Here is a 451,502-nt window from a genome sequence, read left to right on the forward strand (position 1 = left end):
AAATAGAGTTTATCTGTTACTGTCATTGCTGTCAAAAAAATTAAATAAAATCCCAAACACAGCGCCATGTAGTGATTTTTTTAAAAACATAAATGTTTGTATTTTTGTTTTCACAGTGGTGTGTGACAGTCGAATCACAAGAAATTATGAGAAAACAATGGTACAATTACAATTTGTATTACTATATACATAAATCACCATGACAAAGGTCGGAGCCATAGATTTTAACCTGCACAGATCTCAGATACAGGATCGATGAGTCATTGAATCATACTATCAAACAAATTATCTACATGTAAATGAAAAGTCATAAATAAAAGATTATCCGTCCTTTTAACAAATACCCCACTGACGAACAACATTTCTCTTTCTGTCCATTTCCATTCAGATAGACTCTTTTCCACAGCAGAAATTTGGCATGTCATAGCAGCCGGTAAGAAGTTAAAAATCAGTTGTCACTGATGACTTTAAAGACAACTTTCCATTTAGCTGAGTCAGTTCCAGGGTCCTGATGCTGTGCATGCTGGTTCATTAGCATGGCTTACTGGGACACCTGATGGGAAAGAGCAATTTTCAACGTTAAATTTGTTTCACCTGTGATCTTGCTGCCAAAATGTTTGATGTGAGGTGTGTACTGACAAACAAGATCGAAAATGTTCAGTAAATAAGTGTTTAGAGATGAGATTATAAACAACACAAACACAACTACACAGTGTCGCCTGGAGAGAGATATGAATATTTTCAATATACTTTCTGTTTTTGAACACAGTGAAAGATAATTGTCACGTATAAAAAACTTTAATGTGAAGCTCTTGTAATAAGGTCAGATGTGTTGTAGTTGCATTCAGAGACAATGTTTTACTTTACAAGTGGATATGAAGTTGTGTTGCATCCAACGTGGCAGGAGATTGAGGAAACCCAACATCACTGATGTTTAACACAACACTGAAGGATTTAAATAAGATATTAGACGCCTGGAGGAGACAAGGTTTTGTTTTAGGACCTTCACGATTCTCTCTATAGTGTGAAGATGTGACAAACAAGCCTGCCGCAACCTTCACAAACATACATTTCTTGGGACATCTGAAGCCACTGCCTGAACCTGTGAGCTCCCATGACTCACAGCTTTATGTTGAGCAGGTACAACATCAGCAGTGTCAAAACAGCCTTTTTCAAATCTCAGCCACAAAGCACAAAAGAAAAAAAACAAAAACACATTTCCCTACTGTTAACAGTCGGCTGCCCTATTTACAGTGCTATATGCTGTTAATGTGTGTATAGATCTGTGAACAGCAAACATCGGTCTCCTTTAAATCCATCAGCGGTCACATACACATAAAAAACAAAACAAACACACATACATTTAAAAAAAAGCAGATTTTATTTGAAGGTAAATAACTACAATATTGGCCTGATTTAACCTAGTGCTAATGGGTAGAAAAACACTCACAGAAGGCTTGTTTTGACAGTAGTGTAAAAGTAACACAATTTCATAACACTGTACCATTTGTACTCACCCTGTTTTGCAGTGCTGGGTCAATTTTTATTGCAGGTTTTTTTTTTTTTTGTCAAACTAACCCTTTAAACTGCTCTCTCTTGTGGTGAAAAACGGATTTAGACACCAAGAGCATGATTTTTTCGAGAAACTGAGGGCTGCCAGTGCCTGAATGTAACCATAAAAAGTTTTAAATGTTATCAACATTGTTTTCGACTTGCCAGATATGTTAAGTAGCATCACATCCTCATAATGTCAATACAAAATATAATCCAATCAGCGTCCAATTTCCTTCAAAATGTTGCAAGTCAGTTGGATATAAACATGATGTCTTGGAGAGAGGGTTGGTTCAGTGGGAACATTTCATTTACAGTTTTTGCCGAATGCTTACACACATGTTGCAGACTTTGGCTCACTGTGTCGTAACTTAACACACAGGTCGAGTAAGACTCAGCACATGGAGATTAACTCCTAATTTATACGGCAAAATGAAACTCTTGAAACATAACCTAATAATCCCATTTCAAAACTGTTTTTAGCATCAAAACGTTAAACACATGCACCTTTGAATGACGCTTTCCTAGCAGCAACAACACACAGATGTGCTTTATGCAAAACACAGCTGTATTCAGTACTTTGGATGGTTTTTGACTTTAAAAGTCTAATATAGATTTTATTCATTTTATTTTTTTGTGAAAGATTGTTCCACTACAGTTGATCTAGACACATGAAAACAAAATGAAAACGCTTCAGAATTTATAATTTTTTTTCACATTTTTGCAAAGATAAAAAACAAATTAACAAACACAAAGACATGGTACAACTAGAATTTTCTACAAAACATAGTGTTGTAAGGGAATGATTGGAGGACATTTAGGCTATGGATCCTGTCTCCTGATGGCATTTGGCCACATCACCTCATCCACATCACAGGCAATGTCCTCCCTTGCCAAGCAACGGGGGAAATATCGCCTTGCATGCCATATCCAACCCTGTATTGACCTCACCTGAAGAGGGTAGCGGGCATGTGGCTGATGGTCATAAACTTTCCAGTGCCATGCTTAAAAGAACTCTGTTTTGCAAGAAGTGTGTTGGAGAATTTCAAACACAGTGCAAAGCATATATTGTGATTGCAGGTTTGGTGCTTTTGTTTAGGGCATGGTCACCAAAGTTAGAGGTTGTGATGCTTTGGGCATAGCAACCACTTTTAGTGTTTAAGCATTAGGCAAAAACTGTAATAGTCAGAGTATATGCTGGAGGAGGTGGAGGTGCAGGACAACAGAGACCAGGGCGAACTTCAGGCTCTTTGGTCAAGATTTAGGAAAGATGTGGTTTTGGTTCAGCATTACATACTGCTGTTCATCCTTCAAGACAAATAATACAAAGATATCAAAGGTTCCATACATCTTACATCATTTTTAAAGAGAAAATATTCACTGTAGCTGCTAAACTAAAAGTCTGTAACCAGAACACCTTTTTGAAGAGTGTGCACTAGCTCAACTGCATGTCGAGGCTGTAAATAATGTCTTCCAGACATTTGGATTCTGCCGGATGAGCGTTTTTCCCCTCATTTTTTTCTTAAGTTGTTTAGTAGAAATTAAGCTGGATTAATGTGTAATAGGAGCTGTGACAGACTTAAATGACACCTACAGAGGGGCCATGGCCTAAACATCTGTCATGTTTCAACACATATTGCTTGTTGTCAGTGTCGTGTTTTCAGTAACTAATGTATGTCGTATATGTGTTGTTGTAACATCATCTTCCTGAGCTGAACCACAGAAAATTGCAGTCGACACAATGATTGAATCTAGGAGGCGTGGATCATACGTGTAAATCAATCTATTATATCTATCCTTCTAATCTACATCCAACTCCTGCGACTGAGAGTTTCATTATGGGGATTATTAACATTTAATCTTACAATGGCACGATTATATTGGCTGATCGTTCTCTCCTATATGAGGGACCATAAAAAAAAACCCTTTGAAGTTATTCACATGCTAACACGCTGCAATATGAGATTGCCACTTTTGCAAATTATAGACCTTTTTCTATATGATTCCTGCTGGAGATATTGCTGCCTTGTTATCGCTAAAAAGATCAAATAAAGGAAAAAAATAACATGTGACATTACAGAAACAGCAATGCAGGAGCATGACAAAAGGCACTCAGGCAGGCAAACCAATGCTGTCTATGAGGCGTACAGGGCAGTAAAATTAAATTGGCTTCCTCAAACAACAGCCTCACATCCAAATGCCTATGTTTGCAAATGGGATGTAATGGTGCCTGCTTGGTGCAACGCTGAGCTGGTGAGATAGTTTCTCCCCCTGAGCTCCCTGCTGGGTCACTATGGGTGTCTCACACAGCTTGAACAAATTCAGCAGCAGCATCAATGAAACCTCCAACCCACAGGCCAGCTCTGTTTAACAACCACAGCCTTGATAAAGCCTGCCTGTCTTTACCACCTCTGATCAGAGAGCTAATGGCCTCCACAGGAACGAGTCTGAGGCATTTTGCTGAGCAAAGTGGAACTTCTTAGTTTCCCGCGACCAATCAATGGAGAGTCTGCGGTCACTGGTGCCTCCGTTAAACTAAAAGAAATTGGCGCTGAACACAGGTGACGGATTCATTTTGGGACTCAATTAAGTCTTGGGTCCTGGTGAGGTGGTATGTCTGCTAATTGGATTCAACTACTGAAGGAAACGTCTGGGAACAGAGGGCGAGGAGATTGGCTGTTTATCACGGAGGAAACAGAAGAGGCTAAACTCAGGTGGGCGCAACGACAAACATGAAGTCCTTCATCTCACTGGCAACTGGCTTCTCAGTTCTTTAAGATTTCTTTTCTAAATGTGACAATAGCAGATATGTCGTATGACTTCCTGTATGTATCACCCAATGTTGGTGTTCAGCTCAGCTCTATTGTGTTGTATTGCTTGTTTTGATTAATGCTTTTACAGCTCACAACTTTAAGCTTTTAAGTGATCCAGTGACAATTTTGGCACTGAAAAAACATTTGCCACGGAAAAAAACAAGATCTGAACTGACAGAGAAAACATTGGCATTGAAACATTTTGAAAAGTTTGCATTAGCACTGAAAAATAATGGCCATTAAAAATGTTTTCATTTTGTTGATATTTTGTCTTTTGACGTCACTCTACACTATCTGCTCTGCACCTAACAACAGACAGACAATTGATTTTATTTCCTTTATTAAGTTGACTTGTATTGTATTAACACTTTTTTATTCTATTTTATTTATTTACTCATCTACTTATGTGTCAACATGTCACTGTAGGTTTGTTCTTGTGTGTCCAAGCTGCTCAAACAACTTGCCCCTGGTGGGATTAATAAAGTTGCCTGAAGAAGAAGACTACCTGGTCAGTTTAGCAGCTAATCAGCCAAATATTCCCCCCAGGAGTAGGTGGGGACCGAAGAAAAAGCCAATACCGGACTCATCTTCACCACCCTAATCCTGAATGTGTAAATATGCACCGCTTGCAAACACATATCCACATCAACCTAAAATTTGAAAGCACGTCAGTGTAGTTTTCAGCTCCTTACGACTGCCACCCCCACAGTAGTCAACATATCACTTACTGTAGGTTCATATTGAAATGTGATGTGTGTTTTTGTTAAGTTGCAGCAAAAAAGGACCCGAATGCAGCCTCCAGGCAGAACGGAAAAGCAACCTCAATCAAACGCTGAAGGATTAAACAAAACAACGAAAAATAAACTAAGCTCAAATGGAAAAAAGCACAGAACACAGACAGGAACGCATATGAAACACAAAGAGCAAACAGTGATGGACTCATGACAGAAAGATGACTTGGAACATGGACTGAATACACATGAGGCTCGCCAGGGACAGGTGAAACTAATCACGACAATCACAAAAGAAAAAAGCAAGACAAAGACAGGAAGTACCCCAATATGACACATGAGGATGACCCCACAAACTAAATAAGAAACCATAAACCTGAATTCCAACATCGTGACAGTTTTAATGTTTGATGAACTGCCAGATGGATTGAAGATGACCTTTGTGAACAAAAAGATTTTTTTGTATTCTATTTTTTTAAATTCCAATACAGTACATATCAAAGTCAAATCAAAAAAGGCAGCACTATATCTGAGATATCTGTGGCTCCAGTTACTTCCTTTAATATATAACTGGGGGATTTAATAGAACCAGAGACTATTATGCCAAAAATATAGATCTATATTGATATAGAATATGAAAAAATATGAAATATTAAAAAAGTGAAGCGGATAAACCATTTAAAAGGAGGGATGAAAGGAAAATGTAGTTACTTTATGAACAAACCAATATAAATCAACACACACAAAATAAATGATATAGTGGTAAGCTGCACTACCAGAGGTGTAGATGTAGAGTCATGCATAAAAAAGGGATTGTCACAAAATATGTAGGTAATTCATGGGTGAAACCACCACGGAGAACAATTTCAAACCGTTTGCACACTGAAATTACCTATTCACAGCAAGCTAAGGTGACTTAAAACATGGCAGAAATCACAGATTCAAGATACTCCACCCATCAGTCCCTCCTCTGATACTGTACAACAAAAAGCCTCACAAAGAAAATAAAACATAAAGTGGCCCATTCAATAAGCAGGTAAAGAGCACTCTAGAAGTCTAACAATAAAAGCAGTGGTTGGCTCTTCTAAGGGTGTCTTTGTATAAACACTTTCAAGACTAGCAGTCTTTTCCCTAAATCAGAGGCATGAAGGTGACTTGAATCTTGGTCCGTAGCTGATATGTCTAAGCAAATCACTCCAGTTCACGGTCCCTCACCAAACATGACGAATCAAATCAAAGGGCAAACAAAGGCTGGCCTCAGCTGCTCCCTCAGGTGTGTCTCACCGCAGGCAGGAAGGCCCAGGTAAGATTTCCACCCCATTTTTTAGACTCTGCTCCTCGCCTGGCTCCTGGTCCCGGGCTTCCTGTCTCCTGCCCTTCCACATGTAAACATCACATAAAACTTAAATGTGGGTGTAGTGCAGCTTCTGCAAGAACCCAAAACATTCAGCAGGGGAGTGTTTACTAAGAAAAACATTCTGTGCACAAGTTGTAATTGTACTAATTACTATTATTTAATGTGACAATATGATCCCTACATCCACAGTCTTCTTCTGGCTTTCTCTAATTACTGTATTCTTAATTATGTTTCTGTTAAAACTCATCTGAATGTTTGAAGTGTTTTGTCATGAAGTGCACCTTTACCCATTTGTGAGCAGATGTGTCATAATAAGCAGAAATGATAATGTTGTGCTGGAGATGCATTTGTGTAAAACTAATAAATTGTCTGAATTAATTATTAAGATAATGTTTAAGTGACTGGAATACCCTCTGCTGACTCCTTTTAAGCCCCAGTAAGCAGACGGACGAATTAAAGACTATAAATAAAGCGGATATGAGGATGCGAGCAGTTGTCAGGTGTTTGGATGGTTATTTGTTGACCGTTGGTTCACATTCTGCGTGTATTAATCAGATTTACAGTCAGTGGGCAGATGAATGAGATTCAGCCAACAGTGACCTTGAGGAGTGCATCTTATCAACCTAATTAATTCATTACTGTTCCTCCGAGTCCCATAAATCAAATTGTCACTCTCCAACTGGCAACAGATGTACAGGACAGTAGATTATTTATTATGTTCATGTATAACTGCTGGTACCAAACACCCTGATGGTGTTGTGGATGGCAGGACGCAGCAGCCCGATAAGCAGAAGGACTTTCAGCTTCTTTCAGCAATATAACCTGCTGAGAGGCGATTGCACATTGATTTACAACGTTGCCTAAAATATAATACATAATAGATGGAGCGATAAAAAAAAATCAGTTAAGTGCTTTGCTGCAACTGTTTTCCACCTTATTATAAAACGGATCAATACTTACCCCACATCACACACACGTGAAAAATAAAGGCAATATTTCTGTATCGTGTACGGTGAAAATTAACTTATGTAACTCTTCAAGAATATTTATAGTAAATTTTACTAATAGTAATAATATTTTCTTTTATTTATTATCTTATATATTATATATCATCTTTTATTCTTCTAATATTCTCTTTCTTTCAAAATGAGCACTGCATTCAAACTGTACACAATATGGATAGTTAGTGTATTAAATGTACACGTCTTGAATGTATTTTTTCGACTCCTGTTATTGTGTCCCCAGTTGAGACCATGGAGGTTGACATTTTTAAGAATTAAAAAAGCTGCCAAAAAAATGTTTTTTCTCCACTAAAAAGAATAGTTTTGAAGTCATTATGCGACATATTTTAAGATTGCTAATAACAAGTTACCTCAATGTAAAATTAATGTAATTTACCTACCTACCTTATTGTAAACAAAACAATAGAACAAGCTGTGGCCAATATTCGGGCCAGTTCAGCCACAAAGCTTTTGCTATCTGGGATTGTACAGAACCATGTAACTCTGGTTTTGAAAGCAGTTTTATTAATAAAGTTTTACTTAACTTTATTAACTTTATTGTCCACATATTGTTACAAGGTCTTCCAAGTATTAGGTAACTGTTTACTGTAAAGTTGCAACTGATATGTATAACACTAAATTGTTAATAAATACTGTGCAGTTCATCCATAAACATTATTTCGATGGCCAACTGAGTTGCAACTGATGTTTATACACCTTAACAATTGCCTAATACATGTTTTACAATGAAATAATGACACATTGGCTGTTAATAATGATGGTCATTATAGGTGTTAACATCCTCTTTAAAAACAAGATATTAATTGGGAAACATGTAATAACAATGTAACAATGTGGTTATATTGTGGCAAAAAATACAGTATTGTTTAATGTAAGGGTTTGATTATTTTTAGTGGAATTACATTCCTATAAAAAACATTAAAGTTGTGATAGGAGGTAAACTTCTTATTCAAGAATCATTTGTCAGGATATAACGAGACAGTAAGAGCACAAATCAGCATCTAATGATGTCAAGCGACTGTAATTTGAGCCACCTGGTCTTTCACTGATTGTCATTTCAGAGAGCACCTGTTACCTGTCGAGGGTTTGATTAGATTTATTTCCCTTTATCTCCTTTGTCATTAGAGCACACACTGCACACCGACGATCACCAATACAAACTGAAAAGGAATCTTTGAATTTTAGATTCATAGTCAAAATAAAGAGGTGAATAAAAACTTTCTTTAGTTGCATCTGTGGCTGACTTCGCTATCAAACAGCATCTCACTGCTTCTTATGTTACCAGTGTTCATTGAGCTCCGATACTCCTCCAGGGCTGTTCATGTAGTATGTTCCTGCCCAGTACCCTGTGTCTGACCGGGCCAGTGTTTTGTTCAGATGTGGACCTTTCTGAACTCCACAGTTTCATTTACCTGTCTGCCCCCCCACCCACGCACCCTCTTTAATCCTCTAAGTCTAGGGTATTAAAGCACACGAACAAAGGACGTCCTTTAAGCCTTTAGCTGAATGGCCGTGTTCAGGATGTGGGTTTTTTAAAGTGTAAAGGTTATTGGAAAAGTCACACGTTATTATGAGCAGTCAAAGAATTGAAAAAAAGAAAAACAATCACACATGTATGTATGCAGAGTTGAGAGAGACACAAACCTGTGGGATCATTGTTAAATGGTTCCCTCTGGCTACTGAAACTGCTAATGCATGGCTCTGAGCCAAGAGTACTCGAGTGTGACTATTCATGCCGTTTTTAAATATTACATTTTTTTCTCACACGCTGATAATCTGTCCTCTGATGTATAGTTCTTCATTTCTATAATGTGAAGTTGCAAATTGTTTGTAGGCTGTTTAATGAAGACCCAAGCTCACGGAGGAAAACGCTGAATTTGATAGAAAAGCAAGCAGCCTAATGACTGCAGTACCTCCACATAATGGTTTTGGTCCAGAACTGATGCAACAAACACAAACTCAAACTATTTTTATTCATTTAGTCCTTGTTGGCAAAACACAAATGTGGCAGTGAGAAAAACAATTTTGGCTGGGCTGAATCAACAAGGATCAGTTTTAAACCTGATTAAATGACGGTTGGATTTTAAGATCATGTTGCACCAAAATGTGTAACTTTCTGAAAACTGAGAAAGTCTTAATTTAAACCTTTAGATAAACCTCAGTTTAACTTTGACTCTTAATCTAGATGAAATTCAATTCTGTTGCAACAAAACTTAAACTTAAACTTAATAAACTCATAGATGTCACCTTGATCTGGTATTTTCTGTCTACTATCATATTTACATTTACATGACAGGGGACATATTATGCTCATTTTCAGGTTTATATTTTATTTTGGGTTGGCATAATTTTGGTGTTTGTTACGGACCTTTTCGTGTGAGCTGTGGAATTCTGCTTTTGAGTTTCAGAGGTGCGGCTTAGGCTGAGGCGTGGTTTCCCTGGAGGGCTGTAGCTGGATACACACACGCACACACTTCGAATCTCCTCATCTGCATTCGTTGCCAGATTGTTTCAATGTCACACCGTGGTAGTACCTTTAAGCCAAATTCTGAGTGAAAGTTTCCCAGTGCTCCTTTGTCTCTCTACCTGATATAACCCTGTTCTGCTCCTCGTCCTCCCCATTGTTGGCTTCTCCATGCTGTCCAGCCTCTGACCAACCAGCTTACCGCCTGCACATCTCTGCAACCAGCCACACTCCACCTGAGACTCCCCGAGCCGAGACGCTCTCAGGACCCCGTCTTCTCCCTGCTAACCCTGCACCTTAAACCATGCAGCCACTACGCTTCTCTGCACAATCTGGAGCTCCATGACCTCAAGTAACCCCTCTCCTCACAGAGTCTTCTTCACCTGCTTTAAAGCACTACCCCTGAACTGCACTAGTATCCCTCTGATTGTTGAATAAATCACCTTATAACCTTAACCTGTCTGATTGTCAGCTTTTGGGTCCATCTACAAACCTTCAACTCGTTACACCCCCCTCTCTAATACCGTCTGCTCTGATTGGTCAGCTCACACATGCCTGAACCAGCACGGCTAACAATAACAGAGGAGATGTGCTAAATCAATTCCTCCATTTCAAACTAGCCGCTAAGCATAAATTATGCTAATATCCAAATTAAATGGTCTGGTCCTTGTTCATGAAGCGTCACTGAATAGTTCAGCATGTGGAAGTGATTTAGAAAACAGATCTCTGCATATATGCTGCAGAATTTCCCTGTGCCTCTTCCACAGCAGGGTCAATACAAAGCACTTTGTCACTAGACTAAACAAGAGAAAACAAAGTCACACACTGAAAGCTGTCAGGACTAACATTCATTTTTGATAAACTGCACACTGCACTGCAGCCTGCTGTTGCTGCACAAAGCATGTAAAAGAAAACAAGGCAATAAAGTCAGGAGTGAGTGATATAGCGTACCTCCCATTCTGCAAGCCTGGTTATACTCCAAGGGTAACAATGAAGAGTTGTGGGAACATAATACAAAGAGAAATCTTGTTTAGCATGTCAATCAAACTGGTGTGCAGTGTGCGTGGCGACGAACATAACAAAAAAATTACAGATTACTTATGAAATTGTTTTCCTCTGTTGTTTTCAACAGTTCAATGAGGTTCACTAGGCTCGAGAATATAAATATTATTTGCAGCAAAATCCAACAGTTGAAGATTCATTTAAAGGTAGAATTTGCAGGCGGGAATTCAAAAGGTAGCTCCAAAACCACAAGAGGCAGCATAACACTTTCTGCTGCTTAGCATACTCGTTGCTGTAGCTGTCTTTGATTGTAGCCATTAAATGCCATAAGCAACTAGATCAATTAGTCTTGGAGCTAATTGACCCTACTAGCTGACTGCCCTCACTGAAATTAAGCAATGAACTTGTTTTACTTTGGTAAAAGAGAGAAACTTGAAGTCAGTGGGTATACTGCTGTATTTGTTCTGTTCAGCAAGGAAAAGACGAGAGAAAATATAACTATTATCTTTTCCTGACGTTCTGTGCGTTTTATTTATTGGTAACAGCTATCTGTTGTGGAATTATGAAAACACAAAAAAAATCTTTTCAAGTTTTGAAAAGACGTCAATGTGCTGCGCTGCAGTGATATCTGTTAAAGTTAGCATGCTAACCTGCTAGTCCCTAGCCACTATGTAGGTTGATAGTTGGACAGTAAACAAAACCAACACTGCTCTGATATGACTTGCACCATTAACCAAGCTTACAAGTTAATAGCAGCTAAATTTTGCAGCAGTTAAGAGCTACTCTGATAATATGCTGCCCCCTTTTTCAACCACTATCAGAAGACATTTTGGCATTGATTTTGAATCAATGGGTCAAATGACCTGGAAGCTATTGAAAAAACGTGTCCCTATGCAAAGTGAATGGGACGGATCACATGTGAATTTTTAGTGTCAGGGCCAAAATTGTGCCTCCTGAAAGTGTTTAGGAGTGCGTCTATTTGTAGAAACTTTTTGGATAACATAGTTGAATCTAAGATTAGGGTTAGGGTACAGTCATGACAAATGCTGATCTTTCTTTAAAATATTCCTGAAAAATACAATTTCCACCAAAATCCAATAAAAGCAGATGTGTCCCATTCAACTAGTATAAGAAGACATTGTGGGTCAAATGACCTGGAAGCTATTGAAAAAGACGTGTCCTTATGCAAAGTGAATGGAATAGATCCTTTTGGAGTCGACTGGTACCTTTTTGTATTGACACTTTTTTTAATCACATAGCTGGATCATATTTGTTGCAGAATTTCCCTTTGCGTCTTCCACAGCAGGATCAATACAAAGCACACACTGAAAGCTTTCAGGACGAACACTCACTTTTATCACCGCACACTACACTGCAGCCTGCTGTTGCTGCACAAAGCGTGTAAAGGAAAACGAGGCAATACCATCAAGAGTGAGTGATATAGCGTACATCCCATACACAGATAAATCTTGTTTGGCCTGTCAATCAAACTGGTGTGCAGTGTGTGTGGCAACGAACACAACTTAAAAATTACAGATTACTCATGAGATTGTTTTCCTCTGTTGTTTTCCCCTTTAATGCGCTCCAGTTCATTGAGCTTCACTAGACTTGAGAATATAAATATTATTTGCAGCAAAATCCAACAGTCGAAGATTCATTTAAAGGTAGAATTTGTTAGCAATGGCAGGAATTCAAAGGTTGCTCCAAAACCACAAGGGGCAGCATAACACTTCCTGCTTCTCAGTATACTCATTGTTGTAGCTATTTTCTGGTACTGGTAACAGCTTTCTGTTGTGGAATTATCAGAAGAACATAAAGAAATCACGGTTTTGAAAAAGCGTCTATGTGGTGCACTGCAGACATATCAATTAAAGTTAGCATGCTAACCTGCAAGTCCCTAGCCACTATGTAGGGTGAAAGTTCGATGGTAAACACCAACACTGCTCTGATATGACTGGTAGTGGCACAGTTAACCAAGCTCACAAGCTGATAGCAGCTAAATTTAGCAGCTGTAGCGGCTACTCTGATAATATGCTATTTGTTGAATGTGAATTTGACAAATTGCCACTTTGCAAATATTGCGCCTGCCATAGACTTAGTTGTGATCTTGCTGCTTTTACATCTCAGCTAAAACTATTGAGGCTATCCAATGCTGGATCTCCTCTTGTGGTAAAAAAAAGTGGTGTGACAGGACTGGCCGGGGTTAGCCGATTAGTGTGCTAACTTAAGTAGACAGCTGCAACATATAGCCAACATCTTTGACTCGATGTCACAGCTGTTCCTACAAACTGTTGATCATGTGCATTTTTTCTAACGCTACAAACCAAATTTCTAGCCATATCTTACGAAATGCTTATTTAGAGGTGTTTTTTTGCTCAGAGGGAATTCAACTTTGCAAATCATGCCAACATCATCTCTAAATTACAAACACGAAGGAAAGCAAGAGGAGGAAATTTAGAAGTCATGTCATCCTCTGTTTCCTGACAGCATCTGTTTCACACCAACCGACTAACTATGCAAAACTGCACGGTATAATGTTCCACGCATGGTGTGCTTCTGTTTTACAAATCACATCAATCAGCTCGTACATCTGCTTCTTTGCTTGAAATGTGTCATCTGCTAAGTGAGAAAGAAAGCAAGATGAATTAATGATGATGTGCAACAGTGACAACTGAAGATGAAAACCTGATGAGACTGAACCCTCAATGTGATTTTCTCACAGCTTCGTGCAGAAGCCTTTGAAAGGTTTGCTATTTTTTGAGCCCCTCAACTTTTGCTTGAAGTTCTCAGTGAATAAATTACAGATTTTTGCAGAATATTCTGTCTTACTTTAATGGTACTTGCGAAAAAATGAACTTGTCATAGATCAAAATGTAATAACCCACACAGCTAAAGGCCTTGTAAAGGGTTTAACACTGTCTTTTAATTATTCATATCTTTTGTAACTAATCAGCATTGTCAGCAAACTTTCTATAACTTCCGCAGCAGAACTTTATCAGTATTTCTTTTTATTTACAATCATTTTAATCGCTCAGTTCGCTCACTGTAGCAAAGTGACACTATTATGTTGTGTTGACTGCAGGGTACAAATAATCCCAAGTTGTTTCCCCCTGCACACCTTATTTGTACCCTGAAGCCAACACAACATAATAGTGTCACTTTGCTACAGTTTGTTGTTTTGATGCATTCTTGTTTACAACAGCTGCCATAAATAAATAAATACAAAACAAACAAACAGAGGTATGCACACATTCAGGTTTTTATTCACTCTCAGGAAAAAACTCTGCATCATCCAATATCACTTGAAAAAGGAACCCTGAATGTATAATACATAATATTTGCTTCAATTCGGCCTACAGTATAAACCGAAGCAGAAGCACCCAGACACATACAGTAAACGGAAATCCTGCACAAACACAATGCGCATGTAGTTGAGCAACACTCAATAAACCTCAACTATCATGTTTTCTTTAAATTTTAGTTTCAACTTCAACAGATTTTGCTGTCCTTGATGTGCTTGTTGACCATATTGCAGTCCAGTGAAATATAGTTTAATGCATCTTAAAGGAGACCTATTGTGCTTTTTTTTTTCTTTCCTTCAGTGTTTTATAGGTTCTTGTGCCCCGAAAAGACCCTGAAACTTGAAAAGGTCAAAATCTGCACCCAGAAGCTCCTCTCTCCCGCAGAAAACACGGCTCGTGAAATACCTCATTAGTGGCGTCTCCTTTTCATTCTGTGACTTTGTGACATCACACAATCTCACCATGTCACACATTTGCATGATTTCTGCCTAGTGGCTAGTTTGGCATGTAAGAACTTGATTTAGTGTAGCTTCTCTGTTGTTGTTACAGGTGCTGGGTCAGGCATGTGTGAGCTGGCCGGTCAGAGCAGACTGGGTATTTGAGCCTTAAGCGTGAATCACACCGGGCCAACCGCTGGCCATCTGAAGCGTTAGTGGAGACTCGGACGAGTTCGAGAACAAATCTGTTCGGTGTGTTCAGCTGCGTTGGAGGCTGTTTGGAACCGCGTGGACAGCGTATGCTCTGATTCAACTTGCGAAGTCTGAGAGTGTTGACTGTCGGCTGTCTTAGCCATTGGATACTCTGATTGGTTGTGTGCTAGCTGTATGACCATTCTGATTGGCAGTGTGCAAACGAGTCAGCGCGGTGTGTTGGAGGAGTGGAATACTGTGTGAGCTACTGAACTCTGTGGTGTGCGCTTTGTTTTTCTATGCACTCCGTTCCGTCATTTCCTGTTTTCATGTTTTGGAGTACTGGCACGAAACTAGCGCCACCTGATGTCTTATTGCATCTCGCGCAAGTGCAGAACGTACATGCTACTGTGGAGTTAGCAGCCGTCAAAGCGGTATGTTCAGTGCAGCTTCTCTGCTGAACGGGTCAGACGAGAGGCAACCGAGTGTTCGTACACTGGTTTGAGTCTGGGCGGTGTGTGGGGGCCTTTAAAGAGACAGGAGCTAAAACAGAGCATTTTAGTCGGAGGGAGAATATAGAGCTGCAGCACTGGACAGTATGAGAAAACGGATGTGTTTTTTGAGCCATAACGTAAACCTTTTCTAGTAGTAACCCAAAATAAAATTATGAATCTGAAAATGAGCATAATAGCTCTCATTTAATGGAATTCAACACGACGGGATATATATTAGTGACAAAAGTTTTTGTTTCCTTCTGCCAGTCCGTCTCTGTTCAATTAAAGGATATAGAGTTTTAAATCAATCCGCTTATGGTGGAGTGTTACAGACATGTAATAAAATAATAAGCAAGTAAGCAAGTATTAAGCAAGTATTTCTGTGCCAATAAAGATGCAACTCTGAAAAAATCAAATCATAATTTGAAGGGAGACATGTCGGAAACTCAAAATAAATCCAACACGTACATTTATTAGGATTCAAATTGCTGACGGGCTGGTACTAATAATGCTTCTTGTGTATTTGTTGCTTGTGTTGTAATCATGTAATCACATTACATTTGTCTGTACTATTCCTATTCAGGAATCAAATTATAATTACTAATCAGAACAATTGTGTTGTTACTTACTTGCAACATAAGTTGTTCGCATTGCCCAAATACAGTAAGAGAGGAGAGGAGAGAAGCATAAAAGACACTGCTCACTACTGAGTGGGCTGATTTGCCCCACGATGAGCAGTACGCAATGCAACAGACCCTTCAGCAGCAGTGAATAACTTTGCTTTGGATGAGGTGGATAAAGCTTTCTTCCCTCCGACACTGAAGTCTATGAATATTTAAATTTTGGGTTGGAGATTGAGATCCTGAACCACCTTTCTACCGCAAAGACTATTTTGAATTCAACACAGCAACATCAAGGGCCCCTGTGGAGACGATAGCAGTCTGGTCAGTCATGTCTTTAATGATAAACACGTCAAAAAAACTGGACTTACTAGTCTAAATTGGTGAGCAAGTGACTCAGGTGAGTTTGCCTGAGTGTGTTTGGCCTGTTAAATGCAGTTCATATGCCAAGTCACACGTACTGTACTGGGATATCAGATAAAATGGAGAAACACTTGAATGCAACATCAGATCTTAAAGAGATAGTTTGAGTTTTTTGAAGTGGGGTCATATTAAGTACATATCTATAGTCGGTCTGTTCTCTACCGTAATTTATTAGCTTATTAGCCACATTCTGATGTGACAAATGTTTCACATGTAAATCTGATAATTCCTCGTTACTCGAGCATTATATTTTCCAGGAATGGTTCCATTAACATGCGAGTGATTTAAACTTACACGTGGGGCTTTTCTCAGATTTCAAATTGGTTGAATCTGTAGGTGGGTGGGGAGACCCTCCGTGACCAAATTTGGCAGAAACATGAAAGGACCATGGGTCAGTATATGCCAGCATTCATGTGGAACATCTTGTAAAATCAATTTTTTCAAAGCGTTCCCGCTGTCTTGGGAGGAAAGTACAGTACCGCTGAGTGAGGAAGGTGTTCCTAATATCATGCACACTGACTTCACAGCTCCAGCATGAAAATGAAGTCTGAAATTCTCCTCCATTTTTGGACACCGAGAGCTCCCCCGCACCGAGGAATGAAAGGCTTACTTTATCTATACACCAAAGTTCTTTTTCCCTGCATGAATGAGAGGATTTACTGAGGCAGGACATTTCTTTTTCACTGCAGAGACTTCTAATTCTTTTGCTTAATTGTATTCAGGGATTCTATTGTTCACGTTTTTATCTGCCAGCTTTTTCCCTTACAAACCAATTCCTATTCGCCATTGCTTTCTAACAGGCACCACACAGTGGGCAATTTACCTCAATAAAGCTAATTAATTTGGGGAAACAAATGGCTGGGTAAGAAATAGTGTGGAAATTAGCAGCATTTGCAGTCATCTGGAAAAACCCATTTGACTTTAACAGAAGGTTTGAGTGATGCGTTAACATAAAAAATAAATCTGTATGTTTCTTGAGGCTGTTTTAATTTGAAGCTGGTATCTTCAGTGTTTTTAATCAATATATTATGGTTACAAAAACACTGCGGTTGTTGATCCACTCAATACTTTGCCACTAAGAAATGGTAATTGGCTCGTCAAAATTCAGCTAGCTCGCTGAAAGTCAGGGTTTTTCTGAACAGCACATTACCTGAGGTGGGGGTATCTCCACAACAGTTCCACAACAGCAGGAATTAAATAAAAGACACAGAACACCTCAGAAGAATTGTAATTAAAGGTGCGCATGCTGCCAATATAATCTGCCAATGCTGCCCAAAAGTTTTGAGCCATAATTGCTGCAATTCAGTTGGCCCACCACTGTGTTCCAGACTGACATATTACTATAATTAATGGATGGGTTGCCATGAAATTTTGTACCAACATTTATGGTTACAACACGATGAACCCTATTCTAATGATTTTGGTCTTCCTTCCCTTTAGCACCACCAGCAAATCAAAGGTTTCACTTACTGTAGTCTGTGAAATATTTCAGCATCTACTGACTGGATTGTGACAACAGAGTGTACAAACATTCATGCGACCCACATAGTGACTTAACTCATACCTTGACTTTTTTAGTGCCACCATGAGGTTGGCATTAATGAGTTTTAGCAAGATGTCCCACACATTCCTGCACCATAGTCAGGAAGTTTTTCATCTTTTGGCGCTTCCCTGACTTTTGATAAAACTAATGAGACTCCCTTCAGCCTCAGCTGAGCTTTGAGTTTCATGCCAATTCACAAATGTTAATATGCTCACACAATACATTAAATGGTGAACATACAGTACATCTAAACATACATTGCATCTAAATGGGGTCATGTTAACCAGGTTCATGAGAAGAGTCCATCTGAACAACATGTCAGTGGAAGTCCAAGCTCACAAGCTGTATGTGTTATCTGACATTTCAGAAGTGGCCAAGGCTTGTGAACCTCACATTTTTAGTTGATGGTACATTTATTCTAATTTTGACATGTCTGAGAAACATGTTGATATTTTCAACATCTCATCTTTTTTTATACCTGTACATTCCCTGAATTGAGTCACTCTCTAGCTAGCTTGCTAAATTGTGTGCCATCTAGACACCAATGTGAAGAAGCAGTGCACTTGAACACCATGCATACAATATACATAACTTTCTATGTCCTAACCAGGACCTCAGACGTTCAAGTGGAAAGCAGCAATAGTATACCAAAGAGTGAAAGACCTAAAACAGTTGTAGAGGCTCAGTGGAAACATTAATATTATATATGCACCACCTGCTTTGGCCAGGAAAAAAAGAAAGCTGTGTTTGTCAGACCCTGTCTCACGCCTTACTTGAGATAAGATAAAAATACATTTAAAAAAAAGAAAAACGTGCAGAGAAAGTTGGATTTTCTAACCATGGTTTTAAGATTGTCCTGCCAAAACAGACTCAAATCAACTCCACCTTGTCTGACCTGTTGTATCATCCAGAAGGATGAGTTGATATTTACTTCTCTGCTCTGAGCTGCCTACAATAGAGGAAGATATTCAGATGGACAGTCCAGTAAACACTCACTCACTCTGGAGCCACTTCCCTTGACTCTTTCTCAGTCGACTGACATTGAACTGTTTTTCCCCAAATCTGCAAGTCGATCATATTGAGTCCGATCTCAGCTGACCACAAGCCATGGACACCTCCTCAATGTTTCATGCTACAGCCTCTCCCTGTGTTTGGACTGCGCCATTATAAACTCATACCAGAGCCTTTTTGAATCAACGTCAGAGTCAGGAAATTTGATTTCACGCGGAAATGGATAAGGCTTCGAAACAGACCTTGATATTAAATTGAGCCAATAAACACACAGATTGAATAGAAAAGTAGAAGCATGGCAGACAGGTGGATGATTGGGTATTTTACTTCATATTCACTGGGCACAGCAGCAATACGTTTGCATTTTTTATTCATCGCCTGAAATGTTCATGTGCCTGTTTTTTGTTGGATCATGTATTGTGCAGCAACACAAAGACAAAACAACGAAACTGCAACATGCAGGATATCATTTCTCCACAGTGGATGTCTTCTTTTTCAGACAGAAGACAACGGTGATCAAAATAGTGATGAAGTAAGAAAAAAAAGGTCAAAAAGTCCTGCAAGTTCTGCAAGGTTGCAGCCTTTTTGTTCATTGTTCCGACCTCCTGCAGCTAAAAATGTAAATTATACACCGAGGGTAGTGCTGGAGGAAAGGCCAAAGCACCAAAACCAAATGGGTTCATTCCCTTTCAGAGCATGGTTGTGCTCAACAAATTGTGTTTCTTTGACCTCGGGACGGTGCCAGAGGAATGCTCATGTAGTCTCCAAACTGGAAAGAGTTCATCGTTTGGCAAGAGTGAGGGAGCTCAGCAAAATTTCAGGGGAAACTACACTTTCTGCGGAATGTGGAAATTCTCGCCTGACAGCAGTAGCTGCAGAGGAAAGGTCAGGAATCCATGAATATCCACAACAAATGTCATGAAAGTCCAGCCAGTAGCTTCTGGAATAAAATGTCAAGCGTTGGTCAAGGGCGAGTTTTAACCTGACTGTGGTGCTACGTGAAAATTCAAGAGGTCAACAGGAATATCTTTGGACCATAAGTGTCCAGTAATGGTTGAAATCGCAATCCAGTTAGCAAATTCTTGTAGAAATGTTTTAAATCAAGCTTTCTTGGAGCCTCATTGAGATTATTCTATCACTCAGTTTGTGCTTCTGAGACTCAAAAGAACAGCTGTAGAGACTGTCACATTGATTTGTGCTATTAAGGTCAGCAGGAAATCCCTGCAGCAACAGAAACCAATATCATGTCTGTATGTGTGATTTCCCTCAAGGGCACTATCCATATTGAGAATAACATTAGTGTAAGGACAGGCACTTGAGGTTCATCACGTGACATTCATACATTACAGAGCAACCTGAGCGGACCTAAAACAGAACCAGAGATACATATGCTGCTTATATTATGATGATTTTATTCATTAATCAGTTATTGTTTTGTTGTTCTTCTTGATTATGCTGCAACATAAAGCATTTTTTTCTTTCCTTTTTCAAGTTTCAAGAACAAACTGGCTGGCAACCAGTTCAAACTGGGCAGAAAGCAGGATAACACCCAAAAACAAGTCTGTAATGGAGGAACCCAGATCATTAATTCCAATAAAAAAAGGTTTTATATGCACATTCGTGGTTATTGTGAGAATTGGATTGTGAGAAGAAAATGAGCTGAGAGCAACTTCCACACAGAAAACAAGGACACTGAAATCACCTCAAGAAAGAGACGGTTACACACTGAAAGATAAGTTTACAATCAGGACAATGAAACAAGCAACCTGAAACCAAACAATTTTATCAGATGTTCTGTCAGAGGCTGAATCCTGACAGCATGACTCACGGGTCAGTGATATCAGCAGTCTGGTCCTTGTTCTGCACCGTAAGCACAGCGAGTCGAGCTGTTGATGCTGTCCAATCTCTTAAACCAGTTATTAGACCTGCACTGCTGTTCAAAGAGACATGCTTAACTTCCAGGGTGAATAGTGCAACACATGTTGTATAATGGCTTTATTTCTAAGATATTATTGATATGTTTGACCTTGGAAGGAAACACGGATGAAATGTATCCATCGCTTTCCAAATGCTTCTTTCACAATGTTAGCTTCTGGGAAAAAGTATTTTGGGGCCCCAGTGCATCTTGTGATGGGATATTGGTCCATATTTCATTGTAAAACAACACATTTGATAATGATTAGCTTCTGTTAGACATCAGCTAAGAGTTAACATTAACATTAAACCACTTCCCAGCTTATGTTACTGTTTGACAGTGATGGACGATATCATAGGAGAGGTGTGAATTATTCTGAAATATCAGTGCTCACCTTGGACACATTTTATTTTAACCTGGAAGAGAAACACACTGCAATGTAATCAAACGATAATGTCAGCTAGGAAGTGGTTCCATGCTAACTGTTAGCTAACGGGGTATCAAACACGTTGTTTGAAATTATCCCAGCATTTTCGGATTCTCACCAGTGTTGCCAGATCTTGCGAGAGAAACAAGCAAGTGGGCCTATGAAAACAAACCCAGAACAAGCGACTTCTCTGGTCGTGGTTAAAAAAAAAAAAAAAAAAAGATATCATTACACTTTGCACACACACATAAATATCACCCTGAACTCCATAAATGTATTGCACTGCATCATTGCATTTATTATTGTTTTTATATGTTATGATCCTTTTTTGTTTTAGTTGCAGGACTTAAAAACAATATGACATACAATACAATAGGAAGAGGATCGAGGAAGAACAAGCCCAAAAAAACGGCGACCCGCGACTACCAATATTTATAAGCGACTTTACAGAAAAACAAGCCCAAAGTCGCTTTTAATAAGTGGACTTGGCAACTGTGATTGTCACCCTGAGCGTGTCGTCAGAGGAACATGGCCTCCCTGTGAATGTGGTTCATCGTACTTGCTGTGTAATACTTACCTTTTTATCTGTACATTCAAAACATCATCTTGTATTGTCACAGTTTAAAAAAAAGTAAAAAGCAAACTTCAATAACAGAATCCTTGTTTTGTGAGGAGATGTCTAATAGCTTGGCACGGGGACCTCTAATCATAACCATAGTGGCGTCACATCATAAAACAGATTCATTTTCCAAAATTTTCATGACAAAAATCTTTCACAGCGTTCTGTAGGTTCTCATACTTTGGGTTTTTGCTCCATTAGTTTACAGGAGATTTGTCAAGCAGTGAGGGGAATACATTCTAGTTAATTACATTTTTAAGGAAGTAGATATTTCTGTTTAAATTTCCGTGATCTCAGTCCTCATTCCATTATAATTTAGTAATTTCTAATCTACACCGACACTGGAAAATTAAGTACTTCAGGCACTTCTGTGTCTTTCAGTGCTCATCTGTCTGATATTGCAGCAAGTCATTATCTGGCAGATGCAGTGTAATCTGCATGCAATCTGGTGGATGTGATGTCAATTCAGAAAGACAGTTTCTGCCTCCCCTAATTAATTATTTTACTCTGAGTTTGTAATTTCTGGCAGGTTTAGAGAGGCTGTTTTCATATTAACATATTTCCTCAGTAAATGAGGGGTTTATGAGCAGCGGAGATTAGCCACTGATTCTGTTGGACGTTTCCATATGGCACACCTTGCTTTCAAATTATCTACTTGAATGTCTATTTATTTATTACCTTATATCTAATAAGCAGGTTATTGCCAACTTCATCCTTTGCACACGAATGAAACCCATTTCCTTCTGAGCTTAATGTGTTATTAAGCCCCTGCTAGCATGAAAATGTCCTCAAGAAAACAGATTCCTAAATGCAGCCATGCTGACACCTAAGCTTGCACTGCTGTGACTCTGCAGTATGATGGAGGTGGGGATGGAGGTGGAGGTGGTCCCTCTGTCCTGTCCTCTCTGCACTGTAAAATATGTTGCTGGACAGGGATCAAGAATAAAAATAATCTTCAATTCCACTACAGGGGATCTGAGGCATAAGCCTGGAAAGCACCGAGCTGTCAGAGCAGCCAAGGCTGTCCATGCTCATAACCACCACGATGCCATGCACCAATATGTTATGACAAACTTAAGCTGAAGAGACACAATTAGGAGAAGGCAGGAGCTGCCAGTTATCGGTTGGAAGGAGAGCAGATTGACAGCTAAGGAGAGGCAAAGCGGCATTAAAGATCAGCTCTGTCGGGAAGAAGGGGACACAGCTCTATCATCTCTCCAGAGCCCCCACTCCAAGCTTTTCATTTCCAGGTCAGCGTAGGATATAGGAAAGGAGCCAAACTGACTAAAGAGGGCCAACTTAGACAGCAAGTCCTGTCCTGTTTTATCCCGGGCTCAGAGTGGAGATAAGAGCAGAGGGGCTTTGAGCACAAGTCCTCACAGATGCCACACTTGAATAAAGAACACAGCAAAGCCCACCAGCAAGACATGAGGTGGAAAACATCATCTTGTTTTGAACTGTTAGAGTTGGAATACTGATATAAAGTTTATACATTTTCACTCCCTCTGTTTCGGTTTTTCTCTAAGAAATTTAAAAATGATATATGCATGTATGTGGAGGGTGCATGTGTCCCACATCCCACCTTCAAAGGCCTCTATTTACTGTGTGATAAAAGTGATACTTCAAATTCATTGCATATCAGACTGTGCAAGATGGGTCTAATACAGTGAGATATCAATTTTGAAACATAACAGACAGTGTGATGAATGTCTGGTCAACAACAGCACCATGATGAAACTGGAAACAAGAATCTGCAGCCATGCTAGCAGCTCTGTCAGGCTATAGGTAAATTAACCTTTGAGGGCTAAATGCTAACATCTGCATGACAAAGACTAAGCTGACATGTTGATGTTCAAAAGGTTTTCATAGTTTAGCACTATAGTTTACTGTGTGGGCAGGCTATCATTTGAAAATAAGCAAAAAACATAAAGTGTAGCCTACCTGACATTGGTGGGAACATTATCATTTTTGCAGAAATACCAGGGGACTGTGGTTAAAAGAGAAGCTCACCCAGACAATACATTTACCCTCGCTTGGCACCCGCCTCAGTTGGATTGCGTGCCAACACTTTTAACTTAGCAGCTCCAGCAAAGATTTCAACAAAAGTTCACACACCTTTCCATCGACATGGGGGTGAGTAGATAATGACTGAATTCAAAATTTTGGTTGAACATAATTTTGAATTCTTTCCAAATGTTACCTTTTTATGTGGTCTACTACACTTAGCTTCAAGCTGATGTTAAAATATGTTGTTTTTGTGGCAGTGAAGGACAAGTCAGATCCCCACGATTATCAGGATTTATTTGCTGGGCATCTTTTTTGGCACCAAATTTTTTGGGAAGCCATCCAACATTTGTCAAGTGGAGTAACTCAGAACCACAGTTTAACCACATGTTGGCGCAACAGTCAGTTGATCAAGTGATAAGGATGCTTTGTCCTCAGGGGACCATGAATGTCTGTTCAAAATTGAATGGCCCAACATCCAATAGTTTCAGTCTGGACTGACATCCCAAGAGGGCGGCTAAAAATTATAATTAATTTTTTTAATGTTTTATTTTATGATAATTTTATCAGAATTACTGAGTTTTAAGTGTGTAAATACTGACACTATATGGTACCCTGTCAATACCTCAATGCTGTGCACCACATTGACTCAACATCTGGTAGAAATGACGCAAAACGATTTGTGTCTTTTACATAAGAAGAAGTAAAAGAGTGAACAAAGGATTACTTTCAGCGAGTGTTGAGTCTACATGAACATGTGCACAGCATACAGTATAAATATGTCTCAACATTGACATTATGTCACAAAGGTCGATGTATTCTGCGTCATTACATGATGTGTTCTGATCGGTTTATTTGGTCTTTAATATCTGACACCTTCAAGGATGCTCATCAAAGATCTTAATTGGCTGATTATAAATGTATTTATCACGTTATCACGTTTCTCTCTCGAATGTCACCCTTCCTTGCATGTACACAAACAGTTCTTACATCCAAACTATAAGCATTCTATTTCAGTTTGATTTGTTACCTTTTATGGTGCTCTTTCAACGCTGTTTTGCTCTGAGGGGGAGTAAAACACACACATTTCAGCTACACCGACTTGAGAGTGCAATACTCATTCGGCTTTTTGATTTTAATCTTTTAACCTGCCTCCGACAATAAGAGTAAATCATTTTTCACCGACACAGCTCCATACAGAACTTCATGAGAATATATACTTGAGCCTTAAAACCGAAGCAATTTTCTTTTAATAATTGCCTTCTTTCATAGGTAGGTAATTGCTATTGATGGCACACCTGTGTCAGATAACACGACACAGGGCACAAGCCTAATCTGATCTGCATCATGTTACCACACCTGCACTGAGGCAGATTAGAGCAGAGCAGGTGTATATCACGTGTCTCAGGCATTTCGGTATGTTAATGAAGACGCAGTATGAGTCTGTGTGTCTGACAAAGAAACAGAGAGGACTTTGTGTGCTGCAAAAGTTGAGTGAGAGGTCAGTGGGGTGGCTCTACTGGGAGCCATTGTTTATTATGACACCTGGAGAGGTGGTTTCCCCATCATGGGAGAAGAATGTTATCTAACCTGACTCACAACATCCTGACCTAAAATATTCACTTTCATTTCTGTGGTACCGAGGTGTCGTTGTCTGTCGATCTCGAACCGTGAGTATATGAAAGTGAAATGAAATCTGGATAATTTATCTCAGTGTAACCGTGTCCTTGTGTATACAAATGGGACTTCGCAGGATTTTGTTTCATTGCTCTTATTTCAACGCTTTACGGTATCCATCCTGTTCCAAGGTGTGTCATTCTCTATTTATTCAATTCAAAGTCATATCCTTTGAGAAGCCTTTTGTCTTGTGAGGCTTATTTTTGTACATAAATTACAAACAGTTTGTACACATCAACGTAAAGCATGCATGAGTGAAAAGTGAGGGCTGTGACAGATGAAAAGAGCTTATTTTCCATTCATAAGATCTACTTTGCACTGAGAGCGGGTGCATGAGGAAGCTTAGTTGAAGGGAACTTTGGAGGATGGAGGCTTCTGGGATTAGATGTGACATTAAGATTTTGTTTTCAAGGGCCTTTCTCACGAAGCAGGATTAGTGGGTTACCAAGCTAAAGTTGGGCTTAGCCATGGCTTTTCTGTCTCACGACAATGACTCAGTTCGAAGCTAAGCTAACCTGCTCAGGCTGTGGGGCTCAAAATATATAAAATGCTATGAACTCTGCTGTAAAATTGGGCATCAGTATCACCAGAGTCCTACAGAGGATGGAGGGAATGCAAGGATAAAATGTGAATGGTTTTCAGAATATTAAAGAGAATTTATTTTCTGAATGAAATTTACTGTTGCATATTAAATGTGCTGGTAGCAGCAGTAGTAGGTGTACTTCTGCCACACGGGAGGAAGAGTGCTTGGCAGTGGCAGTAGCAGTAGCACTAGCAGCAGTAACAGTTCTCCCAGGGCTCAGGAGGTGGTAGTTTGTCCAGTGATTGGAGGGTTGCTGGTTCAATTCCCAGCTCCCTGGGCTAGTAGTAGAATAAGTAGCAGTAGCACAGTGTTTTTGCCTCTCAGGAGGAAGACTGGTTAGTAATTGCAGCAGTAGCAGTTGTACTCCTGTGTCTCAGCAGGTAGCACGTCTTGTCCAGTAAATGCTGGTTTGATTCCCAGCTCCACCAGCTAGTAGTAGCACTAGTTGTAACAGAGTCGTAGCCCTCTTGACTGATAATTGACTCCTTATTTGACGAGATATGGCTCATATCAACAAAACTCTAAATATGCATCAGAGAGGGTCTGTATTTCACAGAGAGTCTCAGATTCCATTTGTAATATATCTTGATTCTGGCCCTTTTTGCCTCTTTGCACAGTGTTAAATTCCTTTATTGCAGTCTTGAAAGTGACTTAATCAATAGGTTGCACCCATACTCACATCAGCAGAGCCTTTAGAGGACACAGAGCAAAAGCACAGCTCTGTGAATTGAAAATCCTTCCACTGCCTTAGTGTGAAGACATCAGACTGTCTGTATCAATATTAAAAAAAAATCCCCATAGCGCTTTAATGACCTCATAGTGATAAGCCTATTTACTTACACATGCAGTTTTCCTCTAGCTATCTTTTGGGAGCTTGGCAGCAGCCGCCGTTGCTTCTTGCTGTTATAATTTGTGGTTGCTCATATTTATTCATTATGATCATTATTTGTCCCTCTTTACAGACAAACACAGTGATCCACGTCCCTCCCATGTGTCCCACTTTTACTGCTTGCTTAACAGTTTCAGTCGGCCGCTATCACAGAAATACTCCGACATTGTTGCTGTCATGAGATGTTCCTGTACGTTTCCCTCTTCCCCTCCATAAAGCATCTGTGCATCATTTCAACAGATTTATATTTTCTTGTTATGGCCTTGGATTGTTCTCGCCTCAGTACAGACTTCTACTCCAGTGGGAAGAAAGAGGAGAATTTGCAGAAACCAATTTAGTATAGATCCTCTCATTTTTCGTATCCATTATACTTTGCTGCCTGGATCCACTGGGCTGCATACAGTGAAATCCATAAATTCATCTCATCAAACTACGGATTCCATTTGGCTGCAGCTGGTATTTTGCACTTTTATACCATCTAACTTTAGTTTTACCTCCCTCTGAAGATGAGGTTTGTCAGCTTATTTAGGTTGAATGATGAATTATTTAATAATGTCTATATTGTAGTAATGTAATTTTGTGGCAACGTCTGACATGTGATTTGGATGTATTTGAATGTGATGTACTTCAGTCCTGACATAGTGAGCTATAGTTGAGCATGAACGGTTGGGTGACTTTAGATATGCATCTCTGCTTCAGTTAATTCAGTCCAGTGATGTACTGTATACACAAAGTATTTATCATACAGGTATCATATTTCAGTTTAACCCAGAGCCACACAGTTGAAAATCACACGTGAAAAAAGGCAGCATTTTTCCATCTTCCTATTATAACACAAATTAATATGTGAACGGACATGCCTTTGTTTGATTAAAAACTTGAATTTGATGCCCCAGTTAACTGGCCTTTACTCTTAAAACTTCCCTCATTAAAAACTCAGAAAACATTCTGCTGCCAGGATATTAATTAAAGCCACAAAATGTTATGATATAACGCACAGTTACCTACTTTAACTGGCCCTTAAATCCAAATTGCCTTGCTGACTCAAATTGTTTAATTCAGTTCAATTTATAGATTCATGGTCACTGATGGTTCACTGGTTCATTTTTTTTTTTTTTTTTTTTTAAGTTCAGACGTAGCAATCAATCAATGGCTGTGTTGAAAAATTGGACTTATGCTCAAAAGTAAGATTGTAGAGACACTCCGTCTCCATCACACATCAAAGTCAGTTTACAGGTCTTAGGGAGTGCTGCTGCATATGTGAAAAGAGAAAGTTGTAAGCCTTTAGTGTCTCCATAGGGAATGTGAAAAAACACCATTGTGTTGCAGACATGTTTACTGAAGTGAGCATGGTTTGCTAGTAAACATATACAAAGTAAACATATACATGCTGCATATGAAAAGGTCTCTCTCAAAGTATGAACAAAAACAAAACAAAATAAAATGTCATGAAAGATTCTTTGACATCTATTTTCCTTATTAGACAGAAAAAAGACAAACTTACTTGCCTTGTGAACTCATCATTACACACACACCATTGAAACTTGACATGAACAAAAAATAAAACTCACCAAAACGGTCTTGTTTGTCTGTACACAATCACTTCTTGTTCAGTTGAAATAAATCCTCTAGCTTTCCAGCTCTACACATCGTTTCTGCCCGCTGCTGATGCCCGACTCTCTCTCACTCTCCCCTGCTGCTGTAAATCACCTCCATACTGTACTCCCAGTTTTCAAACTATCATCTGTCAGCCTCAGAGACTGTTCGGTCCCAGTCTGGTGTCCAGTTATATTGGGATGCTACTGATGCGGTGAGCTGAGCTTTTCTTCCTGCAGTGACTCACCATGTTGGGAGTACTGCACTACAAAATGTATGTATTACAGTATTATATGACTTTAAGCGGTAAAAGAGCAATGTAACAATTTTCTAATAGGATTGCGGCAATATCACTATAGTAACTATGTCCAGTGACATGCTAGCACCTCAAAGTTAAGGCCATCTGAATTTCTGGAATCTTGTTTCACCTAAAGTTAGTTCTGAACAGCTCTTTAATAACAATAATAAGGTTTACCATTTGTCAATATGAACATGCTGTAAACAAATTCTGCCCATTCCTGACAAATTATACCTTTAACATGTGTAGCTGCAGCTGCTGCCAAGTTTAGATTGCTGCCTTGGTGATGCAATACAGTTGCACCCAGTAAGTCGCTAGCGCTATTCATTTATTGTCATTTTTGTTTAATTGTCTCCATTTTGGAGCTACACTAAGGACAGCATATTTATATGATTATAATATTCATAATTGATAATCAGTTGTATGCAACTGTGAAAAGAAAAGAAATGTATTGTTGGTTTGGTCAAGAGATGCAGATAACACACAGGAATGGCCTCATCTCTCTAGTGTGTTGACATCTTCATTTATTTTATTTTGTAGCCTAAAGGTGCTCTTTAATTCAACTAGTGCAGTGCCCGTAAGAAAAATGTATTCCTATAGAAAAGTGGGAGGTTAAGTAGCTTTTTCATGGATGGCCAATTGAGGCTGTGTTTGAAGGTGGGACGTCAGGAATATTTAGGTTTGTTGTGAAATCCGATATTCCAGGGTATAATTGGCCGTTTTTAACTATTTTTGATTTTGCCATTATATTTCACCTTAAAAATTATTTACTTTTTGTCATTATTTTCAGCACAACCTCACATGTGTGACTGTACAGTTATTTTTTTATTTTGACATACTGTATTAACACAATAGACCTAAAATCACAAAAAAACATAAAATCCGAATAGAAAAAGTTAGATTTTTTTACTGTGAAAACCACAAATATGTTTAACAAACCATTTTTTTATTAGCTATAATGCAAATATAAATTGTCGTTTGCTAAATATGTGCATAAATAAAAAAAATTTACAAAGTTATATGTAACTATTTACATTTAAATGCAGGCAATGCTCATTCAACAATCTCCTCATTGTTTTGACTCATTAAACAAAAAAACGACTCCACTACACACTAAACACACTACACCAAACACTACATAACACATTAACTATACACTCCAAACATGCTAAATGTCACAAATCTCTCAACTCTCAATATCGCTGTCTCTACACCGACCATCATTGCCTGTCATTCATCCACCTCCGTCCCTCCCACAACTTCCCGTTCCTCAACAACCAAACTTGCTGCGTGGACACTTTCGTGACAAAAGCCTGTTTTTACCATTTCTTCCTGTACCAGACACAAAGGAAACGTGATGGCAATGTTCGCGAAAAAAGGGTGGCGTTACCTAAGTCCGGTTTTGGACGTGCTGGTGCGTCCGGTCCGTCGACTTGGGAGGTGGGCCGTGTGGGTGAGCTAACAGCTAGCTACACACGAACAGTCACAGATTCCGATTCCACTTTGTTGTCCGCACATCTCCGGATCTCCTCAGACCCAAACAGACTTGGTCTGGACTCGTTTAGTCTCATTAATCCACAACAGTCAGTTTAGATGCACAGAACAGACGGGACCGAACCGCCAGCAAAATCCCGGTCCAGCTCGCGCCGTTGCAGGTATAAATCTGCTTGTTTCTTAAGGTGGGGGGTGGCGGTGGGCTCTGCAGTGATTGGCTCTGGTGCTCACGTGACTGTGGTGGCTCCAGTGGACAATGCTCGCGGAATTCGTAAATCATTTCTGAAATAATTTATTCACGGTATCATTGCAGTCCAAACAAATGCGACGTTGCACACCCTTGAACCAAGCAGGAGCCATGTTGAAACTCTCAGGTCGGTCTGGTCCTGATCTGCAGAGATATTTGAGGCACACATACATACACACACAGACAGACAGAGATTCCTTGCTTTTATAGAGAGATAGTACTATGTTGTACGTTTATCATCATCATATACAACGCCCAGTCACTTGTGTGGGAAGCTTCAGTAGACAATGATTCAATCAGCAGTAATGGTTCATCACAGTAAGTTCAGCTCGAGGATTTGTCTGTACATGCACTGAACATCCTGACTGCCAAATCAAGCTCAACCTCACTTTGAACTGGTGTGTAAGTCATTGTAGGTGCTCACCATCCTTTCATCTGACCTATCTGTCCCCTCATGTCCTGAGGGGATCTAATTTTTCCTGCTGTCTCAAGAATCAAGAAGAAAAATAAGGAGCCAGCTGAGCATTTTCCTGCCAAGCTTCATAACTCTGGAGCCAACTTCCTCGAGCTAATTCTTCAAAACTCAAAATCTTCAAAACCCCAAACTCTGAAGCAATCTATTTTTCACTGTCATGTAACCAGCCCTATCCATGTGTAGTTTGGGGCTGACAGTCTCTTTCCTCACCTTCTTCTACACGCATTAATCGAGCCTCCGACTGTTGGGAACCAAGTCTGAGGCTGCATCATTACAGTCACTGCCTCTCTGTATGGCAGTGTGTGTTGCTTATATAAGGCTCCTGAGTGTGTTGGTCCTGCTTAGTGTGACTGGTGTGTGCACAGCTGTCTGTTTGTCTTCCCTCCTTCTTAGACACCTGCTGTATTTCCCTGATTTAATGTGGCAGTGACAACAGATGCTGGCTGAAGTGTCACCTTCTACCTCATCAAGTTACCTGACTTTTTCATTTTCTTGCATCATTGTCCGTATCCAGTTTATTGGTTAGCTGGAGTACCTGTTGCACGCTCAGCTAGCTCAGGCATGTTAAGTTGAGGAATCTCAGCACAGTCGGCAAGATATAATGTCAGCGGTTAACGATTCTGCAAACCACAGATACGACCAAGGTTGACATTTGTAGCAAATGCAGCACATCACATCACAATAAATGTTTATTAAATGACTTCCACATCACAAGGTGGAGGCTTTAATACAGCTAAGATGGCCGCCAGATCGAGTCACACCAGTGAATATTTTCAAGGACACCTGAGGATGTTTCCAACCATTTTCGTGGCGACCAAAAGAGGCCATTTTTCACAGAAAGTCAAACCATCTCCATCCCTAATCACAGCCTTAATCTTAACAAAGTGTTTTTTGTGCGTAAAACTATTAGCACAATGTTGTGACAAAGACATGCCCAGTTTTTACTTTTCTGTGGTATAGCCAACATCCATTCAGACGATTGGGTTGGGCATTTAAACCACTTGGTTAAGGTGGGGGGGAAGATTGCAATGGATAATTGACATGGATCAGATCAGGGTGACACCACCCTGGAGAGGTACTCTGGATAGGACCAACTGGTAAAAGACCCCCAGACAGTAGTTGCCCTACAACACTGAATGACTGATGTTGAACTTTTAAATGTCTGTTTTACTGATTCAATCTTGCTCTATCCTAGAGAAAAAGCGAGGTAAACATTGAAATAACCATTAAAAAAAAAACATACCCCCAGCAGTTACTTTGGTCTGTGGCAGCTGTACACTAAATATGTCAAGCCATCTTAATAGGTTAAACCTCACAAAATATTATTTGAGGATCCCTTTAACTTTTCTTTATAACTCATCTATTTCATCTTGTTAATCATGCAATCATTATTTGTATTTGAATAATTATTAAATAATTAGACACAGATATTATACAGTAGTGAAATTAGGATTTATTTGTACATACTAGTGCTCTCCGGAGGGTAATGTGGGTGAGAGGTCCAGGTTGGCAGGCAGGCAGGCAAGGCAAGCAGGGTCGACTGGAGCTGGCGTGGAGGAACACAGGCGTGCAGGCAAGCAGGAAGCAGAGCAGAACAGCGCTGGAGATTTCTGCTCAAGCCAAAAGAAAAAGGGAATTAGAGCACATGCAAAAACACAGAAATATAAAAAACTCAGAGTTTCCAGAGAACGCTAAATATCGGCACTGTGTAGTCACCGTCTGGGACGTAACAATCTAGCGCCAAAGTGGTGAAGAGACCAGGTAGATAAAGCCAGTGGGTGACAAGTTGATCTGACTCAGGTGTGCCACCCTGCTGCTGCTGCTGCTGCTGCCACACCCACAGACCAGGTGTATTGAGGTTATACAACAACATAGTGCAGTATCTGCATTTTTAGGGTCCTAGGTCAAATTGATCATGATTTGTAAAACATGAAAACTGTGAAACTAAGAAAAATATCAAGCCAAGTGTGTTATAAGCAGAACAGTAGTTATGTTCTCATCAAATGTTTATTATATAAATTTCATGTTTTCGTAGTACAAAGGTTAGGCTTTGAAAGGTAGAGCAGATCACACTACAGGGATTGTATACCCCATCTGGCCTGAGAATGTCTCAGGATCCCCAGGAAAATCCTGGAGAATGTGGCTGGGGACAAATATGTCTGGGCTGCCTCGCTTATCCTGATGCCACAGCAAGCTGGACCTGGGAGAGTATCATGAAACAGTTAATGAATTATTACAATTTCTTTCTTTTTTTTCAAGAGAAAAAGCTTCAAGCATGAGGGCTAAGTAATGAGTTTGGTGAATGCATCCTTGGAAACTTCCCAAACAGAGTAATTAGGCTGAAAACTTTGGATGTCTTGTTGAAATGGTAAAGGGAAATTAGTCACAGTTTCTATGTGTTTTCCAATCCCATATCTTTGAACCGTATTTAAACTGCAGAAACTGCCAACTCTCTCCTCATTTCACTAATTTTCTCCCCACTTTTATCTACTTATTTTTTTTATTTTCATAATTACTGTATTTTAGGAAAATCCTTTTCAGTGTTTCTTAACTTCAAAAAGTATTTAAAGGCATTCCGAATTTGTCAGATGCTGTTTGTAAAAAAACAAAACATGAAAAATGGTCCCCTCCCTCCAGCTCAATGGGCAGGACAGAGAGAGAGAGCAGCTGTGGTCAAGTGAGCTTGAGAGTAAAGTGAGAGAGAGAGCAGGATTTAATTTTCATTAATTTAAACATTATTTTCTGATTGTGTGAGACTGGTTGCAATCTAAAGCACAAGTAAACATGCTCATACCACTGGACAACCCTCTGGATTTTGTTTGAGTTCCACCAAAGTTCAGGCTTCATCCTGTCGGCTGTCTTCTTCTCTGCTCTGCACGTGTGTGTATGAAGCTCTGCCCTTCCCTCAGTCAAACAGACACACAGACCTCACAGAACAATAGAGACACTACAATGGTCACTACAATAGAGACAATTTTAATAGAGTCCCAAACTTGCACTGTCATTGGCTGGGGGCCACACAACACTACCCATCGACTGATGCCCAGAAGCATTCCGAACACAGTAAAATAGGGTCTCTGCAGATACAGACACTGCCACATATGTCCAGTCGGTCATAAGTCATAAGTGATGATGGAGAAGAATTACTTTTATATATTGTTTTTTTAGCCTCCACTGCCCGCCTCTTTATATTTCTGGTATCTAGTGGTGAGCCTGTCCAGCCTCCGCTGAAGACAGCTGTAGCTTTCAGCTGTCTGTCACCTGTCCGGCACCCTGCCATGACTTACAGCTGGATAGACTGTGCTGCCAACCTTTCTTGACCTCCAGCCTCTTGGCCGCCCTTCTGAGCAGCTCTGGCAAAATATACCGCCTCAGCATCACCACCAAGCCTCCAGTCCATCTCCCAGCCCTGCCTCTGTGGCTCTCCTTTGCTTTTCCTTTTGTGGTCTTGGTCTCTCAGGTCTCCTACCTGAGCTTTTCTGTCCTGCTCATCTCCATTCTGCAGGCCACCCATCTCTTTGTTTCTTCCCTCATACAGTTGCTAGATTGTCTTGCTTCCTTCATGCCAATGCTTTTGAGCCTCTGAACGCTGTAACCTGTTCCCTGGGACCCAAACCTGCAACCTCAACCGTTTATCCTGAAATCTGGAACCTCTACCCATCCAGTCAGTCAGCATTTGATTCTTTCACCTGCTTATTCATTTCATCCTTATACCTTCGCAGGGAAGGCATGCTTCGCTTCAGCATCATACGTGGACATGGGGATATCCTATTTTTTTTACACACACTACACTTGGACACTGATAACAAATATGGGAGTGCATATGGTGAAACATGAAACCACCAGCAACAAACAAACCCAGTCAGTAGTGCAGAGGTTAACCTTTAATTAATCATCCCCATGAAACATTTCATAACTACTCCACTAATCTGCGGTCTCCTGCTCCCATCTGCGAGTATTAAAAAAAGACATCCGTTGCTATGCTGGAGTCGGGGTTTAAGGCACTGAGCCAACAAATCCAAAATGTCAGCCTAGATTTTTTTTCTCAGTCTCCCATCTGTTTAATCTGCAGCTGCAAACGAAAACATAGTCACATATGAGGGCACGATGTGCTGTAAATGGGAATAATTGTTACTGTTCAGAATAGCCATCACGTAGTTGTGATCCTTGTCCCTTAACATTATCAAGCCACAAGGAGTCCTTTTACCATTTCATTACTTTTTACTTTATTGTGTTTTTGTTTTGCAACAACTTTGAAGTCCCCATTTTGATTTATGCTTTATAGAAGTCTTTGTGAGCGTGTGGTATGAGCCTACACCTCTATTTAATCAGCTGCTGGAGCTTCTGAAGTTCAGAGACTTACCATACAAACTTCTGTTTGCTGCGGGCGTCCATGTTTTCCTGAGCAGATAAACCGGGACGCAGTGAGACTATGGACTTCCAGCTCGCAATGGATGGCAGCAGTATTTGTTTGCTTAGCTACTCGCACATTCGTAACCACACCAGTGGAACAGCCTCGGATAAAAGTTTCAGTGTCTTGCCCGAGGACAATCTGACTTTGAGCCGGAGCCAAGATCCAGCTACCAATGGTCTACCTCCTAAGCCACAGCTGCCTCCAAATATATGCAGTGTGTTTAATATCTTGGGTCACCATCACGAGCCCCGTCTGCCGAACAAAGCATGTGGTGCTCCACTGTGCAGGATATCACAAGAATCCCGTGAGGCGATACTGGAAATAGCTTCACAATATTAATGAGCAGTTTGATGGGCATTATATATGAGTGTGTGGTGTAGCTGCACACACAGCACTTTCAGTCCAGTAATGGCAGTCATATCCCTCCAGCAGGATAAATGACTGTCTCTGATTAGGTTTTATTCTGTGGAAGTGATGTAAGAGAAGAAGGTCTGGCCTGGGACTTAGAATGAGCGATGAGGCCATTTAAACCTGCGTAGGGCACACATAAGTTGTTTGACTTATTGGTGTTTGAATCAGTGGCATTTACACAGGAGCCCAGTTGTGACTCAGCACCTTGAGTATGGTGGCACTTCACCGGCTTCATTTAAAATTTAAATCAGGAGATTACTCATCAAATTGCTAAGTATGAGCCGTAACGCTGTCAGATTTACATTAGTAGAAAGTCGGAGATGTGTACAGTTTGTCACAGTGGTGGACTCAGTGTCAGGGTCAGGGGCAAAAGAAATGGAAAGGGCACCGACTTTATACAATGGTGCGCCAAGGCTCAGAAAGGGCAGTGGAAGGGCACACTAGAGGGCACTGTCATTTTCTCTCCACTGGAAGAGTCGATCAATCTGAAATCTCTTGCTCTGAAAATGAAAATGATAATTATGATCAAACAATGTGGAAAAATATGGAAGGTGACACAGCTTCATGTTGCTTCTTAGGTCCAGAGCTTCAGTATTCATTTGAATAATTTCCTAGTTAATTGACCTTAACTTATTCTGCAATGATTTATCATTATTGATACATTTAAGAATTAGTTTGACATAAATCTATAAAAACCTGCTTTCAGTACTGTGCATATTTGTGCTTTTTTGTCTTTGATGCTTTTTAAAGATTAAAAAACACTGTTTTTAATCTTTTGCTTCTTTCCTCTTCTCACTGACCTCTGCCAACAGTGTCACCCTTGAATAATTCCAATTAATGAGAATGCTCTCAGGGGAAGGTCTAATTACAGTTCTGCTTTCACTTCTCTGATGATGTGTCTGGTGGGTTCCTGTGGGCTTTAACTCAAGTAAATAAGACCATCAACCATTGTCCCAACTCCCTCTTTCAGTCATCTATATAGTTTGGCTCCAGCATATTCGGTAGTGCTCATTTCCCCACTGAGTACCACTTGTTTGCAGGCAGCCCCTCCACCCTGAGGCATAACTTATCTGTATGCCCATATGAGATCTCAGCTGCGCTGTCTTCCGCACAGAACCATAACACTGTTCATCTGGGGTTATACTTATTATCTGTTGTCTGTATTCACCCCAGTGTTTTGATGGTTGTACTGTATCCTCATTGCAGTATCAAGGTCCTCAGGCACACAGTTTAACACAAGGGGTAGAAATCTGCAACAAACAAGCAATCTGGCCTTTCTTTTCACTACATGGCTCTAAATTTTGTTTTGTATTTACTATATCATGGATAGGAACATTTATTATTTAACCCCTCATGAGGAAATTTAAAAAAAGGAACGATGGCAGAACAGTTCACACCACTACACCACAAAATGAATGTGTCAGGAACAGCAAAACAATAATAGAAAAGACATTTTAGGTTCAATTTGTTTCAATAAAAGGGTCAAAAGTGCCTCGTGTCCTGTCATTTCCTGTCACATCTTGACCCAAAAAGGAAAATACTTAGACAACACAAAATCTTTTTTTACTTTACTTACAAAAGACATGTTGATACAACTAAAGAATGTAAAACGTTTGTCTCAAAATGATAAAAAACACTTATTCTGGTACAGTGTCCACTTGTCCTTCTCATATTTGTCACAGTGAGCATGCTATAAGGCTTATTATGGATAAGGTACACTGTCAGCTCCCTCGAGGTTTTCCATTAAAATGTTGGTTAAGCTTAATCCTCATGTAGTGAATACAGAACGAGATAGGTAATAACTTCCCCAGGGTACTTTAAATGTATAGTACCTGATCTCCGTTGATACCTAAAAAACACTGCTGGTTTCTGTTGTGTGTGAAAGTTTTCAAGGTGCCCTGACTAGCTTGTCCTGATATTTCAACCCCATCTTACAGTGTTAATCAGCAGACGGAGCTGGCTATCGATTATATTTAAGATAAGCCCAATAAAAGATACTGCAGATATGTTGTTTTTCCTTTTAGTTTAAATTTGGCAGTTTTGAAAATTCTGACAAACATGTTGACATCCTGTATGTTGCAGTAATGGTTGTGTCGTTTCATGCTGTCATCTTAAAATGGATAATCACATAAGTAAAGCAAAACCCAGAAACATGTACTGTTCTCGGCAAAAGTATACCATCACATCATGCCAGCGTTTCACTACAGTTTTAATGTCTGTATCAGTAGATGATGTCACAGACATGAAGAGAACACACACCTCAGGTGAAGGGCAGCTCTTTTTCCTGTGCAATCTCTCTTTCCCCTCCCGCTTTCTTGCTGTTTCCACTGGTGTGGGGGAAATCATGTCATCATATTTCTTCATAATTATCAAAGGCAAACTCCATGTAAACAGGGAAGATGGAGCTATGCAGCAGCAGCAACGCAGCCTGTATGGACACACACAGTATTGAGCAACAGCAATACAACTAGAAAACGTGAATAAGAAACATTTCAGCAAATAGCATTTGAAATAAAATGTTCAAAAATGATGAGGATAATGATGAGGATGAGATGATGGATTTAATTTAATGTTAGTTTATTCACATATTTTACACAATTTATTCAACTCAGCCTCATGAATGTGTGCATTGACACACATCCGCATGATTATTCATTTTCATAGTGTGTTTAATAACGATTAATTGGAGGTCCATAACACTACTGCTTAGTCATTTCTGAAATTGCTTGTCTTGACATCTGTTCTGAAAGGGACTGACGACAAGGTTAATATTTGTCATTTATAATAATTCTTCTCACGAATTAATTAGAATGCCTTATTGCCAACCTGTGAGGGTCATACATCGGCACTTTGTGCATGGGCACGGTGACGGAAAGCCATACATCCACAAAACAGAAAAAAAGAAGTAAGACTGTCAGGGGAGCTCTTGAATTAGTCATGTGTGCCCTCTATTCATAATTTGTGCTCACTGATTATTTGATTCCTGTTCATTAATAGCCTATTAAATTGTTGTTAGATGTTAATGTTAGACTTTCACCACCCAAACAAAAAATACACATCAGCTGCATCGTGGTCTGAACATGAGGCTCTGTTTGCATATTCAGGCTGAAAGGCAAAATCAACAGACAGGAATACAAACAGATCGAATTAAATAATTCCATCGGCCAATGATCGACTGACCCAGTAGTGTAATGTATCTTTCTATTTCAGGTTTTAGAGAAATGTTCGGGCTGTGCATCCTGACTTCCAGTCCAACAGACTTCAAACCTCTAACTCTTCTTTCTCGGCCAGAGCAGACGGCCTGGAGACAGATGAAAACCTGTTATCCCTCACAGTTCTGACCACTGCTGTCATTTCTGCAAAGCACATGGAGAGATGAAGGCTTGTGTGTTTTTGTCTTCTCTGTGTTTGTGTTTATGCCCGTGGCTGTGTGTTTGTTTTACACAGAGCAGTTGGAGGTCCAAGCAGAATACACTGAGGTCATTATTCAAGCTGTGATTTGTTAAAAAAAAACAAACAAATAAGCAATGATTCTTACACGTTAAACTGAACTGTGGCAGCACCTTCAGGTCCATCCCATCAGAGGGCAGACAGAATAACCTCAACACCTGCAGAAGACCGCTTCAACAACACCAACACAAAGCTACAACCTCAAACATTAAAGTTCCTTCTTGGTTGTCAAAAACAGAGTCAATGTGAGTTTAAATATATTACATATAATATTTATATCATATTCTAATATTAAAAGAAAGTAAGGATGAGGAGAAAAGGGGGAAACATCGGAAATGCTTGTTTTTGTCTCAGCCGGCTGTGTCGGTGTCTGTGTTTGATTGACAGCTGGCAGGCCGTCAGAGCTCTGGTGTTACACCGCAGGGAACCAAACAGAAACAATTCAAACTGGCGCTGTAGCCAACATGTCCTAAGCACAGTGTGTTGTTAGTCATATTGAAGAGTAAGAACCGCACTAGTATTTAATCAGACCGAAGTGACATTTCAGTAAGATTAAATGCTGCTTAATGTGCTGCAGCTGAGCTGCTAATTGGTTGTCTACCCTGGAACCTGACCTTATAACTGTGAACCATTCCTAGGTGAATGCCGGTGGCTTGCTCAATAAGTTAAGATGCAGGACAAGACGTGTGTTATGTTGGTAAGTCAGATAAGAGGGAGACTTTAGCAGGAATGCTAATGTGGTCTCTGTTAATGCAGTAAAAGAGACAAGAAATGTTCTGATATCCCTGCTCAATTCATCCAATCAGGATAGAGAACTTCATGACGAGGAGGTCCTGTCTGCAGGATCCTGTTTGTTGCTGTCTGGTGATTACCGCTGCCTTTTTATGTGGTGACATTGAGAAGAGGGAGGGGATTACTGAAAGAAAAATGGACAGGAAGTGGTTAAAACATCTGCAATATCTCAGCAACAATCGACCTGAAAACAACCTGTCGACAGTACATGGACATTGCACCAGTGTTTCACTACAGTTTTAATGTCTGTGTATGTAGAATATGTCACAGACACAGGTGAAGGGAAGTTTCTTTCACTCTCTGTCCCCCGCTGACTCTTGTTCCCACTACGGCTTTGCTCTTTTAGCATTGTAAAAGGAAAATCACGTCATCATATTTATCGATAATAATCAAAGGTAAACCCCATGTACAGAGATGAGGGCAGGCAGGAGCTGCACTGCAGCAGTGCAGCCTAAGTGACCACAAACACGCGAGTGAGCAGCAGCATTTCAGTAAAGCAGCACACAGGCATCCAGTGTGTCTAGCCTGTGAGACAAAGGTCCGGCATGCCTGTCATTTTGTCAGTCAGAAGCAATCGACCAATTTAGTCATTTAGCTATAAGGATGTGTTGGCTACATGAGATCATCGCCGGCACATTTTCACTCCTTTCCTGCCACGTTGTCAGTGTTGGTTTGTCACTCAGAGCCCCTGTATCAAACCATCTGTTCCTGTATTCGGATTTGATACCTGTTCCTCACCTGTTCCTCAGCCCCCCCTTGGTTATGCGGTTTTCTGACTGTTGTCGATCTGCCAAGCCTGTTCATGACCACCGCCTCAAGGGAATTTCATTTCATCCATCGTGTGCAGTGCTTTCTGCGTGTTTGTCGGCATTTCAGTCCTCCTTCTTTTGTTGCTGGAATTCAGCAGGCGTCACATATAGGGCAGGTGATCGACAGAGCAGCTGAGTTTCTACGTAGCGGACAAAAAAAAACCCTCACAGTTTTATGTTCTGGTTGGACTTCAATGAACAGCTCTGACAAGCTCAACATAAAGGCTTCACAAAGGTAGTATTTACTGTACGCCAGAGCTATTATACTGTATTGTATGGTACCATGAGCTACACATTACACAGGTGAACAACAATCACTACCTTTGCCTGCAATGATTTCAGTTGTATGTAATTTGACTCTATTATACTGCTGTCATCTTTCACTCACATTATATATGAGCCATGCAGTGTTTACCTGCAGACACGTCTCTACGACTGACAGTGATTCAAAATGTCATCATCAAGGGTGGTCTTTCTCTCACATTTTTTTTTTGTCTTTGTCTGATCTAAAAATGTACCTCTCTGCTCTCTTCTCCTTTTTTCTCGTCCGATATCACGGAAACTATTTGCATCATGGGCAAGAAAATATCTCACGAGCGTGGACGATGATGTGATGGTTGACACATTGTAGCACATCGTTGTGCCGATAGCGTTGCCGAACGATATCTGTGCCAAGTTGCAACGGAAACATGGAAAAACTGGTGTGACAGTTAGCCTGTATGATGCCGTGTAACTCCGGCTCATATCATAAGTTGGTTACAAGGAAAGTCCTCCTTACTTTCCCCCTAAGCCTTTTAATCCTTCTGTCCCCTGCTGACACCGCCTGTGGTGTCTATGTCTCTATGTGCACGCCTGAAAATATAAGAAATAGTCCATATAAGTAGCATATGCATGAACGAAAATTGGAGAGGATGAAAAGACCCGTATTGTAATTATAATAAAACACATTTCCTGGAAGAAGACAATTATTTCCATGTATTCATCAATGCACCGGTGGCCACACCACATTAAAATGTGATTTTCTATCTGAGGCGTCTCATAAGTACACATTTATGTGGGCTACTCTCGCTTCAATATAGTTTCATTTTACGTGACGAACAAAGAGGTCTTTAAAGTGCCCTCCAATTTTCACCCATCTTTGCTATTATCATTTCAGTCAATTTTCTTTTAGAGATGGTCATGGGTGAAATAATACAGACCATTAAAGGGTCATTATGTAACATGTACCTTTTAAATAACAGCTTCAGAATCATTTTGATGGTACAGTGTCTTGTAACAGGGTGAATTGTGTCTCTGTCTCAGCCACTGCCCCCCCCCCCCCCCCCATGCTCAAATATCCATTGGGAAGGTGCGTTCACTTTCTTTTGACAAGTAATAAACTAGATGAAAGTAAATGTTCAGCAAGTGGTGATAGACACATTTTTAGATATTTTGTGATGTTTTTGTGATAAATATTTGGCTAAAACTGCTGTGAGATTGGACTCTGTGGAGACTTGAGGACCTGAAGGATTGACTCGACATCAGTTCTGATCCTGTGAAATCCCAGAAATTAGTAAGGGATAATGTATAAGAACAGCGGTCACTATCGGGAAAATAAGTCCCGACAGGAGGAACCGGTCTGATTCGTCCTGAAGGGACTTATTTTCCCGATAGTGACCGCCGTTCTAAACATTATCCCGCTTATTACACGGTTACTTGCCAACACGAAAGAAAACTTGACACAGGGTGTCTTTTTACAATTTATTTGTTCACCGTTCATAGTGTTTTTCAGCAGAGACATATAGTTCGCCAAACCGACGCCGTTTCGCTTCTCCCTCTTCGCTGCTTTCCTCTCTTTTTCTTTTCTTGACCAGTGACAGCAACTCAGCCTTTTGCCAAGAGTTAAAATCACTGTAATTTCCAAGAATATTAAAGTTAATGTGAAACTCATCCATACAAGTGGCCTAGGAGTACGTTTTTTCCGATATGAAGTAGACTACAGATCAGCTGACGTCGCTTAGCGACCGAAGACGCTGGGGTGAAAAGTGACCGGACTACTTGCGGAGCAAAGATTTTAGAGCATGGAGTTCTACAAAATACGTGAATCACAGGCAAAAAGGCCACTTTTCTAGACAACGGTCAGATATGCTTAGCAGCGGTCAATTATACGAAAATAATTGACCGCCGAACGTTGGGAAGGCCCATTCAAGTGAATGGAGCATTCTTCAGCATTAAGAAGACCCACGTAATAAAGATAAATAAGACCCTGGGTGGGCTGTGCATCAGCCGTGTCATAGAGTTTTCATCTTTAGCTAATAAGCCGATAACTCAAAGGGTAACTGAATTAAGAAAATGAATGAAGAGAAAAACAGTGGGGCTTAAACAGTTTTACTTCTGACAAGTTTAAATACAAGGCGTGGCTCAAAGAAACTCATGCCAATCCAGTGGAACACATTATTTTACTTATAGTCTTTATGTTGTACCAGGACTTGTGTATTATTCAGAGCCTATTTGCAGTTATGCTACAGTGGACATTCAAGTGCACATTATAGAGCAGCAGGACTGTTGAGTGTATGTAATTATTACATCCCCTCTGGGTCTAGTATTTAAACCCTTTACAGCGCTTCCATTCATGCTTAACCAGCGTATCTATGGCTTATTGTTGAGGCACAAATTGTTTAGTAGAATCTTATTAAATAAAGGTTTCTCATCTGGTGCATGGAAGGGATTTGGTTTCATTTCTCGATTCGGACATGTTCTCCGGGATTATGCAAAGTTTTTGTTTGTTGTGGAAATATATCAGGTGGATATAAAAGAAGGTGGCATAAAAGCCCCCTTGCTCATATTAACACTGCAGTGACGAATGGTGGCTGTTTTCAGCTGCAGTCGGTACAGAACAACTCTTTCAACAGAAACCCCCTCTGTGTCCAACGACATTTACATTATGCTTCCCAACAACTGACAACAAAATGCGGCATTCTAATTTGTCTCTTCAGCAGGGAAACGGAGCAAAGATGCTAATGACGTTCACCCCCTCCCGAAAATCGGGAGTCGAAGGTGGAAAATCTACAATAACTGTTGCAGCCAAGTCATTCTATCACAGCAGAACAACAGGAAAATGTATGCAAAGGTTATTTTAATCTCTTTTCGCAACAGTCAAGTCAGTCCAGTTGCCTACCATATAGCATTTTTTTTTTTTTTAAGTTTTGAATTTTAAAGATGCAGTTTTTAAGAAACTGGCCAGCTGGTAAATTCACTGTCAGACGGAGGAGAGGAGGATGATGAGCAGGAAACTACTCAACCTTAACTCAGAACAGAAATGTTGTATATTAAGGGGCTACATTTAGAACCCACAAAATAAATATATGATTGTGATGCTAAATTACAGTTGTTACTGAGGTGTAATGACTAATTTGATGGGATATAGGTAACTGGTGTTTATCAAAGGTGCACTATGTAACAGTTTTGGTTAAGTATTCCTAAATTCTTGAACTGTAGGACCTGTAGATGGGTAATGTCCTGTTTTGATTCTCACCCCACCATAATTCTCGAAAAAGCCACTTTGCTCTAACGTTTCCAAACACATGGCTTTATTACTTTTTCAAAAGTCTGCTTTTATTTCATTTTGCTTGCTTATTCTTGCTACACAACGCCAGAGCCCTGAAACTAATTCATCCATCAGTGAGGTTAGAAATTCCACCTGTGTTGTACCTGGGGACTTTTCGGAGTGCTGTTGGGATATACATCGTTCTGTTATTCAGAGCACCACACTTTCAGAGCAGCAAAACACAGGCTGGGCACTCTTTCTGAGGAGACAAAGCAGCAGAGAGTGTGTTTAATGTTTTTAAATGTTTAATGAAGATTTAAAATGGCAGTCCTGGCTGAATGGAGTGACTGTGGACTGACGGTCAAATTCACCTGAATGATTTAACACTCATGAGAAAACTGAGCTGTTTGTGTGTGTATTGTAGGCTGATAGCTAGCTAGTAGCCATAATTTCATAGGCATAATGTTACAGTAGCGCAGTCTGTATCATCATCTCTTCCAAGGAGGTCACATTGTGTTGAAAAGTGGTGGGTACCATTCACCCAATCCCTCAATTATATTGCCTGAAAATCACATTATGTTGAAGACCATTCATCCGAGCCTTTGTGTCCCGGCCACCTCTCAAGGCAAAGTGACACTCTTGATCTTAATATGTTTGCAAAGCTTCCAGTTCTCCAGCCACCTAATCAGTACATCTAATTCATCACAGATTGTGTCTAATAAACAACACGACTTTTCCTGCACAGGTTGTACACATTACGTATTTTTTTAGTCAGTGATGCCAGTAACGCGTTACTTAGTAATGCGTTACTCTAATCTGACCACTTTTTTCAGTAACGAGTAATCGAATGCATAATTATTTCCAAACCAGTAATCAGATTCAAGTTACTTATTCAAGTCACTGTGCGTTACTGTTATTTTTGTCATTTTCCTTGGTAAGAATATATATATTTGCTTTGTTCTTGCGTCTCAGGGAGTGATGTCACGTATGCAACAAGTCACGTTTTTCAGCACGTGTAACACCACGTAGCGACGCAGACACTAAAAACAATGGAGGGAGAAGAGAGATGCGCATTTTCTTAGCTGGAAATACAGTCATTATTTTGAGTTAGCGTCAGCTAAGGAAGAGAATATTATGGTTCGTTGCACACTCTGTGCTGGCGACAAAGTACTATCAAGCTTCAAAAACACGACATCAAATTTGAAGAAACATTTGGAGTGGCAGCGCAGCACAGTTAACTTTACAGACATGTCCCACCAGGTGGTGTTAAGCAGAGAACTGCGAGCAAAGCCACGGCCTCGACTTCTGCAGGAGGTCCCCGACCACCCAAACAACAAAAGCTGGACTTCGGTGCAAAACAAGTAAGTTGGGGAGAGTTGAAGAAGTTTGTCGGGCAGTATGTTGTAGAGGAAGTGCTGCCCTTAAAGGAGAACTTCAGTCGATTTAAACATGCAGCTTCATTGCTCAAGCTGCCCTTGACTTGCCAGTACCGAAGACGCGAACACATTTGGTCCAACCATTACAGAGCTCCCTGAACGGAGATTTAGCGTTTACAGCTAACAGCATGGGGTCAGAAATTTACACTGTGTTTTAAGCGTCTTAACATGCTCCCATCTCACACCAAAAGTTATGCAACATCAGCAGACACCTTACAACACAGCACTGTAGCGTGTATGACTCAAAATGAATAAAAAAGTAGTTAAAACAGTGTGTTTGTGCAAGCAGCTACATATCGGTTTGTTGACATCCGTGTGTTGATGGAAACATATTCCAGCATTTTCATGTTTCTGTTCATAATGTACAGCGCACGCTCGACGGATTGACTAGTTTGGTCTAGCTACCGTAACACATGGATGTCAACAAACAGGTATGTAGCTCCTTGCACAAACACACTGTTTTAACTACTTTTTTATTCATTTTGATTCATACACGCTACAGTGCTGTGTTGTAAGGTGTCTGCTGATGTTGCATAACTTTTGGTGTGAGATGTGGAGCATGTTAAGACGCTTAAAACACAGTGTAAAGTTCTGACCCCATGCTGTTAGCTGTCAATGCTAAATCTCCGTTCACGGAGCTCTGTAATGGTTGGACCAAATGTGTTTGCGTGTTCGGTACTGGCAAGTCAAGGGTAGCTTGAGCAGTGAAGCTGCATGTTTAAGTCGACCGAAGTTCTCCTTTAAACACGGCTGACTTGCCCTTGTTTGGTGCCATAATAAACAAGATATCTACTACTATCAATGCCGTGCTTGGTGTTACTGTTAAAAATGCACTTCCAATAAAGTGAGTATTGGCAAAACCGGTGGTCATTTTTATGTTGAGGCAGTGGGGGTGTTGTCGGCAGCTGCTGAATGTAACTAATAAAGTAACTTGTAATCTAACTAAGTTACTTTTTAAAGGAGTAATCAGTAATCAGGTTACTTTTTCAACTGTGGCAACACTGTCTTTAGTCTACTGCACATTTTATGTCCCGGGTAAAAAGTTTGTCATAATTTCAAAAGCAAAGCATTCACATTGTTGGTTGACATTACTTTATGTAAGCTTTTCCTCAGGAATGTTTTAAACAAATTTAACAAAAGTGATGGGGAAAATTTTGGAGATTTCAAAAGTCGTGGGGACATGTCCCCGGTGTAAATGACACACATGTTTAACATCCTAATATAACAATCTTTCTGCTCTAAGGCAGAAAAAATGATTTTCCTGAGGAGAGACTGAGATCTGCGAGAAAATTGTCCAACATGGAATACATAAACAGACTTAAGCAATGGTTTGAATGATATTTAAGCACTGCACATACTGCAAATGGAGGTATACAGTATAGTCTGTATTATCCATTTCCCTGGCAAACAGTCTCAGCACACATCACCTTTGAACAAAACTTTAAATCCCGTCTTTGTTGACTTAAGGCCTGGAGGAAAGTTGTGGCCTATAAGCTCAGACACCTTTGAGAACAAAAGTATTCTCCGATAGCAGCGTGCATATGAGACTGCAGTGACTCAGCGCACGCACGTTTCTCAAATTTAAAATTCTTCTGGAGCTGTAGGGAGCCTAATCTCAAACACCAGAGTTCCCCTCCAAAGGAAAATTATTCACTTACACCCTTTAAAGATTAAAAAACTGTAAAGACATGCATAATGAATTTTATTTTATAGTCCAAGCGTGTGGTCGTCAAAGCAGAGGCTGTGACAAATTGGCAGGTTCTGCAGATAAGTTGGTGGTTCAAGCCATGAGTGTATAATGTAAGCTAAGCTAAGTGAACGACACTTTAAGGAGTACTTATGATAACAGGCCTTGCTAATGTTAAAAATGCATTCACAGTGTATACTGTCTACTGTCTAGTAGAGAGATTTCTGTATATTTCTGACTTTTGCAACCATCTTTTGAGCGCTACAAAACAAACCTACATTGTTTCTCCAGCTGCTGTAACGGTACGAGTGGTTTTTTAAACATGTACTCAATGCTCAATTTAGCTCTCATTATCTGGACTTGGCACATGGCCAAAAACATCTTACTGAACATCAGCAAAACCAAAGAGATCATGGGGAGGTCCCAAGTACACACACAGCTCTCTGGGGTCGTAAAAGACTTTCTACTCTGGTTACGTGGAAAGCAACTGATCCGGGAACGGCTCAGGATCGCATAGCAAGACAGAAAGTGGTGCACTCAGCCAAGAGACCCTGGATCTCTGTTTCCCACTCCACTGGACTTACATGCACCGGAGCTGGAGGGATTATGACGGATTCTCACCACCTCAGCAGTGGATCATCCAGCTTCTGCGCTCAGTCAAATACTTCTCTAAGCCCAACAGAGAGAGACTCAGAATAAAGGCCAGGATGGTGACCTCTGACCTCTGTATATGCTTATGTTTACTATCTACTTTCTGAACCTTTATGGACAAAACTATATGGTCAGTAAGTGAAATACAGGATTTTAGATATAGCTTTTCACTATAAACCCTCTAGCTCAGATAATGGAAACCAATGACATTTGCTACCATAGTTATGCAGATGACACACACATTTATATAACCATATCACCAGGGGACTATAATCCAATACAAACGCTGAGTAGATGCATTGAACAAATCAATGATTGGATGTGTCAGAGTTTTATTCAGTTAAACAAAGATAAGACTGAAATAATTGTTTTTGGATCCAAGAACGACTAAAAGTCTCTTCTCAGCTACAGTCTGTAATGTTGGAAACTACAGACCAAGCCAGAAACCTCGGTGTAATCATGGACTCAGACCTGAATTTCAGCAGCCACATTAAGACAGTTACAAAGTCACTCTACTATCACCTTAAGAATATATCCAGGATAAGAGGACCTATGTCTCAGCAGGATTTGGAGAAACTTGTTCACGCCTTTATCTTTAGCGGGCTCGACTACTGTAATGGTGTCCTTACAGGACTCCCTAAGAACTCCATCAGACAGTTGCAGCTGATTCAGAACGCTGCTGCTCGAGTCCTAACACGAACCAAAAAAATAGATCACATCATTCCAGTCCTGTCTATTAAAGAATAGATTTCAAAATCCTGCTGTTGGTTTATAAAGCCCTAAATGGTTTCGGGCCAAAATATATTTCTGATCTGCTGCCGTGTTATGAACCATCCAGACTTCTGAGATCGTCAGGTATCGGTCTGCTTTCAATCCCCAGAGTCAGAACTAAACATGGAGAAGCAGCTTTCAGTTACTATGCGCCACATATTTGGAACAAACTCCCTGAAAAGTGCAGGTCTGCTCCTACTCTCACCTTTTTTAAATCAAGACTTAAAACATTTCTTTTTGCCACTGCTTTTAACTGAAGCAATTCAAGTCTTTGAACTGCATCGTGACTTTTATTCTACAGTCTTGTTTCTGTTAAAGCTTTTCTATTTTAGCCTACTTGTTTTGATGTTTGTTTCTTAATGTTTTTACTTGTTTTTATGTCTTTTTTTAATGCAATTTTTTTATGTCTTTTAAATGAAATTTTTATTTTTAATGTAGTTTGTACATGTACAGTTTGGGCCTGTAAAGCACTTTGAGTTGCCTTGTGTCTGAATTGTGCTATACAAATAAACTTGCCTTGCCTTGCCTATAAAACACCTGGATAGGAACGTTTAAAATATCCAAGTACATCTGTTTAAAAAAAGGATCACAGAAGTTCACACAATATAAAAACACTTTATCCATTCTCAGACAAAGGAAATGAAAAAATTGGACTTTAAATGAGCCAGGCTGAAACTTAAGGCTCTCCTGAGTCAGATGATGTATGGCACTTGATGCTGGCTGCTGGAATAGGGGTGAAAAACCAAATAAATGAAGGAGAGTCACGACCCCCATAATGTTTCTCAGTCTTTGAGGGTGATTATAATACACTCTGATTCAAAGTTTACTCTTTACTGCACACTTTTCTTTTGCCAGCATGTGCGTGCATGTAGCAAATACATCCTTTGAATCTGAAAGTTGTATTGAAGTTGCACAGCAAGTAAAGACCCTAACAAGCAGCCATGCTGTGTCCCTCTGCACTCTCCACGCTGTACAATTTTCTGATCGGCGTAAAGAGATACTAAAGCCTGTCAAAACTGTGATTCTCCAGGGTAAGACTCTGTTCTTTTATTCTCTGTGTTTATCCTTTGGTCATTGTTTACCCCGCTAACACTTTGTTCAGACGACAATCTATCCAAACAGTTTTATTTTTATTTATTAATCATTTTTATTTATACAGCCTCCAACAAAGTAAAACATTTTCAAACTCCACTGCAGACCGCCAATCGCTGGCAATTTACAGGTAGATTGTCTGTGTTGCACTGAATGTGAGTGGCTGTCATTTTCTTTCTTTGAAGACTGTTCAGTTTTGCATGTTCCTCTGTCTGGTGGGGATGCTTTCTCTTAAAATAGCTCCACTGCAGGGATTTTCATGCGGTATTAAACTAATCTAAAAATTCTAGGACGTCATAAAGCTCTCAGTCTTGGTTTATGGAAGAACTGACACTGAAACATATTACTGCAAATAGTTCTCCATCAGGCCAAACTTACTGGCATTATCTCTGGAGGACTCCAAGAAAAAACACTTTATATTTTCATCCATGGTGAAGTCTTATGCACAGAGCTACCCCTTCACTCAAACAGTTGGGGACAGTTTGCCAGTAAGCTCTGTGGTTTATTGTAGTTGACAGCTCTGCAATTTATTTCAGCCTCAGCACTTCTCTGTCACCTGCTGCAGTCTGCAGGTTGGGAATCACTACTTGTTAGAGCAGTATAGCGCTGCCAGCTTTTTCCTTTTCTGCACGGCTCTCTAACATAAACTGCAAATAACCTATTATGCTTCTTTATTTCACCTGCACAAAAAAAGACCAGACGGAAACCCCTGCAGGGCCGACCTGCACGCTAAGAGGCCAATTTCCTGACCAACACAAAACACGAAACACAAAAATCTTTTAGTGGCGGTTGTTTTATTTAATAGAACATATAGTCTGGTTTTTAAATTGTGTTTCAGTTGTGCTCACTACCCTCATTATTCAGATAATCACAAGCTGTGATTACAGGGCACTCATCATGTTTATTCTTACATCTCTATACTGTGGAGTCGATGTTCAAATGTTGGTAACCCAACGTTATGAAACGCTGTCATTTATTCTCTAAGCTATTATGGTCATGTTCATATTTCAAGTCCTAACACTTTGCTTGAATCCCTGTGTTTGGCATTAATGGGCAGTATGACAACAGTTAATAAACAACCCTAAACGCATCCTGTTGTGGCATCAATACTTGCAGGCTGCTGTGAAGGCAAATAATGAATGAGAACATGGTAAAACACAGTAACAGATATAGAATAAAATGTCATGTGATAATGTCAAATTCTTGTCAGATACTGTATATTTATAAATACTTCAATAGCTGTATATCAACCTACAGCTACATTATGTTAGAACCCATTTGAACAGCAGATAAAAGAAACTTTGATTTTGTGTTGATTCTGGCGGCCCCTGTGGACAAAAATGGTATGAGCACCACCATCTCCTGTCATTAAGCTTGCACTTTCATGCACTTGCATTTATTTTATAAGTGAGTGGAATTAAAAAAGCAACTTTTGAATTCTCTTTTAAACACAGGTGATCAAACAAAGTAAACTTTGTTGTCGTTCACAAGGTCACATGTAATCCTACAATTAACAGATTCCGTTGGTCAGTAATAGTGAAAGCTGAAGTTATCGACATTCATTAGGGATGTTATGTCTTTATAATAACAAGCCAACAGCGACATAGAGCTATTTCACAAGGCAAACATAAAAAGTTAAAGAGTAAAAGTCACGCACCCTCAGGTGAATATGCGGGACTTTAATTACGTTAGTTAACAGAGAGACAAATATATTTTTAATCCTATTTGTATGATGCCATCAATTATACATATGACTGTGAAAATAGGTTATTAGAAAGACTATACAACCAACAGTTGGTTATGTGGCATTGTCTCACCAAACACTCACCAAAACCTGTAACTGACACCTTGTATAGAAAGTCATGTGCTTCAGCGAGCTCACAAATCTGACAAACTCCCCTTTCAAAAAGGGCAGTTGCAGTTGCAGAGCTTACCAGATTTATTGTGATTTTCACCTTTTTTTAGATACCTTTTCCGTGCAGAGGTGACAGCCATGTTGGTGTTGGTGACTTATATTAAGTGAGACGCAAAATGGCATTTTACTATCTTTGCAACTAATTGACTTTTTGGACTCGATGGCTGAAAAACGATCTTTTAAATTAACAGACATTTGTGTAATTCATGACACGCGTCAAATGGGATCAAAAATGTCCCCTCACCATTGACTACTGTAACAATCTCCTCCAAAATAATGTCCTACGGAGGAAGGAGGGGGGCAGTGGAAAATATGCCACACGACAGGCATTCGGTTTATCTATAGGGAAATAACCAAACTGTTGTCGTCTTGTTGCATGCTTGTGACATTCAAACTAAGGTGTTACCAACACGGTTAACATTAATGGTTATGTTCATGTTTAAAATATTGAAAACCCTATTTCTTTGACCAGCTATCTAATGTAAATCACATTGTTCATCCTGAAAGACAACAGATACATGAAAATACATTTGAGATTTATCCTTATGTTTCATAACCGTTACCATCAGTGTACACTCATGGAAAGAAATCTCTCGAATCGAATCTTTGCCAGTCGTTCCTCTCATTTGAATGTTTAGAAGTGCAGTTGACTGACCCCCTCAACTGAACACAACAAAAAGAACAAGGGCACAATATTTTGCTGTTAAACATCCTGTGAGGAGTTTGTTATTACACTCGAGTGCTCCAGCTGAGCTTTTTCCACCCACGCATTTGATTCTTTTTGGCTGCAACATGGGCGTGGACCTAGAAACCAGAAAAACAATCATCAGCTTCCATGGCAATAATATGAAAAACAGTTTATGTGACAAGTTGAAGTTTAAAGAAACTGTTCAACATTTTGTGAAATACACCCATTTGCTTTCTTGCTGTGAATTAGAAGGTAAGATCGATAACATTACAGCGCTCAGGCTTGTTATTGATCATCTAATCTAACTCTCAGCGGGAAAACAAATCACTGTATTTCCCAAAATGTCACACTACTCTTTTAAGTACCCCATAAAATTTTAAATGTAAAAGGTTTAGGCTCCTGGAAGTGTATAAAGACGTCCCTTTTCATTGTAACTCTTTCTTCATGGAGTTATTCAATTCCTTCAAACAGTCAGAAAATGTGTGGGTCGTTTTATCCAAAGTGTGCTGAGTTAACTGAAGAAAGTGAGAGTGAATTGGGAATTCTTTGCTTGAGAATGAAACAGACATCAGCTCCTGAACTCAAACACTCAGTCTGCTCTGAGTCAAGGCTACAAATACATCTTTATCACGAAGGGGAAAGTCGTGAATCATTGAATCATATTAGGTCTTTTTAAGTGAGTATGCAGCTCAATCTGTTAATGTTAATAAGATTGTCAGAATTTACACATTCCTGACAGTTTCTTCTTTACTATTTTTCTCGAGATTGGCATCGTTCTGAGGACCGCTTTTTGAAGGTCTCGTCTCAGAACAAACACATTTTATACTCGGCTTTGCTTCTGGAATTTATTTAAAGACTAGTCAAGACCACAACTGAAGGGATGTCACCGAATTGTTTGATACATACTGTACATGATGAACCCCGCTCATTCAATCCGGGAAATCGTTCCTTACTGGTGCCATCAGATTGTACAATGCTCACACCACAACACACAAATAATGTGCTTTAAATTATTATTACTGTAAACACTGCACCTTATCCTCTCGCACCCCATGTTACTCTTACCTGTTCTCTTCTATCTCAGTATTTCATTTTATAGCTACTTAAGCATTTTATTGTAGATATCTATCTATCTATCTATCTATCTATCTATCTATCTATCTAGAAAACTTGATGCTTTTTTGGTATCAAATTGAACATAAATGTGTTCTTTAGTAGACAATATACAAACACAGTGCACTTATAGGATAAAACGAGCCTAATGTAGTGGCTGTCTTAAGTCTTCATTGCTTTTAAAAAACTTGTTGTTATTGTAACCACACATGGACGAAACGAGACTACTTTTACTAGCTGAGTCGACTTCACAATACCAACAACTAAAGGTAAAAACGGTTTGTCCACACAACTGAACGATTTATCTTACACTAAAAATTCCCTTTCCTTCCTGTACATCTGTGACAAGAGTAGGCTACGGAAGCTGCACATGAACACAATTATCCAGGTATGTGAACATAAGAAAAGAGGAACAAGATGGTCGTGATATGGTGGCCGACTTAACATTAAAAGTTCAGGTATACACAGTCCATCATCATCAACGTAGTTTCTCAGAATAGTAGACTATATTTTAGGTCTAGTAAGACATTATGTGCTGTTTCTAATTACAGCATAATTTCAGTGTATGGGTTTTAATTACAGTGCAACTATTTTATCTTATTATTAAAAATTATATAGTCAAGTTTGTTTTCCTTTTTATGTTTTGCACAAAGTTTCACTTTTGTGGACAGACTGTGGGAGCTTAACAATCCCCATAACAAATTGTTCTGTTTTGTTCCAAGCAAAAGCATGTAAAATGTGTTTTGCTTTGTTAGTTAATAATTAAACAAGGGTGAGATGTAAACAGACATGGCACTCAATGGAGCTCAAAGTTCAAAGCTTCAAGAATAATTCAGATTTTTTTTTTTTTTAAATCACATCTTCCCAAATCATGAGGCAGAACTTCTCTAAAATGGCCTCCCGTCTTACCCCCACAGACCTTGAGAGGGTCACCCATCCATGCATCTCATCTCTTCTAGACTCCCTCTGCTGTGGCCGAAGCAGCACTCTGTGCAAACTGCAGCAGAGTTGAGACAATAATCGCAGCCTTTCTTCTCTGGCTGTGTATTGGTTTTACAGATTAATTTATTTATTCTCTATTTTTCAGAGCTTTGTCTTCAACTTTTATCCTTGAGCCAAAATTGCTCTGTCCCTCGCCTCCTATTGCTGTCTTAAAATTTTATTCAGACACAGGAATTAATTGCTTGAACTTTGCTGTAATTGCCTTTTTTAATTGTCCATTTTGCCCTGTAGTTAATCTGTGAAGAATTTATTGACTATACAAAGTGCGGGACACGCACACACCTTTTAAAAAAGTGCTACAGAAAGATTGCGTTTTATTTTTAAATTAAAGTAAATTGTTGAGAGGTTAAAACCATCTTGTCTCACACTTAAGGATCATTACACATGGCGAGTTTCTTTGTAAAGCACCTTTCAACAGCAAAATGTAAAGGGTGTCACAGAGGGGATGAAAAGAGGCGCAGTGTTTTCCAGATGTGTGGGGCAGGAGAGCTGAATGGTGTTTCTCAGTGTTTAGTTTTGATGCGGACAGTTCAGCAGATCAAAAATGTGTTTTGAACCCATTCAGTGCTTTATAAACCTGGACCTGGACTTGATGTGACCTCTCCAGGTCTTAGTAAGGACTCTAACAGCAGTCTTTATACCTGAAGAGACAGTGTTACCATACAGACTTTACGAGTCTTTTGATCTTGTTCCATGTTCTGCCGGGACGCTGGGAGGAACAGGAAACTTGTTCATGTTTCATTCCAGATGGATTCTTCCACTGCTGGTCTTGTAGTCACATCCTTTGAGTAATTAATTTGTTGTGTTGCTTATTTGTAAAAAAAAAATAAACTAAAGCAGATACAATGTAAAGTGGCTTTGAACTATTTGAATTGTAATAGTGTTGATTTAGTTTCATTTAGAGGTAACTGATGGTAATGGTGGCTTTGCAATTCATCACATTGCAGGTTCGTGGACACGTCAGTAGTTCTTTGCTGTAGCTGTCAGAAATCCCCAATATGGGGGTGCCGTTTAGCTCAGTTGGTATCATGTCTTCAAGCTATTCTATTAATAAAGTCAAAAGGCCAAAAAAATATACTTTAAAAAAAAAAGAAATCCCTAATATGTTCCAGTTACAACCAAAAGACTGACATGGACAATGTGTCCAACCCAGCTGCACGTAATATCAGTTTTAATAATATGCCGTGAATGCAGCATACGGTGGGAAGTTAATTCCTACTCGTGCCACTAGAAGACGACCCAGCAGTTAATTTCCCGGTGATGAGTTTTCATAATTTTTTATGTTAAATTTGTTTTTTAATGTAATTTCCATGTCCCAGTTGCTCATTAAAGTCATACAAGAGGATCTGGAAGCTGTTGAGCTGTTGTTTAAATTACATTTACATCGTTGATTTTCTTGAAGCCCTGTTTGCACCTGCAATTAAAATTCATCTTGAGTGATCAGTACAGTACAGGTGTGAATGCACACGACACGAGATTAACTGAGGATGCATTGGCATACAATCACTCAGATCACCTTTGGAGATGGTCTTGGCTTTATATAACAACATTTTCTTTACCCAGATGTGTCCTGAGCCACAGTGAAGGACTCAATTCTGTCTAACACACAAAACAGGTTGTCTGATTTACATGTGGTTCTCTGTAATTCAGATTACCTGCCAAGGTAAGCAGCAGATGTTTGTAAACAGACTGTCTGTTTCACTTGATTTCACCGCTGAACTGGTAAATGCAGTTCTCCCAGACTCCCTTACAGAATTGCACAATTTTGAGAGTTGCTGAGCGAGGAGAACTTTGTGAAATGTCATCTATGACAATTTCTGGAACTATTTGGGCCCTCTGATAAATTTGGCATAAAATGCAAAACAGCAACAGTTTCTCAAACAGAAATGATGAATGTGTTTACCTGCATATAGAGCGGGAAAGTAAAATCTGATGAAAAGTGATTACTCAGGACACACACGAAGGCGCATTCTAATCGGAAAAATATACCAGTCACCCACCTACAATGCTGTACTGAGTTCCCTCCCCAGACAGCTTAACACCTATTCACACCTGGGTTCACCTAGTGTTAGCAACCCACATGAAGGCCGGTTGGGTCAACGAGACTCAGAGCTCACAGGTGTCCTTAACGACTCTGTAAGGACACTCCCACACAGAGTTTAAAAGCCTGCAACTCCTCTCCATTTAGTAAGAACTGAGGAAGCTTCTTGGATGAGAGGTGAAACGTCACTACAGCACTCACAACTATCTGGATGACTGAGAACCCTTATCAACAATCAGAAAAATACTTGGACATCTTTTTCATGACCCAGATGCGTAAAGAGAGGAATGCCCGACAAAGGACTAGTACCCAAGACTCAGGAGAGGCATTCTAATGCCAGGTGTTACTGTCTGACAGATTCATTGATATGTTTATCGTGTATGTCTCAGTAATAAATTCATAATTATTTGAGTTTAAAGGTAATTCAAATGTGAGACATAAGATGTCTGAAAGGTAAAACGCTTGTTACGTCTAAAAGATACTTCAAATTGTTTGGTTTGAAATATATTGACTTTTATGTAAAGTACTTATTTCATGCAGAATGTAACAGGGTCACAGTTTAGTTGAGGGTGTAGTTGGACATGTCATGCTGTGTGCTGAGGTCATGATTCAGCAGCAGTATGGGTCAGAACCCAAATGGCTGCAGAGGGAGAATGTACAGCTCCAAAATAACATTATTCTACACCTGGTCCAAGAGGCCTTAATGTGCCTTTATACAGACGTTAGAGAAACATTTTTCAGTGATTTCTTTATTTAATTTCAGCACAGTTCTGTTGGGCTAATGTGTTTCTGACTGCTTAACAATGGACACACCTTGAGAGACTTTAACCAAGCGGGAAAGTTTTGTTTTTTTTAACTGTTATGTCTTTTGTTTTGTTGAGTAGAGGACATTTACATGATGCATGGCCGTTACTTCATTGGACCAGGTGTGAACTGATGCACATAGAGCTGTCCACCTGTGAGTGAATCATTAAGTTATCTGAACTTTGTCTCAGTGAATCGCTTTAACTTCATTTCTGCCTGTGTGTGTGTCTGTCTTCTCCTCCCAGTTTGTTTTAAAAAAAACTGTATGCATGAGCTCAACTCCCCCTTGTGGCATGCTGCATGGCCAAGTGTTGTTTAGAGACTGAATCAAAGATGCTGACCACACTTTAGTAGCTCATTGCTCATTTTCATTACATGAGAGCTCAGTGAAATGACAGCAGACAGTTGTGAGACACATTTTATAACCCACGAGAGAAAAACAGGTGATTAATTTACAGAATCAGCGGTGGCAGAACGCGGAGAGAAACTTCAGAAAACAAAAAATTATCGGCTTTCAGAACCGATTTCACTTCACTTACCTCACTTGCCACATAAATATGCAGATGAATCTCTCCTTCTCTCTCTATCTCTCCCCTGTCTTTCTCCCTGCTTTGTTATTGTCCCTTTTAGTATTCACAGGCGGATATTTCTCTTTCACAGAAGCAACAGAAGCTCCCCCAAGACACCGTTGGTCCAACATGTCTTTGACTGGCCTGCACACTGTTTTATTAAAGCAACCTTTCTCGGTATTAAATATTCATCGTCTGGAAAGAAGGAAGTTTCCGTTCCCGTTAAAAAGAGGATGTGTAGAACTGGGTAAAATTTTGTGAAAATTACATACATTGGTTCTTTTGAAGCAACGACACAAACATGCATAAATGAGGTGTGCCCCACGAGCCATGTTGAGGGGAAGTTTGTTTCTTTATGAGCCAGCAAAAGGCGCAGAGTGTATCAAATGTGAGCACTTTAAAATGTACAAATGTTCGAATGATTCCAAAGCTCAAGGCTTCAAATGATGAATCACACAGTAGCTGCATCTGCTCTGCTCAGCTCTAGTTCAGTGTAGGAGTGTAAACAGACAAGAGTGCCAACCAAACACTGCCAAACAACTGTACTAAACAAACGCACAAATCAAATATTGTTACCCGGTCATTACTATATGAATTGTCTAAATGCAAACATGTATACAAGCAGTGAGCCCGCCGTATCGCTCATGTTAGACGGAGCAGAGGTGTCAGGCCTTCGTCAGCTCGGCACATAGAGCTGTTAAGATTGTAGTGCTGATTTCTCTGAAAGGCCGGGGAAGTTACAGAGCATGAGAGGATAGAAAATCAATCACACCAAATTGTTTTCCAACGTTAAACACACTGATCACAACTAATTACAGGCTCTGGAACCAGTATTTTCCCATGAATTTCATTTGGACTCCCATGAATTTCATTTTGTGCTCTGAGCAATGCAACAGTCTTTGTAAATAGATTTGAGAGAAAATCAATATGTGATGCAGAACACCAGCGAGGAGAGTCTGGAGGGTTTTTCATCTCAAACAATGCCGTCCTAATCTGGTGTTTCTGTGGTTTGGGGGTATTTTTTTACTTAGGCTGTGCCACTGTGATGTTGATGCAGGCTTAATATCAGCACTTCAGCAAGTGGGGCGGTCTATGAATATGTGTTTGTGCATTTACCTGTGAAATATACCTGTAGTGATGGCAGGGAGCGCATCGACATATACCAACAGTATATCTAAACTCAATAGCAAACAAAAGAATTGTTACTATGTGCCTCACACAGAAATGAAATGAGGACCTAAATCCATTGTTTGACATTTTGGGCAGCTAGGTACACTGTATCTTTGATAAACATCAAAACAGTTTGGTATCTTCAACTATAAATGTATAATTTGACAAAAATTCAGCAGTGAATAATTATATGATGTTTAATCCTGGTTGTTACAGCTCAGTGTTAATGTAGTTGGGAGTATTGACCATTTAGTGTGCAGCCTAAAATAAACATCATTTAAAGACGTTACAGTCAAATTTTTTAAGATTTGTATAGCACTTTTCAAAAAGTGCTTCACATACAGAAATGGCGTTGGAAAAAATAAATTGACAATGTCAAAACTGGATAGTCATAATGAAATATCGCCTGACTCTGCAGCTCCTCTTAGCTTTTTGGAGCTTTAACAAGCTCATTGTTTAGCTGTCCGCTGGCAACTTTACTGCTTAGGTTTGCTTGCACCACTACATAGCACAGCCACAGCATATACCAAACTATTTCCCTTATGAAGACAGCTAACATTGGACTGTCAGGTGAACAGAAATACGACGCCACAATCAATTGTAATGTAACTTCTTAACTGCTGAATGTGTCCACTAATAAGTCTGTCAAATCGACTCAAAAAGGCTGTGTAGATTTGACAGGTTTCCTCTGCTCCCAAGTGGCCAAAAACAGATTAAGTTGTACATTCACATTAACAATATATTTATAAAAGCAGCATACAGTAAATACAACCCAATTGCCAGAATAAATGACAGCAAAGTATTTCTGCAAACCCAATTATGTTGAAACCTGTTACATTTCTTAACTTTAGATTTTAAATTGTGGTTATGACCTGGTTTAGGCAACAACTATCCACGCGAGACATCACGTGACTTTTCCGGCTGCTGATTGTAGTATTGTTTGTCATATGAGGCTCCCTTTTCAACGTGGAGGTCAATGTTGCTTTTTGCTAACGACAAAAAAATGAATTATCCGTGCATTCATATAGAACTAAGCTTGAGGAGCGTCCCACCATTACTCTCCTTCCTGATGGTCGCACTCGTGGATCGACACTTTTTGCCTGCCATGACGGCCGAGCGCCAGAGATGCAGCAGCTAACGTGAGTAGTTCAAAAACCTTTTTCATAAACTCTGTGTACACAAACAATGTTCTCAGTGCTCGTGTAGAGACCCTGGTGATGCTACGAGCAAAGTTTCATGTTGTGTCAAGCCTTCTTAGTGTTTTAAAAATAGATTTTGATGCCATCGTATCCTGCCCCGAGCACTCCCGTTCAAAATTAGCTTGACCGAAAAGGAAACTACAGTAAATACTAAAAGTGCCTCTTTCGTCATAATTATGCATTTACCCGAAGGTTTGACTCATATTCAATCACAAATAAAGCCTTGGTTGCATTTTGGCGAGAGTTTCACTTTAAGGATTTAGGAAAAGAACATCCTTTGACTTATAATTATTTTACATCCTGGTTTCCCATTAAAATCATCTGTTTTTGGTTGCCACAAACACAGCTGGAAATTGTCCTGACATCTGCCAAAAACTATCCTGTGGTGTGACACTTACAAATGTTGAAACACAGCCTTGAACTGTTGTCACTGGCTTGGCATCCTTTCTTGCATTCACCTACATCATCATACCCTCCAAACCCCATTATGTAATGTCAGGTCATAAAAATGTAATGTGGATATGAAATGACACGTTTTGTAGCGATGTCAGTATGACAAATGTGAACGTATCAGTTGTTTGCAGAACCGTTAACTGCCAACATTTTATCCTGGTGACTGAGCTGGTGAATACTGCGTTCATGAAAACAGACAGAAGGTGATTCAGGAACATTTTGACAGAGTTCTAAAAATCTCGCATTGATTTACATACATGATATGTTTAACCATTCTACTGTACTCTGCTGTTGTCTATCTTCAGTATCTCTGCTTGATCTAAAAATGGAGGTGGTGGGACACAACATAATCAACCAGAGGAATCTTCATAGACAAAATGACAACCCTAGAACATCAGTATAGATGGTTGACTTTTTATGCACCATTGACTCTGTAGTCAGCAGCCACAGGTGATGGAGCTGGTCCAACAGATTAGTGAGTAAAGCCTACGGTCGGTGTCTCGCACAGCAGGAAAAGTTGGTGAGCCAACTCTGGCTTTCTGCTTGCACAGCAGCAGCTCAGTTTGAGTCAGTATACATTATCATTATCAAGGTAACATTCAGGTGGCACGGATTCAAACGAAAGCAAGAAAGGCCTTTGTCGGGAAAGTGGCAGCTGACACAATGGCCTTTGTGTTCAGGGTTATTCAACTGGCTACATCACAGAGAAGGCAATACAAACGAGTAGTTGGGCGTATTATCAATATAAAATGAAGTTTATTGATACATTACATCAATTAAGATAAGTTAATCTGATTCTGGACTGACAGTGAAGTGGAGAACAGAAAACTGCATCAGTGCTGTCACCTGTGATTCAGTGAAGAGGCATTTTAAGCACATTTCTTCCAGCAAACAAACAAACAGTGTTACATTTTGCTGTTATATTGTTTCCTTGGTGTTGTTGCTGATAAGTATTCAATGCAAAACTTGGTTCTTAAGGTAGGAAAACAAACTGCATTCCAATGTCTGTGAAAGTATAACAAATGCCACTTTGTATTACTTCACAATCAAACGCTATCACAAGTGCTTGGATATGAGACTTTAAAGCACAAAATGAAAAGAGGTATGAATCCAAAACATGAACAGGAAACACAGACCAGCAAAACTGGGCATTATAAAACGAGTGATTTGGCAGAGATAACTAAAACACTCTCTGGCTAGATATAATCACTCATATATTTATACCTGGATAAACCTCTTTGACTTTAAATTCCATTTGCTCTGAAACTCTCCTCCTGCCTCTGTGATTCACTCATATCAAATCCACATGGGATTGGAGTGTAAACTTCCCACTGACTACCTGGAAAAGCTGGAGAAGCCCAGCAGGAGGTGTTTTTCACTTTGTCTAAAAGAGGATGTCAGTATACTACTGTAGCATTTTTCTGTTTTTGAACAATTTGTCCCCAGACAATGATGCTGTGTCATTTTATATTTCATCTTAAAGCAGACACACGCCTAGCCCGCATGACTCACTCCTCTGAAACCATTGTCTATCCTGCCTTACCCACCTGCCAGAACATATATAAGGGAAGGTTATTTGAGAAACAAGAACGTGGCCAAGTTTGACTAGTCCTTTCTAACAATATGTACATTTGTTAAATGGTTTATCAGGTAGACACAGAGAAAACTGGAAGCTATTTGCCTGAAACTGCAGAAGCTAACCACTAAATGTTTATATATCTACATGTAAATCTGTCTAAATCTGTAAATGTGCGTAGTGTGCATAAGCCTAAATTGAATGTACTTTACTGATGGTTCCCACTGTGTAAAATTTCCTTGGTAAGTGGAGCATTTTCTGACTGGTTGGGATGACTGATTTTTCTCTCTCTGATAACTCACAGTGATACTCAATGGACTTGAACTCACATGTTATTTAACTGTATTATATGTTTTAAGAGTTTTTACTGCAATGTGTTTTTTACCTGGTTTTTTTTTTCATTCTAGGACGTCCATCAACGTCTGTCAAAGGGACTGCTGATTAAATCTAGCTGTTCAGCTAATTGGGGTGCATCTTCATTTGTTTCAAATGTTGATTAATGTACACTGTTGCTTTTCAAAAATAAAGGACTGAGATATCAAGAATTCCTGGTTTATGTGAGATCTGTGTGCACACACATGTTCAATCAAAGTTAATCAGAACTACAGACTTTCTCTTCCAAACCTACAGTAATGCTACACTGGGTAAAAGAAAGAAAGAAAGAAAGAAAGAAAGAAAGAAAGAAAGAAAGAAAGAAAGAAAGAAAAGAACGACAGAAATAGAAAGTAAGAGTGAGATTGTCAAAAAGCCAAACTTAGGTGGTGAAAACAAACGACCTTCAGGTTTACAACATCTATAAAGAGAGACCTCTGATTGTGTACTGACAAACATAAGGCTGTCCCTCCTCTCTGACATTGTTGTACAATGCAATAATAATGTGCTATTGTTGACAGGCTGAAAAAACCCTCGTAGGTCACCAGTCTCTTATCTGTTATCTACTAAATAACACAGTGAATGTTCTCACTGACAAGATGCTGAAAATAAGATGAGCTGTCAGTTCCTCCACCTTTGGTTACCCAGTTGCAAGACAAAAAAATGTGTACATTTCTTAAAATCAACCATATGGTCAAACTTTACTTTTGTTTAGGTTGAATTTTTCTACTTTATGTTGTGTCAACGCTTTGCTTTGTGTTCCGGTTAGGTTTATACTCAAAAAACACTGGGTTGGGTTAAGGAAAACCTTGCATTTTGACTTAAAATACCGGTTTTGTTCTCCATTCAATACAGCTGGAGATGTCCCGATATCGCGTCACCACAAACAAGGCTGCAAATTGTCCTAAGGTCTCCCTGAAAATATCCAATGACGTCACAACTACAAATGTTGAGAGAAGGTCCTGAGCTGCGGCCACTGGCTTGGCTGCCTCCACAAGCATCCCCTTCTCCTCCCGGACTGACAGGTCATAAACATTTTATATGAACGTGATATGACATGTCTTGTAGAAATGTCAATACGGTTTCGAGCCAATGACATGTTCAAATGTGACTGTATCAGTGGTTTGCCATCATTTTATTCTCATGCCTGGGCTGACCTTGGAGTAAACTGTGCAACATCTGAAATCATCCTCCTGCTTGATGTTTTCCCAACAGGCTTTTTCAGAGCTGTTTTTAACTGCATGGCATCAGATCTCCTGCAAATAGTCAACACTTATCCTCTCTAAGGCTAAAATCTAGACTACTCAATAATGACAATAAAAGCCTTTATTAAACCTCCCATTTTTGAGAGAAATCATTGAAAAGGCTGTTTTTGTAAGGTGCTTACCTTGTTGTTTCAAGGTGTTGTACAGATAAACCTGCCTTGCAGCCTTAAAGGTGGAGTAAGCAATTCTGGAGGAGATTGGTTAATTGTTGAATATCACTCCCAGGTTCTCAGAGGCAGGCTATAATTACAGCTGACTGCTGTGAGGTGTTTTCTAATGTTTGGTATTTCTGACAAACCAGAGAAAACCCTTTAAATAGATGTCATGATTTTAAAGCCAATTTTAAAGGCTTTCAGATCTTGTGTGGATCAGATTCCCTAAACATATAAATTTGGACAGTTACTCTGTGGTTCTTCTCTTGGTTTTATTGGTATTGACAGACCAAAGTCTCTTGTTTTCATTATTCACTCACCATGTCTGTGTTTTCATATCACTGTGCTTTATCGCTTCAAAACTGCAGATTGAATTTTTGGTTATAAAATCAGTGTTTTTGTAGACATATTGATTCAAGATGTCTTTCGAGCGTAGTATTTTAATACCATCTCTGAAGAGGAATTACAGCCACTTTTGTTCTGCCTTAACTGTTGGATCACAGCACCCTCTTGTGGACAAATCCGCAAGTTATGACGTGCAGTCGAGGATAAACGTGACAACTATGAATGTTTCAGGAAGAAGCATGGAGCAACAAACTGCCCAAGATGATGTTTGACATCTCAGACCTGCAGATCAAATACCCAGATACTATTACAAATGTACTGGCATTCATAAAGGTGCTACTTCTCTAAACCTGCTGCAGAGCATAAGAGCAAGTACAAGCACAACTCTCCCCGGAAAACTAAAGGTGTTACAACAACTTTGTGCAGAGCAGAAACAGTATATCAGATTCCTGCTCCCCCAGTCTCCTACGCAGATTTACCCTTGTGTCAGTGTTCTATATGAAAGTTTTCTATGTGAATGTTTTTGGTTTTGCTTTGTTCTTCATAGTTTGCCACTTGTTTCTTACTGAAAAAATTGATTTGCTGTATTAAAATACATCTCACAAACTTGTGCGGTTCAGGGTACAAAATCCAACCTGCAGAAATGTTGGTGGGCTAATACCAGATATGTCAGATGGAAATTTGGGGGAAATGTTTGTACAGATTTACACAAGACATCTAGAATATTTCTATTTGATGAGATGGAACAGCCATAACAATTTCCATCCAATAAACTCACATTTCATTTAATATGCACATCATATTAAATACAGTAGATGTTACTGTCAGGCAGTGTGAAATAAAAGGCTTTAAAAGTAGCAATTTATCATATCACTTCTTCTTGCTGAATGATTATGGATACATTGGTACCAAATATCGATTTTTTATTAAAACATGTGAGATCTTTAAACAGATACACCTGAACATTTGACCTCCAACAGTCACTGCTTCTTGACTCCTTGTTGTGTAAACTTCTGTAAACTTCATTTACACGGATTGAAAAGAATTTAGTTAGCTATAGTTGTATCCTTCCTTTAAACATTTTAACCCCAGACCTGTTCAGGTTGTGGGCCTTTTGGCCTTTTGCCAGTTTCTGGCTGTTTTACATTGGAATGATGGCACACATGGACAAGCTGCAGTCAGTGTATGATAAAGAGGCAATAAGGTAAGAATCAATGCACGTTTTTTATACGTTGTTTCATCTCACTTTATGTCAAACTCTGTGAAACTGACACCACAGTGTAGTAAATAAATACATAATCCTATATTCTAAACTGACTCAAGTGACATCACATGAGGACATTTATTCAGCTCCCTCTGGAAGTAAAGAGGCTTGATCTAACTTTTTTCACACACAGTTGCACTCCTTAAAACCTGTAAATAGACTATGATGTGTAAATCAGAATCAGTAAGACTTAATTGATACCCATAAGGAAATGCATACAAGTCAGTGAATTTCCCCTTTAAATTGTGAAAAGGGGGAAAGTTTATGCCAAGGAGTTAATCAGAGATCATTGTATTGATGTTCATCATGCTGCCTATGAGGATAATTGTGATAATTTTGATGATAATGGGGCAAAGTTGACTAGTTTGCTGCTGGCCCTGTTTTGCCCGGCTCTTCCTTTGTAGTCTGCAGACTCAATACTCTACGTGCACAACAGTGAAGAGATACTAACTACTAACTTGACACCAACACCACCTGTGCCGGGTAGTCAAATGGGCAATGCATAGATAGATTGATGTGAGTGTGGGTATCCCCATAAAATGACACCGACAAGACTGGCACACAGTATCCCTGCAAACCTGTTTCATGGAGGAATACAAACATTTGGTTTGGCAAAGAAACTGTTGAGTAGCTCCAAGAAGACTTGGATGCACACGCATCTGAATGATTTATCACCGCACTGGATTCTGCCTCCTTCGCAAGCAATAAATTGGTATCCAAGCGTTATGATACAGATATGTATTCTATGTGTTTGTTTGGTTTCACAGGCAAAGGTGGGATGATGTCGCCGATCTAAATATATCCTGTTTCGTTACGTGATATCTTCAAGTGAGGTGACCTCATTTCGTTAAAAAAGTGACTCCATTTTTACATTTCTGGGAAAGCATCATATGACCCTGGTGTCCCTCCATAAACATACAACGTAGAGGCCAGATATTTCAATATATTGCTGGATGGACATACAAAAAAAAAATCTGAAAAATACATCTTGGAAATTGGATTAGAATTAATTAAATTGCTTGTATTAACCAACACAGAACAAACTATTAAGATCAACCCCTAATAAACAGGAAGTAAGGTGAAAATAACCATCTGAAAATCAATGAACATGCTTTCAAAACCCTAATATGTACAGAGGCAGCCTATTTACAGCCCATGAGCTTATATATAGTTCAAAGAGATGAGTCTTTTTTATGTGCATTACTTTCTTTGTGACATGGGGGTGACCCGAGTTAATGATTTGCGTGCAATTCTTCCCATCAATCCCTGTCAAGTCCTCCTGCACACCAGCTGCATACCATTACTGAGATGGCTCACATTGTGGACGCGTGAGGTAATGAGAGCAGCTTGGTTGAGTCTACTACACACGTACTAAAAATCTAGCCCTGGTTGAAACCACAGGTGGTGCTCAGTGCTGTTTTTGTGCATGATGGAGAAGAGACAGGTCAGCATCAGCGATATGGCCGTACAAGTACCCAATCCTGCTGTGAATGAGGTGTTATAACAACCACGGTGCAAATGTTGTAGATCTTATTTACACTAAATCAGGATGGTGACACATTGGCTAATGATATATTCTAATGGTGCAGCAATATAGAAGCACTTCAAACTCTGTAGCCTTGTTTATGATATTTAATGGTGGACAGTTACATTTAATAAAAAGTGTTTAATGATTTAGGAGCTGACTCATCAATTGGAACGTAAAACTGAAATCAACGACACACAGAAGACAAAGAAAGTGTAAATTGAAAATGTATAAAATTGTTAGAGGACACTGTAAATACAAAGCATATTGTGCAGGGAGCCTTAATGACAGAAAGATATAGGTCCTTCTGTGTTACCTATTCCTTCAGTCATGGCATAGCCATTCCTTTGCCACATTTAGAAAATGTCTTTCATGGTTACCTAATGCTCCTTGTGACACTGTGACAAGGTGATCCACAACCCATACATCATACAACTGCAATGCTACACATGTTTAGCACGAGTCTGCGTCACACAGCTGATTTTGTTTCAAAAGAGAAAATACGCAGATAATTCAAATTTGGATCAGTTCAAAGCTACCAAAAGCAATTAAAATGATCAATGATTTGTCGTTTTAATTAAGTTGTGAATAATTACTTGCTCTCTACTTGATAAAGACGCCTGTGACAGCTCCACCATTGATTTAAGATCTATAATCAACAGGTTCTACAGCGGGACGACGTCATGGACTCTGCATGATGATCTGTAGAAATCCAGTGAAAGAGCAGGTGCAGCCTCCTGACTCTGTGAACATCCTGCACTGAATACAAGTGGCTGTCTCTTCGTCTTCTTCTCTGGTCACGACCTTTAGATGCTTGCATGAGTTGAACCATAAAATAAATTGCATTGCTAATAAATAAAGCTTGACAGTCACTGCCATTTCAAAGAGTATATGTTTTCACGGCGGTCCCTCTGCATGAGACATTATCTAATTAGAGCTATTCTCACCAGAAAGTGCTTCACAGAGTGTTCTTCGGACGACACACATGCATCAAAAGTGTCGGTATTGAGCATGAAGAGTGAAATTGGAACAAGTTGAAAAACAGTGTGACGAACAGGGCACTTTGAGGAGGTGTTGAAAGATGAGTTAGTAGCAAGCGCTGCTGGAGGTGGTGTCATGCAGATGCCTGTCCCCATCGATGCATTGGAAAAGTGACATCAACATCAACAGTGAAAATGGCTCATTGATGACCAGGGGAGGGCTACACTGTATATAAAGGAGAGAACCGTCCTCGCACCAAAGACTGATCAACAAGTTTGACTTTCCTTGCCGCACTGATAAGGTACCATCTCAACAAAACCTGCCATTCTTTCTCCTGGATATACGGACAGAAACACTGGTAAGAATGGCATGATGGTAGATCAGTTTGTATTGTACAATTGGTAATGATAAAGAAAATATTGTGAGAAAGTGTTAAGTTGGGAGGCAATGAAATAAGTTTTCTAACCCATATTTGACTTCATTTGTTTCAGTTAGTCAACATGTTTTCTTTGAGGCACTTGGAAACATTGATCCTGATACTTTTCCTCATCGGTCTAAACACAGAGGCTAAACCATTAAGGTAAAAATTCTGTTTTTAATTTGGAAAAAAGTGAAAGAAAGAAATCAAATAATAATAATTCACTTGCCTGTGTTGACAGTTGTATTTTCTATTTCCACAGAAAGAGAAGCATTAGTGAGGTGCAGCTCATGCACAACGTTCGGGAACACAAACAAGTTGGAGACAGACAGGACTGGCTGCAGGAAAGGTTAAAGGACATTATTGTTCCCAGCGCCAAACCACAACATGGACAATCACAGAATATCAATAATATTTTCCCAAATGATGTGCTCGGATCGAACTCGTGGAAGAGCTGAATGTTTGCACTCCTGTATGAAATATCTGAGGATCCGACAGTGAAACTAGTTTTTCTAGCTGTTTTGCTTCCATATGTTTGTATGTCTTTTTTCATTGTTAATTTATTTTGTTAATTTATTTATTGAAGCTTTTACTTATTCTTTTGTTTTATTTTATTTTTTCATCTCGTCTATTTATTTTTTTACTTTTATGTTCCAAAGTTTAAATTATCTTTCATTCAACCAATTTGTTTACATTCTTTGGCAATGTCTAACAATAGGACTAAAGTCAAGATCTCAGGCCATCATATGGAAGAAGAACTAGGCTTTTGAGAAGATTTTATTAAAGGACCAGTATGTAGGATTTAGTAGGATCGGGCAGTGAGGTTGTTTGCTTTGTCCGTTCTGCGTTACTGGAACATGGTTGTGCAACATGGACAACTCTGTGGAAGAGGAAATGCTCCTTGTAGATATAAAAGACTAATTTTAAGGTAACAAAATCACAAATATTTTTAATACATATTAAGATTTATTATCATATATTATTGTAATATTATCTTAAACACTATATTCCATTTCTGCCTATAGATCACCGAGATCCTGCACACTGGTCATTTTATAAGTTAAACGTTATCTAATACTCTCCTGCCTCGACTACAGGAGTCAAAATTCACTATTTTAAAATATTTTTTTTACTGTATATTGTAACATGTAAATAAGGACCAACTCAACAGCTAGTCTTACATATTGTTTCACTTGCACAACATCCTTTCAAAGTTACTAACAGGGACAGGAATGACTTGACGGTATTCTAGTTCTAACTGCAATGATCTTTTTTTGCGTGTGCCTGTAAGGTTGTCCTCTCTTCTTCTGATCCTGCAAATGTCACTAAATTATTTATACAAAACCTCTTCTGAATAAATCTCTGTTGGAACTCCCTCACCTCACTCTTTTCTGATAATCCTGTAGTTTGTTTATCCACAATGCTGTGAGCAGTTGACTTCACTGTTTTCCTGTGACCCTTCATGAGCCGAAAAAAGTAAAAGTGAGATGTTTATTGAGTCGAGAAATTGTGCATGATATTCATTATCTTAAATTGAATAACATATTAGCAACTTGCGTCATTTCAGCATATCACAACATTCCTGAGTAAATAAATCCAAACGATCGTGATGTCGCAGAATGTAATCTAGAGCATTTCTTCCCATTTACATAATCTGTATCTCTAAGAAAATATCTGATAAAACATCCAGGGTCTAATGATGCAATAGTTGAAATTGATTTAATTAATTCCGACTTTTCCCCGTACAACAATCAAATGTCTGATGCTGATCTGTTATTTTGGTTTTAGCTCACATTGAACTTCTAACACTCAGGGCCATATTGAGAGCTTTAGGACTTTTTCCCATCTCACCACAATACATAGAGAACCTTTTTAACCCAGTAAATTAATTTGCGTGTTCCTACCTTATACGACAGGCTTTCTTGCCTTCCTTAAAATAAAGACAACGATATTAGATATTAGCAGAGCTTTCTCTCACCACTCTGACTCTCTTTAAAAAACTCTTAGCTGACGTTACAGAAGCTGGCTCTATTGATTTATTCCTCCCCGTCTTACAATTGTCCATAAACTTATTTGGTGGCATTCTTATATAGTTTAGACAGGGTTACTATAATTAGAAAACCTAATGCCATATTTTCTATGCAAAGGGGATGTAGCACATCATGTAGTTATGGTGCTCTCAACATCAAATATAATGCAATTATGTAAATGTTTGCGGAAATATTTCCTCACCACCTTCTGTTAAGCCTATCACTGCTTAGCAGTATGCCTTCCTGGATATCTAGAAAGGTCTGTCCTCTTCTGTCCCCCGACGCCCTGTCGTTTGTGAGCTGCTCTGGTCACCCAGGGATGTCTTTAAGGGCTTGGCCTGGTTCATCTGCAAGATCCCCCGGCCATTCACCAGGTCTTTCAATAACTGATATTGGTCCAACAAGCCTATTACTGGACTCACAATATCTATTACTCCATATTAGTGGCTTTTTTGCATGGTTTTTGAAATCCCTCTTCAAAGTCTTTATAATTTTTGTAAAGAAATATCTGTATCTTTATATCTCAGACCATAGAAAAGACAGGTGTTAAAAAGCAAGAGAAACATTATGGGAAGATGCTGCTTGATTTATTTTCAGATTTCAACATTTTCTCAGATTAAAAGCAAAGCAAACCTAATTTTTCCTTGCAACTGCTGTTTTCCACTAGGAATATAAAACCACTAGAGATTATGAAGACTTTCCGCTTCAGCAGCTTTTGTAGCCTTACAAAAAGCATATAGCCAAATATCGCGAGACCTGCCAGGGTCGCTCAAGTCTCGATTTCCTTTTTAGGAAAAAGTTAAACTGGTTTCACCAGCTGTTAAAAACAGGTCAGCTTCATTCAAAAGATTTTCATTTTTAAATTAAATCCATTCTGTGGACAAAGCTAACGAAATTAGCAAATTTGGCAAAAGATTTAATTTCCATCTTCGTGTCTGCGTCAGCACGTCAAGCCACTAACGGTTGTCACGTTGGACGTCAGCAGGGTGAGTGTTTTGAAAGGAGATGCTGGTTAGCTGCTGAGCTATTTGGATTACACTACAGCGGAAAACGTAGCTAACTGGGTAGCTATTTCATTTTATATTTTGCTATATTTGCCTAGAATATGACGGCTTTCATGTCAGGACTGTTGGGAAAATTTAATTTGCCAAACAGCTGTCTCAGAATATTATAATAATAGTGTTATATCGTACCGCTAGCAACGCCAGCTAATGTTAGCTAGCTAGGTATGCTAACACGGGATGCTAGCTAACATAATCGCAGGCTGAGTCAGTCTGAGAGCAACATTGACAAGACATTGTTCTGTTATCATCAGATATTCAATGACCATGATAACCGCGGCCATCCATCGTCGTTAACATACAAGTCGACAGCACACTTAACGTTAAAGTCCCTGACAAACTATTTTGGTAACGTTAGCTGATAGCAGTTAGCCCGCGGTGTGCTAACTTAGGTGCTAGATCGAACTGACTTGTTGATTTCGCCATTAGCCAGATTATGAACGGTGAAAGATCCAGACCGGACTCCCCTCTGTACGGGTGATGGCAGCGAGTCTGCAGTCATATGACAGTAACTCCAGTGACACCGAAAACTGGGAACGAAAAGCAACAAGCCGACCTCGCAAACTCTGCAAGCATTCGAGGTGAGCCAGCTGAAGATCTGTCAGACATCATGGGAAAGATCCATAGCAGCAATTTAGTGTCACTCACTGTCAAAACAGTACTGATGCTGGATTATAGATTAGTCACGCATTAGTTTTTTAAATCTTGGAATTATTATATGAGACAATAAGACATAAAAGTCGAAATTGTTAGGTATTGTTCAAAGCTGTTTCAGCTAGGTTAGAATGTATCCAAAACATCTGTTCATCACAGTCTGTATGCTGCGTATGGGTTCTGTCTTATATTAGATGAAAAGACGTACCTTTACTGTACACTTAAACATGTTTGTAAAGATAATTTCAAAGCAACAAATAGTATAATTTAGGAATAAATCAAGATACACAGTGACACAAAATTAATTTGTCAAATTAATGGTCAAAAGTTCGTACCTCCTGAAATACCACTGGCTGTAGGAGGACATTATTGGTAATGTCACAGACCAATTGGCATGACTGCTTTAGTGTAACACTGAATTAAAATGTTGGATTGTCCCAAAACAGACATCCACACTTGGGTATTTTTTTTTTTATGCATTTATGACCAATATGGAATTATCATGGCTGATACTAATTATTGGAAAACAAGGAAACTCAAAAACAATACTTGTGACCTATATTTATTTGCAGTAAGAACAAAAAAATGTTTTAACAACTAGTGATGGAATAAAATACCATTTACTCAAACATTACTCTTAAGTACACTTTTCAGGTAGTATATTTCAAAACTATGATTTATGATATGTCATAATATCTGTGCAACTAATGACGACATTAGTTTCCAACATGGAAATGTAGTTTTTGAAAAGTACATCATGTCTCAGCGTCTTCGACTCAAACAGTATAATAGACTAAAAAAGGCAGGAGGAGCTAAGACTTGTCTGTTTGGTCTGAACCGGGGGGGGGGGTCTGATCACATGTTACCTGGTTACCTCACGTGTTAGCTGTGCCTATCACCTCTACCCTTTCTCCCTTTCTTGTAATTATTAAGGTGTAAGCTGATGTTTTCTGTTGGTAAGCAGATTTGACCTGCCAGAGACAAATATTAAATGGAGAGTTGCGAAGTTGACTGTCCTATGTCTTCTGGCACATTTGCAATCTTTCTACGCCTGAGTTAAGGTGTACCTCTGTAACTGCTTACAAGGTTTGATGTGATCACATAAGAAGTGTTTTAAAGGCTCAGGCATTTCTGGTTTGGATTTTCGTTAGCTTAAACATCAAAGGGGGTGGCAGTGTGATTGTGCTGCATTCTAAATGTGTGCGTGTGTGTGTGTGTTCTATTTACGGAATGTGGCAGGTCTGGTTGTTATGTGTAAGGCCTCATATGTAAGCTTGTTGAAGTGAATGTTCCCTTTATATGTTTTGTGTGAACAAGTAATTTAATAGGGTTAATACTTCCCTTAATGTTGTGGCTAGTGATGTAAGTGATATCTTGTTTTTGTAGATGTGTTTTGTTTTTGTTTTTATAACTTGATTCTGTTAACAATTGCACAATGATGTTAACATGGTTAACAAGCGCTCTGAGATTGTGTGTACAACATCTGTACAGCTCTGGAGTCTGTCCACCTGGAATGTATGTGCCAGTGTGTTATAACTTCTTAGCAATGGAATAAAAATATCTTAGTGGCCCTTAGAAAGAGAGATGAAGGTTAAGTATGCTTTTGTCTTGTAAAGCAGCAGCCAGGCCCGAGCATCTCGAGTGGAGGCTGAACAGAGGAAGATGAGCCTGCATGGTGCCAGTGGAGGCTGTGAACGCTCACGTGACCGCCGCCGCTCCAGCGATCGCTCCAGGGACTCCTCACACGAGAGAGAAGGCCAGCTCACCCCCTGCATTCGCAACGTCACCTCACCGACCCGCCAGCACAACAGTGGTGAGTGTGCATGGAAAGAATAGAGGGCTTATATGGATGTCATGTAAGGTCCACAGCTCTTGGCAGCTACTGTTGAGAACAGCTGACTGCATTTATCAACTTAAATTTCAGACATGGTTTATGTCTCTGCTGTTTTAGACTGTAAATGGAGCAAGTCAGCACTAATCCACCTGTTAGTGTTTAAGCCAAGCTAAGTAGTTTGCTCGTCTGGATGTAAGACATGTTATGAGTGGGGCCTTTTCTAGTCTGGCTGTTTTAGATCACCATAGATCAAATGGATGCCAAAGATGGTAGCAAGATGCTCAATAATGCTTCACATGAACACCAAAGAAAATGTCAATCAATCAGTCGTTACTTTTCTCTGATGGGATGTCGTACTGCCTGTCTGTCTGTAGACCGTGAACGAGATGGTGGCTCATCATCGAGGCCTAGTAGTCCTCGACCTCAGAGAGTTTCTCCGAGTGGCTCCAGCAGCAGCGGGGTGGTGAGCAGCCGCAACAGCAGCCTGTCCAGCACTGAAGGCACATTCAAAAGCTTGGGAGTTGGAGAAATGGTTTTTGTCTATGAGAATCCCAAGGAGGGAGGAGCGAGTGCCACCGTCGGGAACCGAAACATTCGGACTTCAGAAAGAGTCACTTTGATTGTTGACAACACACGCTTCGTAGTTGATCCTTCCATCTTCACTGCACAACCCAACACAATGTTGGGCAGGTACTATTATTTGCCTTTTCTGATTATAGCCACATCAACTTAAAGTATTGCAATAATCAGTAACCTATACATCAAATGACCGTGCATAGAAATGTATAAATGTTGGATTTTCATTGTCTCTCTTTCAAAGATTAAACCAAAACTTCTTTATTTCAGAATGTTTGGATCTGGAAGAGAACATAATTTCACACGGCCCAACGAGAAGGGGGAGTACGAGGTGGCTGAGGGCATTAGCTCAACGGTTTTTCGAGCAATTCTGGTCAGTTTCTCTTTTTATATTGATGATGGTAGACTACAAATTAGACAAATTTTACAGTATAACAATACAATTCAATAGCAGCACAAACTACTTTAAAGCCACCAAAAAATCTATACATTAAGCATCACCTCTCTTTGGAGGTGTCTACAAAAGATGAGCATTATAACCTTCATAAAGAAGGGATTCATAGCAGGGCTGTTTTGTGTTGCCTGCATGACATTCAGCTATGGACATCTAAGAGACTGACTACTGATTGTAGATGTACTGATGTGTAAAGTGCTTGACAGACTTAAATAATCAACCTCAATTGTTATTGGCTAATTATAAAAAACATTTATTGGTAAAAAGGTTAAACTTAGTCTTAAAACTACCAACTCTAGAGCTGGCTTTAAAATATGGTGGTTTGGCAGAGTAGTAATTTTATTATTTTCAAACATAGTGTATTCTCCAGAGAGAGCGAGACCTGAGAACACAATGTTTGATCAGACCCGTCAGGTGCACTGGAGCATCCAGTGAAAATGTTTATCCTTTGACAGGTTTTTGGGAGCGTGTGCAACCAAAATAGTTGGCCTGGAGCCCTGATACTACATAGTAACAGTCTTAAAACTTGTGTCTTATTTCCTGGCTGACTGCATGTTACCCGTGGCCTTCTGACAATCGCCTTGTAACTGTTTGACAGATTGAGTAATTAATGTGTTTTGTAACAAGTCTCACCTGCTGAACTCTGTCTTCCATTAGATGGCAAAATGTGATACTGAAAAAAGATACTGTTACATAGTTGGATTTTATGATCTTTCGTTAATAACTTTAAGCCCTTGTTAAGTCTGGACACTTAATTTTTTTAAGTATTTCTTAATGTTATGACTCAATGGATTAGCACAATGTTTGAAATGACTACCTTCTATGTGATTTCTGTGTAATTGACAGGATTACTACAAATCTGGGATAATCCGCTGTCCTGATGGAATCTCTATCCCTGAGTTGCGGGAGGCGTGTGACTATCTATGCATCTCCTTCGACTACAGCACCATCAAATGCAGAGACCTCAGTGAGTATGACCTCTGGGGCGCTGACGCACATAGTGTTATCCATTAACAGTGGCAGTTTGAGTCAGCTCGGACAAAAAACTGCCTTGTTACTTTCAGCCTCTATAACTTAACAGAAAACAAAACATGGCAAGCAGAAAAGAAAGCACATAATCATGAATCTATTATATTATTGGTTTAAATATTTATTAATGTACTCTAAGGCTTTGCACAAGTTTCAACTCGTGGTTGACAGTTTAAAGAGGTTCACATCTTCGAGCTGACCATCTCAATTTCCTTTCCTCTCAGGTGCCCTGATGCACGAGCTGTCCAATGACGGAGCTCGGCGACAATTTGAGTTTTACCTGGAGGAAATGGTTCTGCCTTTGATGGTGGCCAGTGCCCAGAGCGGGGAGAGGGAATGTCACATTGTAGTCCTTACTGATGATGATGTGGTTGACTGGGATGAAGAATATCCACCACAGATGGGAGAAGAGTATTCGCAGAGTGAGTACACACTAGTACAGATTAGAGACACACAGGTCTGCACATACACAAAAGACAGATATGTGATTAATAAATGCCGTTTTGGTTTGTTCTCTTTGCAGTCATCTACAGCACAAAACTGTACAGATTTTTCAAGTATATTGAGAACCGAGATGTTGCCAAATCAGTCTTAAAGGAGAGAGGATTAAAGAAAATAAGACTGGGCATTGAAGGTAAGTTGAACCCTCTAATGATAAATATAGGTGTTTTAATCTGTCCTGTCAGATGAGTGAGCTTCTAGTGAAATGCTTATTATTCAGACAAGTCACAGATTGAGATGCTGAAACGAAAACCTCTGACTCAGAAATCAATCCAGTGGTTTCATTAATAGCACTGCAGAATACTACATTGAAAGTAGTGTTTATTTTGGGCAGCAAGGCTTTCATGAGACAACTGTCATCCAGTATAAAGGCAAAGGAAAGATGCATTAAAGACAAATATGGCTGTTGCAAATTGTGTATTGTAGGAAAAATGTTAAAATGCTTTAAAAAAAGCATCAGTTATTTAGAGTCTGACCCCAAATGGATGAAAGTGATACAGGAGGAGTCAAACATCCACATTAACGATGTTGTGTTGAATAAAAAAAAAAAATCCTGTTTCACGGTTGATTGGGCCGAGTATGCTACTTAAAGATGCTAGTCGTAATGGACAGAAGTAGACACAACTATATCAAGTTTGTAAATACAGAAAATGTTTAGACATTTCGGTTTCATGTATTGCAATATTTAAGGCATAGTTATTCCCCCAAGTGTGAGTGTGTTATATTGGATAAAAATGCCTAAAGATAATGCTTTAATCTTTCCTTATTCAATGTAATATGTTTCTGCTGATCGGTTAACAGGTGGACATTACAAGTGAACTGATAAAAAGGGATTTCATTTTCTTTGATTTGGAGTTACCAATCAGATCAAAATAAATCGAGATTTACAACCCAACTATTGTCACAGTGAAAATATCAGAACTTTCTCTAAGCACTGAACTGTCTTTAGTATATTGAGCACTTCTCCTACTGGTTAATCAGCTCTTGTCCCATGATTCTAGTGTTTTTGTATTCAAGTGAACAAGACTCCGTAACAAACTATGTAAATGACTTGTCTACACTGTTCCTTCATAGGCTATCCTACATATAAAGAGAAAGTCAAAAAACGACCAGGAGGTCGTCCAGAGGTCATTTACAACTACGTCCAGAGGCCCTTCATCCGCATGTCCTGGGAAAAAGAAGAGGGTAAAAGTCGGCATGTGGACTTCCAGTGTGTTAAGTCAAAGTCCATTACCAACCTGGCGGCGGCAGCAGCTGACATCCCCCAGGACCAGCTGGTGGTGATGCACCCTGGCCCCCAAGTGGATGAACTGGACATCCTGCCTAATCACCCACCCAGTGGGAATCACTACAGCAACAACTACTCCAATGAGCCTGACCCTGATGCACCTTCACCTGCTGTCTGAGGACACACAAGTCCTCTTTTCAATGCCTCTGCCTCTCTCCGCCTCCCCTAGTCCTCCTCCCAGCATGCTGCAGCATGGAGCGCCAGGGGCACCATAACCATATTGCCTTGACACCTCCTTTGCAGCCTTAGAGCCTCAAGAACCTGGTTGACTGTAGAGAATGAAAATGAAGGACATAAGACTGGTGAAAAGAAGTGTTCACTATTATTTCGATTTTGTTTTTTACTTGACCAAAGGAATTTATTTTTCTGTTTGGGGGGGATCAGTAAAACACTTATAATTATTATTATTATTATTATTGTTATCATTATGAACATTATTATTTGCAATGTTATTGTACCTTAATTTGATGGGTTTGGCTGAGCACTTGTGGTGTCATTGTTTTCTTGCAGGTTTTATTTCACTCATTAGTTTGATTTTTGATTCTCTCGGGTGGCCTAACTACTAAATGTGCTTTGGGGGGAAGGAGACAAGAAAATGGAGAAAATCTGACTTTATGATCATGGAGTAAATCAGTCATCACCGCCTAGTGTCAGAACTTCTCTCAGATGTCTTTGAATCTTGTAATTGGGTATGTAGTCATTGGCTGGATCTAATATGTGATGTTATGCTCCTCCCGCAAGATATTAAGCAGAGCACAGGCTGTTGTGATCAGAATCTTTTTGTGCAAAGCTTGAAATTGTTGTTTAAAAATAAAACCTCAAATCATCGAATAAAGACATCAAAACAACATGTTTGTTTGTTTATTTGATCCTTGATTGGTGATGCCTGGTGACTAGCCTGTGACAGGAGCGAAGCCACGTGTTATGAATAAGAAAGGAAGTGAGTGAACAGTGCTTTGTGCTCAAGAGGGAAGTCTTAACCAGAATAGATCACAGTCTTGCATATTTTCTTTTTCCCAGTGGATAGAAGTCAACGAGACAATGTGCTGCTGGTGTGCATTTGGCACCAAGGGAATACCAGAATCAAACCCAAAAAGAACTTTTATCTATGGACATGATCTGGTTTAGATTTGGATTAAATGAAAAGTAAAGCAATTTGAAAATTAATACATCTTGGCTCTAACATTAAGTACAGATTATGTGCTTTATCCAGTAGGTGCAGAAGCAAAAACCAAAGACAGATTAAATGCCAAAAGCAAATCCTTTGATTCTTGTTTTAATCAGAGAGATTGATGTCCTCACACTATTATAGCCTTATCGGACAAATAATGACTGGCTACATCTTAATTACTGCACAGGTAAACTAACAGAGGTTATTCACACAAAGACAGAACTTTTGACATTTCTCTTATTTTGTTTTAACTCCCTGAAAGGTTCTTTTAACTCTTCTTATGGCAAAGAGAATAAACCTTTGTTCTGAAGTAACACAAATGGTATCTAGAAACAGTGTATTAGTGTGGTCATAGTAACCAGCCTTCTCAGTAATATGTTCGGTGGCAGATATGTAGGCCACTCAAGAGATGATCACACCAGTTGCCTCTTTTTCTTCTCTTCGTCCATTTTCTCCTCGCGTCAGATGAGACATCTCCTCCAACACCGGCTGGCCCTCTGAGATCACAGTGGACATGTCCATCCTTTCACCGGTAAACAAACAAGGAGTTGATTATGAAAGTAAATAATCTGCAATATTTGGTTTCTCTATTTTTCATTTCATATGCTCATCTTGAGGGGGAGTGTGTTCAATTTTCTACCTTTCTCGTATGAATCATTACACGTTGAATGGAACTAAGAAGACAAACAAAAACGAATGTCAACATTAGCCGAGAGATAGATATACCTCTGGATATCCAACAGTTCCTCTGCAATCATCTGCCCAGTCCTCCCAGCGCCTGTCCTTGTTCCAGCCTCTGTTAGGACACCCGTCCTCCCTTCATCTGTGACAAGAAGAGGCTGTAACCTCTATTACCTGCTGCTTTGCTTTGTTGGTTCAGAATAAACACAAATGCCCACAGGAAAGGGCTTTGTCACTCCTGGCATCAGTGCAGTGGACAGCTGATAACTGCTCTCAGGTGTGTCAACTGGAGTACTATGGAATATCTCAACAGAGAGTATACAATGCAACAACACATAAAACAATAGCTCTATGTGGTAAGCCTGGGTGGCAATCTAATGCTTCATAATAAGGACAGATATCATACAACAGGATTATAAAACATGACGTCATTTTTTCAGCTAAAAAGGAAACGTTTTTCTTACGTGACCACAGTGCCGGTAGAGACAATACACTCCACCTCTTTGGTCCAAGGGTTCTTGAAACCGCTTCTCACCGTGATGAATGAGCCGTCTTTCATTTTGAACTTGTAGCAGTTGGTATTGATCTTCTCTCTCGTCTGTAGCACTTAAAGCAAACAGCAGCAGAGAGGGACAAGGACAGGTAATGGATGAACTGTCCACAGGTGAGATGAATTACGGCGCTATTTTCACACATTGCTTCATTCTGCTACAGAAACTGTAATGTCACAGCACATTTATCAGTGTAATCACCGTACATGGAAAGCAGAGTCCTATAGCCATACTGTAGATATTTGCAAGAACAGTTAATCAGGTGTGGCGTCATCCCTTCTGTTAGAAGCATACCTTACCTTTCCTGTGACATTCTGATAAATGAGCAATATCGTCTTCATGAAAGTATTCGTAAAATGAGGTTCCCAGCAGCTCTTGAGGTAAATAAGCCAAAATGGCGGCGGTCCTTATAAAGAAAAAAAAAACAAAACACATGTTCACTTGGAATTTTGTCTTCAGTTTATTTAAGTGCTAATTAAATTTGCAATCTGGAAAATATGTCCAGAATTCCAAGGTGGCTCTTAAAATATAGGGGGCAGTATGCCCTCAGAGTAACCAACAGCTGTTGCTCTTTGTAGAGACACTTTATTGATCAAGAAATTACAATCTGAAAACTGATTGCTAAGATATGTTATGTACATTATGTACATGAACAAATTCAAGTTTATTCTAAATGTGCTGTTGTAAAAACAGGTGTTGTGGTAAAAGAACTGACCTGTGATCCACAAAACCAAACATTCCGTCAATAGCATGACGTGAAACAAACTCTATGGGCTTGCGCTTGATGTGATTCGGCACCTGCTGAGAAACAGCACGTGGATGCAACCGACCGACAGCCACCAGACAGCTGAAGTTACATCCATCATTGTCCAGGTTATCAATTTCATACAGATCCACTGCAGCGGCAGACCGTCTTGTTTAGTATTCAGTGCTGCGAATGGTGCAGAAGGCCTTACAATCAGCTGTGAATAAAGGAAAAGTGGTCAGGTGTAATCTGAAATGATAAGTAATACTACTGTGTGAGCATCAGACTTTGACCATTCTGCTAAACACAGCATATTGTTTAAATAATGGATGCTACCATTTATTTTTGAACAGCTGGACAAAAAATCCTCATCTTCCATATTTTTGTTGTATTTCATCCTGCAGAAAAATGAGCTTCTGACGCCAGAACACGGTCTTACACAACTTGGGCTGATATCTGAAGAGAGAGATGTGTGTCGGGAGAAAAGTATTTATGGTTATATTTAGTTATTGTTGATTACTTTTTGCATCGATGATTCTTTCTTGTGTGCGGGTAACCGCTGTGGACAGTTGCTCCTTCACCACGCTAATGTCTTTAGGATGCAGGTAATCAAAGAGACTCTGTCCAATCAGGTCATTCTGAGGACAGACAGACGGACTTTAAAAGGAGGACTGACATTACACAGTTCAGTGCACACCAAAGTGAATTCAAATGATTGGCACAATGAAAAAAGATTTCAGTTTTTTTTAAAACATAACAGAAATACTGAACAGCACCTACATGGCTGTAGTTCAGGATCTTGAACACCGATTCAGAAACAAACAGTATTTTCCCTTGATGACAGTCAACAACAAACAGGAAGCCATCAGCTGCCTGTGGACGACAGAGGAGGTGAGACAGAAGACTGGACAGCTCAAGGCTAACATATTTTAACGTCTAAATGACAAAATTGGAAAACCTCTCAAGTCAGAGCTGATCCATAGCACAAAATAAGATTGGAACTGTAGTGTGAATACAGCCTAACCCTCAATCCTAAAGCTTTTGAATTGAGGCACTGATTCAGCTGATCTAAAACTGAGGGGGGAGTTTGGTTCAATAGCTTAAAGACTACAACCATACAAGCATCATCCCCTGTGTTTTAAATCTGAACTGTATTACTGTTGACAACATTCGATCCTCAGATCTGAGAGGTGTTGGAGCAGAATAACAGCATATGAGTTCAGTCATTTGAAGCAGAGCCAGACCGTGATGTTCTCAGAACATCCACATCAAGTCTCATGATCCTTGTTTTCTAATTATAATCCCCCCAAATAATATATTTTTATATATTATATATATAATAGTATTTATAATATTATTTATTATATATATAATATTATTTATTTTTAATAAAATAATTTTAATAAAATACCTAAAACTTCCATTCATTGATTTATAGCCACTTGGGGACAGCGTCAAACACTAGCAGCACTACTTGGACAATAAAGCATCATGAGGTTACCACACTTCTTATCTAAATAACTGTACATGGCAGATATTTGTGATAAATGCAATACTGAGATAATATATATCGTACTCAAACATCCCACCAGAAACTTACAAGAATCTGCAATACATTGTGTAATACAAAACAGCATCTAGCTGCTTTATGTACAACTTGAGTTGCATGAATTGTTTATTGCTGTAAACATGTTTGATGTAAAATTAACAACTACAATAGATAAATTTTTGCGTTCTTTATCCACAATGGTCAACCTACCCTCTGTATCATATGTTTTAGCTCCTCGTCTGAAAAGAACACAGGTTTGGGATTAACTTCTGTGTAATAGTTGACAGCAGAACCTCAGAGACAAAAAGTTAATCAGCTGTTTAAATGGATGTTTATGTTGGACAGCCATACGCAGGACGGAGAGTTTGTTCAGTTTGCGTGATTTACTCTTACACGTAGGCAATAATGATGCCAGCTCATCTATAAAGCTGTTCCTCTTGTCCCTGCGTCTCTTCTCTGACTGTGACTCCTCCTGTAACACAAACAGGAAGGAGATCGTTTAGACTGTTGCCTCCATGCTGTCAGGGTTCATATGAGAACAAAGGCAGCTGTGGTCACCTGGCCTTCTTATTGCAGCCTTGATGGTTGTCACCAACCCTGTTGAAATATTGATAGAGTATGAGGAGCTGTACAGGCCATAAATCATTCTGGCCTTCACGCATGACATACTGTATTTAACTGTATTTCCCCGTTCCTTTTGTTGCCACAAGAAAGAAAATCCCTCTGCACTTTTTTTGTCTCTCTCCCACCTCTTGACAAATAAATGCTAGCAAATAATTATGATAAAAATGATTAACTCACATTTTACAAATTCCAAAAAACAGTAAATGATCGTTTTCCACATGACACACAAAACAAAATGATAAAGTGCTGATAGTTTAGTACCAAACTTTATGACTAAAACTTCATAAGAATACATTATTACAATTGACTAAACAAGTGCACTGAACATAGTATGATGTCTAACTAGATAAATGGCTGATCTGGTCGTAAGCAATGTTCTTACATATGACTTACATATAGTAGATTCCTTTTCTTCTGAGAGAGAAGGTCTTGGTGGAGATGCTGAGCAGGTTTGTTGATCGTGAGGATGTGAACCTGCTCATCTTAGCTGAAACTTCCTCTTGTCCATTTGAAGATGACTTCATGGGATATTGTTACATTAAACGCAGTTAAAACTATTAGATTTAAAATTTAGAGCAGCATGGACAGATTTAAGGGAGTTGCAGCATCAATGTATTTTTGTCCTCTGTGGTGGACGTGAGTGCGAGACCTCTACAGCAAATCAAGCACCATTTATGTGATCTATCTCAGTCCTGTTGGCTCTCTGTTGATGTAACACACATGGGGGTGTGACTAACATCTCCTGTCTTTGCTTATAGGAATTTTAGCAAACAGGTTCTATAGCAGTGAGGGAGGGAAGTTATCAAACTTTCAATAATCTGTTTTCTGTTCCGAAAAAAGATGTTGTTGGGTTGTTAATGAGAGTCTTACTGATAAATTCATCAGACCTACGTAGATCGTGCATCCCTACCAAACTGATGCCTTACAGTGTACCTTTTTTTGAATAAAAGACTGACCTGATAATGAACAGGATCTGATGTAACTGATGTGAAAAGAATCCTCGTTGGTTATGCAAAAGGTCTACATTTGATTTGTCAATTAGAAACATTTTCTTTCCCTTGAGGATGAACATTTGCGCTTTTGAAAAAATGTTTCATAAACACAATTTAAGATTTATCAAAGTGGTATCCAAAAAAAGAGAGATTGAGCCTTAAGACAAAACAGGTTGAACAGAGAGAGAACAGATGGCAAGAGGAGTAATTGCACACCTGTTTTCACATTATCAGAGTCAGTCATATGAGCTTTTTGTTCCCACCGGGGATTAAAGCATCATTTTGTCCCTCCAGTTTCCAGCACAACATCCTCATATTACTAAACATCATAATCCCTTTTCAACATTGTTATTGGCTTTGTTTTTAACTGTTACTGTTGTATAACAGCATCTCTGGGTTTTGTCACATGAAAGTCTTTTTAAGAGATCCGTCGAGTCTATCCAATGCAAAAGCAAGAAAACACGAGCAAATACAGAACAAAATGGAGCAGAGAACAACACAACATACAGTAGGTTTCTGGGGGAAATGAAACTGATAGAGTTATTGGAAAAAGCTGTCAAACCTCCATGGAAGCTGTTGTTAACCCTACAAATTAACATCATTCGTAGAACCAGAATGTAAATGCGTGAAAAAAGTAATAAGGGCCTTGCGTGCGATTTAACTGAATAGTTAGCCGGGGCTGATAAACCCTGTACACCCACTGTTGAGGGAAGCACCCACTCATTCTTTGGATAATAGACACAAGACAGGGCATTCAGATTGGATTGATTTGATGAAATGTGTTAGAAAAATGAGCAATCTCCCTCTACTTTCATTTCACTCAAGGTAAAATGCTTCTTAAATGGCCTTAAATGGGGGGGGGGGGTCTCGACAAAAAAGAGACAGACTTTGATGCCACCGCCTAACAGACCACGATGATCTGGCTGTCAACGTGATTATTAACATCTGTTCGTAGCACCAGTAGTATTGGTAAACCTACAAGTTGATTATTTTCATTGTCAGGACAATAAGAGAGAAAAGGTAACATATTCAGCAGCCTTATAATCGCAGTTATAAAACAATCAGTTGTCTTCCAAACACAGTTTAAAGCTTTCTAAATATTGTTATGTATCCTTAGGAAAAGAGAATGTCTCGCCAGCAGAGACTTTTGGATCATCACCTCTTCCTACCACACGCTGGCAGTAGAGCACAATAAACAGACGAAACATCTCCACACTGACGAGCTGTACATTCATCTCATCTAACAGGTTTAAGATGTGTCAATGAAATCATTGATCATAAAATGATATATCACCAAAAACAAAACTTCACAATTAACATTCTAATAGCTTGGTAGTTATTGGATGAATGATTAATCAGATGATATTCCCTTGTATAATGGTGCAATGGAAATAGTGTCTGTTTTGGTATCTATCAAGATCTAAGGTGGCAACATATAATAACACACATTACTCTGCAGAAGATATGATATGTATACAAATAAGTTCACCTTTTGAGGTTAGTGATTCAGGTTGGCGAATTTTGCAGTTCCACCAGCTTGAAAGCTGAAAATGTTATCCTAAATTCCTCAAAATGTTATTGGAGAATCAACATCTTACGCATGAGCACCTGTCACACACCTCTGTTGCGAATAAAATCAATAAAGTCTTCTTAAGATCATCCAAAGCTTCACAGCTGTAGATGACAAAACTGTCACTACTGACCGAATTTTCATTTTTGGGTGAACTTCACAACAATTGTGTTGCGATTTCTACACATAACACCTCAGAATATTGTAATTACTCACTACAATGTGTGACCCAAGGGAAAGAGCTGAAAGAATGTCCTCATTGACTGCATGGTGTTATTAAACCCCTTTAGAGAAGCCCAATTTCACTGTAGATTTAAACCAGCCCTGTGTTGTTACTGTTTATATTTGCAGATAGTCCACTAGGAGTCTCTGTGCGCTGCAAATGTTGATCCCCAGTGTCTGTAAATGACAAGGGCTCTAACTGGGCTCAGATAGTCAGACATGATCTCCTCAGACACAGGATATACTGACTCTACCCCAAACTCTCCCGCCTTTTCAGTAAGGAAGATAACATCTAGGGTGGTATCAGTGTTCAAACCAAACCACTTACAAGCTATTTTTCTTGTTCATTTTGCAGAATCAGATACATGAGCATGAACACAGATGACAAAGTGTTGGATCTCAGACATGGTAACCTGTTTACTAGCCTCTGATTGTGTCATTTGACATTGACATTTAGGGCCTTTAGCAGACACTTTTGTCCAAAGCAACTTACAGTAATTCATACATTGACTGTGTAGGGTTTAGTATCTTTGAAAAGCAGACCAGGGGAATCGAACCAGCAACTTTCCAATAACAAGACACTGACTCTACCCCTGAGCCACAGCTGCCCTCAGTCAGTGGACGCAGAATGGCTGCCATTAGCACACGTCAAACACCAAATATATTTGATAATACAAAAAAATACATAATAAAATGGGCAGGAAACCTCCATCCGCACAGAATAATACAATTTAAATGACGAGTGAGAGATTAAGAGTTAGTGAAAGGCAGAAAAATCTTGGAAAGAGTCGAGCAAATATATCATCACAATAAAGCATAAACTGTGGAGCTAAATGTAAGGCATAGATTCAGAAGTGAGTTGTAAAACGAACCACCTTTTGGCTGTTATTCCCCTCTTCCAACAGCTGTGCGAGGACAGACTGTGGCGTCGTCTAATTTAATATAATTCAGGCAGAGAGATGTTAACATGCAACATTATATCTTACTCAACCCCATCCCGATCCAACCATCTGCTCCTTCTGAGGGATAAAGTGTCAGTGTGCCACACATCGACATGAGGAAGTGTGTGGCCTGTTTTTAATGCTGCATTTTCTGGAGTTAAATCAATCATGATGTTATTCATAGTGTTTCCCACAATAAAATTGCAAGGTAGTCACACAGCTTTTGTTTGTTTTTTATTCCACAGTTTATATTTGAGGATGAAGAAGAATATGCTCCAGCTGTATGTGTTTGTATTTGCTCAGCATATGAATGGAAATAACATCTTCTTTAAAGACTTAAACAAACAAAAAGGCTGACAAAAAGGATAAGCTTATGAAAAGTTAAATGTGGAAATGGTCATCATCAAAACAATGCAAAAAGCAATGTGGATTCTATTTCTTTCTTTTTTTTTTAAACAAAACAACACAAAGTGAAACCAGAGTCGAGGGAACAACACAAAAGGTTAAGTGTCTAAATCAGACGGAAGTCATCTGAGAAGAAATGTGCTAATGGGCACATTTGTGTCTGGTGACTGTCTCATATCAGGACATCCATCAGATTTAAGGCTGCATTCTGCTACAGTGGAATATAAGCCTGTAAATGTGATTATGATGTCAGCATTTTAAACAGCATTATGTGCATTTCAGCTGTTCATGTTAACCATTGCCCAAGTCTCACAGGGAGAAATTTTATGGGAATTACTTTGTACTCTTAATGGAAAAAATAAGAGTCTACATTCATCATGCAATATGGTCTACTGCTTATGTAATATATTCAAAATCTCTGTTCAGACATGAAATTGCTTGTTGATTGTTATCATGAGCCCCACTTAACCTCTCCTTTTGTAAGGAGTGAGTCATGAGGATTCTTGTCATAGGGGCATGTCGAGGTTGCAGTGTTTGGGTTTCATGGAGAAATTTTGGTCGGAAAAGTCCTTGTGGCAACCAGGATCAGCCGATGACTAAACTGTGTTATTGTCTGTCCAAGTCATGCTGGTGAAAACTGTGTGGCTGTTGAATCACAGATTAAAAAGGAGTCAAAACACAACCTTATGACTACATGTGTCGTACACAGCTAACGCTTCCTATTTCTTCTGTTTTTCATATATTATTTGCAGACGCTCCTACTACTTTCATCAGGATGATTATTAGAAAGCCTTACCTGCTGTGGTGCAAATCACAGGCTACTATTAATGTCTGCTTTTGGATGTAGCAGACTGTGTTCAAATAATTTACAAAAGTAAAACGGCAGTGCAAGTTATAAGGTATTTGCAGTGAGGGACAGGATTACATACATGTTAGACAGTCAGTCAGATCTCTTCTCATCCTTCTTAAAGCAGGATCATTTTATGCAACATGGGTTTCGTGGAGGGCAGCTGTGGATAAGGGTTAGAGCCGGCGTCTTGTTATCGGAAGGTCGCTCATTCGATTCCCCTGGTCTGCATGTCACAGTGTCCTTGGGCAAGATACTGAACCCCAAACTGCTCCTGATATGCTGGTCAGCAGCTTGCATGGCAGCCACCACCATCAGTGTATGAATGTATGTATGTATGAATTACTGTAAATCGCTTTGGACAAAAGCACCTGCTAAATGCCCAAAATGTAAATGTAAAATGTAAATGGAAGTTTGGCCTGTCACATAAGGCCTTAAGTTATACAATACAAGTGCAGTGCCCGTAAGAAAATCATTCACGTATTCCTATAGAAAAGTGGGATGTTAAGTAACTTTTTCATGGATGGCCAAATGAGGCCCGTGTTTGAAGGTGGGACGTCAGGGATATTTAGGTTTGTTGTGAAATCTGATGTTCCAGGGTATATTTGGCCGTTTTTGACAATTTTTGATTTTGCCATTATATTTCCCCTTAAAAACTATTTACTTGTTGTCATTATTTTCAGCACAACCTCACATGTGTGACTGTACAGTTATTTTTTTATTTTGACATACTGTATTAACACAATGGACCTAAAATCACACAAAAAAACATAAAATTGTTAAATTTTTTATTGTGAAAACCACAAATATGTTTAACAGATCATTTTTTATTACTTATAAAGCAAATATAAATTTGTTGTTTGCTAAATATGTGCATAAATTAAAAAAATGTACAAAGTTATATGTAACTATTTACATTTAAATGCAGGCAATGCTCGTTCAGCTTCTCCTCATTGTTTTGACTAATTATACAAAAAAGCGACTCCACTACACACTAAACACACTACACCAAACACTACATAACACACTAACTATACACTCCAAACATGCTAAATGTCACAAATCTCTCAACTCTCAATATCGCTGTCTCTACACCGACCGTCGTTGCCTGTCATTCATCCGTCTACGTCCCTCCCACAACTTCCTGTTCCTCAACAACCAAACTTGCTGCTTGGACACTTTCGTGACAAAAGCCCGTTTTTACCGTTTCTTCCTGCATCAGACACAAAGCAAACGTGACGGCAATGTTCACGAAAAAGCGTGGCGGACATTATTTACCCTAAGTCCAGTTTTGGATGTGCCGGTGGGTCCGGTCCGTCAACTCGGGAGGTGGGCCGTGTGGGTGGGCTAGCAGCTAGCTACACACGAACATCCACAGATTCCGATTCCACTTTGTTGTCCGCGCGTCTCCGGATCTCCTCAGACCCAAACAGACTCGGTCCGGACTCGTTTAGTCTCATTAATCCACAACAGTCAGTTTAGATGCACAGAACAGAATGGGACCGAACCGCCGGCAAAATCCCGGTCCAGCTCGCGCCGCTGCAGGTATAAATCCGCCTGTTTCTTAAGGTGGGCTCTGCAGTGATTGGCTCTGGTGCGCACGTGACTGTCGTGGCTCCGGTGGACAATGCTCGTGGAATTTGTAAAGCATTTATGAAATAATTTATTAACGGTATCATTGCAGTCCAAACAAATGCGAAGTTGCACACCCTTGAACCACGCAGCAGCCATGTTAAAAGTCTCAGGTCAGTCTGATCCTGATCCGCAGAGATATTTGAGGCACACACACACACACACACAGAGACAGACAGACAGAGAAATAAATTCCTTGCTTTTATAGAGAGATATATTATATAGTATATTATATCACCTCTGGATTGGCCTGACAACATGCTTTGACTCCTGTGACCCTCTCAAAATGTAGTAGTGTGTTGTATTGGCAACCAAAGCAAACCTTGCAGTTTAAACTGGCTATTACTGTAATTTAGATACAAAGCTAAAAAAAAAATTGCTAATTATCAAGCCCGTTCTAAAAGACCAACGTTTTGAGCCAAGATGGAGGGCGGAGATAAGGCCATCATATACCGCCATCAGACCGAGGTATTGTAAGGATATGGACATCTTTTCCAGAAGAGCAAGAAAGTGGACTTGACAACAAATAGGGTGAGTTAGATAGCAGTCTTACAATTTCTGTCTCTCTGTCTGTCTGTGCTACTGTCCGCCATGATGGTGAAATGTCAATGTTTTTCTACTGTCTACATAAATTCTGTGTGTACAGTGAAATGGACGGAGCTTCAAACTTGAGTTTATGAGTTGGTTACTGACCTGTTGATAGTCTGTTAACACTTATTTGTTTTTAAGCTGTGCTGAAAACTCAGAACGAGCCTTAATAACTTACTAGAATTCTTGCGCTATGTAGGCTGTTTTTTTTGGAGGCCCACGTCACACATCCAGCACAGAGCAAACAGGGCCATAGCCAGGATTTTAGAGATACTGAGGTTGTGTATGATAGGCCCAGTAGGGGGCACATTAGGTACAAATAATTGTATGCATGTATTGTTATGGTAATGATCACTGGATACACAACTTATTTCCAGTCTGCAAAGCTTCTGATCAGTGTTGCCAGATCTCATAAGAGAAACAAGCAAGCGGGCCTATGAAAACAAGCCCAAAACAAGCGACTTCTCTGGTCGTGGTAAAAAAAAAAAAAAGAGATGAGATGAGATTATCACCCTGAATCCAGTAATGTATTGCATTGTATCATTGTATTTATTATTGTTTTTATATGTTATGATCCTCTTGTAGTTCCAGGACTTCAAAACAGTATGACATACTATACAATTCCAAGAGGATCGAGGAAGAAGATGATTCAGGCACCAAATATAAAAACATATTCAACAACATAACAATTTGTTGAAAAATAAGTCCTGAAATATGTTATAGCTTCATCAGTTCATGCTCGTCTGACTAGGCTGGAATAGTCTAACTAGCTAGTAGGGCTGCACGATTCTGGAAAAAATGTGAATCATGTTTTTTTTGCTTAGAATTGAGATCACGATTCTCTGGCACGATTTTTTTACACAAAATATTTATTGCACTGATGAACTTGAACAAAACAAAAAAAAACATTGTAGTATGCAAAGCAATGTTTTTTTTTGTTTTGTTTTGTTGAAGTTCTATCATTGGATGAGAAAAGATTTTTACAAAAGTAAAAAAAAAAAATGTTGTACAGTGTTTATTGGGGCCGTATCCTTGGCTAGGTGATATGTGATAGCTGCTGTGGTCGGCTTTCTAAAACAGAGGCATAATATTCCTCCTTTTCCAAAAGCCATGTGACGTGACGTGAAGCTCGAAGTTGGGCTGTGAACAGTTGACAACGAATTTGTCTTCAAAATAAGAGCTTTACATTGCACCCCATTGGAGTTTAGAACTGGGTTCTTAGCGGGGGGCTTTTAATTTGAAAGTAGCGACCGTTCCTAGCTTGCGCTACAACAACAAGCTAGAGATCCAGGAGACGCTAGCATCCCCCGGATCTCAGCGGCTGTCCAGTTGCCCATCTAGCAGGTGAGGCGGCAAATCGGCGGTGCAAAACAGACCCTCAATTTGCCGCCCTCTGTCTAAAACCGCGGACCTAGCCGCCAAAAGGATGGGCAGATTGGCGGCTTGCTGCCCTGTCTAAAAACGGCTGCTCACTCTCACTCCTTCCAAACACAACAGGCGGGCTTCCTCCACTGAATCAAGTGCTGCGTTTGAGGGCGCTTCAAAAAATCCGGGAGGAAATAAGAGCATTTGTTTGTGATTCAGCTCGAGATATAAAATGCTTCAGAATCGCTATGTGTGGAAATGAGATCACGTGTATGTGTGAATCGAGATCGCGATTTTTTAACGATATTTCGTGCAGCCCTACTAGCTAGTGTGGACATCCAGGTATTGACCCCTTTGGAGGCGGTCACAAGGCCAATGTTGTCATCAGATCGTTATGACAACAACAGTCGTGACATCATCACAGTCCAGTTGCGTTCGATTCAATTTCCTTGCGATAACTATGACCTGGATGAATGAGAATATTCACAGGCATAATGAAATCATGTATAAATAATAAAAACAAATGTAACAAAAAAAACTTTGTGGAAAATGTGAACTATCCTCTTGGTCAGTTAAAGAGAGTGTGGAGAGAGAATCACAGAGAAATGTCAAAGAACAAATGATATTGGCGGCATAAGAGCATAAGACGTCACAGTCACAGGTTAAAAACCCAGAGAGGAGGCAGTTTCACTCTGTTGAACCTGGCCTTTGTACTGATGTCTTTGGGGAAGTCTTCAGGTGTATCCTTATACCTCCATTGTTGTTTCCTTTATGTGTAAGTTTTTTGCTGAGGCCAGAACTTGTGCTGCAGAAATAAAAAGTGAGAAGAAAATTAGGGATAATGTCAAATTATACTTCAGCCATGACAGTAGAAGATGGATACCAAAGAGACCCTAAATCCCATTATCCCATTCAATGTTACAGTAATTTGAGGATTATCATCATTTCTCAAAAAAAACAACTTCCGTGCTTAGCACCATATCCTTGTACTAATAAAAAAAGATGCAGTAACAGTGCTTACCTCAATTAAAATTCATCTTCACTGGCTTCATCTGCATCTGCCTCCCTGCTCTCTGATGCTCCACTCACAGGGCACATGCCTCTATTGAAACGCTGGAGCATCTCTGTCTTTGTAATTAAGCACTTCAACCCAAAACGCCTGTGCCTGGCTATCTTCCTTGTTTGTCCATGGGTGGTATGTAACAGCCTGATACATTGTTTCAAGAGCTGCGAGCATCACCAGAGTAGAGCTTCAGCATTGAGACCGATGTGAGCTGTGGTTTTGTTTGTGACAGAATGACAGTCGGGCTGAACACAGTCATAGATTTCCATATCTGGATGTTGGCTGGAAGTCTTTGTTGAACTTGTTTGCACGCTTCAACCAAGAAGTCAAGACACCTGCTCTTCATATTTCTCTCAGCTATGCTCTCCATTCTTGCCCCATCCAATGCCATCATGAATGTGACCCCATGATTGACTGCACGCACAGGCAACAAAACGCTAGGGTCCCTCATGTCGATTGCAAGATGTTGTTGATCTGATGTGGGGATCTTTCCAGGCCTCACCACTCTGGAGAGGAGGGAGCGAAAGAGAAGAAGCAGACATTCCAGCAGTTTGAATGGATACAGCTTTCACTGATGTGTGACAGGCAACATAGGTAGCCACCTTTAGCTCACTAGTCTCGTCTTGTGTCGCTGTATTTGGAGACTCTGAACCTGACGTCAGTGAGCCCCATCGATGAGAATGGCGCTGCGTTTTTTTTTATGTTTATCTGTGTTGGCATGTTGTTGTAAGTCGGCATGATGTGCTCGTATTTCGCACTTAGATATCCTACACAAGGCTTTTGTATCGTCCCCTACTACGGGCTGAATCCATTCCTTTATACCGGTTTCTTTCTCCCGGTCTTTGTTGTATGCTCTTAGTATAAACAGTTTTTCACCAGGAGTGTACCATTGCTATGGGGGAGTTTGATTATCTTTTGAACAAGTCTAGTTTAGTTTATGTGTGGGTTCCCAACGACATTCAGATGAAAACGCTCCTCTCCAGCTTGAAGTAGGCTCTATCTTTTATCAAATCAGGGAGGAGTGCTCACCCACCTGCACATATTGATCTGGCAGAAATTCCTTGTTCATATTTGCACACTGAGTAGACGTTTTGAGGACTGACTGAGAAGCAGAGCAAATATAGAGTAAGCTTACTTTGTGGATTTCATGATTTCCTTCTCTACCTTTGCAATAGTGTCCAGCAGCATGAAACACACCTGGGAGAGGGGTAGTGGTGAGGGTCTGAAGGAGACGGCTTTGAAAGAAATTTGCCCCTTGAAGTCTTATCCACAACAAAATCTACTGTGCATTATTTCTTCCATATCAGTGTTTCCCACTGATTACCCTCGACTGTGGCGAACCACCAAAGTCTAATTTGTCGTGCCACAGATTCACAATGATCCGAAAATGTATTTTACTTCTTATCATAGCATTCAAAGTCTCTAAAGTTTTGCACTGTAGCTTCAGCAAAGCATCTTTCACTCCCTGTTAGTCAAGCCAGAGGCACCCTGCTGAAGTCCCATCCAAATGAATGACAGGCTTTTTTTAATGATTTGTTCTCTCTAAACACACTTTCTAAGAAAAGTCAGACATTTGCAAAAAACTGGAGGCCATGCGGAGAGACCGAAAAGCCAATCTGGCCATGCGGAGAGACCGAAAAGCACACAACACACCTCTTACAACCTGGAACTTTCAAGTTCATTCTGAAGTAGATTTAATCTCATAATCAGCCAAAACAATCTGTACAAGACTGTGTTGTCTCCAGAAAAACAACCACTCGTGGTTTGCATCCTGTCTCCCCTCATGTCAGAATTTGTTTATAATATTACTTCTATTGCTTTTGAAGTAGAAGACGAACAAAATAGTGTATCTCATATATTATAAGAACCTCGGGAACCACAAGGAATTTGCAAAACACCTTTTGGAAAAAGACCTTCTATGCAGTTGTGTTGTAAATGTGACTTCAGATGTCATCACTGTGTTGAGCAGTGTTTCATCTGGTTGCTTCTTCTGATTATATATAGTTATATATAAATATACAGCCATCTCCTTCCTCTGTGTTGAATAATGACCAAAGAAATGTTGTATAATTTGATTTCTCACGAGCACACTGTATTTTTGTCAGCATCCATATTCTTTTACTCATGTCATCTTTCTGAAGAAAGGGAGTTGACTTTGAGTCAGCTTGTCAGTTTCCTTTTATACCAAATGTTCATAAAAAGTTTATGTGGTTTGCTTTGAAACTCCAAAACCCACCCCACAGAGCAGTATGTGTCTGTAATTGTCCACTCTGAATCTTATGAAGTTGTTTTCTTGTGGTAAATTATCTCGTTATCGCGGGTCAACATTTGTTATTTTGTCATGACATAGACAAAGATCTTTTTGAGATCCTTAAAATGATCCTGGTATCTCTGCAAAACAACATTTATTATTCCGCGATAATGACACAAAAAACTTGTGATCTCAAGAAAACAAAGAAAATTCAAGTTATCATGAGAAAACTGAGGGAATAACGTTTGGCCATGTGACCTTTTGGGGCTTCCGTAGCAATGAATGATTCAAGAGAATATCAAACCAAAATAAATCAAGCAAGTTGTGTTTCATCGTAGTGTGGATGCATTATAATGAACAGCAAGAAGTAAATTGATCCACCTGAATAACCCAGATATTTTTGCATTTTTCTGTCAATTGAGATTTTAAAACCTGCAAAAATGACATTTAAAATAAAAAAAAAACTTGCATCAACATGCATTTCATTTATTGACAAATCACAAACTGGCAAACCGGTGACCAAATTTCTTATGTTATTTCTGTTTTGCAGGTATTATATGTGCTCGTAATGAGCAACCAGCAGCTTCATCTTCCATCAGTCAGTTCATCCAGCTTCATGATTGTGAATTTAGGCTAAAAAAGTGCACGTGTTCATTATTCCCAGTAATAATAGACAAAAGGCCTCCAGCTTACCAGTCACGCAATATACATTTGAGATGTGACCCCGCTGCTGTTGAAGAGCTTTCAGCCGTCCTCTCCAAAGATGGAGAGTGTTTCTGTGACTGAACTCCTGTCAGCTGTTGTAAATGCTCATCAGCATGCGTGTTATTCAGACCAAGACCATCTGTGGAGAGACACAAATCGCAGCATAATGATTATTCTTCAGCTACTTTTCTGAGGCAGGGAGCACAAAAGAAATTCAGTGAGGTTCAAGAAAAAAAAAAAAGCTGCAGACCATTACACAGCCCACCACAAGTCAGAGGAAGAAATACTCTCTTTTACCGTCAGTGTGACAGATTGCACCCTCTCAGCAGTAACTCAATTCTGTACAGTCACGTGGAGACTCAGTTACTTTAGTAAGCCTCAATTTTACATCATCAGTGTGACAATTAATTAATGTTGTATTTTAACTGAACGTAAACTTCTTATTTCGGAGGTAGAGCACTTGGACCAACTGTATAAAACAGTTTATACAGATGGTCCCCAATCTGTTTATGGACATGATTTTCACGGTTCAAAGATGGAAAGTGCAGCTGGCATGGCTAACATAAACTTTAACAAAAAGAGCCTGGAGACCTTTGGTTTGTGACTATTGTCCTCGTTACACTCCCTTTTGGCCAAACTAATCTCAGTCGGCTCCTCGTGGCTCCCTACCTGGCGCCTCATCCTGGTAGTTTTAGTGGGACGACACAACACAATTCATCTTACAAGTGTTCAACAACTTCAGGAAGTCTGTGGCAAAACGTGACACACCCACAGGTGAAGAAAAGAGAACTTACAGAGTATTACAGCTCAGCTGTTGGCTCAGTTATCTCCTCCAACAACAAGCAGACATTCTCTTATCGAGAATAACAGACGACTTCAAGGGTGTGCTTGTTGTATCAGTTACAGAAAAACTCACGAAGACGTCTGGGTAGTTTCTGAAATTCACTAAATAATCCTCCTCTCCATTAGAGTTAATGGATGCTGCTCTAGGCAAAAATCACAAGATCTTTTCTCCAGAACAATCACAGTTACTCCCCCTTCTTATTGCCTAATGGGAAAGTTTGGTCTCACATATAATGGGAATGGATTGTGTTGCACTACTTTTATGGGTCACACCATTTCTCCTTTCAAACACACACACACACACACACACACACACACACACACATAGACACACACACACACACACACACACACAGACACACTATACAGTGGAGACTGAAAGGGGATGATAACAGTGAGGTTATACCAAGTGTTGCAGTACAAGGGGTACCAAACTGTGGCTGTAGCTGTTTTAGTTCATATGTTGGCGGATGTGCAGCTGTCTGAGCTTGCTAATGAGCCATAATGCAACCAAGACTGAAAAAAAATAAAATAAACATAATTGCTTGAGAATTACATTTTGTACAAACACATAGCAGGCGCTCAAATGGCCCAATATATATGTCTCTATATTTACCAACACTTGACTTTCCCATTAGCCTCAGCTATAGTTTGCATTTGGTGCATTTAGCAAATATTAACATGTTTACAGACAAAACTATGACGAACGTGGTCAACATTGTACCCGCTAAACATCAGCAGCATGTTAGCATGCTAAAGTCAGCATTACTTCAGTGCAGTCTCAGAGTTACTAGCATGGTGGGAGACTCTCCAGCTCGTCATGCTGAAGATGCTTTTCCTCTGTGTTGTTTGGCTACATTGCTACCAGCTGTCATCTAAGTCTACAAATGTAGTTCTGCAGTTATCAAAACTTCAAATGCATTCACTTAAATCTGAATATTTCTTATCGCACAGTCCTCTTTTTACACAACTAAGTGTAAGAAGTTATGATTTGCAGGCTACTCAGAATGGATGCAGGCACATGAGCAAACATTTCGCCTTAGAGTTCAGAAATTGTCCTAATCCCATCCAAAAGTATAAAAAAAAATGTATGTATTGTTTGTATTGTATGTATGTAAGTATGTATTGTTTGTATTACCTGTTGTCAAAACCAGGTCTCTTGTTTCTGCAGAAGCATCCGAACAATGGACAAAACTGTAACCTAGACGTCTAGACGCCTTTTGACCTGCTTATCCCCAAAGAAATGCCCCTCTGGACACCTTGGATTATGTCAGCGAATTAACAATGTGCCCTTGTGATGATAGGTGTCAAGTCTTCTACCATGAAAACCCGAAATCTCCATTTGAATCCACTTTGAGTGAAATGTCTTGAAGTTTGCCTCGAACACTGTTCCCTCAGTAAAAGTAGGATCTTTGTTTGAAGAGCTTTAAAAGAGTGTGTTGTCTGCTGTGGAGAGATGACTGTGAGATGATTCATTATGGCTTTTAAGATTTATCTGCCCAAAAAGATTTTTGCAAAGGTAATTATCTCCGAAACAGCTGATTCTTTATGAATGACTTTGCAGTGTTCACTCAGATTGCAGTCAGATATCTATGACACCAGAGTGATATGGCTTTCTGAGGTTTGCTTGCCCTAAACTTTGTCACTGCACTAGTTGTGATTCAACCCCTCTGAAAAAGGTTATTGGAGGGTAATGAGCCTGTTGCTGACAGATCTGGGCTACGTCTGCTCCTACAGGAGGTGACAGGCCTTGAGATGCTCAGAAAGAGGTTGTACAGTATCCCACAGGCAAGGTCCCCGGGTCAGCACCCGGCCTTACAGGATTAACACACCTGCCACTAGCACAATGAGGTCTAATGAGCGCACGCTGGCGGCCCCAGTCTGCTAGCAGCAGGCCAAGTGCTCTCTGAGTGGCTCACACCTCAGCGCCTGTAGTGAAGTCCTGGCTCTCGAGTCAATACCTTCATTAGTGACTTCATGGCGGATCACTCTGTGAGGCCGAACAAAGGCTCCCAGGAACACAAAGTGACACATTCCAGGGATTAGAGAATGCCGGCAGGTTAAGTTAATTTATTTTCTTGACACGCAAGGAATTTGCTTTGACAGCAGGAGAAATAACACATTTCCGTATAATTCATTTGACGAGGTGATTTTTCTTCCACTCAACAGTTCGATGTAGTTTGAAGTTGCGTAGACATGTTTCGCCATGTCAGCGGCATTTTCATTCTTCACCCATTTAAGGTAGACTTAAAAGTTGTTCGAAAAATGACATGCCTTAAAATAAATAAAGTGAGATTGTTTTCCTTCATTTGCTTTGCTGTTGAATCTTCCCCAGCGCAATTTAATTCCCTTCATCGAGGTGGTATTCTATCAGTAAGATTAATAAATCACCACAAATTCAAGGTATGCCAAACAAAATGAGCACAATCATATTTTGAGTTTATAAAGGCTTAAGTTACAGTTAAAAAGATGTTAAAAAAAAAAAAAGTAAGTAAAAGAAAGAAGTGACCCTTAATACAAATGAATGTAAAGTCATTTATCTTAACCTTTCAATGGGTTGATGGAACTTTTAATCCTGACATCGTAGGCTTCAACAGAACTGTTGTTTCACTCTTGTGCTCCGCCATTGCCACTGTTATTTTAGAGAAACACAACTTCTTATCTAGCTGCATTAAGAAATTCAGATTCTTCAGATTCAGTTTAATGACTACCAGTTATCTGGTCAATGCAGTCTTCACTTCAACCTGTTGCTAAGATAACTAACTTGAGGAATTCATATGTGCAATAATCAGGATTTCTTGTCCCTATTTAGACAAAGTGGATACATGGAAAGAGTCTCACAGTTGTTTATGTGTAGTTAACGACGGTGACATTATGATTTAGTGGCCGTGCGGAGACCTCTGCCAGCTTCACATGAAACCTGCTGTTCGTCTCCGTGAAGAGCTAGAGTCGACTAGTCCTGCTGCTTCAAGTGTGCGTCCTTCATTGACTCTCACTCGCCTACTGTTCACCTTCATGACCCCCACCCCCTCGCAAAGAGTCAAATGGCAGCGGTGCTTCAGTAATTTTAACCTCTGATAATACGACCTGTGAACCCTTCGATGACCCCCGAACAAAGACCGTGACGTGGTCTTTGTTGGGGCCTGGTATGTTTTTGTTAGCACGCACAAGGACGTGACTTGTGTGTGTGTTTACGTACATGTGAGGAAGTTGTAATAAAAGACACAATGTTGGATCTATGCTCATGTGACAATGAAGACGAAAAGAGGCTAGCAGACAGGCTTCAGAAAACTCAGACTGCAAGCCGGAGGGAAACATTTTCAAACTTATGACGGTCGAACCTTTAAACCTTTTGTCTCTTTTTAATCAGGCCAGCTCAGCGAAAAAGCTTTAGAGAAGCACACTTCAGATTCCTGAATTTCCTCTCGAGTGGCTCCAGAGGTCTGGGGACTCTCCACATAATCAACTTGACATTTATAAAACCCCATTCAGCGATGTGGGAGGCACTCCTCACAGACTTCACCTGTGAAACAAAAGAAGAGGAATGTGCTCGTGTTTTCCTGCGAGAATAAATCTATCCGTAGTATTACATTTACGTTTGTCGCATGTTAGATAAAAGAGGGTTGTTTTTTTTTTTCTGTTAGGTCAGACTAATTTATGTTCATCTGTGTGACAAAGTGGAAAAAGAAAAGAGAGCCACATGAGAGAGTCGAGCACAGAGGAGAGTGCTGCTGTGTGTCAAGAGGCAGGAAGGCTGCCATTCACAGGGCATGTAATACAGTACTTCCCCTTGTTTGACAATGATGCTGCCCTAAATTCAAAGAACAAAGACACTTTGGGTGTGTGTGCGTGTGTGTCTGTGTGTGTGTCTGTGTGTCTTTTTATACTATTTCTTTGTGAGCATCATTTTGAGTTTGACCGGTCCCTCGAGAGGGTTTCCAATTTTTACCCCTACCCCTCTACTTTGAGTGCCCCCTTGTCCCTCAGAACATTACAAAGCGGCTGAACTCCCCCCCATGCTGCTGACAACCCTCCTCTGTCGTTCGACGGCGTTTACGTAAACAGACGCGACGGGACATTTCATGGCGTCTTCAGCCGTGGTGATTTCTTCTCTTGTGTTACTGTGCCTCTCCTGGCATTATCACAGTGCTGTTCATTCAGTGCAAGTCATCAAATAAAAAAAGGGCACTGCCTCATTACTTGAGGCTAGCAGTGATTTATAGGCAAATGTTTGCAAAGCGGTGCTTCAGCCCTGCCAGCCTGCAAAGATATTAGAGGAGTGGTGTAAGTACAGAAGCTTCTCTCACAGTGAAACTCTTCCTGGGTGAAGCAAAGATCTTTCTTACTGCTTGTCGAAAGTGAACGGATTGAACATTGTTTGATTTGAGGAGCAGAAAACAAACGTCTGACAGTCTGCTGAGGCTGCTGACAGTCTGGAGAGACGAGTCTCTCCTTGGAGGAAGTCATGTAGTTCACGCTGTGAGGAGCTGTTGGGTTTCTGTAGGTCACATCTGCTCCTCTGTCAGTGTTGTCACACAGCGGGCTGCTCGCTCTGTGAGTTATGGATCATATTTATAACAAAACGCATGACAAAATGTCGACACTGCCATTAAATGTGCAATATAGAAGAATTGGCACCCTGTCAGATTCAAACTGCTAACGAATAGGAGGCAGCGTATCACCAGAGAAACCGCTAACTGCTGATAACTGCAGGGAGAGCTCAGATAGCTCAGTTAGCAGTGAAGTTAGCTGCCTGTTTGCTGTCTCTGCCCGGACCTTGTTCACTGTGACGCTGTTAAAAAACTTTTACACTCTTTATTGTGCTGCTAATCATTGTAAAAGTGACTTGAAGGGGTCATCACCCGGAAATCACAATTTCTCTCATTAAATCATGCATATTGGTGTTGGACCTCTGTTGAAACTTGCCTGAAAAGCTGGAGTTTGAAAGTGGCTTATTTTTTTCGCTTTGGCTCTTTTTCCGAACAGGAATAGCGCACAATAGTGCGCGTTCCTAAAGCACGAGATTTTGACTCTGCTCCTGTGGTGACGTTACCACAGGAGGCTACTTGCATATGCACCGGCTCACAGCCGTCCTCAGCCAGACTTTCTGAGTGAGCACGCCGAATCTGCTTATTTCTCTGTCATTTTCACGCCATACATCGTGACCGCCAGCATTAAAACTCAGGTCTTACATGTAAAACACGAGTGTGAAAAGTAAGAAGGAAAAAAAAAGAATTTACCATTCAGAGACATCCTGCTATAAACGTGTCTCTTCCACCGTCTCTGCCTCTTCACTCTCCCGTTCAGTTTCCGACTCCGGCTCGTACATAAATGCCTGAATTCCGTAAGGTTCGTCATTTAGTGTGTGCGCCATGACAGGGGGCTGTTTATGTTTTGGAGTCTCATTACATATTAATACAATGCACATCCGGAGCGTTCAAAACCTCGCGCATAATCTCGTGTGAGAAAGTCACGGTATGAAAAAGTGTCAGAACAAGCTCTATGTTTGATTTTTTTTTTTTTTTAATTTCTAATAAGTTTTAAGAATTGATCCAAAGCGATCCAAGAGGGACTGGATATGTAAAAAACCAGGTGATGGCTCGTTTAAAACAAACCTCTGCACTACACATCACAGTGATTTATATGATGTTGCCTTATCAATGATTTTAAATGATAAGAAGAGTCTCTGAGGGATCAAACCATGATTGTGATTAAATAACACTGAGTAACACGGTACACTTCACCTGGAATGATCCTCCACTTTTCAGACATATATGAGAGTTATGTAACGTCGCGTTCGCTGCCGTGTCACCGAGTCACTGTATCTGCTGAGAAACCCCGTCGCTCGTCTTTTATTCTTCCTGTGGTTTTGAATAATTCAATACACCTATTAACTAGCCAGGACACAGGTAGTAATGTATACTTTTGTGCTGTCTTGAGTATCACCGTGTATTCAGTTATAAAGGGCGGTTGATCACGGGTAGAAACCCAATACTGTCTCTGGTGCTGTTTTTGTTTTATTCTCATTGAGCCTGGAAACTTTTTGTGAGCAAAATAAATCTATTTTCCGTCTCCTCTGCAGGTGCAAGCTGTTTGTCATCGGCTGCAGACGACAGCAGGGACGTCTCGTACCGCGCCGAAGTACACTGTATATAAACGGAGCGCTTCTGTTTATGTGAAAGGCCTTGGACGATGTTTCAGGGCTGCAAATCAAACTCTGAACTTTGTCATCTGTGGGCCACGGCGTTGGTTTGAGGCCAGTTCAGCTGCATTATATAAGAACTCCACCACGTTCCGGAGAACACTCGAAGTCAACAGCTAGAGTTTTAACTCGTGCAAGAAAATGTAATCATATTGTTGAAGCCTTTAACTCTAAACTCAAAACGCACTTCTTTGACTTAACATTTAATGAGTCCTTGACTTCGATGGTGAGCTTCTTTAGCGGGTCGTTAGGGTAAGACTCAGTCCGAGTCTCTTACCAACAGTGTTAGAATTCACATTGTCCTGCGAGAAACGAGATCTGGATCGTCATACCCTGGGCTCCGCTGGATCATTGCTCTCCTCTGTTTAACCGTCTCCTTACATCTTTATTTCTTGAAAATGTCACGCCTTCACTCCGATCTTCCTAATTTTACTGCTAATTATCTCGTATGACCCGCCCTACTCCAGGTCACCACGAGGAGGTCGCGCCACTCCGGCACCGCTTGGCGATGCCTCAGCCTGCTCAGTCGTGTCATGGATCCACACGCTTTACATGTCTTATATCATTTGTGAACAGGCGTCCTGTCAATGCAGTTAGTTGTTTTTTTTAACACAGTAGAGCGCTAAAGAATGCTCAGGCTCATAAACATCACACAACAGACATCTTCGACTACCCGTATCAGACTGTTACGTGTTCGTATGCAGCGGTGATGATTACAAAAGTTTGGCTGCGGTTTGAAGTTTTCAAGAAGGAGGAAACGAGGGAAGATTTTCTTTCTTTGATTCTCTTGATAATCTTTAATAAGGATATCTTTTGACACAAGTATTGATCCCACAGCAGTGCTCGCTTTTCCCCACACCAAAATCTGTGCACCCCAGTCGACTCATTGGTTTTATTGTGAGGTAACATGAGGTCAGGGCTTGCTGTGGCACTAAAAGCTGTGACGGAACAAATGTAACTGAGAGGTGAAAACGTTTGTTTTATTTTCACGACACTGATGAACAAACGTGGCTCGGTCTGATTCGTGTCCTATCTAATCAGTGCATCTTTGGTTATCAACGTGAGGATAGTAATATTCACCCGGGCCGTAGTGTCGTTTCCATAATGACTGTAGAAGAATGCTGAAGCCTTAAAGGACAGGTTCGCCCAAAAATGTTAATTCAGTCATTATCTTCTCAGCCTCATGTCGATGGAAAGTCAGGTTGTAGTCCACAAATCATTCCTGGAGCTTCACAGCAAAACAGAGCTGCAGCGTTCCTCTAAAAAAAACTGAAGAAGATGAGACTTTATAACATAAAGTGGTTCCATACAGCTCGTCTTAAAGCGTTAACACACACCTTGTCTGAAAAGTGTGTAAATAGTGTCTTTTCAAATCGATTTTGGAGCCTTGGATGAGGCCAGACGAGCTGTGTTGAGCCACTGTTTGATTTTTTTCTACTTCAGTCGTGTAGGAGAACGCCGCAAAGCTGTTTCGCTCTGAAGCCCCAGAAACACTTTGTGGACTATGAAACCTCACCTGACTTTCCATCGGCATGAGGGTGAGTTGATAGTAACTCATTTTTTTATATTTGGGTGAACTTATCCTTTTTTAAAAAGAGCTGCGGTTCACTACCACTACATGAGGCCCGGTCCAGCAGTGTTTGGCTGTCAAACAGAATCATTAATGCTGCAGAGAAGAGAGTTTATCACAGCTCATGACGATCAGCAGAGCTTCAGATGTGCCACGAATATCACATGACCAGCGGCGATTGGTTGTCGGCAGTAGGAGGGAGTGAAGGGAAGAATTTCTTCTTCTTGACCTCGCAGAATTACAGTCTGCGGATTACATCACTGTGTCTTTTAAAGGCGAAGTAATCTCGCTGTAAAATGATTGATCGTAAACACATTAAGCCGACATGAAAATGTACTTTGCGTAAGAGTTGTCCCTGACACTTTGTGGATTTGAAGATTTGTTTTCCACCACCACCACCGAAGCTGCCCCTCCCTGCGACCACTTATAGACTGAGCAGGAATTCATTAGACATCACAGACCTAAACTGGCCTTTAACCACTTAATGAACGCCCTCATTTTAAGGTTCTTTTTCCAAAACGACATGCCGAAATTAAAAGCACGACAGCTCCCACATAGTTTGAGACTCAGGGATGTGCTTGGTACCATTGGAAAGGTAACACCCTCAAGTTTTTTCTAGTGTAAGTGTGATTCTATGACATACTGACACAGAGTTACAGAGGTTTTGGTTTCCTTCCAATTCAAATGTCAATAAACTGACTAAGATATAAGGGTTCAGCTATATCTATGGACACAGCAGACACAATTAGGCCATAGCCACAGGTCTCAGCTTGCTACACTCAAAATTTGAAGTCAAAAGACTAAAAAATAGATTTTTAAAAAAAAAAATTCTAACGGCATGTCTGTGAAGTTTGCTTGGGTCCTATTTTTCCAAGAGCGCCTACTGAGATTCAAAGGCTTATAACTTGAGAACCCCTTTACCTAGAAACATAATCTTGGTCTCAAATGAAAGCTAAGACCCTGGGGCTTGTTCGACACTTGTAGCTAGTTTTGGGTAAAATGACATGGATATTCCCATTCTATGGACTCTTGGCGAACTATGAAAAAAAAATTGTGGCATGACGTTGTAGCTGTGGAAAAAGAGAACACTCCGAAGGTATGTAGGCATTCTTGCTTCTTGCGGCAGAGGGCTCTTTCTAATGTTGTGTCATGGTGAGTTTAGAAGGCTATTACATGGTCTGGAAATAACTTTTTTCCTTTGCGTTTGGGCTTAAAATAATCACGACAGTCTACGTTGAGTATATACTGTTAAGATCTGATGCTTAAAACTATAAGCAAAAAACCTTTTTGTTTTTACGAAGGATGTTCGTTTAGTGAAGGGCGTTCCTATGTTGGAACGGTGTTCCTTAAGTGGTTAACTGTATTCATGTGTATTCCTGCAGCTGATGGAGTCCAGGACCTCCAACATTAACCGGGTGCCTCTGTTTTGACTGCAGATATTCTCATTATGACTCTGTGATTCACAGCGAAGAGGTTTTTCGTTATCTGAGATGTTGCTCGCATAGTAATCCACAGACCTTTGACTTGGTGTTTTGGCTGCAGCTGACTCTGAGGTGTGGATTAGCGCGGCAGAGGTCGTGGAAGTGATGTGCTATCACCCTGAAGTCCCGACTCAGACGTGCACAGATCATTTTTCAGTTTAGTGGAGAAAAGAGTGAACAAACAAGCTTCAAGAACAGTTTTATTTTTGTGTTAAAACAACTTTCTTGTTGAGCTCTTGAACCAGCTTTAAGAGGGACTTTATTAAAAAAAATATGGGAACATTTGGGGATTATTATGATGCCACATAGAGATGAGCTAAGTTTTCTGTCATCCATGTTGGAATATAGAGTGTTTTCAGTTGCTGTAGAGTCCAAATAATCCCTGAGAGTGTAGCAGTTCTTTAAAAAATGATTAACAGTAAGATCCAATCCTAAACCAGTGACTCCCACACGGGCTGGCTGTCTGAGTCCTGACTGTGCAGAGAACTTAAGCCAGTGTCTGAGTCGTCATCGTTCCCGCTGTGGGTCTTCGACAGACCCCTGGCCTGCTCCACCCACTCGCTCTTCCTCTCCAAAGTGCTCATCATCCCCATCTTAACATCCGCCCCGTGGCAACATCCCTCCGTCCTTTCCTCTAGGTCCAAAGTGTTCACTTTCTCCAGCAAATCCCTCATCTCCTTCGCCCTCGCCACGCAAATCTCCTGGGTCAGCTCTAAATCGCTCCTAATTGCTTCTAAATCCGTGTTGAGGCGCAGGCCGATGTACAAACTCGCGTCTAGCTGCGTCCTGAGCCTCTCTCCTTCCAACAGCAGCTCGTTTTCTGACGCCGTCGTGTCTCCTGCTGCGTCGCTGCTCCGCAGCTCCTCCGTCCTGCGCTCCATCCAGCGGTGGTTCAGCTCCTCCTGCACCTGCGTCCCGATGGTGTCTATGAGTGCCTCCTGCTGCCACAGCTCCTCTTCCAGCCTCACCACCTCCTCGCACTGCCTCACATACTCCTCAAACTTGGCGAGGGTCTGAGCTGAGCACAGTTTGTCCGCCTCTCGGCCGGGAGCTGCAGCCGCCTCCACTAAATACGTGTCCTGCACATAGTTAATCCCGTGTCTCCTCATTCTGTCCACATGCACCTTCGCCTCGCACTTTTCGATCTCTGCGTCCAGCTCAGTGATCCTCTGGATCTGCTGGCGGATGGTGTGATCCTGAGAGATCACCAGATGAGCCAGCGTTTCCATCCTCTCCGCCGAGGACGCGTCTCTCTGCGCCCTGTTCCTCTTGTTGATCTTCTCCAACTTTCTGAAAGCCTTCCGAACGATCCGACGATGTTTCTCAGGTGAGATGGCACCCAGTGGTGAGCGCGCGGTGCCCGTGGTGACGCAGGGGCTGTGTTTGCTGAGCACAACGCGCGCCTCTGCGCTCCGGGCTCCGTGGTTCACCAGAGACGCGTCGCTCTTCACCAACACGAACTTCACGTTCCTCTGCTCCTCTCCCCACGCCACCCACAGACGCAGCACTTTGGTTCTGTTCGGCAAAATCCTCTCGAAACCTCTCCATTTCTCCACCAGGCAGTAAGACTGCGAGACTCCTGTGGAGAGGCCGAGCTGCGAGTTCTGGTCCTCCAGGAGCACTTGGATCACATCAGCGCAGGTTGTGCGCTTCGACAAGCCGAAGATGAGCTTCTCCTCTCGGCAGACCCACACTGAAATCTTACTCTCCTCCGACTCCATCATGAGTGTCTGCTAAACTTTACCTCTCATCAATAAAAAAAAAAACCAAACAAACACAACAAGTCCTTCTTGAAGTACTTTTAAATCCGCATGCATCCAAACTCATGTCCTGTGTGTGCGTGCGCGCTGCGTCCCGGGCGCGTCTGCAGCTCCATGAGTCCCTCTGTGCGCTTTTTATGGAAGCAAGGAAACATTTCGCTGCCCTGTGATCACGTGACTCCCATCAGCAAGTGTCAGTGAAGAGGACTTCAGTTTGTGATGAGCGGTTCTGTGGTGAGAGGAGCCGTTAGCTGGAGCCAGGATGATGTCAGCAGTGTAGAGGGAAGTACCCAAAAGTTAAATAAAAGTAAAGATAGCGAGTTAAATATTCACTACTCAAAATGCTAAATGACTGTAATGTTACAAAGCCGAATTCATTTGTAAAAGTCTTAAAAGTATCTAATATTAAATATAAATGAGTTCCAAAAGTAATTTTCTGGAAATAAATGTACTTGTGTTTCAAAGGTGTGTGTGTGCGCGTGCGTGCGTGCGTGTGTGTGTGTGTGTGTGTGTACTGTATAGGCTCTCATGCAGCATGAAATCTGCAAAGTAACTTAAGTTATCAAAAAACTGCGGTGGAGTGGAAGCATAGTGAAGCAGAAAATGAAAAAATTCTCAAGTACAAGTACCTGAAAATTGTACTTGAGTAAGTGTACTCTAGTTACATACATGTTGGATTTCAGTGCCGTATTGATCACCACCTGTTTCATTCTGAGGTGCGTTGGATATTTCTTGTGTGATGCTGTTGCTGTAGTAAATCTGTTGTGATTGACTGGAAAACTTCAGTGTTGAAAACATGCAAATATTTACATTCAGCAGACACTTTTGTCCAAAGCGATTTACAGTAATTCATACATACACTAATGGCGGTGGCTGCTATCCAAGGTGCCGACCAGCACATCAGTTGCAGTTTGGCGTTCAGTACCTTGCCCAAGAACACTTTGACATGGATTCGAACCTGCGACCTTCTGATAACAAGACGCGGCCTCTACCGCTGATCCACAGCCACCTCATGATAAGATTCATCGAGATTCGTTCTCTCACATTTAACTGACTGGATGAAATATTGCATACCGAAACATTTTTAAAGCTATGTGTGTTATAAGTGTTTATTGATTATGATGGATTATTTATAATGTTAACTGTTTGTACAGTTTGTCAAGCAGTAAATGTGCAGGCAGTATAGAGGTTAACAAGCTGTAACATAATAATAATGATGACAATAATAATGATAATAATAATAATAATAATAATAATAATGATAATAATGGTAATGAACCCTGTAATTATATAGCACCTTGTTAAAACAATGTCATGAAGCATTTTGCAAATGAAAAACTCACAAATCAGCATCACAATTGAAATAAAAATCCAGCAAGTTAGGGTGAGTGTGAGAAAAACTATTAAAAAAAAAGGGAAAACAAAACATTTGGGGGGGGGGGGGGGAAGAAAATGATACAGGTTATATGATACTGTTTGGGTTGATGCGGACTGGTAGCAGAATTTGGGTCTTACTGAGATTAATGATACACAATATACAATAAATATCCACTTGACAAATCTTGGGCCCCGTGTTTGGCCCAGTATCAGGAAATCTGCCTTATCAGCCTTATACTGGTGCCAATTTATAGCCGATAAATGGAGCCTATAATGTGAAGACAAATAGCTTTTGTTGAGTTAACAAGCTCAGCATTCACGTACTCAAGCGGCAGCACGTTCTCCTAACACTGGTTTAAGAGAAGAGAAGAATCAGAGGTTTAGCATGTTGGGTGGAGCCACACAGTGCAGACGTGAGTGTCAGAGATGTCCTGCTCCATCGACACTGGCGACGACATGATTGTTATTTGCAATATGTATTCAGCAAAGGTTCAGAGTGGAAAAGCCCAAGAGTTCTAACACAAGAGATTGTACTAGTTAATGAATACCGAATCGCTACATCTCCCCCTAAACTACAGGTCAGGACCTTTTTTTGTGCTTGATCGCTGAATCTTATCTTATCTCAACAGTGAAACACTTTGAAATCATGAAAACCATCATTCAGACTCATACAGAAGAGGAAGGAAGAGAGAGTCACGAAGGCAGCGTGGCAGAGTCGAATGATTGGCTTCAGTTGATTATCTTTTTTCTTCTCTTTCACTTTTGTGGATATGAGGGAGAGATTTAAAGGTCTACAGTGAGGAGTGTTCGAAACATTGTGCTGCAGCGCTGAAGGAGAGCGGCTGAGTCTGAACTGAGTGTTGTGCGAGTGTCAGCTGTGACTGTGTCTGTCCTTGATGCTTTTAGTCAAGGGATGTCTTTTTAAAAATGCTCTGTCGAGGACTAATTCATCATTTGGACTCTGTTGGCTTTCAGTTGATCAATATTTCTTCATTATTTCTTCTTTCTTCTTCTCATTGACAGATTTCGACCTCGGCGAGTCTTGAACTCGTGAGCCTAGATCGCAACGCAAGAGAGCAAACTGCTGCTCACTCCTGTCTTTGAGAGGGGCCGACAGACAGCCGTTATCTGGAGTTTGGGTTTGTTACTGCTGCTGAATCTGTCCTCTCAGGACCCAGAGACACAACAATAAGCATACGATACAGTTATCAACACTTGCAGTAAAAAGATGTCTGCCAGATTTTTGTATGTGCATCCTGTGGCAATAAAATACATGATAGATATCATTTTTAAAAGAAAAGTTCACCCAAAAATGACAGAAATGGTCAAAAATATGAAGTGAAACAGAAGTGAATGAATATGATTTAAATAGGAGAATAAACTAAGAGCAGTTTTCTGATGCCTTCATGCTGATCTTTCTTTAAAATTGAATTTGAAAAAAGGAGTTTGTAACAGCCTTCATATAATACTGATGCTGCTTAGTGACATACATAAGAATACGAGGCCATCAGCAGGTAAACTGGCTATTTCTGTGTAATCATGTTTTTTTCTTAATGTCTATCATCAGGTCAGACGTATGCTGCTGGATAAATCATCTTGTTTTTTGTTTTTTTATCAGGATGATTTGAGGAGTCTCTCAGTCTGAGGACAGATGCTGCTCTGTATTCCAATGGCACCAAAACAAAGTGAACTTCACTTCACACGTACATTACCTCACCTTCTACAACCTACAAACAACAGGTAAAATATCATTTGACATATGTTGCCATGATGTTTTTATTGCTTCCAAAGCGAAGGTACAAACCAGCAGGATCAATTTTTATTGCATGAGGCAGCGGTAATTGTCCCACCGAAACCCACCAATGATTAGTCCTTTGTAGATTTAATGGCTGAAAAACTGCGGGATAGGTATGGTGAAAATGTTTGTCAACCAATGTAATGATTAAAATATTTTCAAAATGATTTGAACTACTGAAGCGACAAGAACTATAATTTTGCTGATGCTGTCACAGCTCCGGAGGTGTTAATGACAGTGCGAGGAGCTTTTTTTAAGCAGCCACGTGGTGGTGCTACACGCTCCAAGAACAAGACCGATTGTCTTGAATGCTAGACTTAATTTTTATTTAACTTTATATGTTGGGTGGTGATTCACATATCTAATCAACACCAAACGTTTTCTCTGCAGGATGTGTTCTAGCAGTGTGGTTGGAGAACCCTATTTGCCTAGATGTAACTCTTAAAAGTCTCAATTTTCCGGTATAAAAAATGCATCTCATTCCCATCTCATCAATACTGTCTACTAACACTGCAAGAAAACAAGCTAATATTTTTTTTTTTCATTTAATATCAAATCAAATCAACTCAACTTTATTTATAGAGCACTTTTCATACTTTTTTTAATACCCACAAGTTCTCTGATACAGTTTAAATGGTCAGAATAATTATTGTTTGAGCCTTTTATTACTTTTATAATCTCATTTCTACTACAAGATTTTATTTAAAATGCTAATATGACTGTATTTCTCTTCTACTACAGTTTACTGGTGTCATTATCTACAGGTTAAGGGACTCATGATACTTTCAAACTTAACAATGTCTCCCTCTGCTGGTGGCTTCTGTTACTACAGTGGTGTACGTTAAATATGTTCCCTGACGTGTGAAACTGTGACAACAGCAGTAAAATATAAAGCTGGCCAGAGGCTCCATCTACTGTTGATCTGAGGTTTCTGCAGTTAAAGAGTTAAATCAACAGAGTCGTGTCTGCTTTCTTACAAATCCAGCTCAGTAATAACTTGAAGCGACAACAAAAGGAGGCAATATTTTTCAGATTTATTTAACTGCAATATTGCATACATACAAAGTATCTAGAAAGCTACAAAATATCTACTATTATCAAGAAGGCATCATAATGTTACGGAGCAAAGACAAGACCATAATGCAGAAACACGGAAACATCGCAGAGCCTCTTTTCTCTCCTTTGCTCCAACACTTTTTACCGTCAGGGATACGAAAAGATATCACACATCTGTACCAAGAAAAAAAGCTAAGATATCATTTTTGTACAAAGCACCTTTTTACAAAAAAAAACAAGTTTGCACACAAAACCCAAAATGTGTGTATGATAACTATGTGAGCTGTGTGAAAAGTCACTTTAAAGCCACCATCTGAAAAAATGGTCATAAAACAAAAAGGTACCAGTACCTACTCTTCAACAGAATTACAAATAACAAGAGCTAAACTGCTGATATGTTTGTAGCATGATTCCTCAACCTTTTGCTTCTTTTTTTTCTTTTAACGTGTCCATTTCCTCCTCAAATGGTCCACCAGACATTCTCGCCAGCGAAGGCATCAGTCCTGCTGTTGTAGTGTTGAAACGGCATGTCAAAATGTACCAGCAGTGCAGCAGCAACTTCATTACCGCCTTATTCGGCTTGCAATATACAAGATGATGTCATCACGAAACCAAGTACAACTGTATACAAGCACAATAAGAAAAAACAGGAACGTCTCACTAAATAATCAATAAATGTGAACAGATACACAGGGTAAACATAAAGAAAGCCTCAGCGTCCTCACTGTGGCAAAATACTGAATGATTGAACTTTATCTGCATCCACCAGAGACATTGTCTGCAATTATTTAGAGCTTCTTCGGCTAAAATACTTTAGATGATTATAATTAAATGTTTGAATAGCTACGGTTCTTGTGGTGAAAAGTATTAACCTCGACGGCCTCGTCCACATTAGCAGTTGTGAAAAAATTAGTTTCTGAAACAGTTTCAGACGTGACCGCATTAAAACAGTTTCGAACTGTTAGAATTAAATAACCATTCACTTTCCGCCCTGAAAGATATTAAATGATAAAAAAGCTTGTGTTGGGTCTCTGCCACGCCGACATCACAGCTGCATCATCAACGGTAACATTGTGAAAGTGTGATGTTTGTGGGTTTTTTTCAAATCGTGCGAGCATGTGGTTGCGGAAAAGAGGAAAAAAGAACAAGAAAAAACAAACAAACACTTGAACCTGCAAGTGTGCACGGAGCAGACAGCTGCAGTGTTTCTATGAGTCCTGCACGCAGTCAGCAGCGGTACATTATCAGCAGGTCTTTCAGTCTTTTCTTCAAATACTAAATTTGTGAAATCAATTCTCAAAATTTAAAGTAATATAACATTTATTTTAGTTTTTTTTACCAGTAACCAGCCGTCCTCTGCTGTCAGTACAATCCTTCTCAAAGGCAATGTGGTGATTGGTTTCACTTATGTCTCGTTTTTTTTGGTCTAGCAACATTTAATTTGTAATTTCTGTTTTGATATTTTTGAAGCTGGAAATTTTTAAACCAAAGGCACTTCCTTGCTACCATGCAGGACATGACGAAAGATTGACTGTATCTCTGTGGTTTTTTTTTTGGTCTTCTACAACAGGAGAGGCAGTCAAGTCTGTGTTTATAGTACACTCTTTGAAAAAAGGCTTACAGCGTTAGAGAAAATATAACTTGTATTATAACTCTTATCATAACTTAATGTCACATAAGTGTACTGCCACTTAACAACGACAGCTGTATTCCTCGGAGTGTACCGGTTGTAAGAAACGTGATTTTTGTAAGACGCGAGTTGTTTTTGCCTGTTTCGTCCACAGAAAACAAAGGGTAACGTTAGAGTATAGTCTAAGGCACTGTACATCTACCCTTTGGCAGATAATATTGTGAATTCCTTGCACAAACATGTAAAGAGTCCTCCCGTGTAGAGATCACAGTTTTAGTGGCATCTTTTGGAGTTCACACAGCTATAACATGTTTAAGGCTGGGGGATCGGTGTAGGCCACGGAAACATGTGAACAACTTGAGTGTGAAAGGCAGCAACACTCTGGCTTGGAGTTATTATAGGCTAGTCTTCCACGGGGGGGCGAAGCAACAGCGGACTGAGCCAGGCCTGCCGTTTTAAAAGTGATTTATACTGTTAGGATTTTTTTTTAAAACTATTATTTGGAAACCACAGATGTAACTGAGGGGAAAGTAAGCATCACTAAGGCAAGCTCAGGAAGGGGAACAAAGTGCTTTTGGACGAGATGAGAGTCATCTGTCTAAAACCCAATTATCCTCCTGTCGGCTGTCACAGAGAAGGGACTCGTTTGCAGGACAGAAATGCTTAGCAAGGTGGTAAGACTTTTTGTCGAGCAAATGCAAAAAATGTTTGTGGTATTTTCACAGTGCATTAATTCTGTTAGTGTCTAAGACTTGGAGTGCTTCAACAGGGATAAATATAGTAATGAAAGCTGGGTTGGTTTGTAAAGAAACAGCAGTAATTCTGCGAGATTAACGACTACTCTCCTCCAACGACCATGTTTGTAGTGTGGTTAGTTTTGTTTCTTTGGAAATCTATTGGCTGTGGGTGCACGTCTGTATATCGACGGTGTGTATGTTCACGAAATTATGAATTACAGACGTACAAAACACAGTCAAACAAATGAACACATAATCACATCAGGCCGCTGATAGAAAAGGCAGCATCCTTTTTTTTCTTAGTCTACATAACAAAGCAGAAAGAGACAATATACATATTTTCCATTTACCAAATCAATCTAGTAAATTTTTTAACAACGGCCACATTTATACCAAACGGAGAACATATTTTAAACAAGAATTCCCATATTTTAACATAAAACAACTGTACCGCAATTCACAGCTGCAGTCAAATAACAAACACTTTATATTAAAACAAATTTATAACCGACTTCACCCGATGACCAAAAAGCATTGTAGGTGTGACTTTCAGGTAGAGGCACTGCCACTTGTTTTGAGGTTGGTAAGTCTATGAAAAGAGGAGAAGGAGAAGGAGGAGGAGGAGGAGGAGGAGGAGGAGGAGGGGGATTGAGCAGTGGGGAGGGAGATGAGGAAGCTCGGAGCCTCTCATTCCTTTACCAGTCTGTAGATATGATGCTGGGCGCCATGCTCGCTGTTTGAGACTTCAAACACACACGCCATACATAGCAGCGTCTCCTGGGTGTCCCTATTCGTCACCACCTGCGAGAGAAGAGACAGTCAACTCTCCAGCAGGCAAACGCAGCATCCAGAGCACTCAGCACAATCCTTAACTGAACAAGCGAGAGATGAACAAAACACAAGTACATATCAAAAGCTGTGCTTTTCTTCAAAATGTTTTGCACATTTCCCAAACGGCATTCAAAAGTGAGTGAATGTGCACTTTTTAAAAACCTTTTCAAGATAATTTGAAAAAAACAAAAAAAATTAGGGGATTCTTTTTCAAATTGCTAAGGTTGCAGCTTGTTCTTCTTGTCTTACCTGTCTTGTAAATCTGTATAGTATTTGATTTATTTGTACAAGCACTTTGTGACCTTGTAAAAACAGGTGCTATAAATAAATTATATTCCTATTAGCACTATCATTATAGGGTTAAAGTAAATATCATTAGGTCCAGTCATAGATTTAAAGATCTGTAACACCCGAAATGTGAATTTTCACACAGATCATCAGACTAAGAGAAACTAAAAGATGAGTAAATTAAATATGATGAAATGTTTGTGGTAATCAAACCTCACAAATACAAAGCAAATTTATCACACTGAATTTAAGACATTTTAAGACTTGAAGGACCTGCAGACCCTGAATTTACAAAGAATAAATCAAGTAGTAAAAGATCAAATGGAAATGTTTTACAGGTTGATTCCTTCAGTATGAAAATGTAGCTGCATGTGCATTCAACCGTACACAGCATTCTGTAGCTGCACCTGTGAAAGATACGTTATGTTAATGATAACTGATTGATTTAACATGTAACTGTACTCTTTCCACCACTGCAGCGTTGATGTTATAAAATTGAAGAACATGCACCCCACTGTTTCTGTATGAGCGACGAGAACACTCAATATGTTCTAACACAGCAGGTAGATGTTATTTTACATTTACTTATTTTAACATCACTGGACAGACAGGATTAACAGTCATATAACTACAAGTGTAGAGACGAAGTCCATTACCAAAAACAAAACTTGGCTGAAATGCATTACTTTCCATTCCTGCGGCAGATTTTAGAGCTTCTTAAGACTTTCTTAATCTTCGACGAAGAGGAAGTAGGTACTCATTGATCTACAATAATCTCTAAAAGCATGTTATATCACAATGCTTTTAGGACACTCAATCTTAAAAATATTCGTTGGATGGATTTGTGATGATCTTGGCCTTAAGATTCTTTTGAGCCCCGGCTGCTATTTTGTAAGCACAACCCCCCACATATAAGTCTGTCTTTTTCTTTAATTTCTGCTGTCTCTGTAGCGGTGAATGACCCTTTAAGACCCCATGTGATGGTAAATAACAGGGGTTCCTGCCCCCTCTTTTCCCCTGCAGTTAATGAGGCTCCTCACACTGTGTTTCATCCCCTGTGGAATGAGAGCAATGTAGGACCAGCGAGAGGAAGTCATCTCAACCCCCCACACCCTCTTTTTTTTGTATTAAGCCAGCTGGAGCCACCAACACACCCTGACAGCACAGAGAAGAAGAAGAATGAGAGTCCTGGAGAGGTATCTCGCCCACTCAGGTCAATGATGTGATTACCAATAAGATAGTGAAGTTCTCCAACACGCTGTTCATCATATATTTCTCTGGCAGATGTTTTAGCTTATGGATGAAGTTGATCATGTATTCACACATGGGAGACCGGCTTATCCTGTAGACAAAGCGTCCGTTCTCAAACCGTGCATATTCAGTCTGAGGGGAAAGGGAAAAAATACTTATTAAATACTTTATTTAAGGCAGCACAAACCAATGACTTGATCTGACTCACAGGATGGAAAGAGTTCTCACCTCAACCTTCTCGACCACCTGCTTTCCAAAGGAGCAGACCTTTGTTGAACACGTGATGGTCATGTTCTCTGAGCTCTCGTACTGACTAGTGACTCCATAGAAAGACCCAGTATCATCTTGAACGTTGCAGTTCAAGTCAGCCTGTGACCCAGAGGAAAGAAAGAGTGTTCAGTGGTTATTCATGTTTTTCTTAAAAGGGAATAAACTAGACACACAGCCACAGTAAAATGAGTTAAATATAATTTATTAAAAATGAAAATAAAATCATTTTTTAAGTTTCTTTTCTCAGATTTTGCCATTTTATACAAGGAAAAAGATTTGCACACATGCATACAGACAGGTGAAAAGAAAAAGGGATGAGACAAAACTAAATCTGAATAATTATGTTTCGGTACAGTAACCTTTGGGACGACATTAATTTATGTGATAACAAGCCTGTGTGTATAAACATTTTTCAGATTGGTAATTCAATCCGGGACACCAATCAGTTAATAATTACAAGAATCAAAAAGAACAAAACCGTAAAACATTGAACATTGAATTATCTATTATTATCACATCAATTTAAAATGACAAGATATTAATCTTTGGGCACTGCCAGTTAACAAAATAAAAAATCAGTAATGCACCCATTCCATTGGAGGTCCATTGTGTAGGATTAAGGGGAATAATATATACAATAGTGTTTCCACAGTAACTGTTTTCCAACAGTGGTGTCAGTGTAGTGTAGCAGAGGGTAATTTGTGGTATTTGTTCCTCATCCATCCCTATTGGTTTTTACTGTCAGACAGTTTTGGTTTTAAGTGGTTGTAGAATTAAGATTTGGTTTATATTTGGTCACTTGATCATGATGAATGGGTTGCTTCTGTCTACTAGGTCTTTTGCTCCTATGTATGTGTGTGTGTGTGTGTTCAGTATATTTTGTCTAACTGTGGTGGTCAGGTTCTTGTTGTGGTGAATGTGTCCTCCTGAATGAATGTAGAGGAAACACAGTATAGTTATCTTTTCAATAGTGTATAATCACCTAAAATCTAAGAGATTTACAGAGGGAGAGGGTCCTCTTCAGTGCACCCCACAACGCATTTGCACCACCATGATTCTACAGTAGTCCAGAATGGACAAACTAAACAACTACACTAGAGAGGACCTGTCGTGTTTGTTGTAATCTGCAAACTCAATACTAGATGCCATTTAATCCAACTGACTGGACCTTTAACCCTCCAAATTCAACAAAATGAAGTTTGATGCCATTACGTGAAATTTCTTTGCATATGTACCCATCAGTGCAAAGAATATCAAAGTCAAATTTTGGTTGTCAGTTCAAAAAGAGAGCAAACCATCTTGATATTGATCCTTTAGATTAAAGTTTTTAGAGAACTATGACAGAAATTCATCAGCAGGAGTTTAAAAAACATTTGGTCAGTGTTCTCTGTCTCTAAAATTAAAAAAAAAATATCAGCATTTTACTAGATACTTATTCTCGACAGATTTTAATCATAAGTGTCAATGAAGTATATTGAAACCACATGATTTTTTAATCTACTGTTGATCCACACTATTTCCCACAATGCAATGTACAAAGAAAATGTAGTTGTTGTGAACACAACATTGACATATTATGTTTATATTTAGGCGATATGGAAACCGTTTATTTACACATCCAGCAGTTACAGAGCAACATCATCATTCATTCAGCATCATGTGTCTGTTGATTTGGTGGATTTAAATCCTATATTTACTCCCTTTGGCACTCTCAAACACTGAAGGAAATATCTCAATCTGTAGCAGCTTAACACTTCATTTTGACACAACTTGTCTTCATTATACTGCTGGTTTGTCACATATCTTAAATTTTAACGAGAAAATTTAGCCTCTTCCCAAATTGGATTATATATGGATATAACTGAATGTGCAGACCTAGTGTTGTACATGTAAAGTAAGGTATTTTAGAGTTAAAGTTGAAGCTATAAGAGAAGGGACGGGGAACAGTGACATTGTGGAAACTTCAGGAAAACTCTTTCACATGATCACATTTTCAGTTATTTGATACCTTTAGGTAGCACAGAAACAGTTAAGTAGATGTCTTGAATATTCACTAGAATGACACACTATTAAAATAGTATATAGTACATGTTATGTTTGGTTAGTGTTTAGTATAAAACTGACACAGTCATCTGTGCTTGGCTTCACAGAGGAAGTCAGAATTTGTATTAAACGTGGCAGCTAACAGTGTTAAATCAAACTCTGCATTAAGAATCTCTTTGCCACTGTCTGATCAAGAGCTGTCGAGACTGAACATGTACATGGCACATCAAAAGAGAAGAACTCGTGCACATGTGAATACACATGTTAATGTGTCCATATTAGAAATAAGATTCTAAAGAGGGTTCAATGAAGTTATGTTAAAAGACTGATTTACAAGGTTGAGCGGGTCTGCTCCTGGAGGGCAGCCTTTCTATGCCCTCAACATCCTGTTCATTACGGATACAAAAAGAGGAGACATCCTCCTACAACATTCTCCTCCTTCATTAAGCAACGCAGTTATACATTCATTATTGTGCAGATTCTGTCATTCATTTGAAATTTAGATTGGCCGGTCACTTCAAAAGGACCATATGCACTTGGACCAAGTCCCCTCAAATTCTTACTTTGTTGGCTGCCGCTAGTTAGCATTTTGCATCAGGAGGAAATACATGCAATGTTTAAACAGCCATTAGGAGTGCAACCAGGTCACTCCATTGTTTGGAGATATTACATTGAATTAGTGAGTGCTTTGATCAAAAGCTCTCCTGCTATGCAAGTCCAAATACGGCAGAGTGCATTCTGCAAACATTAAGAGAGCAATCTTCTCTGTGTAGACTGATTACACCCAATCATTGAAAACGAACCTGAACACACTGAACACGACTCACAGTGTGCACCAGGTCGCAATGATGTAAGGCTGGTGTGTGTAAAATATAATCAAGCTTCAACACTGTGGCTGAAAAATCATACTCACCCAGAATTTTATAAGGAAGAAGGAATTCTGTGGACCTTTTCCGTAAAGCTCCTTCAGCCCTCCTTTCTTTTCTGGGAATTTGTCATAAATCTGACGAATGTCCACCGACTCCAGCAGGGCGTCACTGTAGGAATGATTTGTCTGTCCGATATGTACAAATAGATGCTTGTTGTACTGGAAAAAAAAGTAGACAAACTGTGTTAGAAACATACTTTGTAACATGGTGTTGTGTTTCAGGTTGTATCGCTTTGATTTGGAAGACAACACAAACACAGAGAGCCTCATAAAATGACATAAAAATGATCTATAACAGTGTAACATATCAATATCCAGACAGTCATCAACATAGAGAGGTTTAGTGGAATAAAATAAACCAATTCTGACAAATAACCAGCATAGCAAGAGCTAGAATTAGACTGGCAACAATACACAGTGATGATGAGAAATAGCCCTACGCAACATTGCTTTTTATCAGGCTGTCTGCAGGATTTTAGGCATCTTTTTATTTTATGATGTACAAATTTGGTAATATCATTCTGCTCCAATAAAGCGAAAAACAAACAGAAACAAATCCTCATTTGTATTACACCGAGCTGGCAGTGCTTCACACAATGTGTATAAGCTTCAGTTGTGACTTTATTATAAGCAAAAAAAAAGCTGTGAAACCACAAACGCAGACCTGGATAGATCTATCTCAAGTATTAAATTAGGCAAAACCATATGATGAAAGAATTCATGTTCTCAAAAGCCACATGAAAGGCAATATTTCAGCATCAAAGGCAACTACAATCAACCTAAATTGACAATATTGAATGAAAGGTGAGTGCTTTGCATTATAAAACATTTAGGTTTGCTCTCTTTTTTTCATTCATGATTATTAGGATCTGCTTTTAAATACTTAAATATATACTGTGGTGGTGTAAGATCTAAAACCCATAATGCAAAGCAAAAAAACACCGAAAGAGAAGCTGCAAATCAGAGAATGACGTCTGAGGGTCTGAACCCGGGTCGTGACTGTATGAAACCCTGTCATGTGGAGCTGCACTTCAGTTTAAAAGCTCACAGAGCAGCCGCTCCAGCATGGAGCCTTCAGGGCAAACGCAACAATATCAAGCACTAAGATGAATGTAAGATTAATGGCTGTTGTCATGCTATATTAAAACTGGAAGAAAAGTGCACAAGAACATTTGGACTAACATTAAAAAAATCTGCTGAAGCCAACATTAAATGTGAGAGACAGACATGAAGCTGCTGATTAGTCGACTCACACTAGTGAGTCTGTGGATTGTCTCACTGAGCAGCGTAGAAACAGTTTTGGCGTGCCTTTTAAGAAACTGATTAATATACAATCCATCATTATTTCTGCAGGTTTTTCGTGCTGTGTTTCCCCGCAGGCCTCTCGGCTTGTTTTGGCCTCATCTCAGCTGACTCTCTGCCTGGGAAAATGTCCCAGTGTATTCATAGAGGGAAGGAGCGGGTGATAAGAGGTGGCAATGAACACCGTGAGATAGTGATATTTCATGCTTTAGCACAATGCTCCACTCACTGAGTCTTGGTCTCTCTGTTGCTCTAGGAAGGCGGAGAACTCTACCAGTCGGAGTTTGGATGTTCCGATGGAGCGGCCCTGCCATGCTGGTGCTGTGGGAGCTGGAGCTGCTGTGGGCTCGTAACCTGCAGGAACACCACAATGATAAAAGGTGCCTCCTGTCTTTGTTGTTTTGAACAGCATGGATATATTTTAACAAATTAGCTGTTATTGTTTTAGTTTCACATCAGTGATGATTCTTGGATATTTTCTTATTTCCAAAGTGTTTGTTAGTAATAATTAAATACACTTGTAGTCAACTTCTAGGGGAGAAAAAACAAATACAACTGAAAGTAATAAAAAATAATAAATCAAAAGAAAAAAAATCCACCTTTTTTTTCAATGTTTTCATACCATTTTAACACATTTATATTCCGGTATGATAACGAAGAACAGCCTTGTGATACAATCTGCCAACAGATGATTTAGTTTGGAACAAAATGTTTCTTCACACAGAAGTTACTTTACACAGAAGTGCCTGTCTAATTTATCATCAGTCCTAAATCACAAAAAAAACTGTATATGAGTAGGAATTAAAGCCTGACCGATACTCCATTTTTGGGGGTCGATACCGGTATAAGGAAGTAAAACATTCCCGGATCAATATATCGGCCAATATACACACATTTATTTTACACTGATCCCTCAAATGTGGATCTCAAACCCTTGAGACAAAGATGTGTCACAGAGGAAGGATATCTTAAAGCTTAACAATAACTGTTTTTTGTCTAAAATGACATCAGTGCAGAGAGACACTAAACTTCACTGAGAATTCAATAGTTATAAATTACCCTCAGCCCAATATCAGCTGATAATATCTGCCCACCAATATATTGGTCGGGCTCAAGTTAGAATAACTCCATGGCCTGTCCAAATCTTGTGAATTAGATGTTTCCTTATTTTATCCATCTAATGTTTAGGATACAATCCTTATTATGGCTAGATTTGTTACATCACAGTTTCATCTTCAGATTAATTAATTGAGTTTTGTTAAAAAAAAAAAAAATGAGCAAGAAGGGCTTAATCAGCCAGAAACATTTTTTTAGCTGCTTAAAAAAAGAAGTAACCTTCACTTATTAAAATCTGCCGTTCCTGAAATTGATTTTAGTTTCAAACCAGATCCTGTATTCCCCTCCTCCATCATGACGCCACATCGAGATAAGACGCTTTGGAGAAGCGCTTAGTCGGGTTCAAAGTATCAAAACCTGGTTTTATTGTTGTGCCTTTCCCTTTCAACGTATTTGTTTTACAGCAAGATAATCTGCCAATTCTCACAGTTAGATTAAAGGAGCAGATTTCTTAACTGATGAGTCTTTGAAACGCTGGGAAACACAGATGTGGAGATGGAGCCTGAATACTGTAAATAGCTACATTTAGGTACATTTTACTATATTACTATGAAGATGTTGGGCGGAGGTGTGAAAACAAGTTGCAATTAAAATATTTCTGATTCAGTTAACAATTGTGGAAAGTTTGATGTACATATTGAGTCATTTTTTAATCCTTGAAATATTAAATTGGGTAAATTCTCACTTGAAATGGCCGTTGTGACTGCTGGCTGGATGGGATAGGCTTGTTGGGTGAAAGGTTTAATACTGGAACAGAAAATGACACACTCATTAGAAAAAAACATTTCTATAGCACAAAATATCAAATTTACTGTTTGTAAAGAGCTTAAATTGTCCTTTTTGGACTAAGAATGATACTTACTCTTGTGAGGATCCTGGCTGACCAGCCGATATCATACCCTGCCATAGCTAGATGTATAAATAGACAACAAAGAACATCCATTTGTGAGCAGCTGTTAGTAAAAGATCAAAATGTCTCATCCATGTTCAGCAGATGTAGTTATCTTGACTACCACTCCTTTTGATCATGTGCTTATCTGATAGGGGCAGTTGTGCAAAGCTGTGGCGTGTAATGTGATTTGGCCCGGGTGTCGGCGTGCTTGGCCCCATGGCTGCACCGGGTGAAGCTGGACAGGATGGATCAATAGTGGGGTGCCGACGAGGCTCTTACCCCTGCTCCAGGGAAGGCTGGGCGCGGGATGCCTGGCAGTCCGAGCTTGTTGTGAATAGCCGTGGCAGAGACGATCTGAGCCGAGGACATGGAGGCCATGCTCTGGAGGGCTTTGTCCTTCACTGCTTGGTCCTTTAACAGCAGTCACAAAAGGCTTAGCACTCACACAGAAGGGGGGAGGTGGGGCATGTTGCAGGGGTAGCAACAACCAGACTCCAAACAACACAGTGAAAGCAGCACTCTCACAACAGTGAACAGCGAGCACGTTAATAGAAGATGCATTTACGTTGCTATTTACGTGTATGCTTTTTTTTTTTTAAGGAATGTGTCAAACAATGCCAACTGAATTCCAATATACAATAGCTGGCAGAGGTATGCACTTAAATGAAAGTTTGCTTGTTGACTAATCTACCACTAAAATACTTGGGGGGGAAACTCATTCAGCAGCACTTCTATCAAGGCTGCATTTGACTTCATGAAAACACATCTAAACATTGTGAGGAATTCCTCAAGTAAAACTGAAGGACACAAATCCCATTTAGTTAAGAGTGTTTTGCAGCTCCAGTCGGTTCCTTTTCTTTAGTCTTTGAACAACAAGTTTGTACACGATCTGGATGTCGCTACATTAATTGTAAAATGCCATGCTCAATTAAAGGAATGGTAACACCAACGCCTACAGAAGTGCACTACACATTGTATGTTGCAGTTTGTTAATGCACATGAACAAAGTTGCATTGATCAAAGTGTAAATATTGTAGCACACTTTGACAACACACACATTACAGCAAACCCATGCAAACTCACTGATGGCAGAAGTTAAAGGTAAGCATGCTGGCAACAGACACTGGTGGAGTCAAGCTACAGTATGATAAAACAAAGACACACCAATAAACTGAGAAAACAGCAACTACTGTGTCACTATGCCAGGAGCACAAATACAAAACTAGCAGCCCCTACTAAAAGCGGGAAACAGCATCACAAACAGAAAATAAATACTTACCATACTTGTAACCTAAATGCAAACAAACATGGTTTTATTGTACATTTGTCTATTTTGATTCATTCAACATCTTCAAACTGTCATAAGTCTGAGCGATTAATTTAAAGGTGTCAGTGGTTCAGCTCCAAACATCAGTAAAACAAACAGAGTATTTCAATCGAGAATATCAAGCTTTCTTCGCTCAGAACAACCCAACACGGACGAGTAATGAATACTCAATAACAAAGGATTATGAAATTTGTATTTACAAATTATCCGTAGTCTCTGGGGTGTCTTGCTCTCTATAATTTTCGCAATCTGATCAGTAGTCTCCACTTGAGACAAAACAACAGAGCAGTAACATGACTGTTGTTTCACTGAAATGCCATAGACGGGACCAGAAACAGCAGGTTTTCATTGATGCCCCCTTAAATGAAGGGCACACTTGTATTTATTTATTTTTCTTTTTTTTGCCCCTGAACTCTAATTTGCTTTAAATGAGAAAAGACAGAGATTCGTACAAAAGCTGTCTGTTTTTCTTCAGACAGCCGCCTGCGCCCTTGAAAGACCAGGCATTCATGTGGTTGGCTGCTTATCTGACTCTTTCTGTTTCTCAACATTGACACACATACACACACACAGATTAATGAGGGGGTCATTAATTCATGTTGAATACTGGGAGTGGAACAAAGTGTAGAAGTCAAAACGTATAGTCTGCTCACCGAGGACAGAAGAAAATGGCACATGGACAGAGCGTCCTTTGATATACAAGCATTACCTCATAAAATACCTTAAATTACAGGTCAGTATTATACAAGATTACTTCTTTCACAACACTTTTCTCCCATTTTAATCCGCCATTCTGAAAAGCTTTCGTCAGTCATTTTAACAGATTTCACTAATGCTGAAATAACTGACAGGAACGCTCTGAAATGACGACATCCAAACTGGGGGGAAGGAAAGCGGCTGGCAGCCAGGGCATTGTGAGAGTCTGGAGTTAACAGATTGAAGGGAGAACAAGAAAGCAGAGAGGGCAGTTCAGAAAACAGCCAGCCTCCATCAGACCGATTTCCTCGGACCTTCAGCTCTCAGCCACTCACCAACAGCCAACGCCAGCATGCATCCCAACAGTTACACACTTTGATTTTGGTTTAACTTAATTATGACAAACAGGAAATACAAATTAGAGACTGACTGGTGAATAAACTGGACTACTTCTGTTGACCAGTGTTAGCTTATGACTGGTGTTGGCATATAAATTGGTCAGTAAGTTACAATACACTTGTACAAAACACAAGTTACAACATATTTTGGACATAATTTATTAATAATTGTCAGTTGTCAATTTGTCACCACTTTGGTTTCAGCTAAACCTGTTTCATAATGTTTTCCCCTTCTGAAACTGATGCCTGAATTGGTACAAGAATTCCTGGTTCGCAGTGGATGAATCCAACTGACTTGAGAGATCTATCTGACCTTTCCTCTTCTGACCATCTTTTAATACCAGGTTAACTTTTTGGTTTTAATTGATATATCTATATTTATCCAATATCTACAATCGGATCACTGGTAAAGAAATCTGGTTCACACTCAACTCCTGACTTTTCATCCAGGTCAATTTATCTAATACTTTTAATATCTGCTAAACTAATAGCATTCTCATCAGCCTCAGCTGTACTCTGTGTTTAGTGCTGGTTAGCTTATATTTGCATTAGCTAATTAAATTAACTAAATTGTCAATATTGTAAACTTTAAACATGCTTATCATTGTTACTTTGAGTATGTTAACATTTGGCCCAGCACAAACTGTATCTTTGCCACAATTACCTAAAATACTCATTGGCCTTGGATGCTTACCAACACGTTTTTAATCTTATTAGACAATATAAATTTATAATAGTTTTTATACTATTGGTACTACCCTTAAAATCTATTATCTGTCAGGTTGTTGGATAATTAAAACAAACTTCCAGTAGTATCAATTGATTTGGTGTACTTGATATTAATCCATGGAATAATTTTCATTAAAAGAAATAAAAAACAGGATGTCTTCCTATTTTTAGTCGTGGAAATGATGATCAGCCGATCTCGAAGCAAAGGCCCTATTGTGAAAAGTGAAAAAATGAAGATGAAAGTAGACAGGACAGTGACAGCATGTCTGAGAGCGGGTGAGAGATGGACTGAGACGGATGAGGGGGGTTAGATGATGTGAACAGACTTCAGTCAGCAGAGGATTTGGGGTTAGGGGGAAGAATCAGAGCACCAGGCATTCACAGTGTCACCACGGGAAACAGGAAGTTAAGACGCACAGCAACCAACAAGCCCAAAAGCAGAAAAGCGCATACCTTTAGCTTGGAATGAAACTCACGAGATTTCCTTCTGGCAAGAACCTGAATGTGACTAGACACCTGCAGGGTAGGGGAGGGGAGGAAAACAAAGGAAGAGCCTGTAACCATGGCAATGAAAAGCCCCCTGCAACTGGGCAAAGCCAGACGTACCTTAATGGCAGCTTGGATTTCTCGAACTTTCTTTCTTGCTAAGACCTGTATGTGACTAGACACCTCCATTAAAAAAAGGAGAGAAATGGGAAATAAAAACAATAAAAAAACAAAAAAAGTACAAAGTGGATTATACATTTCTTTGTTTTAAAAAAAAACACTTGAAGGAGATAATGTGCATAACAGGAGCATCTCCAAACCACACACCAAGCTAACAGCCAATAAAGCGTTATGCTGTGTGTTGTCGTCACTTAAGTGAACTGATTAAGGAGGATGCAGGCCCCTTTAGCACACATTAAGAACACCCAGATGTGATCTGCTGTGTGCTGAATGACAATTGGCTAGTCTTGTATTCTTACGGGAGCAGGGCGAGGCATTTCACTGGCCAAGTTTACACAGTTCAACATTATTTAATATTCTCATATGTGCAGCAGTGCAAGGAGCAGTTTGAAAGAGAAGTAATGTGTGTTGAAGAGAGGTATGAGGGCCAGATCTACATTCTCCTCAACAATTTTCACACAAATCACACCCAAAGGGAATTTTCTGGCGGAAGTGGGGTGATTTGACAGAAAGGACATCATCAAGGGTTTCCTCTGAGAGCAAAAATTTACATTATTTACATATCTTCATGCTCATGAAGTCAATAAATTAACTAGGAGTGAAACGATTATTTGTTCAATAGCGGAAAATGAACCAGGAACTACTTTGATAATCATTTCCATAATTTTTCAAGCAAGAGTCAAATGGCCAAAACATTAATGATATCAGTTTAGGCTCCTGGAAATTTCACTGAACACTTGTCACTATTTTCTGACATTCTTTTAGAGAAAATAACAAAAACAACAAAAGAACCAGCAGATGTACCCATTATATATACATCAGGGCTGCCACTACCAATTATTTTCATTTTCATCTCCCAGCTGGAACTTAAACTTATGATGTTTACTGTTAATTGTTTAGAGTATAACTGTCAGAAAATACTAAGAAAAGTCAACCAACGGTCCAATGACCAAAATTTTTTTAGTTTACTGTCACAAAAGACTAAGAAGACCAGCATAAATTTGCCTTCAAGAAGCTGAAACTAAATTATCTGACACATTTTCTTTAAATAAATGACTTTACAGTTAATCCGCCATTCTGAAAAGCTTGATTACCAAAACTGTTGCAGATTAATTTTATCTAACCAAATTTTCAGCTCTATTGAAAATAATTATTAGTTGAAGCCCTTACATAAACAACAGCAATTACACACACATAACACACTTAAACAATTGATAAAAATAGCTTTTTTTTTTTTGGTGTAGCTGTGAATAAACAACTCTCTCTTCTCTCCGTCTGATTCTGTGTTGAGTAGAAGACTCACAGAGAAACAACACAGCCTTCCTGCTCCAGACTGATCAATTCACACACACACACATGCATGCGCGCACAAGCACATGCATGCACGCACACACACACACACACACACACACACACACACACACACACACACACACACAAGGATCGAACGTCACTGTAGACACTGGCTTGTTTATCATTGTCACTCAAGTCAGTGGTCATACAGGGAATTTCCTGTTCAGATGGGAGTTCAGTCAGTGGGTGAATGAAGCACCATCAGAGCTGCTCAGCCTCAGGTCACATGAAAACACGAATCAATTCAGTCCTTTGATTTTCTGATTGAACTTCATGTACAATATTACTTTTCTGTTTAGTTTTAGTCTACTTATTTTACTAAATGATTCTTACTAGTATTGTATATTGTGTTATACTTTCTACTGCTTTTATTCTGATTTTATTGTAATTTCTGAGATATCTCCAGCACACGAATTTCCCTCGGCATTAACAAAGCTTTATTTTTTTCTTATCTTATATTATTCAGTGTGCTACTCACACACACAAGAGAAAGACTAAGAGCCCTGTATTCTATTTTTTAAAATCTATATTACATTTACATTGTATAACAAGAATGCTTTGATTCAGGAATCTGAGTTCAACTCTGTGGTCAGAGTTGTTTGTCTGCAGTTCACAGTGTGTGGTAGAAGACAGGATGCACTCTCCGACAATGACTGCACTCTTTAATATGCTCTTTGATCAGAGGTGATACCAATCTATTAACGCTTCCACATTCATATTAATAAAGGCTTCTCCTCCGGCCAAGTGCACAACCTCCATGATTTAGTCATGAGGAGGGATACTACAGTGGATGCTCTCGTTTCAAATTAATAATTTCATAGAATTTTCAATAAGGCTACTTTACGTAACTGCTTTATTGTAGAAAATGAAAGGCTTCATTTCCAGTTAAAGTTTGACATCTTATATGTAAAAGACTCAATTTCCTGTACAAATTACTGGTGGTATGAGTGACAGTTTTGGGAACGTAATGCTCATGTACCACAGCGGTGACAGGGGCCATATATCTCAACCTCAGAAATCTGGTTTGGACAGCTAAGCTTTTGTGTTATTCCCTGTCTAGATTTGTTTCCCCTGCAGAAACAAAGGGAACACTATGCATACATTTAGATCCGACAGCTCTCCGACACTCATGCAACAGAGACATTTCCTCTATCGTCTTACCTGCTTCCGTGTCCTCGTCTTCCCGGTCCGAAGCTTGATATATCTGGCTATCAGCTCATTTCGACCTGCGTGAAGAGGAAAATACAACGCGTGTTTTAAAATACTGACAAGAAAATCCATTTCGGATTAACTCAGAATACAAAACGAGGACAGGGAATTTCTAGAAAACATTGTGAATACCACATCATGGTGTCAGGTCTAAGCAGTGTGTGTGTGTGTGTGTGTGTGTGTGTGTGTGTGTGTGTGTGTGTGTGTGTGTGTGTGTGTGCTTGCATGCGTGCATGCGTGTTATCGAGAGTACAAAAGTGTCTGATTCTTCAGTCTGAACACTTAGCTGTAGGATATTATGTAGACTTTGGTTGCTCGTGGTTTTACTGTTAATTAAGTCTTTCTATTAAAAATTTGACTGAAAGTGAACCGTGTCTTGTAATTCATTAATGCAGTTAATCTGCAGAAAAAGTGAATTAGAGATTATGTGCTTAAGTCAATAAACAACAAATAAACAATAATTGAGTTAGTTTATTTTTTAATTTTCTTTTTCCACAAGTCAATAAACACTTTTGCACCTCTGAAAATGAATTGTGAACATTGAATTAAGCTGATGTGTGGCTTCAAACGTAATAATTAAAACATTTTTTAATTATAGTAGCCATCACATGTTCATTCACTAGGTTTTTGCAGGAAATAGTTATATGGAATCATACACAAAGCTGTATGTCTATAATCATATTTCAAGTGCATGCGAATCTGAAGGTTTTACGTCTCCTAAACCAGATCCAGTTTCTCTGTGAGAACACCATGTTACATTAGCATGAAAAAAACAAAAAGAAACTCGCAGCAGCACAGCCTTTCAAATTAATCTAATTCAATCTAATTCTCTTCAAAGCCCGACGCTTTGAAAGGAAACAGACCTAGCTGTTCATACTATTACAGAAAATAATGGCAACTGAATATATTGGGTTTAAAACAGTGCAGCTCTGACTAAATTATAATTAAACATAGCTTTGTAGAGATTTCCAATTAACAACGGCTCCAAACATTCTTCTGCCCTCAGCTCTGCTCTAATTGCTCTAGCAATGCACATGACCCTTGCTTCGCCTTTTCATATGGTAATAACATGCCGCCAACCAAAACTATTACACAAATTATAGGTAAGGAGGCACTCTAATTATGTGTCCAGCTGTAACCAATGCCATGGATCTGCACTACCCCTGTATGAAATGCACCCATCCCTTAATATAATGAAACATTTTTCTACATTCCCTTCATTATCAATTAAAGGCTCCACTTTTGTTACAACACAATGGGACCACAACGATACAACCACACATGTGCTAATGAGCCGTATCTTAGGTAATCGGAAGAAAAGAAAAGGCATTTTGATTCAACAGAATGTGACAGAGCACATCTCAAAAGGTAGAAAAGAGCAGACATGTTGCAGTAATCCAGAGACAAGAAAACATTGATAGATTTTTTTCTTTCTGCTTGTTGTTTGTATGTTGGAAGAAAAGAAGTAAGCAAAAGCCTATTAAAAAACTGCAAATTCTTAAAGTCCATCGTGACTTGGAGAGGATCTTACTAGCAAACCTCTAAATTCAAAGATATTTAGATATTATCTATCATAGAAGAAAACTAGGAATTATCTATATTTGACTAGGGAATTTTTGCCGATTTTACCTAAAAAGATAAAACCAAAGAATAATCAAATAATCAGAGCTTTTCTTCTATCAATTTATCAACTCAAAAACTAATTGTTTCAGCACTACTACATGTTTCCTTCATAACGTCTCCTTTTGAAGCTAAAGGTCAATGGATGCAATAAAGGTTTACAAATGAATAAGTTAATGAATTAGTTCATTCTAAGCTGTAAAATTATTTAAATTGTCATGAGAAAAGGCATTTTTTCAGGCTGATAAAGCATTTTATAGGCTTCAATCAAAGCTCTGTGAGTTCAAATAAAAGCACAGCATAAACCTATCAACAACATGATCTGTGATACCTGCAGCACCTGTCTGCATGCCACACCTAAACATTCTGGTGTTCGGCTGAGCTGACAGGGGAGTGGTGGATTTTGACGTGGAGCTGCAGTTGGTCAAAGTTGCCCTCAAAGCTCTATTGACGCTGAACATTTAGGCAAGGCCAGCCTGAGTGAATCCAGTCACGTGACCTCGCAGGACAAATAAACAACATCTGGGGATTTACAACTCCAGCATGCCTGTCCAGTGCGTCTGCAGTGTAAACTTCACCAGATGAAGCGGGGGCCTGCACTATTTTCAATAATTCACACACACACTGGAAACATAACATGACAATACAGGCATTCATACAAACTCCTGATTCCTAGATCAAAGCACACAAATGGCCAGCTGAAAGCTTGCTTACTGTTGAATAATTCATTCTTTACACCAGACTGGATAAAAAAGCTCAATGGCTCCTGGATAGCCGGCCTGTGTTTGCACTGCAAAACAACAATCACTGACAAAAATGTGACATTCAAGACTAAACAACTCTGCCTTTCCCCATTTAGAATTCATACATGTTTCCACAAACTAATTAAAAAATTGTCTTTCACAAATTATAGAGTGCAGAGTTTTTTTTTAAAAATACTATAAGTCAGCCTGGTTGAGGCTGAGGACACGCTGACTTTCTGAATTTATCTAAGATTAAGTCTGCTTTACAAAACTAGGAATAAAACAGTTTCCATTAAAAGTTAACTTTTGTGTTGCCAAGACATTTTAATTTCAGATTTTTTTGTTTTTTGCATGTGTCATTTTATCGACTCCACAGACAGTGAAGATTTCTCCTTGATTCTGCAGCATCAGTAGCACGTACGGCAGCTGTGAACACTTCTTCATGAAAATACTGCCAATAAGTGTCACCAACACTGCTGACATTTGAAATTTACTTCACATCTTACAATATGTTTGTTGGCTGTTTGTTAGCAGGCAAGTTCAGTGTCAAAACTAAACAACAGAAATGAAGATTATTTTCCCTAAGGGGACCTGGAGGCAAGTGGAGCGACAAACATCGTCAGTTAAAACTGAGGCAGAGACAGACTGTAAGGTAAAGTGATGAAGAGGTCATTTTGTGTAATGACATGTAATTATCATTTTCATTGACTAAACTAAGTTAGACACCTTGTATATTTGCTTAAAAATTATATTTTTGGGGACAACGTGAATAGTATTTATAGTAGTCATATCAATGGTTATTTTATGGTCAGCCCTATCTACTTCTTGCCTTGGTGGTTTTTGAAAATGTTTTCTCATATTAGTTTTGAAAGCTTCTACTGCACAACTCAGTCGGTTTCTGAAATAAGTGCTTAAGTAAAATCCTGCAATTGCAGCGAGGGCTGTTAGAGGGCAGGGGACATTAACTCTTGATGGGGTGTTCCTGTCACTCAAAGCAGCATGAAAAGGATTAAATATTTATGGTGTGACCCCTGAGCAGATTTGTGCTGTTAAGCAGCCAGAGGAGTCCTCCACCTGGCCAGAGTGAACTCTCCCCTGAATCTCAATGACTCAAGAGGATCTGCAACTCATGATCGCCCCAGCAGCAGCCCCACAAAGACATGGTGGCTCAACTTTCTCTAGACCATCCCTAAGTAAATTCCTAATTCAGTCAAAGTCAAATTTGGCCCTCAGTATTTCTCCAATGGATCTGGGACAGGATCCTTCTGTGGTGAATAACAATAGAGTGTAGCATTGTCCAAGTCCACTGTGGATCACCCTCAGCCATAACCTCCCTGAACACGTTCAGTGGCAAAATCAACTTTTAATGAACTAAACTCTACAACCACTTTTTGTACAGATGCTGTCTTCTTGTTTCTAATATTCAGCCTATGTTCTGCCTCCTACAGCCACACCTCATCCCTGATCTGAACCCGACCCACCTTTCATCCAAACAGACATCTTAGAGAATTAAAAAAAAAAAAAAATGGAAAACTGATGATGATTTTCTTGATAAATCAATGCATGTCAATGACATGTCTTATAATAGTGAAAAATGCTTATTGCAATTTTCTAAAGCCCAAGATGGTGTCTGAAAATGGCTTGTTTTGTCCAACTAGGTGGGCAATAAATCACAAAATACAATAAATGACAGCTATCTAAAAGTTTCAGTCACGGTGTTACTACATTGTGCACCAAAATGTTAAGATATAAATAACATAAATAATAAGCAGTCTTGAGTCACGAGTCCGATAGACTGTGAATAGCTGACCTATAAGCACTAGTGTTGTCAAAAGCATTTTGATATTGTCATTTTGATAAATATTGATACTGAGTATTTGAAATGGTTTAAATATAAATTTTGCTGTATCAATAATCCAGTACTAGTGGTGTTTTTTGGTCTGCTTTCAGACAGCAGGTTGACACATGCGCCGCGACAGTGCCTCCTGAAGTAAATCAACTTAGGTGCTGTTGTGCTTAACACACAGTACAGAGGCTTGTTAATTTACCTTTTCATGGAAATCTGAATTTTTATCAACTCCGTGTCAATTTTTCCTTTGGGTATTACAATTGTCACAATTGTCAGATGTGTCTCCGGACTCCAGATAGCTAGCTAAGTATGACTATCAAGTAGTGAATCTCAGATAGAATCATCTATAAGAGTGGAAGACTGTCAAAGGGTGCACAGAGATCTCCTCTCTCAGTTGTGTTTTGCATAAAAAGACTTATTATTGCGTGTTGTAGGGCATGAGCAATGAGCTAATTCTACTTTTTTCAGTCCATCCCCATCATGTAGCCAGGCAGCTAACCCTAGCTCTCTCTGTATTGAAACTGATTATTAAACAGGATGTCCTTGCTCTGCGCAGTTGAAGCAACAAGCACTGACAGTCAATAGCTTTATGATATAACCTGTAATTTTTTTATTCGATGCATAACATTGACAGTCTTGCATGAGGGTTCAGGACTTATAATTCTTGTCCAGCGATTAAAATCCTTAAAATATTGAGTTTCACTGATGTTTTAGTCTTTCAGCATTTTTCATGACATAAAACATCTGTCAAGACTGTAAATCATCCTAAAGCTTGTAGATAAAATGAGATCTCATTCCCTGACTCATTCATATTTAATCCACTATCACATAAGCCAAAGAAAAGTAGGAAAAAACCTCACAACTGAGAGGAACTGGGGAACTGTTAGTAGTGAAATGACTTGAATTGAAAAATGAAAATAATCATGTAAAAACATCTGGCCAGTCTTTCTACCTGATAACTGAAACATATAAAGCATTGTAAGTTTGGTGAGATGCTACATTAGCCTGTACACATTGACACATTATTACTGGTAACCACACATGGCCTATATATACTCTTTGTAAATGACTTAGCATTAACCTTACTTCTTTCTTCCATCTTTCAACAGCTTATGATTCACAATTGTGGGCTACTCAAATAAGGTGGCAGAATATCTGTAGTGATAAACACACTGCATTAGGACATTCACAGAGTTGGTCTAAATGAGGTTCTTGTCCTCAACCTCTTTCCTTCTTCACTAGCTACTCTGAAAAACCGAAAACCGAAAATGAGTGCAATCATCCTCAGTTCTGATAAAGGTGTATTCAGTGTAGTTGTTTTTGAAACGCATTTATGCCCTCACACTCTGACACAAGTGTGTTCAAGCATTACAAAGTTCAATTATAAGAGCTACCAGAGCAACTACGGGGCTTCATGTTACATTTTGTCTTTTTACAGCAAAGGCCTCTCTCAGCTTGCTGAAGAAGCAGAAGAGAAATGTACAAGAGAATGAGGTTTTTCAATAGTAATAGTGAGAGTCATGCCGATCATTCCAAATGCCACATAGTTTAGGTTTACATCGCGTTCTGGTTATTATGGCTTCACTCAGTAAAGAATACTGGTTACATTCCTACAATGGATTACACCCTGTATGATTTTTGAACATTAGTTTAACAGTGGGCGTAGACAGAAGCTTTGGTTCTTTAGTCCTTCAAGACTGACATCAAACCCTGACCTTTCACATCTGAAATATTCTGTTATCAATCTCCATTGTAGCTTCGTTTGAAATATTTCAAGGCCTCGAAAACCAGGATTCACAATCAGTGTCTTATTATTAGCAGTATGGTCCTATATGAACATGCTATTTTTATTTATTTCACAAGAGAGAAATCTGTATTTGTGTTTTCGTCTGATCTCTTCTCACTGGTGTGATGGAGCAGGCATCTGTTTCAAAAACTGTGATGTCACATACGTTTTTTGCACCAATCAGGATTGTTTTGAATCGAATAATAATAATAAATAATATGGGGAGGTTGTTTTTTACTTTGACTTTGACTGTTGCTTATTTGGTCGTCCATGTTCATTGTTCTATCTAGAGAATACTTGTCATTTTAAACCAGGCTTAAACAACAACAACCAAAAAACAACAACCTGTCAATTAGTATTTAGGGACAGAAATGAACAAATATTTCCATTATTTATACAGACTATTTTGTCACCCAGTTGTCACGCCAAGCATAATTTCTCATAGCCCAATTAGATATATTCAAATGTCTTGTTTTAAATGCCAAACATCCAATTAGTCCAACACTCAGACAATCAGTTTTCCATCGTAACAGACAAATAAAAGCAACTTATCTCACACATGTAAAGCTGAAACCAGCAAACGTGTTTTTTCTTTTGCCTGGAAAAGGACTGAAAAGATTTACTGATTATCAAAAAGTTGCAGATTGTATCAGCTTGTTACGGCTGCAGGCCGACGACCTCCTCCTGTGATTAATCCTTATTGTAGTTTTACATTTATGCTGTGTAAGATGTGTGATCTCTGCATATGATTGGCTCCACCTGTTGCAGCCACATCACCTGCTTCCTGTTTGCTACTCTGAGTGAATCTTGTCATCCTGTCCTGTCTTGTAATAACACTGCTGTGTTGATTAACGTTAATCTAGCATGTGAGCTGGTGCTGAGGCATTCTTGCTAAACTACTTGGGACCGGGCAAGGTTTTAAAAACTGATACTGCTACATGCTTCAATACTAGATATCTTCTGTTTAGACACATGATTTAGGGTTGTCTGTTCTGATTGTTTTTCTGCTAGGTAAGATAATGAGGTTTTGTTTTCATATTTAGTTTATTTTAGGAATAGTCAGAAGCTCTTGTTTTTTGTTTTTTGTTTGAAACAGAACACATTAGCCCTTTTCTCTGTAGTTTTGCCTCACTTGTTTTTTTTTTTTGGAACCATTTTCTCAGCTCCTGGCAAATAAATAACTTTGCCTTGACCAAAATCACTTGGTTTTATGTCGCTTTCATTTCCCCTCACAAGCTGGGATGTACCACAGCTCAACAAACGATATTTTTCGAATCATGTTGAAAGGTTTGGGGGATTGTAACCATCTTTCCTGTATTTAAGTGATTTATATCTCAGAAACATCTCTTTGCTTTTCGACTTCCTCAATGTGCTCATATCAATAAAAAAGATAATAAGGACCATTTTTGGGCCACCAGACACAAATTAAGAACCTTTTATTTCAAAAGAGGTCTTTGGTGACAGTCCTGAAGCAGAGTTTTAATCCAAACAGGGTTATCTTGCTTTTTTAACCATTTCATCTGTGCATTAATACAGGTTTTGCTGCTTTAGAATAAAATAGAAAGAGAGGCAAATCCATTCCCCAGTTGGCTTGTTATTTCATCTTTCTAAAGAATTTCCAAGATAACATTAACAGCCGAAAAACATAAGTAAAACACAAAAGCTCATTGAGCTCACTACGAAAGCCTTTATGCACCTGTGGAACACAAACAATGAGGCTAATTTAAGTAATGGCATATTAAACAATTTAACTGGTTTGGTTACGTCCTTTGAGCTGCAAGAACAATACTTTACTGCTCTGTTCCAGTCTGTTTTTTTTCTTTCCCTCTTTTCAAAAGCATCCATTTCCTGTAACAGCACTTTTTTCTAATGCAGGCACAACCACAGTCACATCTGGCCCAGCACTCTGCCATGAGACGGCGCTGGGCCTGGCCAAGAATCAGTCGGCAGATTGCCTACATGTGTGTGGCTTCTACCACTCTTTCTGCAGGGCCTGAGAGGGCAGCTTCACAGAACAGAGAGCACACATGTGACACTGCCCGGACTGTAAGGACAGATCTATCATTAACCCTTCAATCACTCCTTCAGTTTCTAAGCAGCACTTGTTATGAAATTATTAAACAGTATTCCTAGTGTGAATAAAGCAGTAAGTAAAATATATGACCTAGAAATTATAGAAACATGCCTTTAGTGTGACATCTATTTATCTCATTTAGTCTAAATTAGCCCAAATCATTCATTCTTGTTTGAATGTAGTTTTAGATGCTTAATAGACTATTTAGAAAAAAAGATGATCAACAATGCAGTTGATTAATCGATTGGCTGATTGGTGGATTTCAAATGTGTTTGAAATCAGCTTTATGAGCATTTTATAAACAGTAAGTGCAGCAATTTTGACAAATACCAAATATCTGCTGGTTTAAGCTGTTCAAACATGAGGTTTCTGTAATATCATATTTTGTTTAGTTTATGAAATAGATATGTGATAGATGATTTCCACTATCATTTATGATAAATAATGAATTTATCAAGAAAACAATAGCAAGTTGCGGTCCAAATTTAAAGATAAAGACATACAATTTTACATTTCTGTTTGACAATATCTACATTTTCACATTCGATTTGATCTGTCGGTACAAATCTTTCTATTTGGTTTCTTCCACTTTAAAAGTTATGTAAATACAGTCCAGGGTGTGTGTGTGTGTGTGTGTGTGTGTGTGTGTGTGTGTGTGTGTGTGTGTGTGTGTGTGTGTGCGTGCGTGCGTGTGAGTGAGGTGGGCCAACACAATGGCCCCAGCTTTCCTGTCATCCGTGATAGATGACTCAAGGGTCTCCGGCAGACATTAGCATCACAATGGACTAAACCAACAATATGAAGGCATTTGTCCCAGGTTTTGGGAAAAGCAGGCAGGGGCAGGAAGCCTTTTACTTGCTGTATCAATGGGAAACCAGCGCTTGCCAAGTGAAGGAGAACCTGTGACTTGGAGGAAAACTGACAGTGCCCTTTTTGGAGGGAAAAATATCATGCTATCAGTTTAGCATCATGTTAGCCCTGTCTGGAAGGCCAAGGATTATGCTGACAACAAGGTGATTAATTATTTTACTGGAATAAATCACACACAAATGCTATGTTGGGAACACACTCTGGCACAGTGCAAGCTTAAACAATTACAACTACGTATTAAATGTCTGCAGCTGGCCACACCCTGCAGGTGTTTCCCGATGTGTCCTGCCAATATCTGTGTTTTTAGCCCGTTTACAAGGTCTATTCTCTCCTGTCAGAGCTACGAGCACTCAGGACCCTTCAGCAGGGATACCTCTTGTGAAAGTCAGAAGATAAATATCTGCTGATGATAACATTTGACTCCAGGCCACCATCTGCTCATTACAAGGTGCTTTAACTTCCTGTATTGTTGGACCCTCGCACTGGAAGTGTGGGTCCATGAGAAAGACTTCAAGGCCAGACGTTCCATGCGTGACGCCACAATGATCACAAACACTAAAGCTATTCTCTGAGACACAATAGAAATCCCTCCTCCTCACACTCAAACTTACACACGCACACACACGCACACGCACGCGCGCACACACACACGCACATCCAAATGCCTGTGGACGAGAACGGCAAAGTGTAAGTCCATATATAGTTTCATTGGCTCTGCATTTATGCATCACATGTTTGATTCAGTTCCTGTAATGTAAATATAACAACCAGGAGGTGTAACATACACATACAGTAGGTACAATTCAATTTTCATTGTTGTAGCATGTGCATTTTGTAAGTACAGCATTTGACTTTTGACTTATTAGACACTAATGTTTCAGTGAAATGTGATTATTGTGGTAATTCTAATGGTAATTGCAGCATAATCTAATTTACACATAGCAGTCTTTTTAATGTCTCATAAAATTCTCACAGGCGCTTTCAGTTCTGCCTCTAAACATGGTCAAGGGTGTTCCTCCATAGCTACAGGAAACAACTCTATTCAGTCCTCATTTAGACAAGAAAGGCGGAGACTTAGAAAGCCTACAATTAAGAGCAGTTCATTTAAAAGCTTGGGAATTGTTGAACAGAAGATGGTTAGAGGAAAGAAACTGAGTAGAGTTTTCTGTTTTGTGTGAATATATTTATGGTTTTACTTATGACAATACAACACATGTCATAAAACTTTTCTCTTTCTAATGACCATGAAAGCACTTCTTTGGGTTTTTGTTCTGTCCATATGCATTTCTATTTGCAGTGAAGGCCGCTGTCTTTTGGTGTAATAGTACTTTATTGCTTTAAAATGCTGGAGTACATATTTCTTGTGAATAAAGGGCTCTTATTTGATTTACCTTCACCAGTACTCATATATAAAACTACATAGTACACATCTGATCAGCTGCAAAATCTGAGGATTCATTTTGTTTCATTGACCTACTTTCAATCCAATTTGATTTAGCGCAAACTCCAGAGAATCAATTTAAGTTTGTCTCATGTATTTATTTGAGGAAGGTTACAGTCTCCTAGCCTTTTCACACAAATGTGATGTTTTCATCTGCTGCATTTTTCAACTTTACAGTAAAGCTCAAGTTACAGTGGACACAGAAGTCACACTCTTCATGAACTGTACCATATGATTTACTCACTTAGTCTGTTCACATTGCACTTTGTCACACTTTGTTTATACATCGCCTTTTCCATCTCTGCCGAGCTTGAAACCTTTCTGCAATTTTTTAACTTTTCCTGAAGTTTCTGATATTTCAATTCAGGTCTTCTTATTTGCAAATTGAAAATGCGCATAAAAACAGGTCGATGGAAATGCACTTACTGTGACCTGCAACTCAGGGTTTAAAAAATCCAGCCGTCGCAAAATTAAGTTCTCTATATAATGTAGTGCGTGAGTGTAATTAACAGCTCTTTAAAAATCCATTTTTTCTCTGGACAATAAAAGGAATCAATACTTAACTTCAAATGACCTTATTGAGCTGGATAAAAGGCTTTATTGCAGGGGCTGGGTCAGGAGCAGTTGAGCTAATGTGTTAGTTGAACAGTGGGGGATTAAAGGTGAGGTGTTCTCTCAAAATCTTACAAGACATCACAAAGCAGCAGGTCACTAACCTGAGCCTTCCTGGAGACACTGAGAGGATTACAGCAGCCAACCTCTGCTGAACTGTGCTTGTATTCAGCCGGGGCTGAGGAGGCAAAGACAGCCTCTTTATCACTCAGCTGGTCCAGCCCATTCTATTTCCTCTCTCTGTACTCAAACGAGACCAGAGCTGAAACCCACTAGTCCCAACTCTGTGCGATATACTCACAGGGGACCAATTTGCACAGGCAGCCCTTGTCTGAATCACTCTATCAATTAGGAGCCACTGTGTTTATCATCACATACATTATGGTAGAGGCTGGCCTGGTCATTGTGTTGAGGTGTGCGTCTCAAGAGAGGGGAAGGGATGAAATAAATGACCAGGGAGTGAAGCCACAGTTGGACAGGCTGCTGGACTAATCTGAAAGGACAGCTGTAATTATGAGTCTCCCGAGGAATTGGCTGTGTGGCGCGTCCAATGTGTGAACACGACGCTAACAGTCAGGAAGGTGCACTGCCCCCCACAACAAAGTAAGACACTGAGTCAAATCAATATTTTCAATCTCTCAGGATCAATTCAGCATCTGAGCACAAAGGAAGACGTGTTGGCTGCAGCCAATATGTATAAATAAAAAGTCAAACTTCGTGGTTATGATGGGTTCTTGTATGTCACGTTCTTTTGTAATTGTGAGCTGAGGGAGTCTTTACTGCAAATTGTAATTGAATCCAAGTTTGGAGAGAGGCGAGGTCCCGATCAGCTAATAGGAATACTCCTGATAGTCACGACATAATAAACATGCACTCACTAGCACAGAGATAATAATAGGATTGGTCGTATATGATATTAGGATCAGACCATAACACAGCATTTAGTATGATAATTTCATGGCTGTGGCTACAGTCGTCCTTTGTTTCCAGGGATGCTGTTCAGTGTTGAAAGACCTTTCTCTATTGCACAAAAAGCAAAGGAAGAGATGACTGTCTCTGTTAGCAGTGGAGTGTCGTCCCTGCGCTCTGGATGAGAGAATAACACTGGCATTCAGATTCCATTCATATGTTGATTACACAAAATGGTCCCATCAGTATGAGATGATCTCATCAGAATAAAAGTGTTTCATCAATGGAATATGATGTAATCAGCATCAAACAGATGATTCCTTGAAGAGAGCACGGCGGTGACACTGCATCTTTAAGAAGCCTAGAGTCTCACTGTATTTTAGTCCAACAAAAGCAGCCAATTGGGAGCATGCAACCTGAAACCAGAAGCCCGCCTCAGAGGGCCTCACACAGACCTCAGAGCAGGGACACACCCAGTGTGCTCCTGATTCAGACAGGCAGAGAGCCACAGCCTGCTATCCAACCATTCAGTGCAAACACTTCCACCCAGGCTGACAGAAAACACACACACACACAGTCATACTTTGTCCAGATTCTTTCCTATGCAGTTTTGGAAATGCATGCAGTATAAACAAATACTAGGACTAAATTCTTAAAATATTGAAACTAAATTATATGTTAATTTGTGCAACACATTTGCATAAAGCAGCATTTTCAAGGTGAGACAGTACACCAATCTCCCACAATCCCTGCCTCTGAAAGTCAACTCTCTTGTACGATCAGATCCTCTCCCTATGTCCACCTCATCACAGTCAGGTTAACATCTGTGCTGCTTACACCTTGAGCCCCTCTATCAACACTGTTTACAGCGAGCAGCTCTGTGAGGCGTGAGACTGGAATCTCACACACGACTCGCAACATGTCATGCTTGGTCACTGCAACATGGTCACGAGTTAGAGCTGAAATCTGCCCTCTGAACAGACTGCCATGAAATAATATGCACTTCAAAATCAATTCTGCTGCTCAGCAACAGGGGAGCTCTTAATGTAGATCCATTTTGGGGGCTGAGTCGCATTAATTGCACGTTCTCAGAGACACAGAAACACACATGGGCCACAAGTTCAAAGATATGAAGTAACAAGTATGGTGAAATCAAGAGATCGCACATTATCAATTATCTATTATCTTTTCAAAAATGTTTTATTGTGTCTATTAAGGATCGTCCTATTAGATTTTTTTCAATTCTCATTTTTTTTCTAAACTGATGAGTGATATTTGGAACCGATACACATTTGTGGTGAAAAAAAAAATTCAGTCTCAGTGTCAAATTTTGGATTTTCAAGTGATAGAATTTAACAAAGTATAATTTTGAGCTTCCCATGCATAACTTGATTATTTCCATTTTCTACGTTACTTCCACTCCACTAAATTTTTGAGGCAAATAACATACTTTTTACTCACATTTTTATACACATTTGATAATTTCAGTTTTTAGCTACTTTGCAGATTCAGATTAAGATAAAATACCACTTATGATGTATCATAATAGTCTTAGCTACCCAGTAGTATATAAAGTAATTAGTATCAATTTGTATAGAATTACAATGAGTTTGACCTTCACTAGCTTCATCGGCATGAAAGTGTGAAACACACGAATGCATCAATTATAATCCCGTATACAATTCTGAAATGGGCGCACTTTACTTTTGGCATATTTATCCTAATACTTTTGTACTTTAAGTGACGTAAAATTTGAGAAGCAGGAGTTTTACAATGTGGTATAACTACTTTTAGTGATGTAAAAGATCTTATTTCAAGCATATATTTATTTTATGTGACACGAAACACAATTTTTCATCATCTTGAAAAAATAATTAATATAATAATAATATATAACATATCTAATAATATATTCATTTAAATTGAAATACATTAATCCTCGAAATAACCCCCCAAAGTGTTATAAAATAAATAAAGTAAATAAAAACTAATAAAACTTTGTATTAATATTTGAGTCCTCTCAAAATCCCTGTCCTTAATCAGTTGTTACCATCCAGCAGCAGGCTGTGGTGCAGAAAGCAGGTTTGCCTTTGGTCTGTGGCACAGTCACCTTCACTGTTCATTACCACATATTGTGGACTACAGACAGAGAGAGGCAGCCATATTAGAGCAAAAATTCCAAATTTTTCAATTAATTTATTTTCCTGGCAACAGGGTGAAAGAAATAAGAAGGAGAATTGCAAAAATGTTGAATATCATCTGCAATTTTCGCCAGGCATTTGACACGCACAGGTGCATCTCATTTGTAGTGCAAAAACAACTGATGCGAAGGACCGTGGGATAAAAGGTTTGTTGAGAGACACATGGAAAGACCACATAAAAACATATACTATTTGAATCACACAGCTGTTGTGTGTGGCCTTGAACCTTGAATAATGCATCAGTCTAAATTAAAGAGTGTTTCACACCCCTGGAGAGACAGGAAAACAAACTAATAGACATTTCATACTTCATGTATGATGCTCTCTAGTGAACATGCTTTCAAATGATAAATCGATGTCACTGGTTAATCCCTGGAAGTAGTTTCTATATTGTCACTCACAGAATACAAAATAATATAAATTACATTCATATTACACAATCTAATAAAATCAAGTTTCAGTTTCTGTTTAGTTTCTATCTATTGCTCACATTAACTAGATAGTTGATGATATAATGCAGTATTAACATCATAATAGAGACACCTGTTGAGTAGAGCAGTGTCTAACATGTGTTTCACCCTGTTCCAGAGAGGAGCCACAAAACCCATTCACATCAGCCTTAGGCACATGTTTGTTCCTTCACTCTGTTAGGTTAAAATAAGTCATCTCCATAGTGACCCACGATGAATAAATAACCAGTTTGTCACAACCTTAAAATCTTGACGCCTAATACAAAATGACTTCTTCCCTACCTCATCATACCTGCATCAATACTATTTACACTTGCAACAGTTTCTCCTTTTGAGGAAGACATAAAATAATTGGACTTTTTTCACTACCATGTGTGTGAAAACACGGTAGTCTAACACTGACAATGGCAGGGGAACAAATGAGGGATTATTCTGGAGGTGTGCGATGCCTCTCCTGCAATGAAGTTCCTCACACTCCATTCTGAGTCAATGTAGGTGACTCGGGGAGCCTGAGCTGATCCCAGAATTCCTCATTATCCGCCCAGCAGGGAGGATCAGGTCTGCTCGCTCTGTCTCAGAGCATGCTCGGCCCGATGAGACGAGCCTCGGAGGAGCACAGTGCTGGGCCATCGGGGGCAAGCCAGGTCTGCTCATTATATCTAACTCATCCTTGGCATCTCTGCAAACCAAGTGCCACTTAGTTCCCACAGGAGGGGTCTGGGCTGGATCACTGACGAGATGGCAGAGCAAACAGCAGAGTGGTAATAGGAAAAGCTTTACATCAAAAGACATGTGCGGACAGCAGCATAGTGTCCAGCGGTCCACCTGCAGGGTGAATATCACAACAAGACAGGATATGTGGTAACAGTGATTTCTATCTTTAGGATAAATAACTGCAATACCATGATCTCTGCTACTGTTTAGCAGAACAAGACTTATCTCAAACATAATGACAGAGATATAAAAGGTACTTTTTCTTGGAAAGGTGACTATGTCATGCACTGGTGGCCTTGCCTTCACCGGCAGAAACAAGAAAAACACAACATGGGTGCGTTATATCCTACGAGGAGAGTATGTATTTACATATTTATTTGTGAGTAAATTGAATAAGAATCAGTTCTTTCCTTTTTTGAACAGTAACTGAGAAAAATTCACCAATGTCATTTAGCTTGTGGGGCAAGTGCAAATACATAACACAATGAATAAACATACAATTTGAGTGAGGCGTGTTGTTTCATTTATCAACTCTATTTCTGGAATAAATGAATGCAGCCTTGCACAGCAGGTGAATTATGCAAGTGCAGAGTCTTAGGCCTTTGGCTAGGGGCCAGTGCCCCCTATTTCCCTTTACTTTTTAAAATATTCTCTCAAGTAAACTCTGGGGCCATGGAAAGTGCCAGGTGATGAAGCCTATGCAGATGTGGTCTTCCATTGCCTCAGAGAACGGGCACAGTGCCAGCCAATGCTGGTCTCAGCATATCCACAACACTTCAGGTAAACACCACAATAAGCTAAGAAGCAGAAATTAGAAATTGTTTTGTAGCGCAACACAGTTGCTATAGAGACTGTTGCTAATTAACTGCACTCTACCCCAGGATAACAAAGGGCTTAAGGGCACTCAGGGCGGCTCCTCCTGTGATGAGATCTGTGTATGGAACACTATGCCATCCCCAGGGACTCTCAACTACAAAATACCTGTCTCCTTGTAGCCAACTTTCATCTCAGATGCCACGAGAGGCTTTGTGTGGCATCTGTCTGCGGCTGTTAGAAACCCAACAGACCTGGATTACAGCCTCATATCAGCCTCACCATGGTTAGATGAACCCTTCCCCTTTTAAAAGACAAATCACTGGTTGTTTTCGACAAATCAATTCCATTGTAGCAGCATGGAGGACCACTTCAATGGTTACTTATCGCCTCTGATGGGATTCCAAAGAGTTGGTAAGGAGCACTTCTCAATTTACAATGAATCCATATTCACATGTCAAAGGTAACATCTTTGTTTTTATAGTGGGCATGCAAGCAGGGTTTGGTTTCATTAATTATACTTCCAGTTAAGTCCTTTACATAATGAAGCTGCCTTCATACATCACTTTTTTCCATTTCTTTTAGGGCTAAACAATTAACAAAAATGTTAATCTCATAAAAATCCAGATCACAGAAGCTTCGATCATTTGATAAAGGTCAAATGTAAGACAAAACATTGTTAAAGAAGTACTGTAGAACTGCAGAGATTCCCTGGCCTGCACAATGTTGTCCTCTTGATGTGAGAAAACATTATTTTGGTACAGACCCCAACAAATGTAACATCATGATTTTTATATTTTTTTCAGTGAACATGAAAATTGTGGATTTTGTGATACATAAATTCACATTATAAATTCACTCACTAATCGTGAATCATATCGCAAATCTGTCAAATAATCACATTTAGATTTTTTTTTTCCATATTGTGCAGCCCTAATTTATTAAATCTCATTACATCCTGGACTCCTGTTCCATAGTAAACAGGATAGGCGTGAGATTTATATTGGGCAGACATGTGCTTCATACAATATATAAAGCCAAATACTGATATCTGTGATTTCCTACATTATAAATGAAGTACATTTATTTTGCAACACTCATTGTTACTATACAATATTATGACTCCTGAGTCAGAGCCACACCAATGACCATTTTTCAGGGTTTGCTCATAAAAAATGTAAATGACACAAAATGTGTAATAACAGGGGGAAAGGACACAAAGTCACATACCAAATGTTCCACAAAAGTCTCTGAGGAAGCCAAACAGACCACTCCTACAGCTACAGCCTTATTGTCTTCAGAGTAGGGTCGGGTGATGTCTACCGAACTACAATATGATGATGTCTACAGTAAAACATAGCAATAGGGGACTTTTTGTTTCTAAGACAGTTTGACCTGTCAGGGTTGCCATAAGGCAGGAGTGACCAGCTCACCACTGTAGTCAATTACCTTCCCCATTGACACTTTGACAGCAACCTACAGCTCTCACCCAACTGAGCATATTCTGTCTGGCATTCATCCATGTGCTGCGTTTAAAAGTGTCTTTGTCTGTGAACCACATGCCTGTTACTTAGTTGTGTTCAGTCTCTGCATCTTAAAGCAAAGTTAGCTGGCTAGCCATACTAAGCAATCTAAGCTAAGAAAAAGCCAACGACAGCTGCATAACTGAACGAAACACACATACAGCAGCCCGAAGATAAGAAACATTGTCGCCACCAATGTAACCAAGCATCGAGAGTTCACGTAAATCAATTGAATTAATAGTATATGAATAAAAAATGGACAGGGAAAAGTAGTCTGAGCACCAACAACAACCTCATTTTTTCACAAAACAAGGAAGAAACGAAAACAGTCCTTTGTTGTTTGGCTTTTAAATCAGGATGTCACAATGGTAGAGGGCTTAGTTGTCAGCCCTACTTCAGAGTGAAAATAAGCATCAGCACTAAATGTCCTGATGCCTCTCAATGTCACCATTGCTAGTCCTTCAATGACTGTGACTGTGTGTACACATACACTGTAATAAGCCATAACTCCAATCTAATTTTATATTTACTAATATAATACAACAACTTAATCTACTCAAAATAAACCGTGGCTCCTTTTCTTTCTCCCAGGGAGACTCAAGGCACCTTTAATGCCTTCCAAGCTTTGGGGGATTGTCACAGTTCATGGCATGATGGGATTGGCACAGGGATGCAGCAACAGTTGCAGGGCTGATAAATCAGCCATAGATCAGACTGATAGCAATCTGTCTTCTGTTACAGAGTCCCAACAAACTCTGATATGTCAGGCAAGATGATGCATCCCTAATTCTACCGTTAATCTTAAAATAGAAAAATAAAACATTTACATCCCCTGTCTTTCTACAGCTCTTTCCACAGACAAGCAGCTGAACACAGTCAGTCAGCATAGTTTTTGCAACATGCAGCCATGCACAAGGTTTCCTAAATATATCTTTGTTTGCAAGCTTGAACATGAAAGAAATTCATTTTACTAATGTGTCAAACTGTTCTGACTTACAAATGGTGGGCTAGACAGCCCAATGATTCTACTACTGGTGAGACAATGTGTAACCAGACACAGAGCACATCTGGCAGGACTGAACTCTATTCAACACTGCAGTTGTCTCTTCAGCAGATTTTAAGGTGGATTTAAGACCACAAAAACAAAGCATTTCTTTGCTTTTGTTACTGAGGTTAGCATCTATCTGAAGTGACAGTCTTTTAAGAGTCTCGAGAAAGAAAACTTGAGCGCTTTTAGCACTGCTCATTTATAACTCCAGTAGACCTGAATTGTCATGCTTTAATCCACAGCAGAGGGACAGCTTCTCTGGCAGCCTTGCTCTGTATGGGGATGAGGGAATTGGAGGAAGAGACAGCGGGGAGAGTCCTGTTGTCTGAGCCCACATCTTTGTAGTGGCAGCTGAGGGGTTTCACTGCAACTCCTAGAATTTACATTTTGTTTGGCCGGAGGGGTCACATGACAGCTGCGAGCGAATGCTCTGAGGGGCTTTCTGCTTTCACTTGACACTGACAGGCTGCGAGACAGTCCAACACCACAGAGAGAAAACATTCCCTCTTTCCATGACATCACCCAGCCAGGAATGGGGGGATATGGAGGGAGGAGAGGGGGCACAGCTGGTGGCAGCCGCAGTACCATCTGCTACTGACTAATAGTTCATGCTGCTTTACTTATAAACTTGCACTTCTGTGAACCAGCATTGTGGCTGTATGGTCAGCATCACAGAGCACATCACTGATAAATTTCAGACGGACAGTCTTATAATATTACATTACTTGGCAGATCCTTGTATTGATTCATTTTTTTTTTCTTTTTAAAGGAATAGTTTGACATTTGGTAGGCCTACTCATTCATCAAGACAGATCTCATGTCTGTCAATTAAAGGTCTCATATTCTGCTCATTCCACTGGACAATGTTGTTTTTCTGATACTGTCCATTGCTTTGGCACCTCTCTTCACTCTCTTCACTCTCTGTAACGCTTTTTTGGTGGTTGAGGGAGGTGACTGTGTGACATCACAACCTTAAAGAAGTCCTGATGCACAGTTTCTGCACTTTGATTGTCCTTTTTGATACTTTATCAATATCTATATAACACCTAAACCTACTTAATAAACATTTATCTATCTATTTATTACACAGTCAAATATGAAACTACAGCCAGCAGTGTTTTCAACAAACACCTTCACACAAAAATAACAGGTTTAAAGCAAGTTTTTGCCCATTTCTTGGCTGCACATGCACATGGCACCTGCGCATACACACATCTGTACTCACCATACATCTTTCCCTCATCAGAGAGGATGATCTTCCTGCGTCCACAAGGAGGATAGATAGCGAGGGCCTCCTGGAAGCTCTGTTCAATGTCAGGGCTCCACACCCCCTCTGCATCATTGTCTACAGGCTTGTCTGCAGAGTCACTCATCCTCTCCATGTCCTCGGCAGGGCTCTCGCTGCCGCTCCAGCTGCTGGGATCAATTGTGGCGGTTGGGCTCTCCAAGCTGAAGCCTGGAGCAGACTAGGGAGAGACCTGGAATTCCCAAATAAACAAACACAATGGTCACCCTCCACAGCAGAGCGGCAGACATCGGCTTCCAAAAAAACAACACAGTATACACAGTGTCAGTTAAGACCACAATATGGGGCAGAAGTAGCCAAACAAGCTTGGACATCACCAAAAATGTTGTTGATTTTATCTAAAATGGATGTTATGGATTTAAAAAATGTAACATTTTCATGGACATGGGGCTCTTCCTTTTTATTAAATGACAGGACACAGAATTACAGCTAAAACTTGCTCAAAGATATGATAACTGCTTCAGACTATGATGGGGGATGTAACCCATGACTAAGAGATGAGGGGAGTCCACAAAACACTCACAGGCTACAAGAATGTATGATTACAAGGTGGTCCACTGGGTAAATTGTATATAGCCTACTCTGACTCAAGATTTGTATTCTGAGAATCGTTTTTGTGCCCTTATTCAGCACCGTCAGTCACTAGTGGACCACAGACATTTGAGAGAGCAGACACTAAAGCCACACACAGAAGATTTTTTTAGGGGGAAAAAAGGTTGCAGACCTGTGGGCATCACAAGAAAACTAAGGTTTACAAACGATGGCACAAACCAAGAACCAGCCTCCTCTGCTAGTAAGCTGGTCTCACAGCTGGAGACTCTCTCTTATCTCACCAGTGACTATTGACAAGATCAACAAGCTCCTGGGTGAATCTGCAGCTAATAAACTAAGGACTGGGTCATTATCCTGTGACGTCATCAGGAGCAGAATGGGTTTCATGTCCAGTTACATAAAACAGCAGCATATATAATGAGAAAGGACTGTTACAGACTACAGCTTCATGAATGTACAGATATGACTAATTGTGACATTCATCGGGCACCAGCAAAGCATGGGTGTGTTACAATGATATTTAGCAGTGCTGTGGTCAATATACACTTTGTGGCCTTTATGAATGGAAAGCATCCTGCACACAGTGGCATTAGCAGCCACAGTGATCGACCCAGCACTTCAACTTTGACGGTTAGGGTTTAGAGTTTATTAAAATGGTTGACTTACAAGAATTATTTTGTGTTAAGATGTGCAGTGTGAGAGCCGTAGATCGTTTATCATGTTGAGCTTATACTTGCACGATTCACATGGCAGAGGTATGCTGGCCTAACAGATGGATAAAGCCCAAAAATCTGCATTTTTTTTCAATAATCGGAATCAGTGGGGTTTTTTGTCCAATTGCCAATAAAATAAATTAGTAATCTGAATCTAAATCTCCACACATGTTTTACTTAAGTATAATATCAATATACATGAGTTACATTCCATCACTGGTTATTCACAATTTTGATATTAAGATTTTCTTTTGTACTGCACATGACATCAGTTCCAAATAATAGTCTCCTTGATTACTTATAATTGTATTTCTCCTGAAAAAACATCTTGGTTGATCTCTACTGACATTGTCACTGGCCTTCATGCTTATTTATACCTTTTCCTGTTTTCCGATGCGTTTAGGATATGACACCCCACAAAAACAGCAGAAAGGTGGACTTGTACATTGGCAATGAGAAAAGAATCAATCGACTTACTTATACCTGAAGTTAAAAAAACCTGCATAGACATTAATGTTGGTTTACTTAAAAGCAATCCAAACACATAGTTGTTTTGTCAACTATCAGACTGTGACTGTCTTTACACTTAATTCACAAGAAAAATACTTTTCTCTGATGTTCTCAGGTTTCTTAATCTCTTCCCTCTTTCCAGACAACCGTTTCCTCCCTGAGCAAGACCCTATTCAAGCAGCACAAGCTGTCAGGAAGTGGGAATAGTAGCATATGTTTCTTCCAGCATGTCAGTTCATGAGGGGGAAAGGGGGATGGGAGCAAGCTGTTGGGGAAAAAAACTCCCAGAGACCAGAGAGAGCTTTTACTGAATTCCGTTTTTGTGTGCTGACTGCTGACACTGCAGAACGAACTCACAAACTGATGAGGGAGGGGAAAAAAATTCCCATTTCAACCACTAAAAGGCTGGGACTCTTTCTAGATGTGCTCCTCTCATCCCAACCAAATGATGAACTATGCTGCTCGTAATCACTTCCAGCTTAGATTTTTACTGCAAGAAGAGGTTCAGAAGAAAATATATGTTTCTATGCTATGCCTATGTATAGATACTTTTCTTTAGAGTAGCTACCAATATTTTAAGTTTGAAGTCTTGTCTGCTAAAGCAGTCTTCTTTGATTCATAAACTGACAAACGCTTTTTGCATGTACATCTGAAGCACCAATGAAAAACATGTATTTTCGCTAAAATCACTGATTCTCTGTTTTTGCAACATCATGATGTAGCAACACGTTGATCAGTCTTTAGTGACTTTGTTTCCATCACACCAGATTGATTCGTACATACTGATGTTTCCCACCTTTTTAGGTGCTTTCCTACAATGCCATGACAGTAAGTTAACACTGTTACGGTACCATGCAATTAATCATTAGACCTCAATGCCACCTACCATCTATCTGTTGTTCATGTAAGGACAACATCAATATCAAGTAGCGATTGCTGAGTAATGTGATCCTTAAAATATGAACACATTTTTATATTCGCTCACGCAAGAACAGAACCTGAGGTATTGGCTTATTGATTATTTGTACCTAGCGTTGCCATATAGACAAAATTTACAGTACACCAGTAGTACCTAGTACACTGACTTTTTACAAGAAAAGACACTCTCAAACAGTAGAGCGCAGTATCAATGTACTGTTAATGCAAACCAAAACTAAAAGCATATAATTGGTGAGACACAAGTTGACATTTATTTTTAAGTAATCTAGCCACAAGAAATGCAATGTGTTCAGTGAATTTGGCACTACTACCATTAATCAAAATGCGGCTAGAGAACAAAATATTGATCATTTGGCATTTGTTGAGAGTGTGTCAAATTTAAATATGTCAGTGGTAGTTTTTTTTCAGTCTTTGGGGGTAAAGGAACAAGAAGAAGTTGCTAGACAAAGAGCTGCTGGCAACAGGTTGCACTCCTGCAACTTCTTAGTGAGGTAAACAACTCCTTTTCCCCATTAATGTTTGCACTGGGTTTAAACAGAAATATTGCCATTACTTTAACGATTTGACAACAAATCCGCCGCCATCATCTTGTCAGTCACCTCTCCTTAATCTTGTCACCTTACATGTGAAACAGGACTCCTGCTACTCGTAGCCATCCAACAAAGTTTTGATTTTAAAACATCAAAATGACTGTGGGGTGGTGGGCAAGTGATGTAATCAATGACCGTGTTACACTGGGAACGTCTACCATGGCAGGAATTTTACCACCCTTTTATGCAAATTTGTTACAGAGCATTTAGAGAGGGAAGAAAAGAAAGTAGAGGATTTTTAACATTCTAGATCACCAAACATGGCTCAGAGCACACAGTAATACTCCAAAAATTACCCCATATACATTATTCCTCCAGAAGACCTTTCTCTAATATGTGATAAAAATCTGTCTTCAGGATGCTGATTATCTGAGGAAACAAAACAAATCAACCAAAACAAATAGCACATTTAACCTGACAACACTGGATAAACTTACTTGTGATCGATATGTGTATCATAATATCCCAGTGTGCAATATCATATACATGGGTAGAGACGGATTTACCAATTTACTAACAATTTTCCCTTCATAAATAAACAATTGAAAGATTTGGGCATTGATTGTTATCAAATATTAGGTAATATGACATTATTTGTGGGTCGAAGATGTTTTATTGTTTGGATAATCAGTGGAATTTGTATCCCACTTCAACTCCTCTGCTTCCATGTTTGTACAATACCAGATTATTACCACTTTTATGTGGGATGTGGTGGAGTAACGAAGAGGAAATGAGCGTTTGTATTGAAGGAGGGAAAAGGATGTAGGGTACGGTTTTTCATGTGTGTGCAGAAAAGACGGAGTGCACATGATTTTCTTTTTCATTTCAGTATCAGTAAACTTACAATCAACCTATATACTGATCTATTATATCTCATCAAATGGAGATGAGATTAGTATTGTCTTCATTTAAACGCAGATAAAATAACAGGATTAAAGTCATCCCCAGAAAGGATTCTTTGCATCCAGTGGCATCAATTGAATTCATTTCACCATGTGCAACATGTGAATAACCTGGCAGAGTCCTGAACGAGAGCGGTCTCTTAGTGCCCTAGAATCTGTGGACTAATTACGTCCGTCAAAAGAAGGCATGAATGTCACCCACAGAACACTTGTGACTTACAGATAATTGAATACTTCTGTCTTTGCAGGGTGTACACCATAGAAATGGTCTTATTTGTGTGGAGACGGCCTGCAATGCAATGACTGAATGCGGTAGCTAAGCAGAGCAGTAGCTGTGACACGGCATTATGGGAAATTACACTTACTGTGAGATTACATAAACCACTCACCAAGCTGGAATCCAGCTCCTTAAATTAAGAGAACCCATTTCACCCATCAGACAGAGCAAGGTAATGAAATAGCAGATGAGAGGTCTCAAATGTAATTTTCCATGTGGAGTTCTTTTGTGCCGCTATCTCAGAGGGTGCAATAATGATTCTGTGAATGACTTTTGTGCACCCCATAATGGCCCACAGTAGTTAAGGCCACAGTGTGTAAAACTATAATTATCATGTGATTTCAAAACTCAACATTTTCAGTGTGTTGTAAAGACATATCCTGGCCTTTGCATAATTATTACAGCGATGTCAAAAGTATTCCAATTTGAGCAACACGCAACCTACTATGAACATTTACAATGACAGACATTACTGAAATTCCATTTAGTTTTTGTCATTAAAACAAAATAATTACCTTGTGTGAGGCATGTGTATGGAATGAGTCTTTGATAGCAGGTCTCTGAGGACCTTGAGATGCAGTTAAAGGGACATGCAAAATACAATTAACCAAAACTCTTTGGAAATACTGTAAGAATTTTATCTATTTTGAGAGCTTTACCACTTAAAGTAAAGTTTAGGTATGTGGCCCCCGTTTTAATAAAACTCAAAATTAACTGAGCAGTGGTGACATTGAATACCCTAACTTTAATTTTTTTTAAATTTGGAACCCACTCTTAACATACTGGAATTACATTTAGGAGAGGAAAGCTGGGATGAATAGCAGAGCATGTTTAATTACCACAATCATATTGAAAAACATTTCCAAACAGATTAAACCGTGGAAGAATTTCAGAGCAAAAATATTGATCCTGTATTGGATTTTCCTTTAGGTTTCATGAATAAATCTACAGATCTGGAGTACAGATGAATGAATAAACAAGGTTTTCAATACCAATTTCCGCAGGTCCACTGGAGAGCCCAGAAAGCTTACTTATGCTGCCTCTGTTATTGGCAATGGCCTCGTGTTTATTTCATGCCTCTTTGAACCGGCAGGCTTAGGTGCCGTGAATCTGTCTGATATCATCCCACTCAAATCTGAGGCCTGGATCCCACAGCCCGGCAACCATCAGGCCACTGAGGGATCAATCTTTGTTTGCCAGAGAATAGGATTGATTTACAGGTTCTGTCAAAGCAACCCTCTCTACCTGCCTCAGACTGAGAACAGGTAGCAACAACATGACCTGGACAACATCAGATATGTTGGCAGCCCAGAAAAGAGGAATAGCTGAAAGGTCTCCCTTTCTCAACAACAGAGGGAAAATTGACTGTGAAGCTAAGGGACCAACATTTTTCCTTTCTCTGTCCTGCCAGTAATACCAAAATATAAAAAAAAAAAAATACAATTTCCCATTCAAACATGAAATGTAATGAAAGCTCAGAAGACATTTGCCTATCAAAAATTTGTAGTGCATTCCAGACAGCATGCAGCCATGTCACAGCGGTGAGGAGTGTGAGCGGAACACATAAAGCTCAGGAAATTAAAGCTGTAAATAAAGGTCCGTCAGATAAAGGATCTCCTGACAGTTATGAGAGCAGAGCAGGCCGAGGGCTGGCCGCTGGCTCATTCAGAACGCGTGCGGATGGGCATGAAAAAACAAATCACAGTGATGAGCATGAAGGCCACCATTTGCATTTGGCTCTGTCAATTCAAGACTTTCATTTCTTTTCTTTTTCTCTCTTGCCATCATTTATCCCCTTATATACTTTCTCGCTTCTCTGCATTCATCCTTTCTGCTCCTTCCTATTTTATTTTGGCAACTACTGCATATCACACTACATTCAGGTCACAAATAAAACAGCCTACTAAGAGGGGCTGTGCAATTTGTATTGAATTTGTACTACGCACAAATATTTTGGAGATGTCATCGTTAGTGATGTTAATATGATACCCAGCAGGTAAATGCATTTATTGCTCATCTGATGCTACACTTAAATAGTGCTTTGCTCTCAGAGGCTAACCAGTTTTGCCCATTTTTCTGTTGAACTACACTTGTTTTCATGATACATTTTCCTAAGAGGGACCATTCACACTTTTTAAGCATGACAGTCATCAAAAGATATGGATAGGTTATTGATTAGTGAAGACAGTGAACCCCAAATTCTAAGGAAATTAAGAAATATCTACAAACAGTACAACCCATCTTTATGTTCTTTGAAATTTCATCCTGTGGCCATGTACAGTCATAATACTTTGTCAGTACCAAACAATTAAAATATAAAATGTCAGAGGATTAAGTAAAATCTGTGACTTATTTGTATCAAAGCCGCTCTAACTAAACGATGGTATCGGCAAAATGATATCAACATAAGCCAAACCAGAGCTTGACCGAAAAATCTCTCTTTTAAGATGGCAAAAAAAAAAAAAGAAAGACAGATTTTCTTCGAAATTCTTCTTTCACCTTGTTCAATGTCGGTACGAAGACGAAGGCTCTCCGCGTATCAGCAGGGTGAACACATGAGGCTATACAAGGATCCCAAAAGAGTAACACGAATGCACTTTAATTGGAATTTTTGGGGCATTTTGTGGGTAATGAGAAATAGGGATCCAAGGCTGATATTTTTTGTGAGACACTAAGCATGTAGTTCTGAAGTTCGACAATGTATTATGTGTCTTAAGTGTAGCCAACACTGAACACTGAATTTGGTCCATGTGTTCTTGAAGATTTGTCAATGTATGTTTGTATAATCAAGTCTGGAAAGTGAAGACACCATTAACAGTTTTTATTTTAATGTAATTAGTCTGCCAAATGTCTATGTTTTTTCTGAATGTTATCCCATTCAAAAACTAAAAAAAAATTAAGTGATTGCCCGAGTGGCTAAGACTGATGTCTTCAGCATCTGGGCCATAGAGCTCCAGTTTAGTTAAAGGGGCTATATGTAACAATTTGTAGTAATTTTCATGTATTAATCGCTTCTAAAGGTGTGCTGACTGTAACAGAGAGCTGAGAGACTGAACAGCAGCTAATGATAGTTTATAAAAAAAAGTGCTTCCAGCGCAACACAGAAGTTCCACAGAGCCCCTTTAAAAAACTATTAAAAACACATCAACGAGCCATGACATTCCACTGGGTTACATCTTTTACTGCTGCTTCATGTTTTCTTTTCAAACGTGTGCACTATAATTCTGAGTAAATCTTGCCTACACTATCCTCCTGCGTTAAATATTCACAAGAGCGCACAAGGGTGCATTAATCCACAGCCAAAAATAGTCCCCAACAAATGCTCTACTAATTCATGTTTGAGCAACACTTGCAAAAAAAACTACAGCGCCGAGCAGTTTTAGAGTATTATTTTGCCTTTCTGTAAAACAAAATATATATTTGCAGGGTTCTCCCCAGAAATTCTTAGTGGGGGGGGGGGGGGGGCGTGACCGCTCGTCAACTTCAGTCGGGGGGGGGGGAGGGCGACCGCTCGTCAACGTCAGTCCGGGGGGGGGGAGACACGGACGTACGGACAGCCGGTCATCAACTCCGTCAACCGGGGGACGGCGGACGGACGGACGGACGGACGGACGGACGGACGGACGGACGGACGCTCGACACTGTCACGCGCGGAGTATAGCGGCGCTGACCGAGCGGTATAGCGGCGCAGCGCCGCTGTTCCACCGTCTGGGGAGAACCCTGATTTGTGACTACAATTTTTGGATCTTTATCAAGAACAAATTGCCTTGGGGCCACATGACTCAGAAAGTCAAATACTATGAGAAATGGACTTTTGGTTTGATGTATTTTGTTGACTATAACAAAAATATAAGATATCAACAACTTATCTTTTACTTTGATTTACAAAAAAAATATCTATAAATGCTCCAAAAAAGGGAATAATTTCAAGACGTATTGTATTTTGGACAACACAGCTTGCCCATGTTCATGATGTAATTATAAACCAATGAGACTTCTTGTTGGAAATGTCTACTTGGCTCTATTAAATAGGGGGGGCGGGGACACAGTTTGGACGTTACCGCCCTCCGTTGCTGTGTTTCAGATCGGATTCCAAACTAATTTACCGGGCATAGCCTGCATATTAATGTTGGGAGCTTACCCTCCAGTCTATCTGCGCCTCCAATGAATCCAGGGCACCTTCGGGGCAGAGAGAGCTGGCCTGATCTGTGTCAGCCATGATAACAATACAGCGACCATTGATGAAAGGTCTTGTGGGAATTTATTACAAGCAACGGCTGGGGAATACGGTGCCAGAGAGACTGAATAACCCACGTTTGAATACAAGCCACAAATTACACACAGTTTCTGTAAATGAAGTGACTGTGTGCCTTTGTTCCATGGGTTTCCTTTCACTAGTGGGGAAGCTGAACACCACTACCGCTACTATGGCCAGGACTGAGAAAGGAAGTTGTTGAAGCCGAGATTTCCTGCTCTCATTGTGGTTAAGAACTCAAAATGTTTATAGTGGTTTCAGAAACTGACTCATCTAATGATTCACGGAGTGCATATTGCTTTTCATCTGTGTGCGATCACAAGGCAGCTCATTTATTTGTCTTTTTATTCAAATAAGAATGGGTAGAAAAAGTACATGTCCCCGCGTCTAAGTAACTTCTGGGGTACTACACATCAGTAATGAGTGGTTATGGCATTATGCTGTTCTAATGCCTTTTTCCAGCACACATGATTGAGACTGCCATATGGTAAAAATTATGAGGCCGTAATATTAAAGTGGTCTGACTTCAAAAGGGTCAGAGAAGCTCATTTTATGAAAACTGGAAAGGCTCAAACACAACTTGTTGCCTGTGTTGTCTGCTATTCCGTCAGCAAAACAGCATTAGACTTAAACACAGTCTGTCTTCTATAAGTTTTCACAAGGAGTGAAAAAAAACTGTGTTGCACTTACTAAGGTGGTTGACAGGGCCAAAGTGCATTCGGTAGCTGGCAGTCATTTTATGGCTGCAGCACTGAAGCAGATTTACTTAGATGACGTCAGTGGCTTTGAGCCAGCTTTTCCTTTTTGGTGGCACTCTCCACTGGCCTCAGTGGGCCCTGCTCAAACTGCTGAGCAGCAGCGCATACTCTAAAATTCCCTTTCTAGACCAGGGTTTACCTCAGGGCACACACAGTCTGGAAGCCTGCAGGAGTGTCCTCTTCTTTAAAGGGTGCTTTGACCGAGGAGCATACTGATGTTTTGATGTGATTCTACCCCTGCCACACATCACATCTAATTACACAATTAATGACTCTGTGTCCAGATTTAATTACAGATCGCAGATCTTTTTCTAGCCTGGGATTTTCATAACAAAAATAATATTGTGTATTATCATTTCAATTATAATGTGGGACATGTAATGTGTTCACATTCCCATGAGGAATTTCAAAGGACCTGACTACAAATAGAAAACATGCCTTGTTGTACATTGACATCCATATTTTCAGTCAAGTAAAGCCTTAATTTGAGCATCAATTTACTGTCCATACTGTATATGCATGGATTTATGTTAAAAAATTATGTAAAAACTGACAACTACCAAAGCTTTTAACAGCAGAAAATATATTGATATAATCAGATCTATAAAAAAAATCCCTGTCCTGACAACAAGTGGGTACAACCCACAAACCAAACCCAAGACAGAAATAAAGGTATTTATTCATTCTGACAGATATATTAATTGGTCTATCACAGCTGTACTAGTATTAGCATATGTGCCAAGATAAAAATAACCTTTTTTTTGTAGATTATAATGCAGAAAAAGGTGCTTGGGCTAATTTATAGTTATCAAAAATTCCCAGTTACTATGTCAGTGATGTCCTGTTTGACAACTGAAGTAAAATATCCTGGTTCCCTTACAGATCTTTTACACTTTGAAGTCTTTTATTACCATGTTTGACAGATAATTGCATAAAATGTGCGTATAATGGCTGATATATCAATATACATTACTTCCTAGTATCCGTATCGGCCCCAAAGATCGATTGGGTGTACTTTGAACCTGCAAAACATGTCACTTCATCCAGGTATAAGAAAACTAGAAAACACAAATAACTCAAACTAAAAGTTATATTTGCATCTTTGTGACCTAAAAAAGAATCAATCCTAAATTGCTACTAGTGGAATTAAAATGTCATTTTAGCGCGAATTCCTACCTCATTCTGAGATCCTGGCATCATTCAGATAATTAGTGTCTCTTCATTAGTCCAGGGTCTGGTGAAGTATATCTTTAAAACTCACTGGTTAATATGGTGATATTCTGACATTATTGTATACAAGGACTGCACGAAATTCGATGTCAGTGCACAAACACTGCAATGGCTTTTAAATACATGAAGATGTATCTGGTAGGGTGACTGATGTGTGTACAAAGTTGATGTCAGGCTCACAAGAGATCATCACTGACAGGAGAAGTAAAATCTTTGCTTTGTAAAAGCAAAAGCAGGAATTGTGGGATTGATATGTGCCATAATGTACAGCATAAAAACACCAAAGATATTTGACAAATATTTGGCCAAAATATGGCTTTTCTGGAAGTCGGAAACCCTTGAACAATATCCAGCATGGACAACCAAAGAAAAAGAGGAGTCTCGCCCTTTTCTCTGAGAAGTAACACAGTCCACTCTGTGCTTCACAAAAGCACATTATTCTGTCCACACTTCACAACAGACAGACTACACTCTCTGTAGTCCTGCTCTCAGACCTCAACAAGGCAGCGTAAAGGACCAAAATCTGAAGGAACAAGACATCAAAGTATATATCCACAGCAGCACAACCCTGTCTCCTTCGGATCTTTATCAGTACCTGCTTTATCTTTAATACGGTGGCATCATTTTAAACTTCTTGTGCAAATGACTGATATGTTTTGCTCATGACGAATTCCAAATCATCTAAGAAATATCAACTTATCTGAATATATAGAAAGAGCCGGGCGGTAAACGTGTCTGTCTTTTAGTCTTGTTAACAAACTACAGGTGATGTTAAATGTGTTGCATTAAGCTCCACCAAAAAGCAGAGGGAGTTTGGAAACTCCTTTTCAGAGGTAAAGTCCCATTTGGTCAAACAAAGACAACATCCTATTCTTGCATAAATGTTATGCAGGCTTGCGTCCAACAGGTCCACTGGTTGCATAAGCTGAAAACAAAGCATCTTTTTCTACCCCTAATTTTTTTTTTTCTTCCAAGCAAGCAGATTTACACTGTGACTTGTCTGGGGGTAACGCCTCACTGCATTCAAACTGTTTCCAGGAAATGATAACTGCCCTTTCAATGTTAATTAAATGAAAAATGCTGTGTCCCTTTTTTGTTTTTATCTCTTTAGCATGTTACATCAAATGTTTACCAGTAGTTAACTGTAAGAAAAAGCACCTTTCACATTATGAAAGCAAGACAGAGAACTTGATTTAACCAGCTGCTTTCACATTAAAAACAAAAAGAGGGGGAGGCTGTAGGAGCTGCAGCCAAAAACTTGTCTTAGGGAAGGAAAGTGGATTTTGTTCAACCTCCTTTTGAAGCTTGTGCACGTCTTTTTCAACCCCGTTGCTCGGTTGTGTCACTTATTCTGCTAAGCTGGTTATAATAACACAATATGGCAGCTTTCCCAAAATTTAAAGCAGAGTGATTATTTTCCTGAATGTGAGCATGAAACACAATTGAAGCCACGAGATGTTAAGATTAGTGTGACTGGACAGCTGATTGAAAAGGCACGACTGAAGAGCTCCAAAGAGAATAAATGAGGGTACAGCGAAATATAGATATGTAACAACAAAGACTACTTGATTGAATCAAGGAGCATACCTGAGCTGTGTAAACTGTGACCTGATGACCTGACCGGGCTATTTGTTCAATGAAACCAGATCTGACAATTCAAAGCAGCAAAAATAATTCAATAAAGTGTCAAGAGGGAAGAAGTGGAGACTAAGCACAGCCAACTTTACTGTTGCTAATGAAAGCGTCTGGCTTTATTTCAATCCCTCCGTTTGCATAATAGCCTGTGTAATTTTCCCAGAGTCCACCAAACGTTATGGGGATGAAATCATGGTAAGGAGCAAAAAAAACTTTGTGACACAGCTGGCCTGCAGTTGAGGGAGGTGGGGAGTTGAGTTTTTAGCTGAGCAGGCATTTCCCAAAGTGGAGGAAGGAAAAGGAAAACAATGAAGGAAACCCCAAATAAAAGCCTCATAAACATCACATCTTAAAGGGGCACTGTGGAGTTTTTAGAGAAGAAATTCAAACACAGAATCTCACAAAATGAATGAGGTAATAATACAAACTCAGGACTGTATAAACAAGCTGCTCTCAGAGGAAAATTAGGTCCCCAGGACACTGTTGGAAGCTAGAGAGGTGGCAGGGTCATATAAACAAAGTTGTCCTTTAAGGTCAGACTGTTCATTCTGTGTATTTAGTCATGTAGACAAATTGCTTGTTCACGTGGTTTGTTTAGGCATGAAAAATAAGTCCATGAACACCTTCCTCTCTTGATTAAAACATTTCTCCCACAACACAGTGCACCCTTAAGCTAACTTTCCCACTCAACGTTAACCAGAGGTTTTAGCTTTAAAAGGCGTCACGTTATGTCCTTTTAATATCACTTAAATCCCCTCAAAGTACCGCACAAACCTACACAAACGCTTCGTACACATTGATAGTTTTCAGGACGTGAGTCGCTCGGAGGAGGACACACCATGAAACAATAAAGGAGTTTTGGCTAACCTTTTCCTTACAGTGACACGGAGAGCAGCACGCAGTGAGTCGGGAGAGAAGTTACACGTAAAAAAAACAACAAACAAAACATTTACTTACACAAAACTTCGATGGCGATGATAACAAAAAGCCCCGTCAAACGTGTTGAAGCAACAAGTCTCCCCGCTGCGTTTCCTTCGAGGTGGTCCGAAAATGCTCCGGTGAAATCTCCAACAACTCCCGGCTGAGCCAACTACGGAGAGGAAAACAGCAACGTTTTCAACCGTCATCTTGTCCAAAAAACTGTTATTCGTGCGGTGTGTTGTTTGATTCACCCCGGAGCCCTCTGGGACTTTCTGAGGATCTAACACGGGCACGAACGAGCATCTGGGGCTCTTCTAGGGGCGTATGGTCGGGATTCTTTTCAAAAAAATGTGAAAAATGTCAAAGATTTTCGCTGCTATGTCAAAGCCATAGGCTGCAACAGTGAGTGTTCAAAGTGAGCACCCTGTTGCAACAGCGACCAGAATCGGCCATCTATCTCTGCGGTGGAACAAGACGACCTAACGTTACTTCACGCCGTGGGATAAAAGAGTAAACACCTACATAAGACAGCATTTTTTTTCATAAATATTTTTTAAAGACGTCAACTAAAAAAAAACCCCCACGAACAGAAGTCTACAACCAGTTTGGATACCTGCAACTACCATTGAAACTTACCTCGTTATTGATATCTCATATAAAATGTCCCTTTCTTTTGGTAAGGGGATGTTACGGGGTATTTTTAATACTATGTCAAGTTATTCTGGTGTTTCTGGGCCAGCCAGGAAAAGGTGTAGGTGAATCGCTTCGCGCACTGACAGAGATGCGAAGAATGCTCGGAATGAGAAGAGGAATGAAATGCACGCAAAGAGCGAGTTTGCGCCGGGGCGGAGCGAGAGGTGGCGTCATCCCCGAGCCCCGGCAGCCAGCCTGGGCAGCAGGCAGCGGCAGCAGGGGCAGGGAGGGTACAACACATCCCGAGAACTGACGCCTTCAGGGACACTCCGATTTTACAACTACGCAGCCGTCCATTTGTATTAGTATCGATCCAGCTACGGTTATCCGTGACCCCTCTCGCTTCACCTCAAGCATACCAAAACCATGGCCAGCCCACACTAGGTAGAGACAGAGGGGCGTTATATTAATGATAGAAAAAGAAAAAAAAACCCTCAGAGCTGCATCTATATGTTTTCTTTGGCTGTGAGATTGTGAGATGTCTTGCAACCTTCCCTAACATAAAGCAATTTCTCACGTATGTGAGAATTAAGTTCTGAGAAGCCACAAGGCAGGAAAGCATCTGACCAGATGTGCAAAAAGCAGTAAAAGTGCACGGGTATGAACGTAATGTGGTAATATAAATAATGATAAACAGTAAGGAGTTGAAATAAAAACAATAAGTATGACTGATATTACGATTATGAACTGGGGTCAGAGTTGTATAAGTACCTAGAAGTCATACTTACAATACACAAGACACAATTATGAATTGTGTTACAGAATAAAAAATCAAGTGATAAGAATATATCCCAATATCCCTCACTAATTTTGAGTAGTGTAAGAATTAAGTACAAGTTCTGAGATAACATAATGCGGTTAAGAATCTAACCAGATGTGCAAAAAACAGTCAAGTGCACGCGTATGTACATAATGTGGTAATATAAATAATGATAAACAGTAAGGAGATGAAATAAACGTGGAAATTATGGATGATATTAACAGTACGAACTAGGGTCAGTGTTGTAAAGGTACCTAAAAGGCATACTTGAGTAAAAGTAAAGATATCGTTTTGAATTATTACTTTATACACAGTGAAAATCACCCATAGGAGTAGTACTTGAGTAAAGGTCTTAAAGTATCTGTTATTAAACGTACTATCAAAATTACACCACTCAAAATGAGTTAGGGATATTGGGATGTGGGTGCATATGTGCATGGATATGCAGTAACAGTGAAATGTGTCACATTCAGGTATCTTACAGAATAAACAATCAAGTGAACACTAAAATATATCCCAATATCCCTTACTAATTTTGAGTAGTGTAAGAATTAAGTACAAGTTCTGAGACAGCATAATGCAGTTAAGCATCTAACCAGATGTGCAAAAAGCATTAAAGTGCAGGCTAATGTATGCAAAGTTGTGATATAATGATAATAAACAGGAATTCGGTTGAAATAGATGTTATAAGATAGGCTACTGTATACAGGCTGCTGTATGAACAATATTATATGAACTAGGGTCAATGCTGTGTAAACTACAAAAGTCATACTTGAACAGAAGTTAAGATATGATTTTAAAATATGACTTCAGTAAAAGTGAAAATATAGTAGGAGTAGAACGTGAGTAAAAGTCTTAAAGTATCTGATATCTGTCATAAATTCATCGTAAAAATCAAATGAGTTAGAGATATTTATTTTGTGTTTTGTGATTATTTTTGGTCCCCAAAAATAAAGCAACACATTTCATTTAACTTTTATTGCATATCCATGCACACACCTATAGGCACCCATATCCCAAAGTACAATTAGTCAACTGTATATAAACACGCAGACATACTTTTTGAAACTTTAAGTTATCATTTTTGTAAATAAAACTTCACTTTATTCTCTTGCAACTTATACTCCTCTTCCTTTTTCCTCCATGATACCTCAGTATTTTAATTTATTTTATCTACCTCAATATTTTATTTTATTACATAACTACTTAAGCATTTTATTGTATATAGTATTGTATTGTTTTTTTGCATATTGTATCATGTATCTGTTTATTGTTCTTATTGTTTCTATATTTTTCTTTCTATGTTGATTGTATTTATACTAGAATGTACCTACTGCTATGATGACCTAATTTCTCCTTGGGGATTAATAAAGTTATCTATCTTTTTACCATCTATCTATCTATCTATATATATATATATATATATATATATATATATATATATATATATATATATATATATATATATATATATATATATATATATATATATATATATATATATATATATATATAGATAGATATATAAATATATATATCTATATATATATATGTATATATATATAGATATATAGATATATATATATAGATATATATTTATATCATGTATACTGTGTACTCAGAACAGATACATTTTTTTGGAATCAGCGTTGTTTTTAATGCGATTGCATTAGTTTAATTCAATCACAGACTAGGGTTGCAGCAATGCACTCATTTTAAGGAATACCGTCATACATGTTTTTAAGCCCCACCATTATAAGGCGCTATGGGTCAAAAAATGACTCCACTGATGACACAAATTAACCACAAAAGGACAACAAAAATGACCAAATTCATGGGATTTATTGACACAAAGACAAATAAACAACCAAACCAAGACACTGAAACACAATGATTTAAAATCCCTGACTGTTAAGCATCAATACCAGCCGTCCTCACTCCAGAAGCCTCTCCCCTCTGATGCTGCGACAGGAGCTTCACAGCACCTCTCCCAGGCCAGGTGCACCTCACTGAGCAACAGAGCTGCAGCACACCTGAGCACAGTTAGAGGGGAAATGAGACAAACAGCACAGAACACACACGGCCGTAACACATGTACACTTGCATATCTATTATATGGAATTTTATAGTTACTGTATGCATCATTACATTGTACGGACTGCCATTGTTAGTAATTGTTGTATTATCACTTTAATGTTGAAAGAAGCTGTATTTGAGTCAAAAAAGTGGTCGTGAACATAGCATTGTTAGATTGTGTGGGAGAAGGTGTGTGATTGACATTTCAATCTCTTTGTGATTCTGTAAAAGCCAACATGAGAGCATCATGAATTATAACAAACAATGTAAATTGCTGTTGTGGTTTCTATGTCATCATTTTCCATTTTGTTAATTTTTCCTCATGGCTCAGTTAAGAGCTACCATATTTCCTACAGTACTTAAAGGCAGCAGCTGACTTAAAAACACTGACCAAAATTCAAATAGGAGAGAGGAGGGGAGAGTTGAAAGCAGGCCTTCATGCTGATTTGGTGTGGAGAAACTTTATGAAGCTATAGCCTAATCAAACCGTGGCCCCTAAATGGGAATTTTGAATTTCCTTATTTCATGTTATTTTTTCCTTCCATCTTGTCAGCAGTGTGCTATATTTATTACCTACAGCACTATGGATTACCGGCAAACTTGAGCATGCTGTATATGTCATCTTTAAGACGTTTGAATCTTTATTCTTCAACCTCCACGACTTAACTGAGACACACATTTCTATGTTCACAGACCTGCTATATGATTTGATTTTTAGAGTTACAAGTGTGAGTTTAAACAGTTATAGAGTGAGAACCCAGACAAAGACATGACTGTGGTCCTGTCTGAACAAGTCATCCATTAGAAGCCAGTGTTTTGACACCAATCCTTCAAAAGAAAAGGATCTATAAAGATGAACGACTGCCCCTTTGAGGACATCCATCAACACCTTTTAACACATGTCCATGCACGTTTCGCCGAGAGTGAAGCACCAAGAGGTGTGGAGTTTAAATGTTCTTTTAAAGGGACTGTCTTTCAATGCAGATCATGGCACATCTTAGCCACTCACACACACACACGAGAAGCCCCTGTTATTGTTTCCCCAAAGATGAATACAGCTGGAGATGAACAGCAGTAATTCAGCAGCTGACATGTTAAAACTAATCTTGGTGTTTGCTGAGAGCTCTCATCACATGTGTCAGAATTCAGAAAAATGCTCTCATTTAAGAGGACAGTTTTGTGTAGGTTACTGAGCCAAAAGATTACAGTTGAATTATGGATCCTCGAGTTCTTGGTTCTTTTCACTCTGTGCAGTTATTGTACCTCACCACTCCTGAATGTGATGAAGGAGAAAAACCACCAAACTGTTTACTCCAAAACAAACAGCTCACCCACAAAGCCCATCCTACAATGACGCTGTTCTTGCACTCAGCTGTTGTGTAACAGGGTGTGGCCACGAGCGGTGCAGCGGTACAAGCTGTATAGGTGGCAAGTGAGACAAGGCGGATAATTGTGTCAGCAGGAATGAGCGAATGAATGTGAAATGTCGGACTCACGTTCTCCTCGTGAGGGACAGGTGGTAAGAAAGTCCACACCTGTAAACGCACACACCTCTGACAGCCTGAGTTCAACACGTATGAGTTCAATGAAAACAGGAAGTTGGTCTGAAATCTCCCAGGCCTATTTGTATGCAAACTACATTTAGATAACAGGAAGATTTACTATGATCCGTAACTGAACTTTTCTTTTTTAGTGTTACTGAGCACGCCATCAAATCTGACAGATAACGTCACTACGTCCCAGCTCAGAGGTTATATTTGAAAAATGGCTAATAGAAACTGGTTCTTGATTTACTGTGTGAAATTTTGACTTAGATTTAATAATGTCCAAAATGAAAGTATAAAATTTTAATGAAAAAGGCCTTATCGCAGCCTGTTTACCCTTCTGTTGTCCAACAAGTGACACAGAAGTATCCGCTGCTGTTGTATTTTTGACATCTAATTTAGGAATATTCAAAATTAAAGTATAATGAAAGAATAAAATTGAAACAAAGAAGCCTGTTTACCCTTCTGTCATCTGACAAATGATACAAAAGTGGTTTTGACCTGTGATATAGGAATGTCTAAAATCCAAGAACAGCAAAAGTATAAAATTATAATGAAAAGAAATGAAAGTACAGCAAAAGTTTAATATTGAAATAAAGAAGGACAAAGGGGTAATGCCTGTTTACCCTACTGATGTCTGACAAGCAATACAGAAATATCCACTGCTGCATCACCAGACTACATGGCATGGTTTTCTTCAGTTGGCTGTAAGACTGCTCAACCATAAAATATTTATGACTTTTTAATCATTTCTGTTTAATAGCACACAGAAACTACATAATTCAATTTGTTACACAACCATGTGCTGTAAAATGATTGAATGAATCATGTTTCTTGTCCACACCTGACCTCAAAATCAGGTAAACAAGACCCACTTTGAGGCTCTTATCATATCAGTTAATGTTGTGCTCTTTAAACAAATTCTTGAGTTAAAAAAGAGTTGAGACACAGTAAACCTGGAGAAATCAACCACTTTGACAGAACCTGAAGGTCAAGGTTCACTAAATGTTCACTAAACCTGTAAAGTTCTAAGTAAAAGGAAACAAAATAAATTAACAAATCAAACACCAACATTTTAATAAAAAAAATGCATTACCTTCAATACATTCTTAACTGTATGTTTTCTGCTGAACTAAATTACACAGTATGAGTAATAAAGTGTAAAAATTACAAATATGATGTGGTTGCAGACATCATTTCAGTTGGAGTTCTCGGTGCCCCCACCATAGTAAGGGTAAAGCCTGGAAGCTGCATTACTCAGCCCTACACTCTCCTGTTCTGCACTTACACTGCACTGTTTGTACACTTTGCCCACAAATGGTCAATTTTTTCCTCCCAAAACAGAACAAAAACAGGCTAATGGAACTGACCCTGACCTGACACAGCCTCATAGTCGATCAGGAATAACACTGTAATACTGTGAACACTTTCTGTCTACACACAGTCTGCTGTTTTCAAGGACTTCTGTACGAATCTCACTGCTTAATACAATCACTAACTTCCTATTATCAATGAGTATGGTTAGCCCAACAAAAGGTCATGATTTTTTAAGGCCTATGATATGACTCCTTATATGTTCTGGTCTTCCACCTTCAACCTACAAGGTTTACCCTCTGATTTGATTTTCAGATTTTCTTTTTCCATTTGTTGTAAAATGGGTAAACTGCTTTACATTATGTGACAAGTAAAGGGTTTTGTTTACCTTCCTTCAGCTGCTGCTTCGAAGCACATCCGGGCATTCATAAATCAACCTTAGCAAATACTACCTATGCATCTTAAAAGGTGTGCATAGAATTGTGTAATGCATTGCCTCATCTGAACATGTAAGTCATGTAGTGAAATCTTTTTCTGGCGCCTGATGTCTAAATGAAGGCTCCATGCTGTAAATTGCAGAGCTGGAAGTGAGTCACGTTTGTGCTTATGGGAGAAATTTCTAAGGTATGGCCAGAATTTAAGTTTAAAAACATAAAAAACAGAATGTGGAGAAACATCAGTGTTGATCTACTGAAGTTAGCATGCTAACCAGTTAGCCTGTCCTCATACCACTTTTTACCATCAATATATATATATGTATGTGTGTGTGTGTGTGTGTGTGTGTGTGTGTGTGTATGACTAGCCCCCTCCGTGACAGCTGCCTCTTTGGTTGACCTCCGCTGGTCAGCCACCTCATAGCTGGCTGCTAGGTTAGCATTCACTGCACTATAGATATCACCCAGGCATGTTTCAAAAGTAGAACATAAACTCTCAATATCTCTATCAGTGTTAGTCAAGCAGGTCATGTGTCAAGTCCCCAACCTCTGGCAAATTGCACTGATTCTGATAATTCTGCTATATTCCATGGGTCTTACCAACCAACCTTCTTTGTTTACGATTTAATACGTTTTCACTTTCATTTTCTTTTATGTTGCATGAAGGGACTTATCTCAGTTAAGTCCAGTTAAGTTTTGATCCATCCTGTGGTCAACTGTAAGCCATCTTTTCCTTAAAAAAAAACAAAAAAAAAACAGAAGAAAGAAAAGAAAACAGATAAAAATGTAACAAATTTAAAATTGTCTTCTAATTTTGTTTTTAATTTGTGTGTGTGCAGAACTCTCTCACTAATGCGTTCACTATATTGTGTCACTCTTAACATGTATTTCATTTTCTAATCGCTGAAATAAAGTACACCTTTTTTTTAAAATAGTAAGCCAATTTGGGAGCTCGGGGACACCGTAGATAATAACGCCTTAATCATTAAACGCATGCTTCAGAGAACCCCAATCAGCTGTTCTGAACCAGTGAAGCCACAGTTTCTCTGCTGCCGTCCTCATTCCTGACTCCTGGGTTGATAAGGTTGGTCTGTGCTGCAGCACTGCTTTGATTTGAACCTGCTGCTTGGAGCCTCTCAGGGAGACCGTGCCGCAATAGAATTAACCTGGTTTAGTTCATTTTACCCCAGATCTGCCCTGCCACTGCCTGGCCTGGTCTGGTTCAGTCTGGCCTGCAACCTCCTCTAATCAGATAGCTGTGCAAGGCCAGGTGCTTCCCTGGCTCTTTGCTTTGACTACTCAGCCAGCCGCGCTGATTCGCTTTGTTCAGAGATAAGAGAAGGACGAGTGAGAGCCACTTAAGGGTTAAATGAATAGGAGTGGGGGAGCCCACATCAGCAGAGCTTCTGATTATTGCACGCATTGTGTTTTTGTGCTTGTATTAGTTTGATTGTTGTTGTTGTTTTATTTTAGATATAAGGATTTATTCTCACATGGCAAATGAGTAGATATCACAAAAGATTAAAAAAACACAAATAAGTTACACTACAACAGTCTGAGTTACCTCTATGTTATAATTATATAAATGTCATAAGAATTCAACTAAATGTTGCTCTAATGGTGCAAAATTATAATAAATACATTTAAAAAAAATGTCTTAATTTCCTTTTAGATTGTTTTTGGTCTCCTTTGGAATATAATGATCTAGTTGAAACTCAGCTTGCATTGCTCAAAGTGCACAAATATAGATTAGAAAAATTCTGCAGAGTCATATTTGCTTTATATGAAAACTGTCAATGGACAACTGAAGACTTTGCTTTTTTAAGAGCTGTACAGGTTTTCCACATCACGGGAGGACGTGGTGCAGTTTTATCATGCTGGTATCATGAGCATCCTCACCTCCTCACTGACTGTGTGGTGTGGAGGCTCCTCAGCACAATAAAGGAGACACCTGGACAAAATGGTGCAAATGCATCAAAACTGAGCACATGTTTCCATCCCCTGGTAAAATCTTGACCCAGTCGCCAGAATACAAGTTGGTTATGTTTGCTTCTGCAAACCACAGACAGGTTGAAACTTTACCTTTAGGTTCAATTTGAGATTTTATGTTATGGCAATGCTGTGCTTATGGTCTGGTGAGGTTTAGGCACAAAACCCACTTGGTTACGCTTGGGATCCACTTAAAATACCTTGGTTGGAGATGTCCCTTCCTCCCTTCTTCTGACTACTTCCTGTACTTCTTCCAGGTTCCAAGAATCATATCAACATAAATAAACAGTCCACCTCCTAACCAGCCAACTCTGGAGATATTAAGTGACCATTCCTTCACGGTGGTAATATGGAAAAAAAAAACATTGCCTCTGAATCAAAGTGAAGACTAATGAACAGGATTTAAAATAAAATTGACTCAACAGACACAAACCTGTTGGCACAATGCCATGCTGTCAGACCGACACAATCACTCTCCTGTCTGTGATGATTTATTTTATGCAATATATAATAAACGTCTGTAGTACGACCAGGTGCCCACCGCTCTCCCCACACACTTAAGCAGGACTTCATTAAATAGCTGGTGGGGCTGCAGTTGACCATCAATAGACCTAATGAATGAAAATTACTGCCACGTGGCGTACAGAGATGTGCGGCAGTGATTGCTTCAGTGTAGCCTATCACGTTCAATATTTCATCACAGCAGAGTTGTTTAATATGAGGGCTCTTTGTGATAAAAAAAACCTCTTAATTTTTATACAATTTAAGATATAACATGTGAGAATTCTGCATTAAAATGTCTAAAATAATAAAAGCTCTCTTTATAATTGGTGAAGTTAAATTATCCCAAATATTTCCAACAATGTTCAAACCCAGAGAAATCCACAATTTTGCTCATTAAGGAAAAAGGTCCGTGAGTGACACCAAATGTAACGTGGATAAAACTTTAAAAGCATTAACACGTCTGTGAGCATTTGTGACTGAGTCCCATCAGATGTATTTTCATCAGTTATGTGACTGTTTAATACTGTGTTCACCACCAATAAAGCAAGTTTGTCCATGGGATAACTTGCCTATACTTTACTGTACATTAGCAGTAAGCTAGCAGGCAACAGCATGCAGTGATTCAGTGAGCATCTGATGTGACTCCAGGTGGTTATTCCTCCAGAAGGTCTGACTCTGCACCCGACTCCTCCAGCACGGACTCCTTGGTTTGACCACTCGCGGCAGGCATTACCTTTTGTATGTTTAATAAAATGACATGTTCCTGTTGTGTTTACTACAGATATTAGTAATCAATCTCTTTTCCCACATTCAATTAAAGAGTCTAAATAAAATATGTTACCTGTTTATTTTGCATAGATTTGCTGAGAAGCTTTTAGGGTTGATCCTCTGAGAACAGCTTGTTTATTCAGTTATGGAAAAAATACATATTTCTGAGTTTGTGTTAATACCTCATTAATATTGTAAATGTTAAAAAAATCTGAGTTTGAAATTCTTCTCCCTAACTACATAGTGTCCCAGTTGCAATGTGGACAATTGGTGTGAAGCTCAAAAGCAGCAGCTAAGTTTATGAAAAAACACAAGACAATACTCGAGGATATCCTGGACAGTACTGTGTGTTGGAGGTTATCTGAGGTCAGTGTGTGGAAATGGGTCACTTGATTTTTTAAAAGAAAATCCTCACAGATGCAGTTTCTAATGTTTCAGAGTGCCGCTGCAGCTGTTTGGGTGTTTTTTTTATCACAGTTTTAAACAGTTTGCATACCTGCCGGTTCCCTACAAATCTCTTTATCTCTTTGGCCGCTCAGTTGTCTATTCAATACAAGGTTCTGCCAGCAGGACACAGACATTAAAGACAGATTATTGCATAACCAATGTTTAAAATGTGATTATGACCAGATGTGCACGCAGATTGTATCTGAGGCCGAGGATTTTGTGATATCACACAGATGCATGCTTTTAGAACAGAGCTTCATGTCCTGCCGTCAGTGAAGAATCAGTGCACCGTCCAATTTCTGCCATCTGGCACAAAATAGCTGGACCAACAGTATGATACAAACAATACTAAGAGGGTTTCCTGCAGGAGCAGTGGTATATGTCTTTAATAGAGGCGTAGGGCTTTCAAAGATTGTAAAGTATGGTTTCTGGCACACAATCTCAGCAGTGAAATTGATTTGAAAAAAAGAAGAAAATCAAGAACCACAAATGTGCATGTTCAAATGCAAAAACAGCAGAGATAATGGTGGAGAACATGGATAACACTTGATAGACTCTCCTGTTCTGAGGCATTAGCACAAATCAATAATAAACACACACACAAGTTCTTGGACCTCTAATAGAGACAAACTACTCATCCTCAGTGTCAGTCCTGCCACACTTACCTTTTTATGGGTGTTTTTGTTAACTACTGTCCTATATAAAGGAAACACAGGACTGTGGTCTTAGCGTGTGCAGAGAGGCTTATTTGATATGAATACAGTGGTATATAAAAGGCAGATACAGGAGTGTAATTGCACCTAATGGCTGGAAATGCTCCTGTTGAAGACATCTTTGCTTATGATGTCTGATTATGGGTGATCATTTTCTGCTTTCGGTAAAAAAAGAAAAAAAAAAAAGCACAGCTCCTGGGTCCTGGGCTCTGCTGATGATAGTGGTTCAGAACAATGGGCTATTGAAATGCATTGTCACTATCCCAGCTTAAATGTCAGAAGGTAAGGCAGGCAAGAGATATAAGGCTCAATTTATAGAGGCATACTCAACCAAAACTGAGAGCAGCAGGTATGATGCTATGAACTGAAACAGACATGAGTAGCATTTTATAATCATCTCCAATATATATATATAAATATATATATATATAATAAAATGATATACTGTGTGGAATTGCAGTGTCCTAATAATGAGCTCAATTTCTAATGATTACTTTTAAAGTACAGACTGTTACAGACTAAAAGGCTGAGGAAAATGGTGAGACCTGTTGAAACAACCGCGGTAGAAACACACGTTATTAAGAGGGAGTACCACAGTGGATCACCTGCAGCATAGCCAGCTGTGATTGTGCACTTAAACCCTTCAGTAACTGATAGCACTGACACTACGCTGATATGGCGAATCTGTTAGCAGAAAGCAGAGATATCCCCTTTTTTTTATTCCACACATTATTCTTACGTTTCAAAAACCTGGCGCCTACATTACCCACAATGCAATTTAGCTATTCAGTGACATCACTGGAGGCAATTTAACCGACTACATGTAGCTTCATCCGGAGCCACAAATTATACTGCTTTTTTCCACACATGCAGTAGTCCTCCTAAGTAATTTTATTAGCTGTTTTTTAGATGGAACTCTGCATTAAATAGATAATATTCACTAGTTTTAATATGATGTAATAGTGCCTAGCACTCAATGAAAGCCTGATATCCCCTCGTGAAGTACATATTACACATTGACTTATACCCACAGTATGTTGTAAACTGGATTCCAGGGCTATGTGGGAACAGCGGCAGGAAAGATTAAACCAATAATGACCTTTTCAACACTGACATAAATAAAGAGCATTGGAGAGGAAGATCTCACTGTCTTGTCCTTTCAGTCAAATCCTCTCCAGTAGACTGAGAGGTTTTTGCACCTGTCGCCCCTCAGTTTGGCCTTTTCTTGTTCTTTTAACCTCCTTATTGTATGAAACAAAGGCGAGAAAACATCTTAAATCTGTTGCCATCAGCTGCCCAGAATAATGTGTGATGGTTTTTGAATTAAACACAAAAACCAGGTTGTAGTTTTATGTGAAAAAACAACATATTGTAACAATAGGTGGCATTCTTCTCTAACTTAAAATGATTATATGTTTCTATTGTTCCAATTGATAAACCAGAATAGTGGTTTCAGCTTTGAGAGCTCTTACATGTGATTGCTGGTCTACATGCTTCAGTTTCCTGGAAGAAATCAGCCAAACTGACAGGTTTTCCTGGAAATAGCCACTGCTAATATAATGTAAAAAGAACAGTGTTTTCATGCTGTCATAGGAGTCCTTTCCAAGGTTTTATTCAGAGGCCATTCTCAGGCTTTCAGTCTTCTTCCCTCTCACTCACTGGGTCGAGATATTTCAAGCGGTCTGGCATCGCCGAAGCTGCAGCACACGCAGCATCTCTTCATGATGTTTGAGGGAGGTCTGGCCACACTCACTGTCACTCTGAGATATCTGAATGAAGTTATCTGGATTGTTTTGAATTGAAACATGACAATTGTCGATGGCAATGCCCCATGAGCGTATTAAAGTAACAGTTCACCCAAAATCACAATGACCCACACAGTGTCCGGGCAACGTTTTAAGATGTGCCCCCGTGGTAGCTTTTGGAAATAAACTATAAACGGAGAGAATAACAAAAAAATTCTGCAACATGTAAAAATCAGGATGCACAAAAGTAATTATTACTGTAACTGGCAAGGTCACATTCAAATTAGTGATGATGGGATTTGGGGGCCCGTATAAAAGCAAAAATGTGAACTATTTAGAGGGCATTTATGTCTGAACATCCAGAGTTGCTTTTATAAAATGCAATCACAGATGTTTGTATTATGCTCCAAGCACCTGTTGAATTCAGGAGAGGCAGCGTGTGGTGTGCTCAAGGATCTTTCAGCATTCTTTCCTTTATTAAAAAACGTACATCACTGAATAGCGTGTAGCATATTTGCACATTTAGTCGGATGAAGTTTAAATACTGCACAGCAAAAGAAAAACAAAGAATTTCCATAGAGCGCGCTTCTACGGAGCAACAAAAACCAACAAAAGGCAGAAAAAGATGAGCAGACGAGTCAAAAATCAAACATCACTGCATTGCACAGTTAGTTAAAATGGACAGTTATAAGAAAAATAAAGCTTTATACTCTCCTTTGAGTTCCAATAAACTGACTCAGAAGAAATGAAAGCCTTTTTATTTGTTTTCTTGAGCACTAACTAGTCGATAAAGACATTTAACCTTCAGTTAATTTGTAAATTTTAACCTCCAATCAGCTCATTTTGTCTTTTAAACGTCTTCGTTTTCCTATTTTCTGGCCTTGAAACACATTTTATCATTTGTCCATTTCCTGTTTTTCCACTTCTTCTTCTTCTTCTTCTTACTGATGTATTAATGAGTGAGCAGCATTTTACAGTTGCAGTCAGTTTAGGTCAAGCTAATTTGAATTATTTTTATTCATAGAGCTAATTTTCGGGTTCATAATTTTATTTTCGGGTTACTAGTATAATAGGTTTTCTTGTTTTAATGCTCAAAACATACACCAGTCTTCTCACACTGTCCAGTGTTGTAGCACTTTATTGCCCCCTCTGTCTAAAATGTTCGGTTTTAGCTGCTGCCTCTTCAAGGCCCTTCCCCCTCCCTCCAGAATACTCGGTCCGCTCTGATTGGTCAGCTCACACACGCCTAAGCCAGCACAGCAAACAACAACAGAGCAGCTGCGCTAAATACATTTTTACATGTCATGTTAGCCGCTACCCATCAATTATGCAAATGTGTGACACAGTGACGTGGTGTGATGTCACTAAATCACAGAATTAAAGGAAAGGAACTGAAGGAAGGGAAAAAGAACTGATAAAACATTCTATGTCTCCTTTAATCTTTAACAAAACATCATATTTTATAAGCCCATAAAATGTTTTGCATCTCATTCCCAACCTTCACCTGAAGTGGAGTAAACATTACAATATTTTCCTTTGACCTGAAGTGGGGCACCCTTTTTTGAATTTACAGTCTTATGATGATATAAAAAGCATGTCTCTGCTTTCCTTTCAGATTTCACAAACTGAGCAGAAATAGGACTTTTCCTGCTCTGTGATTATGATTACAGACATAACAAATTTATAAAAAAGAGGTTTTGATGTTGCTGCCGTCTGTTCAAACGGACTGAAGCAGACGTGATAGTATGAGACAGTCACATGTGGCTGCCTTTCCTTACATTTGTCAGTATGACACAGGGGGGCTGGTTTACGATGCTGCGTTATGTTCAGGCCTGTTGCTACTGTCTTTGACACCTTCTTAACTGCGAAATATTGTAAAATATGGGAAGAAGTCACTTTAAATGTCAGCTGTTCATTCTACTTTGTGTTGCGAAGGTTCTAATTCTCTCCTCAGAGGAAATGTAAAAACAAATGTTCCAGCAGAATAATAACGCCCAGCCGGCATGGTCTACCTCCTTTAGGACATTTGTGTTTGAACTGTTTATAAGGATAATTTGCGTGAAAGTGCTTAAATAATGGCATCATATTTTTAGATTCATCTCGTCCCAGCTTTCATTTTTTTTTTTCATCTACTTTCACAGCTTCTGTCATTTCATTGCAATTTTCCCACTCTGATTGCTCTGTTTGCTTGAACACTAATCACTGTCACTGTATGACTTGTTTTCTCTTCTGTTTCCTGTTTGCATTTTAAGTAACGGTCATTTAATAATGAAAGAAGAGGAGGAAAATTAAAGGGGTCAGCAAACAGACGGCTCCCCAGACAAAGCGCAGGGGATTCTGCATAAAGGAGCACTTAACATCGATGCACCAGCCATCTGTAAGAAACATTTTTGACCTGCCTTTTGTGGCATAGTTTCTTGTGAGAAATTAATCTGGGCACCAGCTTTTGAAATACCTCGTCCAACGTGCTGTTCATACATGTTGTGTCCACGGGTCAAATCTTCAGGTTTGATTAGATGATGATGATCAGATTTTGCAAAAACAGTTTAACATCTCTGCTAAAGTATCAGCATGTATATATCACATAAATATTCCTGCTGATGACAAAACTCATTCAGGATCACTGTATTGGCTGATCTGCTGTGTTTGTGTGGTCCAACACTCCAAATCTGCCCCTTTTTCGTCAAGGAGAGCACACAAAACATTTGAGAAACATGTACAATTAATGAATTACTCAATATAAGGCATGACTTTTAGCTGATTCCTGAAGATTAAACAATAATATTAACATGTGGGGTTTTTTTCTGGTTCTACCACTGAGAGGCTCTCAACATTCTCTAATTATTCAAAAAGTAAGATACATTAAAAGGCAGACTCGCAGAGGTTAAACCCGCTCTGGGTGACTTTTCACGTCACATCAGATGTGTTGAATGATTAAGCTGGATATTTACTGTATCTCGCTCTTTAAAACGACCCGTTAATGACTGATGTAAGAGAAGAAAACATTCAGACTTCTTCACATGTGACCCAGCTTAATGTTCTCGTCTTCGATACAAAGAGGATTTTTTTTTTGGTCTTTAGACTCTTTGAAACCCAAAAACTTGAAAAGTTCAATTAACAAGCCGGGCGATAAAGGACTTTCATTCAGGACGTGAACTGGTTTTACAGTCAAGGACTTGTTTAGCTCATATTCTAAAGGACTTTTTAGGTTGGTTTTTTTTTGGTATTTAACCTAACCGTCCTCTAAGTGCATTCCTCTACAGTTTCGCATCAGGAGAGTGTTTTTCTTTTCAGATTTTATAGGTTGAAGACTAAAGAGGACAGAGGTGGGTTCGGTTTTATTATGAGCTTTATTGATCAGATTTTAGTTCAGTTATAAAAGGTAAGAGGCAGCGATGCAGAGGTCAGTTATCTGCTCACTGAAAGAGACTGCGCCTCTGAGGATATTCACCATCGAAATGGGATGGGAGACGACAGCCACATATTTGTGTGAGAGTGGAAATAATAATGCTTCAGTTTGGAGGTTGTTGCTATGAACATTTGCTTAGACAACGACATGAAGCACAACAGCTGAGATTGTTTGGTTTCAACTGGTTTTCGTTTTGTTTTTTTAATTGGAGAAAGTTTTGAGTTATATTTATTCTAGAATTTCCTGAAAGATACACAGACAAGCTGCAATTGCCTTCAGCCCTCAGTGACTTTTATTGCGGAGTTTTCTTTTCGTCGTTTTGGTCAAAAAAGCTTCCAAAATCAACCATTGTGAGCATTATTCTGATCTGCTAGAGCCAATGTCATAAAGCCAGACCTGCTGAAAATCGTTCAAGATATCAAACCCCTTTGGTTTGCCAAACAAAATCAAAGTCAGCAACAACATGTGCATTTTATTAACGAGTAACACAAACACAAGACAACAAAAACGCTTTGTGGACAAATATTTCCGTCGTCCTTATTCTTTAGTTCCCAGTCCTCGGCGTGGCGGAGTGATAACTGGTGTGGCAGCTTCCTAATGAAAATAAAAAAGAAACGAAAGTAGGAAAAGTGGAGGAAGAGATGCGTACGTCCCTCCATCATGCAGACAGAGAGAACAAACATGGACTTATTCAGGTGTGAGGCAACGTTTCAGCTCAGATTATGTTGTCTCCAGTGAACGAGACACAGACCCGTTGAATATAACGCTGTGTTGTGTTTGCCTGACGAGGATTTAAAAAAAAATCAGTTTAGATTTAATCAAAGAAGTAACTATGACTTTATGTAGCATGTCTCCTTAGTTAACCCTGATGATGCGATGGCCTCAAATCTATATAGGTAAGTGACGGTGTTTTCAGATGCCCCTAAAAGAACTTAGAGAAATTAAATTCAAAGAGTTGCACCAGCATGTTTGTGGAAGTTTAGAGCCAACAGTGAGATTAGTTTGAATCAGTTTGCAACTCATTTAGCAAAGATATCTGTCAGTATGTCAGCAGTCATGAAGCAGCTTCTGCTTTGAATTTCGATACTTTCTTTTAAAGCAACATTATGTAGAAATTGGCAGTTTGTGCCAATTTGGCGGCCCCACAAAGGTTCTGAGTGCAGCTCCACTGTACAAAATACAAATTCCAGGTCTATAACTATTTGTCAGACGTAACAAATGATGAAATGATTGTGAAGATGTTATTTTAAGGTAAAAATGAAGTTACAAAATGTTGATTTAAAGGTCAAAATGATTTGAAACAATGCAGCCACGTGCCTTCACCCTCGACTTAGGGCTGTTGTAGGGATGTTGAGATGAATAAAATACAGGTGTCATTGATCAGTTGGTAGACGGAGCTCTCTTCCCATGCAGTTCAACTCTTTCAGTGATTATGCGGACAGTTAATATCTTTGGTGGTATTTTGCTCGATACGGGTCCGCAGGGCGATGGCTGCCTGCCAGGAATGCAGATTTGAACTCGCCCTGTTCACCTGATTTGGCACCGTCAGACCTTTCAGAACCTTTCAGAACCTTTCCCCCCCGAGAGGGAGGAGGAGGTCAGTGTTCTCGCCATTTTGACAGTTATGATGACATTATTGCTGCTGTGGGCTCCAAGGGGCCGACTTTTACAAAAGAAGGGATGTGCATGTTCCACGACTGCTGGACTAGTTGCGTACGAGGGGACTATGACTAAAAACAGGTCTGAAATCGACTCCTTCAACCTTAAGCCATGAACTTATTACTTATCAATCACCCCCTCGTAATTTGCTTGACTGTTACCTACTAAATACACTTACACATCCACTGTGATGGATTATTATCTTGACCATATAATTCTGATAACAGAGGAAGGACTAGAGCTCATAGTACTAAGTAATAGTTACGTTCAACGCAGGTGCTAGTACCAGTGCTAAATGGTCTTTATCATCCTTTCAAAGTGTAATTAACCATCAACGGGGTTCGCTCAAAGGAAGCACAGACGTCTCAACCTAATAGTAACTAGAGTCAAGGAATTTTTCAAGGTACAATCATTGAAAACGTGTTTGTTTTGTAAGGTGAGGATCAGTTATGTGCATTCCTGCCCGCTTCCCAACACAACACAAAAGTACTTTTTCCATTCTAAGTTACTAAAGACGAGGCAGAGAAATGCAAGTAATGTGTTTTTTAGTCCTGTTGTGTGGCGCGACTTTAATGTTGCAGAGGTCAGTGCACACTGAACGAGAAAGTTTCTCGAAATGATGCTTTGTTGGACCTTTGTTAAGTGGTTCTTTGCTGTTATTGTCCAGACATGGGGAATGTGACTGTGCCAATAAAAAAACATTTTTTCAAACCCCTTATTCAACCAGGTACATACCACAGTGAACAATGTTCTCTTTTTCTTCTTACTTGTAAAAAATATATATGCACTTATATTAGCCTCGAAACAACCCCACCGGCCGACACTTCCTTCCGAGATTCCGGTGTGTTTTGCGAGTAGCAGCTAATGAAGCCTGGAGCTACTCGCCTCAGGCAGAGATGAGGAGTGGGCTTCAGCGCTCTGACAAAAATGGTGACCGTGCTTTGCAACGAGGGCTTTTCATTTATGGTACCCATTAGATAACATTCAACTATTTGTTTGTTGTCCTCACCACCTTTTTTAAACGGTAGATTTTGTCCCCATAATTTTCTTTTTAATGCACGGTTTGTTAAAAATGTCCTTAAAAAATAGTTTGCTACAACAAATGTTAGCCAAAAAAATGAATACTCTCACCTCATACCGATCCCCACATCACGTGGCCTATAATCATATATTTTGAAGGCCGTTTAAAAAATACCTCTCCATCTGAAACACCACTTTTCAATACAAAGTGACGCCCTTGGGATTAAGGACTATTCGATCACTGAATGTACGTCCTGTTACTTAACAATGGTAAAATCCCTGTCTTTTTGTAAATTGCTGTTTTAAGTCAGTCGCTTGTTTTGGCCAGGACCCTCACGTGAAAGAGGTTTTGAATCTCAAGGGGGAATATTCCTGGTAATAAAGGTTTTGACAAAAAAGCAAATCTTCCTGAGCAGATAGCGTGTAATTGCAGATGTTCAAATTTCAATTTTTCTGAACCCATGAAGGATTCTCATCCATGCTTACTTTAAATGTGATCTTAAAAATGTCCTTTCTTGACGTTAGTTTGTTCGATTACACACAAAGGACGTGCTCAGATTATCAATAACAATTATTGTGCAAAGCTCAAAAGCCCCTAAACAGATTCTGATACAGAAATGATTTTTTGAGAGGAATATTTAAATAACCCTGAATAGATTTTGCCTTTTTTTCCTTCTCTTTACTAGTTCAAACAAACCTGATTACCACAGTGAATTGCAATCCGTTCTATTTCACTATTCAAGCTATCTAAATCACTAAAAAAGACAGTTAGTTCACTCCAAACAGCTCGAGGATCAGTGACAAACACTGAAGACGTCCATTAGTCATGAGTTTAGTCACTCAGTGTCAGTTCAGACAAACATCTTTAATTGCTTCAGTGAATGTTGTTGTTTTTTTTGTCTGTTATTCATCGTCAGTTTCAAATCACACACGACCATGTGACCATGCACGTGATCACCTTCAAAACGTCATTTCTCCTAACCATCCAGCTGGATCACACACTTCATAAAAGTCTTCAGCTGAATGAGAGGAAAGAGAAAAATGACCTAAAACACAGAGAAGACTGGGACATGAATAACAACAGATTAAAGTAGAAAACGTTTATGAGAACAAAATACTGACATTCATAAAGAAGTTGATATCTGTATGTTGGCACCATCATGTTACAGTTTGCATGATTTTCATCTTGTTTTACAGTTTTTATAAAATAAATGTCCAGTGAGTGGGAATGGAAACAAGTTCTTTGGTATTTAAAAGCAAAACACTGATATCTTCCACCCCGTCACTGCACCGTAAACCAGACATGTGACTCATATTACATGCAGCAGATTCAACATCAACACTTAGGTAGCTGACAACAAAACAAACATCATATTGCAAATCCAGCACATCATGCTGTAAACTCTTACAATAAAAGCTGATAACATTTTAAAATATTCTATAAAGAAAAACAATACAACTCTGAAACTCTAGTTTGCTTCGTAAGCATCATTAGATTTTGTAGTATGTCTGAATAGGAAGCGTCTGCGTGGCTTCGAGACGGAGAGGTTTGAAGTTGATTCTCTAACAACACGCTTTAAAAGGAAGGCAAGAATGGCAAGGACACGCACGCATGCGCACACACACACATCACAGCATGCTTGCCAGCTTCTATTGTCTACAAAAAATCTCTCATAAATCAATTATTTAAAACACGTCTGTCTGTAATGGCATACAAGAACATCTCCTTTTGCCCTCATGGTTTTTTCTGAGAGTCGTCAGTAGATGGCAGCAAAGTCCAACTAAATACTGAGAAGGAAACTCACCAGAGCACAGCATCCAAAGAGATTCTTTGGGTTTATCCAAGGAAAAATCAATAAAAACAGGTCATGAAAGTAAACGGAGCAGTCAGAGTAGATAAAGGTTATCAGCAAACTGTTGACATGTGTGTAAAACACACATACCTGCATATATAATAAAAATAAAAATAAAAACCATATGTCAGGAGCACATATGTATAGTAAAAAGAAAACCTGCCTGGAGTTTCAGGCTTTTCTCTAGTGTGACAGTTTACTGCGACAACGAGGCAGTTGTCAAACATAAAGTGCATCAAGTCGGTCAGTCATAACCTGAGTTAAACTATTTCAACTGCAGGATACATTTTTCCCAGACAGTTTGCGAAAGGTTGAGTTCTACAGCAACGATGATCCGACGTCTCAGCAGTCTCGAGTCTCTAATGCACTGACTGTGGCCTGTTTATACATCTGATAGGTACTGTACGGTTTCCACTTCAGAAGCATGGCAACATTATTTGGTGCAGCTTTCATTTTGACAAATTTTCCCAAATGTTGTCGCTTTTCTTTGGCTTAAGTACATCCAATACACTGATCTACCTATATTATCATCATAAAAGGCAAGTAAACATTAAAAGGTGCTCGTGCACGGCTACGAATAATAACAAGATGAGAACACTCCAGCTAATGGGCCACTCAGCGACAGATATGGAGTCAGCTGGGGTCTGCTGTGCGTCTACATGAGCCTGTGGCTTATGTGCTCCTGCAGCCACAGCAGCAGAGGCTGTACAGAGCCGGGCCCATCGGGAACAGCTTCTGTGTACATCTGCAGCAGTACCTCTTGTAAAACAAGCAGCAGGGGCAAGCTCATACTCAGTAGCTCAAACAGGGATGCATAGTCCTGGGCATTGTCCCTCAGGTTGCCGGCAACGGCCTGCGCTGTACTACGCACACGGCGGGACAGATACGAGGGGGCATTACACACAGCACGAGTCACACTCAGGGGCCAGCTCAGCTGTTTCCTTATGAACGAGCTGAAGGTACCTGCGGAGGATTCACTCTGCAGGTCTGCTGTGCTGCTGGACTCAGAGCTCTGTCCATCATCAGCACGTTGCTCCTGAAGTCCAGCTCCAATACGATTCTAACACAGAGAACATTACAGAGAGGTTAGATTTTTGATGGTCAATAGTGCTTAAATTCAAAGGATATTGTTAGAAACGCAAAGTACTCACTGAACGTAGAGACAAATTCCTTCGAAGGGTCGTCCCATTGTTGCGTTGGTCGAAATGAAGCTTGCAGTACAATTTCCCTGTAAGATTACAGCAAAATGTCAGCAAAAAGCAGCCGAATGATTACTGAACTTTATAAGTAACATGTAGATCCAATACTGCTGAGAGCTGACATGTGATATACGAACCCTCTTCAGAGTCGAAGGCGTGCGCTCCCTGCCGCAGCGTGGAGCCGCAGGTAGAACAGCGAAAACACTCCCTGTGGAAGTAGAGCCCCTCGGTGCAGACCCTCTCCACCATGTACACCCGCCTCTCACACGAGTGACACTTGTCACCAGACGGGGGGAACGCCCTTCGTACTGAGCCGCCCTGGGAGACAAAGCAGAGTGTTAATTAAAAATGTAAAAGTCTGTGAAATCATGACCACAGATGAGGACGAAAGCTAACTTCACTCACTCTGTTAGATTAAGAGCTGAAACACTGACTGATCTTTTTACTTGATTACCCTTTAACACTAGGACTTTAAAAATGACAAAAAAAATTGTGAGTGACGTCACAAATGGTTTCATTTTGTCCAACCAGCAGCCCAATTGCCAATGCCAATTTCTACATAATGTTGCTTGGATATCATTAATGACTAAGAAAAGCGATGAATTCGTACAATAAGGTAGCTCTGATTAGCAAATATTTTATATTTTTGCTTGAAAAATGAAAAAAATAGTTGGTGATTAATTTTATCTTTAAACATCTACTCAAACCAAGATAACGATACAATATTTCACTGTCTTCTTACTGGAATCTTACTTTACAATCAAAATGTGTTCACCCGGCAAGACCATAACCATTGCGGTTTTCATCTCTGAATGGTATCAGGACACAATATTTTTTGCGTGGCAGAAGTCTGCATGCACTGTTGAAAAAGATGTAGCTAAAACGTGCAAGAAGAGTGACAATGCGAAAAGTGAAGTGCAAGATAACAACACACACAGCCGTGTTAATGAATGTGTTCGACCCATTATCAAAGCTCCGCATGCCTACGTCACTTCCTGCAAGTCTTTTTGTTCAGATATTTTCTTGGGAATATTTTGAGGACAGCGCTGTTTGAGGCTCCATGTCTGGGGTCATTTTCAGAGATGGTGACCGCTTACTTTACTTGAAGACTCCTTTGCAACTACACACCAACACTGGGCCAAGAGGAAAACATAGTTCAGGAAAGCAAGTAAGATAATTATAGATAATCACAAGGTTATATGGATAAACACACATGGTTCAGTGAGTTCAGTTTATGGTGTCTAAATTGTTTCTGAATTGCTCTTCAGGAATCAAATTTGATCCAAACGATGAAAAACACAAACAAAAACCTCAACCATAATGTGCTGGAGTTGCTCCTTTAAGTTAAACTTGTGTAAGTCCTGCTGTAACATCTGGCTGTTGAGCAGGCGTAGGCTGTTTGGGTTGGGTGGAGCAGAGAAACCCACAAAGTGCCACCACAAGAGCACACACGCTGCTGCTTATTAAAAGCACAAGAGGCAGAAACAGCAATTTAAAAAAGCTCTCATGAGAAGCAGCAGCCCATTTCACATAAATCTGCCAAATTATAATGAAGTAGATAGTGTCAACGATTCAAATCTTGGACTGATGCTTGATTATTCAAGTGTCTGGCTTTAAGATGTTACATTGAACCTGTACTACTGGGCAAACATAACGTCATGGACTTCAATTTTTAAGGTCATTTTCAAGGCTGCTGTCGGTAATTTAATTTTTGGTCTCTGATATCTAGTCCACCCCACTTATATATGCACGGCTTGGACAAAATGCTTTAATTAACAGTTTGGAAAGACAAACATCATGAGCCTTGAAATAAGAGGTTTGCTTTGAATTTCTTGATTCTTGAACGAGATCATAGCACCATCTACATTCTAAAGCCATTATAATTGGTGAAATGATAATGAAAATGTTAAAATGAAACTAAGTTTACCTCATAGCACTGCACAACAATCATGGCTGGTGTGAAAAGGGTTTTTGCGAACAAACTACAGTTGGGAATGATCGCCATGACAGTAAAAAAAAAAAGAAGGAAAAGGAAATAACAAGGTCTGGTCTGTGACAGGAGATGAACTGCAGTCTCCCACATGAGTCCTGGCGGAGCTACACACCCATCATCAGCTGGCTACATAACGGGCACACTACTTCCTGTCTTGGCACTGAATACTAGCAGTGGTCTTGTAGGTTGACTACAGAATCGTCCGACTGGGTTGTATTAAAAGTGTGGAGGCCAGCTATCTTAGGCTTAATTTTGAACTTTTCTTTCTGACTACAGAACAGCCTACAGTAAAAAGACTTAAACCACTAGCCACTAGCGGACCGTTGAACAAATACACAACACAACTTTGACATGAAGATTCACATTTTTCTCCACCGTTGAAATAGCTCGTCAAATTGTATCAATATAAATGCCAATAGATTACCATTGGGGTATTTTAGCTGGAGAGTGCCGCAAATCTACCAACGACTTTAACTCTTGACCAGCATTTGGCTAGTGGCTCGAGCCCTGATCACATTCTTTTAAGTTGGTATGGTGAACTTTTTACACATCTAGCAGCTATGGAGCAACACTATCAGTCATTCCTAGTTGTGTTTCTGGCCTCCAATGTTAACTCTCTTTTAGATATTTCTTCTTCGGTCTCTATCAAGCCCTGAGGGAAACATCTGTCTCCAGCTGCTGAATGCTCCACTATGTTCACCAGCTGGTCGCTAACTGTCTGTCTGCTGATTTGATGCTCAGCAGGTAGCTCACAGGGAGTCTTTCATTTGAACAGAGCAGCCTGCTGCGGTGGAAAACAATGCTATGACGACAGTGACAGTGGAGCAGTCGCAGTCAGGCAGGTAAATAAAGACATGAAACCTCATAAAGTAAAAGGGAGCCGAGATTCATGATATCTCTCTGTAGGTTCATCATTACGTGTGACAACTTTCACATTGTCTCATTTTAAACTATCATTAAAAAAAATATATTATAGCCATTTGTCCAAGTGTCCAAAAATTATTATGTTGTCCAAAATACCTGTTGAGGGGTAAAATTGGCTGCATGCAACACTTGTGGTCCCAAACATGACGTGCACTCACATGCAAATAAACACACTGTGAGGGGCAGGTGGACCAGGGTGGATCACAGACCAAGCTTGAAATAGTCACCTTGAGTACAGCTGAGCTGTCTCCTGAGAACAACCCGCTAAGGTGAACACCTTTCTCCTTTATGCTCTTTGTCTGAAACTCTCTAGCCTGTTGTGTCTGAGCTTTTTTCTGCAGGATGAACAAAAGAGAAGCCATCAGTCTCCTCTCCTCAAGACAATGAGACACATTCTCCCACCAACAAATGTGGAGCTTTCTGTGTGTAGACATAATTACGTAGACTAATAACCATTTAATACACACTGAACAGCTAAACGATGAAAGACCTTTCTGTTCTGCTCTTGCAATAAGACGCAAGCTTTGACAGCTAAGAGTGTATTGTTGGGTGGAGAACAATAACGTCGCTGTGTGGAACGTCGGCTGCCTTATTACGTTAATTTCACACCCCACTTGATGTGGTTACTCAAACTGCACTGGAACAGAACACTGAGACGGACACACAGACCTGGCAAAGAAATCAAAGACAAGAACGTCTGTTCACCCAAAGAAAAGCTATGTTAATAAATCATATAGTGAAGTATTGACTCTTTGAGAGAGTCAGTGAGTTTGGTTTATGTGTTTTACTCACATATGTCTTGCTCCATATCTCACCTATACACCAGTATTAGGCCCAACAGTTTTTTGGGGATATTTTTAAATGGTATTTAGAGTTTTCAAATTTCCTGGAAACACATTACAAATGTTGATGACTCATCCCGCACTCGGGGATGTAAATGAATTATTTGTCCAATAAACGCTTTCTTTATTTTATGACGCTGCCATGCATGAATGTCAAACTTTATAACATTGTACAAAAACACAACTTTACAACTTTTTTCAGTGATCTCGGTGAAACTGGGTCATCTTTAATGGAGAAAATATTTCCTGGCTTTCACGGTGACATGACCCACCGATTGTTGGCCAGTACACTGTTACAGCACGTAACTCTCCCTAAAGCCACAAACTGATGTTTGTCTCAATAAACCTAAGTTCTACACTAAATTACTTGATAAAGTGAACAATTCTGTAGTGCTGATCTGAGCCAAAGCAGGGAGGACTTTGGAAAAATCTGAATAATCTACGTTTGCTGACGTAAACCAGTGCCTGCAGGCTGGCCCTGGCTGACCTGTTCCACACGGGCTCAGACTGGCCAATAATCCGCCTGTGTGTCTGTTTTAGCTGGTGCCAGGTCTGTAGGTCTGCTCTTGCCATTTTCGTCAAGCCAGATAATTTAGGGGCTGACTTCACCATCTGACTAAACATTATACAAGCCTAAATGTATAATCAGGGTGTAATATATAATCAGCATTCACTGTGGGGCCCTTTTTGGGGGATCAGAACATGCGACCATCACCAGAGTTTAAAAAAGAGGAAAGCACAGAAGACAGAAGTTAAAGATATGAAGGAGGAGACAGTGATCACCTCAGAGACGTGTTCGTCCACCTCCCTGAGGCGCTGGAGGACTCTTGACATGAACTGGATGGCTGAGAGGCAGGACGGAGGAGGAGGAGGGAGGTCTGCACTCTCAGGCTGAGGCTTCGTCTCAGCGTGTGTTTGATCAACATGTCTGAGTTTCACTACAGAAAAGGGATGCAGGGACTGAGGCTGGAGTTGGGGTTTGGGCAGGGTCTTTGGAGGTGGGCAGACTAAGTGTTCTGCTGCTTCTCTGATACTGACTTCAAACTGAAAGGGATGATATACACATGTGAGCTGCGGTACTCATTTTCATTCATTTAGAGGCTGTAGATTGTTTAAAGAACGTTTCAGCCCATTAACTTCACAAATACTTTACAAGGCTGCCAAACATTTTCAAAGCATAGTTTTTGGAGGCATCAGTCATGCCAGCACAGCATGAACATCAACTAGCATAGGTAAGTTATTACAGCCAATATTCCGTCTGTGTTATGTTTTGCCAAAGTTATGTAATAATCACATGTTAATCCAGTTATGAGAAGGATTGCATTTAAAACTGACATCTGAAACCTGCGAGTCAACCGCCAACAGCTACATGTAAATGAAAGAGACTGTGAAATTCACATCATTCTTTTCTTGACACTTTTTGGCTGCTTTTTGTTGCCTTGTGGGTTTGATTTTCAAATAGCTTAGCTCATGAATACAATGCTTTGATTTAAGCAACTGCCCCATTGTTGTTTTCTGTTTTTCTGTCCTGTTCATTACAATTAGTAGGGCAAACATTATATTTGGTCACCACCAGTCACAACATTAAAACCACCTGCTTAATATTGTGTGGGTTCCTCTTGTAAAGCAAAGACCTCTCTGACCTGTCGAGGCATGGTCATAAGACCTCTAGCGGTGTCCTATGGTGTTTGGCACCGGGACGTTTGAAGTGGAATCCTTGGGGTTCTGTATATTGGGGGTTGGGGCCTCCATGGATGGGACTTGTTCCAACACATCCCATAGATAGTGAATCAGATTGAGATCTGGGGGATTTGGAGGCCAGGACAACACCTTGCGCTCTTTGTCATGTCCCTCAAGCCGTTCCTGAGTAGTTTTTGTGGTGTGTCAGGCTGCATTGTCCTACTGAGGGGGTGCTGGTGCATGTCAAGTGGCATCAACATGAATGCCAGGACCCAAGGATTCTCGGCAGATTGTAACGAGATGATCAATGTTACTGACATTACCAGTGGTTTGGTTGTGGCTGATTGGTAATATACTGCATTAGTTTCTAATTACCAGACAACAAGGAAAAAAGACTTTGAGATGTTGAGTTAGGATACTGTCAAACTTGCATTTAAGACTCAAAATTTCTACCAATTTCGATTCACAACAGGAATCCTCACAAGTGTTTGAATACACCAGCATCAAATTGTTTTCATATCAATTCAACTTTTGTGGTAGTTTTAACATGAAAATGTGTACTGCTGACCATATATTATACAAAAAAATGATTTACCTTAATTCCAAAGTGGTAGCTGAAAGATTAACTCCAACCAAGATGAAGTCAGGATTTAGTACTTATGTAACCTTGTATTACCCTTTGTGATTTATCTTGTCAGCTTCCAATTGAGTTTTGTAGTTGCTTGTTCCGGCTTCAAGTTCTACATATAATTGGAATAACACATCCACTAAATTTGTATTGTGAAGTTAGGGTCTATGTAAGTGAGGACTTGAGAATGTAAAACCACCATTATGGTCAACTATCCAAAAAAAGACTGACATTCCTATATAAAGTAAATTATGACTTGAGCTTTACATGAGTGCAACATATGTGTTTGAGGTAGGCTATATGTACATAATAGTATGTGTTTTCAAATGGCTGTGAGTGTATGTTTTGAGTGTTTTCATGTATATAACTATAGATGTCGTGGAACAGTAAAACATAATTAGCACAGAGATAAGCTTCTTTTCTATGTGAAGCTTTACAGACTGTCACTGGTGTTAAAGACTGTCCTTAGGTAAATGTTTTTGTGCCTTATCTGCTGTTTGGCAGCTCCAGACTACCTGTATCTCAGGGGGAGGTTTAGGTGGGAGTGGGACCGGAGGCCTGAGTTTAATGTGTAGAATCTCACTCAGGTCAAGAGTTTGCAGCGGGGAGGACCTCTCACAGTCGGACTGAGAGTTTGCAGAAAGGTTAGAAAGAATGTTAATAAAAAGGCAAAGAAATAGAAAAAGGCTGAAACGAGTAAATGCTGGAAATAACAGACAAGAGGAGACTCGTATTAGCAAAGGGAAAGTCTTGTAAAAACCGCAGACTGCTGTCAGAGCTCCAGCTCACAACAAGGGACATTTAATACATATTTATGATCCATGAGAAAGAAAGCAAATAACCATTTCAAACTATACATGCAGGAAGAAGTATGTTATCTGTAGAGAAAAAGATACATATGTACATATACAGTATATTATTACATATTTACTTAAAGCCTGAAAACTAAAAACAAAATAAAATATATTCTGTGGGATTACACTGAATGCATTTCTGTGTTTTTACCTGTGTTCTCCGGAGGGTGTAGTTGGGTTTGTTTTCAAATTTGGCCACCAACTGACTAGCCATTGACCGCACTTTGTTTTCTTTGGGCTCTTGGTCCTCTCTCACTGGGGAACCATTACTCGATAAATTGGTGGCCTAACAAGAGATAAATAGACCAGATATCACTATATCAACACTTTTTTTTTTTAAGATATTGATTTTAAAATTACAAGTTCATAGTTTGGCAACAAACCTCCTCCAAATAACTGCAGAATTTCCGCCTCCTTTTGTAAATGGGATCTGTACCGTCTGACTTCTTTTCATCCTGAAAATGCAGAGAAAAAAACGACTAAATATCCAACAGTCAAAAGAAGAGGAGTATCACTTATGTACTGTACTTAAACCGACTACAAGATCTGCATCAGATGCAAACATTTCGGTGAGTTACCTTTGGTACCCTTTTCCTGGGCAGTGCATGATTGAGCACATTATTGTTACTCCTGACCTCTTTAGATGGATAATCTTCATTGTTTTCATCCACTCTTCTGGAACCTGCGGTAAAAAACATGACTGCGTTACACTTTTATTTTGTTTCCACAGTGCACAGCCATAAATGTCAGATGACATTAATGAATAATGACCATATAGATTGGGAAAATTCTTAGACTGATATGGAAAAAAGAGAGTTACTGTATATGTGTAGAAAAATGTTCCACTTAAAAAGTAAAGGCTTTCTGAATCCCGCAGCTGCATGTCAGGGGAAGGTAGGGGTAAGCTGAGGTTAAATAAAACAACATAGCAGAGGTAAGCATTAAGTCGACCCTTCCATAGAGACTGGCAGCTGTCTTCACGTTGTCAAGAATCTTGATCCGCAATCGATTGCAATCCTCAGCCCTTAAACACTTTTCCTCTCATGATACTTTATCCTTACTAATAGCGATGCACACCACGTACAATTTTTAACAGGAAACCAGATGAAATTCAATACAATTTCTTTTCACTGGAATTTCCGCTTTTTGTTGCTGCTTCTACATATTTTAGTTATACAACAAAAAAAAGTAGAAGATGAGGACCACAAACTAAGAAGAGGACGAAAACAGTATGTTAACAACAGACATCAGTGTCTATAAACAACAAAACAGACCCAAGTGCTTGACTGCTCGAATACTGTAGAGAAGAATACAGTTGAAAAATAAGTGAGTTATAGCTAGTTATAGCTCTTTATTATAACAGTAATCATTGTTATAGAGTGTTTGGTCAGTAACCCATGGCTCTCCTCTCGCCATTCATCCATTTTCTGGTATCCCTGCCCACTTTAATCAATCAGGACAGACACCTCCATAAAGAGGCAGTCCTTGTCTGCTTGTGAAAGCGCAGAGAGCAGGATCTTCCTGTTTGCTGCTATGTCTGGCGTATACAGCTCAGTGTTCATGTGGTGACGTAGAGAAGAGGGAGAAATGATAATGAAAATAATCATTAGCTGCAGCCCTATGTTGTATCTCCTAAAATCAAGACTACAGATAGAGAGTGCAGAGTGCACCTAAGTACAGAAGGGAAGAGCAGGAATGAGTATACCACAATGGAGTGCGATGGAGTACAGGATAGTAGAGTATAGTACCTGTGGGCGGTAGAGGTGTGCCACGGAAGAGCTCATAGAATTTGGACAGGTAGGTGATCATCCTGGTCTTATCCAGCTCCTGATCGTCACTCAGCTCCTTCACAGATGTAAACGATCGGATCCCAAACTCACGCTCACTGATGTCGAAAGCCAGCTGGAGGTTTCCAGCATGGTCCTCTTCATTTAATGAGTCAAATTCTCTGATGGAAAAAGAGAGTAATGGTGGCTCAAGTAAGAGGAAGCTAATAAAAATAGATGCAGGTCACAGAAAAAGCAGCTGGGGAAAACATACAGTTACTGTGTCAGCATGTACAGTTTGAGTTACAGTCTGCTTTTTTCTGGTTTTTACTTTTCCCGTGATTACTCAAGTGTATGTATTTAGACTTTCTTTTAATATATTTTCACTTCTTATTGTGATTAAAACTATTTAGCTAACTATTTAGGATTCCCTGAATTATGGCACAGGAATCTAACAGTAAGGTTTGTAACTGAGATTCTTGAAAGGATTATTTCATGACTTTCATGCCTACGTGGGGGTGTCATGTGACTGACAATGAGCAGAGTGTGAGATAACACACACACTGATATGAAAACAGTTAACGTAATCACAATGGAATGACATACACAGACGCTAATCTTACTCTATCAATTTCCAACCCCGCAGAGGCGCTTGTTTCTCAAACAGCAGGAGAAAACGGCAGCAAATTACTTCTAATGGGAGAAAAAAGCCCTTCTGACGTCTTCACCTTCACTGACAGTGTGCAGACACCTTCAGAAATAATGTAAAGAAGAGAGCGGTAACCTAGCAGCGGCACACACAAACTTTGGTGCTATTCTGTAAGTACAGAGGCCCACTCTGTCTTCCTTTTCTGTCTCCTCCACAAACCTGCTCCCCGCTCTGCTGACAGGCATGCATATGGAGGAGGGAAGGGGAAAAATGCCAGTGGTTCCTGGAAACCTACAGGACCGCATGAAATTGTAGTGGCTTTGGCGAGGTATGAAGGCAGTAGTTAAAGAGTGAGAGGATATAATTAGATTTGTAAATGTACTAATCTACAGTTGAACTGAATAATCCCATGCTGTGTAGGGCTATCTATCCCTTAAAAAGTGGAAAACTAAGGTACAGTTTCTGTTTTCTGAGGCAGATTTTGTCTTATAAGTAGGAACCATAGTCCTGCAAGAGTTGTTTTTCTCCACTGCGGAGACGGAAAAGGACATTTGTTGCATTTAATATCTTCTCTTGATAAAATGTGTGAAATCAACATGGCTTACTTTCTATTTTTGCACCATTTACTGCCAGCTAGCTTTACATGCAGCTAGGACAGCTATGTATGGAGTATTTCACACATCTATCTGCACTCTTAAAAAAGGTCAAGTGTTTTAGAAGTAAGGGGCAGAGAGCACAGCTCACATAGATTAAAGTGTCACTCATGCCTGGAATATTTAACACACCCACAAGAAACGTATTTCATCACAACTAGTTGTCACAAGGAGGGTGCTCGAGGGAGTTCATTTTTACAATGAATACTGGTTTGTTCGTGGGAATGTATGCATGCATCAAATACTGTAAAGAGATAAGATGTCGGAGTTTTGTCACAGGCTGGTACTTGAATTATCTGATGTGTGTTACGTACATCAGCTGGGGTTTGAATCTGTGGATGAGGGCACAGAGGGCGATGCCACTTTTCCAAGAAGTCGTCAAGTCTGTGATCACCACATTCCTGTAGCCCTCGGTCTGTTTCTGGCACCAGGTGAGAAGCCTTGCCGGTCTGATCTCTGACTCTGCAAAAGAAACATCGTATTTTTCAGTAAAACAATGCATTCCTCAAATAATTAGACCCTCAGGAAGTTCAGGCTGAAGAGATGTCACAGGCATGATACATGGTGTGATAATAAACAAGATCATGACAGACTCTCAAGGAGTGGTGCCGAGGTATGTACACATCTTTCATCTTCATCTTTCGTCTTTGTCCCGACATGCATTTCCTCAACGCCTGCCTCGGTGAATGAGTCAGGTAACTCAAGATGAACATAAAGCTTGGTTCAGCATGGAGACCTTCTGTCTTTGCTGTCAGATCCCAGTATTTATATAACCCCTTTTAGAACTCTGTAGCGCTATAATTAAATAATCTTGCGAGGAGGAATGTTTTCTTTTTCACATCCATTTTATCTGTAAACATTCATACACACTCAAACCGATTATAGAGTACAAACACATTTTAAACAGGAACATAAAGTTATGTTTTACTGGGAGAAAGAGATATGATTGTTTGACCGTTCTTTTCACAATCTGGCGGCTCTACTGTCAAAGCTTCCTTCTCCCAGTGAACCCACATGCTAAAACAAACCTAACATTGTGCCTTACTCCCCAACAATGGGAGATAAGGAGCCTTTCAAACTGACAGAAGAAAGAAAAACTCAGCTCTCTCAATCAGTGTGATTACAACTCTGAATCCTCTGAAGATGAGTCAGCAGCAGGCACACTTTGAACAGCAGAATCACTCGTAAAAACAACACAAGAATCTGCCAATTCCTGTTAGTCATACCGCGTCTGCTGAGATTGACAGGCCGGCGTATGGTAGCCGCACGCTCCAGAGAGCAGGTATTCAGCTCTCCACTGATGTACAAGTGACGCACCTGCAACAGAAAGAATAGGCAAAAATATTATAATCAAGATACTTAGGGATTTGGGTGTATTTGTTAAAAATGGAGCCTGCTGGTCACCTGGTGTGGCCTGACACAAGAGGAGTTGAGGTTGGGGTATCTTGTCCCAGGGTCTATGGTGTACTGGTCAAAGTTTTTGGCAATGTTTTCAGGTGTTGTCTGTGGAAGTAGCCTGTAAATACTCTCCCTATAGAAACGCACAAATATAGAGAACGATACGCAGAGTTATTCATCTCTTTAACATGACAAAGTTTATTTTTTAAATCACAAATATGCACACGGCACATTCAGACTGTGGGTGTCGGAACACACAGTTACTTAACCGTATTAAAAGACATAAATGTGCAAACACATGGCAACGCATTTCTCAGTGTGCACGATGGTGTGGTGTGTGTACCTCTCTGCCAGCACTTCTTGAACCGTTCGACCCTGAGCCCAGCTCCTCACCATCCAGGCTGTGTCAAAGGCAGCAAGGAAGCCTCTGGCGCAACCCGTCCCCATGGGCCAGAAGGGCTACACAGAGAATACACAACAAATATACAAATGAATGAACCCTTCAGCGAACACGAGGAGACAAAACAACATCGACACTTCCTTGCTTTAAAATAACAAAATCACCATTGCGATATATTGAAAGCCAATTAACAGCACTAAGTATTCTCATATGTTGTCATGATTTTGATATGGTAAAAAAAACATTACAGGTTATAAAACATATACATTATATTGTGTATATACAATGACAGCAGTATATCACAAAAGATTTGGAGTATAAGGCATAAGCACAAGACGGGGGTGGATATAGTGGAGAAATGTATGTTTGGGTGTGGTGCGTCAGTGATCTGTGATGGGAGGAGATAACCGGTTTGTGAGTGTAGATTTTGTTTTACAAAAGAAAACCACGCATGTACGGTAAAAATATAATGACAACAGATACATAAAATGGCAAAAGAGACATGATGTGGATAGATAATACTTTTCAGTCCTTTTTGAAAAATAATACAATTTGTCCAGTTGCTTCTGATCTTTTTTGACGGACTTTGGTGTTTTGACTGTTGTCATGTTTTGCTTGGTAAGTTCACATATCAAAGTCTTTAACGTATGACAAATAAGGTGATTGCCTCAGTGCGTAAAAAAAATTTAACTGCCTAAGGGATCATCATCAAGGATGAGCCTGTATACAGAAAAGAGGAGGAGCAGCTTACAGCCCACTGAGGCAAGAACATCAACAATTCCGCTCTCACAGACTCTTCACCCTGCAGCATCTGGCCGGAGCAAACTCAGCCTCCCAGCCATGACTGCCACTTTGGGTTTTTCCCAGGCAGCCAGATCTCTCAACATCCTGCATTCACCTGAACCGAGCTCACTTGACTTTACTTGATACACCTTCCACTTCCTTACCTCTAGCAGGCTGTCGCCAACCAGTGACACAACCAGCTGGTGTCCAAATCTCTCCCGGATGAGAGCAGCGTTCTCTGAGGCGTGCATGCTTGTGAAGTCGAACATTGCTACATCTGGCTGCCCACAGTGGTTCATGGCAAAATCAAGTGTGGGAAGTTGGTAGTTGGTGCCAAAGTCAGCAGCCTCTCGGGCGTAGCACAGAAGAGCTTCCTGGTTGACATTCTCACTGCTCAGCAGCATTTGGGTTTCTATGTAATCCTGTTGAATAGAAGCATGACAGTTCACTCAGAGCATGTGTCTTAACATTTCTAACAGATTGATATTTCTAATGATCTGTTCCCTTAGAGAGTTATTCTATCAGTGTGAAAAGTCCTTATGTACAAAATGACAAAATGTATAAAATAGACTGGTTCTATATGTCTGAAATGCTAACCTCATTTTCATCAATTCTAGAGGGATGCAAACAGAATGATTTAATAAAACTAAATCACATCTCAGTCTTATTGAAATGCCTGGCTGCCATAACAGCACATGATGCAGTTTTAGAAAGTAATACTATTAAACTTAAACTAAACAATAAAAACATGGATCACAATGTTCTACTCACATTAATGACGACTCCCTTGTCCAGCAGGCTCTGTTTCTTGGCAGTCATGACAAAGTAATGCGTGTTGTCCCTGTAATACACAATGTTCTCCAGGTCGATACCTGCAACAAATGATACGGTATGAGAATGGTTCATAGTGTTGTAGAGGTCATTTGGAGCGACTGACTCAAACCAACTAATGTGTAATTCATTTGTTTGTTTGACCGGGCATCTCTCCTACCAGTCTCCTCTTTGAGGTCAAGAAAGAACTTCTGGTTGAAGATGAAGGCCACGCCGCTGATCTCTTCCACTTTGGCCTCTGCAGTGGTGTTCCTGTTGATGAAATTGGCTGTGATGGCGATTGCCAGTTTTCCCCTGAACTCCTTCCTTTTGAAACCTGAGAGAGAAAAGCAGTGAGAGAGAGAAAGAAAACACAGGTGATGTTAATCTTCCCAAATATACCAGTCGTATCGACTTGTCTGTCTAAGCCAGAGGAAATCTAGCGTTGAACCATAATTACGAGGCAGTTATTTTCGGATAAGAGGCAGCTTACCAAGGTGAGCCTTTTTATAGCCAAGTGAACAAAAGCAATGGGTTGTAAAAGGCGCAAGGAATTGAATACTGTAATCAAATTTAAACTCTTTTTGCTTAATTAACCTTCAGAGCTGAGTCTTTCATTTCAACAATTTAATTCATGTACTCATAGTTTTAAAAGATCACTTCATTCACATGTTCAAGGAATCTGATTCAAAGGATGAACTTAACCCTACAACAGATAATTTGACAACTTTCCATGTCAGATATTTTGAATCAGAAAAGAGGAACACACTCAAAGGTTCAACATTTTATTGGTAGATTTTCAATGAAGAGGTTCAAGCTTAACTGAATTAAGTTTTCCATAAGTTTAAGTCCCTTTATGCTGCTCAGTAAAAAACTTCTTTATGGTGAAATGCAGAGAACTAGTCTCAAAGCATGAGAAAAGAAGCTGCCCTCTACTTGTTAGTATGGCAGTGAACATTTCTGTATCGCTTAATAGACAGCAGCAGGGTGAGGACAGCTTGGAGTTGTCTTTTAATACCTTGTCTTTTTTACCTTTTCAAACAAGCAAAAACTCACTAAAACGTCACTTACTCTAAAGATGTAGCTGCAGGAAGGAAAAGACAATGAACGTGAGACAGTAATATATGGGGTCAGAAGGAAAGTGTCTGAAACCTTGGCACCACTCGTGACAAGGAGGACCTTTTCCCCTCTGCAGATCTCATTGTTTTTAACTCTGTCTAACTGTAGCTAGGCCACAAGAGCAGGTCATGAGCAGGCTGACTGCAGGGGAAAATAATTTCCCTCAGGCTTTTTCATTATTTAAGAATGAGCTAAACATCTCGATCTGCTCCCAAAATGCCCTTTTTAGGAATAAGCATCTGATGTGAAATTGGTTGTTAGATGACAGCATTTTTAGTAGAGAGACGAAAACAGTGAGGCAGAGAGATGGACAGAGTCCAGCATACATGCATCAGCTGCTGCACTGAGCCCCAGCTCTGCTCTATTTCTGTTACAGGGTTTGATGAACATGCTTTCCCGCTGGGAGAGATCAATGGCTTCATGCAAGTCTAAGTTTCATTTAAAGCTTCACAACAGAAATACTGCAGTCATTAAAAGTGAGAGTCCAGAAACAGTCCTGTTGGAAGCCTTGGACTGTTCAGTAAACAGAAGGTGTGCTGGGTTTTATCTGAGTCTGTCAACACTAAAACATGACTTCTTGGTCCAAATGATGCTTCAGAGTAAAACAACTTCGGAGACAGAAATTGTTGCGCAAACATTTTGCCTTATCTGTGAGAAACACTCAAATAATGTGTTCAGCCGGAAAATACATGCTGCTACACACTGTACTTTTTTTTCTGAAGCTTTGACATAAGCATCAAAAACCAGAATTGACCGATGTGTAAACAGCCTAATTAATCTGAAATATATGCCTTGGGTCTTGATTATCTGAGTTAAGCTGAAAATATCAGACAGTAACACTATTGTAACAGCTATTTCCTACAGTATCCATAATATAAATAGCCTCATATCAAATCAATAGATACATTTAAATGTTGCAAAATGTCTTTTGCCATTTAAATGGGAACCTATACATTCAGGTACTAGACTGTTCCTTTCTTGATCAGACACTGGTAACTATGTATTGTACTTAGTGGGCTAAGTTAAGTACATCCTTGAGGCATCTATACTGTCTCTATACTGAGACATCTATTGTTTGCCATCTTCTCACCTTCCAGAGTATTCCTGCGTCCGTCAGCCCCCACCACGACGTCGAACTCAAAGTTAGCCACGGGGTGATCAGCAGGTCGGATTGCAGCCCTCCACCCAAGCCCTGAGTATGACACAGATAGAGTGAAAGAGGTGAGAAACACACATAATTCAAAGCCTTGGAATAATCCTTTATTGCTGTTTTGTTGCTATGATGCCAGTAAAATAAGAATAATGGGTCCTTTCATGTCAAGTTTCAGGTTATAGGGATTGCTCCAAGCATGTTCATTTAATACAAAGACGCTCGATATCTGCAGAGTGCACTGGATCTGCCCTGAAAACTTGACTAACAGACGAAACACTGTTTCAGCTTTAATATTAGCTATTGTAGGTATACAGTGTGGGTGCTGCAGGAGCGTGAGACCAGCACAGCAACAGCTTGGTGGTTTGTTGTGTAACATCATGTGGAAAATACATTCCATGATGTCAAGGGCACAGCTAAGTTTATCACAGCAGAACATGGAGGATAAGTTTGTGTCCAAATTTAGGTGAGGCTCTCGTTCTTATCAGCATATTGATATTACTGCTGAAGAGACAACACCTGACAACAAGTTCATGCAAGTTCCATCTGAGAGTTTATAGTCTAATGTGGGATGAGAGGGTCAAGTAGTCATCTACAGTACAGTGCAGTGCACATACTATAAAACATTTAATGAGAGAGATAAGATTAAGATATTACCTCTACCTTTTGTTTTAACAAAGGAAACAATGTCAGTCCAGTGGTATTACTGTGATTTTGGTGCCTTACAGAGCAGGCATACATTCGATCTCTGACAGACAAAGTCATGCAGTATATTTGACCTCCATTAAACTCCTTGCAATATGATGAAAAAGTAGATCGGTGCCAATGTTTGTCTCCTGTTTATTGGTGGCTGTCAAGGAAATCAAATACTGCAGGATGAGAAGTCCCATACTAGCAAGAGCGCCCAACTACAGAGAGATCCTCACGGCAGCTACACAGAGTCTGTCTAACAAGATGCAGCCTGACATATTCATCATGCTTTACACATTATTAAACTTCTAAACCTAATCCTAGGTTCCAGTCGTATTGATCCCCAGCTGCTTAATACTCCTCATTTTCCTAAAGCTTGAAGGCTATAAAACAACTGTCAAGTGAACGTAAAAGCACTGTTAATCTATTGTTTGGACGTGTTGGATGGATACCTTCATTTTCCTGATCCTCCGGTGGCTCCAGCAGCTTGACAAATTCCACATTGATGTGAAACTCCACTGCAACAATCAGGGCCACCTTCAGTAGGATCAGCTGCAGCTGCTGAATGCCTGTTAGACACACAGATGTTAGTGAAAGTGCACAGAAGTAAAACACTGCCAGACTTTGTTTGTGTTATGTTGTCTTGACACTGTTGAGAGCAAGGCCTGAACTCTATTACTCTCTGCTATTTTTACTTTTCCTCTTGTCGTTATGTCAGATTTGTCAGATTTCAAAGAATACATGTTAAAATCATATTGAAAATAATCAAAAGAGTAATCAGATTAAATGTAATAATATAATACATCATTATTTTGTCATTATGTCCCATATAAGTTTTGTACTTAAGTAATTTTGTAGAAAATGTCTAGCTTTTCTTATTACATCCATTTCCTTCACTTTGAAATGGTTTTGGATGGAATCAATCAATCTGTACAAAAATGATGTACATTTTTACAATCATGCATCAAGAGTTAGAATTCTTCGAACAGGTTCACTAAAAGGTTGAATAAAGGATATGAAGATGATACTGTTGTACAATATTAACACAAGTTTTCTCAAAATTTTAAGCTACTCGCTACTTCATCAAGATTCATCATGTTAAAACGTCTAGACTTTTTCCGTCCTCACTGAACCCATTTACTACACATTGCAATAGTCTTGCTATTTATTGGCTATAATTTCATTATTGGCCAACAACTTCCGGATAGATATTGAGCCTTCGTAGAAAATATAATTCAACAGCAGCAAAATCACATAAAAGAAAACATTAATAGAAATTTGATACAAGATACAAATAAGAACAAGACAAGATAAGAACTTAAATAAATATGTAAAACTAGTTTGAGAATAGACACTATTCATTCTAAAAAAAGATAACATGCATTATGTAATATGTGCTCACAAGTCAATCAAAAGCGCAATGTTTTTTCAGATACTCACTGATGTGATCTATGGCCCCGGCACAAAACTTTCCATAAAACTTTTTGGCCCCAAGGCCCCGCAGGTCATGAATGGTGAAGGGCCAGAGGTGCAGAACATTGTTCCTCGAGAAGGAGTCTCTCTTCTCGATCACCACCACTTTGGCACCCATCAAAGCGAGTTCAATGGCCGTCCGCAGGCCGCAGGGGCCTCCTCCGATGATGAGGCACTACATAAGAGAGAATGACAAATTGCCCTCATAAGCCACACAAGGAAAACTTTGAGGTGACGTCTTTATTCACAGAAAGCTGAGGCTTTTCCTGCAGTGAGGGCAGATATGAATCCTACATGTTTATTATCATATCAGGGAGCATTTGGACGTCTACACAGGCCATGACATAGAGCCGTACTTTACTGCAGTATTTAAAAGTTTAGAGTGTCTCACTCAAGAACACTTCAACAGGATAGACACTGAGGATCATTCCAGTCTTGAGACGACTTCTCCAGGCCACCTAGTGTGTGTTTGGCAAAACAAAAATGTTAACAAGCGCCTGAAAATTGTTTGCCAACATCTTCCATCAATTTGAACCATTATTACAGCCTTAAAATATCTAAGGTGTTATTCATGCACCGGCCTCACCCAAAAAATGCATGAAGTCAGTTGGTTGAGGTTACAGCGTGTGTCTGAGAATGTGGGGCTCAAACATGACATCATCCTCTTGAATGATAGATGAAAGAGCTGACGTATGTGTGCTGGCAAACTGTATCTTCTTTCCTTCTAAACATGTTAAGAGGCACTCTGGGGAATTGTGTGTAGAGGGAAGACGTGACACTCAATCCAGGACCAAACCACTTCTGAAGGTTTTCCCTGCTGTGCTCAACAAGGTGGACAGTCTCCTGTCTCGATAGCCTCACCAAATGAGTGCAGAAATGATCTTTTTTTTCACCTTCCCTGGACATTAATCCATCAGCACAAAGAGCCACCACTCTAATCCCGAACTCTAAATCCCACCAGTATGCAGCCGCATATTTAAACTGAAGGACTCACTCCCTGCCATCCTGTGTGTCAACCAACAGGATAACACAACGTGGGGATAGGCAACATTCAAACCGGGTGCTGCTTATGGAGCAACCAGTGCCAGCTGATCAAGATCCCAAATCATACCCTAATTGGCTCTCTGCTCCTGCACAAAAAACATGATGATTGTTGCTTTAGACATTAGACATTCTCCCTCTGTGAGCGTGCGATGGCCTCACAAGGGATGTGGGTGATGAGGAACACCATGTGTCATCATGTGTTGCCTGAGGTTATCAGGATGAGGTAATCTCAGGTGTGAAGCACACACACAGGTGGTGGAAGAGCTGCCTGTACAAGCCTGCCTGCACAAGCCTGCCTGCTGGCCTCGTTTTTCTAACTCCCAACAAAAGGTTAGTAAGAGTACTGTCTATTTACACAGCCAGAGACAGAGATGGAAGGATGTTGTCAGATATACGCAGTACTAACTTGTTTATTCAGATGTACGAGTGTTAACAATGTAACTTAGCTTATGTAACTGTTTTTATCTGTCTATCAGCCATCGGCAGTACCAGGCTCTTTGTTCTAGCCTGTTTCCATTAGCTGATCTATTTTTCCAGATATGAGGCTTTTCCTGACGGCTTGGTCCACATCTGCTGAGTCAGGACACACCCGCTTCCTTTCAGCTTAACCAACTGTGACCTTGCTCGGATCCCAGCTCCACCTCGCTCTTGATGCTTTTGTCCCCCGCTTTCCCGCTTAATGAACCCTATCTGTCAGAGAATTTTTTATTCTCCCTGGACAGCGTGCCTAACGTAAGGAGCTCTACTATCGCAGCATCTTGATTTAAATGTTACCAAGGCTGCGACTTACACTTATATCATAATATACTGAAATGTCGATGACGATTGCTCTGAACCGCAGTTTAATTCATTAAGTTCCTTATTTTGCTCAATCAAAAGTCACGAGCCAGAGATATTTACTTTACTATCATAACTGACAAAGAAAAGCATCAAATATTTAAATTAACATTTTTTTTTTTGCTTGAAACAAAACTAGGATATCTTTATTGTCATTGTAACAGATACAATGAAATTAAGTGCAGTCCTTGTTCAGTGCAAAACATCTATTGAGGTAGTATATGCATAAATAAATTAATAAATAAAAACTACTGTATGCATATTAATGCTAAACATTGCTCTAACAGGACGCAAAAAAAATATCATCCAAAACCCTACAACAAAACTGTCAAGCTGTGTGACTGTAGTGCAAGAAATTAATCTGGGGCTTCACATGGATCCACGAGAGCTGAAGTTGTTCTTAACATCATTATCATGGATAATAATACAAAAAAGATCAGCTTATTCACATCAAAGCTCTATGAGAAAGAAACACACAGTGTCTCTGCTGCCAGCTGTGTCAGGCCCATAAAACACAGATGACATCACATCCTTTAAAGATTGCTGCTACAGCGGGAGTATGAAGACGAGGTGCCGAGTGATTCCACATCTGTCACTGTTTAAAGGGCTGAGTCGTCATAAAAACACGAGTCGTCACCTAGTGATTCTCCCCGGGAGAGGAGAAGTCGGTAATCAAGTGAAAGAAGATTGTCTGTGCTGTCAGTGATTAAAACAGGCGTCATACTGTTTGTGTGCTGTACACGTGTTAAATTTAATAAGCAACTTTTTAAATACCAGGCTTTTAGAAGAAAAGAGGCAATCTCATGAATTCACTTAGTGTTTCAATAAGGAACACAATCAACTGTTTGTACATCTGTATTACTACTTTAGTACACAGTGCCACTTTTTATTTTATAGCTCAACCCTGTGGATTGCCAGAATTACGCAATCTGACCTAAAATGTCTGCCGCAAAGGTTTAGGAGAGTCACACTTCTTCTTACCTCTTTTGATTGTTGGCTTAAATCTGACAGAGCCTGTAAAACTGGGCTCACGCTGAAGCATTTTAAACACACTTTAATAACAACGTGGGTCTGGCTCCAACCTTTGAGGAAGAGCCTATAAAGAGCAGAGCACACCCTCCATATAACTGGGTCCAAATATTCATAGTTGCTGAGTGATGCTGTCTCTTTCTCTGTGCAATAAAAACACTCTTTCAAGCACAAGGCAGCTGATGCCTGGAAGGTAATCACACTCCTCCAGGTTTTCCTACTTTCCCTCATCACCTTTACTGCCAAACACACAACCCAACCAAGAACCACCACCACCGCAGAACTTAACATGATTTCTTTGTGCCCATTACAGTCATCTCTTCATAATTCAACTCAAAGAGTAGCTCTTCTATAACTCCCCTCTGTGCGTGTTGATGGAATTTCTCTGTGATTGCTTTCTGAATGCAATTGGCTGTTTTTGTGTTACTTGGCTGCAGGGTTAGATGAAGCGGTGCATAGATGTCACATTGTTTGTCTTCTGTGTCTTGTTCCATTTGATTAAGCACATCTGTTGCTTGTTGTGTTTAACGTACAGTGTTTGTGTTGCCTGGCTGTGATTTTACAGCATTTTCACAGTTTCCGTGGCGAGATACAGTTACATAGGGTGGATACACTGATGTTTCAGCAGTGCATTTATTTATGAATAATGCTACACGATGTTTCTGTACAGCTTTGTTATATAGCAGCTGTGTAAAGAGAAGAAGAATCGGTGCAAAGCAATGTATATCTCTCTAATTTCCTGTCCTGTACATTGGGAGCTGTTTCAGTGAGGGAGTGAGTGTTTGCAGAGTTGATGGGGCTACGTCTTGGCAGGTAGAGGTTATAGTGATAACCATGACATTGCCTTTGCTGCTCCATAGTGTACGAAAACACTCCAAAGGGGGAACAAAGCGCAGATTGTTCAAAAAATAGGAACCACATGAGGTTAAGTCACAAAGTCACTTCCTAAAATGCAAAACATCGTACTCAATTGTGTGTTATGAAAGTCCTGTGAAACTTAGAACGCATCACATGTAAGGCTATTTATATCAAAAATTTATTTTCCTGGAAAATACTAATTTGTCCTTTAAAGAGCCTTCCATGTTTCAGCTCACCAACTACTAATGGTGACCACTTTTAAAAGAATGCCACATAATTTTAAGGTTCAGCACGCAGTTAGAGGAAATCAACTTGTAGAGATTTAAAGCAATCAATGTTACCTTTTGTCTTTTTCGATCCTTGAGCTGGCTGCAGTTTAAACCAAAAAAGTGTAGTTGGTGCTATAGCTGAGATCAGAGAGTGTTTGTTGCTACAAAGCATTGCCTTTAAGTTTGATATTCCTACACAAAACCAAATAAAGTAAAAAAAAAAGTGTGTGTATTTTTCAGGGTTTTTTAAAAGGTTGCTGTTGGGCAGTTTTCTCTATAGATGGTGGAGGATCTTGGAATAATGTAGACAAATAGACCTCGCCAGACCATCTTTCAACCCATATACAATAATTTGCGTAAATGTATGCAAATGTTTCTTTAACTTGTACAATTGATACCTAATTCAATTCAATCTAATTCAATTCAATTCAATTCAATTCAAAATACTTTATTTGGCCGAAGGAGGGAATTTTAAGGACATTTATTGTCGGAAAATTACTTTTGATAGCAAGTAAATTTGCTATCAGATAATTTAAAGAGAGGGAAAGAGGGACTTTCACATCTACCAAAGTAAAATTTTACACAATATCTATACTTTTTGGTACTTTTAACAACATTGATTATCTCATACAGTACCATTATAAAAATGAAAGATGTTCAAGATAAACTGAAAGTTTTGCAAAAACTTGAGTGAGACACTCTAAACTTTCTGCAAAATTTTGCAGTGATGGAAAAATAATTATAAAGTGTTGTAGTTAAATGGGGGGAAAAAGGTAAAACCTCTACTATTGTGCTTGTCTCTGTTAATCATAAATCCACAGTCTCCATTGACCTTTGATTAGCAAACCTTTTTGCTCCATTACGTACAGCTGTACAAAACATCATTAATAAATGATAAACTTACCTTAGTGCCCTCACAGGCCTGGCCGTTCTTGTACTCCTTATGGGACATCCTCTTGTCTAGCTTGCTCCATAGTGCTTTGGCCTTCCAGTTGGTGACCTTCGCCTTGAGACTGCTGTAGAAGGTGCTGCTGTCCGCGGGGTCGAGGTCCAGCTGTCTGCAGAGGACGTTGAAGGCCTGAAGAGTCCCCTTACAGGTCGAGGCCTGGACGAAGTTCTCAAACAGCTTCGCAACATTGTCCCTATCCTCCTCTATCTCTCCCATCTTCCCACAGTCACAGTAGATGGCTCCTGCTTACTTCAGCACTCTCTGCCAGATGTGGCTACACCCTCAGCTTGGCCCGCACCGTCATGCCCAGTCTGAGGAGGCAAGACACATAAGAGTCTGATGTCATCTCATGGCAAGAAGTCTCTCACAGATGGCTGGTTTTTCCATAATCTACTATTAGCATGGACATAAGTCATTATTTTGGTTTACTCAAGTGGTTTATAGATTGGAATGTTAAAGTAATTTAAGTTGACAACACAGCTAGCTAAATACAAGAAAGTAGACGTAAAATGAGCCGACAGGCATATTTACTACTTGTGCTTTAAAGAGGCACAACCATGTGAGCCTATAAAAGAAGTGGTTTGTGGTTCTAGATTGGAGTTCAACATAGAAGCAAACTTTTCAACTGTTTCAAGAGTCAGTGACAGAATTACACACATTACAGGGTATCAGGACTCTGCTAAAACTGTAGTATTGCTTGGATGGGCTTCAGTTGTATATTTTTGTAGTAGAGTCATGAATTGTAGACAGTATATTTTTTCTGATATGAAGTCCTCCATATGGAAGTATGAGGGCTAATGTAATGGCTTCAAGGAATCAACCATACATCTGATACATGCTGCATGTTTGTATTGCGGTTCTTCACAACAACTTGAAATTTACAAGAGACATATCTGTTGACAAGGTTCATAAAAAGAGGACACGTATATCATATCTTCTGAATTTTAGTGCAGGAGGGAGAAGATTGGTATTTTCACATAATTGCAGGCTAGACAACATCCCCCCCTCAAGAATCTGTGGTTATACCCTAGATGGGTTTTTTTTTATAAATGATGTCATATACCGTCTGTAACATGGTAGAAAGCCGCTTGCCTATAATTGCGGTTCAAAGAACCACTGTTTGTTTCTGTTAAGCACCTTTCATTCCTGAAGAGCAGCACTGACCACGGATGAGTAGACCGGAAAAGTATTTGTCTTGTGGTATTTTTCATTCCAGCTGAAACCCAGACAATGTTTTCAACAGTAGAAAAAAGAAAGGGCTTTGAAACCAACTGAAAAACAACCCCACACTGACACAGATTGATTGGGTTGGATTAGGTATGCATGATTAATTATCCACCTTTTATTAGGCAAGTGGGCTCAGTATGCTTACATATGTGCCTGTGTGTGAAACCTTTGTTCAAAAAACATATGCTCATGTAAGAACAGAGCAGAACTGACATGGTACCTCCAATCAGCCATCAAGCATTTTGAAAATCATGCCAGAAATTCCGAGCCCGAACCAAACATCAAAGTAAAATGTGGAAATTTCCTGCATTAAGCGTGTGTGCGCTCACTTGGGTGGATACCACAGCTTCTGTGAGTTTTGGGAGAAGTCTGCCTTTGATATTCTAATGTCCCATGGAGCGGGATGGGCAGGGTTAGGGTAGAGGTCAGGCTGGCTGTGCAGGCCTCTGACAGATCCCCACAGATATCCACCAGCCTTGTTTAGCTCATTGATGATGTCGCAGTTCAGATATTATTTTAGGTTCAATCTGTAAAGTGAACTTCTGAGTCAACTTTCATCTTGCTGTCATCTCGGAGTGAAAATTGATGGTTATCGGGTTGTGTAAAAATTGCTAATCTATGATGTTGTATTCTACCATATAAGTTTTATTTAAAATATATATATTTCAAGTGTATCTCAAGTTTCATGCGTGTCAAAATGCAATAATTGTAACATTTTGAATTAAAGTTTCTTATTTTTCTAAGAGTCATTGTAACTGATAATAATAAGATCGATAGTGTAGAACCATACTGTGATGCCGTGAAACCGTGATATCGTCTAAGATACAGTACAATATCACGTACCTCTGTGAGTTACATTAACTACACCATCACATCCCGCCCCTGGGCTTCAGGTGGCTACGTGAGACACCAATGCATTCGAAGGTTAAAAGGTTGTATCCCATGGCTATTCAGAGTTGGGTCAACAACCTTGTTTTGACTGTGATTTGAATGTGGTGGGAGTTTGAATATCGCTCCCAAAGCATCGGCTAAAATTAGCATATTGATTTACACGAGATCCTGTTTGGCTACGTGTTTGCATCCTGTTTTGATGTTGCTGTTGAGAAAGATTCAGGCAGAGAAAGTAACACCAACCAGCCTGTAGAAATCCTGTACACTCAGGTGAACCTCAGCCTGCTTTATACACCTTTGTAGCCTCAAAATTCCCCTGTCCTGTTGGTAGACACTGCGGACCCCCGAGGCCTTTCACAGCAGACATCCAGCCTCAAAGTCAGTGAGCTGACATTCCTTTTGCCACGTGGCTATAAGAGCTCTGAACTGCTCCAACACAGTCCAACACTCAGCTAGCCCTCTCTCTGGCTCCACCAGCCAAGCAGTCACAGGACCACCTCCATAGGATTTGGGGGAATTTACACACTGATTGTCAATGAGTGAGGAGTGATGACTGAGACAGCCATGATACATGATACAGGTGCTTTAATCTGTCATGCATGGCAGCAGAATGTGATGGGAAAATTGCTGTGTACTCTACCATGTGGTATGTGGAGTGTTTGGGGCCGACATAATATCGTCTATGAAGTCTCTGTGGTGTTCTTTCTTTTGACAGTCTGAAGTAAGTTTGTTTGAAGTATTGAGATGAATTTCTACCTCAAAAGGATAAAATGGATAACAAAATTACAAAGGTTTATGGTTGTCTTTTCACAAGAACAGTTAATAATAATTTTAAGTTGACATCATCTTCTTCTCACTTTGGCCGATGTTCAATATAAGCTTGTGCCTCTGGTGGAAAGTTCACATAAAGACATGCTGACTTCTCTTATGCTTTCACATTTCAGGCTAAGTAAAGTGGTAAAAAAAAAAAAAAAGGCACGCTTATTGAAACCATCTGTTGTATGAGTCTGCAAGGACTAATGAAAAGGTACCACTTACTGTCCTCATAGCCAAGTCAATGCTCAACGCTCAAACTACATTGTCTCAGACAGAGTCCGATGACTTCACCATCTCAGTCTGACAGAATGGAAAAGTCACTTGTGGGCAGACAGAACGAACCCACAGAACGGCTGTAAAAATACAACTAATGACAGACAAAGCGGAAAGAATACACACACACACACACCATACATCACAGCTGAACTATATGACGCTTTAGAGAGATGAGAGTTTAATGGCATGCAGGTTTTAATTCTCCTGTCTGTTTGGACAATGATCTGATTGAGTGTTACCGACTGCAGATAATAATGAAAGTGAACGGCAGTGATTTATTTAGGAATTTACACAGTAATATCGGCAGTTTGCTATTTAAATCGAGCAGTTCCATCTCATTTTACTATTACTTATGTCACTACAGTAACACATTACAGCCACAGGATTGTCCAGCATGATAGAGAGGGAATGTTCGGAATGTGAAAAATGTACCTGCTACACCTGGACAGCAAAAAGAAAAATCCAACCATGGAGGCCTTTATGCACATGTATGCACATATATATCCACCCACATTCCACTAATAAATGCATGTTAAATGTTTCATTCAATAGACTTTTAGACACTAATGTACCACATCACTGATGGTCTACAACATGGACAACCACACAAAGAACAATTTCAAGTGAATTTGAAGTCATACAGGACAAAGCTGGCATAACTCTCCATTTTTCATATTGTCAACAAATCCAATACAAACCAGCAATGTGTTACTTCCCAACCCCGTCTGCGACACTACCCGCTCGGCCCAAAGCCACATCAACTCTACTGGAAACTGAAAACATGTGCCAGAAATAAATCGTTGCCTTCTTTTAAAGCTAAATGATTTCTTAAAACAGCTGGGTACTGTTGTAGTTACCCAAACAGAAGTAAATCGTACATTTGTTGAGGATTACTTGTAGAAGTGGATTAATACATATTTGGTGTCCTAGTGAGTATTTACATTATAGGACGCTGTATGAAAAACTATAGTGTCAATGTTTTTACTGTAATGAAGGACCATGATGTCACTCAATATACCTACGGATTCTTTATGTTGTTTCTTATGTTCAAGATTTGAACTCAAAGGAGGTCCACGGCACAGAGGTTCAGGTTTCAGCTACAGGGGCAATACTTGTTAGTATTTATTTGATGTATTTATTGCTTTTTGGATATAATTCATTTATCATCTACATGTCCTCTACATGACAACCAACAAGGTACCATTGTTCGCAAGAGCCACTTACAGTCGGATTTAAACCATATAGTACAACTCCGACATTGGCAACACTGTAAAGACACTGATCTAAGTGTCAAACCAGTGACGCAATGTCTTCATTTGTTTCTGTAAAGCACATAGCTTCAGGCTATCAGAGTACAATAGGAAGCTGACAACACAAGGAAAACATTGGGAGTGCTGGGAAATGCACATACTGTAGTGTAGCCAGCCAGCAACAGTAATTACAGACTCGACTGAAGAAAACCAGGAAGGAACCCTCTGTGGGCCTGATAAGCAGGCAGTGTGCCTCAGAAAACAGTACACTCATGTGGACTTCAGCCCACCGGCTCTGCCCTTAGCCAGGCCCCTCTGCTACACAGTATTATCTCAGCTCTCTGAAATCCGGCTGCGTGTTCAGGCAGCCGTGCCAAAACTAAAGAAGAGCTGTCATGAGGTAGGTGGACACGGTGGCAGAATGTGATGAATGTCAGTCACTTTCAGAACAGAAAACTGTGAATTTACACAAAGAGGAGTAGGCTTGTGCCGCTGCAGGCCCATCTGTCTGGCCCACGAGGTGTGTTCACCACATGGCTCCTTTGGAGAATGATTTATCTGGACATAGTGAGCACAGCATTATGCCTGCCCAGCTACTGACACAAACAATTCACTTGATCAATTATTCTGACTCTAACTACACATTCTCGTGTGTTCCAATGATTTAAGTCTACTGAGTGTGTCCAACGTTGTAAATCGGCCAAAGAAATCAAATTCACATCACCATCAGCACTTTACAAATAAGTGAACATATACCCTCTTAAGGGATAACTTCAAATCAAGTCATTATCAGAAGCTCCAGAAATGTTATATGGACTACAAAACATCACCCGTCTTTCCATCGGCGTGGGGGTGAGTAGATAATGACTGAGTTTTCGCCTCTGGGTGAGCTTGGTGAGTGTGTGTATATAAACCACTACACAAACTGAGGGTCAAAGATCGGCGGGTGCCTTCATTCATCAATATCACAGGAGGGGCACAGTGAAGGTTTCGACGGCAGTAATACAGCCTGGCGGTGAAACAGCAACTTCTGTAAGCCAACAATCGGTAATGCCAAGCTCAAAATAAACAAGGGGTCGTGTTGCAGAAGAAAAAAGCACATGACCTGAAAAGTTATCAACAGGACGACAAACTGTAAACAAGAAACCTTGTAAACAAGACTACCTTGAATGATCAGAAAAATGTACAAAGGTCAACTTGATATCCATCGAGTGTTTATCTGTGTTTGATTTTAGCAGGGCCTAAGGGCAAGACAGACTACATCTTCTCACAAAACTGATCGTTTAGACCACCAGGTCTGTTTTAGTAGTTTAACTGTGTCACAGTGATGCACTGAGAGAGATAAATGATGCCTTATTTTACATTTCAGAAAGCTCTGAGAGCTGCAGCAAAGTACGTGAGCTCCATCAGACGCCACCCATCCAAACTCTTCCTGCGGAGTGCGTCTGGTTTCCTGTCCTGATCAAAGCTCAGAGGAGAGCTGCCCCTGTAAAATTCCACCTCTGTGATTCTGAAGCATGACTAAGATATGTTGTGGTCCTGTCTCTGGCACATGGAAAGTGTTAATGACATCCTGGGGTGAGTTTACCACAGTAAAGTCTTTTCGTTTCTCCTCCTGTGGCTCCATCTTTATGTCCCAACATATCTTATAATATCTTTTGAGCAGAAAGCAGAAACTATGTTTTTGGCACAACAGCAAACTCTTTGTTTCAGGCTGCACCCATCTCTGATCGTTCCTCCCTCTTTTGTGCAGCTGACTTCTGGACACATGTGTCCGTTTTTATGCTGTGGAACAAGGAAGGAAACATATTGCAGAGAGGAAGGAGAAAGTTTACAACACCTCCCTGGCAATAATGACTCAAGGCTTCCACTCATAGTCAGTTTAGTGGGCTGCATGAGACACATTTACATTGTTTTCATCCATGGCATGACGCCATCACATACAGCTGTTACTTTGATTTATTGACTGATTCATTAATTCACCAGGATTTTTCATTCTTTGATTTGTCCCTTAATTGCTTATCTCTGAAACTTTTTAACTACACTTTTCTTTGTTTCAAAGACTACATTTTTAGTATTTAAATGTCTCAAATTTGTCAGTACTGTGTCTTTACCTGTGTGCAAGACTATGTAAGCACTGACCAATAATCTGACAGAAAGAGCAGTTAGCAATCAATACAGCACGGACATCTTACAGGTGAGGAGTCTGACATAACTGTCTGTCAATCGGAGCTTTGAAAAGCTGTTGTAATGGCACTTACTGGGAATACCAAATGCAGCTCAGACAGACAGGAGTAGGTGTCTGAAATGTTCTGGTGTATTACGTGTAGTCAAGTTATGTAAAAGACGAGGTTGTTAAAATTTTTAGATTTTCTTAAGCATCATCATATGGCAGGCCTTCGTTCGGCTGCCTGATTGGAGGGACCTGTGCAGGCTGTTTTTAACTCCACACACTGTTGTTAAGTCAAACTCCAGTAAAGCTGGTAATTACAAACTAAAAATGAAACGCTGGGACAAAAATTTGCAGTTGTAAGTGAATGGAGCAGCTTTGAAGCCTATCATGCTCCCAGTCAGAGGACAGCTCGGAAAATGTGGAAGTTTGTATGCAAATGTTAACCTTTCCTCACTAGGTCTGTTACTGTGGTTATAAGTTACATGTGTTCATGAAGTTCACATTTACAGCCTTGTGATCTTGTGATGTGTTCAATGGCGACTGTGGTTGTTGAAGGGAAATAAACATGATTCAGATTTAAATCATTCAGCATACATAAGCCTTGCAGCTATTTGGCAAGACTCCGCTGACAAAAGGCTACTAATCTTATTGCGCAACACAATGTTTACTGTGTCTTTCCATATATTTTATATTATAGCACACGAATGACCTAAAAAAAGAGACTGACTGAGAGGGAAATTCCAGTGAAAAGAGAATAAGGTGGTTTGCAGTTTAATGTTTATGAGCAAAGAGGTTGTTAATGTGTCTGTGAGGATAAATCACACAGACCATCAGCGTCTGGGCCAAAGACCAGATAATAACTGTATGAACACTGTTTAGATGTTAGCACATTCGCTGGCAGAGTTGCGCTAATGCAGTTTGGATCTTAAAGCTTGATGGAGAAGGGCACGCTGCATTTTCAACAGTCGTAAAGTACACAGGAAATGATTGCTCATACAGCAGTGGGAAGAAGAAATACCACTGTTTGCATGACTCCAGTGACCTCCTTAAAAATGTTGCTGAACACATCATGCATCATCTTACAAGACATATGAATCATCCCAGACAGGGTGCTCATGGGTTATGTTGACACGTGGAAGAAGGAGAAGCAGATTAGGTTGTAAAGTCTTTTCTTTCCTGATTTGTCCATGTTTTTAAGTCCGGCTGTTTCTTCTTCTTTTTTTTCAGGAATCAGGAATCCAGTGCTTTATCAAAGGTTCAACTGTGTATTTGATCAGCAGCAGTAGCGGCACATTAACCACACTGGAGAACATTTACTGGCAGTTTCTGTCACTCACTGAGATTCAATCAGTAACCTGACAGCACAGCCTGTCAACACCACACCTTCCTTTATTATGCAGTCTGTGCCAGACAAACCAAAACACAGGGTTTACAGTGTGGAAGCTGTAAAGCAGGTGGAGTCAGTCTTAAGAAAGACTGAAAAGAATTAAATCAGAGTTCAGTAACCTGTACTGACAGGACTCCTTTTAGTTAATGCCGGTCTTTGGTGAGAGAGGATTTCAACCTATGTCTACCTGTTTCTGCTCCTTATTGTATTGTCTTTTAACTTGTAGAAACTCCAGAGTCCAGTTCAATGAGCAGACTCACCGGCACTGAGGGGTGATTTGTGGCATAAACATCAGCATAACAAAAATGCAGGTTGCTCAAGTGGAGATAACATTTTTGTTATCAGGCAGCAGAGAGAGCCCAGATGTCTGACTCCTCTCAGCCAGGGTTCAGACACCGTTCACTATAACACACGAGATTTAGTACGTGTTTATGAATAACCAAACTGGACAGAAAGCAAACGGCAGCATAACAAATCGCCGTTATGTCACTATCAACTTCCTAATTGATGCTAATTTAATGGCCAGTGTTCAGTTGGACAAACTACAGAGGAGTAAAACACAAGAACTTACCTCATATCTCAACCCGGTCCAAACGCTTCCTCCTTACAGTGTCTACGGTCAAAAAGGGTCCTGGACAGTTGTGTTAGTGTGTCGGTCCTCAGTCAGCCTGACAGGCAGCGGTGTCCCTGTGCAGCTGGGTCCAATGTTTGAGGGCGGTGCTCTGAAGTCGGACACATCCCTGAGCAGCTAACGTGACTGCTGCTGCTGTTTAATCCAGACTTTCTCATGCCAAAGACATAGTTCACGATTTAACCGACCACCCACCGTCTTCTGATGGCCTGCGAGTTCGCCCCACAGGAGGATGTTATAATTACACAAAAGACTGGACTTTATGGGATCACTAAATTAATTCTGGGTAGACCGCGAATCTAAAAAAAATGGGATTGTCTTAAAAGCCGGATCGTCATTTAAACTTTATGTAAAGTTGTGGGCATTCGCGTTAAGTGAAATGTCACGATTGTAAAGATCTGGATGGCTGAAATATAGGGAAATAAAGTAAAGGGAATGATCAAGATTGACGCTTCTGCTACAATACACTGGCTTTTCAGGTGTGACTAAACCTTTTTGCATGAGGCCACCTGGCGCCACACGTCCCCTGTTAATCAACACATTCTACTTTCAGCTAAGTGTCAGCAGAAACGTCAGTCTGGCCGGCACATGGACAAAAGCACTGAACAAACACCGCAAACGTGGGCGCACATACCTTGTAGTGGAGTCCGCGCCTGGATATGTTTACTATGAAAGCAAAGGCCGCCATCTTGTGGAAAGACTACAGAGCAACGTGTACTAGTGTCAGGTTTAAAGGATCGGTTCAACCAAACATGAAACACATTTTCTTAGGTACCTAAATGGTTGTGCTTTAAAGCTGCACTATATAGTTTTGGGGGATTTATCAGAAGAGAAAAAAAAATATGCCTAAGCAAACTGGATACACACACTGATTCTTTTCATGACGGAATAAACAAACTGACCTTAAAAGGACAACTCAATTTCATACACAATTTTCTTCTTAGACAGTTTGTTTATTTAATTCTAGAAAAATAAATATTTTGTCTGTATCATTATCTCAGCATTTGACTGTTCCGCCGACTACAATACAATAAAGACAACTGGATTTTTGTTTTTCTTTAAAAAGTACCCCAATTCCCATTTTTCATGGGTACTATTTCTTTACTTCAGTTGCAATTACTGTGTATCACATATTGACCATATTTAGTATCAATTTTTGTTCATCAGCTTGCAAAGTACAGCTGGATTTGAGAATTAGAACAGGACTTGCAGAGCTTCTGTAACAGATAGTTGTAATCTTGTATAAGGTTTCTAATTAGCTAACTTTCGCATCCCTTAGCTAACTTAGCTACATGAGGTCATGTTTGAGTTCCTTTTTGCAGTCTCACCTTGAACCCTTGGGTGAAATACTAACGTTACAGGAAAAATATGTAGGCTGCATCTTTGTTCATTCATATGTTAATGTTTATTTATAGTTTGTTTCATTAGTGAGCAAACGTTAATGAGAGCTAGCATGAAATTTAAGTACTGTTGCTATGACTACTGCAGTTTACCTCGCGTACTAATTCAGAACAGCGTTTAAACTTGACCGGAACTATGTTCGAGGTGTCCCTGGTTTAAGTTTATCAAACAACTAGAGCCATTTAGAAACTATTGTTATCACATATTTGCGTCGAGACCTGCTAATGGGCGAGTTAATATTATATTTCTTTTTTTTTTTTTTTTACCTGTTTAGGTGATGTTACAGAGGATAACCAGTATGAGGTGGTGACCCCCTCACAGCGACGGAGACGCATCAGCTGCGGTGACGCTGTTAGTGTTTCTCAGCATCACCGCCACACCCTCGTCAGAGTGCAGCAGCAGCAGCAGCAGGACCAGCAGCAGCAGCATGATGCGAGTCGCCCTGCTAGTTCTGGCTCTCACGGCAGTCTGCAATGCCATCCTCCCTGAGATAGTGGACTCAGGCATCAGTCACATCCTGGAGGATAATTCCGACCAGAGACGAGCGGAGCTGGACCGCATGTTCGTGGAAGTGGAGCAGCTGCCAGAGGATCCGCAGAAGAAGCCTGCTGATGATGAGGATGCGTCTCACCAAGTAGGCAGCCAGTTGCACCTCTCAGTCAGCATCCAGCTTTTTACATGACAAGGCATTATTTCACCGCTCACTGCTGGAAGCAGCCTTTAATAGAAGTGATGTTATGCTGCGTTTTTAAAGGGAATAAAACACTTGTATCTAAATTAAAAGCTTAGAGGCAGAGACAACTGTGGTCAGTGCATGAATATGGGTGTGACTCCATTAATGCGGCTCTTCACCTTAAACATATTTCTTCTTTTCTCTCTGATGCTTCCAGAGGAACAACGAGAGCGTCACTCTCAGCCCTCAGCCCAGTAACCTTCACCCTCCCAATGACACCGAGTCTGATAAAGTGACTGACAGTGAATCTGTCCACACCTTAGTAGACCAGGTAGGCTTATGAACAGCCGACAAAGGTGAGACAGTGTTTGTTTTCATTTGTGACTGAAACATAACGGATGTCCCACCTTCACACACAGGAGACAAACAACATAACCACAGCCGACCAGTTCAGTGACCTGGGGAACAATATTGATCATGTGAGTTTATTCTGTTTACCTAAATGTTGTACTAGATAAAGAAAAAAAAAAACATCTTTAAACAGAACTCTTGTTTTTCATTTGACCTTTGACTGCTGGGCTTGAATATCTCACACAAAAGGCCTCAAGATTGCATAACATCGGATACCAGCCACACCGATACAAATGCCAATCATAAGTAGGAGACTAGGAACCAATGTTTGGACCCATTTGCAGTATAAATTAAAATGAAAGTGTCGAACTTTAAAATAACCACTGTTGGAGAGTAACCAAGTACAGTTTACTCATGTACTGTATTTAACCACAATCCTGAGGTACTTTACCTTGAGTATTTCCATTTTCTGCCACTTTATACCTCCTCTCCACTACATCTATTTGAAAAGTGTAGTTACTGGTGACTCAGCAGAGTCAGGTTATTAAGTGTTGATGAGCTGTTACTTGTGATGTGTAAACAAATCACATAGTGTTGTGAAGGGGACACTGAGTGAGCCCACAGAGTGGAGACTACAGACAGAGAAAGGATGCTGCATCAAAGCCAAAATAGAGCATTTTAAACACAGATCCCAATTTTGATTGATTAGCGGCCCTGATGATTGGCCAGGCTGATAATAAGTGTGTCCCTAGTGTGAGCAGGATATACAGTTTGCATTCATATGCTCACCGCAGCTCAAGTGCACGTATGTATCTATTTGGCGCGTTGCAGTGTTACAGCACAAGTAAAGCACAGGACCTTCCATATTTTGTCATTCTTGTCATCTTGTGACTTTTGCACTTTGTATATTGACAGAAGAGAGTCCACTGAATGATGTGCTGTTGAACAGGCAGGAGAGATTCAGCAAATAGCTGTTTTCCTGAGAACTCTGATACAAGAGTCTGTCCCAGTTACAAGCGGTAAAAATAAAAACTGGAGGAGGCGCCTCTGTCTTCATAAATATTTTGCAGGTTTTTGTTCCTGCTTAATTAGTTACAGAGGCGTCCATGAAAGCTAAAAGTACCTTAAAATAACAGCTTCAGAATAATTCTAAGGGCACAGTGTCTTTTAACAGTAATAATAATCTGTGCTGTTGCTCTTATTTTATGCTTTTATTCTATGTAAGGTGACCTTGGGTGGCTTGAAAGGCAGCATAAAATAAAATGTATTATTATTATTATTATTATTATTATCATTATTATTATTAATAGATTGAATGGTGTCTCTGTCTCAGCCACTCTGCCCCCACATCACTTGTTTCTGCACTATGTAACTTCAGTGAGAGGGGAGGATCACAGTGGTACATACATGTTTATTTATTATTTATTTATTTATTTATTTATTTATGTTGTTTATTTCAGGCATGTCAATTCATAAACATCACATTTCATCATTGTTCAAATAATACAATACACATGGCCGAAAGGGAAAAGCGGGAGAAGCCAAAGCTTATCAAGTCCCGCCCCCATTTTTTTTTTTTTTTCAACTTCTTTTGTTATGACCTTTGACAAAACATATTACAGCAGTAGCATACAGAGCTGAATTCAAGCTCTAGACAGTACATACAGATTACATGTGTGTCTACTGTTGTGTGCCGATTTACAGGGCTAGTTGAGTTCTTCACAACTCAGAAGAACTTCTGATAACTCACAGTAGTGTCACAGTGTTCGTACAGTGTTTACTTCAACATACAAGTTTTCAAGACTTGTGTCTGACAAATCATTATAAGATAAGATGTTCCTTTATTGATCCCTGTCGGGAAAAGGTTGCGGGTTACACAGCAGTATAGACCTGGGATTTGTATTAACAACAGTGTTGTTGCACTAACTTTGGGTTTGAAGCCCTTGTAGTGTCACATGATATGCAGGTGGGTAGATTTCAGAGACTGATTTATTGAAAATTGTTTAACATATTTTACAAAGGATATTTGGCACGCAGCATCATTTCTAACATAAGTACACATTAGAGGCTAACTCATGTTATTGAAAATTTCAATTATGCCATTTTCATGTCACATGATGACACCTCTGTGATTGCCGGTGCCCTCACAACGAGGACCAAATCACTGAGTTGTAATCGTTCCTCTCTCTTGTCTTAAGGGATGTATGTCTATTGAGGACTGCGGGAAGGAGAGGTATTGCCTTCATGACACGCACAACTCCAGGTGTCTGCCTTGCAAAGCAATGGACGTGGTAGGCGAACCTCACTTACCTTTATATGGGTACCTGCACTATTCAGTTTAAAGGATAAGTTCACCGTAATATGAAAATTCATTGTCTTCTCACCCTCATCCCCATGGAAGTTGGGGTGGAGGTTTCATTGTCCACAAAACATTTTCTGGAGCCTCACAGTTAAAATGTGCTGCAGCATTCTCCTAAACAACAGGAGGAGATGGGGACTTGTTTGAAAATGGAGAAAAAAAACTACAGAAAAAAAACAAAAGATGACACCCTCAATGCACTGTTAGCTTAGCAGCTGCAGTGAAGCTTTTAACTTTAAGAAGGGTGTAAAGTACATCTTTTCAAATCAGTTTGTGAGCTCAGGGCTTTGAGAGACTTTTATTATGCCAGACGAGCTGTAAGGAGCCATTTTGTGTTTATTTTTTAGGTTGATTTTAAAACAAGTCCCCATCTACTCCAGCTGTTCTGGAGAATGCTGCAGTACTCCAGAGAAAATTGACTTCTGTGAAATGGGGTTTAGTAGATAATGACTGAATATACATTATTTGGGTGAACTTATCCTTTAAATGTCCCACTTACACATATATACTGTATATACATACAGTCACTTCCAGGCAGCTGGTGTTTCACTTCAACTGCATTGCAGTGTGTCCACAAGTGTAACTGGAGCGTGTTGCTTGTGATCAATGTGTCCTATGAGCTTCACATGAAAGGACAGCAAGTGTCAAGGTTGAATACGAGCTCATCCTTTTCTGCCGCTCTCACAAAGGACGTCCAGAACAAAAAGGACATTACTCATGAGAGTCTTCTCTGTAGAGACTCACCCACTGTGTTTGTTTAAGACTGAGAAGTGTTGAAGATTTTTTGGTATCATCACTGGATGAACTGGCCTCAGTGCAGCAGAGTAAAAAGCATCTCATAGGGATAAAGAGATTGGCAGTCTGCCTAACGAGGGTTCAGTGTACATGAATAACAATAAATACACCGAGGAGAGGAGGAGAGGAGGATCTGTGTCTCGTCAAAAGTGCTGCAATGGAAAAACTCTGCATGGAAATAAGCAGAACACTATTTGCCGCTTCCCACATTAACAATTCACAGAGGGTCTGTGGGAATAGGAACTTTCAGAGACCCGCTGACCTGCTGATCTAATTTATATTCAACCAAATCCTATGCACACAATTTTGTGACTTCAAGACAACAGTGTTGCATTAAAAAATTTGCGTTCAGTGAAACATTTTCGCTGAATTAATGAAACGTTTTTTCTATCCTGTCAGTCCTGCACGAAGGACGAGGAGTGCTGCGGTGAACAGCTGTGTGTGTGGGGTCAGTGCAGTCAGAATGCAACGAAAGGAGAGGCTGGCAGCACTTGTCAGTACCAGTCTGACTGCAGCTCAGACCTCTGCTGCGCTCTCCATAAAGGTACAGTAGGAGCACACAGTGCAGTGTATGCTCTTTAGTAGCGTTGGGAAGGTTACTTTTGTAATGTAATGTGTAATGTAATTTTGGAGAATGAGTGGAGCCTGTCTTGGCATAATCAGCTTTCTGTCATTCTACCATGTATGGTGTTGCACTGTGGCATTCCTGCATTGTGGAAATTTGCAAAATATTACATTTATTTTGCCTTTTTATCACATGCAACTCCACAATGCTGCTCTTTAATGATTCTCTACATCCCCTCAGAAACTGTACATGTGCGTTGTCTCTGTGTGCTCAGCCCTGCTTTTCCCGGTCTGCTTGGCCAAGCCCATTGAGCGTGAGCGCTGCTTGGGTGCCTCCAACCACCTGGTAGAGCTGTTGTCCTGGGACATGCAGGGCCAGGGTCCGAGGAAACACTGCCCCTGTGCAGGAGATCTCCAATGCCAGCACCTGGGGTGAGTGTGCTACATTTAAGAGAACCAAATGTCTTAAATCTTGTGTTTCCTGTTAAATGAATGATTCTGTCAGAATAAATCAATGATATTTAAGCTTTACCTGCATGTCTTTGACAGGAGAGGGTCCATGTGCCTTAAAGGAGAGGACTCAAGTGAAGAGGACCTGACAGACAGCCTGTACTCAGAGATAGACTACATACTCTAGACAGCCTTTTTTTGGTCCACACTGCCTTGTAAACAACTTGACAAATAGCACTTTGCTTGCCAGCCTAATCCAAAGTGGTAAAAGCATGGAAAATGGATCAAAATATATTTATTTTATTTGCTCTAATTGAGACCTGAGGGTTACAATCCTCGAAGGCTTCTGAAAATGTAGATATGAGAATCACTAACAGAGAACAGGAACTATATTTGCAAAGTCCTGTGTTGATACTAAACGCTGCTACATCTCTATACTGCACTGAAACCCTTATCTAATGCTACCCCTTATCTAAATAAGCTGCAACACAGTCAATATAACTGTAGACACTGAATATCTGTAGACTTCTCGCCTCACTGCTTTAATATGTGAGACGAAAATAGAGAAAAATTACCTTTGAGTCACTTAGTTTTCAGTCTATTTACTGTAAGAAAGGAAGAAAATGAAACCAGATTCAATCATGCTTCATGTACTGTGTGACTTATACAGCAGTATCACAGAAGCAGGCAATAATAAATAAGAATCTCTCCCCTCAACATGACATATACTGTATAGTCATCTACAGGATGCCAACACAACCATGAGGTGTCAGCCGAGCATGTGTTAGCATTTGTTAGCAGGATTCTGTATTCTGCATGTAAAAAGCTGCTGCCAACGACTACAATAATTATTCATGTTGCCAACAAGAAAGCAAATATGCATCCTCATAAATGTCTTAGAAAAGTGAAACCAAAGGTTTGATTAAGAGAAATTCAAATTCTAGCTGCCTCAATACTTTAATGTTGTTTATAACAAAGGTTTTGTTTTTTCCGCTTCACTTTTCACTGTTCCTGAAAAAAAAAATGTTTAGACAAACCTTGCTGCAAATTTTGCTTGAAGATCTTCATGTTGCTTTGTTCCACTGAGCCACTGTTTGTTATTTAACGAGATTCAAGCCTCATGTCAGAGAGAACTTCCTATTATTCACAAGGAGAGGAAACGTTGTCCACAAAGACATCTACTCTGTCTATATTCATATGCAATGTGTATTCCTTACTTCAGTTTGATTTTGAGTAACTATCTGGTTGGTTATTGGCTGTTAGCAAACAAGGCTTAAAACAAGACCATATTTTTTGCTGGCATTCATGATTCCTTTTTCTACAACTGTCTAACTACCTGTGAACCTTAAATCATACGTTGACATGTCACCTGATGGTGATCCTAAAGCAAACGGGTGTCTTCAGTCACCTTGGCTGATTAGTCCTCTGCTCAGGTGGAACCGTAACAGAACTTAGATGATATCACAAACCTCTATCTGCTAGTTAGAATGATGATGTGTCAGTTGGCCTGCAAAACTAGCAGGAGGAAGCTTTTTTTTTTTCTCTTTCCCATGTAAGACGTTTCAGCACATTCACTGCATGAAAAGCACAGGATGATTCTATTTAGCTGCTGCAGTTTCAGGGTACTGGGAAAGTACATGCTGCTTCCTGGGACATTTAATGCAACATTATGTAACTTTTTTTTACCTTAAAATAACAGCTCCAGAATCATTTTGATGGTACAATGTCTTGTAATAGGGTGAATGGCGTCTCTGTCCGAGCTACTCCGCCACTCTGATACTTGTTTCTCCACTATGCAACTTCAGTGAGAGGGAAGGATCATCGCTTTAAATACATGTTTACTTCAACATACAAGTTTTCAACACGTAGCATTGTTATGATGTAATGAGTTTTTTTTTGTAGTTAGCACCTAGCATCTGACAAATTGATAATAGACCTGGGATTGGTATTTACGACAGTGGTGTTACACTCACGCTGTGGGTGGCGCCAAATCACACAAAATGCCAATTTCTACATAATGTTGCTTTAAGTACAACAGAGCAATTGTGCTTTTCCTACTCAAGCAGTGTGTACATGCCCGTTCAGTCCTGAGAAGAGGTATGACCTATGGAGGACCAAACCTGACATAAGTATAAATAAATAAATAAATGCATAAATAAATACATAAATAAATAAATAAATGCTGAAATAAATGTATAAATAAATAAATACATGCATAAATAAATGCTGAAATAAATGTATAAATAAATAAATAAAAGTATAAATAAAAGAATAAATGCTTTTTATTTATTTATACATTTCTGTTCACCTACATTTATTTATTTCTGTATTTCTGTTCACCTACATATATTTATTTCTGTATTTCTGTGTCCATATGTAAATGAGGAGGTAGGAGGTCCTAACCTCAGTCAAGAGCATGATTGGTTACAGGAGTGTGCTCGATGAGGGTCTACTACTTCTGCCTTACTAGCAGCGCTGATTCCTGTACACTGTAGAGGAATGTTGCTGGCTACCAGCAAGCCCGCTCAGCTAACTGTTAGCTTTAGTTGTTGACATTTGTTCATGTAGCTCTGGTTTAGTTATGAATTTGACTGGCGTTCATTTTAACTTGCGAGGGTCCCAGGTGTGCTGGTGGTGTGGTTTGAGAATCCCGTCTGGAGAGAGAGGTGTCCGCTAACCAGGAAAAACATTCTGCTCATCGCTCCAAGTCATGTATATGTATATTCTAGACGAGCGCTACAGAGCACAAATCGTCCCAAAGTGCATGTTGTCGGTCTCATATCTTTGTCGTGAATGTCTGTACTCTCAAATAACTCATGGGTGGAACAGGCTGAGGCATTTGTTCACGCCGAGCGGCTTGAGAGCGGCGTGGAGACCCCTTTTAGCTCTTATGTTAGCTGCTCGCTGTAGCGCAGCGTCCAGGCTACCTTGTGACACCGGTTACCATCGGGTATTTTTCATTCCGCACTGTTCAAATGGCCGCTTAAAGCCATCGTTCCGAGCCGCATACATCGTTATTAAGCTGAAGCTAAGTCGGTGTGAAAACTGTACACTGTCATACAGCCTGCTGGTCAAACAGTCTGCAGAGTACGTTGACATCCAGCCCGAGCTCAGCGTCAGGTCAATCAGCTGTGGCAAATCGTGAGACGTCCAGATCAACCTGTGATACAAACACCAGTAGCGACAATGGTTCATAGGAAAGCCCAGACATGTATCTCACTCTCGGTGGTAACATGTGTCAACAGTTAACCTGGACGCTACGCTCTTAGCGCTACAGCGAGCAGCTAAAAGCTAACTAGCAGCTAACTGCTAACAGCGGTGTCCACGCCGCTCTCGAGCCGCTCGGCGTGAACAAATGCTTAATACTGTTCCACACATGAGTTGTTTAAGAGTACAGAGATTCACGACAAAGATATGAGACCGACAACATGCACTTTTGGACGATTTGTGCTCTGTAGCGCTCGTCTAGCAGTGGTTTGCAAGTCGCAGCCCCGGCTTCTCCGTGTGGATAGAAGTGTTCAAGCCACGTCAAAACGAATACACGTATACATGACTTGGAGCGATGAGCAGAATGTTTTTCCTGGTTAGCGAACATGGCTCTCAAGATAGATTCTCAAACCACACCACCAGCACATCTGGGACCCTCGCAAGTTAAAATGAACGCCAGTTAACCTGTCACACTGGTCGAGGCCATTAAGCTAACTGGAGCTGTTTCACAACGTTACAGAGAGCGAGGCTTGAGATCAGGAATCGTTTGCTTTTGTCTGGCTCTCCGATTTGACCAATCATGCTCTTGACTGAGGTTAGGACCTCCTACCTCCTCATTTACATATGGACACAGAAATACAGAAATAAATATATGTGGGTGAACAGAAATACAGAAATAAATAAATGTAGATGAACAGAAATACAGAAATAAATAAATGTAGGTGAACAGAAATGTATAAATAAATAAAAAGCATTTATTCTTTTATTTATACTTTTATTTATTTATTTATACATTTATTTCAGCATTTATTTATTTATTCATTTATTTATGCATGTATTTATTTATGCATTTATTTATTTATACATTTATTTCAGCATTTATTTATGTATTTATTTATGCATTTATGTATTTATTTATTTATTTATTTATACTTATGCCAGGTTTGGTCCTCCATATTGATCAGTCAACATGAGAGAAAACACTTGAGCAGATGTGGCCTGATTACCAACTTTTCACATGTATTATGGATTTTCATTAGTTTATATGAAAATAATACAAACCAACAGTGAAAACAGTCTTAGTTTATACACCATCATATGACCAAGACCTTGTTTGAAATTTGAATAATAATGATATATTTCCAAATTAGTAAACTGACAGACTTCAGGCTCGTCAGCTTGGCGCTATAATCATTCGACTTCCAAATGTTAAATTTAGTTAATTGAGTTTATATCTCAGCTGTAGTCTACACCGCCATTTCCATCTCATGTTGCACAATTCTTGGGAAAAAAATGTTTTGGCCTCAACACCTCATATTGCTCGTTTGTCCTGTGTCTTTCATGCACAGTATTTCAGGCTGGAAGGTGCAATACTAATGGCAGCAATACCTGATGTATGTGTAAATGTTACCAACATACTTGTGCTGGATGTTAACTCGCATACAGCTACAACTGTCAAAAATATCCACTGCACTGTTCTTAAGCACTTGAAACCTGCCATGCGGCTTGTGTAACTAAAAGAATAAAACATTTTTTAAAGGACACCTATGATGCTTTTTCACTTTTGGTTACATTTCCTTCTGTGTTTCATCTGTTCTTGTGCATGTAAATGATCTTGAAAGTTAAAAAAGTCAAAGTCCGCACCAACAGGAGCTCCTCTCTCCTAAAGATAACAACGCTCCTGAAAAGCCTCATCAGTTGTCCCGCCTTTAATTATGTGACTCTGTGACATCATATTACATCACCATGTCACAAATTAGCATAATTCATGCCTAGCAGTTAGTTCAGCATCTGAGAAATACTTGCTCTACCACTGCTCTGTTGTTAAAGGGATATTCCGGTGTAAGTTTAATCCATGGTCTAAATCACTGTGAAACTGTGTCACACTCTCTCTCAAGAGATCAAGTTAGCAGACCGCTAATTTACGGAGTTTTATCAACCTCAGAAACGACCGCACGACAACAATACACTGCAGTAAATGGATCCAAATATACACCGCCACCAAAAAGCCACAAATAATGCTCAGAACAGCACCAAACTTCAGCAACAGGAACAGGAAGCTATTGGGAAGCTAAAAACAGATGTCAACTCTCCTCCATCAGCTTTCGGGTCGGGGAAGTCCCAACGCGACGATTACCGAGTGCGATTAGAAATGCTCAATTCCTTTCTTTTCCCTGTCCGCTCTCGATAATAACTGTTATAAACTGGCAGGTAAGACACATATGAACTGTGATTGCTTTTCCATGGAGTCATAATCATACATTTTCATCCATGAGCCACGGAACTCTACTGCACTCGAGAATCGAGTCGTCGGGACTTCCCGTCAACAGGAAGCTGCTGCAGAAAAGTGGTACATTTTGTCAGCTTTTCAGTAGAAATCCAGCTAAGCTAGCGGAGGTTAGATGCCCCGGACTATGTGCTGAGACCCTGTTTGTACTGTTGCTTAAGTTTGGTGCTGTTCTGAGCATCATTTGTGGCTTTTTGGTGGCGGTCTATATTTGGATCCATTTACTGCAGTGTATTGTTGTCGTGTGGTCGTTTCTGAGGTTGATAAAACTGATTAGCGGTCTGCTAACTTGATCTCTCGAGAGGGAGTCCAACACAGTTTCACGGTGATTTAGACCATGGATTAAATTTACACTGGAATATCCCTTTAAGGTCACTGGCACAGGTATGTGTGAGCTGACCAATCAGAGCAGACCAGGTATTCAGGAGGTGATCCTTAAAGAGACAGGAGCTTAAAGGGCGTTTTTTTTTGGTTTGTTTGTTTTTTTTAAATAGCATTGGAGCATGTAAACCTATTCTAACAGTAAACCCAAATGTGATCATGAACCAGAAAATGATCATAATAATACGTGGCCTTTAACACCAAAGCCTTTAGAAAGGTAAATAGAATTTGTGAGTGACATTTTAATTTACAGTGACGGAAAACGGCAGTTGTGAAAAAAAGCACTTTAATTATTTTCTAAAATCATAACTATTTTCACACAGGATTTAAATCTCAAAGAAATACACATCAATGACAACAACAACAAAAAACAAAAGATTTCTTCAGATATTGGCATTTCTACAGTGAAGAGCTGGTGGCAGCATCAGGAGCCCAGAGGGGGCCGGGATGCTGAGCTTCAGTCCTCAGACCAGTTGCCCAGGCAGACTGAGAAGTCCAGCGGGCTTTCTACGCCCCTCTGGTGCCAGTCAATCAAGCAGCAGCAGCAGCAGGTAGAAGCGCCAAAAAACAACTTCGAACTCTCTGCCAAAAACCCAGAGAGCTCCCTCCCATCAGTACACCACCACACACACACACACACACACACACACACACACACACACACACACACATACATACATACATACATACACACACAAACACACGCTCATACATACAAAGACCTGGATGACAGTAGAGATGTACATCCAGTTCTCGTGGTGCAAAAAAGAAACAAAATCCATTTTCTAAATTAAAGGTTAATAAAGACAACAGATGTGTGCCTGGTGCCTCACGAGACCTAACCGAATGATCAAGTCTCGAGCAAAACAATAATTTACAACAAACAAAAACAAAACAAGGAGATTCTTAACATACTCTACTTGGTTTTGTTTCATTGTAATTTGTATTAAAGGACCCATCATAGCCTATGAATCACTATATCTAGTGGAAGTGATGTAGCAGAGGTAAAGCTCCTATAAAGCATAAAGAGCAGCAGTAGGGACGACCCATAACGACACTTTACTCTGGCATTATAGGAGCGTTGGAGGAGCAGAAAACCCTCCAGTCTGTAAATTCTTAATTGTTGCTTTTTTTGATTCAGATCTTATGAATGAATGACATCTGAAGCTGTCAAAGTCACTGAGAGAGTGAGGTTTGCCTTGCCAGAAGAGGTGAGGCCGAGGAAGGCTGGATAAGTAGTTCTTGGTTGTATGTGCTGTTGGTTTTAAAGTTAAAAGGAAGTTGAGCAAAGTAAGGTACGGAGGGTTTCTGCTCAAACGATGGGAGCATTTGGACTTACATGATGGTCACAGTCAGAATCAACACTTTTCCTGAAACAGGAAGAGAGACACGCAGGGAAAGAGACTGATGTGAAAAGGAGACGGGTGAATTAAATAGACAGAATGGATGCCCTCCAGCCCAGCTCCCAGTCCTAACATCTCCTCATCCATCTCTGGTTGATTTGTCTATACAGTATTTGATTCTTTTTTTTTCTGTATTCAATAGCTTTCGTACTTCCCTTTAAACTTTACAGTACAATACACTATAGTGCACAATAGGGTTTCTGAGCCAGTTCTGGGGCTCAGAGTGGAGGGTGAGAGCATGTCAGCCTCACAGCGCTGCTTGATGTTCAAGTAACTATTGGGCGTGACACTCAGTCCCGCAGCCTGGTTGCTCTGCTGCAGCAGCCAGACGTTTCAAATAACCGGGAGTGGTGCTCTGCGCCTCAGTCCTGCCCCAGGTCCTTCGCAGGGCCTCCGTCCAGGTAAATCTTGAGGGCTTTCTCCTTGCGTGGCGAGTAGCTGACGCGGTGTCCAGTCTTAAGGAGACGGCTACTCTCTTTCTTCATCAGCTCATTGCGCTCATCCTCAGACAGCTCCATAGGTTCCTCTGTGCTGTGCCTGCACACACAAAGATCACAGTAACGTTCAACTCAAGTCACAACTAAATGTCACATTCTAAGACAACGTGATGTCATGTAAGGTGGCATCTACTCTCTGCTCATCTCCACCTTTTAAGTTATTTTTGGTGAGTAGAAATCTGCTTTCTGGCCTAGTTGCAGCTCTCTTCAAAATATTTCAGATAATATTAAAGGGTATGCAGTATGTAAATAATGTAATAATGCACAATGCCAACATTAGGGTCAGACAATAATAAGTTCTATTGTAGATTATAGCAGTAAAAAAATTTAAAAGTTGATAGATCTTCTGTACTTGTGCATCTTTTGTAGGTCGACAGGAAGGCTGGAAACTATTCTACACATACATTGCTATAGTTTCAAATCTTATTAATATGATTATCGCAACAACCAAGTCCCTCGGAAAGCTCCAATGAAGTCAAAATCGCTGTTAAAGCATTTTTTTCCACATACATCTTGTACCACATGTCACCTATAGGTCAGTATCAGCACCAACAGGAGCAAAAAAGCAATTTTTAAGTTATTTTAGAGTTGGGGTTTATGAGTTATGTACTGTAGATATTTAAGATGTTGAGCAGAAACATAAGACTGGTTAGACTAACATATTTAACTTTATATCTTAAGACATTTCACATTATGATTTAAAATGACAAAAAATAAACAAGATTGTTGATCTCTCATACCTCCAAAATGCAAATCAATGGGCAGTTACGGAAGTAAAAGTTGTTGCTAGCAAAAGGACGCAGTGATTAGTTCTATAAACGCCTCCTTATTTTATGATGTTGCCATGGATATAAAAAGAACGTCAGGAGGAGTGTGTTGCGAGGGACCAGACCTAATGCATAAATATACAAAATCACAACTTTACAGTTTAGTACAATCTGTAATAGAGTTGATTGTTCTCCAGAATTGCTTTTTGCACCTTTTAATATTAAAAATTCTCATTCCGGTTATTGTCAAAACTATTGTGTACATGCGTAATGACATATCATAGTCGACACTGCTTGACCATAGTCAAGGACTGTAAGAAAAACTTCCATCAGTATTTGAATGTGGATAGTGATCATTTTGAGCTCTCTTACCTGTAGAATACAACAGCTCCATCGTCACAGATGTACAGAGGCCACACGTTTAGAGTCGACACTTTGGGGTTCCAGTCCAAATCCTGATGGATCTCCAACACAGAGATATCACAAGGGAATGTTCCTCTACCCTGCAGAGAACAGACAGACGGATCCTTAGTCAGAATGGAATAGTTTAGTAGAAGACAAAGAAGTGACCTGTGTGCCGTGCTGCATCAGACATACCTTTGCAAACTCCAGGTTCTCGAGGGGAATATCGCTGATTTCACCAAGCTGAAAACGGAAAAAAGAAACTCGTCAGAAAAGGCATATTGGACACACTGAATGGTACAGAATGGCATTTGTTACTTTAATGCTTCTGTCATGGAACATAGTTGAATGTTATTATCTATTCTATGATTCTGTGGATATTTAATTCCTACATGTTTTTATGGATAAATGCATTGCATCAGTTTATATAAAATATCTTAGTAAATATTCAAGAACACAGACATACCTTCTCCTTGAGTTCTTCTACACTGCTGCTCTCCAGAATAACTTCCTGGAAGGGCCCAAGCTTCATCGTAGCGGGGCTCCATCTCCTTGTGAGAACAGCCAGCTGCGACATCGACTTCATCTTCTCTGGTTCTGAAAAAAGAATCGCATCAGATTTTTTCAACAATCTGTTTATTGAATTTTTTACCATATCAAAAATAGCAGGAACAATAGATATGTATGCATGTCCGTAAGAGTCACTTTTTTCCAAAAAACCTGTATAAAAACAAAGTATAAGAGAATGTTTAAGTACGATGGCTCAAACGTACATATTGAATATTCAAGATAAATGAATGTACATACTTGTAAACATAAACAGGTTTGTAAACATATAAATAAAAACAGTAAAATATAGCCTGCATGATTAAACAACATCAACTGCAAAAACAAAAACAAAACAAAAAAACACAAACAAAAACATAAAAACAATTACATCGTGGAGGCAACTCTTAAAAACCTACGTCGTGTTCCGTAAAATGCTTTGTAAAGATCAATAAAGAATTAATTCCATTGCAGAGGTAATGACTAAACTCCCCTAGCTGTGTCCAACATACTAGATAAGTCCTTGTCTCTAAGAAAATTTATAAATGGGCCCCAGATGTGTTGAAACTGTTCTTGCTTATCTTTAATTGTGTATGTGATTTTTTCCAAGGGTAAACATCTTGACATTTCCTTAAGCCACTGTCCAATGCTTGGTCTATGGGAACTTTTCCATGTTAATGCTATTGATCTTTTGGCATGTAAAAGACAAGTCTATAAATATCTGTTCTCTACTTTTTATTTTATGTCCCTTTGGATAGATGCCAAGAATAAAGAATCTAGGATATGCTACTAAATGGATTAAAAGTATCTCCTGAATTATACGACTCACATCTGACCAAAACTCCTTAATCCTTGGGCACTTCCAAATGCAAAGAATCACATCAGATTTAAACTTTGTGGTACTCTAACTCTACTTTATTTCACCTGGAAACAAGAACGCACGTTGCCCTGCAGTCTGCTACTTATCTGCTGGCATCTCAGGTTTCAGCAAAGAATGACATCATAAATCAAGTAATAACTTTGCTGTGATGTTGCTTTGGGTCTCCGAAAGCAACACACATTTCACCTTTTGGTTGTTTTTTTTTCACCTTGGATCACACTATTATTTCTGCCAAAGTGAAGAAGTGTCTTTGAGGATTTCTTTTTTTTTTTTTTACTGTCACTGTTTTACTTTTACAAGTACAGCTCCCAAGGTACAAAAAACTCTTAAAAATACAATGACTAGCTTGTAGGAAACCGCAGTATTACCATTGAGAACTTCCAGGAAAACTTCCCAGTTGGAGGAGATGCTGATGTCTTCTTCATAGACATGGTAGTCCAGAAACACTGTGCCTGGGTTCTTCCATGTCTTTTTCCTGAGACGAACCCTGAACCGAACACACACAGATACATTGTTCATTAAAAACTTTATCGACTACACTTTATTCTTTGAGTTATTATTGTGTAGTAACAAAGTCTTACCTGTCAATGCTGAGGTCAAGCTTGCACTGCTCTTTCAACTGAGGAAGCAGCTCCTCTTTCGACTGTCTGACAGTCATGCCCTTGGCAAACACCGTGTCCACGAGGAACTTGCAGGGCTGGGGCACATGAATAGATTATCAATATTTGTATCAATGGTCACCTACTGTCTTGAGCTTAGAAATGGAAAAAAAAAAACCAAAATAGTATTGCAGTTCTCACCTCTGTTTCATTCACTAGTAGTTGGTATACTTTCACTCTGTATTCACCCTTTTTCAGGGCTCTTCCCAGTCGTATAGTTATCTGTGGAAAGAAGAGAAATGTTGAATTTAAGTATTGGCTTACTGACAGAACCTAGTGACGTCTAACAAATCTCTTATAAAAGCAATCCTGACCTTGTTATCATCAGAGAAAGATGAGAGTGTTTCATTGAGCCGAACACTCTCAAACTCCTGGTTGTTGGCATACACCCGAAACACCTTGAACTGGGTGGAGGTGACTCCCACGTAGGGCTCCAGGTTCTGTTTAAATGCTGCTAATGTTATTCTCTTGTCCACATGAACCACTAAACCTGAAGCAGATCATAAGAAATAACAATAAGACATTATGGCAGATTTCTTACACTCTCAGCTTGATCAAGTTATGCAAACAAATAGCAGTGAAAGTGGTCTCGGATAAACTTTTAAACAGGACGTTGACTAATTTTCCCTATTCAAGGATGATTAATCATAAATAGCAGGTTCGTACATTTTTGTGCATTCCACGTGGAGTCATCCTGAGAACAGGGCTCTGCTCTGAAGTACAGGTACTGAGCCTCAGCCTTGCTCTTCCCATTGTCGTCATACTCGCTGTCTGTCCCAGAGTCTTCTTCAGCGGTGTCCCACGTCTCCTTTTTGCCCTCGTGCGCTTTGGAGCGACGGCTACTCGTGATGCTGTGTGAGTCCAAGCCGTTGGCCAGCTGTATGGGCCCACTGTCAGCATTACACAGTGTGTCACTACTGTGGCTGGAGCTCAGGATGTCGCTGTCGACTGAGCTGGTGCTGCGGTCATTGTTCACCTCAGAGTCCGAGCGCTCCTCACAGGCAAAGTGGTTCTCAGGGTCAGAGGAGGCACCGCTGCTTCCTCCAGCTGCAGCCCTGATCCGGTTCTCTAACTCTCTGTTGTCTGCAGCCACACAGAGTGAAGAGTTTGAGTCAGCATCCTGGTTAGGGGATTCGATATGTTCAAAGTCGCTGGCGTCAGAGCTTTTCTGGCTGTCACTGGTGCTGGAGCCCTGCTGCTGCTGCTGCTGCTGCAGCTGCTGCAGAGACAGATTCTTTAACTTTTCTGTGCTCTCCTCGAGGATAGCCTCGACAGACTTCCTGTTACCCTTTGACCCTTCAAATGTGACATCAGAATCACCGCCTACTTTTTGGCAAAGAGTTCTGTTGGCCAAGGTACCAGGGGACTGCTCAGGCAGTAAGACCAAGAGTCGGATCGTATTCCCATGACGATCTAACAGTTTCCACAAGAGTGAGTCAGTGAAAGCAACCTGATGATCCATTGACTCAGAGCTCTCTACAAAAACCTGATGGAAAAATAAAACGCAGAACAGGTCAAATTCAAACGTAGCAGTGTTTAGAAGTGTTCAAGTAGATTTCGTGACAAAGTCTTACAATGGAAACACCTGGAGGCAAAACTGTCTGAATGAAAAGAAAAAGTAGGGACCTTGTTGCTCCTGAAGAACCCCTCAGCTTTCAGTGTCTTGTTTGGAACATAGAGGAGCCGGAGGTCATTATAGCAGCGCTCAAGGACCACACGCATGTTTTCTGCAGAAAGCCCTGTAGCCTGGGACGAAACGTGTTTCAAGTTCGCAAGAATTATCTCATGTTCTCACAGCTCATGTACGCAGTTCATAAAATTCAGGAAGGAAGGAGATTCAGTGAAAGAACTGAGAAAAGCGAGTTACCTGTGCAATAAGCTGTTTGAATTCAGTGATCGACTGGTTCAAGTATGCTCGAACACTGATTGGAGAGGCGATAGTCTCACTCTTCAGATCCACAACATGAACCTTCACCATCACCTCTGCAGAAAATAAGAAAACACAGCCACACAGACATAAAGCAGTCAGCAGTCTGCTCCTAAACAAAAGAGATTTGGAATTGTAATCATCTTATTTTATGTTATCACTTTCAGATATTCCTAACTAGTTTGACCAACAGCAGCAGGATACCGACCTCCAGGTTTGTAAGGCTGGAACACTTGCTCTGGCCTGCGTGTCTCGAGCAGCAAGTCGAACATATAGGAGGACTTGACACCTCCCAGCAGCAGGCCCATTGGTGTGTCCTCCTCACCTTCGTAGGAGCGCTCCAGGTACTCGTGGAACTCATCATACTTCACCAAACGGCAGCAGTCCAGGGAGACTACTCCCTCCAGCTCCATCAGCTTAAGTATAGAACAAACAAATGACCACGAAACATAAATGCAAAGAAAATGATACAGATGTTTTCCAAAAAATAACCAGAATTCGTTTGGCAATGTTAGATTATTGCGCAGTACCGACGCTTGACACATTACCCTTTTTTCAAGTCTCTATTGTTCATTCAAAGACACTTCAAAGGTCTGTTAAAAAAACACATGGGGAAGACAAATAATAAACCAACAAACCTTATAGGCCATGTCTGTTGCTTCTCTGAGAGTCTTGTCCTTGTGAACTTCCAGCTTGCTTTCCATCATCATTTTTACAGGGTGCATGCAGAAAAGCTTTATCTGAAGGTACAAAGCAAGACAGCATAAATAGTCAAACTTGATTTAAAAGAGAAGCAATAAGTCAACTGATCCTAGTTCAGAACTAGAACAACATATCTGGGGTTGAGCCATAAGAAGCATGTACCTTGCAAGTGTTGCGCTCGATCTCCCTCTGTCGCTTCTCCTGCTCTTCTGACTCTTTCTCTTTCTGAACCAAACTCTTTATGTGCTCTGGGAAGTCATCCACAGATAAATACTCTGCAGAGAAGACAGACAGTGTACACATTACAACTGCATACTAATTCAAGGACAGGTAAAGACGAGACAACCCTAGTAATAGAAGCAATATTGAGATAAAAACATCTCCACAAAACTGAAGGGATAAAGTGACATGGTTTCATGTTTTTCACTTCTTACTTGCATTCCTTGAGGGATCTTTCAGTCTATAAATCAGCATATATGCATTTGTAGAGCTGCAGGGAGGAAAACAGATGTCTTGTTAATGATTATAATGGAACAAATACAGAGTTGCATGTGATGCATTTCAACCAAGTGAGTTTTGACAGCACCTGACCTTGCAAAGGCACCTGAGTAATAGCCTCTGCTCCCTGAGGACCCCCCATATGTCTTCCTGATATCATCTTGGGTGATCTGCCGAATAAATAAAAATGCACAGAAAACTAACAAGTTACTACCGGGTTAATGATATGTAGAGTGCAAACAGATGACTAGCACTGATATAGTCTGCTTAGTCATTCTGCCTGCTCTAAGAGGACAAAGCATGTTATTCCAGGGTTGAGGCTGACCTTGCTAACGTGTTGATCATTGAAACTGTACCACTGGCCATCACTGAAGGATTTGATGCAGGCATAGTAGTGGCCACCTGCAGCACTCCCAGAATGGACCATGACAGAGAACAGCTCAAAGGTCAGCAAACTCTGAGAACAGATAGGAGGGGGGAAAAAATGTGATCAGATGAAAGAAACAACTGAGTGACTTTTTGTAAGTGCTCAACATGATGTCAGTTTTGTGTAACAAAATCACCAAGAACCACAAAGTGTCTGCCACAAAGGTCATCATCTGGAAAGTGCCATCCACAATATGAAAGACAGACATCTCATGTAACAATAACAGGGAAGTTTGGAATCACTTTTCAGCTTCGTCTGCAAGCACACAGCTGCTCAGTGACATTTCTAGCAGTCTCCCCTATCAGTACAATATTGGCACAGCAAATCTCAGATAAGAGAAAATATGTAATAATTAGATTTACTGCCTCGTGGTTGCACGCCTCCGCGCATCAGTCGAGTTGCAATTTAAGTTTTTTTGTACGAGTTGGACAACCCAAAGAAAATATGCCTCTGGCCACAGTTATCACTGGCTCAGAGGCATGAAAACCAAATCACAATTAAAATGAGTCTCTAGAAGAGCTTTACTACCCTTTAAATTTCTACCGAAGAAACTGAAACAATTAATTTGGGGTTTTTAAGATGTGATGCTGCATATGCCGATGATGTTTAAACTCTTTTAATTTTCTGAAATTCACACGATTCACATAATTTTCATCTGCATTCAGGGTTTTATTTTCATACAACCTTTTTTCATTAATTTAATTATGCACATATCAGCTAAATTAAAGCAAATCAAAATCTGACGCTTGTCCTTCACTGAAATGTAGTGTCCTCTGCTTGACTACTTACCTGGTGAATAAACTAGGTTAGTGCTGAGAGGCCAATGCTCCCTGCAATGGACTCATCCAGCCAAAATAAACTCAAAGATGTCTTTCTCTTATAACTCATTGCTTCAATACTGTTATGGGTTAGTGTTTTAACTCAACTTATTTTACTGCATGTATCATTGTGTACATTGTGTGTTAAAGTTGATGTTACTGTTATATACAGCTACACTAATCAATACTGTTTCTATACACAGGACAATATGGTGAAAAGCTTCTGTGTGTAATGTCATGGTGGGAGAAGGGGGGCGGTCAGCTGGGAGGTATTTATGTTGAGAATGGATGGATGGCACTATTCTGTTTTATTTATTTAGTTATTTTTATGATTATTAAATTTGTATTTGTTTTCCATCTGTGTGTTACCAATATGCTGTTAAAATGTATAACTCCTGTTTCTGTTGAAAAACCAGTAAAATTCTGTTTGAAAAAAATAAAAAATCTGATGCTTTCTTGTCTGTACACTGTTTTTTCCACCTCAGCTTGCTTGTGCTGTGGTTCTCCTTATTGACAGCCGAGCTCTACACTGTGTGCATTAAGCTGCATATGCAAGTGTAATTCAGAGTGTGTAAAACTGAAGATTAATTTTGTCAAGCCAATGATCGACACCCAGGCTGGCAAAATACAGAGATTAACTTCACCAGATGGTGTCAAAACTATCATCTCTCCTCTTATTAGCAAAGAACAGTAGACAAAACATTTCGGTAATGGCTTTCAATTTTTAGCTGTCGCTGACTGTCACGTTTAAGCTTTCAAAAGGCGGCAGCAGGCCATATCAGCTGCCGCTAATTAATGTTAATTCTGTGAGTAACTTGATGGTAGGCCAATATAAATCTTGGCTGTTGTCAGGTCTCTTTGCAAGCTGCCATCTGTACTCTGCCAATGATCGCTAGTGCTTCCGCAGTCCCAACAAATCCAGAGTGATACGGCTTCTCTCTAGCTGATCACGCCGTGTCGATAAGGATGTTGAGTATTTGGATCAAGAGACTTGTCCAAAATACAGTGGATCAAATTTAGAAGGCAAAGTTATCCTTAAAGGAGAACTTCGGTCGATTTAAACATGCAGCTTCATTGCTCAAGCTACCCTTGACTTGCCAGTACCGAAGACACGAACACATTTGGTCCAACCATTACAGAGCTCCGTGAACGGAGACTTAGCATTGACAGCTAACAGCATGGGGTCAGAACTTTACACTGTGTTTTAAGCATCTTAACATGCTCCACATCTCAAACCAAAAGTTATGCAACATCAACAGACACCTTAGCAGAGACATGCTAAATCAATTTCAGTCTGCAATCGCACCAAAGTGATACAGTTAAAGATTATACACAGAATGCACATATCCCCCAGTCGTAGGCACCACTTCAACCCTGCTCTCTCACCCATGTGCCTTAAATGCAAGATAGAAATTGGTACCCTAACTCATTGTTTTTGGTCATGTTTGAAACTGCAAATGTACTGGTCTAGTGTGTTGTCTGAGATACAAAAGATATTGGGCCTAGAACTGGAGATGGACCCTGCGTCTCTCATACTGGGCCTCCCAAGCCGACGCTTAACATCCAAACATAATAAGAGGTTGTATTGTATTCTTACATACGCAGTGAGGAAGAATATTTTATTGCAGTGGATTAAGGAAGAAGTACCAACTGTTAAAGGCTGGCAAAGAGTGGTGTTTGATCTAGTGCCATTGGAGTACCTGACATGTATATTACATTCAAAAACAGACCAATTCTGTAAAGTGTGGGAGCCCTGTTTGAACTATGTGGAGCCTGATGTCTCCAACATCATGCTGCAGGGATTTTCTTGACTGCTCATACTGTACATTATTACTGTATATTCAAGTATTATTTATAGGGATCTGAGCTGGTGTTCTTGTGTTCTTGTGTTTTGATATGTTTGTCTTGTCTACTTGTTGGTTTTGCTTTTTATTTTCATGAACCATACTGTGTAGACATCTTTTACTTGTAAACGTGAAAAGTTTAATAAAAATATTGATAAAAAAAAAAAACAGACACCTTAGCACACAGCACTGTAGCGTGTATGACTCAAACTGAATAAAAAAGTAGTTAAAACAGTGTGTTTGTGCAAGGAGCTACTTACCTGTTTGTTGACATCCGTGTCGTCCGGTAGCTAGACCAAACTAGTCAATCCGTTGAGCGTGCACTTATTCCCTCACTGGCGGAGACGGAAACGTAATCCAGCATTTTCGTGTTTATGTTCATAATGTACATGTCCATGTTACAGCCTGTCATGAGCCATGAGCCTTACAATAGCCTGTTAAGCCTATTAAGTGCACACTTGATGGATATGCTAGTTTGGTCTAGCTACCGGAATGGTTGGACCAAATGTGTTCGCGTCTTCGGTACTAGCAAGTCAGGGGTAGCTTGAGCAATGAAGCTGCATGTTTAAATTGACCGAAGTTCTCCTTTAATGTGTCATTCACATATTTAATCAACATTTGGGTAGATAAAAGTATCAGATTGGGGCCACACTCAATGGGGCCATCCAACAATCTAACAGACAACTAACCAACAATATCTATAATGCAATTGTTAAAGATCATTACCTTGGGCTTCAATACCCTCTCTGCACTGCCAGTGCTGTCCAAGCAGATGCCCTCATCCACACAATCATCGGTGGAGAAATCGTTGCTCATCTGGTCGCTGTGGCAACTGCCTTCATTCTCTGCTCCGCTGTCGGTGCAGCTCTCTGTCTGAGGAGACTTCTAGAGATGACAATATTTTAAAACTAATCAGAAACATAGGCTAGACACAGTGGCCAACCATAATTTATGGAATACAAAGCAGAAAGTATCTATATTGGGAAAATGTGACACACCCTCTAACATCACGTGTTCTGTTTACTTGATAACATTAACAGTAAAAAAAAGAAAAGACCTGTGTCACACTGGGTGATGCCAAAAAGTGTTAGTTCAATGGTCTTAGAGTGATCATTGGAGTGTGTGGCATATTGTTCCTTTTTCCTAGCTATTACTTATAGTAACATCAAGTAATGGATGGTCAACAGAACGAAAACCACAGTATATTCACAATTCTAAGGACCGATGAATCTAATGTTTAACACAAATAACAATGGATGCAGGTACTGTGCTTTCACCTCATCTTCCACATCAATGAATGGACTCATGTCAAGCTCCTCAGGGAAAGTCATGCGGTCGTTCAGCTTGATGCGATGCATAGTGGTGTAATCGAAATCAAAGCGTTTCAGCTGGAGTGTCAGCAGGTAGGGAAAGTGCAGAAATCTCAGACCCTGTGCAGAGAAGCATTAATTAACGGACAAGGCAGAACGATAGCAGAACTGTCTTCAATAAAGAGGACTGAGTTTTCTCACCTTCCGGGCGTCACATTTCTTTTTGCATCGTTCACAGAAGTACTGATTGGGCCCATCCAGGGTTTCTGGTTGGATAAATGCCTGCAAAGCCTCTTCCTGTGGCAGAAAAAGTTGTTGGGGGTCCATTTAGATAAAGGATAAAATACTTAACGTTCGCTGTCAACTGTATAATCTTTATACAAAGATTGGCTGAATTAAAGAAAGGCTTAAGTTAGTAAGTGTTGCTTCAGTCCTTACAGTCATTATGTTAAAATGGAATGAAATGTCAACAGAAACACACCACACTGCCGTAGACCTGGCTGGCTCCAAAGGGTCTGATCACAAGAGGGATGTCCAGGTAAGTATCAATCCTCCAGCTTTCATAGCCACACTCCAGACAGCGCACATAATCCTTCAGCTTCCCCTGGTACAGCTGGTTGATCAGGTCAGCCTGAGGATACGGAGGCATGATAGTCAGACATTCTGAGCCAACTTTTCCTTGTCACAATACAGCATTTGTTTGGACAACATTTTCTCTCACTAAACCAGCTGCCATCCGAAAAAATGGATTAAACTGATTACAAACAACTTGGCTATTCTTAGACTTTTAAACTTGTGGGGCAAGACATTCAAATTTTGGTTTAAGGTGTACAATGGGGCTACAATGAAAGATATGAAGGAGAAACTGCCCTCAAATGTATTGCATTATCCCCTTTAATGCAGTTCATAGTGTTGTGCTTCTCACAATGAATGTCTAAAACACATTCTTTCCTTTACACACACTTCATATGGTCAGTTCCAACTAGGGCTGGGCGATATGGCCTCAAATCAATATCACGATATATTGAGATACTCACCTCGATAACGATAAATGAATGATAAGTAACTGCAATTATTTTGTATTAATATATTTATGCTAAGTAATTTGATGACGTTCCCTAAATCAGTTTCCAGCGATTCAGTGCCATGTTCTGGGAGGTGAGCTAACCGTCCTCCTGCTGCTCACACTGGGTGAACCTCAGTAAAGTCACGGCTGGACCCGAGTAGAGCTTAAAATCAAGCCCGACCCGAGCCTGTGCACGTTGTGTCCGAGCCCAGCCCGACACATTGAATGTAATTATGAGCCCGAGACCGATTTAAACCCAACAACAGTTTAATACGTGGGCTGTTATAACTGACGTTGTCGACTACAATTGCAAGTTGTTTGAACTACAGAAATCTTAATGAATAATGCAACAAGTGCCGCACTTAATGCACTCGACAAAGCCGACACATGTTATTATCACGGCCCACGACTTGTTTAAAATGGGTCCACACCTCCGACTTTCCTCAAAACTTGCTCAAAGTTAATTCTATTGTTTTTATTTTTTCCTTATATCTTCATACTCCATGTTGCACTTAAGCTACACAATTAGTGATGCCGGTAACGTGTCACTCTAATCTGACCACTTTTTTCAGTAACGAGTAATCTAACACGTTAATATTTCCGAACCAGTAATCAGATTAAAGTTACTTATTCAAGTCACTGTGCGTTATATTAGTTTTGTCATTTTCCTTAGTAAAAATGTATATTTTAGCTTTCTTCTTGCGTCTCGGGGAGTGACGTCACATACGCAAGAAGTCACATTTTTCAGCATGAGGACACTCACATGTAAGACCACGCAGAGACACAAATGCAAACAACAATGGAGGGAGGAGAGAGATGCGCGTTTTCTAACTGGAAATACAGTCATTATTTGGAGTGAATAAAAAACAAAACACAAATGTTTGATCAAAGGACCGGCCCGGCCGAAGGCAGTGGCCTGTTGCAGCCTTTGAACGCAGCATCATTACGTAAACTGTCCGCGTCTCACAGCGAGAGTGGGTTCACTTGATTACTAACCTGGCATAGCTGGTGTTGCATCAGCAGGCGGAGTTTGCCATCAAATTAATGTAAAATAAGCACATACGCTGGGTAGATTAATCAAGTGGACCTAATGTTTGCGTATCAGACGCTTGAGAGCTACTGCGTTCCGCTGGATTAAATAAAAGCGGGGGGGACAAAAACTGGATTTCGGAAAGTGGGGGGGACATGTCCCCCTGTCCCTAATGGATGTTACGCCTATGACACCGAATATACCGACATGGGCAAAATGACGTCGGTTATCGTAGTAAATTTCGGTATTGGTAAATTTTCGGTTTATCGCCCAGGCCTAGTTCCAACTCAAGTTCAAGAACTTATTGTAATGAAACTTTACATGACCTAGTTCTTGTGAAGCATACTCAGACCATATATATGCATATATGCCCACATTTAGCACAGAAACATGCTAACAACATGTTACACAAACACATTATGTTAGCATTTAAGGGGATACGGACAGATTTTACACACACCATCAGTTCAGTCATAGGTAGTGCTAGTCAGACCGTGAAAACTGTTCTATATGTGCACCTGAGGCTCAACTAAACAACTGTTTTCAACGGCTATGGACCAACATGGATATATATTTGGCATATAAAAAAACTCAAGTTTGGGTCTTGAAGGAATGCGTAATCTTCATACAACCCTGGTTCCAAAAAAAGCTATGACACAGTTTTCAACAGAATGGGATGATTTGCCGATTCATTTTCTGAAATAAATTCAATTGAAAATCAGTAAATACACAAGATATTCCATGGCTGACCTCATCAACGTCACTCATCTCTGTGAGTATATTATACATATATATCAAAATCCCTGCTGTAACTGTAAACCTCCAAAATGTAAACTAACAAACAAACAGAATCCATTACAGTAGTTCTCTACGTCATTATATTATTTTTAATGGGGCTCAATCACATGCATTTATTTTGTGCTGGCCTGGAGCTCATGTGTACAGACCACATGGCTGTACATACGCACATTGGATTAAGTGTTTCCAGTTTAGAACACACTCATGAGATAAGAAACAGCTAACCCTCAGGCTTATTGACCCATTTCACTTTTCCAACAGTAGCTCCTTTGTTTCCATTGTCGAGGGGGGGGGGCTCCTTAGAATGGCTGCTGAAATCATGTTCGTCTGAAGTCTCGAGAAACATCTAGATTTCTCCTACCTGCTCGGTCTGCTTCCACTTTTGCTCCAGGGCATCAAACATGACTCTGCACAGCTCCTGGACGTCATGCTGCTGCCAAGCTAAAAATAAAAAACACACAAAAAGCGCTACTAGGTGTACAGAAATTGAGGCACATGGTTTCTACTTTCACAAACATCCAAACAAAACGAAACAAAACATGTGAGTCTAGTCACAAGAGATTACAAGAGCTCACCCTCACTGCTGTCCCAACCGAAGCTCCGCGTTACATCAGTGGTCTCTATCGCCCGTTTCTTACTGGTCTGCAGCAGAACAAACAGTCTCTGCAGCTGGAAGGGGATACTGGTGACTGGATCCTCTTCAGACTCTTCAAACTCCCAGCTGAAGTTGGAGAAAAGAACTTTAGTACTTTAAAGTGAAACATCACAAAGACTTCTAGGAGTGTAGTTCCTTACTTGTACAGTGCGTTTCTGAACTCTGGAGTCATGAACAGTGTCTGCAGAAGACTGTTCAAATAGCAGGTCATGGCCTGGTTGACCAAGCCCACATAACCTAATGCAGGGGCAAGAGACAGAGGTCAGTTGGAGTTGTATCAAAGGTATATTGTCACATGTTCACAACAGAGTCAACAGCTCACCTGTCTCAGATTTGCTGAGGATGGATGAGTAGGAGTAAGATGGACTGCTGTAGTCACCACTGCAGCCTGCAGCGCCGTCTCTGGGTAGCGGTCCAATGAAGCGCTCCTGGGAACTGTCATCCAGTCCACTGCTTTCTGCTGTTCCTGACTCATCCTGCACAAATGAACACAGAGAGGGGAATCTTTTAAACCAACATCTTTAGTTTCCAATCTCCCTGTAACCCAACCACAAAGAACTATTTAAGAAATTAGCAAGTATTTTGTTGATCTCACTGTACTCACAGATGCAATCTGGGGCTGCTCTCCATCTTTGTCTGTAAGCTGTAGGAAATTCTTCTTACCACCGGGCTCAAATCCAGAATCTAAGAGGGACATCTCACTGCTGTGGTCCAGTGGTGCCTATGGGGAGGCAAAGCAACAACAAAAATTAAATGAACAGAAACATAAAATCAACAATCCCTGGACAAATCTGAAAAAGAACAGCTTCAAAACAAGTAAGCTTCCTGCAGTCTGAACTCACAAAGAGACTTAGATTCCCACTAAACTCATTTTCAGCAAATTCTCTGTATTGAAGCATACGAGGAAAGTAGCTTGAAGCCAACATGTGAACAGAGCAACACAGACGACCAAGACTTTCTGTCTTTCTCCTCTGCGAGCTGAGGACAAGTAGGCAATGTGCTGCAGTGGAAACATACAGTAGCTTAATCCACTGACCTACTCAGTGAGATAACAACAGACACAGCACCTGGGCTTTGGCCTGGGTCAGCAGCGGGATTAGCCAGGGCTCATTTTAAAAAAAGGATGTAGTATGAACACAAACATAGACAACATACAAAAAACTCAAAGTCAACAGAGAGAGAGCACATTGAGAATGTATTCATTCTATTGTTCTCTGAGCTAAACTTCAGAGTAAACTCTCTCAGGACCGCCATTCGCACACAGCTTGATTTCTTTTGAGCAGGGAGCAATGGTATGGCAACATCCACTTCTGAACACTGATAGCATGAATAAAGAGAAAACGGTTGGCTGCCTGATTTTCAAGCATATCTCCACACTATCAGCCTCTCTGGCGTCATGATATGGCGACACTGTCCTTCCATTGTAGAAGTGGTGGGGCTGTGAGTCCTTAAGTATACTTCTAGTAAGAAAAGGATGTGTGAACGGCAACTGCAAACACAGCCATTATTATGAATCCCACTCAAGTTCACCTCAAAGTCAAATACATCAATCCAAAACGTTAACTTAAAGCTGCACTGCTTCATTTTTTGGCCTTTAACCTTCTAAAATTGGTATTGGGGACAAATAGGTCCAATATTTGTTTTTGTTGAAATAAAATCCAGCTTTTTAGATGTTAACCGTTCACTATGTTTACAAGTTGGACCAGGGGTGTCAAACTCAAATTAGCTTGGGGCCACTGCAGGTACTGTCATCAGTAGGAGGGCCATATGAGCATTCAAGTACAACAAGAAAGAGCAGCATTTCTGAAAACTTAGCTTTTCATTTCCATTCTTCACATAATAATACATGAATACAAACCGGAGTTTGTATACATTTTTATACAATTAGTTGGTCGGTGCAAATTTATTGAATCCTTGCACTGAATAAACGACTCTAATACACGTGTACTTTGTTTCTTGCCAGACATCTGGCTGCACTTCTGCTCCTATTTTCTTGCAAAAAATGCAATTAGAAGTCAACATCTGTATGCACATTAGTTTTCAACAGTGCAAATCTTTTTTTTCCTATAAGGTTGCCTCTGTAGTTGGTGTTCGCAGTGTTCCACAATGGTCAAATACAAGCATGGTGACCACTTGTACATACATCATCACGTCATAGCACGGTCATAGCACAATGGAGATCAACGCAGAGAACATGACATTACTGACTTTTTGTGGCTTATTTTGTGTCGTTTTGGTCATAGACGGCCCTGTGACATTCCTGGATTTCTTGATTATGAGAGGCAGTGTAATACACATGATTACACTTTTTTTATCATGTCCTTGTTGTGCACCCATGCTTGTGCTCATGCATGACAAACCATGCTGTGTTGTAGCAAACCTCTTCTAATCACACAAGGTCCAAGAAAATGTACCGTGCTTGAGCAAGGTACGGAGCACTCACAATAGTCAAACAAACTGTGCAGGGTGCCGATTGCCTAGTGCAAGTGCACCCTAAATACAGAGGTTTCCCTGCCAAACTAGGGCAAGTCAACTATGTTTTTTATTTGAGCAATGTGAAAAGGCTCCTATTGATTGCAAACCTAGAATTATCAACATAGAAACAAGCTAAGACCATTCCTTGTGCAATTTCACCTTAGAATCATGTTGAATCCGTCAAATGCAACTTTTACCGGGCCTCAAACTTTGGTTTGATGGAGTAATCATAATTACACTCATATCTGTGTAAATTTATGTAGAAATACTATTATCACATGTTGGAAAAAACAAAAGTGACTGTCTGGATAAATTAATCTCCTAACCATGTCTGGTGTATTCCCCCAGACGAGGTCAAAAGTGCCATTCACATATCCTGCTTTGTGGGCGACATCTTCATGGAGTTTGGGGAGGGTGGTGGAAGCAGGCAGGTTGAGGGTGAGCCTCTCATTGACCGTCTTCGCACTGGTGGTGTCCTGAATAATACACAGCACTCTTGGCTCCTCAGCTGCATTTTGGATCTGCCAATGAAGAAGAATTAGGGAAAGAAACATTAGCAGGATGTACTGGGTGCATTTCCATTCTTTTTGTGTTATGAGTTAGAGTAAAAGATTAAAACATTTCAGGCTGTGCAACATAATGCAAGTCTTTATCAGAAACACTGAAGTACACAGATGCAAAATGTCATGCCTCAGTGCCGATATGAAACTTTTACCTTACATTTCAGAAAAAATATTTCAATACTCATTTTTTGTAGTGTTGATACACCTTACTAGCTGCTTTTTTAACTCTCCTTTATAACAGCAAGTCAAAACTAGTGTAAGTGTTAAAAACGAAAACATCAAAACTGGCATAGAAGGTGTTTTCAATCAGATGTGTTAAAAAATATAATTTGAGGATCTAAGCTTTATTCCCACTAAGTATAGATATTATGAAAACGTATTCTTCAAAATATGATGTTTAAAAAAAGAAAATGGATCATTCAAATAGCTGTACCAGGAAGAGTGTCGAGTGTTGGCACAAGGGCTGACATTTTTGAAATTATATGTGGCCCTGATTGTAAACGTTATTTTTTAAAACCCATTCCTAAGTCCGCTAACACAATTTTAGCCTAGGGCTTGTTTGCCCTGCTTCAGAGCAGGGTTAGCCCAAAGTTTGCGAGGTTATTCCCTGTAGATCAACCACAAACAGGCTAATGGTGAACAAGGTAGTCACACGTCATTCCAGAATGTTAATCAGCTGCATGTCCCAACGAACATTAAGGTTGCGTCCGAAATTCCATACTATACACTACATACTCAATATGTGTACTATCATTCAACATACTTTTGAGTGAATAACAGTAGTATGCATCTGCTTAGCGTGGATATGACGCACTTCCTGCCTGTTGGATTGGAGACGCGTAACTGTGGTAACCCGTGTCAACCTCGCCTCTACCGGCAATCTGCAATAATACTCGCGTAAAACACGTTTTATTTGGCTTTTACTTAAGAATAAGGTTTCACTTATGATGACACACTGTTGTGGTTGTAATGTTAACTGAGTTAACTAAGGAGCTAACGTTAATTAAACGGCTACCGTTAGAAACTTAAATTGAAGCGTTATAATGTTAGACGTTATAACAGAGCTGCACTGGTCGCTGTCCGCCGTTGTCTGTTGTGTTGTTGTTGTCGTCACCGCTGCATTGCATTGTGGGATATTTATGCTGGCGTAGTGTCCAGTGCTTGCATACTGTAATATTTACCGGAAATAGTATGTACCTCACGTACTATTGGGTTCATACTAAGGTTTCAGACATACTAAAAAATCTCACATACTATTTAGCATACTCAATAGCATGTTAGTATGGAATTTCGGACCCAGCCTAACGCAGGGCTAGTAGAAATGCTGTGAAAGGTTATTATCCATTTCTTTATACCATGGTATTATCTTGACGAATGAACAAACAGTATTTAGTTGTGTGTGTGTGTGTGAGTACACCCATCTGAACACTCTTGTTTTCTGGTTAGTCTGGTATTTAATGAATGTACTGTACCTGTTCAAGCTGAAATGATGTGTAAACTGAAAACTAAGATCAAAACGATAGTAGCAAGAACTGGCAGAACAACTCACTCAACATGCGCTAATATACTGAGCATGCAAAGATGATGCCCAACTAGCTTCCTTAGCTTCATTTGGGTCACTACAAAATGTCTGGCATTTCAGATGACTACACCACCGCATAAACAATTGTTAAAGTTGTATTTAGAAAGGCCGTATACAGCATCATGCTGCATTATGATGGTTATACGGTGCTGCTTCATGCATCTATTTAACACCATGCTTTAGCACTTTCTCCCACACCACACACAAGGCATGGCTACCTGAGAAATCCTCTTCATCTCATCAAAAATACTCTGTCTGCAACTCCAAAACACACCCTAATAAACACACGGAGATGGTTATGGTGAGAGTAAATTAAAAGAAAACCAAACTAAATAAGGAAAATAAGTTGGAAAACATATCTTTTCAGGGTGTTTATTATCCTAAAATAAGCACCTATGAGCTCAATGTGGTTGAGCAGTAGGCCTACACTTACTAAAGTCCAGCTTTGAAATCAAACTCAAAGCTGGAAATTCAGTGATAATTACAGAATGTATTCAAGTTATTCCTGTTTTTGCAACCTCTTTGGGAGGTTTGGCAAAATGTGACTGACAGGTCTTATAAAGAAGCTGCAGCTGACAACACACAAGTGTATTATGAGATTAAAGGTTATTTTTACCGTGGATATAATCACAAGGTGCTGACATGAAGCCACAGGTACAACAAAGCACAGGCTCTATATCTTTACAGCTTTAAATTATTCTAAATAGCACAAAAATAAAGATTGGGAAACATCATTATCCTTGAACACCTATAAAATGCAACGCAATTACAACTGTACATGGCACTCATGCAGACAGTGAGAAGAGAGCAAAGGTGAAGGGTAGATCATCAATAGAAATATGTACTGCCAAATCTCTCGTGTATTTCCCTTTCAACCATGGCTCAACAAATTAAACTAGCTCCCTTAAATCACCGCCTTGTTGAGACACCATGTAGCCTGGCAGTAAAAGTAACATACCTGTATAAAAAAAAATACTGCACAGGAGGTTAACCAAAGCTGCAAACTTTAGTTTCCACTTAAAATGTCCTCAAAGTCTAACATAAAGCAGGTGGCGCTATGTGTCAGCTTCCTGCTATCAGGCTCAATAACAAAGACCCCTTAACATTGGAAGGAAAACATCGGGGAAACCCAGTGATGGCAACAAAGTCCTTAATAGTGGGGGCAAACATCCTGTGTTGACGGGCTGTTTGTTTTTGGCTTGTTATGACTTGTACAAGCACAACAGACCAAATGCAACGCCAAAGAAAAAGAAGCCCAGATGATAGTCAACTTTCTCAAGGAAGGAACTCTGTGACCCGCAAAATTTAATAATTAACCAACCATGCCATGCTAGTCTAATTCCTACTTATGGTAAATGATACGTGGTCGCACATGTATGGTGACTGGGGTTATTAACTGGGCACCTCTCCTCACAAATGCTTCATTTATTATGGCCCTTGGCATCAACCTACAGCTCAGAGTGACTTCTGGTATCCCTGTACACCAGCAACACTGCTGTCATCCACTTTCAACACCAAACACCAGCTTAAGTTACCAACACTACCCTTTAGCTCACGTCTTGTTCCACAACATTAGTTAATAATTTGTAACTTTGCCATTGATTTCAGCAATAGACCTCAAGTACTGGAAGCGATCTTTGAATAGGTGTTATATTACTAGCCTAAAAAAATTTCTACAAGCCTGAAGGATAGTCTGATGCATATCTTAATGATCAGATGATTTCATTGTTGGATCGCTGGAGAAATAAACAAGTAACCACTGCTGCACCTAGCACCACCAATACGACACAAGGAAGTTTGCAAACGTATCTACATGGTTTTGACCAATGTGTGCAGTAGTTAATTTGTGCAAAGATTTAAAGGATAGTTATCAACTGAGGTAATGTTTCCCTTCTACCCATGCTAGGTATAGAGTGGTGTAGTTTGTAGTCTTAGAACACAGTGTGTATAGATGTGAAAAAATGCATGCTAATTTCTAAGTATTTTTAAAAAAAATGGTTTTCAGTTAAAAGCCTGACATAAGGTCTGTGGTCAAGATATTTACACATTTTGTTGTAAATCAGGCATAAAATACATAATTAAATGTCCCACAATTTAATAAGTGCTTGCGTGTCTTAAAAAAACCAAAAATCTAAATGAGACTACAGAAGTTGTCAGGGACATTACATGTCATCAGAGCAAACACAAAGACTCATCTTCTCACTAGTCCGTCTTCACAGGCCAATTTTAGTTTCAAATTATTCCAGCTCTGACTTTTCAACTTGTGACTGATCAAATTATAGAAAATGTGTATGGGAATTGTGCAGTAAGACACTTAGTGGTGGTGACATTTCAGTATTGCATTAACATCAGCTTTTTACTAAAAAACATTAAAAAATAACAAACCCAACTTCATCCTCACAAGCTCATGTGATCCCTATTGTTTATAATGAAGGCTTGCCCACCAGGGTTCTATTACATCCATTAATAATCAATCGATATCTTGCTAAGCTAGAGGCTACACTGTTATTAGTAATATATTGAAACCTGTGCAGTGCTGCGCCATTTATCTCATTTTCCCAGCAGCCCTGATATGAACGAGTGACGTCCTGCGCTTCATATATGACTGCTGCTGACGTCAATGCGGCCAAGTGTTATTAAAACAATAACCACCTATATCGGGTATCCCAATAACGTGTAGCAATCGTATAGATAATTGTAAGTATAAAAAGCACATGGACGTGAGGGCAATGCCAATATTTTCCAAAGCGTGTTATAATCAGCGTTAACCTGAGTCAACACGTCAGCAAGCAAATTACCATCTGAAAAGCACGAATGGTGTTGACAGAGGATCGACCTGATTAATATACTGCTTGTGTGGAAAACATGACATCCATCGTAAATCAAAAGATTATTGTTTTAAGTTACGCATCGTACTGGACGTTGACAGTTTAGATAACCACCAAGCCAAACAAGATAAACAAGCGAAGGCTACATAACTTATCAAAACAAATCAGTTCGTCGAAGGTGCCTGAAAGGAAAGGGAAGACCTTATAAAGTCAACATTAAGGGCACCCAGACGACCAACTCTAGCAGTAACGTTGTGTTCACGCTATATACATCTGCATCTTTCATGAGTAACGTTAGCTAGGCAAATCCGCTAACATTAGCGCTAGCTCCTGGATTTGACTAGCTAACGTTATCACTAAAGCTACCAGTACCATTCAAAACAAGCTGCAAACGACAGTACGGAATCAAACTATGCATACCTATAGAACTAGCTTTAGGGGTAATTGTTGCCTCAACACTGCCAGTAGGTGAACTGAGGTGATATAGCTAATGACATTTGGTTTAGCAACTTCAATAACATCTAGGTTGTTGTCATTACCCAGACTTCAAGGGCTAACGACATTAGCTACCCACATCCTACGAGCTAGCTAATGTTTTTGGCAAGTTAGCCAACTAATGTTGACAAACGCCGTGTTCGTCTGTCGACCGCAACATTTGAAACGCATTACAGTTTGTGATGTTCAGTACGCTTATTACGAAGTCTAAATAACTAAATTATAATTACGCTAAAGCGTTAGCTACCCATATAAACTCACTATATGGGTAGCCGCTAACTGATGTTAGCTAAGACGTTAGTTAGCTAGCCGTGTCACGACAGGCCGTCCAAGTCATGTTTAGCTAACAGTTAGCAGCTGAGAGTTAGCCTCTAAATCACAAACCAAGATTACAAACTCTCAAAGTGGTGTAAAAGTTTTTGCCAATGACATTATTAATGAACATGATCTGCAAGGGTGACAGCTGACGCCCAGAGATTGGTTCTCCAACCTGGGCTGGGTCCGTGATAACCTCACCTCTTTGGGTACGAACTGGTTCTCCTCGCTAGGCACCATTTCCATTTGCGCGACAGTTTAGACAAGCATCTATCCGGACAAGGATGTCAGCGCAAAAACTTTGCAGCGGCAAACACAGACATGGCTTGTGTCCGGTTTGTTGGAAGTTTGGATGCTTGGAAAACAAAATTCAACTTGCCAAAAACTTGTAGGCTTGTATCGAAGTGATCGCAACACTTTCGGTTACACTACCCAAGCACAAAGTGTCCTGCAATAACTGGAGAAAGATGGCCGGTGTTTTACTCCGCGAGACTTCACTCAACAGCTCTGGCGTCACATTCCATCCAGACAAACGTGCGTGATGTGTGTGTGCGGGCAGGATGACGTCGGCGTGTGTCTGCGTTTTTAAACGGACAGTTGATGACAGAAAGACACAAAAACACGACTCCGATCGTTCAGCTCGTGTGAGAGAAACTGGAGCGGACCAAAGGCAAACACGTATGATAATAAGTGGAAGACCAGAGAGAAGAAAATCATTCTTGTGATCCATTTTCTAAGTCCGATTGAATTTGTTTTCACTCCTGCGTCTGTTTACACAGATGATTTTTATTTAAAAAAATAACAATTTTAACAGATAATCTTTCAAAGTTCCTTTTTTTTTTCACTTTCCATACTTGGATTTCAAGTTCCCCTAATTAACTGCCTGTGTATAAAATGCCACTCTGCCCACTGTGCTCAGGTTATAACAAATAAGAATAATGAATCCAACATAGGCATATTTAAAGAGCATTTTTAAAAAGGCATTAACAGCAATTCAAATCATAATATTCTTTTCATTATCTGGCGGGCCAACTTCGGCCTGCTGGCCCCACTTCAAGCAGCCCTGGATCAGATGGAGAAGGTTCCATCTTGCCTACAAAGAGACCTGCAGTAGGGATGAAAGAACACTTGTGTGAACTGCAGAACAATGCTAAACAATGCATAGAAACGTAGACCCAAGACTGGCAACCAGTTTTTGTGGTAAAGCGTCAATTGTGGCTACATGACAGATGTTAACTTATTTGATATTTATTTGTATTTTTTGGGGCACTTCAGTTCTGTATTTACAGATAGAAGAGATAACAGGATATGAGGGAGACTGAGACTCAACAAAGGTCCCCAGCCAAACTCTATCAGGAGGATGTTATGGTTCATGGTTTGTACCTTAACCCAGATGTTACAGGGAGGTCCCTGTTTAGACTGTAAGGTGAGTAACACTGTACAGTAATGTGTTTACATCACTGGATATTTGTTCACTTCATACTGCAGGGTAGCAGCACGTGTTCAGAGCAAACAGTTACAAAATGCATATTTCACATTGTCACCTCACACTAAGAAGGGTCAGGGTTTGATAACAGTCTCTCTCTGCAGGTTTGCATGTTCCTTGTCTTTGTTCAAGTTTAAGTTCGGTTATCCGGGTTCCACATTCCAAAGACAAGTCAGGAGAACTGACTGAACTCTGAATCTGAGAGCTGAAAGATCTCATAAAAAGTCTGTTTGTGAGTGTTAAGACATGAATGTAATTTTGGTTGTTCATTAGTTCACTGTTATTTAAAAACATATCAAACTCACCAGTGAGTAACTTCTTGTGATAGAATAATAAAACAAGTATGGTATGAGGGATTTCCTCAGCATTAGCAGTCACCAAACAAGTGGATATCAATGCAGGCAAATGGAGGGTTATAAGTAGGAGGTATAGACAGCAGGCAATCTGAGGAGGGATGAGGGGGGACGCCATCTCCCTTGTTAACAAAACTACCAAAAAGCATCCCCCTTGTTAACACTGGGGTCAAGCCAGCTGTTGTTCGCATTTACTTGGTCAAATCAACCACACCTTTTCCTTCAGTGCAAAAATGCACTAACGTTTATGGTAATTGTAATGAAACCACTCTGAAGAGCTGCTAGTAGAGACTGTGGGGCAGACTGCGGTCTCACAATCAGACCCATGCCATTTACAATACTTTTACAGTCATTATTCCCGGTAATAAGCTGAAGGTATCAAGAAGGTATCGTTCCAGATTTCAAAGTAAAGGACGATGTGAGAAAAAAAAACCCAAAAGAAACAATGTTCCAATAAGTAGTCCAAGATATATACTGCTGAACTTAGTACTTCTTAGACTACTTGCATGCATTATAAGAAGTACTTTTACTGTGTACTTTTCGAGCAACACTTTATCAAAATCCAGACCAGTCATGTGAGTTCACATTTAATTTCATTTATTTTATGGTAAAAGTACAGAACAGAAATCAATAACACTTGAGCTGAGTTGTCCAGATTACCTGAATTCACCCGATTACAATATTAAAGTAATCTAACATGATTACATTCCATAATAACAAATAAAGACCAAAGAAATGAAATATCAAAGTGATGTTTTTTTATACTTATTAAAAGTTGTTTATGTGTGTTGGTTCTATTAATATTAAGTTATTTTTATTTAGCTATCTATTGACAAGACAGAATAAGAAAATACAGGAAAGAGAACCCAGTCAATTGTTCCCACGACAGGACTCGAAAGTGTCAGTCAGTCGCTGTTCATTAATACAGTAGGATCAGTAAATGATTCTAGAGGATAGTCGAGTCTCGTTCACAGGTCGCTGAATACCGACAGTTTGGGTTGGCAGAAGCCACTACAGTGTCACTGTTGGGATGCTAGTCTCTCTCCCTCGTTCTCTGTTTGTCTTTTTAAAAAACTAATTAAAAAGGTTGCAAACAAGCGATGCACAAGTAACTTCAATGGGAAATAAAAGAAGGAAGTAAAAGTAGTATTTTAAATGGGTTTTACTAAGTGCTATATTGTAGGCAACTGGCCTTGTTTCAGTTCAACATGTTAAATGGGTTTTGTTTATTAAGAGGAAATATAAACGCAGTATGTCTGTTTAGAACACCTTTTTTATCTCATTTATAATATAAATGATATAATTACATTTTATTTAACATGTATATCTACACTCTTCAGCCACAATATTACAAGTGAAGTGAGCATTGATCATCGTGTTGGCTTGAGATCTGGGGGAATCTGGAGGCCAGGTTGACACCTTGAGCTCTTTCCCACGTTCCTCGAGTCGTTCCTGGGCAGTTTTTGCAGTGTTGCAGTTGCATTGTCCTGCTGGGGGAGCACTGCCATCAAGGAGTGTTGCTGCCATGAGGGCGTGTACTTGGTCTGCAACTGTGTTTGGCTGACTGGTGTTTGTCAAAGAGACATCCACATGAATGCTAAGACTCATGGTTTCACAGCCAAACAAAATGATGAATGTTATTTATTTCACCTGTCACTGTTTCTAACGTTGTTGCTCTCAGTGTATACACGTGTTAAATGCTTTTTACAGATATACACAAATTCTCCACAAATAAACACAACACTTCCACAAATACACTCAAAATCTCCCAAAAAGACTAAAAACTTCACAATGACACACAAAATAACCATAAATACATGCAAAAACTCCACAAAACTTCACAAATTCACAAAAAACTTCCATAAATATGAACAAATCCTCCACAACGACACACAAAACCTCCACAAATAAACAAAACCTCCACAGAGACTCAAAACCTCAACAATGACACACAAAACCTCCACAAATACACACAACCTCCACAAATACACAATAACCTCCACAATGACACAAAAACCTCCACAATGACACAAAATCTCCACAAATACACAAAAACCTCCACAATGACACACAGAACCTCCACAAATACACAAAAACCTCCACAAATACACAAAAACCTCCACAATGACACACAAAACCTCCACAAATATACACAAACCTGCACATAGAGACGCAAAACTACCACTGCTCTTCTTTCTCATCTTGCAGGTGATGGACGGTCTAAAGGATGAATCACCAAGACGAACAAGATGAGCCAAACAATGGAGACGAGCCGCCACAGGAGCCTGAAGGGAAAGTGTGAGTATCTTTCACCTGTACTTTACGAGGGTGATCAAACCTGGCTGACATATCTGCAGAGTACTGATGGCAGAGGACCAGGCTGCTGACGATGGTTTCCAGAACTGAATCTTGATTTACTGTAATCAAGTTTTGTGGACTGACATGGTGTCTGGTTGGTGCTTTCTTTGCCCAGGACAGGAAGGCTCTGCAGCGGGTGATCCATCCATCTACAGAGCATCAGTGACAGTGGAGAGGTGAGGTGTCTGCACAGAGCTCAAAGAATACTGAAAAGACTAAAAGAACCAGAAGTAACCGCTGCCGAGCTTCTGTTCTTCTGGCTGTGAGACTCCTGAACATCCTCCACAATATAGACTGCTTTGGTTTCTCTCCGTCTGTGATGTAGCATTAAATGAGTCAAACTTATTTTACAAGCCTGGTGTTGTCTAATGTTTTCTATCAGATCAGTAGGAAATGTTGTGCTGCTTGCAAACAGACTCACACTCTCGGCTGTATAGACTTCAAACACAAGAGCGCCACCGACCATCAGAAGCTGTCATGTTCAATTTCAGCCTAAATGTCTGGAGGAGAGCAAGCAGTACCAGTTTTCTTAACTCGCTGTCATTCCACCATCGTTCCCAATCTACAGCAATGCATTCAGAATCTCATGTTGCTCACAATATAGCATCTTGGCAATAAGCGTTTTGGTGTTTTTAATATGAGCAGGAGGTATTTTCTTCAATGAAGCAAACTCACAAACATTCTTTCATTCATCAAGCAGACACTCCTGTCAAATATTAATTTTCCCCATCTTTGTTTTTAGTAAGTTAGTATTTTGTAGTCAATGAGTACGACTGAGGGTCAGTCTAATGTCCATGGCTGTTGGACATTTTGTCCCTCTCTCTCTCTCTCTCTCACAGACAGACCACAAGTGTCACTTAAAATAGTAATCAAGCATTTAACTAATTGTGCAATAAATGTCGGCATTAATAAATTATTTATTAGTCTAAAATAAACTAAATTACAAAGTTTTCAATATCATTATTTAGGATTTTGACACAGGATTACTCGAAAAGTACACAGTAGAAGTACTTCATATTATTCATGCAGGTTGTCTAGGAAGTACTTAGTTCAGCAGTAAATGAATCTTGTACTACATATGGAAACAATGTTTATTTATTTTATTTTTTTCGCACATCGTCTTTACTTTGAAATCCGGAAAGATACCTTCGCGATTCCTTCAGTTTATTACCAGGAATAATTGCTGTAAAAGTATTGTATGTTTCATGGGTCTGATTGTGAGACTGCAGTCTGCCCCAAATTCAGGGCGGTTTCATAAGGATTACTGTGCATTTGCGCACAGAAAAAAAAGATGCGGATGATTTGACCAAGCAAACACAAATCACGGCTGGCTTGACTGCAGCTTGTTAACCTGCCATCACTCTCCATCCCCTAGTAGCAGATAGAATGTTAAAAATCACAAGCGGCTCATGTTCATTGTGTGTCCTTCAAAGAATTTAAATGGTAAACATGTGAAAACTCTGCCTAAATAAACTCAGTCCACTGCATACAATTTAAAAGTTTATTTACTCATTATGTTAATACAGTGACAAGAGACAATTGTAGTAGGTAGAGAAGAAAGATAACTGAATAAAATGGAATTGTAGAATTAGAAATATCACAGTTATGGTTACGATGTCCTGTATCAATCTTTTGAAAGGTGTACAGGTGTGTCAGGGCAGGGCGGTGCTCCCATCGGGCCATCCTCCCTGTTAAAAATTAAAAAATCACCTGCTGGATATAGAGGCCGCGTTTTGTACCAGAATGCATATTTATATGTATCTGTTATACAAAGAAATGCATTTATGTGATAAAATCTTAAATCGGTTAATTTTAGTGATCAATCTTTCAGTAATTCACAGTTCATTTGCTATTGCATAAGGCTGTACCACTGATGTGATGTCTCAATGAGATTATCTTATTTATTAACAGTGCAGTGAAAGACCAAAGTCAGTTTGAAAAGTTATGTATTTTGATGTAGGTCTAGGTGCTATATGAATTTTGTGAAAGTAACCCAACGCTCAATCTGCACTGAAAGGCAAGGCAGCTGTTACTTAGTGATGTCACAAGCAGCCACCGCCCTTAGCCACGCCCCCCACGCAAAGCTGTAGTTGCAACAACAAAGCTGAGCTGAAAGATGGTGGGCGATGCTGGCTCAGGCCTCTGAGGGCTGACCAATCAGAGCAGAGTGGGATTTTCAGTAGGGGAGCCTTGAAGGGACAGGCATTAAAATAGAGCATTCAGACAGAGGGTGAATAGAGGTGCTGCAGCAATGGACAGTATGAGAAATATATATGCTTTTTTAAATATTAGATCATGTAAATATTTCCTATAAAGCATCTAGTATAAAGTTTAAACCTGAAAATGATCATAATATCGGACTTTTAACAATGAGGCTCCCCAGAACAACCAGCTCAAACAACTGTGCTCTACAGCAGCCAGCAGCTGAGGAGTCAACAGGGGAATCCACTGGTGTTTATAGATGATATTTAAGAAATTAGCAAATTTAATGCAACGACACGCAACGTTTTCACAAAAGTTTCCATTTTTGTAGATTTCTATGTGTCTTCATCCAGATTTTCTGACTTCTCATGTTCTTCATTCATAACCAGAGGCTTTGGGACATAAAGTGAAGAAGCCTGATCGCTGTTGTGAAAAGGAAATCACATCCGGTCACCTGCTAATCTACTGATTAAAGTTACTACAGTGTAATCAATAACTATAAAGACGCGCAAGAAATGTCATAATACAAGGCCAAAAACAAGACATGTTTCCATTTTGAATCAGCACAGAAATGACAACTGAGCTTTGAACACTTTTTAATTAGGGACCCACTCAAATGATCATCACATTCTTAACAACCATCGGTCTCCTTCAGGGAATGACATATTCGCAGATGTACTTCTTGAGGCTGCGACACACCTCGTCGTACCACTTGCCTTGTGAGACCACTGAGAGAGCAACACAGCTCTCCCTCTTCGTTCCTGTGGGCTGCTTCTTGAAGCGGTCCCAGTTGAAGAAGCTGACTGGCAGACTGTTGACATCGACATACTGGCCTTCTTTCACTATGTCTGCCACACCGATCCAGAAGTCCTTGGATCCCGGGGCACTCCTCTTTGCATAGTCTCTCAGTTCATTGTTTTCCATCAAGTCCCGGGGCGTCGCAAGGGTTCCTCCTTGTGCAATACAGTCTTCGTTCGCTTCGTGGTAATGTTTGGGCTCCTCAATGGTGAGGTAACACCTCCTGTGAGCTTTGATGCCACGGAGACAGACTGAAAAACACAAAGCACTTACTTCATGAGTGAGTTGAATTGTGAAGTAACTGCATTGTACTTTTTTTTTAATACTTATGAATCTTCCCCCCTTTTTTTCCTTAACTAAGAACACCAACATTTTTTAACTCATAGTAGAGAGGGCTCACACACTGAATAGTGACTAATAAACTGTCTAAGTAAGGAAAACGCAGTGTAATAACAATAAAAACAGTAAATATTCATAATATTTTCATATGGTCAACTGGTGTTAGAAAGATTACAGAAAGAAAAACAGCAACTAAATGGAAACAACAGAAAACTATTTTTGAAGAATAGTTATAACATAACCTATAAATGATTTATGTGTTATGTAGATTCTTCTCCTTGCACAGTTTAACCTTCAACTTTACAATTTAACAGGTCCTTTGAGTACTGCTGCCCTCTGCTGGTGACTCAGAACACTAAGCAATTCAAAATCTAGTTTCTCAAGTCACCAATTACATCCACACACACACGCACTGCATGGCAGCTCAGTGGCCTTAATTAACAAGTAACAGCCAGGGAGGGCACGTTACTTGGCATGTTGTGTACACACATTTTTCCATCTAATTCTTTTACTGCAGTTCAATTTCAGCGGTCACATTTAATGCACTTTTTGTCCATCATGTTGAGTCAGTGATAAAAAAAAAAAAAAGTGTGATTAATAAACAAGGAAAGAAAAAAACATGTTGTTTATGTTTAACACTTGAATAACAAACGTGAAAAAAAATGTAATGTTTATGTAGAAGTTCCCCTCAACTCTACGTGTAATTGAATAAACGCATTTGAATGAATCACTATGCTATTCAACTGATTTAATTTTACACAGACTCAACATGACAGAAAAACTTTGCATCAATGTGACACTGTATTGGACTGTAAAATCTACATGTGATTAAAATACTTAGAGATACACGATGTAGTTTGGGGAAATACATTTAAACTCAGGTAACATTTACAGAATCAATAAGGTAATAATACTTGTAATGTGTAATATTTGATGTATTTTTGTACCAAAAAGTAAGCAAGTGTAGATTACTTTATTCAGTCATGACAATCAAAAGATGCAGTTTTCTCTTCTGATGAAACTGTCTTCCCCAAAACTACATAGTCCTCCTTTAAAATCAATGTTTTTAGGCAAAAAATCATAATCATATTATCAACCAACCATTATCCTGTGATTTTGACTTATTTCTCTTAAACAAACATATTCAAGACTGCATAGATCTCCTGTAATCTCTTCCCTGTCCAACCTCTCTTCACTGACTCAGGGCAGTACCTGTCTGCAGCGCCTGCATCTCTTTGAGTGAATTCACCTCCTGCCACAACCTATCCAGCTGGGACTTCACATCATCTTCCCCCGCAGCTGCATCTCGACGAAGAGGCGAGAAAAAACACAGGACAAATGACCATCAGTGGGAGTCACGTTATTTTTACGATGTGTGTGCCATGTGTGCGTGGTTACCTCCGGCCTGCCGAGGTGTCACGGCCTTCCTGGTGCGGGATGGACGGCTGGAGCTGAAGTGGAGCAGGGAGAAGCAGAGGACGAGGAAGACAGGGAGGGCCAGACGTGCCATGTCTGAGTCCAGTGGATCCTACAGGACGGGACACAGTGGCACACCTTGTACTGCTGTGAGAGGAACCGAAAAACTCTGCAGGCGGCTCAATATATACTGGCCCTCTATGCGCCTCTCTGGGTGCGCTCCCTACATTGGCTCCAACTCTGTTTGTGTTTGTCCAAACATCAGGAGGAGGTGAGAGAGGTATAAGGGTGGAGTGGCAAATAATGACTTCCTTGTGTCTGGCTTTTTGATAAATATTTACTCGGGACAAGGTGCGCTGAGCAGCATTCCCTTTCATTTCACTAACAAAGTGGAAATTCATTGACTGCTCCGCTATTACAGAGTGTTCTTCATCCTATCCAACGTTCAGTGTAAGTCTTTGGACTAGTGAAAAGTGATGTTACGCCTCACTGTCATCCCAGGAAAAAGTGCTGGGCTGTCAAACGGTCCCACCAAACTGTGAAAATATACCATTTATGTACTCTAAGTGGTGGTATCAATCTACACTTAGAAGGCTTAAATGTACAGTTTCCAGTGTAAGAAAACAGGTAACTGAGTAAATGTTGTTGCCACTGATTGACTCTTGATATCTTTCCAATGTTTCAATGACCACTTGTATAATCTTTAAAAAATAAAGCCCCTGTGAGAGCAGAGGAAGTCCAGCTCCCAGCTGAGGTCCAGGCCGAGTTATTTTTAGAGTGAGATGTTGTATATAGATGGGAGGGGAGAGCTAAATAAGAAAACCTTCAGGGCATATGGGCTCAATATAGCACCACGTCTCTCAAAACCAGCTCACGCATGTTTTTCCCATTTTTACGGTCTTCAGCTGCACATTTACAAAAACACACCCACCCTATAGAGGACGAGATTCTGATATATGTTGTTTTCCAGCAAGTTATACAATCTGTCTTGAAATAAAAATACAAGAAAATAAATGTATGTTTTTTTGTTTTGTTTACCACACACTAAGGTGTGTCGAAAGTATCGATACTGTAATACTGTTTCAATACCACATGTTTAAAATGATACAATATCCGCATTTGATAGAATTTAAAGTATCAAATCTATAAAAACAAAAAACTGATCTACAATCAGATTTTCAACCTAAGGCTGCACAGATATGAACTTTATTAGACTACTAATGTGTTGGTTTAGTCACTTTTCCTGTACCAGCACTGTGTACAGGTTTTTAATTCAAATTTTTAAAAAAAGTCATCCAATATTTTTGCTTACGATTCCCCTTCCTGCCTTTTTGCAGTGGTATCAAAAGAGGTATTGAGTATTGAGTTTTTTGTATCAAAGTTTTGTGACGCCCTTACAGACAGTACGTTGTACGTTGTCTATTTAGTTTAGACTCCTTGCACAGTATGGAGTCCAAGTTCTGTTTAGTCAGCCTGCAAATACAAAAATCTGTTGCATTTGCAAGAACTTCTGTTCCAAACAGCTAGCACTTCTCTCTTTCCATCCTGAAGCAGACGTAACACCCAAACTAATCCTGAGTTGAGGATGAGACGGACAATGAGGGTCAGGTGTTCTGGTTTAATTAGTGATTAAGACACCACACACATACACACACTGTACTACCTTTATAATTTGTTGCCATCTGTTGCCAAACTGAGGGATGTGCAGTACACTTGTACAATGTAATGTACACACACAAAGAAGTCTTTGTTTTTGTTTGATTGTTTTTACATAAGTAGGCCTATCTATAGAACATGTATATCAAAAGAGAAGAGACACGTTTTGAATTTGGAAAGAACTGACTTCAGGGAGGCCGCAAATCTCATGTGGGTCAGAAAAAGAAAAAGAAAAACACACAGTCACTGGATATGTTGCAGATAAATTTATTCAAGTAAACAGAGTTGTACTCAAAGAAAGTACATAACAAGCAAGAGAATGTGACAAAAATATCACCGCAGGTAAACCATAGTTTATAAGGATTCTTGTAAGCACACTACAATGCTAGATCATGTGCCAAACACTTCTTTAGACATGTTTTTTCTTTTTTTTTTTTTTTTACAAGGCAATGTGAATGCACACTCATAAAGATCCTCTCTCTCACACACACAAACACATACTTACACATAATCCGACCCGAAATTGAAGGCATCAAAATTGAGATGTATTTCCAAAGTGTCTACGCGTCACTATACTTATTTCCAAACCTACAAATCAATTTCTAAATCACTATAGTACACCCAATAAGTGTTTACTCCTGTTAATTTGTCTCTTACTATGCTGTTCCATTTATTCTGTCCTAAAATGCCATTTTTTAATTAAATATTGGCTTTTATTAGAGTTGAGAAAATACCTTTTTGACGATACTCTGGTATTTCACTTTGATATTCCAAGGTAATAAATAAGTCAAATGACTAGCTGATATAAAGAAAACCGAATAAGCACAGCAGAAGAAATGGTTTAACGCTGTTACCTTCACAAATAATTACAGATCAGCCGTCTGTAGCCATTTGTTCCTGGCCAGCTGTTCTCCTCTCGTGCTTCTTTAACAACTCGCAGATGTGGAGTAAAGCAGAGGGCATCATACTTAAAAATAAAATAACACACACCACCCTGCCTTTGTACACCAGCTCATTGCAAAAATAATTTATGTTCTTCATGTTCTTATGGCACTTTTGTTGTGAGGCACCAGCATTAAACAACTTTGGTCAGACAGGCAAAGCAGAGACTTCGCAACCCTCGAACTGCAGTCTGACTGATGACTTCACGATCCTTTGCCAATAAAATCCAGAATTTTGTATTTACATATTTTTCTGCAAGATTTTGAGACAGATATGTACTCGAAACTCGGAATGTGTTCTGTTCTATGCCAAATGACCTGCCGAATAAATGTGACGCAGTCTAGTGCCGCACATTATGTACTGTGCTTTATTAAAAGTTATAAATACACAGTTTAGTGGGTAAATGTGTCAGATTTACCTTCCTACAGATTACATGATCAGGCGAGGAAGAATCTGCAAAAGTTTAGGCATCCATTTTTGTATTCCAGTTAAATATATAAAGCGTTTCTGTGGGTCATATCAATGCAAACTTCACTCGAGAAAGGCGGTTCAAGCCTCAAACACTTGTTTGTAGCTCAAAGGCACTGGTGATCCCATAATATTACATAGTTGGCAAACAGAATAAAATATCATGCATCTATCTATACACAAAACCTTTGCTCTACTGCTCTACTTTTCCATTGCTCTCATATTACAACGGTCATCACTGAGGACAGACATGATGTGACACCTATGAGCTGAATCTGTTTTTGAAGCATGCTAATCTTGAAGTGATGACGGTGAGTCAGCAGGCTAAAATGCTTGTTTTGTCTGTTACTAATTCAATAAACTGCTGGCAGATGCAATCATCTGTAAATTGGACACATACCTATTCACATCATCAGCTAGCGTCACATCCATATCATAGTAATACTATTTCGAGAATTCCACTTGTTGCCCTCGGTGAGAAAAATGTCATTACCCCAAAAAATCAGCTTGACCGATCAACTGACAAACGACAGGGTACAAGAGGCACGAACATATTCTGTACAAACACACATTCATGCATTCATGCACACGGCACATGCATACACACACAGGCACATACTGCACAACACTATGTGTGTGTGTCGTAGTATTCCTCTGTGGGGGGTGTGTGCAGCCTCTCCAGTCTCTAGGTGTGTTGGGGTTCGCTGGGTTTAATGGATGAAAGGCATTCGCTCCTTGCTGTCGTTGTCTCCCTCTGGCTCCTCTTCCTCCTCTCCCGCTTCACTGGTTTCTGTGCTGTCGCTGGCCATCTAGTGGTGATAAAATATTTTGCAGCTGTCATTATCTGTATGCTGATACTACTGGCAGCCCTGTCTGTTGCTTTCTGATGACTTAATTCCTGTCATTTACTAAGAACACACGAAAGAATGTTTCTGTTACCAGAGGAGTGGGAGTCTTCTCAACATCCAGAATGAGTTTTCCTATGTTGCCTCTGTCGTGAATTCTCTGCATGGCCTCTTTTACCTGAGAATAAAACACAACAATCAACAAGCTCAGCTGTTGGGAAACAACGTGACAGCAGCTGCTAAAGATTGTAATATCAACCAATGAAATCTCATGAAATGATGGCTCATGTTTTTAACATCTAAACATGGCACAGCTGTTGTAATTACTGAAGGAGCATGAGTGGAACCCTGACAAGAACTTGGGTTTATACACACAAATAGATTTAGATATAGAAAACAGAAACAGTTTGAGGCTTGTGCTGCAGCCAGACTGTTTTATAGAAAAAGTGCCAAGTTACATTTCCCTTATTATCCTTATTTTAATTATAACAGAGAGAACAGTTTTGAGTTATAATTCAATATTTTCACAACATTTCACCATTGCTCATATTTTTTGGCCCCTTGTCATCATGTTGTCTGCAGGACAATACCAAAAGTTGAAAACTGTCACATTTTTTGAGAGCACCACCATTGTTCATGTAATTCTAGCATTACTGCAACATTTTTTGTGAACGTCGATCAACACACCTCGCAGGTCAAAGCTATAAACAATGAAACTTCAATGCTACTAATTAAAGCTTGTCTGACTCAACTGTATAGAGAAAAATTCACACGTCACAAAAGATTTGCTCAGGATGCTGTAACTTGCTTTCTCATTACAGTCCGCACAAAGACACAACTGAATGTGCCTCTTTGTCTGGAGGCCATTGTGTCACGAGCATTCATTTGCTAAAAGAAACGTCGCAAATCATGCCAAGAGCAAAAATGGGTCACAAACTTGCTCGGCACTGCTGCTAGGTAAAGTTTGCGGGGGGGGGGGGGGGGACAAGGGGAGTTAATCCACTTGGATCGTAGGTGTAACTGGACTTTCCTGGTACTTTCAAGCGACCACTGTAAGATTCTGTAAGAGGATTCACTTGTTTTGTGTCCAAAATAGCATTTACCTTTACATTCACTCTTTTCCGAAGTAAAGGTTTGGTGGTCAAATCACCTCCCGTTGGTCTTTTGAAAAAAGCTTGCATGGTCAACATAAAAAAACAGCGCCCTATGAATTCCCCCTCCGGGCATACCAAGAGTTGAGGCAGACTGTGCCCCTGACACTACATCCCACACCATCCTCTCCTCTAATGAGATTCTTCACGGGCACTAGTTTCAGTGAAAGGCCTGAGCAATCTGCCAGAGTTTAATGACAACAATACATGGGGAGTTTCCCATGAGAAATGAAATTTCAGCAATCATTTCATCACATACTCTCCCCCAACGGTAGACGAACCGAGTTCAGATTGACTTGTAATCAGCTACTGGTGATGTATAACCTGCACTGCCTCGCCTTTTATCGGTATTCCAGGAGCTTTTTTGGCAGTGATGTAAATTCCAAACATTTTACTTGTGAAGACAGAGGACGTGTTGGATGCATTCTGATATTGCTGATTGGAGGGATAAGGCAAATCACTCTCAGGTTAAACTTTAAGCCGAGGAAAAGGCTTTTACTTAAGTTATAATGATACCATTTTACCAGGGATGCATAATTAATTAATCGAAATAGTGAAATTGCACTATATAGGTAGACACATAGGTGCAATGTGTGACGAAACTGCAGTACAAACAAGTACTGTAGTGTAATGTAACGTTTGGCACAGACCCCAACAAATGCCAAATCATCATGATCATTTTTTCACTGAAAATGAAAACTGTGAAGCAAAAACGATCATTCGTAATATCTGTCAAAACAATCGCAATATTATCATCTTTTATTGTGCAGCCCTAGAACAGAAAGTGTTCTCACTTATTCAAGCTAACAGACCCTTTTTTCATGGCTGACATTTCACTTGTCAAAGCAGGAAAGGCGCAGGTGTGACCAGTAATGTTAACGATAGCTCAATTCTATTAAGTGGCCCGGTGAACCATGTAAGTGAGTGAGCATACACAACACCAGAGCCCTGGGACAAGTCTAAATGGATTGCAGCCGATATTAATGTTATAAATTCTACCTGTGCTTTCATAAGTCAGACAGCATCTGCTGTGAGAAGGATCGATTAAACTTCTGCTGAGGCTGAAGTCAGGTGAAGCAATGCCAGAATTACATGTTGCCAATCTCCATAATAAAAGCTGTAGCCCCACATTTTTCCTGTCAGCGCAACAGGCGGTTCGCATCAGTTTGTCTCATGTGCCGGCAGACAACATTCTTTACGTTCAATTTTCTGCTTGACGTGTTGCAAGCGCCCTTGAACTATCAGTAAACTAAGCTAATCATAATTTTGAAAAAATTTGGAGGAGGACATTAGTGGGCATAGTGATTGGAGAATCACCCTGCAGAAGGACAAGCAGCTTTTGGAAGTATTTTGGGTTCTACCGTAGATGTCAGAAATACTCATGAAGATTAGGCTGTGACTTTTGTGAATGTTAGCTTGCCGTCTTTATAAGAAGCAGCAGCTTAAGTTCCTCTTCCGCAATAAACTGAGGACTCATCTGTTAGCCTGTCCATAAGGCATCGTAGACACCAGGAACAATTGGAGCAATATCAACTGTACAACCTGCTGCCTACTCAAACGAACAGTACGACACCACAAAGGAAAGTATGAAGACTATACTGAAGGGTAAGACCATTTGGCCAGCACATATGGACAGCGGTCGCACATGCACTAGCACAGAACAGGGATTACAACAATACTTTTTGTCCCCCCCCCCCCCCATTTTCAGATGTTACTGTGATAAAGTGGTAACATCTAAGATAGGTAACACAGTCATAGTGCTTTGGCAAGTAGTCTTAATGTTATGGCGTCAAACATGCACCTACTTTTACTTGTGTTACAATCACAGCAATGTGTGTCGCCTTCAAACCAATTTGAAAAAATGATGTGTATGTTCAAATTCTTTTGAACTTTAAAAGTTTTGAAAAAGAGAGAGCCCTCGCCCACACAGTCCAGCCCTAAGAGTGGTCTGTCAGTCTACAGTGGTCTGTCTCATTAGCCTTGACCTCAGAGATACCCCAACTAATGAGACGCTCTCAGGCAGACCACATCTAGGGATGTGTTCGAACGTCTCATGTCATCCAATAGAGGCAAGCTTTGCAGTTATGGAGCTTCAAACGCTTTTTAGTAGTTCACAGTGTAGAGTTTAAATCAACAGAGACGACAGAGTAGAGATGGACCTCGCACCAACAAGAAAAAATATGACTCAATTTTACATTCAATATACTCTAAACAATGATTGATAAGCTGGTCCAAAGCCGGTAACGTACAAATTATTAGATGAAGTTCTACTTAACAAACATTCACCAGAAATGGAGAAACCACAGGTAAAGGGACACCTGAAGAGTTTGTAGGGATCGGGAGTGAAGTGATCAACGTGTGGGGTTTGTGTGAGTGTGATAGTAACTGTGGAAGAGGCAGAAGCAACCTACCCACCATCTGTGGAAGTCTGTCCAAGAACAGCTGACAATGTCCCACAGAAAGCAGCAGAGACAAACAACGGCTGATATGCTGTCCAAGACGATTGTAGAAAAATCACCCTTTGATCACCCCAGGTTCTTACCTCCTCCAGCGCCCACAGGGAGTCAACGACCGGCTTGACTTTCTTTTGGTCGTAGAGACACAAGAGTTTGTCCATCACTGATTTCACGAGACTACATTTGCCGTGCTTGAAGAGGAGGTTGAGGAGAGAGAATCCAGCTATAACTTTGTTCTCCTCGTAGAGTTTAATAGGATTCACCTTCTCCACCTGCCACCACTGGAGGGAAAAAAACAGAGAAGCACGTCAATCGCGGGTGAGTCATTTTTGTTTGTGCGAGTGTATGTTTCATTTGCTATGAAATGTTCATTGGATAGTAACAGACTGCATCTCTGACTCACGGATTTTGCAAAGCTGAAGAAACTCTTTGTTTCCCCAGTTACCATGTTTGACGCGCCTGAAAAAACACAAAGAAAAGGATTTCTGTATGCTGGACAGAAGTGACTGGTCATTAATAAGCAGCCACGAAGCATGAAAGGTGAAGTGGGGGAGAAAGAGTTGGCACCTTTAGACCCTTAGATCGGTGCAAGCATGCCTTTGCACAAATTCAGTGTAACCAAAACTAATTAATTAATCTACCGCTAATGCCGTTACTGTATTCATAAGGCCTGACAGGAACTAAAGTAATTAACAGAGATCAGATTAAAATGGTAGCTGTGAAGGAGTGTGGAGTATGTTAAATTAGAGTGAGCCTCACCATTTCCTCACTCGTCTTTAAAGGAAGGGTTTGATATCTCAGTTGCTATTTTTGCCCGGAGTAAGCTTAGGTTAACGATAAAGACTTGGTGCCAGGCCTCCAGAAACTGAAGCAGAGGTTAAAGCCAACTTGACAAAAGTCCAAAAAGTGAAGTGACATAAGCTTACATTCTCAAAGAAGCGTATGTAAAACCATGGATACGTTTTTGGCGTGTCACAACCACCTTTAAATGGCTTGTTTTACAATCAAAAATGGAAAAAAAAATATATCAGACAATAAGTGCCTCCATAGATCACAAATTACCACATTGGTCTCACAAAAACATAAATTCTTTGATTTACAAAAGAAAATGTGCCAGACTATTTCCTTGCCCAGGAGCAGTTACTTTCCCAGGCCTGTTTCCATATTTCCATTCATTATGTTATGTTATCTGTATCTTGGCTCAAGTTTTATATATAATGGTTAGTATGTCAGTATATATTCTCACCGTAGAGGATGTAAGTTCCTAAAGGCTTCAGCAGAGTCAGGCCTTTCCCTGTGTTCTCTCCACACAGACAGTCCAACACGATGTCCACTCCGTCTGGAGAAATCCTAAAACATCAAGAGCAAAGTAAAGTTCACTGAATAAAAGGATTCATAATGTGAATGTCATGAGTGACTACAAATATGCTTAAAGCCTAAACATTAGTGCTGCAACTAACAGTTATTTGCAGATTTCTTTTCTGTTGATAATTTAGTCCATCAAATATCAAAAAAATGTAATCTGTCCTACATAGTTTAACGGAGCCTCAGTTGAAATCTTCATATGTTTTCTTTTGTCTTACCAACAGTCCAACACACACATAGATATTCAGTTTGCAATAATATGAAGCCCCAAGCAGAGAACCGTTAAAGCTTTTGCTTTTTAAATGTATCAAGTGGCCAATTGATAATCATTGCTTTGAACTGAAACAAACAATCAGTTACAAGCACCAGAAAAGGCATTAGCATAGTTTTTGAGAATCCAAAGCTTTTCTTTTTCTTTATTTCTTTTTCAATATATATTTTTATAAGGCCTGGAGGTCTTATAGACTGTTTGTTGGACAAAACAAGTGATTTGATGAGAAAACATTGTGCTTTGCTTAGGAAACGGTGATTGTTCTTTAATGGCAAAACAGTGACTCCTGAAAATAATCAGCAGATCAATCAATAAAGAAAATTAGTTGCAGCCCCAAAATAGCTGCAGAATCAATTTTATGTCCATCCACCGATCAGTTAATGGCCTGTTCTACTGAACATGTCGAGATAATCTACAGACGTTTTTTTGTTGAGATAAAGGTAAATCAGAGGCTAACTTCATCCATTGATAAGGCTGTCTTACCTTGTTTATGACTGTGAGCACTAAATGTATAAAAAAAAAAAACATTAAAAAATGCAAAACATATGCACATATTTATGAGTCAGTCTATGATTCAAACTCTGGAGCAGCTTCAGGTTTTGTGTAATCATAGATTCATAAGACTTCAGCCACAATTCTCAGGAGCATTTCTCCCGAGAAAAAGTTGCAGTGTACAGCCCACATGTCTGCCCACTGCTTTCTTATAAAGAACTTATTGATGTTTTGCAATGCCCACATTAACTCCTCATCAGAAACATCCTTTAAACATCCTCCTTATGTTGTGATTCGCACAGAGAATCAGCCGGACACAACAACAAAAAATGTTTGCCTTGAAGGGACTCATTAAAGGCATGGATATAAAAGAATGAAAGGCATGCTTTTATCAAGGCAGCCATAATTCCTCACTTTCTGCCTTTCTGCCCTGGACACCTGCTTGGCTAAACTGCTTGGTGGTCTTGTGATTCCCATGGTTTTTTTGCCTTTTGTAATAAGACTAATTTAATTGTACTTTGCTCTTGATCCTGAGAAGAATGTGTGGGCCAGAGAGATGAAAGGCATATTAATCCACAACCACTTGATATGTAGGCAGAGAGCATGAAAGAGTAAGTGCTTTTAAGAAAGTGCATGTATCATAATCTAAAAAAATATATAAAAATACATGTAGGGCGCATGTATCCTTTGTTACATCACTCCACAAGCTCTCTGAAGCAGAGGAGGCAGGATGGTGCTGAGCTTCACAACATCTTCACAACGCAGATTAAAACTTCACAGCGTAATTGCAGCAAATTTGCCTCACATTACAGAAGATCTCGGGCAATGTGCGCTATAAGGTGCTTTCTTTGTCGTGCACACCGGCTAACAGTGTGCTGCGCTGCGATCGGAATGCTTAGGGTATCAATGCTCAGCCTTAATTGGCTCAGTTGTTCCACATTGCCAGCGCGGACCTCCGCCCCACACAATGCTGCTGCTCTCTGAGATGAGCTGTGCGTTGCCATGGGGACCATTGCCACACAAGACCAAATAAGGCAACAGGTAACATCTGCATCCTCGCACAGTGAGGTCCACGTTGTCACATTAATCCACATGTGTAACATGCAGGCTGCACGACGATGCCTCGTGTGTTTTATCCTAGATGTTTTGTCGATCACATGTAATGCACTTGATTTGTTGAAATGGTGCTACATGAATAAAGTTTGATTGATCTCACTGATTGATGTCATTTTTAACATTATAAAATTAGTATTGCACATGAGGAAATAAATGCAAGCTCCTCAAGCTCAAACAACCATGACACAAATGAACCCACTGGGCTTACTTTTTGATTTCTTGCATATAATCAGCGTTTCGGTCGAAGAGGTGAGTCACCGAGTCTCTGATGGCTGCGTGTTTGAAACATGAGGCGATCCCAAACACTGTGACATTAGGAACAGTGGAGCACAGTTGAGCCACAGCTTGACCCTGAAAATAACAAAACAATTAGCAACAATGTGTCTATGCCTGAGAACACAACATACAGGCAACAAGACATTTGTATTGAATAGAATCCTTTAAGTGAGTGACTTCAGTTATAAGCATTTCTTTCAGTCATTCCCAAACTCAAAATTACTCAAAAGGATGGTCAAGACATTTTAGATATACATAATTCAAACTCATGGTTCATGATTTCATTTGGCACTGTGGCATAAACAACAGTGACTTCTTCCATTTGTGGCTATGAAGCCATCAGTTACGAGGAAATTCGGATGAAATGGAGGAACTTGTTTGGTGGCTGTGCAACAAGCAGAGGACAAACACTTACCACACCACCTCCCGCTGAGTGAACCAACACTGACATCCCCTCTCGCAGGTTGGCGACCTCAAACAGCATCATATAGGCGGCCACAAAGTTCAGGGAGAACGCAGCAGCCTCGACAAACGTCATCTCGTCCGGCATCTTGTAGACAAAATCCACCGGTGTGCAAACAACTTCGGCCCAGGCATTGTAATTCACAAAAGCCATAACTCTGTCTCCTATCTGAGAGACACACATGTTTGAGTAGCTGGATAACGAGCAGAGGGGAAGTTATTAGCAGATTATTGATTGCCTGAAATGGATATCTCGTTAATAGACTCACAGCATCTTTGTTTTGCAGATTCGGTTGCTCAGAAACTGACACCTCATTTCACTTACCTCGAATCCTGTTGTGTTTTCAGCCACCGACTCTACTATACCAGAGCATTCAAAGCCAGGGACGAGAGGAGGTTTTGGCGGATTATCAATATTCCCCTGACGTACCATCAGGTCCAAAAAATTCAAGCCACTGCAACAGAAAAAAATATAAACAGTTGCCACCTTCAGTGTTTGTTGATGTGAGATCCCGTTGATACATGATTTTGAGAAGAAACATATGAACCGTCTAAGCAATATAAATATTTAGTATGAGATGTTGAGAGATATACAAATCACCCTGTGCTATTTCTTCATCATAATCAGCAGTGAGTCACCGGCTATTGCCCTGAAAATACAAGGCCAGATTCAACAGGCTTGAATTATGTTTTTCTAACTGAGAGTTTGCAAACACCAGGCACTGGTTTCAGCTGTCATCTTCTGCATTAATGACTCAGTTTATACCTCCTGATTGACTGAAAATAAGTGGATCTGTCTGAGAAAAACGCTGGCTTGTCTGACAACAGTTGCTCCAGGCAGCCTTGCACTAAAAAAAAGGACCTGTGGCTTCATCACTGCGAATTTTTTTTTTCCCAATCAGATGTGAGGTCCAGCGTTTCATACTTGTCAGAAACACTGTGCAGCGAAGGCCAGAGCACATCACAGTCCATCGGCAGGTACAGGTAGGCACACAGTGGTATATATTTTCATATTTACCATGCTTTGACGCGGATCTTCACCTCGCCACCCTGGAGCTCGGGCATTGGCTTCTTGGTCACCCTGAGTTTGTTGAGACCCCCGAAGCCTGCCAGTATCACCGCTCGCATCTCTTTGGCATCGCCGCCGGACGATTCCACGTTTTCCGTTTCTTTGCCCACGTTTTTGTCTATCATGAACTCGGTTTCCTCCATCATATCTGCTCCCTCTTTAGCCATGTCGGAGACCTGCCGCTCTGCCTCTGCGCTCCTCCTCGGGGCTCAGACTGATGTGGCGTGCAGCCTGTGTGCAGACAGCCAAGCCGCTATACAGACCTTTTACCCACAGCGGGGCCGGAGATCTCACCATCTACAACAGCTTCATGCAATCGTGCGCGATTTAAGTGCTGATTTTTTTTCCCCCCCCGTTCAATTCACGGAGATTCTCGTTTGTTTCAACTTCAGTTTGCCATTATACGAATCTAGGAATATAATTCACCGATGGCCATATCCTTTGCCTGCAAGCGTTGAAGTGCACCATCTGCTGGTGAAGTGTGTAAAAAAACTTTAAAACTCTGATAATGCAACTCATCCATCCATCCACCCATGATGCAACCTACTACAGTTCTTCAACAAGTGTGGTGCCTTCAGGTGCGCTTGGGAATATTGGTTAAACATCGTACACCCTATTACCTCAACTCAAAGTTTAAGGCAAGCTTGTCAGTGTTGCTGACCTGGTACTTGGATAGATGTTTTAGTGAATTTGAAAATATAAATTTGTGTCAGAAAGCCGAGGTGCAGGTTTTAACAAAGGCACAATACAGAAACCACAGAGTCCGACGATATGGCTAACGCTTGCCAACGTTACCTCAAACATTTAAACTGAATTTCAGTAAGCTGACTTGAATGTCATTACAAAAAATGGCAATGATTTAACCAAAAACAAAACACGTAGCTGTTTCCATCACTTGTAAAGAATCACAAATATTTAAATATAACTGAAAAGACAGCATTAGCTAATCATTTGTTAGTTTGCCAGTAGTAGTCGTAGAAATCAAGCTAACGGTAAAAGAGATACATGACGCTAGCTACAGTAGCCCTGATTTATTAACGTTATCACTTCATTAAGTTATTATGGTTAATGTGGTAACAAACAATGGGCTAATTTACTTACACATCCAGCAGGAGAGTGACATTATGTGCCTATAAAGTACTGACCACATGATGAATCTAGGTTATCAAACTACTGCTTGCTACTGGTCTCTCTCGACTTTTAGCCGTTAGCTTTAACGTTATGTGTGACGTTGCTAGGTGATTGGGATGGTCTAGACAAATTGGTTATGCTAGCTGCTAGCATTGTTGTAATACATACTACAATCGTGGCCAATCTGCCAAAAATAATCGCAATAGGATTTTTAGACCATACTGTTTGGTTATTATAGTATTACACACTGCAGATTCTTGTTATTTCTTGGCCAACATATGTACTTATCTACACCGCTTGTATAACAAATATTTTTATATAATCAGCCTGGCCTATTATATTAGTCCAGCTTGTCTTGATGCAATTCCTTAATGTTTCTTGAACGCTTCATCTGTGGTAAACAACTTTAAAAGTGCTCAACTGTTTGTACCAGCGCTTTATGAGGAGGTGGGGAAAATATCTGATGTTGAGGCTCTTGGTTTGAAGTGTTCATTTTATATTAGTTTCTGAGCGATTGCAAAAATTGTCCATGCTCTCCTACTGCCTCTGACAGCAGAACATTTGTATTTACTACACTTTATATTCAATATGGTTTGCATACATTTGTACCTGGAGAACAAATAAAAGTGAGGCCAAGCATCTCATCGCTTCTGCACACCAAGATTTATTGAACTACATGGGGCGGGGGGGCTGCTTCTAACATTTTACATTACAATGGTTTGTAATCAATTTAAAAGCAAAAAGCAAAAACTTTCATTGGAGGGTAACACAAATTGTGTTGATGACATTATAAAATAGTGTTCACAAACTGACTTTGGGTCCGTAGCAATTCTCCATTATTAATGGAGATGGCTGTATTTATTACTTCAACAGCTTATCATTACACCAGCAACATTATCAACCCTGAGAGGCCCCAAAATTGGGTAGAAACCTACATGACTTGACAATTCACAAGCATTTCACCAAGTCATTTTGTGCGTCTTGCAGCCTTCACTGATTTATGCTATATCTCAGAGTAGAATATATCCAACTTCTTTATAGAAAACGATAACTTAGTATAATCTCACTTTTCTTACCCATGCAACACTGTCAATGTGCAACCGCCAGAGACCATGTCCCTCTGCTATTCTGTCACCTGCACATCAACAATTATCATGGAGTTTATTAATTATACAATATCCTTTTTAAAACTGTACATTTACATTAGATATGCTGAGCAAAGGAAAAGGCTGGAGGTCAACTGTGGAAGGGCTTTTCTTTCTCTAATGTTTCGGAACATCAGTGAATATTCGCAGTCCGTGCATTCCTTGAATCTCCTCTTTGAGTGCCTGTGGAGGACAAACATAACAGTACAATTGAGTGATGTTCAGCAGTGTTATCGGGATAATCTCACAAGCTCACAAGCATGGTTGACCAACAGAGAGAGCACCCTGTGGTTTCATTTCATTAATAGCTTTTTAAAAATCTAAATCTAAAGAACTGAACAGTAAGTCACACATAGCTTAGTACTATTCATCATTTTATACTGCCAGAGGTAATATGCAGGGCGGATATTACCTGGTTGACTAGTTGGTGTTGCTGAATGGTCCTTTTTCCTTTGAACTCACTGGACTCTATATGGATCTCATACATGGCCCCACAGCCACCTGAACGCAACACAGGGTCACAAAAACAACAATTTCTCAAGTGTACAACCATCTGGTTTCTTCACAACCTGAACAACAGACATAGATAGTAACTACCATGATGTCTTGACTTTCTTGAACATCTAGAATATATTAAAAGTAGCCTCGTGTGAACATACATAATATATGGTAAATTGCCAATAAACTAAAGAGACATATAAGTCCATTGTCCCCATAACTTCACACAGCCAGACCCCATGACAGTTCTGTTTACCTGATATGTCCACAACTTTGAGCGACGAGGCTAACGGAAACTTCTCCTTCAGTATCTCTGCAATGCGTACCTCTCCGTCAGTTTGTGTGGTCAGACATCTCCGCACACAGCCAGAGACAACAACCTGAGGAGGCAGAAACGAGGAGAGGCGATGAGCTGCGTCAAGTTTAGCAAACCGCCGTTAGCATCACAGGCGGCACCATTTGAGCCGCATTGCAAGGACGAATAAAGAGTATTTACTTGATCACTGCGAAGAACCCGCCGAGCAGAGACCATAATATTGCCCAAGCTCCGTTTGCAAGACAACATTGTGAAGATGTGGCGTCAGTTTAACCATGGGACGTGTATTTAATCCACACCGGTTGCTCAACAAGTCATGTCCTCAGACACCGTCGTCTCAGCATTATGACGTCACACATCCGGGTACTTCAGGGGGGTCATTTTTCTAACGGTTATAAAATATGGTTATAAAATATTTAAAAAGTGGAAAGACAAAGGTAATAAATAATGATTAAATGAATATGTGTATAAGAAGAAGAACCGGAATGATTAATGTAATATTTTTGATAGATGAAATGTTATTCATAGCATTTCCAAGCTCAAAATGTTGTTTTTTCATGTTTCATACATGAAATGTTAGAGCTAACTTAGCCATCTTAGCTACATACACTATTTTGACACATTTTTGCAAAATTAAATTATTATAAAGCAGGGGCGGTTCTGGGGGGGGCAACAGGGGCCAGTGCCCCCGTAACTCTGAGTCTGGACCCCCCTGTGGCCCCCCCGACAGGGAGTCTGCATCAATAATACAATGACAGATTTCTTGCACTGATTTTTTACTGAAGGGAAAGGTGGAAATAAAGTGTCTCAGCAGTTTACTACCCAATCACAGTTGTTGAAATTATAAACATTGTTTGAAGTCCCATTTATCCCTTATCTGAATGAGGGATTTGTCTTTTCCCGGGTTGTATGTGCCCCCTAACAAAAAAGCCGGCCCCAACCTGGCCCCCCTATTAAAACCGGTCTAGAACCGCCACTGTTATAAAGTAATGAGTATGTCATTAACAACTAAAAATTATTGCAGATTATGAGTAGCCTATATTAAATGGTCCAGATTTGATCATTTTTGCAATTGACATTTGGACTTCCAATAGTAAGAAAAGCACATGTGCTCCTGACACCATCAATGCTTTGTTCTATATGTGTCCTCAGTTTTAACCCTGAACCTGATGCAAGTAATTGGTAATTCATTTGATTATTTACTGCTGTGTTTGTCCTATTGTTAGAAGTCAAAATGTCAAAAAGGCCTACCTAAATTATATGCAGTGCTTATTATATTATACATCTATATGAATAACATTTCCAAAAATTATTTTATAGTGTTTAGTTAAGGAGATAACCCCATGTCAGCGTAAAGGCTAGCACCTTTTCACCAATGTTTTCAGTTCAACCTTCCGTATAAGTCTGAACAACAACAGGCCCACCGGACAGTTGGAGCATCTGGCTCCTTCTAAAGTTCAGATTGACATTTTCACTGTAGGAGCAGGTCTGAATGGGAAGCTTATCTCACTCTGCAGGTTGTGGGCCCCTGTGTTAATGGAGGCAGAGGAGCAATTAGTGGCTGTTGACAGTGGGATCTGGTGCCTTTTCATTGCAGGCCTGTGTTTTGTTTGTTCACAAGAATTATGGGCACAACACAAAGCTGGACGGCAATCAAGGTAGCCCTCCTAATGTCAGGAATAATCCTCAAGAGTTGCTGACGTCAGTGCCCTTTAAAGACATGATGCTCTAAGAGAGTCTGAGCAGTGTGCAGGTGGTCACAGAGATGGAGAGCACCACTTTTCCCACACTGACTTTGCTTCTGTTCCTCAGCTGGACATGTTATGCTGAGGAGGATACAGAGGATACTCTCTACTGTCCAGAGCACCAGGAGGGTTTTGATGGCTCGTGTTATGAATTTGTGGCTCTGCAACGATCTTTCCTCAGTGCCCAGGTTTGGTGTGAGCAAGGTGGAGGACACCTGGCCTTCATCCTGAATGATGAAATCCAGCAGTTTCTTCAGAAGCACCTGGAGCCGGGGAAGGACTGGTGGCTCGGGCTGGCACCCGCAGCTCCAAACCTCACGCTCGACTCTGCTGCCTCGGAAGGTGAGAGGGCATGTGGACCGGGGAACCAGAGTAGAAACCTCAATGACTTTTCAATAGTTTTATCTATATCTTTAGTGACTTTACATATATTTGTAATATAAAAAAATAATAATGATAAGATTAAAAAGAAAACCCACCATTTCAGAAATAAGTCAGTATTTGAATAATCTGTGATCAATTATCAAATATCTCATAACTGAGTAAAAAAAGTCACAAATAAGGATTATTGCCTTACCTGCTATCTCATTAGTCAGCTTGCTCGTCCTTTGTAGAGACCTGCAGTGAGGTTGTTTACTGACATTTGTTAGAGGACTGACGTGTTAAGATATCTCCCTCAAGCAGCAGGTGTAAAAAGAGATATTTCTCATTAATTTAAGCGTCTCAATTGGCTTGCTGTCGAGTGGCTTGATTTACAAATGTGCCTTTTATTCCCCCTCACAGAGGATGAGTCTTTGTCATCCATTCGCCCTGTCACCGGCTTAATCTGCTGCTTTGTTCTTTTATGATCGCTAAATTGCATCTTAACAAGCTTTTGTTAACAACTGTAGTGCTAACATTTTCTGCAGCAGTTTACCCAAGAAACAGAATTCAGAATCAAAGTTTGATCAGTCTTATTGTTGTGATTCTTTTGTCCTTTCCCAGGTTCCCTTGCATGGCTGGATGGCTCAGACGTCAGCTATAGTAACTGGGAGAACAGTCCAGATCCACACACAGCCTGTGGACATGTCCTGAGACATTCAGGCTTCCAGTGGGAAGCAACAGGAAACTGTAGTCAGGAGCTCAACTTCATCTGCCAGTTTGGTGCGCTCTCCTAAATAAATAAACGTCTAGCATTAAACTTATGTTGTGTTTGCTCCCCTTGTTTGATTCTTGATTTTCATCTCCCCCTCAGATTCAGGGCGATCTATCGTGTGTGATGGCCAAAATGCAACACTGCAGTGTGGTTCTGGCCAAGTTATAGAGGTTGACGATGGCTTCTATGGTCGAAAAACAATTCACTACTGCCGATCTAAACTCATAGCTGCACCTACATCCTCCCAGGAGGAGTGCAGCTGGATAGATGTCACAGATTCAGTCACAGGTATACAAACGTTTTTTACATTTTTATTTATTTATTATAGAGAACCACTTTTCTATGCTACATATTAACAATCTAGCAATTATGAAATGTGAAATATGTATAATGACCTGACAAATTATTTACATAACTTGCTGTTTTAAATAATGGAACAGTTTTTTTAAAGGCACATTTGAATTAACAATAAAATCTATGGAAACATATTTGACTGTGTTAAAGCCGCTGCAACATAAAACCTACTCGAATCCTCTTAAGCTACGTTTTTATTTCATGCTTTGTGTCAAACACAAAAGCCATGATTGCCCTGTGACTGCAGACAAAAGGATTACATTTCCAGAAAAGACATTAGACAAATCCACTCTCAGGAGCTGAATAGACTTGACTTGGTGTTAAAGTACATTCACATTCATCTCAGTCTGGGATTAGTATTGCCACAAGAGTTCATGCAATTATGAAGCAAATATCTGGTGTTTCTTCTTTTTGTTAATAAACCTCTTCAAGAACAATTAGATGCTACTAGACCCTCTCATTAAAGAGTTGGATAGGATGAAAATTTAACTGAATCATTTACTTGACTTGTGTGTCATTCCAGCCCACTGTCACGGACTGCAGGCTTGCCAGGCTCCAGTGGATCTGAGCTCTTTTGGTGAACCGTGTCCTATGCTCGGAAGTTACCTGTCTATAGAGTACCACTGCAAACATGGTCAGATTTGCCCTTTTATACTTCCACTATACGGGAGCACGAAGTCATGGGTTATGTGTAGTTAACAACTAGGTGGCCTTAGCCAAAATTGTAGTTGATGTCGTCATGCTCAGACTATGTTGTGCATGTCTTGTATTGCTCTTTCACCTCTCACCTCCTTTGACAGCAGAACTATGTAGCCTCTCAAGCTAAACTCGCAAGTCGACTTTCAACTCTTTCATACGGTTGCCATGCTGAGTGACCTTTTATTACAACATGGATGAATATAAATTCCTCTCAGGACTCCACCTGTTGATGAGCAAGCTGGCGGCCGTCTTTGATAATGTCACCATCACCGTGAAGTGGCTCCTTCATCCTTTTCAGGGAAACCTCACGTGCAAACTCAATGCTGGAGACGGCCACACTATTGATCCATACAGCCCAGCAGAGTAAGCAACACTGCATTCAACCAGATAGAAAGTAAAATAGCAATTCTCTGGATAGATAGATAGATAGATAGATAGATAGATAGATAGATTGATTTTATTTGTGTAGTAGTTAAACACTATTAAACCTTTCGCTTACAGGATGGAGAGCAATGTGATGCATGTTTTCAACCGTCCTGGTGTTTTTATGGTTGGAGTGGAGTGCAGCACCAGTGACTGGCATGTAACAGCTCAGAAATCCATCACCATTCAGGAGCCCGTCGGAGAGTTCGGTCTCATTACATGCTATAGCAGGAACATGTCAACAGATGGCCCTAAATTCAATGCTCTCCATGGTAGACCTGTTCAGATCCAAGTTGAAGTGGAGGCAGGTAAGTCAGTCTTACACTGTAGGGGAATAAACGCTTCCAATAAATCACTTCTCAAATAGAATCAACTGAATCATTTGTCGCCCTTTTTTTTCCTCCTGTAAATAGGTACAAATGTTTCCTACACAATTCAACATAAAGGCCATGTGGTTGCAAACTCATCGGTGGACACAGGGATCACACCCCACAACATCACACTGAATGCCCTTGTGCTGGAGAAGCTTGGACATGGCTGCCACAACCTGACCCTAACCGCCTCTAACAGGGTCACATCCCAGCCAGTGTCGACCGGTCTGGAGCTGTGTCTGCTGGAGCCAGTCGAAGGTCTGCAGGCATCAGTGACAGCAGAGGGAGACGACTGTCCAGACTCCACCAATCTCATCATTGGTGTTTCGTTGGAGCGAGGAGCTCCTGTGGAGCTGCTCTTCACTCTGACTGGAGCCACTGATGCTATCTCTGAGACCAGAGACATGCTTAACGGGAGCTTTCAAGCTTATACATTCTCCAGCCCACTTGAAGGTACTTCAGCCTAAGCTGTACTGTAATTGAGTGAAAAACCAAACATATAATACATGTGCATAGTGATCTTAAAAACTGTTTGTTTTGGTGAAGGATTGTTGAAGGTGAAGGTACGAGCTGTGAATGCCTTCTCAACCTCTGATGTGGACGTGGACTTAAAGAACATACTTCAGGCTTGTCAGAATTACTCTGACCGGTCACCAGATGACTATGACAACACAGTATGTATACAATGAGCGTGATCTGTGCATACATTTATTTCAACTAACATTAAATCATCAATGTGTACATGTCTGTTTCTGTTGCAGCACAATGACTTTGTTTCCATCCACAGACAGATGCAGACGACTCTTATGACTTGAAGATGATTGCTACTCCGGACACTTTGGTCGACTACACTCAGAGTGTCACACTGAGCGCAACTTGGACTGAATCGCTACCCAGCAAAGGACTCACATTTGATTGGAAATGTAGTAAGTGCAACAATTAATTCACCACTCAACATTTTTTTGTTTTAAAAGTTAAACACAATGTGAAGAACACACATATGATCAAAAACAAAAACGTTTTAAGAACGGTGAATCTTGAATGCTCAGTGTTTATATCAGTGAGAACATTCTTAATTGTCTGGACCCAGCTGGATTTGTTTTCCTCATCTGATCATCAGAAAGGGAAGATGAGCGCACCAATAAAATGAATCTCTTCCAGCCCAACTTTCACTTTCATTTTAGCAGAAAAGTTATCAGACTTAAAATGTAATTTCAGTGTCATTAATCATCATATTGAGATCACAGTGTTAAGAAACCTGTTTGTTTGTCAGTGGAACACATGATCATAACTGGGACATTACTGTAGATATAAACTCACTGTGTCAGAGATTGGATGATAGTTTCTGAAGTTGTAGTTGTTGTGTGGTGTACTGATGTTCACCTACAGGAGTTCCCAACCTTTTTCCTTAGGGGTGAACACAATAATTGCAGGAAGTTTGTGTAAACAAGTCATTTGGAAGGATTTTGAGCAAATACTTTATTGTGAATATTGCATTAAAGACACATTTTTACTGATATTGTTAGAAATGTTTTCTTTGTCATCAGTATGATTTTCATTTATAACAATCATACGTACTAAGAATGCTATCTTTTAGAAACAAACTGCGTTTTCTTATTCCTGAAGCTTGGTATTTGTTCTATTAGCTCTTTGGCTGTTTTAACTTCCTACTTTTCTAATGCAGTACAAGGCTGTTTGGCAGTGAAGGCTCAGTGAATCTAACTTGTGTTCAGGTCTTCACCATGCCCTTGTCCTTTGAGTTTTAAAAACAGAATGAATGAAATGCTTAAATGTAAGCCCACTATGAATTTTTCTCACACATCTTACATTCCTTTCCTGTGGTGACCCCTAGTGGGGGTCAAGACCCTCAGGTTGGGAAACAGTGTTTTACTTATAAAATTGATAATAAAAATTTACCTTGACTTGATTGCTTTGGGTTCTTCTTTTTTTGTCCACCCCATGTAATTGTGATTCATCTTTTTTTTTCTCTATACATCAGCAGCACTGTTATCTCTATTTTCAAGTTCTACCCCGGCTTCTTTTCATACAGGAGGAGAATGCAAATGTGGAAACAAGACTCAAGGTGAGACTCGTGTTGTGGAAAAAGACTGCCTTCCAGATCCATTTGATATTTTCATATATGCTGTAATTGCGAGGAGAACTACCTGGTTTCGGAAATCGGTTAAACTTGCTTCAGCTTCGAAGTGCATCTCTGTTGTTCTGACGGAATTCACAGATGTCACCATCAGGTAAAAGTCGTCCATTTGTTGAAGCTTAAATATTCTCAAAATAATTACTCTGCAGATCGTTGCAGGGGTTGACACACCACCACAAATCTTGCAATGCTGTAAACATGTAGTTGGAATGGGTCATAGATATATATTTACTTTTATTCTTGCAGTTGTGATAATTGTGCTTCAGTAAACGTGAACAACGATGTAAAGCTAAAACTGAGCTGTGAGACAACTTGCCCAGATGTAGTTTGGCATATTGAAGACCCCAAACCTTCTACGGTGAGTCTGAGTCAGCCTATCCAGCATTAATTGATTTTAAACTGTTGCCTGAGAGATTAATACTTCAAACACTTACAATATTAACCGTTGTCTTTTTTCCAGAAGAACCTTCACAGATGTTTCTCCAAAGCAGGTAGAAGGCCGTCTATTGAGAGGCAGGATGGCGACACTGAGTATGTTGTTCATAGCCAACATCTGAAAGCTTCAAGGGAAACATTGCACAACATCAGCGTGATTGCTTACAGTACGTTGTCAATGATAATTTTTAGATACAGATAAAGTGTTGATATGAATCGGGATTCAGGCATTTTTTAACGGCTCTTCAAAAGCAGTGCTGCGTTTGAGAATATGTATTCATTTTGTTTGCTTTAAATTAAGAAGTTTTTTCCACTTTCTGGCCTTGAAAGAAGAAGCATTTGACAAAATTTGTGTTGTTCTTCTTTTCCAGGCAAGACGGAGCCAGGTTTTGCCAAATACACTTTACCGATACCAGGTCCTGCACCAACTGAACCAGCTGCAACTGCTGCGCCTACAACCCCCACCCCCCCCCTCATGTAGCATCTCTCCAGGGTCGGGAACAGTCCTCGATGCTTTTGACATTACCTGCAAAGCAACCTCTTTCTGCTCCACGGGATGCTCTTACTGCTTCAAGACAGACACAGGTGAGAATTCGCACCACTGTCTCTTTGATTTATTTCACTTTTAAACACATTTTAAAGTGAAAATGATTACCTAGTATTATTTTTAAAGTTATGACCATTTACAAATGCATAAACTGAGACATAATCAAGAATTCCTCACAAGTTTTACTACATTGTCTCTTTTATCTTCAAGGCCAACATTTACGCTGCAGTAATGCAAATGAGGTGAAATCTGTCTTCTTGCCTCTCGGAGATGAGAGCAACAATTACAGTTTGTCTGTTCTGGTGACTGTGAAAAATGAATATGAGGAGGCCACAACAATGGTCTCCACCCAGGTTTGTCATCTAACGTGATCAGATAAATTAAAATTGGCAAAACAGGCTGTCCATGTCAAAGACTTTTAATGATTTCAACTGTTAATGTTCCTCAAGGTGCGAAGAAGCAGCTCCGGCACCTCTGTGGATGCTCTCCAATCGGCAGTGGAGGATACTGTGAGTCAGTTAGAGCAGCAGGGGCTGCTCTCTGGCGAGGCCCTCGGACAGATATTCACTTCAGTTTCTGATATGTTGAACATAGAAGCTGGCCAAGATCAGAAGGATGCAAGGATGAAGGTAACAGAATGATATTTGTGAGGCTTACAATTAGAAGTCGTAATTAATCAGTTTGGTTAAACTAGATTTTGTACTTTCTTGAAGTTCACTTCCAGATTTAAGTATGTTATTTAGTTTTTATTTTGAGTTTGATGTTTAATGGTCTGGATTTATTCATAACTTAGACTTAAATGTTCAGTTCATCAGTTATCCAGGTGCCTATTTAGTCAAAGATGATTATTAGTGTAGTATCAGTATTTTTATCTCCACATGTGAAGGGCTATTATCTTGATAATCACCTATCAGCTTTATCCTGTTTCAGACTAGCAGTAATGTATCTGCCTTTAAAAATCCTCCATCAGTCGACTTGCATTTACAACTTGCATGGGGAGCAACGTGATGTTGATCAGAACTTCCTTCCCCTTTAGCTCAGAGAGCAAATGTTGACCAGAATGACCTCGGTTCTTCTGGACTCACCCAGCAACACCACTCAGGGAGTGCGAGTGACGGCCAGAGCTGTGGCTGGACTCACCCAGCGTCCTGACGAGCTCAGTCCAGCTGCTCAAGTAACGTACAGTATATCAGTACAGCAACATTAAGAAATCTACAAATGTCCATAGGAAAAAAGGCAGTATAGTACAGCCCTTTGTAAATAAGCAATGGCAATACTTGACAGAAGATTTAGGGTATTTCTGTATTGCAACACCAGCTGTAAATGACATGTTAGCCATTGTTTCTTAATGAAAAACAACCTTTTGAGCATGCCGTTAAGGATTCAGAGCATTTCACTTCTCAGCGATAAGTGCATTCTGCAGGAACATGCAGACCGTGCTACTTCAAACCATTTTCAACTGCCTTGCTCATCCAATAAATAATCTGTATTGCTCTAGATATAATGTCTATCGGCTCTCCAGTCTTTTTCTGTTGCTTTATTTTCTCTCCAGGAAGAAGCGGGCTCATTGTTGGTGGACCTCAGCTCCTCCCTCAGCACTGCCAGAGTTAATCAGGAAGACGGAGATGATGGAGAAGTTGTGCAAGCTGCTACGCCAATAGTCGAAGCAGCCAGTAATATTTTGAACGTTTCATCAAATGTAAGGGAAACACTATCACTTATCACTTGCTAAATATCTATTTTTCCTCTGTCCTCTATGGTCTTTACCAAACAAGATGATTTATGTTTTCATCAGAAAAAAGTCTCAGAGTTTCTTCTCACGGGGATAAACAATGTCCAAAGTGCTTTGCTGATTAATAAAAAGCTGAACGGAGAGCCTGCCATCATTGATTCTGGCCAGATCAGCGTGTATGTCAACAGGTAAGAGATGATTGACACTGGCTAGAACATGTACTTGATGAACTAGGGCTTGCTGAAGTCACTAAGAATATTGTGATTATGCTTCCTGCAGAGTGTCTCCAGGAAAGATGCAAACGCAGGATATAAATGTCCAGAAGAACAGCTCCTCCAGGTTTTCCTTCCCCACACTGCCTTCTCATATTGTCTCTCCAGATGAGCCAGTAGATGTCAGAGTAAGTGTGTGTACTGTGGGCGACACACAGGAGTGTCTTAAAAAGTTTTTTTCCTGCGGTAGGCGGGGTCACCAGTGTGGGATGTATAAGGTGTTCCTTACTCTTAAACATCCGTAATACCCAGACCAGTTAGAATGTCAGCAGTAACTCGTTCATTCCCCATAAATAAAGAGTCCTTATCTGGAAACAGAAAATGGAGGAATGTAGAATCTCAAAACCTTTAAAAAATCTGACATCATGTCTGGCAATGGAACCAACAGAAAAATCCTAAATGAAGTTAAGAGTTACATTTTTGCACAAATTGCCCTATTCTATGTGACCACTTCCTTCTAGATGATGAGTTTTGAGACAAATCCATATTCTTGGAAGGAGGACAACATCACAGGAGCTGTCGGATCCGTCTCTCTCACCAGAGTGAACGGCTCTGTCATCACTGTAGAGAACTTACCTGAAGAGATAGAGGTAGTATTTTGTGGAGGTACTTTTAGTTACTTTGGATAACAATGGTATACTGTTCAGAATGATGTGTTTTCCTGCTGTTTCAGATTCTCTTGCCAAGGCTTGATGTTGGGCAGGAGAACAGCACAGTCCTGGACCTTGCCAATTTCAGCACATTAATAATTGACGTCCCCTCGCCGGATGTAACACTCGTGCTGAAAATGGAGCCGTCTGAAGACATTTCCTTCATGCTATTCCTGGGATACAGAGATTATCCAAATGATGAGAATCATGTGGCTAAAACTCAGATCCCTCTAGAGAATGCCACAGACGGTAATATAAAACAGATTTACTTTTTATAATAATACGTCTGAAAGTCACATTTAAAATGTACTCGAGAGAGGAAGTGTGGTGTATTGACTATCCATTACTTCAAACTTCCTATGTGTTTTGGGTGAACTTATTCAAATTCGGACAGGCTGAATACAGTTCTGTCATTTCAACACAGGGGAGAAATACACCTGGGTGCTGAGTCCCAAAGACAGAACTGGAAATGTTGGAGTGCACTACCTTGTCATGAGGCCGATCGTGGAGCCAGGTGTCAAATTCATCAACGCCACTGTTAATGTGATTTCCATCGCTGCCCAGTGCAAATACTGGAATGAAACTGAGTCTTCTTGGAGTGAAGATGGCTGCAGAGTGAGTTAAAAAACATTAACACACATCGACAGTGGTTGTAACAGTATATCCTTGAAAAGTGAGCTGTGGCATTTCTTTCTGTTTGTTTCTACAGGTCGGTCCACTCACCACGCCTCTGGTCACTCAGTGCCTCTGTAACCACTTAACTTTCTTCGGCAGCTCTTTCTTTGTCATGCCCAACTTAGTGGATGTGTCACGCACCACAGAGCTCTTCGCTACTTTCACCAACAATCCTGTGGTGGTGTGTTTTGTGGGGGCCATCTTTGCTGTTTATATCATGGTTGTTGTGTGGGCGCGCAGGAAAGACATCCAGGACTCGGCCAAGGTAGTTCTCAGTTAAGACTTCCACCACATTATTTCATTTCAAGCCAGACCATTTGGGAGGCTCAGACTTTGCTGCTCACACACATAATATGAAATCCTCACAGTGTCTTTTTTGAGCTGGATTGTAAAAAAGTACCCAGAACTCATACCCATAATATTACTTTGGTAAAAGTGAAAGTCTCCTCACCTCATCTCATTTTCTTCCACTTATCTGTGAGGGTCATGTGGATGTAACTGCTTTTTCAAGGGGTTGCCAATCCCAGTTATGTCTCTGGGTGAAGGCAGGGTACATCTTGGATGAGCCTCCTTGACACACAAGGTGCCAACTGAATATCAGGAGCAATTTTGTGGTATCTTGCTCAAGGATGTAACTGTAGCTCAGTTCTGCACCAGGGGAGCTGGGATTTGTACCAGTGACCTTCCGATCACTAGTCGACCTGCTCTACCCATTGAGCCACAGCCCCCCAGTGAAAGTCACCCATATGAATAGTACCTGATAAAAAGTCAAAATATCTGATATTAAATATACTCAAGTATCAAAAATACAGGTAAAGGTAAATTATACATAGAGTATATTCACATGTGTATTTTCTTTTTTTCGTTACTCCTCTATGACAGTAAACTGAATATCTCTGGGTTGTAGTTAACATTTACTTTTCGTCATTGAATAACCAATAAAAGCAAATCCCTGAACACTGTGTCTTCCACTCTCTTGTAGGTCAAGATAACAGTGCTTGAGGATAACGACCCGTTGGCTGAGTATCGTTACATGCTAACTTTCAGCACAGGTCATCGGCATGGTGCAGCCACCTCCTCTCAGGTCGGTGATGACCCACCAGCAGAGAACGTACCTGTCTGCTGCTTCTGTTGGATGATGGTTATGATGCAGACACAACTTTGAGTATATCTGTTCATCTTGATTACTTTTAGGTGACCATAACTCTTCTGGGTACAGAGGGGGAAAGTGAGCCCCACCACCTGACAGACTCTGAGAAGCCAGTGTTTGAGAGGGGTGGGATGGACATGTTTCTGCTGACCACACACTTCTCCCTGGGAGATCTGCAGAGCATCAGGCTGTGGCACGACAACTCAGGAGCACACCCTGCATGGTAAGAGTTACGGGGCAAGACTGACTGACTTCAATCACAGTTAAGCTTGAGTTTGTACTAATTATTGATGTTACACACAGGTATGTCAACAAAGTGATGGTGCAGGATCTGGAGAGTGGTCAGAAATGGCACTTCCTGTGTAACTCCTGGCTGGCTGTAGATGTTGGAGAGTGCGCTCTTGACAAGGTCTTCCCAGTCGCAACGGAGATGGATTTGAAGAGGTTTAGGTAAGACCAGCTATAGACCTGGTGAAAACACATTACAGAGCATTTTACAATTCAATGTATTATACTCCTGACTCCAAATATGCTTTTTCTTCAATATTTTCTAGTAACCTGTTCTTCATGAAGACAGCCAAGGATTTCCGTGACGGCCACATCTGGTTCTCTGTCATCAGTCGGCCCCCCTGCAGCACTTTCACGCGTGTGCAGCGAGTTTCCTGCTGTTTTTCCCTGCTGCTGTGCACGATGCTCACCAGCATCATGTTTTGGGGCATCCCTACTGATCCCTCTGAGCAGACCATGGACCTCGGTGGGTAACTATATTCAAATATTCTGATCATTTAATCGCATAACAGAATACTTTGAAATGAGTCTAATAAAGCTTCCCAGGATTCAAATCTCAATCAGGCTATGTACACTCAGAAAGGATGTGATTATTTCTGACAATGACCTGGGGCAGGCGAAGTTTAACTGTCATTGTATGCAATAAAAAAATCACATCTGTTTAAACTCAATTTACTTTTCAGGTCACATCGAGTTCACTTGGCAGCAAGTTATGATTGGAATTCAAAGTTCGATCATCATGTTTCCTATCAATCTCCTCATTGTGAGCATCTTCAGAAACACTCGTCCACGAGAGAAGTCCACCAAAGCAGATTCAGCATCTAAGCAGGGGAAGACTGTTCGAGTCTCTCCCTCACAGACTTCTTCCCCTCATAAAGAGCTGAAGGACATCACACCAGACACTGTGATTAAGGTGAGGAAACAGATTCTCTGCAGTCATTTTCATTAGTAATGATAACTCTTCTGTTGTCTACAGTCAAGTGCTCGATGTGGTGTCTCCATTAGGACATTAAGAGGATTGCTCAGTCACTGTCAAAGGCCATGAAGAGTCCGCTGCCAGAGCTGGAGCTCCGGTCTGGTCAGCCGGCTGACATCAACACTCTGCTGTCTCTGGTGGAGGACATCATCAGACAGCAGAACCGAGCGGCGGGAGACTTTTACAGTGATGCCTCCAAGAGGGACCGCTCTATGATCCTCAGTTTAGGTGCAGTTAATCTACAAGGTAAAAAACGACACAAGCTTTACAGTGCTCTTCATATTGTGTGTTTCAGATTTGTATTGGCTGAACCAATTAAACAGAGTTATTAACAAGAAGAAAAAATAAGAAAATCAAATACAATATAAAGGCCTTTTAATACATAGGAAAGTAGCATTTTCTTTTTTTGTCTCTTCAGCTGTATCTTCCTGATGGTATTGGCTTTAAATTAATTTTAATTTATTTAGAAAAAATGTCCAAGTAGAATCATTTTCTTCATATGATCTTCTAATGCCGTCAGCGGTCCAAACCAACGTGTTGACATGAATAGGACATTTCTTTGAATTAGTAAAGTTGAAATATATATATTATAGAAAATGAATAATCCTGAAGGATTTCTTGATGATTGCTGTTTTCTTCACACGGACAGAAGACAGTGTGTGGGGGAGCCCTGAGAGGACTTCAGATGAAGCTCAGAAGAAGAGCAACAACAGCAGGTACCTCTACAGGCAGCTGCGTCACGTTGAGAAGGAGCTGGGCTTGTTGGGACCTTCTCGTTTTTCGAACCCGGGCAGCTACAACAGAGCCATGCAGCAGGTTCAGGGAATGAAAGGTCTCCTGGAGTACCGGCTCCCCTCATCCAGCCTGGAAGGAGACCAGCTGGACGGCAGCCCCAGTCCAGAAGAGAGCATCAATGGAGACTCCGCCAAAAAGAAGTGCTGCCAAGGAGGGCTGCCGTGGTGGTTTGTGTTTGTTGGCTGGATACTGGTGATCGCAACCAGCGGTGTGTCGGGATATTTCACCATGATGTACGGGCTGACGTACGGGAAAGACCGCTCTATTAGCTGGCTTATCTCAATGGTGGTCTCCTTCTTTGAGAGTTTGTTTATCACTCAACCTCTGAAGGTGAGCGACATTACAGTCCAGCGTCAGAGCACACAGTGATAACGCATTGCAAATGTTGAGAAAGTAATTCATAAGTTAAGCAATCCAATCAATGTTCAGTCTTTTCTCCTTAAGAAATTGTTACAGTACTTATACATTTATCAATCAATCATTCAAACTTTATTTAAGTAGCACAACTCAGACAAATCACAATGCAATCCAAAGTGCTATACAAGTGACAACAAATTTTGACACTACTTCTACTACTTATTGTCACATCTCAAAACACATACAACAACAAGGCTCCACAGAGTCAAGTAACTCAAGTCTTTATGTGACACTTAAGTTAAAAGAAATGTATATAGAAAAATAGAGACATAAAATAAATTATCTGATAGAAGTATGTATTGAGAAGACATTTGACATAAATAAGCTAAAAGTAATTTTGATTAATGTTGATGTATTTATAGATGTATTTCTTTGTAAAATAATTTATTGATTCTTTGTTTATTGTCAAATGTAATATCAATTCATATATTGCATTATAAACATTTGCAAAGCTATCTATGACCGTCACAGATGTCCTTCACAGTATTACAGCACAGGCATCATTGTAAAGATCCCTGGTACTGAGGTGTGAAAATCTTCCATCACAGGTTCTTGGATTTGCTGCTTTCTTTGCTCTCGTTCTGAAGAAAGTTGACCAGGAGGAGTACGGAGAGCCTCAGATAGATGACAGTCTGAGAAACACAGGTACTTTTTTTTCACAGTTTTCAATTTTTGCTTCAGTTCGAAAAAACAAAACACATCAGTCCAGTATCACTCTCATCAGATGATCACGACGCAGTGCGCGCAGCGAGAAGAGACAGTACCTGCAGTTTCTATCAGCCGCCACCTCCCACTGACATCGAGAGGATGAGGAACAACATGATCAAAGAGCAGAAAGTCTTTGCTCTAATAAGGGAGATTCTTGGTAGGAAAACCACGATAATACATGACAAAACATAATGTAAAGTAATACAATATTAATATTTGTTTATGATGCAGTCTACATGGGATTTATGTGGATGTTGCTCCTGGTGGCGTATGGTCAGAGGGACCCCAACGCTTACTTTCTGACCCAACACATCCGACAGAGCTTCAGCAGAGACATCTCAGATAGTATGAGTATTCAGGATGTGTTTACCTGGGCAAACACAACTCTGCTGAGCAACCTGTTTGGAGAGCACCCAGGTCAGTATGTTGTGAAGTTATTAAGTGTCTGACTCCCTTGCTCGCGTGGTATAAAATATGTTAGTCGTGACTAAAAGCAGAATTTATTAGGACTGACTGTGACTAATAAAATCCATCACAGGGTTCATCACAGATGGGAACTCTAAGCTGGTGGGTAACGCTCGTCTTCGCCAGGTGAGGGTGAATAAGAACTCCTGCCCTGTGGCTCCATCCATGCAGCAGCCTAAGCGGGACTGCCATGCTCTGTACTCATGGGAGCTGGAGGACATGGGCTCCTACGGTCCAGGCTGGAGCCACTATGTGGCTGATAACACCTCAGTTGACCTTAATAGCCCATGGGCGTACCAGTCCCAGGGTAAACTGAGGGCGTACCCCATCTGGGGCAGCGTGAAGCTCTACAGAGGAGGAGGATTTGTGGTTGATCTTGGGCCAGATTCACCAAATTCAAGCAAGTAAGTATCATACATTAAGGAAATTAGGTCAAGATAGTTTTTCATCAATGCTGCTTTATCTTTTCTTTTGTCTTGTTTTGATCGAGAGACCCCTAGCAGCAGAAATGACATACTGTGCATCTTACCATGTTTTTTTCTCTTTAGAACCCTTCAGCATCTTTATGACAACACCTGGTTTGACATGTACACCCAGGCGATCTTCGTGGAGTTCACAGTGTACAACGCCAATGTCAACCTCTTCTGCATCGTCACCCTCATGCTGGAGACCACAGCCATCGGTTAGTAGGCAGTGTTCAGTTACCTGTGTGAGAGCTGCATGGACACTTTTTTTAGACTAAACAGACTAGACTAGACTTATGTTGTGTTTCCTCCAGGAGCTTTCCAGTTCCGCAGCGAGCTTCAGAGTGTGCGTCTTTACCAGTCAACCGGCGGACTTCACGTCTTTGTCATGGCCTCTGAAGCCATCTACTTCTTTTTTATCATCTATTACATGTTTGTCCAGGTATGCAATCGCCACAACTTGAATTTACTATCATCACTAGCAACGTTAATTAAGTTCCTCACACGAACTCCTCTCGTCCTGACAGGGAAAGCTGATGAAGCAGCAGAGATATGCTTATTTCAAGAGTAAGTGGAACCTGCTGGAGCTGGCTATTATTATCCTCAGCTGGAGCGCACTGTCTGTCTTCATCAAGAGGACCTTACTGGGAAAGCGGGACATTGAGTACTACCAGAACCACAAAGACCAGTAAGCAATAAGAAAGACACAACCCTTACAAGTATATACTTACAGATCTAATCTTAATATTGGTATGAACAACAAGTTTTGCTTATTCATTGTCCATTATGCTTGTTTATTTTCAATTTTCTATTCTCTAACATAGTTAAGTGAGTAAGTGCATCTCACACTTAAACCTCAGAGTACGCATGGTTTAAAGTATGTGTGAGGTATGCACATTCTTCCCTAAGAAATACCAGTTTATGTGAGGGAAAATCGTACATCTGGCCCTGGTGCTGTTTCTATCAGTCTGAGCCTGTGTTCTGTTTTTGGTTTGTTTGTTCTTATTGTTTAGTCTTTATTTGTCCACCTGTAGGTGACATAATGCGTCCATCCTCTTCTTGCTGTAAAAAGTTCAAACTAATAAGGCAAGGCAAGGCAAGTTTATTTGTATAGCACAATTCAGACACAAGGCAACTCAAAGTGCTTTACAGACACACACAAATTACATTAAAAGACAAACATTTCATTTAAAAGACATTAAAAATTGCATTATAAAAAAAAAAAAAAAAACTCAGAGTAATAATGCAGTTCAAAGACTTGAATTGCTTCAGTTAAAAGCAGTGGCAAAAAGAAATGTTTTGTTAATAAGTACACATTACTAGATGGACTATTATTTCCTTAATCAATTCCACAGCTCTATCAACAGATTGTTAAAACAGGACCCTGTCCTCTCATACTCTGTCTCCAGATACGCCAGTTTCCATGAGACGGCCAAGGCTGATGCAGTGCTCGGGTATCTGATTGCCTTCCTGGTGCTGTTGGCTACAGTCAAACTGTGGCACCTGCTGAGACTGAACCCAAAGCTGCACATGATCACAGCCACGCTGCAGCGAGCCTGGACTGATATTTCAGGCTTCCTGGTGGTCATGACCATCATGTTCCTGGCGTACTCCATCGCTGTGAGCAGATTCCCACACTTAACATCAACATGCTATACATTGTGAAATAATACTAATTCAAAAGGTGATCTTTCATACAGAGGTAAACTCTCTTCTGTTTTTCAGTCTAACCTGATGTATGGCTGGAAGCTTTACTCCTACAGGACTCTGCTGGATGCAGCACAGACCATGATCAGCCTGCAGCTTGGCATTTTTAACTATGAAGAGGTTGGCATTAGACAATTATAACTGTACCACAGCAGATTATGACAGTTGAGCCCTCTTCAGTGTATATCTTCCTCCTGATCCCTCAGGTGCTGAATTACAATCCAGTTCTTGGGGCCTTTCTCATCGGCTCCTGCATCGTGTTCATGACCTTTGTGGTGCTGAATCTCTTCATCTCTGTCATTCTGGTGGCATTCAGTCAGGAGCAGATACATCACAAGGTAACTCACACAATGCCAAGTCAGAACTGAGTTGTTACCATTATAGAAACAGCCACTCACTGTTCACTCACATATATCTCACTATTCTTACAGCCATCAGAAGAAGATGAGATTGTGGACCTGATGCTGATGAAACTGTGCAGTTTGTTTGGACTCAAATTTAAGCAACAAGGTGGCGACTGCCTAACTGAGAGGCCAGATGTTTCATCTGTTTCGAATAATGGACTCTCGATGATTTCTTCTGGGAATAGTTGTGATGGTTAAAATGTTGCCACAGAATGCTTTGCTTCAATTATTGCTTGCCATAGCTTGCTTCATTAATCAAACAAACGTCTTGATGCTTTGTGACAGAATATTAAGTCCTTACAAGTCTATACATTTTCAGAATTTCTCTCCAGAGAAGCTGAAACACTGAAAGAACGTAGGAATTGAGGATACTACTTATATTATGCACTGATGCACTGTATTTAAGCTGCAGTATATTTTGTTAAGCAAATAAATTTGTGTTTCTGTGACTATATCTGGTACAACATGCTTTTATTCCCCAAAAATATATTAATTGGTACTTGGTGACACATTTTGTTTGCATCAATCTGACAAAAAAAAAAAGTTCTACCAGCTGTCATCCTAAATGTCAGCAACGTATTTCAGTTATGTATATAATTATAGTTATATAGTTAGTTTCTCACAAGAAAGTGTGTAGAAGTAGCGAAATGAAAATCAAATACAAAAAATAAAAAAATCACTGATAACAAAAGGTGGATCTTGTTTCTTTATAAAACAAATATTATCACTGAATATTAAGTTTATCTAAGACTTATCTTATAGTACTCATAATACATACCATAATATATAACAGCTAAGAAAGCATGATTATTAAATAACTTTTGACACAAAAAGGTGGCTGCATGAAACAACTGATAAGGAAAACAGCTCTTCGTGCAAATGATGTTGCTACCTCTAGATATTATTAGATTCAACAAGATATCATTTTACTGCATTTATATAGGCAAAATAAATAGTAATATGTAATACAATCTGGAGAGCTGTGAACTATAAACATTGGTACGAACTTGATATCTTTTGCCAGGTGCCTTTAAACGCCTTTTTGCCATTTCAGTTATGTTATGGTGTGTTTTTTTTTCGTGCACAAATTGAATCATCCCATTTGGAATAGCACAAGTTAAAGAAATGCATTTTCTGAAAGGAACTGTAAAACTGTACAGGCATAACTGCTCATAAGACAGCATATTGATTTATCTTTATCTTTTTTCCTTTTTTGTAATAATATGTATCACAAAACAGGCAATACAAACAAATCAGACATTTACTACATACAGTGAAACAGAAAGATAAGACATTCTAATAGATAATGACTGCAAAGTAATTCTGCTTGGAGTTGTAAAGGTAAAAAAAATACTAAAAGACAGAACAAAAGAAAGAAAGAGGAAAGAAAGAAAGAAAGAAAGAAAGAAAAAAGAAAAAAGGAAGAAATAAAAGGTACAACATAAGATCGACCAGCTCATCGTACAGCTTAATGGTTTTGTCACTTTCTTTTAGTGTCAATGAGTGCCAGAGTTTTAATTTATTCTCTAAGCTTGAACAGGAAACCTATAAAGCTTGGGGAAATTTGGAGAAATCTACATTTGTGTATGTGAAATTTACCATACATAATTAATAAGTTCACAATAATGTCATGGTTTTTTGTGTTCAAAGTACATAATGGCATTTTTACTCTCAGTTTTGATATCATCATTCATTTTACACAGTTTTCCAGTCATTCACAAAAGTCAAATGTGTTAAAGATTCTGGTTCATCATTAGACAAACATGAATTTTTTTGTCGGTGTCTGAAGATTTATAGAAATGTTTTGATGTGTACTTCTTCAATCCTGTTAGTAATGCAATAACTACTGTCCCTCTTGGAGATTTCTCCCTCTTTCATATAATACATTATCATATGCTTGTTGCAGCATTTTGAATCCATTAAATCAAAACCATAAATCATGAAAGGGACGCTGCTGTGAGGTGACTGATCTCTGTGGAAATATCAAGCTTAACCCCTACGTAGACACTTGTACGTATTGCGTCACCTGTGTGGGCGTGGCTCTCGATGCCAGAGCAGCTTGGGTCGTCTGCTGACAACAACATGCGTCGTAGGCGGACCGACGGGGGACTCAACAGCCGAGAGACGGCGGAGACGGTTAGCCAACTATAAGGACAGGGTCAAGTTAGCAACTACAGTTTAGTCCGGAAACAACTTTTAACGTTCTGTGACAGTCAAGAGAGAGTAAAGCGAAACAAAAAAAAAAAAACGTCCAGCGACGTCACGCTGTATCTGAGTGAGGGGTGTCCGGTTTCTCAGTGTGAGGGATTGCGATGCCCTCTGACTTTACCACCCTTTTCAGCGGGGACCTCGACCTGAATGCTCCCAGAGCCTTGTACTCCAAAGGTAATAAAAGCCTTCTTTTTAAAATGTTGTTCTATATATCGCTCACGTTTAGCTAAGTTTCTACTCTTGTTGGACTTAGTGAATATGTGTGTTAGCTTAACTTTGTCCACCCACCTGTGTTTGGTCGTAACCCAACTGTTCATGTAGCCGCTCAGCCCTCCTTTTTACTGTCAGTTATCTATAAACTGCCTCCTGTCCGTCACATGCCCGCTGATGATAGCGTTCAGTTGAAGTCTTGAACCTCTCTGCTCTTACTCCTCTTTCTTTTCTTTTCTTTTTTCTCGCTTCTGGAGCAAGGTGAAATGCTTTTTTACTTTTCAAACTGAAGCCCTGAGCAGCTGCATGCACACCGGTCAGACCAGTTTACTTCCCCCTGCCAGCTGAAAAGCAGTGCTGTCTATTTTCTGTGGGTTGTTTGAATAAGCCATCATTCCACTCCCTCCATACCACACATGCACTACACAGCTCCTGGGAGAGAGAGAGAGAGACAGAGACAGAGACTCTGCTGGGCCCATAAACATCAACTGTGTCATCATCAGTATGGGAGCCTCAGGCTGCCTGCAGGTAGCATATCTGTACTGAACTGAACTCATGAGAGCAGGTGTAAGTCTGAAGAAAATAAAGACTAAACTCCAGGCAGGGGATCATGTGTACTGTGACATGCAAATTCAAGGAGAAGGCTAACAGGGCTCAGGACAGGCTTTTTACACTGGTTGCACTAATGTGCCTTATTGTTTTTAATTTGAATTCTTAATTGGTTATGTAGAACAGGCACCAAGGCATTTTTCATGGCAAAAAGGAATCAATAGCCCAATTCAAAAAATGATATGTTGAGGTTGTGCAGCACAACTGACAAAATAATCCTCAGAAAATATGTTTATTGGCTAATATTTGTTCCAAAGTACAAATATTTTTGCAGGCTAGATTTTTTTGACATTTCAGGCGGATGACCAATGAAAATGTTTAGTCGCACTTGAAAGATTTTTGGGCACATGTGCCACCAAAACTGTCTCTCCCTGCAGTACTGGTTGATAATTTACCTATTTATCCATTAAATTGTTTCCACACACATGGAAATATGCTCATTTGCATCTGCATCATAGTTAGTACAATCATCAGGACAGTGTGAAGAGGTTCAGGGATGGTAATTAGAGAGTCACTCACAATAAGATACAGTAACATTTATGATACGTTGCTCATGATAATGATGGTGTCATGATACAGCTAAATAATCTATACATTGCAAGTAAATCATCTAATGATCTGTGTCACTGAATAATATGAAACATCCCTAAAAAGGCAAAGAGCAGGATTATGTATTTATTCACTGCATTGTGTTGTCAGTTTCACAGAATTTGACCTGTACTGAGATGAAACTATGTATAAAGATGTGCATAGAGTCTCAGTTGAGGGCCTCTTTATTACACACACTGACTGCAACTTGTCCGTGTTCTCATGCAGTATCATCCCAACATAAAATAAACTGGGAAAAGTGCCAGAAAGCGGAACAGTTCAGGAGTTAATGTTTAAAGGAACTAAACAACTCTGCCTCACTAAATTCTTTTCAGTCTGTGTAAATTAAGTTTATAGGGGTTTACAACACAAGGTCTCATGAAGTAGTGACTCTGGTAAGAGGAAGGGAAATCTGTGTAGAGCAGCTTCATGATTATATCAAAATATCGATATTTAGGTCAAGACTTCTTAGATCTTGTGTGTACCACCCAAAAGCAGCGATAGTGTGAACACTAGCAGTGTTTAGAACAAAGCTAGCCTCACAAGACTCTTCATCCATTTAGTTGTCTTAAATATTTCTAATATGTAAATGAATACTGGACAAGCGTTCTTTTGAACAACTGAATTATGACTCCTCCGTAGACCAAGCAGGACTGAAAACAAGTTATTTTCAGGGGTCACAACAACGAACACATTTTATTTCTTACTTGTTGTATCTAAACTACTTTGATCTGAGACAAAGAACCTTTTTGGGACATTTCACAGTCGCGATGCTTCAACAGGAACAGGACACTGTAACACAACACAATGCTGCTTGCTTTAAAGAGGATCATCTATAATAAGGATAGCCCTGGTTATACCATTTAGAAAAATTTAAAAGGAGGAAAGACTCAGAATGAGTATAGATAAAAAACAAACACAAAATAAAGTTTTTATAATATACCGATCATCTGGATTTTTGTCCTTATTTTCCTTTCAATTTTTACCTCATTATTTCAAAACATTAATTAAATGTACTGAGCCCCAATCCAACAACAACATTTAGAGGAACTAAAACACATTGGTAAAGTGAAATATTTTCATCCTTTTATCAACTGATTGGAAACAAAGGTACAGATAAAGCTATTTATATTTTTATGATACGTTTTGAGTCACTATATCATTTATTGTTTTTACTTTTGACACATCAGAAAGGCTAGGCTATATGTAGACTCATTATCCCTTGTGCACCATATAAATCAACTGAAATTCCAATAAGATCTAGACCAATTGTAACCCAATGTCTAGCTTGTTTGCTTACTAATCACACTATTGAGTAATTGTGTCAGCATAGGTGACTCGGCTATGTGTCAGAGGTGAAGTTAGTTTTGCATCTTGCCGCCAAGATCAGCCCTCCCCCTCGGTTGTCTGTTGAAAAGTCATACCACACACCTGGATAAAAAACAAACAGTAGTATTATGGACATAATATAGAGTATACTAGAGCAGCTTTGTTGAAGGTCATTATTCCAGCATTTTTATTGGGTTGTTTTCTTCAGTTTTTAACTCTGCAGACAGCTGCATTGGCCAACTAAACCACAATGATGAATACATATTTTTAGCATCCAAGCAGTCCAGGGAATACCAAGGAAAAATTGCACATTGACTACAACAATGGCTCTCAGGATAGGAATGCCAGTTAACTGACTCGGGGTTAATTGACATCATAAAATGTCTTCTCACCAGTTTGACATCAAAGGTGAAGAACATTATGGCTTTCCCATAAGTTCTATCAAACTGGTTAACAATTGCAAAACCACAGATCTTAACATAGTTTTTTTTTTCTTATTGAAACCCACCAAAGCCTGGTCAATCATTAACCATCTAGCTTCTCTGTGTGTTAACCTGGGCTCAAATAGCACTCTATTAATATTGACTCTCCTGTGTTAAGCAAACTTAGCGGCATGCGCTTAAAAATACTTGATTGCCTTGAAAGCTTGTTGATATCTCATGATGACAGAAAAAATACCTCAGAGGGAGAACATCTGAAAAATCAGTTTGTAAATGTGTCATTTAGGTTAGTGTCTAATCAGTATTTCACATAATTAACTCATGACCTACTAGTAGTCTAAAGACGCAGTCGTCGTAAAAATCACGAGGTAGAGATGTTTAGTGATTTGCAGTCATCCAGAACATCTATACACTCATTCACTGATTTGCCACGCGGCCAAAACAAAGTCACAAGTGTGCTGTAAATACCAGAGGAGGTGATATTTTGACCTGGGCCTGATTAATCTTTTTACTGAGCTTTGGTTAGTGTTAATGATTAATCAGAGAGATTTAGAAGAAGGTAAAGAGGTATGAGTAATTTGCATCATTGCATTTGTTTTTTGATAAGACACAATTAATCTATCAACACTTTACCAAACACTGAAATTAGGATACATATATATTCCATGTCATTAGTTAGGCTTTAATTTACATGCCTGTATATAAGGCCATCGATATTACAGCACTTTCAGCCAGCTACAAATGTAACAATGCTAAAGGAACGCTGTTTCATTGCTGATGGGAATGTAATGTGGTCTAAAGCAATTGGAATGAAGTGCCAAGTAACGTTTGATATGGCTAGCCTTATAACAAGCAGTATTAATAGCTATAGCTTGGGGTGTGCCATCTGGAATAGACTAAACTAAGACTAAAAAAGTGAAGTAGCCATATCAGTTCAGTTGTTTTTATGTTATCCTGTTGACAAACCAACCAACAAACAAATGAACATGCGTAAAAACATAAATAAATATCTGAAAAAATATCAGTGAAATAATCAAATTATTGTTCGTAAAATATATGTACAATATTGGACTAAAATGAATAAACTGTCCTACAAAATAGTAGTGAAATATTTCTAAAAGATCAGTTTTTTAATGCCAAAACTGCTTTCACTTGATAACTATTATGTACTTGAGTGACAGAACTTCATTGTGTTTCAACATTTGTTGATGTTATATGCCTTACCAGAAAAGACATGACTTCTTTGGACCATAAAATCTGCTTATTTTTGGTTCACTTGAGCAGATTTTATGATCCGCAGCAAAGTTCTCATCATACCCATAAAATGTCTAAAACACCACAAGTATGATGTCTAGTTTTTTCCACCATGTCAGATATGTTCTTTTTGTTTCCTCAACCTATTTTAGGTCAGCAGGTCAGTTGTGTTCATTAAATGTAAGAAGATCTTTCTTACCCCGAAGCTGCTGTTGAATGGACTTTATTTTCTTCTTTTGCAATGGAGCAGAGTTTCTCTAAGAAAAACGTCTTTGTTGTACAAAGTGGAACAAGATGCTACATGTTTTGAAACAGTATTTTATGCTGTTCAGGTTTTATTGCTGTGTGTCAAGATGGATTTCTGCTTCTTAATCAAAGTGTTTCAGTGATACATCTGCAGGCGTAAGATTTTATTTAAATTCCAGCATATGATTTGATGATGCTTTATTCACAGGCCAGGATGTAGAGGTTCATATGCTTTTTCAGTTTTAGCTGATCTAGTCTTGACACAGTGCAGTTGGCCATGATGCCTAATGCTTTTGCTTCCACTCATTTTGTGGAGGATTTCTCACACTCTTCTGTGAAAAGCCCAAAGCACCTGTGAGATCTAACATCCACCCCCTTATGTGTCTCTCCAGAGCAAGATGATTCTGAACTAAGACATTAAATATTAAGTGTGGTGAATCTTGGCTGGCAAAAGTCTTTCCATTGGCAGATGAGAAGCAGCAGTTAAGGTGTCAGGAGCTAATAACTAGGCTGTACACATGGTGTTATATGCTGCCAGGCTATTTCCCAGCTTAAATTGAGGAAATGAAGGCATGTATAGTTTGACCGATTAATCTGTAGAAATAGAAAAAAATGATGTGGTGTTAAAACATTCTGTCCATAATACAGTAAAAAACACATTTTTTTCACAGTCCACTATCAGCTTTATTTGTACAGTATTGTTCTTTAAATAAATATAAAAATACCAGAAACCAGAACATCAGCTTCATGTAATCCAGTATATCAGCCTTGCAATACACCCTCCCTTTGTGAAGGTTATCATATTCAGCTTTTGTTGAGACTGTGCCAGAGAGCTGTTGATTCAACTCTTTGTTCTCTTTGAAGGCTGAATATTGTGGTTGTTTATTGTTTGATTGACATAATTTAAAGCAGCTTCAAATTGAAACTGGTTGATCTTAACACCTGTACTTTTCCTTTGCTCTTCACCCCCTTCCTTCTTTATTCTACTACAGTTTTTTGTAATGAGACTTATGCTGTAAAGGCCTAGCGGTAACTAGCTCATGTGTCACTATCATCTTACTGGGTTGTCATTTTCAATGGTACCCTGAAGTAAATACTGATTACTGTTGCAATTACAGTTGGCAGTGAAGCATTTGATGAATAGATGAGTCAACAAAACATCAGACTTTGTCTCAGGGGACCACTGCACTTTTCCCATTCCAAACCGACAGTTGGCTTTGTTTGTGTGACCAAGATCATTCCCTAACCATAACCATATGTTTATTGTTCACGCCATGACCACACAGGTCCCCTAACTTTGATGGAATAGTCATGTTAACCAAACAATGATCTTTTTGCAAACCTGACTACGTGGTTTTGTGCCTACACCTAACCAAAACCTTAACCAAAGCTTTGTGAGATCATATACCGATGACCTTTTCAACAGTGATTTGTGATGTTTCTGAAGGTACAGACAAATGATGTCAGTCTTCTGACATGGGCATTAGATCAGATTAATTCTATGTGTCATTCAGACAACTAATCAATTAACCGACTAATAGCTGCTGATCTCAAGGTATGCATTTTCTCCACTTCTGGCTGCAGTTGGTGATTGGGTCTGGGTTGGATTCTCCTCAGGTCCGTCAAAGCCTTGTTTCTGCTAAGCAGTTTGGTTTAGTTCAGTTCAGTTTTTACACATTAGGAAAGTTATGATTATGATTTAAAGGCCTTTCTGGGTGGTACCTGTTGTGTACTGCTGGAAAAGTGAAGCACGCAAATACAATCTTACCTACATTTAAGAATACTGCCCACAGTGGAAAAGCAAAGCATGTCTTGTGTGTAGGTAAGGTAACCATGAGTTACATACCAGTTCAAAGAGTACTATACTGAAAGTAATTGGGCTGAAACGAAGCTTTAGGATTTGGCGGAAACAATTCCATAGATTTATTTGTCCATTGAGTCCGGTTCTGCTCTGAGCTCTAAATGAATCAACAAGTAGCCTATGGTCTAGACCTGCTTACTTTGTTAAGTATCTTGGGATGTCTTTGCTGTTAATTTGCACTATAAAACTAAAGATAGATTGAACATTTTGGACCAGGAAGGATCACACCTGACAAATGGGTCTTTCACACTTCACTTAGTTCGGGACTATAAGCATTCTTAGCACCGTCTTAGTACCAGGTACTTTAGCCTAGCTAAAGCTGGGCTAGCTGCTCCAGAGCAGGGTTAGCCTAGTGTTTGCGAGGTTATCAAAGTAGTCAAATGTCAGACTAAGATCTAGTTGCATGTTCCATAGGACATTTAATCCAGGGCTAGTCGGAGTGCATTGTAAATCGTATAGCCCTGGGCTTAGGATCAACCTAAGTCAACAATGTGGGTGCAAAAAGCATCTGAGTTATCTCAGGGTCCACTCTCAGACCATGGTTAAGGATTGCGAAAAATGATGAAATGGATAATTCCCTCAGGTGTTTTTTGTCTTTTAACATGGCTGGTTACAGCCACCATAAAGCTAATACAACACTGTTGGTTTGGTTAGTTCCCATAGTCCAAGATGACATCCTCGAATGTCTTGATTTGTCCACATCCCAAAGATATTCAGTTAGATGTCATTGAGGGGTATAGAAGAATCAAAGTTGACAGCTAATCAGTCATTGTTGACTCTGTTCCGCCTTTTATAAAAACCCGTCAGATCACAAGATTGCCTTATAAAGTTTCATATCGAGAGGTATTTCATGACCTTTAGACCTGCTGTCAAAGAGCCATCCTACAGCCTAACATTCGTGGTATCTCAATATCCTGTGTTTTCATTTCTTTTTTCTGAGTCATCTGCTGCTTCCTCGGCAGACTGGCAGGCTTGGAATGAATTGAATCTCCGGACCTGCCGATTTCCCCCTGTATCCTGTCTTTGTTGGTAGACCTTCCCGCTTTCTTTACTGAAGTGACAGTAAAGGGTTTGGGCATTAAGACTGATGCCTGTTAAGGCAGAGGCACGATGAAGGATGGAAGATAATTGTAGAAAAGAAATTGTTTCAGGTGAAAGCAGATGTAGAACCTACAGTACCTACAGCGTCTTTTCTTTGTTGACTTGTAAGGTGATAACCATTATCAAGATGCTGCTATGTTGTTTAGAAACAGAAGCCGGTATTGAGGTGGGCTCTTATCAGCTGTCTTGTTTACCCACACACAGAACTATTGTCTTACAGAAGTGTAGCTTCTAGATGTCATGTGTCAATATATCTTCTTAACATATGCAAAGCAAGTAGCATCAACCAACATTATTTTATGTCATCTGCTGTTAATGTTGATAAAAGGATGCACATTACAATCAATGTCTTTAATTGATAGTCAACTGCCCTAATAATGCTTAGTTGTTAAAAGTTTCCCTTCAGAAAATTGTTTAACCACTGACATGATTTATGTTTGATGCAAAAATAGGACTTAGGAGTTAAAAGAACAGATAAAGAAAACATGAAATTACCTAAATGATAAACTGGTCCTGGTCTATGTCTGATTCAGGATCCAGCAAGATTAACAGCTGAGAGCAACACATAAACTGCACCGATATTGACTTGGACTGCCTCATATTTCTTCAAACCAGGGCTGTCACGATGTCAGTCTTTCACGACACGATTATTGTGGCCAAACAAATTCACGATAATGATTATCTCAATAACTATGCAAATTTGAACAAGCAATCAAATCTATCTTTAACTTTATTTACTGTGTGTTCTGTCTGTTTCATTGGCAAGAAAATGCCATGTAAATAGAACTGTAGGAAGCTGGAGAGAGAGCCTAACCATAACTGTACAAATAAGTGTACAAAAACCTTCACTGGACCCCTCTCATGATATGATCACATGTGTGCTACAATATCTATATTATATTTTTTAATATCACGTTTATTGTTACTATTGTGTAGATCGCAATATCACAAAACCCCCACTTCAAACAAAAACAAATCCCAACGGAATCATTTAAATGAAGAAAATCTTACACAACAAACCTGCTCTGTATTTTTTTTTCACACTCAACCTAAAGATTATACAGTATTTGAGGAAGACATGACTACAGTAGTCAGCCTTTCCTCACACAAGTGGCTACCTGTATGAGTACTACAGGTAGCCACTTGTGCTTTTCTTAGTAATGAGTTGAAAAGGATCATTAAACTGAAGTACTAGTGTGCACTGAAGAAAGCACAGCAGAAACTGTCTGAATTTAGACACTTACAACCAAAAAGGAAGAATCGAATTGATCTGCATGTGCAAAGCCCTTTCTCTATGTTTTGAATTATGTTGTATACAGCCCAGTTCTCCTTATATCATTTGTTGAGTGTGGTGTTTTTTTTTTCTACCTAATTAATAAACCCCCTGCCACGTAATACACAGAGCTCTGAAACTAGATCTTAGTATGTTAGATAAACAAGAATGTTATAATAAGATTATAAGATTATAATGCATGGAAACCATTACGAAAAACGTATATATATGTTGGATGAGGATTAATAATATACATTGATTAAAAGTTAGATTAAATTCTAGTAACATGGCTGCAATCTGCATTTTTTTTTTAGTTTTATGAAACCAAGGTCTGCTAAGTTCCTGACTACATTATGGTCCTTTTAACTTTGTGTGAAGTCGCCCTCTCCTTGTTTAATTTTAAAACAAAGTTCATGTTCGCTTCTAGCCCCCACTCACATTGGAATAACTTGCCCCAGGACAAGTCGAGGCAAGTCAAGGTGAACCGTCTCTGATCTAGCTTTAATACATTTGTGTAGATGATTGTCGTCATATATATCCCTTTTTCCATTTCTGTTGCCAGTATTACTTTTTACTTTATTTACTTTTCGTCATTAAAGTGTACCATAACTGCTACTGCTTCAGCAAATAGTCGTTAAAGTTCTTTTTAATTGTTATTCATATTCCCATAATCAGCGTCAACGGCATTATATTGTGTCAGTACTATTTTTTTTATCCTCTCTCTTCTTGTTGCCACTCCTTCTTGTATCAGATTTTGGCAAGGAAGGCGTTTTTTAGATGAGTGAAAGGACGTCATCAGCAGAAATTACAACGTTCATATCTCACTGTCTCAGCAAGCCACAACCTGCTCGAATAGAGATCTCAAATCTTTTTATCTCCCCATGCTTCAGTGTGTATTCTGACATAAATCCTGTTTTAGTAGTGAGGATGCTGTTGATTAAAGCGTTTTTTTTGTGTGTTTTGGATCAAAGGCTGCTCGCTTATAGAAAAAAAGAAAACTGATTATGATTCAGCTGCTCTTAAAAACATTTTTTTTCCTGGATTGTTGGTATTTTGAGCACTAATAGTACCTCAACAGGAGCTGTGTGATATACATTTTTACTAAAGTTATCAGGAATCTGAACCAAATCTGGTGCCTTACACAACAAACAACAAAGGCAAAGGCAACAACAAGTTTATACGTTCTTGTGGTAGAGGTGTTTGCTGTTTATTGACCACACTTTTCTCAGTCTGCTGTGGTTTTGCCTGACTAATCAGAAGCCATTCCAAATTGTTAATTAGACTGAACACCAAATCTTCTTATGTAAGTGATATAATATGTAAGCCTACACCTCAGTTTGCCTCTGGAAGGTGGTAAGCCTGAGAAAAACATTGTCAGAAAATATGGTGACTGAACGATTGCAGTGTGTAAAAGGCATAAAGGAGCAGGTTAGGGTTCAGGCAGGGCTGAGCAGACATGCTGCCTTTTTGTTTAAGGCTGTGATTGTTTTGAAATGGCTTCTCAGTTTACCAAAGTGTCCGGCGTTAGGTTTCTCAGTTGTACATTCTTACACTCTACTGTTCTATTCTGAATTGCTCAGTGCCCCAAGACTCAACCAGACTCTCCCAGTGTACACTAAATATTGACCCAATGCCAGATAATTTATCTATTTATTCCCACTTTTTTATCAAAGAGTCAACAGCTTCCATCAAGAATCACTCAGCAAGGTCTCCAAACGTTGACTTCTGTGCCACAGACTATTTTTAAATCCTGTTCACTGTGATTGTACAAGGACTGTGCACTGTGTGTAGATGCACTGTGCAAACCAAGATGAACTAGAGTCTTTAAACTTTTACCTCAAACATCTGTTCAAAGATTTTTATTGTAATTCTCCGAGTTATTGTCACAGAGCCATCCCAGGACACTGACCAATATATTTCATGAACCTTTTCCCCTTTTGTTAAATGAACATTTTTCATTGTGTAATATTCCGGTGATCTGTCTGTGTTTTTAAAAGGAATAGTTTGACTTGTTTGAAAAAGATTTCATTCACGGCGCTGTTCCCCAGACGGTGGAACAGCGGCGCTGCGCCGCTATACCACTAGGTCAGCGCCGCTATACTCCGCGCGTGACAGTGACGAGCATCAGTCCTTCCGTTCCCCCCCCCCGGACAGACGCTGCGCCGCTACACAAAACATTTCTGGGGAGAACCCTGCTCCCTGTCCCAGTGCTGATTAAAAACTTAAAAAGTGGTGCGCAGGTGGTCCAGTGGTTAGAGCGCATGCCATAAACGCAGCCGACCCCGGTTCAGTTCCGGCTGGAGGTCCTTTGCTGCATGTCACATCCCCCTCTCTCTCCCACATTTTTCCTATCTGTCTACTGCTTAATAAAGGTGTCTATGCCAAAAAAAATCTTAAAAAGTTCTGCATTTAACCTTTAAGTTAATGTAAACATTGAGGGTCATGTGACTCACTTGGATGTCACTTGATTACCCTCCCAGGTCCCGTTAGAGAAAAAATAGGTGTATATTAATCTCAGCTCAAATTGTGTCTAACTTTTGTGGATTATAACACATTGGGTATGGAGTTAATCTGCAGACTAGTTGTGCCACGTTTTTAGTCTAGTGGCTAGCCGTAAACGCCTTGACTGTGTCATAACTGCTACCATAAAATGGCCAAGCTTGCCTTTCATGACATTGCACTTCCTGTGGTGTGACTATTGCACATGCAAACATTGCATTGTCATAGCTAAAACGATGTAGATTGTGTTTACGAGAAGACTGATGAAAACTATTTTGTTTGTACAGATTTAACAAACAAGATAAAACATGAAATAAGTGGGTTTGTGAGATGCTGGTTGGTAGATTTTATTAAATCTGGTCAGAGCCATGTGAGCTGTTTCCCAGTTTTTCCAGCTCTTGCGCTGAGCTAAACTAACAAGCTGCTGGCTGCAGCTTACTATTTACTGTAAAGACATAAAAACAAAACAGTTTTGTAATTATTCCTTTCCGGGTTCAGCCTAAATGTGGTTAGCATGGCAGCTTGGTGATGTCATATTGTGTAGTGTTTTCGTGCGTTATTGCCAAAGCCCTTCCTGTTGCCTCAGCACAATTTTCCTGTGAGACAGACAGAAATTCCTGTATTGGCTCACCAAGTTGTTCTATTATACTGTAGGTTGTTAATGTTAATGTGTGTGTGTGTGTGTGTGTGTGTGTGTGTGTGTGTGTGTGTGTGTGTGTGTGTGTGTGTGTGTGTGTGTGTGTGTTGTTCCCTCTGATTCAGAAACAATTTTCTTTTCGTTTTTTCGTTCTAGTAAAGCGTGGCATTTTTGGGCGAGTATGTGTGTATGAACTTGTGTGTGTGTGTGTGTGTGTGTGTGTGTGTAGTCCTCTGTAAATAGTTAGAATTCCACTGCTTTCTGAAGTCACGCTTTCATGTTAAGCTCAGTGTCTGTCTTGTCTTTGGAGTCGACGGGTAAACACAGAGCCAAAGGTAAATGTGCTGTAGAGGATTATCTGAACCAGATTTTGACTGTTTTTTTCCCAACTTGTTTCCACTTCCAATTTATGCACACTAACACTAAATTTGTTGCAGCACTGTGGCTGTGAGCTTGACGGTTTGGCCCTCACAGGAGCCTCAGTGTGCTGCTTTGTAAAGTTAGGATAGTGTTGGTTGTTCATTGAAAGCAAGTCATGTACACTGATGCCGGGAGGTCATTCCTGATCACTTCAGGGATTAGCTGGACTGAAAGAGCTACATGCCACAAACTCTTAGCCTGGGGTGACACAAATGATTAAGCCTGATGTAAAGACTCGCTGACCTTAACTTTCACCTACGATTGTGAGACTCAAAGATTATTGGGATGCTGGGAGTTATTGCTAAAATCGTAAATCTTTACATTTCTGACATAAGTGAGAACAACTACTTCTACCAGTCTTCATTTTTCATTGACCTAAAACACTTTTTATGAAATATCTATGGATCCACTAGCGTTACACAAATAACCATATCATTATCAAAATGTGTGATATGGCCAAGTGCATTATCCAAATCACACAAGCCACCTTTGTTTTGATAAATGTGTTTTAAAAACCGCATTATAATGAAGTGCTGCAGAGATGCCCTTGCAGACAAATATTAACATATTATATTATAAATATACCAAACATATTTGTTTGGTAGGGACCCTAACTAATGTAACATCATGTCATGATTACTTTATTTTTTTCAGTGAAAATTAAAGTTATGATGTGATTTATTTTGACTTATTTTCCAACATACTTGAACACCTAACTTGCTTTTGGCCTAAAATATATCTTTCCATACCTTTTTGATTGTAGGCTACATAAGAAAAGGTCAGGTCAGGGAATATAATTTAATATTGTGACCATTTTTTAATCTAGTAGATTCTGTGAGTATTCTTGTAAAATTACCACTGTCTTAAGCAGCCTTTACTGGAAGTTTAGCACACGTGGTTAAAGCCAGAGAAGGGCCAAAGGTAGAAATATTGACATTTAACAGTGTGGTTGCAGATGATTGCAACCATCTCAACACCCCTTGTCTCTCTGGTAGCCACTAAAAATGCAAAAGAACATGGTTTGTCCTGGCAACTGTAAAAACATAGTGATTCTTAGTTTAAGGTGATTATACACTCATGAAAACCATGTATTCCCGCTGCTAAATTCCCCTTACTTCTACCCACTGCACCTTTTAGTGTTCCTGTAAGATGTCACCAGCCTAAGCAGCCTTTTCTGCTGTCAGGCAGCTGTCAAGTCTAGAAAGAGGTCTGAAAATGTAATCATTTTAGAGATTTCATAAAATTCACCTGTGATTATTTAATTAACGGCTAGAAATTCTCCTCCACTCCATCTTCTGACTTGTTTTCAGAGGTTGCTGTTGCTGTAAACGTTCAAATGTTACGACCAATGTTCATTGGTACAAAAGGATCAGACTGGCACAATGACTGATTTCACATGTCCTCTCTGCTTAAGTGTGGTAATCCTCCTATGTTTCTTCATCAGACCAACATTTTATCAAAAACAGCGATGTTGTCATGCTCCTTCCTGAATGCATCAACTGTTTAAATGTAATGTCCAGTCACAGTGGGTGCCATTGTGCAGTAGGCTTTCGGGCAACCACTGTAAGACCTTTATTTCAACATATTTGAGTCATCATGTCTGGTGTTAATCTCTTGGATTATCGACAGCGTCTGCAGTCAAAACGAAAGTTGTGTGACCTGTATTCTTGTTGTAGCTGATAAAATGTTAGGAGGCAATTTTTGTATGTGTTTGTTGAGGCCAACTGATCAAATGATGATTGCTAAGTCAGCAATCATCATTTGAAGGCCACTTCTGCTGAAAATGTCTGTGTGCATGTGATTGATTCCTGATAACAAAGAGTAAACAAATTGATACAGACTTTGGTGTTTAGTGTACATTAACGTTAGATATGCAGCAGCCATACATGCACGACAGACTTTAATTAGACTGTAGTTAATAACATGTTTTTCAAGGTAGAGTAAGAAATGTCTTTCATAAAGTAATTCTTCAATACATGAAATACCTTCCATGCATTACTCTGGAGATAAGCATTAGAAAGTATGGCCTATCGTTAAATCTTTGCGGTCCAGATGTAACGTTAAATGTTGGAACATGAAATTGCACACTTTAGGGTCCTCCTTACCCCGGGAATATGCACAAACATTAATGGTTTGTAAGACGGCAATTAACAATGTAGCGGGACGTGCAACAGAAGTAATACTGGCCACAGCCACAGAACAGCTATCTAATCCACTAAATCACACGTTTCAATATGTTGTGTCTTGATATGAAACAGACAGCTACTGCTAGCTTTGCAACTCAGATTAAAGACTGTGTCCTGCAGATCACTTGACTATTTTCTGTGTAATAATTGTGTCTATTCTTAATGCCTGTCATCGGGAGAGATTCCCCATTGTTAACTCAAGCTTTCTCAACAGAATAACTTTTACTAAAATGTAAAGGTTTAAATGTAGCCAAGATTTATGAAAGGTAACAAGAAGATTTATCACCTGACCGCTATGCATCTAGCAAATAGCTGTAGAATAAAGAAAAATAAAATTTAAAAAATATGTTCCAAATGAATGCTCATGCTAGGAAGATAAAGATTCACAACATTTCCTCATGCCGCCTTTGTCCACAGGGGTCGCAGAATCAACCACAAATGAAAGTTCCTTATAGCTGCTTTAAGGTGTATAAAGAGCTCTGTATTGATCACAGTTAAATCATATAAAAACCCTCATTGCTCTAACCCAGATAATCTGATTGGAATACAACTCATAACATGTCACTATGAAGATGAAGATGAAATCTCACAACAGATGTTGACTGTTTAACAGCAAGTACTTTGAAATAAGGTTTCAAAATTCATGTTGTAAAGCAATGATGCAAGGTACATTTTGGTTTATATATCATTAATGTATGAACATTAAAGCATCAAATAGAGCCCCCATGTCTTGGTAGCATTTCAGACAGGCCATGCATTATTTCACATGTGATCAAACTAGCTGCAATAGGCCTACGACGATAAACAAATTGTTTGTCACTGATGTAACACGTCTTGGTTTATCTTGCATGTGGCCTTTCCAATCTGCTGCCTGTCACTGAACAGATGTTTACAACAGCAGAAGTAACACCCACTGGATGTTTTACTTGCTCATACGATCACATTGTGTTGTCACGCCATTTTCATTGTAAGAATGCTTCTTTGACAAGTTCCTCCAGCTTGTAAATGTGCACTCATTTGCATGTTTATTAGGTTCACCTGGCTTGAGATAGTGCAGTCTTACACAATTGTCCTGAAGTGAATCTTGTACGGTTTGATTTGCTTTTTCTTTCTCATTTATGATGTAAATTAAGAGTCTATTGGGTTTTGGATAAAATAAACAATTTGTTGACATTACTTTGGGCATTTACTATGAGCATTTAAAAAAAAAATGGCATTTCAGAGACTAAAATATCAATAGATTAATCGTGTAAATAAGTGGCAGATAAATCTAAATAATTATTAGTTGCAGCGCATGATATGATATTCAGCTCAATAAGTCAGACAAGCTCAAGTTTGTGTCACTTAGAGCAGCAACAAGGAATCTTGTTTTGTTGATATTTGCAGCCCCTGTGGACAAAATAGGTATGAACACCACCACTTCCTGTTATAAGTATCTTGATATGGTTAGCCAGTGCCTTTGTTTTGTAAGTAAGTGAAAAACAAATGTTTTGCAAAAAGTTTGCAAACCATTGGGGTAATGTGTCTCTTTGAATATGTAAGATTAAAAACAGTAGCATGACAATGGCGACACAAAGTCAGCTTTGGTTTAGTGCCATTTATTTTCCAGAAAGTGTTGTGTAATCAGTAACATCTGGCAGAAAAACACAATTTGTAACTGATTATTTATAATTATTACCAGAATAGTGTTAAACCATACACTAATTGTTGCATTTGATTCAGAAGTATCATGCATTAGCTACGTATTGATTAAGCATGAGCTTTATACAGGATATTGTTTGGGGTAGTAGCATTATCCCTGAAGTGTGGGTGGTGACAATAAATTCTCAATCAATTTTTTATCAAGTTTGGATAATACTGTTTTATTTTCTAGTTGTCTCTCGCGAGACGCAGAAGCTTTAAAGACTTGTCCCCTGATCTGTGTTGCTATGGAGTCTCTGGCAGCCTTCATGTAGGCTTGGCTGTAAACATTTCAGGGTTGTTGTACATGGTTTGCTGCAGGTGCCAGCGCCTTCTCCTTCTCTTTGTCCAAATGTTCTGTCAAGGTGAGCTTAATCTTGTCTTCCGCATCACTTTTTGTTCAGCAGTACTTTCTCAAGTTGAGTAATATAATATCTAAGTAGGTTGGATTTGTCAGCATAACTAGCTTATTCTGTTGCTTAATTTCTGCTTGACAGGATTCCACATGAAAATCCCACAAACCTGTTGAGCAAGTACAGAAAGGGGTCTGGGTGCACAGTAAACAAGACAGAGAGAGGGAGGGAGGTAGATGGAGAGGAGGAGGGGGACAGAAGGGGAGTTAAATCAGTCACTCAGCCAAAAAACAGTGCCACGCCCCAGGTGCCAGGGCTAGTAAGAGCAAGCAGCAGGAATGTGAGGGAAATGAATGGGAGTGTAAGTCCTGCCATTCACATGGTGAGTGCTTTCTTTTTTCACCTTTAGGCTGCACGACGTACCATGTAAACATACCACAAGGTATGGTGAGGGTATAAAAAGCAAAAATATTTGACTTCTGGCTCCAAAAATGTCTAAGTGTGTGCAGGAAGTCTGATGTGAAACTTGTTTTGTTGTATGTGGTTTTTGTCAGCTATTCTTTGTTTACATTGAATGTGAGTGCAAACTAAATATGTGAAGCAGTTAATGAGGGTATCCACAATGTATTAATAGTATGAGTAAACCTGATCAAAACCACATGAGCGTGGCGTGAACATATTCAGTCAGGCTTCTAATCTGTTATTATGATCACAGACGGACAGAAAATGAAAGGTTTTCCTCAGTGGTCTGCACAACACGTCTGTGGTCTAAAGTTAAAATCAAAACATCACATGGTGTGTGGGAGTCAGTTTATTTCCCAGCTAACGAGGCTGACCTTTTACATTTTTCTGATCTTCTCCTGTGTGAAAGGAACAGTGTTTTTGTCACATGTGAATAAAGAATCGCACTCTGTCTGCTTACGAGGAAACAAATATTCGGTGAAATAAGACAGGGTTTTTTTTACTGTCTTTAAAAACGTCAAGGAAGTGTGGAAACACTTTGAACAGTCCAACCAGTGATTCGAGACTGCCGCTCTGAGAGAAGAGTACATATTTTCTGTCTGTGCGGTTGGCAATCTGTTTACTGGAAGGGTTGCTCACTCAGAGCACATGTTGCTGCATGTGCAGTCAGCCAGTGAGCCCCAAGAAGTCTGTAGAGTTAAGTGTGAATGCAGGGGCAGAGAAAGTGTTTTTGTGGAGGTGGTCGGGGGCTGTTTGTGTGCATGTGCATGCATGTGTGTCTGTGATTTTGTTTTGAGAACTTAGCAAATAACCAGTAAAACCACACTAGAATCCTGTGTGTACGTGTGGTTCAGTGCAAGTTATATGAGTTTGCTGAGTCCAGATTTAAGCTCCCTTTCTGGGAACCAGCATTCCCTGCTCCTCTACAGCGAGCTGTAAGAGACTGGAGGGCTTTGGGAATGAAGAGGCATGGGCTGGTTTCAGTATGTCCCAGGTTTGTCTATTGTACACAGTGAGTGGTAACAATGGGAGGGTTAAGTATCTGATATACACACCAAACCCTGGGACTCAGCTGCAAGTAATTAAAGCTGGCAGTTGGCAGAGAAGAGAGTCAGGCGACTGTAATGGCCGCTCTAAGTTCATACCATAATATTTGGATGATGAATCAGGCTGCTAGTAAAAGTGTTGTCATGCTGTTGACCCAAGGCTTTCTCCCCTCCCCGTGTCCTGTTGGCCCTGAGGGAGGCACAGAGAGGAGAAAAAAAAAAGGCTTTGTACGACCCTGCTGCCTGTTTGTAATGAGATCTAATGTTTATTTGGGATGCTGCAGGTTTTGTTTTTACTTAACTAGTCTCATCAATTTGTTCCCCACTTTATTTGGTCCCCCTCAAGCTGTATTCAAAGCCCTGTGTCAACATTTTAGCTGAAATGAATTTCACAATCTTGAAAAAGGGCACACATAATCCATCAACCACTTTCTTGTTCATGGTTAGTTTGCTAGGGACAAAAATGTCACAAAAAGGCCCATGGCTAATCAGTATTTTTTATTATTGATTAGTCTGCTTGATGATTTAATGTCAGCTTACAGTTTGGAGCTGCAAGAATCCAATGAATTGCCTCAACATATGTCACTTGAGTCTGGTTTGGGGGGTCTGAAGATTACAAGTTTGAAAGTGAAAAAAAACTCTACGCTTAGAAAACTGGAACTTCTCTGCTTGAGACTACTAGCATAACTCTCCTGAATCTCTGATTAAACTGTTGGTGGTTGAGTTGCTTTGCGGGTAATGTGAGTGCCAGGGGTTGATGAGGAGGTACGATATCTCTGGTCCTTCTGCATTGATTTTGGTCATTTTAAACTGTCTATTATGATTCCTACAGTGCTAAAGGAGAACAATACTTAATAGGGCTGGGATAATATGCTTTTCTACTGATTAGATTCTTTTACGATTTTTTGGGTACCAAATTCGATTTAAACTGCGATTTTTTGATATTGCCAATTTATGCGATTTTTAGTTTGCTTTTTTAACACCAGACCATTTGAAAAAGTTGAATGATTTTTTTCTCCTGCCCCTAATACTGAACCAGAACTCGTGTGGCAGGAAGTTATTGTTGTTTTAACTGGCAAATGTTGACATAACCTCATTAAATCACAGATGTGCACAAACCAATTTAGCCAACTGGATGGCTGTGCTGATTGGACGAATTACTTGACATGGCTCTTGCTTTGGTGACATGTTGTAAACAATTCAACAATTCAAGTTATAGCTGCCAACATGCTGGATTAGGAGCTTGTGCCTTCAATGCCATATTGTGTTTTAAATCATACCATCTACCATCTTGAAGACAAGAAACAGTGTGGCATGATTCTTGCCTACATGCTGCCGGCAGCAGAGTACTTGAGAGGTGTTAACCCATTTGCCATCTTAAGTGAGGCTGGAGTTATCATACATTGATCACATAGGCTTAGCTCTGTACCGTTGGTATTCTCTTATCGTTTATGAGATTGGTTATTCCCTAGTTATTTGTCAGGTTTGTTGCTGATCAGTTTGTGGGTATGTTCTCACAACTGTGCTAGAGTTGTGATAGTTAATTGAATAGAGAACTGTTATGTATGAGGAAAGCATGACTCAAAACATCAAGAAACCATTTCAATTTTATGTTTCATTTTTAGAAGAAAGTGGTCCGTTAGCTGACACGTGATTCTCATATTACCAACAAAAGCTTTCGAGGTCCTGTTAATATTTGACCTTATAGTTTTTTTTATGTGTTCCTCTCTCAACAGAATCAGCGTATGACCTTCTTCCCAGAGAGCTACAGTTCCTTTCCTCCAATCAGCACAACTCAAAAGTCATGAGTCAGAAGAGCGGCGGAGAGGCAGGGCCTCCCCCTTCAGCGGCTCTAGCCTCAGGTAGGATTCTACTCCTCCATTCTTTATTTCTCCTCTGCGAGCTGGACTGATAATGCCCCACCCCCAAACAAAAAATCTTATAACAGTCCTGTACCTGCAGGCAAAGAAACACCTGCTTGTGGCAGGAAAGCACATCAGACCACCAGCCTGCTGCTCTGTGATCCTGACACATCAGTCCAAAAACAAATATAATGTTTAACTGCTTAATAAAGAAGTTATGTGGGTGGAGGTTAATACACTGAACATCTCTCTGTTACCGCTGATAAACCATTCAATAATTGGTCGAGGGGATTATTGTTGATTCTTGTGATCTCCTTATGTTGAGGTCTCTCTTGCAGGAAAGTGTAGGTCATGTATTTCAGGTTAAGATAGTATTTAGAGCTCCCTGCCTTTTTCCAAACTTTTTGTTTTTTGTGATACAGATTATAGAATAGATTAATAGTTTAAACCGTTTAAAGTACACAGTAATGATAAGAGAGCCCAACAAAGCTTATTATTTCACAGTGTTGCACAACTTACTTGTTGTTTTTAACAGTTTTATTTACTATTTTAGAGAATTAGGAAGCTTTGAGTGGCTGTAATCATCTTGTTGACCATATTGCACTTCCAGTGTTGAGCTGTTGTTCACAGCGGATAATTAAGATGTACTGTTAACCTGCAATATAGACAGATAGAAAAGGATCACTCACAATTTAAAAAAAACTTTTGTTTGGTTCACTTTAGATGAACCACAGATGTTTTGTTCGATGTGTAACGATTACACAGTATTCAATTGAAACAGATGTTTACTAGTCATTGGAAAAAGTTCTGCATTTCACCAGAGTGCTGTAGGGATTAGGTATTATTGTAAACTAACCCAGAAGTTAGCATCAACTGGTTATGGGATTTTTTGACTGGATTTTGGATTATTGAGACATAAATGAAATCCCCAGAATTAGAATTAAAAAGCTTTAAAATACAAAACGAACTACACTGCAGTTGCATCAGTGTCATTTTGATATAAATTAATCAGTCATAGTCAAAGTTATAAAGTTAGGGTATTAAGGGCATTAAACAAAAACCCATTCAGAAAACCCGTAGACTTTGAGTGAATGGGAAATGTAAAAATGCTCACCTTTTTACAGATGCTTGGACTCCTTCTCTGCAGTACTCTATTGAGCTTGTCTGGCTGTATGTCAACAATCAACAATGCGAAAGCTTAAAACAAGATGAGTTAAGGGTTCACAGACAACAAAGGAAATATAGGTTTTGAAGCGTATTTAGTTCTTCCAAATCTCAGCAAACCTTTCTGTCACATGTCTTCCCGTTTCCTTTGACCCTTTGATGTTATTATTTGACAGATATAAACCTTTCCTCTGAAAAGTGACTGCTAGCCACCCTCCTAGCTGCCTAAAATGAACTATGAATTAGCAGAACTGTGTTTTGATGGTTCTTTTTTTTATTTGCAGCAGTGTTACTGCTGTTTCAAAATATTTCATGGTGCACATGTAGTGAGTTATATAGGTTAAATGTTTCAACATCTTTAACTGAACTTGAAATCAGACAGTGTATGTTATTGTATGTTTTAGGTCTGCGATCATATGTCTTTGTGTTTTGATACTTGCTCAAAATGACATTACCTCCATACATTATGTGCCTATTTTCGTTTCCAACTGTGTGTTTTGCAAACTAATGAGTCACCAAACAAATCCAGAATGTCAACAGCAGTCTAACTCTTTTTTTACGATCTGCAACCTAACCAGACTTTCCCCCACTCTTCATCTAGTTCATTATAACCATTTGAGTGCTTTTGAAATTACAGTGTTATTTCAGCATGCTGGAGCAACATTTTCTGCCAAAACAAAATACCCTGTGTCATAAGTACTTTTCTAAAATCTGAATACATTTTTTACTGCTCAGCTCTTATTGCTCATTCGCTGTCTCGTTTTTATATTCCAGGAAGTTCCCTCTGAAGCAGGGAGTGTCTGCATATAAAATGGTCTGCAGTTCTCTGCTTCATAGGTCAGAAGCTTGTTTATTTTGTCTTTGTGGCTACGTTCAGTCCCAACAAAATTACTTTTGTAGCCAAAAAAAAAAAAAATGAAGGAAAATTAAAGCTCCAATAATTGGCATGCATCATATTTTACATATTTTTGGTTTGAACTTTCCTCTCCATTCCAACATTTTTGCCTGTTCAACATGAACACAACGCTAATAATATTGATAAAGTCACTCAGTTATTCGATTTAGTTGTAAGCTAATTTACTCAGCACTTTTAAAGATTTTTGATAAGGGGGGACTGCTCACATATCTCTTCTTTGGTCCCTTTCTAGTCACACCCATACTGCACTTCACATACTGTACATTTTATTACAACTCTTCAGATATTATCAGCTCCACAGACACACATGCTAGATCCAGTGAAAAGGGGGAAAATGTAATTGGTCAAAGAAAAAAAGAAACAAAATAAAGCAAAAAAGAAACAATCATAAACAATTTTTGCTGCTTAAATGGGACTGCTAGCCAACACTGCTTGGGATGCCTTTATTCACTGTCTAATTATTTGCACTGTAGATGCCATGTCCTCTTCTATGACCATGGAAGGCCTCCGCAGTGCTTTTTCCACCTCTTCCAGCTCTGCCATCCATTCCAGCACTTCATCCAGTGACCAGATCCCAGTTCATAGCAGCAATGTTGAGCCAGAGGACAACAAGAGTGGCAGAGCAGTACCAGAGGTTGTTGGAGCCGAAGGTGGTAATGCTAACAGCAGCAGTGGGGGAGGAAGAGGCGCACCGCCCCAGGATCCACATCACCAGATGACCCCATCGAAGCGCCGCACTGTACTGAACATCTCTCCACCTCCACAAGACCTGCTCGACGACAGCCTTATGTCCTGCCAGGATGAAGCTTCCCTGGACTCAGAGCAGAGCAACAGCATCTGGATGGATGACTCACTCTCCAACTTCAGTCTCATGAGCAGCATCTCTTACAATGACAACACAGAAGTGCCACGGAAGTCCCGCAAACGTACCCCTCGCCAGAGGCCAGGTCCCAAATCTGTGCCTGCAGGAGAGGCTAGCATGGACGTATTTGATGCAGATAGTGCCAAAGGTCCCCACTTTGTCCTGTCACAGTTAGGCCCGGACAGCAAAACTGGACCAAAAGGAAGGTTTGTGGAACCCTTTGATAGATTAGTCATTTGTTGAAATACTTAAACTGAGATTAATTTGTTAGATTTCTAAAGGAGATTTCTAAAGCTTCTAGGTCAAAGTCTCTGAGGCTCTACTGGAGGGATAAACCTCATGCTTCAAATCTAATTAGCAGCTGTTCTAATGATTGATTAATCCATCCAATAATCCAGTCATTTTTCAAGCAAAATTGCAAATCTTTCTCTGATTCCAGATTCTTGCAGTTTTTTGTTGTCAAATATATAGTCATCAAAACATTTGAGTGATGGTCTAACCAAACAAGCACATTTAAGGCATCAAATATCCCTTTTCCAACGAAGTTAGTCTGGTTCTTTAACCGACTCTGTTCAAGATTCTTGAAACATTGGTTTCATCTTACGCTGCAGCTTTTGTTTCCACCGGTTTTGACATGACCCATTGCAGTTGGGATGCACAACAACCTGTAGAAAACAAACTTCAGGTCAAGAAAAACTATTTTTTTGAGTTGCTATCCAATTTATTTCGGTCAAAATGATCAGAACAGTTCAAAATTAGGAGCCCAAACCAGAATGAAACCGGTTCCATGATGGTGGAAAAGTCGCTACAGTGAGCTCTAAGAAATAGTGAATGGGTTTTTTTTTCTATTTTGCCAATTACTAAGAATTCTTTCATTTGTGCTTAATTTGAATCAGATCTGTTAAAATAATTGTAATTCTTATATTTTTAATGTTATATATTCAGTGAAGCCTCCTGCCCTGTATGAAAGTCTCTCCATTCAGGTTTTTCCAGTTATCTGTTATCCGTCAGTGGTCAAAGAAAACATTGACTCCACTAACTGTGGGAAGTTGTTTACTGAGTACTTAGTTGACTTTTTACTCATTATAAATTCTCTCATTGGTAGTTGTTCACTCCGGTAGGTACTCACCCTTTATTCTGTTATTATTTCAAAGGTCCTTCTGGATAATATCATCCAGCACTCACCCTGACTGTCTGCATAGGTATTATTAGGAAATGACCAGCGCACGACAGATGGAAATCTTCAACAAACTTCTCCAGCTCTAAATTTCCCACCACACGTTGAGTGAAGAAGAGCGGTCAGATCAGAGGGGAGGGAGGGGCAGGATACTGAAGTACAAACAATGGTCGGCCACAGTGAATCACAGAGCCTCTCTCAAAGACCTAGGATAAGCAGAGCAGATTAAATAAACAGATTACTCTGAACGCTTTAAGGGCTGCAGATAGAATATGCTTGACTGATGGAGGGCCTTTTAACTCTGCACTGCACAGAGCATCGCGTGGTGTTAACGAATCTGTTAAAGCAAGTTCCTGCACATTCTTTGCTTTTTTCCCCACACAATACCAGTTGCCGTTATCTAAAATAAAAATGTCATAAAATGTTCAAATTAGAAGTGATCTGAATGGTCTTTGTTGCAGCTCTGATGATCCTAAGACAACCAAACAGAAAGGAGGAACTCTTTTGATGCAATACCCACAGAAGTGTGAAGGGAAGGAGCTGAAGATCCTCGTTCAGCCTGAGACTCAGCACCGAGCCCGCTACCTGACCGAAGGCAGCAGAGGGTCAGTGAAGGACCGCACTCAGCAGGGCTTTCCTACTTTAAAGGTAACTGTTAAACCCCTCACATGACTTTTGTAATGACTTTTTGCTATAGTGTGCCTTTGTTGAAGTTAAAGTTAATGATTTGGTTATTGCCAAAGGCTTTGAAATAAGTGTGCGAGTAAGGTTTGCTATTTTTGGAGCTGCAGGAGCCGTTTGGCGATAAATGTCAAATATGTTCCAGGTGGATGAGTAGAGCTCATTGTGTGTCAAAAGCTCTACTCCAATTGTGCCAATTGTTTTATATCTGCTCTGCCTTATGGTGCCCTGTTATGTTTTCTTAATGTTTTAGGGAGTTTTGTATTACATTTTTAGAGAGGAGTGTCTTTGTAGAACTCTTATCCCGGAAAGGTTTGGACACTCTTTATCCCTAGCAACTACTTCAGGGTTTAACAGGTGACCTCAAATGCATTCATCTGCCTTTTTCTTGTGTAAGTAACCAACCAGATGGTTGTGTGAGGAAAGGTCTAGTAGTTAGTAATATTTTATGAAAAAAAAAAACAACATTTTGAATTATCCGTGAAAAAGGCAGAAGAACTAAGAAAGGAAAGGAAACTTTCTAGTTCTGCTTTGTACATCTTTGGACCTCAGGCACTAGCTTTCTTGTGGAAACTAAAGAAGATTAAAAGTGGTCTCAACAGAGTGAGTTTGGAGCCAGACTAGAGACACTGTCTAGCATTTGATCATCAATTTGGTCTGTTTTTTATAGTTGTTTTGCCCGGGAGGTGATTTGGAGATGAATCTTGAAACAAAGTAGCGTGAGTGCTGCTGGATGTTTGTACGGTCAGGGTTTGTGAAGAGTAGGGAGAAGAAGGGGATAACAAGAAGAGGATAACAAACACAGGGAGGCTTTTAAAACTAGATTGCACAAGAGTGTAGAATGAAGATAATACAAGGCTGATAAACAAGCATAAAAATCGAGGGAGGGACACATGAAGATGAATTGCTTGTTGAGAAAATGCCAAAATGCACTCAGCTAACATCACTTAGGGCATCTGCTTGACAGGCAGGGAAGTATACATCTGCATCTAGCATCATCACCATATATATATCTATCTTCCTACTGTTTATTGTTTGGTAAACTGATTTAATTATGCCTTTTTTTACTTCCACAGCTGGAGGGAGTAAATGAGCCGGTGGTCTTGCAGGTGTTTGTTGGAAACGATACGGGGCGTGTAAAGCCTCATGGATTTTACCAAGCATGCAGGGTGACAGGCCGCAACACCACAGCGTGCAAAGAGGTGGACATTGATGGCACAACTGTCATCGAGGTGTCCCTTGATCCAAGCACCAACATGACACTAGCGTACGTACTTTTTTGACATTGAATTTGGGTTGGTTTTTTGTGTTACATGTTATTTCAATAAAGAATTTTATTTTGAAATGTTAAACAACAAACTGTGCCCCTACATTTTTGCTCTAACACTATAAAGTTTCTTGTTTAACCGTTTACTGACATTGTCTTTCTGTGCAGGGTGGACTGTGTTGGGATCTTGAAGCTCCGAAATGCCGACGTCGAGGCTCGCATTGGTGTGGCTGGCTCAAAGAAGAAGAGCACACGGGCTCGGCTGGTGTTTCGGGTCAACATCCCCCGTCCAGACGGTTCAGTGCTAACGCTACAGACGCCCTCATCTCCAATACTGTGCAGTATGTCAGTCTCCTCTAGTTACAATCGATTGTATAGATATTTAGATAAATTCTAGTATATTATTTGCTATTTTTAAGCAGCTTCAACTGAGGCATAGCAAGCAGTTGACCTGTCACCTACTTAGTTAATAAGTACCACTATAAACTGAGCTGTTTTCTTCTCTGTTATCAATATTTAATATAGCCTGAGGTCATGAGGCTGCTGTCGTTTGATGTCCACATTTAGAGACAATGTGTAAAGATCCATCCAGATTACAGTTTTATTTAATAATGCACAGCGTGTGAGGGTGTGGTTGGTTTCATAAACAGGAAAGACGCTTAGGGCCATAAGAAAGTTTCCGAGTAAGTAGATTTGTAATACTGCTTTGAGAGAGACAAGGGAGAAAGAAAAGGGAAGGACGAAACAATAGAGGTGTGTGGAGCCAGCTTGCAATCCAGGGAAATATCTTTCCACAAAACAAAAAAAAAAAATGGTAATCCGCCTTTTCATTTGTGCGTGTGTGGGTAGTTGAAAAGGTATGTGAAATGTGTTACAGGACAGGGGAAGTGATTTTGTGTTTTTTTTTCTCAAAATTGGTTGTTCTTCGAGCCATTTTAGAGGTATTATTTGAGTTGTGTTTATTCAGAGTATCTGCAGGTTTTGAAAAGTATTAGGTTGCATAAAATTTGGTCTGAGAAGTTTGGTTTAAAAAGTTTTTGTATCAGCTCGATCAGACCTATGGCAAACAATGTCACTTTATTATGGGCAAATGTGTCAGTTCCTAGTTGTATTGATTGAAATCATTATACCATTAGGAGTTATTGTTTAATTCACTGAAACAAGGTGATTTTGTAATAAACAACTGTTTTTATTAAAAGTTCTTAAATTTAACTTAGAGAGCCCTTCAGTAACCCTTGTAAAGTTCAGAGCCCAAAACATCTCCAGTGGGTTGTAGTCTCTTGTTTATTTATGGCTATTTATGTTTGGTCACATTCACTGTGTTGCTTATAGTGTCCAAAAAGCCATTGTATCACGTTGAAATGATGCCTGGCAACCCCAAAACAAGTTTAACTAAATGCATTGATATAAAATGTGTCTACTATGGCTTTTTTCAAATTGTTGAGGCGTTGTCATCAATATTTATTTTTATTCTATGAGTATGTCATTGTTATTTTTCTGTATTAAATATTGGATGAAAATTAGAAAACATACTGATATAAAATAGAATAGTAAGGGAGAATACAATAGTAAGGGTGAAAATCTGAGGGATTACAGACTATTCATAGCTTTGTATTTTGTTTTCTATGGTTTAATTAAGGCGTAACATCCATGTGAAATGGTTAAACCAATATGCTTCTTTTTATTTCACTGATAAAACTGATATTTTCTGTATCTGCTCTGTTTATAGCTCAGCCTGCAGGGGTGCCTGAGATCCTGAAGAAGTCACTGCACAGTTGCTCAGTGAGAGGAGGAGAAGAGGTCTTTATCATTGGCAAAAACTTTCTTAAAGACACCAAAGTCATATTTCAGGAGAATGTTTCAGGTAATAAAAAATTGTTATATTATGAGAATAAGATTTCTTTGTGTATATTTTGGGTTCATGCATACACATTTTTTTCTTCATCATCTTCTCTCTGTTCCAGATGAGAAATCATGGAAAGCAGAAGCTGAAATTGACATGGAGCTGTTTCACCAGGTAGAAATCAGATTGTTCTTGAGTTATTTTTATAGCAACTGATTAATGCCAATCACTAATGAGCTGGGTAGATAGAAGTAGCCATTTCAGATTTGTATGGGGCTTTAGACGTAATCATCTTAAATGGCTGCTGGTTCAAAGGTTTGAGTAGTCTTATTGTGTTCTGACCTAATTACACTCTCAAAGGCTATACTTATAGAGTGTGTCTCAACAGTTCACTTTAAGCCTTTTCACTTGTAAACAAAATGGTCAGAATTGGATGAATTGATGAATTTGCAGCTAAAAGAAAAGCTTCTTGCGTTTAACTGTCTGGATGACATTATGTTGTTTGATCAAGTTACACTGTGGAGTTTCTTATAAAGAAAACATTTTTCTTTGTTTAGATTAATTGTTTGACCCTGCTACCCTCTTTCTTTTTTTCTACGTTTTTTCCATTAAGGTATAATAGACCTGAATTCTCGGGGTGCCCCTCAGCCTTGCTTGCAATTTTGACCAGTGGCCACTTCCGGCATTGCAGCAAAAAATGTCCCTGCAGCCCGAAAAGCATTTGTGATATTGAGTTAAATTATGACTCCTTCTATTTTGGATTTTTGATCCATGGAGCTTAATTCATACAAATTTGCTTGAGCCGCAAAAAGATATTTTAATTTTTTAATTTTCTGGCTCCATCTTCACACTGTGAAGTCTTTGAGTCGAGCAGTAACACATGGCCAGGCTAGCTGGAGAAACTCTACTGTGCAAATTGAGTGGACCACACAACCAGGAAGCAAACTCAGAAACTTGAAAACTTTTGGTGTATGCTGCCAAGAAAGCAATTCTCATTGGATTAAATGGACGCCATGTTTTGGTTCACTATGTAGTTCTATTTAAAATCCATGGTATTTTGCAGTTTGGGACATTTCTGGACATCACATTTGTGTAGCCCCCAGCCAATAAAACGTAACAACCAGGTCCAGACCTCACTGTGAAACAATCAGAAAATAACATTTTATTTTTCACACGGATTCATTTTATCTAACGCTGCCTTGACTGATCTGTTTACAAATAGCAAACAAGAAATCCAGCATGTTATTTCTTTAGGTTGGCTGGTTACCTTCTTTTCTGTACATTTATAGGAAAAATCTTCATAACTAAATGCAGAGTTATCAATGTATAATTCCAATATTCTTACTCTTTTGCCGCCTCCCTTCCATTACATGTTTACATTACAATGTTCTGCACTCGCCATGCTCATGATGTGCTGATAGAGCACAAGATACACACAAGTGATGACCTGCCAAATATTGCCCTTTCCTGTCACTAGTGTACCTTCAGTTGTTTTATATATGTCAAATCAACTCACCCTTTAACTCAGATAACATAACTGTGTTTATGCTCTACTGTGGTTTTCATTCTTTTGATCTGACTCTTTCTGAATGATCACCTCAAAGAATCACTTGATAGTGAAGGTTCCTCCATACCAGAACCAAGCCATCACCTCTTCAGTGTGTGTGGGGGTATATGTGGTGACAAATGCTGGGAGATCCCATGATGTCCAGCCGTTTACCTACACTCCAGATACAGGTTTGTTCATCTGCTAAGTCACACAGGGTGTCTCTTAATCTGTCCTTCTTTTGACAATCAAGTGATGAGAAGACAATCTTGTTAGACAACATGCCACCCTCTGATAATGAGGTTATTGTTTACTTTTAAGATTTACTGGCCGGCACAACAGCTGGCAAAACAAAACAAATTGTGTTTTTTCTTTTTTTCTTTTTCTTTTTACACATAAGCAAGAGCTGCATCAGAGCTTTGCTGAATTTAGGCTTGCAAAGCTTTTTACTCAACACCACCACCTACAGTTCAGCAGGAACAGAGGAAATATTAGCAACCATTAGCAATATCTTCCAGCGGCCCAGAGTCATCCACATTCAGGACTGTCTTTTATCAACATTTTTAAACATTGAAAGATGTGATCATCAAAGTAACAAAAATGAAACTGTGAACACTGTTATTTTTGGTGTAACATTATAATTGTGCCATGTTTAACTTTCCAGTTTTGTGGGTTCGTAGGGATAAGAAAATCTTTCTGTAATGTCTTTTGCAGCAAAAAATGATGTTCCTGTGAAGAAAGAGATGCCTTCTCCAGTGAAGACTTGTTCATTTGATGAACAAATTAAAGGTTCTTCGTCCTCTGTGAACTATTCTACATAACCATGATTGTAGCTTCCCATGTGAAATATATTTATTTGCTAATATACTGCACATAGAATCACATACATGCTTTGAATAAGAATTTGTATATATTCCTTGTTCTTGCTCCTAAAGTTATTGATGGTGCCCTAATGCCATCGATGTTGCCTTTAGTGAAGAGAGAAGATGTCACTCCAATGGAGGTCACCAGCAACCTCCAGTCTTCTGGTGTATTCAAGGTGATACATCCATCTTTAAACTCATTAAAGGCCTAAGTAAAAACTATTGCATAGTGGTTTAGATTGGATTGAAATCTAAAATGATTAGTACAATTTGGTGTAGTTAATACTTGAATAGAGAATAGCGAAGTGTGGACTGTACACTTGTAATGGAATATAACTGACTAGCATCTAAGAGCAAAACAAAGCACATCTTTTATGCCTATTTTGTGGTTTCAGCAGACTGGTGACCTGTGTCCGGCCCCACAGAATGCAGACATGAGTGCAAGCCATCTAAATAAAAACCGACCATTCTCCAACAACCTGTCTCAGCCTGCAGGCGACACTGACAAAAGCCAGGCTCCTGTTTTTACCAACACAGAGCCCTTAGGCACTATCCAGAAGCAGGACATTGCAGCCACCAGCTCCTTCTCTGTTCCTGCCGACTCACTGCTCCAACAAACCTCACAGCAGTTTCTCCTGGAGCCCAGAGAGGGCATCGGGCAGGAGAGGCCCGGCAGTGGCTCAGGTGCTGTGGGGAGGCTATGTGGAGAACCTGCACCTCAACAGCAGCAACTGCCGCTTTTCCCCCCAGATGAAGTGGCCCAGCTGGAGGAGGCAGTGAGGCAACTAAAAGCCAAAGGGTACTGTAATTTACCACTTCAATCTGAAAACGCAATGGCCAAACAGCAGCAACAACACATCCAGCACCAACAACACATCCAGAAACAGCAAATTCAGCAGCAGCAACAGCAACAAATTCAGCAACAGCAGCTTCAACAGCAGCATCAGCAACAGCAAGTTTTGGAGAATTTACAGCAGCAGCTGTTTCAGTCACAGATTCAGATGCAGTGTGGGATGTTTCAGGACGCCTCTCAGGGCAAGAACCCAGAGCAGCAGGGCTCAACACAAGGAGTGGTGCCAAACCAGGGCACTCTTTTCCAACAGGCCCAACAGCAGCAGCAGCAGCAACAACAGCAGCAGCAGCAGCAACAAGCAGCTCTCTTTCAGCAGGCGACTGACTTGCTCTCTATTCAGACCAACTTCCTCCAGCAGACACCCTCTCACCCTTCACCACCCATGTTCCACGCTCCCAGTTCTTTGGCTGAAACACAAGATCCACAGGGGGGTTTGTTTCAGAAAGCTTCTCAGGAGCAGGTCCAAGCCGCTCTCTTCCAAAATACCATGACAGTGCTACAGTCTCCAGACCAGCAGCCCTCTACACCTGGACTGTTCCTCCCTCAGACGTCCCTCCCCTCTCAGCTTACAACCAGCAGTTCTCAGCAGCAGCAGCAACAACAGCAGCAGCAGCAGCAGCAGCTGGCCTTCCTCAATGCTCTACAAACTCCAGCCCCTGAACCACAGTCAGTATTTCAGGCTCAGACACAGCTCTCCCCTATCCAGCAGAGAAGCCCCATGGAGCAACAGCAGCCTTCCCAGCCTCAGCCCCACACACAGACACCCCAGCAGGCATCCCTCTTTCAGAACATCTCCCCACATCCATCTGCAAACACACTTTCTCCTGGCCAGCAGCAGCAACAGCAGGCTGGCCTGCTGTTCTGCAACAACCCCCTGTCCACCCCGGACCAGGCCTCCAGCCTCCTGTTCAGCAGCCAGGGCCAGATGCCGCCACTGACCAGCAGCAATCTGGTTTCCCAAGAGCCCCAGAACCCCTCTATGCTCTTTTCCCAAGCCAGCATGGTGACAGTAAACCAGCAAGATCGCTCTGAGCCCATGGCCTTAGGGAACCCCACCGATCCACGACAGCAAGTCATGTTTCAGGATCAACAGCCGATGCAGCTGGGCAGTGGTGCAAACAGCCGGCAGGAGCAGCCTGTGGGTCTCTTTATGCCTCAGTCCAACATGGCCTCTCTGCAGGGGGGACTGGCTGCTCAGGAGCTTGCGCAGTCAGCCATGTTTGCCTCACAGAATGGCGTGGCAAACCTCCAGACGACCACCTCCTCCCCTGTTCAACAGCCAGGAACACTGTTTCAGACTGCTGTCAGTGGGAGCATCAATCAGCCCAGCCAGCCTCAACAACCTGGACTCTTCCTCTTTGGGATTCAAAACGGTGAGGGCTTGATTACACAGGTGCTGTTGAAAACATTAATGACTGCCAACAAGTTCAGATGGCAGAAAATATTTGAACCATCTTCACAAATGACTGAAAGCCAGTGACAGCTGTTGTTAACTCCCTCACCTAATTGACATATTGAATCCCTCACAAATTAAAAGATAGTTACAGAAAGTTAATGGAGAGCTGATTGGGAAATCTTTGTGCAACCTTTAAAAAAACTCAAATACTTCATGTAAATATTTATTTATTTTGACAAAAAAGTTAAGATGACTTTTTGAAGCTTTCAACTACATCTTGTGTCTTCCTCAGTGGGCGGAGCTGCTAAGTTGTCATAGAATTCACATTAGATTTAATCCATTTAACTTGGTCCTTTTCAGAAATTAGTTTCTTAATTATGAATCTTTGTCTAATTATTTGTAATTGTTACTTTATTCCCCTTTTTATTGCAGCATCAAACCAAACATACATGACTGAATTGCTTTATGACCATTTCAAAGGCTCCCTTGATCCTTCTTACAGATGGGCAAAAAATAATTGTGATATTATTAATAATTGCCAAATGCCAAATTTCTCTGCACTAAAAAACAATGTGTGTTTACATATGAAAAGCATAAAGACACGCGGAGAATTATATTTGCCTAACAAACTCAAAGTCTTGGCTATCGTGTCTTCAGTATGCATTGACAGTACTGTAAGTGTGAAGTTGTAAACTCATTTTGACCGCCTGTTTTGCTCCTTTTTTTGCAGAATGTGGCCAGCTGATGAACTCTCCCGGAAACACGCTGTCAGATCAGATCATCGCCATCAGCCAGTCTGGTCAGAACCAGAGAGAAAGTGACGCACACATCCAGTCTCTGCTCAGCCAGTCCCTGACTCAGCCTGGGTCTGTGCAGAACAGCATGACAGCCTCTCAGAACATGGAGAAGATTGATGACCTGCTTGTCAGCCTGCAGGAGTCAGGCAGCAACTTAACTCGTTCATATTAACCTTCATAAAAGTTCATGGATCTGTCTTTTTCTTTTTCTTTTTTAACTGATAATGTCCTGAAGTCAGAATACTGTTTGTTGATAAGCACATGCAGAAAAAGATTTGTTAAAACAACCCTGCATCATGAAGTTTGAGACAAACTGAACATTATGTGCTTATATCTGATGACCAAATATTATTATTATTATTATACACATTATTTGGTCTTCTTCGGGATTAATGAAATTATTGTTGAGGACAAAGTTATTTGCAGGCAGTGAACTCGGAAATAGGTTTTGGATTTCTTTGATGGAAGAACTCCAAGCGAGAACAGAAAGCTTCACTTTTAGTTTAGTAATAATTAGTAGTAGTTTTAGTAATTTTAGTTTTAAGTTTAGTTATTCATTTTACTTGTGAATTTTTGTGTATATCTGTAGATAGACTATCACTGATGTTGCCTTCATCATCTTTCAGTTCTCGTGGCGTTTTCTAAAGTATTCTCCAAAGTATTTAGTGGTTTCCATGAATAATGTTCCCTTAAATGCATCTTTTGTCTTTTTTGTTGTATGGAGGGTAGAGTGTGTGGTACATGAGGAAGGGTTGGACTGCTTGTGGTATGTATAGATGAAGGTAGCCACTGTTGAAGTGGTTTGAAAAAATTATTTCACATGATGCAACAGTGCAGAATGAGTGTTGAAAGAAGGTTGGAGAGGCAGAGAAATGAAAGGTAGAAGAACTGAGGAAATGACTAGGAAAGTTTTTTGTTTTTTAGAAATGTGGGTACTCTTTATTTCAATGTTTAAACATTGATTATATAGATCAATTTACTAGCTGTCGCTGATAGCACACAAAATGGCTTTTATTAATGATATGATATAAAATTAAAGCAAGTGAGTAGGTGTATAAATAATGTGGTGTATTTTTAAAACGCCTGGCTTAGTACCGTAATAACTAAAAAAATAATATTGGTCGTTCAGACAACAGCTATAAAGTGAAAATGGTCACCTCCAGATGTGAAACTTATCTTCCAATATTAGATACCTTCTCCACCACAGTGTACAGATGGCATTTTGTGACATAGATTAGCAAACAAACACAAACTGTGTCAAAACAAAACAAAAACAAAACAGATTCTCCCTTGAATACATGACAAAAAGATGACTCTTTAAAGAAAGTGTGGTGGTAGAATATCCTAAATATTGACTGCGAGTTCTCTTTTACATGTTATTTTCAGCACTTTACGATGCTGTTCTTTGTGACCACTCTACTCATGCAGGGTACAGTACAGTCCCACAGGAGGTGGTGTTTTTCCTCATTGTTTACCGTGAAGAATATACATTTTTTTTAACCTAACCATTGGATCAGAAATTATTGTAATTACTCAGCTTTATTTGCATCGCAACATTCGTGTGGGGGAGCAGACAAAAATGTGTTCCTTTCAAGCCAGTGTCTATAAAATGTTCACTGTCAGTTACAGCTTTTTTCCTGTTGGTTTAAAATTGTGTAATATTTGCCAGCCATGTTACAACGATCATTATTCATTCCAAAAAACCTAATTCATTATTTATTCCTGACAAACTGTTTTATAATCCTGGACCAATGGGTGAAAAATGTTGATCAATACATTTTTATCCAAATAATGTCTTCTTCAGTTAACATGTAACTCTTATTTAAATACACGCATCAGTGGGAAAGTAGAATGTAATATAGTACATTATTATTTCTTTTGTAATAAGGGTTAGAACATTATGTGTTTTAGTGTCATTCAGCGTCAGGCACGCATGAACTGGAGTAGTATTGTTAAACCAGCCAGTAAAGAGCCTTTTTTGAACCAGTTTTATTAATGTGTTGGATTGGGTGAATGTTGTGGTTTGTTGGCTAGAACTGAACATTAAACATCTCATCCAGGTTAAGGTATTAACACGCAGGAACAGAGCCCATTTTACATGTTTTCCTCGTTAATGTACATGTTTTTGTCTGCAGTTGGCCGGCGGCCTCAGGACCAAAGTTTGAGTCGAATCTTGCTTTGCATAAATCCTGGTGACAGGCCAGTTTTATGGCTCCTGAGCATTTATTCTTTCTCTTTTTTTTTTACTTACTTACGTGCAAGTTAACTTTTTTAAGTTAATTTTTTGCCATCATTATGTGGCAAAAAGTCCTGCTGCCATTCTTTTCTTTCAGTTTGTTTGTTGTGTTGTTTTGGCAAAAAAAAGAAAAAGAAAGAAAAGATGTTTGTGTCATGTTTAGTTTCACTGTAAGTGTTTGCGTGAACAAGGGGCTGGTTTCTCTGATGATGAAAGAATCAGCTCAGTCGTTGTCTTTGTTTTCTATGTACAGTTTGTTAAAAACACCGTTACATTTTATACACTTCAAAATCACAAACAGCTGTTTTATGATGGAGATTACCTAAACTTGACTTAATGTGATTTGTGGAACTACGGTTGAGCAGTTTGAGTGGTTTTTAAAGGGACCCTACTCCTGAAGGAAACCTGACTTTGGAGAAAAGAGCTATCTGTGATTGGCTTTCTTCAACTTGTGAAATAGAAGAACTAAGATTTCCAGTGTTGAGTATTTATGATTTTATTTGTTTTTTGTTTGTTTTTTAAGTTTAGAGAGACTATCTTTTTTTTTATTATTATTATTATTCGTATAGTATCTGTGCCTCTTTTCGGAGAAGCATCTCTAATTTATTTGTGTGTTGGTTATTATCTAAATTGTTCCCTGTAATCATTATATCGTCAGTGTGATTTGACCCCCCACACCTGCTGATGGTGCAAGTGGCACCTTGTGATAATAATGATAAATGAGATAGAAAAGTCTTCATAAAGTATGAGTAACATGTACATTCCTGTGTGCCATTACTCTTTTGTGATTTTCGAAGGTGTAGCTGCAATCATACACACCTCATTGTACATATCATGGGGCCCTGTAGTCCTTTTTTGACCAAATACAGCAGGGCAAAAATGGCAGTCTTTACTGAAAATCCTACAAAACACGACCAACTTATTTCAGTATTTTTACTATGAATATAGTGCTGAATGTGATTGTAAATGTCTCACTTAGATGCAGAATGTTCTTTTATACACAAACTGGGGAGGTAATTACTTTCTTGAAATTACAGTTTCCTCTTTTGTGTGTATGTACAATGTAACTGGAGATCAGAAATATATAAAAGTGTGACTTATTATACAGTCACTACTAGTTGTATGGAAAAGAGTGGGGTTATTGATTAAAAAAATGGTTCTCATTTTTCTTTGAGGCGACGCTTGACTGTCTCTGTTTCTTGCAATAGAACAAGATGTGATTTAACATTACCAGAAAAATCAATCGTTAAATTTCCCTAAAATTAGACACTAGCAGGTATTGTACATGTGCCTTGAGGAGATGTTGTAGTAGCGACCAGATTGATGTTTTACCATTGTTGCCTGTTTAATACAAAGCTGGTTCTGCCGGCGACGATTAGTCCTCGTTAATTAGAATGTATTAAGCCATAAGACTTTAAGTGTACTTTAAACGCTTGACAACAGTGACCAGATAAACGTGGTTGTGGTTGGTAAATGTGTTGTGCAATTTCTGTCAAGCATCTAACTTGTTTGTACTGAAGTGTCCGTTGCATTTATGTTGTAAGACGTAGATGCAGGCAAATTTTCTCTGAAACTGCTATGCAGCTAATATACTGTAAATGTAGATCTGTTAGTTTTTGAATATATATTTTTCTAAATAGCCTCTCCAAAGTAGGAAAACCAAAGTAGATGTTCTTTCTGTTATTTATGTTGCTTGTTGAAATATTTTCTGATGCTTTGGGTGCTGCCTACAAATGATTTTAAATCTTTTTAAGTCAGCTATAATGAAATTTCTCTTCTCAACAGCCATCTTAGACATGTTTCTTTTTTAGGGGGGGTGAGACAAGTGTCACTAATATTTTCAGTCTTCTTTTATTCCCCTCTTGCCTTCAGGGTTTATTTAGAGGTTTGCATTGTATCCATTGTATTACTGTTTACTGGTGCAGTGGTTCTTGATCTCTCTGATTTCTCTCAGGGCCTCTGAGTTACCAGGATGTCATGTCATGCTCACACATCTCCTTAAAAGTTATTGAACACTAGATTTGTTTATTTCTGTAACTTCGGAACAATCGCAAATTCTGCAAAAACATGTGTAAACAATGTAATTTGCTATTTGTTATTTTCCATCTGTAAAGTCTCTTCCCAAGTGGACCACTCTTCTAGTAAACAGACAATTATTGTTCATGGAAAAAGTGAGGTGTGAAATTTTGCCTTTTTGTTTCCAACCTTGTGAACAACTGTCAAATAATCACCCATGGGGAAAAAACTCTATATATTTGGCTTTTGTTGGGGCGTTTTTATTCTCTTGCAATTTAATATCTGTTAACTTGCTGCTATCTGTATTAAACATATATACCTAAAATTGTACATCTCTGAGCATTTATTGAAAAAAAAATCTCTATTTTTAATGCAGACTCTTAAAGCAATACAAACATTATTTAAAGGATTATTTAAAGGACATATCATCCCCTGTATCATGAGGTAGAAGATGATTCTTTTCTTTCTTCTTTTCTTTCTTACTTCACATGTTTCTGGGTTATCTGTGAGATACGTGGGTGTTCAAAGTGTTCCTATCTATACCACAAAATGTGTTATGCTTCAACAGTAAGTTTGATGATAAATGATTACACCAAGGCTTCCTCATGAATATACAGTCTAAAGGAAATTAAAAGAAAAGCTTTTACCAATACACAGGATATGATGTTTGTAGTGCTTGTGCAACACTGGGAAAGTACCTAAACCTGACTTTATTAAAAAAAGATGACCCTCCAAGTTGTAAACCAAACGCTGTGATTATTTTATGTGAGGTTTAATGTGTATCTGGGTAAAATATAGACACAAAAGGTCTTTTGAATTCATGCTATAGAGAATCATGACTATTTATGATGGATTTGAAGTTGAGTCTAATATATATAAATTGACCGAGACCTTGATTTAACCACATTGATTGCCCCCTGATTACTTATCTTAGGGAGAAGGATTAGGTGATGTAATTTCAATTGTGTCACCAACTGACATCCACATTTCTGTGAATTGTACTGCAATGATCCATGGTCCTTGGGGATAAATAGCTGTCTTCTGACCTCTGCTTCACTGCCACCATCAGGTCAGTCATTTCACTACCCCCACTGCTATATAAAGGGCTGCCTACTTCAATTGCAGTGGTAAATGTGAAGCCTCTAAAGTTCACCATGAGACATTCTTATATCACTTCAACTGATACAAGTCTTGAAATCTCGACTGTTGCTGAGCGGCAGGTTGTTGATCCATGTTGCAACTTTAGCTTTTTGTAGAACTCTAAAAAATGCTACAGGATTTAAACATTTGGTAAAGTATTAATCGCCGGTTTCCGGTCTCCTCAATTCCGACAGTCACCCAAATGCGTCATCAACAAGCGCATAGCGTTTTGCGGCGCGTGCGCTTCAGTTGATCTCTCCGGGCGCGCACCATCCACAACATGGCAGACGTGACAGCGGTGGACGAAGCGACACTCAGCAAAAAGTGAGTTTATTCCGCTCTTGTATCGCTTATTTAACAATTCTCTGTTCTCCAGGCAGTGTTATTTTCCTCGAACATTTGTCTCTTGTAGCAGCCTTGACCCTTCCCGTTCGGCTTTGCAGTACTACTTAAAATGTTGCATCAGGTCTGAAGATGTGCGGGTTCCCATATGGAGTCCGACTGAAACCAACATATCCGAGGACGCAGTTCATTTCCGTCTGTGGTATTTGTAGTCCTGAACGTCGTCCGAAGCCTACCTGGGCAGTGCATGTCATTATTGAGTAAAACTACAAGATCCAAAATGCATTAAAAGAAATGTCCTCTCACATTGAAGCGTGTAGTCGTGTTGTATTATTGTGTCTGATATCAGTATTAAAGTGCGATGTGGTTATTTGTGGTGATTTACTGTAGGGGAGCCATCTGTTGTTTTTTTAGGCGCACTTGAGTGTCGACATGATTCTTAATATTGCTAACTACGTTGTGTTTCGGTCGTTTTCACTTTCGTTAGGCTAACTACTTGCTAGCGGGACGTGAAGTTGCCTCTGTAACGTTATGCCAAGGACGTTATCATTGTACCGTTGTATGTCTGTGGCACATCCGCCTTGGTAACCATAAGTAACAGTGAAACTAGTTTCCTCTAATGTCAAGTTCATTTTACTGTTGCGCTATGACTGGATTTTTGCTTCAGTGAGGGTCTTGGTATAGTCAATTAGAGCTGTATTATCCCCGACAGCTTGCTTCAGTTATTCAAACCAACGTGTTGATGCGTTGTGACTGAATATTAAGTCCTTCCAAGTCTTTAAATTATTAACGTTGTCTACAGAGAAGTAGAAACACTGAGAGAACAAAGGAAGGAACTGATGCACTTTATTTAGGCTTCAGTTTATTTTGTCAAGCAAATAAAGTTGTGTTTCCGTGACTGAATCTGGTACAACACGCTTTTATTCCAGCTATAAATCAGCAGAAAATGAAGACTGAACTCCAGGCAGGGGATTATGTGTCCTGTGTCATGCAAACTCAAGGAGAAGATTAACAGGATGTAACAGGGTGTTCCTCTGTATATCAATGACGTTATCATTATATTGCTGTGTGCCTGCCCACCATCCGCCTTGCTAACCAAAAGCAAAAGTAAAATTATTTTACTGTTATGTTGTAATACATAATAAGTTCATTCCACTGCTGTGCTATATTTGATGTGAGTTTGTACCCCATTGACTGACCCCATTGGATTTGTACTCCAGTGAGGGTCTTGGTGTAAAGAAGAGCTTTATTAACCCCAACAGTTTTTTTTAATCACCTTTTATTGCCTGGTGGGCCAGAGGCAGCCTTTGCTTTAAATGATGTACAATGTCTTTGTATATACATATATATGTCTATTTTCTCAGGTGTGTTCGCTGGCTGTGGTAGCTCAACATGCTGTGTCTGGTCAGAGCAGCCAGGCAGCAGCTGTGCCAAGCCTTTGGGGTCAGGGGACAGTGGTTAAAATATGCACCCCCATGTACAGCTGCAGTTCCAGCTCAAATTTACGGGAACCGATGGAGAGGTGACAAAAGGTTGGTGGCTTTTCCATTCCAGTGAGAAAAACAACCAACCTTTTGTCATCGGAGCAAATGTGGTCCCCTTCCCCCTGTCTGCATGATTGTTATTAGTCTGTCTCTGTTTTTATTTAGTTGTGTTGTGGCCTTGTTTTATTTTGTACTTCATTCACCACAATTGAGTAAAACATACGGTGTAGTTTTGTGGAAAATTGTATGTGTTCAGTTGAACAGTTAACCATTCTCAGGTCAAACTTTAATATTTAACCTATGACTCATCTTTGATTGCTCCGATCTTTCTGTATCAGTGAGCTGAAGAGGCGAATGAAAGCTGAGAAAAAGGCGGCAGAGAAGGAAGCCAAGGTCAAAGAGCAGGTGGAACAAAAGAAGGAATCCAATGACCAAGGAGCGCAACAAGCCTGTGAAGATGAGGAGACACTTGATCCGAATGTGAGATTTTCTATATGGTCATTATTATTCACGTATTACTTTTTATGCAATTGATGTATTGGTCAATGTCTTGTATGAATTAATGTATTTCCTTCTCACATAGCAATACTTCAAGATCCGCTCCCAGGCCATCAGTGAACTGAAGGGCACAGCACAGGACCCGTACCCACACAAGTATCATGTAGACTTGTCCCTCACAGAGTTCATCGAGAAATACAATAATCTACAGCCTGGAGACCAGCTGACTGATGTCGTCCTCAATGTGTCAGGTATTAGGAACATTTAGGATCTTAAACATATTTCCTTTTTTTTGTATGTACAGTGTAATCCAACAGTAGATTCCCAGCTAAGATGAATGTATGATTGGTAGGTCGTGTCCATGCTAAGAGGGTGTCTGGTGCCAAGCTGCTATTCTATGACCTGCGAGGTGAAGGTGTCAAGTTGCAAGTCATGGCAAACTCCAGGTAGCGAATCACTATCGTGTTTAAAAACATTATTTGCATTTGTTGGTTTTACTGTAATGCCTTTTAGTTCTTGGGTATTACTACAATAACCTGATGGATTAGTACAGTCAATATATTTTTACTAATTTTGACTGATAGACTGTCTTCACAGTCATAGTTTATCATTGCATCCTTAACTTTTTTCTTTACTCCCTGTGGTGAATACTTTTCAGTTCAGGGACTTCATTTTTGTATATCGTTTTTTACTGTCAGGAACTACAAGTCTGAGGAGGAGTTTGTGGCCATCAACAACAAACTGCGCCGTGGTGATATCATCGGTGTCCGTGGAAACCCAGGCAAAACCAAAAAAGGGGAGTTGAGCATCATACCCATCGAGTTAACCCTACTGTCACCATGTTTGCACATGCTGCCCCACCTCCACTTTGGCCTCAAAGACAAGGTAAGGGCCACCACGAGTATACACAGTGTGTGTTATGCATTTAGTGCATAGCTGCATACTGATGCAAAGTGTTTTCAAAGTATACCACATCCTCACCATCACACTACAATAAATTTGTAGACCTACAATATGTGGAGGAAACGCAGTTTCATGTTGCTTTTCTCCTGTTGTACAAACACTTTTGCCAGAATTTCTTCCAAATCAGTTTGTGCAGTTGATCTCATAATGCCTCTTTACCATTGTTGCAATTCATTTGTTCTTAGTTGCTTTTGCCTCACTAAACATGTGATGGCAATGATGACAGTTGGTGATACTGAAAGAGAAAGGAGTGTGGTGACTTCCTCTGTTGAACATCCCCTACTGCTTATGAGGCTTGCTAAAAGGGAAAACAATCAACATAATGAAATCAAAGTTCCTGCTACAACCAGTCCACTGTGAACAGATTTGATTTCATAACAAAGTACAACCTGATGAGAAGATTACAGTTTTATCTGGTTCAATTTTCCCAGAAATAAATTTGGTCTTTTGATAAATAGTACTCTCAGATGAGGACATGCGATTCTTTTTTCTGTAGCTGCCTGAGGAAAAAAGTCTTCTGCTCACATCTCTTCTGCGAATCACTAAATGAGTGTTTTCTTTTTTATATGAACCAGTCTTGGTTGCATTGTCTCAAAAATTGAAATCCATCAAGCATTTCAGTGTTATAGTGATGTTAATTTTATTGTAAATTTGGTCACTGCCTCTGTTAAAGACAAATTGATTGTCATCACAACAGTAAAAACCACTGCTGGAGCATTTGTTCTCACCGCTGTGTAATCTTTCTCTCGAAGGAAACGCGATTCCGCCAGCGCTACTTGGATCTGATTCTCAATGACTATGTGAGGCAGAAGTTTATGACTCGCTCCAAAATCATCACATACCTGCGCAGCTTCCTGGACCAGCTGGGATTTTTAGAGGTATAAATTAATGTCTGTACTTTGTTCACAGACATTTCTCTTTGAGTTTGTGCAAAATAGGGACTTAGTTTGTGTGAGTTTGCCTTGTTGATTCATGTTCATTAATGCTTTAGATTGAGACACCGATGATGAACATTATTCCCGGTGGAGCCGTTGCCCGTCCATTTGTTACTTACCACAATGAGCTGGATATGAACCTGTACATGAGGATCGCTCCTGAGCTCTACCACAAGGTAATCCATCACTTTGAGGAGTCATCTTTCCCACTAATCAGTCACTTCAAGGGAGGAGATGTAATATCGAATTTAATGTCATGCCTGTGAATTATTTTGAAATGCACCGTTTTTTCTATGTTTAATTTCTCAAATGTATAAATATTTACGTCGTACACCATTTTTTTTCCCACAGATGCTTGTGGTCGGTGGACTCGACAGAGTGTATGAGATTGGTCGTCAGTTCAGAAATGAAGGCATTGATCTCACTCATAATCCAGAGTTCACCACCTGTGAATTCTACATGGCATATGCAGATTACCATGACTTGATGGACATCACAGAGAAACTACTCTCAGGTAAATGAATGCACAGTCAGCCAAATGATTGGCAAAGACTTTGTAGTTATCTGCTGTCATGGATTTAACAGTTCAACTATCTAACAACATGTTTTACGTCATGGTTAGCAAACTTCTTGTCTGATTTAAACAAAAATCTGGGGGATAATTTTTTTTTTATGGCATAGACACCTTTATTAAGCAGTAGACAGATAGGAAATTTGGGAGAGAGAGGGGGATGTGACATGCAGCAAAGGACCTCTGGCCAGAATCGAACCAGGGTCGGCTGCATATATGGCATGCGCACTAACCACTCGACCACCTGCGCGCTCATCTGTGGGATTATTTTTGTACTGTGTCCCACTGGTGGGGAAACATTTAATGCTCTATTTTTTGCTCTCTCCACAACAGAAAAATATTTCTGGTATCACTTGTCCTTAAATGTGGCATTTATATTTTAAAAGAGGCTTCTTGTGTCTCAATAATGAATGATAATGTTAAACTTTGTAAGGACAATTAAAGGGTGGGTAGAAGGGCAGCACTTCTTAATATGTGATGCATGTTGCAGTGTTTTAACACACACATGCTCTCCATCTTTGATTCCACCAAACACCCAATATGATATTTTGCTAACCATGTTTAACATGTTTTATTCCTTAACTATTTTCTTTATCATACACACACAGTTTGTCACATACACAGGATGCAACACAGGATTTGTTAAAGTTTCTGTAATTGTTGTGATTGCAACATCACAACTTCCAGGAGAGACTGGTTAATGAGTTGCAACAAGAGCAAAACTATTAACACCTGTATAAGGGGAAACTTCAGACCTCCCTCCGATGTTGATGTAAAGTAAGAGGCCAGAAAGGGTCAGTATGAGCTCGTCGGATGGTGACAGGTGTACTGCACATTGATAACATATTTATTCATATCTGTTACCGTGCATTACATCAGATTATCACCACAGGAATTTATTATATATTTTCAAATATAAGTTGGCTCATTCCTTTTTCATGTCATTGCAGAGTTTTCATTTCTCACAGACAAATCATACAGTGAACAAAAATGCTCTTAACTAAGCGGTTATTTTCCTCTTTGCTTCAGGAATGGTGAAGCACATCACTGGAAGTTACAAGGTGACTTATCACCCTGATGGTCCAGAGGGAAAGGCCTACGAGATTGACTTTACTCCCCCATTCAGAAGAGTGAGCATGACACACGACCTGGAGAAGATCATGGGAGTCAAATTCCCTCCGACTGACAGCTACGACAGTGATGGTAAAACTTAAAACCTCCTTTTTTTTTCTTTGAGGAGACTGCAGTGCCTCTCTGACATTGTTTCTTCTCATCTATTCTCTCACCCTGCCCTTCGAAATGTAGCAAATATTTTGCTGTAATATCAGTCATTTCTTATTTAACATTTGTCTTTCTTTTGTCCTCAGAGACACGTAAATTCTTTGACAACCTCTGTGCACAGAAAGGAGTTGAATGTCCTCCACCCAGAACCACAGCCCGCCTCCTTGACAAGGTGAACATCACCATCTGTTGTACAGTTTGTCTGTTCTCACTTTTTTAAAACTCTTTACTGATGACTTTTCCTTTCACCCCACAGTTGGTTGGAGATTTCCTTGAAGTCACCTGTATCAACCCCACCTTCATCTGTGATCACCCTCAAATCATGAGTCCCTTGGCAAAATGGTGAGAAACAGCTTATTTCAGCCTCATGTTTATCATTTACAGTTGCGATGCTCAGGGTTTATACTGAGACTTTCTCACACAGGCACAGATCGGAGAAAGGCCTAACGGAGCGTTTTGAGCTCTTTGTGATGAAGAAAGAAATCTGCAATGCTTACACTGAGCTGAATGATCCGATCAGACAGAGGGAGCTGTTCGAGCAACAAGCCATGGTATGCATACCACAGATTTTTTATTTTTTTGTCTTGACCTTTGTCCCATTATCTGAAGGTTCAACTTTCTCTAAATCACTGCATGTCAATAATTCGAGCTGGATCTCTTTCAGGCCAAAGCTGAGGGTGATGATGAAGCCATGTTCATCGATGAGACCTTCTGCACAGCACTGGAATACGGACTGCCACCAACTGCAGGCTGGGGGATGGGCATCGATCGTCTCACCATGTTCCTCACTGACTCCAACAACATCAAGGTAAAGCTGTCATGTAAATCATAGTGTGTGAAAGGGGTATTCTGGTACCTCTACCTGGGCCTACTGTTTACATGTTTTGGTGTGTAAATGACTCAAAACAATTTAAATTGGTCAAGTTGAGTAGACCAGGTAGCAGCCACCACACATGCTGTAGTAGCTGGAGTGTAATTCTTTAGGGCAACTTCGAGTTCATTGAAAATGCTTGTTTTTGCCACAGACGGGCTGATTGTCTGACAGTATTATGTTACCTACAAAGGTGGACCTTTGTCTATAACAAGTAACTGACAATTTCTAAATAGTTAAGTGGCAAAACCTGCTTTTCTGCTGATCATGCAGTCTGTGTGACCACATGGCACCTTCCCTCAGTACGTTGTCCTTTTGAGACCTTTAGACTGAAGTACAGCACAAGAGCATGATTAAAGAGATGCAAAGAACAATGGCTTAAAGAGATAACATCATCAAGAAAGATAATTTCTTGCGCTGTATGCGCAAGAAATGCCAATATCTGTCAGACTGATATGGCCTCCTTTTTTTACACCTTTCAGCTGACATTTTTTGTTCAATTACAGGAGGTGTTGCTGTTTCCTGCCATGAAGCCTGACGATAACAAGACATCAGCGCCCACAGAGGGCACGTCCGTCTAATGCCATGACCTCTGACCTCTCCTGCTGTCAGAACTGTGCAGGAGTCCGTATGGAGCCTTTACCTCACTGTGGTCATCAGTGGAGCCTGCGGGTTCAGTGTGTTAGTCTCTGTTTGATCCTTTCTTTCAGTAAGGGATATCATGTTTTCTTGGTTACATGATTGAGAGGTAACAATGATGTTTTTGTTTTGTTTTTTCCGCTTTTGTATCTCTTACACTTTTGGTCTGTCCTTCTTGTTCGACTTTTAGGAGACATTTTAATTCCTGTTGTCCTCCAGACCGTAATTGGAAGGTATTTGATCAGGAAGTTATGTGTGATCTGCTGTTTGCTACTTGTACTTTGAATATGTTTGGACACCACTTAAGAGGTGATTGACAGGACAACCAAATACACAAAGTAGTTACACTACATGGTAACTACCCCATGTAGGTATAGTAACAAAGCTCCAGCGCCTCTTTTATATGACATGGTCTCAGCATATTCAGGTTTTAATCAAGTCTGCTTGTATTTGTTGTCTGAGATGTTTCAAGATGGACCCAACAAATTCCTCTGCCAAGAAGCTCAAACATTTATCTGAATAAAACGCATATGCATCTACATTACACATCTCTTGTGGTATGTTCTCAGCAAGTCTGCAAGGGTTAAAGGCTGTCCCACTGTCAAATGGTTAAGTAAATGATGGATTTCTCTGGCATGTTGAGCCTTTTATGGCCTCTTTCTGTCAGGTAATTACCCATAGTTCACTAGTTACCAGGGGAAGCCCAAAAACACAAAAGGGTAATCCGGATGCTGGTGGTCTTTTAATTTGATTAATTCTATTCTATATGAGCCTTATTTGTGCTGCCTCTTCATGTAGATCCCATCTCATCTCAAAGCTCAGAGGTTTTAGTTTGGTCATGAAGATTCATGCCACCAAGGCAACCGTTACCCAGCATGAAAGTGTGGTACAATTCCCTGCTCATTTGGACATCTTGCTTCAGGTCCTTGAGGTTTCTGAGATTTTGAACAAAGATCATTATTTAATGTGGAAATGCTCCCCTGTTTTTCAAAGCAGGCCTGGCACCAGGATGAAGTTACTGAGGGAGCAGTTTTTTTTTTTTTTTTTATTGGTTTAACAATGCACCAGCCTCAGACTAAATAATAATAAAAAACCACAGAGGTTATGGTTTCAAAATCCATACACATAACACATAGTGTGGTCCATGGTTCTGAAATGACTGCTAAGAAATAGTCAAATATCACTTCCGATTTTTTTTAGATTTCAAGATGTTGCAGCGAGGAGAAGGAAATGTTTTATCCAAATAAAAAGGACCTCAGATAAGGTCCTTGTTATTTCATGAGATTGTGTGCTCATAGGTTTGGGCTTACAAAATGAATTGGTGCACTAAGGAAACATTTAAAGTGATAGTTCTCTGTGGGTACAAGTGACCTTGGTCACATTCATTATAATGTTCATATAGAAATATCGGTCAGCGCTGCTTTACTGCATACATGAATGTTTTTTATGTTTTAAAATGCTTACTGAAGGTCTCCATGCCATGGACATTAAGTGTTGTTTAATAACATCAAGTCCTTGTACTGATTCTGGAGACAATGATAGCACAGTGGCTCAATTTAGCCTGAAGCTTCTATGCTTGTTAATAATTGGATGAAATGTGCCTATGATATATGTTGTTATTATAACTGGTTCTAAGTGCACTGACTGGTTCTGTTTGACCAGTCAGATTAAAAATAAGCTGCAACTTAATTTTCCCAGAGACAGTCACATTGTTTTATTCATAAATAGTGTAACTAAGTACTGTATTTATACTACAATGTTAGGTACTACTTGACTTGAGTAATCAGAATGTTCTGTGACTTTATACTAATACTTCATTTCACCATAAATTATTGGGTAACACTATAGTAACCATCATTAATAAATGCCACATGTTTAAGTTAATTAAACTTTAGATGATGTAGCCATGTGTAATGATGGTGTTTCTAATAATAAATAACGTAGTTCATCTATTGATATTATTTGGACGTCATTTATAAAGTTGCGACTAATGTCTGTAAACCTTTCCATTTGCTTAATAAATGGTTTATAAAGCATTTCATAGATAGATGGATAGATAGATGGATAGAACAATATAAAACAATAAAGTACAGATACAATATACATTAAACAATAAAGTACTACATACAATAAAATGCTTTAGTAGTTATGAAATAAAATACTGAAAAACAAGCTGAAAACAAAAAAATACTACAAAGTACCAGGAGCTCCTACGATAGGCTGCCACTAGCACGACGCCATCTTCAAATGTTTTCTTACTGGTGAAATAACTAAATACATAATAAAGTGTAATTAGTTATAAATTGACCATTTCTTAATAGTGGCTGTTATAAATGTTACCGAATATTGTACGTTTTACTCCCATACAGTTACTCACACATATAATAATAATAACTTTATTTGTATAGCACTTTTAAAAATATGGTTTATATAGTGCTTTGACAGAACAAAGCAAGAATACAATTTAGAAATAGATTGCATGAAATAGTTTAAATAACAGAGGTAGTGATACAAATTAGTAAGTAGGTGAAATAAAAGAAGTGGAATAAATAAAAATAAGTAGAACAGAACTCAAAGACAGTTGGAGTAAAATAGACAGGTAGCCAGTGGAGGGAAGCTTATGTTGGAGTGATGTGTTGGAGCAGGACTGGACCAGTTTATTGACATGAGGGATAAAAGTCAACTCTGAGTCAAATTTACACCTAGGTTTCTTGCAGTGGGTGTTGTGTTGACGGAGAGAGGACCAAGGGCTTGCTGATAATGACTAATATTGTTTGGGGGGGGGGGGGGGGTAAACAATATGATTTCTGTTTTGGTGTTGTTAAGCTGTAAGAAATTTTGGGACATCCAACTGTTAATATCTTTAAGACAGTCTACGATAGCAGCTAGGCTTCCAGGGTCACCGGGCCTCAGCAGAAGGTATATTTGTGTGTCGTCTGCATAGCAATGGAACGATACATTATGGTGTTTAATAATCTGGCCAAGTGGGAGCATATAAATAGAAAATAAAATCGGACCTAAATTAGAACCTTGCAGTACACCACAGGTAATTGGAGTTATAGTTGAGGAATGATTACCTGTGGTGACTGAGAATGTTCTGTCTAAAAGGTAAGAATACAACCAACTAAAAGCAGTATCCTTGATGCCTAAACAGGTTTTCAGGCGGTCTAACAAAATTGTATGATCAACAGTGTCGAAAGCTGCACTTAAATCTAAAAGGATTAAAATTGCGCTCTCTCCCCTATCGGCTGCTAAAAGAAGGTTGTTGGTTACCTTCAGGAGGACAGTTTCTGTACTATGTGAAGCTCTAAAACCAGACGGGAACTTCTCAAAGATGTTGTTGTGAGACATGAAAGCTAAAAGTTGCATAGAATCTACCTTCTCTAAAACTTTGGATAAAAACGGAAGCTTGGAAATTGGCCTAAAATTGTTAAGAACAGAAGGGTCGAGGTTTGGTTTGGAGTTTGGACCACAGCATGTTTAAAAGAGTGTGGGAAAATGCCACTTTTTAGGGAGCTGTTAATAATCATTAAAATACTGGGTCCAACAGAGTCGATAACCTCTTTAAGAAACTTGGTGGGGACAAAATCAAGGCTTCAAGTAGCAGGTTTCATTTGTGATATGAGTTTCGTTAAAACGGGCAGTGAAACCGGTTCAAACTGTTACTTTACATGTAAAAAATAATCCTACAAAATGATGTAATGTTGTCCACGCTCATTACAGTATATAAAATAATTAGAACAGTCAGAGGCAAAACCAAACACTTTTATTGAACATACCCTACTTTTACAGTCAAAGTTGCCCACGAGGTTCACAGTGCAGTCCGACTCCTGGCTGCTGTCTGTGGTGATCTGCTTGGTTATTACAAAACTTATTCTACCTGTGGCTCATTCACACAACAAAAATATGTAAACATAGGGGCAGGGCACATGTTTAAAAATACCATTGCTCCCCTATAACTAAATGACAAAGGGGGGGTTTTGTCATTGTCTTTCAAAACAACCAGTATTAGCATTTAATGACCTGATTCCTCCTCTAATTAAAGTGGCGTTTCAGACCTCTGGTGGTGCTGTGGAGCCCAGTGGTGGCTTCAAACAGTTCAGCTTCAAACTGTGTAACAATTCCTTCCAAGACACGGTCGAGAAATTAATGTAAATGACAACTTTGTGATTATTAAAGGTCCTATTCAAAATAACAAATTATAAACCTTTACACTTACTTAACAAATGGTTTATAAAGCAATTACCATTGTTTGTTAACAGTGAAATAACTATTAGATAACGTTTTATTAACTATAGATTAACCAATTATTAATAATGGGTATTATAAAGTGTTACACCCATACAGTTACTTACACGTAAACATTTTACATGTAAAAAAAAAAATCTTACAAAAGATGAGAACACAACAGTATATCAAATAATAAGAACATTCACATGCTCTTTTCCTGATAATGCAAATACATTAACATGCTCTTTAATCTGATAATGTAAAAAAACCAAAAACAAAAAAAAAAAAAAAACTATAAAGCAGAATGAAATGAAAGAGATGTGTGCATAACAAGTAATAACAAAGTCACACAAGTAGATCTTGATATAACTTTGGTCATTTGTTATGATAAACAGGTGCAGAAGTCTTATTTTTCTTAGATATTTAAACTTTAGACACACACACACACACACACTTGAACTCACCCTCCTCCCTCTTCTCACCCTCCCTCCAGGCGCGATCCCGCGCACAGTGGGATGGTGCGCGCTCCCGCGGTCGAGTGTAGTGTGTGCTGGATTAAAAGGTCGCCACACACACACACACGGAGTGAAGATGGCGATGAGAGCGGTGCTGCGGTGCCTCTCTGCAAACTTTTCCCCCGGACTGCCTCAGCTGTCGCCGGCAGCGCGACTCACGGCGACTCGGCCGCCGTGGAGGAGCTGCTCTCCACGGACACTGAGCACGACCTCGGCCCTGTCCACAGGTAAACCGGGGCCCGGGGCGGTGTGAGGGGGGTCGGGGAGGTGCTGCGCTGTTAACACACTACATGCGGGGTGGCTCACGCATTCCTTTCTGCGTGCAACGGGGCGAGACAACTCACGCAGTTTTTGTCACTTTCCCACAGCCGGGGCAGCGGAATGCGACAGAGCGGCTGGCGGGCGGCGAGAAGTTTGTTTTTTTAAACTTGGAGGTGGCGGTGCAAGTGAGAAAACCGCAGGGGGGGAATAAAAAGCTCGAATATTCAGCGAAGCTCGATTCCTCTTCCCTGTTTTGGGCGTCATGGGAAAACAGCCAGCCCACGAGCTCCATATTGTGATGTTAATTAATGAGCGTGGACAACGAATTAGCCGAGTCCCGTGCAGCCAGTAGTGTCTTATTAAACACAAGTCAGCCATGATCCAGGAGAGGAGCCGCACAGAGCCGAGGACAGATGACACTCAGGTGCACTTGTGCGTCAACATTGCAAACAATTTCGCTTCTTTTCTTCCTCCTCACTCACACCACTGCGTGACATTTTAATCTCATCCCTCGAAGGCTCCCACACAGTTCAATGCCGATGAAGCGAGCCCTTTTTTATTTTTTATTTTTTATTTTTTCTTACAGCAGGCATGATTCAGCTCTCACGCATCAGCATCTCCCCACAGTTCACAATCTGGTTCAAACCTGTATTTCTTCTTCATGGTCTGATGCTAATCCAGGAAGCTGTTGAGGCATTGTGACCCTTCCCTCGGGGTGTTGGAAGGATGACAGCGTCAGCTCTGATTTGAAAGGATCCAAACCTTGTTTTTAATTGCACGTATGACTCCATCAAATGCTTTGTGATCAGTATTTTTCTGCACATACGCTTTTATGTGTAAGCCCGCGGTGGTTGCATAAGAATGTGCCTGCTGTTCAGCTGTGGTCAGCTCATTTCAGAGGACATGGATGACTTGTCCTCTGAAATTAGTGGACTTTAAATCAACTGGAGATTTTTTTTGTGTGTGTGTGAATCTCTGGTTCTTACTGATTCATCCCTCTTACTTCTTTGCTCTCCCCGCAGCCCTAAAGTTCACAGAGAAGCACGAGTGGGTGCGAGTGGAAGGCGGGATTGGCACAGTTGGTATCAGCAGTTACGCTCAGGTCGGTTGTCTTTGTGTATTACTAATCATTGATTTATGACACACTTGGTTCAGAGGGTTACTGATGAATGTACAAATAGTGATATGCTAATGTCTGCAGTTCAGTGCAGCACTTTGCCCTCGACTTTTCTGTTTTATGACAATTGTTTGAGACAATTGATGAGCGCCAAACTGCAGTGGTGTGCAGAAAGTCTGAAGGGGAGGTGCCTCCTCACCTGCAGCTGTGGAAAGCGTTGAGTGAAGGCCGGGGTCTTCTGTCTTTGACTTGAATTGAAAATGTTTACAGGGAGGTGTGACAGGTTTGCTACACAGCCGCTGAAATCTAGAGATTAAATGATTTATTCATCTTTGCTGCTGACCAGTCGAACTCACTTGTTTCTTAAAGGACACCACTCATTTGATAGGATATCTTCTAAGGATCAGTAACGTCTTTTAAATCACTTAATAAAGCCCACTTTTACAAACTTCTAAAGGCACCATTTAAAACAGATTTTTTCATCTTTCTTTTTATTCCTTTTACTGCTCTCTTGTGATGTCCTTTTCCTAACGTCCTTTACTACTTTTATATATTGTTAATCTATTTATTATCTTTTTATCTGTTCTTACTTCCCCTGACGTGATGTTGTCGTCTTATTGTCCTTTTATTGATCACATTTGTTTATTCATCTCTATCTTTGCAGAACTTCTCTTTCTTTTTCTGTGATCTTGCTTGTTGTATGGCTTTTATTCATTTTACTTGTGACGACTCGTGTTGTTCTTTTATTTGTTTTTACCTCTTCTGTTCTGCCTTCTTGTTTTAACTTGCCTTAGACTTGGCTTTCTAGCGTTTGGCTCGACTGTTGTCTGCTTTGTGTCTTCCTGAGTTTCCTTGTTTGTCAAAGCACTCTGTAAAGTCTGTTTTTAAAGGTGCTATAAAAATAAAGTTTATTATTATAGAAGAAAAATTAGTTGATTGTCAGAATGTTTATTGTCCAGCTTGGTTAAAGACCTCTGATTTGCTGCCGACACCTCCAGTATTCTCAGTGATTTAGATAATGTGACAGTGTTCACACACTTCATCTTTGCAGTGTTTTTTACTGCCTCTGTTTATACTCATTAACTCTCATATCATCACTGCCTTTAGAAAGAAATGCTCATAAACCGCGGATGAGATTATTTCTGGACAAAGTGTGCCCTTTATCAATATGCACTAATAGTGTACTTTCACTTGGGAGTTTGAACTTTAAGCAAACCTTTGACCGTGTGTACCCACGACATCTGTGACCTAAATGTCATCCACCACATTAATGACTAAATATAGTGTGAGAGGACAAAAGAGCAAACTGTAACGGAAACTAGAATGACTTTAAGTTTACGCTGGTTAGCTGCCTATTTACTTAAAGGTGTTTCTTTTCTTTTCTAACTAGGTGTTGTAAAACGTGAAAGACTAAGAAAATGCCCAGTGCACAGTCAGTCTGGTTAAGATGATAATAATGTGTCGGATTAGTTAAAACACACTTCTTACAACTCTATACATTCATTGATGTGATTAGCTGTACTCCAATGATTGCGTATAGCACAATACATTTCACTGTGGTTGAAATCTCAGTAGGTTGTTTATAAGACAACAAGTGATATAAATACAAAATAAATTGATGGTATTAATTAATTAATTATGATCCTCTGTGCCCAGCTGCTTTCTAGAAAGAGGAAGTATATATTTGTGACCTGTTTTCAAAGATTGAAACGAGAGAAGCTTTTTTTTCACGAGGTTTGTTGCCAGTAAAATACAGAATACAGCCAGTTTTATCCCTTAAAATGACAGAATGGAATACAAGACATTATTATTTGTTTTTACTCACTTTAAATAAATACTTTACTGAGGTTTTAGTTAGGTATTGCAGCAGTATTCAGTTTCGTGGCGTATTGTGGAATGAAAACGGACTGTTATCGTACCATGTGCATTTTGTTTTTCTGTGGTATTGAATTTAATAGTATTAGCAGAAGAAAAAAATACTTTAAAATTTCACTCAGGAGTCAGGAGACAACATTTTGTGAAATTATCATAAAAAGGTTGTTCAATAAAAAAAAAAGCTTCTGTTTTCACTCTGTTAAGGGTAATTATTACTGCTAATGGTAATAATTCAGTAATACTGTAAATCATCATGTACTGTGGAAATCTCATACCACTGCAGCTTTTTGTATTATTCATGCTTTTGTTTCATTTTAGGAAGCATTAGGCGATGTGGTTTACTGTGGACTCCCTGAAGTTGGCCAAAGTCTGGAACAGATGGGTAAGAGCCCGGAACACCCTGCACACTTTTCTAAGTAACCAAGTTCAGCAGTGTGATATCTGTCGTTTTGTCCGCGTGTGTGTGTTGCAGAGGAGTTTGGTGCCTTGGAAAGCGTAAAGGCTGCCAGTGAGCTTTACTCACCGCTGACTGGGGAAGTGACTGAAATCAACACAGAGCTGGCAGAGAATCCCGGGCTTGTGAATAAAGCCTGCTACGCAGAGGGTAAATGTCTCGCATTCGCCGCTGTTGCTTTAAGTTTTTATTTGTCCTAGTCATTTCCAGGAAATTACTTCCATTTGTGAATAGGTTGCCAAGGCAGATGAGAAAACCAGAATCCTGTAACAGCTTGTTCATGAACACTTCTGGCCTTTTTTAATATCGCCTCTTAACGTTCCAGGGTGGCTCATCAAGATGACGATTGGAAAACCCGAAGAACTGGACGGCCTCATGGATCAACCTGCTTACGATAAATTTCTTAAGTCTCTCGAAGAATAAATCAGGGAACTCTCTGAGCTGTTTTATAATGTAACTGCAATCAAAGACTAGTGGGCAGACTACTAACAACTTGTGTGGCGCTCTTTCTTATCTGTGGTATTTATTTTGATACTGGAATTTTGCTATCAAAATAATTTTAAATCCTCAGTAACATCTTCCACTTAGACGGTTAGGATTTGTTTTGCTACTAGCCAACCTAAAGGGCTCATAATTGTAAGATCTGTCAACATTACGATGTCTTCATCTGGTGCTTTGCTCCTCTTTTAAATGTGGTAAAGGACTGGAAAGTGATTGTAAGTGCTGTGTCGCATTCATTTATTAAAAATTGGTCCATACGTTTGAAGTGACGCCTCTGTCTTTTCAGTTGTATTTAAATCATATCCTTGTACTTTTGGCAACATTAAACAACAATGTACGATGTGTTGAAGACATGTTCATATGTTGCCGTCCATGTGCTGACAGGACATGCTGCCCCCTTTTTGCTTGTTACAGTTCCACACACCTTGACCTTTGCCCTCGGGTGAAGATAGGCAGAGATTGCAGAGGCTAGTTGAACAATGATTAATGAAGCCGTGGTTTTAGAATCAGTGACTGAACAAAAAACTGCCCCCTCAGAATGATAATGGAAAATAAGAGCTGCAATTAACTGTAAAAAAAAAAAAAAAGAAAAAGAAAAGGCTAAACTGACTAAATTAGATTTTATCTCAGGTGGTTAAAGTTACTTAGAATAAAATATACTTTCAACTCTAGTTCGTTCTGTTTACTTAATGTTCAAATGTCCTTGCAATAACTTCCTCTCAAAGGGCCGGTCTAATGTGCTGACCTATTTGTGTTGCCTCCCATTCAAAACCTGCATATTTCTCCATACTGATCCTCTTCTTTTACAGTTGACCTCCCTCCACTCCACCCTGCTTCAAATATAAGCTGTTAGAATTAAGTTTTATTTTGATCCATGGTTCCTGATGCTGGCATTTAACAGCCATTTATTTTCTGAATTTTCTGAAAGATTGAGGGGACGATGCTCTCGGTTTGATTTGTATTGGGCTTTAAGGCAAATATGATAATATAAGTCAATATTCAGATGTAGTTGAGAAAGAGAAGTAGTAAAAAAAAAAAAATAATGTCCTGTAATGTATGTCAGGTATAACAAAGAGTCATAAAGTCTTGTGTCCTCTTTTGTCTTTACAGAGGACATACTGAGTCAGGAGCACACAGAGTAAAATGAGTACAGCAAAGGTGCACATAGAAAATGTTATAACATTTATTGTTAAGACATGGAAATAGTAGTTAATGAAAATGTGGCTGGTGCTTGATCACTTGTCCATGTCTATGTTCATCTGCCTGAACACCTGAACCGCCACACAGCCACCTTTAATTCATTGTCAAAAAAAAAAGGAAAAATGCATTTGTCAACACATGCATTATCATTAAATGTCCATTGTTTTGAATAAAAACTGAAAAACGTACAGTAATGAACATGCACAGCATCACTTTGATTATAAAGGTCCCTGATGACACTGTATAATTCATGTTTTTCTTAAGGCGGTGTAATAATGGAAGGACTTGTGAGACAGGCGGAAGCAGTAGAGACACAATACATCATAATATGGTAATAACAGCATGCAGTAATGAAAGCCTAAAACATTCATTCAATTTTCACACTCAAAGTCAGTTTGATTTCAGTGTTACACTTCAAAAATCTCATAAAGAACCAAAGTATCAAGCTTCAGGGTAATGTTGAGCATAAAGCACTAAATTAAAAAATCCTTCCCGGGGTCAGTGCTGACTCGGTCTTATTTATGCTCACATGACATCACAAGTCCACGCTTTTACATATATCAGAGGTGAGTCTCCATTAATAGTATCTAATTATAGAATATAAGAATTTATTGTATCAATTTATTAAGAGAGGTTGTCATCTGAACTTAGAACAATTGCAAGCCTTGCTGTTTTATGAAGAGACTAATTACTCCCTGCCTCTTGTGTGCCTGATTGAATGTTGGTCACCTTCAATATATTAATGTGTGGTCGTAGTTGAAGTCTGCACTCTGTCGGTACACTCACTGAAGATAAGGCAGTTTTAGATGTCGCCATGGCTGCTGCTGACTACTGAGACAAGGTCAGCTATGTCTACATCTAGTGGCCAGAGGAAAAACATCCCCTTTAGGCCATTTACAATCGAACTGTGTCAAACCTGTGAACAAAATTCAAGAATTCCAGTAAACATCAGCTTGCAAAATAAATGTAAAAAAGTGAGCAGAGGCGTCTATAAAGCCTTACAGACGTAAATTGTATATGACCTATAATTAAAAATATATACTTAATAACAATAATAACACACACATAGAACTAGGTATTGTAAGCCATTAAAGGCTTTAAATTGTTATTTTTAGGCCACTATTCTGTCCAGTCTTTGGTGACAAAAAATATATATAATATATATTTATATATAAAAAGCCTACTAACAAGATCTTTGTTTTGTTGTTGTCCATGTGCAAGACGACTTTTCAAAGATAAACAGCCATTTTATTTGTTTTGTGTTATGTAATAGGCAACATGTTCTATCATTATCATGAAATAATAATAATAACCGGGATTTTCTTACGTTAAATTATCTGTATATTTTTGTTCCGTTACGTTGTACGCCTTCTTAAAGTTGGGATCATTATCTTACATATACTCTTTGATCACAACTGTTCGCCCATTGGCTGCTTCACACATATCCCACAATCCACCGCGTTTCTACTTCCTTTTTCCTTTCGGCCATTTTCCTCCCTCGTAGGTATGAGAATTTTTTCTCTACAGGTTTAGAAATAATCTATCTTAATCCTTGGTATTTTATCTATATTTATCAATTTCATTTACAACACGGAATAGTGTGATTTGTCACCTTTGTAATAAGGTGAATATTGTAACAGAATTTCTCTCTATATTACTAAACAGCCACTGTGTTGGTGGTGATACCCGGTCAAGTGGTGTTGATGTGTGTGTTAGCATTGCCGCTACAGGCCAAGTTTTGCAGCTCCATACTTTAATAATGTCCCTCAATATGAAAAAAGTGTTTGTAACTTATGTCGGAATTGCAAAGATAAGCTATTACTGCATATAACGGCTGCTACAGTGAAATTCCAGTCAAAATATCCAGTAGTCCATTTAACTGCTAGCTTAGCATCAGATGTAGCACTGTGAGCAATGATGGTGTGCCGGCATGACAACCTGCTTCATACCCGTGTGCCACGCTGTGTTGCAGGGAAGTAGGCAGCCATGGCCCCCAGCCGGAATGGAATGATCTTGAACCCTCACTTTCACAAAGACTGGCAGAAGAGAGTGCGCACCTGGTTCAACCAGCCAGCCAGAAAGATCCGCAGGTGAGAGCGAGCTTTTGCTGTAGAAGGACATGCTAACTTGAGCTAGCATGCCTCCCAGCAGCTTCACGAACGTGTGTCAAATATGAAGCCTTGTTTGACAGTCTTGAGCCACTGCGAAGATACACGTTAATGTATTGATAGATTCTTTATAATGGTTAAATTAATTTGCAAAGATGACATGAAACCAATACAGTTGGTTAACCTTTCGATGCTGACTTCTGTATGTTTCATAAAATGTGATGTATTTATAAGAATAGTGTTATAGATGATCTTATGATTTTATTGCATTGTTCTTTCTGTTATGCCAGCTTGAGTATTCAGTATTATGTGTGCATGGACGTACAGTGATTCAGTGTTCATGTGTGTTGCGATAATCAGTGTCAAGATTTTTCATATATTGTGTTGATGCCATAGCTGTTACAATTTTCATCATGGCAAGGCAAATCCCTAAATTTGATCACATCTGATGGGGTTGTCCCTGGATGATCACTTTTCTTAACTAACAGGTGGAAAAGGGTTCAATGACAGTATCAGGGCTCCCTTTTTAAATTTGATGCGATGTCTGTAAACACCTGATTTTGATCAGTCAAGTCCAATATTAACATGTAGTGTGGTTGGCGTACATTCTAGCTTGCAGCCTATTTCCTGCCACTGGACCATCATAAGAACATCATTATTGTACTTATTGTATCATGGTTGAGATGCAGTGCAAACACAACATCAGTAATGCATGAAACACTTTTAAAATTGCTGGACATGAAAATGTGTTTAACTTAAGGTAAAAATGTAACTAAAAATGTCTGTTTTTATTTTTCAGGCGAAAGGCTCGTCAGGCTAAGGCCCGTCGCATTGCTCCCCGCCCTGTCGCTGGACCTCTAAGGCCACAAGTCAGATGTCCCACCATCAGGTACCACACGAAGGTTCGTGGCGGACGTGGCTTCACTCTGGAGGAACTGAAGGTAATACTTTCTAGTTGTTTCTAAGATGTTTCTTGTGCAGTGATACAGCCCGGCGTCCTTTGAAAACTGAGTGTAAATGGCAGCAAACCAAATAAGTAATTGTTTTGTTGTGATAAATTTAAATGTCATGCTGAGAATCTAATAACTAGTGTTTATCCAAAAATTACCTCCCTCATTTTCCCTTTGGAAATGCTATTGATAAATACTGACAAAACAGAACAGGCTCAACCTTTCGCTCTTGAATCATGCTTTTCATCCAACCAAAAACTCAATAGCTGTAGCAGAACACAAGGGGCTGCTCAAAGATTTGATGTTCTTGCCAACGCATACCTTGATTTTCCTCCCATGTACTTGGCTGCTGTGGGAGGAAGGCTAAATGCCTCGTTGGTGTGCATCACCCCAGTGCTTTTTTTGTTTTCCTTCGCAAAACAGAAAGCCTGAAACAGGTGTGGTGGTAAATTTCCCTATTGTCAGACACAATCTTTTATGAAATGAGAAACTTTAATTCTAACCATTTGCTTTTAATATAGTAGGAAACAACTAACCACGCGTAGTGTATCCATTTTGGAGTTTGATCCTGCACTTCAGCCAAATTGTTGGAGCAAATATCAGCATATTTGTAAAATATTTTAATGGGCACACAAGAGATTCCAGGTCACTAAAGACTGGGAAGGAATCCGCTGGCTTCCAGCTTATGAGGTTGAAGTATTAAATGATTTATTAATGGGGTGTAATTTGGCACATTTGTCATTAATATTTATCAGGATGTGGAAATATTAAGTTTGCCCTTGCAGATGCATATTTTGCTAAACCAGATCGTCAATATCCAAAGACTTGAACATGTCTGACTCGGATCATTTTAAATATGAAAGTGCACTCATTGTGGGCCAGACTGAAACTAAATGAGCAGCCAGCTTTTAGGTTTGAGTGGAGCTCTGTCTAATGCCAATAAAGAAAAGCATTTGAAGCACCTGAGATGGTACATCTGTGCGTATTGACAGACATGTTCAGAAATGTTAAAAAAAAAAATTCTGTGTGTTCAGTGTCTTAGCAGTCAGATGATGATAAATCTCCGGAATCTCTGTATTTTCTTGATGAATACTTTGAACCCCTTTTCTGATGACTGCTTTTTCCAAAAGGAAAAAAAAACCCTGAATTAATCTTATCATGCAGTGGATGTTGCATGCAACTGAGAAGTCTTTATATTAACCTCATGATCTTTGCTCCTCCCTGCAGGCAGCTGGCATCCACAAAAAGACAGCCCGCACCATTGGCATCGCAGTTGACTCTCGCCGTCGTAACAGATCTACAGAGTCTCTGCAGGCCAACGTGCAGCGCCTGAAGGAGTACCGCTCCAAACTCATCCTGTTCCCCAGGAAGGCTTCTGCACCTAAGAAGGGAGACAGCACCGTAAATTTTATTATTTTTTTTATGCTGCATGATGCTCGAAGATTTAAAAGAAGCCTAACATCAAAATTGTAAAGCATGTGATAGACTGTAGTCATGGTGGTTATCTTCGTCAGAGTTATGATTGTTTGGCAGATTTTTCCAGAGAATAACAAGTGTTAAAATATTCAACAAAAGCATGTGGTCAGTAGGAGTGAGTCATTTCAAATAACAATTTGAGAGCCCTTTCCAGTATTTGTTTACTGCCGCTCCATCTTATGAAAATTAACAGCATTTCGAGTACTAAATAAAACTAAAGGAACCAAGTCGATACCAACTCGTGTTTTTGAAATAATGAAACAAAGTGTAGAGATTTAAGAGCTCAGATTTGGCCATAACCTGTGTCCTTATGCAGTTATACTTTTTCTAGATGTGGTGCATTGCCACTAATGTTTGCACAACACTTTGTGAGGCTAAACTTTCTGACAGCTTCACACCTTCAGTAAAATATCATAATTTGCATTCTATTTTCATTGGTTGTGTCTGAAGTATTTATCGGACTGAATGGGACTGGAGGTTGCCTACATTATTCAACATTTCAAATTTTAAAAATCATTCACCTATTTCATGAATGAACTTTTGTGAGACTATCGAGTGGATTAATAGTTTTTTGCTTACTCTACTCCAAATGTCAGTGGACCCTTTATCATAAGAATCAGATTCCTATACAGATTTAATATTAAACTTGTCAAACAAAGATTCTATAACTGGACTGCTCTGGTTGAAAATTAATAACCATCTTTAATCAGTATTTTTTGCCAACATGCCTTTGAGTTGACCTCTTTTGAATTGAGTAATTTCACAACACCAAATGTTCTCTGGATCTGCCTAACCATAAGCCTGATTTAGTAAAATGGATTTGTCATTGCCTTGAAGAATTAACTTTGTGATCTTTTCAGGAGGAGGAAATCAAGATGGCCACTCAGCTCAGTGGCGCCGTCATGCCCATCAAAACGGTACGTTTTGAATTTCCTTAAAATTCCTCTTAAAAGCAACAAATACCATGTTGCCAAGTATTTAAAGATGGTTTACGATGTGGACATTAGAAATAAATGCGATTGGTTATAGGTGGAAAATAAGCCTAAACGTGAGTGTTATCCTTGACATTTCACAGCAGCTTACAGTAAACTGGCTGGATTTTGTTTGTTGCCATTCATACATAAACCATGATGTTGTAAGTGACATCTGTTTAAGTGATAGCAGTCAGATGATGACAAATCTCCGGAATCTCTGTATTTCTTTGATGAAACGTGTGAACCCTTTTTCTGATGACTGCTTTTTAAAATCATAGCTGGAAAGCAAATTGCTTGTACCAAAATACTGATGCTGCAAAATTTGACAAATTTGCAAATTGGTTAAAGTTGAATTGGTTTGATCGTGTTATTTGTCAGTCATTGAAGATGAAAACCGTTGAACCTGTTTTAACATCGTTTCCCTCCCATCTTCCAGGTGCACAAGAAGGAGAAGGCCCGGGTCATCTCCGAGGACGAGAAGAACTTCAAGGCTTTCGCCAGCCTGCGTATGGCCCGCGCCAACGCTCGTCTTTTTGGCATCCGTGCCAAGAGAGCCAAGGAGGCTGCCGAGCAGGACGTGGAAAAGAAGAAGTGAAAATAGTCACTCTGGAACTTTGCAAAATAAAGTGTTTAAAAGGATCAATGTGAGTGTCGTGATTAGTATCCTAATGGTCTTGTCAAATTAGGGCAGTGGTTCTGACATTTAAGACAAGCTCCCAACAGTCCAGTCAGATCTCAAATGCTAAAACATTCATGCTCCAAATGTGTTCATGTAATTTCCAACTGGATGTTTAACTATTAATAGTCTGAAAGTGGATATAATCAGGGATGTTTGAATATTTTCTGGCAATTGAATTGTCAATGTTTCAAATCCTGGGGGATGTTAGAGCTAAAAATACTAGCAACCATTTATCCATTATCTTAATTGCTTTTAGTCAGTAGTTTCAATCATCAACCACTGATCTTTTTCTTGTCACTGAAGTTTCCTTGCACTCCTAATTCCAGTATCACCTACACTAATTGTTGCAGATGACTGCATGTATTTTCCCAATCAAATCATCAATTGTATCTGTGTTTTACGATTAGATGAGCCACTGGGATACAAGTACTGCTATTTGGAGATCAATGGATTAGGAAATTGAGCCTCACAAGATGAGAAAAAGGACATTATGTCTGGTCATTACTAAGAATTGGGTATCAATTAAACAACGGGGTCATTTTCACAGGTTTCTGCACAGACAAGATTGCATTTGTAGATGTATTGAACTGTTGGGTTCAGATTACAGCTCCAAGCCTCTGGCCATATTGAGGAGTAAAAACAGTATTTATAACATAGAATTTAATGTTGCGTCGGGATGAGACCAGAAAAGAAAGATTTTAAACAAATTTCACTTCATGAACAAACCTGATTGAGGTCTACTCATAAATAGGAGGTTTTTGCCTTTTTTCTCTTTTACAGCTGACATTTTGACCTGTTGAAGCAGGAATAACAGCGACTCCATCTTCCTCGGGCGTCTTCACAGTGTGAATAATGTCGAGGCCTTGAAATTGAGAATTTAAATCTAACCATCAATGTTATATCATTGCTGCCTTTTGTTTTCAAAATGTCTTGTGTGAAAAAAGTATGTTCACGACATGCTTCAGTTACCTCTCCGAGCCCCATACAGCAGTTGATGGTATAAAAGACAAATGTGTATATATATAGGCTATCCGGTTACTGTACTTAAAGATTTATCCAATTATAAACTGACATCGGACTAAAGTGTCAAAGCTGTTACCTTGGCATAAAATATGGATTCAGTGTCCATATTAGGCTCGTATCTACAGCAGTAGGTGGCAGTAGAGTCACAAAATGTAACTCATTGATGGAGACATAAATGCATTAAGGGTAGGGTTGACAGCAATTCAGGACTTGTGAATCAATTTTCAAACTACTGGTTTTTTTGCTAGCAGATCATTAACCTGACATGACGGCGTAATTGCATCCCATTTAACAGCCTATTAGCAAATTATTGATGTCAGAAACTCAGCAGTAAGTAGAGGCTCTGGTACATGTGAATCAAACTTGTCTTTTAAACTCACAATTTCACTAAGAAATACAAATTTAACTAGTTCAAAACCAGGCAGAGAATGTTCTTTAACGTGACAGGTTGTTAGAATATTAAACGACCGTCTGCGGGACACTCGTGCACAGGTAGTAGAAGTGGAGGTCAACGACTCCTCGCGCCTGAGGGAGGTCGGCAGAGGTGGAAGGCAGGATAAAATCTTACCCGAGTGGGACATTTTAACACTCAGCTGCTGCAGAGGGGGGCAAAGTTGAATTTCAATTTTAATACTGAACGTTTTTTGGTGGCAGACATGAACCGAAACTGACTGTTAATACCAATCATTGCTATGACAACAGAGACTCTGGCCATTACTAAACTGTTTACACGTATTGGGTGTGCTGTCAGGTGAAACAAACAGTCAAAAAGTTAATAAACAACACAAGAGGTCTAAGAGAAAAATAACTCCCCAATTGAGTGAGATAGCCCATTTTGAATGCATAACCAGGCGAAAACGTCCACTTCCCCAAAAAATTATCCCAAAGTCAACATCTGCAGACTGAATCAAGATGGGGTGAGACTAAATGTCCTTGACTGTCTCCTTAAGTGTCCTCTCCGTGTTCCAACTGTCTGAATGCAAATAAATTATTCAGCTAATGGACGGGAGCGGACAGTCAAGTCATTTTGGAACGAGGCTGATTGATACGGCTGAAATGGGAACTCGGATTGATGGTCCTTAAGATGTATCCTTAAGACGGGATGCTGTAAAATAATCTATTTACTAAAACTGAAATGTAACGGGACACTATAGATCCTGAGAACCATTACCTCACACCACCTTTTCCTAAATGTGTTTACCGGGCTGTAACCAGATGAAAGTGACCTCCTGGTAACTAAGTATAGACTCATTATTCAATTGGACATCAACATTCAACATTTAACCAGTGATGAGGATTTTATTTGTCCTGTGATGAACTGCATATAGAAGCACCACCAAATAGTACACAGATCAATATCTCCTGTTTGTTTTTATTAAACTGTTGATTTCTTGTCACTGTGGCTTTAAACGATGCATTCACACTGAACAGATCAGCTCAGGAATGTAAGCTCGCTGTTACATTAATTGATATGCATCAAGTGAGCTGGATTTCTGTTTGTATACATTATTTATGTATTTATGGTCAATATGTCGATGTCGGTTCTGCTTTTCAGAGAGGCCGGGCATTTACATGGGTCTGAAATAAAAGATCTGTTTAACTGGAATCCTAATTTGGTTGCATATCAATACACGGACAAACAAAACATGAAAACAAGTCAGGAAGAGCTGAATGTAATTGGAAAAAACAGAAACCCTATATAAGAAATTCAATCAACAGATTCTCATAAACAGCACAATTTGCTGTGTTGGAAAAGGAGTAGGAAGAAGGAAACACTTATATAATCCTCCCCCTTCTCCACTACTCATGAATGAACCCATCATCTTTATCCTGAATATAGTGCATATACTGTATATATACATACAGAACATATATACACTCAATCTATTCATCTGTCTCATATCCATATGTATAAATATCAAATCATTAAAGGTACAGTATGTAAGAATTGGCCACTTGTCGATTTCAAGCTTTAAACAAACAGGAGGCAGCACATCACCACGAGTGACTGCTTTCTGCTGATAAACTGCAGCTGCTGTCAGCTAGTTAGCTCAGTTAGCAGTGCAGCTAGCGGTCCTATCAGCTGACTCAAGTCTACCCGGACTGGAAGCTCGGGACACCAGGAGGGTGTTGGTGTTTGTGTGTTCTTTCATTTTCTCAGTCATACCACGTAGACATGTTGGGTTCAAGTGTGTTTCTGTTGGTAATTTTGTTAATATTCAATTAAACTCGTAATCTTTATCTCACACACACACGCCTGGAGTTTTACAAACAGTTATCCAGATTCTAACCCGGATATCACACGGTGTCAGTAAAATAAGACGTAGAAGACTTAATTCAACTTCATCCCGCTGCGATGAGTGTAAACTTATCTCATAATCACTTTTGTTAATGGTGAGCAGCAGTAGCCACAATACATCCTGCCTCAATACATCCATTCAATCGTCATCACAGTCTTTGGTCACTGCTTCTCAATCACGATGGTTTGCTGCTTTTTTGTTTTTTGCGCTAGCCTAACGATAATTCAGTGAACCAGATGACTGAATAAAAGATGACTCTGTGCATCAGACACTCCTTTAGAAGATCATTACTTTTTGCAAAATACCTGCTGCGGCTTCAGTGTGATACAGTTTGTAGTTTCATTTCCTCCCTCCTGTTTCTCAGAGTGAACGTGTTTCCCCAGCTGCTCTCCTGGCGTGTAAAAGTGATCACGGCACATTTAGCATTCTCTGCGATTAATCGTTGTACTTCTCCAGCTGTATTCATTAGCTGTAATTAATACATTTCCTCCTGAGATCACTGAAGCTGCGGTGTCACTTCGCCTCGGTGATGTATTCCCCCGCAAGAGGGCCCAGACCACCACTATTTCTAGGTCAGTAAGCCAAATATAATGATGACAGAGGAGACTCATAGATAGTATTTCTGTTCAATGAGGTGTAACTTGAAGTCGAAGCCGGCTGAAACACAAGCCCGGTGATTGATTGCCACTAACGGTGATGCTGCAGCTTCCATCAGCAATAAGAAAAGACTTAAGAAATCGATAATGTCTTTGAAGATTTAAAAAAAAACAAAAAAACCCCTTTCCATGTCCAAAAATACCTTGAGTCGAGGAGGCTGCCGGTGGAACAAAAACGGCAGATGATGTTACACAAACAAACCCGGAGCAAGAAAGACTGAAGATGTGAGTGCATCAGGCCGTGTTAAGAAGAGATCTTTCTATTTGGGTTTTCATACACACAGCGTGGTCAGCAGCAGCAAGGCGAGCAGACACTGGGGAGGGCCAGCGGGGAGGGAGTCTGAGGAGAAAATCCATGTGTAAATGCAGTGAACGTCCTGGGAGGTGTTGAACCGACACAGCGGCAGCAGCAGCAGCAGCAGATGGCAAGTGTTTTGGAGCTGTGGCGTAACAGGGCTCAGGTGTGTGCCCCAGAGCAGACTGTCTGAATACCCATGGAGGAAGCTGTGAGGGTGAAAAACTGCAGGAGCGGAACTGACTTTAGGTGTCAGGAGGCAGCAAGTTTACACGTTCAACACAGATCAGGGAATTAATTTGATATCCTTGTATATAGATAACATCAACCTGTGAGAGGAATCTGTGTCTTCTGTGTGTTACTTGGTGTGTAAGCTATCAGCTTAACAGAGCAGATAATTAACAAAAAAAAAAGGGAGCAGGGAGCCGAATGTGTTTTATTTGTTACGCGTTTGGAAAAATTTGATTGACCCGCCTGCTGCACAAACCATTTCACCAGCTGAAAGCGTCTGAGTGGCTCAGCCCTCAAAGATTCGACCGTGTCTCCTTGAAACCGAAGACAAAGTTGTAATGCTGCAAAGCGTTTAATGAAAACGTTAAGGACACTTCAAACATCCTGAAATGTCGAAGCCTTCAGGGATAAAACATTCCTATTATCATTATAAAATGCACTGTAACTAACAAGCCGACCACACAAGGTGCTTTTAAACACTCAACACCACAGCTTTGTATTTTTTTGTTCCAAACTGGATTTTGATGAATACAAGTGAAGAAGTCATTTTTCGTGGCTTTATCTTACGTGGCCTTCGCCACTCCTTTGCCAAAGAACTCTGCAAAGAGCTGCTGTTGTGTCGGCACAATCTGTAAAAATCTATAAATGTTACGCAATGTCTGCAAATACATTCATGAAAATAATACACATGTGGGAGGACTGTGAAAAGGTTGAAGCATAAACGTGGCGAAACAATAGGTTACGTAACATGTGTTGCTGTCAAATGATTGAACATCTACACTGATGAATCAGTTTATGTTCACTTTAATGTGAGTGACATTCGACTAAAGTATGTGCATATGCATGTGGGTGCATGTGTGTGTGTGTGTGTGTGCGCGTGCGTGCGCGTCTGTTGAGGTCTAAGAGAGCAGAGAGTCACAGGTCCTCAGCTGTCTGGAGCTCCCACATGGAGATGGTGGTTGTGATGTGCTGGAAGCTTTGTTGTTCCTGTTGTTTTGCTGTGAAAAGTCTCTCACGCGTCAACAGGAAACCGGCCAGGACCAGCTGGTTCAGACAGGACTTCCTGTCTTTTCTGAATACAAACTGACTGAAGTATGGATCGTACTAACAGGATCTGAGCATCTGATTCCCCCTTTTTATGTTCACATGTAGCATCTCAGCCGAACTCAGACCCTTTTCACAGCCGACATTTTCACACCACCGATGTGTCCAGTAATGTTAGCGATGTTGCTATTCTACTACAGGTGCAATATAACATTCAAAAATTAAGTAAAATCATCAGCAGAATGTGAAGATCAGTTCTGGCATCGTGAAATCTGAAGTTTGGGCTGCTAGCTGCGGGGCTTATCGGGCTAACTAGCAGCAGTTAGCGATAACTCCAGCGATATGCTTGTTTGTTTTGAGGATGAATATCGACAGGTGGTCGCTTCTTGCGCGTCGCGCCTTTAGCTGTCCCGGTGAGCCATGTCAGCGAGTGAGTGTGCACAACACAAGAGCCATGGAATAAGCTTAACTAAATGGAATGCAGCCATCGTTAGTGTTCCACCTGTGCTCCTCCTGCATTGACAAATCAAGATGTCCGTCACTGGTGCACCATCAGGAGAGGCAAACCAGGCAAATGCTTTGGGTCCTCACTGGGCCCCAGCGACCTCTCCTATTGACACATTATTGCAATGTCTACTACAGAATTACTCCCTTAAACCACCCATAAAGGCAATATACCTCCAAATCAATGCTTTATATGTTGATCACCAGGTTATTGACAATGTGACTAAGTGGTTCATCAGTTTAATGTTTAAAAAAAAAGGTTTTTAGAGCATTTTGCTGTCAGATTATTTATAACATGATGGTGAATCGGAGAGACCAATGGCGTTTAACACAGAGACTGAGATTATTCCAGAGAAGCTGTATGAAGCCATTTTCTGTTTCCATTTTTTTTTTTTTTTACATTTTAAAGCAAGTCCCCATCTACTTCAATTGCTTATGAGGCTTTGCTTCAATGCTGTTTTGCTGGGACGCTCCGGAAATGTTTTGCGGACAAAGAAAGATTCACTTGATTTTCCATCCACGTGGGGGGGTGAGTAGATGATAATTTAATTTTTATTTCTGGGTGAACTTAACCTTTAAATTTGTTCTATGAATCCTTTAAGGCTGCTGTCTTAGCCAGGGCGTCCGTATGAAACAGATTGTGAACATTCCTGGTAAAATAAAGGACAAATGTCATGAACGCACTGGACATTTGGAGAATCTGATTGATATACTGGTCTTACTGAGCCCTCAGAGGATTACATGTGCTAAATAGGAAGTGTCGCTCTGGTTGCTACTGCATGTGCCATTAATACTTACACGCATTTCATTCACATATTCATGGATCATAAATTCACCCCTCTTTAAGCCCGAGTGTCACCTCACACATCTTCTCACGTTTCTCTTCCTCTGTGTGTGAAAGGCTGCCAGATACTGATAATCAATGATGATCAAAAAAAAAAGCCTCTGTAATGCATCTCCACAGTCATCTTTTGTGAAGGCTCGATTTTTTTTTTTAAATTTTTTTTTAGGAAGTGATCTCCCAGTAATCGAGCCCCATCTTAAAGCCCCATCCATCCTTTGACATCAGCAGCTGGACTCTCCTCTCCTCTCCTCTCCTCTCCACTCCCCATCATCTCCTCACAGCCGAGCCAGCCTCCTCCTCCCTCCTCCTCCTCCCTCGTCGTCCTCCTCCTCTGGCGGTCTGAGCCAATGAGTTTCATCGGAGGAAGAGCCAGTGTGTTATGGGAGAGGATTAAAACAAGTGTGTTTAAGAGTAAAAGAACAGCGGAAAGGTAGGAAGTGAGTTTTCTTAACTTGATCTCGAGCGGAGGATGAGGAGGAATCACAGCCTCGCGTTTTCATTCTGACTGGAAGTGAGTAGGAGCGTCAGGGACGAGCGGTGCTCACAAAGTAGACCGCTCGGGTCGAGTGCGAGGCTTTGGTTGGGTGTATTTAGGATTTAAACGTGGTTGTAATGTAATTTGATCTTTATTTTATTTCTTTAAAAAAGCGTGACAGATGTGCTGATCCGCTGTGATTCAGTGACGAGGGAGCCGTTTCCTCATCGCCCTCATTAAGTTGTTGGGTTGAATCGGCAGCCTTCCTCTCTCAGGAGCGGACGTGTTGCTTTACCGGCAGAGAGGGAGAGGTTGTTGTTGTGTTTATTTCTTTATTTTGCTTCGCTGTAACTTTTGCCCGGCTCTTGATTATTATTATAATTTTTTTCTTATTGAATTAAGTTTCAGAGCGATGCTTTTTTGGTGGTAACATCTGGGTTTTCCGGAGTCCACAGCTGGCGATCAGATCCACGGGCGCTGTCCCTGGTGCTGAGTGCCAAACAGTGCAGCCAACAGTGCACTTGTTCATTTGTCTCCTAGGGATGAGCCACTCTGAGTGAAGGATGCTGGTGGAGAGATTCACACTCTCTGCCCCTCTGAAGCAGTTAAACCCTTTAGCTCGAGGACACTTTCCTGTGCTGACTAATTCCTGTTTTTCTTTTGTTTAGTTTTTAAAAAAAAAAAAAAATCAGCTTTCACTTTCATTGTTGTAAAATGAGAAACTGTCTCCAACTGAAACTGTTCCCTATCTCGTGTTTAGTGCTGGAAAGAGGATGAAAAAAAGAAAATGACATGAAAGTGACATGTTTCTGTGTGTGTTTGTGGATAGCTTGTGTAATTCATACTCCACATTTTCACAAATCTTTCCAGGGATCTGTAAGAAAAAAACAACAACAACAAAAAACACCCTCGCCAATCTTCATGTCCTGTCTCCTGTCATTACCGAGGTGAGATGATGTTCCTGCTCTGACAGGCATGCAATAACAGCTTTGGTTAGGTTTTTTTTTTTTTTTTTTTTTTGCTTCTCCTGGGACTCAACTGGGAATCTCTCTTCTGTCTCTGTGTGACATCTGCATCAAGTCAAAAGAGGCTGTCTCCTGCGAGCGTGCCACGTCTTCACTGAGATCCCTCCAAGCCACGACTGCTCCCTCCTGTCCCTGGGAGCTCATACCGACAGCCTCACACACCGCACCGCTTCACTGGTTGGCAGCTCCTCTTTGACCTGAGCCAGGATGAATGACGTTCAGGAGGCCACCTCCCCGGCCACCAGCCTCAGCGGTCCAGCTACCTGCGTCTCCAAAGTGGAGCTGCGTGTGTCTTGCAAAGCTCTGCTGGACCGAGACACGCTGAATAAGTCGGACCCCTGTGTCATAATCATGGTACAGACCAACGGACAGTGGACAGAGGTGAGCCCCCCCCACCCCCCATCCTTTTCCCCCCACCTTTTAGTCTGACAAATGCACAATTGGTCCTTTTTGGAAAAAAGTGAGAGGCTGAAATCTCCACTTCTATAGGCAGCAGGATGTAGATTTTAAAAATTAATCCCCCATCTTTTATTCATCCCCGTATCTGACTCATTAAACACATCATTCCAAGAGTAAAGAATCATGCTCTGAATCCCACATACAGAAGAGCTCACATTATTCTAATTACAGCACCTTGAGGTGATCCGAGCAACACGTTGTTGCACAGAGAGCCACAGTTCTGCCAGCCCCTCCCTCCATTATCCAGTACGAGACATCCGAAAAAGCTCATATTTTGAGATGAATCAGCGGTGACGTGTGAAATTATAGACGTTGGGATGACTGTCCCTCTCCAGTAATACTCGAAAACCCAAGTTATCGCACAAGATCGACCGGGGAGATGAATCTGTTAATGGTTTGTTCAACACTTGCAGCTGTTTTTTTTGTTTTGTTTTTTTTCACTCTTGGAAAAAGATCATCACGGCTCGCATAAACAGCTGCCTGACTCATGATTAAAAATGTCAGAGGGAGAGCGGAAATTAGTCAGACGACAGCAGATTGTGCTGCTTGCCCTGTAGGATTCTCATTGTACAGCAGCAGCAGCAGCAGCAGCAGCAGCACATATGCATCCCACTGCTCTACATGTGTGGACGAACAGTAGGTGGAGTGTAATATGCAGTGTGATGTGTTGTGCTCCAGCTGAAAATGTTTACTCTCTCGGTCCGGTCCCAAGCTGATCCGAGCGTGCGCAGGAGGTCCCTCATTTCCCTGTTAATTAAGCCATTTAGTCCATGAGGGGAAGCCAAAACACAGGTCTCCATTAGGCGAGGGGGTGTGTTAAAAAGGTGGCCGTGGATAACTTATTGTATGGATTTATTTTTTTTCCCCCCTACCACCCCCCCTCATCCAGCTGAAAACCCCTCTTTTCAGGGAAATGGGAGATAATAATTACTCTGCCTGAATCCTGCCACATGGGAGCCATTTGTTGAAGATGTTTGGGCTGAATGAATGTGGAGACTGTTTTGTGGCAGCGATGATAAAAAACACTCAGCTGACAGTGTTGAGCGCACAGTTATGGATTTTTTTCTTGGTTGTAAGGAGGCTGCTACATGCAATGAGTGACCTGGGTTCAATGTAGCCTATGAGAGTGGCTATGTTTAGCTCCACTAACCGAGGCAAAATCATGTGGTGATGTCAGAGACGCTCTATCTATCTATCTATCTATCTATCTATCTATCTATCTATCTATCTATCTATCTATCTATCTACAAACGTCCACTTACTCAATAACATGCGTGGCTGTAGATTACACAACGTGGCCCATCATTTCTGCCACTAGGGGCCCCTCAATCAACATTAACAAACGATGGGCGTCGATGATGCCGTGAAGTAGCGAGGGATCATGGGAGTTGTCTTCATTGTTGAACAAGCACCTCTGCCGACGAAAGTGAAAAATCGCGCTCCATGAACGATTGAGCAGTTCAGTCAGTAGCTAGTTACTTCCTCATTCTCTAAAGCTTCACCTGTTGCTTCCCCTGTTTCCCCCAGAAATTAGAGCCACTAGAGGGCGTTAAAAGGTGGAAATGATGCCGCTGACAGGCAACCAAATGAAAAACACTGTTACCTTGGATAAAGTTACGTCATTTCTCTGGATTTGAACATCATAAGAAACATTTGGGACAACGTAACTAGACAGCTCAAATGTGAAATGTGACATATTAAGCTTTTTAAATTGCTGCTGTGTGTAAAGTAGTTAAAATGGTCTCCAGCGCAACCTGCTGTAACATCATAATGCTGCTGTCAGTGACTCTTTATAATAAGGGTACAAATTATATACTTAAGTAGTGCGTAAGTAATTTAAAGGTCCCACATAACACTCATTTCAGGTTTGTACATTTATTTTGGGTGTCTATTAGAATATGTGTACATGCTACTTATCTCACACTGTCCACTGCTGATAAACCACTATTCATCTCCATCTGCCAGCTCAGTTTTAGCTCCTGTCTCTTTAACGCCCCCCCCCTCCCAATAAAGCCCAGTCTGCTCTGATTGGTCAGCTCTTGCAGGTTTAAGCAGGCACCGAACACTATGATTTGGAACGTGCTTTACCTGCGACGATGGCAGTGCATGGAGCAATGCTAAGGGCAGTGACTGCATAGTTATGACATCACGACCTCACAGCAGTCCTGACGGCTTGTTTGAAAGAGCATTTTCTGCAAATGGTCTGAGTGCATTTCCTTGTGGATTTAGCGTTTTGATACCTTCACAGTATTTACATTGCAAGTAGACCTGCTTTGTAATCAAAAGAGACATGGAAATCTTACCACTGTACAATTGGCCCCTTTAATGTATGAATCAATGCAGGATGTAGCATGACTTCCTGATGACTCATGATGTCTTTATGTGATTAGTTTACACTTTACACTTCATCCATTAAGGAATGTAAATGAATATGCATCAAGTTATCTCAGATACACAACAGTCTATTTATGTGACTGTATTTATGTTTATTATATATAGATTTATCCAATTATATATTCCGCCTTTGGGTAGGTTTAGGTACTTTTGTGCTCTCAAAAGTGGTTTAGCAAATAAAATCAATGTACTTAAATGAGAGGTTACTACTCAAAATTAGTCAGGGACATTGGGATATTTACGTGTTTCACCTGATTATTTCTACAGTAACATTTCGTTTTTGCGAATATGTCTGGTCCCCAAAAATAATGCAACACACTTCTTTTGACTTTTACTACATATCCACGCACATGCACCCATATCCTAATATCCATAACTAAATTTAAGTAGTGTGTAATTTGTGCTCTTATTATAAAGTGTTAAGCCTTAGTGGCACGGCACTAATATTACTAAGGGGCCTCATGTGATTTACAAATTACCACATTTGTGTTTCGTGTGGCGCATTTTCAAAGTGTATATTTGACTCCATATAATGTCAAGGCTCTGTGTAAAATCAACTTTCAGGGGCAAAGCGTCTGTTTCTTCAGCAGCCACATAAATAATATAGTATAGCGTGGATTAGCCCACTTGATTTGCAAGTGTTAGAAGCACAAATACACATGTGTAGCTCATTCAGACCATTAAAAGATGCTTTGTGGCTGTACTTGACGATGGCAAGCTTTGTCACTTTCAAACATCAATATACCTGCTCTCACACCTCAGTTGATTTCTTACTTGTTCAGAAATAGAAATACAGCCCCAAATCGCCAAGATTAAGATCTACACAAGCCCTGTATGCTCACAAGACCTCTGTGTTTGTAGAATTAGCAGGTAATTTGCAATGTAATTTTTACCTTGGACTCTGGACTCTTATCTGTGCCTGATTAATATCACAGACATCCTCTGCAATCATTACAAATGACCAGAGTTCCCCAGGTACAGCAAACTGCTCCTTTGTGAATAGGGCTTCATCCTGATTTTTCTTGTAATGTCAAGTAATTATCGACCAGTAATTGATGATATTCTTGCTGCTAATACTCAAAAATAATTGGCAATGCTGGACTTTTACTTGCTGTGGACAATTTAGAGCTACTTTATGGTGGTAGAAGACCTGTTCTTCTTCCGCCGCAGTTTATTTATCCATCCTGACAGTCCTGACAGTGTACACATGTTGTCCAATCCTCCGCTGTCAAATCCCTCAGTACTGGGAGGCACCATTGCTTGTGCAAATTGTTTACTTACGTCAACAACTGAGTAAGAGGCTGAGCCCACTCATATCACCGCCACCCTCGTTCTCTTTTCCTGAGCTCACGCTGCATGGCCCCACTGACTTGCCTCTATTTGTCGAACCGCTTTTATTTCATTACTGCCGTACTTCAGCACCTGATCTCCTCCAAGGACAGACGCAGAGGCAGGGTGGAGATGATTTCTCTTCTTTTTCGTCTGAACCTGACTCGACATGCTCCCATGATAATGAGTCAGTTCAAACCCTGATCTTTCTGTTGATGCGCTGCACAGGCTTGTTACGATCGAGCAACACACTCTATAATGTTCTACGTTCCTGGCAGAACTGATTAGAGAAAGCCTTAATTTTCCATGTCAGGGATCTGTATGTAGTTTCTGGCCCTGCACCAACAACAAACAGGCGTCACAGACTTCAGCACAACCTATCCTCCGTAGCTCTGATTAGCTTTCATCAACAAACAGACTCATCCCAAATCTGTCCATCCAGATGGCATATAGAGAGGCGGAAGAAGGCTAGAAAAACAATAAAGAAGAGTGGGGATGAATGAGGCTGGGGAAGCCAAGCGCTCACTGGAAGTTCTCTCTTTGTGATGTTTGGCAGAGGAATACCTTCTGCAAAACCATCCTTGACTTTTGTCGGCTTAATATTTTTTTAATGCTTGAAGATTTAAAAAACTGAAAACTGACCAGAGTCGGATTGTTTTTTAAACATACAGCTGTTTGTTTTTCAGTTCAAGCTAATGAAGATGTGACAAAACACAATCCTCTTTTTTAGGCAACAAATGTGACTTGTTTTATTGTTTACCAACCGACAAATTCATTTCCAAATTGGCAGTAAGGCAAGAGAGAATAAATCATGATGGGTGGAGGGGTGGTGAGTGCTCAAAAGCAAAAAATTAGAAAGTCAGGAGCAGGACAGCGCTCCTGTTAGATTGTTTATTCATGCCCTGATGTTTCCGGCAGATGTCCTTCCTCGGCTTGCAAACAACTGGCGACAGTGATTGAAAGCATAAAAAATACAGTAAGCGAGGATAGTTTTGTCACAGATTAGGAAAAAAAAATGAACGAAAGCACAAGATAGTGAAGATATTTTATGAATACAATATTAACCTGGGTCACCCCCTTAATATGATGAAACACTTCTGTCCAGATGTGAGTGGTCTCTCCAAGATGAAAACGATCTCTTCAAAATGGAAACGCCCCTCGCTTAACCTTACTGTCGGGAGTCATAACTGCTTATGAGACAGTCTCAATTTAATAAAAACGTCTCTGTATGACCTATGTAAACAAACGAGACCCACAGTCACAGCGCTGCCTGTCACTGGGTCAGATTCCGACTTGCCGGGTTTCTTACAAGTCATAAAAATCAGAGCTTCTTTTACTGGCGTGGTGCTGAGAATGAATTGAGTCATATTTCACTGCCACAAATAGATAAATCACCTCACCATGCAAACTGCTGTGTTCAAAAAAGCAAAAAAGTATTAAGAATACGTGGCGTCTTCCTTTAATCAAGGTATTTACAATTGGAGGCGGTGATGTTCATTCCACTTTTTTACACGGGGTGCGCCAGAATCAACACAAAGTTGATAGCTTGAAACTGCTTTAACGGGAGCGCGGGGTCAACGACTGGTCTGATGAATGCAACAAATCAAACAAACATGTTTTTGACCTTTTATAACCTTCACAGTCACCAGATAATCAAAACAATAACTTTTGGAGGAATGCTGTTAATATAGCAGAGCTCAGAGACTTGGAGAATATATGTCAAGAGGCACTGGAGCTGTTCTTGTGTCACATCTGGCAATGGACCCTTTATTGCTTTAATTTATCATCATGAAGTAAATATTGATTGCACAATGTAATGACTCTTGAAAAATGACAGCTTCCGCTTTTAGATTGGTTCCATGACAGACTCATTTCCACTGTGCAATTCCGTTTTCCATCAGGTGTAAAATCGATACAACCATATCTGCTTTCATTTCTCTATTATAGACTAAATAAATGTATAAACACACCTTCTCTAATGTTTACCTTAACTGCTCCCTCCGCCCCGAGTAGTCACTTGCTTGAACTTGGCTGTACTCATATAAAATAATGGCAATTTCTCTTTGCATCTTCAGTCAATATGGTTCTTTCTGCTCTCACGTTTACAAAATGGTGTTGATTGTTTCATGGCAATTTTGAATAGTTTGTTCAAAGCACACTCGCAGGCGGGGTGAAGAGCCCGACGTAGAGGAATAATGGTGCACATTTCTGGAAGTTAATCATAGTGTTGCACTTAACATGTGATGATAGTTGGTAAGGTTATAAGTTTCAGAGAGAGGTTCATAACCAGCTAACTTTCTCACCTCCCAAAAGCTGGCCAATCACAACGTGAAGTGTGTATGAGTTTAAAATTAGGATGGGAAGGTGTACGGGGACGCACTGTTTGGCATTCTAACAAGATCTTTGGATGGACCAAACTGATGCGTGTGTACTAAGCATTTTGTATAAAGATGAAAATATACAACATTCACTGCCAATAGATATCACACCAGAGCACTGGCACCTCAGACTAAAACAAGTGTGCGTGTCATTTACTCAATAAAAATGAAAAAAATAAAAGAAAGCAGCATTAGATCAAATATTAAATGAGGCTATTTCTTGCTTAAAATGTTTTCAGAAACTTATTTTCACAATCACATCCTGAAAAACAACTGACAAGCGTATCAAACTTCATTATACATTTGCAGTTCGTTTAGGTTTTGGAAGACATTGTGGTTTGTATTAAAATTACTAACTATAATGAATGTAAGTTAACTTAACTACGTTACCAAGGTAAAATAAAGTGACTCAGCCCTCTGTCCCGGACCTTCTCCTGATGTGGACTTTAACATATCTTGATGAAACATAAATATGGGTCATAGTAAGCTGCTTTAAATGGTGACCTATATAGTCATTTTTCTGATGAGGACACGGCACATTTTTGTGCACTTTTTTGGCAGGCTAACATGAACGCTCATGTGCACTTACATGTATGCCTGGCCAGGTGAATGCCAGACAATACCAATAACAGGGAAAATCATGCCATTACCAGATATTTCATCCATGTTAATGTTAAGAATATCATATATTTAACCTTAAACTTGTCACACATCTATAGTTTGGTAATAACCAATGCGTGTATGTGTGTATCTGTGTGTGTGTGTGTGTGTGTGTGTGTGTGTGGAAGGCATAATTCTCATTTGAAATACAGTGCTATTCCTCAAACTGTCCGGTTCAGTCTGAGTATCACTGCCAAAGCGAGACGAATGAGACGAGAGGCCAATGTCGCCAATTTCTGAAGTCATCATGACTCAAAGTCTGGACCTGTTACACTGAAAATGAAGAAATGACTTTGGACATCCTGCCAGACAGAAGTTCAGGATGACCACTCAAAGACTTTTATAAATTAAAACCTTCTGTAGGTCTAAAGACAGTCTGTAAATTATTGTTAATAGATCAGCTCCAGATTATGATTTGTCTGTTCTGTTGTGTACACGTCTCAGAAAGGTGTAATTACCAAAACATACATTAAAAATAACCACAGTATGTCATAAAGCCGTGCATTTACCTCTTTTTTATTTACTGAAGTGTGCAAATAACCTCTGCACACTTAAATATCATGTCCAGTGATGATTTGTCCTTGTGACAAATTGGACAGCATATAAATGTTCACGGAGCTGTGTGAGAGCCAAATCCTACATCATGAGCTGATGGGGCCTCAGAGAGCTCAGCCCTTTCTTGTCAGGCAGTGAAAGACAAGCATGGACGTTTTTTCTGTACGCTGGGATTAAAAGTCCGAGCCCTCCAATCTTCTCTCATATCATCCCCTTGGCGGAACATAATAACATTTGCCCTTCTATATATACACACGCTGGTGCTGCCTTAATATGAGCGGGACATTTCCTAAATTATATTCTTCAATCCCATTTTTCAGAGATGTTTCTGTAAAAGTATACCGGATACCAGTGGTGAAAGAAGCATTCACATCTTTCACTTAACCGGCAAGAGACACGTTTTTGCTTTAACTTATCATAATGAAGTAAATTGACGTTGACTGCACATTTTGAAGGCTATAGAATAATAACACGGTAATGACGGCGTTTAGATAGGCTCCCATAAACGTAGCTTTCACAAAATAATTTGGTCTGCCACCAGTCACGAAATCTCTCAGCGATCCTGCGATCTGGTTTGCAGCCTGTCACAAGTGAAGTTTACATCCTGTCACCAGTGAGGTTTGCAGCCTGTTACCATTTCAATCTGCTTTCACGTCTCCATTAGAGTCTAAATGAATGATTAAACTCTGAGGAAAAAAAAAAAAAATTAGCCTCAAATACATAATAATAAGATTTATTATGTTATTGAATTATCAATATTGAGACATTTATATGTATTTGATATTAATGTTGTGTATTATATTGTTTTATATCTGAATATCCAAAGTAACTTATCAAATGAATGTAGTGGAATAAAAATATTTACAATAACAGTATTCAACTTGAAATGTAGTGGAATAGAAGTGGAAAGTAGCAGAACATGTAAATACTCAAGTGCAGCATTTGAGCAAATGTACTTTCCACCACTATAGGATACAATCTGTAAATCACTGTCAGATGAAAGCTGTGTTCCAAAAAGATCTCCTATTTCTTCAATCACACATTTAATAAAATCAAATAAGAAACATTTCAATGTCTACATGTGTTCGAAGGTTTAAAATCTTGTGTCCCCTCTCAGCTGGACAGGACAGAAGTGATCAAGAGCAACCTGCACCCGGTCTTTGCCAAGGTTTTCACATTGGACTACTACTTTGAGGAGGTGCAGAAGCTGCGATTTGAGGTCTACGACATCCACGGCACTCACAGCATCGGCACCCGCGACGATGACTTTCTGGGTGGGGTTGAGTGCACTCTCGGCCAGGTACGTAGATGCTACTGTCTTACTAACCTGTTTTGTTGACTTTTATGAGCTGCGTTTTCCAAAATACATCAAAGCTGGATCAAAGTTCTGTTACCGTGGTTTTGTGCTCTAAAAGCTGTAATTTGTTGGCCAGCAATGATGTAAAACATAGACTTCTTTTGTCGGTGATGTTGGTGTTAACATACCTTCACTAGCTACATATAGTGGCAGAGTAATTACTGGATGTTTATCTCTGGCGTTGATGACTAAGATCTCTTGACAATGCTCTCCACTGCTACGAGCTCAGGGCCAACGCTGTGTTTATCTTGCTTTTCTGCAGATCGTGGCCCAAAAGAAGATGGTAAAGCCTTTATTGCTGAAGTACGGGAAATATGCTGGCAAATCCACCATAACGGTAGGTTTCTCACATTGTGCCTGTGACCTTACTGCTCTGGCGAATGAAATTGTTTGGTTAGCTGGACATCATAAAGTGGAAGTCAGCAGCTAATGGCTGGTGAGAGCTGAGTGAAATAATGGATGGCAAATTGATGCGTAGTAGCATTGAGATTTCTGTGTTTGTTAAATTTTTTTTTTCCAGTCCCACACCTGTGCACTCTCAGGCACCGTAATGGACTTTTATTCTGTTTTCTGTTGTACTGTATGGATTTTCCACATTAACCCCCCATGGCTCTGACTTTTAGAGTTATTTTCAAATACTTTGGAGATGAAGTTGAAAACAAGACTTACAGAGTGACTCCATGTTCCTGCTTTACATCAGCATTTTAAAGGTACATTTTACGTTATCATGACCATGTCCATTTGCTTATCTATGGTAGTCAATTAGGATTAGTGTGATCAAAAAAATATATATAAAATATTATATCAGTCCATCTCTATCAGAAAATAATGTTTTGTGAAATTATAATAAGGTATTTGTACATTCTCATACCATTGAAACCCTGGTGGTGATGGTCATTAATCATCTGTTACTCATTTTTGGCGTCATGGGGCGCCATTACTACACACAGGGAAGCAAGCACATCCATTGAAAATTATGCATGTATGAGATATCACATGTGTCATATGTGGAGGAGACGAGCTGGAGGTTCATTAAGCACCATCTCACAGTTAACAAGCCAAGTGGGGGTAGCATATAAGAAACAGTGGTCCAGTGGTCTGTGGAATATCGTCTCCACCTTGGTCTGGGAATACACAAGAGAACTGTTGGCTGCTATATGGAGACCATATCTGTACACGACTGTCAAGGTTGTCAAACAACCCAAATCAAGAGCAAGAGACAGAATATGATTGGATGGTCCCTTAGAGAACAGATGTTCCTGTTTCTGTGCCTGACAATTGTTTATTTTGTGAAAAAATAAACGTGTTAACACTTAAATGTAGGGTACACATATTATTCATAAGCATACTGGGATTCATTAGGTATTATTAGTGCCTTATTCTGCATGACTGTATTATTTCACAACTAGGCCATTAACAAAGAATTTTCCCTCAATAATAGTAAAACCTGTGTGGGCTATGACTGAATTAGTTATGAGCAGAACCAATCTTTTAAAAGTGGTTCATATTCTTTAAGTTGGAAATAATTTGGGGTTATTTGGAGACTTAGGGTTATGTGGAGTTTTAGTGTTTTGTTACAAAACAATAGAGCATATTAATAGAGTGACTATGCATAGTACTAAATTGCATAGTGAATTTGCAGTTTAAAGTGAACTTATTATATGAAGAAAAATACGAAAAAGAATATGAAGAAACAACAGTTTTGACGTTACATCAAATGCGTTGCTCTACGAGTCAAATATATATCTACTGAAGTTAGCATGCTAATCAGCTAGCCTCTGCCTGTCTTGTCTCGTTATACCGATTTGTGCTGCGAGTGGTGCGTTTCAGCTGGGAGGTACATGCCAGATTTCACAAGCCCTGTTAGCTTTTAGTGTATTGAATGAACAAAGTCAACTCACAAGAATGTTAAGAAAGGAAACACTATTGCATCCATTTTCCTTGCCAAACAGACAATAACAACGGTGCACTTTCTGAATCCAGGTCAGGAGGCAAAATCTAGTTCAACTAGCTCCATGGCTAACTGAACCATGAGCTAATCAGCTAACGGTTGCTAGCTATAACCAAGGACAACTAGCAAAGAGCAGCAGTTGTAAGTTACTTGGTGATATGCTGTCCACTATGTTTGTGGAGCTACCTTTGAAATCTGGCCATATTCTACAAATGACACGGTTGTTAATTATCTGCAACGACTTCATGACTTCCGCTCTATAAGCAGTAATCAGGTTATTGAGGGAAAACTCTTAGATAATATCCCAGTTATTGTAGAATATGGATGTGCAGAAAAAGGCATTATTACAATAATGTCATATAAACAGCCAATATACCAAAGTGAAAGCTCATAAGCAGCTAGTTAATGGTGAAAAAAAATGTGTCTCTCAATACAAATTGTTACCGTAGACGTCTGTTTAAACTGCTTTTTCACATTAGCAGGAAGCTTCTTTTTAACTATTTCCCTTTGCATACTCCGGGCTGAGAGTTGAACCCATGATCCCTGGCGCTTTGAGGGAAAACGTTAAAGACAGAGCCATCCATTTTAAATATTAGACATTTCATCTCTTTTTCCACAGTTTGACTTATTCAAACCAGAGCCAGCAGCAAAGACCCTTTGAATTTCTTCAGGATAACTGTGTGGATTTCACACAGGGGGATTCTTTTGACCGTTCCATCGACTCAAATACTGTATAAAGCATTCAGCACACCATCATAATGTTAAACCCTCGTTTAAACCAAGTGTTTGCTGCCCACACATGCTGACACTAAGTTATCTCTTTGTTCATGTTTATTGCATTTTTTATATCGCACCATTTGCTCCTGTTTTGCTATAGCAGTATAGAAAGTGTGATTTACATGTTCAATATATGTATGAATACAATCATGAATATATTGTATGTAACACAATAAGAATACAGATTGTTTTGTGAAATGGACAGAGTCAGGAAACACACATGAGCACACACACACACACACACACACACACACGCACACACAAACACACACGTATATTATACGCATTTGAGGACTCATTTAAACATTATGCATTTCCTCAGGCCTTAATAATCTTAAGAAACATAATCTTAACTGGGGTGGCTCAATGGACAGGGGTGATATGGGCTAAGTAATACTTTATCGAACACATTAAAACTTTGCTATAACTTAAACAATGTTTATCTGCTTCATCTTCGCCTGTAATCTGACTGACTCGAGGTCTACTTGAGGTGGTGTGCCTTATGGATCAGTATATTCTATCAGAGCTCTAGATGGCCTATTTCCACAAAAATGGAAGAGTATAAGAGCCAGGGCTGTGAAAAAGAAATGAGAGGCTCTTTTTCATTATGCACTTCAAGAAACAAGTCGAAATGTCGAGAACAAACGTGACATTTCAAGATTAAAGTCGACCTTTTGAGACTACATCAGACAGCCAATATGAGTGGCTCAAAAAAATTGCCTTGTGTGGATGAATTGGTGGAAATGTTGAAGAGTTGACTCCATCGTCAGCATTTCTACCTCATTCACAAAATTGTATTTAAACTTTAATCTCAACATTTCCACTTTTGTCTTAAACTGCGTAATGATAAAAAAACTAAATACTTCCTCCTCTCACCTGCCAAATTCCATTGCAAATGTAACAAATAGCCTGATATGATTTTTAACAGATGTTTCAACCACTACTTATGGCCACCAGAATAAATGTTGACAAAGTATGTGTCTGCAAAACTAGAGAAGTTTCTTTATTTTGCAACTTTGAATTTTTGCCTTGTCACAGCACTGTGCTTATGCCCATGTTAGGTTTAGACACAAAAACACTCGGTTAGATTCAGGAAAACATCACGCTTTGGCTTATTAAAACATCTGTTTTGGTAGGCACAAACACGGGTGGAGATGTCCTGAGGTCTCGTCAACATCTTGTTAACACCCGGTTTTGTTACCACAAACATTCCCAAGACGGCCCGACTTTTTGTCAAAAATATAATTTTGTTGTTGCCACAAAAATGTCTGGAAATCATCCTGAGGCCCCCTAGAAATATCCAGTGATTTCACACAATGTTGAAACCTGCTCACCAGCTTGGCAGCCTTTTCAAATGTAACCAGCACTGTCAGGTAATAAACATGTAATGTGAATGGGATGTGACACATCTTTGCAGAAAAATAACCAGCTAACATTTTTTCCTGGCATTTAGATTGCCCTGACAAAACACACACACACACCTTCAGCCCTCACCTCTTATAAAGATTTTCCCCTGCACTTGCTTCCTGTCAAGACAAGCTGTCTGACAAAAAGTACAAGTTTCCTGCTATGCCAATCATTGCTGTCAGGCCTTGTCAGTCCCCGGCCGTGCGTGCTCTACAGCTACAGTTCTGGCATTTTGAAGTCAAGTTTCTGTCAGTTACAAATAGACGCTGGGACGCAGAGAGGGAGAGCAAACGTCTGTGTTGTGTGAGTGGGCCAGACAGCCCAGTAGGAGCAGCGTTCCTGCACTTCTTTTCTTTTAAACTAACACACACATATAAACAGACAGAGCAGCAGCCGCTCAGAGACCCTGCGTCTACAAAACCTCACAGTTGAACCGCACTATATGTGGTTACTTTTACATCCATAAAAAGTTAAACGCGCGAGTAGGAGACAATAGCCTATAACAGTGGAGGCCCATTAGTTTGCAGCTAATGGTGCTTTCTGCTCTCTAGTTTTAATGGTCAGCAGTCCTGTGTTAATTAACAGCCTGCTCACTTTATGTACTTCTCTCCACAGCGCAGCAAAAGCAGAGCTTTTTTGGCGATGGAGAGTAAAAATGGTGGACAAGAAAAACACATAAATGCTGACAAATTGTCAAGAATGCCTGTGTTAAATCTCAGTCTTGAATTGGGATCCATGATGTATAAATATTTGCGTTGAAGAAGGTCTTGAATAAAGGCAGACACCATAATTGTGTGAAAACTCCTCCAAGTTATTTTTACCGTAATGGTTTTAGACGCTTATGTAATCTGCAGCCAAACATCATTTGTCAAAGAAGTTCTGTATTCAGTCTGTAACAGTAGCTTTAAGAGCTTTCACATGCATGTTTCTAACATACAAGTTAGTATTTCTTGCTGTAAATAAGGAAGCCCAAAGAACAAAACATTACTGACAAATCTCATTTCCTTTTCAGGTGCACGCTGAGGAAATATCTGGCAACAACGGGTATGTGGAGCTCTCCTTCTGTGCCAAGAAGCTTGATGATAAGGTGAGTGGAGCACACAGTTTTAACACACAAACACGGTTCATATTTCATCAGATATGGTTTAGTAACACAAAACAGGGATAGTAGTAATATGATAATCGTGATAGTGTAGTGCAGCCTCAGGCAAACGTAGCAGAATTATTTCTCATGTAACTCCAGAGATGATAATGATAATCACATAAGTATGAAAAATAAGAGATAATAAGAAAATGATTTTAACACATAATGTTCTTATATGCAAAGGCACAGTGATCATTTATCACATGGAAATGACATGACAGCGCCCAATATCACATGTGTGCTATTACGTGTTCAGTGGTTCAACCTCAAGGCTGGATGTCGCTGACCTTAGCTGCTCCTGCTCTCACATCTCACACTGGCAAACTTTGCTGAAGGCATGTTTCAATCAAAAAGACAGCAGGAGCTTACATCCAATTACAACTCTGATGATAGGAAGTCGCTCCGTGTTCTCAAGAGCAACCCTAGGATGCCACACTCATAGGATGACCTTGATCCCCGGTGGTATTCTGAGAAAAATTTAAATTTTCCACAGCACGCACACACATTTATTTTGGAAATTGCGGTTTGCACTACACAGCTGCTCTGACAGTGAGACTGTACGTACCTGACTCTTACATGAGTCTGGAGGTACCGGGTCCCTGCTGAAAATCCTGGAGACAATCCAAATGTTCGCTTCGTTTAAACCGATGCAGCATTCAAATAAACCACTGTTAGCGTTCTGGATGTTACAGCTGTGCGGCGCGTCACTTTGGAGCAACGGTGTGTAATTAAGTGCCTCAGAGACACCAAAGTGTCTCACAAAACAAAAATAACAGCATCATTTGGATCCGAGCACAAAACCAGTTAAATTTAACATTTTTTGTTTGCCAGATACCTAAAAAACATTGATTTAAAAAATAACACACGGTGACTTTGTTTACATGCATGGACAATTTATTTCTGGCTATGAGAATAGTCCATCTGTTATTTGGAGATTGCAAACTCAACTTTGTCAGAAAAACTCAGGATATGTCACGTCTGTCGGTGACGTCAGGCTCATTTTTGCCTCATCTTTGCAAACATACCGATGTCAACAACAAACACGGGTGTGAGCATTGTTTGCTAATATATCACTCATGCAAAGTTATAATTTATATTCCTTGTGTTAGAGGCAAGCTGCTGCTCTGTCAGATTGTGACGTGGTTGGACAAGTGAAGAATTTACTGTTAAACAATAAGAATCATTTTTTTGGCCACTTGAGGGAAGATTTCAATACTGACATATGTTCATGGCACAATTAATGTGTTAACAACAATAATGTCTTGAATTCAGAATTTACATGACATGAATAACTTAAGTCAAGTAACAAGCCCAAAAACTGGTTAAGATAAGTTCACACAGCAGGATTGTGGCCCTGACCTTCCACTTGTTGATTGTTTTCTGCCGACAGAAAGCCCCAGATCAGAGGCAAATCAGTGCTCGCCCAGTGTGCGATGATCTTCATGTGTGAACTTTTCGAAGAAGCGATTCAGGAGCTCGCCGACACGTCTAGTTAGCAGGCTGAACACCCGGTTGTCTTGCTGAAGGGTCGGCCAGCCAGAACAGGGCTACAGCCAGAGAGAGCAGACACTCTTATTTCTCCTTCCCTTCTCTGCTGTCATCCACTGTAGCTCTCTAAACCCAGTCTTATCATGCATTTATGCGTATGGAGTGGGCACAATAATAGCCAAAACTCTCTATCAGACTACATACACTCAAGCTTTTCAGTATTTGTAACCATGGCGTCCTCGCTGAACCACAATACTAGCAGACAGTCGTCCGTTTTCATTGCAAAAAAATAATCCTTGCTATCCTACTCGCACTCATATTCTGTACAATTGTACATATTCTGTACATTTCTGTGTCACGTCTCGCATGTGTGATCTTGTAGCCTATTGTGTGGGCCCCCTGTCACTGATCAACCATGTAGCCAAATGACCTTGAATTCACAAAGTCCTAAGACCAACAAGCAAAGGCCGGAAACTCAGGAAGAGTTTTACAGGATTAACACTTAACAGTTGAGACAAAAACAGGAACGCCGAGTCTAAGGTAACTTAAAAACAAGAAGGCAGAGCACAAAATGTGAAAATAACAAAAGACAGTATGAGTCATCACAAGTCAAAGGAATAAAATCCATAAAAACAGGAAAGATCACAGAAAAACCAAAAGAGAAAAGTAATGCAAAAATACAGTTAGATAAAAAAGTGAAATGAAATAAGGATGATAAGAAGACGACGTCACATCAGAGGAATTAAGATCAGATTAAAAGATAAAGAGCTTTAAAAAGAATAAAGGATAATAAATAGATTAACAATAAACAAATGAAAGCAGTAAAAGATGGTAAGTGAAGGATTCATTAAGAGTTGTGCTTCTAATTGATGAATTTAAACACAGTATTCCCTCTCCTCTTAGCCCAGCTTTTAGCCTTTAGCTTTTAGCTGCTAAATGCTCCACTACGTTCACTGTCTTTGTCTGTTTGATGTTTGGTGAACTGAAACAGTAAACTCTGGCTGTAAAGACAAAACCCACCAGCTATCAGGCGCAAAAACACTGCATCCATTCTTGATTCAAGGGTCCATTTTGACATAAAAATATGAAAAAGTGTTGCTTGTTTTCTTTTCTTTAAAGGTGGTATTTGTTAGAAAAGTAGATATTTCTTTTTTTTTTATCTCAGTCCTAACTCATCAGAAAGTGACACTCTGGGATTGTAGGACGGGTCGGCCGCCATCCCAAAGCGTCGGTTTTTGACGAATTGGTTTTATCAGCAATAAGGTACGATAAACACATTTTTCGTAACAATGTAGATTGGCTGCGACAGACCACTTGGGTGTAGCAATTTATCTCACACAAACAACAGATGATGACTGAAGCAGCAAATTGCTTATTAGCTGCTTGTCAGCCGTATTACCTCTCGACCTGCTGAGGATATCAGAGGACCGCAGCGCAGTCGTCGATGAACGGGACGATTAACGATGAGATAGCGTACATTGTATTTATTGGTCACGATTAACATTACTGCTATTGTTAGCCATTTTTGACGTGCGCATCTGATCAAGCTGCGCTGCTAACGTCGCTGGCTATGGATTGCCATGACAACAAAAGAGAGGATGCTACGGCTTGTTTTTGCTCCGGTCCCCCAGGAGATGTATCTGTCTAATGTGGCGGGAAATGCAGAATTAACTGTCTCATTCAGTGTACACAAACCCCCTCGCCGACACCACACAAACCCCCCTCACACACACACACACACACACACACACACACACACACACACACACACACACACACACACACACACACAGTAATCATTTGTTTTCCTCACTGAAGAATCAATTGACCTAAATAATCAGTGTTGCTCTGCTCTCAGCGTGCACTTCAGACTCAGGGGATGATTTATCGCAAATAACCGTAAAGGATGCAAAATCTTGGGCTTGTCTTCAATTTAGCACGGTGTTTACTAACACTAACACGGGTGATGTAAATGGACACAGCCACAGATGAGTTCATTTGAACGGACGTCGCTATGACGAACCAGCGCTGGGCTTATTGGCATGCATTTTGCACATGGTAAGCAATAGTGCTAACAAAAGTCTAACTCCTCTTCTAGTGAGCTTCTAATATCGATTGAACAAACCAATAATAGATAATCCAGAACTGCAGGTCTATCAGGATGTCCATGCAAGAAAGGTCAGAAGTGATTGAGTGAATAAATTGTAATGATCGGAGAATGAGGTGGAGGCTGCACGATTCCTAAATCTTCCACTGATATCTCCTCCAAAGGAGCCACCATGTTGTGCCGTTGCTCTAAACTGTACGACTGCTCCTCCTGACCTTTAATCACAGTGACAATTACCTCTGCCTCTGCAATCAGTGACGATAACGCAGTGTCAACAGCCATTTGTAAAAGCATAAATTTCCTCTCAAACAAACCAGGATTGGAGTTATGTGGATGCCAGAGATAGGCATTATTTTAATCACAAATGGATTGCATTTTTCCATGTGATGATTATTATTTACCTTAATGATATGTTTTGCAAAAGAAAAACTGACTTTACCAAAAACTGGTGATGCTGAATGTGGAACCAGCAAACACAGCGATGGTTCAGAAGAGCAGCAGGACGTGGCAGGGCTGCTAATCATGTAGTCTCTCTTTATCCATCTCTCATCAGTCTATTATTTATTTATGTATTTATTCATGTCTGTTTATGGTACATATTTTTGAGAGGCCCATAAAACTCCCCCCAATATGATAAAAAGCCCAGATAGAACAACCCAAGACACATATTAAAATAATTGAAACAGTGATGGTGTGGTGATGCTTTTCCATAACTCTGCCTGTGAGCCCCATGGCAAATACTGGAAAACATTATCTGACTCATCAGCTGTAGATCAAATTAAATCTAACCCGCAGTGATAGATGCACTGTTCAATGTTCTGTATGTATTTCATTTGTTCTCATTTCTCTCTTGTTAGATAGATCTTGATCTCAGTGAGACTTCCTGAATAAACAATGTTTAAATAGTTTAGATGGAAAAATTCTCCCTCCTTAACCAGACGACTCAATCGCCTGAACAAATGTTGGCAAAATATGTTATTCTGCAAACCACACATATGTGGAAACTTTACATTTCTTCATGTTTCAACTTTATGTTTCTTTATGGCCAGTTTTTCATTTTATAATGTGACAACGCCGTGCTTGTTGTCTGGTTAGGTCTTGGGACAAAAAAACACTTGGTTGGGTCAGGAAAAGATTACCTGGTTCTGTCGCGACGCACATGGTTGGAAAATGTCCCACTAACTTGTTAAAAAATACCAGGTTTTTGGCTGCAAATTGCCTCAATCTCTCAAAGAAGTCCCTTGGCTTCAGGCTTACAAATGTAGAAATGCAAGTATGTAGAAATGTTGAAATGATACGGTGTTTGAGTGTGATTTGCAAAAATGTAAAATGCCAACATCTTACTCAGGCAACTGGTCTGCACCAGGAAAAAAAAAAAAACATTAATTAGACTTTCTAATCTCTCCTAACAATCAGTTGTCTGAGTCAGTGGGACACTAGTTTTGATCTTCTGTTTCTCTGCAGGATCTCTTCAGCAAGTCAGACCCATTTTTGGAAATATATCGAATCAATGACGATGAGACCGAACAGCTTGTGCACAGAACTGAGGTACATTAATCATAATTCCTCTTCATTTGCAGCTACAGCTGCTTGTGCCACTTTGCCCAGTATGTAATGTGTTCTTACTCTAACAGGTGATTAAAAACAACCTGAATCCTGTGTGGGAGCCCTTCAAAGTGTCTCTCATATCCCTGTGCAGCTGCGACGAGGAGCGGAAGCTCAAGGTAATGGGGTCTTTAGCAACTGCAAATCAACACCATTAAAAACCAGAGGCCAACTAGTTTGATACAGCTGGAAACAGAAACCAGTGCCAGATAATGAAAATGTATCACATTTAAATCCTGTTATAGACTGTATGTATGGATTTTAAGTGAATAGAATGAAGGAAGATTACTGAAAATTTGAGCGGTAAATCAGTAAAATGAATATTGTATGTATGACCAAAGAGAGAAAACAGAGAGAAAGCAATAAACAGTGGTGTCTCTGTGTGTACCTCAGTGCCTAGTGTGGGATTATGACTCCAGAGGGAAGCACGACTTCATCGGCGAGTTCTACGCCACGTTCAGGGAAATGCAGAAAATTTCCAGTGGAAATAAGGTCAGTGAACTGAGAGGCGGAGCGGAGCGGAGGAGAGACAGCCGTGTAACTGTTTCATCCCTTTCCAACATGCCTCTCGTTCTACTCTGCTGAAATCCTTCACAGATGAAAACAAAAGTCGCTGCGCTTCAGATGTATCGAATGTTGAAAATGACACAAGTGTTGCTCCTGTTCTTTTCCCCGCCGTGCTATGTTTAAGGTGACGTGGGACTGTGTGAATCCCAAGTACAAGCAGAAGAAGAGAAATTATAAGAATTCAGGAGTTGTCATCCTCAGTGACCTCAAGGTGGGATTCCTCTGCAGAAATATGTCGCGTTTCACGTTATTATTCTATCATTAAATATGAATGAACAGCCTTTTATATTTACACGTTTTTTTTGTATGAAACAGTTTGGTAATCAATGCTTGTTTGCATGTATGTAATGTACATAGAAACATACCTGTTTGTTTGTTTTTCACTGCACATCTACAGTAGATGTACAGTGCAGAAGTTCACATCTACTTACACCAACAGTATTTTTTGTTTTCCATTGCTTGTACAAGATTTATCAAAAATCTTCCTACTCTGACCAGTCAACAGATTTGTTGAGCTAATTCCATTTTAATTACCAGATGCTTCACCATAGTTGAATACTCACTCTCCCACCCAAACACCCCTTCTTAGGTTTTGCCTTCAAGACATATTCTGTTTTGTTTTGTTTTTTCTCTTCTCGCAGCTCCACAGAGTGTACTCCTTCTTAGATTACATCATGGGAGGATGCCAGATTCACTTTACGGTAATTTGAGCCGTCTGTGTTTAGAGACACTTTACTGTCATTGAACTGCGCCGGTCCTCGTTTTATGAATTAATGAATACTCTGTAGTTCTCTGCATTTTATTTAGGAGCATACTGCTAATAGTTAAAAACACTAGCTTTTCATCGGTGGTTGATCAGCATGCAATATGTAACAAATGTTACATTGTCTTATTGTGAATCATTACACAGTGTCCATTGTTGGAACTGTAACTAAGTACATTTACTCAAATACAGTGCTGCGGTACAGATTTGAGGTGCTTGTACATTACTTTAGTATTCTAATGTCATGCCACTTTATACTTCTTCTCCAATGCTACAATTCATGCAGAAATGTTGTTTTTATTTCTACATTAGATTGTTTTAATTACTAGTTACTTTACAATTTAAGCATTGATTCTTACAGAACATAATGAAAATAGTATAGGGAAACAATTACATAACATTTCATGCTTTCAGCTTGTCAGATGGGAGGATTTTCCCTTCTAATTATCTTAATTAATCTTTTGTTTAAAAATGTTTTTTTCCTTTTGGTTCGATGAAATCATGGGTTTTAGGTAATTGTGAAGGCATTTCTCACTATTTCTGATTTTTTTTTTTTAGAAAACAAACAATAAACGGCGACTCTAATGAGCAGATCAATCCATTATGACAATGATAAAGGGTAGCAGTCTTGTACTAATTGATCTCCAACCCTAGCTTTTGTCTAGCTTTAAGTATTTGTCCTGATTATACTAATTGTGAAGGAATTTTAAAGGCAAAATGACCCCGTCCCTTTCAGAGCTAGTTAACATAATTCCCAGAGAGCAGAATTGTACCAGACACCCTCATCTGGCCCACAAACTTATGATGTCCACTCCTGCTTGCCAGATCTGAGCCACCAGCGGGACATACCAGGGCCAGATATCAGCCAGGAGCAAACCATTAACACCAAAACTGGCCCAGGTCCAGATCCATCCCACCAGAAAATAATGAACTATGGCCCGGATTTGGTCCAGTTCTGGTTTATTCGGCTCGCTCTTGGCTGACATCCAACATCAGTCGCCTTAGGATGAATGGTTGGAGAAGCTGTACTGACAACGGCAGGTTAATCTCCAGAGCAACCAAGGCCAAAAGAAATTATGTTACATTTGGCCTCAGACGCTCAGACAGACAGAAAGTCTCCAGATTCTGTTACATGTGGTCACACAACCTGACTAGGTGATAATGTAGGCAAACAGTTTCTTGTTTAGATTCCAATACCCACTAGAATTCTTACATATATTGAGACTAACCTCATGGGACATTCAGTAAGTCTTGTGGGTCTGGTACGGGTTAAATACTTCCTGTTCAGGAGGTGGTCTTCACTACACAGTGTCGCCACATGTAATGCCTTTGCCTATTCTCCTCGATCGGGCTTCAATAAACGTTTCAGTGTTATGTGAGTTGACCAGCTCTTGATAATTCCTTTACATTAATATACTTTTACAGACGGCTACTTTAAGGTTCTTTAATTTTTAGGTGTTTCTGGCAGCTCCTGTGGGCAAAAGACGATCACTGGACTACAGAGCAGCTTCTAACCTCTGGCTGTGAGACCAGTCATCCTCAGCACAGAAATAGTTAATCTTCCTGTTGATAGTCAGGGAGAGATCAGTAATGAGTCTGTTTCATGACCAGTTAAAGTCCCTCGCAGTACAGTTACTTAACATTGTGAGTGCAGAACTTCTACACTGTGGTGTTGGTACTTTTATATGAGAACTTCTTCACCATAGACAGTTTTCAAATGTCTTTTTATCCTTATAACATCCCCTGTTGGCGTTTTCTGTCCGTTCTTGTTCTCTCGTCGTAGGCAGCTTCATGGAATAAATTCAAATTTCGTCAACTCTTGCCCTTTGCTCTGCCCTCTTTAGTTCTTCCTCTCCATCTTTGGCTGGATTACTGAAGCAGTGAATGTTAATGCTGGTAGAGGCAGTCATCCTCCTGAAACAGTTGGCTGCTTGGGTCCACAGTGTATGGGATCTGTAACTGCTTCAATCTATGTGGGTGTAGAAAGTGCAAATTCCTACCTCTGATCAGATAATTTATACTGCCATTAGGCATACTGCATTCTCGCTCGCACAGACTAAACAGCCAAATAAAAAGTCTTTGCAGAAAGTTAAGTAGCGAAAGGAAAAAATGGCTTGATTGATTCTGTGACATGTGACTTCTCTCCGCCAGGTTGCCATTGACTTCACAGCGTCCAATGGAGACCCAAGGAACAGCTGCTCATTACACTACATCAACCCTTACCAGCCCAATGAGTACCTGAAGGCTCTGATAGCGGTGGGGGAGATCTGTCAAGACTACGATAGGTTTGTCAATCTTTTGTTTCTCAATAAAGGCTCTCCGCTGTTGTGAAATAGAGCTGCAGAGTGCTTCTCGAATGCCATTTCGGTGGGATGTCCGCACTGTAACTAGCCACTCCATCTGAGCCACAGCAAAAAGGATTGTAATGGAAATCATGGCGTACTGAATGGCAGAGACAATCATGCGGGGGTATTACATTTCTGCTCACCAGTTTTGTGAGCGAGCTGATGGAGGTGAACTGTTGACCGCCAGCTCCTCCATCCTCGATTCATTTATTCACTGAAAAGTAGTTTGCATTTGGAAATTCTTTCTAACAGCCGAGTTACGAGCCTTGCATTGTCCCCCCCAAAAAAGCAGCTGGTTACATGCAGCACAAGCCTGTTTATTGTCCACATCAAGTTCTTGTTGGCAAGTCAGTTCTAATCTGTGTCAAACCCAGGGTGAAGTGATGCACAAGACGCTGTTTGCACCTAGCAAAATCAGAGCAAGCAAATTTGGCCTCTACTGGCATTACTTATGCATGAGACTTATCTGGGGCTCGAGATGTCAGTCGCGGACACTGACACCATACACATTCCTTTATGGTTCCTTCATTTTCTCAACGCATTAATTTATTTCCAGCCTTCAACGATCTGTCAGAGAGATGACATTTTGACCTTTATGTCAGTCACAGACATTTAAATCGCTGAAATCCATCAGTTTTGTGACAGACAGATTTTTAAGCAATTTACTTTATTTCTGACCCATTCTAGCATAAAGGCTTGGATGAGAAAATAACTCTACAAACTACAAATGGAACATATTATGATTTTTGGTTTTGGACAGGCTAAGAAATATTTCCTGTAGTAAATTGGTGGAGACATATCATGCTAATTTTCAGGTTCATAGTTTCAGTTATTTCTAGAATAGGTTTACATGCTTTAATGCTCATAAACACATCAGTTTTCTCCCACTGTCCAGTGCACTGTATTCCCCCTCAGAGGAGACAAACCAAACACTGACTCCAGAGATGGACTTTTACGTTTTTAACAGCCACTCTAGAGGAGGCTGAGGTGAGGTGTTTTTAGTTGGTACTGTTTTCAATTGATTAAATGTCAGTCAGTGTTCCAACTTCTGTGGAATCAGGGTTGTAGAAAAACCTGTCTTTTAGCACGTCCCGGCTCCCCACGCGTCTCCGGGCTCATTATGTTTGATGCCATGCCACTCGTATTAATGAGTGACAAAGAAGCGTGATGACAAACAGTGGGGAATAACTTCTGAGGCTTGTGTGTGTGTGTGTATATTCGTGGTGTATGAGCCTCATGCCCCGCTGTTAGATGGTGCTGCAGCTGCCTGGATCCTGGGGCGCCCTGCCCTGGGGCAGCGAAGCACTGGAGGGAGCGTCTTGGAGGAGACGAGTCACTGTGAGAGGGACCGGGGTGAGGTTAGTGAGGCTTATGCGGGGGAAAGCGGGATCTAAAAGCTGTGACGTTTTGCCGGGCAATCGACTCGACTCTCCCTGCTGTCATTTGAACTTGTGGGTTTGATGTGATCGGGGGCTTAGCGGGTTGGGTCGAGGTGGCAGAGAGAGGGCATAAGGTTTCGCTTAGGTTTGCACAATGTATGCCTACTGCAGCTTTAACACACATATAGTATGAGCGTTGCATTTATTACATTTCCCAATCTATCCCCATGTTTTCTAATGGTGTGACTACCTTCACTGTCTAGTAAAGGAAAACACATCCACAGTAACAGTATCTGTATATATAAGAAATGCATGTCTTTAGGTTAGGAATCACTGTGACATTCTTGCATAAAGCCTGTGGTGTTTGTGAGGCCAACTGTTTTCCATGTCTCTGTGCTCACAGTGGTGGCTGCATGTGCTTTCTCCTGTGGATAACGCTATGATGCAGTTTCCTCTCAGCATCTGTTGCGGCTACCGGTTCTCCTTCTTAGCTGGCACAGGCTCATTACCCTGAACTACAGCCGAACGCACACACAGGGAGACAGGGGCTAACACCAGGAAAGCAGGCACTTCACAAAGAAGTGGGAGGCATTTATGGCTGGAGAAATAACAGTGTGGCGTACAGGCTGATGTAAAGACAGAGGAGGTGTGACATTAAAGCCTGCTTGAGGAATCGTGAGACGCCGAACCCATCTGAGTGAAGTTATATACGGTCTCTGTTACTGTACACGTGAATACTGGCTTCAGTCGCACGCATTTTCTGCTTGTTAAATTACTGAGAACAACTGTTAAACAATGTACAAATGCGCAAACAACTGTTAGTTATTTCAGGTAGACTTGCAGGTACTTTCTTTGTTAATTGAGAATTATTTATAATATGATATGTTTCCGAGAAAGACCCTCTCATCTGTGGAAACTAAGCCAGATGAGGATTAACACTCTGACTCGTGATTTATGCAGATCCTCCTATTGAATATCAGGGGAGCACTGTCTGGCTAATTATAGCATAGCAAGAGATAGCACGGGAGACACTGAAAAAACCAGCCTGGAAATTAGCAGCTCAGCCTTGTAGCTTCTATCATTTTGTCGTGTTTACATATGTACACCAGGGCATCATACATGGAAACATGCCTCTGGGTGAGCGGTGAAGTGAAGTGTAGGCAGCCTCTCCCTCTCAAGTTGGAATTGTTATTGAGGTGTAAAACGTGGGCAAGCAAACCTTTTAGCCTTTAGTGAATATAGGTGATGTGGGATTTTGCAGAGGAGTGCATTATGGAGCTGGAGTGATTAGCCTTTTTCTGTGTGGGCAGAGGCTCGTTTACCTTGCTGAGAGGGCTGTTATACCGGGCACATCTCCCCGTGGCTCCTCACGTGTGCAGACAAAAAGTGAGAAAACGAGGACCACCGTGCACCTCGCGGCTAAAGTCATAGGATGAAAAATGGCTTGCCAGCAGTTGGCTCTGTACTTTTGTCTGGACTGAAGGTGCTATTGTCATATCTTGACCATGGAGTTGGAACATCTCTGTATGCAAGTCAGCCTGAAGTCTGTTCATTTTATAAGAACCTCTGTGATCCCCAATGTGTTTGCTAAACTCCTCCTTGGGTTTTTTCCCCCGCCGTCTGGAGTATTCCTGGAGTGTGTTGAAAAATGAATACTTTTTTGGCAAATTTAAAATTGTTTATTTTTATTGAAAGTGAAACATTTGATGGCCTATTATGTGTGTGGCTCAATGTGTATTTTTAAAAACATGTTAGCAGTGACATTTCTATCCATCCATGAAGAACTGCATTTCCTTTCGTGGAGCACTTGGTGCGTACATCCATAATTACAGACAAAACACCACACCGAGTGGAAATGAGGCGTTAAGAAATTAGAAAATTGTGCATAGAAATCAATTCATTAAGGCTCCAAGGGCAAATCTGTGAAAGTATTGAAAGTGCACGGAGGTCAAGATAATGAGGGCTGTGTATCGGCCTTGTTAACAATAACACGAATACAGTACATCTCAGACTCAAAATTGCCTCAGCATGAATAAATCCATCCCAATTAAAATGTTTCCATTCACAGTCGCATTGGTAAAGCTGGTAAAAACCATAATACCAAAGACTATTATTCTGCATCCACATAACATGCCTCAGTGTGTTTGAAAGGTCTCATTGTGGGTGTTCGACCTTTATTCTGTGAATTGGAATGATTTTTTATGAGAACTGATAAAAAAGAGGGAACATGTCGATGTTGAGGGTGCATTTCGAGCCGAGACATCTTTTCATGATGTTGTCTGAGTTGTAGAACCAGAAATCCGCAAATTTCTTTGGAATATTGTTACTGGAGTGTGTTTATATCTGGATCCCGTACAGCCCATTAGCCAGGGCATGTGGAGAGGGAGCATTACAGAGAATAGACGTTGGACTCATTCACATGCTCATCTTTTTTCCCCCCCTTGGAACAGGGGATAATGATGGTAACCAAATATGCACTCAAAATGGGCCGTGTACCATATTCAGTGATGTCTTTTTAACTGAGCTCAAATTCTCCAAAGCCTGCAGGCTGTTGCTGTTACCATTTGCAGCCACTGTAAATATAATACTGCTTGGTTAAAGTAAAAGACACATTAATCTAAAAAAAGATATATATATATATATATATATATATATTTTTTTTTTGCTATCTGTTTCAATGTTGGTGTATTTTTTTTTGTACGACAACATGAATTACCAATACTATTAATTACTGTTGAAGAACAACTGAAACTTGCCAAAGTAAGTTCACGGATCAAAGTCTTATGCTCATTCAGAATGTGTTAAAAACCATCACTCTGCCAGTGTTTATAAAAGTCCACACCCATCAGAGTTAATTAAACACTTCTGATAGCTTCTGAAAAGCTGCCTCAAAGCCATATTAGCTCTGTGAGCGGACAAACAACTCTCCAATCAACACTTGTCAACACAGCAAATAAATCAGCACTTAAAAATAACACAGTAAACTTCCGCCCGCACAATTCAGAGCACACTCGCCACATGTCCACGGTTTTAACTGATCATTTGGAATATTTGTGCCCCAAACAGAGATTCTGTTGAGCTGCAGATGTGATTTGCGATTGTGGTTGTTTTGTCAGTCATGACGGCATTAATATTCTTATAAGGGAGGCACTGACAGAAACTGTCTGAAGGCAAACAGACACTGATTTGATGTGTGCTTGTCCTTAATGGTGAAAACCACATAAGTGTTATCTGAACTTAGTATACAGTTTGGCCTGACCACACAGAGTTGTCACCAAGAATTTGTTACAACACTTCCATAAAGGGAAAGAAAAAGAGACAGTATACTAAACACTCAATAATGAAACTAATTAGCATATTTTGTTGACTCTCCCTGCGTGGTAGAAGCTCTTGTCTTTCATTAAACACGGACATAAGATAAGTAAAAGAAGAGATGGATAGACGACTGTCAGAACAAAGACAGCTGCTGTAAGTCATACAAAAAGCTTTGTTTTGTTATGTGCATTAAAGGGTAACTCCACCAACTCAGTGGCTAAGTTGCATTATGGGTAGTCTAGGCACCATGTTTTGAAAAGGAAGAATGCATGGAATAAAAAAAAATCATATCTCTGGTTCTGCCTTATTGATTTTGGTCTTTTGTTTGTAAACTATACATAATGAGTCCAACAGCGGTTTAGGAGTGCAATCTCAGACCAGCGGAATGTTTTTTCCAGACCTGCTGCCTACATTACCCACAATAATATCAGATTACCCTCAGCTTCCTCTGGAGCCACAAAAGGCTTTATACTTATTCCTGTTATCACACTTTAATGTTCAATTGATGGACTTGAATGGCTTTTTGTAGAGCATTTATTTTTCAGATTGCACTTTATGATTGGTTAAATCATAGATGAACATGTTCTATACTGTAGCTGTAGATGGCTGGGGAAGGCATCCGGGAGGGATTCATTCTGATTATGTCCATGAAACACTGCATACTGAATCCACATAGCCAGAAACTCTAGTCTGTTTAAGCCCCATTGAGATTTATTTGCTGTTCCATTCTTTCTAAGTTGAGTGAAATTGTGTTTGGGCTATGAACAACCCAGCTGAGTGACCAGTAGTAGTCACCCTTCAATTAGACTACCTGCATCCTGGCTAGGCTGCAAGTGTGTAGCATGCCTTTTTAAATAGCTCGAATAGCCCGAGCCCCTCTGTACACCTGTAGCTTTCCCATTTTATTTCACTGGGACTCACCTCAGCCAATTATATCATTATTATATCAGCCAGTTATTTATATTACAACTGGAGTTGTATATATTTTTTGTTTATATTTTTGATGTGTGTTGGGGCTGGTTTGTAAGCATTTTACTGCTAGTACCACCACACAACTACTGCATATTATTGAGCCATCAAGTAAGCGTGTGTTGATCCTCCCTGTCCAGTGTATCTGCACATACACCGTTTCCTGTGTATACCTAAAACATCACATTTCTTGTGGTCGACCGGTGTGAAGGTGTGGGCTAAGGTCTTAGTTTACCTTAATGGTCTCTCTACAAACAGGTCTGTCCTGCTCATAATTGAGATGCACAAATAAAACAGCCTTGGTCTTTGTTATTTATCCCAAGCTGTGCACCCTGGCCCTTAAGAGGGAGCATAGCAGAGCCTCTTACTGTAAGATCTGCTCATCTAAACGTTGCCCTGAGAAATGGAAAAGAATAAAGACTGTGGGAAGTTCTTTGAACAGGTGCAAAGCACTGGCTGCAGGGGCCATGGGATGGATTTCAAATTGTAATTCAAGCTTTTAACATTTATGAAATGCAAACAAGAGAGGGTTTTGCCCTTGGAAACGAGAACAGATGGATAAGCGGCCAATATTTTCAGATCCCTGTCACATGCTACATCCCAGGTTAAACTGTAGTAACTCTATACGACTGATTAATTTGCTTATCGTTTCAGCGACAAAAGATTTTCAGCCCTCGGGTTTGGTGCCAGAATCCCTCCAAATTATGAGGTGAGTATCTCGGTTCCTATCTCCGCTCTGCTTGAACAATATTATGCGTACTGTATATTCATGTGCTCCTATCAGATCCTGGTATTTTACACCACCGGGGACTTCACAGTGAGCAAGTTGATTTCAGTCACCTATTATATGACACAATCTGTCAAAATTTCATATTTTAAAACTAATCACCAAGTTTATTTATATTCATGAGCCCCTTGTCTTGAAATATCAACTTGTCTGGAGGAAATAACATGCTCTGATGACACAAAAGCCCCTGTAGAGTTGATCCTGGATTTACATAAGAATTCCTGAGTTTCAGAGCAGTTTAAGCAGAAACCAGAAGCCTTCAGTGATTCTGAATGGAGCCCTGGGGAGACGTCTGACATGGGAAGAGTTACACTGCGCTCACACAAACACACACGCACAGTTGAATCACTATGACGTTTGATAATTAATCAAACCAGAACTGTCTATGTTTAATGTAAAAATTGCCCTGTGCTATATGTGCCGATGTGAAGTACCGACAATCATCGTGCCAATCATACTAAGAGTTGTGACTCAGTAAATACAAACTATTAATATCTAATATCACCGTGACAGTGACTGCCTCGCAGGATTCACATTTATTTTACTGCCTGCTGCTGCCACATTGTGCTTGGTGGTGCATAAGGATGCTAATTAAGTCATTAGACTAATCATGAATTGCATCTATGAACTCACAGTGCTCAAGTTTCATGGACCTGGCCTTTTTTTTCAGGATGTGCTGTTATGCACTCCTGTGTCCTTAATTATGTGTTATCCATACTAAGAGTGATTACGAAATGAATATAAATTTAGTCCCATGACGTTCATTGACCAGCTAAGGATCACATGAGAAGCCTCACATTGCATTGCACTGAATATGGTGTCTTCATGACTACTTTAACACCAGTCAAAGCTAGTCTCACAGTCTCACTCTGCTTGTTTGCCTCCAAGTGGACTGATGTTGGTTGTTGGCTTTCTGAAAGCATGTGAGAATATTAAGTTATATTAATATTCATGCAATTGGTAAACATGCATGTGTCTCCAAATGTGAGTGTAGAGATGTTCCTTGATTAATCTAACAGTCAAAAGCAGTTCCCACAAATTTCATCCCACAGAACCCTACACCCAGTTATTAAGTTATGTCTTTGTGAACTCCAGGTGAGAACTTAATAACACACAAGAAGCATTTCAGCTCAACATGACCTGATATCAGTGAACCAAATTTGATTTCACAGGCAGGTCCTGACTACGACCAGATCTTAACTAATCAGGACAGTTTGGGTTTGGTTTGATCAGTCAGTGATTTTGTTAATTTTTGACAGGGAGATGGCCCAGACCTGAGCCCATTTGTACTTCCCATTACCTTAAACTTATAGTTATACCTATATCTGTAGAAGAGATGCAAATTTTAAGCAATTTCTTTCACTGAGTCAACTGCCTTAACAGTTGGTTATCTGCTAATCATTATTAATATATGACATATGTTGTATATTTTTCTACTAGAAAACTGTTTTAATCACTGACATAATCTGTGTTCGAAGCCGAATCAGAGGTGTACTTTCAGCCGCACAGACACCACTTAATGATCAGAGAAACTTTATAAGAATGTCCTGGGAATACTCGGTCCCAGTGAGTCTATATGATACTCTCGCTGTTCCACGTGCCTAACTGTCATATTGGTCATGAATCTGACACAGGTTCAATTACAAGTCCGTCTGGTAGTTCAGCACCCTGGACAACGTCATGGATTTATCAATACACAGCAAAGATAAGCTAAAGATATTTCAGAGCCATATTCATAGATTCTAATTAGCACAAACACAAACAAACCCAATCAGATAAAGGATCACTTAGTACGACAAATTGGACATTTTCTTAAACAAAACCAAGAACTGCAACCAAAACTGACCTCAGACTTTAGCAGAACGTTTTGTTTTTACCCATTTGCTCTTTGTAAGAAGATTAATGAGGCAATATGTTCTCAGGGAACTTTAAAACCTTTATTGGAAGGATGTTTGTTTCGCACTGGTGTTCACCCCAAAAGATATTTTTTATGCACTTGGGCAAACCGGCAAAGCTTAAAGATAAGACTGTAATATTGAATGACTGACTGTCATACAGTAGCAGCAACAGCAGAGGTGTAACTAATAACATTACCAATACTTGCCTTGTCAGTGAACCAGCCTGCATATAAACAAAAGCCATACAATTGCAACACCTAAATGGAAGACAGCCATTATTAATGTTATTAGTCATGCCTGTCGATTTCCTGCTATGTCATGTCAAAAGGTCTGCTGTGAGACAGGCCCGTTAAATGAGATACAAAACAAGATCCCTAGTGGGCTAAAGCTAAGTCTTAATGGTGGTCTATGTGACTGATTTGTCTCTGGCTCCTCATATATATCTTTACAGTCACTGACTTCAAGCTGTTAATCACATTAGAGACAAAAATGACTTTTTAAAAAGTAGCCAGCTGGAGAGAAGTCAGTTGTCACTGATCTGGCTGCTTGTGGAAAAAAAAAACTTGTGGTTTCTTTTGAGAGGAGGTACGAAGAAGAGGATTTCATCTTTGCCAGTTAGAACAGCTTTGAGTTGAACAAATTCAATCTGACATTTGGATGGCGAGAATAGACCAGATAAAGGAGGATATTAATACAAGCACAATGTAGTATACAACAACCAGTACATCACATAACAAAACAAACTCACCTGTACATACAAGTGAGCAACGTTTATCCAGTAGTACTGATTGTCTTCATTTCTAATCCATCTTACACAACATTAGCTTAATTATGCAAAAACGCAATACTGTTAACTCATCATTGCTATTAGTTCCTGATTTCAATGAACATTGTATTAGCACATACTTACCCTGCCTTTTATTATTATTTTTTTTAATATAATTTAATCACTACTATAAATATATCTGAAACAATTCATATTAGACAAACATACATTAACTATTATGCAGTTGCTTATTACTGTAGCTAGTAACATATTGGCTCTTTATATATCATTAAAATACACTTATTAAACCCATATTCTTCATGATCATTTTTACCTCAATAACCTCATAATTACTGTTACTTTTTATAAGTTGGTAGTACCACAAGAATGGTCATTCTCCCTTGATAACACTTAATAAATATTCTTATTTAACAAAACACAAAGCTACAAGTGTTGTAAGTGTCCATATAACTCTAAATTAAGTCAGTGCTGAGCTCACACTTCACTTTAAATTGATCAATCCACAAGTTGTAAAGTAAGAGTTTGAATAGTTTGCAGCTAAAGTCGCCCTGTGAAGATGGACAAGTGATTAGATGAGTCTCCATGTCAACACTTTCCTTCAAATGTTGGGCATTAACTGATGTATTTTGTGTTGTAGAATAAAACTTCAATCTGTTAAACTTGTGTTAACCACAGATATTATTTCAGGCATTTAATCAAAAACCCATTCAAAAAAACCACTGACTCTGAGACGAGGGAACTGGAAGTTTCCAAGTTTTTTGAATGATTCCTGCGGTACTCAATCGATGTCAAAAGTAACTTCTTCACAGAATTTACAGCAATACTAGTAGAAAGTTCAGGTTCCAGAACTGGAGCCATTTATGATACATTAGGGAAATAATTATAGAGCCCGTTGCCATTCATTTTAGCAGTGTTTAACAATTTTCTCTTTCTCCTTCACCATCCACAGGTGTCTCACGACTTTGCCATTAATTTTAACCCAGAGGATGATGAATGTGAAGGTATGGAAAGGCCTGTGCACCAGCTACCACGAAAAGTGCATCTCTATGTTGATGATACTAAAATGAACATCTGTGGATTTATCCTCTTTTACTTGTGTGAGGCAGAAAAACGGGGAAAGCCACTTACAATTCTTTGTTATACTGCAGTGTATGATTTCTCTGATTGTGCCTTTAGGCTGACAGACACTTAAGTGTAGATAACGATACTGATGTTTCATGCTGCTGTGCTCCCTTTGTTCAGAGATCCAAGGAGTGGTTGAAGCATACCAGAACTGCCTTCCAAAGATCCAGTTGTATGGCCCAACCAATGTCTCTCCCATCATTAACAGAATAGCCAAGCTGGCAGCAGGCGACGGCAACATCAAAGATGCTTCTGTGAGTGTCCCTTTATACACCATTAAAAAAAATATGTGGATGTAATACTGGGTTTGTTGTTGTGCATCCCACTGAGTTCCCAGAGTGAGCAGCCTCTGGTTCACCTCACTGTTTATGGTAATGATGCCCTACAGCGCTAAAAAGCCCATTGTCGAACAAATGAGTGTTCCTTAAATAATGGATTGAAACCATAAAGTGCTCTATTAGTGGTTTATTTTTTGGAAAAAGTTCAATATCAAGACCTTTTTTGGCTAGAAATTAACATATGAGTTACAGTTAAAATGTGAATAATACGTTACGATGCTGCTTATCTTTCCTTCACATCACTTTGGGAGTAAAAACACTTGTCTTTCATCTATTTACGATCTTAAATTACCCACCGGCTACATGGACATTATATTATGAACCATTAAACTCCTGTAATCGCTGACCTTCATGTAATTATTATATCCACAATGTCAGCCCTTATTTGATCAGTAAATGAGCTGCAGTAAACAATTCGGTTTTCAGGGCATGCAAAAGAAATGCACATACTCGTGACATTCAGTAAAACATTTAATAGTCTTGCTATCGACAAGCTAAACACTTCTCATGGGAACCATCAGAAATGATTAAGTATATTGTGCCATGTTAATATTCTTGTACTGTACTATTCATATTATCCTGTTCAGTAGACACATGAAAGTAATTTCACACATATGCTCTTGCACACTTTTTTGATTGTGTCACTTTATCTTTTGTTTTTAATACACACTTTCTTATCTGCTCTTGTTTTCCATGTCACACCTTAACTAAGTGGCAGACACGCATAAACTTATCTTCTCAGTGGAGGCTGTAAAATTATTCAACACAGCATGAAAAGACTAATCAGACATAAATACCCACTGAGAGGTGTCCTTGCTTACAACTGCACGTTGCCAATGTTAAAATGGGTCAACAAAAAAATGGATTGATTCACACTGAAAGCTCTAATGTTCTTCCAGAGATACCACATCCTGCTCATCCTCACGGATGGCGTGGTGACAGACATGGCAGACACACGTGAAGCCATTGTACGAGCCTCCTACCAGCCTCTCTCCATAATCATTGTCGGCGTGGGCAATGCAGACTTCACAGACATGCAGATTTTGGATGGAGATGATGGAGTCCTACGATCACCGAAGGGTGAACCCGTCCTCAGGGACATTGTGCAGTTCGTGCCCTTCAGAGACTTCAAAACGGTCAGTTAATTTCTCTCTCTGTGAATCTTTACTGTCAGTTTTCTCTCCAACCCCACTCCTACTGCTGCGCTAGTGATGCTCATGGACATTACATTTTTTTATGTAACGTCCCCCTCCTTGTTATTTAAAAGAGCAGGAGGCTCTTGCTGGCTTCGCCAGTGCTACAGATGGGCATCATGAACTGGAGGAGCTCCAGAAATTTCTTCAAAACAAGAATGTAATCTAAATGTAGCTACATGCAATCAGCAACATTTCAGCTGCACGAATATACTGACTATATGTCTCATATTCTGAACAGAAACATTTCCCAAATGTGTTGTCACATTGTTGTACACTTTCTAGGTATGGGTGGATTAAAGGCAAACATAATTAAATACATGAATGCAGATACGTAACAAATGCTGATGCTTGCATACAGGTAACAAGCTGATAGCTAGTTGGAGCTTGTATCAAAATGATGTGACTCATCTCCAGTCACCAGATCTTAAACCAGTTACAGGTTAACTCCAACAATTGTACACATTAAAGTGTGTTAACAGGTCTTGCAGTACTACTGCATGTGTAGCAATAATCCCCAAGACCTGTGAACACACTTTAATGTTACCCTTTATTGCACAACCCCCCCCCCCCGCCACTACTTTCAGCAGCATCTTATTTATCTATTTTTTACTATTTTATGTCTGTCTTTTATGAAAGACAAGAGCTTTGACCATGCAGGGAGAGTCGAACAAATTTTGCTATTAAGTTTCATCATTGAGTGTCTAGTGTATTGACTCTTTCTTTCCCTTTTCAAGTGCTGTAACAAATTCTTGGTGATTCTGGAGAGAGAGCTGATTGTTGAGTCTCATTCCCAGGTATACCCAGGCTGAATACAAACAACAAATCATACACCAACCTAAAGTACCAGTATTTAACGAGCAACCAGGAAATGAGACTCAACAGTCTCAACCATCTTTCTCCAGAATTGCTTAGATTCCATATAGTTGAAGGACATGCTGTAAAGTGAATTCACCTGTGGGAGATTTAGGACTGATGCATTGCTCACTGCGTTCCAACATGATAATGAAAACATTAAATGAGAGAATACATTTTGAAACAGTACTGGTCATCCCTCCTTCTCCACTAAGTAATGGGGCACATAAATTCAAAGTAATCTCGATTGCACAGGCCTACACATTTGAATTAAATGATGCCCTCATGTAATAAGTTAAATGCCTTTGAAAATAGTTTTGAAATATGGTTTAACAACAAACTTTATCAAGACGCTTGTCTAACAAAAAAACCTGCACTGTTTAAAACACTTCAAATCCTACTATTCATTTTCATGACGCTCTTGGGATCAAGGATGAAGAGACTTTTTTTTCGTGTCGTGAGCAGAATAGTTTAAAATAATGTCTGACACTGACATATCTCTTTTAACTTGTCTGAAACAAAGAAATAATTTCGAACACCACCCACAGACTCCTGATCAGGAAAAACACTTAAAAGCTCCGCTGGAAAATGTTGTGTATCTCGGAATAAAACAATCTTTAACAATTGTTTTGACACCTCCAGCTGTGCTCTGTCTCTTTTGCAGGCTTCCCCTGCGGCGCTGGCCAAATGTGTTCTGGCGGAGGTGCCCAAGCAAGTTGTCGAGTACTACAGCCACAAGGCCATCTCCCCTATGTGTCCTTTGAGGGAATCACTGACCCCCATCCTCACCCCGGTCGCTACCACCCCAACAGAATAAGCACCTGCCTGTCTCCTGGGACCGAGCTTTGACCGCAGCACCAGTCCGGCAAACTGAGAGAGAGAAAGGACGCATGCCTTGTGATTTTGGACAAAGGACTGAAGAGAAAATCTTTCTAAATGTGATGTTACCCATTTATTTCCCTTCCCCACCGCTATCAAAGTGTTTACACAAGAAGGGTGCGACAGAGACTGTGGGTTTTTTTTATTTTCTCTGCTCAGTGTGGATACAGCATTTCTCCCTGGGTGTGCAAATTGACCATCCAGCTGTTTCAGCATCATGAGTCCAGGCGGATTGTTTTTTTCCCCATAGTTTTTATGCATGAAAGCCAATCCCTCAGTGCTGATCTCAACGATCGGACGCACGCTTATTATTCCTCACTGATCATGAAATTCAGCACCTTTTACATTAATGTTTTCCTCGTCACATCATTTTCAAAGATGTACTGCTCAGTGTACAGTATGTTGCAATCGAAATTAGATTACTCAACTTGAATAAAACTAAATTCAGATATTATAGATGAATCAGTAGAAGAAGAGACGCTGCATTCAGACCTTCAATCATATACTTAAGTCTGTCTGGCTGCAAGATTGGCCTTATTTTGGATTATGTCCATTAACGCCAGACAATGGAACAGATTAGTGGTAAAACACTAATTCTGAATTTGCTAGCACAATATAAATGATCTATTATGATCTTTTTTCTTAAATTTAAAAGTGCACCAGCATGAACTATGAATGACACCAGCTCTACCCAGATAAATGCAAAAGCAAACAGTGCTGAGTATGTTTGGCAGTTGGCAGGTGCAGGTTGACGGGTTAGTGTATTCTGTCTAAAATGATTAGCCGAATAACAATAACGAGCTGAACCTTCAGTAATTAGGCCCTCTTAAAGCCAGGTGAGAAAACAGCAGCAGTGGAAAAACGTTTGTTATATCTGATGTGTCACCACTTCCAGACCCTGTTCACCTCGTGCATCTGTGAAGCTGCAAGTGACTTAACTTCTGCGATATCCGCTACAGCTCGAGCTCTTTCTGTGCTTTTTACAGCTACATCAGGGAGTCAAAGCAAGACAGAAAATACAGTCAGGTCATCAGGTTGAAGGAGGAGACGAGTTTGGGTTGCCGTGCAGCAACACAATGTTACACACAGCTGCCCTCTTTGAGGTTAGCCGTGAACAAAACCCAAATTACATTTTTCTCCAAGAGAAGATGAGTGATTGCACCGTGTTATTTGGTCTTTTGTGAGCTGGCAGCAGTATAAAGTGTGCAAAATTACGCTTCATGTAAGGTGCATCCTCTCCCCTGAATCGTTGGTTATTGTTGTCATCCCCTGAACAGGTTGTCGAGCAGGTAGCATCCTTCATGTTTCTGCAGCTTGTTTATTTATTTTTCCTTTTTCTGCTGCTTTTTTATATGAAATATAATTCCACTCAATGTTTCATGAGTAATTTAACTCTTGAGTACACGGCTGAAAGTACAAAGCCTATCACAGTGAGTGCGGGGAGACACACGGTAATGTTCATAAAAACCCGCACTGAAATGATTTAATTCACACTGGAATTGGTTTCAATCAGAATATTAAAACATTAAAAATTCACCAAATTTCCTTTGACTATTAAAACGTTTCTCACCATGAAATTAGTTTGAATAGTTGGCTTAATACCTGAACAAACTGCTCTGTGAATCTTTTCGTTTTTCAAATCACTCCTGCCTGAAGGATCGCCGTTTACTATTTTCCTGCTGTTCTATTGAGCTTTGATATGTTTAAAAAAAAAAAAAAAAAAAAAAAAAAAGCTTTAACCTTCACTTTCTCGTACATCGGGGGGTTCTGTGTCAGATCGTTGTCATAGCTTTCACAGCAAAGCCAGAAAAAGCTGTGTCATGTGCTGGCCTCAATGTTTTCCCAAAGAAAAAAAGTGTTGATGCGACAGAGGTTGAGGCACGACTTCTAACTGAAACGGACTCGTCTAAGCAAATAACAAGTTAATGTTTGAATTGCTGATTTTTGTGTGAAACTATATGAATAAAGCTCTAACACTATTGCCCTTAGCAGCGACATAAATACTCCACAGTTTTAAAACCACATTGTCAACAATACATTTCAAACACTGATGTCTTTTGGTTTGGCCTGATTGTTAATTAATTCTGGCCTCTTCTAATAATGACTCTATACTTTGTGTATTTGCTAAGCGGTTTTGTGTTTATCTTATACGCTGTATTTGTGCTCTGAGCGACTCTGAATGGTGACTAATTCACATGGCTGACAAACAAGCTGTCCTTGCCATTACATGCTATGGAAGGATATCTAGTCTTTGCAGATATTGTAACGTACGCACATCCACCCCCAGGCTACAAATATTAATCTGACTTTGATTTGTCCTCTAGAGCTTCACCAGCCCTCCCCAGATACACACTATTGACTTTTCATGAATGCACCTAAAAACAGTTCACTCTGCTGTTGGCTGCTCCCTGAACTCCTTTGAAGACCACAACTATTGAGGATACTTCACTCACTATGGATCACAGGATGAGGCCTATTGATTCAGCAGGCCTAGATTTGGAGCCACACTGAGTTCCTTGAATGTAAATGATCCTCGAGAGTCTCACAACTGAAGCCCGGCTCAATGTGACTGCTTTACAGCAGGGAGGGAATAGAGTGGTGCGGGGATGACGTTTATTTGTAGCCTAAATTAGTATCTTCCTGGTTCCCTCAACAAAAAGGCGATGGGACTAAAGGCAGGTTTGCGCTCGGCTTTAAATGAACTACATCACTGTCAGATGACCTCAACGTTACCCCCCTCTAATCTTCTTACGACACTACTGAGTTAGAATAGTTTGCAACTGAAGTCGGCCTGTAAAGAGAACGCTGTTTTTAAGAAAGATGAATGCTGTAGAATTCAGCTGGGGGCTATTTAAAGCCAAAATTGGCATTTTGTATGATTTGGCACCCCCCACAACTTCAGAGTGCAACGCCACTGTCGTGAACACAATTCCCAGGTCTGGAACAGTTTATCAGATGTAATGTAGGTGCTAACTACAAACAAAACTCATTACGTCATAACAGTGTTATGTGTTGAAAACTAGTATGTTGACGTAAACATGTATGTGACGCTGTGATCCTTCCCTCTCACTGAAGTCACGTAGTGCAGAAACAAGTGACAGAGACACCATTCACCCTGTTACAAGACACTGTACCATCAACATGATTCTGAAGCAGTTGTTTTGAGGTAAAAAAAAGTTACATAATGTCACTTTCAGATAATGCTTTTTTGTGTCGCGTCCACAAGTCCACACCAAAGGGAGCAACTCTCTCCCGCAAAAAAAAACCCGCTGCTCCTTCACTGCCTAAAATGCCTGGCTTGTAGTCGAGCCTTTACTTCCGTGACTTATTTGCATCACTATGTAACAGTTGTTATATAAATATGTATTTCTATATATTTATTATAAAATATATATATGACTGTACCACGGCCACTAGAACCCCCAAATAAAAATATGAACCATAAACTTAGCATAATATGACTTCTTTATGCTTTAAGCTTCTTTAAGAGAGGGTTGGATCAAGTGCAAAAACGCAAACTTGTTTCCGGATTTTAGGACTCATTCCTGCGGCACTCTATGGATGTCAAAATAAGGAAAATACTCTGCCTGAAAAAACAGCATTTGATGTTACAGGCTGTTTATTAATAACCCTTATAGTTTCTGTATGATGAATATTTCTTTTGGTTTTACATTCAGTAACATAATACAAATAGAAATGTGAAGCACTCTTGAAAGCCTCTATCTATGAGCCCAGAGCTTTGTGCTTTCACATAAATCATTATGGGCTACCTATTCAGACTAAATGAGATAATAATGTGAGGATATCAACCAATATTTCTGCTCCTTGAGGGCAAACCAGCTCACGTATTAATATCTTAAAGGGCATCAGGACTCATGGTGATTCATGCCTCCAGGTACTTGGCAATTCACTCTTTGCCCGCCTATTACCTGGATCACATCATCGCTGCTTCGCCTCAGGTTATGAGCGCTTCAGGGTCAAATGGTTTTCCATACATACATTTTCACAAGTTAGTATTGTATGAAGTTCTTAAGTAATACAGTATAAATGTTTTCTATGTGTAAACATCAATACAATGGGCCAAGCGAATGTTTCATGCTCTTCTGGGAATTATAAAATGTATTAGATGACTTATGGAAATGGTTCAACTGTGATACATGAGCATTTAATGCCTCGTCAGATTTGTCCCGAACAAATAACTCTTCAAACGTCTTTTTTGAAAGATATTCTATTATTCCTTATCTTTTTTTTAAGTGACACGTTTCACTGCAATCGGTCATGTGCGAAATGATGAATGTAGTATCGAGTGGAGATTTTACAGAACATTCTTGTGTGTGCAAGAGCTAGCTGAAACCCAAGCTGCTGTCATCGCTTTAGACATCTTATTGAAAAAACTGCATTCATGTCTTTAATGGGAAACCATCATCTGTGCCCCCAGTTGTGCAAACAGCAGTGAGCTGACACGCTGGAGACATCGAGACCACAGCTCATTTGGACATCGTGCACTGCGGATTAAAAAGAATCCACTGAGCTGCTCATTTCCCCCTTATCTATCCTCTCACCAATGTGAGACAAAATTAACGAGTCATAGGTCTTACACCACACGGACGTTTATAAGACTTCCCACACATGCACACTCTTCTCTACCCTCCGTTTATCCAAACAAGGTTTACAGCCCATAACCCTAATATGCAACTGGTGTAAATGCCGGCTGCGTGGGTAAAGAGCAACCCGTGTACCATTAGTAAATATTTGATTTCTTCTAAAGGAAGAAAGGGATTTATTGCATGCTTACTTTTATTGTTAAGCTGTGCTGTGCAGTCATTCCTTTGGGTCTTAAGATATGCTAATATGCAAGCCTGCATTTGCACAAACCTCTGTTCTTGTAGTTGACGCTCTCTGTCTTGCGGTTAGGTAAATAAATCTCATCATTTAACTGAAACCGTCTCTGTGACTTGATATTATATCTAATGACGCTTTCAACGATTTTGAAAAAAATAAATAAATAAAAAAAAATATATAACGTCTGTTTGCCTTTGTCATCCAGTTTCCTCTGATCCCACTCGTTCATCTCAGTGATCATCTCACAAAACATTTTTCTCGCCGCCGCACAGGAGCGGATGAATAGAAATGAGAGCACGGTATTGATGTGCTTGATGAAATGCATGCTATCGTCTACACATTTGCCCTGTGTGGTTGGGCTGCTGATGCCGTGAGTAGTTATTGCATGGAAAGAGGGACCGAGCCTACTCTTTAATTCCATCAGACAGCTCCTTTCATATAACTGCTTTTGTTGAGAGCACTGAATAACGGTTGTTTCCATGGTGACACCTACTTGTGTGGAGACGCAGACCTTCATTTTTGTCAGATTCAGGGACAAAGATGCAGGATGTGCCGAGGGCTCTGGGAGGAGGCCATCGTCACAGTGTTGTGAAAAAAAAGGAGGGTTTGTGGTGGCTGCTGTCCTTCGCGAGGCCTCTGAATGTCCAGCAGGGCTGTGAGCCTCAGACGAGCCATGTTTACTGAAGACAGCACCTCTCTCTCACTCTCTCTCTCTCTCTTATAACCCTTTTTTTCTGCCTGGCAGTCTGATTTATGGCCACAATTTAGGACCACTCACCACCGCTTAACATTCACAGCCAATAAAATCAACAGCGGGCTTGCACCCTGGGACAAGGTGCTGTTGTTTAGTGGAATCAGCTCAATGGCTCCATGTTATCAAATTACCTTTAATGCCTTTAAACTCAGCTGGGCTTCCCTAGCACCGCCATGGCCGGGAAGTCTAGCTGGAGGCAGTGCAAGAAAAACCAAGAAGGACAGAGGAGAAAATTGGTTTTATTCTCAGTGGCTGGTTGCCGAACGTCTGCCTCTAATGAGGAAATGACTAATAAGAGATGGAGAATGGGAAATCTCAGTAGTAATTAGCTGTCTCCTCCTTCCCCCGAGGGAGGCAGAACACACCTTTGAAATGCTTCCAGTAACCTCCTCTGATGTTGTCTCTCACACACTTTCTATCATACATGCATATATATATATATATATATATCTATATATATATATATATATACATACCGGTATATAGGCACATCCACACAAACACACTTTGAAGAATGAGTTGAGAATACATCACGAATAAATAATGATGCTTTTGTGACAAGCACCTCGACAGGGAATCGCTGAGTGTAACGTGTAACATGCACGACAAAGAGGAAACCTACTTTTCTGTCATACGTTGCCAATAAAATATTCTGTTATGTTCAAATGATGCATTGTTCCAATCCTTGGTTCGAGCGAGTGTGTTGAAACATGTCAATAGATGAGTCATTCACACGCTGCCGAGGAAGGAGAGTACACACAGCTCCACAGGATGGACCGTTGTTGGGATTTTTACTTGCGTTAAACTGACCCTCTGTGAGACGTTAGCACCATCAGGCCATGTCACATCGTAGCCTTGCTTTCGGTCTCACTTACTATCTCACTCCATTCACATTCTGTCTCTTCCCCCTCACACAGACATTTCAATTTTCACATTCATTTGCGATTCAAGTAAGTCATTGTCACTGCTTATGAGAAAACAAAAAAGCTCCCTCGGTATCAGCATTCAATTTGAGTTTTTTCCCATGGCGTGGGCGTTTAAGTACGTTTCCTCATCATAATATTGGAGGAAATTAAAAAACACGAGCACGAGTTGGCGCACTGATATTCTCACAATGACAAGAACTGGATGTCACATAATTTCCTTCAGTCTAACTCTGACAAATTGAAATTCTCATGATCGGTAATTCTACACATAACACTGTCCAGCATATTGGTCCACACACCGCCTCTGTCACACACCAAGCTCTGCGTTATATATGATCCTCTCCTGATGTTCGACCACCACCATACGATGCACTTCCTCCATCGTCCCCCTGCAGACATAATCATCCAGCATTCATTTGATTGCACTACCTCTCTTGCTTCTTTAATTTTCTTGTGCTGTTTACAACTGCCCTACACAATATTCACACCTACTTTCTTTTCACATCCGAGTGTACAGGTCCTCTCGTTCACCATCGTCTTTATTCTTTACCATTTTTTAGCTTAATGTTTAGTTTGTGATGTCCCGGTTCATAGCTGTACGTCTTTTCCCATGTAGTACCCACAAGAATAATATAAATCTATCACCATTCGCCAACAAAGCAGATCCTCAATCTCATTTGAGTTCTAGATCAAATTTCATGGCAATTCATCCAATGGTTTGCTTTTTTCCTCTCTTCGTCTGTTTTCCCGCCCTTTTCCTTCGCACACCCATGCCTTGAATTTGGAGTTAAATTCTTTTGCTGTTGGAGTACTTCTTGTTTTGCTGCCTGCTTTTTGTTGTTTGTGTTTTGTATTTTTATGTTTTCTGTACTTTGGACTGCCAGCTTTCATTAAAGCTAACTTTTGGCTATCAACCTGTCTGCTGTGGTGCTGTGAATTTTGGTTCTGTTTTTGCAAACCTGCTCTGAAAGTTAGTCTACGTATCTGCACAACAAGTAACAACCTTTGTCAGACTGTAGGACTTCCAGTTAGTCCCTGCTTCATAAACCTTATTCCGTAACCGCACAACTTTTCCCTTCTGTCTGCTGACCAATATGAAATTAAACAACTGATCCACATGAGGGAATCTTTCATGCAGCAGAGCCACAGAACCTGGGCGTGATCTTCTCAGAGAGCAGGCGGTTGAACCGGACACCCATCATGAAGCAACATTTTCTGTGTTGCACTCATCCTCGTCGTCTTCCATTTCTGATGGAACAAAGCAGCCAGTAGGTCTGTGTTTGCGTCTTCATCATTTATTATAACCCTTACGGGCAAAAGGCAGTAAGAGGTTAAGTATGCCGTACATCTGCCTGTCAAAGATGAAATCTGTGGCTTTTTATAAATATGAACTTCGTTTCATGCCATCTGCTGGTCGAGTCCTGCTAGATGTTAAGACTGGCACATGTACTGTTGTAAGATTTGTTGTTGTGAGATTCTCTCTCATTGCTGAGGGTAACAGCTTGCTAACTTTCTGGCAACAGCGAGAGAGTCTGTTCGAACCAGAGCATCGGACAGAAATTTTTATTTTATTATTGAATTGCCAAATCTGTGTCATAAGATGGGGCATTAGTGTGTAATTTAACCATATTAGCAAATTCATATTCTATGAATCCATTTCATTTATAAATGTATTCATTTTTCCTTGTGTAATACTTGTGTTCAGCCCAGAATAATAGAATGATGATTGCCTGTAAAAGCAACGGCGCACAGATTCTCGGCCACCACCTGACTAGTCTTTGCATTTCTTGTTTGGTCACTTGAAATTTCCATGAACCTTCATCAGCTTGTTAGCATTCAGTTGCTTTTTTACACATCTGTCAGTTATGGAGCAACATTTTTCCAAGTCAAGTATTTACTCTCTCTCAATTGTTTTTGGTCTCCACCAGCTCCTCCAGAAATATTCGTCTCTCGAGCTGCCAAATGTTCAACAGCTATCCACCAACTGTGTCTGTCTGCCATTTGCTGCTGAGCGTTTAATAATTAGTGGATGTCTGGAGACAAAATAAAAAAACAAACAATGAGCTAAAACTCACTGTAGACCTAATCACAATGTTTGCTCACAATGACTTCCGAAAGAGAGAAAGACAAAAAAAATTTTAAAAATCTCCTGCATCACACCTTACCTTACATACCACTTAACTGTCTTTTTAAATTATGGAATTTCAAATTGTATATGATAATTTATCTAAAATGTATGTATGATGCTGTCATATCTTATCAATAACAATGGCAATGGCAAGCATTTCCTACCGATTTCACATATCTCCAGTCAAAGGCCAGTTTTCTACTTGGAAATAATTGTTGTTACTGCGATGCCATACCTTTTAACTACAAAAATATTGATCACAGTGTCTCTCAGTTGCTGTGAACAACATGAAAAACAATGATGCTGATGTGTTCCAGTGTTGAGCGCTCTGCACATGTGCTGACGCTAATGACATCATGGTAAGACTTTAGCACACTGGTATAGAATTATCAAGAGCCGAACATGTCGGGAATAACTGTGATGGTTAATGATGTCATACACGTTATGGAGGCAGCAACACAGGAGCCGTGAAGAGGCAGCACCTGCCGTACGAATCAGTGGGGCAGAACTGCCTTAATAGAAGCATAATACAAGCCATGAGGGGCAGAGACGGGAAGTGTTCCCCTTCAACTCTTCTCGTACTGTATTAGATTCTCCCAGTGCCGGCAGATATCAACAAATCGTAGGCTACAGTATTATGTTACAAGAATAATTCATTGTCTGAATAAAAGGAGAACGTGGTATAATATTGTTGTGTAATATCTGTGTGTAATGCGATGGCTGCTTCGGGGTTGCGAGGTGATAAAAGGCAATAATTATTCTTGAGGGACGTTGCTGATTTTCTGGTCCGGGTGAATAATTGGCAATTACATGTTAACCAGGTTTGATGGGCTCGTGTACACGATCATGCAGGTTAACATTTGGGTTTAATGATTAGAGATCTCAAAATAAACTGTCATACACAATTTTCACCCATGTATTGTACATTTGTCTGACCTCCAATTGAACTGAGTTTGCTTACGTAGATTCATTCTGAACATCCTGCGATGAAGAAAAAAGTGTTTAATGTCACCGCTTACATCTTCTGTCTTCTCTCGGCCTGGTTATTAATTTGTCTCATTCCCACAGATAAGTAGCCGCCAGACTGACCTCATGTTCAGACATCTCCAGCCACACTGGAGATTAGTAAATCTTTCAAACGCATAAAATGCCACCAGTGTCACATCTTTTTACATAAAGGAGAAATAGCCTTTTCCGACACTCGCTACTCTAACAGGCGCGCAGGGACAAATGTGTGGCAGAAGAGTAAGAAATGCCAGTTTCGAAAGCAAACAATACTCTCAAGCTGGACGGATAAATGAAACAGATAATGTGGCAGGATGTAGACATAATCTCCTCTTCGAGGAATAGGAGTAAAACTAACAAAGTCACAAACTGGATAAGTAAAGTAACGTGAGCTGGAGGTGTGTTTCCCTTCGCCGTCCAGTCAAAGTCTGTCTATAGAGACAGATGGTGAATTTAAGTATACTGTATGTCTGCGTCAAGTCTAACAGTAATGTTGTGCGTCATTCAAAATGTGGAGGTCATAACTGTGTGCTGTCTATCAGAAAATTACATCTGTTATGGACTAAATGCTATGATGGGACTTTTAGCTGAAGATAAATGACAGAGTGGATGTGTGAGTTAGCATAGACAATAAGGATATAATCTTTTTGTTAAGGTTAACTGAATGAATCATTCGGCACATTACGCATACATTTGCAACACATTTAAAATAAGATAGGATGGTGTATTCAGAGGCTTGTTATTTAGACAGGTTGATTTATGTGTCTGTCTGAGCAAATATGTCAACATTTCACACTGGGGTATTTTAATGAAACCCCTCCTTCTGCTGTATTGACCCTGAGGTAACATTACGATGCGAGATCCTCCATGTTTACTGAACCCAAGTTGTATTATTGACAAGATCAAAAGCTAGTCATATTCAGGACGGATTTTTTTCATCGATTGGTGGTGTCATTTAAAGTCCCTGTTCTTTGAAACGTTCACCTGTGAGAGGGATGTGTTTTCCTCTCTCTCCTACAGTTCAATGTCAGAACAAAAACAGAGACCACACAAAGGCAAACATTTTGAATAATATTTCATTAAATCAATCAATCAATTAAATGCCACTCTGTCTCAATACACGAGCGTGTTAACAACACAAGTAACCACCAGCAGAGAGTAAGGGGTCGTCACAGGTTCACTGTGTAGAATGATGTATGTGCAGAATCTGACACTAGAAGGCAGATTTTACGTTAACTGCTCAAAATGAAAATGTTCTCTGCTCATTGGGAATCTGGTTTTACAAGGCAGGCTTAACTTTTATGACATGACGTTAGTAATGTCACTTGGGACAATCTCTTTTGCATCAGCACACAAGGTGGTTTGCTCAAACTCCAGCGTGTTACCTATTGATCAGGGATGTTTTAACGGTGACACCACTCCCTTTGGCTGAGGGGCTGTTCTTTGTAATCTTAATTGTAATCTCAAATTATCAGTCACATGTGTGACAGCCCATTATACTGAGGCAAGGATTTAATTTGACTAAAGCACCTTCCGCTTTACCGATTGATTGTATTGTTGGGGAATGGCACTGGTGACCTCTGTTCTTTTTCTCATGGGAACAACAGGAAGAGTTATCAACGTTTTTTTCAGTATCTGAAATTATCTGTTAAGTGTTACCTCCTGTACATACAATGGAAGACAACTTTAGTTCTACAGCGCTTTTTACATAGAGGCATTTGAAAGCACAAACGTTGAAGAAATGTATGCAAAAAGAAAAGTCTAAATGTAAATAACAGAATAAAATGAGCTTATAAAATGTGACCAATTGTGCCAATGTGATGGCAGCAGGTTGCATAGGTTTTAATCATAATTGAATATTATCAATAGATTATTTAAATTTACTACAGTGTAGGTCTTATTTTGATTGTTTCAGCCACCATTTCCAGGGGTTACTGTTACACTGTCCTCACTGGGAACACAGAAAACATCTCTGCAAACATGCACGTATGTAATGAATGAATTAAGCAGGAGATGTTGTTAGACAGCTTTAACACATACAGTGAAGGAAACCAGCTATTGGAGGATTAGAGGTGACTAAGAATGTCCTGATAACAACCCAGCCATTCTCTATCGCTCTCTATCTTTCTCCGTCAATAAATCAATCAACCCAATCGATACCTTAAGCCACACTACGACATGCTCAAATGGCATTTTGTGTAAGCCTATAATTCATTCTGTGTCTTTCAGTCCAGTTGCTTCAATCCGGGCCCAAATAGGTGAGGCAGTATAAAGAGTGTTGGTGTCCCATGTGAAAGGCTCGGTTCAGACTACCAGCCCAAATCTGTTTATTGGCATATAAAGATTGTATCCAGATTGATTTTAGGACGTCTGGACAGAAAAAATGCATACAGTTTTTTGCAAATTAGATCCGAACCACACCTGGAAGTGGTTTGAAATGAGATTCAGATTGGATTTCTACAAATACGTCTCAGTCCGGATGCTCTAGCAGCATATCAGATTTCGAAGTGTCCTTCAAGTCGCCCGCAACATGACACATAACAACAACAAGACCGTTTTAAGGGGAGGATGATCTATATTTGTCAGGCTTTTTTGTCGGAAAGACGCATTACCAGCATACTTAAAGTGAAACTCTCGCCAAAAAGCAACTGAGGCTTTATTTGGGGTTGAATATGAGTCAAACCTTCGTGTGAAAGCATAATTACGACGAAAGAGGCACTTTTAAGATTTACCGTAGTTTTGGTTTTGGGCACGTCAATTTTGAACGGGAGTGCATGGGGCAAGAAATGCTAGCATCAAAATAGCTATTTTGAGAACACTAAGAAGGCTCGACACAACATGAAACTTTGCTCGTAGCATCACCAGGGTCTCTACTCATGAACAAAAGCATTGAGAACATTGTTTGTGTACACAGAGTTTATGAAAGAGAAGGTTTTTGAACTACTCACGTTAGCTGCTGCACCTCCTGCACGTTGCAGTCATGGCAGACAAAAAGTGTCGATCCCCGAGTGCGACCTGACAGGCACGCTTGGTTCACCATTACTCTCCTGCCTGTCGATCCCCGAGTGCGACCTGACAGGCACGCTTGGTTCACCATTACTCTCCTGCCTGTCAGGTTGCACTCGGGGATCGACACTTTTTGTCTGGCATGACGGCGACGCGCAGGAGCGCAGCAGCTAAGGTGAGTAGTTCAAAAACCTTCTTTAACTGGCACCAACCTCATTACCACAGCAGCCCATGCAAATAGGTTGGTGTTGTCTGGAATTGAAAATCAGATTCTGTTATTTACAAATAATCTGATTTGCCTGCTGACTGAACGTAGTCTACGACTAGGAGTCAGCGTTGGCTTAATATAACTCACATGATGTCATCTTTTCCTAAACCTAACCAAGTAAGATGGTTGCCTAACTCTAACCAAGATGTGGCCGTTATGTGTAAGATTATTTTGTCGCCATGACCATGGAGTCCATGTGACTGTTTGTCTGCTCTCCACAGAGGCTAAGAGGAAGGATATCCATATCCCCTGCATGCAAAATTGGACCTGATATTTGTGCGCAGATTGATGAAACCAGGTTTAATTTCTTTCATGGTTTAACAATGGAAGAAAAAAGACAGAGTGGGTGCTTTTATGTTGCTGTTGCCTAATTTACACCAGTGAGAGAAATTAACAGATAAAAAAAACTCATGTGTTGCAACCCATTCTCTCTGTTTTTGAATAAGCCGACAAAGAGAGGCTCCAATTTACAGCCTCCAGTGGCTCACTGTCTCTGTAGGAGATAAATGGACTTAATTTTGTCCAGTGTTCAGCCTGCATGGCTCCACTGCCAAACCAACAAATGCAAGGCTCAAATTACAAGGAAACAGATAGTGATATCACTTTTTTGTTAATGCGTGAAAGGAAAGATTGAGGGTTAGAAAGTTTCTGCTCCTGAAGTTCCTTTGAAGCAAACACTCATATTCAGATTCAGAATGCCTTTGGCAATGTAATTCATTTGATCAATAATTGACAGTCAACTCTATTGTGTTACAACCCATATTAAGTAAGATGTAAAGACATAAAGCAGAGGAACTGCTTTGAATTACATGTAGGATTATCTATATCTGTCAATCTTTCTGTCTCAGGTTTGTACAAGCTCATTTACTGGTTTAAAATGGGCCGGAAGTTGCATGGAAAAGTTAAAATACAGAGATTAGATGCCCTTCAGGACAACTACAGAGGGAGAATTATTAACCTTGGTAGAAACCAATGCATTTCGGCTTTAAATCAGATCCTTTCATTAATCCATGGTTCAGTCGTCTGTTTAAAACTAATAACTTCACTACATCATCTATGTGATAAGAAAGCCAACCAGACACAGAAGGACACCCACAGCTGATTCAAATTCTGTCACACACAGACATGAACAGAGGATAAAATCAAGGCAAACGGGAAAACCCTCAGGAGACATTTGAGTCTGTCAAACCATTCTGACATGTTTACGGTACCAGTTAAATAAACTGAACCTGAATTTTCCTGACTCAAAGTCCCTCTGGCCTGCACTGTTGAGGTTTGATGCTAATGGGACAGTTAATGTTTTGACACTTCAGGTGTAGGGCATGTGCTTTTTGAAGGTTATAATGACGCAAAATATAGTTAAATGTACCAAAATCCAACAGACACCTTACTAGAATGTTTTAGAGTGTTCTTTAGTCTTCTCCATATGTTCTATGTTACTAAAGTGCAATGTGGCAGGAAAGACAGGAGATACAAAATTTACATTACAAAATTTACATTTACATAGTTAAACAATCCAGCAGTCTGTAACTAGGGTTGAGCAAGTACTCAGCTGAAACCATTATCCAATACAGATAGTATACTTTTCACAAGTACAAGTATCTTCTCATTGAAATGTGTCAATACCCGTGTTTAACAAAAGTCCTCATCACTAGTTGACTGAAGTTAATTTATTCAAGTTTATTAAAAACTGTAAAAGGCTGTCCTGTAAAAGGTTTATTATCTATTTATCAATCTTGTTCAAACTGAGGAGCCAAAATCACAAAATATTTAAATGTAACAAAGTGAGGGAAAATGATCTCCGGTCAGTCTCATTTCAAGCTCATAAAGAGGAAAAGTTGATTAAAGACTGCGCTTGATCTTGGTCATATTAGTGAAAAAGGTAATTGAGCATTATTATGAGTGCGGGCAGAGGTTCCTCATTGTTCTGCAGACGTTTTTTGATTAAAATATGACTGCATTATCTGCTACTGGCAGGTTTTGTGTCAGTATAATCGTCCTTTTGTCCTATTGCCACTTGTTATACCTTTAACACAGAAACACAGGACATTGAATAAAAGAAGAGGAAATGGCATAATACAAGGTAAGACAGATGATGAAAAATGATTTTAATCAAATAATTGCAGAAAAAAATAAAGAAAATTAGAGAGATGGCATTTCCATATAGCAGTTGGTCTACCAGCTGTCAAAAAACAAGCTCAAACTGGTAAAACTTGTAAAGCCACGTTGGGGTTAACATTGCTAATGCTAGCTAGTAAAATGTTAACTAACGTTGGCAACATTAGCTGCTGCACGAACTGGCAACCACTTGATGGGACAAATGATTTGATCAACTGTGGTTTTGTTGCATGTATGCAGTGGTGAGGGGGAAATGAAATGCTGTATTCAATTAGCAACGTTAATGTCGCGAATGCTAGCTAGCATTAAGGCAGTACGCTGCTGGGCTCATCCTGTAGGACTCAGCCATTCGTTTTTTTTTTCACATACTGGCAACTAGTTAGACACTTGATCGCTGATGAAACACAAACACTACGTGATACCAACGTTGTTAACTATTGCCTCACAAACCTTGTGAGAAGCTGGACCCATTTGTCTGACTTCTTACACAGACATAAACAAGTCATGAATTTCGGACCCGACAAACATTTAATATGATTGATTCACAATCATAATGTTTTTAAGGAAACAATATTCTTTAATTCTGCTTATACAAGCTTTGTAGATGTAGCTACTATGTTTTTAAAATGACTTATCTACATAAAACTGTTTCAATACAACCTTTATTGTTACGAGTCTAATGCTGAGCAGGACTGCACAGGGAGCAATTCTTTACTGTAACAGCTGACAAATTACACAAAATGCCATTTGTTATCTCTGAGGTCAGACTTTGTAAAAGATTGGGCATAGAGTCTGGGACTGGCAGCCCACAACAAAGTTGGTAATCCTGTGTTGGCAATCTGCCTTTTGAGCCTGAAAAGTCTGGATACTGCAGCTAGTAGAGACAGACAGAGAAAAGACTGAAAGAATGAGTGTATAATGGATTTCCATTTAAATGGATACACATGGATGTATTTCATGGCAAGCTCCCTTTGTCTGTTGTCAGTCATCTGATGAATGGTGGACAGGTGTTGTCAGTGCCGCACTTTCCAAAACTACCAATCAGGACATCAGTTTGTGAGTCGAATGCTCCCAGCCAGACTGCTAGTAAAATTTATTTTGCGCTGTCCACAAGATGGAGCGGTCTGTCCTCACCGAGAACATCCATTGAGACAATAATGCATTGCCAACAGTTTCCCCTTAATGTCCCTGAGCGATGTGTGAGGAGAACTTCAAACAAGACATTTTGTTTTAATGGCCACTGACGGCATTTTCCTCCAACTGCAACCCTATGACAGAGGTGCCATCTATCAGAGCTGACAGAGTGGATAAATACATCTGTCACTGTTTTTCTGTGGAACAGACCACATGATTGTGTCTCTATTAATCACAGATCCTCACTTGATCATAGGAGTTGATAATTCTTATTGCTGCCTCAAAGCGTTATATAAGGACATTTGTAAGAAAAAGGTTTGGAAGCAATAATGTGTAAAACCTCTTGTTGACTGAGAGATCAAGTTCCAAAGCCTTCAGACTATCCAGCCATATGAGGATATAAAGTCAAAGCAACAATATGTGGGAATGGTATTTTGTGCAATTTCCCGCTGTCGTAAATACAACTCCTCGCTACAACACTACTTACAATTTTTAAAGATGTAATGTAATGTTACATGCAAACTACAAACACAACTCGGCACTTCATAGCAATGTTATTACTTGAAAACATTTTCCATTAAACATGCAAGCTCAGACATTTTTGCAATGCAGCAGCCAAAGTTTGCACCTAACTGAGAAGTGTAGCATGCAAAGCTAACATAACCTTAGCTTTTTTTCAAGCCAAGATATGACTCACATTTGATTTCTCCATGTCATGTGTGATTGATATTACTTTTTGTCAGTATGGATGGTTGAAACCCAAATGGAGGGATACAGTGCTTGAAAACATTGATGCTTATATTCAAGAAACACTTCTCATGCCAGAGGGATTGATAATTAGTAGCTATTGGCAAGACTAGTGGATCCACTTATACAGTGTAGTTGGACAACTAAACAGGCATTAAGAGGATACTTATCAAGGCAGCTGGGCCAGCTGTGGCCGGGTCAAGCTGCTAAGTATCAAGTCTTCATTTGGGGGAGATGTTTCCATAGTCTATACCTGCATGTCCTTTACAGGGTCGCAGGGGCTGGAGTCGATCGCTAAATCAGGTTGCTAAAAAACCCACAAATACATCCTATTCATACCGTATGTGTCAAATGGGTTGTGTTTCAGCTGTAGAGGGATCTGAAGTGTACGTCTGCAGATGGTATCATGTGGTGTCATTGACTGAAACCATAGAGGGAAAATTTTTACCAGCATGCAACGTGTGCCATGTGGCTCGTGTCCTTTCGATTTTTTGAAGGAGACCAGCCGAGTGCAGGAAATAGATTTTTACTTCATCATTTACTTGTGCAAAATGTATGATACAAAAACCTGTAAAAAAAGATGTGCAGTCATAAGAATACAAGGAGGTTAGACAATGTATCTGCGTTTTTTTGTGTTTCTTTATTAATTTCGCTTTGATGAATTAAACTGGGTTCTGAATCAAGATGCTGTATGAGATGATGGTGTTTGTTTATGTAATCCCTACAGTATGACTTTAATTAAACAGGGCCACTTCTTTCACTGGAAGTTAACCTTCCCTTTCTTTCAGCATGAACACTAATACAGATTTATAATGCAAACTATCTGGGGAGGAGTGGGTGACGCACAGTAACAGTTTATAGACCATTAGGAGCTTGATGATGGGTCTCCTAGTCCATTAAATGTTTGCCCATGTGTACGTGCAGAAAACGTCAAAGTGTCATCTGGGACTGACTGCCTATTGTGACTGAATGCAGATTGTATGTACCATCCCACATTAGCACTCATCGTCACGTCATGCTCACTGTTTTACAAGTACAAAACGTCCTGATGGGAGTGAGGGGGTCCAAGTCCCACTTTAATTATAGATTAATCTGGACGCCGGAAAAAGAGAAGAGAATATACTCTGTGACAACAGGCACGACTCAATTTCTCTTTACCCACGGTGGTGTTTGTGCTATAAATGTTAATTTGCTGTTATTATCGCTGCTTTGACTGCACAAACACTGAGACGTGATTGTACACAGTGTTTTTTAATGGTCAATCTTTACTCTATTCTGTACACACACAAAGTTAGTTTTAAGAAGAATTGAGGCACGGAGAAAAACAGTCACCAGTCACACAGAGTTGGTGGAGCGGTGTTGCTGGCAGGTGAGTTAAATCCCTCCAAATCTGCTTTGGAACACCTGGCAGAGATTGATATTGGTCCTGTTGTCCAGACTGTGTTTTAATTAGTAGCCCCAAGTGATTACTACTCACCAATCATCAGCACATTGTATACTCAGCTGACTTTCTCCACTTGGGCTGTTTCAAATGTGAAAAATGCACATAAACTAAACCTCAACTAAGCTTTTCAGTCATCCTGGCTCCATGTTGGGTGGAGAATCCTCACACCTCGGCCCCTATTGAAATATCTCAACTGCTTGGATTGCCATGAAATTTGATGCAGACGTCCATGGTCCACAGAGGATGAATTCTGATGATGTTTGTTATCCCCTGACTTCCTGTAATACCACTATATAGTAAAAGTTTTACTTTGTTCAGAATTTTAAAGCCATTATGTTATTACAAAGATGAGTGTGAAATAGCATTGAAGGAGCTTTTGAAATGGGACTTCCTCGTTGTGTTGCGCGGTGGGCGCTAGTCTCGTGCCAGTACTCCAAAACATGAAAACAGGAAATGACAGAACGCAGTGTATAGAAAAACAAAGCGCATACAGTACTCCGCCCCTTCCACACACACCCCGCGCTGATTCGCTAGCACACTGCCAGTGTGTGGGAGGGGCCGAATACTGTGTGCGCTTTGTTTTTCTGTGCACTCCGTTCCTTCATTTCCTGTTTTCATGTTTTGAAGTACTGGCGCGAGAGTAGCGCCACCCGCTGTTAAGGAGGCTTATTGCATCTCGCTCAAACGCAGAATGAACTTGCTACTGTGGAGTGGGCAGCACTTTGAAGCGATGTGTTCAACACAACTTTTCTGCTGAACGGGTCAGATGAGAGGCAACTGAGTGGTCGGATAAAGGCAGTTGGCCGTTGGTTTGAGTCTGGGCGGTGTGTGGAGGCCTATGAATCCGAGCAGACGCTGTCCATGCGGTTCCAAAAGCTTCCAACGCAGCTGAACACACCGAACAGATTTGTTCCCGAACTCGTTCGAGTCTCCCCAAATGCTTCAGAAGGCCAACGGTTGGCCCGGTGTGTTTCAGGCTCAAAGGAGTGGAGGGAGGGAATTGCTGACTGTAAAATGTACATGAAGTTGGCTCAAACAATGACAACGTTTTCCAGCTGCTTTAAATGCAAAACAGAGGCAGGCAGCACTTTGCTGCACTTCAGTCCCATGTGATATGGAGAGGACAGAAAAGAGTGATGACTGGTACCAAAGAAAAAGTCATGGTCACAGTATGCCAAAGAAATAAATGTAAAAAAGTGTTGGTAATGTTAACTTCTGGGCAGTTGCTGAAATGGTCAATGCTGTTCTTTTACTTGGCAAGATGGTCTCAATTTTTTGTCCAGATTTGTTGATTTGTGACAAAGACCAAACAAGAGAAAAGAGAGAGCCAGGTGTCCAGTTTATCAGCAACATTCTGCAGCTCCTCAAGCTCGGATCTCGACGTGATTCAAATACTTTACACTAGGGTTTCCCTTGTTTGTTGTGGTAGGTACACCTCTTTATCAGCTACCTTAAAAACTTCAAGTGGCACTTTCATGCCTTCAATCACTGCCTCTGTGCCGTGTTTCATTGAGGACAATTTATAGATCAAATTTCTGCTTACTCTGAACAATCAATCAGCAGCAGCAGTTGTGAGGGATTCCTCCTTATCTCAGTAAGCTGGGAGAAGGGAAAAGAAACAGTAAAACCAGTCCGAACACTGAATTGCTGATAGAGTAGGTGTGACATTTCTGCAGCTCGACACTTCCTGGGTTAAGCCTCTGTGCTGTGGTACTTACTCCCTGACTGACTGCACGGATGAATGACAACTGCCTTCACGAGCCTGTGACTTTCCACATTTCCCCACGTCGTTATTTAATTTTAATTTTCAGAGCTCTCATTTCCCTTTCATGGAATCAGGCACTTTGTGTGGATGTAAGGAAACCTTATCCCAGAGAAGGACTTTGACGACAATGTATGCGCATCATCAAAGAGATGTGATTTTTAAGGTCATTGTGCATCAGCCACAAAATGCTTAAAGGTGGGAATAAGCATGTGATATAATAAACATGTGATGAACTTAACACTCAGCAAAATTACTTCCTACTTCCTTCCAGGGATAAGACAGACCAACAGAATTACGAGCAGGTTATCCACAACTAACAAGGACGTGGGCCTGCCTCCTCCACGCTCAGTCTGTCTATGTTTGGAATAAGCAACTTTAAAAGAGATATATAAGATGTGTTCTTGGGCGGGCAAGATCTGTATTGGTCCAGTTCTTGAGTCTCCCTATACTTACCGGTCTGTACAATAATGCTGTGATTAATGACATTAATTCTCCACAGGTCCACTGTGTGTTGAAGATCAGACAGGGGTGGATTGGCCATCGGGAGTACCGAGACTTTTCCCGGTGGGCCGGTCACTAATGGGCCGATGGACGGCCGTTTTTTATTTCGTTTTTATTTATTTATTTATTTATCTATTTAACTGTCTTTTTTTTTTTTTTTTTTTTTTTTGCCATGCCTCGCCTTGCCTTGGTAACTATTGTAACTCTCCCGGGAGAGAGACATGCATCGGCTCGGCCCACAGTGCTCAGCTGCAGACACAGCAGAGAGGTGACGATTGGCCCAGTGGCTTGTCTGTCTAAAGAATACCTGACCCAATGGCCCTATGGGAGGCTACAGAGGCCCAGGATTGCCACCCACGCATGTTTTAGACCCCCCCTCGTCCAATCACTTTTAATGATGAGGAGTCGATGATGAGAGAGAGAGCAAGAGAAAAAAACAACAACACACCAGCACACGAAAAACAAAAATGGAGAAGGAAAGTAAAAAACGCAAAGGCGGTGCGGAAAAATTGAGGGAAGGGAAAAGAAAAGCTCTAGCAGCACAGGCTGCTAAAAGTAAAACAATTCCGCAGATGTTCGCTCCAGGGGCCGGCCTGGCCGGGGCTAGCAGCACCGATGCTGCAGCTTCAGCAGCGGATCCTTCACGTGAGTCTGACAGTGAGTCTGAAGAGAGTGAGGCTCCCATTACCACTGCCCTTATGGTGCAGGAGGAGGCTGAAAAAAAAGTTTTGAGGAAGACTCTCCACCATGTGAAGGAGGTAGTGATACCGTGGTAAGCAGGTATGTGCCTTTTAGAATGGTGTGGATAAACATTCATTAAAATAAATGGTTCAGAACGGTTGCTTAACTGTCTATGAACTTTACTTGACATAATAAATAGCAAACTCTGGATGGTGTTGTGCAGGGGTGCTGCCAGGGATTTTGGGCCCCATGAAAAGAAATATTACTGGGCCCCTGTATAGCCGGCCATAAGGCCGGCGAAAATTTGTTATGCTGTTTACATAAAATTGTGCATTTTAATTATATTTTTGACTATAATTTCCTATATGTGTGAAAAGAACAACATGACAGTTACTTGGTAGGGGAAGCACTGAACACTCAGAATACAATGGAATTTAGATTCATTGTCTGCAAGTCTGCAACTTTAATGACTTTAATAAACTTTGACAGGAGGGGTGGTCAACTATGGGCAGCTTGCTAAACGTGAACAGTGAAATCTAAAAATCCAGAGTTTTCTTCCAAAATATGAGCTAATATGGGGAGAAAAGTGAGCTAGCTTAAAAACCACAAGGTTAAGATAAACAACAGACTAATGTGTTCCAGAACTTTCCACCACATGAACCAAACCCACATTGTTTTTGGAAAAACTGGGTGACATACTGACGCCCCTTTGCTTCTCTCTCTCGCCTAATCTTTTTGTCTTTCCTTTTTTGGCTACCCGACTTCTGGGGCATTTTGCCTTCTCTCTGTCTCCTTACTGACTGAATACACGCACCGCACAGCAGTTCAGTTGATTCGATGGAAGGACCGAACCATTTTACGTAAGGGGGGGGGGGGCCTTGAGAAATGTTTCCAAAATAAACTTAGTGTTATTATCAGTGCATTAAGTGATGCATATTTATGATTATAAACTAAGAAATTAGTGTCATATTATTTTTGTCAGCATTATAATTTTATTAGGGGCCTTTCTGGGCCCCTGTCAATGATGGGCCCCTAGAATCCTTCCCCTTATCCCCCCCTTTTCAGCACCCCAGGTGTTGTGTGTTACAACTAAATCTAGTATTGGAAAACAATAACCATATTCATATACTATCCTGATTAATTGATTTGTTGCTTTTATTAAAACCACTTAAGCCCTATTTCATACTTTCATCAAAGGATGCCACACAAAATTGCAGATCTACAAGCTTACAACTCACATGTTGCAATGTGATGTGTTTTGAGCATGTAGATCCGCTATTTTCACAGTTTTTGATCCTTTCTACCTATAATGACATCCCCCAAATCAGGTCACCAGAGTTAAAGTGTTTAAAGTGCCAATATGCACCTTTCTTCGTGCCCACACTCCAATTTGGTCATGAAGGACATTGAGCTAACAACTTAACAAATATGTATGCTGTACATATTTTTTTAGTCAGTGTTTATGGTTTATTGTCCTTTCAACAGTTTTACAGCATTATACAGTTAAAATTAATAAAACACTAATTAACTACTGTTACAATAAAACATCTGCATACATATTACTCATAATGCAGTACACAAATTACAAGTATTTCCTCTTATGTCACGCTTCATTGTCTATACATTATGTTGAGCTGTACTGTCTTTCTAAAATAAAATTAGTGTTTGTCCATTTTTCAGATCATTATACTATTGTTTTCCATACTTTAGCCAACTAGCCAAAGTTCTGATTGCATGCAGACTCATTATGTGCATGTAATCTTGTTCAAACTTAACCTATTCCACAATATTCCTCTACTTTTCATGTCCAGGTTTGTGATAGGCGACAGGCCCAGTACATCATCTCCTGTGGAGATGATCTCACCAGAGACCCCAAGCAGCCCAGTGAGCCCACCCATAGATTATTTTACCCGTCCCAACCCACACACCCTTTCTCCAGTATCCTTCTTAAGAGCAAGTGAGCAACACACTCTGTAGTTATCATTTATTTTATTCAAGGCTTCAGAATATAAAGGGATATTGTTTAGTATAGTGGTGATATTAAGAGCTTGTGTGTTTGTATGTACATCAACGGGGTGAGTTGGCACAATATCTGCGCGCGGATTGTAGTGGGCTGGTCTGGACCAAAAAGTCCAGGGCCAAATTTTTGTCCCAGTCCACCCCTGAGATCAGATGTGGCTCGAGCTCAATATGCCTTTTCCTGTCCTTCTCTGCTATCACTATTACCCAGCTTCATTGACCACTTGGCAGATAAGGTGTCACTTTGAGTGGACAGACAGCCGATTCTTTGCAGGAGTGAGGGTGTAAAGCCACATTTATACTCTGCTGTCCAAACAGACTATCTGATACAACTTTGCACGCCTGTCCTTGTTGTTTGTATTGAGCTGTTTGAGGATTCAAGCACACTAAATCTGATCAAACAGCTGAAGTCCGAACCAACAACAGGGATGAAAATGGACCGTGACTGACAGAAATAGCACTCTGCCTGAACTGTGTCTGTGCAGCAGCCACATTGAGGGAATATTCAGCAGTCAAGCCTGAGCCAGTAAAGTGTGTCACGCATCTTAAACCTGCAGGTCAAAGAGCGTGATGATGGTCTGTAAGTAGGTGACTTAAAGCTGAAACGCTGCCGATGCTCCGGGCTTTGTCACCCACCTAAACTCATGCAGAGCAGGTGTCCTCAAGGGTCTGTGTCGTCAATGACGTCCACAGTTCACTCCCTGAAAACAGACAAAAAGATGCTACCAGGTAGTGTATGCAGCATGCATTTAGCATAAAACAGCTCCGTTAAATGAGAATGGATATTTTGCTTTGAAAGATTGCCCTTTATACCGTCCCATTTTCTGTGCTGCAGACAGGAAATTACACAGTTCAATGGTCTCATGTACTCACTTCACTTGAAAACAATATACTGGCTTATTAAATGATTATGTAACTGATACTGCGGTTCCAGTCCTGATCATTGATTGGTTGCGTCATGTCTAAAAGCCTTGGCTCTGCCTGGCAAAAGAACAGTGTTATATTATCTATATATCTAATCAAAATATGGCTTCAACAATTACATTTTCAGTAACAACACAATAGTGTGGGCTGATTCTTAAAGCGAAACTCTCGCCAAAATGCAACCTAGGCTTTTTTTGTGAATGTACCCGAGTCAAACCTTCGTATAAAAGCTTAATTACGATGAAAGAGGCACTTCTAAAATTTATCGTATTTTCATTTTTGGGTCAAACTCATTTTCAGTGGGAGTGTTATGGGCACTTTAGCTATAGCATCAAAATCGCTATTTTTAAAACACTAAGAAGCCTCAACACAACATGAAACTTTGCACGTAGTATCACCAGGGTCTCTATACATGAACACGAGCATTGAGAACATTGTTTGTACACAGAATTTACTAAAAAGAGAGTTTTTGGACAACTCACGTTAGCATTTGCTTTTTCAGCTAGCCGCCGTCCTGCCAGCCAGGAGAATCGATCTCTGAATGCGACTTAACTTAGATGAGACTTAAGGTGGATCACACCTAAAACATAGTTCCATATAAATGCACGGACAATTTGTTGTTTTGTCGTTAGCGAAAAACAATATTGACCTTGAAGTGGAAAAGGGAGCCTCATATAAGAAACAATACTAAAATAAAAAGCCGGAAAAGTCACGTGAGATATCGCATTGCATTGTTGCCGGTTCCGGTAGCATTCCACCTTAACTCTCCTCCAAGTTAAGTCACATTCGGAGATTGATACTTCTGGCTGGCAGGACGGCGGCGAGCGGAACAAGCAACTGCTAACGTGAGTTGTTCAAAAACGTTCTTTTTAGTAAACTCTCTTTACACAAACAATCATCTCAATGCTCCTGTCCATGTGTAGAGACCCTGGTGATACTACAAGCAAAGTGTCATGTTGTGTCGAGCCTTCTTAGTGTTTTAAAAATAGAGACTTTGATGCTATCGCTAATTTGCCTGTAGCACTCCCATTGAAAATATGGTAAATCTTAAAAGTGCCTCTTTTGTCTTAATTATGCTTTTATACAAAGGTTTGACTCAGGTTTTTCATCAATTTCACATAGCTGTCAGAGGTCCAACAACACTGTATTCGAAATGCATTGCCCCAAACCCATCCGTGGTCCTGAATTTCAGCTGTCTAAAAGTCACTCAAGTGAGCTCTACTGAGAGCAGGCTTTTTCTGTGCCTTCTCTTTTAAATGCTAATGAGCTCCGTCTGGCAGTGCCTGCCTTGCCTGCTACACGCCCCTCTCAGGGAGAGGATGCCCCTTATGCTAGCGGTAGCATGTGCTAATGTTTTACGGTGGATGTAACGCTATGGCTCACCGAGATGCTGTCGTTCAACCATACCAGTTGACCCAGAATCGGACCCAGAAAGAGAGGCTCCTGAAGAAGTACAGAGTCTGCGGCTGCAGCAGGACATTTCAGAATGGTTAGTGTGTCTGAATATGTTACTTAATTTGTTCGTATGTGTTGTTACAGTTATTACCATGTAGCAGCTGGCTAAAGCTGTGTTTGTCTCAAACACAGTCTCCAAACTCTTGGAAATTGCTCGCCATGTCTCTGTCTCCAGTCTCATAATATTATTAACATTAAACTTGCTTCAAATGCCATTGCATAGCGGACGGAAGCGGAGATAACTAGTTAGCCAATTTCCAGCTGACTTCACCATACTCGTAGGCAACTGTAAATATTGTCAAACCGGGGCGACACTTACCTGTGGCTCAGGTGCAGTTGCTGGGTCCCTTATGGTTGGGACTGATCCTTTTGCAAGGGTCAATGTCTAGGCAAAGCCAGCTTTGTACTGACCCTTGTTACTGAAGCAGTCTGATGTGAAGTGGTTAGCACACACATACAAGCTAACACGATCCGTAGCCGGCTGTGTCATTCAAAATAAAACGCAACCACTATCTCTTCTGTAGCTGGGACAGAATATAGGCGCTTATGTTAATTTTTACAACCAACAACAGAGCAATTTGCGTGTCTAGCTCTGAGCGACGACATTGCGAAACACTGCTATCTTACCGCTGGACACACCAAACTTCACCTGGGGGATGGACACCCCCCTCTCAGACATCTCCTATCACCACCACATATTTCATAATATGGGACCTTTAACTTATGAAAATCATGTTCCTCGCTGTATCACAGAGTCAAAAAATACTGGATGCGCATATCTGTTAATCTAATAGTAAAACTGGCAATACACAAAGTTTTTTATCATCTTCAAGTAAATGTTGACACCATCTGTGTTTAGACTGGTTCCCCTACAAACCTCACTTTCACTATGCTATTTTTGTCTGCCACCAGGCACGAAATCCCCCAGGAAAATGAAGGCTGACTGGTGATCCAATCAGGCTGGCAGCCTGGCACCATTTCTATCTGCTTTCAAGTCTCCATTTGAGAATTGAACTATTATTAACTCAAGTTTTGTAGTTGTTACTCTGAGGAAAATACTAAGTATCCAGTTGTCCCCAGCAATAATACCAATTAGAAATGCTGAGGAGGGAAAGTTGTCTGTTTCACATGGAATTAAAGCTGCGATTAGATTAGATTAGCTTTATTTATCCTACACCGGGGAAATTCACTTGTTAAAACGGCTCAAGATGTACAGGAAAAAGAATCAGACAAATATGCATTTGTTGAATAGAAAAAAGTTGAATAGAAAAAAATGTAGATATTAAGAAACAACAATGCAATATTTCCAAAAAGCAAACTGGTAAGTTATTTCAGAAGAATTTTTTGTTTTATTTGTTGAAAATCTCTTAAAATCTTGACAGCAATCAATAAATTAAATGCTCTGACGAATATAAAGGAAAAAGGCTCTGGACATTTTGTTTACTGTCATCATGATAATGTTTGGTGTTTTTTCTTACATTTTGAGTGAGACTTGAGTTAGTTGGATTTGGTTACCGGTGGCACTGATGAGCTGCGTTATAAGTCCAAGAATGACTCACTGCAGCAGTGACGGTTTGTCGTCCGGCAGCACCCCAGAGCAGTAACTTCCACACCGTGAAGCCTTTTCAGACTGACGTACGTTCATGACAGCTATTTTTAATCGTGTTTGTTGTTGTTGGGCATTTAACAGAGTTGTTTTTCAGACTTAAAAGTTGAGAGTGCTTTTGGAATCTAGCGAGCTTGCTCAAATATCTCCTACAGCTGTCAGTGCAGTCAGGCAGCACACGTTCATGGGTTTTGGAGGACTTGCTCCGGAAGGAGGCTCGAGGGGTTACTTTCAAAATTTTAGGTTTCTAGCTATAGGGCAATAACAGGCTTACACTCAGTTAATATTCAAATCAAACATAGCATGATATTCATTGATGCACAGTACATCAAAAGAAAAACCCAAGGTCTTATGTGTGTCATTTTCCCACATTGCCCCCTAAATCTTCATCGTAATCTTGGGAATATTTGGGATCTTGAATTTAAAAGTGTTAAATGGAACAATACAAACTCACATTCACTGGTGACATAAGAAAAGAATAAAAGCAAGACATTCACTGTGATGAATTACTGCATGTATCTCAAGCAAGTTTCATTTGTCTGCAAATTGGTTTAGTGTGGTAGTTTGCTGAAATGGATGATGGCTCCGTGGAGAGTAGGGAATCAATGTAAGGCTAAACCTTGGTAGAAGGTGGTAGAGGGTATTGTAAAGAAATTGGTTTGCAGTAACAAAGTGTAAATTGGTTTTTGTTAAAGCTTAACTCAGTGATTTGGTGATCACATCGGCTATGTTCAAATAAGATTCATACTCTATAGATTTTATAGTGAGACAACAAAATGGACACAGCGCTTCTTATACTGATATTTATTATAATAATAAAAAAATAAATAAAACACAGCAGAGATGAATAACATACTCTGCTGTGTTTTATTTGTTTTTTTATTATTTATCAGGCAGGTTATGTGAGGTCAGGAAAGAGTCCCACTGACAAAGCAGAGGCCAGGTGGGACAATGTTGACCCACGGTCAGAAAGATCACCAGCATAAACACTTAGCGACCTGCTCTGAATAATAAAACCTCAAAGTGGAAAGTTTTCTTGAGACCAATACGTGTTCTGTAGTTGATATTTCCTGATGTGTGTTTGCTCATTGTGAGGCACCTATGAGCCTCACAATGTGCCCTGTGTTTGTTTGCTTGACATTACAGCAGCTGCAAAAGTATGGATTTTTATTTTTTTTGTTTGACACATCCTTTCATTAAACAACAGCGCTGCACCACCGTAACATTGAGCAGTTTACTGGGGGATATTTGAAAATCATCATGTTTCGACTTCTTTCATTCATGTGTTACACTTCTTCCTTCCTCTCAATCTTCTACAAAGTCAAACTTTTCAATATAGAGATGTCAGAATCCGCCTAAATGTCATTTCTGTAAGTGAAGAAGCGGTACCTTGAAATGACTACCTTTGATCTTCAGTGAGTCGTAGTGAGATTTACCATCCTGCCATCAAAGAGCCCTGCATGAGGAAAATGTTTGAGCTCATGGATATATCAGAAGGAAGGAAGGAAACAGATTATTCCCTCAGTAATGAGTAATATTCCTTTGTGCATTTAATGTAGAAAAATACAAATATAAAACTCACTTAAAGAAAAAACGAATTACACTGTATTATAATCCCCCTATTTATATGAGCTGATGGTAGATTAGACACTGTAAATGTTGAAGGAACACTGTGACATTTTGGGAAATATGCGTGTTTGCTGCAAAGTTAGATTATAGGTTGGATATGAATCTTATCTCTGCTATATCGATATATATCTATATCTGTGCACTGGGCAGCATTATGATAACACATGTTTACACTAGTTCAGTCATGCATTTAAATCTTTCTGCATGAATGTTGGTATTAGACTTGCTATTCCATAAACAGTTATACTGTGTTTTATTTGTGCTTGTAGATTATTCTACCAGTTGTACACCACCAGGGTCCTCAGGTCATTTTTGACATGGCAGTTATAGAATAATTTACACAACACAAAAACACACACACAAATGAAAAATAACTTAGTAAAGAATAAAATAAGAAAATCTGTGTTGTAATAAAAACAATTGGTGTCCACTGATTAAATGCAGGCGGCTTTATTTTAGAGCTTCAGCAAAGGTGGGTCATTTTTTTACCCTTACGACAAAGGGAGTAATCAGAATGTTAAGACTTCATGAGGGTGAAATCAATGATTGCTTGGCTAAATCCATTGAAATCCCATTTAAAACATTTTGAACAAACCCAAAATACCCCCCCAAAAACAAACGATATAGCTACAAACAATAACAGTCCCAATACGTTTGTTTAAACAATGTCTGTAATAACTGCAGGTCAGAGAGGATGTAGAGATTTAGCAGAGATATGACATTAAAGGGGGTGTTAGAGAGCATCATGGATATGGATGTAACCATGTTACATTGATGTGAGTACCCACAGTGCCACTACTATTGATTTTTAAAGGAGCTGTGAAACAAACCATCCAGGAAAACTTGAGAAAAGCTGAACCCTAGAGAGCAGCTTTGTTTAGTTTTCAACTTCTACCCTCTTTCCCCATTTGTGTCTAATTTTGTGACTAATGATGACAACAATTTTTTTAAATTGCATGAGGACTGCAGCCACTAAAGAGTATGCAATATAATCCATCCAGGTGATTTTGCACCATCAACATACGTCCATAAAAGTGCTCAAATAGGCTCAGGTAGTGACTAACAGCATTATTAAGAAGAACCTACAGAGAAAGAAAATGTTTTCCTTACATTGCTCTAGACTTCTCTTACTCAAGTTTCCTCCAAGTTTCCTAACTCAAGAGACTCCTCCATGAGTGAAACTTGGTTAGACAACATTACAAAGAGACCAGATCAAGCAAAAGGTAAAGACACATTTTTTGCATACGTACATTGACGTGTACAATCAAGCTGAAGGTTTAAAGTGCAACGCGGTTCACAAGCCGACGAGAGTGGTCTCATTCGATACAAGGCCAGTTTCAAAAATTGCCGTCCTTATTCATCACAGACACAAAAACATGTGATAATAGGGTCCAGGTTGAAAAACACCAAAGTTACACTTCAATTGAGTCTTAACATTGTAAAAAAAAAATATCTGGAACTATTTTTTCTTCCAGGTTGTACACTGCAACCTCTCTGAAAGCCCCCAGCTTTCATCGGAGACTTACCACTGCAGAGAGTGACCTCAGAAATAATTATTAGAGACAGAGTCATCCGGCTAAACCTGGAAAATATGACTTACGAGGCTGATAGCCAGAGGTCCTTAGGTGCCTTCAAGTTGGTCAGAAAGCTCAAGGACAGTGGACAAAAAAGCCAAAAAAAACTAAATAAAATGAAAGGAGTAAAAGGCTGAAACCCCAAATGACTGAGAGGCACAGTGAGGAGTAGAAGGCACCAAAGTTTTGAACCAAGCAAAAGTGGCAGGAGAAAGAAATACAGTCTGTTCGATAAAGGATGCATGACTTAAAAACTGAGCACCAGAAAGAGAGCTAGACTAGGCAGGAGTGGGACAGACGGTCAAGTCTCTGGAGGGTGGTGGAGACACTTAAACATGGTCTGGCGGACATGGAATGTAAACTCCAGGAGAACACAGGCCTGCGAGACAGGGATGGTAATGAGAAAAAGTGGGAACACAAGAGAGGTCTGAAATTTAAGTGTATTCGCAAATGAGGGAGCTGGGGACTCTCAGGGAGGAATCTCAAGGAAGATTTCACAAAGCACACAGAGCCTTGTAACTACTATAGACTGTGTAGCGTCGGCATTGAGCTGCCAGGTGATGAAAACACAAAAGACCCCCCCCCCCCCAAAAAAAAAAATCTGCAGAAGAATGAAACAAAGTTTAAGCCAGGATAAAGAACTTGAGAGGAATATGAAATCAAGTGAAGAAAGCTTGTCGTAAAACTTGGTTCTGTTAGTTCGGGGGGCAAAGAGGGAAGCCCTCCATCAACGTATCAAGGAGAGGATTTGAATCTGCGTGGTTGGAAGAGGGTCTTTGACAAAGTATTGGAGGAAAGACATAACTCCTGAAAAACTCAATAAATTCAACTCTAATATCCTAAAGGGATAAAGGAACTCTGTTTCAGTACAATTAGAAGTTAGAAATACATGCAGGACTGTTGGAAAGGAGTCATCGACACAATTATTTTCCAGCATCATCTGTAAAGAAATGACTGTACACACTGATTATTGTATTCTCGGTCTTATTCCAGAAGCACTGGCCCTGAGAACTCAGACAGCACGTTGGATAACCTTCGACTAACATGAGTAAAGCATCTTATTGCTAGACATTGGAAAAGTGCTTGTTGTCTGAGCTGTCGTCTTGCATAGTGATTGAAACGCTTACAGGCAAAATCAAACAATCTTTCTTTCTTTTTTTCTTTCTCTATCTATGTGTGTATGTATATGTCATTTTTATGGAAACCCTTTACTTGCTAACAAATAATAAAAATTAACTCAGGTAACTCAATACAATGACAAGTTCTGTCAGTAGGATTAGTGGGAATCAATATATAGTACTAAGTAGGGTAAAACCAATGCAGAATTTAAAAAATTACAGTATTTAGTAATTAAGCTAGTATTTAGCATTTGTATCTATTGTTGCTTTGTAAAGACAGGTTGTGAGAAGGTAATACCACGTTGTGTGGTCTCATATTTTAACTGTCACAGGTTAACACATAATTACATTTCCACTGCCTGTAAATTGTTTCTTTGAAATATATGGATAGTTTCAACAAAAGCATGGTAGTAAGACCTTAAGCTGCAATTACCTTCCTGTGGCCTGTGAAGCCTGCAAGGTAACCAATTTAGATGAAACAGGTAAATCATTTTGTAACTACCGTTATTGTTTTTATCCACCCCAGTGGCTCTGAGTTCAAGGTTGGGCAAGTGGGGAGGAAGGAGGATGTATTGAGGGAGGCTTTGATTATGCAAAATCAATAAAGAAAGTGGAGACAAGAAATAACTGATGGAATAGAAAATCAAAACTGCCTGAGGAATAGGACAGTCTGGACCAACTAGCTGAGCTCCAGGAAGGCCTGAAGGTCAGGATGTAAAGCAGAAGGTTAAAGGGGCGTGAGGAGGAAAAATGAGAGGTAGCAGGAGTCCAGCCTGTGTCTCAGCCTCCCAAACATGACTGACCTCTGCCGAAAAATGGCAACATTAACCTTTGTACGCATTTCCATTTACCTGAGAGGGACATCTTGTGGTTGTGTGAAGAACGAGTGTTGTCTGACACAAAAGTGGAAGTAGCATGAAGATCTTTAGGGAGGAGGAGGTGACTGATGTGCCGACAAACCTGAAGAAGATAGGTTTTATTTCTTCCTGAACCACCATCTTTTCCTCAATGTTAACATAAGTATTCTACATGGATCATTGTAGAAGGCATTGATGGACAGAATACAATATTTAGTTTATCAGTTTTGATAATAATAATAATAATAATAATGATAATAATAATAAGAATAATAAGAATAATAATAATAATAACAATAATAATAATAATAATAATAATAATAATAATAATAATAACAATGATAATAATAATAATAGTATGGCCATAGAAATTATGTTATTAATTATTGATGAGAGGTGGTTCAAATGTAAACAAAAGCCGAAAGAAAATACAGGACTGTAACATTGATGGACTAGTTATTGATATTTCTGTTTGGCATGTTTCCATTGGTATAATTCAGTTTATTCAATTTATAATACACATTATAAGTAACATATCGCAGTGTGAAAACATGATGAAAACAAGCAATATTCTCAATTTCAGTGAATTCGAAAACACAAAATTCATGTTTTCCGTCTATGAGTGAACTATGTCACGCACAGAAACATGTCTGTATTTTGTACAGCGTTCATAAAAAAAATAACAGACTGTGCAGTTGAAGCGATGACAGAGGAAGATGTACCAATAGTGCTAACACCAAGTTCTTTATCTCGGCATTATACATCTTTGTTCCTCAGCTCTTTTGTTCTTCAGATATTCAGGCCAAGGCTGGTAAAAGGCGCCGTGCCTCCAGCAGTCTGAAAAATCCAACCCTGAAGTTCTCTCTATTATACTCCCTCTGGCACAAACAGACTTCCACCTACGCCTTGCCTCATATCGATGTGCCTGACATTTTAAAATGTTTGACTGACGCTTTATCACCGCCACAGATTTTGTCTGAAAGGATGGCTTCAAGATTATGCCAAATTCCCCATCTTGTGTCAGGACCCTGAGACGTGGATGAATATATTTGGACCGAGAGGATAAAGGAAAGCTGTTTATTGCATGAAAAAAATTATTGCTTTTTAGTCAGCGTATTCATGATCTCTACATAGAAGCACCTGACCTGTCACAACTTCACCAAAGCACAAGAAACACTTGGAAAAAAAAAAGTTTTTAAAGGAACAAAACAAATACGAAAAGAGTCAGTAAAGATTACGAGGTCTAGCTGCTATAATGTAAAAAATCTGCCCTGGGTGTTTCTAAATTAATGGTTTATTAGGTTGTAATTAAATTTAGGCAGCTACAGCAGAAAACTCTGATGACTGCCTTTGATCATCTGTCCACACATGAATGTGAAATAACAACAGAGCAAAAGATTAATCTTGTGAAGTCGTAAACCCTTTGATATATAAATAAAAGAAAATACGGCGTTGGCTATTTATCACTGCCAGTGCTACAACCATGTTTTTGAAATTACCATAATGGAGTTGCCATGGGCTGGAAAACATTGGTATGAAATGATGATCTCCTTTCTGTGATTGTGTTTTAATGAAAACCAACACAAAGTGCAGCCTCTCTCTTCAACCGATCTGAATTCTGCAAGACACACAGTTACAGACAGGATGTAATATCCCGGTGGATTAGCTTGTCTCTTGTGCGATTACGACACTCCAGGACACACACGTTTTTTCTTATTTTACATAAAAACGCCAGGCCGAGTGTCTTTAGATACGTTGAATTCTTCGTCATCCTGCGCTCTCTTCAGTTTGATCCAGCTAAAATGATTTAATAGTTCTCAGTTGCCAGAATACAACATTGACATTTTTTGTTCCTGTAAACCATGGATATGTTCTAACTTGTATGTGTCATATGAATCATATTAAGACTTTTACAATATAGGTCACATTACATGACTCCCATGTCAGGAGGTGGAGGATATGGTGGAAGTGTTAATGCCGCACTAAACAGCTCTTACGTAAGTGGCAACAACACTATGTTTTTTTTAACAAGATGTCGGTGCATTTCCACACGTTTTTGTGACAACAACTTACTTTGAGCCAGAACTCAATATTTTTTCTAACCCTAACCAAGTTGTTTAATCAGACCACAAACCAGAGAAACTATAGAGGAGACAAACCCATTAAATAATTTTGGATAGAAAAGTCTGTTACACCAGAGATGGCAGTTGTATGACACATATCCAGCTCCTTCCCCCCAAAAGCCAATCATCAGCTTCAAGTAGAGCCATGCTGGGAAAGATATCATTGTGTTGTTGCACTTCTGGAAGATTCTCAACAGTTTGTTGAGAAAGGAAGTTAAACTATGTGCATACGCAGTGGAAGTTTAACCTGTGGGAATGAGGGGACTAAAACATTATTTTGGGGCAGAGTTACCAAACATTTTCGGCATATTTCAAAATTTTTAAATGTCTAAATTTTTAAATTAAATCAGATTTGATTGGTAATTCTATATATATACACACAAATTTAAGCTCTGGCTCTCTCCCCATTCATTTAGATAGGGGCCTTGTTTGTTAGCCTGAAATAACTGACCGGGGGCGTTGCTGAGTTGGCTGCCAATTAGCAAGACTTTCCTAAAAGGACTCTGGCACAGCGTTGTCAAAACATGGACAAAGATGGAAAATGAAACCTAAGAAATGAAGTTGCAATGTTAAGAAATGTAAAGTTTGTATATAACAATGGTCTGCAGAAACGTATATTGTCCACTTCAGTAAATCTAAATCTGTGATTAAAATGTAAAATGCACCCTGCTCCCACTCCTAAGTGTGATCGTGGTCTACAGGCACACGCCTCAATTATATTCTGGTTTTGCCCAAAGCTTGGAACATATTGCTCCTCGATGTTTGATGTATTTCTGCCATTGTTGAATAGCAGTCTTCAGCCCTTTTGCCCGTCACTGGCCATCGGAGCCCCTCTCTCTAGCAACTCATTGAGGTTGAAATGATTGCTTTTTGAAAGTTTTTTAAAGGTCATAACGTTTCAAGGTTTTCAGAGTTTGGAAATACAGTCCATACTGGTGCATAGCAAGTTGACCATCTATTTCCAGTATGGAAATATTACTATAACATGTGTAGTATTAGGGTTTTTTATTGACATTTCCAACAAGCCATGTATTATGTGTCTTTTGTTTCACAACTCATTGTAATAGCAGATGCAAATATGAAGTAAAATGTTAACTCTGAACATTGCAGTCAGACAGTAATGTGTAATATGTGGCAAATCTTCAATGATCTATTGTGGTATTTTGTGCCTTCATTAAATAAGCAGTAGAGAGATGATAGGAAATGAGAGGGGTGGAGGGAATAACAGATCCTGGCAAATAACATTTTTAAACAAAATAGAATGATTAGTTTTCCTGAAGACGATATTTTGAACAAATTATAGAGGAATAACATGTTTTCATTTACTGCACAGTCAACTAATGTTCTCTACTGGATTCCGGTGTAATAATTTAGTGAAAGGAAGAAAGAACAAGAAATAAAATTTGCTGGCTCTCTTCTCTTTATGCACACAAACACAGCGATCATTATAGTGGCAGTTTCCGACACAGTCCTCGGTGTGTATCTGATTGAGTTTCACCATAGATACAGCACATGTATATTTCCACAAGCTGTGAATCATTCTGTCAGACCAAATGAGTTGTCTGATAATTAGGGGAACTGCATCATCACGCAGTCATTGGTCAGTGGCAGACAGCTCCATCCCTCACACTCCTGTCTCATTCCCATTCAAGTCTCCTTCCACATTCACTCTCAAAGTCGTTCATTAGTTTTTGTCTCCATCTTTTTTTTTCTCCAGTTGGCCATTGTTTCACCAGGATGACTCTCAGAATATCAGAATTTGATTTATTTTCCTTATGCTCCAGTGATCAGCGATTTAGAAAGCAATCAGTTTACTTGACATCGATTCTATCTATCTGCCTCTTTTGAGACATAAATGACATAAACATAAATGTCTTCCATGTGAGAGGTTTTTCATGTGTCAGTATGCTGAAGTCACACCACTGGTCACAACATCCTGACTAATAACAAATTTTAATGGAAAACACAACTTTGGTTATTGCTTCTGTTTTTTATAACCAGGACAACTTTCCTCTAAAGGTGCTGATCAAAATTAATATTTCTATTTCTGTTTCATGAAGAGGCGGCAACAATTTGTCATTAGAGTAAAATATTTTGGGGTAAGTGGGAGCATCTGATTTGATTTGTTGGTTGTGGAATTGTTGCACAGTAATTGATTGAAATTGCATCTCAAGTGGCTGTTTTGCTGGAAGCAACGTCTTAGCCTTCATATATCCGCAAATCTGCATCCCTCACTTGACTTTCCTCGAACAGGAAGAGCTACATCAATAAACCTTCATAAATAGTAAGGATACATAGAATTTCCTAAAAGGAAACACACCAGTCTTTCTGTCATGTAAAACACAAGAAAAGCTGGAGGTAAATCAAGTGCACGTGACCATGTTTGCACTCAAAGACAAAGTAAAGCAACAGAGTGAAGAGAGACTGTTAAGTGTTTATTTCTGCTCGTGTTCTAATTTCAAGTGTTGTCTCCAGGCAGTCAGATTACTTTCTGTTCAGTCCACCGGAGCCGACAGAGAGTCTGACCTCAGGACAGCTCGATGGAGCGCTGCTACGCCACGAGATGAGTAAAGTCAAGGCTGTTGAAGACTTTCTGAAGGTGCTGTAGTTTCCAACTCAGTACGAGTTTTTTGCTCAATAGTCGGATAATAAACAGCAATTTTCTGAGTCTGAGTTAAAATTGGTGAGCACTCAGGACTATCCTACTATCCTAATTGGAAGGTTAATGGCCTGACGGGCATCGTTTCAGAAAGCTTTTACTGAAACTCTCCATGTTTTGCATAACTAAAGCCGTTCATTTAACTGACAGTTTTAAAACCAGTTGGGAAGCACTCATTTGCATTTGAAGAGTATGAAGACATTTTCAAGAATATATATATATATAAAAAACATTCTGCTGTTAGTTCTGAACTATAAAAGTATGCACTTCACCAAAAATACATGAATTACATCTCAGTAGAAGGAAAAAAATAACCAATGTATATAAAATGGCTAAGATATCTTGATATGATGCAGGTATACCTGTGATAATGATCAATAGAAAATGATTGTAAAGCTCAAATTTTATTTGTTTTTTGTTTTTTTGTTATTTTTTCCCGACAAATGTTATCACAGTGACACCCAATAGAAACCTCTGTGATGTAGTTGGACTGTCAGTCAACCTTTATATGACTCTGTTGTAACTGAGCAACAGGCACACCTTCCATTAGCAATCAGGAATGTTTGCCTTTGTAGAAGAAAATATTTTACTTGAAGCTGTTAACACTTAACAGGAGTGGTGAAGCTGTTCCTGTGTTTGGGCTACTATCCCTGGAAGTAGTGGCAGACATGCAATCCAATCAGTGTACATGACTGGCTGAAAAACCCTGAAAATCACCAAAGATTTCAGATGATGAAGCCTCTAGAGACCTTTTCAGCAATCTTGTAGGTTAAAGAAAGAGGAATGTGTTCTGAGAGTGCAAATTTTATTCAAGATCATCATGAGGCAATGGCCATCCACAGCACTGGAGACAAATGATAAAAGGCAGTGCCTTGGCGTGGTCAGTATGACACCTAAGAAAAGAAAAAAAAAAGTATATTTTTCATTGGAAGTTAAGTTTGACTTTCTCCGTCTGTGACTGTGGTGACCAAAATGCAGCGGTAATGATGTTTTCCTAACCCTAACCGAGTGGGTTTTGTGCCTGAACCCAGAAGCACAGCATTGACACAACATCAAATTTTAACCTAAAGAAAAGGAAAGGTTTAAAATATCTGTGATTTGCAGAAATGCACATAGCAACATTTGCTCTGGTATTTGTGTTGCGATATGTCATGGTCACATGTAAGTGGTTCTCAAACTTATCTGATATGAGCCTGTCAGAGGGCAGACTTAACAGGGACAGAACTAGAAAAAGACAGGACATGCTGCAGAAAAGTCATTTTTTCAGACTGTCTTGAAAAATGAATGATAAACCTCATACAAGAGGTGTTTTGGTTTAGTTTTACCTAAATGAACTGAAACCAATTCAGTACAAGTCCAAGGCTGGAACTGGCACAGATAACAAATTAAAGCCATTATATTAATTACCTAGTGTTAAACCAGTGAAAATAATCACCATTATAAAGTATTAACTTTATAATGGTGATTTAGTTAGAAAGGGGAGTCTGCATCCAAAAGATAAAGCGTTTTGTTTAACTTTGCACAGCCTCAGCCATAAATACTAACAACAGGTAAAGGTACTTATGGCTGAGCCTGATTGCTTTCCCCTATTGTTACTGTATTTTCCGCGCCTCAGGCTGAGTGAGACCATCATGGTTATAGTACACTGAGTGTTCTGTCGTCGCCCTGAAGAAATAAAAAAAGAGTTTATCATTTTGAGCTCATGATCCAACTCCACATACATTTTGTATAGTAGCTCTTTTCTCCCAAACTATCCAGCACATCTAAAGTGACAAACACATTTTCACTTTGTTTGATCTCACATTCTTCCTTGCGGCCATGAGCGCAAATGACAGTAAATGGAGGGGATGAAAGAGAGTTGTCACGTCTGTGACACATGGGACGCAGCAACAGCCAAAAAGCACATTTGTCTCTGGGTGCCAGCGTGCGTGCCCATACTGCAGCCAACATCCATATTCATTACCACCACGGCTGCCACAGTCCTGCAGCGGTAATGATTCATTAATGGACTCATTGCTGGACTATCAGCCAGTATAAGTCCTGTACATTACCAATGCATGGTGGAGAAAAAGTAAACACATCAACATAAAAGGGTGTAGTTTGTTGAGTTGCGGTTTGATTTTGTTTTGCTGTTTTTGGAGTCGATGTTCATGACTGTAACTAGAAAGTCTACAAAATGAATATCTGAAATTGATAATGCATTTTATGTTTAATAGGTATACAGAAGCAACAGAAACAACTTTAATTAATCCATTTGATCTCTATTGTGTCTCTCCTCATCAAGGCTCACTATCTAATAATATTGCTGTTCGTTATTACAATTATCACATTAGTTTTTATCATTTTCAGTGTCTAAAACATTTTAGTTTTTAGGACAGTAAAAAGAAAAAAGTTTAGAGCAAATTATCAACTATGCCACAGTCATTCATTACCCTTAATTAAAAATCCCTGTTGTTTTATGTAGCAGTATTTATCTGGGATTTAATCCCTTCTTATTAGCTGTTATTAATTTTTAGTCAGGCATTCTTTTCCTGTATTGATACTTTAGGATTTTAGAGTCAATTCATTTCATTTTCAGTGCATGTTGGCACCCGGAGGAGTGATCAGTAGTACATTGTCTTGGTCTTAACACTGTTGGAACCATCTTAGCATAGAGATCAAACAGCCAATCAGCTATGCGGCTCTCGGGCGTGAAGCGATGTCAACCTGTGGTTACAATTTTATCTGATAACTTGCTGTGTTATTTTACTAATATATTTTGACTTCTGTAACCTCTGATATAAGGCATATGAACTCTACAATATGTTATTTTCAACCAGGAATATTTACACACATACAGCACCATTACACTGATCAGATATTGTGTCAGTTCAGCCTGTTAGGATAACTTGCATCGTGTAATAAAAGAGGAACCCAGACGGAGGTCACATGATTCAGATTTGTACTCTACCTAAGGACAAGAAACCAGATGTCCAGAACAGATGACTTACCAAGTTATGTAAGTCAGCGAGATTCTCCTTTGTATAATAACTCTGAGAAAACTGTGTTCATGGCTCATTCTCCTCAGAATGATACATCTTTTGAAAGTCAAGACGCTGTGGAACTGTGGTCCCTTTTCAAACCTACCGGTGTCTTAAAAACTGGAACAAAAAAAACGGATGTGGCGGCACACAACAAGACATTTAAATGTAACACCACTGGATCAGTAGTGCATGGTCTTTGATTCAATTACCAATGTGACAACTGTGAACAGTGAACTATGCAGTGATTTACAGGGCACAGACCAGAATCACAAGATATCCTGCATTGTGTTATCTAAACATTCTGAATACATTTATTTTTGGCTCCCTGCAAGATATTTAACATTTTTTAAGCATATAGAAGTTGTATTAGGAAATGAATGTGTACAGTATTGGTAGATTTAGATGATACCATCAAAATCCCAAGTCACCCAACCACTTAGGAACCAGCTGGAGCAGTCACACTTCTGTCTTAGTTGTTCATTTTTTGTTGATTTTTCATCCAGGAGAAATGTGATTAAAAGAGATTCTTGAATTGCTGGTAATTTATTTTCTCTGTGGTACGTATTATTGAGATTTTTGCTTCTGAAACCATGGCTGCCTTACATAACAACACTTCTTAACTCTATCGTACATAATACACAAATCTCAGATGTCGATTCAAAGGATATAAAATGACCTACAGGAATGTTCGTGGTAGCAAAGTCTCAGCACACACATCCCCATGCCGTGGAGCTTTGTGCTGACAAAATGTTGCAGCCACTCAAGTGAGTTACCACAAAGAGCCTGACTGTCCCTGAACGATTGTGAGGAAATTAAAAGGATAAATAATTGAAGGAGTCTACATCACACTTCCTTTCTGTGGGATAATTCTAAATGGGTTTGAGGCCCAAACATTCTCGCACTCCTTCCTAAATTCACCAGAATAAAGAGATGTTTAATACTGAAAGGTTCTCTCGGGGCTGCACCACTATTTTGTCATGTTTTGTCATGAGTGGTGTACACGTGGAAATTTAAAACAGCCAGGGGAAAAATATTCCATTAAGGGGGGGACACTGTACTTTATGCGACCGCTGAGATTTTGCGAAACCCATTATGTGAATTTATGCAATCTCGGCAGTGGAGTGATTTCTTCACTAGCGTTTTTTTTTTTTTTTTTTTTCTAAAAGGGACAAAAGGACCTCCCGTATTTTATGACTCAGCAGGGTCCAAACAAATGCATGACGGACTGGTCTTTCAACTGGTTAGACATGCACATCCTGTATCTGCTTCTCTGCAACCTGAGAGCAAAAGATAGTGCTGGCCACAAGAAACAAACTGACCCCGCTCTCATTTATCTATACGGTAGATTTGGCAAAAACTGCAAACTGACATGCTGCCTCTCAATAAGCGGCTGACATCTCCATCATGTATATATTACTGTCAGCCACATGAAAATGGGCCAGTCCGTCTTCCCTTTAATCTGTTTCAGTTATAGAACAGGCTGATGTAATGACTGAATATCAGAAATCCATCTTTCCCCCATTTCTCCAGCACACACCGCAGGCAGCAGCCACACACAGATAGTGGACAGGGCGGCAAAATGTGAATGTAAACAAGCTTCATATGAAGAAGAAATCCTCGGGGATTCTTCGGCAAGCACCTGCTCCTACTTAGATAAACAGCAGTGAATCCAGAACAGGAGGGGATGTAGATAAAGGGGGGAGGGCAAGAATTGAATAGGGACGGATGTATGCTCTGCGTGAGTGTAGTCACTCTATCATTCAGTAATCACAGTTTGTGGGTTGTCTGATGAAAAACGGATAAGAAAAAAAATAAATAGAGCTCACTATCAGATATTTTAATGCTTCAAATGTGCCCTGAATAGCTGTAGCTCTTCCAGGTTTGTGTGTTTTCCTTTAACCTTTCTAGAAAGACCACATCTGCAGCGTGCAATGGGGGCAATCATAGTGTAATATAATGCATTCATAATGCTTTATGTCTGATATTGACTGTTAAGTCAAAGCCTCTTATTGATGCTCTTGACTAGCTATAACCTAAAGGTTGACCAACTGGGCTGAAAATACATCATGCTGTATTATGTAAAACCCGTCATTAATGAACTGTACATTTATAGTTAATTATACTAAGAATGTTTGGCTCGCAGTTATTAAGTTGTAACTGCTGTTGTTGTAACTAAACATTTGTAATTGCTTAATAAATGGTTTATTAAGCATTTCATTGTTTGTTAACAGTGAAATAACTATGAACTACTGTTTAGTTAACTATTTATCAATGATGGTTATTATAAAGTGTTACCAATTGGGGCGGCTGTGGTTCAGGGGTAGAGCCAGCGTCTTGTTATCCAAAGGTCGCTGGCTCGATTCCCCTGATCTGCATGTTGAAGTGTCTTTGGGCAAGATACAGACACCTTACATGGCAGCCACCGCCATCAGTGTGTGAATGTATGTATGAATTACTGTAAGACACTTTAGCCAAAAGTGTCTGCTAAATGCCCTAATATGTGAATTACAGCATCTTTGCAGCCTCTAATTATGATGTCACATGAATCAAAAAATGAAAGCCATAATTTTGAAATGTAATTGGCTAATTTTTAAATGTTTTCCCTCCTATTAGCGATTTCCTTTGGCATTACTGTTGACTCTATCGGGGCAAAGACAGCATTAGCAGCCTGGCAACTGTCTTAAGCAAAAAACTACCATGAGAATCCCCATTCAATGTAGAAATCCTGATCATCATGCTATGAAAATGCAAAGTAATTAATAAGTTGTCAGGTTCGGTTACTTACTGATCATATCAACACTGAGAACGGCTTTTGACAAAATTCTGGTTCTCTTCATCGAGCAAATGTGTTCATTAACTCTCGTTTTAGCTCAGTTTCTGTCACTCTCCCTCTTCGCCTTCTTGCTGTTAGCTGGGCATAGCAACCAGGGAAAGATTATATGGAACCAATATTTATGCGTGATATTTACCAACACCAATAACACTGTGCACTGTATTTACCTCAGAATGATAAGTGGAAGCAAAACAGCCATCAATTGCCAGTTTAAACATCCATTTAATGCTTATTAAATTTCAATATACTCCTTGAGTAGACATCTATGGACTTATATTTGTGATAATGTCAGTGCTACTAACAATATATCCAACTATGAATGCACCACTGGGAACAATCTTTGAGATGCTATCTGACTATTATCATCTTTTATTATCTAACAGTGGTATTGAGTCTTGACAACGACTGTGAACATACTATCAGGTAAAAAAGCAAATAACATTTTTTTACCATCGCTGCAGATATAGGGAACCAATCCGAAGACGGCTTTTATCATGTCTGGTGCTGAACACTCGGCAGCAGATGAGCCTTTTGTTCATTCAGTTAAATGTGTTTTTGTTTTTGTCCAGCATCATATCATTAATGGCTGATTGTATCAGATTTTCTGTTGCATGGTGAATAAAGTGATCTTTTCCAGACAGATGGATTTATTAAGAGCTCATTATTAAAGCTTGACAGCAGTCCTGTGACACGAGATAAGAGTTGACAGTGTGTGTGTTATATCGATTCTGCTTTCGGTCTTTTCATGTGGTCTTCAAAACACGAGATGAACCTTTCTGTATTTGCCTCTTCAACACACTTAATGTGCAGAGCTGCATGTAAACTGGTCTCATCTGCCGTATTGTATCAGTTCATCACCTTTTTGTTTCCCGTGAACATGTTTATTGTAACTAATGCACATTCCCGAGTAATAGTAACAATCTCCCACAGGTGGAGTTGCATTGCAATTAAAGTAAATGTTTACTACTTCATGATTGATTTTCTAAGCTTACTGGTATCACAAGAAATCCCATCTCTGAACTGTGTCTATCAGCTCTCCTTCACTGGTTCACAACCAGCATCAGTCCAGGAGCGGACTGTGTAA

General features: G+C 39.8%; 16 protein-coding genes, 2 long non-coding RNA genes and 2 other non-coding genes across 55 annotated transcripts; 11 read left to right on the forward strand and 9 right to left on the reverse strand.

The window, feature by feature from the left end:
- Nucleotides 1–238: 238 nt before the first annotated feature.
- On the reverse strand, nt 239–1,164 carry LOC115579785 (uncharacterized). The gene is made up of 3 exons (XR_003983738.1): nt 1,070–1,164; nt 863–945; nt 239–553 (listed from the first exon to the last, which is right to left on the reverse strand). It is a non-coding gene; the product is annotated as an uncharacterized LOC115579785 (long non-coding RNA).
- A 70,746-nt stretch (nt 1,165–71,910) lies between these two features.
- On the forward strand, nt 71,911–79,352 carry btbd10b (BTB (POZ) domain containing 10b). 7 transcript variants are annotated; one of them, XM_030415168.1, is made up of 9 exons: nt 71,911–72,171; nt 72,598–72,749; nt 74,439–74,635; nt 75,031–75,346; nt 75,503–75,605; nt 76,533–76,653; nt 76,940–77,137; nt 77,239–77,349; nt 78,291–79,352. In XM_030415168.1, the coding sequence occupies exons 2-9, from the start codon at nt 72,649–72,651 to the stop codon at nt 78,620–78,622; spliced, it is 1,479 nt and encodes a 492-aa protein (XP_030271028.1). In that variant the 5' UTR covers nt 71,911–72,171; nt 72,598–72,648; the 3' UTR covers nt 78,623–79,352. The 7 variants fall into 7 exon arrangements, with proteins under 7 accessions (XP_030271028.1, XP_030271030.1, XP_030271029.1 ...); XM_030415170.1 differs by having other exon boundaries at nt 74,442–74,635; XM_030415169.1 differs by having other exon boundaries at nt 71,911–72,093.
- A 412-nt stretch (nt 79,353–79,764) lies between these two features.
- On the reverse strand, nt 79,765–86,052 carry LOC115579667 (aryl hydrocarbon receptor nuclear translocator-like protein 1). The gene is given in 11 exon segments (XM_075488169.1): nt 79,765–80,198; nt 80,402–80,498; nt 80,821–80,962; nt 81,207–81,313; nt 81,623–81,869; nt 81,989–82,126; nt 82,170–82,290; nt 82,433–82,525; nt 83,412–83,495; nt 83,497–83,673; nt 85,987–86,052. Coding segments are annotated over 10 exon segments (1,179 nt in total). The 3' UTR covers nt 79,765–80,198; nt 80,402–80,494.
- A 20,637-nt stretch (nt 86,053–106,689) lies between these two features.
- rassf10b (Ras association domain family member 10b) lies at nt 106,690–108,449 on the reverse strand. The gene has a single exon (XM_030413813.1). It carries the CDS (start codon nt 108,224–108,226, stop codon nt 106,934–106,936), a length of 1,293 nt encoding a protein of 430 aa, XP_030269673.1. The 5' UTR covers nt 108,227–108,449; the 3' UTR covers nt 106,690–106,933.
- A 4,000-nt stretch (nt 108,450–112,449) lies between these two features.
- On the reverse strand, nt 112,450–164,308 carry tead1b (TEA domain family member 1b). 8 transcript variants are annotated; one of them, XM_030414490.1, is made up of 15 exons: nt 164,054–164,308; nt 163,669–163,753; nt 163,454–163,586; nt 150,055–150,307; nt 130,109–130,173; nt 127,382–127,597; nt 125,058–125,069; nt 124,058–124,189; nt 123,749–123,795; nt 123,572–123,633; nt 122,000–122,124; nt 120,454–120,627; nt 117,456–117,596; nt 117,207–117,359; nt 112,450–115,658 (listed from the first exon to the last, which is right to left on the reverse strand). In XM_030414490.1, the coding sequence occupies exons 4-15, from the start codon at nt 150,209–150,211 to the stop codon at nt 115,545–115,547; spliced, it is 1,398 nt and encodes a 465-aa protein (XP_030270350.1). In that variant the 5' UTR covers nt 150,212–150,307; nt 163,454–163,586; nt 163,669–163,753; nt 164,054–164,308; the 3' UTR covers nt 112,450–115,544. The 8 variants fall into 8 exon arrangements, with proteins under 8 accessions (XP_030270350.1, XP_030270351.1, XP_030270353.1 ...); XM_030414491.1 differs by lacking the exon at nt 163,669–163,753 and having other exon boundaries at nt 127,382–127,444; XM_030414493.1 differs by lacking the exon at nt 163,669–163,753 and having other exon boundaries at nt 127,535–127,597.
- Nucleotides 164,309–180,100: 15,792 nt separating this feature from the next.
- On the reverse strand, nt 180,101–217,481 carry mical2a (microtubule associated monooxygenase, calponin and LIM domain containing 2a). 9 transcript variants are annotated; one of them, XM_030414709.1, is made up of 24 exons: nt 216,934–217,481; nt 208,298–208,653; nt 203,324–203,531; nt 202,336–202,452; nt 201,134–201,235; nt 199,106–199,261; nt 198,886–198,986; nt 198,279–198,536; nt 197,275–197,390; nt 196,938–197,064; nt 196,760–196,850; nt 195,848–195,995; nt 194,214–194,413; nt 193,044–193,147; nt 192,849–192,920; nt 192,617–192,751; nt 192,127–192,237; nt 190,087–190,347; nt 188,689–188,796; nt 185,682–185,862; nt 185,497–185,573; nt 185,309–185,405; nt 183,451–183,538; nt 180,101–180,407 (listed from the first exon to the last, which is right to left on the reverse strand). In XM_030414709.1, exons 2-23 carry the CDS (start codon nt 208,556–208,558, stop codon nt 183,453–183,455), a joined length of 3,117 nt encoding a protein of 1,038 aa, XP_030270569.1. In that variant the 5' UTR covers nt 208,559–208,653; nt 216,934–217,481; the 3' UTR covers nt 180,101–180,407; nt 183,451–183,452. The 9 variants fall into 9 exon arrangements, with proteins under 9 accessions (XP_030270569.1, XP_030270572.1, XP_030270573.1 ...); XM_030414712.1 differs by having other exon boundaries at nt 180,102–180,407; nt 183,451–183,511; XM_030414713.1 differs by lacking the exon at nt 180,101–180,407 and having other exon boundaries at nt 183,337–183,511.
- A 166-nt stretch (nt 217,482–217,647) lies between these two features.
- Nucleotides 217,648–224,888, forward strand: dkk3a (dickkopf WNT signaling pathway inhibitor 3a). Of its 2 annotated transcripts, XM_030414717.1 has the most exons (8): nt 217,648–217,764; nt 218,669–219,028; nt 219,285–219,398; nt 219,487–219,546; nt 221,617–221,709; nt 222,972–223,116; nt 223,412–223,568; nt 223,686–224,888. In XM_030414717.1, exons 2-8 carry the CDS (start codon nt 218,822–218,824, stop codon nt 223,771–223,773), a joined length of 864 nt encoding a protein of 287 aa, XP_030270577.1. In that variant the 5' UTR covers nt 217,648–217,764; nt 218,669–218,821; the 3' UTR covers nt 223,774–224,888. The 2 variants fall into 2 exon arrangements, with proteins under 2 accessions (XP_030270577.1, XP_030270578.1); XM_030414718.1 differs by lacking the exon at nt 221,617–221,709.
- Nucleotides 224,889–229,728: 4,840 nt separating this feature from the next.
- usp47 (ubiquitin specific peptidase 47) lies at nt 229,729–254,519 on the reverse strand. Of its 2 annotated transcripts, XM_030414463.1 has the most exons (29): nt 254,150–254,194; nt 250,529–250,585; nt 248,492–248,686; nt 246,295–246,411; nt 246,013–246,166; nt 245,831–245,927; nt 245,611–245,756; nt 245,397–245,476; nt 242,623–242,772; nt 242,343–242,438; nt 242,109–242,261; nt 241,558–241,716; nt 238,068–238,199; nt 237,836–237,912; nt 237,679–237,734; nt 237,407–237,519; nt 237,181–237,282; nt 236,751–236,958; nt 236,483–236,598; nt 236,242–236,361; nt 235,282–236,101; nt 234,930–235,105; nt 234,757–234,837; nt 234,538–234,653; nt 234,325–234,443; nt 232,997–233,127; nt 232,726–232,773; nt 232,501–232,631; nt 229,729–231,401 (listed from the first exon to the last, which is right to left on the reverse strand). In XM_030414463.1, exons 1-29 carry the CDS (start codon nt 254,192–254,194, stop codon nt 231,227–231,229), a joined length of 4,170 nt encoding a protein of 1,389 aa, XP_030270323.1. In that variant the 3' UTR covers nt 229,729–231,226. The 2 variants fall into 2 exon arrangements, with proteins under 2 accessions (XP_030270323.1, XP_030270324.1); XM_030414464.1 differs by lacking the exon at nt 250,529–250,585 and having other exon boundaries at nt 230,985–231,401; nt 254,150–254,519.
- A 140-nt stretch (nt 254,520–254,659) lies between these two features.
- Nucleotides 254,660–258,490, forward strand: LOC115580277 (uncharacterized). 2 transcript variants are annotated; one of them, XR_003983836.1, is made up of 4 exons: nt 254,660–255,374; nt 255,539–255,666; nt 257,996–258,085; nt 258,261–258,490. It is a non-coding gene; the product is annotated as an uncharacterized LOC115580277 (long non-coding RNA). The 2 variants fall into 2 exon arrangements; XR_003983837.1 differs by lacking the exon at nt 255,539–255,666.
- Nucleotides 258,491–260,926: 2,436 nt separating this feature from the next.
- Nucleotides 260,927–263,069, reverse strand: clec3a (C-type lectin domain family 3, member A). 2 transcript variants are annotated; one of them, XM_030413684.1, is made up of 3 exons: nt 262,883–263,069; nt 262,697–262,789; nt 260,927–261,396 (listed from the first exon to the last, which is right to left on the reverse strand). In XM_030413684.1, exons 1-3 carry the CDS (start codon nt 262,992–262,994, stop codon nt 260,999–261,001), a joined length of 603 nt encoding a protein of 200 aa, XP_030269544.1. In that variant the 5' UTR covers nt 262,995–263,069; the 3' UTR covers nt 260,927–260,998. The 2 variants fall into 2 exon arrangements, with proteins under 2 accessions (XP_030269544.1, XP_030269545.1); XM_030413685.1 differs by having other exon boundaries at nt 262,697–262,783; nt 262,883–263,067.
- A 1,738-nt stretch (nt 263,070–264,807) lies between these two features.
- Nucleotides 264,808–276,695, reverse strand: vat1l (vesicle amine transport 1-like). Of its 4 annotated transcripts, XM_030414837.1 has the most exons (10): nt 276,571–276,695; nt 275,419–275,700; nt 274,726–274,855; nt 274,354–274,569; nt 273,871–274,013; nt 271,665–271,768; nt 270,822–270,877; nt 270,505–270,699; nt 266,906–266,989; nt 264,808–266,775 (listed from the first exon to the last, which is right to left on the reverse strand). In XM_030414837.1, the coding sequence occupies exons 2-10, from the start codon at nt 275,634–275,636 to the stop codon at nt 266,677–266,679; spliced, it is 1,245 nt and encodes a 414-aa protein (XP_030270697.1). In that variant the 5' UTR covers nt 275,637–275,700; nt 276,571–276,695; the 3' UTR covers nt 264,808–266,676. The 4 variants fall into 4 exon arrangements, with proteins under 4 accessions (XP_030270697.1, XP_030270699.1, XP_030270698.1 ...); XM_030414839.1 differs by lacking the exon at nt 275,419–275,700 and having other exon boundaries at nt 276,571–276,658; XM_030414838.1 differs by lacking the exon at nt 276,571–276,695 and having other exon boundaries at nt 266,887–266,989; nt 275,419–276,562.
- Nucleotides 276,696–277,244: 549 nt separating this feature from the next.
- Nucleotides 277,245–278,927, reverse strand: bola3 (bolA family member 3). The gene is made up of 4 exons (XM_030414841.1): nt 278,740–278,927; nt 278,500–278,623; nt 278,158–278,246; nt 277,245–277,928 (listed from the first exon to the last, which is right to left on the reverse strand). Exons 1-4 carry the CDS (start codon nt 278,806–278,808, stop codon nt 277,863–277,865), a joined length of 348 nt encoding a protein of 115 aa, XP_030270701.1. The 5' UTR covers nt 278,809–278,927; the 3' UTR covers nt 277,245–277,862.
- A 1,388-nt stretch (nt 278,928–280,315) lies between these two features.
- LOC115580475 (polycystic kidney disease protein 1-like 2) lies at nt 280,316–297,580 on the forward strand. The gene is given in 42 exon segments (XM_030414836.1): nt 280,316–280,646; nt 281,289–281,447; nt 281,539–281,727; nt 282,317–282,427; nt 282,708–282,855; nt 282,994–283,223; nt 283,329–283,739; nt 283,833–283,960; nt 284,074–284,212; nt 285,337–285,535; nt 285,688–285,799; nt 285,902–286,043; nt 286,248–286,333; nt 286,335–286,461; nt 286,634–286,776; nt 286,873–287,052; nt 287,460–287,597; nt 287,976–288,122; nt 288,219–288,343; nt 288,435–288,555; nt 288,889–289,017; nt 289,101–289,326; nt 289,502–289,698; nt 289,700–290,017; nt 290,735–290,836; nt 290,947–291,125; nt 291,206–291,352; nt 291,457–291,656; nt 291,874–292,103; nt 292,196–292,412; nt 292,816–293,291; nt 293,927–294,023; nt 294,103–294,243; nt 294,318–294,503; nt 294,625–294,955; nt 295,100–295,233; nt 295,330–295,457; nt 295,543–295,703; nt 296,425–296,635; nt 296,741–296,842; nt 296,929–297,060; nt 297,154–297,580. Coding segments are annotated over 42 exon segments (7,572 nt in total). The 5' UTR covers nt 280,316–280,324; the 3' UTR covers nt 297,325–297,580.
- A 1,576-nt stretch (nt 297,581–299,156) lies between these two features.
- Nucleotides 299,157–337,335, forward strand: nfat5b (nuclear factor of activated T cells 5b). Of its 6 annotated transcripts, none has more exons than XM_030414646.1 (13): nt 299,157–299,511; nt 319,268–319,393; nt 321,947–322,541; nt 323,974–324,160; nt 325,270–325,460; nt 325,629–325,801; nt 327,190–327,324; nt 327,425–327,477; nt 328,908–329,040; nt 329,564–329,638; nt 329,785–329,888; nt 330,108–331,938; nt 332,692–337,335. In XM_030414646.1, the coding sequence occupies exons 1-13, from the start codon at nt 299,439–299,441 to the stop codon at nt 332,928–332,930; spliced, it is 3,915 nt and encodes a 1,304-aa protein (XP_030270506.1). In that variant the 5' UTR covers nt 299,157–299,438; the 3' UTR covers nt 332,931–337,335. The 6 variants fall into 6 exon arrangements, with proteins under 6 accessions (XP_030270506.1, XP_030270507.1, XP_030270508.1 ...); XM_030414647.1 differs by having other exon boundaries at nt 330,111–331,938; XM_030414648.1 differs by having other exon boundaries at nt 329,824–329,888.
- Nucleotides 337,336–338,346: 1,011 nt separating this feature from the next.
- kars1 (lysyl-tRNA synthetase 1) lies at nt 338,347–346,278 on the forward strand. Of its 2 annotated transcripts, XM_030415145.1 has the most exons (15): nt 338,371–338,474; nt 339,857–340,024; nt 340,315–340,456; nt 340,560–340,725; nt 340,827–340,920; nt 341,173–341,359; nt 342,190–342,315; nt 342,429–342,548; nt 342,724–342,886; nt 343,973–344,146; nt 344,311–344,396; nt 344,481–344,566; nt 344,649–344,775; nt 344,889–345,032; nt 345,602–346,278. In XM_030415145.1, exons 2-15 carry the CDS (start codon nt 339,885–339,887, stop codon nt 345,674–345,676), a joined length of 1,830 nt encoding a protein of 609 aa, XP_030271005.1. In that variant the 5' UTR covers nt 338,371–338,474; nt 339,857–339,884; the 3' UTR covers nt 345,677–346,278. The 2 variants fall into 2 exon arrangements, with proteins under 2 accessions (XP_030271006.1, XP_030271005.1); XM_030415146.1 differs by lacking the exon at nt 339,857–340,024 and having other exon boundaries at nt 338,347–338,474.
- A 4,176-nt stretch (nt 346,279–350,454) lies between these two features.
- Nucleotides 350,455–354,952, forward strand: gcshb (glycine cleavage system protein H (aminomethyl carrier), b). Its single transcript, XM_030413307.1, has 5 exons — nt 350,455–350,706; nt 351,763–351,842; nt 354,051–354,114; nt 354,205–354,336; nt 354,512–354,952. Exons 1-5 carry the CDS (start codon nt 350,556–350,558, stop codon nt 354,607–354,609), a joined length of 525 nt encoding a protein of 174 aa, XP_030269167.1. The 5' UTR covers nt 350,455–350,555; the 3' UTR covers nt 354,610–354,952.
- A 2,338-nt stretch (nt 354,953–357,290) lies between these two features.
- rpl13 (ribosomal protein L13) lies at nt 357,291–362,034 on the forward strand. Its single transcript, XM_030415490.1, has 6 exons — nt 357,291–357,391; nt 357,860–357,977; nt 358,795–358,936; nt 360,173–360,346; nt 361,282–361,338; nt 361,832–362,034. The coding sequence occupies exons 2-6, from the start codon at nt 357,874–357,876 to the stop codon at nt 361,988–361,990; spliced, it is 636 nt and encodes a 211-aa protein (XP_030271350.1). The 5' UTR covers nt 357,291–357,391; nt 357,860–357,873; the 3' UTR covers nt 361,991–362,034.
- Nucleotides 359,996–360,069, forward strand: LOC115580909 (small nucleolar RNA MBII-202). The gene has a single exon (XR_003983956.1). It is a non-coding gene; the product is annotated as a small nucleolar RNA MBII-202 (small nucleolar RNA).
- Nucleotides 361,591–361,672, forward strand: LOC115580915 (small nucleolar RNA MBII-202). The gene has a single exon (XR_003983962.1). It is a non-coding gene; the product is annotated as a small nucleolar RNA MBII-202 (small nucleolar RNA).
- A 7,196-nt stretch (nt 362,035–369,230) lies between the features above and the next one.
- On the forward strand, nt 369,231–412,221 carry cpne7 (copine VII). Of its 2 annotated transcripts, none has more exons than XM_030414654.1 (17): nt 369,231–369,482; nt 370,317–370,393; nt 370,527–370,852; nt 379,364–379,546; nt 379,866–379,940; nt 384,751–384,825; nt 389,942–390,025; nt 390,112–390,201; nt 390,476–390,574; nt 390,774–390,860; nt 391,291–391,350; nt 393,564–393,697; nt 400,075–400,129; nt 403,842–403,893; nt 404,135–404,268; nt 405,252–405,488; nt 407,065–412,221. In XM_030414654.1, the coding sequence occupies exons 3-17, from the start codon at nt 370,679–370,681 to the stop codon at nt 407,215–407,217; spliced, it is 1,692 nt and encodes a 563-aa protein (XP_030270514.1). In that variant the 5' UTR covers nt 369,231–369,482; nt 370,317–370,393; nt 370,527–370,678; the 3' UTR covers nt 407,218–412,221. The 2 variants fall into 2 exon arrangements, with proteins under 2 accessions (XP_030270514.1, XP_030270516.1); XM_030414656.1 differs by having other exon boundaries at nt 369,231–369,401.
- Nucleotides 412,222–451,502: the final 39,281 nt, after the last annotated feature.

The sequence above is a fragment of the Sparus aurata genome, chromosome 4 (genome assembly GCF_900880675.1).
Source record: "Sparus aurata chromosome 4, fSpaAur1.1, whole genome shotgun sequence".
NCBI lineage: Eukaryota > Metazoa > Chordata > Actinopteri > Spariformes > Sparidae > Sparus > Sparus aurata.

Excerpts from the sequence above, each read along its gene's own strand:
- btbd10b (XM_030415168.1), top strand. The coding sequence starts at position 72,649 with ATGGCAGCGAGTCTGCAGTCATATGACAGTAACTCCAGTGACACCGAA. Across the intron at positions 75,347-75,502 it reads CCCAACACAATGTTGGGCAG|AATGTTTGGATCTGGAAGAG; the intron begins GTACTATTATTT and ends TCTTTATTTCAG. Across the intron at positions 76,654-76,939 it reads CATCAAATGCAGAGACCTCA|GTGCCCTGATGCACGAGCTG; the intron begins GTGAGTATGACC and ends CTTTCCTCTCAG.
- rpl13 (XM_030415490.1), top strand. The coding sequence starts at position 357,874 with ATGGCCCCCAGCCGGAATGGAATGATCTTGAACCCTCACTTTCACAAA. Across the intron at positions 357,978-358,794 it reads CCAGCCAGAAAGATCCGCAG|GCGAAAGGCTCGTCAGGCTA; the intron begins GTGAGAGCGAGC and ends TTTATTTTTCAG. Across the intron at positions 358,937-360,172 it reads TCACTCTGGAGGAACTGAAG|GCAGCTGGCATCCACAAAAA; the intron begins GTAATACTTTCT and ends TCCTCCCTGCAG.
- cpne7 (XM_030414654.1), top strand. The coding sequence starts at position 370,679 with ATGAATGACGTTCAGGAGGCCACCTCCCCGGCCACCAGCCTCAGCGGT. Across the intron at positions 370,853-379,363 it reads CCAACGGACAGTGGACAGAG|CTGGACAGGACAGAAGTGAT; the intron begins GTGAGCCCCCCC and ends GTCCCCTCTCAG. Across the intron at positions 379,941-384,750 it reads CTGGCAAATCCACCATAACG|GTGCACGCTGAGGAAATATC; the intron begins GTAGGTTTCTCA and ends TTTCCTTTTCAG.
- gcshb (XM_030413307.1), top strand. The coding sequence starts at position 350,556 with ATGGCGATGAGAGCGGTGCTGCGGTGCCTCTCTGCAAACTTTTCCCCC. Across the intron at positions 350,707-351,762 it reads GACCTCGGCCCTGTCCACAG|CCCTAAAGTTCACAGAGAAG; the intron begins GTAAACCGGGGC and ends CTCTCCCCGCAG. Across the intron at positions 354,115-354,204 it reads CCAAAGTCTGGAACAGATGG|AGGAGTTTGGTGCCTTGGAA; the intron begins GTAAGAGCCCGG and ends TGTGTGTTGCAG.
- dkk3a (XM_030414717.1), top strand. The coding sequence starts at position 218,822 with ATGATGCGAGTCGCCCTGCTAGTTCTGGCTCTCACGGCAGTCTGCAAT. Across the intron at positions 221,710-222,971 it reads CTTGCAAAGCAATGGACGTG|TCCTGCACGAAGGACGAGGA; the intron begins GTAGGCGAACCT and ends CTATCCTGTCAG. Across the intron at positions 223,117-223,411 it reads CTGCTGCGCTCTCCATAAAG|CCCTGCTTTTCCCGGTCTGC; the intron begins GTACAGTAGGAG and ends CTGTGTGCTCAG.
- bola3 (XM_030414841.1), bottom strand. The coding sequence starts at position 278,808 with ATGTTGTCTTGCAAACGGAGCTTGGGCAATATTATGGTCTCTGCTCGG. Across the intron at positions 278,624-278,739 it reads GGGTTCTTCGCAGTGATCAA|GTTGTTGTCTCTGGCTGTGT; the intron begins GTAAATACTCTT and ends CTGCCTCCTCAG. Across the intron at positions 277,929-278,157 it reads AACACCAACTAGTCAACCAG|GCACTCAAAGAGGAGATTCA; the intron begins GTAATATCCGCC and ends TGTCCTCCACAG.
- tead1b (XM_030414488.1), bottom strand. The coding sequence starts at position 150,211 with ATGGAGAGGATGAGTGACTCTGCAGACAAGCCTGTAGACAATGATGCA. Across the intron at positions 127,598-130,108 it reads AGACGAGGACACGGAAGCAG|GTGTCTAGTCACATACAGGT; the intron begins GTAAGACGATAG and ends TTTTTAATGGAG. Across the intron at positions 117,360-117,455 it reads AGGTGGTCGAGAAGGTTGAG|ACTGAATATGCACGGTTTGA; the intron begins GTGAGAACTCTT and ends CTTTCCCCTCAG.
- kars1 (XM_030415145.1), top strand. The coding sequence starts at position 339,885 with ATGCTGTGTCTGGTCAGAGCAGCCAGGCAGCAGCTGTGCCAAGCCTTT. Across the intron at positions 340,025-340,314 it reads CGATGGAGAGGTGACAAAAG|TGAGCTGAAGAGGCGAATGA; the intron begins GTTGGTGGCTTT and ends TTTCTGTATCAG. Across the intron at positions 344,397-344,480 it reads CAGCCCGCCTCCTTGACAAG|TTGGTTGGAGATTTCCTTGA; the intron begins GTGAACATCACC and ends TTCACCCCACAG.
- nfat5b (XM_030414646.1), top strand. The coding sequence starts at position 299,439 with ATGCCCTCTGACTTTACCACCCTTTTCAGCGGGGACCTCGACCTGAAT. Across the intron at positions 327,478-328,907 it reads ACATGGAGCTGTTTCACCAG|AATCACTTGATAGTGAAGGT; the intron begins GTAGAAATCAGA and ends ATCACCTCAAAG. Across the intron at positions 329,889-330,107 it reads AGTCTTCTGGTGTATTCAAG|CAGACTGGTGACCTGTGTCC; the intron begins GTGATACATCCA and ends TTGTGGTTTCAG.
- usp47 (XM_030414463.1), bottom strand. The coding sequence starts at position 254,194 with ATGGAAATGGTGCCTAGCGAGGAGAACCAGTTCGTACCCAAAGAG. Across the intron at positions 248,687-250,528 it reads AGATGAAGAGGATTTCTCAG|ATCCAAAATGCAGCTGAGGA; the intron begins GTAGCCATGCCT and ends CTTCATTGGCAG. Across the intron at positions 232,774-232,996 it reads TAGAAGAACTCAAGGAGAAG|CTTGGTGAAATCAGCGATAT; the intron begins GTATGTCTGTGT and ends TTCCGTTTTCAG.
- mical2a (XM_030414707.1), bottom strand. The coding sequence starts at position 208,558 with ATGGGAGAGATAGAGGAGGATAGGGACAATGTTGCGAAGCTGTTTGAG. Across the intron at positions 198,987-199,105 it reads TGACCTCAAAGAGGAGACTG|GTATCGACCTGGAGAACATT; the intron begins GTAGGAGAGATG and ends CATTTGTTGCAG. Across the intron at positions 185,574-185,681 it reads CGCCTTCGACTCTGAAGAGG|GGAAATTGTACTGCAAGCTT; the intron begins GTTCGTATATCA and ends GTAATCTTACAG.
- vat1l (XM_030414837.1), bottom strand. The coding sequence starts at position 275,636 with ATGGCTAAAGAGGGAGCAGATATGATGGAGGAAACCGAGTTCATGATA. Across the intron at positions 274,570-274,725 it reads AAAACACAACAGGATTCGAG|ATAGGAGACAGAGTTATGGC; the intron begins GTAAGTGAAATG and ends TGTGTCTCTCAG. Across the intron at positions 270,700-270,821 it reads TCTTCAGCTTTGCAAAATCC|TGGTGGCAGGTGGAGAAGGT; the intron begins GTGAGTCAGAGA and ends TTTTCCCTCCAG.
- rassf10b (XM_030413813.1), bottom strand. The coding sequence starts at position 108,226 with ATGATGGAGTCGGAGGAGAGTAAGATTTCAGTGTGGGTCTGCCGAGAG.
- clec3a (XM_030413684.1), bottom strand. The coding sequence starts at position 262,994 with ATGGCACGTCTGGCCCTCCCTGTCTTCCTCGTCCTCTGCTTCTCCCTG. Across the intron at positions 262,790-262,882 it reads GACACCTCGGCAGGCCGGAG|ATGCAGCTGCGGGGGAAGAT; the intron begins GTAACCACGCAC and ends CTCTTCGTCGAG. Across the intron at positions 261,397-262,696 it reads GATGCAGGCGCTGCAGACAG|TCTGTCTCCGTGGCATCAAA; the intron begins GTACTGCCCTGA and ends TGTGTTTTTCAG.